The 576,716-nt window shown below is 46.6% G+C and overlaps 9 protein-coding genes, 1 long non-coding RNA gene and 1 other non-coding gene across 15 annotated transcripts; 5 read left to right on the forward strand and 6 right to left on the reverse strand.

Moving 5' to 3' along the window:
* Positions 1–182,779: 182,779 nt before the first annotated feature.
* LOC135905094 (uncharacterized) lies at positions 182,780–217,632 on the reverse strand. 2 transcript variants are annotated; one of them, XM_065436079.1, is made up of 3 exons: positions 217,333–217,632; positions 195,123–195,297; positions 182,780–184,394 (listed from the first exon to the last, which is right to left on the reverse strand). In XM_065436079.1, exons 1-3 carry the CDS (start codon positions 217,480–217,482, stop codon positions 184,267–184,269), a joined length of 453 nt encoding a protein of 150 aa, XP_065292151.1. In that variant the 5' UTR covers positions 217,483–217,632; the 3' UTR covers positions 182,780–184,266. The 2 variants fall into 2 exon arrangements, with proteins under 2 accessions (XP_065292151.1, XP_065292152.1); XM_065436080.1 differs by lacking the exon at positions 217,333–217,632 and adding an exon at positions 210,780–211,096.
* On the forward strand, positions 189,782–259,900 carry LOC135905093 (CMP-sialic acid transporter-like). Of its 2 annotated transcripts, none has more exons than XM_065436078.1 (6): positions 189,782–191,021; positions 250,306–250,447; positions 251,667–251,913; positions 254,652–254,835; positions 257,921–258,038; positions 259,366–259,900. In XM_065436078.1, exons 1-6 carry the CDS (start codon positions 191,010–191,012, stop codon positions 259,764–259,766), a joined length of 1,104 nt encoding a protein of 367 aa, XP_065292150.1. In that variant the 5' UTR covers positions 189,782–191,009; the 3' UTR covers positions 259,767–259,900. The 2 variants fall into 2 exon arrangements, with proteins under 2 accessions (XP_065292150.1, XP_065292149.1); XM_065436077.2 differs by lacking the exon at positions 189,782–191,021 and adding an exon at positions 245,500–245,727.
* Positions 232,661–271,736, reverse strand: LOC135905096 (uncharacterized). 2 transcript variants are annotated; one of them, XM_065436084.1, is made up of 3 exons: positions 271,362–271,736; positions 234,781–234,970; positions 232,661–232,803 (listed from the first exon to the last, which is right to left on the reverse strand). In XM_065436084.1, the coding sequence occupies exons 1-3, from the start codon at positions 271,398–271,400 to the stop codon at positions 232,772–232,774; spliced, it is 261 nt and encodes an 86-aa protein (XP_065292156.1). In that variant the 5' UTR covers positions 271,401–271,736; the 3' UTR covers positions 232,661–232,771. The 2 variants fall into 2 exon arrangements, with proteins under 2 accessions (XP_065292156.1, XP_065292155.1); XM_065436083.1 differs by lacking the exon at positions 271,362–271,736 and adding an exon at positions 235,792–236,023.
* A 1,369-nt stretch (positions 271,737–273,105) lies between these two features.
* Positions 273,106–280,886, reverse strand: Dcps (Decapping enzyme, scavenger). Its single transcript, XM_065436090.1, has 4 exons — positions 280,493–280,886; positions 280,283–280,428; positions 276,319–276,543; positions 273,106–273,451 (listed from the first exon to the last, which is right to left on the reverse strand). Exons 1-4 carry the CDS (start codon positions 280,854–280,856, stop codon positions 273,182–273,184), a joined length of 1,005 nt encoding a protein of 334 aa, XP_065292162.1. The 5' UTR covers positions 280,857–280,886; the 3' UTR covers positions 273,106–273,181.
* A 217-nt stretch (positions 280,887–281,103) lies between these two features.
* LOC135905099 (CCA tRNA nucleotidyltransferase 1, mitochondrial) lies at positions 281,104–282,859 on the forward strand. The gene has a single exon (XM_065436087.1). It carries the CDS (start codon positions 281,293–281,295, stop codon positions 282,685–282,687), a length of 1,395 nt encoding a protein of 464 aa, XP_065292159.1. The 5' UTR covers positions 281,104–281,292; the 3' UTR covers positions 282,688–282,859.
* A 246-nt stretch (positions 282,860–283,105) lies between these two features.
* Positions 283,106–310,423, reverse strand: LOC135905101 (probable E3 ubiquitin-protein ligase makorin-1). Of its 2 annotated transcripts, XM_065436088.1 has the most exons (9): positions 310,089–310,420; positions 305,999–306,127; positions 304,337–304,491; positions 299,927–300,040; positions 297,031–297,266; positions 295,820–296,034; positions 288,604–288,714; positions 286,389–286,548; positions 283,106–284,679 (listed from the first exon to the last, which is right to left on the reverse strand). In XM_065436088.1, exons 1-9 carry the CDS (start codon positions 310,121–310,123, stop codon positions 284,539–284,541), a joined length of 1,296 nt encoding a protein of 431 aa, XP_065292160.1. In that variant the 5' UTR covers positions 310,124–310,420; the 3' UTR covers positions 283,106–284,538. The 2 variants fall into 2 exon arrangements, with proteins under 2 accessions (XP_065292160.1, XP_065292161.1); XM_065436089.1 differs by lacking the exon at positions 299,927–300,040 and having other exon boundaries at positions 310,089–310,423.
* A 499-nt stretch (positions 310,424–310,922) lies between these two features.
* LOC135905097 (ATP-dependent RNA helicase DHX30-like) lies at positions 310,923–368,081 on the forward strand. Its single transcript, XM_065436085.1, has 19 exons — positions 310,923–311,183; positions 311,269–311,379; positions 313,688–313,815; positions 315,122–315,242; positions 320,176–320,400; positions 324,755–325,032; positions 328,983–329,230; positions 333,839–334,049; positions 335,518–335,745; positions 339,757–339,915; positions 341,601–341,826; positions 347,059–347,363; positions 349,951–350,159; positions 356,407–356,506; positions 357,270–357,420; positions 360,215–360,449; positions 362,822–363,014; positions 364,244–364,514; positions 367,813–368,081. The coding sequence occupies exons 1-19, from the start codon at positions 311,012–311,014 to the stop codon at positions 367,821–367,823; spliced, it is 3,582 nt and encodes a 1,193-aa protein (XP_065292157.1). The 5' UTR covers positions 310,923–311,011; the 3' UTR covers positions 367,824–368,081.
* LOC135905103 (uncharacterized) lies at positions 318,268–474,504 on the reverse strand. Its single transcript, XR_010565318.1, has 3 exons — positions 474,361–474,504; positions 415,480–415,543; positions 318,268–318,324 (listed from the first exon to the last, which is right to left on the reverse strand). It is a non-coding gene; the product is annotated as an uncharacterized lncRNA (long non-coding RNA).
* LOC135905098 (tigger transposable element-derived protein 4-like) lies at positions 469,192–481,439 on the forward strand. The gene is made up of 5 exons (XM_065436086.1): positions 469,192–469,716; positions 473,325–473,666; positions 476,370–476,611; positions 478,697–478,966; positions 479,880–481,439. Exons 2-5 carry the CDS (start codon positions 473,340–473,342, stop codon positions 480,796–480,798), a joined length of 1,758 nt encoding a protein of 585 aa, XP_065292158.1. The 5' UTR covers positions 469,192–469,716; positions 473,325–473,339; the 3' UTR covers positions 480,799–481,439.
* A 2,912-nt stretch (positions 481,440–484,351) lies between these two features.
* TRNAS-CGA (transfer RNA serine (anticodon CGA)) lies at positions 484,352–484,424 on the forward strand. The gene has a single exon. It is a non-coding gene; the product is annotated as a tRNA-Ser (tRNA).
* A 194-nt stretch (positions 484,425–484,618) lies between these two features.
* LOC135905105 (zinc finger BED domain-containing protein 4-like) lies at positions 484,619–506,662 on the reverse strand. Its single transcript, XM_065436094.2, has 5 exons — positions 504,594–506,662; positions 495,044–495,364; positions 493,723–493,962; positions 490,206–490,568; positions 484,619–486,143 (listed from the first exon to the last, which is right to left on the reverse strand). The coding sequence occupies exons 1-5, from the start codon at positions 505,491–505,493 to the stop codon at positions 485,538–485,540; spliced, it is 2,430 nt and encodes an 809-aa protein (XP_065292166.1). The 5' UTR covers positions 505,494–506,662; the 3' UTR covers positions 484,619–485,537.
* Positions 506,663–576,716: the final 70,054 nt, after the last annotated feature.

The following is a 576,716-nucleotide window of genomic DNA, read 5'->3' on the forward strand; positions in this document are numbered from 1 at the left end:
GTCGTTTCAAGAGGAGGTCAAGAATGCATCTGTCTTTCAGTGGAACGCCAGAGGGCTTAAGTCACGCATGTCCGACTTCAGGCAGTTTGTATTTACGCACCAATTCCCCATTATCGTGATTTGCGAGCCCAACCTGTCAGCTCCCATCAGGCTGTCCGGGTATGAGTGCTTTATGTCCTCTGCCCACGGAGAATGCAGCAAGGTCGTTGTGTTTATACGCCGTGACTTGACTTATGTACATCACACAGTGCCTCCTGACGAAGCAAATCAATACGTTTGCTTAACAGTGAAGAAGGAAAAGCTAACGTTCACAATTCTTGGAGCTTATTTATCTCCAACAAGCCGTCTAGATTGTGAGCGCTTACGGGGAATATTGACATCGACTCCACAGCCGTGGGTGCTCACTGGGGACTTTAACGCCCACCATTACCTATGGGGAAGCTCCAAAGTGAACTCTAGAGGCAGAACGTTGGTGTCCTTTGCCTATGAACTGGAATTTTGCCTGTCAAACGATGGAAGCCCTACTTATCTGCGTGGATCAGCGTATAGTAGCTGCTTGGACCTTACCTTCGTTTCACGTTCGCTTTCGAGAAGAGTGCACTGGTTTTCGGATTTAGAAACGCGGGGTAGTGACCACATCCCCACCTATTTGAAGATCGAAGGTTTGACTATCTCCAAGTCTTCCAGAACCGTCCAGTGCACCGACTGGCCTAAATACAAAATAATAATGGAAGACTTTTGTCGTGACGGCACCTCCTATAACCTACAGGGCGCGATGAAGGATGCCATACAGACAACCACGCATTTGCTTTCCAAGAGTTCTTCCCGCACCGATTTCGACATCGAACTAGCGAAACTTCGAGCGATTCGCCGTCGTGCGGAACGAAGATATAGACGCACGAAGTTAAATTATGATTTGAGATTGGCTAGACGAACACAAAATAAAATACAGCGTCACATGAACAAGCTGGCTTCGCGACAATGGGTATCCTTTTGCGAGTCCCTGGATCCGCGAAAACCTTTGTCGCTTATATGGAGGACTGTTCGTGGCCTTCGCACAACCGTTGGTCAGCGTCACCCGTTCAAATCTCTGGCACTCCATCTACAATGTAGAGATATTGATGTCGCTGAATCCTTCTGCAGAAAGATTGCTGGCGAAGCAAATTCCGATAGAACAGGTACGGGAACGCTCGACCATCCACCGTTCTCGCGTGATCCCCGCATGGAATGCCCTTTTTCTATGGAAGAACTAGACGCTGCGCTGGCTTTGTGCAGGCGTTCTTCAGCGCCAGGACCTGACGGCATTACATACCGTGCCCTGTGTAAGCTAGGAGACCACGCTCGGAAGGCACTCTTGCTCCTGTACAACGACTCCTGGCAGACGGGTATGGTTCCGCAAGAATGGAAGTCAACTCGCCTCATTCCACTTCTGAAAGCTGGCAAGTCGCCCCTGGACATTTCCTCATACCGTCCGATAGCACTTGCCAGCTGTGTCGGAAAAACAATGGAAAGAATGATTTTAACACGTCTGGAATAGTACTTAGAGTACTATGAAATCTACCCAGATGCTATGTCCGGCTTCAGACGTGGCCGTTTGTCAACAGACAACGTTGTTGACTTGATAACATTTGTGCAACACCAAAAGGCCCGTAAGCGACTATCTGCTGCTCTGTTTCTAGACGTTAAAGGGGCTTATGATAATGTCACCCATGAAGCCATCCTTAGCACGTTAGAAGCCGTCGGACTTGGTGGTAAGATGTATAGGTGGGTGTGCAGCTACTTACAGAGGAGACCATTCTATGTAGACACAGAAAATGGCCCGACATCCGAGCATTACGGCAGCCGAGGGGTCCCTCAAGGCGGAGTGCTTAGCCCGACTCTTTTCAATCTCACCCTCTGTGGATTAGTTGACAACCTGCCAAGCACCGTACGCCTTTCCATCTATGCGGACGACATCTGCATTTGGACATCAAGCGTGACACGACTACAGCTTCGCGCTCGGCTTCAGAAGGCTGCCACAATAACATCTTGCTACCTTCGTGAACAAGGACTCGAAATTTCATGCTGAAAGTGCGCAATGGTGGCATTCACGAGGAAGCCAATGTCTGGTTACGGCGTATCTATTAACGGAGGACTTATACCATACAGCAGAAGTCACAGATTCTTGGGAGTCGTAATTGACAGAGACCTGTCTTGGACTCCGCACGTCAATTACGTAAAAAAGCGGCTGACTACTATCTGTCACCTGTTCAGCTTCCTTGCAGGAAAAAGTTGGGGAGTATCTGTACACGCTATGTTACAGCTGTACATGGCGTTGTTCGTTGGATTCCTGCGATACAGCCTGCCTGCAATATCCAACACCTGCAAGTCTAACCTGCGTGCGATACAGTGTATTCAAGCCCAAGCCCTTAAGATATGTCTTGGGTTACCACGCAGTGCGTCAACTGCTGAAACCATTGCCCTTGCGCAGGACTACCCAATCACTACGCACATTACCGTTGAGACAATGCGCATGCATCTCAGGCATAATGCCAGGACCCCTTCGCACCACTTGGCGAGCCTCACAGCTGCAAGGCCCTGCTCGACATTTAGCGGCATTGTCAGTGCACATCGTGCGTCGTTTACGTCAGGGTACGCACCTGCGGCCAAGCCAGCGTTTCCTCCGTGGTGTTTGAGCCGTCCACAAGTACATCTAATGATTCCAGGACTACAGAAGAAGACAGATCTACCGGCCTCTGCTCTAAAACAGTTGACCTTACTTCTTTTGCATGAAAAGTACAGCAACCACGTGCACATCTATACCGATGGATCAACTACGTCGTGCAGTTCCGGTGGTGCCGTGGTGGTACCAACGCGAGGAATGACACTGCGCTTCAAGACATCGCATGTCACGACCTCAACGGCGGCGGAACTAACGGCCCTGCGTCGAGCACTGGAATTCATTGAATCTGAAAGAGCTAGAAAATGGGCTGTGTTCTGTGATTCAAAACCGGCATTACAGTGCACGCAGTCAGTTCTCCGACACGGATGCCATGACCAACTGACATACGAAATCGCGAAACTTTACCATCATGTCCAACAAAAAGGTCACGAGGTCGTTTTTCAATTGGTACCTGGTCATTGTGGAATCAGTGGCAATGATTCCGCCGATAACGCTGCTCGTACAGCACATCATGAAGAGCAGAGCGTTGCAATTCCGCTTTCGAGGACAGACGCCGCTAGGCAGCTTCGACACCTGGCACGCAACCTCACACTGACCGAGTGGAACTCGCCAAATTTACGACTTACACGACTGCATCAACTCAACCCCTCCCTGCAACTACGGCCTCCATTCGGACTTCCTCGACGTGAAACTACGCTTCTCTGTCGCCTTTGGTTAGGAGTTGCCTTCACAAAGGCATACTCTACATTAATTGGAGTGACTGACAGTGGAGCATGCGAGGTCTGTGGCACGGAAGAAAACATCGACCACCTGCTGTGTCACCGTCCACGATACACCCCTGAGAGACAAGAACTTGCCAAAGCTTTTCAAAAACTGGACAATCGGCCGCTTTCTGTGCAGGTGCTGCTGGAACACCGCCCCCATCGCCCGTCGGCCCATAAAGCGGTGAAGGCACTTTTGTGCTTCTTAAGGACGACGGGCTTGTGCGACCATTTGTGACTATCAATGCAATTTCTGTAAGGCCACACACGTCATCGAACTCACTGCAATTTCCTTCCCTCCTCTCTCTCCCTGTTATCTTTGTTTCCCCCTTTCCCATTCCCCCTGTGTAGGGTAGCCAACCGGACGTGATTCTGGTTAACCTCCCTGCCTTCTTCTTATCTCTTTCCCTCCTCCTCTACTCATTTACCTTTAGCCTAGCATTCAAACAATTAACTGCGACAATAACATATGTGCTCTTACTCCCCCGTGCCCACTCTCTCTCCTGCAGCTTCAAAAGGGTGGAGAAAGTTTTCCTGAGAAGGCGATCGGCTGGGGCAGCAGCCATCGTTGCCATCACCGCCAAGTGGAAGCGCTTCATCAAGTATTACGTGTCTTGGTCCAACTATGCGACCCTGGCACAAGACATCCACGTGTGTCAACTGTTGTAGACTTGTCAAGGCACTCGACACATCCGTGAACCCTTGCTCAGACGGACTGGTCTCCGCTGTGACCGGCATGCTGACTTCAGCAAGTGTCGTGGACGTGATCACTGGCCATTGCACAACCAAACTGGACTTACTGCCTTATTCGGGGTTCCATATTTCCTTGAAAAGGCAAATCCGTAGGGCTGATCTATCTTAGCCGTGAGTCCAGCGTCACGAGCAATGGCAGCGTTTCTTTCTTTGTTTTGTTTCTTCATAACTAATTGGTCAAAGGGAACATCAATGTCCCGTGGTAGCTTGGGCCTTCTTCTACCTAATCAGCTTATTCGTTTTCCACGGACAACCTTACTAGGGAAACCACAAAGGCACTAGAGATACCAGGCTCTCTTCTTTTTGCGCCGCCCGGCATTCAGACATTCCTCAACTGCTGACGGCTAAACTTCTTAAAGTTCCACCACCAATATCTTCGATGACTTCGTTTGTACTAAAAATTAGCACTGATGTCGTATTGATCATCATCCGTTGTAGGGTAGCACACCGGGCATTCGGAATCATTCTTCCTTTTTTTTTTACCTTAACTTTCTCTCTAACCTTGCAGGCTCACCTCTTTCCAGCTTCTCTCACTGCACTGTAGTTAACCGCACTCAGCCTCGTTAACCTCCCTGCCTTTTAGTTATAACTTCTCATTTTCTTCATTTTCTTACTGTCTATCGGACCTGGAGAGAAAGGAGAAAAATGCAGAGCTTCTTTTCATCGTACAGAAGCACGTACGGTGACTCGAGAATGGAGCGTCAGCGCGGATAAATGAGTTTCAGACTCGCTATTGAATTTTCCGTGAAAAGCATGCCCTTCTCGTGATAGTAAGAGGAGCATGAAGTTTCAAAGTAAAAAAATATACACACACACAAAAGCAAAACGTGTCCTTCAATCTGTCGCATCGAGTGCACTGCCCAAACCCTCGAGGGTTGAAAAGCAACATGCGAGCTTCCGCGCGTCGTGTTGTGAATAACGCCGAGTTTGAGTCGACCACGTCCAAGCTTGAACGAGCTATGCTCCGAAGGTACGCGGCTCTTCACAAAGCTTCAGCCGCATCTTCCGACATGTTTTTTGAAGCCCGAAGGCAGCACATGCTGTCAAAAACACTTCCGGGGTGCGATGAAAATGCCCAGCTTTCCTTTTTTGACACCCTAATGCATGGATTTTGTAGTCACGGCCAGGCAACAGTTGTAAACATTGTCGTGGTCAGCATTTGCTAAGAAATATCTTTTTTTTCTTTTTGTGTAGTCTGAATTTGATTTCATTAGTCCATCACTCTGCCTTGGGGGTGTATGACGCCAATGTGAACATCTAGAACGTCAGTTAATGATATGAGTCGGTAAACCTTAACCTTTATCAGTAGAGAAACGTCTCTCTTTTAGAGTAGTGTACCAGTGTGTAGGCCAGACGCGCAATCACCAATCAGTAAGCCCATAATTATCGGTAGAACGTGGGTTGAAATGTTGTATGCGACAAGTTAAATTTGTTCGATGCTCACAATTCAGTGAACAGGTCCAGAGTAATCGCTAATAGTGAAATAGAAGCACGATCGCTTTCTCTGTCTGTGATGTGTCGATCAGTGTCCCGCTACGCATTTTCGTATTCAACCAAGTGTCACAAGATTGATGAGTAAGGATGCTCCTCTAAGGAATCTTGTTATTTTATTGTCGCCATAATGCTCATATTCCATCTAGGCGAAAAATTTGGCATCGTTCATTTGTTGCTCAATATAGCACAGAATGACACCCTCAGTTGGCTGTCATTATTTCGATTACAGATTTATTCTCTGGTTTTACTGCTGCAATTCAGAGGCACTTACTGCATCTACTTGCTCTTCAGTAGTTCTTTTGTGTTTCACTTGAGTATACTGTTATTGATCGGGTTATCGCAAGAGTAACACTGTCAAGCTAGACAGAAATAGTTGAGCAGTTAGAAATAAAAGAAAGCGATTTCTTAATTTACAAAGCTTTTGCGACGCCATAATGGCATTCCTGCAGGGGGAGGGGGAGTAGGGTGCATATACAAAACCGGCATACTTTCAACACGTTCCTAGAATAGAAAACGAAAGCAGAATGCAGAATATAACAATAATAGCACATCACTATGCAATTGTTACAATAGTCAAATAAATGGCAAACCGATAAAAAGTTATAATACACACGTGACAAGTAAAACGAGGGGGAAAAAAGACGCTGTTATCGGTTATGCTTACTACGTCTTCAAGGAGTTGGCTCCATTCTCTCATTGTTGTTAAAAATAAGGGGTTTGCAAAACCAGTGTTTTTTAACGAATATGTTCCGTGATGTTTAATACATTAACAGAAAGAGATGTTAATAAACCTGGACTATAGAATGGCTCTCATAAACTACACAAAGACCAAATTGAGTAAGGCAGTCTATTTCGCTTAGATAAAAAATATATAATAAATAACCTTATACGGCAATAGATCCCTGAATTTAGCTTGATTAGCAGATTGCCCCACAATAGGAGGGAAAGGCAATAGTTTCCGTCAGTAGCGGCCTTCGTAGTTCCACAAAGGCACAAAATCTACGTATACCTGTCAGAGCAACATTGTAATTCTCGCACTAACTCCATGAGACGTCGTGTGTTACTACAGCACCTACCTGATACTTGATAACTGTTTGCAGGTAATGAAGGCATACGATACGATCTCCGTGAACCAAACAGGGATTCTAGGGTACTTTGATATGGTCTTATAAAAAAACGCAGCAAATGCAGAACGAAACTACAACATTTGGCTTGTCATTTGGCGTCGGCCGCTCCAACCACTGAATGAAAAGCGAACAAGGGAAAGGCAACATACGCCTTATTTCGAGCATCAAGATAACTCGCATGCACGTGCTGCATGTTTCGGAATTCACTGCACAGTGAACTTCCGCGGCTATTATTGAAGTTAAACAAAAAATAAAAAATATAAACTTGTCAACAAGGGGAATCACTGTGCTTTGTTCTCGCTGTGTCGCATTCGGCACAATTTTTAACTTGCCTTTGATCTCCCTATTAGCACCATACGGCATGTTTAGCTGAGGTGCCTTTCTTCCATATTTGGTCGCACTCTCCGGTCGTGTTGTGAAACAATGACTGATCATATCGATGCTCCCAAAATTTGTGTGGCATTGCTCTCGTTACAAAATGCAGTAGGTTTTGTAATTGTAAACGCTCAATGCCAAGCATTATTTGTCCCCGTAGGCGACCGCGGGGCATCTCCGTAGTTATCTATCTGCCTTGCTTGCTTCGCCGCGCCTGTAAAAATTTAAGCGAGGAGAGGAGCGCATTGCGCGCCGAATGCCAATCGAGACACCGTACCGTCATAGTCATGACATCGTCACTGCCGTCGTCCATTGCGATTATTTTGTGATTCGATTGGTGATTTGTGATTCGCCGTCGTCGATTTGTGATTATTTCGTGATTACTTCGTTATGATGCCGACCTACCATCATCGTCACTGTGGTCAAGCCACCACCGTCATGCTGTCACGCTCGTACAATCATCTTGACGTTCTCGTCCCACACGCACACTCTACTCGGACGCAGAATTTCTCGTCTTGAACATGCACCTTGTGTCATCTGGTAACACTTTACGGAAGGCCGAACCAGGCTAGATAGCTGGCTACCTGAAACGTGCTGCAGGTAATAACTATTAGCGCGATGCATGGGACTCGGGTAACCTTTATTAGCTGTATTCTCCTTCATAGAGTGTACAAAGGAATGTCCTGCTCAGTTCCTGCATCGTGGCCTACATTGCACGGGGGCCAGCGGCTCGAACAAGTTGTTGCTTCTGACAGCGTCTACTTCTCTGCCATGTTGTCACGAAACCAACATGCGATGATTGATTATGGGGTTTTGCGTGCCAAAACCACTTTCTGATTATGAGGCACGCCGTAGTGGAGGGCTCCAGAGATTTCGACCACCTGGGGTTCTTTAACGTGCACCTAAATCTAAGCACACGGGTGTTTTCGCATTTCGCCCCCATCGAAATGCGACCGCCGTAGCCGGGATTCGATCCCGCGACCTCGTGCTCAGCAGCCCAACACCATAGCCACTGAGCAACCACGGCGGGTAACCAACATGCGAGGCGTGAAATATTACTACAGCGTTACTCCCGTTCCAGCTAGGTTTACACTGTGTAATCGGAAAATATTAGCAAAAGCTTTCCGCTTACTTAGCTGCACTTATGTGTAACGACATCAGGAGTGCAATACAAATTTTTTTTGGCGCATTGTATTGCAGCGAAAGCTGTTCTACACGAAAACTCTTTCGCAATAACACTTCAAAAGAACTCACGAAATTATGCGCTCCGAAACAATTCGGAGGGAGAGCCTTCAATTGAGCGCGAATGGAGCCTTTCCTGATTTCTCTGCAAAGGCAGCGACAGGCACCGAGGCTCTTTCGCGGGAAGCGTCATTGTCAATTATTGCAGTCCACACAGCGGGTACGTCCTATGATTCTCATATTGAATTAACACTACAGAATTTCCAGAAAGGCTACGGATGTTGAAACAGGCATGCCAGGTTTTTTTTTTGCATTCATTGTCTGGCAATCCACTTTTGCTTTTGCGCATTCCATTGGGCTAGTCCGAAAAAGCAAGCAAGGGGCACACACTTCTCTGCACCAACCTAATTATGGTCCTCCGCGCATGCCATGATGCACTACGGAAGTATTCAAACTTCTTTCTCCGCTTCAAGCTCTCCCGTTCATTCGAGGTTGTCTCGAAACGACGGATAGAAGAACGTCCAGAACTGAATAAGAGGGCCACTGTCGCCAGTAACTAAATAAACAAGACTCAAATACGACGGTATCTCAAGCTCAGACACTCTCTTCTCTCGTGCATTGTGCACTGGCCTCTGTGCCAGTGAATAATCTGGCTTTCGTGAAGCCATTGTACTCCGAAAGGACACAGTCGGGATGACGAAGTAAATACTATAGATGGAGGGACAAAAGGATGGCCATCAAATTTAATGAAACCATTAGCACACGCACTGCACTATATCACTAAACTCATCCATATCCGTACAGTTGTGTGGCTGGTTTATGGGTGCATTATTTCAGTTCAAACCAAGAGTGTTTGGCGGTGAATCTCACGCGCCCTGGCAAAACAAATCTTATAGATGGAGGGACAAAAGATCGTCCGTCAAGTTTAATGAAACGGTCGACACAAGCACTGCAGTATTATCACTAAACTCAACCGTATGCGTATATTTTTATGGTTGGTTTATGGGTGCAATCAGGGAGTTCAAATCTGGAGTGTAACGAAGTGTGTCCCACCTAAAAGAGGCGGAGGGTCGTCGCGCCAGATCAGGTTCTTTAGTGACAGCCGATTTCAAAGAGCATCTGGTTTGGCAGGTTTGTGACTGAGTACGTTTGCGTGTATTGGGAATAACGACACTTCGCTGCGGGAAGACCGAGGCTTGCTGGTTTCTTTTTTATTTTCTTATGGATGCGAACGCGTCAAATGGGCCATTTGGGGGAAAAGTCGGCGTCTGTTGTCTGTAGCAGTGAAACGGCACGTAAAATTGCATTTACTGCAGCACCACGCCACGAGCGCGTCTCGACCGAACAGAGCGGCAGAGAGGAGACACCTACTACTTCGCTAGCGCACCCGGTGTTAGGTGAGGAGAGGGGGCGTCGCCGCGACGCCACGTCACCATAGCGCTAACTCTCGGAACCCTGTGTTACCCGTGCGCTCCTTGACAGCGCAAGTTCTCGCCTGCGTTCTAACAGCGCCACGGCGAGGTCAAATCAAAACGTGCCAAGCGTTTCAATGTGCTCGCTTACCCGCGAGTAGTTCATAACTCGAATGACCGCGCAGCGGCATTCAATCGGACATTAATGTATTCGCATTCACAACTCACAGGAAGTGCTTAAGTTTCCTCAGATTTCTTGTTATCATTTGTTCGGTTAACATGCAAGATTGGCCCTATCATTTGAATGGCGCAGCCTTTTCTTTTTTTTTGTTTCAGGCAGGGCTATATAAGTGTTGTATGCTTATAAAAGATTTCCGCAGTACCCATGTCACAATGCGTGCCGACACTAACGAGATGAGTATTTGGGCAACTCTCTGTCAATACCATCTTGCACGCTGCGCCACCTAGCAGTGGCATCAGGAAGTCCGCGTGTGGCCTTCGAGATGCACGGTGCTTTAGCGCGTACGAGCAGGTGAGAACTGTTTGCTCGCGACCTGCGCGCATCCGTGGCGCCGCAAGCAAAACCGTCGGGCCACTGTATCGAGGTACCTGTGTCACGCGTATTCGATTCAGCCCAATACCGGATATATTGTAAGGAATTTTTTATGAAGTCAGGTGCATGCTCATTCTGAGGAAGTGACCAAGAATGGGCACGTGCTCAGTGACACATACCTAGTTGCACATACCCATTACTCCAGGATGTTGTCTGTACGGGCAACAATGATTCACGGCATTCAGCGGCTCATACTCAGCCGCCCTTGTTGAGGCGTAAGAGAGGTTACATGCAAACATACCTAAAACATTTGTAAAGCTCTCCAAGAACGGAAATTGCATTAAAATAATTTAATAAGTATGTGTGCTATACCCAAGAGACCCTGTTTTCATTGGTTAGATCTGTGCTTTTGTGGTTATAGATGTATACCTGCATTGGTTGGCGAGTCTGTTTTAGCCGTTTTAGCTTTTGGGGCTCAAATACACTTCTGAATTGTATTTTTAAAGCTTATAAAAGTGAATGTGAGTGGTCTCCGCGAGTCACCTAAGCCGTTTAAGCAAGGAAACACAGATGGCACACAACAACTAAGTTGTCAAAGAAACTGCCCGGTATGGAAATGATGGTCGGTACAGTGTACTGCCCGTTGCACGTCCTACTCTCATGACACACCTTTGTGCACGGGTTCCCTCAAGTGATCAAGACAGCCCTAAGATTTATCATGCGTTCTGTAAAGTGCTTGCCAGTAAAGTCGTAAAGTCAAGTTGTAAAGTATGTAAAGTGCTTGCCAGTAAAGTTTAGTTGACGCAATCGATTGGAACTAGTTGATGCTTGCACTCTCAAAAAATACACATGAGAGACACCAAAACGCGTGAGGAAACATTGCTAGAGGTTAAAGTAAAAGAATGTAGAAAAGAACTGTGAAATGACAATCGGGAGAGAAGATTGCAAAGTCTGCTTGTGTTTTGAAGCGTGGTCACGCTGGACAAACCGCTCAAGACGGAAACATTTTACTTGCGAAAAGAAAGCAGAAACTATTAAGGAATTGGGACTCCATCGAGCAGTAACCATAGTTTGAACGCTAGAGCCTTAACTAATGCTTTTTTTTACATTCACAGTCTTCTACAAGGAGAAATTGATTACGGCAGATTCGAAGTTGAGCGTCATGCGGCCAGTGAATCTTACCAAAACGAAAAATTAGTTAATGCGAAGCATTCCACTCCACAACGAATGCGACGAAATGTTTTAACATTTTCCTTTCCTATGACTTCCCCTAGGTATTGATCATTTGATTGAGCGTTTTACTGCAGTAGCAATAATATGGACATTCCAAGCGAATTATCGCCGTCGACGTCGGCGCAGCGTGAGGTTCCGTATACATTTAGGTATGTATGCACGCTATATGCTATTCCACGCTATATAACATGCGGTACGTGCGAGTTGTATTGCCACACCATGCAAGGATGAAGTTACTCATACCAGGTCTTACATTCTAGAAAAAATTATTCCTCTGAATTTCGAAAATGGCAGCCCAAAAACAAGTTTGTCATAAAAGAAAATACCGCAGCGCATGGGAACTGCAACGGGCACCTAAATTTAAGCATACGCGCGTTTTTTGCAGCCACCCCGGCTGTGATCGATCCGGCGACCTGGAGCTCGGAGCGCAACGCCATAGTCACTTAGCTACCGTTAATCGACGTTAATCAGCAGCAGGACGTTAGCGACGTTAATCAGCAGCAGGACGACACTTCGGAGATTCAACTAGATTGATCTGTTTGGACTCACTTAGAGGCCATCAGCAGCAAACTAATGCATAATGCATAAGCTCTCTATACGCACTCTATAGATATGGTAGACCTCTCTAACAATATCTTAACTACATCGCAGGACACATCACCGCATAGAGAACAATTAAAAAAAACGCGAACATGTGGAAATCGCTAAAGGACGCATAGGCCACCCGGACGAACAAGGTAATACAGCGCCATAGTCACTAAGCTACCGTGGCGGGTACGACGACGTTAATCAGCAGCAGGACGACACTTCGGAGATTCAACTAGATTGAGCTGTTTGGACTCGCTTAGAGGCCATCAGAAGCAAACTAATGCATAATGCATAAGCTCTGTCCACCCATTGTATAGATATGGTAGAACTTTCTAACGATATCTTAACTACATCGCAGGACACATCAGCGCATAGAGAACAATTTTAAAAAACGCCAACATGCGGAGATCGCTAAAGGACGCATAGGCCACCCGGGCGAACGACGTAATACAATCTCGGGAGCATCCTACACATGCATCGCATCAAAATGAAAAGCATAAAAAAACTCACTCCCTTTCTCAGTTGAACTGCGGAACTCAGGTGTGCCAGACCGACAAATCTATAGTCTATGTATGTCCGGAGCTTGTCGCAACTGGTTCACCTCCTTATCGCCATATTGATTCGCCGTCTTTCTTGGTAAACGCACCATATCGATCATTAACGGACAGCCGTGAACATGCGAAGCATTTGCCTGTTTGAGATATACACCGCTGTCGCAGCACCTACTAATTTAACCTAGCCGGTTGTATAGAAAATCTCAAGAAGTGCTGAAACGACCTCTAGTCTGACGTGTGTCTGAGATAACCAGGGAACCGCCAGCGGTCGAAATTGATTCGTAGGCTTTTTACGTGCGTTGGATGCTTCAAGCAAATGTTCGTTAGTGGTCACTGACATTTTTTATAGATGCTCTAGAAAGCAAACACTGAACGTCCGTTAGTTGAAAGAAACATTGAGAGAATGAAAAGGACCGGGAGTATGCGTAAGGTTAGGACACAAATAGAGAGCCAACAGTATGGCATCACTGTGTTTGCGGATGTCAACACGTTGAGAAAGAATCGTCGAAGGGCAGAGAAAGAAATGGCTGCTGAACTGCAAGACCCGAGCGGTGTTAAGTCCACGCAACAATATCCAGATTTCGCCGTAAAGACATATATTCTATAGGGTTCCCTTCAACTGCGGTTGCTTTAACGTAGGACAGACAGGGCGTTGCATCAATATGAGATTAAATGACCCTCAAGGCTCGTTGACCGGTGGGACACTGACTAACGTTTGTTTACGCTGTCACAATTGCAAGTGTCCCCCAAATAATATAGGCAGTAATAACCCTGTTCAGACATAAGAACGAAGAAGTGTGCTTTATGGCTGAAACACGAAACGTGCTAGCGGTAGCATGCGCGCAAGTCAACCGTAGGTTATCTTGCGCAGCGACACATTGTGATGCCTATTTTGTTAATAAATTCAAATCATTTATTCGCCCAGTTGGAACCAAGGTCAAGCGCGAAGGCGCTTGTGCGAGCGTGAGCGGGCCGCGTACGCATGAGCGGGCCGCGTACGCATGAGCGGGCCGCGTACGCATGAGAAGAGCAAATCACGTGCTTAGCGACCCGCGGAAAGCTCTCGCAGGGACTGTCAATCATACATACAAAATTGCGAATAGGGCAACGAACGAGAAGAAAGGGGGTTAACCGAAGGGCACGATTCCTATTAATCATATGATAAGAAGTCAACAAAGACACCAAGGACAACACAGGGGAAATCACTTGCACTTACAAGGTGAAATAACGAAATTATAGATTAATGAAATTGGAAGTGGATGAAAAAAACAACTTGCCACAGGTGGGGAACGATCCCACGGGAGATCATAACCTAACAGTAACCAACATGTCGCATCTGGAGCCAAGTGAATGTTCCTCCCAATGTGGGACTATTTCGTCTTGGCATCAACAGTGGCACAAGGTTCCTTTCTAACTTTGTAGTAAAAGTGGCCGTTCAAATGCGAGTATTTTCATGTGCTAAAAACTGTGAGACGGTATTCCGAAGGAAGCATCGAACCTCATTTTCAGTTTCTGGCAAAAGATCTTTGCGAAGCCTTGTTTAAGAAATGAATTATGGGGTTTTACGTGACAAAACCACTTTCTCATTATGAGGCACGCCGTAGTGGAGGGCTCCGGAAATTTCGACCACCTGGGGTTCTTTAACGTGCACCTAAATCTAAGTGCACGGGTGTTTTCGCATTTCGCCCCCATCGAAATGCGGTCGCCGTGGCCGGGATTCGATCCCGCGACCTCGTGCTCAGCAGCCTAATACCATAGCCACTGAGCAACCACGGGGGGTAAGCCTCGTTTATGACTATTTAATTGTCACCGCTTATTGGCGCTTCTATCATTTTTAAATTCCATACCGTTCTTTTGGAATTTCGATATCTCATACTGGCCATGCTTCAGCGAAGCAGTTAAGAGTTCCTCAGTGGTTTTAGTGTGAAAACTTTCAGGCCGGCTTGCGTGAGAGCGATTCATATCAAATGTAATTTGAACGTGACCTCCGTCGTAGGCCCCTAATTTGTATTTCAGTTTAATTAGTAATTGCGAAATAAAAGCTACCTTGAGTACATCTGCAATCGAATAGATAGCAAATGCGTAGGATTTCTTTAACACTGCAATCTAAGTTTCATACGATTAGCATTCTCAGGACATGCACACTTTATAACTTACTCTTACCCTGCGTCGGTATCTACAATTTTCATTTCCCGCCAAAACGTGGTCACGTGGCGCCTGCTGCTCGCTATGTGCTGCACTTAGTCAACTATTTATCACGCCCACTTTTGTCACCGGTTTGTGACGCTGGGTACGTAGCGCATGGATATGTGCCACTCTACAACAAAGAAAAAAAATGGCTGTGGCTTAGCTAAGGTTAAGCCCAGGATGCGAAGCATACAAGCCTTTATTTTAACGCGACAGCGTTAAGGAGCTCGTGTCGCAAAAAAGCCGGTGTCGTCGGCGTCGGCTCAGGCGTGCGGCGCTTGCTCAGGCGCACATTTCGTTGTCGCGCCGAACGCTGCGTTGCTCGACGCTCACCGCGTCCGATGCGGGGCGCGTAGTCGCTGCGCCGTAGCAAAGCCACCTAGAAACAGTCTCTGTAGCACGCCGCAACCTTCGCTTCTCATTCCAACGAGCAGCTCTGTCTCCAGGAGGCATCTCACCTCGTGAGTGTCTAGCAGAGGCAAGCGCAGCTGCTTATATACCGCCGCGACGCCGCGAGCAACGGCGCGAGTTGGAGCCCCGTTTCTCCTCTGTCGTGACGTCACGGTGTCACGTGGTCAGCCTTGAAGGCGACGCCGCGAGCGACGGCGCGAGTTGGAGCCCCATTTCTCCTCTGTCGTGACGTCACGGTGTCACGTGGTATTGAAGGCGACACCGCCGCGCCTGAGGAGCTGGGTTGAGCTCTAGTAATATGCTTCGCATAAAAACTATTTACGACAACTCAAAGGCAAGCTCATTACATTTCGAAGCGAGATCGGGATGCCGTAGAACGCGCACCTATAAAGCGAGATATAAGATGGAAGAAGTAAGAAGCAGTGCTTGCTGCGGTAAAGCTAGAAAAACGACAGAGCATGTTTTACTAGAATGTGAAGGCGTCTGCCCAGTGGTCGGTTTAGGCACCACTGGCCTCCTTGAAGCCCTTGGGTTCAGCGAGAGCAGTGGAAAAGTGAACAATTACGCATAAGAGATTAGTAAGAGGTGGTTGGAAGTTTGGTGCAAGAAAAGTAGGTAAACGACAAAAAAACGGAGGCGTACAAAAACAAAGTTGATAATAGGGGTTCAGAAAACTTGGTTGTGCGAGTTTATAGTGTGTGTGTGTGTGTGTGTGTGTGTGTGTGTGTGTGTGTGTGTGTGTGTGTGTGTGTGTGTGTGTGTGTGTGTGTGTGTTTATTTTTTTTATTTTTTAACCTAGGTTAAAGAAGGAATACCTTTGCCATTATACCAAGCACTTGCTAGCGCCACCAGGCTCTTGCTATTATACTGCCAGTAGGCAGTAGCAAGAGCTTGGTGGCGCTACCCACCGCCAGTTCGAAAGGGGACGCTCATAACATCCATCCATCCACCCATCCAAGCGCGAGACAATAGCCCGGTCGCGGAACACGTTCCACACATGACACGTTTTTGGCGTTTGCGCAATATACGGTGTGCCCCCTACATTGCTTCAATGCTAATCCCATTAATGTTAACTATCATCTTGAGATGATTATTTCAACTCGAGCCTAAGGCGCCGCGGTAGCTTAGTGGCTACGGCGTTTCGCTGCTTAAGGTCGAGGTCGCTGGTTGGATACCGTCCGCGGAGGCTTGATTTTGAAAAAAAAAACGAAATGTGAAAACGCTCGTGTAAACTTAGGTGCCCATTAAACAACGCCCAAGTGGTGAAAAAATGCGAGGAACGTCCGAATTATTTCTAAATTCAGCTCAATTGTAATCTAAAGAGCCCACCGTTTCTGTGATAATCACCGGTCATTGTTTGATATTGGTTGCCTCCGTAGAAGACATGCGCTCCTCCGTAGAATATCGCATTTTTGTTAGCACGTAGGGTGGCGGCCGCAAGCATCTGCTGGCCAAGGTGATGGTGGACGCGTGCATTTGTAAGGAAACACTTCGCCTGCATGCGCTTTAGCTTTGACGAAACGCTGCGCCAGACAGCTGTCCGGGTAAACCGATCACATGAGCGTTACAATCAAGGACGAGATAGCACATGGGAAATATGCGTTTGAACTTTATTCGTGTCACCTAACAAATTACGAGATGCGGTTTGCGCAAGAGGAAAGGCTGCCGTAAATGACAACTTGAAGGAGTCGTACGCCCCTGGCAGAGACGCAAAAAGTGCAGAAAAAGAAACAATTAGCGGCCATACTTTCTAGTCATTGCTCTTAATCTCAGCATGAATATAAAGTAAGAGTAGGCAGCAAATCAAAAATAGTGCACACGCCAAAATCAAGTAGCCTGAAGGTGACGTAGAAATGCAAGTATACAAATCAATAGACACATCCCACAACATAGGAAGGAAACATACAAGAGGGGAAAGCCCACTGAACATCGGAACGTAACGTATTAGCCCCGAGAAAGAGGATTGGCGCCCTCTCGCGAGTGACGTCACGGCCAGGACGCCGCTCGCTCCTGCTCGCTCGGCTGCCGCGCGCGCTCGTTCCCTTCGTGTATGCTTGTGGTATAGGTGGCTCGAGCCGTACGTATTGAAGAATAAGTCGGCTTCTTTCAGCTGCCACACCTTAACCACAGTTTCTTCTTCAAAAGCGTGTGAGTCGAGAAACTTTGCGGCTTGGATATCGCAAGCTAAGTAGCGTTAAAGGAGTCTACTAATTTTTGCAGTGCATATCTGCGCCGTGTCTATCGGTAAATTTTGACTAAAAAAAGAATATCTGCAAATTCAACGCGCGAAGTTGTGTATGATGCTTCGCTAAACACTTAACATTCCTTTAGTATTTAGCTATGAGAGGTATTGCATTTTACGTGGAAGAAAAATTTGGTAATTGGCGTCAACATGTTATCCGATGTTAGAAAGACACTACCCAGCGAAGCTGCCATCATGATTCTTATTACTCTGGTGTGTTGTTCTATTCAAATACGGCCATTCATTAATGCGTAAAAAAATAGGCGCGCATTTCTTATGAAAATGTTTGCTGCTACTTTCATCCCCCTCTGAAACAGGCCTCCAAAAAACGAATTGCTCATGGCTGCTAACACGACGGCGCGTCCTGTAGAGTATTTACATAGTTAATTCACAAACACCATAGTAGCAATCACCTGAGAGAAAAGTTTCGTTGTTTAGATCGAGAGCCACTCAATTGAAAGTGATGAAATGTATCATAGTGGCCCTCAGTAGCCTTTATCGACAATATGGCACACCCCTGATCACGTAACGGTAGCAATCGACTGTCCGTATGGCGAGACACGCTATGTTCGCGATACCCATCAGTTCACTTCAACTTCGAATTAAAACCATAAAGCATTTTTTTACAGCGCCAACTGGAATGGCTAAAGTATTCTCGAGCTACTACTACGCAGCTTAGATTGCCTACAAAAGGAAAATTCAAGCACCTTTTGTCTCACCATGTCTCGATCCAGCGTTATTTAATTATACAAACGGATAACTATTCGCTTCGTCGGTACATAAAAGAGAACCTTGCAGGCTAATTTAAGTTTGCTCCAATCCAATCGCAAACATTCATAAAGAAAGCACCACAAGCCTTGCATATACTTTCACTTGATTTCTGACCCTCCACAGGGGGAATTTCGATATCTTCAATATGTCCCATACTACTAGTCATTGACACTTCGACTGCTTTCTGGCTGCAGCTATGCGGTCCAGCAGGCATACTTCACTAAAAAAATTGGGCCGAGCAGCCTGTGTCAGTTTGCCAAACAGATTCGTCATGTATATTCCTCAAGCAACAAGCACCAGTAAATTTCTCAAGTGAGTTTGATTTGATTTGATTTATTAATTTTCATTTACACACACACATGTACAGAGGAGTGGTAAATGGAGGTGGATGAGGGAAAAAAGCCGCACAGACGCGGCTTGAGTAACCTCACCCTCTTAGGTACAATATGGCTGCATGGGGTAACACATCAAGCGTCATATAAATTACATTTATATAGTGGCCATAAAACATTGCAGTTATACAATATATGAAAGCACAGTGAAATATTTCCACGATAACAATGCAAAACACTCTGCGGCATTGAAATAAATAAATGATATACACTTGGTAACATAGACAAAAAAAGAGGAACATAACATGCATTATTAATCATTAACAAACGCGCTCTAAAGAGGTGAGTTGAACATGTAGCACGGAAAAGGGAATATATATTGGTACATTCCTATTTGTACTCTGTAAATAGCTGTAAGCCTTCATTAACTTTACTTCAAATTTCCGCCGCTTAAAAAAAATAAACACGTGAAGAACCGCCTAATGTTGACAAGCAGTTAAAGAAGCAAGTGAGGCGTGTAGAATCTAAGCTCCAGTATTAGTTAAGTCACCGTGCTACTGCCGAGCGTTTCTGTGAGGAAATGCAAAAATTCGATATTATACCATGAACTACTCGTCGTGAGCAAACCTGTTTTAGCGGAATAAAATCAACGTAACTGCTGTAGAAGTCATATATAGCCAGCTTTGTGACATACTTGTTGCACCGCGGCAGGTATGGTATCATAACTGGATTCCTATAGGCTATGCTTTTGCGATTGTCGATCCGCGTATGAAAAACCCGCAATGGGCTGGTCTGCGTCGCTTCGGCTGGCACTGTAGCGTTGCCTTCGAGAGCTGCATTGTTGTCTAAGAAATTAGCTCTTTGAATAAATGTTCGCAAAGGAAGACGTCGTAAAAATATATTTGAGACGACCACCATAAGTATACAAGCAGAGAGAACGAGGGCGAACAAACGAAAACACCGCAGAAAGCGCCCGGACACCGCCCGAACTGTAGCAGACGACAGGCGCGAGTCCTTGCCCTGACGTCACGCGAGCGGCGCTCGCAGCGCCGCTCGCGTTCGTTCTCGGGGCTAATAGGTCTGGGTCTTGGCAAAGCTTGATGTAGAGGGCTAAGCACCCATAAAAAACACAACTTGATTGATAAGAACCTTTCGATTCAATACTTAACCAAAAACTTCGATTTCAGCATTTGTGTAGATGTTACTTGATGAAATCAGTACTGGGGACTTGGACGACCACTTTCGGTGGTACTACCGCCTTCGCGTGACGCAGAACTCTACCAGCCAATCAGCTGATCCGGTTCTGCTGAACCAGCCAATAAGCGCCCACTGAAAGTGATACCGCCGAAAGCAATCGTCCAAGATTTCGGACCATGGTGGGAAGCCGAACGCAAGATCTTATGGCAACAGTAAAACAGAAGAAAAAAATTGACAGTCACTTAAGCATCCTTACGTGATTTGAACGCGAAGGAATCAGGAGATGTCTAAGTCATCACTTTAAATTAAAGCTCCGCCTTAATGCACCTTGTTCTAATCAGTACCAACCTAAATCCACATTAGTCCACCTTATTCCATCTTAATCCACCTTAGTTTACTTTATCAAGACGGCAAGTTGGGCCAGTTGGTTAGCTTTCAATGTAAGGTTCGTAAGTTGGAATCGGTTGGCGTAGGACAGGGGTAAATGGAGATCGCTTCGAAGACGCGTTGAGGGGCTCACGCCGCAGACGCATTCAACCCCCTTAGTTTGCGCTCTTCATCACGTGAGCTTTATGACAGCGAGTCCTCGCAGTTACGGAGGGAGATTGGTTGATGCTCGCCCGTGCATGCGTGGCACCATGCTGATTTAATTAGTCGACAAATTTTTACTAATATCACATGGCCGATGAAACTACGAACCTGGCTTTGTCCAGCTCTGTAATACTTTGCTGTGGCAATACGCGCTTCACCTTTCGGGTGAAACTGCGAGCTTCTCGGTGGTGTCGAAGCTGACGAATATATTGTGGATATAGGACGCGTCTGCGCCTTCTGGCTGACATCAGTTCGAGTTTTGTGTTGAACATTTGACAACGCGGTATACTGAGGATGCGTTGGCGAATTGTAATAAAGCTTCCCTCAGTATCTGTTCTAATGAGAACATGCATGTCTAACCGTTGTTTTTTTTACAGCGAAGTTTCACAGAAGTTACACAGAAGTTTAAAAAAGTGTAGAAAAGATACATCTAAGTTTCGCAATGGATCTCGTGCGGCAGCGCTCAAAGCCGACGACGGCTTGTGCATAGAGCTCCCTACCAAAATTACTAGAAACGCTGCGACCATCCAGCTACCACTAGAATGATGGCTTGCACATTAGTCTGATCGTCGTGCCAGTGGCTAGAGATGCTCTTGCGACTTTACTTACGATGCCGTGTCTACTCTTGCTGACCCAAATTTAAAGAAACTGTACTCTTCCAAATGCGGGGTGACATGAGCCTCCGCGTAAACGTGTAATCGAATGCGACTTGTTGCGGTTTTATGACATAAGTTTGCTGAATGTGATTGCTTCTTGAAGATGATCCGGAAGTGGCAGAGCCCGTCCGCGCCAGCAGGACGAAGTATGGGCAAACATCAATCCACTCACCTTCATTCCTACGCTTGCCGCTCAACAGGCACAAGCGCCGGAGTATCGTTCCACTAGATTTTGTGTAAAGCTATGTGAATACGCACAAATACTAGGGAGCCCTCACACAGACATTTGCTCAAGAGCTGTGGGTGTACATAATCGCCAATGAAGGTTTCCTAGCAAGCCTACGCATGATGGCTCCGTGACGGTGCCGAGCGACGATGTTACAGTGACACGTGGTCTGTGTCAACTACCACTAGAACAACAGCGAGCAATGAAACTTCAGTGGGAGCCCCGAAGCGACCGCATGACCACAGGGCATAGCCGATAAGCCCCAGCCACCGTGGGTATAGACCCTATAAAGCACGCGTGCGGGAACATGTGTCGGACGTAACGGGTAATATAAAACTACCAAGTTGGATGTGGCTAAATTTTTGAAAAGACAATGGTATAGCGAAGCACTTGCACCGAATTTAGTGATTTAGCAAACGTTCGGGCCCTTGCTCTACAAAGACCCTTGCTCTACCGAACGGTGCGAAGACCTTCGTATCCACCTTAGCTGTATCTGTTGCATGAATCGCGCGGATTGACATACATATATGCAATAATTTTTTATCCGAAAGAGCGTCAAATGGCCCATTGAGCGATAAAGCCGGCGTCTGTCGTCTGTAGCAATGATATGACACCTAAAATCGCATTGCCATTGGCTGCGACGCCACGTCACTAGCTGCGCCTCGACGGAGCACAGTGGGCGAAAGGGAAAAACCTGCTGTAGCTGTAGCGCACCACGTGTTGCGTGAGGGGAGAGGGCATCGCCACGACGCCACGTCACATCTCGCTCTGGCTCTCGGAAGCCTGGCGTTATCCACCGGTTATTTTTCCACGCAAGCATTTGCCTAGCGTTCTAAATACGCCTCGGTAAGGACAAATGAATACGCGTCTAGCTTTCCAACGACATCTCCTGGGACTCCCATGTTCACGACAGGGAGTCCCAGGCGTAATCAACTGTCGTAATCAGCTACCAGCCTTCCGAAGTGTCGTCGAGTACCTCAACTCATCGGGGCTCTCGTCGAGACTATAGGAAATTTCTACAAAGACGGATGGCCTCACGGCCATCCCACCACCTCGGGCTTCCTGATCAGCCACTACTTCACTTCTACTGGTCTACCTCTAGCCTGAACCTTCGGTCAAATCCACTGGGCCCTCCCGGCCGGGCTGCTCTGATGCTGCTGGGACGGCCCTCTACCTTTCTCCCTCCTACCCTCTCTTTCCTTTAATCCCACCCCCTCCACCCTGCTGGTGCTGAGCCGTGCTCCCGCATGGGTTGCAGAAGATAGTGCCAGCCTTTCCTCCTTTCCCACAAGAACCACTTCTCTCTCTTTCTCTCTCAGCGACATCGCCTGCTCGCGAGGAGTTCATATCTGGTAGGACCACTCAGCGACCTTCAAGTGGACATCAATGCTTTCGCACTCACAACTCATAAAAAGAGCTTAGGCGTCCCCGGAGTTTTCCACGTAAATATGGTCTAAGAGGGTTCAGTGCAAACGGACAATACATATACACAAACTGGACATATTTGTTCCTATATTAGACATACGGCTTTTTTTTTTCTTTTTCTACGAGAATAAGAAACTGGCTCACGTAGACAAGGTCGTACACAATATCAAAAGAGTGAATGGGCGCTGTATTGCCAAATACGCTTCCAAATAGAGAAAACGAAACTGCGGAAGAAAGCAGAATATCGATATCGAGACTTCCTATTCCCTTGGCACAAAAATTCCTTTCGCGACAGAAAAACTAAAATAACTTTTACACGGTTAGGTCGCGGTAACAAGTATTTAAACTTTGGTTGTCACAAGGCTGGTCTGGCACCGTCTCCTGTGTGTTCCCAATGTGTGCGGAAGAAACTATAGATCATTTTTCTTATATATATTCTGCCGCCGTTTCTCCTCATAAACAAAGATAAAAAACATTTTAGAATCAAGGTTTTGACAACCTGGTTTAAATTTTTCCATTACGAATATTCTTTCTCTATGAGCCTCCTCTCTTGGAAACTATACCGCGGCTATATTTGCTCAGCCGTGGAGGAATTCACAGTTGTTTCAAAGAGATTTTCTTAAGTTCTTCATAAGTTCATAAGTTTTCTTAAGTTCATTTCGGTTCCGTAGTTGGTCCGCACAAGTGGAATTCTGTAATGGTCGTACCTTATTCTGTAAGGCCCATTACTACTAGAGTGCAATTCAAGATATTTAGAAGGCTCGATCTTGATTTTGTTACAGAGGTAAGAGAGCAATTTAAGCTTCACCTTAAAAGCAGAGTGTTCTAAAAAAGTGCAAAACTGTATGGTCGTTGTACCGGACTCCATGTCAGCAACATAAGCAGCACAAGGTTTCCATAAGATTTTCTTTTAAGTCGAAGCGCATATTCTCCAAATATTTTCCCTATGGTTTAATGTTTTCGGACGATATTTCAAACAAGCATCGAACCTCAATTTAAACTTTTGAAAAACAGGTTACCAACGCTTCCTTTAAAGCAATAATTACAGCTCTACCCATAACCGCGTCTCATTTTTACTTCTTACGTCATCTTCAGGGATTTCCGGCATTCTTCTAGAAAAGTTCTGCTTATCCTACTATGCGTTGCGGGCAATGGTACAGGCGCGAAGTTGAACAGACAGTGAACGGAAACTAAATCTACACATTCTTTTTTTTATGCGAAGCATATTACGAGAGCTCAACCCAGCTCCTCAGGCGCGGCGGTGTCGCCATGAAACCACGTGACACCGTGACGTCACGACAGAGGAGAAGTGGCTTTGGCTCAACTCTTGCAAGACGGGCTGGGTGGGAATCGAACCAGGGTCTCCGGAGTGTGGGACGGAGACGCTACCACTGAGCCACGAGTACGATGCTTCATAGCGGTACAAAAGCGCCTCTAGTGAATGCGGTGTTGCCTTAGAAACGAGCTCTTTCTAAGGCGTGCGTCTCTTGCTCAGGCGCACATTTCGTTGCCGCGCCGAACGCTGCTTTGCTCGACGCTCACCGCGTCCAATGCGGGGCGCGTAGTCTCTGCCCTGTAGCCCATTGTCTTACACCCCTTGGCGGGTCGACGGGAACGCTGTCGCGTTCCACTCTTGAAGGCGAAGCAGTAATGCATGAGTTGTTTCTTCGTCTAGCCGAACCAAATATAGCCAAGCAACAGCAGTTCACCAGGCTAAACAGTGGTTCAACAACTAAAATAAAGGCTAGTATGCTTCGCATCCTGGGCTTAACCTTACCTAAGCCACAGCCATTTTTTCTTTTACGGCTGACCGGCGCCAACAGTTTTTTCGTTTTTTTCGGCCTCCTCTCGTGCACAATCGAGGGCATACACCTGCAAGGCCGCTGGCGGCGCTCTTTACCCCGCCAGCGTTCTTAGACGCCTTCGGTCAACGCTAACCATCGCCATCGCTTCTGGCCTAGGGGTGTTAAAACTGAGAAGCGTTGATTCGAGTCGGTTTAGATAGCAGCGCAAAGTGGACGGTGACACAGCAAAAAGTGCAGGTTGTATTTTTGCGCCCTTCGGGCTAACCGGTCAAATCCTTTACTAAGTATGGACAGCTGGGCTAGTTGTTTATGATTAGCATTGTGAAACATAGTTCCAGCGCACTCCTCGTCCTTGTTCTCTCCTCGTTCTTGTTCAATTGTGCACTGGAACTATGTTTCACAATGCAAATCCTTTACCCCTAGCTCCTACACGTGGTGCTGGGGATTTCGGTGATTGCGTGAATGCACAAGCCTAATGCGGCGCCGTTCCAAGGAATTCCGCGTTCGCTCATTACAACTCGCGTAATTCTTTTCTCGCTTTTGTTTTTCTCGAAATTCAATCCACTAGACATCTGCGCGTATCATCCACGTTAAGCCTGATAGCAACGGTACCTTTGCCACTACTCATCATCATCATCAGCCATTGCCACTACTGCGCGGAAGAATCTTGGGAGTGCAACTTATACTTCTTTACACGCGAGTTCGGGCCCTGTCAGTATGTCGAGTCAGCGCAGCGTCAACTCGCCACTTCAGTTCTCGAAGCCCGTGGACGCTCCAGTGCTCGAAAGCTGTTCCACAGTTTTTTTCTTTTCTTCACTTGGGAATGTCAACTGCGCCCTGTCAACACCCTTCAGTGCGATGTGAGCGGATGCGGTTAGGAACCGTCACCCGCAGGCGCCTGGTGCATCGCGGCATTAAATCGAACAGTTTAGGATTTGACAATTCGAAATCGAGTTCGTTTTAAAGTCCCGAAACTGCACAGCTGGTTATGAAGGACGTCATATACCCTAATAGAGGGTTCCAGAATACTGTTTCTTTTTTTTTCGGCTACCAACGGCGTCAACGTGGACCGAAATCTAAGAGAGAGAGAGAGAGAGAGAGAACATTTATTGATCATGACTTTGGGCGACTTCCTCGCAGGGTGGAGCCCTTAGTTCAAGGCCCCATTAGCTCGCGCCACTCCGCGTGCCCGCCGGATCAGCCGTCGCTGCTCTTGCGGGTTTGAGCTGGTCAGCGCAGTCTTCCAGGAGGAAGGGGAAGGTGAAGGATTAGGGGAGTAGCCCGGAGGAAGTACGCGAGTATTCTTGTATTTCGTCTCTGGAGTGCAATGAGGCAGACAGTTGCGTCGCGGCGCTCATAACGTCTTAATAAAAGAAGAAAAGTCAAATGGACAGGACCTTCTGTATTATTTTTTCAAAGCTTGCCTTGCGGCATCTATAACGTCCAAGTTTCAATATACGTGATACGAGACGCTCGTGAAGCTTGTAATTAAATGAAATGCAACTCACGGCGATGCAATCAAAGTTGTGATCGCTCTCGTTCTCGGCAACATGTAATCTCACGTGATTTCTATGCTTACGTACAACTAAGGGCATCGCTTTCAGATCATCTAAAGTTTATATTTAGGCGCAAATCAAGTAAATCTATGATTGTATTTCTTATATAACCCTTTTCCCATTGGAAAATACGTCAAAATTCGGTCAATTGAATCTAATAGTGCATCTAAAGTTGACACGATTAATGTTATTTGTTGGGCGTGTTGGTAAACTGACTTGGAAAGCATATTTAACGTCAGCAAAGAAGGAGGGAAGCGAAGCGCATTGTGGTGTCGTCTCCCTTCCGTCCTTGTTTGCTGGCGCTAAATATGCTTTCCAAGATTAATTCATCATACGTGGTTCTTAAGAAGTCGATGTGATTTACAGACACCTATGAGCCAATATTACGTTACGAAGTAATAAATAGGACCGTTTTTTATTATTGTGGAGAACAGGAGTGCGCCTTCTGGCACTACTTTGTCGGTCGGCAAATTGGGGTTATATAGCTCGGTTTACTGGCATTCGCATTTGGCTCTCATATATTCTTCATACATATGTCCCCAATTATATTGGCCGAGTTCTCCACCAGCTGTGTACGAATATGGTGGTTCGTACCGCAATTCGGCTCACAATTGTGCCAGCATTGAAGCAGTAGTACTATATATATATATATATATATATATTGTTACGGTGAAGTGAAGGAAGACGTTGAATTGGACTAGAGAAAGACGAAGTCTGGCGGTTGCCTGAACACCATATCCATCATTTGTAAATATAAGTTATTTTACACTCGTGGGCCTGCTTTCTTCCCGCAACATTTTGGTGGAAGGTGCGGGGTACAACCACGGAACTTCGCAGCGGACGTCATCTACCTGCTGCCACAATGGCAAATCAACCGACACAAGCGACAACGCCTCGGCAGCCCGTGCCCACCGTCATCCTCACTCACCCACGGGACCCGGGAACATTTTGTGGCACGGACAACGTCGACGTCGAGGACTGGCTTACGATGTACGAGCGAGTGTGCGACAACAACAGGTGGGATCCTACAATGATGCTTGCAAACGTAATATTTTATCTGAAGGGAACTGCGAAGCAATGGTATGACACACATGAAGCTGACCTAACGAGCTGGGATGTTTGCAAAGAAAAAATGCGAGACCTGTTTGGCAGACCTGTCGGTCGTCAGCTGGCAGCTAAAAAAGAACTTGCGTGCCGCGCTCAGACGTCCACAGAATCCTATGTCGTGTACATACAGGATGTGCTGGCCCTCTGTCGCAAGGCTGATGACAACATGACCGAGGCAGACAAGATTGGCCATATATTGAAAGGTATTGCAGACGATGCCTTCAATCTCTTGATGTGTAAGGATTGTGCCACTGTGGATGCAATTATTAAGGAGTGCCGGCGCTTCGAACAAGCGAAGGGCCGCCGCGTCACTCAAACTTTCGACCGGTTGCCCAATACCGCCGCGACATCTTCTTGCGAAGACCCGCCGCGGTTCGTTCAGCCCGCAGGACCGGAAGAAATAACGCGCATCGTTCGCCGTGAGCTTGAGGCCATGGCCCCGGCTCCCGTTCGTTCAGACTGTCGGGAAAGCGTACCCGCTATCTCCCTTATACAAGCGGTCGTTCGGGAGGAAATAGCAAGTTTGGGCATTCCATCTCTCTGCTCAATCCGCCATACCAACACCTACCAAATTTCTCCGACCGCTCGCTCCCGGACGCAAAGCTTTCCACCACTCCGTCGCAACCCAGCTGAATGGCGCACAGCGGATGATAAACCCATCTGTTTTAATTGTTCCGGTATTGGACACATCGCCCGTCATTGCCGCAACCACTGGTCGTCGCCTCCTCGGTGGTCGTCTCCGAGTCACTACAGCCAAGTACCCGACAATCGCACTTTCTCGCCCTATACGCCGACTAGGAACATCAACGCCGACAGTGCTCCACCAAGATCCAGCCGCTCCCCGTCTCCGCAAGGTCGTAGGTCCCGTTCGCCTCTCGTTCACCGCTCTTCGTCCCCTTCTGCAACCGGTCGCTTCGCTTCGGGAAACTAGGCGGTGCAGCTCCCGGAGGTGAAGCTGCAACTCCGACCCGGCCCACAAATCCTCTATTGACCCTGCCTACATGTGGAAACCTGCTGGACATTGAAGTCGATGGCGTTCCTGTTAGATCTCTCGTTGATACAGGAGCGCAGCTTTCAGTTATGAGCGCTGCTCTCCGCAGCAGGCTCAAAAAGGTTCTGACCCCCGCCGTACCGTGCACCGTGCGAGTCGCCGATGGGAGTACGTCACCTGTCCTTGGAACGTGCACAGCACGTGTGACCATTGGGGGCCATTATACCGTTGTTCTATTTATCGTCCTTGAACACTGCCCACACGACCTAATTCTCGGCCTCGACTTCCTTTCGAAGCACTCTGCCCAAATTGACTGCTCCGCAGGTGTTGTACAGTTGGACCTGCCGCTTCCTGCCGACGCAACCACTTGTGCTCCACACCGCTTATGTGCTGCTGAATTTGCAAGGCTGTCTCCACAGGCTGCTACAAATGTCCTGCTGACGCCCTGTCCTCCCGTACCTGATGGCGAGTACGTCCTGTCGCCGCTTACTGACGTGGTTTTGTCGCGTAATATTGCCCTACCGAGCACCTTAATTCGGATCCGCGAAAACTGCGCTCGCGTGCCCATCCTCAATTTTGGGTTCTCGTCACATGTTTTGCCACACGGTATCGCCATAGCGCATATCACTCCTTTGGAAGAATTTCAGATTTCTTTTTTGACCTCTGAATCCTTCCTCAGTACGAACGGACCTTTGTCATCCACTCCTTCGTACTCGACGCCTGCGGACGATGTTTCTAAGATGATCGCCCCCGACCTTCCTTCCGAGCAAACAACAGCTCTTCGACATCTCCTGTCATCTTATCGGGACATCTTTGATTTGGACGACCGTCCACTTGGCCAGACATCTGTTGTCACGCATCGCATCAACACCGGTGACGCCAGCACCATTCATAGGCGGCCATATCGTGTCTCGGCAACAGAAAGGGCCATCATACAGAAAGAAGTAGACAGGATGATGGACAAGGACATCATTGAACCCTCCAGTAGCCCGTGGGCATCACCAGTTGTCTTAGTAAAGAAAAAAGACAACTCGTGGCGCTTCTGCGTTGACTACCGTCACCTCAACCGGATTACAAAGAAGGATGTTTATCCCTTGCCTCGCATTGATGACGCTCTTGACTGCCTTCACGGATCCCAATACTTTTCATCAATTGACCTCCGCTCCGGCTATTGGCAGATTAGCGTCGATGAGATGGACCGCGAGAAAACCGCCTTTGTCACACCGGACGGTCTGTACCAATTTAAAGTCATGCCCTTTGGATTATGCAATGCGCCAGCTACATTCGAGCGCATGATGGACTCTCTCTTGCGCGGCTTTAAGTGGTCTACATGCCTGTGTTACCTCGACGATGTGATTGTGTTTTCGCCGAACTTTGAGAGCCACCTGCGGCGCCTCACAACCATACTCTCCGTGTTTCGCAGGGCTGGCCTTCAGCTAAACTCCTCCAAGTGCCATTTCGGTCGCCGTGAAATTAACATGCTTGGTCATCTCGTCAACGCCGCCGGAATCCAACCTGATCCACAGAAAGTTCACGCCGTGCGAAATTTTCCTGTACCTTGTTCAACGAACGATGTCCGTAGTTTTCTGGGCTTATGCTCTTATTTCCGGCGATTTGTGAAAAATTTTGCGGACATCGCTCACCCTCTCACTGACCTTCTTAAGAAAGACGCCTCTTTCTCTTGGGGACCGCTACAGGAGAAAGCCTTCTCTACCCTGATTGAGCGGCTTACCACTTCCCCGATTCTCTCCCACTTTGACCCTTCTGCGCCCACTGAAGTACGAACTGACGCGAGTGGTCATGGCATCGGCGCTGTCCTCGCTCAGCGTCAACAGGGCCAAGACCGTGTCATCGCTTACGCTAGCCGCCGCCTTTCCACGCCCGAGCGAAATTACTCCATTACTGAGAGAGAATGTCTCGCGCTCGTATGGGCGGTCGCGAAATTTCGACCGTACCTTTTCGGTCGGAGCTTCTGCGTTGTCACCGACCATCACGCCCTCTGCTGGCTCTCCTCTTTGAAGGACCCAACTGGACGACTTGCACGTTGGGCATTGCGCCTCCAAGAATATACATTTTCTATTATATATAAGTCAGGACGCCTGCATAAAGACGCTGACTGCCTGTCCCGCAATCCCGTGGATCAACCGGACGATACCGATGCAGACTCGGACATCAGTATTCTGTCCCTCTCCGGCTTCCTCCACATTGGCGACGAGCAGCGCAAGGATCCTGTTCTTCGAACACTTATGGAACGCCTAAGCTCCGCGCCCACTGACCCGTCCCTTCGGATGTTCACCTTGCGCGATGGAACTTTATACCGTCGCAGCGTTCGTCCTGAAGGCCCGGAGCTCCTCCTAGTCGTCCCCAAGCACCTTCGACTCACCGTGCTCCAGCAACTTCATGACGCTCCTACTGCTGGACATCTGGGCGTCACTCGTACTTACGACCACCTGCGGCGCCGCTTCTTCTGGCCTGGCATTTATCGCTCTGTGCGCCGTTATGTCGCTTCTTGCGACCTGTGTCAGCGCCGGAAGACGCCTGCTATGCCTCCCGCTGGTTTGCTTCAACCCATTGATATACCTACAGAGCCCTTCTTCCGTGTGGGCCTCGACCTCCTTGGTCCGTTTCCAATTTCCATCAAAGGAAACAAATGGATTGCTGTAGCAACCGATTATGCCACTAGATATGCCATCGCACGAGCCCTGCCAAGCAGCTGCGCTACAGATGTCGCCGACTTCTTACTAAAAGACGTCATCCTGCACCACGGCGCCCCTCGCCAGTTGCTGACGGATCGCGGCCGCTACTTTCTATCGAAGGTCGTTGATGATCTGCTCCGCTCCTGTTCTACAGAACATCGGATTGCTACCGCGTACCACCCTCAAACGAACGGCCTCACCGAGCGACTCAACCGCACACTCACTGAAATGCTCGCCATGTACGTTTCCAACGATCACCGCGACTGGGACGTCGCTTTACCATACGTCACTTTCGCATACAACTCGTCCCGTCACGACACTGCCGGATTTTCACCATTTTTCCTTTTGTACGGCCGCGACCCCACCTTGCCTTTTGACACGTTGCTACCTTCCGCAGTACAGTCACCCAGCACTGCTTACGCTCGCGATGCTATTGACTTAGCCGCCCAGGCCCGAGATGTCGCCCGTCATCGCCTCACAGTATCGCAAGCTTCTCAAAAGCGACGCTACGACCTTCGGCACCGAGACCACCATTTTTCACCTGGTTCCCTTGTCCTTCTCTGGACGCCTTCACGTCGTGTCGGCTTGTCGGAAAAATTACTGTCCCGTTTTTCTGGTCCGTACCAGATCTTACGCCAACTGTCCGACGTGACCTACGAGATCGCCCCACTCGGTCAGCCTTCCGTGCCTCCCAACTTAACCAGTGATGTTGTTCACGTCACCAGGCTCAAGCCCTATGTCCCCCCAATAAGTGAGGCTGTTTAACTTGCACCGGGACGGAGCTCCCCCACCGGGAGGGTGATGTTACGGTGAAGTGAAGGAAGACGTTGAATTGGACTAGAGAGTCTGGCGGTTGCCTGAACACCATATCCATCATTTGTAAATATAAGTTATTTTACACTCGTGGGCCTGCTTTCTTCCCGCAACAATATATATATATATATATATATATATATATATATATATATATATATATATATATATATAGAGAGAGAGAGAGAGAGAGAGAGAGAGAGAGAGAGGACGCGTATGATTGCAATAGTGCAGGCACCATCTCAGAGTTATCTTACAGGTGCTTCAGGCACACTCTGCGTCTCTTTGTTTTCAGTGATTCTGTCTCTGTACACGAGCGCACAAACAAAAAGCGCTCCACTATTTGTAGAAGGTGCATCCCGTTGACGCGAACATATTCAACAATGGCAGCTCTTTCGCCAATGCGTCTGATTTGTTTCCCGTTGTATTATACGGCACTGCATTTCTGTCCACAAGCACGAAAGCTTATAGTGGGCGTAACTGAACGGATGGCATACATAAACCTGGGAGAAAAGAGTCTCTGAATATTTTTGTAAGAAACCTTTAGAGAAAACGCGAGAGAAAGAAAGAAACTGAATCTATTGCGGATAGTTCAAAGCAGATTATTCAATGCAAACGTGGTTCGTCTTAGAACCGCAAGTAAAAGTGGAGCCCTAGAGCTGCATTTGCGTAAAAAACGCCTTTCTCTTACCCAAATACGCTGAGCCTTTGACAGCCGTTCGCACAGCCTTATTCGTTCCTCTAAGTGCTGCATAAGATGAGGCAGAGCGGTGCGTAGCACACTGGATAAAGTGAGTGACTGAGTGTGTGAGTGAATGAATAAATCAGTAAGCCAATAATAAAAGCTACCCTCTTAAGCATGAAATTGCTGTTTTTATTAGGATAAAGTAGGATGAAGTATAGGGCTGTAGTGAAGAGCCCCCTCCCTCCCCCCCCCCCCCCGCCCATATAATCAATTCCTTCTGCCGTTTATGTTGATACCGGTATATTGCAACGCTTGTACTTTTTTGTTCCCTTTCCAAAGATTGCGGTAAGCTACCAGTCATCGTTTGGTGATGCGCGCAATGCCTGCTCCAACCCACTTTTGTTCTTCCGTATTCTGTTTGGGGTCTCACGGCTTAAAAATCCAATCAATTAATCGCTGAGTCGATCATTGATCTATCGATCGATCAATTCACTTATTGCTAAACTGCAAGAAATACATGCGAAACTATTTTGACTAACAGCCTACATTTGGCTTACAGGGGCTCAGTCAAAAAACAAAAAAGCATCACTTTGAAAGTGACAAATTAAAAATTAAATTAAATTATGGGGTTTTACGTGCCAAAACCACTTTCTGATTATGAGGCACGCCGTAGTGGAGGACTCCGGAAATTTCGACCACCTGGGGTTCTTTAACGTGCACCTATATCTAAGTACACGAGTGTTTTCGCATTTAGCCCCCATCGAAATGCGGCCGCCGTGGCCGGGATTCGATCCCGCGACCTTGTGCTCAGCAGCCTAACACCATAGACACTGAGCAACCACGGCGGGTGAAAGTGACAAATGCTAAACATAAAAAGCGGACGAGGATGCGCAAGTTAAGCTCACATGGCCTATGGAAGGCCTCAAAATAAAAACATGCTACTGTCTTCACCTTTGTAGTTTTGTGAGCGCGCTCAACGAACTGCGAATACAATACACATAGTTACCAGAGAACGCTTCATCACACTTGGCTAATGATTAGTTCGCGAATCCCTTTAGCGATACACACCGAAATACGTCAACGGCCCATTAACGCACTGTTCAGTTTTCTTCTATGAACGCTGTTCTTAGTGCGTTTTCTCTTCGATATCAATCGTAATTGTAAGTTACGCGTGGAGTAAAACTCGTATTGTTATGGCGATTCTCAAAATGATGCATCGTGAAACATACGCATGAATTGCGGAACAAAATTCCGTATAGTTAGTGCGCTTATGTAACGATCACCCTCGGCCTGTAAGGCTGCGTTCACACTTGGTCTCGGAGCAGGCGGAAGCGGAAAAAACTTGACAAAATCCGCCCGCCTAGGCGGAGAAATGAGCGGAAAACCAGGCGGCGAAAAAATCGGTCTCGGACCGATTTTTTCGCCCAGGCGAAGCGGAAAGACGTTCCGCTTTACCGGAAGGTGCAATCGCATGTAAACATCCGGTCGTAAAATTCAACATTTTCCGTTGCTCATTGTCTATATTTAGGAAAAGCAACTAGCTAAAGCTATCGAAACTATGTCTTGTTTATCTTCCATGGTAGACGAAAGTTAAAAACAACACGCGCAGTTGCGCGAAATGGTAGCTTTTAGTAACTGATGGGTCAATGAATGAACATGTGTCTTGAAATAGTGTGATGAACAGTGCCACCACGCGGACAAACGTACGCAAACTAGATAGATGTGGGCGAAAGCGGAAGTGATTTCCGCTGCAGTGGCGAGAAACAAATGTGAACGTTTTGTACATGCGCGAAAAAGATTATCCGGCCGCTTTGGCTTTTCCGTCCGCTTGCGGTTTCCCAAGTGTGAACGTAGCCTAAGGTGAAGAAAAAAACTATTCTAAGCATAGTGCAGGATAGAAAAAAATACCGGCCGAAAATGCTGCAAAAATGAAATAATAAGTTATCGTTGAATACTTTAATTACTCCGGTATGATAGCATTCGCTTTCTAAGCAACGCAAAGCAATTCTCGCCATTAAACGACGCAAGAATTAATGCCACACTTTTATCAGGAGGCCTCGATTTACTAAGGCTAGCAGTTATTGTATGCGTTTCCGAATTAGCGACAAAGAAACAAAGCCTGCAACGGAATAATTCTTTGGCATATTCGGTGCAGATACTTGAAGCATCCCTGTTTATTCGCAACCTAAACTATAGGATAATATGCCAATCAACAATAATTTACCGTGACAACACACTTCTTCATGCTACAAAACTGACACCTATTAGAAATGGCTAATACACATCGTATTTTATAAGTGACTCTCAGAACGTCTTCAAAAAAAGAGGGTTTCATACTTTCATGTAATTTAATACACAGATCATTCAACGTGGCAACCCATGCCAAATTTTTAAAAAGAAAGAAAGAGAGAGAGAATGAAGAGGAAAGGCAGGGAGGTTAACCAGATATGAGTCTCCGGTTTGCTACCCTACAATGGGGATGGGGGATAGGGGTTAGGAAGATGACAGAGAGGAAAACGCTAAAAAAAGGGAGGAAACTTTGCTTTTTAATCAAATAGTCCGAACAAGCAGTCGGACAAAATGCTCACAAAGTACGTAACCTTGCAGGGTCATTAATACAGAAAGTAACACGTTGCCCCGTCAACCACATTTGCACATCTTTTGTCATATATTCACCAGCGCCGTTATGTTTGCCGGTGAAAGCAGCCCTCTCCCAACGATGCTTAATCATTCATGTCTTGCGCGAGCCGTTTCCGTTCACTGCCTGCCGGTTTTATAAGCTATATATAAATATATATCAATATATATTCTGCCGTCATCGACTGCGTTTTTCTCTTAACACCCGTTCTCTTGCTCTGTGGATGCACAAGTTGTGTAGTGCATGCATTACAAGACCTGCTGTGCAACGCTTATTATTCTTAATATTCAGTAGAATGTAAGCCACCCGCGTTGGCTGCCCGATCCATACGGCCATCTACACGAGGAAAAAGGAGGCTATACGAAAATGTTCGAAGGGTATGTTGGTAGTTTCTCGACTTTCACCGAATTTTCCGAAAACCGAACGCTCTCCACAGTGGCTTAGTCATCCAACCGCGACACTGGATTTACAGGTGAGTGATATTTCGTCTCCGAGTGAACTTTCTCAGATGCACCCGTATGAAGACTCAGTGGTAAACTTTAGTAGAACTTCAAGGTCGTTGCCAATGGTAGTAGTAGTAGTAGTAGTAGTAGTAGTAGTAGTAGTAGTAGTAGTAGTAGTAGTAGTAGTAGTAGTAGTAGTAGTAGTAGTAGTAGTAGCAGTAGTAGTAGTCGTAGTAGTAGTAGGGGACTAGTACTCGACTGGTCAGTGTGTGTGGGATTGAATTGGCGGAGCAGGAGCAAGCACTCCGTATGTTTCTCTGTTTCTAGTCTCTTTTATCACTCCTGACATCGTCAGTGACGGGGAACAAGCTCACATCACGTGTAACTCAGTGGCCCACATTTTTGTAGGTCAACACGCATTACAATGAAACACGCTTACGCAGCATGACCAACTGACCTTACCGCGTCAAGAACGCATGCGCATCAGACCCGTCAGTGACATGCTGGCAGTATGCCGCTGTACTTGTATTCCGGCAAACATTTGGGGGGATTGTCGAGGACAATGTCACTGCAGATTTTTCCAGTGAATCTTAGGGGAAAGCAGGGTATGCTTTTGTTCTACCTCATTCACGCTATAGAATACTTTTGCTATCACCTCAGTGAATCTTGATAGCGAGAGGCAAGCGCGTCTGTCACGGTACAAACGCAATAAGCTTGTCACCATGGTTGCGCTTCAGCCTGCGAAGGACTTACTACCGGCATGCTTCGCGGCAGCGGTGGCATCGCGGAACTGGTCATGAGTACGAGTATGCCTCTGGAACGCTATGCAGATCCTCATGGGGCTTACACGATCCTCCTATACTATGTCGATCGTATGCGGCTGTCTGAGTATGGAAGATGTGTGACGTTCGGATGCATGCAATGATTTCTTAAGACAAGGACTTAGAAGCAAGATTACCGTCCCGCACGATCGTTGTGCCGTAGTTCTCAGACTCATCGTCGGCATTGACTGCGTACTAGAAGCAGAAATCGTGTGCGGGAGTGTGATGACCCGCTTGCCAACGCCTCTTGCTTGTTTCCGAGAAAGACTGCATGGCAAGTTCCACGACAGATTCCTTCCCTCGTGCCCCTTCGAGAAGCTTCCTTTCGAAAACCTTAGCGGGGCGAGTATATCGCGAGCTGAGCCTTTTCTGGCTAGATTATTTCTGTTCAATTTTAGACAAACGATTAACTAAACTTATGATATCGAGAGAGACAGAACAAAAAAAAGGAATTTGAATAAGCGCCGTAGTGCATACGCTAAGGTAAGCACTTGTGGGGATGCACCAAAACTGATGAAGTCTTGGCCCGGGCGTTCGAAACAACGCGTCGCTTGCTTGTCGACAACTGGACCTCTTGAAAAATACCTCCTCGCTGTGAAATATGGAGTACCAAAAGGAACACCGAACCAAGGTATTTATAATTTTCCTATATGTCGCAGGTAGATCCACGATAATCAATTCTCGCTCGACAGTTTCGATATCCCGCACTAGGGTACCAGGCGGAGCCCGTGCCAAGATGTCAAAGTGGGGATGTGTACCTGTCGCTTTCGCTCGGCCCATTATTTACTTTATCCGGTTCGGGTCCACGCGGTCGTTAGAACGAACGTCTGATAAAAGCACTGATAAAATGTGCACCATTTATCACAGGACAATGTGATTTTCGTTCGCGAAAAGGAAATCCCCGAGAGCTCAACGTTGGTGCTTCCAAACAAAAGGATCCGTTTATACCACCAGCGCAGCCTTAGCTATGCTGGCAAATGCCACGATATATCGAGGCTGACTTGCACTTTGCATTAGCCAAGCATGACAGCAACTGACGTCTGAACTTATAGCTAATCTCGCTTTAGCACAGGCAGTACTGGCGAGTTCTTTACTGGCGCACAGCTACGTAAACTGTGCTGGATAGCTGCCGCCATAACTGCGCATCAGTTTATTACTTATTTATTTTTTTGTTCCGTGCGCTGCCATGTGTTCACGACGTGCCATATTGTGCTACTTAGTGCCTTCTAAGTTATGATCACAAAACTATGTTTGTCATAACGAAATATCGATCCGAGTTCGTCATCTTTCAGAGTGTCGAAATAGCAGAGTAATGGCCTGGAGGGTATTTTACAACCAGTTATTCTCGCCGTTCCCGGAGAAGGCTGCCTGCTTTCTTTTTTTTTCACTTTTTCGTGTGGCCATAAGCGTCATGGCGATTTCTTTACGACCCCTACATGGAACACTTTTATGGATTGCTTGTTCGACAGCACTGCGACTAAGGCAGAGTGAATAATAAAGTTGCCTCCTCGCAGCCTTTGTTGAATACGACGAGTTTCGGTGCAACAGTTTTATTGTGTCACCATGAGCTTCGAACTTTGAGTACTGCTTTTGACTACACAAGGGACAGTAATATACTTTTCGCGAAACTATTCAAAGCGGCTTTGTTCGTTGAAGCATCGTAAAACTTTAGGGCCCCTTTAATGGGAGGATGTTTTTTGTCTTATTCTATTCTATTCGAATCGCACGCTGAGCGACACAGGTTGATTTTTACGCTAACGCGATTTGGCAGTCAACTCGGCTGACCGTTAAACAGGGGTCAAACATTTACCGTACTGCGCGCTGTAATGTTTTGTACATAATGTTGTATACTTTCGCTGTGGATTCTTGGTTGCTTGACGGTAAATAAAGCAACCATTTTCATATATATACACGTTGGTGCTATCTATCTATCTATCTATCTATCTATCTATCTATCTATCTATCTATCTATCTATCTATCTATCTATCTATCTATCTATCTATCTATCTATCTATCTATCTATCTATCTATCTATCTATCTATCTATCTATCTGTTTATCTGTCTATCTATCTGTCTATCTATCTATCTATCTATCTATCTATCTATCTATCTATCTATCTATCTATCTATCTATCTATCTATCTATCTATCTATCTATCTATCTATCTATCTATCTATCTATGCACGCACCTTAGCCTGGCTTGCTTGGCCTAGATTGCTCGCCTAATTAGCTACAAACTGTTAATTATGCATACTGTTCCACAGGCCACTTATGCAGTTTCCCTGCAATAAAAGCATGCCCTTATTTAAGATTATGTCCAGCGTGGCAGCCAATGTAATCAAGAAAAAGAAAGGAACATTCGAATGGCGTCAGTTGTTTCAAAGGCGAATCAGCAGGGTGATTTAGAATAATAACATATTTTTTTTTGGTCGCTGTATGCTTATAAAAAGGGTGACTCTAATAAGTGAAGATATGATGGGCATGAATCTCATCTCTTTTACTTATGGACGCCTCCACGCAGCTTGCCACCTGGTGAACTTTCAGCCACGAGCGTGACTTTTCTGCTCGCAACTATACAATTTCGCACCTGTTGTGCGATTGTAAACGTTTCTGTGCACAACGATAAGTGCCCTACATCATGCTTGACAAACATGGCAACCATCTCCCTTACGGAAAACGTCCATTCTTGTCCTGTGGTTCAGCCTAGGCCAAACCCAGTTTCTCTAAAAAGCCCCAGGGTGCTTCTTAAACACAATCGGGGGGAGTACAAAAGACTGCAAAAGACTGTAGTCCTCCTCAATTGCCTTTCTCTTGTCTTCGGGGACAGATTTGATACCTTCTCTTCCTTACTGAATTTTTTTCTACCCTTTCCCTTCCCACAGGCGCAGAGTAGCCAGCCGGACCGTTACCTTGGTGAACGTATCTGCCTTTCACCTCTTATTTTATTTGCCCGTCTGTTCAACGTCTTTCTGTTAAAAGCCGTGGCACTTAACACCACCAGCAAAAAGAGAATGATTTTAGCCATAGATAAGTCAAGTGTTCACTGTGCCTTTGGTTAGGTGATGCCAGCTCCACAGCGTTGACGACAGCCAAATGGTCAAATTTAGATTCTCGTTGTGCTGGCAGATAAACAGCACTGCAAGAAAGGTAGTACTTCCGCAAGCTTGCGTGGGCTACCAGAGCTTTTAGCGAAGTCAGAAATGTCGTAGGAGTGAACCCAAGCATGCGCAAGGAGGCGTAGGGCTTCTAGGCACGCTGGTAAAACATGACGGGACAAAACAAAAAGAAGAGAGAGAGACTTCGTTTTGAACTCCTCTATCATCGAAAGTTTTGTATCTTGTAGAAAACGTTCTACACAACTGGAATGTGATGCCGGCAGCAAAAGTGAAACTGTCGGAAGCAGAGTTATTTTCTTCTTTGATGTATGCCTCCGTGTGATAAAGAAAAATCAGGATCTAAGCTGCTGCTTCAGATTATTTATTTATTTATTTATTTATTTATTTATTTATTTATTTATTTATTTATTTATTTATTTATTGACGAGCTCTACCCATGGAAAATTCAAACCTTCAGTTGTCTCAGCTTATCTTCCGTATCTCAATTCGAAAGTCTCCAATTGTACTTATTCTGTTTGTCCAAGGCGAACTATGCTTTGCGAAAGATTCTTCACGCTATGTGAACAATGCTATAGCATTTGCGTTCTGCTTTCTTTGCTTTGTGTGATAGTGGAGCTTGTGAAGCTACTGAAACTCTCCTTTCATACCACTATACTTTGCCACTTATGAAGGTATTGCTACGTATTGAATGCGGTTCTACTTTAGTCTTTAGATTTGTGCTGTTGCTCTTCCTTTCCTCTTTCCTCCCCTCCTTCCTGTCTTCCATTTCTGCGTTGCTGTCACCTTCCTTCAGAAGAGTAGGCAGGCGTTGTGCCCCTTCCGGTGGCAGTTGCCACCCTGCTCCTCGCTTTCCCTTTCCTGTTAACTGTGTATATGTGTTCAAAAGGAATAATAATAACGCGGTGAAAAGCAAATCAGCTAAAGTCACTTGGGCGTCAAACAGGGCGGGAAAAAAAAGAAGCGATTCACTGTTTTTATGAAACACGTGAAGATGTCTTTCTCGTCGCAAAGATTGATTCGCGTCTTCTCGAGCTCGATTAAACACATAATGGCTTTGGCTCAAATATGTATAATACTGACCTAGTGCCACGAGCAAGTGGATTATAAATTTATTCACCGCCATTTCTGGACGTCTCTTTTCTCTTCAGCCATTGCTGCCAATCAACAACACAAAAGACGAACAAGTCTTCCGAGGAAAAAGAGAAATGAACAGTAACTTTGCTAACGTGGCATCTTTCTAGACATAATTATATTTTCCGGAAAACATATGGGGAATATGTTTGCACATAGATCTTGCGGTATGTACGGCTTGTTCTTAGTTGTCCACTGCAGGTTTCGCTGTGCAGCTGTGTCAACGCTTCTCTGTATTGGTGATCGATTCTTGTTTTCGTATTTTTTATCATTTGTTTATTTGCTTGTCGCCATTCAGCTGTGCATTGTTGCAACTTACACGAATTGTTAAAACGCATTCACTAGATTCATCGTAGATTCAAATTCTTCTATGCCACATGGCCATAAGTTTAGTGTTTTTGATTTGTGGGTTTTCGTGTTTCGTCATGCGATTTCTGTCCATTCCCTTAGCAATCCGGTGTTGCTGGAAAGGCGACGACAAAAATTCCAACATTACAAAATCATAATACATATTAAACGAAATAGAAGGCAAACAATGCAAATTTATTTTAAAGACCCGACCTTTCCGAGCCCGCCCGGTTCCTCCTTCATGGGTTTGATGGCGTTAGGCGTAGCAGTGCCTATATGCGTCTTCGACGCTTTGACAAACACGCAGGCAGGCGCGTCGACACTTTTCGTAGACCTTGAGAGTAAACGGTGGGAATTATTTCTGACGATCGATTGATGTTACCCGGTGTCTTCAGAATGTACGAGGATCGCCTATGTTTTAGCAAGCTTCGTAGTCTCCTGGCCTAAATCTCGGCGTATAGAATCACAGGTAAACGTTCGGCACATGTCTGCCTAGTTGGGGAAAACTGAATTATGGAGTAGGTAAACTCCTACCAAAATCAAAGAAACAATCATTACAAGGAGCATGAGAAGTTGCCGTCCAACCAAAATCACCGGAACGATCATTACAACGGGCACGAGAAGTCGCCTAACAGAAGACTGAAACATGGATGGATGGATGGATGCGAAACTTTAATCAAGGTCCTGAGGTACGCGACTCAGCGCGCTGCGAGCCGCTCCCACGTTGGGACAGCCAGGCCTTGCCCGACCGCCGCATCGTGGGCCCTCTGGACAGCCCATAGTTGCACCCCGGCATCAGGGCTCTTGATAGCGGAGAGCCACTTGTCTTCATGGATTTCTTCTGTGCCTCGTAACGAGGGGCAACGCCAGAGCATATGATCTAGGCTAGCGATGTCATTGCAATGCCTGCAAGAACTAGTGGCATAGGTGTCGGGATAAATTTTGTGGAATAAAGCCGGGCTGGGATATGAGCCTGTTTGCAGTAATCTGAGGGTCAATGCCTGCGCTCTATTTAACTTCTTGTGTGGAAGGGGAAACTCTCTCCTGCCGAGATAAAAGTGCTGCGCAATTTCGTTATATGTGGTCGGTTGATCTCTATTCTCCACCGCTGCGGGCCGGCGTTGAAGTTCTCCATGGTCGCGGAAAGTGAGACCTCGCGCCTTGGAGTGGGCCAGCTCGTTGAGGTTTCTGGGGCCTCCCGTGATGGATCCCATGTGAGCGGGGAACCACGTGAGAGTGTGGGTGGTGATGGTTTTGCCGTCGAGGATGCGACAGGCTTCCTTACACACGGCGCCAACGCTGAAGGCGCGGATGGCTGCCCTGGAGTCGCTGAAGATATTGGCATGTCCGTCATCCAGGAGGGCCAAGGCAATGGCCACTTGCTCCGCCGCACGCGACGACGTGCTTCGTACCGAAGCCGCGTTAACGGTCGAACCCCTGTGGTTGATTGACACTACGGTGAAATTGTCGCTGTTGCCATACTGGGCCGCGTCAACGAAGCAGCTGCCGCCAGGGAGTTCTGTTGCGCGGCGTAGGAGCGCCACCGCTCTGGCCTTCCTTCTTTCTACGTTGCGCTGGGGATGCATGTTGCGCGGGGCGGGCGATATGATGATGTTATCTTTCTGCTCTTTCGGTAGGCCTTGGTAGGCGTCTTCGACAGTGGCCGGGGGGACGCCCATCTCAGTTAGGAGTCGTCTGCCCGCCCTGGTGCCGGAGAGCCTGAGAATCTGTGCCCTTTCTTGTGCTTCTGCGATCTCTTCCAGGGTATTATGAATACCCAACTGCAGGAGTCGGTCGGTGCGTGTGTAGTTAGGTAGTCCGAGCGCGCTCTTGATTCCTCTTCTTATCATGGCATTTAGTTTGTCTCGCTCGGCCCTCTTCCAGACGTGCATGGCCGCTACGTACGTAAAATGGCACAACAAGAAAGCGTGGACTAGCCTTAACAGATTCTCTTCGCTCAGGCCTCTCCTTCTGTTAGCTACCCGCCTGATTAGACCGATGACGCTATCCGTCTTCTTTGCTAATTTGTGAATGGTGATGCTATTTGTGCCTGTCCCTTCGAGTGTCATTCCCAAGATTCGAATGGACGCGACTTTGGGAATGGGATCTCCGCAACTGGTGTAGAGATTAATGTCAATTTCAGGGGGGGGTTTCCAGTTCTGTGGCTTGCGGCCCTTTCTACTTGGGCTGTAGAGAAGGAGCTCCGATTTCTTTGGGGAGCACCGGAGTCCCGTGTTGGTTAAAAAGCGTTCTGTAGTGTCGACAGCTTCCTGGAGAGCGGCTTCAACTTGCCCGTCACTGCCACCCACGCACCAGACAGTGATGTCATCCGCGTAGATCGTGTGACCGATGCCCTGGACCTTGCCTAGATACCTTGAGAGGTCAACCATTGCGATGTTGAAGAGGAGTGGTGAGATGACTGACCCCTGGGGGGTGCCTCTTCTACTCAGCTCCATTGTGTCCGATTCCAAATCTCCAGCCTTGAGGATGGCGCATCGTTTGCTCAAGAAAGACCTGACGAAGGCATGGAAGGACGAGCCCAGGTCGAGCTTGGAGATGGCGTCAAGGATGAACTCATGACGGATGTTATCAAAGGCCTTCTCCAGGTCCAAACCAAGGATGGCTCTCGTGTCCCGAGTGCAGCGTTCCAGGATTTGGATCTTGATAAGCTTCATGGCGTCCTGAGTGGAGAGGCCTGGCCTGAAACCTATCATGTTGTGAGGGAAAAGGTCGTTGGTCTCGATATACTCGGCAATTCTGTTATGGATGGCGTGCTCGGCCACCTTCCCTACACATGACGTCAGTGAGATTGGGCGGAGGTTGTCCAGGCTCGGCGGTTTACCGGGCTTTGGGATTAGTATGACCTTCGCCAACTTCCATTCTTCAGGTACAATTCCCTGCTCCCAAATCCGATTTATCTCATCTGTTAGAAACTCGATCGATGCGTCCTCTAGGTTTCTGAGAGCCTTGTTGTTAATGTGATCCGGGCCGGGTGCTGACCTACCATTGAGGTCGTGTAGGGCGCGGCGGATTTCACTGATTTTGAAAGGCTCGTCCAGCGCGGAGTTCGGCTTCCCTTTGTATACCGGGTATGCCGCCTCATCGGCCACAGTTTTGAGCGGCAGGTACTTCTTAGCCAACATCTCCAGCATGTCCTTTTCCGAAGACGACTTCTTGGCTTCGTGGAGCGCTTTAGCGAGGACACTTCTCTGGTTTGACTTGGTGCCGGAGTCGTCGAGCAAGTGTTTGAGAAGATTCCACTTCCCTCCCGTGCGCATCTGCCCGTCGATTGAATTGCAAATTTCGTCCCATTGCTGCCTAGACAGGGCTTGGCAGTGCTCGTCGATCTGCTTGTTGATCTCGGCTATCTTTTTTCTGAGCTTGCGATTCAAGCGTTGGCTTTTCCACCTCTCGAGAAGTGATTGCTTAGCCTCGAGAAGGTGTGCTAGCCTGCTATCCATTTTGTCTGTCTGTAGATCCGTCTCTATGGTTTTGGTGGTGGAGCAGACATCTTGCAGAATTAGTGCGCACCACTGGACGAGACTCTCCGGCTTTTCTCCACGGGCGGCGCGGGCCTTGCGAACCTCACGGAATTTGTCCCAGTCAGGCACCGAGAACGCCTTCTTTCTTTTCTGCTCCACTTGTAAGCTGGAGACCGTGATGTAGTGATCACTACCGAGGTCTATGAGTAGATTCGACCACATGGCTGAGCCAGCGTTTTTAACGAAGGCGAGATCCGGGACCGAGTCCCTGGTCGAGGAGGTGCCCCGTCTGGTGGGAAAGGCTGGGTCCGTCAATAGAGAGAGTCCCGCATCTCCCGCTTCCTGCCACAGGCTTCTGCCCTTGACCGTGTCGTGCGTGTAGTTCCACGCGTGAAAGGGGGCGTTGAAATCGCCGGCCACAACCAGGGGAGAGTTTCCGGCGAGTTTCGTTGCCCTAGTGATGATGGTTTTGAAACGTTGTCTGTGATCGCTCGGGCTGCTATATACGTTAAGTATAAAAATGCTAGAGGCATTGGATTGGCTTGGGATGACTTCTACTAGAGAGGTCTCCGTCTTGCTATGCCGGACCCCTAGATCGTGTGCGACGAAAGTGAACTTGTTGCTGACTAATGTGCAGATTCCTCTGCCATCCCCACGGAGAGTAAGAGCTTTGTATCCCTGGAGTGAAACCTGATCAGTCATCGTTTCTTGCAATAATATAACATGTGGCTTTTCTTTGTGAGTGCGAACAAACTGCTGCAGGGTGCATCTTTTATGGCGGAGTCCCCTGCAGTTCCACTGCCAAATCCTAAATTGGGTGTGTGGCGCCATCCTTGCTGTATAGAGCGCCTTCCGGCGTTGCTACTAGGGTCTCGAGGGAGGTGGTTCTATTAATCGGTCCGGGAATGTGCAGTGGTGGCGGCGTAGGTACCAACGCGCCATCCGCGAAGTAAACTGGACGTACGTGGGTTGACGTCATGATGTCCATTTGCTGCACCTTGGACTCTATCTCTGGCATTCTGTTTTCTAAGCATTGAATTTTGACATTTTGTGCGTCTAACTTCTGATCCACGACCAAGAGTCGCTGATCCACTGCAGATAGTCGTTCGGTAATCTTCTTGATCTCGTAGCAGATTGAATTCAACATTTCTCTGACTTCGGACTTGGCTTTAGCCGGTACATTTTCGGGCATGCTGGGAACGGCCTTTCTTTTGGCTGGGTTGCCCGAGTGGCTCGCATCCACAACCATGGGAACATCTGCGGTTTGGGGAGAGGGGGTCCCCAAAGGGGATGAACTAGGGACTGGAACGGCGTGAGGTCCCCGAGGGGTTTGGGGAGAGGGGGTCGCTGAAGGGATACCTGAGGGGGTTGAACTAGGGACTGGGACGTGGTGAGGTTGATTAGCCTTTCTGAGCTCTGCTATTTCGGCTCGCATTAACTCGATTATGCTGCGCATCTCGGCATTTTCTTTTCTAAGCTGAGCTATTTCCGACGAACTATGCTCTGGCGCCGCACCCCCAGATACCTTTACGGCAGTTCTTCCTCCACTCCGCACCCTGTCTGCCCAAGTGGCGCCTTGTTTCCCAGCACCGGCTGGCTCCTCGAACCGGACCCTGTTCTGTGGGCCCCGGGAGTGGCTTCCCGATCTGGAGCGGCCGCGGGACCTGGACCTGGAACGGCTCCTGGACCTGGACCGGGAACAGCTGGACCTCGAGCGGCTTCTCGAGCGGGAGCGCCTGCTCGATGTTCTAGCTGGTTCGCTGTCGGCGCTTGTCTGTGCTGGTGACGGGTCTCGCTTCCTGGATTCCGCATTTCTTTCCCTTCTCCTCCGCCGAACGATGTACGGGAGTTGGAACCTTTGCTTGCAAATCTTGTCCGCTGTGGCGTGCGGGCCCCCGCAGAGGCTGCAAGTAGGCGAGCAGGTGTGGTTGTCGTCGGGGTTGTTGGCCCCACATTTCCTGCATAGCTTGTCTTCCGGCGCTGGGCAGACGTCGGCTCTGTGGCCTAGTCTGCCACAGGCATAGCAGCAGTCGTGCTGCCTGAGGTACAAGGAACACTTGACTAGCGCCGAGCCGTAGAATACGAAGTTGGGGACCTTGTAGCCGTCGAAAACGATGACTACCGTTTCGCTATTCTTGATTCGCTTGGCTCCCAGGGCTAACGGATTTCTGTCGTTGAGAATGCTTCTGTCCAGGTCGGCCTGGCTCTCCGACACATCAATTTGACGTATGACACCCTTACACGTGGCGTGCGGTGTGGCTTCGTAAGTGCTGAGTTCGTACTGCTTGATGCCCAGGGTGATGCAATTCATTTTTAGATAAGCATCTGCGTTATCGCGAGACGCGGTGCTGAGGACGATAATATTTTGTGTTGCGTTGGGGCAGACGATGTCATGGCTAGCTTGCTCGGACGTGAGTCCTGCCGCGGCGGCGACGGCCCGACCAAGCCGAGCGGAGCCCGTTTTCTTAACATCCAGACCACCCCTCGGGCGGGCGATAATCTTCCAGTGTTCCTTCGGGAGCTGAGGCATTCGCGACGACTTGATGATCTTAAGACTGAAACATAAAACAATTTTTTTAACATTTAACTTAGGAAAGGCTTACTATAAGGAGAGACTACTTACTGCACTGGCCTGAAGGGTTCTCATGGACTTGTAAACTCGGCAGTCATTGTCAGTTGCCCGAAGCGTTGAAATGCGAAAGGAACTCGCCTTCACGACTTCTGGGTCGAAATGTGCATCTCATTTGCATGTATTTGTATTTATATGCCACTGAAAGCTCAGAAACAAGCAGGGCCACCGTGGAAGATGGCAGACAAACCAGGAAGAAGTTCGTTCGCACTTGCACAAAGCAGTCACGAGGCGAGCGTAATGGGACTACTTAGAAAGCGTACAGAACTAAGAAGGCGAAACTAACCGCGGTCGAGTTCTCATCGCTCTGAATATGCAGGCCTGAACGCTCTAGGACTTTTGGAATGGAGCAAACCAAGCCAAACAATGGCGATCGCAATTCCCTGCCGTTGTAGTTCCCCGCAGCGCAGTTGACGCGTAGATAGAGCCAACAGGAAAGCAATGAAGCGTGCAGCCAAGCTATTACCGACTGAGCTGGCCCAACAGATGTCCCCTTCAACCAAGGATCAGAAAGACGCTCAGGACAAACACGAGAAATAACTTTTCCTGTTCCTTTCAGGAGATACTTGTAGCTGTACAGAGACATGCGCACGCGTTCTTTTTGTTTGTTTCTTTTTTTTTATTTTCTTCGAGTGCCCGAATCCCCGTGGGCATCTTCCCGCCGCTCTCCGTTTGTAGCAGCAGTTTATTGACACAACCGCGAGGAAAATTCCCTGAGGTGTTCCTTACAATGTGAACTGAGCTTGCCTTCCTTTCATTGGTAGGTTGCGCGCAGTGTGTTTCTGGTATGTTCTACTCTCCTATATTTTTTTGTTCACTAACCTGCTACTAAGTTCCAGAGTATTTCATCCATGACAGGAACCTGTACTACCCTTGAGCTGCCTTCATACGTTCGCATACAAGTGTGCGCCTTGTAGTCGAGTCATTGTGTCGCATTAGGAATTACTTCTTTGTCGGTTTGCTTTTGCGAGCAGCCGATATACTTTAGTAGCGATCCAGTTCGGTGTTGGCCCACTATTTGGAGAGGAAAAAGAAGTCTCAAACAGCGGCTGAGGAGTTTTAATGCTGTTAGCATTCCTCTTGCATCTACGTGGTTCGCGGTGTCTCTTTATGTTATTATGTATCTGTGCGCGTGCCCGACCTCTTCCCAGCCAACCTAGGTCACTGGGCAGGCCTTCTTCTAATGGGTAGAGAAGCGGGCTGCTGTGCTGGGAGAAGTGCGTACCAAACCAATCGTCGGAGGACGTACTTGGGGCTCTGGCTAAGTAACTCTGCGTATGTGGTTCTGTTGGGGGAATCTCTCTGTCGTGTCACCGATTATCTCCAACTGGGCACAAGCCACTGTGCAAGCCACGCCAGGTTGGGAGCACTGGGTATGCAACTGTGGGAATGCGCCGCTTTTCAATAAAGTTCCTGTTATTCCCTTTACTCCTTTCCCCAGCAGAGGATAGCCAGCCGGTACTCACTCTGGCTAACCTCCTTGTCTTTCCTTCCCTTTTGTCTCTTGATGCAAACTTGCATCACTGGCTAGGTCTGGCTGGGTATGTGCCGCCTTTCATAACAGTCACTGTATAAAGCACATCGTCAGCAGTCACCCACGAACTATAACATAGATTGCTAATAGTAGTAAAGTCGCCGCTCCTCTATAGAGTAGAGATGCACTGCCATTTTTTTAAAGATCTGCTTGAGCGTTATCTGATTTCAAGTTCCGGACGTTGCTGCTTTATTTTAGGGAATTCAGAAAAACACGTCGTGTATTGTAAATTTCTCTGCTTGTCGCGTGTACTATGCGTATAGTTTAGCCATAATAAAGGATATGTAGGACATGTTGAACTCCTATTCGAATGCAAACATGTACGTGACATTTCTTCAGCCTTAAAGCGCAGACTGAAAGGAAACCGAAGCCATAATTTTGCATTTTGGTAATGTTGTCTTGTAGGGGAAAAATAGCATAAAAGTTAGACGGGTCGAATGCAGTTAGAAACCATCCCCAGATTTTGTCACTAGCCAGTGATTTTTTAGTGTGGTTGGTGGCGGATGCCAGAAAATGTGCAAATTACGTGGGCACATTTGTACGACAGAAGGTATGCTCAATTTTGTTGTAGCCAAGAGATATTCCCTGAGGGACACTTACGCACACTTTTGTCAAATGCACAGTGCATTAGAGGAACTCTCATAAACAGTCAATAGATTAACTTTGAATTTCTTGCAGACTGCTTTATGGTAATATGCTAATCGTTTTCACTATATGAAGTCTGCCACAACTCATAGGAGAAAATCGTTATTAAAAAAAATAAATTATGGGGTTTTATGTGCCAAAACCACTTTCTGATTATGAGGCACGCCGTAAAGGAGGACTCCGGAAATTTCGACCACCTGGGCTTCTTTAACGTGCACCTAAACCTAAGTACACGGCCGTTTTCGCATTTTCGCCGCCATCGAAATGCGGCCGCCGTGGCCGGGATTCGATCCCGCGACCTCGTGCTCTGCAGCCCAACACCATAGCCACTGAGCAACGACGGCGGGTAAAATCGTTAGTACATCGGATTATTTTGATGTATTCTTATCAATATACTTACTTATTGCTTCTTGCAAGATGTCTACGGAGGTATATATGTAGAGTAAAAATTGCTGTGCCTCCAATCTTTGAGCTGTTCTTAGCAAACATGCACACTTCTCAGAAATCTGTTTCTAGCTGGTACAGAAATAAAAAGCTCTTAAGGAAATTCCTGAAATAAAGAGAGCGACGCGTTCGCGTGTCCGATAAGCCCTCATTAAGGCGAAATATGACGTCGTATCTGAGCATCTGACGTTGTAGCTAGGGCGGTAGTCCAAAAGCCAGTAAGCCCAACGTGGAACGAATGTCTAGATCCACTTTAATGAGCGCGAAGTGTTGTTATTATATGACTGTTCGTAGTCTTTGCTGTCACATATTTTAGTTTTCCCACACTGATTAGCTTAGCCTAAGTGAACTGAATTTATTTGCCTGGAAATACAAACCACTCAATTTTTTGCTCTTCCGTTGCATCGGTGGCTTTTGCGAACGCATGATAGGACAAAACCAAACAAAGAGAAAAATAAAAATAAATAAAATTATGTCTTTAACTTGCACTTAAATATATGTAGACGGGTGTTTTCGCATTTCGTCCCCATTGAAATGCGGCCACCGCAGCCGGGATTCGATCCCGCGACCTCGTGCTTGCAGCCCAACACCATAGCCACTAAATAAGCCACGGCGGGTTTATTAGAAGCTATTATAGAAGCTTATTATAGAAGCTTTTCGTAGCTAAATTAATGAACTAAGCGGGCTTAACCATCCAGAACGACTTAAAAAAGAACGCATAGGCATGTATAGATTAAGACGTGTCACACTCTGGCTATATAACTTCACAGTCCTTAGCAGAAGGTCGCGGGCTCGATTCTTAACGGTGCTTCAATGCAGTTCTGGTGTGGTTTAAATGCAAAAAACGAACAAACAAAAGCCTATATACCGAAATTTGGGTGCGTGTTGAACGTTGAGGAACTCCTTATGCTCAATATCATCCAGTGCACTGCAGCACTGAGTTCAGATGCTGAACAATTTTATCAGTGAAGTTAACAAGTCTAGCAACACTCTTGCATTCACAAAGCTTTAGAAGTTAGGCTAAGTGAGTGCATAGATGTCATTTCTTTCTTGTAATAACTGAGAACGGTACGAACTGTACTAGTACCTTACGTTCCACCACTCTAGTCCTCATGTTTCATTTTCCTAGGTCCGATGCCACAAACACGCAGACGCACGAAAAATATCTCTATACAATGTTTATGGTCTCTCACGTAATATTACTCTGAAACGCGCCTTGCAAACAGATATCGCACTCAGACAGCTGGAGAAATAATCGATGCCCTGGAAATACAGAGGAAAGGTTCCGCATGTGTCAGTGGCGTTACTGAGCCCAGTGCGTGAGCGTTGTGTAAAATTTCATATCTTTTAGCCCGACGTCATTTTGTTTTCTTTTTCAGTAGCGATTCTCCCAATTTTACCTACTCTATACCTATTTGTTAGGGTTTCTAGTTTTGTTTGCTTTATTTCCTTCCTTGTATGTACCATATTGCCTCCAGCTCAATAAATGTATTATTTGTTAGCCAGCTCTGCGCCAGTGTCCTCTAACTTGTCTTGTTCAACAGGATAATTTTTTTGTTTTTTTCCCGTGATAATCACTCACCAGCTCACTGGCTTTTGTATTCTAAGCTAGAGAGGAACGTTCATAAGAAGCACACACACACACATATTCACGGTCACCGTGCCTCCATCGTCCTTGCGCGTATGCAGTCACCAGGCCGAGTAATTAAATATATTGCTTGAGTGATTAATTTGTCTAAACATACGAAACGGCAAGGCGCGAGAAGGATCAGCTAAACAGAGAGGCTGTAATTTCAGCAACACCCATAAGAACCCAACCGACCTAAAAGCAACAAAGAAAGAAGAATAGAGTAGAAATAAGTTAGTTTTTTGCACTCAAATGAAGACTTTACTTTGAAAGAAATAAAATTTGCTGCTAGCTCCACATTGAAGGAAATGAAAGTTCAAAGAGAGACAGATTTGGAGCCGGTGATAGTCGAACCACTGACTTCCGCATCCCGTTCGTGACACGCCCGCTACTGAGGAACTGGGACTGATGTGCCCTTCGTCCGCATCTTGTGTATTTCCATACGTGTACTTAGCTTTACTCTAAAGGAGTTGGCAAGCGCTACTCAGGGTACTATGTACCAACTGGCCTGGATTTCAACCGTTCCAGTATCCGTCCTAAGACCGACATTGCTAAAGGTGCCTTCTTACCAAACTATTTATCGTATATTCGTAATTCCGTGATTCTCTTTCTTACAGTATTCCCGTTGTACTTGTGTGCGGTGCTGGCGAGTGCTGTCCTGGCCCCGAACGGGGGTCATCATCCGCTGGCGAATATAGAAATTTTCGAATACGAAACGAATACAAAGAGTAAGTATCGAATAGCGAATCCAATATCGAATAGTCTAACGCAGTTACTTACATTTACATTTTCTTTTCTCATCCACGTCTTTTCTGTCTCCCTCTCTGCTGCTCCGCGCTGCACCACTTAACATTATATTTACAGCTGGCGCAATTATTTCTGCGTTATTGGGCCCCATGCAGGTTCCGACTAGTGAAAGAAAGACAGCTATCAGGGGCAAATAAAATCAGTTTTAGACTCAAGATCACTAATTGCCATTAAAAAAACTTCACAAGTAAGGTCTTAACATGTTTAATGCCTGGTTGTAAAGATGTTTTCGTAGAATTATTGTCTGTTGTTGAAGGTTTTTGAAGCGGTTAAGGGTTGCCGGGAAAAAAAACTGAAGTTGTCGAAAACAAAAAGAAAGCTGTTAAACAACCGTAACACATGCAAAAGGGCCCATTGCAAGAAAAACGCTCACTGCTTACAAAACTACTACATGATTACGCTGCCGAAAGCGCTAACTGACAAACTACAAGCAAAAATTACGGGTCGTCATTCAGGCTTCCGCTGCAAACCGGAAAACAAAGAAAACAAAGTACCTGTTTTGTTTCTGCATAGCTTCGAAAACTTTTGTCTTTCCCGCGTGATAATTTGTATAGCAGACGGCGAAACGTTCCAAACCCTACACAGGTGGTTATTGGGAACTATTTGGCTAGTTTTAAGCATTCGAAAATTCATAATAAGTCATTTTCGAATTCGAATGCGAATAGTTGCTGCGTGATATTCAATTCCTATTCGAAACTTCGAGTATATGCCCACCCCTACGTTTAACATGCACATTTGCATTTTTTCGAACTGCTCAAGAACATTTGTCTGCTTGGACTGGAAATACTTTTCCCTATTCCTTGTAGAAAAAGTTAAAAATATTTAGAGCACATCTACGAATCGGGAGAAGGGAAGGGGAAGAAATCAGGAGAAGCTGGCGCCCACATAATTAAAACGAAAAAAAAACTTTTTACGGTCAATTGGAATTATGGACGTCAAAGGCAGCACGCTCATTTAACCGGCCACGTTCGCAGCTACACCCAGTGCTTCGATGATCACGTGTCCGGTGTCATTAAACAAAACCGGAATTTCCGCTGCAACGCGTCATAAATGTATGGTTAGCATGGCTATGCACCTTGCCTTTTTATTGTTGCTTTTTTTACATATATAAGGCTTCATTTCCCGTTTCTTTTTTCACCATATTCAGTGTTCACACCCAGACCGCTTATTACAATGGCTCCACGCAGCACCTTCTCATATTGCCATGTTGTTCGCACCGGGAAGCTTATTCGCGACCACGTAGCCGGAAGCCATTAACGCGTCGGCTTTAGGGGCACGCCGCATTCTTTAGCGCTCATAGATATAACGAGACCTTCTCAACGCGAGAACAACAATTGAAAAGAACAGAAACTGAGAAAAAACGCAAAGAATGACCTCATTGCTGCTTACCAGTACATGAAAGGTAAACAGCAAGAAATGTTCTTTTTTGTTCGCTTGTTTGCTTGTTTGTTTGTTTGTTTGTTTGTTAGTTTGTTTAAATAATTCATTTCCGTCATGTATATATCTAGTACAAATTCTAAGGACACTTATCATGCTTCAGCAACGTGAATTTGTGTATTTCGTTTTTTTCCTTGAATTGTGACCCCTGCGGTAGTGCCTACAATGGTGAAGCAGGTAGCAATTAGACAAACAAATATGTGTACAAAGGGGCTGGGGACATGGAAGAAAGCAAATTTACTTTCCACTTTCCTGAATGCATTGCCACTATCCGACATAATCCCAACGCAGATTTACACGAACAAAGAACGGTATCTGCGTATGATGTTTATTGTTGCTCCTCTTTATTCGTTTCTTTTATGAAGGAAAAATCGCAAAACGGGTACACAGAATGGTGACGGTCGATTAACTTTCACTGGCTTGCACTTCGTAAATATAATTGCTTACACTACGGTATAGCGCTTCATGTGAATCATTGGCTCTCGCTTTCAAAAAGCTAATGACACCAACATTTTTTTTTTTGACTGCGCAGGTGGTTGCAAGGGGAAAAATGCATGCGAAGTGCCTGCCAACACTACAGATCGCAAGGCAGCACCGCAAGCAAGCTTCATCTCCCGTTGAAACAAATTACTTCAGGATTAAGAGAGATCTCAATTCAGCTTAAATGAAAATGACCGAATATATATACACATCCCTCATCCATATATCTGCCTCCCTGAAGTTTAGACTGCATGCTGTTTCACAGTACCTACGAATCTTTCTTAGACAGCTTTAAAAGCGTCTTTTGAGCACTTCCTCCTCTTGTTACTTCTATGCAACAGCGTGAGCATGTAAGGCGACTTGCCACAGAAGCGCCATCCAATTGACCTATGTTCTCAGAAAATTGGCAACCATGAAGAAACAGCTACGTATGCCATAAACTTTTTTTTATGTTTCTTAGCCCTTGGAACCTTGCTTATAGAATGAACACCATCTCGATATTAATTTAGTGATTTCTGCAATCAGACTGAAATAAATATTTATGGATGACGCGATGCACTGATTGTTGAGCTGCCGCGCTCACGGAATACGAACACAAACAAGTGAAACACGTCAGCTAATGTTTCAGCCATGAGGCTCACAGACACAAGGATTGCCAATTGAGCGCGCGTGAACATGTGACTCAACTAACACAAGTTCTACAGTTCATGTCCCACTATTTCATAGGTCAGTATTCCATGGCATCACAGAGCATCGAACAATGCTCTACAGTAACTGCCAGTAACAAATACTTGACATGCACGTGGAGAACCATACAAACACAGCCTATCGATTATGAGGGTAAGCTATGCTTTCTGTAGAAATTGATCGCAATGTAGGAACAGGCCTCAGATGCAGCCCGACAAGGTTACAGTGTAAGCAAACTTGCGTTCGGACAGTAATATACCGAAGACAGACCACATCTTGTTTTCTTTGCAGAAGCCCTTTTTTGTATGTTAACTGTGTATACGTGTGCGCGTGTGCCTATGTGTGTGTTTGTGCGTACGTATATACGGGGCTGTGGGTGGGTATGTGTATGGGTTAAATGATGAAAGGGGAAGCCTCACATTTTCAACCGTGGTACTGGGGTAGGCGGCTGTATTGTAGTCTACGTAATCTTTTATGAACCGTTCATAAACAACAAAAGAACGACTCAATCATTGCTTTCTGGCAAGAAAGTACAATGAACTTGGATATATGGCAAAAGATATATAAACATATTGTAGGAAAATTTCACGTCCGCCTTTCCGCAGCTCGAAACGTTTGCAACTGGTTCGTGCAGTGAGCAAATACTCACATACAGAGGAGAAAGGGCTGCTTCCAGGCATGAGTTGCGTAATCGAGTTGATATTCATGACTCTCTAATACCCCACGGTTTAAGTTTATGTCTCTCTTCGAGAGTTTCATACGATGTGTTGCTATGAGTTTATATGAGTTATCAGGTAATTCGTTTATTATGGTGAGTATTGAAGTCCCGCAAGAGAAATCTTGGTAATGTCAATATGCGAATTTTTTACTGATAATTATATATTAATAAGAAAAAACGCAGCAAGTATTGAACAATACGCTTTCTTTCTCTACTTGCGCCTTGTAACCTAACTCAGAAACTTACCCAATACCCACAAGCGTCAAAATAAATAAATTTCTTGCTGTTTCGTCTAGTGGAGTAGAATTTTTCCCTGTTACTCCTGCGAGACTAATATTGCTCCTCATAAATGAGCACTTTGGGGCCTATTTTATCTTATTTTCGGAACGAGCTAGAGCTTGTAAGTGTCGCAGAGAAAGCAACTCGCTCTTTAATGTGATTGCGACTGCACGAAAGTGAAGTTATGTACCTCGAAACTAGATGCACGTGCAATAATACGCTAACGCTATTGAACTAATTTTAATTACTTTAAGCTCTTGCAAGGAAGAATGACCCATTTCATTGGTACTCTTGAAATTCAACTTCTGCACAAGTCGACTTTTCATCCTCATCTTTGCAATGGCTATATGAAAATAAAAATAAACAACAATACAACGCCGTTCCCGCCGATCGAACAATGAACCCGACCCACAGCGGCAGTGGCAGCTTAGTCGCTATGGCGCTTCGCTGCCAAACTCGAGGTTGCGGGTTCGAATCTCGGCCGCGACAGCCTAATTCCGCGGGTCGTGTACCGCTCGTGTATTTAGATTTCGGGGCATCTTAAGGAACCCCAGGTGGCCAAAAATTACTCCGGAGTTTCACACTACGGCGTGCCTCGTAGTCAGATTGTGGTTTTGGCACGTAAAACTTCAAACAAAAGAAAAGCACGCATACGAGAACATGGCGGAGGAGGGGTCGGCTGGACAGCCTCCTGTTGTCGCAGTAAGAAGATTTTGACGTGCGTACGTTGTTTCTATGTCTCGGCGACTGTTTTTCACCGTCCAATCACTGTTACAAAGTTATCGCTCAGCCCAAGAGGGGTCCACACAGTGCGCGTGCGGATGCATGCATGCTTACTGAGACGATGTATCTAGAAAATCGACGAAGAAACTGTGGCATGCCTTATACCTTCTATACAGATGCTCTTCGTTGGAAGCATAGGGAAGAGAAGGAAGCCACCTTCGTCTTCCTGAAAGCAAACGAGGCACTAGGGATGGCCATGTCCCGTTATTTTCCCGTGCATACCATGCTCCCTCCTCAGTGCCCACAACAGCTCGTGTGAGTGTCCAGGTGAACGCCTTTTTTTTCGCTTTTTGTCATTGCAGCTTAGCTGACGATGGTGTTCGTGCTTGTGGATGGCGGTGTTGGACACGGACACCCTGTTTGCGCCACTATCAGCTCGTTTCGTATGCAGGGCGTTGTCGGTCAAGTGGCGAGTGCTTCTGGTTTTTTTTCTATGCTTGAGCAGCGAGGGGCCCTTAGAGACCAAGAAAGGACACCGTGACAAGAAAAGGGATAATCTATAAGGATGTCTAGCTGTCTTCGCCACCATGTAAAGAGGGCATCTCTCATGCGCTTTGCAAGACAAGCCTAGAGTTGCCCGCGGCGGTATCTAGGTCTGTTACATGATGAATCATTCAGAGTCGAAAAAGAGCTTGGTACCATGGACCCAGAAGGTGCTGAGCTGTTTTGCATAAACAAATTTATTCCGGCATCACCGATATACACATCAGATAATAAGGTTTAGGGCGCAGAAAACGAGACAGCCGACCTGTTTCAATGCAGGCGCATGGTAACACAATTGGGACTACTTCTGAATATCACAGAGAAGTTATATTTCTTTTTTTGTTGTTGTTGATGTTGTTCCACTGTCTTCAAAGCCAGTTACAATTTATGTTACGAAAAGCATTCGAGCAATTAAGTGTTTCACGTAACCATGCTGTGCTGTCCGGGCTATGCAGTCCGTGCTATGCTGACCAATAGGCAATGCCGGATTCCTGGACTGTAGAAGAGGAAGGCGGGTGTTTAGCCCATCATTCGGCCGTGTTGGCACGGCACCGCATTTTACAACGTTGGCGCAACATTCAACATGCGTGCCGTACCACTTGGTCATATGATACGGCGGTGAATGCTTCTTCCTGTTGATCTCAAAGTATTTTGACACCTTCTTCATTGAATATATTCACTCCTTCATTAATTATCTTTCTTATTATCAATGTGTTTCCAATATGCGGACAACAACCGACGTCATCTTAAGACACTTCTTTCTACATACATGTGCATAAAACTTGCGACTGCCGCAGCTGTATATGCGAAAACGCAGCTCTTCCATTAGCATTGCCGATGTGGACCATACTCGACTGGTGGTCTTCATTTCGGGCTTCGAAGATAATTGCGTCGATATGTAGCGCTTATCTCTTACGTTACTTGACTCTGTGCACAATCTTTTTTTAGCTTCCTAGCCTAAGTAACCCAAAATGAGAATCCTGTTTAACTTCAAGTTTAAGCTCTCACAAGTCTATTTTTCTTACCTTTGAAAGTTGATAAGAATTGCGGAATTGTGAATACAAAAAGAAATTTTGCCAAGCAAACTTTCGCGCTTTTCAGCGAAACTCAGTGAAGGCATGGCGGTTGAGCGCGCATAGAATGCACATAACAATGTGAACATCAACTACTGATGAATAAGTTGGAGGAACATCGGGTACGATGACTTTGAAAAATCGGAGTTCCGCGATCGAAGAGAACATTCACGATGTATTACGAATATTTTATTGTTTTAACGTGACTGTTGTTCGCAGATAAACGGTGACAATGACCAATTCCTCTATAGTTTCGTCTTACAATATTCTGCCGGGCTATCTGTCGATTTTAGAACACATGACTTGGAGCACTCAGCGATGTCCTAATCATTTCTCTTTCAGCGAAAGCGCTATACATTTTTTTTTTTTGCATCAGCGGACATAGCTGTTCCATGTATTATACAAATTCGCGGTCATGTGAGCAGTAATTGAAAGTAAAGATTTAAGACTAATTTGCGAGAACCAGCTTTGCTATATTTACTAAGGCAGACTTCTATTAACACTGTTGCCACCAGCAGTAAATATTCAAGTACTCTCGGTAAAGGTGGTCGTAAAAATGTTTTTGGATGGGCGACGTCATTTTCAGTACACGACAGCATTGAGAAAGCAACCACTGTGGCATGTATTAATTTCGAGTGTGTATTAGACAGGTACCCATGAATATAAGTGTCCTTTTTTTTATTCGCCCAACGGGGTGTGTTTCAGCTTCGTGTTAGTTGAAAAAATAGCGATATGCGGAAGGCTCCTCACATTTACTTTCGAAAATTAGACGGCTCAATAGCTTTGATTCTTGAGGCAAGACTTAACCTAAATCGAGATGCAATGAATAGACAGTTTATTTTATATCCTAAGACAGGGCAACGGCAGCACGTGATCCGCTTAACCACTTAGCGTCACTCGTACACTCGTATCGCATCAAAATGTAGAACAACAAACTCAATGAAGCCGCAAAATACACCCCCCCTTTTTTTTTTTTTGTAACACGGCAGTACGTCTTTTTTGTGTTGCCTTGTTTTCATGGTGACAGAAAAGGTGAGTGCGTCATTCTATATAAAATGCTTGTGTTTAGGAAGCGTTAGAATCATGTATGATGTCGCCAATTATATCTAGCTTACTCTAGGTGCCTTCAACAAGAGGTATATTCGATATCGCCAATGTCTTACGGTGGAGAATTGATGGTGAGAACAACCATTGTGACAGCATCCCTGTAGTTGTTCCAGATCTTCCTTTAAGCTCTTCGCCACCTTTTAAGTTTACCAAACATAACCAACTGGCCATCGTATACCTTCTGTGTGACACAGCAAGTTCCGAGTAGGAGTTACAGGCCGAATCAAAGCGGAATTTTAAGTTCCCCTGGGCCTGAAACATTTAAATATGGAACAAGTCCCCGCACAGAAAAGTAAAATCGAAACCTCGAAAGAATGCTTCACACCTCAATCATCCCACATTTAGTATACGCGCTGTACAAGGAGCGTAACCATGACACACGGACCACCAGGGACACAATATTTGCCGAAACTTTGCACAGAATATGGCCTACACGGACTACAGTTTGCCACATATAGTAAATCAATGTCATTTATACTAAAAAAAATTCTCGTTCCTGCATGCTGTTTGAATTTTCTTATTTCTTTGCACCTTTTTTCTCTATGAATAGTTCGAGTAGATTTTTTATGTATTTGTAACTACTTATGGTTTGCTTTCCACCGGCCGATGCTAGCTATATTTTAAACAATTGCCTTTTCCATCCAACCACCGGACGCGTTTTCTCTCTGCCCGAATTGCATGTGCTAATTCTCATTGCACTTCACTGTCGTCAATAATTCTGTAATCGCTTTGCTTTTCAAGCGGGGAGGGGGACCCCTAGCAAGCCTTCACATAGGCGTTTCGTGCGCGCCACTTATCATCCGTGTGATGCTCAATATCTTTGATTTGATCTTTTTTCATATCTTCGGAATTATTTGGAATCAGCACACATCCCCAAAATGAGCCCACTAATTGCGTATTGTGACGGCCCTGGCATATGCATGTCTCTGCACTCGGAGCTAACATTTCGAAGAAAAAAAAAACGCAGGCTGAATTTTTTGCTTAGTCATCGTTTCCACGTCGATCATTTCATACATGCGTTGATCGCGATGGGGGCCAGAAATGCGCGATCAATGGCGTATGCTGCGTAGAAATCGTTAACGTAGGGATCAAAACTTGAATGGAATAACGAGCAGGTTTTCCAAGTGGAAACTCAGATCTAAGGCGTAGTCGTGCGTTCGACACCAATGTTGTTCTGTGACACATACACAGCGCAGAAGAAACAACGGGAAGAAGTACGGTGTAAGTGAGACTTCAAATTTCACTTTGTCCTACAGCTTTTATGTTTTTTTTCTACCGTATTGTTTTCGTTTGTCCCCTATCATGCTTCACAGATTCCACCAAGCCGAACAAGATATACTGTTTTCAGCGAGATAAGCTGCTTTTTTTTCTGACTTCGTGATTTTAGACACCCCAGTCGCGACTTCCGTATTCTGGTGAAACTGAAATCTGCATTGCGGTTCTCGATTTGTGTTGCGTCATGGGGCACGTCTTGTGCATATTGCAAAATTCAGGACGCAAAGAGAGAAATTGATCCTCGGAATTAGAAGCTACCACAATGAAGCGCTCTGGAAAAGTGGTTGCTCCTTTATTCCTGAGTCGAATCTGTTGTCCCCTTTCGCGGTCACGGACACCGGATATATGCGGCACTCTCTCGCGCCACGAAGCTTGTGGGACAACACGACTTCTCTCACGCACGTTCGCAGGGTTTGTTTACTGTGGGTCATCTTTCACAAGGAATCACGGGGAGGCTTTCTACCTACTACCCAGCATGACGCAATGTAGTTTTCTTATTATTATTTATTGTCGCTTTCATAGCGTCGAATAGCCTGTGCATTGAGCGTCTCGCTTTCTATAATAGGATTTGACGTTAAATTGCAGGGGCATGAAACTAACGTTCAACAGCAAAAAAAAAAACAAGGAGTATAAAGATGTTAAGCCTGGTTATGTAGAAGCTATAAAGAACTAATAAAACAAAACTACGTAAGTGTACAGTGAGTTGTCACGTTCGCCACTACATTTATTTTTTTCAGCAAAGTACTGAAGCACGAAAAGGTTACACAAAAGTTTGTCTTCATGATGAGGTCACTATATAAATTCAACAGCCTTCTTCGGCCAAGCGTGATGCGCTGAGATTTTTGGTGGCTTGACACAATCGAAATAATTATAGTGATGCCTTGAGACATTTAGCAACATGTCATGACGGCAAAAGTTAAGTGTTGCGTTACTGGAATGAAGCTTAATCACTATGTCATTTCTACAGCCTTCTTCGGGCAAGCGTCATGCTTTGAGATTTTTAGCAGCTTGACACAATGGCAAACGATCATAGTGATGCCTTGAGGCGTTTAGCAATATGTCATCACTGCAAAAGCTCAGCCTCATTTTACGAGAATGAAACTTAATCACAGTGATATCTATGAGCTTGTCTCGTGTTTTTTTTTTTCTTGTTTTTTTACCAGGCACTTTCTTTTATTCATCCATGATAAGCGAAATGTTTGATGACTGAGCTGTGCCCTGTCTCATGGGAACATGTTATATGTTTCGAAAATCGTCCCTTGCTTTCCATTTGCTTTCCGAGATCTGCGTCACTTCGCTCTGAGATCCGAGCGAAGTTCAGTTGTAAGAAAGGCAAATCGATCGTACAAGGCATCGTTGGCAGTGCCTGGTTTATAGAAGAAAAACTATGTTACGTAAGAGCGCAAGAAAGCACGTCCTCACTGGCTCGCCTATGGAGCGCGATACATGAGTTAACTATTGACGAGATAAAGGCCTGGGTGCATCTGCAATGGTTAATCGTCGACTGCAGCTACGTAAGACAAGTGTTATCAATACCCACCCTGATACAACAAGGGAGACGCCGATGTAGACGTAGCGGCAGCAGCACGATGAACAGCGACTTTTGGTGCTCAGCCAAATATAACAGCTTTCGGCTAAATGAAGTGTTGCTATAGTATATTATCGCCATCCAAATTGCATTTTAAAAATGCTCCCAAGGCATTCGGTAAGCTTACTTTAACGAAATTTGCTGCATATAAATGACTATATAAACTATAGAATGCGGCTTTGTTAAAAATGATATTTCGAAAAACTTAACGTTGCCCATAATATACTTCTACATTGCGCTTGCATCATAAGGTATGTAAACTTACAGAACTTGCATTCACCAAATAAACTAGAACTGTCAATTCGACGATATTCTAATTGACATTAGGAGAAAAGAAATGGCACTAAGCAGGTCATGTAATGCCCAAATTAGATAACCGTTAGACCATTAGGGTGACGCAACGGGCACCAATAGAAGGGGAGCGCTGTAGAGGACAGCATAAGATGAGGTGGTGCGACAAAATAAGGAAATTTGCGGGTGCTAGTCGGAATCGGCTGGCGCACGACAGAGGTAATTGGAGATAGCAGGGAGAGGCCTTCGTCCTGCAATAGACATAAACTAGACCGATGATGATGATAATAACGATGATAAAAATAATGTTATGTTTGTCGTGTTCTTAAAGCGGTTACGTTTAATACAATAATATTACCATAATCAGGTATCTCCATCAGTTGCGTACAAAATGTTTGTAATAATGCTTTTCTCATCCTGTGCTAATGCTGAATGCATAATGCATTTCTTATCCATATTCGTGTTCATATTCCGGCGATATTATGTTCTGTCTGATCATGCGTACTGTAATTTAGATGCCGAAGACCTTTCTAGCTTATATTTATGAAATTTCCCGGTTTGCTTTATTTTCATTGTGCGGAGTTTTTATTCGTACGACAAAGGGCCGCTTGCAAGTTTCTTTTTTTTAACTTTGAAACTTCTATCAGCATAAGATAATGTGTCTAGCGGTATTTCGATGAGTTCTGCCAATAAAACTAAATTCTATTAAAGGAAATCCAAATCACACAAATAGTCTTTGCATAGCATAGCATAGCTTTCACACATACCGGATAGGCGGGATCACGTGAAGCGAATCCCAGCGCGGGCGAAAAAAAAAAAACCACCGATTTGGTCCATCGTGTCACTGCAGCATTTACAACCGGTTTCTTATACTCCACTCGAAAACGGTGTCTACAATCCACACTTTCCAGCGCTGGCTAGGCGGAAGGACTTCCGCTAAGCGCTTCGATTGGACAGAGGTCAACTAAATGCCTAATCACTGTCCCGTGCCATGAAGAAAATGGCCTCAATTCGTAAACTGTACCACGCAACAATTCTCTCGGCACCAGGTTCCACTCGAACTTCCGTTCCACCTTGCTCCTTTCTTTTTTCTTTTTCTTTTTGTATGAAAGACACAGCTTCCGCAATCACGTGCTTTCTCCACTGATCTATTTGAAACCAACTGTGTTTCTTGCTGTGCCCTCAATACGATTTTGTCTGTTTCTTATGCTGTCTCTCTAAGGTGTCTCCTTCATCTTTCTTGCCCCGCGGGCATTGCTGCACTAAGCCTGGCTCCAAGGACAGTATTTTCTTAACTTCAAAGGGCGATTTGGCAAGGCTTTGCTTCTACAGATTTGTCTTTTGTGGGCAGGATCAATATCGGAGGGCTGCTTTTCTTGTACGAGTCCTCAGTGCGTCGTGATTGGCCTCATCCGAAACAGGGTCGTCTGGACCGGCGACTGCTTTCAGCATGGTCAGTGACTCTCGGGTCGCGTTTGTCTTCACACAAAAAAAAAGAGAAAGAAAGAACGATCAGCTGAGCTGGTTCTGAGGTTTAATTGGGCCTTGTTTTCTATTAGCATTCAACTTAGGATGACTTGTGTGAAGAAGCTTCTTCTTTTATTTTTGCGATTGTCAAGCAGTTTTGCGAAACGTCAACGGCTTAAATAAAAGATCCGCTTCCTCCAGTCGATATGGATCATAACTTTTTATTGTAAAGGCAACAACCTCCATCGAAGTATAGGGTGTCGTAGATGCCAAGTGAAACGATTTCTCTGCTTCCATGTATTTAGGCAGAAGGTTATGAGGTAACGCTTACTCTTAAAGTAATATGATGGAGCACACGAATTCCTCCAGCTACTCCAACTCACTGCGACAACAGTTATCGGTAACAAATTAGAAACGTTAATTTTGTTTTTCCTCTCCCGCTTCCATTTTCGGCGCATGCCTTCTTATTATAATTCTTGCTTAGTTAAATCGTGTTTATTGACGACAACGCGACTGCGACTATGTGGCGCCAAGCCTCTGACTTGTAAGCATGCTTTCAACGCAGAATAGAGTTCGCAAGAAAAGTATAGCGTTTTTTTATTATTATTAAATGGGTGGCTTTATTTCCCCAGAAGCAGTTTATTTTTTTTTTCAGCAACAAGGTTCCTCTTACATTGATATTTTTGCAGTGCCTAATCTACAAGCATTCCTTTCCATTGATTGATTGATTGATTGATTGATCGCAAAAGGATGGATAGGTGGACTAGTTGGTAATGCATTATAACAACACAAGCAAACACAAAGGGCGTAGAAGAAGAAACAGAAGAGCGCGTGGGGCGTGTTTTTCTTCTTCTACGTCCTTTGTGTTTTTAGCACTCTAACTTTTTATTATTATGATTGATTGATTGATTGATTGATTGATTGATTGATTGATTGATTGATTGATTGATTGATTGATTGATTGATTGATTGATTGATTGATTGATTGATTGATTGATTGAGTTTCGTGTTACACGCACTGTTCTACTTTTCGTTTGCGTAACGATCTGGATGACATATGAGGCATTGAAACAATTATCCAGAATATGCACCTTCTTTGCATTCGTTATTCTGTATATCGTTATTCTGTGTATCTTGCCCGCACACTCAGAAACAAACAGAGAAAAAGGAATTCGTGCCAATATAGAAGAGAAAAAAAATTACATATGACTCTTTACTGATGACGATACAAATCCTGAAACTTCTTTGCAGCACAATTTTATTTGGCCACCGTGGGGCGCGCTGAATTGTGTCAAATTTGATGGACATGAAAGATACGCCTACTTGTGTATTCACATCACACTACATTGAATGGCGGTGTTAGGACCATTTCAACGTGCTGCACAAAGCCTTGAAGTGAGCCAAATGAATTCATTGACGGAGAAGTATCGAGCACAGTACGAAGTGTTTGCAGCTAGGCATAAGGTCACCTAAACACTAAGTGAAGCGATAAGACTACCTTCGATTCGCTAGAGCGATGCCGCTTCATGTTTTCTGCACTGCCGGCTTCGGCAGATTTCTGGCTGATTCGTGTCCATTCGAGCAAATCTATAACGATCGAATATCTATTCTCGCATGCTGGTTGTGTGGCATTCCAAAGCAGGTGCCGGTTTCCCCCAAACTCATCCAAGTCAACTGACATCCCTTGGCTCTGTAGAAAAGAGCACATGGTTTAAAATCATACATCAGCAATTTTATTTTCCCCTGTGCTTATTGCAACGTATCGCATATTTCAGTTGGACTTCACCGTTTACTTCTGCCATTTTTCTCGTTTCTTGTTCGTCTGTACTGCACAAGGATTCGCTAGTGCCATATATCTTATTTAGTCTGTATTAAGTCCACTTTTATGACGTATATTGTTTGTCTTTTCAAAAGCCACTAGCGTTAAATATAGTTAGTCGCCAATAAGTTAGATATTACACTTTACCAAAAGTTTATACATTTGTGTTTCTAACTTGGTTCCACCTCTCAAACGTTGGAATAGTGTCCTACAAATGCAGATAACTGCGTTTCGACCTTTCAAAAAGTGTCCGGCAACAATTTCGATTAATCAATTCATCCGTGAAAAACCCTGGATCGAAAGCGATTAATCTATTACAGGCAAAAATGATGAATGAATAATCGTTAATCGATTAAAAAAAGACATAATCGACCATGCTTAGTTGTGAAACACTGCCGTGATATTGTAAGAGACGCGAGGGTGGAGCCGTCGCTGGCCTTGATCGCCGGGCTAAAGCTTGCCTTTTGCTACACCCAACCACCACCACCACCATAACCACCACCACCCCAACCACCAGCACCACAACCACCACTACCACAACCACCACTACCACCGCAACTTCATTTTATTCAGCTAGCCGCACACCTAGCCCAAAAGGGCGCTTGGTGAAAACAGAGGAGTATTGGCGGTTGAAAAGCAGGGAACATAAGGAATACATTTTTCGGCTAATGAAATTACTTTAGGGTCGGCGACTTGTTTGCGGGAGTAGCACGTTTTAACGCTGATAGAGGAGAAAGGTCAACTCCGACGAGCTCGGTGGCATCTGCCGCAGCATCGTTTCCGAATAAGTTATCCGCAATGATTTCAAGGTAATCAAACAGCACCACAGACACGTTGAAGTGAAGACAGCACACACAGCGTTAATAACAGACAGTGTTTATTGCGTACCATCTGCAACCTGTAGGAAGGAGGATCCTCATTCCCATTTATTGCAGCTGGTGTGCATAAACCCTGGTTGTTAGCCAGCGTTGTTGTGGTCGTCAACCACAGACCACCGTTTATTATGCAACGAGAAAAATAGAGGATAACTTACCAAGAAAATGGGACAGATTAAATTCCCGGAAGGTCGCTGGTGTGGTGAATATGCTTGCCTAATCGCGTGTTATTCTAATATCGTCTTAATGCGTTACGCTTACTCAACAGAAGTTGCTCTCTGTGCGACGGGGACGTTCAAGGTGGGAAAAAAATGGCAACTTCTTTTCCGACTCGACGCGTCTTTTCATTGCTTGACGCGGACACAGTCGAAAAAGACAAACCATTTTTTTTTTTGGCTAGCTCGTTTCGGGAAAAATGACTTCTTAACCACAAAGAACACACCAGATGCTGCACACTGTTCTTATTTCGAAATCAACATTTAAACATGATAAGGATGATATGAGGTTTTCATTGGCTCAAGGGCTAAATGTCCTAAAGGAGAGATGCCAAGGATATCAGTAATATTTGACGATGGCGTGAGGATAAAAGATGGCTATTAGCTACAAAGAGGCCCAGAGTTGCTGGCTGAGTATAAAATATATTTTACAAGCATGAAAAGAAATGGGGTGTTTGCCGTGAAAATATGCGTCGCGTAGTAATTGCAAAATTCGAAATTCCTGCATTCATATTTGTTTGAAATGGCACCAAAGCATTGAGGGCAGTTGTTGAATTGTTGCAAATGCGAAATTTACGCTAAGAAGTACTAACGCCTGCTGACAAAAAATTGAAAGAGACGCACAACTTCCTATATACATATCCTGCAAGTTTTCGCCCTAAGGAGACTAATGAGCCATTTTGCCATATGTTAAAAAAAAGACACTTCCCGAAATGAACCTGCGCTAGAGAAACGCAGAATTTTTGGAGGGGCGAAGATTATACAAGTATTGTCATTATGCATCCACTACAAAAGCCCATAATATTCTAAAAGTTTTACAAGCTATATTGATCTTTATAAATGTAATTTTACAAAATCTTCAGTGCTGATTGCCATTTCTGCGCCTAAACCTCACTTGTCCAAAGTGACAACACTGATCAGTACCTCAAATTGATCCCTGCGAAGAAATATTCAGTACGTCCGGAAGTATTGAATCACCATCTTATTCAGCTGAAATTTAACAGGTGTGGACTCAAATGTGCCACCGTTGCAGTTTCCGTCAACGCCGTACCTGAAAATTTAATTTAGGCTTCTTGACAGCGTTGCGCTGGCACGCGGAGCCATTTCGCAGCGAGAATTCAATACTTGCATGCGTAAGCGGAGTGGAGTAATCTTTTTGTTTTTTTTGGTTCGGAGAATGACATAGACAAGGGAAAGTGAGCACTTAATTGCTTCTGTCACAGGATATTATAAATACCATCGTCATGTGCGGATCGACGATACAAAACTGTCAATGTGTGCAATAGGTCGTATTTCTTTATTTTTATAATTTCTTGCCCACCATGGACGGTTTTAACGAAGGCCATTAATGAGAAAACAGAAAGAAGAACAACGGTTAATAGGCGATGTTTTGCCATTAGTTGCTGGCGGGAATAAATTTAACTGCAAGCCGAATGGTTGTTCAAGTCGAAAAAGAAAAGCGTTTTGCTTATTCTTATGCGCAGAAGGGGCGTTTCTCCTCAATGACTCACCCTGAGAGCAAGAACATTGCTTAATATGTGCTCATGTGCACACACACACACACACAAACACACACACACACACACACACACACACACATACACGTACACATACAATGTCGAGAAGTAGTGTGTGAGTGCGTGTGCGTTTGCACATAAGCACAACTTAAGCTATGTTCGTGTTTTCAGGGTCAGTCACTGAGGAGAAACGCCACGCTTTTATGTATCATGTCGCTTTTCAAAATTAACACAGTCGAAGAAATCAAATTCCCTCCTAAAGTTATAAGAACACACTCCCTGTAAGCAAATTAATAACGCGCTTCAGGGTTTTAGTGTGGCCTCTTGAAGTGCAACTGATATGAACACGGAAAAGAGAAGCGGTAAATGATCACAATTATTATAATTTTTTCTTATGGTCATAATTTCGGTCGTCCGAAGGTAGCATTGTCAGCTATGTCCTGTTGTGAGCTTAGTAATGCGGCATATATTGATCATTCAGAAATGCGACGTAGATTATACGCGCTACAGGAGTTGCCTAGTTCTATTATACCGGTCATTTAGGGGAAAAACAAGAACAAAAGGTACACTACCATTGCGTCTTTCGTGGAACAGACATCAGCAGACCAGACGCCCTAACCACCACGAAACGGAAGTTCTTCGCTTTTGCTTTCATTGTGTCTTTCAACACCCATAGATCAATCACGTGGTAGGAAGCTAAGAGCGTACACGACAGAAGCGGAAAGTACGTGCAAAAATGACATTGATTAGTCAAAGAAAACGGAACAAATGTGAGACCATGGTGCTGTTACAAGCTTACGTTAATTCTGCGCCGCCATCAGGAACCCAATCAATCGAGGATAGCGACGTGCTATTATGTACGTTTATTAAAGTATAGCGTGTTTACAAGACGGGATCGTCATTCATGCATGGATACTGCAGCGGTAACTTTCTCAATGAAGAACTGTAGCGTCGCTTCATTTATTTTTTACCTGCGTGCACTTTTCAATAGAGATTTGGATTATATTAGGGTACAATTGAGGTTTGGTTTTCGGCGTCGAATCCATAAAATGTACGTCAACGTTTCATGCTCTGCAGCTTTATTAATGGTTCGCTGAAAACGAATTAATTTCTGCTGAAATATATATCCCCACCATCGGCCTTCACCACTGCTTAAGCCACTGAGCCATCCTTTCTTTTTTAATGTTCATTCTATCTCTCTCTCTCTCGTAGTGTCTTTCGGAAGCAAGCCCTACTTGCAGGCCAGGACTGTACGACGTTGGGTTAGCTTAATGGCTGTCGCGCCAAAGTTATCGCGAGCTGGTGCTCCTTCCGCCTCGTTTTTTTCTTTCGCTCTACAAATACTGGCCCGCACTTTCACAATATATAATTGGTGTCGTAGAAAGAAGCCTCTTTCTGGTATGAATTTATGATGGGATAAAGAAGATTTATTCTGTGATTTACAGAACCGGCCAATGTTTCACTAATCGGTAATGTAGAAGACTGGAAACTGAATGACGATATTCATTACCAAGAGTCGCGGGTGCCTTTAATTACATTGGTTCATTGTTTAAAGAGTTCTTACTTAGCATTTTAACTGCAGTCATGAAAAAATTACACGAATACATTTTTTTTTACATTCACATTAATAAACCTTAACTGGTATACGACTTCGCAAACGGATGAGTTAAATGTAAAGAAATCAGTGATTTTTCGCACATTCAAAAGTGACTTTTTCAATGTTGCTGGTTTTCATGCCAGGTCATCGTGGATATGTCTTTCCCGGTCACTCATCACGTCGTCGAAACTACACAGCAATTTGGACTGTCAGTGCTAGGACGCAAAGGACCATCAAAACGCGAAGTTCTGATCGCTTCTATTCCCCGGTTAAACACAACCGAGACATTCTCCTTGAACGAGACTACTACGACTTTTGCGTGAAAAAGATGTTTGTGTCCTCGTAGGCTATTCTTTTTCCTTTTCTCTGTCTACCCTTCTTTCGGCGTGATTCCCGAATAGTCTGGGCCACGAAAGCTGGAAATGCGCGCTGTTAAACTTCGTTCCAGCGTTACGACGCATTTCGTTACAAGACCTACAAGAACAAAGCCTACATCCCGTAGCATACATTTATCGTGCCGCTGTGTTTACACGAAGTAATCCTGAACCTTAAGTGACGTCACATCCCCGAAGTTGTACCACGGATTAAGTGAAGGCTCAATTCTAAAGCACCCCGTGCGCCTACAATAATTTAGCCGCCGCACTGCCAACGAAAACGAAGGTGACTTCAGGTATGAAAAGCCGTGGTATATAACACTGTATAGATTTCGTTGAATGAATCAATACAGCATTTATCAACTCAAACTTGGCTCAACTTTGAAAGCCAGACCGAGATAAACTGCTAAATGGAGCTTTCATGTGAAAGCGTTTCCTTTATTGGCCTGCGATTGCTTGCGCTGTCTCATCAAAAGAAGTCACAACACCACAAGCGAGAGTCAAGCTATTCCGGAACCTTCCTCACTATAGCAGCGTAGTAGATGACACACGTAGAGTCCTACCTTGAACAGACCCAGCTGAAACCATAGCTTCGACGTTGGTTTCAACATTGATTCAGCGTTGAGCTCGTCGGGCAGCCGTGTTGTGCGCAGGAAGATAAGCAATACGCGAAGTAGCAGTGCAGCAAAGCACGGATTATGCCAGTGCACGCAAGTTTGCGTGATCCGCTTTGGCTTAGCTGGGTACAGCTTCTGTTTACTTACTCACTCTACCTGTTTCTTTGCGAGTGAAGATGATTGCACTTTATCCACGGGCTTGCTGCACAACACATTCAAGTGAAAATGGAATTCGGTTGAAAGACCCGAAGTACACTTTCAGCTTTACAATGGCAAGAAGAATGAGCTTTACGTGCGTGAGTAGAAAGTCGTCATGGATGAAAATGCGATAGTTTACACACACACACACACACACACACACACACACACACACACACACACACACACACACACACACACACACACACACACACACACACACACACACACACACACACACACACACACACACACACACACACACACACACACACACACACACACACACACACACACACACACACACACACACACACACACACACACACACACACACACACACACACACACACACACACACACACACACACACACACACACACACACACACACACACACACACACACACACACACACACACACACACACACACACACACACACACACACACACACACACACACACACACACACACACACACACACACACACACACACACACACACACACACACACACACACACACACACACACACACACACACACACACACACACACACACGCACACACGCACACACGCACACACGCACACACGCACACACGCACACACACACACACACACACACACACACACACACACACACACACACACACACACACACACACACACACACACACACACACACACACACACACACACACACACACACACACACACACAAACTGGAGCAAGGTACCACATTTTTGCTTGGAAAATAGCCTTTTTCTGCTGAACTTATGAAAGTTTGGAAGCAACGAACAGTCAGCAATGTAGCTAAGCGAATCACGCTGTGCTGTTGCCCTGTCTTTCGCTCTAAAACAAACTGACTGCCTATTGGTAGCGCCACGCTGAAACTGTCGAATTAAGAAGCACGAGTGTTGAGCGATCTCACACTTGTTTTATTGAAGGGTGAGCTACCCTATCGTATCTCGCGATAAATACAGCGAATGAAGGAGCCTTAGTGACACCGTTATTGAAAAACGAGGACACATGAGCCCCCATCAATCCGCTGATTGAAACGACTTACAAATGTTACATACATCTCTCACACATATATATGCTGCATAGATATATGCCACAGCACGTGCTTTTACATTTTGATGGTGCACTGAGAATGACTTCGCCCTAAAACATTGTCACGAATATCCTTGCAGAGAGCACACGCATATTCACAGCCTCGGCAACACCGTTATTACAGATATGTCTCAAGAAGGGAAAACACTGATTCTAAAAAAAGAAATAGTTTTCTTCATTACGACCAATTACTGTCCATGCGAAAGCGAAATCGTATTGTACTCGGAACAGCAATGGCCACTGACGCGAAAAGTGCGTTGCACTTTCGCTCAAAGAGAAATGACTAACGTTTCTTCGAAGTCCAAAAACAAGAAAGGGGCTGGCAGATGGAATGGCACACTGTGGTATAAAATTTTTTAAACAGGGTTGAAGTACCTCAGACAGGCTGGCCAACGTTTCGATAGGTGGACCTATCTTCGTCAAAGGCGGCCTCGTCATCCTCGGCGTGTTAGTTTTAAAGGCTTAGTGCAGTGACGTCACGTGCGGCCAGCGACAACACCCGCACGTGACGTCACTGCACTAACCCTTTAAAACTAACACGCCGAGGATGACGAGGCCGCCTTTGACGAAGATAGGTCCACCTATCGAAACGTTGGCCAGCCTGTCTGAGGTACTTCAACCCTGTTTAAAAAATTTTATACCATAACGTTTCTTGGAGTGCTTCCATTCTTTTCTAGCGAGGTTAACAGAAAGCCAGGTGGAATATTTTTGACACGCAAAAAACGAAAAAGGCTTCGTAATTGTCCTCAATTAGCAGTGAACCATCGGTGCAGTAATGCAATAAAATCTGTGCGGCCAATCATGAATGTTCGCTTCGTAGAACAATGCTTTTATTCAAGTCACCGTACCCTCAAGTTCCTCCCGCATGGGGCACTTACCTGGCTCAAATGTCTCGTTCGCTTTTGTATTTGTATTCTTTGCCCATTTCCATGCTATGTCCTCGGTTGCGCTCCAGAAAGCGAAATATGATTTCTTCATATTCCTACTGTATTCAGCGCCCCGCCATTCTTACAACTTCCCAAGTGTATTAAGCACAGAACCGTGTGAGCGCCTACAATGAATTGAACAGGATTTTTATTATAGCTTACTTAAATACTGTAAACAGGTATGTGCGCCGAACCAGGATACGGCGAAGCTTTGTATTAATTTATTATTTATATACCGTCTTAAAGGTCAAGAGGGCGTACAAACGGGGGCATATGATACAACACGTCTTAAAGGTTACAGAGTAGCAAGATCAAGAAAACCGATAAGCTAACATTTACGATAGAAATGAAAGCGAGATTCGGTTAATTAGAAAGACAGAGAAGTCGACCGGAGCTAGCGTGTTCTGACCTGCTACTCTAGACAGCGGAAAATAAAAAGGGTACAAAAGAGTGATAAAAGATGATGATGATGAGAACAGGAAGAAGCGACCCATATATACACTAACACAGTGGTTTCCTTAAAGCCTTGCGTCTAGTCCGGTGATTTTCAATTATAGGCAAGGACATCCCTTGTAGCTATAGTTCCTACTGTACGGCCACACATTGCGGATAGAATAGTACTTTGAGGTAATGTTTGCCTGCCATTGCCTGCTAGCGCAAAAGCCAGTAACTTCCGCTGTGACACAACAGAAATGAATCTTTTACAAACCAAAGCAGCGCAGTGCTGAAAAATTCCTTTCACGATAAAATGAGAGTCATTGAAACTACATTTTCATGCACACAAAACAGACAGAGGTTGCTGAATGTCAACTGGATTGAGATAACATCGCCAATTCTGTGCTAAAGTATAATAAAAGAGGAAGAGGAACTTCCACAGACTTCCACGTAGATATAGGAGAAATTCATAATTTACAAAGCAAAACAGCATAATACTGAAAATGTCATTTCAAAATTAAGCAGTTGAATCAATCGCGCTGAATAACATTGTATTGAATTAAATCTACTGAAAATACCATTGCTTCAAAAGACGTGGTGCGTTGTGGTTGAACATTAAAGAAACTAAGCCTTCGCTTAAACATTGACACGCTTTCATAATGTGAGGATATGAACAGAATGAGCCTGCCTGCCTGTTCTGCTCAGATTCAAGCCTGCTTGCGAGGTCGCCGATGTTTGAACGGCGCATTATTGAGGCCTATTTTTAGCGCCCACCTAATTAGTGTTTCGTAAGCATGCCGCTTCGCGTCCGCATTGGCAGCCGACAAGTGGCACTCGACAAGCGACGCTAGTTTCAACGCTTCATCTTGAAGCGCTGAAAGTGGCTACGCAAGAAAGTCTTCGGTCCAAAACGTGACATTATCATCAAGTTTCCGCTTACGAACTTCCTTACTTATACTCCTGTGGAGCACTTGATCAAAAAGCGTCAGAGAAATCTACTAACATGGCATCGCCGCAGTGTAAAACGTGCAAAGAGTTTTGAGTGCCAGTTGCAAGTTCAAATAATCGTCTCTGACAAAGCTATTTGTGCTTAAATTCGTGTTGCTGTTCAGATGGTATATTCTTTTTCGTTAAGGTTGAACAATGTGTTGGTGTTGACTGTATGCTCCATCCACTTACAGCAAATTGATATGAGCGAGATTGGTCAATAATTATCGGTACAAGCGCATTCGACCGACCTTAACAACGGAAAACAAGCGCAATCTTGAACTCGTCAAGAAGACATGTCGATTCTAAGGACTGATGAAATAGTTTATGGGTTAACGAATGTAGCTGGCATGTGGCAGCTTATCAGATTTAATTCGGGGGTTTTTGGGCGCCGAAAAGCACCATCTGATTATGAGGCACGGTGGCGTAGTGGGGGACTCTGGATTAATTCTGAACAACTGGTGATCTTTAACGTGCCTCCATTGCATGGGGCACAGGTGTCGTGTTTCTTCGTTTTCTTTTTTTGCATTTCGCCCCCATTTAATGATGACGCCTTGGCCAGTATTTGATGTTGCGACCTCGTGCTTGGCAGCGGAACACCATAGCCGCTAAGCCACCATGGCGGGTGTGAGGTTATTCGAAGTCGTTCATTGGTGACAGGGCCCCAGCTGCAGTTCTGCGCCAGTCCAATATGGCGCGTGAATACACAGCACGTGCCATCTCTTCTGTCGATGGCACCGGCTAGACCACATTCGCTTCAGACTTGCAGGTGACGAATTGCATGTAATTATTAACTTGTAATTCGTCACACGTCCTCGTAATTTTGTAATTTACCGATAGTATCTATTACTCGGTAACGTTCACTGTAATACAGCTACATTGTTTTTGGGCATCGAATTACATGACATTTGTTACTTTATCGGTGAGACAGTCTCTAACGTTTCACTCAATTTCGCGAAACCGAATTTGGCGGGAACTGCAGTACACTGTAAAAAACATTTGCCTTACTTTACAGAAAATTTGCTGGTAATTTGTGACCGAACACTCTTCCGTAAATTAAGAACGGTCATTTCCGTAGAACGGACAACTGTAAAAGAGAGACCGTAATACAAGATACGAGTGCTTCTGTATCTAGAAAACGGAAGACTCTGTATTCTGATTCTGTACGATAATCGTTAAAGTACGGTGCTTCTCGTATCCAGAAAACGGAAAACACTGTATGCTGAATTTGTACTATAACCGTTAAAATACAGTGCTTGCCGTATTCACAAAACGAAAGGCTCCGTACGCTAAATCTGTGCTATATCCGTTAAAGTACAGGTGCTTCCCGTATTTCATCTTGCAGAGCATATCCATTGTTCGAAGAATGTGCCATCGGGGACAAAATTGCCCAGGACGTGCGAGAGTCGACCGAATTTTATGGTGCACTATTTGCTGGGATCAGCCGTGCTAGCATCTGCGTTCGGAATGTGCATACGTGACCCACTGTTTTCAGCGGTCTTGAACAGAAATGCAATTGGGTCAACGCTCGCGCTTCCAGGGTACTTTTGTCCACGATAGTACATCTCCTTTATTGCGAATGTCATGAAGGCAGCTCATAGCCAAAGCAGCAGTTCACCATTGAGAAAATTGTCTTGCCAACACACTGACATGGCTGCAGAGATAAAACACTTTGAACTTTGTGATATGAATGCACTGCATAGCATATATACAAAAAGGTGCAACATTTCAGTCCTCAAGTTCTTAGATCACAGAAGCAACTTTATTTTCTTCAATCACTCGTCTTGCACTTCTTCCTGGTGAAAGTTGTTCTTGACCCCCAAAGCTTGCAAGGCACCGTGTGCACGCCAGCGTGAGTTAATTGACCGTCACGATTCTGTTTACCCGCTTTATAATTTTTTTTAATATAAAATAAATGAATAAATAAGAGTAAGAATAAACAGCTTGTGAAGCTCTCTTTGTTTGTTCGCGCAAATATGTGTTGGGATTATACCCGGCAGTGGCGATGCATTCCGGAAAGTGAGAAGTAAAGTTGCTTTCATTTTCTTCCATTTGCAGAGCCATCTTGTGTACATACGTGTTTGTTTGTTTATTTGGTACCTGCTTTATCATTACAGGCAATACTACATGGGGATGAAAATCCAAGAAAACTAAAAGAAATGCATAAAATTACCTTTCTAATGCAATGAAAAAAACATAATTAAAAATAATATTACCTATATACATGTCTCCTAAGAATGAATAAAAGAAACAACCAAGAAAATTTTGTGTTGTTTACCTTTCATGGTGCAGCAAGCAGCGCTAAGGTCACACTTCACGTGTTCTCTTTGTTTCATTTCCTTCATTATCGTTCTCGTGTCGGGTATGTTCCGTTATTTCTGTGGATGCTAAAGAATGCGGCGTGCCCGTAAACCCGACGCGTTAATGGTTTCCGGCGGCGTGGTCTCGAATAAGGTCCCCGATCAAAACAACCCGGCAATGTCACAAAGGCCTGCGTCGAGTCATTGTAATAAACGATCTGAGTGTGAACGCTGGATGTGATGAGAAAAAAGAACTCAAAGGAAGCACGTGTAAGAAGGCTCAAAGCGAGGTTAGGCGCATATGTATGACGCATTACGTCGGAAATCCGGTTTTCTTTAATAATTATGGGCACGTGAAGATCGAAGCGTTGGAGGAAGCCATGAACGTGGTCGCTAAATGACTGTGCCGCCTTTGACGTCGATGCTTATTATTGATCGTAAAAGGTGTTTTTTTTTTCCTTTGAATTACCGGCGTTCAAGAAGGTGCTGCTGCTCCTTGGACGGGGCTGGCTACTACCCTTCTCCAAATCTATATATGTGCTGTATAATACGTTAAAGATTTCCACAAAGAATACAGACAAGTATTTACAGTCACAACAGTTACAGGAAAACATAAATGCACCAAAAACAAATATTTCTGATCAGTTCAAAAACATGCACGTGATCATGTTAAAATGGAAACGATGTCCCCCGTTCGTGGCCCATACACTGCTACCGAGAATGCACAGAGGAGCGACGGGAATGCGACAAGAAAAAAAAATTCACAAAATTCCTAGTATTTCATAGGCATTTTAGCATTTCGAGATGGCTGACTTCAATAACTCTTAACATTGTGCGCTTCAGAGTAACAATACGCAAGTGACAATGCGCAATCTTTCGAGATTTCTTTTTTTGGTCATGTCAGACATTCCATGTAAACCGTTAGTGCGAGAATATGAGTGCTATAGTTCCGGGACTTACGGTACTGGTAGATTATGCTTCGTTTGTTCAAACATCCGTTGTCAGTTATTACATTAGAGCCACGGCACCTATACCCTCTTTTAGCCTAAATTCTAAAACTCTGAATGCAAGAGTTGAAGTTATTAATTTCGCTGATGAACTTGTTTAACGGCAGAAAGCAACAGTGCTATGCTCTAGATAATATCGAGCTTATGCGGCTCTTTCGCACGCACCCAAATATCTTTAAGTCAGCGTTTTGTTTTTAAATATTATTTCATCCCCATCAGAATGGCATCAGAACGCTGTTAAGAAAGTAACCCATGACTTCCTTCTGAGGGGCAAGACGCTGTATAGCCAGTGTACCGCGACTGTTGGGTCTTGATTGGGTACATTTACATTCACCTTTAGCTTGTTCTGGATGGTTAACCCCGCTTACTTTGTTAAATGAGCCATGAAAAGCTTATCTTTGTTCGGTCTCTTCTATTAGGCGTTCTTGAAAGCTACCAGCGCAACAGAGGAGCAAACTAATTTGCTGTACTTCATGGGTATTGCATTATGTGTTTTACGTTCAGGAAAATAAGTTCAACTCACCTGATGAGTGCAAGAAAATAGAAACACCTAATAGAAAAGACTACCAAAAATCATAAAGTAATGGCGCTTTGGGCTCACTAAAATGGGTGGACTTTCATTCCACATCGCTCTACCTTGCTTTTTCAATCCCGTCTAAGCTCCAACTTCAGAAGCTTGGACCTTTCACTCTAATGAGGGTCTACAGGACACGCGAGCGCATCGCTGTGTTTATTTCATGCATAACCCAACAAGCTTTTCAATCTCATAGACATGCGAACTGCTGAAACCCTAGAAATGGTGTCCTTTGAAGTCTGCAGGTTGTCTGTGAGCAGCTCCAGCATTTTAGCTCCTACAAATTTCTTGTCGGTAAATTTACGTAGACATTCTTTAGCAAACCGCTAAGAAGTCTGTTTTGACATAGAATCAAAGGAAACAGAAATACTAAGCAAATTCTAAATTGCAGACAGGTCTTTATAGAGCAAAATGACTGGTCTATGGTAGTGTGCAAAAGAAAAATATAAAGTCCGTTTATAAATAAAATATTTAAAAATAATATAATATAAAAGTACGTTTATGTGCCACTATTTCAAGGTATTTTCCCTCCCCTAATTCTAGCCACCATCAAGCAAAGTTTCTCCTTAAGTACATCAGTCGCTTGTTGTGGCAAACACGCACAGCATAAGTAATTGTTAATGCAACACAATCATTCGACCACAAGGTGCCGACTCGTGTGCAAAAGAATCAAGGCAGCCTGAGGGTAACATGGGCTGCTGTCGAGACAAACGACTGTGCAGTTAGCAGCAGGTTAGTGGAAGACGAAGGTACCGGTAAAATATCTCCAAAACACGCCACTCGTCTCTTCCCAACGAAAACAATGGAAGCCCAGTGCATACGGTAAGAAACACCTGAGGGAATTTCGCTTGCCGATGAGTCAGCGTACCAGTGCCAGAAACGGAGAGCTTGAAAATGCCTACGGAGATTCTGGTACTGTAATGAAAGAAAAAGAAAAACAACGTGTGTAGATTTCTCTATACGCCTACATGCATGTACCTCATGAAAGGAGCAAGAAAAGTTATTTCTTGCGTTTGCCTTGGGTGGTTTTCCAATTTCAGGTTGAAAGGAACATCTGTTTGGTCAGTTCAGGCGGTAATTGCTTGGTTGGGCGCGTGGCTCGGTTGTAGAATCTATTTTCAGAGTTCCCGGCGGCACTGTCTCGTCTGCGAATACTTGTGCCCAACAGGGATGATGAACGCCATACTAAATGTGTTCCCGCGCGCTTGTCGTCTGCGCATCGTCTGCAAGCCTGCGGCGTGTTTTTCGTCCAAGCCTTGAGGTGTCGCCACCATCGAAACTACTAGAGCGCACTGCCAGCAGCGGTAATCGAATTGTCAACTAAGCCTTTATGCTTCAGAATTTATTTGGAATGCTTCAAACAAATGAGCACAGAAAAACGTTACTCTTTTATAGTTTAACTTTTGGAAGCAAACATATAATGGTGGGAATGTGGTGGTAACAAACTATGTGGTGGGAATGCGTACTTATTATCTCAAATGGGAAACGGCAAGGGGGAGAGTGGGCAGTGTAGACCAGAAGGCAAACAATCGCGGCATAAATCTCGGTTGTAAAAGCTATCTGGTTATGCTCAAATTGACTTGCAGTTTGGTGAATATTGTTACCAAAGTGGTGCGGCATCTTCAGCTACAAAAGTGCCGGAACTTAAGCCCCATATCTTGATCGCGCCAGCGACAGCTGTATGCGGTTATATGTCTTTATTGATAGATCGACGCGACAGACAGCTTATGGTCACCAGAGATATCTGGTGGGAATGTGCACAAGCACTTATGAACGTTACGCACGGGTATATCTTTGTAACGCCACTTAGGTGCTTTTTAGTTCTTGTAAACGCCGGTGCTCTTATAACACAGCAATTTATTTAGAGCAACTTTGTGTGATTTTCGTTGTGATTTCACTCAGCCTATGCGTCCTCGCCAACCTTGAAAGGTAGGTGCACAAGCTGGTTCTGAGCTCCAAATAAGGAATATATACGTGTGCATTATGCGAACGACGTAATATTTACGAAATACCTGGCCAAAGCAAACGGGCAACCACAACAACAATATCAGAACACCGGCGTCGATCGTCTTCTATGCGGAACGCCTCGCACAAACGTCGTTGCGCTTTCGATACGCATTTAACTTTTTAAGAAACTATAAATTATCCAGGCGACGCCTATTACTTTTAAATTTAAAGTATAAGTGAACATTCACCAAAATATCATTTGGTACTAGTAAGCAATCATCTTTTTGGCTCGTCATTGCAACTACAGTTAGAATCCAGGCGCCGCAATCGTCACCTGCAAAAACCGGTACCATTGACCCTGTCGCTCCATGAAAATGTCAGGGGCTTGTGTCTGCTCGACGTGACGATCAGTCTACGCGCCTACAATGCTCTTAATAGCTTTTCCCAGCGTCACTACGTAGACCCGTGAACAAAACTATGGGAACCACAGACACGGCAATAAAAAGAAACCTAATCTTGTAATTGAGACAAACAAATTGAAATTCACGAGTGCACGGAAAGATCGGAATGCCAAGTTTGGACTTCATTCTGGAATTCCTTGCACCTGTGCATTGCGTCAAGGGGGTACGTCAGTGTGTGCGTATTTGCTGCATGTTTGAAGAGTACGGGCTCATTGCGAGCTCCCTATGCAGTGCGTAACTGCACAGTATTAAAATGAGTGTCGAACGGAAACATTTTGCACTTTAGTTTCCATCCCAGTTCAGCGGGAACGGTTCAGTTCCGCTTCAACTGCTGAGCCAGAACACAACGGTTCGAACAGCTTCGAACCAGTTTATGTTGTTTGCATACCGTAAGAAATAATTACAAGAAAACAGCAAATGTGTCTTGTTTAAAAACTCGCCGTTGCTGCTGAGCTGCAAAGACAGACTTAAAAGATATGAACGCATGGTCGTCTTCAGGCCCGAAGTTAAAAAACAAAAGAAGGCTCAAATTGCGTAGGCCCGCCTTCAAAGTAACACGCAATTTCTATCACACACACGCTTCAATTTTCAAACCAGTGTGATGAAAAGCAACTTCCTCCATAGAAAACGTGCCCAATTTCAGTAAATACATATTCTCTGCCCACGCAGAACGACTAAGCGCTCATGAATTTCAAATGCTCAGGAGCTTATGAACATGTCTACGCCACCCCCCCCCCCCCCCTACCTAACACCCTACAATGATAACCAATGGTGCTGTCGCTTCTAAAATGTGAACGAATGCCGTGTGCATTTGTGAATGAGGTAGAATCATTGAGTCAAAAGTGCAAGCAATGTATGCATGACATACTCCAAAGTTGGCCAACAGGAAACGGAAAACTATGTTTTTTTTTATTGTTTTCGGTCTTGTCCCACAGGGGAAAAAAGTAACCGTAACGTTCTTAGTTCAGTTCCTGTTCGTAAAAAAAAATTTTTTTTTTTTTGGTTCGGTACTCTGCTTAGAACATCTCGTCGCATCCACAGCACTCCGGGGAACTCGAGCAACGGAGTATTGTGATCGGCGTTCATTTGCTTGGTTTGTTCGGTTTGTTCCATTCCGAAAGTTTTCCGCCTCTAGATCCTGAGGGAAGAAAGCTCCACCGTGGTTAGTTCCATCTTATTCGTTCTGCAACCATTTGATGTAGTCCCGTTACGTTCGCCTCATCATTGCTTTGTGCAAACGCCAGCCCACTTACGTCTCGTTCGTCTGCCAACCTCCACGACTACCGTAGTGCCGTCTGAGTTATTCAGTGGCGTATGAACTTAAACAGATGCAAACTACATGTGCATTTCGACCCAGAAATTACGAAAGTGAGTTTCTTTCTTCGCATTTTAAGGCTTCATGCAACTTGTAATGGCTCCAAAGTTTGTTGATCAATGTGACCTTTTCAGGCCAGGGCAGTAGTATGCCGTCAAAATTGAGGCAAGGTCTCTCCAAAATTCTGGTGAAAAAATAGTTGTACATTTGTTCGTTTTGGTTGGTAACTTCCCAAGTCACTTCTACTGATTGTTTTATTGGCTTATCAATTAATTTATCTTATGATATTGTAAACGTTGCCATTCTAGTCGTCGCATTTTCCACAACACTTGATTGCCAAGTGAACCGACAGAAATGACTCGATGAAATAAGGAGACGGACAAAAGAAAAACACTAATAATAACCAGCGTATAGCATAAACGTGTTTGACCTTATGATAAATGTAGCGGACGCATTAGAACACTTCGTGCAGTGTGCACATATTTCCATAGCGGGAAAGCTTTAAACATTTGAAAAAAGGATACAAATAATTAAGCTCCCTGTTTGGATCTGTCAGATGGTGCGCAAGCTTTCTTTGCCCTCCCTCATGGAAATTAATTTTATTAGGCGCTTATACTAATTACTATTCGTTACTAATATTGATTGGACTTAAGTAATGTAACCGTAAATAATATTCATTACGCCGAAGCCATCTTTATTAACCCTGATTATTATTAATGTACTTAATTTATTAATTTATGTACTGTCCATCAATTCAAATTTGATTTATTTATTTTAAATACCTCTAATTACTCTTGATTAAGTTTCATTTGCTTGTTTAATTAGACATAAATAATTACGTATTCCGATAACTGTAGTGGCGTGCTTTCTTCCTGCGCGGACTGCATGGGAAGGCCGGCAATATAGTATATTTGTTGCGATAACTGCAGTGGCCTGCTCTCTTTCTACGCTAACTGTATGATATAGTTACTTGTTGTGGCAACTGTAGTGGCCTGCTTTCCTTCCACGCGGCATAGTTACTTCTGGCAACCGTACAGTCTGCTTTCTTTCTTGCGCTGGCAATTGGTTGCGTCAACTGTGGGTTTTCTATACGATTTTTAAGTAAAACCATCGTTCTCATCAAAACTACGCGAATACACTTCACTTCGAAGACGCTCTAATGCGTAATGCCGAAAAATTAGGTCCTATGGATCCGTTCGTCCAGCTTACGCTGTGACTGTGCTGCGTGTGGGGCGCAGGCCTTGATTTCTTTCTTTTTTTTTCGGAAGCATGATGGCGTTATTTGCTGCACCAAGTTAAGTGGCCTACTTTCTTTCTATGCCGACTGTAAGTATAGGTGCTCTATACTCATGATCATAAATCTCAGTAGACATGCGGAGTCGTAAGGCATTGTGATATATATCCCCATAGGACCTTATGTGTACCTATGAAGCGTATTGCGTTACGTGTTACAGACGGACGGACGTACATAGTTCGGAGGCAAGCAGCCTTACGCACCAAAACAAGGATCACTCAACAATACAAAAAAGCGTTGAGACAGTTCCATAGTGAAGGCTGAAATGGACAACTAGAAACAAGCCATAGGTACCGGAAAACGCGTGTAAAAACATTTGAAGATATAGCCCACATATTTTACGCGAAGAACGTGCCACGTTAACAAACTTATTATCTTCCATTTTTTTTCCCCAGTTCACCCATTTGCATTGTGGCTTGGCAATGACAGATGAAGATAAAACAGACGTCTAGAAATGCCGGCTAAGTGGGTGGGAACCCGCTTGCTCGAGACTCTAGGCCAACAGTATACATCCTTGCGTCTAGACTCCTACGTGCCTAACGCTACTCAAGGTGACGCGAACAAATCTTTTGACAGGAGAAAACATACCCCATACCTTGACGTGATTCATGACAGCAGTGAATAGCTTAACTTGTTCTCTCCCACCCTGTTTCACGACCATAAAGGCTGAGCTTATTTGCTTTTCACCACTTTGGTCGATACCAATATGCACATAAGCGCCAAAGCATAGTGGGATAAACATGGGCGTTTCAGGAGCTTCACAAAATTCACTACCCAATAAGACAAAGACTTCACAAAGCGTCGTTCACATAGCACGCAAACAATACGGTCAGACTAGGACTTCAAAATGAACCAACGGAGCATAGGCTGAAAGAACATAACGGTTCCAAGTTTTCATGCGCAGTGTTAATAAATAAATAAATAAATAAATAAATGAAACGTATCCGAAGAAGCGGTTTTCGCGCTCATTGGTTTATGCCGCGCAAGAATACTTTAAAAAATAACCGTTTCTCACGGTTTCACTGTTGCTGTCGGCGTCCCATTTAGACACTGTCGGACACATTTTAAAAAAAAGACGATACTCTCGAGAAGAGAAGGGCCACGAAACATAGTCCTTTCTTTTTCCGCGTGCATATTTACGAGTGTCAGAAAGCGTTAAGCCTTCATCCGCACGCCGACACTCCCTCCCGCGACATTTCTGCGCCGCCAAAAGTTCTTGTACAGTTCACACGAGTTTGCGAAAGTGGCTCCTTTTTTTTTCACAGCAATGCTACAAGGTAATGCACTTCCAAGTCTGGCTACTTCTTCTTTTATCCGCCGGGACAACGCGATTCTAACTGAAACCATTTACCCTTCGTAAACAACGTCGAGATGGTGTCACGTAACGCGAGGCAGAATTAACACATGTCTGATCAGAGGGAAGACTAGGTTTCTCTTTGCTGGTGGTTGCAACTGTGGCGGTCCTTGCCGAAAAAAAAATAAGAGCGAGAGAGAGAGACAAACAGAGAGAGAGAGAGATCAATAGACATGAAAGATGAAGATCGTAGAAGATAACCGGAGTAACTGTCTGGTTGGTGGCTCAGTACTGGGGGATGGGCAAAGGGCAGAAACATGAGCAGCACAGAAGAGAGGATATGAAAGATCCTGTTCAGAGAAACACAGTGAAACTAAAATGAGGGGAGGAGGAAAGAGATAAGAAGAAGGCAGGGAGGTTAACCAGAATCACGTCCGGTTGGCTACCCTACACCGGGGGAATGGGAAGGGGGGAAAACAAAGAAAACAGGGAGAGAGAGGAGGGAAGGAAATTGCAGTGAGTTCGATGACGTGTGTGGCCTTACAGAAATTGCATCAATAGTCACAAAAGGTCGCACAAGCCCGTCGTCCTTAAGAAGCACGAAAGTGCCTTCACCGCTTTATGGGCCGACGCGCGATGGGGGCGGTGTTCCAGAAGAACTGTCACTGTCTTTAATAGTGCCCCGATGGCGTATGGTTGTCAAGTTTGTCGAGCATAGTGCAAGGTATGGTACTTTATGGTGCAAGGTAAGGTAGGTACTGCAAGTGCATGGTACTTTTCCCGAGTGCACCGAAGATTTTATTATCACACAGCGGGTGTGCAATCGTCCCTTTGTACCCGAAAGATTCGCGTTCGTTGCTGCAAGTCGTCGGTGCGGCAAGCTGTGTGGAGGCGTCCGTATGTAAAAGAAATCAGACTCGCGCTGAGCATATCTTCACTCTTTAGAGTCTGCCCCTTCATCAACATGCACTAATAAAAACGAATACGTTATTGCTATAAATCGGCCTGCTGATTCGCCTTTCACACAATTCTCGCTCCATGTATGTTTTTCTTGTCTTATGGAAGTGGCTGCCACAATTCATATCATCTTGAATAAATACGAACATGAATGTGTTTGCAAAAAAAAGAAGAAACTACGCGAGTGGAAGAGAAAAAAAAAGAACACATCTTATTCAACAGAAGGCAACAGTAAGAAAACCGGCAATTTGAGTGAACATAAGTCGGGAAAGCTTTCGACTTTAAACAAGGAAGCAGGGTTCACTGTAAACTAAGAAACCGATATTCAGAATTGTTTAGGCTTTGTGAGTGTACAAACGGCAGGACGTTTACGATGCCATGATTTGTTTACATTATCGTGTTGGCACAGGTTTAGTTACTTCAGGGCAGTTACTCAAATAACAGAGCAATATTTGGTACAATCCAGCTAGTAATTTACATAAAAAGATCCCAGCATAGCATCCACCTGAGAGGCACTGAAACGGAGCCAAAAGTTCATCGGCTCTGACAGTCATCCCACGGTACAAAGCCTGGCCAGTTTATCTGGGTGGTCTTTTAAACATTCCTTCAAATATTGTTAAAATCTGCTGAAACGTTGATCGTTTCAAACTTCGAATGAAAGCTTCGTAGGCAGGCTATGCCTTTTAAATTAATGTTTCGAACGTAAAAATTGGAGAGACAGAACGTGGGATTTGGCAATTCCAATTCCTCACCGTCTAGGGGTATGCGAATAGTGATTTTTGAGACCGAATCAAATGCGAATCGAATAGGGCCAGAAACGACTCGAACCGAATATCGAATACTTTTCGAATAATGAATAGCCGTTATCACAACTTTTATAAAACAATCTTCGCATCAAAGTATTCTCAAAGTTAGCATGTATGTGTCATTACATCGTATGTCATGAAACGTTGCTCATTAAAAGCACGAATTAAGCATTACGAGCAAAGTAGTTTCTTCGAACGCACAGGGCTCTTCAGAGAGTGCGTATGATTGCTGCACCACCTGCAAAGTAGGGTTACCTAAGTGACGTATAGCCTGCTCCAGTATACGCTAGTTCTCGCGTTTTATGTATGCCCGCGGGGGGTGAAAATTTGCCGCACTTTTGCTCCAATTTTATGTTTATTTGGGCACAGTTGACGTTTTGAAAAAAAAATTATTCGAAAGGTATTCAAAATAGAGCTTTTACGACAAGTCCTTAAGACCGCATGGAATAAGACACCATTCGATTCGCTATTCGCAAGTTCCGAAAATTCGCACACCCCTATCACCGTCTTTTCCTAAACAGCGAGCAATGGTGAAAGGATGGCGTCCTTGGAGCTCGTTCATACGGGCGCCCGAGAAGAACAAGTGTCTGACCCAACGCGTCTTAAAAAAATTAAATTATGGGGTTTTACCTGCCAAAACCACTTTCTGATTATGAGGCACGCCGTAGTGGGAGACTCCGGAAATTTCGACCACCTGGGGTTCTTTAACGTGCACCTAAATCTAAGTGCACGGGTGTTTTCGCATTTCGCCCCCATCGAAATGCGGCCGCCGTGGCCGGGATTCGATCCCGCGACCTCGTGATCAGCAGCCCAACACCATAGCCACTGAGCAACCACGGCGGGTCCAACGCGTCTTACCAAGGCGGCCATTTGAGGCCTCATGTCTACGACCGGGAGCTTTACGACCATGCAACTTGGTCGTGGAAGCTCTGCAAGTGGCGATGGTGAATGAGCCCTCAGTCTGACACACGGAAGGTTAAATAATAGTTTCCTTGGTCACACAAGATCACGGCATCGAGTCGTAGCTATCACCACGTATACGCGAGAAATGCACGTTTTGGGCGAACAGCCATGCACAAAAAGTTTACAATCCTTAGCGGGTTATAATCGAGGTAAATGTTGTAGAACTATGGATGCAGAAACTCTTTATATCTCCAATGCTCTGCACGCAACAACGTTAGCTCTATCAATTCGCGCGCGCTCAACGAAGCTCATTGTCCCCACGGCCCGCTTGAGCCCTAAAATTAATCTCAAATCGAAACATTTACACGTGACGTAAACCAGCTGCAGCGCCTAACTGTCGTCCCGTGTAGCCACGGGACGACACAAAAACGCACAATCACTCACAAGCCCGTCCGACCAAAGCACTGTTGGAAATCGGCGCTCATTGGAGAAGCCAATCTGGCAGCGACGACCATCTTACCTTTATGTGGCGAGGCAGAGTTTGCTACCGGGGTGCTTGCAATGCACGGCGAAATACGCCAGAACATGAACTCTCCCAATGCGCCCACGAACCGGCCGTAACGGCATTCTGCCACGGACGAGATTAGTGATATATTGCAGGGCGTGTGTGGTACCGGTTTCGTTATCCATTAGGACCGCCTTTTTGTTGTCGTTGTCGTTGTTGCTGTCGTTGTTGTTGTCGTTATCGTTGTTGCTGTCGTTGTTGCTGTCGTTGTCGTCGTCGTTGTCGTTGTTGCAGTCGTTGTTGCTGTCGTTGTCGTTGTCGTCGTCGTTGTCATTGGCGTCGTTGGCGTCCTCGTTGTCATTGTCGTCCTGATCGTCTCTGGCGTCGTCGTCATTGGCGTCATCGTCGTCGTCGTCGTTGTTGTTGTTTTGGGGGAGGGGCTCCATCTGGAGAGAGATATATATAACTTTTTTATGTCCTAGATGGTGGCTCAGGGGTGGCGGGGGTCGGGAGACTAACCCTCACTCCCCGCCCCTTCCTCAGATGGCGGCCAGTCCTTGCTTCCTGGCGGCGTCTTCGGCCATCCGTACGGCCCATAGCTCGCTCTCATATTTATGGATACAACGGCCTTGCGAAAGCCAGGCTGTTGGCCGGCAAAGAGGCCAGTGCGAAATGCACCAGAAAGAGAGAAAAAAAAAAGAAGTGTCGGGGCGTCCTACACCATCGCATTTTTGTGTTGCTTAATTACCGGCACTAGTGGCGCTATTGTGCACTTCTAGATGAGGTTTCCGTCGCTTACACTATCGAGGACAAACTCAGATGAACGTGAAAGCTTGAAAAATGGAAAAAAAAAGAAGTGTGAAAATAGCGTATAATAGGACATGCGGACTACATGAATTGAATTGGCGCAGAAGAAGATCTAGCCATTGTTTACTGATTCGAGATTTTCCAAGAGATGACGCAAAACAATTTTATTGGCCAACAATAAATGGAAATAAACCGGGTGCTCGTACTTTTATCACGCAGGCTCTGTCTGCAGATTCCATGGCGTTAATTTAATATGAGAATCATGGGGCCCAGCGTAGGGATTTATAATGAGTGACAGTGATACCTCCAGCGAAAAGAATCAGTGCCTTTTTGACTGCCTTTGGTCACTACCAGCCTCTGCAGATAAAGTGGGTATTGGCTTCATTCAGGCTCAAATGAATACGCTTACTACAATTTTTCAGAGAGCACACAGTGCGGCCTTCGTTAGTAATTTTGAAGAGTTTTCAGCGTACAGTTTCGGTGGGACCTAGGAAAGAAAGATTGCTTTCATACCGTATATAGCATTGGTAAATAATACGCTGTTAATGCAGTTCAACATGAGTTACTCTAAGTGAAGCACTTTTGCGAACATGCCCAACTTAGTTATTAGCACCGCTGTTCAATCAGATTAAGGTGTCGACCTATTTATTAAAACAGATGTGCAGCAATATTAAGAGTATAGTATGCAGTAAATGAACATGTGTCGAGCATCTCGACCGTAGTAAGAGCCGACGATCAGGGAAATTCATTGTACGAAACTGCCACACAGTATGTGCTACATGTTTTTCTTCTTCTCTTTTTGGAAAATTTGCTCCACTTACTTTAATGCAACCTATGCGTAAAGAGAGGGTTGTAATTATGTATCACGCACATCACACTGCGTTCATGAAAAAAAGCAGATGATGCCAAAAGTTACAGTTGGAGGCACATAACCCCCATACATTGATTACCGCGCTGCGGGAAACTTCACGGATATCTTTATTCACAATACACGGAACAGGACAACGCCCCGATTTAAAAAGAAAAAGAAAGGTTGTTATGCAAATCCCCTGCAGTGCGGCATTCAAGGTTCCCGAAGCATAACAGATGCCTGATCGTGCACGAAGCACGCATGTTGCAGGTAGCCGTCTTGCGGGGAAACAGCCGCATGCTTTACCCTTTAGGCCATTATAGAGCTCGTGTCAAAATCACTATCTGAAACACCCATCACGTGTCTCTCGCATTCTTCCCTCGTGCCAGCTGGTGCTTGAGGAACGCTGTGTTACGTCCGCACTGCCTTCGGGGGATAAGCGCTTGCTTCTCTTCTTTTTTTTTTGTCAGGGGAAGGTGATAAATGCAGAGCAGGTGAAGTCCTAGTATAATGCGATTGTATTAAATACCTCTCTTACGAAGTGCTGGCCAGAGCAACACGATATCGACGAAGCAGGATGCCAAGAAACTGGAAAGCGAGGTACCCTTGTTTTTGTTTTTTTCGGGCTCCAGGAAGTGTTTTTGACAGCATCCGATTTCCGATTTCAAAAAAGCTGGGAAGGAGGTGCGAAATGCTCGTGTAAAGCGGTACCTTCGGGACATAATCCATTGAAGCTCGCACGTCGTCTGCTCAAGCTCCGCGTTATTTCCCGTGGCGACGCACTGAAGCTCGCGCTTTGCTTTTGGAGTCTCGAGGATTTTTCGCCGCAAGCTCGATGCGATGACACATCCGAAGACACGCTTTCTTCGCTGTTTCTTTCCGTTATTATTATTTCTTTGAGACGCTATATGACTATTTTTGAGGCCTAGCGCCTATCAAGATAAGCACGTGTTTTCCGCGGCAAATTCGACAGCGCGTGTGAAACCCAATCATCTGCACTGACGTCTGCACTGACGTACGTGATCACGTGATGTTTACGAATCGACGGAAGCTCCGCATACATTTCACTTTTATATATTTTTCGAGGCCAAATAGAGAGAGAACAGGTGAGAAAGAAAATAGATGCAGACCCAACGCACACGTTGGAGTCTGCGTGAAGCAAAACTGTAGTCAAACAGGTAAAAAACGCGTATTTATACCCGCTTATATACGAGTTTACGTTAACGCTACTTTACAACCTAACGTCGACCCGTGCGATTTTGCTTACTTTCGTATTCATGCAACGTGTGACCTCGTGAAATGTTTAGTCATCACCTTCTTCTCGTGCAACCTTCACGTACATGCACTGTATACACCGTGCACAGGCTATGTCGAAATGCAAGCGAACCAGATCAGGTGGATGCGCAGTGTGAAACGAACACAAGGAGTAAAACGAAGTACGATGCGTTTCGACAGTAGTATGGCGATAACAAAAACAAGTACGGCGCGTATGAAGCAGCATTTACGCTTTCTTTTGTACCTCCTGTGTCCCAGTGGGACATTCACGTTCTAGAGGATTGGCAAACAACGGACGCATCCCCTATGACATGCCCAATCACTGAATCAACGAAAGTCGATAAATAAACGAATGTGTGAAATAAAACTCGCCATTTCATTATCACTAAATAAAAGAAAGTCGATAGATAACCGAATATGTAACATAAAACTCACCATTCAATTAAACGATTGGTGCGCTTTGCAGACATCTGCGAGCCGACGCATCGTGTTCAGGTGTTACATAGGAATCGAAGTGAGGCATGCCCATTCACGATAATCGACCAAGAACAGGCACACAACCAGCGAAACATACTGAGTGACTAAATCAAAGATGGTAATGTAAATGAAAGAAACGGTTAAATGTAATTCGCCATTTTATTAACAGATCACTGTGCTTCAAAGATGCTTGAGAGTCCACATTACATGCTGGTGTGTTATGGAGGAAGTTTTTTTTTTTTTTGCGTAAGACAGAGGTCATATCCAGAGGTCACGGAGGATACTGGTTCAGCATACAAGAGTTGGCACTTTCGCGGGTACTTCCACATACCTGTTGTATATACAGGGTGTCGCAACTGTCATGCACCAAGATTAAAAAATATACAAATGCCAGGTAGCTGGACAGAACCAATTCGGCAATGTCGTTTGCTGTCTCTTGGAGATACTCTGAGTACTTTTCGCATTGAGCCTAACTACATAATTGGTCTTAATTTATTAATCAACTTTTCAAATAATATGACTGGATCAAAAGGGTCAGTAAGAAAATTATAGAGCAACACGAAAAACTACCGATACAGGTTTCTGTTGCTCAATACGTGCTGCATTAAGGTGTTTTTTCCGAGCGTGAAAGAAGCCCGCGAATACAAGCAAATGCTTAGAGTGGCCAGTCTCACGCGGCGATTTCACGTGACTGTCTGAAAACCTAACTTTCCAAGTTTCACAAGCGTGTAGTGAGCCACAGTGACTCATATACACACCCACTAATATATAGCAATAAATAAACCTGCACTTGGTGACGTCACACTGATGACATGGCTTTACGCTTTCGGTGTGAAATCGAAAGCGATCTAATTTTATTTTTTTCTTCTTGTTATGAACCTATTGCTATAGGATCAACGAAAATAGAGTTCTCAAGCAATAATTTATCACTACGAACCTATTTAGCGTTTCACGTTAGCGCGCCTTTAAGGTAGCTCAACATAAACACTTTAGTTGTGCATCTTCAAACGTGCTTGTCAACGTCAGGAGTGATAGATTCGGAACGAAAAAGGGCAACAACGAACGGTGGTTTTCGAGAGTTTCGCGGTCCACGCTCGCATTGCTTGGCGGTTTCAGCAAGACCGAGAAAAGAGCAAACCATTCAGCAAGCTCTCTTTTCTCTCCTCCTATTCCTTCGTGTCACGGGGTTAGAAAATGTGACGCATCCTTGAAACTTGAATGCGAAGCTCGAGTACTGCCGCCTTTGCCACCTGAGTGGGCGCTTCGGAATTCGCAGCAACAGGACGCTTCCAGGAAAACAAGTTTTGGCAGACATTGTCCCGCCGCTATCTTCATCCGAGTGTAGCTTCCTTTCTACGCGCTAGGTATTCACTAAGTTCACTTCCTCTATCGTGCAGAACATATGCCCTTTACGTAGGAAACTCGAGTAGGTGGAGGTAGATGTTGTAAGCATGCTAAAGTAGGATTATTGCTTACCGGATCCCGGAAATGCATTTACGTTGTCTTTGCTTAGTAAGAGTGTTATCCGTATCTGAGGTGTCTGGATAAAAAAAAACTTTTTTTTATTTTTTGTGTTCTCGTTGTGGAAGAATGTAAAAGACCAGACTTTACGCGCGGGAATCTCTCATACTCAAGGCAACAGGAATCCTATCAGGGAGGAGCTCATGGCAGGAACGAAAGCGGACCAAACAGAAAAAGACGTGAAGACGATATGTTCACCTTAACTCACAAATTACTCACGAATTCATCCACAGTATACTGCTGAATCTAGGTGTGCTAGGTACAGTTGTCTTTCCTACAGGTAACCGCGGAAAAAGGCACTGCCGTAAAACAAACCGCCACGAACACGCCACGAAGCCATGCCGACAAGCTTAGTTCAGACGCCTTTGTAATCTGGCCGCTTAGAGCCACATCTCAGTGGAAGCTGTCGTGCCTTGCGTAGTTAAAGGATTTGGGAGAACGAGCGTTGAACGCTGCCGGAATCGTAACGCACTTCGCCGAAATGTAGATTTGTTGCATGGCGAATAAGTACAAATTCCGCCCCTCTCTCTATCTGGAGTTTTAAATCAGTGCCTACATATGTCGCTTCAACGCAAACGAAACGTCGAAGCTACCGCATACGTAGCAACGTAGCGCATACGAAGTTACCGGTACTACGCGCACTCTGCAGACATCGTAGACCGCTTTCGAGATTAGGCCCACGCGGGCGCGCCATAGGGCGCGCACTTTCGCCACGTCGCCGATCGCTTTCAAGACACACGAGCGCCGGGAACGCGTCCCTACGGCGTCCGCCAGAGGTGTCTACTATGGCGTCCGCGATTCGAGTACTCAATTGGTGCGCTTGGCCAACGCGCGGCCAACGCCGTATAGACGCCACGGTTGTCTCCACTCTGTATGGAGCAGCGCACAGTGAGGTAATCGAGGCACTCTAGCAGACGCCGCAGAAGGACGCCCTCCTCCCTCGACTATCCCCCCTGCGTCGCGCGCGACAGGAGAGGGTACTCATCCGGGCCGCGTTCGTCGCTCGCGCACGCGAGATTGAACCGCGTTCACCGGCTCACCGTCACATGCTTTCGCTCGCACATACAGCATACGGCGCGCGGAGACGGTGCCATCGCCCTTGGACTTTATACGGAACCTCACGGCGACGACGACGGCAGAAATGCACCTGGAGTGTCCATATATTTGCTATCGTAATAAAAGAATGTACGACGATTCCGCTACTCTCTTATGCTAAATTTGAGTGCAGCTGAATACGTCTTTTCATTTCGAGATATACTGAGGTAGAGAATTTGACACCAGAAACACCGCACCGACTGGCAGTGTGCCAGTGCCGTCAGCACCTTCACAGAAGGAGAGGCAGTATGGCAACCCTAGCATGATGAGCGGCATCTGAGCCAGCTGTGGAAGATGACGACGACACAGGCGTGAGAAGTTACGCGCAGGGACGCCGACGCTCAGCCCAGGAACGGGTGCCTAAGTTATGCACTCTAAAATTATGCAGGTCTAACGAACACTCGCGCAGTGAAGCTAACCTCAAGCGGTTGGTCAAATGGTATAGAACTAAATGCGAAGCGTAGACTTGCCTTTACATTCATTTTATGTAAGATTTGCATCACATTCAGTGTTTATGCACGACACAAGTCAAAACTTTCACGACATACCTCGATCGTATTCACGCACTACTGTCTTCGCAAGTGTCGCCGAAATGCAACCACGAGTTCAGGGTGTGTACAGTGTTAGGCATCGGTGTGATCTTCGATCCTTTCGGGAGAAAGAAATGATGTGGATAAAGGCGTGCCGAGAAATAAGAATGGGGCATATGTTATATTTACCTTTTGTCGCAACAGACACACACACAAGCGCACACACACAGACACGTAATGTTATTCTCACCGGAATGAATGCACGTGCACGTTTTATCCTATAATGCCCATCAATATGAGTAGCCTTCTAGAGAGAGAGAGAGCGCGCAAGGATTGGAAAGGCAGAACGGTCAAGCAGATGATCACCCGGTTTGCTACCCTGCACTGAGGGTGCGCGAAACGAGAATAGAAAGAGGGAACGGGGGAGAGTAAGCACTGAATGAGTGTTGGAGGGATACTATACACAGGGACACTATAAACAGTCTCTTAAGCCGGTGCACTTCAAGTATTGTACTAGTGCACGAATCGCGTTTCGTGCCAGGGACGGGTGTGGCCACAGTCCGTGTATCTTTGACTCGGATAACGGTCTTGTGTCCAGTCGGTTTAAAGTTGCCCGCAGAGAGAGGTATTTTACGTCGTAGCGAGGGCATTTACACAGTAGGTGCTCCATGGTTTCTTCGCACCCACAGCTATCGCACACCGGGCACTCGGCCATTCCCTTCGAAAATTCTCTAAATGTAACGGTTATGTTTCGCGGAATATCTGTTTGCCACGGCCCCAATAGTTTTCTCAGACTCATTGATTTCCGATCGAGGCTAATTAATTTCGACATAACTGCCAGAACAGAGAAAAATTCGTTTTTCGAGTGCGATTTCGACGTGAGAATGTGAAGACGCTTGGCTTCCGCATGTCACTCAGAGAAAAACTCGTCCGCTTTGTTTATAACCCCTAGCAGGCTGGAAAGAGTCCCATGAAGTATCTCTCTCTATTCGCTTTCTTTTTATTTAAAGAAGACGTCACCTTATGTTAGCAGCTTCATATGCCACGACCCGTTTGGTTTAACTCGTACTGTGCCTCTTCTTGTTGTGTTTCCGCTCGAACGGGTAAGTCGGCGCTGAAAAGAGGCACGGACCAAAAAAAAAAAAAAGAACAGAGAAGAAGACGTTCTCGTTTATTTTATTTTCTAGTCGGGTTATCATTGGGATTTTTTGCTTACCTCCTCTTTCTCCGCATCGTTATAATTCTTCACCGCGGAAGAACATTTCCGGGAGCAAGGATAAGTAACCCGCGCTATGCGCATATAGGCCAACTTCCTGAATCATAATGACCACTCGGAGAAAAATGAACGAAACGTTTGAATGTGAACATTACTAAAACCTCAATGCGGGCTTGTTAGTGCGGCGATATGGTATGATTATACGGCGCTGCATAATGCATATATGCACGCGCGGATATATTGAGTCATTCTTCCGAGGCAGTTGAGGAGTAGTTAAATTCTTGGTTTTGCGTTCCATACCCCGGTCCACTTAAGAGGAAAGCCGATACAGGTGACTCCGGCTTATACTTTGATCACGCGGGGTTCTTTCATTTGATGCTAAGTTTATGTACGAGAGCGTTTTCACCTTCCTCCTCCGTCAAAATGTGGCCCCGGTCGAAACCGCCACCCGGAGCTAAGCAGCTGTCAACGCCACAACCACTGCGCATAGCTCATGGATGAGCAACCTTGCCTTTTCTACCGCTGTTTTGCTTTTGTACTTTCCACTGTCGTAACTAACGTATTCACCACCACAGAACATAGTTGATTTTTTCTAGCGCTATCTTCTGTATCTTTTTTGTTTATTAGTTCTATGTTCCCTGCACTCCACGCCACTTTGTTCTCTTCTAAACTCCCCCAACCGTCCTGTTCATTCCTTCGATCCCTTCTTTATCGCGCTGTCTATGACGTCGTTGGTATAGGGGCTGCGTACTGTCGACCTTATCTTGGCTCACCACATTGTACGCCTCGTCTAGGAAGCGTGTTCTGATGGCCATTGTTCGAGAACGCTGTTCTAGGCTGTGGGTCTACAGCTACAAGCTTGGAAAAAAAGCAAGGACAAAGAGAGAGAGAGAGAAGGGAAGACGGAAAGGCAGGGAGGTTAACCAGACTGAGTCCAGTTTGCTACCCTACACGTGGGGAGGGGAATGGGGAGTGAAAGAGGGAGAGAGAGAACTTAGGTGTAGGCCATTTACGGAAGCGAAGATCTTGGGAGCCTGGTCTCACAGCAAGGACAAAAATTCCACGCTGCATAGGAGCAGACCGTTAACCTTAAGCTGCATGTCTGTCCAGTATATGTGCAGGGACCTGTCCGTTTACGCAGGCACGTTTTCGTAGGCTTCTTAATCTCCTCATTTGTCAAGCCTCTTACTTTCATTTAACATCCTCCCTCCGCCTAGACTGAGACGAAAATGGATTATACCGCGTACTGATGGGATGAGTATTCATGCTTTTCGTCTGCGTCTTCCTACGTAACAATATTAATAAGCATTGATGATTTGAGGCAAAACGATCGTCTTTGCTAAAACAAAACATCACAAAAGCTAACGTAGGAATTTCTACATAACCGCCAATGCGGGTATCAATATCATTTTACTTGAAACTTCTTTTCTGAGCAGTTGGAAAACATAGTCACAAGATGCGGTGGAAAATGCATTGATGTTCTTATCAACATTTTTTCGCACTGCATTTCCCCAGAGTGAGGAAACTTGACAACTGCAACAGCAATGCATATGCATGCATGCATGCAACAGCAATGCCGAATATTTCTTTTGTGATGGACGCAATTAGGTAGATTCTTAATGAAGGGCTCAACAAATGCGGCGTCATTAGATGTGTTAATTAGGTTAGGTGAAACTGCAAAGATTCCAACCTACGCCTTCGAGCCTGTGGATCATTACCATTTTCACGGGGCCATCAAAAAATTAATTGCGATGGGAAAGCTTTACGCAACTGTAGCTTCCATCATTCTTGTTTTCCCGAGGGGACTTCATGAACTTTCCTTTCTTGCCGATTCGACTTTTTACTATTTTGAACATGTCTCGACTGTGCAATGAAACAAAGTGTCAATGACTGGGCAGGCTGCTTAGTTTCAAAAATAAATACCTGGATTTTATGCTTCGCCTTGCAGAAGGTCCGACGTTATAACTCGTAGATGAAAGCTCTCAGTAAAACGCTTCTGCAGCATTGCCGCAATTTAACTAATTGAGAACTGGCAAGAGTGGCCCGGAATATCACTTATCGCGAGTCAAGTAACTGCTGCGCTTTCCGCAACGCTGGCCCTCCCATGCCTGTTATATCGCGCAGTCTCAGTATTAATCTCATCGTCTTGCTTCAGAATTGTTGCCCTGTCGTATCTTGATTTCCCTGAAGCCAATCCTGAAGCACCTCCTGTGATAAATAAATTTTAAAAATTGGATGTATTCCTACATTCGCAAAACTGGCTGCGATGTCCAGTTCATGGCCGATCACACAAACAACCTCGCACGAATCTTCTTGATATGCCTGCCACAGGTTATTCTGGCAGCTGTAGAACAATTAGCGTTGATATACCGTTTCCTAACCTTGTTCAATGTCCGCCCCAACTGTCCATTATGTCTATGTTGTAGTGGACATTTTGCTTTCTTCCCTATTGAAAGCAATAAAGGCTGCGAATACTGCAAGGTGCAATAAATATTGTTTCACAGCGTTCAAACAAATAGCGCTAACAATGAGTCGGAATGAAGCTTGTTATCTCTGGAAACGGATACAAGTTTTTGCTTGCTGCGGCGGAAAACAGAACGCTTGTGCTAACGTAATTAGGTACACGGCAAGCTGTTTTCCTTGCGCGAACGGTAATTTCGTTAAAATTCAACGAGCTTGTTCTTCTGCGTCTACGCAACCCGATAATAAAAAGCCGGTGTTTCAGGTGCGTTATCCGGCAAGGTAACCATGTTTCCATCGTTTGAAGATGCACAATGAAATACTTTGTCGGCTCCTTCTGCTAGCCCTTTATTTATGAGTGTTGCCTACAGGCAACCATGCCAGAAAAAAAAAAACACTTTTTTCTTGCTGAGTTTCAGTATTAGGCACAAAGTTCCTGGTTAAATGACTTCGGCAAACACTGAAAGACACGAAACAAGCGTCATTTGTTGGTTTAGAGCAGGAACGCAGGGCAAGGAAGAAGAAGTTTGGAAGGCGGCTCGCTTTCTTTTGAAAGCACGCGCAGAAGAGACAGACCTTTGCAAGACCCCCGTGGAGCTGAAGTGGTGTCACACGCGTGATGTAAAGAAAATAAAATGTAAACCTATAGATCACCTATGAGGCGACCTGTCTCTACTACTTCCGGAAGGAGCCGTGGCGGGTTTGGGGCAAAGCCCACTTCCTGCTTCAAAGCGATGGCTTCTTTGCCACTTCTCTCGACTTTCGGGGCGCTGGTGTGGCCTTGCTGGGACGCCGTGCAGGGTTTGTTGCAACAACCCTAGATGGCGCTCGCCCCCTGGTCTGACTATATTGCTATCTTTGTTTCCCTGCCTTGCTAGTTGAGGCTCGAACCGGTTGCCTAAGGCCAAAAACATACCGGAGCTATCATTTGGAAATAGATGAGGCGTGTGCATGCTTCGGCGAAAATCTTGAGACCACACGGTGCATCCTAATGGAATGCGAAGGAATTCACCCAGTGAGAAGCGTAGGTAACGTACACCTTCCAGAAGCGCTTGGGTTTGAAGGGGATGGAAGGGTCAACCGGTCAGCAGACGAGATATGCAAGAAACGTTTAGAGTATTGGTGGAAAAAAGGCAGGGAAGAGATTGATACGACCGGATATGTTACAGCCATAGCTAGCGGTACAAGGCGATCTTGAAGAAAAAATTATTAAGGAGATGTATACAAAAATGCTTATAAAAACATATATAGTATACCTGAATAAATCAAGCAGGCCAGGTGACTGTTCTTCACCGCCCAGTTTCAAAGGGGATGCCATTAAATCACCATTACCATCATCATCGTCATCATCATCATCATCATCATCATCATCATCAATCGCGCGCCTCTGGGTTCCTTGCAACACCATCAGATACTTATCGCCTACGCAAATCCGGGCAGGCGACGGCGTAGCAGCGTTTCACAATTTGTGCGCATCGCACGTGCTGTGCTTGCTTTCCTATGTGACAACAAAGTGCAGGTGCTGGGCTGTGGAGGTCGCGTGCAGGGCTGTAATAGTGTAAGCATTACAATAGTCCATAGCCTGAAGAGAGCGCCTGGAGCTGGCGTCTCAACAGCGTGCTGGCCACGAATGCAGAAGGAGCATGTAAACACGCGCCATCAAAATGGCTCCACAATGTGCTTCCAGCGTCGAGGACACCCAGGCCCGAAAGAAGCGTCGCGCGGAACAGGAGCGTCTTCGCTGCGCAATGAAACGTGGTGCAGCCAGTGAATGTACGTGTGTATGCAATGTATACATACAATTATAACTACTTGAATTATGTGCAGCCCCATAATTCCATTAAAGCTTAACACTTCTGCCACGATCCAATGTGCCATGTGAGGCAATGATAATCATCAGCCCTCTCACAATTCATCAACAATAAGGCACAGCAACACCTCGAGCAAACACGTCTACCGGTGTGCTCTGTCGACGACGCAGACAAACAGTAGTTGTGCCGACTAGGTAACGTTCAGTGTGAACTCAGCACTCTCATATTAGACTAAATGCGCCAGAAATCACACGTTCGCCACCGCTAATTATTGTTAATCAAAGCAAGCAGCATACAAGGTTTCGCTTACATCGATTCCTACAGTGCGTGGGATCCACGTATTTTTTTCGGCCTGATGTTTTCTCCCTATTGCTAAAAAAATTCCCACCAAATATTTCTTCTTTCTTTGATTATGCTCACTCATAAGGTGTTTCGCGCATTTATTTAGAAAATGAAAATATTTTTTTCGGGTATCTATATGCGTTGTCAATATAGATGTAGGATATGTTCTCAATGCGCTTGCGAAGTGAGAAAAATTACATCATATACAGGCATGTGTGCCAGTATACGTCGAGTTTCTCTGAATAGCAGGACTTTCGAAACATTCGATCTCTAGATTTCGACAGTGTCTACGTTTCCGTGGTTGCTGCGTTAGTCTAGTGGCTATCACACACTCTTCCCAAGCACGACGTATTGCGTCCAAATATCGGCCATGACTGTCGTATTCATGATGGGAAAAAAGTTACTGAAGCAGGTTAAGGTGCCTCAGGGAGGCTGGCCAACTCTCCGATAGGGGCAAACATTCTTGTCAATGGAGGCCCGCTATAGAACGGTGTGATAATTTTAAGCAGTCTGGGGGGGGAGGGGGGGGGGGGTTGAAGCTCCGTGATGTCGCTGTTAATCGCGGTTGTCACTCCCTGTAACTCCCCTAACATCAAAATAAGACGTCAAGAACGATGAGGCCACTTGCAGGCAAAATAGCTGTCCCCTATCAAACGTCGGCATTTGTTTCAGAGACGCTTTAACTTCTTTCAGCTAGCTTAATTACAATGTTTGTTTGCATTTGTGAGCACTTACCTTCGCTTTGTGTATATATAAAAATCGAATGCAAAGCAACAGTGTCGTGCGCCCACTCGGGCGCATAAACTTTCAGAAGGAATGTTAGCCATTACCTCCGCTGGTGTTTTTTTTTTCTTTTCTTCTGTTTTATTCATCAAGCTGCTTCTTTTAGAGTGCTGAAGTTTTCTTTATTTTCCGCCTGCTCACTTCATCCCTTAGCTATCAGCCTGGTATCGCTGCGTTCCACAACATCAATTCTTCGCGTCCAATTTTCTTCAAACGCAGTCACGTCTACCTTGCGCGCCTTGTGGGCAGCCGTTATAGAGCTTCACAAAAAATTGATAAGGAACCGCATTCACAGCTCTTTTTTTTTCTGTTGGTGGCTGTCAGGCGCCATCGTAACAAGCTCAGAAACTGTGTTTCAGCAATTCTTTTTCAAGAAGTTATTCCCGAGCCTTCGCAAAAAGATACCGAGAAAAAAAAAGCATGAAGACCTTCGCAGATAGCGCTAACCCATTAGCGTCCAAATACTTTTGCTGAACGCTGCACAATGTATTCGACGTAGGCATGAGTTTGTGTGGTAAATGCGAAGCAAACAAAGAACTATAGGTGCGTAAAAGTAAACTTAAATGGTTGTACTTTAAACGCGCAACTGCTAGGGGCAGATAGCAGTCTATTCGCAAATTCTACAATGAGTACAAGGGGATAAAATAAACTCTAAAACGAAACCCAAGCTGACAAGGCAGTTTTTTGTGCTTTACCTGTGCTATTTGACTTGTTTAACCATAACGAACGAACTCGCCTAATATCCTGTCTTGTAAGCCGGCTTAAGCATTACCTTGAGAACCATTTTTTTTTCTTTTAAAGCTGCCTTCGAGAAAAGACGTTGATGATAATAATGAGGAAGATTACTTCAAAAATGACACAATGTCACTGCAGGAGACAACAAGCACAGTATGTTATTGCAATAAAGCTGTCGGGCTTCATTAAACAAAACCAAACATATTATTGCGTAAAACCTGCATGTATCAGACGGTTATGCCGCAGGGAAAACTTTATAATTAGGAAACGGCATCATAACATGTGAAGAAAGCAGAAAATACGTAAAATATAGTACTGGCCAATGCAACGCGAAGCCATGCATAAACGAGAAAGCATACGCATTTCCTAAATAACATTAAGATGTAACCTAAAGCGAAAAAATTGAGGCAAAAAGTACGTCACAGATTTCAGCAAAAAAAATTTTTTGAGGGGGGAGGGGTTGTTTGGTGTTCGAAATTTGTGACTCACGGATGGAGAAATATGTGCCGAAAGTACGGTAGACAATTAATAAATTAGAAGAACATTAACAAGGGAATGTTTCTTTCTTTGTTTCATTTTGGACTGCGATTATCATAGACGTCTCGAGAAATGCCTCTCTCATAGCCTAGCAAGGGGAAACTAGTCGTAGCAGCACGGCTCACTATTCGTATTCTGGCCGCTGCGTTTTAAGTTGTTCCTGGAATTCCATTCGCGAAAACCACCTGTTCCATTTATTTTTTCTATTCGTTCCTCGAGTACACCTTTCACGACTTCCACATTGCGTTGATTTTGAAGTCCTTGCTTGCATATATATTCAAGTCAGAAGGTGCTTAAAGGGCGCTGCAAGCTCGAAATCCGGAACTAGCGAGGATTGAATTCCAACAACTCAACCAACTGCGTGCTTGTATTTCAATACTTGAAGGTTGCTCAAAAAACGACAAAACGGAAGGAGGTAGGCAGAAGAGTCGAAGGAATGCATATATAGGACGAAAAAAAAACAGGAGACGAGATGCATCCTACATAAAATTGTAAGCCAGGACCAAATCTATTGCGCACTTTCAATGTCACGTATACCGGATGTAGCACACAGGCTTTCTTGTGCGCGAATAAATGAGGCGAATTTCCCGCGCAATCGATGTTTGCTTCGTTTTGTATTCCTTTTTTTTGATGTCGAAATTTTTCGGGATTCGTAAAGCACAGGAATCCATCACCCAGTTTTCTACGTGACTCGTTGCAGTTTATGCCTTTTGCCTATATTGAGTGCCTTGGAGGCATCTCGCCTCACGTTTCCCGTCCTGGAAGGATACGTTTCTTCGGCTCCTGCTCTGTCTGCCTCCATCCGCTTTGTCTGTCCTTGAGAAATTTTTATGTGTTAGTACAAGGGGACGAGTGAAATTTTTTAGCAGCTCAAGAATAGGCACTGACACTATTCAAATGCATCAGAAGTTAAACCAATAATATTTGAAAAAGTTCACACCCATAAGTATTACGCACATTTAATCTACGAAAAGAAAGGGGGTTACCCGGGGGGCCCGATTTTTATTACTCATATCGTAAGAAGCCAACAAACACTGACACCAAGGACAGCATAGTGGAAATTACTTGTGCTTAATAAATGAAATAAAGAAACGATACATCAATGGAAATTAAAGTGGATGAAAAAACAACTTGCCTCAGGTGGGAACCGAACCCACAACCTTCGCATTTCGCACATGTAATCACACATGTAATCTGTCACTTTCGACTGGCGCCTTTTCAAGAAGCTTGCAAATATAGATCGCGACGGTGATCTATAAGATCTAGTGGTCAAAAAAGCGCATTGAATAATCATCGTCCAGTGTCAGTGTTGCGAATTTTCTCAAAAAGGACTAGAAAAGCGAATAACAGGCATGCTCGTATATAAATATTCTGTAGAAAATATAAGCTCGTAACTGACTGTCAGTATGACTTTATCAAAGAGAGAAATACTGGGATTTGCCCACGTGTTCAAAAAGGAGGTAATCCAGGAAAACTTTCAAAATAATGTCATGGCATTAGGTATCTTTTAATACTTTGCAGAGTTAGATTTAAACATAACCGAGTTAAATTAACGAGTTATCCTGTTAATTTTAGTAGATAAAATAGGACACTACGGTTATCGCGGGATGGCGCCAAAAATATTGACAAGTTGTGTAAATTCTCTTTCCCAGAATGTTGAATTAAATAGAGATACATACTCAGGCTCCTAGAATGCGGAGTTTTCGAAGCAAATATAATGGGACAAATACTTTTTCTTTTCCACATAGCTGCCGTCATAAAAACGTACGATAAATTCAGGTATCTGACAGATGCAGATATCTTCTTTTGTTGCTTATTGATGGAAATAACATGGGGGAAATAACACCTAAGGCTACCGCCATCTCTCATAACTTGGAGCAGTATAGAAAAAAAAAGCAGCTAATTTCAATAAATAAAGAACCTGAATTATCTTTCAAACACACGAAAATACTGAAATAAATAGCCAGAAGCATAGCAACATGTTTTTACCAAATCCTTGTTGACAAACTAGTAATACTAGTTAGAGTCATTTTCTATGAAAATAAGTCGCAAAGCGACCATATTAGGAACTTACTAACCAAGTCAAGAAAAGCTGTCGGTATAGTAAATGGGTGGTCGCCAAGTAATCCCAGTTAGTGTAAAAAAGATTAAAATTACGCTCTATTTAATTCCCATTCGTATTATTCCACATTAAAGGGGGGGAGAAAATACGCTGACAAGCCTACACAAGCTTACATTAATGCGGGAAAAGGCACTAGGCTCGCTTGAGAACGCCTACGTCAGAGAACACACCAATTCACTTTTCCGCAAACAACTTTAAAAGCTGACAGCATTTACATTAAAAAAAGCGCTTCTAAGAATGTATAATAACGCTACATAAGGCAAAATTGAAAGTTCTTTAGATTTAGCAAACCTAAAGAGAAATATTGTTTGTTATTCTTTTAGGCACCAGCCGCTTTACCAAATTTTTTCGCCCGTATTCATTAAGGAAGAGAGACCGTGCGGCTAACAATGCCATCTGCACTAAATTAATATGACGAACGTGATGTATACATACTTACAGTAATAAATAAATATATTTGTTACCAGCGCTAGCCTTAAATGCAAAAAAGAACCGGCGCATTCTTTTGTTTTTTGCCAATATGCAAGTTTGCGTAAACTTAAGTTGGACATTTTGATTTCATCTCGGTACTATGTTTATGTCACTTTCTCATTATCGGTTTCGCACTGGATCGTATTGCAACTTATATGCTTATGTGTAAACGTGACCGTGTTAAATATACATTTTATTCTTTTTGTACTTATACATGGCGTCCGTATTTAGTGGCATACCTTTCTTTCATTGTTAAAAAGAAATATAGTTACTCCAAGATGAATCAATGTATATGGTTACCCTCGACACGGAAATTTAAAAGCACATGCGTGAATTTCTATATGAATGCGACTTCCACAACGAAGTCAAACCAAATAGCCCGCGTTTCAGTCTTATTGCAACTGTATGTCTGGCAAAAGCTCGAGGAAGCTTAGATAGAGCAGCGTTCTTAATTAATTAATTAATTAATTAATTAATTAACTAGTTATTTGTCTGTTTAATTACTTAATTCATGCATTCATCCATTCATTGTCACGTCGACACATTGCTAAGTCGGGATTGCATACCTTTAGTTGGGGCAAAACTATTAGGGACAGCCACTCCAATAAATCAAACCAAGATGGCGGTGAACTTAATCTTGTCAAATTTACATTTATTTTTTTTTCTGTGAAATTCAAAATAATCATTTTCCCATAGTTATATTTTTTCATTTTACGATCGGATATAGTATTTGCACATCGTTCACATTATCGTGAGTCCTGGAAGTTTATTTGTGGCCTAAAGGCAACGCACCCCCCTCAACCTATCAGTGCACCTTAACTTTTAAGTCAATACTTAACATTTTCGTAAGTACCACGCACACTTTGCGTTCGATAGTGACGACATGCCCTAGCCAATCGCGATTTTCTTATATGAAAGTAAAGTGAGGCCTAAAATTATACGACACCGAAAGGTTTACTTAAATAGAAGTCGAACTTGAAGAAACCAAGAATATCTGATTGCGATGCTGGCTAGGTGTAACAGTAGGTGTAATATAACCCCTGGTAATGAAAAGTGTCTGTTGCCCCCACGAAATCTAAACCGCCGATGTCACCCCCGTACCTAACAGAAAATAACTGAAACCTCCAAGCCTGCGCGAATTCTGCTGTTATTTTACTAAAGGAATTCAAGCAGTTACCTACTAAATTGTGAAATCATGCAAACGCGGGCCTTTGTAAAGACTACCATGTTTACAGATCAAGAAAAGGAACACTATTCGTTAAACCGATACGATATACGTTGTGGCCATCATTTCGTGGCGTTAGCTTGCGTGAAGTAGTGCTCTTTACACTATCACCAACGTTGGCAATTCCTCAGCTACCCTGATTTCTGTAGACGGAGAGTCATTTCTGCCTGGAATCATTGCACCGAATTCGCGCGTGAATATTTTTCACCATCATTGCGCGTACAGCGGCCTCCTTAGGCATAAGGTTTGAACGGTGCAGTTTAACGTCCCGAGCATGGATGGTGGGTCATGAGCAATGGCGCTATTGGCGGGCTCCGGATTTATTCTGACCGCCTCAAGTTGCTTAACGCTTAGCTAAAAACCAAACACTGGAGGATGATGTTAGCTACACCCCGGTACCCAAAGCAAGGGGGGATATGCATCAGGAAGCGTGTTCGAAAGATATAAGACAAAGAGTCCCAAGCTCAATGCGAGTAAACGGTTGGGTACCCTTGAAATATCGAAGAGTGCTTCGTTGATGTGGACACGCAACTGCTCTCTTTAGTCGACAAATTATGGAACACTGAGATATCTCCCCGATGTCTGAAAGTATAGCGTTCGTGTTTGTTTTTGGGGATCTTAAAAATAGTATCGATTCTAGCCAAATAATATCAAGTCAAGTTTATTCCCTCTGCGAACTTTCGAGGAAATCAAAGGATTGGAAAACAAAAAGTGGGCGTATCCAAGTGCGAAGCTCCAAGCCCCCGTTTACATGAGAATGCTGAATTTGTTTAGAAAGCTCGCGTATACAAAACGCCAATGATAATGACGCGCACACGCATTCATAGCAGTAAAAGAACAGTATATCTTCATACAATCCAATTATTAAACTGAAAATCTGTAATTCGATATCACGTGATGGCTACAGTTTTCGCTTTCTTGAAGAGTGTCAGCCTAATGCAACCAAAAATTTTAAAAAAGCCTTCTTTGTGCAGTTCTCGGTTGTCTCTGTATTGATTCCTAAGTCATTCCAATTGGTACGAAGAATTACTAAAAAGAATCGAGTAACCCCGAAGTATTAAGGCGCATCCGAAGCACCTCCAGTGCACGAGCCTCTTTGCATTCCATCACTGTGGGAGCGTGACCATCGGGAATCGAACCCGCCAACCTCGCAAGAACAGCAGATCTCTCATTGCCACCGAGCCACCAAGGCGAGTCACGAAGAACGTTGATCATTCTCGCTTCGCAGCAGTAGCAAGGCAACGCAAACTGTCCTCATTTTTTTCTTTATTCTTCTTCAGCACACCCGGACTAGTTCTAAAATTTCTGCGATGTCACAGCAAACACTTTCATCGATGAACAGATGGAAGTAAACTTCAGGCAGGGCATCTTCCTGACTGTAGCCAGATGCCCGCAACGGATCGAAAAGTGGGAGTTCATTTATAGCAGTGACCGTATAGATCGATTTCGTCTGAGCGACCGTGCGAACTGCAACGGGGCTTCGATTGATTGGGTGGACCGCACGTGGCGCTCACAGCGGGACCCAAAGGGGGGGCGTCCATAATTCGAGTGGTTGCATCGGCCTTTGAGAAGCGTGTGCAAGCGATGCGATAATTTGTCAGAGGGCCGGCTCTGCCGAGGAGCAGTCATTAATTTTATGGCGATAGCAGTTATGTGGACACTCCTCGCGCATTTCTGCCGTCGCCGTCGCCGTGAGGTTCCATAGAGAGAGAGAGAGAGAGAGAGAGAGTGAGAGAGAGAGAAAATAATGCAGAGAAAGGCAGGGAGGTTAACCAGAGGTAGTTCCGGTTGGCTACCCTGCGCTGGGGGAAGGGTTAAGGGGGATAAAAAGAGAAACAGAGTGGAAGGGGGAAATAGAAAGAAAGGGAGACAAGCACGAACAAAGCGCGTACACTACGTAGCGGTAGGGGGCGGCATTCTTAGAGTCTGTCGTGAAGCCCCGTAGACCGCAAGAACCTTAATAGCGCGAGTAAGGTCCCGTATGTGTGAAAGCTTGTAAGGGTGAGCCGAACGCGGTTCAATCTTGCGTGCGCGCGAGAGGAACGCTGCCCGCATGCGTGCCCTCTCCAGTCGCGCGAGAGGGAGGGGAGTCAGGCGAGGGAGGAGGGGTGTTCTTCTCCGTCGGCTGATAGGCTGCCTCGTTGTCCTCCTCGCCCGCCGCTCCGGACAGAGTGGAGACAGACGCACTCACGCAAGAAGCAGAGGCACAAAGACCGCGCCTGTCTCTGTCTGTTTCTTTCTACGTCCTCCATGAGTCACGCCTACGCGTTCTGTCAGTGTTAATTTAGTCAGTAAGCGAATGTTTACAAGTTCACACGGCCGCTAAAAATGCTATCCTTACTTCATACGGCAATATACTAACTTGCTATCGCAATCGATGCTTCGCCTCTTCGGGCGGAACTGCGAATTTCTTGTTCACCATTGGCGCTGCTTGTTATAGTAGTTTGCGCTCTTATACAATATACAATCAAATTTATATCAGAAAACCAGACTTTCGCTGAAAAGCCGTGACATGTGCCTAAATAGTCGGCGAATTTCAGGTTTGGCTGGGGCGATAAACAGAACAAAAATGTTTTTACGAAAAACTGGAGGGATCACATTTACAGTGAGCAAGGATTTCTGTTCGACACCAAACTGATAACAATCAAATAGAGAAAAGAGCATAAACCTTTGTTCTTTCTCTACGTTGAGCCGCAGTAGATGTGTAACAAGATAATGCTCTTTCTTATTAGCTTGTGTGCTTGTTCGCTTCATTATTTTTTTCGTTTTCTTTAGGTAAATTATTTTCTGCTCTCTTTTTGTTTATTTGTTGGTGCTCTATCCTTGTGTTTCTGTTCTCCTGTCTGAAGTTAATGGTACCATGGACGTCGTCTAGTCGTTTTGTGGCATTTAAACAAAAAGCCCTCGCCTTGTACATTTCACAGATTGTTGTGATAAAGTGTTCTAATTTCCAGGAATACAAGCGATGGAGTGACTCAAGAACTCATACAGGAAAAAGAGCTGCGTCACAACATTATTGAGCTGCAATGTTCATGTGTCTGCCTTCTTACCCGGAACAATTCCCGCGTGTATGAAGTTTGTATTCTGAGGCTTCGGGCTGGAGTGGCCCTGACATCTGCCGTCACCTGCACCCGGGGATCTGCAAGTGACAAACATATAACATGTCCTTGATGCTTGGCACCTCTGTCCCCGGCGGACAGTCGTTTTCTCCTTAGGTCCTATCACTAAGTACCTTAGGCACAAGATGCTTAGGGAAGGAAAACTGACGCTGAATGTCCCAGATGACTTTACCCGTTGAGCAACGGACAATTAGAGCGCGAATTCATCGCTGCAGTACCTGCATCACTAAGAGCTACACGCGTTTTTTTACGCCTCCCGTGATTTATTTTGTACATATGCCTCGCGGCAAGCCTGGTGAATAAATGTATGCGTATCCTATCGCTAAGGACCTTAGGCACAAGGTGCTTAGGGAAGGCAAGCTAAAGCTCAATGTCCCAGATGACTTTACCCGTTGAGTAACGCACAATTAGAGCGCAAATTCATCGCTGGAGTACCTGCATCACAAAGAGCTACACGCGTTCTTTTTACGCCTCCTGTGATTTATTTTGTACACATTTCTCGCGGCAAGTCCACTGAATAAATGTATGCGTCTCCATGTGCCAGAATCTGTACAGTACAGAACATACTAACGTGAGACAGCCCTCGGACTTCGCAGGGTATTTTCAGGCCTTCTTAAGTCCCCGCTAAGTGGACTGTCCATTTCAGCGCCCGCTGAATGGAAAAAACTTGAGAGCCAGCGCTGACGCTTACAAAAAAAAAAAAGAAAAATTCAAGCAGGAACTTTTCTGGGAGTTGTATAAGTAAGCATAAGCATTGTACCACTTGCTTATCTTCACGCAGCCCGGTGTCATTATCAAATCTATCAAAGTTAATACGACCGGTATAAATGACAGCGCTGCGGCAACACGAACTGCAAGGTGAATTGATCAGGCACGCAAACTAATGCATGGCGGTGCCACGTGCGTTGATGATGTTCTGATTATTATAACCTGCTATCCCTTTTTAGCGCCTGGTCCCTCCACGTCGAGTCATTATGCGCCGCGCGGACCATACTTTGAACGCCATCTGCGATGCAGACAGAGAGCGCCGACTGCTGATAGCTTCGCGCGCTGTGTTCTCGCCACTTCGCGTTGAAGAAGTACGTGCGGGTCCATATCTTGAAAGTGGTCTACGAAAGGGGCAGGGTGCGGCGTGTGCCGAGAGATTTGTGACCGCTTTTTTCTCGCGGCTACGTTCGCGTGGAAACGACAGGCAGCACGAAGGTAAAGCCGCTCGCTGCTGCAGGCTCTGTATATATCGTACGCGTGATTCCAAAGAATGGGTGCACTTTTCGCTCCACTTGGCTGAGTGCTTGAAGCCTGCTTCACCTCCGCCGCGGGTCGGCCTCGTAACGCACGATATCCGGGATCGGCCCGCATTTTTGTCTTACGTGACGCATGGTTTTCTCGTTAGGTAGGCGTAGAAGTGCTTACGCATTTAATATCACCCCCTCATCCGCCCCCGCGCATGAAGGAGAGCTCGGGGGGTCAGAAGGAAGTGAGGCTATTGAACTATGAATTAAAGAAGAATCTCGAAGGATACGCTTCTGTTCACTGCATTGGCCGGAAGCGATTGCAGTAGCCCGAAACACGTCGTGGTCGCCGTGTTCTACACACCACCTACTGCTGCAGGGAAGGTGCGAGTTCGAATCCACTTGGCACCCGTTGGCAACCTCTTGTTTTTGTTGTCCTCGATCACGCCGTGGCTGACACAGAGGATGAAAAAGCATCCGGATTACGACACTAACAAAACCCACTCCAGGGGGATGACGACAACCGTTGCCTACAGAGTGAATGGACGCACACGGTAACACTAGTTGCATGCTTTTAACATTGCCACAGTAAAAAAAAAGAATCTGAAAAGCAGAATTTTCCCGAAGCCTTTGCGCGTAGCCTAAACGTCCTAGATACAATCTACTACAGCACCGGTGGCCAGCGCGCTGGTCCACTTCTTGAATTGCTCCCGGTTAACAAAGCGCCGTATATTTTAACGCATTCACATGAATACACACACCGTAGGCATTTGTTGGCCAGAAGCATAATGGTATGCTCCATCGAAAGTCAGCACAGGAGAGTGACCACCGAAAATTCAACTGCACAGCTCGCCTCAATACACTCCAAATATTGCCACTTTTCATCACAAAAAAAGAAAAAAAGCTGAAGTCATCTTCAACTAAACGTTTTAAGAAATGAGCAAATTGGGGACTACAATTTTAGACAAGCTGCGGCTAAGCGGCACACCTGCTTCTACAGCTTTTTTGGCCGCATACCACACCACAAATCTCCAGGTGGCAAATGACAACCTTGGCAACAGACGGAGAAGTTCTCGTAGAGTTAACAAATAGTCTCTCTTCACGAAAGGTACCTGGACACTTTGATACAGGTCCAAGTTGAAGAGCCGTTCACTGTCCTCTACATCACTCCAACGTTTTGTCAGTTACTTCACGTGACCCCGGGCGGCTTAGCCACTCAATCCACTCGCCAGACAGTCGCCGAGTAATCATCTGGGTGTGTAACGTTCAAAAACAGCTACAACGGTCTGTTGCAGGACTCTACTACTCGAAGACGTACATTACTTTCCACTATATCTTCTTGCTTTTATAAGACCTCAAGCTCTGTTCTACTCGAACTCTCTATCTTTATCTGCTGCTCTATTTCTTCGTGCTTTGTTGAGTCATCCTTCGCCCCGTTCTCTCATTTTTTTTTTGTCTCGAGGTTCTCGTTCAAGTGGCCTCGAGGGAAAGGGTAATTGATCTTCCTCTGGAGCGTTTCTGCGCAAGTGCTTCTATACAACTTGGCGATCTCCACGTGTGTGGCTGCCACTTTGAACAGGTGCCTCGTACCCTAACAATTCCATTACGTCGTGCTCGCTTCCGAAGTAAGTCCGCAAGGCTGTCAAGTGCACTTTTCTTCTTGCACTGAACCTTTGAAGACTGTCTCTACAGAGGTTTACTAAGGTTCGTCTCCCTGAGCTTTCTTGCGTCTTAAACGTCTCTTTCTGTGTCTTCATACGTAAAAACACGACCAAAGCTGCAACGCAAGAATACAACGAGGGATTTGCAAGGACAAACTAGATATCCTTGTGCGTCGTTCAGCGTGTTCTAATGTGATAAAAAGAACCTGCCTGAAGGGACAGACGCTTCTGAAGGAAGACGTTCCTCTTTCTCTCGCGAGATATTGCGAACATCCTATTCTTCCGACTTAATACATGCACGTGTGTGTATGCGTGCGTCTGTATGAACGCGTGCGTGCGTTTGTGAGTGTGTGCGTGTACATTGTGCTAAACAGTGTACTTACAGCGAGCGCAGAACGAATGACGGTTGCCAAACTTGGGCGCGTTAAGGTACCGCGCTCCGAATCCAATTATCCGCGCACTCGAGTGCGATCGGGCGCGTCGCCTTTGGAGCATAGCTTAACTGTGATTGTAGGCGACTGTGCCCAGGGACACTAACGCACCATCTGACAAGTATAATATCGCTTCCGCATTCGCTATCGCATTCCGCACGCTTTGTGAACGTGGCACCACTGAAAGGCTGCTGCAGTTCCTGATCGACGACGACGAGATCTAGGAACTCGACGTACGGCGACGGAGGCAGCAAATGCCGTTTACGTTTGTGATGCGAACGATTCGTGCTGCCATTATAAATGTACCGCACCACAAGAATTGTTTCCGCTCACGATATGCTGATTATAGTAAGTCATTGCAGACCACAGATAGGGCGGAGAGCCTTGCAAGTCGAGTCATTCGTCATTATGTGGTCAACGAGTCATGTGGTCAACCCAAGAACGACTATTCAGTTACGTATGCCAGTGCATCCGACCAGCCGTTTCAACGTTTGGCGTGAAACAAAACAGTGCGAATGCGAAACTAAACAGCGTGGGCAACGCACCACCTGCGCTTTGAAAGGGCAGAAGTGCAACAAGGGCGAAAAAACTTCACCTTGCCGGAAGCCAGAGCCGGCACGAGTTCCCGCAAATCACGTTCTATAGGCTGGAGCGCATAGAGTACGCTTCCTCATCACGCACCGGAAGTCGCTTCGAGCGCACTCTACCGACTAGAGTACGCTCTAGCTTTTTAACGCATCTACTGAGCCGCTAATCCGTACCGTAATTTGTCTGTCCTGGAGGATGCCATTCTTGGCATATTGAGCGTATTGTCTATAGCACCTGTTGGTTGCTTCTAGGACGAAAAACGTTTGGTGCATAGAAATAACTGGACTGTTTTTGCACAGCAATCTTGTTTAAGCACACAAATGGGCAGGCTGCGAGCCAGTCGCTGAGTGTATTAATTCTGAACCTGCTCCCCCCCCCCCTTCCCCAGGGAACGTCGACGGCGATGGAGCCTGCGGCTCTACCCTGAAGACTCTAGCGATCAACAAAAATCGTAATCGATCCGCATTGACTAGCCCAGAGTGCGGGCATTATTGCGACTATTTGATCGTAGTTGAGCTATTTTCAGTGCTGATGCACTTTGTTGTCTGTGCTGGCTACGTTATAGCTAGGTTTTGGATATTGCAGTCAATTACGTTTTGACGTCTTGACACACTTTGGCCGCTAAATCTCGCGAGCGTAGATCTTCATTTTGTTTTTTCAGCATCACATAGCAGCAGTTTGTGTAACCTCCAAATGGCAATTTCTAGCTTCGCCGTCTCTCTATGTTGAGGAAATGCAGAGCTAAATCACACGATTTATCCGATGTGTCTTATTTCTTTTGAGTGCAACTCTGCCTTAATTGTAAACGAACTTCAGTAGGCGTTGCCGGAGAATAAGAACAAGGCGCACTCAAATGAAATGAGAAAGTTTGCAGTCACAGGGGGCCTTGCAAGAGAAAAAATGGCTGTGGCTTAGGTAAGGTTAAGCCCAGGATGCGAAGCATACTAGCCTTTATTTTAGTTGTTGAACCACTGTTTAGCCTGGTGAACTTCTGTTGCTTGGTAATATTTGGTTCGGCTAGACGAAGAGACAACTCATGCATTACTGCTTCGCCTTCAAGAGTGGAACGCGACAGCGTTCCCGTCGACCCGCCAAGGGGTGTAAGACAATGGGCTACAGGGCAGCGACTACGCGCCCCGCATTGGACGCGGTGAGCGTCGAGCAAAGCAGCGTTCGGCGCGGCAACGAAATGTGCGCCTGAGCAAGAGACGCACGCCTTAGAAACAGCTCGTTTCTAAGGCAACACCGCATTCACTAGAGGCGCTTTTGTACCGCTTTGAAGCATCGTACTCGTGGCTCAGTGGTAGCGTCTCCGTCCCACACTCCGGAGACCCTGGTTCGATTCCCAGCCCGTCTTGCAAGAGTTGAGCCAAAGCCACTTCTCCTCTGTCGTGACGTCACGGTGTCACGTGGTTTCAAGGCGACACCGCCGCGCCTGAGGAGCTGGGTTGAGCTCTCGTAATATGCTTCGCATAAAAAAAAGAAATCTCAAAGATGCAACGCAATGTTAGAATCTAAATTCCGAAGAGCTTGCTTGAGTTAGTGAGGTAAAAACAGTAGCTGATGATACGAGCACAGCCCCGACGCCTGAAGCTGTTCCCTGTATATGCGTCACAAGAAGGAAGGTGATGTGTGCCGCTTGTCGAATGAAGAACGTCGATGAGGTTTATGCGCAGACAAGTGCGGTAAATACCTTAATACCACTAAGGCATCACGCCCCTCGTGCCACAGTGGCACATAAAGCCTGGGTCTTTCTCAAGAATCGGCACATAACCAAGTTTCACATACCCAGTTGCAGATAATCAGCGATTAAGTTCTCATTTCGGGCATGTACCCAGTGGATTGTACCCACTGGATCGTGCCCAGTGACACAAGCTGCGTACTAGACCACACAGCAGCGCCAGCAGAAAGTATTCTGCCAAGTCCAATCAATCAATTTATTTATTTATTTATTTATTTATTTATTTATTTATTTATTTATTTATTTATTTATTTTATATCAACAAGCAGACTGTTCATACATGAAGCGGTGCGCTGGATGCATGAAATAAGACAAAAAAGTGGGCTAGGGGAAGAAGGCAGGACGAAGAAGTTAGATTAAGTGGAGGACGACACCCACTTCACTTAAATTATGTGTCTTTTATAGCCGTTCTAGTTAGGAATGCTACAATACATATGCAGAAACATATCCGGCGCGCATGTGATGAGGAACGCAAGCCCCGAGGTTGATGCAAAGAAAGCATCGCAATAAACTAACGGCACGCGAATGTACCGCTAAATATATACGGAAGGCAGAGGCACGGAACGTAAGCTTGGAACTTCAGGAAAATGTTGTGCGGGTCCAGCAACTGAGGACGTGAGCACTGCACGACAGAAGAAATCAATATATACCAACAGAATTCGCGAGCACCAACCAACAGCGTGACAAAGTATGCTGCAGGTTGAAGCGCGAGAACTTCGAAATCACTGTACCACTCCTGAGTAAATCTGAAAAGTAAAGGGCTCATTAATAATAAGCGGATTTTCCAATTTATATATAGTGCCGCCCCTAATTTGTAAAAAAAGTGCTTGAATAACGGTAGTTTTTTAGCGAACGCGTTTTTTTTTCCTTTCGCTGAACCACACGAGGTTTGGAGTGGGTCATACTTATACACATTACAAAAAAAGAAAAGAAGCATGTGGGTTTCCCCACGCAAACAAAGTATCGAAAGCGACAGCAAGATTGAGCTTTGCTCAGAAGGCGTCTGAAAACGCTAGCGTGCTGAGAGGCGAACGAAAACCGTTGACGTTGCCCGGCGACAAAAAAAAGGAACAAACAACAGACTTCAACGATTCTTTCGGTCTTGAACCCGTTTATTCCGACAGCTTCATTCTCCCACAGTAAATATTACCATTTTTATTCCCCTCGCCTGCTTTTTTCACTATTGAGCTCACCCACTATGAGGAACAGGAGAGAACCCATTGGTTATGGGGTGGTTTGTTAGAGTGGATGGGAGTGGTCGCATAGAAATTTAACAATTTAAAGAAGATTAAAAAAGGTCACTTCTCATGATATTTAATATATAACATTAAAAGGTAAATTTAATTGTATGATAGTAACGAAATAATAATGTAGACTAGACAAATAAATTCTGAATTTTTATTCTGCGATTTACGCAACTCCCTTTCCTTACTACGTAGTAATGCATCTTGTGGAGATAGAAATACGTTCCCTGGATAGACATCAGCATTCTCAGCCTTCTCCTGTCTATGTCTAAGGAGGCTAGATTTATTGGTGCGAAATGTATAGCCTTAATAAGCTTTTATTTGCAGCTGCTTGGACAAACACTTATGGTTTCTCGTAGTTCTTGATCGAGGTGGTTCGACACCTTCATATTCGAATATTATGGAGATCTTGGCGCTTCATGTTTATTTTCGTTTACATTGCGTGCCATCAAGGTTATGTTTCGTAGCCGTCAATTGAACAAGTTTCAAGAATTTGTGTAAAACGGTTATACTGTTTTTGTTTCCTCTTTCATAGGGCAACGTCCCAGCACCTGTCAACCTGTCAACGTCCGCGCTCCAGTCACCAAAGTTGACTTACAAACGTTAGGTTCGGTGCCTTACTTTCAGTTTCCTAGGCAAAACGTCGTTTGCGACGCCAAACAAAATGGGGCCATCGGCGCCATGTCCTACACGTCGCGATTACGTTACGCCTCGAAGAAAATGGCTAAATATCCAGAAATTCACTTAATTACGAACTGAATTACGCGCCTCTCCTGAAGCCAAGTTGAGTCGGGCGCCGAAGCCATCCACTCCGCTCCACGCTGCCTGTGCGAGTTGGCATCACGCCAGCTGTGCCAGTGACGTCATCCGCAGCTTCCGCCTGCCTATGCTTATCCTGGTCATCCTTCAACCGCCGTGACAGCTGCGCCAATTACCTCATTCTTGGCGCTGTGCCAACTTTTATCGGCGAGATTCATACACCCGCATCGCTAGTATTCAAAGTGGGGGCACATACCCTCACCCGTAAAAACGCACAAAGAATTCCCTGCATTGAACTTTCTGAACCATTATCGGGAACTTTGTTTTTTTTACACCTCCGCTGCTTGTGGTCTCCCTACTTTTCTGCGACGAAGCCTCCGATCGGCTTTTCCTAGACTCTATTGCGGACATTATTACTTTCTCCCTGCTATTCCTGAACCCAAGGGCTTCAAAGAAACCGGCGGAGCCTAAACCGACAGCCAGGTAGACGTCTTCACATTCTGATAAAACATGTTCTATCGTTTGCCTAGCTTTACCTCACCAAGCACATCCTTCTTACTCCTTACTATACCTGCCTTTATAACAACGCGTTCTAAGATATCCTAATCTCTCTTCGAAAAGTAATGAGCTACCTTTTGAGTTATCGTGGATTATTTCTTTCGTGATTTCATTTTTTTACTCCTCAGTTATTCATAGCCTGTTTTTTTAGCACTGCCTCCACCTAGGAGATTGTCCCAGCCACTGTTACTTTGCGTTTATCGTTCTTTGTTCCTATGTTGCTTATATTACCAGTCTCATTCCGGCTACTAAGCTTCCTGGTTCCTAGTGCGACACCTGCGACGTCACTGGTGGTGCTCGTGGCGCTGCTAGCTGGCAGGGCACTGTCCCTTCCGCGCAGCACGAGTAGCCACGCGCGCTGCTTAGCGTCATTATGTCGCATCCGCATACAGTGACAACATCGTCCAAGTAGTTCTAGAGCAACGCTAGACCTTGCTATTGCTGTCACTGCTTCACCCATTGGTCTAAACGTTTAAAACAATTTGCAGCATAACTTCAAGTGCACGTTGCCCGTTTTAGCGCGACAGCGTTAATGAGCTCGTGTCGCAGAAAAGCCGGCGTCGTCGGTGTCGGCGTCGGCGGCGTTGGCCGTGAGCAATAAATCCCAGCAGGCACTTCATGAATAAAAACAACGTGCAAGATGGGCTGGGTGGGAATCGAACCAGGGTCTCCGCAGTGTGAGACGGAGACGCTACCACTCAGCCACGAGTTCGATGCTTCAAAGCGGTACAAAAGCGCCTCTAGTGAATGCGGTGTTGCCTTAGAAACGAGCTGTTTCTAAGGCTCAGGCGTGCGTCGCTTACTCAGGCGCACATGTCTTTGCCGCGCCGAACGCGGCGTTGCTCGACGCTCACCGCGTCCGATGCGGGGCGCGTAGTCGCTGTCGCGTTCCACTCTTGAAGGCGAAGCTTAAGCGTCCTCCAATATTTTGTTATGTCGTGCACCCCTAAATATCAACCGTCTAACAGAAGGCTTATACATTTCAAGCGGAAACCGTTTACATGCCTCTCGATCAAAATGTTATGCTATTACACTAAAAGTCATAAGATCTGATGCAAATCCCCTTTTAGTTTTGCTCCTTGAGCCAGTCGGCGAAATTGCTGATGTTGCATATGACAACAATGTTCAACTAGTACCAGAGACGTTACGGTGAATGAGTAAGGTAGCGTGCACTAAGCATTATTGAAGGATCGGGTCCAAATCGGTCGCAAAAATTCATGCTCGCATTTACTAAAAATTTCCCCGAACGTTTGCCGTGTGCACAATAGTGCACTGTTGCTAATGTTGTCTCGCCCATCTGCTATTACAGTAGAGCCGCTAACGCGTTTGATTATTGTTCGGCGCACATGAAACGAGCCTCATCAGTTACGCTTGGACAGCCTTGCAGGAGGTGACCATTTATTGCCTTTGTGAGGAGACTTCGCGATGCTGATATTGGAGTTGGGATTTTCAGGCGTTTTTGCGGCCGCTACTTTAGGCAGCGTTCCATCATCAGCAACCTCGCCGCTCTCGTGTCTCTCGAAGTATTTTCAAGATACTTCAACATCTACAACCGGGTAGATATCGTAGTATTCTAATATAACATGTTCCATTATCTGCCAAGCTTTACCGCAGCAACCACATGCTGGAGGCATATGCGTCTTCTTTGGGCAACTAGCTTTGCAACTACGCCTTCTAAGGCATCGGATCTCGCTTCGAAAAGTAAACATCTTCCCCTTGGGCATTCATAAATTGTTCCTTCCTGATTTCGTTTTCACCTCTGAGGTAGTTACTCATAGCAGGTTTCTATTTCATTGCTCCCCACCGCGGACATTGCCTCAGCGTCTCTGACTGTTGTTTGACGTTCTTTGTAGCCGTGTTGCTTACTATGCGGTCGCACGCTTGCTGATAAGTTGCCGTAGTTGTTTTCTTCCACTGTAATCAATACTTTTCTTTACAAAAACCCTTTCGTAACTCATTTACTTTCTTTCATATTCCTCAGTCATTCTTAGAAATAAATTTTACTCCGAGGTTCTCTCACTTCAAAACTGGCCAAGCCATACCACACTGTACATTTTCATTTGTAGTCTTCCCGTGAGCGCCTAATGCGAGGCGTCCCAGTGAACTTTGGTTTACATCGAGTCCTGGTTGCGCCCTTGACTTCAAGCAAAAGACCGCATTTACAAATGTAAGTCCTGGAACCGTTACACCTTCCCACATACCCCGGAGCACCTCGTACTTACTGTATCATCATAGCGCTCTGTGTTTCGTTATTACTGCATTTGTCTTCCATCAATCTATTGCCTTCGTTTATCGATACATGAAGGTATTTGTATTCTTTTACCAGGCGGGGTATTCTGCAAGAGTTGACCTAGTGGACTGTTCATTTCGGCCGCTGCTGATTGGATGCAGCTGTGCGAGCGACGAGGAGACGAGCGGCCCCAGCCAATCAGTAGCCGCCGAAGTGGACAGTCCACTAAGTGGACTCCAACAGAATACCTCCCCAAATGTATTTCCTGGCCCTGTATTGACACTATCTGATCATTATTTTCACTCAATACCATAAAGCCTTACTTTTTAACGCTAAATTCAATGCTGGGCCGTATCGAAGATACATGTATCTTAGATGCTATCTTAGATACCCTATGGGTATCTTGTATCTGTATCATGATGCGCCTGGCAAGACGTGTATCAGCATTTGTGTTTCCGATACGTAAAAGAATACATCGCGTATCTTAAGATACAAGATACTGCTATCGCAACATCACCATGCGAAACTATAAACATTGGATTAACTTCGCTTCTCAACCTGATACTGCTGCCACTAAGCCGCTTGAACAAAAGTGAAGGCAATGACATTCTTTTAGCTTTTCCGCCAACGCTCTCTAGCGAGGGCAGCCGATGAGGCCTATGCGTGAACGGCATTGCTTAAACGGTAATATGTTTATGGACAAGGTAGAACTCCACAGCGGTACTTGCGCCATCGTGCAGAGGCTTCTTAATGATGTTCTTGTAATTAGACGGCAACCCGCTTAGGTGGTCGGCAAGCAGAGCAGCGACTCCCATCAATTACAAGAGCGACATTCGAAAACCGCGGACAGCGCAGCGTATAAAGAACTTTCACACTAAGCAGCCAAAGCAACCCCAATCAATAGTTTTTGAATGAAAATATTATACGTTGAGCAAGAAGGACAAAAACTTTGAGATACCAACACACATTTTCTTTTCAAACCCAACACTGGTAGAAGAGAAGAAATTTCGAAGCAAACATTGTTGTACATGCGCGTTTGCTGCTGCATTATATACGTAGATCTATAATAAGAAATTTGCGAATGTATCGAAGTATCTTGACATACAAATAGAATGCACCGTATCGGATATAATAGTTGCGATATAGCTGGTAAAATACTTATTGCCCAAGTATCTTGTATTGTGTCAATTGCAAAGTATTTTGGCCCAACCTTGGCTAGATTTAATTCCTAAATTCTCACCGAGCAAAATGGAACAGCGCCACGAACGAGATCTACAGATCTTATTTTTCCGGTATACTGATAGTGCTGCTACGTAGGGCACTTTGCTGCTATGAATTCTGTGAGCTATTGTGTCAACTACGAGCGGGTTGTCACTGCGAAGCCGCAGTTAGCATAGCTGTTGTCGATCCTTTCCAGGTTATTTCCAATCGACCACCGTATTTCCGGGGCATGCTTTACTGTGAGTGTGTACCATGTTTAAGACCTTTCATCATCGTTGTCACGTACGCCTATTTTGTGTCGCCGATGCTGTTTCTTCCGAGCGTTACAACGAAGAATAATTATACGCTATACCACACCTCCAGCTTTTCAAGAACAGTTTTTTATGCGACGCTCATAATAAATTCCTTGTGCACTACAGTATAATTATTTCGCATTCTTATATTACATTATTATGCGACCGCACCCCTACCCTTATCATACCGCCCCATCGCCACCGGGTTCTTGTCCAGTTTGTTATAGTGGGTGAACCCAATCAAGCGGAACTGGCAGAGTATACTGTCGTGTTCCTGGCGAGGACGCGAACTCGTGCCCTCCGGAACACGACAGTGCACTCTGCCAATGCCTTTTGATTGTGTTCATCCACTATAACGAACTGGACAGGAACCCGGTGGTTATGGGGTGATAAAGTTGTTTCACTCACTCAGTCACTCCCTCACTCCCTCACTCCCTCACTCACTGTCGTGTTCAAAAAAGGTTAAAAATACAAATTTAAAAGTGCAATTCAGTTGGACTAAATAACTTATTCCTGTACAGTGCAGAAAACATTCCTGTTGTTGAATTTCGCAGTAAGGACCCCGAACAAAAACAAATGTTCCAAGCGCAACTCTGAATTTTGGCATATCGGTGAATACTTCGCCCTTCGGGGAAAACTGCCGCTGTTTGTTTCGCTGAACTCTTTGGCATGATGTGCGTTTTCATTTTTGCGGATGTGTGTACGTGAATGAAAGGTTTAATATTGTTCGGCTTATGTGACTGGCATTATTTTTATGCAATAAACAAATAAAAGAATTTGCGCGCTAGCTTAGTCATTGGCACGCAGTACATAAAAAAATCACCGGCGATTACGACACTCCCTAATGCGAAATGTGAGCGCAGTTTGACGCGTGTTTTCATTTCGCGATCTATTGACTGGCGCGGGCAATCTGTCTCATCTGGCCCGTTGCAAACAGAATGAAGTGCGGTCCGACTGCCTCGCTAGCCGGGAGATCGCAAGAGGCAGCGCGTGGGGTGGCGCATGGGCGCGATTCCCAGCAGCCGCCACAGACAGACCTCCGCTCATGCAACGCTTTGTTTCCGTACAGAAGGAGCACGCTACTGTGGCGCCACCTCGTAGCCGTCGCCGCCGCAAAGCCCTCTTGCGCGGTACTAAACTTTTCTTCTCACGCTTTCGCCATACAATCTGCGTCTGCTTTCCGTCGCATGGTTCCGCGAGACCGTTCTCCTCCGCTTTCCTCCTCGCTCTCTCTTCGCTATCGCCGTCTTTCATCTTCCGCTGTGCTCCTCGTTCGCTTCATCCTTCTCTCGGTTGTGAGGGACAACGCCGACGCTCGCCTCAGAAACGGGCGCCTAAGAGCGACGCTCTAAAAAAAAAACTGTGCATTGGTTCACTGATATCGGTTCAAATCCCGCGGGTGGCGGTTGTGGACAGGTTTCTTTTTTCTTCGGGCTGAGAAGCTGGTTCAGACTGGGATACATAGCGCAAAAAATGACACAGGGACAAGCAGAACACAGGACGACCGCTAACTTTCAACAAATGACTTATTGCAGCTGGTGAGCATATATATACTCACCACCTGCAATAAATCATTTCTTGAAAGTTAGTGCTCGTCCTGTGTTCTGCTTGTTCCTGTGTCATTTTTTTTTGCGCTGTGTATCCCAGTCTGAATGTATCCCACCAACAGGCCCAAACTTCTTCCCTGCTAATAAGAAGCTCGTGATAAATGCTTGCCCTTACAACGACAAGAACCTTCGTAGGCTGTTCAGTAAAGACTGAGACTGATGCTCTGACAATATTTATTTTTTAAAATGAATAATCGACACGTATACCTCTTTCTGTATGCTCCACAGAAAGTTAAAAATGTACGCGTCCGACCGTTTCTGCCACGCATAGATCACGTGAGTCAAGCCATCTTTTCACACCACCTAAAATCCATGACTGCTACGAGAAATCAAAACGCGTATTTGAATAATTAACAGAATGATACTAGTTATTTTTAAGTAATTACTTTACGGAACATATTTCAATCGACGAATTCTAGCTAGTGGCGTTGCAAGGCATGTCGACTTGGAACTAATTCTGAGGACCACACCGATTTCGAGACATACGCCCGAAAATTTATGCTATGACTGCAGCGTTGTCCCCTTTACTTTTGTTTCCCTTTTGGAAAACGCTATTTCATGCTTTGAAGCACCAAATTGGAACGCCAACGTGTTTCGTCAGACACTTTGAAAATTTAAATTAATTAAATTTTGGGGTCTTATGGGTCACATGGGTCAATTATGGGTCAATTATGGGTCACACACACACACACACACACACACACACACACACACACACACGCACACGCACACGCGCACGCGCACGCGCACGCACACGCACACACACACAAACACAAACACACACACGCACACACACACAAACACAAACGCACACGCACACACACACACAAACACAAACACAAACACACACACGCACACGCACACACACACAGACTAGCCAGCCGCAAATAAGCTAAGCATGGACGTGGCCTGATGCAAACGAGCCCTGTATGCTTTCTGTCTTTTTTGCCCCACACTGGCACAGCAGTAGACAAGCCCTGGCTGAGAGTAAAAAAACGCCATTGACGTCACTTTTTTTGCGTCACACACACACACACACACACACACACACACACACACACAGTTTATATAAGATGATACTATTTGTGAACGTACACACGTACGACAGTCTCACGAGAGGTTTCCGATCAGCTTTTAATGCAGATGTGCGTAAATGAGGTAGGTTCCGTGTATACTTCTCATGAAGAACGCGAGTCTAAGCAAACCTCACATGCATATATTGTGTACCCGGCAAGCGAATATTTGAGCTCGCTTCCTCGAGCAAGTGCTATTTGCCTAGACTGTGGCGCGTTGGCCGTAGCGAGGACCACGAATGTCGCCGCAAGCATTGCATTGCATCCACATGGAACACGTGACTAGCCAGCCGCAAATAAGCTAAGCATGGACGTGGCCTGATGCAAACGACCCCTCTATGCTTTCTTTATTTTTTGCCCCGCACTGGCACCGCACTAGACAAGCCCTGGCTGAGAGTAAAAAAAAAGCCATTGACGTCATTTTTTTTGCGTCAAAAAATAAATGCCAGGGTCGGAATTCACAAAGTTTTACATTCGTAAGCGATTCTGTTTTCTTTTCTTTTCATTAACCAGCCACCTTCTCTAATAGTACGCACAGCACCAGCATTGCATGAAATGCTTACAAAAATTACGATGAATTTCAACGGAGGAGATTTTTTTGTGTACATGGACCCTGAATTAGGCTCCTTTCGATCTTCGCCTCGCACAAAAAAACAGCGACAAGGTACGAAATAATTTCAAGGCACTCACGTTTTGATTATTGCATAAATAATTAACATTTCCTTCAATGTTTACTTAAAAAAAGTGGTCATCTTACCCGAAATGCGACACATTCAGAGCGATATAAGAGTATTTCTTCATTTCACGAGCGCAGTAAGCGTTCACTTGCCTAACTAAACAAGCACGTTATCACATGCCCAAGGACGCACCTGAGTAGAGTTAACTGGAGCAGCCCGAGTACAGTAGCGGTCAAGACATCGGCACGACGAAGGGAGCCGGCAGCGCAGAGGGCCACGCGTCCAAAGCTTAACACTCCGTACTCAGCAGACCACGTGACCAGAGGCGATGGGTGCGCGGGAATACTGCGGAGAGACAGCGCGCATAGCCTTTCTCGGTTCGCGCTTGGCTTGACTGTGGCTGCCTCGCCAGATCACGTGACTTCGAGCGCACGCGCCGTCTCACCCGTAACAGCAGGGCGGGCGCGACGCAGAAAAAAAAGCACCTAGTCGTATAGCAGCTACAAAGTTTAGCGTACAGGGAAACCTAGAGAAGAGGGCTATAAAATAAACGACTGCCTTGAGAACTTCAACAGCAGTTACAATAGAAACGGTGAACGGGTTTGAATTCTGGGGTTTTGCATCTCTCTCACGCCCTTCGTCGCCAAGTCACTCATTACACGCTGCTGGGCGCCTTGCTGCACCACCGCAACTATCGGCCAGGTGGTCGCAAAGTGGCTTCTTGCTCTAACTCGCCATTTGCGCTCCGACCTGTGCGCGCATTTCCACGCAGGCCGACAGAACGCTTACGCTGGTGTTTTGAAAACTTACGATAGACTTCGCCAGCGATTCTACTGGCGTGGAATGTTCTCACACGTCTACAAATGCATTCATTCCTCCACTGAGTGTCTACAGCGGAAAATAACTTCTCACAGGCCTGGCCCCTTACAACCTTTGCCGTGTCCAGCTCGCCGTTCCATAGAATCTGCATAGACCTGTACGGGCCCCTTCCTTCCACTCTTACGGGGGCAATCGGTGTATTATTGTGGCAATTGACCTTGTTACTCGTTATGCCGAAACCGCCGCTCTTCCAGCGGCTTCGGGCCGTGATGCTGTCTTGTTCATCTTGCACAGCTTTGTTGTACGTCACGGCATGCCACGCAAGCTACTTAGCGACCCAGGCAGCGTGTTTCTTTCGCAAGTCGTCCAAAAGCTGCTCAGTCTGTGCAGTACTATTCATCGCACCGCTACACGCTATCATCCACCGACTAATGGCTTGACGGAACCCTTCAACCGAACACTCGGGGATATGCTCTCCATGTACATAGCATCCGATCATTCTAATTGTGACTTGATGCTTCCTTTTGTGACATATGCCTATAACACATCCACGCAAGCCACCACTGGATTTGCGCCTTTCTTTCTACTATACGGGCGTGAGCAGTCTTCCACACTGGATACTATACTCCCATAACCGCCCAGATACATCTGAATTCAACCTAGCTTCAGAACTCGCTGAATGTGCCGAATAGTGTTGCCAACTATAGCCCGCTCATTTACATCCGTGACACAAGGGCTTCAAAAAGAACGCCTTGACCTCGCTCGACCTGCCCCTACCTTCCCTGTTGGCTCGATCGTGTGGCTTTCAGTTGCATGCGAGACCCCTGATCTCTCCCGCAAGTTTGCAGCAAAATATCACAGTCCTTAACGCATCGTTCAATGCACCTCGCCGGTTAACTACATCGTAGAGCCTGTGACACCTCCCATCGACTGACGCTGCGCGGTCGTGAAACAGTCCACGTGAGCGCACGTATTCCACTTACGCACCTCGTCTTGCGTTTGTCACTTGCACTGTAAGTAACCGAACGCTATAAATTTTTACGGCACTAGCACTGGACACATTTCTCGGGCGTGTTTACGCTCTCGGTAACGGTCTTCGTCCCGCATATAATCTCGTAAACAACTGCACCACGCCGTTTGGACCATGGAAGCGAGCTATATTTATCGGGACACGTTATACCTTCGGGTCCCGATCACTCCATCGGCCTGCTATCAAACAGGAAGTTGCGGTTGGGGCTCAGCTGTCTCGGGTAGTAAACCTCGCGCGAGGCTGTTTTGTTTCATGCCATTCTCATGTTTCGATGCCTTAGTTGAAAGCTTAGCGTCTTGTCCATTCTTCCATGGAAAGAGGAACCCCCGCTTGTATACAAAACCTGAACCTTTTAATTTTGGCGTTGACTGTCATTACGACGCTACATGCGGGAAGTGAACGCCCACTAGATGAGCGCACACAGGAGGAAGCGCACCCTACAACTGCGCCTGTTCGGGCGAGAGAGAATCGTATTCCTCGTCAGATTTCCTATAAATAGTGAATGACACAACACAATGCGTCTGTGTAGATAGACGGCAAAGCCTTTCCACCGTGAACGGCGTCGATTTGTCCCATGGCTGACATACTTGTGTTTAAGCTTGCAAAAACTAGTAATGCATTTTTTTGTCTTTTCAAAATTAAGTTCCAGCATTCAGTTGTTTCATACCAAGGGCATCTACAATTCAAACGTGCGTGCTCTCAATGTTTTCAACAACTTGTCTTTCACGTACACTTCCGTATAAGTTGTGCTTAAGGCACTGCCAAGCGCCACAAAAGTTTTCAGACGAGCAGCCGTCGTAGAATTTCAGCCGTTCTCGTTGGTCTGGACTCTAGAGAACAGTTGTGGTGTGCGACTTATGGCGAGGTATACGCCAAAGAACGGTCACGCTTTTCTGCGGCATTGTTGGAACACGTCGCGTGCGGACCGCTACCACAACGGACGACGCTACGTAGCGGGCAAGCAATTTGCATATACATTGCACGCGTCGACATTCTTCAGCGGCATCGAGACGGCCGACATCATTCTCAGCGGCTTACGCGACCGGAACGTTAATGAGAACCGTGAACAGCTTTTCACGCCAGAGGAGCGTCTGGCGTAAAAACCGCAAATCATAGTATGGCGCCCAGAAGCGACCTCTAGTTAAGTTCTCAAACGCTAAGCTGCCCTTGGGCAAACAAAGGGTTCGGCTATGCGTTCCCCACGGACATTCACGCTAATCGAAAGCGTGCTTCGGGAGATTCAGTGACGCTTGCCACCAGCAGCGTTGCCTGAACGAGCCTCCATGGTTCGAAAGTTTTGCTTGACTTGTCGAAAAATTTGACTTGCGAACTTCGGGACAGCCGTTTGTGAACGCATTCGTTGGGAGAGAGAGAAAGGCTCGTTTCGGAAATGCCGGATCGTCGCAGACTTAAGCAGCCCCGGAAAAATTGGCAATCGGGAAGACGAGCTGGTTATGAAACACATACCGGGCCACCATTGCTATTCGCGTTTATTTCCAGTTGTTTTACCTTGACGACGAAAGGCTGATTGGTAGGAATTACAATAATTGTGCGTTGCCTTTGGTTGCGTAGCCAATGCTGCACTGCAGTCCGGACGTGATCAAGCTGTGGAAAGGGGGGGGGGGGGGGGGGTCTTCCAGAAACGCTTTTCGATGTCCGATGGTTAGAATATAGGCACTCATTCATTCATTTATCTCGTCAGCATGCTGACGTGATAACTTTATTGTGCGACGACGCACGAATATAGGTTGACATAAAGCCATAAGGGCACAATTTTGCATAAACGTTGTTTTTTTTCCTTTGATTAATTGCTTCTCCATGGACTATTCCGTTCTAACGACTGTCGTAATGACTGTCGTTCGGCTAGTAACAAATTACCAAGATTTCCAAGATTACCTCTTGTCGTGAAACTAACCGCAGCTTTTATTCAGTTTGTTTGTCGCATGTTGTTTTAAAGCCCTGCTGCAGCACCACTGGGCTGCCCGAAATTTTCCTGACCACGCAACTTCCAGCAGCGATCCGCTAATACCCAAGCTGCAGCCCGCTCACCCTAGCCGTTGTGTCCATCGAGGCGTCAGTTGAGATGAACGCAGTTGGCCCGAGACGCAACATCATCCTCTCTAGAAGGACGACCTAAGCTTGATAGTTAGGACACAGCGTGGTCCCTCTAATTACTCCAAATATGGACGTCGGCAATGCGTATTAGCTAAACTGTGCCATGTACTTAAAAAAGAGGTGGGAGAGGGGGTGGGCGAGGGGAGGAGAGAGAGAGCAGCAAAGGAATGTGTTTTCGCAGGCGTCAGGAGATGTTTGCATAATAAGCGGATAACGCAAGCACCACCCCGATCCCTGAGAATGTAAAGCTGGCTTTAAAACTATGCCTGTTCGCTCCTGCATCCGACTAGCGTATGCATGATGGCTCTTACACGGATCACGACAAGGTACAGTGCTTCCCACAATCAACGTCATGACACAGCCTTGTGCACATCTTTATCTTGAGGCCTTTTCTGACGACGTCGATAAAGTGAAAGGTCCTTAAATAAAAGGCGCAGCCGGCTGCGATGATACGACAGCAGGATGCTCATTTATTTATTTGTTATTCATATTGATTTTTTTCTCGACAAAAGGTTGTCATATACATGAAAACCCGAAACATTGTTGAACCTTGGAGCCACTGCCACTTCCATCGGGCCCATGGAATGTAAGAGATGTATTGTTTATTTATTTATTTATTTATTTATTTATTTATTTATTTGTTTATTTACTTATTTACTTACTTATTTATTTAATCATTCATTTATTTATTATCGTTGTGGAGCAACCGCGGCAATTATAAATAAAAGCAACAAGAAGACATAAAATAGAATATAAAAAAGTGCACAGACATTGCGTGACCCCACTGAAATAGGCCATTCACATATTCAATAAAAATATGTGAAGGTGAATATTTCATTCATTACATAGACGCATAACTGCGTCGATGTAAAACACTTCAGGTTTGCAAATACATCATTGCTTTTTTTAAGCAATCTAGCTGAGTGCCGACCGGCTGCGGTAGCTTAATGGCTACGGCGTTGCGGTGACGAGTTCACGAGGTCCCGGGGTTCGATACCGTCGCCGCGGAGGCCGAATTTTGACGAGGCGAAATCCAAAAAAAAAGAAGACAAAAATGGCCAGGCTTATCTTGGTTAAGCCAAGAATGCGTTGCATATTGCGCGGCCGCGCAATATGCGGCCGCGCGCGACCGCGCCACTTGGGGCCCAGCTTTTCCTCCGGCTGTCGTGACGTCACGTCAGGTGGTTGCGCTCAAGGTCAATGGTGGCTGCCCGGCCGCGCCCAAGGGCTGAACTGAGTGATTGCAATATGCAACGCATAAAAATAGAAGCAACTTAATAACAAATATAGCAAACTTAAAAGAGAATTGACCCACATATGAGACGCGCAGCAATGAACAATGGCTCATACCCTAAATGGTGGCTGCGCGGTCGCGCCCAAGGGCTGAACTGAGTGATTGCATTATGCAAGGCATAAAAAGACTTCGTCGACCTACTTAGATTGTGGTGCACGTTAAAGAACGCGGAATGGTCAAAAGGAAATCCTGAACATTTCACCCCATCGTGCTTCAGATTGGCGTCCTGGTTTTTGGGACGTGAAACCACCCCCAATTTAATTTTATTTCAGACTGTTTTCTTTATTGCCACATAAAAGTGAAAGGTCCATATTTCACGCATCGCCTATATGTCCATCGACCGAGTTCCAAACTAGTGAGCGCGCAATCTGAAGCTTGATGTGGGACGCCCGATCACGGAATAACATAAACAAACTCCGCGGTGGAATAAGACAAACGCGTAGAGTTAAACCCTTATTATGCAGCAAGGCAGGGCCGATTCGATTCGTCATTCGGAAGTTCGAATTTACTCGCACACCCCCTAGTTGCTGTTGCTCGTTCGTTCGTTTGTTTGTTCGTCTGTTTGTTCGTTTGTTTCTTCGTCGGTTTGTTTATTTGTTTGTTCTTTGCTTGTTTATTCATTCGTTTGTTCGTTTGTTTTTTTTTACAATTGCAGACCAACGGCAGATGGGCTACATTCGATCCGACTATCCCAGAAGACTACTTTTTAGATTATGCTTCGAGCACCAAGGACACACTGCACATTTCCTTTACCCAGTGTAAGCACCTACACTGTGTTTGGTTCAGTCAACCCCTTCCCTTGCCACCCCCCCCCCCTCTTACAAGGAACACACGGACTAATCAATCGCTCTATGACATCGAAAGCAAGTGGAAGACGAATACATTTGCTAAATAGCTTTTATCGAACGTCGATGAGTGGATTGTGCATTTGCATTGCACGTACTAGATGTACTAAGATATGAGTGGAGGTGTGCGAAGTGGAAGGGGCAATTTTGTTTGCTTATGATCGTTCAGCGCTATTGCACCGGCAAATTGGCTAAATTTATTTATTTATTTATTTATTTATTTATTTATTTATTTATTTATTTATTTATTTATTTATTTATTTATTTATTTATGGGCAAGTGATTTATTAATCACTTGTCCATCACAAACCGCTAATGGAATAGATCGTCTGCGAAAAAGCATTTGCGTTCAGCCGGATCAAACGCCCCGTTGTAAGAACTTATTTCATCACTTTGTGATGCAGCGTGCTCGAGCAAACAGTAGCGGCTACGAGAAGTAGAAAAGGTATTTGATGCATTAAAACGGCGCCATTGTCCCAGAACATTTATTAACCATTCTCAGAGGCGAATGCGGAGGAGAAGGAAAAGTGAGTCACGATTGAGGGCGGATCCTATTGTACCCACTCCCTATGTGCAGGGTGTATCCGCTGTTGCCATGGCGACCCTCTACCTTTCTCCCTCCTTCTATCTCCTTCACTCCCATATTCTTGCGCTGAGCCGTGCTCCCGCAAGGATTGCAGAAGATAGTGCCAGCCTTTCCTCCTTTCCCTACAAGAACCACTTCTCTCTCTCTATCAGATACTGCTCGCAGGTCTTTGCGTCCGATGGGCATACAAACCGTTTCCAAACCCCATTATACCTTGGGGAGTGCGTTCCCGAAACCGAAAGACCACACCCCTGTGGAGTATCAAAGCGGGCTCATCTACAAAGTCCGATGCGGGGATTGTGACGCGACTTACATTGGCGAAAGGGGCAAAAAAAAGGTAAACGAGATTGAAAGAATAAAAAGGAGACGTTGCCACGGCCACCCGTGCAACGCGTTCTCAGGCCCAACTTCACCAACACTGCTGGACGACAGGGCTTAGGTTCGACCTTGACAATGCGACGACGCTGGTCCGAGAGCAAAAGTTGGGGGAAAAGAAAACTGGAATCATGGTTCATCCGGGATGACGAATCGGCGTGCGACACCAACCGTGGCCCCCGCCGGACGTCTACAAGGAAGTGTGGGACGAGTAGACTGGCCCTCCCTTCATTTGTGTCAGTGTATACTGAAGATACCACCTGCGTACGTGGCGAAACGTATATAACCTTTTGTTTTAATTTGTTAAGTCGGTCTAAACCTATTTTCAATCATGAGTTCACCCGGCTTTTGGAACAGTTTTGCATAGGTCTCTTTTGTAGAACGCGATGAATGAAGGTTGACAAAAAATAGCTCTTATTTATAAATGCTTCCCTGGCCGAACGAGGCAACGAAAAATGCCCGTCTTTAACAGATTTTTTTTTTTTACGAACCCTAGACCTCAACGTTACGGGTTACTATCCTAAAAATTACGGTGCATTTCGGATTCGCCGCCAGACGAAGTCTCGTACTCAAGAAACAACTATAAACGTGTTAATACGGTTCCATTTTCTTTTGTTTTTGCCGTCAGCAGCAAGTTTCCTTTATTTTAGAGAGAAAAATAAGAAAAGAAGAACAGCTTCTAATTTGATTCCCTGAATCTTTTGAAGTCGGCTTTCTTGCACCAAGAGTTCCTCGGCAGCAAAGCTTCCTTTTCAGAGGCGCAGCAACAGAAGTTCGCGAAGAAAATGACTTGTTCCTGATTGGTGGGCAACACGTTATCGGTCATCCTCTCAGATTAACAAAAAATATGAAATTAAGCAAGAAGCTTAAAGAAGAGGGTAATGGGCATATACCTGAGTGCATTCAATTAAGCGATTTGTAGTGTACAAAAGGCAGAAGGATAATCTCTTAGACGTGGTATGCGAGATGAGATTGTCTCAGTTCTGTGGCAGTTCTGGGGCATTTCTTGCGAGTAAATGAACCAGGCACAACAACAAGTCAGACTAACCACAAACTTGATTCAAAATACGAGACAGAATAACTTCGTGCATCTAAAACCTAAGCTGTGCGAGCGTAGTACACAGTGGTTCTACTTTAGTATAAAATTTTTGAAGAACCAGAAGAGAAGAGGCGAAAACCTACTGCCCGCCTCTCTCTTTGCAGCAAGCCACCGCTATCTTTCGTATAGGTTGCTATGAGGCAAAGTTAGAATAGCGCTCAGACCTCAATTACGTTCAAGGCATCGTGCCGATCTTGAAGTATCAATTTTCTTCTAAGAATAATATATGTATATACATCAAGGAAAAACATTGGGGAAATTACTTGTACTAACTAATTTCAGTAAAAGAAATGATGAATTACAAGAAATAACGGGAATTAAAAAACAGCTGGCTGCAGGTGAGCCGCAGGTAAATGAAAGTAATTTTGCCTATGTTTTCCTTTGTGTCCGTGTGTTCGCTTCTTGTGATATGATCAATAAAGGTCGGGCCCTGCAGTTCCCTTTCTTCTCGTTCATATATATATATATATATATATATATATATATATATATATATATATATATATATATATATATATCGCCCGCATGAAGCCAACAGACAATGAAGCCAAAGCTTTCTCAACTATGTCCCTCAAGGTGGCTGAAAGTACGCGTTCGTCCCTGAAATCTGCAGCGTGACCCTTGTCATAATGTTCCATTTCATATTCCTGCCTCGTAAAAGTGGGTGTTCTGCATAGTTTTTACCCCGTCATTTCGCTCTCTTGTGCATACTGCAACCTATAATCTTTATTCTTGATTTTGTTTATTTTTTAGTTACGTGAACAGTACTAAAGTTCCACTCAGTCAAGATACTTTTTCTTCAAATTTTCCGCGCTAAGTATTTGTATACTAAGGCGGGTAATGAACTACGATTAGGATAACCTTAGTTGAAATTTATTGTATTATGGCTTGTTATGTCAAAACATAGTATTGAAAGAAGCCAGTTCTTGTTCGTGTGCTTAATCTTTCAAAGACAATTACCCACCCGACCATGAGGTACTATCACGCTCAGTATGAGCTACAGTGCGCAACCGTTTTGCAAGCTTTGCTACTTTATTGCCATGTATGCAATATCAGATAGACGTTAACAAGAAAGATGTACAGTAAGAGAAAGGAAAATATATATATTTCGGAGCACTTTCTATCAAACAATATAAGAAAAGAAATTGACGCATGGCGTTCTACCGCGACATGGAAAAGAGATGGGGAAATTGTTTGAAACGAGATACAGGCCCTCGTTCAGAATAGAGGCAAACTGTATATTGCTCGTTCGAGAGGAAAATTTCATTTGAAACCAACTGTACCGAAAGGCATACAGAACACTTATTTCCATTTCTTACAAAGACGTCTACACTCCGCAACGCTTCTCGCTTGCCTCCGTCTCGTACTCGGCTTTTCATTTTGCAAGCTGCCACAAACCAGCTAGCGAGTAGACAAAATTAAAACAACACACACCCTAGCAGAGTCACCATTATTCAGAAGTCCTCAATAACCAACGGGTCGAAAATTGCCACAGAAAGAAGAATTTCAAGCGCCTAGGCAGTGAAATCTTAGTGGTTCCTCGAGAGGAAGCCTTAAAAAGGCGAAAGTAAACGTTCGCATATTGCTCGCTCCAAAATTGTCTCGACAGAACTCTCACTGAATGAGCTGTACACGCCCATAATAAGAAGTAAAAGAGGTAAAAGAGACTAGCCCGTGGTTGGCAAAAGACACCTCACAGGAAAGTATAACGTTCTCAGGAATCCGATACACAAGTACGATATCAGGAATTGTTTGATAACTGGATTCCGGGGCCTTTCCATTGCAAGACCACAAGGCGCCCATATTGAATAACTATGCAGCGCGTAAACAAACATGAATACGGCAGTAAAAAACAAAAACAAAAGAGACACCACTGTAAAGACACGAAACAAGTTCTCAATGAAGCGAATGTGGTGGCGAAATGACGAGGGAAGACGTGAATTTGTCAAAACACAGCGAGATGTACGACTTCATCACTTTTCCCGAGGAAATCAGGCAAGGCATTTCGGTTGCGCTCAACAAAAATAGGTCACACGTGAAAATACAAAATGAATCACGCAACACTGTGCAGCGCACGAGTACTACAAACAAAGCGTGCGCTTGTTTTCTGTATGTAGAAACCTACACTTGTACCGAAAGCATTTTGGCGTGCTGGAGTTCCAAAGCTGTAGCGAATTAATCAGTAGCAAGCGAGGAATTCAGTTCTTTTATTCTGCCACAAAAGGACAAAATAAGAGCATCGCTTAGGCATGAGCATCCGAAGTACGCATATATTTTTATTCTGGAAGGCCCACGCCTAATGGCTTTTCAGGTAATTCTGAATGAGTGAGCCTGCGTGCTTGAATTAGTGTTGTGGCGTTTTTTTTTTCTAACCTCCTTATGTTGCCTGGAACTCTTCTACTTCCGGTAAAGTGCAAAGTTGAGCTTTTCAAATTTTGTTGTGCGTGCGACTTCAAATGATCTCACGCTGGAGACTTGCATTTCGTTACGATGGAAATAAAGCGACGCGCAAGAACAGAACGCCGGAAGCGGCGGCAGAGCTCAGGTGGCAGGCTGCTTCGCATCTGTGGGGATGTTCCGTCCTGGTGGTTAGCACGTGCAACCATTGAGTGGGTTGGAAAAAACAACTACTAACGACATACTTTTACTAGAGGCAGTACTGCTCTGTCATCCTAATATTGAGTTCTTTCATCCGTGCGTTCTGCTTTCATGTGCCTTCATGTAAATTCATGCAGTCACGCATTCACGTGACTTCGCGCAACTGTCTCCATATAGATCCGCCCCCATTATTTCTTTTGATCACCTGTTTTTTTTTCTAAGTACGGTTAGTATTGAGTTCGCACGCTCCTCCCTTCACCTATCTTTGGCAAGCGCCTAACTTAACCAGGGACCCATTTGATGGACATCTTTTCCTTCTGTGTTCTTAGCTTGGCTGAATTACGTGGCGAGGAAAGGTTAGAAAAGCCACGACACATGAAACGTATTATGCAAGGACCGCAAAGAAGCAATTTGTCAGGAAGTAGTCAAGTTATGATAACGAAACGGAAGTCCTGGCCCTCTGTACGCTTTATAGTATGTTGTGGAATCTACAACGCAAAAACAATACCACACTTAACAAGCCTTTGCCAGTGAATGGCTCATTTGTCGTACCCATTACGTCATCGTCGGCGTTGTGTGAAGCTGAAAGCCGTCGCACAGATTCTGCACAGTCGAAAACGAAGAAAAGAAAAGGAGAGATATAGGCTGGACGAAAAATCCGATAGAAGACGCGGTGGTTGTAAAATGCAATGACAAGAAGCGGAACTCACAAATTGCGAGCATTTATAACAGTAACTCGAGAATTCATGCATCTTTTTTTTCTTGTTTTTTTACTAGCGGCTTATGTTACGTGTGTTGTTTGTCCAACCATCACAGAGCGTTCACAGGGAGACTGACACTGAGAGTGATTCACAAGAAAGGAAAAAAAAATTGTCATCCACGAGGCCATAGCACGAAGCTACAAAAGAACACGCTGTCTTTTCGTAGGCTTTCTTGTGTTCTGTCTACTGCTGTGACGTAGATGTGACGCAAACATGACGCCATTAAGTTCAACCTAAAGCGACGACTCTGAAATAGAAACACCGCATTGCTGCCCCTGCTGTAATGCCTTCCAAGGCGATGCAGGTACTCAATAAATAAATAAATAAATATACTGCAGTCTTTTTCAATTGCCAAAAGAATAAACGGCAAAACGCCGAGAAACACTAGTATATATATATATATATATATATATATATATATATATATATATATATATATATATATATATATATATATATATATATATATATACATATATATATATATAGTTTCATTGTGAACAAGGCTCCCGTGGGGGAGCCGAAGCGTAAATAACTCTTTTAAACCATTTTTGGTCGGTGTCCAGACCTCTTCCTTTTAAGTTATTCCTAGAAGTAGGGGTGGAGCAAAAAAATATCACCACCCCTTCCATTTCGGGCAGATGGTCGAACAGCGAAGTTGTACTAATTACACCGAGTGTTACAACGTGCAAGTCAAACTTCGCAAGCAGTTTCATTGACACTCACGGTGAGCAGCTCCTTCCTCCGGAGTACGCACTACTCGTGGTGTTCCCATAGTTGCAGCTGCGATGGAATGTGCGGAACCACTAATCCAAAGCTCCGTATATTGGGCGCAAGGCCCACCACTGGAGATGCGGCCGTTGCAATCGTCTTGACGATTGGTTGGATCGGTTTAACGATTGGCGGGTCTGCGGGCACTTCTTGCCGGCGCGAGAAGTGCCGGCAACCACGCGCTCCCAGTATCGCGTTTCAATCGCTGGGCGCTCTTCGTTGGCCGCAAACCGCAAACATAACATTGGTTTCTTTCGCGGCAGAGTGGAATCAATCGTCGATAAATTCGATGCCGATCTGGCTTGATCGCCGAATGTGCACTATGTACAACTGTATAAAGTTTTCATACAAGACAGCATTCTCAAAGGGGGGAAGGTACACTACAACCCCTTTCCCTCTGTTGCGCTCTTCTTTTCCTCTACCGCTAGGTCACATGGCCCCTTTTTAGCCAAGTCCTACAACGACGGCACAGAGTCCACATAGACAGCTTCGCTGTAAAATACGATGGCAACGTGTTAGAATATTACACGAGGCGGAAGACTTGCAACTGTAGTGGCAGTATGAATTGAAGTACACGTAAGTTGACTAAGTAAAAACGATCTGTTGTACCAGGGGTGCTGTCCTTGAATCATGCCATCGGACAACTTTATCTATGTTTATCAATAAACGCCAACGCCTTTCTTAGCGAAATTATTGGCATTTTTTTTCCTATCGGGTACATGTAAAACCTCTTTAGTGGGCAGATCCTGGCGGTAGTGCACAGGCGTGCCAATGAAATCACATCATTCTAAGGTTTGAGCTCAGTTATTATTGCGCACTTTAAACATTAAAATCTGAGAAGATTTAAGATGAAAGGCGCGAGGTGTTGGTTTTTTTTTTTCATGACATTTATTTGTGGGCTCCCATTCTCACAATTCTGAGGAATAATGCTGTCAAGAATGTAATACCTGCTTTGAGCAACTTCGCTGGTGGAATGGTGTGGCAATATAACCCGTATATAAGGCATGTAATATTGCAGGGCGTGGTATATAGCACACACATACCTGAATATATGCGGTACCTCATGGCGATGCCGGCAGCAAAAATTTGCTTGGAGTTTCCCTATAATTGTTATCACAATAAAATGGGGAAGAACCTTCACGTGAGCTGATGTTTAGTCGATGCGCTTGTAAGAAAAGCAGCAGTTGCACTGGAGACGACAAGTCCACTTACCGAAACATTGGCTCAAGATATTCTTTGTTAGATCATTGTTGACGTGTCCCTATCATTTTGTGAACATCTACACACTCCTTGGCTCAAAGAGGAACAGCTATCTCTATGATTAGGTGAAGAACGTTTCCTTCGTGCTCATCTATACTGAAGAACATCCCGTTTTGGTGAGCTATTGCTGTTCACCATATTGTTTCCTTGCTGTTAAATTTATAACGAATCGCTGGCTGACACGCTACAGGGGTCGGTGAGATTGAGCAAGGAGTGGAAAGCGGTTGTCTATAAAGCCTTTCAATTTCAACGATATTTTTTTACACTTTTATCGTTGACGTCGGGCCTCCGGAACAGCTCAATACCTAAGGGAGGGCAACGCTACCATCAAACTCGTCGAGCCTCGATACAGAACTGCTAGCCAAAAGCTCTTCAAAACACAACTGTTCATTTTCTTCGGTATCTCAGGTGCTTTCAACTCGAGGCGTCGTTAAGCCGTGAATAATGAAGCACGACAAGCTCAATTTCAAGTCGGTGAAATTGAACAGGGCAACGCGTTCATTTCGACATCTGCTGCTATGGTGTTCAAAGCTCTCCACCGCTTTTCACGACGACGGTATTTCGTTTCTTTTACTTTGTAGCAAATGCTACATATTTTCTCAGAATTTTGTCCAGACTGTCTGCGTCTTTCATTCATCCGTTTGATAGACTTATTACACTACCTTCCATAGCACAAATTGGAGCGTGAAGAGAGAAAGAGAGAAATAGAAGATAGAAAGGGCAGGGAGCTTGGAGCATGAAAGAAGCGAAAGAAGCTAAAGCATTATGTTCATGGCTTGTTCATGTTGGGTAACTGAATCGAGGCTTTAATAATCAGGCCACTCTTCTTTAAACCTACAACTGTAGCGTCGTGTTCAGATGGTGCTCGTAATGATGTGTCTGGCGATGCATTTGTGTGGACGTCGAAAAACTGTGCAATGGGTCTCTCAATACGACGGCGTTTCTGATGGAGTGGTCTCTGCACTTTCAACGTTACCGCGCCATGTTGCAAGGTAAATGCCGCGATGAATTCCAACTTTCCTACTAACTCTTGAATTAAGCAAACAAGGTTCGGGAACTGGCGTCTCGAAACGACGCTTTCATATGAAATTTATTCAAACCACGTTGCTGGTGGCTGCGGTTTCAAAACGTTTTCCACTTCAGCGCAGCGCAGTGTGCGTCGATTCTGCGCCGTAGACTGTCAGAGAATCGGAAACTAAATCGGAAGCATAGTTTTTCTGTCCTTTCTTTTTTAACTTAAAATTTATTGAATGTTTTCAAACTCGATATTGATCAGTACGCTAAACTTAGGTGCTCGTGTTCGCTCGAAATTTTGTCAAACTATTTGCATGAGCGCTGGAAAAAGTTCGTCTTTCTTTTTTATCTTTTTTTTACTATGTGCTCGTTTCTCTAAGTATGAACAATTTTAGCTTGCTTCTTCACTTTGGTTTTGTTACGTCACTAACATCTCCGTTCAGGAAAGTAGGTATAAGACGGTATAAGTAGGTATAAGAGTAGGTATTAGAGTAGGTATAGGACCGAGAATGTGATCTACCATTCACCCGTGCAACTTAACCAGAAACAGTATCTCCTTTGCTATTTTAACAAATTTTTCCGTGCTTTTAAGTGTCCTGCTTTCAACGTCCGTTTTGTTAGTTAGGGAGCATTTTTCCTCGTAAGCACTGTTGCCTTGTTCTATTTTTTTAGAACGCGCACCAATGGATGTGCTTCATAAAATGCAAATTTCGCATTTATGTTTATGTTTTGCGAAACGGCACGTACACAATTACCATTTTAGGCACCCTCTGTTCGCAAAACGAAGGAACAAGTTATTGCATCTTCGACCAAATTACTTTATTTATTTGATTAACTTACCTATTTACGTGCTTATTTGTGTGTTTACAACATATACAGCAACCGTTGATAAAAAGCATGGTACAAATTACTTTTTTAATTGCAATCACCTGAGATATGATCGATGCAGGCGGCAAGATGTTTCTACCCTTCATATGTCCTAGGTATACAAAATACCTGAACAGGTTCCCGCGGCTGCCTGGACTTTATTCGAAGACGATGGTGTGATCTAGGTGAAATGTGTGTTGGGCAAAAAAGAAATATTTTGCCGATCCAACGCAACCGTTAGAATCTCCGTGAAGCGAATCTTTTGCGAATCCTTTATTTAATGCCACAAAACTCAATGCGATATACACGATTGACCTCATTGTCACCTTATGCAACGTGTAATGTCAGGCAATGTTTGTATTTATGCGCTGTACTGGTAGCAATATTTTGATTGACGCAATGTGATGCGCTATTGTGCTGCGATGTAGGCTGCAATGCATATAACAGCGCACGCGAACGTATGCTATGAGACCTCGATGCATTGATGTCCCGAAGACGAACGCGATGATTATCCCAATCACAATGGTGAGTACAGATATATTCTGAGGGAAGTGCGATGCCAAGGACATGAATTTTTTCCAGTTTCTTTTTTTTTACGACCCTGCTTCAATCTAAGCTGGCGCAGGCGCACAAACGCTTTCGCACCTTACGTGGTCTCGATCCAACACAACAGTTGGAATCTCCTGGAAGCGAATCTTTCGTGAATCCTTTACTAGCCATGGTTTGGGCCATCAGTTTTATCCACCCTGTATCGGTCTGGATCAGACAGAAACTAATAAATAGGGTTAGCCTTTCGTACTTGGTATGCACTTGGCTCGCTGCTCTCAGTAAGCCCTCGTAATGAATCGTATACTGCCAGGAGGCCGGCGTGAACGGTGAGAGACCACGATCACGTCTGCTTGCGTCATTACGTTAACCGCGACCACTCTATACGCCTTCTGGACGATATACTCCAAGGTACATCGTCTGGTTAGAACACCCAGAAAAAAAGAGAGAGCACGAAATATCTCTGCCACTGTAAATCTTGCGCGAGGAGCCGAAGACAAGAAACACGACAAAGGGCGGAAATGGCACTGCCTCGGGGGAGCCGTTACGGGCCTTCCCGAGATAATACGAGTTCCCGCAAGATGCGTCGCGGAGCAATATATACTTCACCGGGGGCGAAGTCAACGTATAACACGTAATTTGGAATGCTGCAGAGGTGTTCCGTACCGGTGGGCGCGTCTAGTTGGATCCCTTGTCCTTGCCGCTTCTCTTTTTACACCGTTCTCCACAACACCACCGGCGCCGTGGGTGTAAGAAATGCTGAAGCAGTGAGTGCATTACAAGTAAAGACGTCTCGGCGCGATGCCGAAAATGACGCCCATAGTATTTTTCCGAGGACGGAGCGCCTAACACTCTCCGAGTCAGAAACTGATGGTTTCCCACACGTCTGCGTGACGGGCACTTGCGTGCACTTTCTGAACGCCGCCTTCTGACGGCGGCGGCTGTTATGGGGCCCCCTTTTCCTTTCCCTTTAGATTTCCGCAAATGCCTGTCGTAGAAATTGCTTGGCCGTAATTACAGAGAGAAAACAAGAAAAAAACAGCGCAGCAGGGCACCGCGAAGGTTCCAGCCGCGGGGATGACCGAACACGCGTCGAAGATTCTACCTCCCAGCAAACTCCGCTGACGCTGCAGTGAGAGAGAGAAAGAGAGAAGGAAGCAACGAAAGGCAGGGACGTTAACCACAGTGAGTCGAGTTTGCTACCCTACACGTGGGGAGGGGTATGGGGCGTGAAAGTTACGCTGCAGGAAAGAATGTTGCGTCTGGGCAGTAGTAATGGGGAACGTCGTCTGGTCGCTTGTAAAGAGATCAGCCGACGCCGCATTCTGCAAGCTTATTCATAGAACGTGTAGACGAAGCTAAAATTTTAATGAAGGCAGTGGAAAGAAGAGAGGAGCAGATAGGAGAGAGGAGGAAGAAATATTCGTGAATTTGTCCTTTTTAACCGCCAGGGAGCGCCACTTTTGAAAATTGACGACGACGAATCAGACTCGAGGCACCAGTTGATAAATTATGCATCCTCAAATAGAAGACAAGTAATGCTAACGTTAATGTTTTTACGAAAATCACGACTTCATTCCTGCTCGACTTCAATTTAGTTGTTTAAATATCTCTAATACAGTGAAAAAAACGATAATTAGTGCACCCTTTACATTAGCTGTCCGGATATAGCGATTTGTCGCATATGTGATCTCCGCCTATTCGAGAAATCCACCTTGAAAGGCGGAACAGTGCTCTTTTTCAGGCAATTATTTTATAAATATTTTCAAATAAAAAGAAACAAAATACAGCATTATTAGAACATCCCGCTCCTTCCAACACTGATTTATCCTGACGGCACTTACGCAGTTGGTTAGCTGTCGGTTAATACTCCGCGACAAGGCTCAGGCCACCACTGCGGTTGACAGTTTTATGAATCGATTGGTATAAGCAAAAAAAACATTTGCTTATGTATAATATATATATATATATGTATGCGCAAAACGCAGAAGGGCTCTCATGAGAAAGTCGCCCGACTTATTTGAATAAACGTTCCCGCATTTCTGAGAAAATAACATTTGAGCAAATGTAGGCAGCAGATTTTCATCAATGACCTCATAGTTTTCGCCAGAAATTGTGGGATATTGTTTAATTAAAAAAAAAGATATGGAACTCTGCGCTGTAAACAGTTATCGCAATTCTGTAAACGGCATCCGTTAAAGAATCTAAAAAGGACGAAAAGGCGATATGTGAGTGAACAGGTCACGTCAAGTTTTTAGGGTTTTTCAAATCTCACTCACGAATAGGTGGTACATAACTGACACCGATGTGTACTTAATCAATTGTGTACGTTTTAGATGTCTTAATCTCCGTAGTTTGCGGAGTTGTGATATCTGCACTTATTATTGAGTTACAGTGTTAAAGACGAGGCCCCTAATCATTTGGTGATTTTGAAATTTGAATAATTTAGGAAATATGACGTCCTAAATAAATAAAAGAGTGCGTCCCTACGGCCACTACATTGACGTGTTTTCACAAATTTGGCAAATTCCATAACCTGACTATTCCAGCAAATTCCATAAGTAAACTTTATTAAAAGTGTCCACCGGCAAGATTCGAACACAGGAGCCCCATCACAGAAGCGCGATATTGAAACCATTGCGCCATCGACGCGTGGTCAAGCGGAAACACTGCCATTAGCAGCGGTTATGCGTGCTTGCAGAGTCTGATTACTCTCTGCATTGGGAAAAAAAGCATAAATTGCTTTGAAGTTCAGGCCAAGTTAAGTCCAGATGAATCATAACGCATGAAGCCACAAGAACGTATGAAGCCCCAGGCGCGAAGATCAGACAGATTCATGCGCTACCCATCATTCCGATCGCATCGGCAGAGTTCCCTCTAGTAATTGTAGGAAGCTATGCTTGACGACCTCTTCTCAAATTTATAAATATAGTCTTGCTAAAACTAGATCATAAACTCCTCTTGGTGTGTGAATAAAATTTTCTTCATATTTCAGCCCGCAGCGATAACTTATCGGAAATTATTGCGGTTCCCAGCGGAGTCTACGGAAGCGGGAAAAGTACCGGGTGCGTCCTTTTTTTTTTGGGGGGGGGGGGGGGGGGCTAATTCCTCCTTCGGGATGCTCAACACTTCCTCTGGGGGTAGTAAAGATTCCGGCCGTTTGCGGAAAGACGTGATTCACGAATCTTTAAAGCGAGAAGCGTAACCGCTGTGCGTTTACTCCTCTGCATAAACTTTTCCACAGTGTTCGCGAGAAACCACGCTTCTTTCACAATTTCAACAAAAACAATAAAAATATTCGTTAAAAGGACGAGGAGGCAGAACACCTTTTTTTTTAATGCACAACGCGGGATTGACTAGGATTAGGGTGCGATGCGCAGCTGCGTGTGATAAATGGAAAAGGGAAGTTTTTTCTCACCAAAAACGAACACGAACCGCTGCCTAAACTACCGGAAAGCATCGTAAGTTGCTCACTGACTGGTAGGTAGTATAGAAGATAGATGAGAGCTGCTTTCGCTTGCAGTTATCAAGGATTGTGAAAATTTCCTTGCGGGTACTTCCCCCCCTTTTTCTTTTTTGCTTTTCTTGACCTTCCGCCATCGCTTAATAGCGTCGTCCCATTGGTCAGCTTTCCGGCGTAATTAGTGCACCGCATCCACTATATGTAGATACGATAACTTATATGCCTTATCGTGTGTTTTGTTTATTAACTGCAGCAAAAATACTGAAAACTTTGGAGTGATATACTGAACACAGAAACACGGGAAACGAGACCTCTTTAGGGCCGGCTACACTGTAAGATAATTTGTGCCCTTAGAAGTGCATAAGTGTGTGAAACGGTCAATAACTAGCATCCTCACGCCTTTTTGGGTCTAAATGTGTGGGTAAGAAACCAATTCGCACCCTTAAACACTTTTAAGGGCGGTAATTAATTACCAGTGTATCCCAAATGCCCAGGCAAGATAGAGAGAGAGAACAAGGCAAGCAGTAATTATCAGCCACATCCGGACGCGCAAGGACAAGCCGCAGGCACACGTATCTGTGACTAAATCAGCGTCGTAACCGTCAGCACAGCCCAGTACACGAGGCGGTCAGTCATCACCCCGAACGGGGGGGGACAGTCCACGCGAGTGGTTTCACGTTATACATGCAACATCCATATTTGCACGTAAACGAAGACACGACGAGCACAACTCGGCCACGATTAGAAGACGTTCAAATAAAAATTTAAAGAGAAAGAACAGTCCCGATGATGCACACCACTAGCAGCTAATGTCACTCATAGGCAAGCCTCCAGTATTCATACGCACAATGAAAACTGAGTGGCATGTTCGATGTTGACATTGCTGTTCCTTTTACTTTATTGGAGACAAAAAGAAAGGCATGTAGTCACACTGTAATGCTGACGGCTACTCCTTTTCGTGTGATAGTAGCAATAATATTATCAAAAATATTGTAAGATGAGAAAAAGACAACGCCATGAGGTCAGAAGCTCTAGACTATAATATAGTTCAATAAACTGGCGAACATACAGAAAATGAAAAAGCCAGGACAAGTTGAACCACAACGAGTTGTAATTGCCGGCGTCGTCCTCGAACCAGCCTTGGCGTTCGCACTTAAATGTATGCGCATCCACTGTGGTGGGTCAGTATAGCTATAGCATTCTACAGGATGATTATTTTTTAGGTCTTACGAAATCTTAAAAAAAAATTCCCTATTGCCCATAACAGAATTCTAGTCCTTGAGCTCGATTGTTCAGAAAGGCGGACATTACTCGTACAAGAAATCTAATCTAGTCAACTAATTAACCCCACTTCACTAATGAACTTCCAAATTATTACTTTACGGCACGTATTGCAGTTTAAGAATTGTAGCCGGTTAGTTCGCAAGGCGTATCCACTTGGAGTGAATTCTCAGAATGGCACCAGTTAGAAGATATGCGCCATCAACCTCACCGTAAGAATGTAGTGTTCTTCCATTTACCTTTTTTTAACCAAACGCTATCTTATGCACCGGAGCACCAAAGTAAATGGAGTGCCCATGCCTTTAGTCCCCCTCCCTCCTTATGGAAAATTATCGAAACTTGTGTCATCCTGGAAAGTTCCTTCAAGTGGATACCTCTTGCAAGCTCACTTCAATTCGTAAATAGTACTATGTGCCATAAGTTAATAACTTACGAATTTAATTACAGGTTTTTATTAATTAGTTGAATGCGTGTTGCAATTTCTCCTGACAGTAATTTCGGCCTCTTTTTATAATCACTCTCATGAACAAGAATTATGCTATCTGCCTTAGGCGCTCTTTAAAAATTCCGTAAAATTTTAAAATGATTATCCCCTGTACTACTAAGAGAGAGAGAGAGGGAGAGAGAGAGGGAGAAAGCCAGAACACATGGTCACTGGTGCTGGCACCGTTTCCATTCCCGACGGACGCACTTCGTTGGGGGTGGAATGCAACTTGCCAGTAGTTGCATTCTAACAGGCGGTCAATATTAATCGTCGATGCTAATGTCACACCAAACGAAATATAACCCAAAATATGCAAGACTGCCCGGCTCTTGCCGTCATTTACGGTAAAGCACCACACTCACCTGTGCAAGTGGCGAGCATGTAAACAGTTCACAAGGGTTATTGCGTCTGGAATGCATTTCCCGGTCGCCGTTACAGCAACTTGGGAGGAATCAACGTAGCAATTGTTCCGCACGAAGCCATTGCGATCTTTTTTTTCCCCCACCATCGAAAAGCACGTAGATCGATAAACCGAACCGAGCTCTTACAGCCGAACGCATGGCGTCAGCAGCTTAGAAGGTGTCTTGGTGAAAATTGCCGGGAGTGGATAATTCCTGGATAGATGCCAACAGGTCGATGGGGAAAATGAGAAAGAGAGAGAGAGACGATGTACCGAAATCAGACCTCATGCCAGGTGTTCTATGCAGCAAGAATTTAAAAAAAAGCAACAAAAGGCCCGAGAATCTTCCATCGAGGATAGATAAGTAGTGTTTAAAGGAACGAGGGGAAAGCGTGTGGGAAATTGGGGGCACTAAAGAGGCTTGCATTGACAGCTATAGAGGTGTTCAGGGAACTGCAAGGAGCTGCAATTGCCACTGTCTTGGGCTCGAGGGTAAGGAAGCGTAGTTAACGGCGCTGCTTCAGTGCCTCACGACTTTCGGCCGAATGACGTTAGGAAAAACAGTCTTAACATTCCCGAAAAGGTAATCCCCGGCTGCTAAATGTAGTCCGGCTGCCCTCTTGGTTAGCAGTGTAGCCCCCTCTTACATTTCTCGGTGGCCGAGTATTTACTGTTCTGCCACCACACATCTGAACGCTTTACTTGTCTGAATGTCATTAATGTTATTTGTATTGTCACCTTTAAGAACTAACTTTGTTTTCTACATTCATCTGCTGGCCTTCTCATGGAAGGTCATCTTTATTGCGGGGGATTAGGCAGCCGCTCGAATAGCAATTGCAGAATAACAATGAGCTGGACGCGTCGATGAGTCTATGTTTTGAAAATAGTGCACAAGAAAAACCTGCAGGATAGTCTAACACATGCTAGTAGTGAAGAAAAAAGAAAGAACAGAGAAACACCCCGTATAAATACGCGACTTTTTACGCCCATGCTTTTTCGAACGATATGCGATTGTACGTCGACCAAATGCGTTTCCCTGAAAAAAAAAACTTCATGATTGATCGAGTGCTTTTAGAAAACCGTGAAAAACAGGCATATGGCGTCTTTCTTTGTTGTTGTTGTTTTTTTTTTGCGCTGGTAGTGTTGCGAATGAAGAAGGACGAGGAGTGCTGAGTACGACTGGCGGCCACGGGCAGGGCTTGCTCAGTTGCTGCAAAACGACGAACGAGTAAGGCGTCCGGGTCTAATCGCCGTCGTTGTTTTGCTGCATTTCAAGTGATGCCAAAACCCACCCTGACGTCCGGCGCTCGAGTTTCGGCAATGGGGAAGCTGCGCACACCAAGTTCAACTTCGTCCAAGGAGAAGACAAAGGAGAGGAAAGACAGGGAGGTTAGCCAGTGTAAGTACCGGCTGGCTACCCTGTGCTGGGGAAAGGGGTAAAGGGAATAAAAGGAGAAAGAAGAAGAGGGAAAAAATGGAAAAAAAAATTGAAAAAAAGAAAATTCACAGAGTAACGCGATATTACGCGCTACAACGTTCAAAGGCGGTCACACAATTCGCATGTCCTTAAAAACTTCAACAAAGCCCTTAAGGCCTTGCGTGCCGAAGCCCGTCTGGACCAGTGTCCTAGAGCTTTTTCCTCTGTAAAGGGGCGATTGTCCAGTTTTGCGAGAGCGGTCATGAGCACTTTTCTTCGCACTACGTAACGGGGACAGTCACAAAGGAGGTGTTCAATGGTCTCCTCGCAGCCGCAGGTATCACAAGTAGGGCTGAACTTCGTCCAAAGAGCCATCACCACCAAGGCCATTTCCACTATCGACGCCCTGCTGACAGACGAGACCACCCCTGTGCGAGTGCTGCGCCAGCACCTCGAGCTCGTCTTAGCGATGCAGGCGGAGCTCGTCGAGATCGAGCGCGCAATACAAGATACGGCCATGAATACACATGAAGGCAGACCTGATCACAGCTTTCGAGTAGGAACGAAAGGTCAAAAATACCAAGACAAGCGTGCACCCCGCTACCGAGTCGCGCCCACTAAACTTTCGTGTCTCCATCGACTCCACGGTCAGTCCTGCAGCGTAACTTGCCTCACCCGTAGTATCGCCCACGGCGTGGTTCTCTCGCGTTGCACTGCCAGAGCTACACATTCCGATCTTTTTGGAAGAGGGGGTACGACTGACAAGGCTTTCGGGACCAGTACCAGGCAAGCATTCACGGCTATGGCTCGCTATCCGAGATCGACAAATGTAAATACCTGCTGACGTACTCTTCAGGGTCAGCTAAGACGGCACTTCGGGGTATGCGCCTCGCCAAGGCAAACAACGATGTCGCCTTCGACGTACTGCCTGACCAGTTCGCCCGTCAGCGACATGCTGGTCGATGACTATTCGGAGCACCTTCGCAATCACCTATTCATACTTCAGCCGGTCTAGGCAAGGTTCGAAATCTGTATGACGACATCAGCTCCCACACAAGCGCACTGGAGAGATTTGGCGTTTCACCAGACGAGTATGCTTCTGTTCTGCGACGCGTCATCATGAAGGGCTTACCACCTGACCTTCGTATCCTGAACCGTCAGCGGCTCAATGAGCCGCCTTCTTCAAACAGCGTTGACACGGCAGCTGTTACAGTAGACAAGGGCCGGCAGCCGGACCGCCGTCTTACCTTCCTACAAATTCAAGTCGAGGCGAAAGAGGAAAGCGGCCTCGACCAAGCCTGCTCATCTGCAAGCCAGCGGCGTCATCAGCGTCCGCTTGAGCTAAACAGGGCCCCTGCAGTTGCTCTATCAATTGAAGTAAGATCACCGCAGAAGCGCCCCTGCCTCCTGTGTAACGCGGCTAGCGATACTGTTCAGGAATGCTCCACGTCGCTCACTTTAAGCGAAAAACGCAGGAAGCTACAGGCAAGCAGGCATTGCTTCCGGTGCGCCAAGCGCACGCAGGTCGCCAGTGAATGCCGAAGCTCTAGAGGGGGGGGGGGGGAGAGAAAATGATAAATGAAAGGTAGGGTGGCTAACCAGGACTGAACCCGGTTGGCTATCCTACACTGGGGAAAGGGAGAAGGAGACAAAAATATTAAAAGAAGAGGAGGAAGTCGCCTGGCGATATCATTCGGTCACTCACTCCGGATCACAGAAGCTGACTTAATTCGGTCGATTTCAAATATCGCAGAAGCGCTTTTGTGACCTTTTGTCTCTGCCACATGCGAGGCCATGGTCCCAAGATCTTGTTCAAGGTGAACGGTTTTCTATCGAACTGATTGAGAGCTGTGCAGAGATCGTGTCTTTCATTTTCAAAAGATGGGTATTAGCACAGTTGATGTTCTATAGTTTCATCGACACCGCAGGCATTGCACTCGGCCCTATGAGCCATTTGAATAAAAAACGTATATGCATTGGTGAATGCGACGCCAAGCGTAAGCGGTGCAGCATTGTTTTCTCATTACGCGGCAGCTCTGGTAACAGCCGCAGTTGCATAGATGTATAGAGGGAATGCAATCTATGTTGGGTGAATTCAGGTGTGTGCCACTTCTCCAATGTCATACGGTGCGCTAGCTTGCTTAAGTATTGGGCTGCGTCAGTCCATGCTAAAGTTACAGAAACAAGGGTTGCTCCTTCGCATGCTTCTTTAGCAACTTTGTCAGTGAGGTCGTTGCCGGAGATACCGCAATGGCCAGGCAGCCACTGAAACACGATGTCTTGTTTTTTTTTCGCGACCATATGATGGTGCATTTTTCGTATCTTCGACACGAGTTGTACACAGAACCCGTGACGAAGAAGGCTGCCTTCGAATCGCAGAATATTGCCCACCGATTAGGCGGTTGGCTGTTAATATAATGAACGGCACCTCGGAGGGCAACAAGCTCCGAAATAGTCGATTTTGCCAAGTTAGAAATTTTGTATTGGTTGCTTATTGATCGTGATGGTATAACCACTGCGCCGGTAGAGCTGGCCTGAGTGGAAGAGCCATCCGTATATATGTGGACTCAGTCAAAGTAGAAAGCTTGCAAACAATCCAGAGCTGCTTGCTTCAGAGCTGCTTGCTTCCAGAGCTGATTGCTTGCGTCGTCTTTCTGGCAGGCCGGCAAGAGAGCTAGATTGTATCCGTGAAACATGACGAACATGGGCCCTAAGTGTGTCGATGCTAATGTAAGTCGTGATCGGGTGGTCATGAGCCATTATAATGGTTCCTGCTGTTGAAGCGCTCCGCGGAAGGCCTAAGCAAACACGTAGTGTTTGTGCTTGCACGCTCTGAAGTTCTCGAATATTTCACTTGCATGTTTTAGCAAGCACAGGAGAGCTATAGCGTAGGAATCCAATAAAGAGTGCTCGGTAGAACTGTAGCATGGATCTCACTGACGATCCCCATGTTTTGTCGGCGATGAATTTGAAGACGTGAACAAAAGATGTGAGATTCTTCATCAAGTGGGCAACCTGGGGGCACGAAGAGAAGTCCCGGTCAATAGCGACACCCGAAAACCGATGATTTCTCTTGTGGGACATATGCTGGCCATTGAGGCATACTGGATAACGAGACATTGCTTTTCGCGTAAAAGCGACTAACGCACATATTTCTGTTGAGATATTAAGGCTTTGTGTGTGAAGACAGTCATATGCCTGTGTTGCTGCTTTCTGTAGCCTTGCGCGAACCTCCAGGCGAGTGACCGCTGATGACCAGATGCAGATGCCGTCGGCGTAGATTGAGCCACTCACTGTTTCCGGTAGGGATTCGGCCAGCCCAAGAAGCGCGAGGCTGAAAAGAATAGGGCTCAGAACACCGGTTCGGCTTGACCTTTCTGTCAAATTGTTTCTGATGCATCGATATACTCACACTCCTAGTTCAATTGTCAAAGGTGCGTCTAGAATTATTTGATTTGGAACGTTGTGGCAAGCACCTTTCACGTCAAGAAAGAGTGTTACTGATAATCGAAACTCCAGAAATTTCCAATGTGCCCACTGTACTGGACGACATTTGGCTGTGCAGCGTCTTTATACTCCAAGTCAAAGCCTATCAAAGCGCCCAGGCAGCGTGTTGGCGTTGTCCGTGCCACGGGAAAGTGGGCCGGAGTCCATCGCCACGCCACCTCGAACAACATCCGTGTCTACGAGTGGTACCGCACACCTGCCCTTATTGGCCCGACAGCTTGTGCTGTCGCACCAATGAGGTCAATTTCGTTGCGGTTCCTTCAGTAGGCGGGAAGCCAGCACACTTTCGTTTGCCAGCACATTGCTCTAGCGCTTACTTGACTTGTTCGAGGCGTTGAGTGCCTCAATCCATTCGCCTTCAGGAAAATGCATCGCCATGTGACCCTTACATGTAACTGAGTGTCCGCAACACTCCAGAGCCAGCACTAGAAATCTCTGCGGTAACCAGCCCACCACAGCACGGTGCGATAAACAGCATGACGACACACCTTGGTCTTGCTCGTGCTGGTGCAAGCACTGAACCAGCTACTTTCTGTGGAAACTAAGTAAGCATTCTCGTTCGCTCCGATATCTACTGGAACGTTGTAACCAGCCAGATACCTCGATTATAACCTTAAGTTAAAGCAGTCGATACAAATTTTGGATGACCTGTCCAGGGAACCATCTACGACTTCTCCCAAGGTTCAACTGCACAAAGCACGCATCTGATCTTTTGGCATTGGAAAGCCTCCCAGACACGATGTGCCATTGAAAGTAGACATTTATTCATGTCGTAACTGGATACAGTTGGTATACGAAACATTACTGAGGACGATAACGATGCAAATACAAAGCTCCCCTCGCTATGGAAGGGCTGCGGGGACTCGTGCGGCAGCTCTTTCATCGTTACTAAGGTTCCCTACTAGAGTGCTCCTATGCAGAGAACAAGCCGTCACCATACCTCAGCGGGACTGCAAGAAAGGCGGCAATGACAATGAAAACAAGGGAAAGGCAAACAACAAAGGAGATTTTAAGAGACACACACGAGAGTGACAAGGTTGCCGATGATGGAACGCCGCCTAAAGCAGCCGCCTGAGAAACGCCTAAGGAACCCAAGTCCAACAGCAGCATCGCGATGTCTCAGAAACGCAAGAGATGTCAACTTCCTGCGAGGCTGTCCAAGTGTAGCAGACGAGCCTTAATGCTAATTTCAATGATAATTTCATGTACACCGAACGGTCATTCAATGCATTATCAGATTTGCCGTAATAACGCACGCCACGCGCGATACAATATTAACAACTGTGCACTAGCATAGGCACTAGTGTACACACGCCGCTCGTTTCTCCAAACGTTCAATTCATCTCGCTACATCGTAAGCCGAACTTGTGAGCTAAGTACTGTCCAAATGGAGCCAATCCTTAAGTAATGCTTAGTCCATGCTACTTTACTCACCCGCCGTCACGACTCTGGCAATACATGATAATTTTATCAAACGCTGCATCAGGCGATTTCGGCGAATGGCTCAAGCAGCAGAACTAAAAGAGGATTTCCATAACACGCTGTGACTTTTAGTGCAAGAGCGCATTCTTTTAATCGAGAGACGGGAAATTGAGTTTCCGCATAGAATATACCAATCTTCTGTTACGCAATTAATATGTAGGGGCTGAGCACGCGCACAACAAAAAGGACGTGCCGTGAAGTTATGCTGTAATTGTTTTAATAAAAGGTTTGCCCGGTGGATGGTGCAGTGACAGTGATAGCGAGGTCTAGCATTGCGCTATAGAACTGCTTGGACGACGACGTTGTAACGCTATGTGGGCGCGACATGTTGGCATGACATGTTGGCACGACATGGCACAACAGCTACCAACTCCTGCTGCGCAGAAGGAACAGCGCCCTGCCAGCTACCAGCACCACGAGCACCGCCAGTGGCGTGGCAGGCGTCGCACTAGGGGCGAGGAAGCTTACCAGCCAGAATGCGGTTGGTATAGTAAGCAACGCAGCAACAAAGAACGGTAAACGTAAAGTGAGAGTAGCGGACAATGTCCCAGGTGGAGGCAGTGGTAAAGGAACAGGCTACGAATAACGAAGGAGTAAAAATGAAATCAGGAAAGAAATAATTTGTGATAACTTAGAAGGAAGCTCTTTTCGAAGCGAGATGAGGATGCCTTAGAACGCGCAGCTATAAAGCGAGGTACACCAAGAAAGAAAAAGCATACGCTTGCAGCGGTAAAATAGGGGAAACTATAACATGATATATTGGAAGGCAAAGATATCTACCCCGTCCCAGGTTGAGGCTCACCTGGCATTCTTGAAGGGCTGGTGTTAAGGGATGGCGGGGGTAATGTAAACGTGTCCGCAATTGAAATCATTGAAAGGCAGTTGGAGTTATGTTGGCTGAAAAGTAGGGTAGGCCAAATCGAAGTTCCCAATAATAGCTCGGAAAGCCTTGTGCCGAGCATTTATTTACCCTAAGAATTAACATAGATAACACATTCGGCAAAACAAGAAAATTCGAGCTTGGTGGCGCAAGCCACCACCCCATTTCCAAGGGGATGCTCATAGCATCCATCCATCCATCCTCGACGCTGCTCGAGATGATAGCAAACATCCGTGGATGGCGACCTGTGGCGCGACTGCCTGTCTAACCAGGAGGAGTACAAATTGTCACCAACATCAGCACGTGTGGTGCACGTGACACTTCACGTGCACCGCACGTCAGGTGACACTGTCACGTGCACGTGTCAGCACGTGACACTTACGGTCTCGAGAGCCCCTCACGTGCCTAGAATGCGGGCCAGAGAGGTCGAGCTGGCAAAACAGGTCTTTTCATCGTTCTATCAATCATTGTATTTCTCACTTAAATCTCTCGCAGCATCCAAAAGTTAATCAGCTTCGCAGAGTTAGTCTAGAGAGCAATGCATTTCGAGCTATTGCTCGCTCCTGAGCAACACTGGGCACTAAAGGGTCAAGGTCTCCGAGATCACAAAAATGAGCGAAAAGCGCGTAAAACGCAGGATAACAAATGCGTTAGAACCAAGAAACCGTACACTTTTTGCAGTTGCATGCCGGCAAAGACTCTCTACTTTGCACATTGTGCACACCCGTGTTGCACAATCACAGCTTGAAAAGTGATTCTCAATAAACCGCGAATTTTGCAGCCTGGCGTTTGGAATCTTGGTACTTGGCAGATATATCAGTTGGTGCACGTATGAAATGTTTTACAGAAGCTGAATGCGTAGAACACTTTCTTTATTATTTTTCTCGACAGAACTGCACTGCTAGTTGTTTTTAAATTGATTGCACGGGAAGCAGTTCCTTTGTTTCCCCTACCACCATTGTTTGCACTCTTCCTTGTGTATATGATTTGTTTCCTCTTTTTTTTTTCTCCTACGTTTAGGTGCACAAAGAAAGCACGTGAGGTGTTCTAATATTACTACGGCAATAGTACGCGGCTACGTGATGGAATTACCTGTGACTCGTAGCCTAGCAACTATAAATTTTCGGCAGGATGGGCTCTTATTTAGCGACCTGACTATACGTGAACTATGAAATGAAGAGAGTTAAACCTTGTATCATGTCCCCCAATTCGCTTCGCTAAAATTGCTTGGTTGTTTCATTTTGGCAAAGTTCTTCCAGTGGCCAGCTTTTCATCCGCCAAATCATATATTTCGCAGCTAATCAAAGACTCCTAATTAGCAAAATTATTTGCCCAGAAGGACCATTCGCAGTGAGCTGAGAGCCTTTTCGTTTGTGTTCTTAAACTATCATGATCGTCAAGCACACACCACTTGGCAATCAGAAACCGTCTTTGTGAAGGGCTTAGGGGGTTCGCCTTCAGATCAGCTGACATAGCTTCCGATTTTACGAAGCTGAATGGATTCAGCCAGACATATCACGCTTAGTCCAAAGTGGTCATTGTCAATTTGAATTCAAAGCTACACTAGCAGGCTCTCGCTGTCCGTCTTTCAATTTTCCACGACAAAGAGAAGAGTGTACTGAAGCGCCTTGTCCTGTCTGTATTTCTTCTTGTGTGCCGTCACTTTTGGCGCTTCATCTATTGCAAGTGTACTGAACCACGGCGGAACTCTAGAAATTCAATCTGATGGACCCGCTGCTACTTAAATTGAACGTTTTACTGTGCTGTTTGATGTCGCTAATGAAGAAATAAGTTACGAAGAATTTCTCAGCACCGACGCTAATGGATAAAAGATGTACCAACGTTACTTGAACTGAAGCGGTGCTTTTTTTATCCTACAGGTGTCCGCTTTATACCTGACACTAAGAGCACTTTGAATGGCCCCAGAAGTGCAGATTGCATTCCGGCCGTTCGTCAACGCCTTGGTACTGATTATTACTTTTTCATTACACTTTCTTCATCGATGCACTTCCGAACTTTCTCGACGTATCGAGAACATTTTATGGGTTTTCTGCTTCTCTGAAAGCCGTGTGGCAAGCAAAGTGAAATTAAATATGTGATAATGACGCCTCGAAGGCGAAGAAGCATTGCGAAATAGTGATGCGCCGCGTTCTACGCCCCAAAGCATTTCACAGTAGCTTTGAACTTTAAGCCATTTGGGATCATTTCATGTTCAGTGCTGCTACATTAAAGTGTAGAAACGCCAGCTTCTCTTTTTTACCGACTGTGTGTGTTTTTCTTTCTACCTTAGCAGCGCAGGATAGACAGAGATCGACCTACGTTTCGAAAGAGGGCAAACATTAAATCAAATTAAAGCAGCGACTGAAACGCATTCCTTTGCAACGTCAGATAAAAACGCAACTAATTTACATGCAGCTTTACTACATATAAGGTGTTTTCGTAGCGCTGAGCCACAGTATTTCGACACATTCGAAATCTTTTTGCCGAACCGTAAAATTTAGGCTGACCGCTTCAGCATAGCATGAGCGGGAACGGAACAAATGTGGGACAGACGTATGCCGGCTGAGTTACGACACAAATGTAACAGGCCTTTAAGAGGTGCTAGAGGTAACGAGTGAAGAAAGGGCCTAAAGAAAGAGAAAAAAAAAACGCTAGGCCAGAACATAGCCCTGCTATCTGCCTAGGTATGTATAAGTATGCGGCTTAGATTGTAATGATCGTGACGTCTCAACAGCTGCACCTGTGTGCGTCATGGACCACTTTGTACATGCTCGTTTATCAAGGCGACGTTTACATGCCTAATAATCTATTTACAACCTCGCGATTTCATGCACACTGTGATGCGGTGGCACAGGCTCGATTTTATGCGAAGCATATTACGAGGGCTCAACCCAGCTCCTCAGGCGCGGCGGTGACCATGAAATCACGTGACACCGTGACGTCACGACAGAGGAGAAGTGGCTTTGGCTCAACTCTTGCAAGACGGGCTGGGTGGGAATCGAACCAGGGTCTCCGGAGTGTGGGACGGAGACGCTACCACTGAGCCACGAGTACAACGCTTCAAAGCGGTACAAAAGCGCCTCTAGTGAATGCGGTGTTGCCTTAGAAACGCGCTGTTTCTAAGGCGTGCGTCTCTTGCTCAGGCGCACATTTCGTTGCCGCGCCGAACGCTGCTTTGCTCGACGCTCACCGCGTCCAATGCGGGGCGCGTAGTCGCTGCCCTGTAGCCCATTGTCTTACACCCCTTGGCGGGTCGACGGGAACGCTGTCGCGTTCCACTCTTGAAGGCGAAGAAGTAATGCATGAGTTGTTTCTTCGTCTAGCCGAACCAAATATAGCCAAGCAACAGCAGTTCACCAGGCTAAACAGTGGTTCAACAACTAAAATAAAGGCTAGTATGCTTCGCATCCTGGGCTTAACCTTACCTAAGCCACAGCCATTTTTTCTGTTAGATAACCTCCAAAGTGCGCGAAGTCCATTAATAATGCTACAAAGAAAGGCGTGACCAATGGTGGGATCTAACCTCTGCATTCCAGCACAGACGTCCGATGTCCTAAACATTAGGCCACCATTCCGCGGATGCAACTCTCGGGCCAAGGCCGCCCTTAATTGAAAAGTCTGGCGACTGGGTCACGTGCCATTTCCTCGCATTGTTCCCTCGTGGCAGCTCGCGAGCGCATTAGGACGATGCGTTAGACTGCATTGCGGTCGAGATGGGCCCATATTTTCCATTAGATACCTTTGAAGTAGGTGAAGTTGCTGTTATTTATTTTATTTTATTTATTTATTTTACAAGTACTGCCAGCCTTGTTACCAGGCCTTAGGCAGGAGTAGGCATTTGAAATAACAAAAAACATATATGAAATAATATCAAACAAGATAACAGACACTGAACAAGAATCTGCATAAAAAAACAACACAAGAGAAACCTTTCACAATCATGATTTGATTAGTAAAAACGAGAGATGAACGCTATGGTTTATTTACAAAGTGCAGAAGGAAAGGATGAAACCGTTGGACATTCGACAGTTGTGGCAGGTAGTGCGTTCCATTCCATGATGCTACATCACTAAAAGCAACGGCAGTGTTACACCAAAGCAAAGCTTCAGGCAGGCTTCGTTGAACTGCAATACATAGTGCCGTTAACAGTGTCGCTCTTACTACCAGTTATAGCGCAGTGATATTATGACGTTGCATGTGTCACTGCTTATATTTATGACTAAGACTAAGACAGTAATTTTCTTCCTCACTGACGCGCATTGCCACCGGTGCTGCAATGAACGCCCATCGTGTAAGACTATTCTGCCGCATAGCGAGGCCCGCGGCGCGACGAATGAAAAAAAAAACGAAGACGGTGCAAGTGAAATGAATCTTGCAGCACGCCACCTCCTTACACAAATGTATGCTCCTCTATTCAAATATACGCTGCGACAAAGTTATCATTTTCCTGTGTTTTGTTGCCAAATTCTATACAGAAGCGCTGTTATTTTCTGAGTCACAAAAGAAAAACGCAAATCGACTGCCGAGCGGCTTACTCAAACAACTGATAACAACAACCAACGGTCGCTGGCGGAATTCGTCAGAGAATCCCACCAGACTGGCCGTATACTGAGCGTCTCGGAACATTATTTGTTAAAGTATATCATCATCATCATGACTGTGTATTTTTCTGTCAGATTGCATGACAGATGTTGGGGCACCTGCACAGCAGAAGGGGCGACAGCTGCACTCTTTCAGTATATGATACTCTCCTGCGCCATCATTCAGTCCGGACACCGTCATTAGTGCCAAGTCTGATTATGAATTTGTCAGCAATGTTCGTAATAAAGAAAAGGATCTGCACGTAGCTGAAGCACGCCGAGCTTGAAAAATCCAAAGGCTCTGTAGCGAGACCACGTCATTCCGGTTCAGTTGCAGCAGGTAAGCTCGGTATCAAACGCTGTATGCAGGCGTCAACTCTTACCACCCCACATACGCGACAAAAATAAGCCGTTCTATTGCTCGCTCGGGTCTCTTTTTCGCGGCATCGACCACCGATACTCTGACCCTGCCCCCTATGGCATGCTGGCATAACTAAATGTTCAAGCCGCCACTTCGAGTCGCTCCCTCGCTCGGCGCTCGTGAAGCCTCGGCAGTATTCCAGTACCAGCTGGTTCTGCTCCGACTCACTGAATATGGCGTTCACTGCATGTGCGTAGAGCAGGCGATGAATCCTCGATTCTCGATCGAATATTTCTTTGACGGAACGCAACACGCGCAAGAGAAGACGGCGGAAACGTTTATGCGTGAGCAGATGGTGCGATAGAAGACAGCACGAGAACAGACGGCACGAGAACAGACGGCGCTCTTCTATTAGCCGGTGGCAAATATAGGGGCGCAAATCCTGCCCAAATGCTTCAGATAAAAATGATGTCCAAGTTTCAAATTGCAGTATTATAAATTACTAATTTGTACATAAAGCTCTGTATATTTCTGTAATCTGTATTACACATGATATTGCTGTCTTATGAGGAAGCATTAGTGAATTGGGGTTCGAAGAAGACTTCGGTTTTCGTGAAACACCTGCTTTGAAATCTCCTGTGGTCACAAAAACAGTGCAGGTTAACGCAATATATTCAGTTCTATCAGCTGGATAGATCCTGGTGAGCTGACGACGCTAAACCTACCACACCGGTTAAACAGGAACCGAATGCACTTTGCTCGTGGCGCGTATGAAGGACGACGCCGAACAATCGTGCGAAAAAATTTACATCGGCTGCACCGTGGGTTGTCTAAATACGGTATAAAGGCTGTTGAAAGGCGCCAACTGCCACCTGCGTCAATGTCCCTGTGTCAATTTTTTGCGCTATGTATCCCAGTCTGAATGTATCCCACCAACACGCTCAAACTTCTTCCCTGCTCCGCATCGTCTCCGCATCGCAAACGGTGCCTGTGCACACCAATGCTTTCAGATACTAAAAGAACACTTGAAAAGTGTCATGACAAAGCGGCACGTGAGAATATGGAAACGTTATTTCGCATGGCTGTCGGGCCAATCGTGTGCCGATACTGGCTTGTTTATTTATTACCTGCAAATTGTGGTGAGATTAACTACTTAGAACCAGCTACCCCGTCATTTCTGGCAAGGAAAATAACATACAAGACAGAGGTAACGGCAATAGCGAACACTGCCGAAACAAGTTCATCACCAAGTAACGAAACCCTATCAAAACAAACACATGAAGTTCGTGAAGACCGTAAAACGAGAACGGAGGTTGTAGGAGTACAATACAAGTCACTAGATATGTTATCCGCATGGGCATCATTATGCCGAGGGATCCCTTGTCTACCCTTTGTCAGGTATGGACCCGACATGTATACATTCTTGTGATTCTTTGTGTACGAGAACTACCGTGACTCTACACATATCTACACTGATGGACCTGTCTTGCCAAACAGCTCCGCGGCGGCAATCGCGATACTAGCGACAGTCACAACTATCAAATTTAAGACGACTCACGCGACAACGTCGATGGCGGCAGAGCTCGCAGCGCTCTTTACTGCCCTTCATTACATTGGTAATGAACAGCCACACAAGTGGACGATATTCTGCGATTCTAAGGCGGCACTGCAGTCTCTACTGTCGCCTTTACGATGCGGACCGCACGAACAGCTAATATTTCACATTACAGAGACGTTACACCATATAAGTGATGCAGGTCATAAAATGCATTTCTAATGGCTTTCAAATCACTGGGGGATTATCGGCAATGAATGGGCCGATCGAGCTGCTCGTTCAGCCCATACTGAGGATCACCACGTACCAATTCCACTTTCTAGAACTCACGCAGCACGGAAGCTCCGCCTGCTTGCTCGGCATGCACCACGTCACAATGGAATGATCCCCTTTTAAGAAATTCTCGACTGTACTCGCTTCATCCCACATTAAGCCTTCGAGCATCATCACAGTTTCGCCGTGGAGACGCCACGCTTTTGCATCGACTGTGGTTGGGCGTTGCCTTTACCAGAGCCTATGCGATCCGCATAGGGATGACCAACACCCCAACCTGTGGCCACTGCGGCCATGAAGAATCGATTGACCATAATTTGTGCGCCTGCCCGCTGCACATTCCACAAAGGGAATGCCTTTGCCACGAACTTGACCAACTGGACGACCAACCGCTATCGGAAGAAGGAATTCTACACCATCGAAGGGACCTAACCTCGCAAAGGAAGGCCGTGCAAGCGCTATTGCGCTTTTTGCGATCTACCGGTCTTTGTGAAAGTCTTTAACTGGAACGCCTTTTCTTTTGTGTGTGTCACCACGTGCATGTTTTTTTTTTCAGCGTGTTCCTTCTGTAATCTTTCTAACCCCTATCTCCCATCCCCAGTGCAGGGTAGCAAACCGGAGACTGACATCTGGTTAACTTCCCTGCCTTTCCTCTTAATCTCTCTCTCTCTCTCTCTCTCTCTCTCTCTCTCTCTCTCTCTCTCTCTCGTGATTCTAGTACAATCTTGCTAGTGATAGTCACCCCTCTGCGCGCGCATCCTTCGTTTCCATCTCTTTTTTTTTTTCACTCTGCTCCTCCAAAGAGTTTAGTTCCAATTCATCCAGCATGCCATCCTTCTATCGTATACAGTTTGGGAGTGTCGGCCGCGCAGGGCCACTCACAGTTAAGACAACCAGTCACACAACAACCGAAGTGGCAATCCCTCCAGCATTGTTCGTCGGTGCTATTGAACGCGCTCGTACGTATGCGCTTTTCTGCCCGTCAGCTTAGTTGAAGTTTCCAAAGCTTTGAATTGCTACAGGCAGACAGAGCAGCGCATGGAGCAAGGCTTAGCGCGGCGCAAGCCTGCAGCCTCACGGGAGCTAACAATACGCGCTATGACCCGTGACCTGCCTGCTCGGATTCGATTAATTAGCTGGCTGGTAGCAGAGCAGGATGTATTGTACTCGTCGCGGCCGGGCTTAATACTACACGAATGCAACTCACTTCCTAGGGTTTACAACTTCCGGACGATTTCCCGTGGTTTGGGGGCTCAGCCTGCTGCTGTGATTCATTAAAAGCGACCTGTTAAGAGTACGAGAAGTGTTTGCAGTAGACGCGGAGAGTAGCGATGCCCTTTTACTTTAACAAATGGTAAACAAACGGCAACGACAGAACTATAGTGGGCGTCTGTTTCTCCCCACTGCTTAACTACTTATCTGCACACCACAGAAAGACATTTTGTTGGATTACAGTTTGCTTGCTTAAGCAGATAACTTACGAAATTAGAAGACCCAAAAACGAAAAAAAGAACGCATGTAGGCAGACTCCGCAGGCGCTGAGAATGTGTCTATGAGCTTTTCTTCACGATTGTGTGTTAGTGTTGGGTTTATGTCATCTGTATAACGTCCTTAAGCTCCAGCCTGTGTTTGTTGTACGCAGGCTGCAACATGCTGTCCTTTTTGCACTTCAGCTAAATTTTTGTGCACTGCATAGCCAGAATGCTGGTGTTCATGCATAACTTGAGCATTTGCACTTAGGTTTTGGTGTGAGCTTGTATTTACACACACGTCTCTTTTTCTTCGTTTCGGTTTGCTATTTCTACCCTGCCCTCTATTTCTATTTTTATTCAATGTGCTGGTTTGCAAAAGAAAGTAGAAAACGGACCAAACATGATTGTTTAATCGTGCGACTAGCATGAGAACTCGAGACCGTGAACGTCACAAAAAATAAAAATAATGAGGTTTCACGTGCCAAAACCACTTTCTGATTATGAGGCACGCCGTAGTGGAAGGCTCCGGCAATTTCGACCACCTGGGGTTCTTAACGTGCACCTAAATCTAAGTACACGGGTGTTTTCGCATTTCGCCCCCATCGAAATGCGGCCTCCGTGGCCGGGATTTGATCCTGCCACCTCGTGCTGAGCAGCATAACACCATAGCCACTAAGCAACCACGGCGGGTAACGTCACGAAGTGGCAACTATATTAATCGCAGAGCAGTCAATTTCTTGGAGTGTTCTTGCTGACGCCAGTACTCCAAATTCTGGTGCGAGAAAACTAGCGTTCGTGTGTTTTTGTGAATATGTGGGACCGACCTACTTGCGTTCCGTTAGATCACTATTTTTTCGCTCTCTGTCCTTCTGCTGGCATGTTCAAAAGAAAAAACGCGTGTTTACCTTTGAGGTATTGCAATAACATGAGGCCTAAGCCCCAAAATGAGTTCAGTGATATTGACACCTTTGTAACACTTAAAAAGATAGTAGTTATAATCTGCTGAAAACTCAATCATAAAAAAATTCAGATTTCAGAGCACGTCAGCATAAGTAACCAATAATTTCAGCACCTGAGCAGTAAACGGTCAGTTTCTAAAGACACTAGAAATAGTTGACGGTGGTTGCTGTGACTCGACAGAGATTGTTATGGTAATTTCGTGGAAAAAAGTTTTACTCCGGGAACAAAAGATTAATCACTTCATTTTGTTTGCGATGAGACGCTTCCGGTTTCGTGGAAATTAATGACACAAACACGCATTCGTAAGCCTTTAGGGATAGCTTGACGGCTGATGAAAGGTATCTCCTACTGTGATATCCCGTACGACATCCTTCGCCAAGTACTACGTTGACTTGGTTGTTTGAAGCTCGTATTCCCTTTTATTGCTCGTGAAACAGTCAAGATTAGTAAGGTCAGGTTCGTGCCAACATGATGCAGTCTTTGTCATGGACGTGACAACATGGTCAAGTTTTTACTTCAGACAAAATGCGAACGTGAATATATTGCCGCTATCGGCCATGGGCATATGGCTGTGAACGTTGTGCATCCAAGGCGGAGAAAACAAGCATCGACATGACCTCGCGAGATGAATGCAGGTGCCACGAGAATACTCGGAGTGACTTGAAGGTTATCTTCATCTTCAGTGGTCTTATGTAGCGGAATGGGGCACAAAAGAATAAGCTACAATGCTGCTACTAAGACAAATACTGTTCCTATAAGCTTCCCTTGCTAGTAGTCAAATGGGCTTGAACTGCACGGCCATCGACTATCCTGCACTTGCTTGTGTCATTAGCAAGAAAGCAACGGCACAGAATACATTCCCCTTTGTGTGGCCAACGTTTTATTGTTGCCAACGCATTGTTTTTATTGCCCAAGAAGAAGAGGTCCGTTAGTGTTACCGAAACCTGCGCAGAAGCTCACTGGCTAACTCAATCGATTGCTCAAAACGAAGTCACGAATAGCCTATCCACTCGCAGCGGCCGGATCTTCATGATGGCAGAATTCCTAAGGGCCTGATCACTGATTTAGTATCTTTGTTTTTTCGTTTGCTTGTGTTTTTGTTTTCACTTTGACATGCTTCGTATTTGTCCGACGTTAATCTAGCGTTCTCATCCTGAACATTGTGAAAGCCCGTGGTCCAACTTCTTTATCTCAATGTTTTATTCGTATCTCCTGTATGTCATCGCCTATAGTCGCAGTAAGTTTGATGACTTCCGACAACTCTGACGTATTGTGTTTTTTTTTCAATATTTTCGCTGCTTCTTGGCCACAACACTGTCACCAACGTCTGCCCTTTAAATTAAAACTGTCTTTTCATCTTTCCTCACTGATGTCGTTTCGTCCCTTCTGACCATGACCGAGCCAAAGTCTGATTGATCTCATGGCTGCGAAATCCGCGACGTCATGTCTGGCACAATTCCTGTATTTTTGGAGCCATATTTTTTTCACCAACCTCGTTTGAGCAACTTAGAAATTTGAATGCAAAACGTAGTCATGAGAAGCCTGCGGCCTTTTAAAGATACTCGTTAGACCTAGTGCATATACAAGTGACTCCCTCCATTAAGCGTTCTTAATAAAATGCTAAAGGCCGCAGCCAGTAAGCAAACTTCCAATTAAATTTGTAAAGGTATCATATAGACTACAAGCCACGTTCGTGACTGTTTATGGACAGCCTAATGACCTGTGATTTACTGCTGTAAATAGATACCTTAACTATCTTGATGAATAGACAGTCGATAACAGAGGAAACGTTTAAGAGAAATTTAAACCTTAGCAATGTTTCCTCGACAATTCCTTTATAGATCAAGAACTGACTAAAGGCAACAGACTCCATACCGACCTTTGTCTGCAGATAGTTCATATATATTTGCAACATAGACAAAATAAGTAATCTACAGAAAGGCAGAGCCGTGTAATCAAATATACAGACACAAATACATTTTTGTTGTAAATGCTTTGAAGACTCCAGTAATTTACACAGCTAGTTGTAAAATTTCACTCTATGTATCTGTCTTCTCATGCCGCACAACTAACGAAACAAGTTTGAGCAATTCTATGCTGTCGGTCGTGAAGTGTTAATCAATTACATTGAGAAGACCGTAATGCAAGATAGTAAGGTTTTATCTGCTTAGTTTAAATTATTATTAGACACCAACGTACTAGTATTCTTCCATGTATCACACCAACACGACCGGGAAACGCCTGTATCAATTTCTTTTTATCAGTCACACGATCCTGCCCACATTTTCGATGCAGTGACTGCTTAACACCTTGTCATGTTCAGAAATAAATCTAACACGTGAGCAATAAACGGGATAGGAATTCTAGCATGAACTTGAAACGAGTCGCCGTTATTGCCTTGTTGCTAACGAAGAAATTTTAATTAAGCATTGCTACTGCCTTATCTCTTTGTCACCTAGCAATACTCGAAACTTCTCACTAGACATCTGTCCCCTTAAAGTGTTTTGTTTGTAGCTTGGAACTGGTCTGACTTTATCGAAAGAAACAGGTCGTTCGACATGCACAAATGGCAGTCTATTTCTGGATCGCAGAGGATAGAGGGCAAGGCAAACAATCTCCGGAACGCAAAATAAGGAGTAGTCCCAAAATATTTCCCAACTTAAAATAGAATGCCAAGCCTGTACCTCAGAAAAGAAATGAATATAACTCCAGCCTTGCCATTCCCTTTCAAATAGCTATTTTCGGCGCAACAGTGGTACCAATAGATGGCCTCCTTTTCCTTTCTTCTTCACTCACTCGCTCTGTTTGTGTTACAGCTCGTAAACCTACACCGAAAAAGCAAGAAACTGGGACTAAATGCCCGACATCACATTTTGTGGCAACAGTAAAGAGAGCATGTTCGTCACTTCGATACTGCATGAAAAGCACTATTAGAAAAACAAAGCAAACAGAAAACATCATTTCTGAACACGCGGAAAGCCCATTTTTGAAGTAGAATCGTAACGTTCTGTGGGACAGGATTCCGCTTCAAGAACCTTACAAGCGCATAGATAAAACGCCGTAAGCGTTCTTGTTTGCGTGTTCTTTCGCGCAGCAGCACAAACGGCATTCCGCTCCAGCGAAGCCTCAAAAGAGGTAAAATGGGACACGCATAAGCTTTCCGTTTTGAAAGACGCACTCGTAGACATGCACAGCGTTTGAAGGGAGGAGATTTAAGAAATGCCGCCACGCGCCGTTTACGCAAAACGCATGGCAATAGCAGCAGTGGCAGTAGCTGAAGCTGTTCAGTGTGCGGAAGTAAATGATTTCGAAACGATTTTCACGCTGGGAAAATGCGCCATGCCAGAAGTGTACCGAAGCTTCAGTCGATTTCGTAGTAGCTGCGCGCGAGTTTGAAGTCTGTGGAGTTGGCAGCAGTCAGTAGGGAATCCAAGTCACTCGGACTTAACCTCTTAGTGAAGGGTTTCTGTCGGCGTTTCTCGTCAAAAAGTGCAGCAATAAAGATGATACACAAAGTGTTAGTCAATCACAGGCAGCGTCAAATTCACCATGGCAACTTGCTACCCTCCTGACGTTCAGGTGAAGCACCCTACGCTTCATTCCATCATTCTAGGCCGTTTGCGGTATGCACGTGGGTTCCTGACTCATCTCGTCTTGGCCCCCTACAATAAGAAATTCATCGCCGACAGTGGTATTTCAACTCTCACTCCACGCACAGCAGTTGGATGCACTGACTATTACTGCAGCACCGCTTTCCTTTACTAAGGCGAAAGACTGGAATGGCTCGTTGCAATGGCTCATACCCCAAAAAAAAGCGGCGTCTAGTCCAGTGAAGCAAAAAACAGAATCATCAGGAATGGCTCATACCCCGTAAGCAAGCAAAGTTGCAATGGCTGAATATGAATGTAGAAACGAAGGAAACAAAAAACGAAGAAAAGGAAGAAAGAACGAAGGAAGGAACGAAAGAAAGAAAGAAAGAACCTTTAGGTATTTCTTAGGTGCTCGCATGTGTCGTTCAGGAGGCCGATCTACCTGTCTTACAGAGCACCGTCCGTTTACTTCACACTGCGGCTGGTTACGTCTGAACCCTCCGATCGCATTGTTTAATGCATTACCGTGTGTGCAGCATATTTTCGCCTTCACATGTTACAGTAGCGTCACATACTGCCGAGCTTCTTAATTTTTATTTCTGATGCTACGATCACACGTAGTCTCTTCCCTCGTGCCAAAGCAAACCATAGCTGTGAGAAAATGGGGGCTTGCGTCACCTTCCAGTTCCTCGCATGCCACCCTCGTGACAGCTAGCCCTTAGAAACACCTTGTTAGACGGCAGTGTCTTTCGCATTGGCTCCAATCCTTCAGTAATTTTCCCGCAAAAGCTTACACTGCGTAGAAGCTGCGCAAAACGTCATACCATGATCGGTCCAGGTCGAACAGGTTTTTAATGTTCCTCCGCCGCAGTACGAATGTTTTCACATAGACCGCACGTCACGAACATAGGCATACGTACTATTCTATAACACCTAGTTGAATATCACGACGGAATCTGTTTAACTCGCCTACGCCATTCCGGTACATATCAATAACCCGAGATTCGGCACGTCGTGAACTCACGTCTAACGACCACAGTGTAGAAATCACGCACTTGCCGTCACACAATCATCGTCGGCTTTCGTCTTGCTGCTGTCGTCACGCGCTTGCGTCATACACAATTGATCGCATTACGCAAACGTGTTGCTCCACCTGGTAATGCTATGCGGGAACGCGAAACCATGTTGAAGAGCCAGCTACCATCAAAACGCTTCGCATAATTACGCAAAAGATGTGAGGCGTGCAGACAGGACACAAGAGAAGTGGACAACACGAACGCCGTTCGTGTTGTCCATTTCTCTTGTGTCTTGTCTGCACGCCTCACCTTTTTTGCGTAACGAATCCTTACCAACTGGCTCAGCTTTCTGTCATTCTAAGCTTCGCATAACATCGCTTACCAAAGCGCGAGAGATATGAATTCTTTTTTCTTGTTGGTGGTGGTGATTGTTCTGTTGTATACTATATCGATTGCTATATCTTCTCACACTGCATTTTGGTTATTGTTTTTTTTTCTGTCCCTGCACGATATTTTACTTGATGATGCTCGTATGTGTAGCCCTTTCGTCCTACTTGCACTCACGGTTTTTTAAATAGAGATCTCTTTGAGAACCCTACCGGAACTAGCTGATCGTAGCTGCTGCTGCTGAGGAAGTCTCGCGGCATAGCTGACAGAAAGAACAGCAAACAAGTGCCAAACCTTACTATGTATCTCGTGCCAGCGGTCGGCTCTGTTCTATACAGATTTACGCAACGCAACAACAAATGGTAGCAAAATATCCTGGCTACTTCATGTTGCGGACACCGCGAAGGAACGAATAACAAACATACACCTTCCAGCGCGTGATTCCTTGTAAGCTGACCCTTCAGACAGTGCGGTAGTAAACGTCGCTGGTCAAGGAGGTACACGATATATTATGTAAAGTGCACCGATCCCGGAGGCAATGAAATCTCTGGTTGCGTGGGTCACATTTGTCGCGTCTCCGCCGTTTTGCCGATTTACTGGACAGACACGCACTCGCTAAGCTGCAAAACGAGTCGCAGAACACGAAAAATTTTATTCCGTTCATTCGAGCGCATCTAGAAAGCTTTGCTGTCCATTGACTTCAACATGAACGTTACATCGGGATTTTTTTTATTTATGCCTGTATTTTTTTTTCTAAAATTATGAACGTAAGAACGACATACGCAAACGATACAGTTTAGTTCTAATAGCTGCGACTAAGTACTGTTTTAGATTTTCACTGGTCCCTGCCTACTAGCGAATTAAATAAAAGATAAATCTAAAGCGATTATGCATATGTAAGAGCAAAATTCTGATTACAGAGCAGAATTTATAACCTCAACGTGTACACATTCATATACGCTTTTGCATAGACCGCGCGATTTCGTTTCGTTGAAGGACACCGGAGCGAAGAGGGGAGAAAAGGAGTTTCCGGTTCATCGCTACTCTTCATTTTGAAGCACTTGTTATTTCATGTACGTTGAGATACGATCAAATAAGACGTACCTTAAGCCAAGCAAAAGCTTCATCTGATCATGTTTATAGAAGGCTTGGCGGAGATTTGACTCCGCCCTGTTGACCGACAGATGTTCTCTTTACTCGCAACGTGGTTTGAAAGTTTATGAGCAAGCTCAAAATTATACAGAAAACAACAGCACGCCACCCATACGACTCCTATAGCTTTCACGTGGAAGAAGAGGAACTAGCACATCGGCGTACCTGCCTCAGTGTATCTGTATTGTGATTTGTCTTTCTTTCTTTTCTTGCTTTCACTTGGCAAAATTTGTTCAGCTGCAGAATGTATGGGGAGTCAAAGACAAGGTGCAACTTATTGAACTTCGAATCATTACTTCTCTCTCTCTCTCTCTCTCTCTCCTCGTCCTCTCACATTTTTGTTTTCATTTCTCGATTCTCACTATGCTTTTCCAACACAATGAAAGTATGAGAACCTCCAGCTTGGCTCCTTCGCGACAAACTTACAAACTCTCGTGTGGTATAGATAAGAACCCCGAGGCGAAATGATCGGGACTAGTGGAAAGAAAGTTAAACTCAGTAACGGAAAGTGCCTGTCGGGAACGCTCCTTAAAGGGGCCCTGAACCTCTGTCTTTGAGAAGTCGAGAAATTCACTTGAAGTTAAACTGCTTCAGAAATACTTTGCCGCAAAAGAAATTGTTTTGATGCGTTCAGCCGAAACGGGGTCGTTGGCAATCAAACACCCTCTACGCGGTGCTTCCGCTCCTTCTCCAATGAGTGGCACTGCGTAGATTACGGTGAAGCGGGGCGTGCTCACAACGGGTCCGCCTACTGAGGCGCGCAGTTCAGATTTGATTTTGATTTGCTTCAGATTTGATTTTGTTGAGGCGCGCCGTTCAAATCTTATTATGGATATTCACGTATACGTCAATACTTTTTACGACCCATGCCAAACTATCGTCTCCCTGAAAGAGAATCCGCCGCTACTTTTATTCTCTCTTTCAAAGAGACGATAGTTCATTGATCTCCAACAGAGCAGACAATTCTCCCTACCTCCCGCCCAACCTCGCGTCGTCCAGGCCCCTTCCACGAAAAAAAAGAACCTACATTGACACGTCAACCGGCGCTACATCACATTCCTCCACCGACGGTGAATAGCACACCTTTCATTTTCCGTTCTACAGCCTCGCCGCTAAGACACCCTCGTTCGTTGCCTCGCCCATCCGCCTTTCTTCCTCTCCAATGTAGAACAAGCGCATCAATACATACTGTGCCGAGGGGAGCATATGTCGCCTTGAAAAAGACAAGTCCACTTGTCGAAACGGTGGCTCCGGCTTCCACCTTGTTCTCGTTTTGCTCACCGTCTTTAATTTCCGTTTCCCACCTTCCCCGTGTTTTCCCTTTCCTTGCTTTTGATGTGAGATGCGCGCCGCGTAGCGTCGATACGTGCAAACTTTGCATTGCAGTTCCGTTATGTTCCACAACGTGTCCCGACTTGTAGATGTTCCGCACATACCAGTGCCTCCACCTAGGAGGTTGTGCCAGCCACTCTCAGTTTGCGTTTATCGTTCTTGGTTGCTATGTTGCCTATTATACCTGTCGCATTCTTGCTGGTAAGCTTCCTTGTCCCTAATGCCCCACCTCCAATGCCACTGGCGGCGGTCGTGAAGCTGCTAGCTCGCATGGTGTTGTACCTTCTGCCCAGCACGAGTTGCCGCGCGCGCTACTTAGCGCCATCATGCCGCACCCGTGTACAGTCACAACATCGTCCAAGTACTTCTAGAGCAACGCTAGACCTTGCTATTGCTGTCACTGCTTCACCCGTCGGTCCAAACCTTACATAAAAAATTGGCACTGGCTTAGCTCGTCTATGCCAGGATATACGTAGCGAAAGCTAAGGATAGCATGGTAAGCCTTGGTTAATCTTGATTGCAAGTCCAGGTTAGTCTGGTTGTCTAGCCATGTTGCGGCGTTTAGCCAGTCGTTCGGAGCTCTGTTCGTCTGTTTCCTGGGCGGTTCGTTTCCTCTTAATCTCGTTCCGATCTCGATTCCAGGCCTCCTCCTGCTTATCAGAATTGTCGCCGTCCATACTGCCGCCTCAACTGTTGTTGCGACGCACGCGAGCTCTCCTTTTCAATCATCCGACATGTTAACAGGCATGCGACGCAGCTGGCGAAGCGAGCGGACGCGAGCGCAACGGCGAGGAACGCGGTGTGACGTCATTTGCCTCCTCGGAGCACCGCCATGGTGAAATCGCAAGTCCGCGGCAAGGAAAGCTTTCGCTTTAGAACAATTGCAGCTTACCTTCAAGGGCACGTTGTCCGTTTTGCTGTTAGTGGGCCCCTAAATATCAACCGTCTAACAGAAGGCTTATATATATTAAGGGGAAACTCATTTACATGTCTCTCGATTAAAATACTATACTATTACACTAAAAGTCAGAAGATGTGATGGAAATCCTCTACTAGTTTTGCTCCTTGAGCCAGTCGGCGAAATTGCTGATACAGCGTTTGATAAAAATACCAAAGTATTACCAGAATCATTACGGTGAATGAGTAAGGTATGGTGCGCTAAAAAATTATTGAAGCATCGGCTCCATATGCGAAGACAGTTTTGCAGTTATAGGAAGACATTATTCAGTTACTACATAGAGCGAGCATTTCGACATTTCTGAGAACGTGTGCCATCCATGCAGTAGTGCGCAGTTGGTAATAATGAATCGCGCATGCCTTATTACGGCAAAGCAGATAATCGGTTGAGTGACCGTTCGACGAACATAAAATTATCGTTGGCAATGGCATTAAGGCTCGTCTGTTACGCGTGCACACCCTTGTAGGAAGTGGTCATTTTATTGCCTTTGGGAGACTTTGGGACGCTGCTATCGGACTTGGATTCCTTCGGCGTTTCTTCGGCGGCTGCTTTAAGCGGCGTTCCATCTTCGGCAACCTTGCTACTCTCGTGTCTCTTAAGATATCTTGAAAGTACTTCAATATCTCAATACTTCAATCTCCTTTGTTCTTTGCCTTTCGTTCGTTTACGTTACTCTTGCCGCCTTTCTTGCCGTCCTTCTGAGACGCGGTGATGTCTTGTTCTCTGGATAGGAGCCCTTTTGTGCAGAAGCTTGGTAAACGATGGAAGAGCTGCGGCGCTGTCCCGGTCGCTTCCATGACGACGGAAGGTTTGTGCTTATATTCGTTACCTTCCTCGGCAATGTCTCGTATGCCAACTGTATTCAGGTGCAGCCTCAAAGTACTGTCTACTTTTAATTGCACATCTTCTCTGGGAGGTTCTCCAGTACCAAACACCAGAGACGCGCACTGTACAGTTGAAACTTGGAAGAAGCTGCGGGGTGTTCCCTGTACCATCCATCCAAAACGGGTTTCCACTGCAGCAAGTTGAGGGATAATCGACATATATGACCAGTTACAACGTCCCCGTAGACATCGGAGCCAGTAAAAATGTTTAACTCGATTTGTCGGAAAGTGGTTGCTTCAGGGCTCGTATCGGCGCAAAGAATTACGAGGTTTGACATCACGGCGATGATCGCGCCACCTTCTGGTGGACTGGTTATCGCAGAGATTTCCGGCACTTCGAAGGCATCTGCAGTGGTCTCGTTGGTACTGTGCTGGCTCCGGAGTGTGAGGGAGAATCGGTTAAATGTAAGAGTCACAGCGCAATCAGTTTTCCCGAAGATGAATGTAGGTTGAGGCGCTCAACACCTTGAACAGAACAATGAAGTGATCAAGCAACGTCCTCCCGAACGAAATTGTGCTGGCTGCCCGTGTCCATAGAAGGAACCACAGCAAAATTGGCTTAGCTGGTGCGACAGCCCAAGCTCCGCCCGTCTGCAGGAATACGGGCATGGGTCTCATACTACTCGAAGACACGGATGTTGCTTGATGTGGTGTGTCGATTGACTCCGTCCCGCTCGCGCATTTCACGGAGGGCACAGACGCGTTGGCCAGACGCTGTGATTTGATTTGACTTGGCGTGGAGATGATGAACAGGGACACGTCCAATGTCGTCCAGCAACAGTGAACGCATTGCGAGTTTTTGGCACATCGGCATTACCAGGCGACGTGGTTGCGCTTGGCGCTGCGAAGCAACGGCTACGCGCTTGAAGCTTCCTGCGTTTTACAGCGTAAGCGGTTATGGCTTCATTCCAATAACATTTTTGGTTGGCGATGGTGTCCGCGGCCCCGCTACCACCGCTGTCCGGTGTCCGTAGCAGCTACCATCGGAAAGGGAAAGGAAGTACCCAGTTCCCGTCGGGGTCAAGCCCGGGCCTGCTGCGTGGGACTCCGCTACTCTACCACTGAACCACACCAGTGCTTGCTGGCAAGCGGCGGAAAATTGCCCTATAAACGCGTCCTAGTGCGCCAGGAGACAAGCGATGTAACATGCGCGCCACGTAGCCTCGACACGTGCACATGTCGCATTGCAGTTGCCCATTATTACATCAGGTAGAACGTCATGCGGCAGACGCACAGGTACAAAGCAGTTAAACTTCTTTTTCTCCCTCAAACCTTCTTTAAGAATATGTGTAGAAGGATGCTAGCAAAATTATACACCGAGTACTGACTAAATCAAGCTGGCTAGATGACTATGTGACCACCGGATTTCAAAAGGGATACCAATAAATCATCATCACCACCACCATTAGAATCGTATCGTGCCACTTGCGATGTGAGATGCGCGCCGCGTTGCCTCTATACGTACGCCATTTGCATTACAGTTACATATCATTACACGAGGTGACAAGCCATGTAACAGTTGCATGGTACCGGTACATGGCAGCTACACAAGTCTTGAGGAAGAAAACGATTATGAAGATGTATAAATATTGATCGAATGAAAAAGTCGCAGTTTCGCCCGAAAGGCGAACCATCGCTTGTGATAGCATATTAGTAGATAGCTATGCCAAATAAGGATAGTAGTTTTATCGGCCTTGTAAACTTGTAAACTGTAAACTTGTAAAATTAGCTTACTAAGTAAATTAACAAGCGTGGTGTCACGCACGCACAGGTAACTAAACACATCAGGCTCGATGACTGCGGAAACTCTCTGCGAAAACAATGGAGTGAGGAATAGTGGCAGCAGCAACGATAGATTTGACCGGCGCGCATCTTTCGCTTCGGCACGTACGAAACGTCGAAAGCAGAGCGCATACGAAGATACCCGTACCAATCCAGTACCGCCACACCACACTTGTGCTCGCTTCAAGATGTGCGCCTGTCACCCGAGGCAGTTACTTACGTCACTTTGACCACCCAGCCAAAGGATCCTGACGGTGAACATGTGCTTCGCCCCATCATCGACGTGCTTTTGAACCGGAACATTGCTGTTCCGCATACGTTGGTCACGGTTACTAATAACGACGTCGTTCTGCCGCATCTGAATTTCAGCCTGTGCCCTCAAGTGCTTCCGGCTGGCATGTTCTTGGCCAGCGTTTCTATTGGTTGCGAATTTGACATTGAGAATCTGAATGCTCAGAGTAGCTTATTAGCGCCAATGGCAGCTGACAGCTCTGGTTCCTCGACGGATGACTTCACGAAAATGATTGCACCTGACCTCACCTCTGCACAGCCTACGGCCATACGACTCGTGCTTGAATCGTACAGTGACATCTTCGATTTCGGCGACAGGCCTTTAGGCCAAACATCTTTTGTTCACCACCGTATAAACACTGGCGATACGTATACTATTCGTCGGTGGCCCTAGCGTGTATCGCATGCTGAGCATTGAGTCATCCAATCAGAAGTGGACAAAATGCTCCGCAAAAGGGCCATCGAGCCGTCAGCCAGCCCTTGGGCTTCGCCTGTCGTCGTTGTGGAACAGAAAGATGGTACCTGGCGTTCTTGCGTCGATTATCGTTACTTAAACAAGATCACACGAACAAACGTCTACCCACTACCACGCATCGATGACACCTTGGACTGCTTGCACGGAGCTAAATACTTTTCGTCCATCGATCTTCGATCCGGCTACTGGCAGATTTCCGTTGATGAAATGGACCGCGAGAAGACGGCCTTCATCACGCCGGATGGCTTATACTAGTTCAAAGTCATGCCCTTTGGTCTATGCAATGTTCCTGCGACATTTGAATGTATGATGGACTCTCTTCTGCGGGGCTACAAAGGACCACCTGTCTTTGTTACCTTGAGGACGTTATTGTTTTTTTTTCTACCACGTTCGGCAGCCCCCTTACCCAACTCGCTGCAATTCTTGCGGTCTTCCGAAAAGCCGGCCTTCAATTGAACTACACGAAGTGCCAATTCGGGCACCGTCAGATCACCGTGTTGGGAGACCTAGTTAACACATCCGGTGTCCAACCAGATCGGAAAGAAGTTCGTGCCATACGCAGTTTCCCTGTGCCACGTTCTGCTTCTGACATGCGCTGCTTCGTCCGCCTGTGTCCTTACTTTCGCCGTTTCGTCAAAAACATTGCTGACGTTACTCGGCCTTTAACAGACCTTCTAAAGAGGAACACGCCATTCTCATAAGGCCCGGAGCAGGCTCACGTGTTCGCTACTCTCATCGGGTTTCTGAACACCCCTCCCATACTTGCCCACTTTGATCCCTCTGCACCGACCGAAGTCCACACTGACGCAAGCGGCTATGGGATCGGCGCTGTTCTCGCCCAACCCTAGAATGGTACCGAGTGCTTGATAGCTTACGCCAACCGCCTGCCGTCACCTGCCGAGAGAAATTACTCCATCACTGAGCGGGAGTGCTTGGCTTTAGTTTGGGCTGTCGCCAACTTCCGGCCATATTTGTACAGCCGCACGTTTTCGGTCGTCACAGACCACCACGCACTCTGCTGGCTGTCTTCCCTACGGGACCCTACTGGACGGCTTGGTCGCTGGGCTTTGCAGCACCAGGAATTTTCATTTAGTGTCCATTACAAGACTGGACGCCTCCACAAGGACGCTGACTGCCTCTCGCGTCAACCCGTAGATCCTCTCGGTCCTGTCGCGCATGATCCGGTGACCTGCGTGATGGCTTTGACATTTATTTATTTATTTATTTATTTATTTATTTATTTATTTATTTATTTATTTATTTATTTATTTATTTCCACAAGCAGCAGCAAGGCAGCAGCAAGGCAGCAGCAATGGCAGCAGCAATGGCAGCAGCAAGGCAGCTGAGAAACGTGTTAAGGAAAAAAGAGGACAAAAAGAAAGAAAGAAAAGAGCAAGAACACCAAGGGCAATAATCACAAATTACAGCCGTACACAGTCAAGAACGCAGAAACACTTTACGCAGATTTTTTGCGGAACATCGATATTGCATCTGGTGAGATCATTGAGTAAACTGGGCAGCCACTGGCATAACGTTTGCTGGCCATAATTAGTACGAAGTTGAGGAACACACCAAGTCTCAGGAGCTCGAGTTGTGTAAGGGGTTTTTCGTTTTGTGAGATTAGCGAGAGAGCTGAGGGCGCCAATATTTTTCTCATATCTTCCGTAGGTTGACAACAATCACAGGTTTATTAGGGCAGGCAATTTAAGGGTTCTAAGCGCGCTGAAAAGAGAAGCGGAATGAAAATCACGAGGCTTATTACAAATGACACGAAGAAATTTCTTCTGGATAACAAACAGCTTGTGAATATCTGTGGCAGAAGTTGTCCCCCATACGAGGCAGCAGTGATTTAGGTGACTGAAAAAAAAAGTGAGTTATAAATCAGGAATTTCATAGATTGTGGCCGATATCTAAAGGAAAGTACAACACCCAACACCTGTGACAGTTTGCCGGTGAGGAAATCTACATGCGAGCGCCATGTCATATCAAGATCAAAGTGCACACCCGGACATTTGATTGATTGTACAACTTCAACAGTACAGGAGTTAAGCACAGTATCTCCAGGTAGATGTCCAACCCAGACGACGCACCGACAGAACCAATGAACTACACTGAAACTCTACAATATTACAGAGACACCAGGAGACACTTCCCTTCACCACATAATTCCCTTAATCGAGAAGATGCCGTCGCGTGGCGACAGCTTCAAACTAATTCATTTCCCTGCCTCTTTTATCTTCACCTCTTCCACCCCACACACTATCCCTCATACTGCCCCTATTGTGGAGCAAAACCCACAGTATATCATTGCCCCTGGGAGTGCCCACACCCTCCGGGCTACTTCCCCTTCCTCCTGGGAGACTGCGCTGACCAGCTCAGACCCGCAAGAGCAGCGACGGCTGATCCGGCGGGCACGCGGAGTGGCGCGAGCCAATGGGGCCCTGAACTAAGGGCTCCACCCTGCGAGGAAGTCGCCCAAACTGATGATAAATAAATGTTTTCTCTCTCTCTCTCTCTCTCCAGGTAGAACGAAATTCATATTTCTTGGATGAAAGAGCAAGGCTTTGGTTTTGTGGAGTTGATCGTTAGACCATTTTCGAGGGACCACTGGTGTACTTAGAGAGCACACTGTTAGCACGTAAGACCAGGTCATCCAGGGATTTGGATGAAAAAAGAAGTGCGGTGTCATCGGCATACATAATGTACATTGTGCCAGAATCAATGTTCATAAAGTCATTGACGAAAATATTGAACAAAAGAGGGCCCAAGATGCTTCCTGTGGGACATCTACATGAACAGGAAGGACACTGGATGATAATCCATTTACATGCACAAATTGCTTTCTGTGACTGAAGTAAGATTCAAGTAAGCTGAGGGCGATGCCTCAGATGCCATAATATGTTAGTTTACGAACCAAAAGCTTATGATCAATAGAATCGCAGGCTTTAGATAAGTCGACAAATACACGTTATTCAACGCGCATTACCGACATGCGCGTTGAACAACAACGCGATGCATCCTTACAGTCCATCATGGCCGGAGGGCAATCTGGAAGCACCAACGGCACGTGCCGCGTGTTCGTGCTGCATACCAGTAGCAGCAGAGAATACCAGTGAACAACTGTTATTCTCTTGTGATTATTTTGATATAATTTTATGGCATTTCTTGTGTGCGAATTACGATTACGCGCATCGAGTGAGCTTATGTGAAAAATGACGCGTAATGTCAAGCTGTCCACATTGTAAGGGGGCCCGAATCTCCATCAAGTGAAGAAAGATTCACTCTTTGTTCGGACATCCTGCATTTTTTCAAGTGAAAATATGGAATGGAATTGAAATAACTTGAATTAAATGTTCATTTAACTAAGGTCATGGAGTCAGAGTACTGATGGAGGCAGTTTTTAAGGCAACGGTACGCATTTGCGACCTTAAAGGATCTCATTAATCTTTCCGGTATTTATCAAGAAGCATTTTGTCAATGTTGTAAGCATATCGCAAAATTTTAACTCGCTCAAAAGGAGTAAAGATCAAGACTAGCGGTGGTCAGACGGTTCCGGATGTCGAGAAGATCTGAGTGCTGGAGATGATGATTGAGAGCAAACGAGTGAACGGCGAGATGGTCAACCGACTCACGGCCAATGTCACCACGGCCATTCGCTTCATCAAGAGGGTGTCATACAGAACGGCAGGCATGAAGGAAGAAAGCCTCACCCGGCTAGTGGAATCCTTCGCTATAAGCCACATCGCATACGTTGCTGCTTTCCACAACTGGAGGCAGTGCGAGCGAAATAAGATCAATGCGCTCATACGCAAAGCGTACAAGGCAGCACTCGGACTTCTCGACTGCACCAGCAACGACAAGTTCCTGGCCCTAGGAGTGCATAACACCCTGGAAGAAATCGCCACCAGCTCGCGCGGCTTTCGGAAACAAGAACGGGCAGACAAGTGCTGCGTGACCTAGGCCTGGGGCCAAAGGAAGGGGGAACCGAAAAAACAGAAGTGGCTGTACCGGACGCAATTAGTAGACGGCTACGGGCATGTCCGGTGCCAAGAAACATGAACCCTGAGTTCCACAATGCGCGGCAGGCGGCGAGGGCCAAGGCACTCATCGATCTCCATGCCAAAGACAGGGGTGCCGTGTTTGTGGATGCTGCAGAGTATCCAGATGACAGAGAGGCATTCGCCACAACAGTCGTCGGGGCATCGACCGGTGAAACGAAAACTGCGGCGAGTGTGCGGACTAGGGATACGCATCGAGCCGAGGATGTGGCCATTTCCCTGGCCATCGCCGACCCCGAGTGCACGACTGTGCTCTTCGATTCTAGGACGGCAGTGAGAAATTACGTCAGAGCAAGAGTGTGTGTGATGAAGCCGCGCGTGTGTTGCGTGCGGTCGATCTCGAGAGTGAAAATCGGTGTGTGGTGATAAAGTGGTTTCCGGCGCACACGGCAAGGGATGTGTCGGATCGCGGCAACGCAAACCACCACGAGACGGTGAACGTGGTGGCGTGAGGACTAACCAACTGTACCGCTGCTACTGCGGTCGACCCGTCGTGGTGGTGGGAAACCAAAGATAGAATGACCTACTAAAACGAAATTGGGAAGTGGTACAGATTAGAGAGGAGGACTATGCCGCCACCTGATCCTGGCTTGACCCGCAAGGAAGCGGTGTCATACCGACAACGTCAGACGGGGTCGTTATTCACCCCGGTGCTGATGAGGCACGTGTGTCCGAGTGTTTATGTTAGTGAGCTGTGTTGTGTGTGCCGAAAGGAAAGAGCCACTGCAGCCCACATCCTTTGGGACTGTGCCAAGAATCCGCACGAAGCTGCAACGGTGACAACGTTCCCCCCACGGCTCGAGGCCGCAACGAGGTGCTACGATCCCGAGGTCCAAGCCCAGGCCGTCCAGCAGATTTCGGCGGCCCTCGAAAATCACGACCGAGCGAAACCGAAGGGAGGCTGACACCCCAAAAGAGGGGCAGGCGTGGTCGACCAAAGGGAGTGGTGCGGCCACGGCCGGAGTAGAGGCGCCACACACCGGGAAGACGTCATGGCCGCGTCACGGTGACGCCTCCCTAGCAGGGGAAGGCTAATCGTTCTGCAGGCATTCCTGAAAAAGTTGCTTCGCTCGCTCGCTCGCTCGCACTGCGCGCCAGATTCGACGGCGTTAAAAAGAGATTAGATCGATGTTGAGTACACACGCAGTGACATGATGGCCGGGTTCTTTTTTATTATTTCTTTTATTTTATTTTTTGTCAGTTGCGCAGGGATACAAAGTAGAGAGCGTGGACGTAATGGGTGATGTGATGTGCAGATTGTACTGGGGTGGCATGGCGCCACGCTTACTCAGCTTTGCTAAAATTGGTATTAGTCCCATATTGCGCATGTGTATTCCCACGTCAAAGTGACGGTGAAGAATCGAAGACATCCAGAATGTGCTGATGTACGTTCGAACTCTTTATTGGGCGGACTTGTGGCCAGTAATGACGGCAACGCTCAAGTGATAACGATAGCAGTGAATAACGTCATCGGTTGAATTCAAAACGGATCTTACGGCTCAGGTGTCAGCTATACACGCCTCAATGGTTTTTTTTTCTTCATTTTAGTGGCACGAGCATCGAGTGACCCTCTTGTTTCTCGCGCAGCACTTCCAGTTCACTTCCTTAGACGGCCGGGATGAAATTCAAAATAAATAAGAAAATAAAATAGAAAAAATAGTGCAGTACAAAATGCGTGGGTTTCATTATAGATGATATCATTGCATAAGTTTAGTCACAAGTTGAGTTACTGAAGTGTGTGGGTTATTTAGAATTAATTAGACATCGCTGATTACTGGACACCAAAGCAGAGAATCGTAGACTTTAGAGGCCTGCCACGTGAGCACGACTTTGGCGAAATTCCTGGAAACCCCGGAAGTAATGACGTCACAAATGACGTCAGACACAACGAGGGGGCATGATATTTAACCGGCTAATTAATGGAAAGCAGTTGCCTGGCACAGACTGAACATCTGCCCAAGAGAGGGGATGTGACGTCACTCCCTCCTCTCTCGCTTCCCCTCTCCCGGCGCACACCTGCTCGCTCGCTTGCTCGCAACAGCAGCGCGCGCGCTCGTTACATGCTCTTACGTCAGCACAGGAGAGGGCTCGTAAGGTGCGCTTTGTGCGCCGCTCGCTAGGGAGCTACGCCCCCTTCAGGTGGCGCGCGCTGCGCTTCCTCCTCGTCCTCCCTCGCTCCTCGTCCGCATATGGTGCCAGGGAAAAGTCGTTCGCTCGCTTAACCCAAAGAACAACGAGGCCGAGTTGCGAGTGCCACTGCGAGAGACCTAAGTCAAAGATTAGGGTCACCTACCAATGTTTTTTTTTCCAAAGCTTGCTCTGTGCTAGCTGCCACCCGGTACATACTGCATGGCTTAAACGAAATAAATAAAGATCTTGCGTTTCACGTGTTCAAACAGCAATCTGATTATGAGGCATACCGTATAAGCTTGGGATTCCGAATTAATTTTGACTTTCTGCTGTTCTTTAACGTGAAACCAATGCACGGTACACGAGCAGCCCTGCATTCCGCCTCAATCGGAATGCGGCCTGCTGGCATCGAACCCGTAACATCGAGCATTGCGCTGCTGCAGCGGCACAATCATGGCTGAAATTAAAAGAACGAAGGTAAAACATAGACCAAAGGAGGAAGATGACGAAAGGCACCGCGCTGACTTCCAACCGGTTTGTTCATTTCCAAATAGAAGCTTTTGCACAATTCGCGTACGAGGGTCGACAGAATCACGACAAGGGAATAATTGATCGAACCATTTGATGTGACATGTTGCGACCCGAAAATGCATTTTACAACAGAAATGGCGACAAAAACGGGACGGAAAAGAGACACAAACTTGTCGTGCTGCTTTCGCTATTCTTGTCTTAATGCTTCATGCGCCAACTAGCCCCAAGAGCAAACTCTCCTGAAGACTAAATACGTCAGCGTGCCGCTGCGGCCAGGATCGAGCCCAGTACCAAGAGCTCAGAAGCGCAACGACGTAGCCCCTGCATGGGCTCCAGTGTGAAAGTCCCACTGAGACACAAAACGTCAGACAGTGCGTGCACAGTGTCTTGCAATCGCATTTGTTACACAATCCGGAATCTTTTGAGGTGACGCAGCAGCGTGTTAATATAGCGGCTCGTGTTAATATAGCAGCTCGCGCTAATAACAGCACAAGAACGATTTTTCTGTGAGTGCACTCCTGTCCAGTTAAATAATTTTTTTTTCACGAAGGTTTGGAGGTAAGCATGATTACTCACGTGAGGGCTTGCAGCACGTATAAGGAGGCACCGCAGAACAGCAGCGGAATACCAGATTCATGCCGAATCCGGATCATCTTTTTCGAGCACCAAGATCGATCCGTGTCCTTTCGCCTAGGCAGCCGACATCACCAATGGCAATGGTTGTCGATGAATAGGCTTGTCTCTGAAGGTACACACGAGCCGTCTGCTCGCCGCGTTCTGCTCACTATCTAGCAGACGTCGACATTCCGTCTTTCGCCCCTTTGTGTTATCTCGTTGCTTCTTGCCGCCTCCAAGCCATGTAAGCCAAGCCGTACTGGCCGTACTTGCGGCATCGTCTTATGGGGCACAAAGTTCCGCCTTCGTTTGGGGCCTACGCTGACCCTTCCGCTACCTATAACTGAAAGAATGTTGAATGTACACCGTCGCCGAACTATGGACAAACTGCTGAGCATGACGTCACTAAGGTGATGTGCCGTTGCTGTCACATTCCGTGCTGGCGAAGTTTATACTGGCCCGCATTTCCAGGGCAGGTAAGAGTAACAGGCGCGGCCAAGTTGACGAAAGTTACTTTTCCGATATTGCTCACTGTTCGTCGAACAGAAAAATAGTCTTCTGGAACTACAGGCTTCCTTTTTATTTCCGTGGCTCCTCTGCGCGTGTTCTGGACGTTTGTGCTTGAAATATGTCACTCATGCCGGGTTCCAAGAAACACTTGAGATTACGCTCTACTAATTCGCGAGGCAAAAACACTTACATTTACCACATCGATGCCATGAAAGACCACCCTGACAACAGACCTGGCAAACCGGCGCACCATTACATTATGGGGTTTTATGTGCCAAAACCACTTTCTGATTATGAGGCACGCCGTAGGGGGGGATTCCGGGAATTTCGACCACCTGGGGTTCTTTAACGTGCACCTAAATCTAAGCACACGGGTGTTTTCGCATTTCGCCCCCATCGAAATGATGAATTTCGCCCCCAAGAAACAATGATTTTCCATGGAACACGTGAATGCTTGCAGGCGGAGGCTGCTAGGAGGCGCCATGGCGCTCCTAATTTCTCGTCTTGAGCATACTCACACAAACATAGAAACGAAAACAAATTATTTATTGATGCATGGCGGACGGCAAACACTGCGAAAGTTATCATTCTGCAAGATTTCTATCGTAGAATGAAAAACTAAAGCAATGAAGCGACTCTGAATGCCGTGTGCTCTTCAAATGTCTGTGTTTATGCGTGTGTGTGCGTGGCGTTTTCCGACTTCGTACAGATGGAGACGGTGTCTAGAAACTGCTCGGGGAGAGACGCAACTGTCAATTTATTGCAATTCATTCGTGATGGCCAGGCGTACTGCCGCCGTGTAGACTTTGGAAGATGATGTTTATTAATGTTCGAATAGTCCTGTGACTTCCACTTTTCATTCTTCAAAAGTCTGGCCTTCACAAGACGCGCACGAAATTGAAAAGACATAGCAGCAACTCACCCCCCCCCCTGCCTCTTTTTTTTTATCACATCCGAAAACTCATAAGGGTGGCCGAATTCCACAGCTTTTATCCACAGCGTCGCATCCCAGTGATGCGACGCTACCACAGTAATGAATGAGGCTATGGTCATACGAGGAGAAATTTATGACCTTGTGCAGCCACTCAAAAAGAATGATTTTTTGTCGCCATTGCCTCCACTCCATTCATATGCCTTGCTATGAAAAAAATATGAACGCAATTGCCCATAAATTAGCTAAGTTTACCCATTGTATCCTTATGTGCATGTATGTGTATGCCCTATCTAACATCCGTCAAGCCTGCTATCTTAAAGAAACAATGAAACCAAACACAGAATTAGTTTACATTGGTAAAGTTTTTTCTTCAAAATTTCATTGTTGTTATTGCGCGGTGAGAGGCGGATAGCTAAAAGAGAAATTGAAGGCCAGACTTTCCAGCTTTTGAAGTTCCCGCCAAAGCCCTTCTCCCGCAACATCACCGTGACGTCACAAACTTCAATGCATTCTCCCATACGTCTGGCCCGTTGCGGCGCCATTAAACCTGTGTTCAATAGTTCCTCAGGTCAGTCTGTGGCTTCCTTGAAATACGGCGTGTTCTGTGTTTTACCAATAAAGGAAAACTGAGCCCGAGCAAACGTCATCAAAATTCATGACGTCACGACGAACTGGTTCGCGAACATGCACGGGGCGTCGCCACTCGTATTCCGCGGTTTGCGTCCTTTCTGGCTGAAGAAGACTCTTCTCTCGGCAAGTCGCTTCTGTGGCATTGTTGAAGCATAACTTACTAAACAGCTCAACTTATCTTTGTGTTTAATGCATCTTTAAAGTCTGTGTTCCCAGTGTATTACTTCGCGGCGAAAAAACGAACACTAAGAAAAGATGTCGTTACCTAAGTACCGTTCGTAAGTAATTGTTTGTGAGTGCAGGGGGACACCATCAAGCTGACATATGGTAGACATTCCTATTGTTCGCTGGAGCTTGCGGTACAAAAATGCAACTGAATACAGTGTTACAAGAAGCCTCTTCGGAGACCGTCCAATCAGCATTGGACGCTTCCAGCGGCTGCGCTCCGCTAGGGCCTGGGAAACTGTGGCCTCTGCTGGAATCCTGACGCCACGGGACGTTGACCCTGGTTTGGTGGTACGCATACTCCGTTGTCGCCGAAGTTGTGAAGCCGATCCCGCGTCAGTGAGCAAAGGCCTGCGAAGAAAAAAATAAAGAAACAGTGAAACACTGTGCTTGAGCCTTCTGATAAACTTGGTGCGCGTGAATCGTCTGCCCCGCAAAAAAAATAAGGGAGAACTGAACGGGAATGGGCGAGTTGTTTTCTGAACACCAGACTGAGCACAGTACTGTGTGCGATTAAAACCCGATGCCCGAATTCCAAAAAAAAAAGAAAGAGAGAGAGAGAGAAAAGATACAGAGAAAGAACGTCACTAATTTTGAACTCTTCTCCTGAGTTTCAAAGTCCTACCAAGATCTTGTATATCTTGTAATACGTTCCACTCGACTGGTGATTCTCGTCTGCCCCGAAAAACAATTCCAACAAAAGAAATAAGGGAGAACTGAACGAGGATGGACGAGTTGTTTTCTGAACACCGGATGGAGCACAGCATTGCGTGCGATTAGAACCCGATGCCCGAATTTCAAAAAAAAAGAAAGAGAGAGAAAAGATACGGAGAAAGAACGCCATTAATTTTGAGATCTTCTCCTGGGATTCGAAGTCCTACCGAGATCTTGTATATCTTCTAATACGTTCCACTCGACTGGTCTTTCGTATGCGTACCTGTCCACCGACATCTGTCTCTTCTTCTTCTTCTTCTTCTTCTTCTTCTTCTTCTTCTTCTTCTTCTTCTTCTTCTTCTTCTTCTTCTTCTTTCATTTTTACTGTTAAGTATGACGTATGGGAAGTTCAGCCACGCATACGGAGCCGTCTATATGTGTGGCCAGACAACTGCCTCTGCAAGATTGAGATTTGCGACGAGTAAAATCATAGCCTCAGCATCGTTTTGTCAGTGAGTCGGTCAGCCACACCTAGAGTAATGGTGGTTGAACGTTTTGCTTTCTCTATGGTTTCATTTTTTTAGCCTGTAATACGTTGGCGATCCCACAGGGTAGGTCGTTTGTGCCGGTACACTACGCGTTTCTCGCATGCGGGTAGTCCTTCATTGTCGTGCATGTAATCCGTGTGATTTAAGACAGGAAGAGCAATTGCAGCCGGTGATATCGACAAGTTCCTTCGTACTCGCATTTCAACGAACCCCATGATTCCACGACACCTGAGCTCTCTACGATTCAGGTCAAAAGGAGTATTTATGTGGACGAGAGCATTTTTTTGTTTTGACATCACTAAAAAAGGACATATTGGCACAGGATGTTCCACCAACTAATCACTTTAACATGAAGAATGTAGAAATATATCCAAGTGACACAACGTCACAAAGGCAAAAATGAAAACAGGCATTAAAGCTACATAAATACCACTACTCGGCGCACGAAATGTTGCGATTGAAAAAAGAACAGATCTGAAAGGGTCATAAACGCGTCAAATACCTAGGACACGAAATATTAAACATTTCACTGCAACGAAACGGAAGGGAAATAGCTGTATTATAAATGCAATGTTGCTAGGGCAACATTTCATTTCCAGAATTTCGCAAATTTTCTAATTCAAGGAGTCTCTGAACAGACACAGCGAATAATCGATGTGTAATGGTAAATTAGGAATTTGCGAACGTCTCCAACAATACAGTGGAGTGACGAAAACCCGAAGTTTCGGAAGCCAACTCGGCTCGTTCCTAAGGAGTGAAAAACGCACCGCAGCACTACAATAACATCTTGTATCCAGCGCCGCCACCACCGCAACATTTTGATAGGAGATGTACACAAATTCTCAACAAATTACCCGAACCAAACAGTCGCGGGAAAATGTTTAGCTTCCACTCTATACCGAGATACTGCTTTTACAGAACCTTCTCGAAATTGTTCAGCGCTATGTAATTGGTTATTAGCCGGGAAATCTCAAGGCCAAATTACGTTTTTTTTTAATTTCACGGTCAAACGTTCATGCTGGTGCGCCTGCCTTCCAGTGACATAAATGGGCACCCACGTTGAGATCATGACGTCACGCACTTCGTCGCACCTTTCCCACATTCGCGTCCTTCTTGCGCCTGATAATAGTGCGCAAAAGTTGGCAGGTTGCCGCTTCCGCTTATTTTTCAATCCAATTATAATTTAACCCTTTATTTTGTTTGAATGCTGGCTGACCTTGGCTGCGGACGCTACTTTGTGTGTCCAGCCGAGGTCACCGCTTTGTGTGCGTGCGTACGTGAGCGCGTGCTGACCATAACCAGTAGCTCCCAATAAGCGCGGTTATCTAATTAACTGCGATTGCAAGCGACACGCCAATCTCTATCGACAACACGCCCTCGCAGCTCAGCGCCTCGCAGAGAAAAGAAGCTCCTCCAGATTCGTCGCGAACGTACTCGTTCCGTCGGTCCCCCGACACCCGCAGATATTTTTCCACGCAAGAGAAAAAAAAGCTTCTCGGTTTCGCCCTCCCCGCCATTATACCGTAAGAGCCAGCACATAGTACACGAGGTTTTGTTCCAGACTTTTGCACATCAAGTTTTCTTTTCGTATCGTCCCATCCAGGTTAACCCGTGCTATAGATGCTTAATTGCTGCGAATTAATCCTTCGGTGTCACGACGTCAATAGATTCTGAAAATATTTGCACCCTTAAGGGAGCTTTATTGCCGCGTTGGTAACACCCTTACTGATCGGGCTTTATAAAAATTTGTAGATGAGGACAACGGAGCTTTAACTACACGTGCAATCACAAAATACGTAATTCAAAACTATGTAATCATCCTAACAGCCTTGGGCGCCAACAAATTTCCGACAGGATGGTTTCCTATCTCTTCCTGTGAGATTTTCTTGTCGGATATTTCTGTGGGACCAAGGATGTCAGAATGAGTAGATAGTTTTCAACTATGTCATTTGTCATCGCAAGTCTAGTTTGAGCTCCGTTGTTGGCCTCTATAAATTTTTGTAAGGCCCTAACGGTAAGGGTGTTACCAGTGTGACAAGAAAACACCCTTAAGCGTGTAAACTTTTTTCCAGCGTAAAGCCCTAGTTTTTACTTGGTTTCTTGTGCTTTCAATGCCAGAGAGAGAGAGAGAGAAGGTCGCACAAGAGTGTTTGTGAATTCGCATAAGTGAGTCGTTCCGCCTTATACCTCTGAAAACAATGTACGAGGGCGATAGAGAAAGTGTAATGGTACATTTGATACACTCCTGTGGTGCCATTGGCAACTGGAAGTCTCGTCAATTAACTGAGTAGTTTGTAAACTTATTAAGCGACTCGTCAATGCACAGGAAAACGATATTATACAATAGTTAAAATATCATATGCCGCAACAACCACGGTTTCAATATTTAAAGGAAAGCAAGGGCGACCGGACCCACATCCGGTTTGCCACCCTGTACTGATGGAGAGGGAATAAAGAGATAAAAAGAGAGAAAGAAAAGAAAACGGACAGTACTGGTTGCACATGCAACCAGACCCACAACCGGTTTGCCGCCCTGTACTGATGGAGAGGGATTAAAGAGATGAAAAGAGAGAAAGAAAAGAAAACGAACAGTACTGGTTGCATAACCGCTGAACAGTGTTACAGGTGGTTATTACGGGACGAAACACAATTGCGGTTTCTAGTTACACTGTCGCGGAGATCGTTTCAGTAACTGATTGCACGTGGCAGAGCAGACGTGCTGGATGCTTGGATTGGATGCTTGGAAAAGACGCCCAAAGCTCTGTCTGTTATCTGCAGCCGGCGTGGCGTACGATGATGCTAGTGAGAATGCATTTCCGTGTGTACTGTAAAGTATTTTAGGGAGCAAACAAACAAGAACTGCCTTTCGTGTGGATTCCAAGGACTGAAAGTGCGAAGTGCCTAATCTATAACAATGAGTTACCTAATTGTGTGTCTTCCCGCATCAGGCTTTTTGCCTATGACTGTGTAACATGTCGCACTATCTCATCTGACAACGACAAGCTTATTCTTCAAGCTGATCTTAAAGCAATGAGTAACTGACGTTAAACATGGCTAAAACACTTTATGTCTCTAAAACAAAATACTTATTACGTTCCAGACGTAATCACAAATTTCCAAGAGCTTACATAATAAATAACAACATAACAACGCCATTGAACTTGTAACTTCATATAAGTACTTTGGCGTTCACTTAAAGTCCAATCTAACATGGCCTCATCACATCTGTCTTACGCTAGCATCAGCTAACCGCTCACTAGGCCGCCATGGGGACTACCATGCTGCGGTTAGCTTACCTAGTCTAGCATACACGACACTGATACGTCCCAAAATCGAGTGCGCCATATCCATTTGTGAAGTTTTCCAAAGTTATCTCGTTCAGGAAATCAATTCGCTGCAAAACCTAGTGGCCCGCTTCATTTATTCAGGTTATTCCCCGTATACATATGCTAGCATTTCTGCACTAAAAGATCGCGCTCATCTTGGCGACTTATCACATCGCCTCAGAACCGCTAGCCTATCGCTTCTCCATAGCCTTTATCGGCACCCGCACCTTAAACGGATCTTCCCACCACCCACAGCCTTCTTTTGCCGCACAGATCACTCTTTTACGATGAAACCTGTCGTTCGTCACTTTTTGCTAATTCCTTCATCCCCCGAGCTGAATGGAATAACCTGCCATCAAGATTGCTACTCAATAAGATTTCCCAGCTATCCAAGAACTACCTACACGAAGAACCAGTTTTCAGTTTAACTGCCGATTATGTTACCTTTCGCCGCTTTTCACACATATATCAATGTATAAACCAAATTACTTGTTTACTGTTATGTTCAAGCGATCGCCTAAATTACGAATAAGACCGCGTTTTCTACCACTTTTCCTGCACATTTTTGTACATCTGTTCGTGTATTTTTGCGCTATTATTGCATAATTATTGTCTATGATGGCCACCGTATTGCTATATTTATTTTCAATATCTTGCTTAGCTTGTTTTTAATATGTTGCAGTTCTGCCCATTTATACATTTGTTCCCCCGCACTTCTCAATCTGTTTCATTTGTGGATTTGGTCTTATCACCTCATGGTGTATATTCTTGTCGCGTTTGTATAATGCAGTTCCCTGCTTTTTTCGTCCCCCCTCCCCCCCCCCCCCCGCTCTGTGTGATACCCTTCAGTGGGCCTTTCGGGGTATTGTGAAACAAGCTTTAAAAGAAAAAAGGAACAAGAGCTTCGCGTTACTCCCCGCTTATAAGAGTGCGAATTACGCGCGAAATTTCACGGCACCCGCCACGTCCACTTCCTCCCACACCTGCCCCCAACCACCAGAGAAGGGGTCCCGTCGGAACAACGACGAGACCCCCTTCTCTCTCCCATTCACACAGAGATAAAAATGGAAATGAAGTATATATAGCGGGCGGCCCAACTAATTATGCACCCCGCGAAGCGCGCGCTGCCAGTTGTGAGAGAGGGAGGTCTACCCTCGCCCCTCTCACCCTCAACGGCGGACCGAGTAGTCACCCTCGCTTATGGGCGGCACTCACAGAGAGCGTGCGTTGGTGTATAACGGGACTTCCAGTGGCCGCTACGGTGCCGGTCACAACGCGGAAAGAGCTCGCCACGAGCAAGCGCTCGTGTCTATGCTGCCTGCAACTGTCGCGAGGCCCCATTTCGTGAGTGCCTGACTTCAACATTTGTCACATACTCCCCAAAAAGTTGCCGGGAAAACTACCGCCAGCAACGTCTCGGTTATACACTGGCCTCTGCTTCGCAAGCGTGCAGCCGAAACGGCAGGTCCTCCTAAGTAAACGGATTTTGGCGGTACCGCCCCGAGAAGCTGCAGCCCACCGAAAGAACGCCCGCCGATCGGTCGTGTGAAAGCTGCACCGCCACTTGATTTCGGCGAGGCTTGAGCCATTGTTGAAGGTTGAACTTGTCCGCTACAAGACGTTACCTCCGTTGCCGTTTGTGACTGAAGCGTCAACGATTTTCCCCTGACAATGCCTGTGGAGCGCGTCGAATTGTCGTCCACGTGCTCGTGCCCTGCAATGGAACCTCTCTACTTGGGCGAAAGGAGTCTTCCGGTTAGACTTTTGACTTGAGCTAAGTCTGGACGTGCCACTGAGGGCGAAACGTAAGTTTGCCAGGCGAGAGTGTCGGTGCGTTTGTCTGCTTCGTGACTCGAAAGATTCCTGCCGCCAATTAACACGCCTCAGACTGTGGCAACGGGTCGTTTCGGAAGCGTGTGAAAGTTCTTTGTCGATGCTCATCGGGCCTCCCATTGTGCTCTGTGGAAGAAATCGCTCAGTGCTCGAGCTGAGCCCGCAGCCAAGTAAACTTCAAGTTGCGAGGGTATAAGAGACGTTTGGCTCGACCACCTGTCTACACTGAAAGTGTCTGCAACCGACCGGCGGATCGAGGCGCCGGTATTGAAACTCGAGCAACTTCACCGGTTGGCCGCTACGTGGTGGATCGCCGCTCCAAGCTGAGAGAGACCTCCCGAATCCGGTTTTCTGTCGGCGCGCGTGGGAGCCAAGCCGCCGTGTTGCTTTTGATTCAACGAGTGCGCGACGGAAGAGCAAAGGAAAACCGAGTACGCAAACCGGACTGTCCTGCCAACGCTGTGAAAAGTGGGTCGCGCCGTGGACGGATGAAGTTAGCGCCAACGAGTTGAGAGTTCGCGACAGCGCAGCGAGGTGGAGCCACTGCCGTTGAATCTCCCGATGCTGCGTCTGGAGTCGTCTGCTTCGTGCGAACAACGATCCAGATGCCGCGCGCGGTAAGTAATGTTCGAAACGCGCCAAAAGTTCGATCACTCCGTTACTTTGCTGGCCATCTTTTACCTTTAAACAACTGCCCAACTATATTTCTTATTTGATTAGTTAGTAAATTATACCCGTGACACACATCAGTAGTTTCCTAATATCATCATACCTCAAGTTACTGCTTCATGCAGGCTTCTAATGGCATTGAACATGGCGATGACGATCGCTGAAGTCCGTGCTACAAGCTGTTTGGCAATCCTAATATTTAAAAAAAGAAGAGAACGAGCTTTATACGGCCGAAGGGTGCAGTAAGCCTCGAATGACATTATGTTTCATTAAAATTATGCATGTCTGTGTACCACCACATCATTGTCACTAACGTTTGAGGTATTAGGCAGTTCGCGTCATTTCTGTACCCGTGGAGCACGTGTATCAATTGTTGAGCAGTTCGTCAGTCATCCCACATACTTTGACAGTTATGCTACATACGCACCAGAAGCGACACTATAGCTGTGTGGGGCCTACTATGTGGTAGTTTCGTTTTCATTTTTACTGATAGATGTGCTGCAATACAGGTGGCTACGATGTTTGAACTATTCTACATGGAATATGTCCGTGATTTTTCTTTGCCTCTTCCATTGTTCGATCATACTTGTACACAGCGGTATCAGGTCTTGCCGGCGACTCTTTTGAAATATTTTTTGTTGTCAGCGTACTTACCGAGCCAACGCGACAACGGATGCCTAGGTGTAGTGTTGTCCTTTTTTCCCCTTTCTTTCTTTTCTTGATAAAATGATGGTTGGCAAAGGTCATTTCTCAGGGCATCGGATCGGAAAACATTTATTGGGCTCTAGAAAAGATATCTTCGCGGCTTCAGACGGCCTCTTCCATCTTCTGATGGATTCTTCTGTCTGCAATCACAGGGTTGGTGCCCTAGTCAAAGGCTCCACTGAGCATGGCCAACCCGCGAGCTCGCTCTACTAGGCGCTTTTGGCGGTTCAAGCTTACGCTGGACTGGACTACGGCGCGCTCTTACGTATCATCCGTGTTCTGACGTTTTTCCCCACGTGTTTGGCAGATACTCTTCGCTTCAATCACATCGTGTGACGCTGGCTCCTATCTCTGCATATACAGCGAGAACCACTGTGACGAAGCACAAACGGAAACGGCGCGAAAGCGGTCGCGGACGCTACATTGATTAAGGTCCCTGAATAAAACTTAGCGGTAGCGACATACTTTTATCTTGCCGCCGCCGCTGCTACGAGCAGCATGAGAGGATGGCGGAGAAGAGGTCTGCGTCTCCCAATTGGTTGAGCGCCGTCACGTGGTATCTTTCGCTCCCTTTTCTCTATTATTTTTTTCCGCGTCTCGGCGCACTCACCACCATGACATTTGGCCGTCGACTCCGCGGCAAAGCTTTCTCAAGAGATTACAGATGTTTTAGCTAAGTTTCGTGACTAACCGCGTCATTCATGAATTCAGTTTTTGTGTGTGTGTGTGTGTTGGGGGTTGATTTCAAGAGTACTGGAAGTGCAAACGTGTATGAACGGAGCCTTCTTTCTTTGGTCACGGGGTGCGGAGCTCAGGCAACGGGTAAGCTTATGCATGGGTTCTATTCTCGGTGCTCGTTCATATTTGTTTTCCTGATCGCGCTATCGTAAACAGGTGGGTGAAGCTATGGAGTGCGTAAGCTGTGTTCTGTAATATATCGTTCTAGAAACACAACACGTGTTACTGTTGTAGTACTGAGAGTGCGCAACTTGGTGAGTCCATGCTTCTGTTAGGCACTGCAAATATATATTGCGAGGACAAGTTGTTCACTACCAATGCAACTGATTTTTACTGTTGTGAGCAGGCTTTCTCCGATTCGCAGTCTCGGCAGGATAATGTGCACGAGTTTGTTGGCTCATATTGACCTAATTGCAACTGCGCAGAGGGGGGAGGTGCTCATTGATGGAAACTAATTGTATGTGTAACTTTCATTCATGCATACGCTTTGTTCACAAACGAAGTACAGGTTCCGCTGTGATGTTTGCGCTTGAGAGCCAACGGCGCCAGTTTGTCATAAAAGCGCAGGCCCAGTTTCACTGCACAAAGAGATGCCAGCGTCATGACGAAACGACGAGAATGGCTGAGATGCTCCGCGTTGAACGCGCACGTTTCTACGTGACGCTATCTTAGTATCATCTTAGTATCATGCTACTAAGATGATTAAATTATGAAGGTACACAAGCTGGACACACGGCAGTCGATTGGGGACACGCACGTACACACGTACGCACTTCGACCAGCGCAAACGCATCCGAGTTGTTGAAAATTAAATTATGGGGTTTTACGTGCCAAATCCACTTTCTGATTATGAGGCACGCCGTATGTGCAGGACTACGGAAATTTCGACCACCTGGGGTTCTTTAACGTGCTCCTAAATCTAAGCACACGGGTGTTTTCGCATTTCGCCCCCATCGAAGTGCGGCCACCGTGGCCGGGATTCGATCCCGCGACCTCCGTGCTCAGCTGCCCAACACCATAGCCACTGAGCAACCACGGCGGGTTCCGAGTTGTTGAATCGGCAGCTACATAGTGCTGCACACACGCGAGCTCATCGTCTTTGGCGTGTGCCGGCCAAACCTTCATCGTAGCCCTTTCAAACCCAGGCAAATGTCATGAGAAATCCAAATGAAGAATCTTATCAATGCAATAGAAATAACTCGCGAAGCGGTTTGATCTGCGCAAGCCGCGACAATGTTCTTGCCTACGAGTACAATGCATGGCAGTGGACGACATAACGCTCAAACAAAGCTCTGGCATGTATATAAACATCGTGTACATTACGTATAGATCATTGGCGGGACAAAGAATTTAGATTTCTGTGCTAGTACTCGACACTAAAAGGAATTTGTCCACCAAAACTAGCCTCGAAAGCCTTGTTTCCACTGGAAGCATGCAGCCAAGCCGAATCCACAAAACAAGCGCGCAGTTACGCGCTGAAAAAGCACAAAAAACATCTGCTTCCTCCAGTTTCATAGCGTTCCATCATCGCTGCTAGCACAGCACACAGTAATCAATCCTTAACTGCGGTAAAAATTCATGCGCAAACACCCAACAGCAATTTTTAATGTCCCGCCTAGTGTAACTCTATGGGCGGCTTCCGAGCGAACGGTCAAACTGCGAGGGCTAGCTACGAGGGGAAGAGCGAGCTGCGAGAAGGCCAGGAGAAGAAGAGGCCGGCCGAGGAGGAATGTCGCTACCTTTAAGTGTTGTTCAGGGACCTTAACATGGATAAAGACTGGGCGACCTCTGGTGTGCCACATGGAAAGCGCATATTGCTACCCATGTAAAGAAGAAACACCGCGAACATGCACAGCGATCTCCACGGCGTTGCAACACAAAGGGAAAGGGCGCGAACGCGCTGATTCTTTACTCCGCCCAAAGCGCCTTAAACTTCGTATAGTAGTGCCACGCTTTGAAGAATGCCGCCTCCTCCTCGTGCGCTCTGGCCGAGGCCGACGCCGCGTCGCTATTGGCCTAATAGCATCACGTGGGCCCGCGCGCCGTGTATCAGCGCCATTTTTGCTCGAGAAGCGTCTACGGAGTGTCGAGGAGCGCATGTTGGCGCCGTTGCTATGCTCGAGCACTGTAGGCGGCACCACGGTCGAGGAGGGAGCGTGAAAGAGAGGAGAAACGAGGAGGAGGGAAGACGGAGGAGGAGGGTGTCAGTACTTTACGAAGTTTAAGGTACTTTAACTCCACCTCCGGGCGCCTTCCTCCTCCGGCGCTCGCTTCCTTCGCAGGGACAGACATAATCTCGCCGAGCCTTCGCTTGCGCGTAAAAAGAAAGTGTGTCTAACACGTATGCGCAGTGCACTTAGCGTCGACAGCGCAGCATATACCGAAAGCCATGCGCTCCACTGGTCGCGTTTCATTAAGTCGTGCTAGCACCTGCACCGCTCCCCGTTTGGCTGCCAAATGAACGTAGGCAGTGCTGAGTAAATAAGTGACTCTACTCAGCGGAGTAAGATAGAGACTCGAGTGAGTCGTACGCAAATACGGGGGAGGGTGGGGGTGGGGGCTAAATATATTGCGTCTTGGCCATGTCGGGCTGGGGCCCGTAATACCTTCTAGACAGGGGCAGTGGTCCGGGTAGGCGCCGCCCTTCACTTGGCCGTTGGTGCACTTTTGCCCGATCTTGGACATGGGCTGGCACGTGCGTGTGTGGTCCCTAGCCAGGAGGCAGCACAGCTGTGGCTGACAGTGGTTGCTGTTGCGGCACGGCCCGCCAACGCCATTCCTCTGCACAGAACACGGAGTGACCCACATCAGTGCGGGACGCACGAGAGTTCGGGTATAGTTCGGATGGGTACAGCATGATCCGAGTCCGACCTTGGGGCGTGTTTCTGCAAAAGTTACTCTATGCTCCATCTCACAAGTCGTTCGCAGCATGTCGAAGTTACGAGGCTGTGCGCAGGCAATATCCTCGCGCAGCTGAATATAGTTCCGGGAGCAACTGTCTAATCAACGATGGGATTAGAGAGTTGTGTGTTTTTGCTTGGCACATGATAAGTTATAAGGATAAGGGACTTATTACGACCTTTGCGTATGCACGTTTGTATACCGCGAATTACTGTGGCGGCGAGCAGACGACGCCACGCGGATGAACACATCTCGGCGGGCATTCGGCCCTCCTATTGGCTAAGGAGTCTCCCAGCCTCCACAGTGCTGCAAACGACTCCTGAGATGGAGTGTACTATCTGTCTTTCTTTTTTCCCTCTCTTTATACTACAATTAACCTACCGCGGTGGAACAGGTATCACGTGATGGAAGCGCGAGGTCGTGGGTTCGACTTCCCAACCGCAGCGACCGCATTTCGATGAAACCGAAATACAAAATCAATGTTTTAAACAAACGATAATTTACCGTGTATTCGATGCACGTTAAAGGAGCACAGGTGATCGAAATTAATTCGGAATCCTCCACTGCAGGAACTGCTGCATAATCAGAGAATTGTGTTGGCGCGTAGAACCTCAGAATTTAGCTTTCTATGTATGAACCTTAACGAAAGCTGGCCCAATTTCGGTACACTTTGATAGAAAAAAAGAATGGCACACCAACCGCACTGTTCGTACATTGTTATTTGACTGATACCAAAAACAATATCGCTATATACCACTTACGTCGTCGAATTCGCCCCTCTAAAAAAGGAGCTTTAGTTCGAGGTCCGCTCCGATTTCCCTGTTGAAACACGGGTAAAATGCAGAAGTTCTCGCGTGAGACTATCGCTAGACCAACCTCGATAAAGTTTGTTGCATCTGAGAAAGAAAAATTAAATTATGTATAGTGAAGGAAGCAGATTTTTTATTTATCAACTAGAAGTTCTTGCTAAAGTTTTAAAAATCGGAACGTTTACAAGAAATTAAAGCTCGAAGTTTCCAGACCCGTAACTCTGCAATGAAAACCGATATCGCCGTTCTGTGGGCGTCATCTGTTAGAACATCCATGGTGGATAAATTTCACATTAATTAACGGCTTACGCAAATTTTACAATTTTTACGAGGATTTTGCAATACCTCTATTCGCAACTCAGTGGTACATTTCAGAGCGGCGTATAACACATCAGTTCTCTCCGTCCTATATTTATGTTTTAGTGCAATTTCTAGCATTGTGACACCATTATTTTCATTGCTGAGTTCGCAAATCTTCATACTTCATATCATTGCATTTTGGAATTTTGAAAAACTTTTGTGAAAAATATTTAGGGTCTCGATAAAAAAATGTGCTTTGCTACAGTCAATACATTTTAACTTCTTTTAAATTTGCTTTGCTACAGTCAATACATTTTAACTTCTTTAAAATGCAACAGTCCTTGTCAAAATCGGTGGAGCGGCTGCTGAGAAAAGCAATTTCTCCTCGCTCCCGTGCATATGCCCAGAGTTAAAGTTTTAAAGGGACATTAATGTGAAAAATGATTTCTTCTGCATCAGTAAATTATCGCTCTACAACAACAAAAACACCACTCTTACAACGGTAAGACGTTTGGTAAGCCAGAAAAAGCGCAAGAACGAAATACGGGTGGCGACGCCTACTTAAGTTCCCGCACCTGGGGGCTGTGACGTCATGGATTTTGATGGCATCTTCTAGGGCCTACTAATTATACATAGCGGTGCAGATTGACTACATTGTGTTCTAAAGGAACCAAACATTAAACACGGCAAGTTTCGGGAACCTTTAATCATCCAACGCGGTCCATATGCGAAAACGTACTTTGGAATCCCTGACGTCACGCTGACGTACCGGCGCTGGGGTTTCGGCGCGAATTTTAAATACTGATACCTGGACCTTCATTTTCTCATCTAATAATCAAACTATTTTTTGAAATGACTGCCTGCAGGGTTCTCAAACAATGCTTCATTAGTCTAAATTGATTTAGTCTTTCGCTTTAGTGTCCCTTTAAGTATTTGCAGGCCGTTGGCTCATGCGGGTAACTCCGGAATGACTTTATCAGATCGGATTCACCGCGTCGCTGTTATGCGTCAACTATGGGACTTAAGAGGATGTTGAAAAAGTACTGACGTGATATTTTCGACTTAATTACCTGCTCTAAAGGAAAAAAGAAAATACTTGCGTGCATTACAGCTGCTTGTACAATTTTACTGCGATACTCGTTTCTAAGAGGCAGTTTCGGTTTCGGTGCCAAGGAAGTACGTTCTTCATGACCGGCCATAACGTCATAAAATGTTGGCTTGCTCTCATCCTGCGATAACGGAGGCAAGGCTGAGGCCTCCCCACGCGCGAGCGCAGGCATCATGCAATAGCCTTATTGCTACACTGCGTCAGCAGCGAATTTTGCTCTGTGTCGTCATATGACATCACTACGGGGTCGATGACGCCAGTTCCGGCATCTTGAGACAAACTGTAGTATCAAGCTGAAATATATTAGAAGCGATTGCGAACTTGCTTTCACACCTGCTACGTGTCAACCTAGTAAGTCCAAGAAGCGTGCAATAAGAGTTTCTATTTCGAAAATATGTAACCGTACTCATTCAAGCGTTACCTCACGGAGCGCAGTGTAAGTGTACTGTAAAATCATTTGCAGGCCTAAAACGAATAAGGGTGTAAATTGGTCTAGTACTCATACCCTTACGCCCAAGAAGGGTGTAAATGTGTGAGTTATAAACCGACTTATTGAGAAGTGTGTAAGGGTGTGAGTTAGAGGTTGACACCCTCATTGACTTTTAAGGGTGTTAATTATTTTGTGCAAGGGTGTGAGTTATACATCCATTAAGAGCCTCAATCACTTTAGAGGGGGTAAATTAATTTACACTGTGTTGACTAAGCTCACTGAGAAGGCGGGAGGCCTTCTCAGTGAGCTTACTCAACACTCTGTGGACAGCTGCGCTGCTCAAATCTGCAAATTTTACTTGCTCCCCTCCCGCCTACTTTCTTTTTTTTTCTATTTGGCACTCTTTCTTACCTTTCTCCCTAGCCCATATTGCCGATCGATATTCGGGTATGGTGTACTTGGACGGGCGGTCACCCACGTCAAACCGTATTCTGAAGCGTTTTAAAACAGTTTACACAATTAGCAGCTCCAGAGAACATTACCAGCATAGTAATTAGGCAACAAAATTTGCCGTGAGACAACCAGGAATTGGATTGACTCGGAGATTGGCCCGTGCATCGACACCGCACTGACTTGGCTCGTGCGTTTGGAGCGGTTTTTTAGACAGTTGAAGCTGCGGATGGCTGTATCGTGTTGTTGCGTTAAGGAGGCATAAGAGAGTTTTAGAATAGGGGACCCAAACGTTTGGGGCCCCGAAGACATAGCGTCGAAGATACTGCACATGCGCAAGACGCACAAAGCGCTTGGGTTTTGCGTTGGGCACGCTATTTCACTGGTTCAACGGGAGCTGCAAAAGCTTCCCCGAAAGATTTGCGTAAACAAACATGGCGGCACCCATCGAAGCGACGGCTCTAACCTAGCACCAAACTGGGCTCGATTCGTGGTAACGCGTGAAGTTCACAAGCTAGAAGTGACTGCGGTTATCGCTTTCCCTCAACTAGAGCGCGTTATGAAGATTGATTCAGTAGACGCCGCTGATTCCAAATTCGAGTGTGGATTTCATGGCTCGTAGGCCTAACACGGCTCAGTTTGGCTGGTGAAAGCACGTAAAGTTGGTTACTCAAAACTAAGAGCAACTAATTGTTCGCCGCTAATGGAGTAACCTCCAAATTGTAATTACACGCGAGAACGCGAAAGTCAAAATTACTATTATCCCAAAATGGTATATTTTGTTTAATTATTTCTAATAGCTTTTCTTTGACGCCGTAGTGGCGCTATCAGCGCAAGACGCTATACGCAAACGCTAAGCCCTATTCTAAAACTGTTCACTTCTACGTACCCCAAAGCTCCGCAAAGCTCATTGGGGCCCCAAACTATTGTTTGGGGCCCCAAGGAAGCATGCATAGCATGTAAAGTTGCATAGCGCCAACCGGCTATGCCAAAGCAAGTTGCTCAGGGGTAGCATGAAGACAGAAGTACATTTTTTATCTCTTTTTTTTTAGAAGAGGTGCCTTCTCAACTGTCGTCTTGAAGCAGGCAGATTGAAATTCCGTCTCCCTGTATTTTGTTATATTCGGCAGACCCCTAGCAGCGGGCAATATTACCAACCTGTTCAGGAAACATATAAGGCTGGCGATGTTCCGTTCACTTGCCTCGTAGCTGTGTGCCACGATATTTTTATTAGTTTTATTAGTATTAGGTTTTTTTTCTTACCTCTATAGATTTCCGTTGCGCGCGTCCTTGAGCATCTACACTGTGTAACTGTCTGCACCAATGTAGCAACTGCTCTCCAAGTAATATGAGCTAGTGCGCATGCGCCATCGAGCTCGGGTGTTGCGTGCCTCCCACACACTTCAAGCTAAACTAACCATTCAGAAGGTGTCAGAAATCGCTCGCGTAAAGCCCAGCCTCAGAGACGCATGCAAATGGGCGCCTCGCGTGCCGCACGCGGTATCTTCATTTGCATAAAACGGCGATAATTGACGCGTCGTCCTTGATGGTGTCCGTGTCTCGAAGGACCTGCTGCTAGAAAGAAAGCAGTACGCGCACAAAAAGAAAAAAAGATGCGCTGCCTAATGAACGAGGCAACACCCTAATGCTACAGCTGCCGGTGCGTATCGTCGAGATTGATGGAAGTCGCTCGGATGTTGCGCATCACTGTGGTGCTCGCTGAACCGGGTGCCCTCGACATTCCACACCTGATGCTCCTCTCGGAGGCAGCTTGCGGTTACTTGTCATTCATCAATCTTTATCTTTTATTCATTAGGCTGCGCGATGCGCACGTAAGTGATGTCGACGTCGGTATTTTTTTTTCCTTCATACCTTCACGGACTCAAGACCGTTCACCGAGTCAAAGATACTGGGACCGTGGCCACACCCGTCACTGGCAAAAAAAAAATGGCTGTGGCTTAGGTAAGGTTAAGCCCAGGATGCGAAGCATACTAGCCTTTATTTTAGTTGTTGAACCACTGTTTAGCTTGGTGAACTGCTGTTGCTTGGCTATATTTGGTTCGGCTAGACGAAGAAACAACTCATGCGTTACTCTGCTTCGCCTTGGACGCCCCGCATTGGACGCGGTGAGCGTCGAGCAACGCAGCGTTCGGCGCGGCAACGAAATGTGCGCCTGAGCAAGCGACGCACGCCTGAGCCTTAGAAACAGCTCGTTTCTAAGGCAACACCGCATTCACCAGAGGCGCTTTTGTACCGCTTTGAAGCATCGTACTAGTGGCTCAGCGGTAGCGTCTCCGTCTCACACTCCGGAGACCCTGGTTCGATTCCCACGCAGCCCATCTTGCAAGAGTTGAGCCAAAGCCACTGCTCCTCTGTAGTGACGTCACGGTGTCACGTGGTATTCAAGGCGACACCGCCGCGCCTGAGGAGCTGGGTTGAGCGCTCGTAATATGCTTCGCATAAAAGGCGATTCGAACAATGGTACAATACTTGAAGTGAACTGGCTTAAGATACCGTTTATGGTGTCCCTGGGTATAGTGTCCCTCCTACACGCACTCAGTGCTTACTCTGTCCCTCTATCTATTCCCCTTTCCCCCCCCCCCACTGTGCAGGGTAGCAAACCGGGTGGTCGTCTGTTTGTCCTCCCCGCCTTTCCTGTCCTTGCTCTCTCTCTCTCTCTCTCTCTCACGTTGACGCGCTACCAACGAAATAGTGGGATTAATGTTGTCATTAACAGAATTTACGAAAGTAAAATAAACGGGGTTGTTTCAAAGTGAGATAGAGATGGGATAAGGTGTTGTGATGAGGACAAGATAACGTGCTCGCAATAGACAGTGGGTCTTGAAGCACCGCCCTAACAATTTGCAAGTTATGCCGTTGGAAAAAAAGAAAAGCTTATCTCCAATTGAAACTAGAGAAGTTTGATAAGCCGCAGATCTGGACAGTGCTACCTTCTCCTATATGGAGAGTTAAATTTAAAAAAAGATGCACACGGAAAGAACACGCATTCGCACAAGGGACAGTAACATGTTCAGACATGAAAGTGTCCACAAAGTTTCATTGTAACGCGGTTTCCGCTTGACGGAGGCCGCTTTCGTTATGAGGCATGCCTAAGAGTTACTTCGCCATAGGCCGACAGCATCATTCAGTCTCAGGTATAAGTCACGATGACTATTAAACGTTAATAGATGTTCATGGCTGAAATCCTTCGTGTGGCAAGCACATTCGCACCGAAACATAGCTTCTAGAGACCAACCTTAACCCTTAGCCCACCTAAAGGGGAGGTTTTTACTCCCGTTCTTTTACTGTGCAACACTATAGGTTATATTTTTCCTTGAATCGGCTTCAAGATACACGTTAATGTAACCTCTAAGGGCCGACCCTAAGAATTAAGGGCGTGCTGGTACTTTGATCTTAAGATATGCCCCTTGTGTTTTATACTTGGGCGTATATCAGATTGTGACTACCTGAGAATATTTCCCCTGGGTGCTCATAATATTCGTAACGGGAGTGTTGGTACTCCCTCTGTTCTTAGGGTGTGCCCCTAGAGCGTATATTTCAGAGTTAACGTGTGTGGTTTCGAACGAAGCGGAGAGTGGGCACACCGTACGGTGGGCACTGCCACAGAAAATGACGGATAGCGTTCACGCTATAAAAAAAAAAAATTCGCGTGGAATTGCCTAGGATGCCGCAACGCTAGAGCTGGGCGAACATAAACTTTCTTTTTTGAATACGAATCGAATAGGAATTGTAAGTATCTAATACCGAATCAAATATCGACTTGTCAAACACAGACGGGTATATTTATAAAATGAATATTTCCATATAGTTAGGTACCACATTTGTGCTGACTGCTCTATAGATTAAATTACCAATGAGGAACAATTAGGATCAGCTTTGAACAAAAGATTACCAATTGTCGTTTTAAAAACTACAGCCACAGCCTCTCAACATTTTTGGAGCCTGGTTGCAAACCAACTTTCAAAAAATGAATGGCTGCTGTATGACAAGGTTTAAAAAAAAACGCTAAATAAACGCTGAATAAACGTTTGCGGGAAAACGATTAGAAATTGTGAAAGGGAAAAAAAAAGCTGCTGAGGGTTCGAGGGTCCCGTTGCAGTCCCTGATTTTGGGACCCTCGTCTGTATATTATCTGTAAGCCATCCATTGTAAAAGAATAATAAACTGAAACTGAAGAACTTGTGTGACATAGACACTTGTAATGATGCCAGTTGCAAGGAAAGCATCACTGGTTCTAGCGTAAAACATAACACTGCTACGTGACTAAACTGCCCCAAACACTAAACTACAGACTACAAGCTAGAATCGCATGTTTTGGTGCATACGTTTCAGCGGCGAAACCAAGAACAAAGCTTGCCATATATACCCACTTTCTTTCTGCATTGCTTCAAAAACTTTTCTCGTCGTTTCCCTTCCGATAATTTGCCATAGTTTGCGTTGTAGGCGGAGAAAAGTAACCAGTCTAACAGTTAGCTTCGGCAAAATATTTCGTTAGTTCTGATGTTTGAAATACCAAATAGTTCATTTTCTAATACAAATACGAACACCTAGAGACAAATGTTCAGTTCGTATTTGAAACATCGAATATTTCTACCCACCCGCCCTGCTCAGCGCCGAATACGGGGTGATCATCTTTAAGTTTTCCAGTCCTTGAGCTAGATTATTCAAAAAGGGGAATATTATTTTCACCAGAAATCGAAACACATATCCAACTAACTAATACAATGAACTAATTAACTTTTTAATTACATTAGGGGTCATATTGCCATTTCCGAATAGTAGCTGGTGAGCTTGCAAGGCGCATCCACTTGCAATTAATTTCCGGAATTACACCCGGTTTTGTAATACGCGTCATCAAACTCGCCCTAAAAATGCACTGTTGCTCCACTCACTTTCCTTAAGGAAACGATCCTTCATGAACTGAAGCAAAAAAAGTAACTGGAACTCCCACGTATTTCGTCCAACTCTTTGCGAAATATTATCTCGAAACTGGTGTCACCCTGGATATTCATATCAAGCGAACACGCCTTGCAACCTCACCGGATGCAATTCGTAAATTTCAACATGTGCTGCAAATAAATTAATTAGAAAGTTAATTGGCAAATTTGTGTTTCCATTTCTCGTGCTAGTAATGCCCACCTCTGCTAGTAATTCAGCTCAAGGACAAGGATTATGCCGCCTGCCCCAGGCGATTCTTCAAAATTACGGATAATCTTAAAATGATCCTCCCGTATACCATTCACACTCATGGGCAAAGTTCAGTTCACAACGCCCGTAGTTATGTTCAGTGTACCGGTAGTCATTGAATAATACAGTCAGCGCTGAACAACCTTTCATTCCAAAGCGATCGATGTTGCTTATTGCAGCAATAAAGTTCTCTGCGGGTCTATTAAAGATGTTGGCCTGATCTCTGCTGCGGCGGTAATAAATTAATTGGCCTCTATTGTGATCTACGGCGCGAACAAAAGAGGCAAAAGCCATTTCAACCACCCACTTAGTAGTCCGTGGCAGACGAAAAAAAAAAGCGTACCGAGAAAAGGTCGAAATAAAATGTGTCAAAAGAAAGTTGTTCGTCATTCAAAGCACGCCTGGTTATTCGCCTGTATCACAGCTCGTTTCACTCTCACGCATCTGGCAAAAGCATCCAGCTGCCGTGTTCCCATACGGAGAGCATTAAAAAAAACTCCCCTTGTGGGGGAGTTTTTTTTTTCTTCCCGCACATGCGTTTTCCTTCAGACATGTGCAGTGCGCTTGCCGCAGCTGGCCTTGGGAAATTGTTAACCGCACATGTGAGATGTCGCTTTGCAAGTCATACGCGCTTTCCTTAGTCACTATGATGTGAGAGAAGCCAGTTCACTTGTGCATTCCTTGCCCGTGGTATTTATGCAGCCGCAATGAGTTACGCTTGCTGCACGTTATGTTAACAACTCTCGAAGTATTCAAGGAATGCGCGTTCGTGGCGGCATTGCGTGTGGTTTGCGAACGCTGAGATATGTGCGCTGGGTTCTCGCTGTGAATATAGAGCGAAGCGAGAGAAAAGAAAAACGAGGGTAAAAGAAAATTGTGCGCCATATGTCGAACGCTGTTAAACGTTGATTGCCTCAACGAGTGGGCTGCCTACAATAGACGTTTACCTATAACTGAAAGAGCACGCCACCTTAACACAAACAAACAAAACGGTTGAAGCGCGAAACTCAAAGAAAAGCCTGATACGCCACCCGAAACATAAGTAGCTGCCCCGACGACAGCATCGCTGTGGTCGACGACCGCATGAAGACGGTGACAATGAAATCCTGCTACCGAGAGGGCTACGTCTCCTGAGGTTTTGCGATCAAAACACATTGGCCATAAACACAGAAAGTACTTCATGCGTACTCGACTGTCTGAAGCACTACCTCCTAGCCCATTTCTCTTTTCAAACCAAGGTGGTTTTCCACACACCTAATGACTGCCCCTTAACGAACACACTAAGAGACTCGCTCGACTAACACCTACTACTAGCGTCTGTTTAAAGTACATAGGCCCGCATATCGAAACGTCGACCGGCATACCTAGGCACCGTGGGCTGCCCTCGGTTTCCACCAAGTCATAATGTGCTTGTTCAGAGTATGGCGCGCCTTTTCCTTTGAAGACCACCAACTTCATAACCAACGTCAGAACGCGTGTACAGGCTACTGAAAACATTTACGTAGTTCGGTGGGAGGAACAGAATTCACAACACACCGCCTAACCACGTCTCGTAAGGAGAGGAATTTCCTTGACGTCACTGTTCACTTGCGCGAGGCACAAGTGGAAGCTTTACAACCATGCCACCAACACTTACGTTCTGCACTATCACTTTGCGCAATTTGATGACTTGTAGTGAGTGTTGTAGTTGGTACAAGCGTGAATCAGCAACAGCGCTTGTATCTTTAATTTGTGCCAATGAGCAGTGCCAAGATTTGCAAGCCGCACGTTTCTTGTCTCTTCAAAAACATGAGCGGCTGTCTTACATCTGGCATCTTTAACGCGCCTCGCTCTCAAGGTCAGGGTCATTGAGCAAAAACGTCTCTTGCAACAAGGCTGCTCTCGCAATTTCTGCGGGGTGTAGTGTGCTAGATTGCGTTTTGGTTTGCAAGAGGGCAATGTTTTCACCGGTGTCCGTTCCCGAGTGATATGAGTGACAGCGTGCGATTTACGGCGGCGTCCTCTGCGCTCGCAAGAGGACGACCATTCCTGTGCCTACTCCATGCCAGCGTGGACGAGATTCTGCGAGACTGAACGCGTACTCGCGTGTCTGTAATTACTTTTTGTTCTTGGCGCATCTTCCTCAGTATAGCTGTCGGGCAGTCCCGGCTTTTGTACAGCGTTAAGAAATCCACAATATTTTGCTGCCACCCGCCGTGGTTGCTCAGGGACTATGGTGCTGGGCTACTGAGCACGAGGTCGCGGGATCGAATCCCGACCACGGTTGCCGCATTTCGATGGGGGGCGAAGTGAGAACACACCCGTGTACTTAAATTTAGATGCACGTTAAAGAACCCCAGATGGTCAAACGTTCCGGAGTCCTCCACTACGGCGTGCCTCATGATCAGAAAGTGGTTTTGGCACGTAAAAACCCCATAATTTTATTTTTATTTTGCTGTCGAAATCGTCATCACCTCCTACTAACACTTGGACTGAATGTTTCGTTGAGAGTGAGACTCAGTACTCTAGCAATAATAATACCAGAAGACTTTGCCACATTAGAATAAGCGTACGCCGAGCATCAAACACACTTTAAGAAACACGTCGTTGATGTAAAGTGCAGCCGCTTCGCGCAGGTAGACCTCAAACCGTAGTGTCATAACGTGTCCGTACGAGGAACTGGGTTGTTATTTCGACATGGTTCAAGCAAAAAATAAATAAATAAATAAATAACGCGCAAGGACCGACGTCGCAAAAATTTCTTTCACCACAGTGGCTGAAGGAGAGTATCCGCATGCCAGCGTTAGTGTGACAGCGTTAAATACAATATTGTCAAAGAATATAGCGTAATATCCTCTCACTTTGAATCTGCCATGATAAAATGTCGAAGCCTTTTAGTAGTTGCTATAAATATATGCCCCCTTCCGGAACTGTGTCTGATTTCCTGAACTGCATGGATGAAATGAGTACATTGAACAGAATGGCGCACGCATAGTTGTTACAGGAAATCTTACCATAGATATGCTATCTACAAGCAACAACAAACAATATTTTCTTGACAGAATGATTTCCTTTGGTTATGAAAACACAATTCATGTACCTACAAGGATAACACTGTTGACTGATATTGCCCTGGATTTATGTTTCACTAACTCCAAAAATGATATATGCACAGGGGTTCTAACACCTGGAGTCAGCGATTACCTGCCCATATTTGCTTTTTTTTCCATGGTGCGTAAAACAACGAAATCCAGCAAATCCTACGCAGCGTAAAAAAAATAACCAAGAAACAATTAATCATTTCCAGAAAGTCGTCGCCGAAACGGATTGGAGCTGTATTTTCAATAATACTGACCCAGTGAATGCCTACGACATATTCATAACAAAGTTAACAGGCCTTTATAATTTAGATTTTCCTATTGTGGCTCATAAGATAAACAAGAAGGCAAGTAAACCATGAATAAACGCTTCTCTTTTCAAAAGGATGAAAGCAAGAGATAAGCTGTTCACTGAATTCATAAAAACAAAGCGCTTAGGCTACTTGGTAGAATTGAAGCAGGTGAGAAATAAGATAGGATCTGATATTAAAAAGGCGCGAATTTACTACGAAAAAAAGTTTGCAAACATACTCAATGATCAGAAAGCCATTTGGAACGCTGTGAACGATCTTTTGCAAAGGAAAAATACGAAGGCTATCTCTCAGCTTCAAATAGAGGGCAGATCTTGTTCAGGTACTTTACTTGCCGATATGTTCAATGATCATTTTTTGAGTTCATGAGCTTCTGATATTTCAAATGGTGCTGACCAGTCTTACAAATCGTATATTAAAGCACGTGCCTCGGAATCTATTTTCCTAACTCCAACGAATGAATCTAAAGTAGCCTCGCTGATACAGAATTTAAGTAACAAATGTGCTGTGGGTTTTGACAACATAAAGGCAGAACCTCTAAAAGCAGCTTCAAAGCACATTAGCATACCCTTTTCACATATTTGCAGCCTTATTTTGAGCACTGGAACGTTTCGGAGAAATTGAAAATTGCTAGAATATCCGTTAATTACCAAGGTGGTGATGAAAATGACATGAATAACTGCAGGCCCATTTCTGTTTTGCCCATTTTTTCAGAAGTTATAGAACGTGTCATATATGTACGAATTGCAAATTTTCGTAGTTCAAAAAAATTATAACAGAACATCAATATGAATTCAAGAACAAATGCACTGAACAGGCCATATTATCTATTAAAGATCAAATTATTTAATATTCTGAGCAAAAAACATCACAGAATTGGAATATTTCTTGACTTTAAGAAAGCCTTTGACTCGATCAAGCATGAAATTCTTTTGCAATAACTGAATTGATATGGAATAACAGGTACGCCCCTTAATTTATTAAAAAGTTACCTTACTAATCGGTTTTATATAAAGATATCCAGCACTCGAAGTCACAAATGGGCAAGATAAAGTACGGCGTCCCACAGGGGTCTGTGCTTGGGCCACTTCTATTCTTATTTTATGTAAATGACATCGTAAACGCACTTCTGACACCAGATATTATATTATATGCAGATGACACTAACGTCTTTTTTTCAGGTCAATATATGTATACACTAGTACAAGAAGCGAACCTTTGGCTTAGCAATTTGTCGCTATGGCTGAGAACAAAGAAGCTGGAATTAAGCATTAAGAAAACAAAGTACATTATTTTTCAACCCCGAAACCATTGTATTCTCCGCAATACGCAGCTCATATTCCGAGGAGCTCTGATTGAGCGCGTCCGGACTGAAAAGTTTCTAGGCGTTATCTTTCACGAAACATTGAATTGGTCGAATCAGATAATCTTCGCACCCACATATCGCGGTCCATTGGCATAATTGTGAAAATCAGATGCTTACTGCCCCTTTGGGTGACAAAGCAGATTTACTACACTTTAGCTTACTCGCGCATACATTACTGCATATTAATCTGGGGCACAACAACAAAAACAAATAAAGACAGTATTCACAGGCTGCAAAAAAGAGTTGCGTATAATCGAAAATGTTCTGCGCCGAACGGCTTCTGCTACACTTTTCCATAAGCACAGCATATTAAAATTCGAAAATATATTTTCTAAAAAGCTAGCGATAGTCATCTACGATGAAATTAAATTGAACACAGATATATTTAAGGATATCTACTCCCGGAAAACACTCACCTATTATCTTAGGAAAACCACCTATTACAGTGAAAGGATTCAGACCAACTACGGCACGCAAAAACTAACACACCTTATTCTTTCATTTTTAAACTCTAGCATGATGGCCATGAGCATAGAGAATGAAAGCCGATCAGTAGCCATTTACAATATATATATATATATATATATATATATATATATATATATATATATATATATATATATATATATATATATATATATATATATATATATATATATATATATATATATATATATATACACGCTTATCTACTGACGCTTAAAACATGGTATTTTCTCCCTTCTTTCTCTTCTGTGTAAGACTTGCTTATCTTGTATACTTTTCTCCAGAAACGTATTGTGCCTCAAGATTCATCCATGAAAATTTCTTGTCGATAAGCTCTTGATATCAAGTATGTCCTAGTTCACTTATTAAAACCACGGCTTAGTTCTTTTTTCTTCTCCACTGCATTTATGTATTACAACACCAGGCTGAGTGTTCTGCAATATTTTGTTGTTGTTGTTGCTTTTACTGCATTTGTGCATTACAAAGTGACACGCTGAGTGTTTTGCAATATCGTGGTCAGGGCGGGGATTGGCGCATTGCCAGGTATTCAGTTGCCTTTTCGCCACCCCTTCCCGCTGTACCACTGGATATGTATGCTTGAACTCATGATGAAATGAACCATTCATTCATTCATAAAAAAAAAATGTAGCGAAGCATCCGCTGAATTCGTGTGGGGTACGCGTTGCCACGATGTCAAGTGAGACGTGGCTTCGCTTATCCACATTTTAGCCTCCCACTGACCAATCCGCGCAACGTTAGGTAGGAAAGCGAATGAAGTACCGTGCAGTGCGTGCTTGAAGGAGCTTGGCCCACGCCGTATTTGCGTAGTACTACCAAATGACTCTGGTGGAACGTATACCCACTGTAGCATATTGTGACTGCCGCCAGTTGAAATACTAGCATTTATCTTTGGTCGCGCAACTATGCAAACTATGCAATACTCGGGATTACGCGGCATGCAACTACAGTAAAACCGTTCTACCGTTATTAGCAGCTTTGCTGGCGCTACCACCGTGCACATTAGTATTCTTACTCATTTCTTCTAGTATTAATGGCAGCGTCGTTACCACCATTGTGAACAGTATTCCAACACTGCCACCGTTGATACGAGCACTACTACCGCTACTGCCATTAGTACTGATACTACGCTTAATACTCCGACTACTGATGCTATATAAGTGCTACTCGAATTGCGACTTCTCCGTCTGCCATTACTGCTATTAGGATGTTTCCTACTGCTAAATACTGATAATAGCAGTCCTGTGGCCAAAGCAGTACTGATGGTAGTACCATCAGTACTGCTTCTACCGTTACTACCGTCACAGCTACTATTAATACTGTTACTACGATAAGTATTCCAACGACTTGTACCACAATTTTACTGTTCCTGCTAGTACTTCTCCTACCATTACTACGATTATCTTGTAGACTAACATTGCTGCATACTACTTCTAATAGTCGTTTTCGTGCCACTAGAGTTACTACTACTACTACTACTACTACTACTACTACTACTACTACTACTACTACTACTACTACTACTACTACTGCTACTTCTACTACTACTAACGATAATAACAATAACATTATAAAATAATAATAATAATAATTACTAATACCACTACCATCAATACAGTAAACTGCAACACAACTACTAATATTGCTGTATACTATGCTGCTGCTGCTACTACTACTACTACTACTACTACTACTACTACTACTACAAGTAGACAATGGAAAGACCACTACCAATGCGACAGCAGCAAAGCCACCCCTATTGCAAGTGCATAGCGCGACGCAGTACCCATTGTGCCCACCTGATTCGGCTGCTGACGGAACAGAATGTCGTGCTGCATTGTTCTTTCGTCGACCTCGAACTGCAGCTCCGCCGCAGACGCAGCCGCAAATGCCGCGCAGGCGCAGATCAGGATCACGGACCACGGTCGAGATGCCATCACTGAACGCCGCTACGAAAATGACCGGGGATTCTTGAGGACGAGACCGATCGACTTGGCAATAAGGCGCGGTGAATTGAGACAGGCGCTCGGGCTGCTGTCAGGCGTAGAGTAGAGCGAGCGGACTTCGAAGCGACCCGGCAAGGAATGCGATCCACACCGACAGACACGCAGAATGATCCCGATCCGGTCGTCCCACCTTTAAGGGTGTGGGTGTGCGAGAAAGACGTGGGAAAAAAAACACGCCAATGGCGGAGGAGACGATGAGTCGACGGCCGAAGAGAGGCTGCGACAGACACTCTCTCACGAAACGTATACGTCGCAGAGCGCAGTCCCCTCGAAGAAAAAAGGGGGGGGAGGGGGGGGGGGCCTTGGGGCCCAGCCCGGCGGCAAGCAGAGCCGCCGACGGGACACGACTGCTCAACCCTTTCCGCATCTACCTCTCTCTCAACCCCCTATTAAAGAAAGGAAAGGAGGAGAATGGGAAAAGGAGCCCACGCATTTGATATAAAGCCACTTCCGGAGCAGCAGTCGGAGGCATTTTTACATTTTGACGGCTCCATGACCTTGAAGGCTGAGAAACAAAATTTAAAAAAATAAAGCAGTGTGGCTCCGGTGGAAGTCGTGAGTGGATCAAGCTGGATTGCGCGTAGGCTGTTGACTGTTTCTCGTAAGCAACCTCATTTCGAAAGCAGCCTGCCTTGGCGGCGTGTACGACGCTTGACAAATCGCACTGCCACCCTCACATTGCGCCAGGCAGAGGGCACTGACACAATTGCACAGATAGCTGACAGCGCCCGTCTCGTTGCTTATTTGGTCGTTGTCGTTTAGCACTCTATAAAACACTACTCTGAAACCAATGGATACTTTTGTGTTGGCTTCCCAGTACCTTCTATGTCCCGCTTACTTTTGTTCGAGAATCTACGAGTTCCAGTAAAGATGCCAACAAAAGCTTTTCGCCTCCGTAACAAAGTTCATGGGCAAGGAACGGCACCAGGAAAGAGAAGTAAGAAAAAAGAAGATAGCAGTCATCCTAAATACATACAGTATAGGCACAGTTTGTGCCTATATGTGTGCGCTTATGTTCCATTTTTAGAACTGGTCGTTGACGATTGTGCTTAATCATCGTGGGTTAGATCTCCGGCCACGGCGGCCGCATTTTCCTAGGGGCGAAATGCGAAAATCACTCCTGCACTTAGATTTAGCTGCACGTTAAAGGTGGCTAAATTGAAGGTGGTTAAGAGTAATTCGAAGGCCCCTTACTACGGCGTCATGTCATAGCCCGAGCATCGCTTTTGGACGTTAAACCCTGCGAAGCAATTAGTGAAACGATAACGTCCACAGCATATCACACGGGTAAATGCTGATTTCTAACACGTGATCACGCACCCAAGCTTCGAAACGAAACATGTGCAACAACATTCCTCGATTGTACCTTGACTAGCTATAAACTTCTGACTTCGTTTTTTTTTTTCTTTTCAGTTAGATTACGTCATATTTCGGGGAACATAGTCGTCCGACCCAATGTTTCACTTCGTTTAACAAAGAAGCCAACGTTAATACCTCTACTCTAGCAAGGACAAAGGCAGCGTGTAAGATACGCCTTAATTGCTCGTTCCAGACGCAGCGAACGTTTATTTCGGAGTTACGCTGGCTAGGTGGGGTAGCAGTTAAGTACGTGCGTCCGTCCAACATGGAGTCTTCTCAAGAGGTAATTGTGTGGCTGGAACGAGGACAATTCACAGACAAAGAACGAGCTGTTGGTTCGTCCATTTTTATCACCTTTTATGCAGCTTTTCATAACAGCCTGTTGTCTTGAAACTAAAGCTGTAAAGGAACTTACTTTTTTTGTTTTAAACTTGACAGTAAATGTTTTTTTGTTCTATGTGTGGCAGTACTCTTGATATGAAAATCTAGCTGTGAAAGATAAAATAAATCGCGCGGTTAGAGTTTGTTGTAGTTCCCACTCAATAAGACAGCTCAGACCTTAACGTTAATTAAAATTATGGGGTTTTACGAGCCAAAACCATGATCTGATTATGAGGCACGCCGCAGTGGTGCACTCCGAAATAGTTTAGACCACCTGGGGTTCTTCAACGTGCGCTTAAATCTAAGTACCACGGGTGTTTTCGCATTTCGCCCCCGTCGAAATGCGGCCGACGTGGGAGACTGTAATGTTTGAGCTACTTGTGCATAACACAAGCCTGCGTGTATTCTCGTGTAGCACATTATGTAGCTGCCGAGTTGTACATGCAAAACTCTAAACCAAGCTGATGTAAACACATGTTGCTTCCTTTTCTATCCACTCTCTTTTGTATTTCTATTGCCTACTTTTGACTTTCTGTTAGGAGCCCCTAGATTTACAACAGAAGCGCTTCCCATTGCGGCTTGCCGGCCGAACATAGATCACGGCCAATCACTTGAAGGAGTAGTTCACGCAAATACAGCTTCACTGAACCAGACTAAACAACACATGGTGCCATTGTAAAAGTTTCAATGTCAGCTGGTGAAGATCATCATCGATAAGTTCCGTTACTTACGCAAAGTTATTTACAAGCAAGCACAGCTTGGGACAGGGCGTATTCGAGCTTGAAGGTTGTTCCACGCGCATGACTCGCTACAAAACTATGCAACAATCATTCCTTTTTCTTTCTTCCTACGAACGTTCACCTGTATTTTTGTTGCCTACTCCGCATTGTATAAGGAATTCACAGATTCCCGACAGAACTTTTTTCATATGTGGTGAACCAAACACAAGTTTTAATGCGTTCCTTAACGCAGTAGTTCCGTGCATGGGCGAACGTAATTGGCTGTGCGCGCCACTGCCACAAGTTGTCAATTAGTTGAGCAGCACGCGTCCTGCATTTGTCATTACATTCTTAGGTTGTCGCCGACTACAGTGCATATTTACTTTGTCGTTGTCCTCGGGGAACTGGTGCGTTCGCGCTAGTTCAACTCCTTTCCCCTGTGCTTGTTTCGGACGGTGTTTCAGGCACATCTAGCGCTCGAACGTCCCTCCGTACGTGTGCATCACTTTATAGCTCCGACTGGGCCGTGTGACTCAACGAGTCAACAAACAAGCGATAGCTCACGAGCGGGTCAACCAAGAGGCCGTCCATCTGGCAAACTGCCTACGCGGCTTCGACTCCCGTTCGCCCTATCGAGGCACCGCGAACCATGGCCTGCGTGGCAATTCGTTAACGGTCCAGGGTACAGGCGCTGTGCGGCGAAAAGGGCCGAGAAGACGAGCACGCCCCAAACGGGTTTTCCGAAGGAACGTGTCAGCGCCCCGATGCTACCAGCGAAGTACGACACGCCGCAACGTCCGAGTCCGGTCTGCAATCGGCGAAGACGGAAGGAGAAAGGAGATACTCCATCCTGCATCCGGAAGCGAGATTTATGCGCGGGAACGTTCGTTTATTGGCTGAACTGCCGTTCACGGCTGAATCGTTTATTTATTGCCTCGCCGTATCATCTAATTCCACCCCGCTTTATATTATGCGTCACCGTCGACGGCCCCCCGAGGTAACGGAGCAGGTCTGTGGTTTTAAAGGAGCCAGTTGCAACGCCGCATGCAGACGTGCGATTGCCGCACACTTTGCCTGCTTACCGGGAGGCTTTGGCTGTCGTACCCAGATGCAATGCAACTGGTTGTCTGACAATAAAAAAAAATGTTGTGTGGCCTATGAAAAGGAAGACTTAAGTTCGAGTCCCAGACCAGGACGAATTTTTCTTCAACTGCGAGACTCTTCCTTAGAGGAAGCCGTATGGGTTCCCTTTGTAGCAGTTGCTACGATTGGGTGGTTGTCTCACTTTCTCTTTATTAAAGACTTAAGTACTACCCAAAGCAGCCCCATCCGGAGACGACGACTAGCATGGCGCGAAGCTCGCTGTCTTTGTACGGCGCGCCCTCAAGCGGCCCACGTCGAAGATACAGCACCAATCTATGCACGCCTTTGAGCGCCTAAGTGTTCAGTAAGTGCGGAAAGAATGTCGTCGTAAGTGAGTGAAACTGCATTGCAGTGAAATTTCATTGCATGTTGAGATTGCAAAATAATCAAAACGTCACGCAATTTTGTCGATCAGTTGTAACGCTCGTTAGCTTCGGGTATGAATTAGCGACAGTCGCATTTTGGGTTTCGACAGTGGACGCCCGTATAACCGAATTCGTTAGCTAAGCAAATATTGCGAGGATGCATGAACTGAGTGGTATTCATACTCAGTTATGACAAATGTCTTAACGAGCAAAACGTGAACAAGGTGAATGCAGGAGCCAACGTTTCGATAAGTGGACTTTTCTTCTTCAAGGCCTTCCATCTCCCGCATTCCCCGTGTTTTCCCTAAATGTCTTGATAGTAGCTTTAGCCAACAAATGGGAAGCTATTAACAGCAACCACTAGAGTACTACTGCAATACTATCTACAGTTTTTGATATATTAGTGATAATTTTGATATATTAGTGATCTTCACTCCTAAGCTTTCCCATTCTAATAGCTTGAATATTTCTTCTAAGCATGCAGCGAACAAAATTGGAGAGGTTGTGTCTCTTTGCCTTACCCCTTTTAAGTAATTTTCTACTTTTGTTGTGGAGAAGCGAGACAGCTGTGTAATATTTCTAGACATTCCCCAAGATATTCATCGATGCCTCTTGTACTCCTTGATTACGCAATAAGAATAAAGACGGGTTGGAATGCATATGGCAGACATTACCACATCCTGACTGGAAGCTTCCCACTGTCGTTGAAAAGAAAAGCGTACACTCATTGCATTCTACCGATGCTAAAATATGGGGCAGAAACTTGGAGGTTAACAAAGAAGCTCAGAACAACTTCAGGACTGCGCAAAGAGCGACGGAACGAAAAATCTCAGGCGTAACGTTCAGAGACAGCAAGGGAGCAGTGTGGATCAGAGTGGAAGCGGGGATAGCCGTTATTCTAGTTGACATTATGAGAAAAAATGGAGCTGGGCAGGTCATGTAATGTGTAGGTTTGATAATCGGTGGACCACTGGGGTTACAGAATGGGTCCCATGGGAAAAGAAGCGCGGTAAAGGATGGCAGAAAATTAGGTGGAGTGACGAAATGAGGATATTTCCAGGAAAAAGTTAGAATCAGCTAGCGCAAGATAAGGGTAATTGGAGATCGATGGAGATCGATGATGATGATGATGATGATTCAATTACGCAATACTAAGCAAGAAAGCGAATGAAGAAACGTGTAATACGCGCTTGAAGAAAGGTGATTCATGCTGTATTTGTATACAGCTGTATAAGATTTATCAAAACATTCTGGTAGAAAGTTGCCCGCTGCGCCGTGGCGATCGTCACCAGTTCAACTTCTAACATTTATCTTTAGTAGCACACTTTTACAAACTAGTACTCAGATCTACGCGGCGTGTAACTATAACAAACACTTTGACGGTTGCTGGCAGCACTGTTACCACCAGAACTGTGCACTACACTCGTATTCCAACACTGCCATCGCTGGTACAAACGCTACGACTACTGCCGCTACAGCTGTTAGTACTAATACTCCATCTGGTACTCCGACTGTTGGTGCTATAACTGTTACTAGTCTTACTACTACGGCGGCCCCTCCCTCTGCCAGTGCTGCTACTATCATGTCTACTACTGGTAACTACGTTTAACAGGGATCCCGTGGCTATAATCGCTGCTGTTACCACAACCAATACATGTAGAAGTGTTTCTACTACCGCAACAATTACTAGGGCGTTCACTATAGTTAGTATTCTGACGACTTGCATCCTGATTTTAACTATTCCTGTCACTACTTCTGCCCCGAATACGATTACCATGCCCACTAATGCTGATAATACTATTTTTAATAGTGATTGTGCCACTAAAACGTCTGCTACTACTACTACAACTACTACCATCACCCCAACCACCCCCATCAATAACAGTATAGCTATAACTGCGACAACTAATATTGCTGCTGCAAGTGCTGCTACGATGCTACTACTATACTACTACCACTGCTGCTGCTGCTACTACTACTACTACTACCACTGCTGCTGCTGCTGCTGCTGCTGCTGCTGCTGCTGCTGCTGCTGCTGCTGCTGCTGCTGCTACTAATACTACTACTACTACTACTACTACTACTACTACTACTACTGCTGCTGCTGCTGCTGCTGCTGCTGCTGCTGCTGCTGCTGCTGCTGCTGCTGCTGCTGCTGCTGCTACTACTACTTCTACTACTACTACTACTACTACTACTACTACTACCGCTGCTGCTGCTGCTGCTACTACTACAACTACTACTAACACTAATGCTAATACTAATACTAATACTAATACTACTGCTGCTGCTGCTGCTGCTGCTGCTGCTGCTGCTGCTACTACTACTACTATAAATAAACAACGAAGACAGCAGTCAAGCTGTATCCAATGTGCCCACCTGGTCCGGGGGCTGGCTGTACCCAATGTCGTACTGCCCTTTTCTTTCGTAGTCGTCAGGCGTAGTCTCGAACTGCAACTCCGCCGCAAACGCAGCCGCAAACGCCGCGCAGGCACAGATCAGGATCACGGACCACGGACGAGATACCATCGCTGGACGCCGCTACTAAACTGACCGCAGATTCTTCAGGGCAGGACCGGTCGGCTTGCCGATAAACCGCGGTGTCTTCAGACCGGTGCTATAGAGGAGTGACTAACGTAGATGAGTGCCAGCGGATACGCAGAACGATCGAACTCCGGGCGTACTATATACCTTCTCGGGTGAGTGAGCGCGTGTGTGGTGCGAGCGAGAAAGATGCGAAACAAAACAAAAAAAAATACGCGTGAATCGTAGAGGAGGGGAGGAGTTGGCGTTCAAAGAGGGGATTCGGCTGCGGTAGGCACCTTTTCTAATGAAAACAAAAGCAGTGCGCTACCTCCTCGAAGTAAGAGCCTTGGGATAGGGCCCAGCAGGCCCAGCAGCAGGTGCAGTTGCCAAGAAGCCGCAACAGCTCGGCCCTTTCCCCGTCCCTTTCTCACTCAGCCTAACAAAGAAAGGAAAGGAAGGTGGTGGAAAGAGGACGCGGCCTTGATATAAAGCAACATCCGAAGCAGCAGTAGCCGGACGTTCTTTTTTTTTCTCACTTTGTCAGCTCGTCACCTTTATGACGAAAATGGAACGGGGGGGGGGGGGGGGGGGGGTTGTAGAAAGAAATGAAACTTCTTTGGCGGAAGTTGGGGGTGGCAGTCTCGATTGTGCGTCGGCTGTTTATTGTTTCTTGTAAGCAACCTTTATTTCGCAAGACATATCTTCCGTTGTTTCGCTTTGACAGCAGATATGCCACTTTGCAAATCTACCTTGCAACGCTCACATTGCTACAGGAAAGGGGGCTGACACGATCGCACAGATAACTGGCAGCGCCCGTCTCGTGTTCTTGAATGTCGCTTTTGTTCAGCACTCCGAAAAGATAACACAACTCGGAAATAAATTAAGGCTGTCTATTGACTTCCATTTTTTGCCTATGCACCTTCTTCTATTTGATTTCGCCTCAGGATCTAGAACTGCAAGTCAAGATACATCAGTTTTTGTCTCTTCAACAAAGTTCATGCGCAAAGTATTACACTATAAAGTAGGATTCAACGGACAGGCGCCACCCCAAATGCATACACATCTGGCACCGTCTGATTGCTTATGTGTGCGTTGATGTTAATTGTATAGTACTGATGACTGACGATTGACTTTTAAAGCATATATTCCATAAAGCAATTGAATACGCAACAGAATTGGCTCAAGCCATTGTTTAATTTGGCCGTGGAACGAAGCCATCCACTATACGTTTACACCATGAGGGACAAAGCCGTCGTGTAATATCCGTCCTAATTGCTCGTGGCAGACCACAGCGAACATATATTTCTGGGTTACGCTGGCTACGTAGGATAGAAGTTATGTACGTGTGTCTATGCAGCATAAACTCTGCTCAAGCCATAATTGTGCGGCCGGAACGCGCACAACTCTCATACAAGAAAAGGAATTGTTGGCTTTTAGTTTTGGTATTCACATTTTACCACCTTTCACTCTAAGAAAAGTTTACACCCTTTGGGGTGTATATTTGCCACACAACGATAATCGTCATCTGCCTTGCCCGCATTTCCGTTCTTGAAAACGCCGCGCCCGCTACTTTCCGGTCGGGAATGCTATGTCAGGCTGATAACGCGCATGCCGTTCGTTACTGGGAAGTACCGGGCTCGCAGCGGTGAAGAAAGGAAATGCGGGCAAGACAGATGATGGTTATCCTTGTGTAGCAAATATACACCCCAAAGGTGAAACTGTTTTTAGAGTGTTTGTGCAGGCTTTAAAAAAAATCATTTTTAAACTAAAGGTATAAAAGACGCTATCGTAACTTGAATAGTACTCGTCTTTGGCTCTTTGGCAATGCTCTTGAAATGAAGATATCACTGTGAAGGAAAAAAAGAACAGCGCCGCTCGAGCTTGTTGCAGTTTCTACTCAATAACACAGTTCAGACCATATTCTGTGAGCTCCTTGTGTGTGGCAACGTACAAGCTGCTTGTGCATAACACAAGCGTTGCACGCGTTCTCGCGTAACACAGGCTTTGCGACTGCTCATTTGCATATGCAAGACTCCCAACCCTGTTGCTTCTTTTCCATAAACACTCTATCGTCTTTCTGTTGCATACTTTTGAATTACTGTGAAGACCCCGTAGGCTTCCAACAGAACCGTTTCCCATTGCAGCTTGTGGGCCGAACATGTATCACGACGGGTCACTTTAAGTAGTACATGACATGACAAGAACTTCATTTGACCCCTGAGGGACTGAGATCTTGGGGAGCCAAAACCGAAGGCTCCCGAAGATCAAGTCGGTGGCTCCGCCCACGATGGAACCGGGAGATCAAGTCCCGCCGCAATGTCGTGGGCCCTCTGGACAGCCTGAAGTTGAATGTGGAGATTGCTGCTCTTGAGAGATCCCTGCCATTGTTCTTTCGTGATTGGTGGAGAGGCGTTAAGGGCTGGGCACAGCCAGAGCATGGGTTCAAAAGAGCATGAGTCATGACCACATTTGGGGCACGACTGTGAGTGGGCAGGATCTATCCTGTTAAGAGACCGAGGAGTAGGATACGAACGGGTTTGCAGAAGTCTGAGTGTGCTAGCCTGAGGTTTGTTCAATTTAGGGCGAAGGGGTGGAAATGTCCTCCTGCCCAGTCGATAATGGAAAACAATTTCGTGGAAAGTACATAATGGATCTTTGGGGATGTTGACCTCAACAATACAACCTCACTGAACAAGACTAAACAATGCATGGTGTCTATTTAAAAGTTTGAGTGTCAGCTGATGGAGCCCATCATGGCTGAGTTACGTTACTTACCCCGAGGTATTCTACACCCGAGCACAACTAAGCCTACTACGGGGAGTGTTCAAGCTTGAACGTTGTTGCACGTGCATGATTCGCTACAAAACTAAAGCAAAAATATTTTATTATTCCTTTCTGCGAACTTTATTTTGCGTTTCTGGGGCCAGCTCCGCATCCTATAGGGGATCCGTGGATTCCCGACAGAGTTTCATTAATATGTTTTCTATCCAAACACAGGTTCCAATGGGTGTCTTTGCGGAATAGTTCCGAAAATTGGCGAACGCAATTGGTTGTGCAGACCGCTACTACAAGTTATCTATTATTTGAACAGCACGTCCTGCATTCGTCATTACATTCTTAGGTTGTCACCGAATCTGGTGCATGTTTAGCTTGTCTGTGTCTCCGGGAAGATGGTACGTTCGAGCTAGTTCAACTCCTTTCCTCTGTGCTTGTTTCGGATGGCGTTTTATGCACACCTAACGCTCCAGCGCCCCTCCGTACGTGCGCATCAGTTTATAGCTCCGGCTGGGCCGTGTGACTGAACGAGTCAACAAGCAGGCCATAACTCACGAGCGGGTCAACGAAGAGACCGTCCTTCTCTCAAACTGCGTACGCGCCTTTCACTCCCGTTCGCCTGTCGAGGGACCGCAAACTATGACCTGCGTGGCAACGGGACGGGGTACGAGCTCAGCACGGCGAGCAGGCAGAGAAGACGGGTCCACCGTAAACGGGTTTTCCGAAGGAAAGTGATGGCACTCCCATGCTGCCAGCGAAGTACGATACGCCGCAACGTCCAAGTCCGGACTGTAATCAGCGAAGACGGAAGGAGAAAGGACATATTCGATCCTGCATCCGGAAGCGAGATTTATGCGCGAGAGTGCTTGTTGATTGGCTAAAGAGTTTACGGCTAAAGCGCTTATTGCTTAGCCGTGATATCTAATTCCTTCACCACATCCGCACCCCGCTTTCGACTATACGTCACGTCGACGAACCTGCTCTGAGGTGACGGTGCAAGTCTTGTTTGGAAGGAACCAATTGGGGCCGCACGCAGTGGCGCGATCCCCGCACACGTCCCCTGCTTATCAGGACACTTTGGCAGTCCTGTCCACATGCAATACAACTGTTTCTTTTTACACTAAAGAAAGTTGTATGGCCTATGAAAAGAAAGACGTGAGTGCCACCAAAAGCAGTCATAACCGGGCGGATGAGGACCAGCACGGCACGAGAGCGCGCCGTCTTTTGTACGGCGTCCCCCTCAAGCGGCCCACGTCGAAAAACACCGCAGCAATCCGTGCACGCTCCACCACTGCTCCGGACCTCGACGATTGCTACGAGATTACGATGCCTTCCATATAGCCGCATTCGGGCACGTGTACACATGGGACAAACAGGGATTTGTTTGAACGAAGGCCTTACGGAGCGCCGAAACGCCTTGAAAGCATCAGTATGTTCCTCGCACTTCACAAGGTGTTGCCACGACGGTGCGCGCACTGGAAAATTCGCGCGGACGAAAATTTTCTGATGGCATCGAGATCGATTTACGAGCGAAATAAGCGAAGCTTACAGCGGACATTCAAGTATTGCCGTGGTCTCCGACACCTGCACTGACGACAGCGGGATGACGATGGTGGTGATAACAAACTTTTCCACAAACACCAATGTATATCCGACTTCTTTCATGCTGAAATAATGATGGCAACTGACATGCGCCTCTTTAACTCTCTACTTGTGCCGTGACACTACGGTGACGTTGACAACCAGCAATAAACTTCACTGTACTCCGTGGCGCTTCCCTTTGAGGAATATTTACTATGGTACCTCCTATGTAGGCATATATGGGAGCACAGAAATCGCTTCTCTCGGTAAACACTGCAAAGAGTTTGATGAGGCCTGCAACATCTAAAAGAAGTTATAATGAAGTGGCAACACGAAGTGGATACTGAATATCGAGTCTTTTAGAATAATTCTTGAAAATTGCGATGCGCCCCTTCAACTCACTACTTGGGCCGTGACACTGCGGTGACGTTGACAACCAGCAATAAACTTCACTGTGAGTGAGTGAGTAAAGACTTTATTTGAAAACAAGGTATTGACGGATGACCTTGTTGTTAGGCAGCCACGAGCCCCTGGGCCCGGGCGGCTTCTTCAGCTCTCTCGATGACCTTGGCCTGCAGGTCAGGGTCGGAGCTGAGCAACACGGCCTCCCACTGCTCAGTATTACTTATTTCGTGATTTGTATGATTTTCGGCTGGGCACGACCACATAATATGGAATAGATCCGCTTTTTGCTGACAATGCTTACATGTATTAGGGTATTGGTCCGGGTAGTAGTAGTGATAGGCTACGGGGTTGGGGTAGGTGTTCGTCTGAAGTCGTCTCCAAGCTACTTCTTGTCGCTTGTTAAGCGATTTGTGTGCTGGCGGGTACACTGTCCTGGCTAACCTGTAGTGCTGAGTTATTTCCTGGTAACTGACCATGCGATCCCTCCCTGATCCTAGCGTGAGCCGTCCGGGTGCTCGGTTGGCGAGTCCTCGAGCGGTGGTGTGGGCGGCATCGTTGCCGGGTAGGGAGGAGTGTGCTGGTGCCCAAATGATGTGGATTGGTCGTGGGTGTTGGTTTGTGTCTATTATGTGTTTTACGGGAGCCGAGACCCGACCTTTCGCAAAATTGCGTACTGCTGCTCTGGAATCGCTAATAATGTAATGACAATGTGTGGAGGCTATTGCCAGAGCGATAGCCGCCTCTTCCGCTGTTTCAGAGCTTCTGGTGCGAATTGAACCACCAGCGCGTATTTGACCTGAGGAGTCCACCACTGCAAGGGACATACAGTTGCGTTCTATGTATTCTGCTGCGTCGACATAGACTACGTCTTTGAAGGCGTGGAATTTCTGATGTAGGGCTTTGGACCGCTCGGCCCTCCTTTCCTTGTGGAATTCGGGGTGCATGTTTTTAGGGAGTGGATTAATTTTGAGATGGCGTCTCTGATCGTGAGAAATGTCTACTTTAATGCTTTGCATCGACTCGTAGTTGATGCCGAGATTCTGGAGGATGTTTCGCCCGGCGGCACTCTGAGCTAGCCTTTCGTATTGAGATATAAGGTGCGCTTCTACTAGTTCATCGAGGGTGTTGTGCACACCTAGGGCTAGCAATTTAGCGTTGGCCGTTCTTATAGGTAGCCCAAGAGCCTGTTTATAGGCTCTCCGGATAATCCCCTCTATTTTCTCTCTCTCAGCCGCTTTGAGGCAGAGGTACGGGGTGATGTAGGTGATGCGGCTGAGAACGAAGGCTTGTACCAACCTTATGAGGTTGGCTTCTTTCATGCCAGAGTGTCGGTTGGCAATTCTTGAAATGAGTCGCATCGTTTGCTGAACGCATGCTTCCAGTTTGTGAATTGTGTTGCCGTTGCGCCCGTGAGCTTGCATGAAGAGGCCTAGTACACGGATGGTGGTCACCACCGGGATCGCGCCTCCTCCGGCTCGCACAGTGATTTCCGGGGATGGCGCAGTGTCGGATTTGCGGTTTGTAGGGGCTCTGAGTAGGAAGAGTTCTGATTTTTGCGGGGAGCAGGCGAGGCCTTTGTCGGTAACGTACTTTTCGACCGTGTCTACAGCTTGTTGCAGCGTGGTTTCTACATCTCCATCGCTACCTTTAACCACCCACAGGGTAATGTCGTCTGCATACAGACTGTGGTGTAGACCTGGAATCTGATTAAGTTGTTCCGGTAATCTTATCATCGCTAAATTAAAGAGGAACGGGGATAAAACTGATCCCTGCGGGGTGCCACGACTTCCAAGAGGGATCTTGTCCGATTGTAGTTCTCCTATTCTTAGTTCCGCTGTGCGGTGGTTGAGGAAGTCTTTGATGTAGTTGTATGTCTTCTGGCCCACACCTAGGTGCTGCAGATTCTCTAGTATAGCCTGATGCGCTACGTTGTCAAAGGCCTTTATAAGATCAAGGCCCAGGACAGCCCGGGTACCATTCTTGGGTATGTGGTCCAGAACTTGATGTTTAAGCTGAAGCATGATGTCTTGCGTGGAAAGTTTTGGACGAAAGCCAATTATGGAGTTCGGGAATAAGTTGTTGTCCTCCGCAAAATTGTGGAGGCGGTTAAGTATAACGTGCTCCATGAGTTTTCCTACGCATGAGGTCAGAGAGATGGGGCGCAAGTTCTCGAGCTGTAGTCGCTTACCATGTTTAGGTATGAATATTATTTGTGCATGCTTCCACTGCGAGGGGATAGAACCTGTTTCCCAACAGCGGTTGAAGTACTCTGTTAGGGCAGTGATAGATACGTCGTCTAGATTTCGGAGGGTCTTATTTGTTATTCCATCGGGGCCTGGTGCAGATTTAGTTCGGAGTTTCAGCAAGACGGCTCGTACTTCAGCCTCTAGGATGGGTGCGTCTAGGTTAAGATTCTCCGGACCAGTGTATGGCTTCTGGGGGATTTGTGCATTTGTGCCTATGTACCGGGTTTTGAGCTCTGTGAGGAGCTCGTCGTTCGTGCCCTGGTATTGGTGAGTGATCTTATTGAGGCATTTCCTCTGCTCGGATTTACTCTTATCCGGGTCCATAAGGTATCGGAGGAGATTCCACGTTTTGGCTAGACCGAGTTGTCCCTGCATGCTGTCGCATACCTTTTCCCATTGGTTTTTGGTTAATTGGTTAGCGTATTCCTCGATTTCTATGTTAATTTGCGCGATGCGCAAGCGGAGTGTACGATTTAGTTTATTCTTTTTCCAGCAGGTTTGCATGCTATTTTTGGCTTCCCACAAGTGTAGGAGGCGGCTATCCACCTCGACCAGACCATCGTCTTCAGGGATTTCCCTCGTGGCGCGTTTCACGCAATCTCTGAGATCCCCGATCCAGGCCTCGAGATCGTTTATATGCTCGGTGGCGGTTGTCTCCCGAATCTGGCGGAAGCGGTCCCATTCCGTGAGCGAAACTCGTTTGCCTTTCTTGCTTCACTTCACTTCACTTCACTGTACTCCGTGACGCTTCCCTTATGAGCAATATTTACTATGGTAGCTCCTATGTAAGTATACATGGGAGCATAGAAATCGCTTCTCTCGGTAAACACTGCACAGAGTTTGATGAGGCCTGCAACATCTAAAATAAGTTATAATGAAGTAGCAACACGAAGTGGATACTGAATATCAATTCTTTTAGAGTAATTCTTGAAAATTGCAGTTTCAAGCAAAAGTAATAACGAGTAAACTTTACAGCTCTGTGACTGGGCAGTAATAAACGACGTCACAGTTGCGTACACTGGCAGTAATAAATGACGTCACATTTGTATACACTGCACCTAACAACACATCTGAAGCGGACAAATTTGATGCATTATAAACTGATCGGAAATGTAGTATATCGCTACTGTGCAGTATTCAAACCCTTGTAAACGTTGTAACAGTTTCGCATGTGCTTCAAAGGTATGTCATATTTGTCCGGATCAGGTGATCTAAAAGGTACATCTTACAGAACCGAGATATTTGTTTTCAGTGCCGACTTATGAATTTGTAAAGTTCGTGCTTCTAATAATTCTTCAACTTGCTGAATTTCGGCAGTTATCGTAAAACTAGAGGTCCTAAATGAAACTTCTGCTGTGTGCAGTTGTTACAGTTTAACTTTCTCTCTCAAAAGCAACACATTTCATTCAAAAAGGTATGTCCAGCGGCCGTCATGTGACAAAGTTATTGCATTTTAGACCTATTTGAATATGAGAATCTGAGTTGGACCCCAGCAAAAGCTTCCTTTTAACAGCTATATCCCTGTAAAAACAAAACAAATAACAAAAAGAGTTGGCACGCTTTCAAGGGGCAGCGTAAAGTGATATATTTTTTTTTCCAACACGACTCACCACTACTCATTTCTCTATGGAAGCGTTCAGTGGACCGATCGTTGTAACTTGTACACTATGTTCAGTGTTCGCGCATTCGGCAATCCCGCACATTTCCCGTCAGTGGCGTCAAAGTACAGCCTTCTGCTTGACGTCAGAGAGTTTCTGATATCATTTCTGACGCACGCTCGCTTCGCTGCCCTGACATATTTCGTGCAATGCTTCGCGGTCAAAAAATATGAAAAAAACGTTTCTTGGGCCTGTGCTCTGTGAGGCAGCACCGTTCACTCCCTTAATGGAACATGAAAGAAAGAAAGAAAGAAAGAAAGAAAGAAAGAAAGAAAGAAAGAAAGAAAGAAAGAAAGAAAGAAAGAAAGAAAGAAAGAAAGAAAGAAAGAAAGAAAGAAAGAAAGAAAGAAAGAAAGAATCTGTGCTGAGCGCCTGAATGTAAGCGATAGAAGCGATCAAATCGAAAAATTCAATTCTGAGGTTTTGCATGCCAGAACCAAGATATAGTTATTACACACGCCGTAGTGGAAGACTAGATTAATTATGACCACCTGGGGTTCCTTAACGTGCCCCCACTACACGGCACACGGGTGTTTTTGCATGTCGCCCCCATGGAAATGCGGCCGCCGCAAAAGGGATTTGATCCAGCGCTCTCGGGCTTAGAAGCGTAACAGCAGAGCCCTTACAGCACCACACCGGGTAAAAGGTATGAGAATGTAAAATAAGTAAATTATAACTTAAATAAATACGGGAGTAATGCAGTTGAAATCAAACGGTTCGTTCTGTGTTCTCTAGCTTCTGTAATCAAACGCAAGTAAAAAAATAATTAGGTCAGTCGGATAAGGTAATATAAGTTAACAAGAAACACAAACAAGTCTCATGCTAAGTGTTCGCACCTGGATACAAAATTCCTTTCATTAATGAATGTTACTAATGCTTCTAAAGGAGATCACTGCAACGGCGCGTTAGCAGAAGATGTGGTTGGGCGGGTCGGCTAAAGTCTAGGGGATCCATATTAGCGCGACGAAGAAACAAAGACTTTAGTAGGAGGGAAAGCAAGAAGGAACAGAGAGGGTGTTGCTCATGACGCGTTACTACATGGTCCGAGCAACACCGCCTATAAAGCAGGCTTTCGCACACTGTTTCGTGACGTCATGCTAGTTGGCCCAAAGTATCTACTGCCAGGCGCAGCATGACGAAACCGGTGACGCAATAATTGGTGCTGCTGCGTTTCCAGCGTTTCCACTTGAATCTATCCGAGTCGGACCAGGTAGCATGACGTAATGAACAGAGTGTATAGGCCTTATACTGTCCAGGTGGTGTTGGCCCAAGCAACATTCGTACGCTTTGAAAAAAAAGAAATTATGTGGTTTTACGTGCCAAAACCTCATTCTGATTATGAGGCACGCCGTAGTGGAAGACTCCGGAAATTTGGGCCACCTGGCGTTCTTTAACGCGCACCTAAATATGAGCATCACGGTGTTTTCGCATTCCACCCCCATCGAAATGCGGCCGCCGTGGCCGGGATTCGATCCCACGACCTTGTGCTCAGCAGTCCAACACCATAACCACTGAGCAACCACGGCGGGTGGCAGCAAAGTATTGTTAATTTCTTAACGCTGTGCAAAAGCCGGGACAGCCCGACAGCTACACACAGCGAAAGATGTATCAACAACCAACCATAACTACTGACACGCGAGTACGCGTGCACTTTCGCAGAGTTTCGTCTACGCTGGCATGGGGCAGGCACAGGAGCGGTCGTCCTCTTGCGAGCGGAGAGGAAACGGCCGTAAATCACTCGCTTTTTCACTCATGTGACTCGGAAACGGACACCGGCGAATATTGCCCTCTTGCAAACCAAAACGCAATCTAGCTCATTACAACCCGCAGAAATTGCGAGAGCAGTCTTGTTGCAACAGATGTTTTTTCCTCAATGACCCTGAGCTAATTGAGAACGAGGCGCGTTGAAGATGCCAGATGTAAGACAGCCGCTCATGCTTTTGAAGAGATAAGAAACGTGCGGCTTGCGAAACTTGGCATTGCTCATTAGCGCAAATTAAAGATATAAACGCTGTTGCTGATGCACGCTTGTACCTACTACAACGCCGATTACACAAGTAATGAAAGTGCGTAAAGCGATAGTACAGAGTGCAAGTGCTGGTAACATGGTTGCAAAAGCTTCGACTTGTCTCGCGCAAGTGAACAGCGAGGTCAGGGGATTTCCTCTCCTTATGAGACGTGGTTGGGCGCTATGTTGGGAATTCTGTTCCTCCCACCTAACGTCGTAAATGTAATCCGTAGCTTGTACACGCGGAGTGACGTTGGTTCTGAAGCTGGTGGTCTTCAAAGGAAAGGATGGGCCACACTCTGAAGAAGCACATGATGACTTTGTGGAAACCGAGGGTAGCCCACGGCATGCCGGTCGACGTTTCGATATGCGGGTCTATGTACTTGAAACAGACGCTAGTAGTAGGCGTTAGTCGAGCGATCCTCTTCTCTGGGTGTTCGTTAAGGGACAATGAGTAGGAGTTTGGAGATCCACCATGGTTTGAAAAGAGATGCGGGCTAGAATGTGGTGCTTCGGACAGTCGAATACGCATGACGTACTTTCTATATTCCACATATTCAGTGGCACTTACCCAGTGATGAAGGCCGGGGTCAAAGAGGTTCATTTTAAAGTGCGACTCATACCCGGTGACCAAAATATGTCCGAGGGTTAGTTGCGAACCCCGTTTTCTCAGTGCATCATGAAGTGCTGTACCCATCAGACGATGAACAACACGGTGCACTAAGTTAGCGGGAAACGGTTGGAGACAGACAAATAAATAGTCCCTATAAAGTGTGTGTCTGCCGATCTGTTCTAATGTAAGAAGACGAGTTATTATGACACGTCTTTACGCTCGCACCGCGGCAATCTCTATAAGGTCGCCCGTCTAAGCGTGCAAAGGTAAAATTTGTGGGTTTCAAATAAGGCAGGGACATTGGTGCTATTTTGTGCCTAGCGAGCGGCGTCGTAACAGCAAGGTTTAGCTATAGGGGCCCACTCTTGTTTCCCTGTTCAGATACATGCGAGACACAGAAACGCTTTCTTTAAACAAAAGCTGAAACGACCTCAATAGAATTTGCCGAATTTATCAGAGAAAGCTGAATTCCCTAACGACTGTAGGAAGCAATATTTTAGTTTAGGGCCTCCTGCAAATTTTTTTCTTTACAAAAAATGGCCCGAAATCATCAAGTTAAAAGGGTGTGGTAGTTTCGACCAAAGGGCGAAGCATTGACAAAGACAGCAAGGTTTAACGTCGTGCTTTAATTCCTCGGACAGTGTTCTAACTACACGCGGGTGCGACATGTTGGCTCCGGACGTATAGCACGCAAGATTACTCCTACTGGTCAGAAGGAACAGCGCCCCGGCAGCTGCCAGGCTTCTCAGTATGCTGCCTCGCTGAGGAGCGCCGACAGGTGACGCAGCAGGCGTCGCACTTCAATAGAGAGATTTAGTTTAGGGGACGCAAGCGGCTTGCGTACGCATGAACTAGGGGCGACGGTACTGCGCATGCGCAGACCCCTATGTCGGCGTCCGCGCATGCGCGGTATCGTTGCCCCTAGTTCTTGCGTACGCAAGCCGCTTGCGTCCCCTAAACTAACACTCTCTAATAGCTCACGAGATGAGACCGACGTGAATAGGCACGGGGCGGCCGTTGTAAGGCGCCAGCAGCGCTCTGGCGAACAGCGCCATGAACGGCAGCAGTATAAAGCCACCGGCACTGTGAAGCAGACGACAGCTAGGGCGAAGGCGCCCGCTGCTGCGTGCGTCCAGTAATATCGCACTGTGGTTCTCAAGGCTTGACGAACCTAAAAACGTATTTTCGGGCGTTTGCTATTGAGAGAGGTCGCGGCTTGTACGAAGCAAGTCACATTCGTGGCATAAGCTAGCATATAAAGCGGGAAAGGAGTGCAAAATGCGATCTAAGTGCGCCCCGCAAACAAAGCGCACCGCGGCAAGCTAAGATGCGGGATTTAAACAGTTCTTTTGCAGATGTTACTTTGCTGTGCACACGAACGTTGTCGTGTATTTGATGAGTGTAGAATGGCGAAGCATCGCAAGAATCACAGGCAAGAAGAACAAAACGAAGGCATGCGTCTTTCCTTTTTTTTTTTTGCGCTGCTTCCTCGGTTGCACTACTGTCGGTACGTTCCCATTGAGTGTTCATTTTCTATTTTTCTTTCTGAGATGTTTCGCCGACAATGTATTCAAAAATAGCCCAATTCTCAGTCTTGCTCAATTACACCCAGCTTGACGGCGGCGGTCGGTGCACGTGTAATGCCGGCATTGACGGCAAGTGTGAACATGCTGCTGCATTGACGTTCGCCGTCGATGCAGAGCAGAAGGAGTCGTGTACCAGACTCAGCCACAGCGGGGAAGCGCGAGAAAGTAAAATATAGCATAAAAGATAAAAAACTGAGCCACTGAGAGAACGGCAAAACGACGACTACAATTTCGGGCATTCGACTCGGCGCCAAAGCTCCGAAGTCCCCACAGCCGCGGAAGCGAAGACACAATTTGCACGGAACACGAAGCTCCCGCTAATAAACCGCTCCTCTATGTGTCAGAACTAGTCAAAAGCAAAGCAGCCTTGCAAGTGCGCGGACGTTTGCCTACGGACGGTGCATCTCCAGGCCTTCTGAGGACGCGATGAAAACCGAAGAAACCGCTTCATCAGCTCAAGTCATGTTTGCGTAACTGGTCGTGCACACAAAAACGCAACACGACTGTCCGGATTCGTTTCCACGGGGTATATATAGCGGCAACGCAAAGCAGAAGAAACGATGGAACGTAATCAACCGACGCAGCTGCAGCGGCTCCGCCTGCTGCGCCCGGTCCGGCAGTCGCACGCCAATACATTCGCGGCGCCGCCGCTTGATGGCGCCACCGGTCCGGACTCGTTAAAGGCCCTTAATCTTCGTAAAGTACTGCCACGCTTTGAAGAATGCCGCCTCCTCATCGCGCGCTCTGGCCGAGGCCGACGCGGCGTCGCTATTGGGCTATTAGCATCACGTGGGCCCTCGCACCGTGCATCAGCGCCATTTTTGCTCGAGGAGCGTCTACGGAGTGGCGAGGAGCGCATGTTAGCGCCGTTGCTACGCTCGAGCAATGTAGGTGGCGCCACGGTCGAGGTGGGAGCGTAAAAGAGAGGAGAAACAAGGAGGAGTGAAGGCGGAGGAGAGTGTCGCTACTTTACGAAGTTTAAGGGGTTTTAGGACTCGTACCGCGCCCAGTGCCTCGCTGGCGTTAGGGTGTTACCGCTGGCGTTAGGGCTAGAGCGCTCTAGTTAGGGTTCCTTCACACTGGCGAGTCGCAGAGGTGGCGAGACCAAGTTGGTCGCACGGCGACGGGTAGCCATACAAGTATAACCGCAAAGCCTTTGGTCGAATAGTGCCTGCTTTTGGGTCATTCGCTCGGCAGCACGTTCACAGGTGTGGATGAGCCTTTATGAGCCAGCAAGTGAAATATTAGATAACGTTAGTTTGACATTTTCCGTCCATTCCGCTCAAGCCAGTGCGAACACACCAAAGCTCAGCAGGAACGCTGGCGTGCTTACAGTATGTATTGTGCCTGGAACACACTGATTAGTATGCTGAGCGCAGGCACCGAGAGTGATGCCTGCCACCGGCAGTACAGTGGGGCGCTGCAGTACGGGACCATGCAGAGCATACACTGTAATACTAGGACACTATTGAACGCTCGAAAAAGTAATTTTCTACAAAGGCTGCAATTAACCTACACAGGATAAACAGTTCCCGTTCCTCACTCACAACGTGCTTCGCACTTCAACGAAATAGTTCACCGAGTAGACCAGGAAGACCAGCTACACGTCTCGCATAAAAAATTGGGACGAAAATGAGCGTTATGTATTCATTTTCAAGGCACGTAATAACCTACGCACTTGAAACTTTCGGTACACGTCACCCATAGGGTCTTCCCAATTTTCTAAAAATGTGGAATTGCTGCCGTTTTCGACCTCCTCTCCCCTCCCCCAGGAAGCGAGGAAACTTCCACGTGTTCAATTTAGCGCCTCTAGACAGCAATTTGCATTTACCTCTTAACAAACACTAGCACCTCAAAATTTACTTGCACATTTCCCCAAGCAATTCTAACATTGCCTCGACGTAGAAACTTTTTGAGTGATCTAGTTTTTTGAGAAACACTGTGAAGACAAGAATATAACATTTCCGAGCGATTTTCGCGACATTAGCAGCTTCGCTTTGAAAAAAATATTGCTAGTTCTGTAAACAGCAGATGTTAGACCATCTGAAGCAGACAAAGCTTGTATATTAATGTACAGCTCATGTGGAATTGCTACGAAGTTCTCAAGCATTTCGCAAAAGTTACACAAATTAGTAGCATATTTTGAGGCGGTGGACATCACATCAACTTTTTGACCGAAACTATTGCCTTAATAAGTGCATATAGTTGACAGAATTTATGTATGAATCATCCTGTTTGCCAAAACTTCCAAAATGGTTAAAATTACATCCGCGATTGAATTGTCCAAGTCGAAAAACAGTGAATTCTACTTTTTCGCGCTTTCAGATGCCTATGTTTATTGAGCTCCGCATTTCGAAGTCTGCACAGGCTGCTCCATCGCATTCAGAGTCCCAAGAAACTTGGGTCAGTCTCAGCCCATCTCAGGAACAGTATCCGTTGCTTCCGCAGTGGCCTTGAAAATAGAAAAAAAAGGTGTTAGTGAAGAAACACGAACAGTAGCGACAGTGCGTGAGATAAAAACAGACACACATTAGATACATTAAAGAGTATTAGAAACACCATAGCCAAGTGGCTATGCGAATGCAAAATGTCGAAGCTCCATTCACGTTCATCTGTAATCTCTTCCGAGTTCTTTTGTACGCCCGGCGGATAGCATCCCCCAACTTACGGCGCCTTATTCGTAAAACTCCATACTAGAGAGATTTAGCTTGTCCCTAAATTGTTACCGTTTACGGATTACTGGAGCCGCGGGCAGCAAAGCCGGTAATGACATCTTGTGGCGCTTCGTGCAACTACAATGCGTTTCGAAATATATACTTGTGTTGCGGGAGTGTTTCCGTCGCAAGAAAAACATAAAATTACTGTACGTTTACGATCGTGTCGCTACCGACGCTCTGTAAACAGGTAACTGCAGTATTGTCTTCCCTGCTCTATGTTATGCTCTTTGTCACAAGATGTCGCTAACAGCATTGCTGCGGCTGTGCACCTCCCTCCCACTGGTAACCGGTATTCCGATAACGGCTATAGTACATTTAAGAACTAAAACTCTCTATTAGAGACTTTAGCGTGTCCGGTATTCCGGCAAGAGCGGGCGGTTTGCCGGTTTAGCGGGGGCGTAAACGTGAGCGGCCAGATTGGTGGCGCCAGCTGGTGGCGCAAAGCTCAACCACACAAACACAACGCTAATTACTATATTCTGCTGAGCTGCTGGTGTAAATTTTCGACAGTGGCGTAATCGTGTTCACAATTACGCCACTGCCAAAAATTTGCACTAGCAGCGAAGCAGGATATAGTGAGTTACTGCAATTTTAGCCCTGTGTTTGTCTGGTTGAACTCTACGCCACCAGGCGGCTGCATCGCTCTGCCCGCTCACGTTTGCGCCCCCGCAAATTCGGTAATCCGCCCAAACCGCTTCCGTTTACCGGAATAGCGGACAGGCTAAAAGTCCCTATTTTAGCTTGACCGCAAACGTACTGCCTTTACCGAATACCGGGTTACCAGAGACGTAAACGTGAGCGTTCTAAAGCGGCTCTATGGAAGTGCCCGAGAGCGTCCGGGTTGGCTGTGCCGGCTGACGGCGTTGAGTTTAAGCCTGCAGAGCGCACACATAGCTATGTGTATATATCACACAAAACGTTTTAACACATTCATGGGCGTACAAAGGGTGTTTGGTTATTTCGTGGCTAACACCCTCACGTTTAAGGGGCAAGATCGAATCGCTGGCGAGACAAATGAATTTTTCTTGCTTGTCAACTTTTTTTATGCCAAGTAAACATGGTGGTAGCTCCGAAAGACGACTCCAGAAAACTGCACATCAAAACGTTTTGTAAGTATCGCTGTCAAATTTTCGTGGAAGATATTCAATTCTTGTAGCAGGTGTTAAGAGTCAGTGCACAGTTTTCACTTAAGCCTTTTCGTCATTGTACGTATACTTAGAGCTCAACGTTCGTGCGCAACAATGTTTTTAATAGCCATAGAAGTAAGGGTGTCAGCCATGGGACAGAAACACCCTTAAAGGTGTACACTTTTCTTAAGAGTGGTGAAATTTGCACAAAAATGACTCCCACAATTCCGGTATACCCAGAGCCGTATAGCACACACCGAGGCGACAAAAACACCCTTAAGTATATGCACACTTTTCTTAAGAGTGATCAATTTTGCAGAGAAACTCCGATAATTTCGTTATACCCTGAGCCGTATAGCACAAACCGACGCGACAAAAACACCCTTAACAGTCTACACTTTTCTTAAGAGTGATCAATTTTGCAGAAAAACTCCCGTAATTCCGGTATACCCTGGGCCGTATAGCGCACACCGACGCGACAGAAACACCCTTAAGGGTGCACACTTTTCTTATGAGCGGTCAATTTCGCAGAAAAACTCCCGTAATTCCGGTGTACCTTGGGCCGTAGCGCTCTAGGCAACTCACCGACGCGGCAGGGACATCCGTTTACGTAGACGCCTCCCTTGATCTGCTCGTCACTGCATGGCTCGCCGGGCTCAGCGTAGTGGCGACACTGCCTCGGACTGCCGGCCTGGTCGCCCCTTGGGAACACCTTCACGCAGCACTTGGAGCGGCACTCGGTGCTAAACCGGCAAAAGCCGCCCACTTCTACGTCCTGTTCCGCGAAAGTGATAGTGCGTCGGATGTTACAAAGTGGACACTGAGGAGCTAGGGATAAAGTGCGATGCATATCGTGCAAATTTCAAACTTTTATAGTTGCTTCCGCTTTTACTTATTGGCAGAGCCCGCTTAATTTGGCCGGCAAGAATGGCTACAGCGAGCAGCAGTACTGCAAGAAACGTACGCCGGCTGACTTTTTCGACACTTTTACGCTGTAAGTAATCACAAATTTACGACTCAATTATGCCGCAAAATGTGCGAAAATTTAAAAAAATGAAAGGAAATTCCTGCATATTGAATCAGCTTAGGAACACGCCTTTTCTCGAGACACTAGACTGATAAGACGCGCGACCAGAATTTTCTCGGGGATACGGGCTCGGTGTTCTGGCGATGGGTGTCAGGAACCAATACAGGGCCACCGTGAAGCAGTCATGCGGTGCAATATCGCAACTATGGGGTTCTTTCGTTCGGACCTCAGTCAATGGCGAGAATATTTTATTTCACACTTTTTTTGTGCAGATTTGACTCCGGACAACTATAGTCACATTCAGGAAAGTTAATGGTGGTACGCAAATAAATAAATCCATTTGCATTTAGTATGGCAGTTACAATATATGTAAGTATATATACAGCTACCAGGCCGGATAGCTGCAGTTTCACGATAGTGGGTGGGGGTAGGCAAAATAAAATGGCATCGCATGTACCCTTAGCGTGAAAAGGCTGTGGCTGAGTGATCGCTTCATCGTTCATATATACCCGCAGCCCTTTTCGGCTGAAAGGTTGACATCTGCAGCTGCGATGAAGCCGATTCCTTACCTTCGCAACCGGGCCCACGGGGACTTGTCCGATGTCCTCGCCGAATGCCGACGATACTGCGGTAGCGGCAAGTAGCAGCAAAGCGACGGTGGCAATTGCCTTGCGCATTTTTCTCGTGTGGTTCAGTAGAGCCGAAAGCAGTGGATCTCCGCCGGCTGGACGCTAATGCGAGTCTTACCCTTCGTGTGACGATTTGCGTTGCGTGCTTCGCACTTAAGGAAGCCATTCACTTATCAGATTTGGCGGAAAATGCGTCAAGTGCCGCGTTTCATTGTGTTCACCCATCGCTGCGTGAAATGCTGATAACAGCTTATCACCTGAGCTCGAGTGGCGGCAAGTCATAGCGATGCCATGTTATTATCTGGAGTTAATTAGAGTCCCTATCCGAGCAGCCAGCGATGAGGATCGTGAATATGTCGTTTAATTTGGCCGTTCTTTTTCATTCTTGCGGGGTATTTTTGTTTGTTTTGCGGGCCCTCTCAAAACGAGTGACAATGCTCATTCAGCAGTAAATCGCTGTCGTGTGTTAACAAAAGCACGATCACGTTAAACCAATAAATCGAATGTGTGCAGATTACTGCCAAGAAACACTGCTCAGACGACTCATTTCAAGGCTTTCATGAAAAAAAAGTAATCTGGTCTACGTAACTTCTCTTATACGCTTGTTATTTCGCATCAGGTTGCAAGGACACGTACGTGCAGCGTTTGCGCGGACATGACTTCACCTCGATCGTGGATAGGACGATAGTCGTTCTTTCAGTGGCACAGAAATACCAAAGGCGAACGGTGGGACCTTTATGGATTAAAGGTCGCAGGTTGCATAAGCTAGTATCTCCAGGTATTAGCGCCGCACGTCTATTTCCTTATCTACCCCGATGAAAAAACAGGGCTGGAAAAGACAATGAGGTATAAGAGAGATAAGAAGTGGACGAACAGATAAGATAGCAGTTGCCCGAGACCACATGTCTGGACATCGGGGTACAGTAGCCCTTCCCGTGCGAGAGGCAAGGTCAGTTCGTTCAAACTAGGTTTCAGCTTTGCGAAACGTGTTCTGAACGTTGAGAACGCATACATAGCTTGCGTCTACGCCTGTTGGAAAAGAAAGAAAGAAAGAAAGAAAGAAAGAAAGAAAGAAAGAAAGAAAGAAAGAAAGAAAGAAAGAAAGAAAGAAAGAAAGAAAAAGAGAAAGGAAGAAAGAAAGAAAGAAAGAAAAAGAAAGAAAGAAAGAAAGAAAGAAAGAAAGAAAGAAAGAAAGAAAGAAAGAAAGAAAGAAAGAAAGAAAGAAAGAAAGAAAGAAAGAAAGAAAGAAAGAAAGAAAGAAAGAAAGAAAGAAAGAAAGAAAGAAAGCTTCGAACTTTAGACAGTTCAAGTAGTCTGAAAAAAAATATTTTGCAACGATTTTCTCTCCCTCTTTCTTTTTTTTCGTGATGCTGACTATGATCTGGTTCAACATGACGGTCTCTCCGTGTTCTCAGTCGGTGGAGCACGACGCTGCAAAAAGAGACAATTGTGTGGATTCCGTGGAACAGGAACGCTCTTCGATCGCGGACATTGCACTGCATATTAGACATACCACGAATACTGCAGCGGACGTCGTAACGCCGCAATATATTCAACTCTACACTGCGGCCCCTGGGACAGATTCCATGCCAGACGCAGTCCACGCAGTCGCTGTGTGACACGGCACTTTTTTCGCCCAACGCAAGCGCGCGACCTCCCACGCAGAAACGTGACAGGCACATCTTCGAACGCCAAGAGCATACGGGCGATCGTTACTCCGCCCACAAAGCAAGTACAAACAGAGCACGTCTTTAAAACAGCTGGACGCGTCTGATCGCACACACACACACTTACCCGTACACGTACTACACGTACTACAAGGCTGCCGGCGCTTCCAGCGTGTTAGCGGCTTGGCTCTCCGCACGCACAACGTATACATGCGGGTGAAGGTGCAGGAAGCGATGTCTCGTACCGCGTCAAAGTCCGTCGTTCACCCGCGGCCACGTCGCTGCCAGCAGCGAACATACGTTCTGGTTGATGAATGCGAAACACTAGATGCCTGTATCACGCAGCCACACGTCTTGCACGTCTGCAATCCCCTTCCTTTCTGCCTGAGTCGAGCACCACCAGTATCCATGTTCGCACCGAAACGTGATGAGCTGCTGCGTGAAGTGCTTACGCTATCGTCTCACCATTACGGCGTCCGGAAGACTACGGAAGGGCAAGTTTTTTGCGTCGAAGTAAGCGAGAATTGCGAATACCCGCGCTTGACTGTGTAACAGTGGCTGATTTCGAACTGTACGCCTGCGTCAGCACCCACGGACATCTGCTCCCGTTCATCAAAAAGCTTCGTGATCTCCCTGCCTTTTCCTTTTTTTTTAATCTCCATGCCAAAGTACATGAAGCACAGTGCGGAAAAAACGAGAAGTCGGCTTCAGGTATGATCTTTTCTGCGTGTATGTGCGTGTAGACTTAGACGATAGACTGACTGCATCAGCGATTTCGTGCAGGCGCTGCGATTGAGTTAGTGAGGGGAGTAAGTGAATGAGTGAAGGGAGTATGTGAGTGAGTGAAGGGAGTAAGTGAGTGAGTGAGTGGAGTGACTGAGTGAAGGGAGTAAGTGATCGAGTGAGGGGACTGAGTGAGTGGAGTGAGTGATGGGAGTGAGTGAGGGAATCATGAGTGAGTGGAGTAAGTTGATGAGTGAGCAAGCGAGTGGGTGAGTGAGCGATTACGTTGTATTAAATCGACACGACCGAGTACGTCGGTTGCAGTGAACAATAGAATCCACGCCTTAAAATGGCTCCTGACTCGCGTTTATTGGGCAGTTGGCCAGTGGTGCAGCCATAAGGGTGGCAATTGCTGTCTCTTTTATTGTCTATTATTTCGGATCTGGTCCTATGCTATGATCGCCAGTCTTACGGCTGTAGCCAACGCCCTCGTAGTAAATGCCCGCACTTCTTGGGGTGTATTCTGCAGCGATCACTTCGACGATGCTATCGCCTTCACGTGATACAGTGCTCAACCAGCCAATCAGCTCATCCGGTTTTACTCAACCAGCCAATTAGCGCGCCCCTGACGTCGAGTCGACATTATCGCCGAAAGTGATCGCCGCACAATACGCCCCTTTGTCTCCTAACGCAACACTACTACGTACTAGCTTCTGTCAAACATGCCCCCATAACACCACGTCTCGCGGTAATTCCTCGGAGCAGTCACAATATAGAGCTCAACGCGAAGCTAAAACGCATATGCGATGCACTTTTGATCAGAATTTTACAAAGTAGCTGCGCATCAACGTAACATTTTCACAAAATGAATATCCATCTTTGTATATAAGGCACATTTTAAAATAATTACACCCTTAATCTCGAATAAGGGTTGGAATCGATCTACGTACTCACACCCTTACACACAGAAAGGGTGTAAGCCTGTGAGTTATAGACCGATGTGCGCCCTTATTTGCTTCTAAGGGTGGTAAATACTTTACAGTCCAGCCGATACGTCGAAGCAGAAATCGATACAAATTGTGCACGCAACAGCATGCATTCTGTTGCCGCCAAGTTGCGCCAACAGCTGGCGCCCGCATCGACTTCGCTTTCCTCACTACGCGATCGCCGTCAACGAGAAGCTGAGCAGACTAAACGAAACAAAGACGAACAAAAAAGACAAGAAAGACAACGTTCAAAGCCGACACGTCTAGCGCTGCGCAACAATCGAAACAGAATGCGCCTGTCACAACATGCATTCAGTCGTTACCAAATTGCCTCAACAGGCGACAACAGCGTCGCTTAGCTTTCCGTTATTGCGCTATCATCGAAAGGTACAATTACCACACACACACACACACACACACACACACACACACACACACACACACACACACACACACACACACACACACACACACACACACACACACACACCCGCACACACACACAAACACACACACACGCACGCACGCACGCACGCACGCACACACACGCACGCACGCACGCACGCACGCACACACACACGCACACACGCACGCACACGCGCACACACACACACGCACACACACGCACGCACGCACACGCACGCACACACACAATCGAAAGCAACACGAGCCACGGTAGCGCACAATACGGGGGCGAGCAGAGAGCGCCCAACAAATGACTGTCACGACCGGACGACCGCGTGTCAGCCAAGCGTGCGCGACCTGTGGGCGCAAACTGCTCGGCGACTGCTCGGCGACGACTCGGCGACCCCCCGGCGCGCTGGAGGCGACGCAACGCGAGTACGCGGTCCGTGTTCGTGCTCGCTTCCTGCACGCAACCAGATTTCTCTTGCACGTCTTCTATACGTGTTTTTTCCCGAGGATTAAAGAAAAAAAGACACTGCAGTATGGAATGACATGCTACATGGACTACGCACCAGAAGAGGCAAGTGCCTAAAGGACACAGTCCTTCCTATAGACCTCACGTAGTGCTGGAAAAAAGATCTATACGGCGAATTACACCTTCTCTCTCTTTCTCTTTCTCTCTCTCTCTCTCTCTGTGTGTGCGTGTGTGTGTTTCTTTTTTTGTCCTGTCTCTGCTGTCCTGTCTCTGCTGCCACGACCAAACTCGTACATTCTTTCATTTTTTTCTTTCTTGCGGTGGGGTGGGAGAGAGAGGAGGGAATTTATCGGGAAGAAGCATTTCAATGGAACTTGAAATACTTTAATGCGAAGAAAGAGCGTTCCATATCCGTTTCACAACAATTGCTACCTCTGGCTAAATTAAGGCTTGCGTATGCTTGCTATAGCTGGAAAAGCATTGTTGGGGAACAAAGCTGCAGAGTTTTAATTTACGAGAAGAAAGGGGTTAAGCGAGGGGCCCGATTTTTATTAGTCATATCATAAGAAGCCAACAAACATTGACACCAAGGACAACATAGGGGAAATTACTTGTGCTTAGTAAATGAAATAAAGAAACGATAAACTAATGCAAATTAAAGTGGATGAAAAAACAACTTGCCACAGGTGGGAACGGAACCCACAACCTTCGCATTTCGCGTGCGATGCTCTACCAATTGAGCTACAGCGGCGCCGTTTCCCCATCCACATTCTTGGGTATTTATGTGCGCTAGTAGAACCCTGGCAGTGTTAGCCAGCGCCACCACTCACAGACCTTGACGGCGGACGTGGAACGTCCTTTTTGCCGCAGGCGTCGCGATAACGTGATCTTTTTGGGTGAAGGCAACTGGTCAATAAACCCACACATGCTACCCAAGTTTTAATTTGTAAGATATAAACAGGAAAACGACACACAAACGCAGGAAGCACTTCTAAAAACTGCTTTCTTTCATGAAGAAACGCAAAAGTGGATTCGTGAGTCAGAGCACCCAAGCACCACATGCAGGCTGTGGCGCTGTCTAACAGTCGGAGCTAATCTCGTACACAAATGCAGATATACCTGTGAAAACGCGCGGATTGCCACCGCGGCAGCCTAATTGTTAAGGCACCGCATACACATAAAGGTGTGGGTTCGACTCCCACCTGCGCCAAGTTCTTCTCGGCCACATTCATTTCTCTCTTTGCGGTTACTATTTATACTATTCCGAATAAACGTGATAACTACGCTCTCCTACGCGCTCCTAGTCGCTTCGCTGGCTCTTTTCTTAGTGCCATTCGGATATAGGAGCTCATATTCGGTGTGTTGCGAAATTGTAACAACAGGATAGAAATGGTCCGAGACAGGGTACTCTATAGGGTTCTTTACCTTCCACATTTAAATTTAATAGTACACACGGGCGTTATCGCATTTCAATCTCATCGAAACCGCGACATGGTGCTGAACAGTGCACCGCCATAGCCACCGAGTTACAGCGGCGGCGATTTAATTACTTGCGACTGCATAAGGCGAGCGCGGTGCACAATGAAACTGAGACATGCCCAATTAGCGCTTTCACAATGCGATACGCGCAAGAGTTTACGCCAGTCAATCCGAATGGGTTGAGAAATGCTTCTTTCGAAAACGGTGATCGAAACGTCGTTTTTTTTTCGCGTGTTTTTTTTATTTACTTGAAGGCGGAAGCAATAAGTGGCTCATAACCCCTATGGTCTGGAAAACGCGGCATGTGGTACAAAAGGTCACGTGAGCTTGCCTCGCGCGCTCGTTGTCGTCTTCTTCCACAGCTGGCTCCGATGCCTCTCACCATGCCAAAGAAAAAGGGCAAACTTAATCAAGCTATAGTTAATCCAGGCACTCAAACCCACGACCTTTGGTGTTAATTAGAGCGAAATTAATTAAGACACAGATAATTAAGGTAGCGTCAAAAAATTATGAGGTTTTACGTGTCAAAACCACTTTCTGATTATGAGGCACGCCGTAGTCCATGGAGGACTCCGGAAATTTCGACCACCTGGGGATCCTTAACGTGCACCTAAATCTAAGCACACGGGTGTTTTCGCATTTCGCCCCCATCGAAATGCGGCCGCCGTGGCCGGGATTCGATCCCGCGACCTCGTGCTCAACAGCCCAACACTATAGCCACTGAGCAACCACGGCGGGTGAGGTAGCGTCAATTAAAGCACTCAAACCGACGACCTCTGGTGGGCGAAAAGAAGTAATAAGTAGTAAGAACGCATTCGAATGAGAATGCCAAGTAACTTAACGAATGTTTCTTGGGCGCGCAGGCTTTCGCCTTCGCCCTGTTTGGCGTATACTAAAGCGACTCCTTTTTTTCCATCATCATCATCATCATCATCATCAGCCTAGTTACGCCGACTGCAGGGCAAAGGCCTCTCCCATACTTCTCCAACAACCCCGGTCATGTACTAATTGTGGCCATGCCGTCCCTGCAAACTTCTTAATCTCATCCGCCCACCTAACTTTCTGCCGTCCCCTGCTACGCTTCCCTTCCCTTGGGATCCAGTCCGTAACCCTTAATGACCATCGGTTATCCTCCCTCCTCATTACATGTCCTGCCCATGCCCATTTCTTTTTCTTGATTTCAACTAAGATGTCATTAACTCGCGTTTGTTCCCTCACCCAATCTGCTCTTTTCTTGTCCCTTAACGTTACACCCATCATTCTTCTTTCCATAGCTCGTTGCGTCGTCCAGGTTGATGCAAATATACAACGTTAGGTTGACGTTCACTGCACGCGTTTGGCTCGGAGCAGAGCATACACACGGCACCTCAGCAGGAAACGCTAGTGCGACCCAGTATGGAGGGGCACCGGTATACGACGCTCACGCCAGCAGCGGAAGGCAGAACGCTTCCCTGGATCGGCAAGCGAGACGAACGAGCGTATTAGAGTTGACGGTGGGGTCCACGCAACGCCTAAAACTAAGATGATACGATGTTCTCTGATGCACCACGCGGAGTGGCCCCATGTGGTGCTGCGCATCCATCCGATATGACAAGTAGCCTCGTTCAAAGAAAGCTTAAGTGGCGTGAAGACATTTGCCTCACAAACTTCGTTACCGCGCCGGCTATCATGCGAAACTGCATGCTGCAACACGCGTATGCTGAACGTTACCACGGTGGCGTTAACCTCAATGCAAACTCCCTTGAGTTGGCTACATCGCTTTACTGCGTGACTGTCGTACTACCAACATATTCGCCTTCTCGCCACACTAAAAACAAACCGATCGTTGCCTGAAAAAAAAGAAAAAAAGAAAGACTGTCTCGCACAAAATGTCGAGAACACAACTCTTTTTGTCATCGTCACAACTATGCGTCGCGCGGATCCGCCATCCATGTGGCTCTTCAGCGTCATCAGTAAAATTTGTGAAAGGAAACAGACTTAACTGCCATTCCAACTGACTGATTAACACTGCAAAACGCAGCAAAATTGCTTAGCCGTGCGTAGTTTCTAAGGTGGATTGGATTGGATAAACTTCAGGTGGAGTCTCCATCGCTGTACAAGCGCACCCAATCACTGTAGTATAGGGTGATGGACGGGCCCATAGCGTTTCATGCAATAATCACTATAGGGTAGTCTCGCGCAAGTGTCTACGAGGGCTGCACGCGGGGTGGTCCAGCCAGCATGTGAATGGTGGTTAAGTACAAGAATTTGCTTGAACTTCGTCTTCCTGACTTCAAACGGCTTCATGAACTTCGCGAACTGGTCATTTTAAACAAGTTACCGTGTTATAAATAATTAAATGAACACCGAAGAAATCGTTCAACGGTAGAATGCGAACGCAGGACGTCTGGTATAGGAGCCGGATCACGCCACGGACGCATGCATCGCCAAGCGGCATAGGACGTCCTTATGAATTTCTCGAGGGCAAGCAGGCGCGTTGAGACGCTTGACGCGTTTCGATTCGGCCACCTCGACAGGCCGAACTCCTGCAATTAGCAGCGATTATGCATGTTCACAAGGTCTTCTGCATTCATAGAAGTACAGAGTGCTTTGAACGTTAGGACGCTGAAGGCAGATAAAGCGTAATAAACCATAGAGTTTCCTAGAAAAATTACTAGAGGGAACTCTGGCGCTAGTGTCTACGGGAGCTGCAATGGCAGCGGTTGTCCCAGCCGTGCCAGCATGGGAATTATGGGAAGTACATGGATTTGCCTAAACTTCGTCCTTTTGGCTTCAAACGGCTTTGCGACTTTGTAAACTCGTCATTTTCAACAGTATATTGCGCAATATATAATTGAATAAACATCATTAAAATTTCCCGACGGAAGGACTCGAACACAGAGGCTCTAGCATAGAAGCCTAATGTTGAAACCATTAAGCTACGGACGCATGTATCGACAAGGAAATGGAACGCCCTTATGAATTTATCGCGGGCATGCCAGTGCCTTGAGACGCTTGGCGCGTTTCGATTTGGTCACCTGGACAAGCTCAATCGTTGCAATTAATAGCAATTGTACGCGTTCCCGGCGTCTTCTGCACTTCGAAGAATATAGATTGCGCCGACATATACGAAAATAAGATTTATATAGCGTAATATACAAAGCCACAAGAACGTCTGAATCCACAAGCACGAAGATCAGACAAATCCATGTACTTCCCATCATTCCCATGGTAGGACAACGACTGCAGCGCCAGAGTTCCCTCTAGTAATTCTTGTAGGAAACTCTATGTAAGAAACGAAGCCACAAGAACGTCTGAAGACGCGCACGCACGCACGCACGCACACACACACACACACACACACACACACACGCACGCACGCACGCACGCACGCACGCGCACGCACACGCGCGCACGCGCGCACACACACACACACACACACACACACACACACACACACACACACACACACACACACACACACACACACACACACACACACACACACACACACACGGAGATCAGACAAATCCATGCACTATCGTTCCCGTGATGGCTGAACGATAGCAGCGCGAGATTTCCCTCCAGTAATTATCATGGGAAACTCAATGGACCTTTTCCGACCTTCGTGCGAGAATTCCTGCGCTCGCCGCTAGGTGTCGCATGGACTTGCTGGAGTCGCGAATGCGTTGCCGAAGCGGCCTACATACTCATGAACTACTGGCTCCGCATATAAAAAATAACAGTGGCTTCATTCATAACGGATACATATCCACGCACAATGTCGCGGTGTGGTCATATGCGCGACCATCATGGCAACAAGAAGAAAGAAGACGATCGTGTCGAGCGCAGTAGACAGCCACTCAGGAGAACAACAACGTTCATTGTAGTTTACCTATCATAAACGTATGACTTATTTTGTAGCTTATACCTAACATAGAAGTATGACTTATTTTGCACTTTACTATAACCTACCCGATTCTTAGCCAATCCCCCAGAGTGGGTATGTGCCAGTAGATCACGAGGATCTTCATCTACATCTAGTTAGGCCCGAGAGCAAAGAAGAACGACACGAGTGAGCCATCTAACTTAAGTGCTTCATTTCCCTACAGGAATATCGAAGCGAATTCTGCGAGAACTCGGCATGGAAGCCAAAGATGAGGTGAGTCGCTGCTGGTTCTCTTGAGGTGCGAGAGCTTGGCGACTTGAGGATCCCTGTGATGCGCTTTATACTTAGCAGATAACGCTGCGGAAGCTATACGAAAGAAGTTCGGTCATATAAGTTGCACTCTGCGCGTTTGGCACTGCAGTTGCTTTTTTTTTTTTATCTGCGAAGCTCCCAACGGTGTAAGCACTTGACACGCTACAGCTGGAACTAGTGGACTTAGCGATAAGTCGGATCGCGTATACTTCGTGCACATTTATCCTTGTGAAGACTGTGCACATTTATGGACTTATATTTCTGCATGTGAAACAAAGCTACCTCTGCTCCTTCGAACACATATTTCCCTGTAGCATTATGAACAATTCTTCTTAAAGAGGGGTCAACGAACTTTTTTGCATGTTTCCACTACTGTTTGCTGCGGCCCTTGTTGCTATAGGAGCAGCTCAGATCTGACACATTTTATTCCTCCCTATAGCACCCACCAAAGTGTATAGCCCAGCAAACGAACCAAAACTTGGGCAAGAGGCTTTACATTCATCTCGAGGACAATGCGTGTCAAGATGAATGTATAAGTACATTGCCACGTGGCGTCACGGACCCAGCTTCTCACCGCAGTGGTTCTCCATTATGGCGGTTAGGATGGCGTCGATGTATCATAGTCAGACGCTGGTAACCGGTTTCCCTGGAGGAAGGTCAGCTTAGGAGAGCTGCCCCTGCCCAAGTGGCTGTGTTCGAGCCGCCCGAAGCGCCAACGCATGAAGCTGCTCGTCCTGCTGGTCCACCAGCATGTCACCTTGGATAACGTCAGTGGAAGACATCTATGTCTCTGCGTCTATATACGTATGCACCAGGGGCGTAGCCAGGGGGGGGGGGGCTTATGGGGCTTGAGCCCCCCCCGAAATTTTTTCGTGCTGTCATGCGCCGCCGACCAAAACAACTCCCGGCGCCGGAAATCATGCTCGATTTTGTCTAGCATGTCCTGAATTCATGCTCGAAAAGACATTTTAGCGCGAACATAGCGAAATTGGGATGGATTTCCTGGAAACGCCCATGCATCGGGAGTCACATACAGGAGAATGGAGATCATGCAGGCATCAGGAACGTTTTATAGAAGTAATTTTATGCCGCCTGCGCATCGGACACAAACACCTAACACATAACTTTCTACTGACAAAACAAGACAAACCCTTATGTGAGAAATGTGGAGATGAACTCACTGTAAATCACATTTTATTCTCGTGCACACAACTCGAACGGCTAAGGAAAAAACATTTTACTGTATTTTACAATGAACGCATTCCCTTCCATCCCAGTCTACTTTTAGGAGATAACCCACTAGTAGAAACTTCATCTGTTTTTTTAGTTTTTTGAAAGACGCAGCAATCCTAAATGAAATATAATGTATCACAGTACTACTAATTCTAAAAATTATTACCCGGTTTTTTCGCGCATCTTATGATGCACCTCACCCATTTTCTCAGTTCTGAGAAGAAGGCTGAGGTCTTCATTTGGTTTGTTGGGCTCCTCAGAGGCCTTGTCTGGACAAGGACCTCGCTGAGGATACCCAATTTTTGAAATACGTTACACCATGTGTTTGGCGCATAATAGCCTAAGTAGCTTATGCGCCATAAAACCCAGTACAATACAATACAATACAATACAATACAATACAATACAATACAATACAATACAATACAATACAATACAATGTAACGCAAGGAGCCCCACCGAGCACAAAATTTCAAGGGCGTTTTGATGGCGAGCGGGCTCGTCTCGGCATCTCGTGGAGGCTGCGGAATCTACCAGGCGCTTGGATTTCAATTCTGAAACTTTGTGGGTATAAAGTTCTCATAACATTTTGATGCGAAAGGTGCATTGACATTTCCAAAGTCGTGCTTTAGATTTTCCATTCCGGAATTTTGTGGGTTTATTGCTGCTGTAAACATTTGACGCCAAAGGTGCATCGTCCTTTCTAAAGTCGTACATCGGGCCATACAACGAGACAAGCCAAATCAACATACTATCAGACAAGTTGACAAAGCACACAGCGAGGTCCGATGAGACAAAGCGTTGGGGTGGTTCATTTGTGCCATCAGGTCACAGAAAAGAATATGATTTTTTTTTTCACCTGAGCCAAAGCATCCATGTCAAGACACTAAAGCCACCATTGTAACTAAGTTCTTATTTATTTTTCTACCTAGACCTTTATTCGCGAGGATACATTAAGCCTCTTTCTCATCTTTTTTTGTTCTCGCAACCCGCGGGCTGCCAATACAGCCAGAGCGCATGCGTTTTTCTCGTGCTGCATCGACAACCACGCGGCGCACTTAGATGCGCGTTTGTTTTTTTCTGGCCGACTGCCTTTTCACCTGGCAGAGTTTTGGACGCTTTCTGGCTACAGACTAGAAAAAGAAACAATGCATAGTCGCTCGCCGCCAGCATTGCGGTGACTCGACGGACTGCAACGCGTTCGCTTGTGTGCGCAAGGGAGAAAAGCGGCGAGGAAGCGCGCCGCCTTCTGTCGCACGCGATACATTTTGGGAGTGGAGGGAGGGGGGGGGGGGGGTGCTGGGATCTGTGAATATGTGGTTGCGCAAACTGTTTATTTGCCTTGTTTGACGCATAATATATAGTGACTTTTTCTTAGGTACGTAGATTTATTGGAGACTTATATATATTATGTATATACGTATATTTAAACATCTTGTTGCGAGGTTTTCTGTATATGCGCAGTGAACTTTGTTTCCAGTGCCAATTTTTGCCCTGTATCACGCTGTATCTTCACATATGTATATTCCATTGTATCTTCGCATTTCTAATGTACAAAGGCGAGTCAAATGAAAGTGAGACAACCCGCCCCGCGCAAAAATGGTTCGGTTCATTATTTTCGAGGCATGCGCGTAGAACATACACATCTCATTTACAAGTGACATGCAGAGGTGAGGTTAAATGTTCTTTAATGTTCTCATACACTGGGTTGAACAGGGTTACGTGACATAATGGACACTCCAAAAGTTTAACAGCTTGGTGTCGTGAGGTTTTTGACAAATCAAGATGTTTCCCAAAGAGAAATTATTCGCCATATGGCTGCCGTATGCGTTGAACATTGCGTTTCACTGGCCACTGTGAAGCATTGTAGCAAACTGTTCAAAGAAGGACATGAAAGTTACAAAGACGATCCATGGCCGGGCCAAAGCCACCGTGCAATCATCCCCAACACAATTGAAAAGGCCGTGGTTGCTCACTGGCTATGGTGTTGGGCTGCTGAGCACGAGGTCGTGGGATCGAATCCCGGTCACGGCGGCTGCATTTCGATGGAGCCGAAATGCGAAAGCACCCGCGTACTTAGATTTAGGTGCACGTCAAAGAACCCCAGATGAGGGTGACGACATTTTGTCTGCAATTGTGACCGAGGATGACTCATGGTGCCGCTACTACTAGCCTGAAACACTATGGCAAAGCTTACAGTGGAAGCATTTGAATTCACCACTCCCAAGGAAAACAAAGGCCGTCATTTCTGCCGGAAAAGTGTTGACTTCTTTTTAGATCGTTAGGGGCCATTATTGATCGAATTTTCTAAACCTGGAGAGACTGTAAATCGTTTCAGATATTGTGAAAGGTCGGATCGGCTGCGTGTCGCAATCAAGAACAAACGACGTGGAAAATTTAGCATTGGGAACATGTTGCTTCACAACATTGCCCGTTCCTACGTCGCTGATTTGGTGAATACGAAACTGGCAAAGTTCAAGTGGGAAACGTTGCAACATTCCTCATGCAGCCCAGACCTGTTTCCTTGCGTCTTCCACATTTGGTAAAATTTGAAAAAACTGCTCAAGGGAACCAGATTCGTGTCAAAAGATGACGTGTAGTCATTTACAGATTTTTGAGGCAGCAACCCAAGGAGTTTTATGAGACGGGAATTACGCGACTCGTTAGTAGGACAAGTGTCTAAATGCTCATGGTGACTACTTTTAAATAAAGTGCCTCGTTTATCATATATTCGCATTGGCTCACTTTCATTTGACTCGCCCTCGTATATTTTGCAGAACTCCTGCTTTTTTACATGTGCTCTCTGTTGCGACTAAAATTTCGGAGCAATTGCTCGCAATACACGAGCGGTGACAGCTGCTCCTGCGCAATACATTCTAACAAAGGACAGCGTCATTGAGATTTTCCCGTGGTCGTTGCACATGTAGGCAAATGTCAACAAGGTTGTTAACAACCTATATATATATATATATATATATATATATATATATATATATATATATATATAGAGAGAGAGAGAGAGAGAGAGAGAGAGAGAGAGCCCTCGACTAATTCTGTAAGGAGGAGGCCGAGCGGCAAAGTGAGCCCCCCCCGAACGAAATTTCTGGCTACGCCACTGGTATGCACTGTTCCCTTCTAATAAACGTTAGTTGCGAACAGCACCAGTCTTTGTCCTGTCCTTTCTTACGTGTCCCTTCTCTGTCGGCGTTTGGTTCTGAAGATGAAGGGTAGCTAACCGTATCCTCCTTTCCAGTTACCCTTTCTTTACTCTAGCTTTCCCTCTCCTCTCACGCGCAACTGCCGCAGGCGGAGACTGGCTCGCCGAAGTCGTCTCTGGAGCGCCGCGAGGCTACGTCACTGCCCGTCGTGCTGGCGCTGTTCGCGGTGTCGACGTTCACGGACGTCAGCAAGATGATCTGCAGCTACTCGCTTCGCTACCACAACGACGGTGAGTCCTTAAACGCTGCGTAACTTCAACGAATGAAGTCTGGCGATAGTTCAGCACAATGCGTTGGCGGGCTAGTTGGTGCGAATCCATGAATACTTTGTTTAGCGCAAAACGACAGACACAAGAACGACGCCCTATCCTGTCGTCTTTCTCGTGTCTGTCGTTTCGCGCTAAACAAAGTAGTCGCGAAGTCTGGCGAAGCGCTGCCACGGACTAAGCGATGTCTTGCCACTTCCAGCTCTTACATAAACCAATTGACGCAGCCTAAACATTGTCTGTAGACTTCTCGTAGACCGCTTCGGCTACTTATGAACTTGTCCCTGTGGCTATATAACGTTTAAATACTGGGCGTCCAACGTAAATTGAGCCATAATTTAAAGCTATGCAACTGGCGTGTAGCTGGCAGAACCAAGGTAAATTTTTTTTTGCCGCCGCCATAGAGCAAGTCAGACAATTTTTATACTTCGCCTAATTACATAATTAGTAGATATTATTACATGAAATGGCAGTAGTGGGACGTACGCACATGCGGTCGCAGGGTGATTTGCGGGCGGCGACATGCCTTGTTTGATGCTGGCTTCTTTCCATTTTGACCAGCGCTTGCTACCCCTTGTATGTACACCGTGCAAATGCTTTACCATACGGTGCTTCCCCGTAACAATATTAATTATCCATCTTCTAAATATTATTTTTACAGTAAAAATGTCAATGGACAAAATTCTAGACCACCTTGAAGAATTCATGATCCAGTTTTCTGTTGCTCAGTGCGCGTTCTACATAATAGCTTCTTTCCAAGCCTGAAAGGAAGCCTGCCAAAAATTTCAAAAAGTACCGTGCACGGCAACACGCCCGAATGGGTGTTGTAAAGGGGGTCATCATCATCATCATCAGCCTGGTTACGCCCACTGCAGGGCAAAGGCCTCTCCCGTACTTCTCCAACTACCCCGGTCATGCACTAACTGTGGCCATGTTGTCCCTGCAAACTTCTTAATCTCATCCGCCCATCTAACTTTCTGCCGCCCTCTGATACGCTTCCCTTCCCTCGGAATCCATTCTGTAACTCTTAATGACCATCGGTTATCTTCTCTCCTCATTACGTGTCCTGCCCATGCCCATTTCTTTTTCTTGATTTCAACTAAGATATCATTAACTCGCGTTGTAAAGGGGGTGCGGGAGTTTATATAAACAACTGGCTGCCTCCTGCCTACTTGTGACGCAGGTGCCTACCCGATGAACCAGTCGCTCATGGTGGCGCTGACCGAGGTGGTCAAGTGCGTGCTCGTGGCCGTCGCGCACGTGGTCACGAGTGGCTCTCTGCGCATGCGCCCATCGGTCAAGTTCCTGCTGCCCTCGCTCATCTACATGCTCACGAACAACATCTTCTTCTTCGCGCTGAACTACGTGACGCCCGCGGTGTGGCTCGTGTTTACCCAGTGCAGGATCTTCCTCACGCTGCTCGTGTACAAGTGAGCCTGTGACGATTCACGCCATTTTCATATAGCGTGAATTTCTTTTTTTTTCGAGTGTCTGAAAAGAAAGCACGCAAATGGAACTAGTAAACGTACTCTCAGGTGAGAATGGGACGGCCAGAATCAGTTTCTCGCCACTTGCAACTTCCAAGCGAAACTTGCGGTCCTTGATAACGGAGCGCACACATTTGTGAAATGACGTAATAGCTCTGCGGAAACCCGCAAGGTGGAGAGAAGTAACGAATAAAGGGAAAATCAGACATCCACCCGTTCGTAGCAATCGTCCTGGTCCCGGACCAGGACGAGTTTTTCTTCAACTATGAGGCTTTTCTTTCGAGGAACCTGTATGGGTTTCCTTAGTAGCAATTGCTACGAACGGGTGGATGTCTGATTTTCCCTTTATTCAAATTTGTGAAATGTGGGTGAAATAAGTACCACGAAAAAAGAAATGTTTGGATGTCCGCATATTTCCGTACTGCCGAGATTCTAAATTGCCAGGTTAGTCGTCTCGCGTCTTAATGCAGCTTATAAAACAGTCGGTATAATTTCGGAGATGACGACGGCAATATTTTGCAGCTGGGTGGATGCAGCCGCTTAAAGCTTATTGGAGTGTTCACTACCGATAGAAACTTGCTGTTGTGACACGCCTACATATTTTTGACGCAAGACTGCAAATAGCATCAGAACCAAAATAATGACGCAGCAGCGCAATACGACAAAGACACGTACACAGCACTGTGCATGTGAATTTTCCTCTGTCCCTGTCCTACTGCGCTGCTACGTCCATATTATGAATCCAAACCAACTAGCCCGGCGACGTGCCTTAGCAAATTTCATTCAGAACCACACTTTCGCTTAAGCGTCCATTTCGAGTTTCGGAAGTGGTTGGATTTGTGGCGAAATTGCGACGACAGGCTTGGCTTCAAGTCACCTTGGCGGCATTATGTCTTAAAGGCACACTGAAGAGCAAGAATAAATAACTTCAGATTGGCCCCCCATCATACCTATTCAAAACTCTTACTTTCACAGACTTGGCGGAAAAGGCTTCATTGCTACTTTGCTATTTATTCAGCAGAGTTCATGTCATATTACTAGAACAGAGTTTAATAAATGAGTGGCAATTGGGATCGGCAGTGGTGCAAGACACTGCACCAAACGTTCTTATTCGGTGGCCAAACGCTACCCTGACACACGGCCGGCTATCTGCTCTGTTGCACCCCCTTATCTGTCAACAAACATCTATACCTATAGCGGCACTCACGCTACCCTTTGCCGTAATTGAGCTAAGGGAAGGAAAATGAGCCACTGCGGTCAGACCTCCCAGGCGACACGCGCTACTCTGGCGCCATCTCGTAGCCACTGCCACCGCACTACGCTTTCCTTCTCACGCTTTCGCCATACCCTCCTCCTCCCGCTTTCCGCCTCATGGTTACGCTGCGCCCTCCTCCTTCCCCTCCGCTTTTCTACTCGCGTCTTTCATCCCCCACCGCCCTCCGCGTTCGCTCTTTCATCTACGCTCGTTCGCTCGGTTACGCCGACGCTCGCCGCAGAAATGGGCGCCTAGGAGCTGAGCTCTAAAGGAGTGTATATATAGACGTTTTTGATGCCAAACTAGGGAAAACCCGTCGCCATTACCGTTCAACGGAACTGATGCGGAATCCAAAACCTCGGCGTGAGCTCCGAGATTCGACGGTACCAGCGACGCGTCAAAAATCTTGGAGGCCATGATCTGCGAGAAGCGTCATATCCGCTCGCCGCCAGATACCCGCATCGTCTGCTAAGTTACTGATTAAAGGCTTTTCAGTGTGAAAATCTCGAATTATTGCGAGTACAAATATATTTCTGGCACGCGAAGGAAATCGGCAATTATTTCGAAGTGTAAGTTATACGTTGTAGAAATTACCTGACTGTAATTACCTGTAATGAACTAAAGATTAACGCGAAAAGAAAAACAAGAGCCGCAATATTTCGAGCGAAAAGCGAACTAATGTTTCACACCCCTTATAGTATATACTTTACCGACCAAGTGACTGAACTTGTTAACAAATTATATACTGACTCTGGGAGTAACTTTTTTTTAGAAAAAAATCAAATGAGACGTGCACATCCAAAACGTAGCGACAAACGTTGCACGAATACCGGGCCAAGTTTATAGAAATCACCACGCATATCCAACGAGCACTGCTCTGATGAACTATCATTCATTTTCTTTTTCCCACACATAAGCTATTGTTTTCTGGTATAGGGAAACGCTACACGAACAATAACAAGCATCTAAGACTCCGCAAGCGATTTCTGAAGATAACTGCTAAAGTACCGTAGTTACCTGGGAAATTGTCTGCTAAACAAATTATTTTCATTGCACGGAAAGCCTTCATATGTACCGGCTCTTTAAAGGGATTAGGCCATGGCGCTACCTAACGGCGAACTAATGGCCATGATTACTAGGGTGCGATCTTGTACGCGTTCCAAAATAGAACGGAGGCGGTCCGTTCCACCGAGCCGCACACGGTTGGTCAGTTTGAATGGTGACGAACGCCATGACGTCAATTGTGAAGTGATATCTGCTGTCAATCACTCCGTGTCGTCTGCTGTCGGACGAACGCAACGAAACGGACCACCGATTTCGCGACGGAAAGAACGGACCGCCTCCGTTAGGTTTTGGAACGCGTACAAGATCGCACCCCTAATTGACGTGGTGACGCCTACCTGCACCGTGCCTGCACCGCTTCCAGGTACCCGTTCGGCAGACACGTGACCCGAGCGCAGTGGACTGCTGGCGCCCTCATCGTGGTGGCCGTGGTGGGCAGCCAGGCGGACGCCCTGATCAGCCATGCGCGGTCCGCATCAGTGGCCACAGCCCTGGCGCTGGCACTGCTCTGCGGGTCCCTCTCCACTGTGGCGGCTGTCTACACAGAGGTATACCGCACCTCTACTTCGCAGAACATTAAAGGTACCACGTGCACTACGCAGCCACAGCCAGGAGCGTGATCGAGCCCGTTGTCTCCGGGACCCTGCGGTATCAGTGGGAACGGTAGCGCCAGCAGAGCCACCCGGCGTACACGTAGGAGTAGTCGATGCATCTGCAGCGAAACTTCCTAGGCGCACCCTAGCGGACTTTGCTGACGGCGACTCCTGCTGAGTGCTGCTGCCGCCATTCTAATGCCGAACAGTCCACACAGAACAGCACTGGCGCAGCGAATCGGCTTACATATGTAGTGCTTCTGAACTACAGCCCCAAAAGTGCGCCGTGGCCAGGTCTATTCCTTCCGGAGTTGCACAGAGAAGCAACAAACGCTACTTAATTATCCTCATTGGAAACAATATGCGCTTCCGAGCGCATACTTCTTTTATATAAGCGAATATTTCCACGCATTTTTTTCCATCGGTTTGACGCTACTCGGCATTGTCTTCTTCACGAGTAAGGTGGGCCGGCCTGAAGATGGTGTATACACTCTAAAAACAGTTTGCACCCTTTAGGGTGTATATTTGTCCCACAACAATAATCGTCATCTGCCTTGCTTGCGTTTTCTTTCCTGAAAACTCGGCGCTCGCTACTTTCCTGTCGAGAATGCTGCGTCACACTGATAACGCGCATGCCGTTCGTGACCGGGAAGTACCGGGCTCGCAGTGTTAAAGGAAACGCGGGCAAAACAGATGACGATTACTGTTGTGGGACAAATATACACCCCAAAGGGTGCAAACTGTTTTTAGAGTGTACAGGGTCGATCCCCGGAGGGAGTGCGCGACTCGCGGTCACATGGGTCATGTGAACCACGTGGCTTAAGCTCAGCCTCTTGCTGAAGACGCGTAATCTCTATGCTGCAACGGGCGTTCTATAAAACGATTAGTCTTACATTTAATTAACCGCTTCACGAGAGCATTTCTTCTCGATGATACCAAGATATCCGTTGGATCTAGATAATTTTTTTTTGTTCTGCTTTGGCGAACTGACGCTGTGTAGCTGGGCTACGTCCGTTCAATGTCTGATAAATCTTCATTGCCAAGTCTTCCTGTTGGGAGCACAGTGCAGATGTCGCCATTTCTAGCACAATTGCTTCACCGTTTCTAGGATACGGTCATTGTCCCTTGATCTACAACACCGTCTGCTGATTGGGCTAACACGACGCGAACAGATAGACCATATTGCACCATTTGTGATTAGTCGTGGCATTCACATGTGTCTGCGTTATTGGAATGGCCAACAGCTCCACGTGCGTCACGCACAGCTGCGAGGCGACATGCCCAAGAATTTATTTGTGTCTCATCATCATCATCAGCAGCAGCAGCAGCAGCAGCAGCAGCCTGGTTACGCCCACTACAGGGCAAAGGCCTCTCCCATACTTCTCCAACAACCACGGTCATGTACTAATTGTGGCCATGCCGTCCCTGCAAACTTCTTAATCTCATCCGCCCACCTAACTTTCTGCCGCCCCCTGCTACGCTTCCCTTCCCTTGGGATCCAGTCCGTAACCCTTAATGACCATCGGTTATCTACCCTCCTCATTACATGTCCTGCCCATGCCCATTTCTTTTTCTTGATTTCAACTAAGGTGTCATTAACTCGCGTTTGTTCCCTCACCCAATCTGCTCTTTTCTTATCCCTTAACGTTATTTGTCTCTGCTCACGCTCAAAGTGATAGAGGCAAGTGATTTGCTCTTTCCTAAGTGGACTGGAGAATCGTCCACTCTTTTACCAGAGAGTTCTAGGCCAATGCTCCCTATTTAACCTCGCGCAAGAGGCTTTATCTTTGCTGCTTAAGTATGTAAGGTCTCCGGATCAACGATACTGAAATTCTTCGATTGCGTGCGCCGATTATACCTTTGGGCTCCACTATGACATTACACCGAACTCCATGAAACCACTCAGAAATACCTCCAATTAACATCCCTTCCTTTTCCAGGTATCCTTCTTTTCTTCTCTCTCTATTTGCTCAATGCTTTTCCATAAGATTATCAGTCTGTCTGTCGGTGAAAAGACAAGACCAGACAAGACCAGAACAGACCAGAACAGACCAGAACAGACCAAACAGACAGGCATTGGTGTGGTGACCAGCAGGACCTTGCAATAAATGAAAATCCGCACGACCTACACTTTCCTCAATAACCACAGCTGCCACTCAGTCAAAATCAGTTCATGCACCACAACTTACTGATTTGATTTTGTTGAGTGACTGATTTGGTTTAACCTATCAATTAAAGTAACACACAGGATAAGAGTCGTCGTAGCGGAGGGCTCGATAGCGGTTGTCGGATATACTACAGCCTTAACTTTGCAATGACACGTTAAACATGGTGCTCGGCGCCGCTTGTTAATGCGCCCCGTTATGCGAGTTACGGAGATAAGTCTATGTACTCACAAGAACAGAGGAATAATTGATGCTGTTGCCTCTGTGTAAGTTTAATAAAAATTGGAGGACGCTTAAGCTTCGCCTTCAAGAGTGGAACGCGACAGCGTTCCCGTCGACCCACCAAGGGGTGTAAGACAATGGACTACGGCGTAGCCTTACGGCGCAGCCTTAGAAACAGCTCGTTTCTAAGGCAACACCGCATTCACTAGAGGCGCTTTTGTACCGCTTTGAAGCATCGAACTCGTGGCTCAGTGTTCAATAAAGAAAGAAAAGAAAACTCGTGGCTCAGTGGTAACGTCTCCGTCTCACACTCCGGAGACCCTGGTTCGATTCCCACCCAGCCCATCTTGCAAGTTGTTTTTTATTCATGAAGTGCCTGCTGGGATTTCTCGCTCACCGCCAACGCCGCCGACACCGGCTTTTCTGCGACACGAGCTCCTTAACGCTGTCGCGTTAAAATACCTTTTCCTAGCTGTCGCCTTCACAAAAATACGTCTACGAGATATCCAAAACACGCCTAAACCCATCTAAAACCAAAGTGACAGAAAATCTACGCACGCTAATGACAACTCGTTATGCTTTACCTATGACTCTGCGTACCCACGCTCCATTATATGTCATGACAGGGCGTCATCTCTGTGTTTCTATCGCAGTACTTCTTTAAGAACGACAGTCGCACCATTTGGGAGCAGCAGTTCCAGATGTACTTCGGCACCGCCTTCATCTCCGGCGCAGCTGCTTTGTTTTCCACAGAGTCACTCGTCTCCACAGGTAACCGAGTCCGTGCCGCTGTATTCTGGCATCGCCTCCTGTGTTTTATTCAATACCTGCCCAGTGTGCCAAACTTCGAGGACGCCACATTTCTAGTAAACTGTCGTAGCATGGCCTCCGAAATACGGCTGTGGGCTCACTGCCCGATATCGGGTGACATGACGGCTGAAGTTTACTACAAAAAATCACCGGAGAAAACAGGCCGTGCGATCACTCGGCTATTACAATACCTATGAGCGCGTACTTGTGTAATTTTCGTGCTTTTGGGTTCCAACGTTCAAGGGGTCTTTATTACGGAAAATATTTTTTTTTCGATTTCTAAGAATTCATATTGTTGAAAACGCACGAAGGCAATTAGGTTGGCGGATTTACACAATCATTGCGAATCGTTGCATTTCTAGCGCAATATGTTGCTGAATATGACAAAATTACTGAACAACAAAACCTCTTGAAACCAGAAGGACGACGTTTAGGCAAACTCACGCACTACCAATCATTCCTATGATGGTCGAAACGCCGCCACAGACACATAGTACATAGATACTAGCGTCAAAGTTTGCACTAGTATTGAGTGATGAAGTTAGCTGGCGTAAAACATCTCCGAGATCAGGCGGCGTGGAGGCCACGCGTGATATTTTAGCTGCCGCCGGACAGGATAATATAAGATCTCTTCAAAATAAGTTTGACCTGCAATAGACGTAAATGAGTTGTTGCTGATTTGCTTGCTCGCTTGTGACGAGTGCTGGAAGTTCGCAGGGCGCAGTCATACGATGAGTACGACTAATACAGGATGGGGCGGAGCAATTAGAAATCTCTTGGGAAAGGACTTCATTCTACGGCAGACTTAAACCTGGGTGGTTATTCTCTAAGTGTCCACCTAGAGGACACATCCATTTCAACTGCTGCTGAGCGACATCCTGAAAGTCCAGCAAGGGCTAGTAAGGCGTGCTCGCACGGCAGCTACCCTCAGTGGGGCCCTGGACTAGGGGCACCAACCCTGCAAATCAAGATGGAAGAAGCCATCTGAAGAACCGCTAACTCCATATGTAAATAGAGCAAATAAATGTTTTTCACCACCACCAAGTGCTGACTGGCTGGGGGCGCCTGTCTCCTTGTGACGCGTACCCCAGCCCAGCCAATCAGAACACCAGTAGCAGACGAAATTGACATGTCCACTAGGTGAACATTTGCTCGCCCCTCAGCTCGCCGTTCTTCTTGCTTCTGTATTCTCGCTTGTTGTCTGTTAGCCGACAAGTTCAGTCGTTTGACTCGTCCCTTTCGATTTGCAATCATGCAGCACTTGTGAATCGCTTTCTCCTCCGCACAGACGAGCTGACCGGCCGGGTGCGGAATTTCCTGGTCGCCACCGTGGTGTTCAGCGCCGCGTACGGCCTGTGCGTGGCGCTTGTTGTGACGCGGCTCGACAACGTGGTCAAGTACCACCTGTCGGCCACTTCCAGCGTGCTCAACACGATCGCCTCGGCCGCCCTGTTCCCGGACCAGTTCCGCGTCACGCCGGTTTACGTCGTCTCGTTCGTCGTGCTGATGGTGGCCATCTACCTTTACGAGAAGAAGAGCTTCGCGCTGCCCGACTGCTTAGACCGCTGGCGTCACGACAGCTCCAAGCGTGTCGGCCTGACGACAGTGTCAGTTACAGGCGATGACCCCTACGACGCCGAGGACGTTGACAACGAGAAGGTGCCACTTGTCGAATCGGGTCGAGCCTGACTGTGACGTGATGCGGACAACCCAAGTCTTGTATGGTGTGCTGTGACATTAACCCTTCATCATCATGTTGTTCACTGGTCTTGTTGGATAATCATTCACTGGCCTATTTTAATTACACATTCATCTAATCGTAACTCATGAGTGGTACGGTGCTAGTAGGTCATTGTGGAAAGGAGGCATAGTTATTACGCATGTACAAAGAACAGCGGTAACGATAGCCCTGACGATGATGCTGACACGTATACACTATTAACGGGATAGGGCCGCGTCTAACGGCACTGCCTTCACGTCCAGCTTACCACCAAACCGTTTTGCTGGTCAAGCCACCTGCGAACGCTTGCGAAGTTTTGGTTTCTTCGCAAAGCACTGGTAGCAGTTGGGACCGTTTGACCTAGTGATGGCTCTCGGCGAGTACCGGCACCCTCAATACCCTGTTAGTACGCCTAGCTACAAAGCGAGGCGCACCAATTAAGAATAATTATGTGCTTGCTGCGGAAGATTACTACACAGCTGCCGGTTTATAGGCTCCTCTGACCTCTGTGAGGCCCTTGCATTCGGCGATAGCAGTGGGAAAGCAAAATGTCCGCAACAAAGATTAGTAAAAGACGATTGGAGGTTTGGTGGCAGCAAAGTAAGACCACAAGCAACGGAGACGTACAAAAACAAAGTTCCCAATAGTGGCTCAGAAAGCTTCATGCTGGGAATCCCACCTGTGTTCTTTTTTTCTTTAAACAAAGAAAGATAGGTAGGACATTAAGCAAAATAAGAACGGAAGCGTAGTAGCGTAACCCACCACCCCGTTTCAAAGGGGACGCTCATAGCATTGATCCATCCATCCACAGGAATCGCTGCAGACGGCGCGAGCGTCGCGCCGTAATATCTGCGCAACGCATGCACCTAACGCCACCTGAAGACCATGACGAAAAACTACCATCTGCAGCCGTGACCTCCGATATCGGACGGCGAGCGCGGTCTCGCCACCAGATCTCTGAGGCCATAATTCAGCTGGCAAGGGTGCCGCTTCAACGTGCATGCATGCATGGGCCAAATCGAACAATCTTAGGGGCCCTACGTAGTCCGGCTACACTGCCTAAAAAAGACAGGGGTGATTTCAAAGTGAAGTCTTCTTAGCCCTTTCCATCGACTTTTTCACTGTTGCTGTTGCTGATGTCACTGTCTTAAACGCCGCTTTGGGAGATGGTTCAGAGCGTAGATAACGCGCCAGAAACGAAATGCGACGCCAGAAACTCTTTTGGACCTTTCCATTGCGTCGCCACAATTCCCTCCGGGGCTCCCTAGGCGTTCCCACAATACCCTCTCGACTGACGTAATTAGCCGTGACCCTCCTCAAAAGCATTGCAGAAAGTGCAACGCTTTCTGCTAACCTCCAACAAGCCGGAGGGGAAGTAGATAGAACGGTAATGAAGAGGCAGGGAGAGCAGGCAGTGAATGGTTAGAACCAACGCAGTGACGAACCGAGTGAATAACAGCCATGTCATTCTTCGGTCGCCGCCTGCATACATGGGGGAAGGCAGGAGAGGGAAAAGGCGTCGTAAGAAAAAAAAAGGGGGGGAGCGCTACAACTAGACCCGGTACCAGTTACAAGCTGTCCAGATAACTTGAAATTCAAGATACGCTACGGTACTTTTCTACTATATCTTAAAAATAAAGCGCGTTCGCGTTAAATGGACAACATACGAGGCCACAGAAGCGGCCGCCGATACAATTAACACTCAATTACCCGCCGCGGCAGTTTTGTGGCCATAAGGTTGCTCGAGGTTGCGGGTTCAATGCCGACCGCGGTAAGCGCAAGTCGACGGCGGCTAAATGCAAAAGCGCTCGTGCACTGAGATTTAGGCGCATGTTAAAGAACAACAGGTGGTAAAAATTATTCCAGAGTCCTCCAGTAAAGCGTGTCTAATAATCCACTGGCAGTCTCGGCGAGTAAAACGCCATAATTCAGCTGAACGTTAGAACTTCTGCCACAATTACATGTGCCGTGTGAGAGGCAAAGGCAATGCTAACCTTCGCGGAAACTACGCACAATGGAGCACAACAACACATCAAGCAAACTCATGTCGTCTGTGTGCTCTCTACGCGTATTACGCAGATAAACAGCAGTGGTGGAAACAAGGTAACGTCACTCATTCACTCACCCCTGTCGTATTGGACCAAACGCCGAAGGACTCAGACATTCACCGTCAACATCACCGCCAATTAGCGTCAGTCAACGCAAAGAGCATAGAAAGCTCCGCTTACATCGATTCCCATAGTGCGTGAGATCAGCACGACTTTTAATTCAAATTAAGTACAACTAGTTCAGCACGTTGCTGCCATTTCTGAAAAATAAACACGCTGCAAGTTGACCCATGCGGACAACTGACAGAGGGCGTGCGAACGCAAAGCCAAATTAAAGCAACGCAGCGTCAACACGACAATGCGCAAACAATACAATGCGCCGTTCAACAAATCGACACTTCAGCCACCATTGTGATGCAGCGACCGCACTCACATCCTCGCAGTCTACGAACAATGGCGCACAACGGCGCCTCGAGAAAGCAGGTGACGCTGTGCGTTCCCTGAAACACTTAGACAAGCACAAGTGCCTCACTAAAACTAATATCAGAGCTCGTTAAAAATTTTCACATCAAAGAACTCTGGTAGCACAAGGACTGTTGTATGCCGTCAACATTGCAGGCAAGTATCTCGTCGGTCAAGGTGGTGGTGGTGGGGAAAAAATTTTATTGATGAGAAGGCCAAAAGTAAAAACAAATTGAAAAATTAAAAACGCAAACCGCACAGAACGCTTCGCATACATCTATTCCCAGAGTACGTGGGATCTACTTTTTTTCATTTTTCTGCTTTCCAGTCTAAATAGCGAGCGAACCTGAAAGCGAGTTTCGCAATTTATCACGAGACATAGTTCCGCATGTCTGTCTCTTGATCTGGCCTGTGGCTGCGAATGAACTAATCAAAGAGACAATTCTGTTTCTATGTAAATTCGTGCTAATTCATCCACTGCGTGACCCTGAACTAACGTTTGGCCAAAACTGTGTTCGCCTGTGAACTGCTCACTTCCATCAGACGCTGCATTATGATAATTATTATAGGAAGCTCGTTGGACCTTCTCCAACCTTCGTGCGAGAATTCCTGCGCTCGCTGCTACCTGGCGCATGAACTTGCTGGATTCGCGAATGCCGTGCTGAAGCGGCCTCTCTTTGGTATGACGTTTCTTCGCATTATACATATACTCGCACCACAATTCTATTTACTCATTAACTATTGGCTCCGCATATATAAAGTAAAAGTGGCTTCATTCCTAATGTATACATATCTACGCACAATGTCGCGCTGTGGATATATGCGCGACCAGCATGACAATAAGAGAGAAGACGAATGTGTCGAGCGCAATAGACGTCGATTATAGCTTATTAATTATAAAATCTTGACCAATTTTGCGCTTTACTATAACCTACTCGATTCTTGGCCAGTCCCCCACGGTAGGTATGTTATAGTAGATCACAACTATCTCCATCTACAACTAGATATAAGAAGCCAACAAACATTGATACCAAAGACAACATGGGGGAAATTACCTGTACTAACTAAATTAATTAACGAAATTAATAATTAATGAAAACGAAAGTAGATGAAAAAAACTTGCCGCAGGTGGAGAACGATCTCACGTCTTCGCATTACGCGTGCGATGATCTAATAATTGAGCTACCGCGGCACCGTTTCCCCATCCACTTTCTTGGGTATTTATGTTTCTGTTTCCTACTAGAACACTGGGAGTGTTAGCCAGCGCCACCAGTCACAAACCTTGGCGGCGGATGTGGAATATCCTTTCTGCCGCAGGCGTCACGAGTACATGATCTATTTTGGGCGAAAGCAACTGGTCAATAAACCCACGCACGCTACCTGAAGGCATCAATGTTGCCGGATTCGATATCCTCGTCACGTAATAAACGAGAAGAAAGGGCGTTAACCAAAGGGCCCGATTTTTATAAATCATATAAGAAGTCAACAAACTTTGTTAACCGATTGGTACGGTGCCAGTAGCTCACTGTGGAAAGAAAACATTAGTTATATAAAAACACTGGGAATAACGGCAGAAGTCGATAGCCCAGACGAAGATGCTGACGCGAATAGGCTACTAGCCGCGTCTAATGACCCTGCCTCATGTTCAGCATGCCAGCGACCAGTTTTGCTGGTCGAAGCACCGTGTTGATAAAATTAGTACGCATTCAGACATTTATCGACGCGTCTTTTGCTTTGCGACCTTACAATTAGTTATGGCGCTTGTCGTGATCAGTTGTCTCGCTTGGATGATATTTTGGCTCAGTGCCTTGCTATTTATATCGTGTATGTCATGTGCTTTAATTAGTCCGAAAAATATTTTTTTTTTTTAGTAAAACGCATATGGGACATAGCGCTATTCGTTATTGTAGCGTCGTGCCTTCGCAACAGATGGCACTGCCGACGTGACGCAGGTCACACGTGATAGATGGCGCCACAGCGCTCTTGTATATAAGTTACGTTCACCGGAATAAAGATTGTTATCGGCATGGAGCCGGCAGTGGTGTAACCTCCGTGTTGCTATGTGACCTGCGTCACGTCGGCAGTGCCATCTGTTGCGAAGGCACGACACTACATCTGGCCCTCCCTCAAAAAGAGAACGCAGGTTATAGGCATACAACCAAAAAAACCGTCACTGCTTGTGGCGGCCATCTAAGTTATTGCGCTAACAAATTTATAGTAAAGTCACTGGTCGCGATTGCCTAATAAGGTCACTGCAATCAGTGTGTTCATTGCACATAATCCCTGAACTTTGCTGGCGGTCTTCGCTCCCGTGTAGAACGGCGGAGCCCTGACTCTGCTGGCTGATGAGAGTTTCCCGGTTCGCCACCACGATCAGCACACAGTCCAGAGGTCATGGTTCCAGCTAGTGGACTCCCTAGCCGTGTAGGTTGGCTCGGCGTGCAAGGAGGCAGTGGTGACACCAGCGGTTCTGGAGACTGTGCGTCATCAGGCGTTGGTGTTCTTTGGGATGTGGTGCTCTGTGTTCCTGAGGACGGTGTCCAAGTTCTGGTGTTGAGTGCCGGCATGTCTATGTCCATGTCCCCCCGCAGGGATTCTTGTCTCGCCATTGCTTCTTGTACAGCTTCGTGAGGCACAGCGTACAATTGAGAGGCGTTCCACGTCCGGCCGTCCTCGTGGTGGAATGACCAACGTCCTATGCGTTTCAGAATTTTGAGTGAAGCACCAAAACTGAGGGTGCCTTTCATTTAAGGTACAGCACGTTGGGCACGCACGTAGGCACCCACTTTGAATTTGGGCGCCCTGGCTGCTCTTCGCTTGTCTGAATACGCCTTGTTTCTTTGTTGGTAATCGTATACATGGCGCCGAAGTCTACGCAGTTCCTGGGTGGGGTGGGCGCGAAGTCTGCGGTTGGCTCGCCGATGACATTTAACGATGTCCTCATGTGATGTACATGGAGCAACAATGCTGGCGACCGACCAGTGGCGCTAGGGGGGGGGGGGGGGGTTGCGGTAATTACCCAGGTATTCTGTAACGGTGGCCTCGATGGGTCGCTGCTCAAGTAGAGAGAGTTATGTATGTATATATGATTTAAGGACCCTGTTGAACCTTTCCACCATGCCACTGGCTTGAGGGTGGTAAACTGCAGACAAGAAATGTTTAATACCCCTGTCCTCTAGCAAACACTCGAATTCACTGGACGTAAACTGTCGGCCGTTATCCGAATCTAGTTTTGTAGGGTAACCTTCTCGTGCAAAGATACCAAGCAGGAAGTTGATCACCGTGCGTGAAGTGATGTCACTGCAGAATGCAATCTCTGGCCATGTGGAGTAGTCCACCACTACAATGACAAACCGACATTCAGTTAGTGCACGTTCAAGGGGCCTCATGATGTCTATTTACACTTTGTTCCAGGGCCTGTCAGGCAGTGGGACAGGCTGGAGCGGTGCCTGTAAGTTCTTTGCGCATGTGTCCGAGGCTTAGTAACCAGTGCAGCTTCGGATGGCGGTGTCCACTTGCTTGTCAAAACACAGCCACCAGTACTTTTCCCTAATGCGTTGCTTGGTCTTGACTATTCCCGGGTGGGACTCGTGGGCTAATTGGAAGAAGATACCAGTTAGCTTGGCAGGTACCAAAACACGTTCTGTGCGCAAAACAAGCCCATCCACTACAGAAATCTCCTCCCGTACATCATGGTAGGGCGACAGTTCCGTCGGAAGTGTTCTCCGGGTTGGCCATGATGACTGGATGAATTTCGTGACCTGCTATAGTATGCCATCTTCAGCGGTAGCAACACTAATATCATCTAGATGTACAGGCGATGTAACTAAAAACGCAACCTCTTCATCGACTTGGAAGCCACCTTCTGTTTCTGGAACAGGTCGTCAGCACAAGGCATCTGCTACTTGGTTGTGGGCTCCGCTGCGGTACTGGACTTTGAAGTTGTTGCGCAGTAGTGCGGTTCACCTTGCCATGCGAAGGGGCCACTGTCCTGTACTCCGGGACGAGATCAAGGCGAACAGAGCCTGCTGATCTGTCAATACAGTGAACGGCCGGCCCCAGAGATAAACGTGCCACTTCTCACAGCCCCATAAACAGGCCAGGGCTTCACGCTCTCCAGTTGAGTATTTTCGTTCTGTCTCTGTTAATGTTCGCGATGCAAATGCCACAGTTCGCATGATGTGGGACCCCTCTACTTGTTGCAATGAGGCGCCCAGGCCGTATGCAGATGCATCCGTTTAGACAATGACGGGCAGCGTCGGGTCAAACATTCGCAGGACGTTTCGAGATGCTAGGAGTTTTTTTTTTATTCTCGTGAAACTTTTTTTTGCGGCGTTGCCCCGGCCGAAGGTTAAGTCTTCGCGTAGCAGACGGTACATTGGCTCTACCTCATCTGCCACACGTGGGAAAACTTGGCATTGTATTCATCTAGCCCTAAAAATGAGCGTAGCGTGGCTGCATCTGTGGGCGCCAGAGCCTTGACGATCGCGTCAACCTTGGTCTGGAGCGGTGCTATACCCTCTGCGCTGGCTCGATGTCCTAAGAAAGACAGCTCCGATGTTTTGAAGAGGCATTTCTAGTTAAGCTTGAGCCCAGCTTCGGTCATTCCTTCAAGGACTTGCTTCAGGTTCTGTGTGTTCGCTCTCAGTCTTCCCAAAAATGATTATGTCGTCCGAGTAGCACAAGACCCCTTTGCAGCCTTCAAGAATCTTCGTCATGATCTGCTGGAATGCAGCCGGTGCTGACGCCAAACCGAAGCATACGCTCTTGAACTTGAACATGCCCTCATGTGTAATGAACGCAATTAGGTCTCTGTTTTCTGGGCGGAGCACAACTTGATAGTAGGCCGATGCCAGGTCCATTTTAAAGGTTGTTATCGGCATGGAGCCGGCAGTGGTGTAGCCTCCGTGTTGCTGGGCCAGCGACACGACAATCTGGCAACGAAGATGTTTTCCACCGGGATTTCGCCACCGCCCCATTCATTGACACCCCTGGCACACCGGCTGTGCCATGGCCCCGCTGGATACGCCTATTTGAGACATTTTTACTGGCGTACGGAGTGAACCGAACTATCCGCACCCCGCCACCGAGCACTTTTGCTGCACCGTCTGAAGGATCGAAGGACAGCGAATTTTCGACGCGCTTCCGCCGAGTACGCTGTAAACCAAGATAGAGCAACCGAGCGCCGCAGCCGCTGCCACGCCCAACTGCCGGGACGGAAACCGCCACAGCTGCCGGGACGCAGACGCTGCCGCACGACGCAACCGCAGAAGCCACACGCTTACCCGACGAGTACGACGTGGCCCTCGAGATGCTAACGAGGCATTTCGCCGCCCCTTGCAACATTCGCCCGCAACGCCGTCGATTCCGTGAACGTCGGCAACTGCAGGGACAGCCCGTCACTGACTTCGCTATCGCAATTCGCGACTTGGCGGCTCTTTGACGATTTCGCCACTCAAGCCGACGAAAAGATGTGTGAGCAGTTTGTAGCCGGTGTCACGTGCCCGTGGTTCCGGGAGCGATTGCTGCTCGAGGGTGACAAACTGACGTTCGATCATGCTGTCCAGATAGCACTTCCGCGTGAGCGGACGCAACGCGAATCCGAGGCCTTCACCAATACAGTGCACCGAATTGAGCAGCAGTTACGGGACATTCAACCAGACAGGGCCGGCGATAGGATCGCCCCGATAACGGCACGACACTACAGTTATAAACGATGCACATGTGAAATGAGGAAACAATGAGCAAGAAGGAGCGCAATTCTACAACGCAATTCGACCTGTTCCCGTGGATTACACCTGAAGAGGCAGACATTCGCAATTCAATTTCGCAATTACAACTTTTCCCGTAAAGTGAACTTCTTTAAACTTCAACTTTTTCAACTTTTTCAAAGTCAACTTTTTTAAAACGATCTGTTCGAACTAAGAAGGTAAGCAGGTGGTACATGACGCGATCAGGAGGCTGCGGGCATAGGCAAACATCATCGTGATTCGCTAGAACACTGCCGTTTTTTTTTTTTGGTCGTCTTCGGCATCCATCTGTGCACCATTACATAATCATACGGTATGTTACGGTCAATCATAAAGTTGTAAAACCTTGTTGCAAGGAATTTTCTCAGACGCTGAATTACGTGTATTATAGGGCGATAGCTTCAATCTCGAATTCATTGTTGAACTGCAGCAGCATCAAAATAGTGACAGAGTGGGAGCAAACAACTATTTCACCTTCGTTCTATGACTATAGTGCTGTTCTGCACAGGCTACAAAGTCACATGGTGTATCTACAACCGAAGCTCGTTATAACAAATTATCCGCCATGAGACACCTTTATTTCGTTATGCCTGACGCTTCGTTATATCAAGGTTCGACTTTATGTGTGCTATCTATGTGTTCTCTTTTCGCACCCTCGATCAGGGAGACTTCGGCAAGCTGTTGTGCGTTCATACTTGACGAAGAAGGATCGATTTTGCTGCAACGGAACGGTGGCGCCATCTGTCACTGTTACAGTGAACACCACGTTTTCGCTGTAACCGTGATAGATGGTGCCACCATTCTGTTGCAGCTTGAGCTAACTTATATTCTTTCCTTAATTACCATTTCATTTTATTAGATTAGTAACTGTGTGTCTTTTAGATACCCCCGAACCATCATCTCGAGAAAGTAGTCCTCTACAGCCACACTGATCAGCTTCCCGAGCCTTACATACTCGTCGGAGATTTTAACGCGCATAACACGATGTGGGGAGACACCATGCGACGCGAGAGAACGACTCGTTGAAAACTTCCTTTTAAACGCCGGTCTGTGCCTCTTTAATAAAAAGGAACCAACGTACTATAATCCTCATCATAATTCACACTCCTCAATAGACCTGTCGAACGGGCGGCGATGAATAGGAGAGGTATCGCCGGTGCTTATGCGATTTTTTGTTTATTCATTCCTTTATTTATCAATTCCTTGAATTCCCCTGTTAGGGCTATTACGTGAGGGGTACGCGGTCTTGTTAAGTGAACATAAATGTCTGAAAAAATTATGGGGTATAACGTGCCATAACCACGATCTGATTGTGAGGCACGCCGTAGTGGGGGTCTCCGGATAAATTTTGACCACCTGGGTTTCTTGCACGTGCACCTAAATCTAAGTACACGGGTGTTTTTGCATTTCGCCCCCATCGAAATGTGGTAGCCGTGGCCAGGATTTGATCCCGTGACCTCGTGCTTAGCAGCACAGCACCGAAGCCAGAAAGCAACCACGGCGGGCTTATGTAGATGTATTCGATCGTGGCCTTGGAACTGCGCTGTTCTGGAGTTGCGCACAACTTCTTCCGTTAGATCATTACAGCCCCTTGTTCACCGGAGAAAAAAGGAGTTATCATGCGAAGTACGCGCGAGTGGAGGACATAAGTCTTTCACGTGACGTATGCGCCAAGAGTGACGATGTACGGGAAAGACTGCAGATTGGCTGGTAGCTAGAGGAGTTATGAAATTTATGATATACAGGCATAACCTTGCAATTTTGCGCGTTAGGTCGAAGTCGTGGAGATTACCTCGAAGTTTTAGTTGGGACCCGGTGCTATAGTAGGAGTAATCATTATAAAGAAATCTGGCTGCACGATTTTGAATGCATTCGGGTGAAGTAAAAAGGTTATATGAGGATCCAAACTGCGCATGCGTATTCTAGTTTCGATCGCACCGTTGTAATTATGTATGCTAGTAGCTTTACAGGTGGAGTAGCGAGTACCAAAGAGCGATGTAAGTAATCCATAACGTGGTTAGCTTAGCGACTTATTTTCGTTATATGCTCTGACCAATAAAGATAATGAATTGAGGTGATGCATAAGTAATCTGAAGAATCAAGTGGGGAAATTAATGTCTTGTTAATTAAGTATTGAGAAGTAGGGTAGAACTGGCTTCGATGAAAAGAAACTAGAGAAGTTTTGTTACTTTTAAGAGTCATTAAACCACGCATTACACTATTCTTATATTATGCTGAAGAGTGTTAACGTCGGAGGTTTTATTCATACCGTATATACTCGCAAAGGCCACCCTCGTGTAAGGACCGCAGCCCCACTTCGGAGGGCTAAATGCTGGAAAAAAAATTGAAACGTACCGCCGGAAAGCGAAGTTAGTTTCGTCACCGTTAGATGACGCTATCTGCTTTTCGTTGGACGCGGTTCAGGCCACGGGACGTTCATTTGAGGGATCGCCAGCCGTTTGTGCGCATGCGCGAGTAAAAACGGGCGCGAAAGAGAAAATATGGGGATTTTTCCTCCTTGAATATGACTCTGCCTAGGCACTAGGGAGGTTTCTTAGCGCGTGTTGTAGGCACGCGCTAAGCTACGTCCCTAGGCATTCCGGCATTGCGGAGTGGGGCAGAGTTTGTTTACGCTCGGACGCTGGCTTGAAATAGGTGAAACACCTGGTACTGACGCCCGATTTGGCGACCGCTGTGCCGGACAGACTGTCTCGCACCTGCGGCGCTCGTGCTAAGTCAGTCGTGGCGGATCATAGCTTGCGACTGTAGTAGAGCCCGGGTCGCATATATTGAAGATGTAGAAGGCAGAGCGCCTTGGCATGTCTGTCCGACGTAGCTTCAGAGGCAACGTTCTGACTGGTGTTGCAGAAGTCGCGGGGCGCGGTAGTGCTGAACTTAGAGTCACAAGTTGGCGGCTGGAGATAATTATATTTATTCAACCATGTGTTTTTACCAATTGTAACAACGAGTCATTATTTCGCATTATCGGCGGTGCCTCCAGGACACCAAAGCGGCAACGGGGACACCAAAGCTAGAACCCGGACTGGTGCGTGGGTTGGGGCTTGCAGAGCCGATCTTATACACCCCTGGCACGCGCAGCATAACGTAACGTAACGCTAGTGCATGTCTCAGATTTACCGCTGAATCGCCACTGATTTTCTTTCTTTCCTTAGAAACTGCCGAGAGAAACACTGTTAAAAAAATCTGACGAAAGTGTGGTTCGCTGTCGCCAGCATAATCTTTCTTTTTTTGAAGCAACTGGTGCTTTACGTATCGAAAAGCTGCGAGAAATAACTTCACCTACCTCTGTAGAGCTCATCGCTTCACATTCCTTCCACGGCATCGCCCATAGCCACTCCTGATGGCGGCTGTCTTCCTTCGAGAATGACACATGGCAGCAGCGGCTGGTTAGGGCAGTTATCGCGGCACCTTTGCACACGACACTTAAATGGTATGGCCAGTGGCCTTTGAAAAAGCGGCAGCGCAAAAAAAAAGGGGGGGGGGGGGCACGGAAGGATACAAGACGACCAGGACGAGCGCTCTCTCCCGTTTCGCAAAGTTGCAGAACCACACAGGCACCGCGAAATAGAGCGCAATCATCACACGGCCGAGGCCGCACAAGCGCGACGTGCTACAATCACAAAAGCGCGCGTTCCGAAGCCGCGGCGGCTCGTCGCCTACTGCCAGATGGATGAACTACGAAAGAAACGCGACGCGCATGACGTCACGCCGATGGCAAGCAGACTTTCAGCCACGTCTACGAGATGTTCGCAGATTCCAGCGTAGCGGTACACGTTCCAGAATGTACGCAACTATCACGCGCCGCTCACGCAATCTGATTAGATCCTTTCGGCGTTGAATTGCCCAACGACATTCAGGACAGTTCTGATGCATGTAGGCGCGTCTTGTGCCGAGCGGTAACTCTGTAACAATGGTTAGGCGTTGAGAAACGGTCACCAGTGAGAAAAAAAAAATGTGCGCTAGTCAATACGTAAATATTCGCCCAAGGGAGGTATTCTGTAAGAGTCCACTTACACAGCGATGAAAACAACACTTCTTCACGTTGGGATGCGGTCCTACACAGCCCCAACCTCGAAGAACAGTTATGGGCTGTCCAACGGGCCCGCTACGCGGCGGAGAGACTCGACCTCTCTGTCCTGACGTGGGAGCGGCCCGCTGCGCGCTAGTGCGCGCCCTAAAGGACCGTAATAAAGTTTTTCATCCATCCATCCATCCATCCATCCACCAAGTGGACATGTCCACTTCGCCTGCTGCTGAAGTGCTGATTGGTTGTTGAGCCTGGTTGCTGCGGACGCACTGCTCAGTCCAGCCAACCAGAACTTCAACAACTGCGTGATCGTTCTGCTATATGTGGTTTCGCCGTCACAGCGTTGTCTGCTCGGTGCACCAGAGCCACGCCTTGTAGCCTCCCACTCCGTGGTGGCTGCGGATTGTTGCGAAACGTACCACAAATAGCGTGCTCCACGCAGTCCTCCTCCCCTGCTACGGAGAGACTGCATCGAAGCACCCTAGAGCCCACATAGAAACCCCTTAAACGTCGTAAAGCAGCGACACTTTCTTCCTCCGCCTTCACCCCTCCTCGTTTCTTCTCTCTTTTACGCTCCCTCCTCGACTGTGGCGCCACCTACACTGCTCGAGCGTAGCAGCGGCGCCAACATGCGCTCCTCGCCACTCCGTAGACATTTCTCGAGCAAAAATGGCGCTGAAGCAAGGCGCGAGGTCCCACGTGATGCTATTAGGCCAATAGCGACGCGGCGTCGGACTCGGCCAGAGCGCGCGAGGAGGAGGCGGCATTCTTCAAAGCGTGGTGCTACTTTACGAAGTTTAAAGGGCTTTAAACCCACAACGGTCCTCAGCGCCACCTATCGGCCGAGTACAGCATTTATGCAGCACTTGGCGTGACTGCAACGGAGAACGCAGGTACTCCACTATACCGTCTTCAGTCCTTCCATGGACAGAAGGCCCGCGGAAGTAACTCCAAAGTGTTTGTGCCAGTGATATCACCCTCGAATAAAGATGCACGAGGAGGCGTTGTTGTGAACCATCGTCGTGTTGTGTACAAAGAAGAAAATATAGAGGGATATCATCTCTGCCTGGGAGTCGCTAATCGAAGTAGCCGGCCTCCTTGTACTTGGCGTGCAGACCGTCACCCTCCTTGACGGTGAAGCCCAGCGTGGCATGCCCGTAGTAGTCCGGGTACGCCTCCAGGTTCGCGATGACCGAGGTGAGCAGGTGTGCCCTCTCGACCTGCGTGCCGGGCGCATCGAAGCCCAGCACTGAGAAGTGCACGTGCAGGTGGTAGTACGAGGGCTGGTAGTGCAGGTAGCCACGCAATCGGTGCGAAGGAACCCCGAACTGCAGCGCCAACGCCGCCTGGGTGAGTGAGGAAATGGAGTACGTGTTACATAACTGGCGAGGCGTGGCCTCCGGAATTCTTAGCACAACCGCGCGCACCGACAGATCTCGGAGGCCGTAATACCGGGCCTTCCATTGTTTTTAACTTTACACGGTGATGTACGTAAATGAAGGTATAAGGCACGACCCGGTGTCATGGCCTTCAAGGTAGGGTGGGGCGCTGCGCTATGTTCCAAGTAGACCGATGAGCCATCCGCATTGTCATAAACTCTATTATCATCACTTAACTATTGAAACCCTTACAATTCCGCTTCTTTAGACTGGGATGCGGAGAGAGGGCCCGGGGTGTCGTACGTTCGGTAAATTATTTTTGGCGAATACTTCCCCTTTGCGCGACTAACCTCAGAACCTCAGGACAGGAACAGCTCACTCGTGTCATGCTATTCCTGTCGATGCGCTCGATAAAACTAGAATTACCCGACACGAAAATAGCCCTGACAAGAGAGGTGTCATTTCATTTATTCTTATTTGTATTTTTGCCACGTAAGCCGCTTCCGACGACAAAAGTCAATCAGCACTTAGTGAAAGCGTTGGCACCGAAAGTGAACTAGCGAGAACAGTACTTCTGGACTTTTAAGGGGGTGGACGCGTCACTTGAACTAAAAGTCGCAAGGTGCAATTAGACAATAGCAATTGAATGTATCATCAACAATAGCAATTGAGTGTGTCATCGTTTGCGTTTGGGGAAATAATGCAATTTCCAAAACCGAAACAAATCAGCCCCCAGAGACTGACTGACTGTCAGGGACTGCTGAAAATGCGCCGCACAATACGCCGGCGTTTACAATTGCTGTCGATCCATCTTCTCGGCTACGCGCGTACAGTGCTCACGGAATGAAACGCGTCAATTTAGGCCTAATTAATGCGCATACTTTCATTTTCACCGGCTGCAGCTCGTGACACATTGACGTAATTTTGGCGCGTACGCTTAGATCGGAGTCCACGTCACCTTTGGTGACCAGATTCCTAGCAACATGACATGGTACTCTTGAGTACTTTGCACATGTGCAGGGTTTTACTAAATGCTGCCTGTCGCGTTTCATTCCGTGAGCACTGTACATGAATATATCCAATACACAGGTTATACCACTAAAGTGAAACCAATGAGCGAGCCGGGTTGCTCCTCATCATGCCTCTTATTGTGGGAAAACCAGCCTCGACGAATACTTTTCAGCGACAAGGCTTGAAAAGCGGTTGCTGAACATCCACATTCTACGCGCTAGAAGCGACGCTAAGCTGAACAACGGATACAGACACGAAGGAACAGGACTTATATGGTGAAGTGCAAACTAACAATACGAATTTAAAGAAAGTGAGCAAAAAAAGAATGACAAAAAGACTGTTGCAGCGGCGTACTGCATTGTGGCTGAAAACAATGAAGATTGTCGATTTTTATCTTATACTTTTATGACGGATATCGAATATACAAACAAAACTCCGATCCCATTGAAACTTCGTCATATCGAAGGTTAAAGATCAATTGCAACGGAATTTCGCTTCGGCTAAATCGGTTATAAGTGACTTACAGCGTATTATTGAAGCATTCTTGGCAAAGGTGCTGGACTAGTAATCGCCGCATCCCGCTTTATCCGATGCGGTCAGACTCCAGCGGCGTAAGCGTATGACGTAAGCGAAAGCGGCGGCTGCGTATGGTGCGGCTGGGCGCGGGTGCACGAACCTTGAGGTGAAAGCGATATGCCATGAGTTGAGTCAGCCGCGCGGGCCCTATCTTGAGAGCAAACTGCGATGGGTACAGAGTCTAGGTGCGCCGAGTGCTGATAGCTTCGTGTGCGCTGTGTTCTCGCCGCTTAGTTCGCGCTGAAGCGAGAGGTAGCACGAAGGTCGATTCGCTCGCTGCCGCTGCCGCTCTTCTTCACGCCAGCGTTTTGACACCGAGTGTCTGCGCTCATCGAGTGAGGTGTGTCTTACGTTTGCCTGTGCGCGCGTGACACCATGCTTGTTAATTTAGTTAGTAAGCGAATGTTTAAGTGTTTATACAGCAGGTAAAACTACTATCCTTACTTCGTATGGCTGTCCAGTAATTTGCTATCGCAATCGATGCTTCGCCTTTCGGGCGGAACTGCGACTTCTGTATTTTCTAACATATGTAATACGGGTCACGCAGTTCGCGGCAAACAAAGCGCTGCATCATGTTTCCATTGCGAAGCTTGTCCAACCGTCCCTCGTCGGTACGTGCAATAGGTTAAAGGCAAGAATAACAAGTTCAGAGCTTCCTCTTTACGTGTAAGTACATCCTATCCCCAATATGCCTTGCGGCAAATCATCTCGGAATATAATAAAAAAGCACGTCGTACAAATAGCCACAGCTTTTGTTTCATTTACCTAACACCTTGGTGGAAGTGCTTGCTGGTGGAGGTGGTGCCTGGAACCAGCCTCTCTTTACGCAGTCCAAACTTTCGTTGCAGTTGACCTTTAAAGTCATATAGGCTAGGACAAGCAAAAGATTGAGCCACTTAAGTATCCTTACGTCATTTGAATGCGAAAGATTAGGACTTCTCTAAGTTATCACGTTAAATTAAAACTCCACCTTAATCAGCCTTGCTGTAACTTGTACCGACCTTAATCCACACTAATCCAATTTTGGGAGTGGGCCACGGCGTCTGTCCGACGCCGCGGCTATCCATCGTGTGATTTCGCAGCGCGTGCCGCAGCAGGTGCAGCGCCGCGGGCATGTGACGTCATCACTTGGTCACGTGGGTTTCGGTACCATCGGATATAACAATTAACGGCGCACATCAGGTTTCCCGCTCCATGGGGCACATAACGCTTTCGCATTACAAAAGAAAAAAGAAAGAAAGGCTTACGTTGACTTTCTCGTTGACGTTGCGCAGCAGCGGCAGGTGGTCGGGTTTCAGGTCCCTGAGCGACCTGATGCCCCGTTTGTGGCAGATGGCGAGCACGTACAGGTTCTCGGGCTGCTTAGTGTCCCACTTCATGTCCGGAAGTAAGATGAAACCCGTTTCCGGGTCCGGGTCCTCGTACAGAATCCGCTCAGACTCCTTCTTGTGCTCGAGGATGTTGTAGACCCACTGGCGCCGAGGGCGGAAAAAAGTGTAAAGCGTTGTGTGGCGCGCAACGATGGCCTCCGAAATCGGGCGGCGCGCCGCGCTGGCATTAGGATGTTACGATCAGCGTTAATTGAAGCACAAGCAGGATATAAAAAGGCTATTTTCTTTTCACATACAAAGTCTACACGAGTGTAGGAAGTCACCATTTTTCTTTTTACTTGGTATAGAAAAGTGTAGCTCCGCCCACCTACACGAAGCCATTTTTATAGCTGTTGTGTAGCATGAAAACTACACCTTCTGCACTGTCATTTCGATGAGTGTAGCAACAGACGACAAGCAAGCAGGCTGGCGTTCCAAACGCGTGGCGCCATTCTGTCTGCGAATGTCGGCGTTGATATAGCGACGATAGTGAACATTCGCGTCAAAGCCGGTAGCGAAGTGCTGGCGTGACCATGTGTCACAGAGGAAAGTGACCTAATCTTCCAAGAAGATAAAATTATCTTACTCACAGATGGTGCGGGCTGTTTCAGACTCCGCGCTGTATTATATACGCACTGAGAAGCTGTCTTCGTGCACAGCACATCGGCGGTGTATTTCGCTGCAGATTGTCTAGATTTGTTCACGAAACGAAACTCGTACGTTGGCGTTCCATTTCAGTCAAGGGCATATACGCAGCCAGTAAGTGCGAAGTCAGGCGAAGTGCGGAGACGGGCGCTTTTCGCGTTCTGATGCAGAAGACGACGCGCTGTCTGCTCCGATTGGCCACAGCCCAGCCAGTCGAGTGCAGCACACGACTTCATAGCCTCTGCCCGACATCACATTAGTCTACACGAGCCTGCACTAAGTTCAATTGGTAAACAACAACAACAACAACTACAGAAAAGCCCTAATAGGTGATGTTCAACACACGCCGTCTGTCAGGATTTTCCAGCTCCCGAATAGCTTCCTGCGCATGCAGGCAGCAAAAGCATAGCCTTGGAGATCTGTTTCCACTATACAGAGAGAGCCGTCGCTGCAGCCGCACATTTTAAAGGTGAACTCCAGCGTTTTTAAACCATATTGGGATATTGTCATTTTCAAATTGCCTTCACAGCCCTGTCACCGGTAGCGTGGTTCACTTTGCTTAGAAATTCATCAATCATTTTAAATAACCAATAAGCGAGATACACACAAACTGAAACGGGTAGCTGCTTCGTGTGACGTCACGATCAGTCGGCGACGTCAGATCCTACACAACCACAACGTAAACACGCAGAACGCGTGCTAAACTTGCAGTACGCGCGGCGTAACGCCAAAGGAGCAAAGCTGATGATGTCTCCTGACGACACAGGGAGCTTTTACAGAGTTTCCGAACGAAACAGCGGCGATTTAAGCGACGATTTCAGCAACAGTGGTGGTGTAGTCTTTGGCGTCACAAACGCAGGGTGGCCAGTAAAAAGTCACGAGTCGGGAACGTAACCAATCTTTAAAATTCATTTTCAGGAAAACTAAATGACTTGCAGCCATATTGTTTGGCACAGATAATCAGAATGTAAAAGAGAACGTATATTCAAAATTTTATCAAGATCAGTAGATATCGGAAAATCGCCGGAGTTGTTAAACACCCCTATTAACCAGAATACCTGTTAATGTAGTTGCTTGAAAGGGCCTCGTGTAATGGCTCTGTGGCCAGGTTCTAAGTAAGTAGTAGTAGTAAAGAAGCACATGTTTTATAATTAGAATTCGTCCACTGTTACTTGTGTAGGTCAACCTGGAACACAATGGGGTAGTTCCGGAATTGTTCGCGTTTGAATTTAGGGTGCTGGTACATTTGTCAGAAAAAAAAAAAACGAAGAGTAAATCGATAACGTGACAAGTGACTATTCCAGCAACTATAGTTAGAGCCGCAGACTACTGGTTTTTCCTTAAATTTTGGTAACGCCAACACGTACGTAGCGGCGCAATGCGATTAGGCCACCGCACCTCTGGAGCCTACAGCCTCAGAGAGAATCAAATTTTAATGATACGCTGAAGATGATTGCCTGGCAGGTCGCCTGGCATGCACTTCAGGTGCTGGATAATTATGACATACACGGTGAGTTCATAAGCACGCAAACAGCCCATACGGTTCACCGAAAACGGTTAACAGTTCCGGTTCAACTCCGGAGCAAGAAAGCAAAATAACGGTTGAAGTTCACTTGCATAACCGAAGAATAATGACAGGAAGCCAGCACATATTTCTTTTTGTACAACTTGACGCTGCTGCTAAGTTGTACTGAAAGATTGCCCCTGTTGTTAAAGCCGCACAAAAGAATTATGCAGATTCAACACGAATGCTGGAATCTAGGTGACGCGAAGTTTTATTGGGACAGCGAGAGAGAGAGAGGCACTGAGGAAACGCTGAGTCCTCCAGCCTGCTCAGGGGCAAAGGGAGGAGAAGAAAAATAGAGGACCGAGGAGCACCGAAGACAGGCAGTAGGCAGCAGTTATATACACGTTCATAATCGACAGACTTCAATCTAGGTATGCGTTAATCTAGTATGCGTTAACTAAATATTTTAAGACAGTGTTCATGGCGGTCAATGGCCCAGAAACAATTTTCGAAACAACGGTCTGCTGTTAATTGGCGCTAACGAAGACATCAGTGCCTTTCGTTCAAAGTCATAATAAGGACAAGCAACAAGCATTTATGCTCCACGACTCAAGTCCTTTGTCTGCATCACAGTCTGGCTAGTAGCCGTGTCGGATGCACGCTAATATTTTCGCGTTGACACAACACCTTGTCCGGCCCCTGAAGCTATACGCTGAAACATCACTGGAAGATGACTCGTATTTACAAATTAGGTGGCATAGTTGAGCCATAGGTGCAGGCAATGCATGGATGAAAAGCTCCAGAAAAAGTGGCGAACCTGAACAGAAAACTGTTACATTTTTCTTCTTGGTTTCGCTCCCGGAGTGAAAAAAAAAACAAATATAATCGTAACGTTCCGATTCGAGCAAAAATACCGCATTTTCAGGGTTTTCGGTCAAGTTCCTGTTCGATACACTGTCACAGAAACAATTCGCGAAGTTTCGTTAACGCCTGTGTACCTCACAATCAGAAGCAGCGTTTTCATGGCCCGAAAATGTGCCTCAGCTCCAAGTTCAAGGCAAGCTACGCGGAAGTGCAAATAGCATATGTAACTATAATTTGTGACCACTGTTCAAACACTCGGGGAACACAACTTCACAGTTCACACAATTACCAATTTGAAATGTAATAAGCTGCCTTAATGCGACACTGTCTATATACAGTGCAGCTTTTATTGGTTTTCTTGCTCAGACACCCAAAATGTACATTTATTAGGCCATAAACTAAATTCGAACAAGAGAGGTATAATTGTCTTGTCCACCAGGATGCTTTGGAATACGTGAGTCGTACTTAGCGTCTATGACGGCGCGAGTAATTAAGTTATCTAGTTACTGGCGATGCTCCTAAGCACTTTGGCGCTAGCACATGATACCACTGATTCGTGAGACTTGTCATTCTTTTTACATATATATACATGTGTGTGTGTCATCGCTGAGAGGGTCGCCACCCCTTAACACCACTAGAAATCTAACTTCAGGTAAATGTAGCGCCTCAGCGAGGTTTACATGCAACGACGTGACCGCGCATGAAACTCTCGCCTACAAACGACAAAACCGTTGGACGAAAACGGTTCGCCCAACGCTGAAATACGACCGCCCAGGGAGAGGACGAAAATCCGCTAGCCGCCTATTCACAAGAACGGAATCCCACCTGCAAAGACAGCTGTTGCAAAGCGATGTACGGTTCTGTCACTTCTTTGTACAGTTTTGGAGTCTCGGTGATCATGTGCTGCGGCTTGAAGAGATACTTGTCCACGTGCTTTTGAGTCGCCGGAAATATGACAGTGGCCGTGAGTCCTACGAGGAAAGGAAGACAACACTGAAAAGGCGTCTCGACAAGGCGCCCGATAGGCCAACTCACCGTTCAACGCTGCGGTCACTTTGCCTCCGTACGACGAGTAGATGTCGTTGTGAAAGGTCTCTTCCAGCTTCGTGTCGGCGGTGAAAACGAGTTCGTAGTTTTCTCGGCTGAAAGGAGTCTTTTCGACGACGACAACGGCAGCGGTGTCGGACAAGTCACCGAACGTGCCTTCAACAGCCATGAACTTGGTCCGTGCGTCTTCGCTCAATACGCGGCGCGGCTTGAAATCACTGAAAGACGAAATGTGCTGGAACCCAGCTGCTGCATTGTCGAGCTTCGCCTTTTTCGCATCATCGACGATTTCTGGATCGCCGGCAACTCGCTTCGTAGCGAGCGTCGTTTCCGAGCCGCTTGTCGCCGCCATTTTTTAAACAACGCTACTGGAGAAAGCGAAACTGGCCACTAATAAAGTCTGGCTCACGGTCTGGCTACAATTTTTCAAATATGGCGGCCATGACGTTGAAGTGCATGGCTTTCGACATTTGTTTTTATTTCTAAGATGTAACTGTCGCTTTGCGTGAAATTTTCACAACATTTGTTCAATAGCAGCCTACGTTCGTAATTATTAAAAAAGCAAACAAATAGTGTAAAGTTTATTTTAAGAGTACGAAAGCAACCGAATCCAAAGTCAAAGCCACCACTGCACAGAGGAGCAACTGCCGCGTGATTTCAGTCTGTTGCGAGCCAGTTTTGTTTGGTGCATTACACAGCGGTTAACCAGTACCGTGGCTAAGAAACATGCGTCCTGAAAGTTCCTGACGAGAAGAGACGTAGGAAAAACTTACCAGTACCCCCGTCTCATGTTACAGGCCTGGCGCCACAAGATCGTCGGCGCTGTTTTGCGACGGTGCAGCCACTGTTACTACTCCCGCCGCGTGGACTTTCGCGGCACTGCGACAACGGCATCGTGCACGGGCGGCGATCGCGTGTCGCCGCGAACCATGAAGCTCGATAGCCCACAGTTCCGCGCGCTATTCACGCCCGAAGTGAAGGAGCTCGTGGACATCTTCAAGCGGCATGGCCACGAGCTACGCATCGCCGGCGGCGCCGTCCGAGACCTGCTCATGCACAAGCAGCCGCACGACCTGGACTTCGCCACTACCGCGACGCCGACCGAGATGAAAGAGATGTTCGACAACGAAGGCGTGCGCATGATCAACAGCCGAGGAGAAAAGCACGGCACCATAACGGCGCGCATCAACGACAAGACAAACTTCGAGGTCACGACCCTGCGCGTGGACGTGGTGACGGACGGCCGTCACGCCGAGGTCGAGTTCACCACCGACTGGCACACGGACGCCAACAGGCGCGACCTCACGGTCAACGCGCTCTTCCTGGGCCTCGACGGCACGGTGTACGACTACTTCCACGGCCTCGAAGACCTGGAGAAGAGGCGCGTAGCGTTCGTGGGCGACCCCGCGCGGCGGATACAGGAGGACTACCTGAGGATACTGCGCTACTTCCGCTTCTACGGACGCATAGCCGTGGAGCCGGACAGCCACGAACCGGAGACGCTGACCGCGATTCGAGAGAACGTCGGCGGTCTCGCGCGCATATCGGGCGAGCGGTTGTGGACGGAGCTCAAGAAGATACTCGTCGGCAACTTCAGCAAGGAGCTCGTGTGTCGCATCGTCGACGTGGGCGCGGCGCCCTTCCTGGGCCTACCGGACTCCCCGGACCTGCACGAGTTCTGCAAGGTCTGCGACGCGTCGACACCGCTCGAACCGCAGCCCACGACCCTCCTGTCGGCTCTGCTGCAGAACGAGTCGGAGGTGATGAACATGCACAACCGCTTAAGGCTGTCCGCGTACGAACGCGACTTGGCCCTGTTCGTAGTCGCCCACAGGGAGGACAAGAAGTCGTTCGAGGACCGCTTGAAACCCTTCCAGGCGCTGCTGTTCACTACCAAGGGCAAGGTCGGAGACGTCCAGGAGTGGATCTGCGAGGTGCTCAAGTACCGCGCGGACGCCGAGCTTCTGGAACGATTCAGGTGTTGGGACGTACCCAAGTTTCCCGTGAATGGCAACATGCTCCTCGAGCGGGGCCTCAGGAGCGGGCCCAGGTTTGCGACGGTGCTGGCCAGGCTGAAAGAGATGTGGTTCGACAGCGACTTCACGATGACTGCCGAACAGCTCCTCGAGAAGCTTCCGGACATTCTCGCCGAAGTCAAAACGAGTAAATCGAAAAAAGCTTGAACTTTTTCGAGCTTGGAGGTTGTTAGGTGAGCCCACGAAACATGCAATAGGAAGTGGGCCATGGTCAGAGGCCACCTAAATGTGCAGTTGTGGAGCAGCTTCCGAGTTCAGAGTGATCAGGCCTTCCCTCACAGATATTGAAGTAAAGAAAGAGTCATGTAGTGTGTTGTCAGTGGAGATAAGTTGCTTGCGGTACACCCCCGACAGCAACATGCTCCTCACCGTGAGGCAGGAATCAAGCTGAAACATAAGCAGTTCACGAGCACGCTACAGATGCTGCCCCCCAAAGAGCTTCTCAAGAAGTTTCCAGACATTGTGTCAAAGGTCGAAACAACAAGGAGGGAAAGGCACGACATCTCGTGCGGTTTTTTTTGTTGTTGTTGTTCGCGGTTTCACAGAAAACTCGTCACAAGAGATGTGCTGTAGAGACACTAGCTTTATTCCATGCCAGTTCGCACAAATCATTTGCAAGCTCTAAACCAGCCGCGCACACCACTCAGAATGACTGGAAAAAAAAGGTTGTGTGCAGTGGCATGCCATACCGTTGCTTCCTTCCTCGAAAGAACAAAACAGATACAGCTCCCCTTTTCTAGTCCCAAGACTATCCCACTTCAATAAAGCTACGCATTCCTCCTGTAAGCTCTCCTTCATTGAGCGCTCTATAACCTGTACACAAGCCTAGGCTTGGCTGCTGTCTCTTCGGGACGCAGCCACAGCCGTCGCAAGAACGAACTCCCGAGAACATGGCAATAAATAAGCGAGCATCATCGTAAAACACTGCAACAACTTCTTTTTCTCTCGTAAAGATAGGCACACTATGCATTGTACTTCAAGATGGATAAAGGGACCAGGAGTAGTGGTGGGGGAGGGGGGGTAGTGGTTTGAAAGTATGCCACACCTCAGGATAACAGTGATCACAAAACGAAGATTAGTATTACGGCCTCACTTCGTTAGAGAGGCATGCAGTGGAATACTGGGCTGGGCTGCACGCGCACACACACAAAACACGAAGGGAGCCGTAGGAACAAGGCGTAGTTAAATGTTTATTGTGCATCTGACTTATCTGTCATCTCGGGTGTGTCGTAAATCTCTCAAAAATCTAGTTTATCTTACTCTAGTAAGCTGCTGCTTTCTTTTATTTTTATTTTTTTTCATTCTCAGCCTTTGGTGCAGGAAACGTGGGGAGTAGTGGGGGGGGGGGAAGCAATAACTCGACATCTCTTCGCTAGTCATGACTGATATATGAAAAAAAAAAAGAAAAAAAAACACAAGCAGGCCCTGCAATGAGTGAGCAAGAAAAAAAAATGATGCTAACGGCTCAATGAAGTCAAGATTTCTTCGCAAGTATGTCATAGAAGAAGAGCTATCTTGAAACAATTCTCAACAAGAAAATGCAAAAACGAAAAAAATACCCCAAACTTTCTTATTTCTTTTTTTTCGTTTTCTTTCTGTGCAAGGAAACAAAATGGGGAAGGGGTCTACCGCGGGCTCTGACCACGGCAAGTGGAGTAGTAGTAGTAGTAATAATATATCTCTTTTGTCTAAATTTGCCTAGCACCCATTGGAGGGGCGACAAAGCAATAGAACAAAAACAAATCACAGCATAGTTTTCGGGCGATGCAGGCACGCATGTGCACGATTTTGGCGGTCGCCCCTAAAAAAAAAAATGTCGCCCGATTTGTGGCGGTTCTGGAAGGACTAATAAAGTGGGCGATGTTGAGGACCGTAAAGAAGTGCATTTTTGTGCGTTCCCCCTTTTCTCTTCTTTCTTTCTTTTTTTTTAGAGGGACCGGTCAGGGCATAGGGCGCAGAGCTGCCGCATCGACAGCCGGTAGTGGGTGGGACAAGTCTTCAATTCAAGAGGATGTCAATGTCACTCCAGTCAGAGTCCGAATCTTCGGTCTCCGAGAGGATCTCGAACACATCTTCCAAGTTGAAAGGCGCGAACATGTGACTGTCGGCGACGTCGAGGAAGTCCCACAGGTAGAGGCGCTGGAATAGAGGAAAGATGCAACACACTTGTTGGGAATCCATGTTAAGCGAAACTTCCCTGAATTGTTTAAGGTACCATATTTACTGCATTATAACAAGCATGTTATTTTCTGCTATACTTCACAAAAAGAAATGACATGCACGGTATATTCAAGTACACAACAGTTTCTGCCGCAACACTGAAGAAAACTATGGCCTTTGTTTTCTCCAGTAGTAACCAATCTTGTACCACCAAACTGACCAAAATAGAACTTTGGAAGACTACTTTATTAGTCTCAGCTGATTTGCTGCCTCTGTAGTGTCCTTTTATATGCTATTGCTGAAGTTTAAAACAATTGGTCGGCTTGATCTGGTTGCAGTTTGAGCACCTGTTCTGGCAGTGCCTTACAACTTCAATGAAACTCGATAGACAGACGCATACTTCCTCATACACAGCAGGCAACACAACAGAAGCTGTGCAAGTACGGTGAAATCCTGAAAATTCGAAACCTTTTCACTCGAACTGCTCTGTTGTCCCAACAAAGTTGTATGTATTTGAATTTAAACAAAAAGAAATAACACGGCTGTGAATTCGAACTCCCAAAACCGCACTACTGATACTTAAGACTAAATTTCTTGCTCCCATGGACCGCCTTTCGGACAAGCCAAAGGCAAAGGTTCGACGTGTCACTAGCTACCGTAATGTCGCGTGCTGTAAAAATGACAAGGAAAAACGTGCGGGGAGCCCGAGGCCAAACTGGAACTAGGAGAGCAACCCTTTCCCATCTGGCTTAAAAGGAGCAGAAATAAAAAGTCAGTTTCGCCCGAAAGGCACGGCAATGATAGCAATAGCAAAGCATTAGACAGCTAGACGAAGTTAGAGTCGTAGTTTAGTCGGCCATATAAATTGCAGTAAACGTTCACATAGTAATTAAATTAACAAGCATTGCATCACGCACGTACAGGAAAACATGAACACATCTCTCTCGATGACTGCGGGCACTAGCTGTCACGATGCTAATATGATGAAGAATGCCGGCCTCGGAGGGCGAACGCTGTGGGCTGCCTCTCTCTGACACATGTCCGACACTTGAGATTATGCGAGCTCCAATACTAGGCATGCGGGAGGACGGCGCATGTAAAGTGACCAGCCATCTCGGCTCGCCCAAGCTTTGCACCCGCCACAGATCACCTCTAGCACACAACGCGTGGCTTGTGTGGACAGCCTCGTGCAGCCAGAGATGGGGTAGAGGAAGAAGAAACTTGGCTTGCCGAGGCATGGCTTGATTAGATCGCACTCGGCAAGCGAACATGCCAGTCCCACATAACCTCAACAACGCAGTTGCGTATTCGCACCAGTGCAGAGCACATGTGATTTAGTCTCGCACATGCCTCGAACCAGCACAGCAAGATACTGATGCACCATAAAAATCAGCAGGAAACCCTTTGCTGGCCTGTCACAGGCATCTCTCTGGTTTCTTTAACTTGATCACTTCTTTTGTTCAACTACATCTGTGTGTATGCTTAAACAAATATTACATGTAACAAACATACTTTAGTGAGCAATGAGACATTGTTAAGATGAGGTTCAACTACTTTTCACATGCGACTTTTTTTATTTTTTGCTGCAAATGAGAGAAGTCTTGAGCATTACCAGCGTTGTCTGCTTTGAATGAAGTGGAGCATAATGTAAATCAGCACATGTCTCGCAACAATATTTTCCAATTTACCTCCATGATCTCGAGGTCACCGTTGTGGTTTTGCCTGCGCCGTGGCCGTGGAGGCGGCATGACAGCTTTTCTTCCGTCTGGGTACATGTGCTTGTAGAAGCAGGCGCCCGCAAACGGACATTCCCCCCGGCCCTCCTGGAAGTACCGACATGGCTTCGCACTGCAAGGGATGGGGAAAAGACAGAGATGGAAGCACGGGGTTTAGTCGAGTGCATACTTGCAAACAAACAAACAAACAAAAAGAAGACGAACAACGAGCCCAGCTCATCCAGCAGTTTTGCATTTTGTATTCTTCATGCAGCCCTCAAGGCGATTTGAGATCGTCCGTTGCTCTATACTTGTAAAGATTCGTACAGGTTTTAGAGGAACAGTTTCAGGTTAGAGGAACAGTACAGTTTCATCGGCCGTATAAATTTGCAAACATTCGCTTACTATGTACATAAATAAGCATGGTGTCGGCGAGCGCAGGCAAACGTGAACAGATCATACTTGATGACCGCAGACACTCGCGCGATGTCTAAACATAGGCATGAGGAAGGACGGCAGAAGCAGCGCACGAATTTACCTTCGTGCTACCTCTCAGTTCAACGCGAACTTAACGCCGATAACATACAGCACGCACAAAGCTACGAACTGCAGACGAAGCTATACTCTGCCCCCAACAAACATAGCTCTCAAGATACAGCCACACGACCGAGTGTAGCGGTCGTCTGGCTGAAGTGGTGCCTGGTTTTTTTTTCCAAGCAAAAACAAAAGCCAGCGTAATACGAAATAGACGCGCGCTGCTATTCACACGCCTCCAAACAACCTTTGAAAGACATACGGCTGCATTTGTTTATCACAGCATCGCACAAGGCTTCGTCAAGTAGGATGGCTCGGAAGGCTTCGCGACCTAACTAGCGTGGTGCGATAAAACGTCAGCATCTGTAGACGGAAGAATATTGTGCGCAATCACAAGGCACTCAGGATAGCTTTAACCTTCGTGTATCGTGAAACAAAGCTACAGAAGAAATTCAACGAATGATAAAAAAAAACTGTGCGCAATAGAGCACGAAAAAAGGCAGCTCTCAGAAGGACAGGAAAGGGCTACTCGGGAGTTCATTTCGATAAAAAAAAACCAAAAGCATGTGAGGCAACTCAGCCACCCACAAAGAAACATCCAGGATGCAACTGGTTTAGCCATTTACCGTTTCTGTCCTTGAACCCATTTCTATCTTTGTCGCAAGCTTTTTCATGTAAAGATAGGGCAACACCATGAAGGTGCGTTAAACAGTCACGTTTTACACCAGTTTTGAGCAGTTGTTTTCCACTGCCACTCATAGCACATGCTCAAACAGGTCACCGTCTCAAGCAATACGGTGCTTGCTTCTTTCCAACACTTGTGCTGCTGCAACTTTGACCCAACGACCCTGGAATCTCGCGGCAGACTGCTTAATTTGGCCTTTGGGGCGTGCGGTGGGGAAGTTTTGTTGCTATACACGCGATCTCTCTCGTAGCCGAATAACGAATAACATAGCCGTAAACGTATTCCAGGACTTTTCAAGGGCCTTGAAAACGTACTTTTCAATTTTAAGGGCTTTCAAGGACCTGTGTAAACCCTGATTGTAAACAATACCAAATGGTGCAAGAAATGAAGAGTAAAGTTGTGAACATTATTTTTTTTGCATTGCCTGTCTTGCATTTAAAAATGCCATCCTCCATGTAACGCATGAACACTTCAAGTAATGTTTAAAAAAAAGAATGCAGCTGACTGAGAGTGCAGCTTCAAGCGAAAATCTTAAACTGGACCCAGACGACAGTGGCGAGTCACGGTTGAAATATAACTCAGTTTGAATAGCCCACATGTGTAGTTAAGCCCATGTTCATTGCAGAGTAAATTTGATTTTCTAATAAATTTTGACGCAAAGCTTTGTGCCTTGACAACAATGATAATCCAGAGAAAAACAGTCGCCAGCAAGAAGTACAACAATGTGAGCAGGACAGTAGTACACAGTAATCCGTAGTACTAGCAAGTGGCAGTACGTAGCAGCAATGAACAGCAACATGTAAGGTTGAGAATGGAAGTAAAAAAAAAGAAGGCTGACAAGGCTTTGCATTCAAATTACCCAAAACATCAAGTTCTGGCAGAAATTTGTCACAAAATATGCAATGTACGGATCGCATTGGACATTCAGCTAAATGAGCAACTTCAGACTGCAGGGCTTCACAGACTCACCTCATAGCGGATTTGTAGTCTGCTATTAATTTGTCCTTCTCATCCCCCATGTCCACCCAAAAGCTGCTTGGTGTCACAAAGTCCGATGGAACTCGACATTCTGGACATGCCCTGGAGGAAAGGACGAATAAAGAATTGGGTTGGTACAGCTGAACCCTTGTAACAATATTCAAGTGACATGAAAATTCCATTGTTATAACCACAATGCATGAAAAAAAATCAAAATAGGGGAATGGCGCTGTTGTGAGAAAACTAGTGCCTCTCCCCACCACCTTCCTCCCCACCTGCTGCTGATCATTTCAGCTCATTTAAGGGGAAACGTGGGTTCTAAAATGTTTATTTTTGGTTCAATGTAAACTAAACTTCACTGTTTTGATCAGTTTTTCATGCGAATTTAAAATACATAATTAGTTTTTTTGATAGCTACTCTGGTTCGAAATGTAATAAAGTCTAAAAATAATCTTAACGGGTACATTCTAGGGGACCTTTTTGACAATTTCGCATTGCTAAACACAAAAAGTAAGTGCACGACCCTAATGCCAAAGACTTGCTCTAGGTGGTGATGCTATTTTTATTTGCATTGAAAGCATCCTAAAAAAACAGAAAGCAGACCAACATTTACTGTGAACATCTTTTCTTATTTTCACTCTATTATTTTTTTATAGTAATTTATAAAATGATGCTAGAGTGACAGAAATAGCATCACACCCTAGATCATTTCAATGGGAAGACATTGATACCAAACTTACTATTGTTACTCAACAACATCACAGAAAAAAGCCCTGTAAAGGCTGCAGCATGTAAAAACGAATTGAGAAAAACACATTTCATGTTTAGACAGCTCTAACTTTTTCTTTTCCAGAATGCAGCTACAGCAGTATTAGCAACGTGATTTGGCCAAACCAAATATATGACTGCACCCTTCCAGAAAACTGGGAAAAGCTTGTTATAGGGCCATGTACTGCCCCTAAACCAGCATGAGAAACTACCAGTTCATGTGCCGGTTCCAGTCAGTGGCCTGCAAGCTAAATGAATACACGAATTTGATAATAAAGGTAGCCTTCTCATAGACAAATAAACTTGCACAAAGTTCAAGTCAAAAACATGCATGGAATACTGATTGAATGACCTAAATTGATTATTGTCATGCATCAGGATGCCAGGGCTGTATGCAGGGTCCTTTGCTGGGTTGTGCCGCTTTGCAAGTCTGGCGTTGGTAGCACTGTCTGGATGCTCCTTTTCCTCCTTCCAAACCTTCTGCGACTACCAGCTTAAACTTCCGCTCCGTCGCGCACTGTGATGCCACCAAGATTGCTGCAGTCGTCACACGCTCGGCCGACTCACCCGCTGAATACTGAATATTACACCGTATCAACGCAGTCTTGGGTGCCAGTGGACGAGCCGGCTGACAATCCGATGACATTAACCTGCAGCTAGGCCCAGTAGAATCAATGGCATCGGTAGAATGTGGCACTTTGGACGCAAGAGGTGATACCGGCTGTTCTGTTCGTGTCGGACGTCCAGGCAGCACGCCGTCATCCGTGATCTTCAGCCTCTCGTTCCGCTGACACTTTGGTTTTCTTCCATAAGCTTGACAAGTATTCCTTAGGCAAGCGTCGTCTGACATGCCACAAAACGAAAAGACTGTGCGTCAGCCCCGTGAACGCGAGTGAAAGCAGACGAAGACCCACGCAAACCAGCAGTAACGGTGGAGACAGCGGCGCACGCAGAACAAAAGTAAAAAACAAGATGGCCGCCTCGGTCGCGCCAGCCAATAGGACGTGCAGTGGGGGGGGCTCGCCTTGTGCTCCGCCCAATCATAGTCCGGAAATCACCCTTCAGAAAAGTGGCAAGAGCGGTCGTCCTGTTCAAGCGGCGCCATTTTGAGCCCGTGCAAAATGTGTACAAGAAAACTAGCTTCAAAAGAAGCCCAAGGTTGCGGCGGTCAGCTGGTGACTGTGGCCACGGCACATGCGGGAAGTTTGAACAAATTTAGCCCGGCGCAGGGTGCTTCGTGGCTCCCACAGGCGTTTTAAGAGCTGATCTTTTTTTAATTTACCAATAGAAATCAGCGTTAATGATTTGAGGGCAGGTGCTCAAAGGCACAAACATTCCTAAAATGCGTTTCCCTCAAAATAAATTTTTGCTATTCTAGAACCCACATCGCCCCTTAACTGCTTAACTGCTTCCTGCGCAATCCGATCGCGTGTAACAAGCCAAGGCTGTCAACGTTAAGAATGACACTGCTGCATCAACTGTAAAGCACGGTCCCAGGCAGCAACTGACATGCTAACTCCATTGAGGCATCGCGTTGGTGGCCTCAAAGGGGCCTTTTAAAAGATGCGAGAAGGTTGCTGTGGTAGCCTCTCGGCTTGAGAAATCCAGAAGAAATGCTGAAGTGAGATTGCCACAAGCATCTCGCCACGTACTTCTCGCTACCTTACACAAGAAAACCACACGACTGTCAGCCTTGCTTGCATTACGCGAAGCTTGCCGACATCCTTCTCCAAGGCACCGAGGTGATCCACGTCGCACAACGGAAGGTCCCTCGCGAAAACGAAGTCCCGGAGGGACTGAATCATCTGCAGGGCCTCCTGCGAGGATAACATTGAGGTATCCTGTCCTACTGAATCATTGCTGCCGTCCTCGCCATCACCGTCGCTATGCAATGCATAAGCACTCGCAACAATCGCCTCATCGTTTAGAAGTACTTTGTTTCCAAATCTACGGCAGTGTGCTTTCTTTTCTCCGGCGATGTCGTGCCATGCCGACGATCAGCGGGCAGATCGGCCATCTTTCATTTCAAACCACGTGGTCAGGAATGATTTCGATGAAACCAACAAAGACGAGCACGAGCATCCATTGGCAGGGGTGCACGAAGTGAGGGGCCAGCAAGAAACCTGGGAGCAGCACAGTGCAGTGAATGTGGTCCATTCGGGTTTCGGAGGGTGGTGCGGTGTAGAGCTACGGGCGACGCCCATTGGTGTTCAGAGTGGAAGGGCAACCGGAGAGAGGCGTGCGAGGCTGGTGATGCGGAGAGGGCTGGAAAATGAGTGCGCAGCTGCTGTTGAGGTGGCGAGCACTTGTGCAGCTGCTCAAATTTTTCTTTTTTTTCCTTTTCAGGAATTTCGCATTTCATTGTGTTACGGCACGGACACCTAGGAGGCAGACTTCACCGTAACCACCGATAATCTGGCATGGGGGCGTTGTAGTAAGCGGGTTATTTCACCATAGAAAACATACAAAAGTTGACTGTGCAGCAACTTCTCATTGCTACAACCGATGTATTGTTAAAAGCAGTATCGTTGTAAGTGGGTTTGGCTGTACAGCTTTTGTAAGACGCTTACCCCCTCTGTAATGCCACACTGGTATGGAAAGCGCAGTGACAGAAAGATAAATAAACAAACAAACATGTGTACATCATCTTGCTTTAGACACAGCTGCAAGCAGGTAACCTGCATTACAAAGGGTAGGAGAACGAGTTAAAATAAATTGTGCGGCTTAACACCCAGAAATGCAGAGTTGGTCATGAAGGATACCATAAAGGAGGACTCCGGATTAATTTGGCCACCTGGGCCCTTTAACATGTACAGTAAAACCTCGTCAATTCGGATTTCCCGGGACTGAAAAAAAATGTCCGAATTAACCAAATGTCAAATTATCGAGAGTATCATGAGAAAAACAAACAAATGCTTACTATGTCAACACACTTTTATTTACTGAATTATCCGGCAAACTCCTTTTCTACTTTGCATAAAAAGCAGTACGGAGATTGGAGTTCTCGCCATCTCGTAAGTCATTAGCGCTCGCAGCGATGAAGGCCTCGCGACTTCCTTCACAGGGCAATCATGGCGCGCATGTTAATCTGAGACACTTTTCACTAATGCTCGCACGTCACGATTATTTTTTCGCCAGGTAATCGCCATCGTAGTGTAGACAGCGCTCTTCATCCTCGACAGCTTTGCACCGAGTAAAAACAATACTTTTCGCCGCAACCGCTGCAGACGAAACCGCAGTTGGCGTCGACGCGATCGTGGACGGCGGCATTGTGGTTCTGAAGGAGCGCGGCCAACGCACGCACTAAGTCAAAATGAAACCACCGTTTACTGCAACTGCAGACGAAATCGCAGTCGCTATTGACACGATCATGGATGGCAACTACACGCAGCCGTCAAGGCACGCAGCTAATGCGGTGTTGCGCGCGCCGGTAAATGCAAGAATAAAAGTGTTAAATGCAAAAGATAGGCACGAAGCATTACGGCATTGCTGTCATTGAAGTGCAATTTCCACTGATGACTATGACAATGCGAACTCCGTCACTTCATTTCGGTGGACGCCAACGCCGCTTTTGCTCTTTTGCATAGCTCTTTTGCGTTGCACATTTGCGTTGCTCATTGGCGTTGCTCATTTGCGTTGCTCATTTGCGTTGCGCATTTGCGTTGCGCATTTGCGTTGCGCATTTGCGTTGCGCATTTGCAGCGCCCCACACTTGCGGAGTTCTGAGAGTAGTCTGAATTAAGCGATGTGCAACCAAATATGCCCAAATTAACGAGAGGTTCAGTGCATTTAATGCATACGTGGGATCGAAAGACGAGACCAAATTATCCTATTTTACCAATTAGCGAGGTTTTACTGGACGTGGAGCACGATAGACAAGCATTTCTTCACTCCGTCCCAATCAGAATGAGGCCGCTGCAGCCGGGTGTCGCACCCACGACCTCGTTCACAGCAACGTGATGGCCTTACTTTGTGCAATTGCCCAATACTTTGCCACTGCTGTCAACATTTCGTCTCCTAGCAGAGACTTCTTCTTGTTTAACTAGCTCAGTTAGACACTAAAAGCAGCATTCCGTGTGTACTTTGGAGAAAGTAACTGCTCCCCATTTCTTGCCATGTTCCCGTTTCTTGCCTCAACACAGAAATGAAAATGTAACGTCATGCTGTAGGTAAGCATCCTCATTTTTCATGTGAAACCGTGGTATTCGAAGTGCACTTTATGGCACAATTTCGTTGTTCATGGTGACACAACATTGTAAAACCAAATTAGTGTCAATTTTCTCAAAAGCCGATGGTAAGGATATGCTTAAACCACTTCTGCACAGTTCCACATGTATCAGTTTGTACTTCAAATGAGTATATTACATTGCTCCCGTTTTAACCTGCATGAAGGACTGAAGTGTGTAACCGCTCGGTATGACTCGGCAGCCATCACAACCGAGATACATTTATCTAACCGTTTGTTCTTAATCGTCCTACACTCAACTAGACGCACGATAAACAGGATGCGGGGTAACCTTCCCAATATACACCCACCACCTCACATCAAATTATCGCGCGGCCATGCTTACATCTTCATTGTGACCAAGGGACCCGTACGGGTCCCAAAACTTCATGTTCTCTATTCTTCTATACTTGGTGAGTGCATGTATTTTTTTTCTTCTTTGGCATCAGTATGCTTCCTAGCCACACGAGTTTTTCATCGAACACTAGACTATATGTAACCACTTCAGAGTAAGCTATGACAACGACTGAATGTGGTTTGCATTATAATGTACAGAGGGTCGCACGAGGAGATATGCACCAGCGAATTATATCCACTCATTGCCATGATGCCACACTGGATGCGAACATCTTTCAATATCAGCGCCTTCCATCGGGAACGATGTTCTGGAATGCGGAAGCACAGAGAGCAGGTTTAGAGTGGTTTTGTGGGTGCAGGTTCCACTGAATTCTCAGGGCATGACCGACCACAGATTGCCATTGAAAACTTCAGATTCACTCGTTTCTGCCATGCTACCTTCTGTGCACAGTCATTATTTTCTTACATTTTTTAATGGAAATCATGCAGAAGAATTTGCCCCGTAGTGCCTGGCTTCTGCAAATACCCTCAGCAAATGTCCTTAAACACACTGCAAATAAATCTTAATTCTCTGTCCGACACTGCAGCCCTGAGAGAGCATATCGGGAGATTGACTGTGCCAGTGCCCGAGAGTATTGGCGAGGAACATCCTTCACATTTCAAAAGTTAAAACAGCATGAAAGCACTGGACGAGGCATGAAAACAGACACAGTTTCTTAGCACTAGTGTTCACTGCATGCTACCCACGGAATAAACAGCAGCCTAGACCTCATTCCTTTCAGCCACAACCTCACCGTGCAATACATGAAAAAAAAAATGTGCATACTGCCTCCATGACGCCAATAAGCTCGGCACGATGAGCCAATGTGAAAGGGAACACCAGATTTAGCATTTAAAAAGCCAGCAATTTTTCTTGTTCCTGCGCAGAAATTTAAAAGTGCTCTTTACACAGGGTTGCTAAATATGAGAACTGTGTGGTAGATGGAAGCAAGATTCAGACCTAAGAGGAAGCTTTAGCTCGGGTGCTCCTTTATAAATACATGTAAAAGGAGAATTCATTTTTTTCGGCAACCACTGCACCAAATTTGACCAGGTTTGTTGCATTTAAAGGGATACCTTAAAATCTAGTGACTGTTAGTTTCGAATTTTCCGTTTCACTCGTCAATTCTTTATTAAAAATTGGCGAAAATAAAAAAATTTTGGGATACGAAACTATCAAGATTAAAACTCAGCAATGAAAAATTATATCACAATTCGGTGTATTGAATCTAATAGTACATATAAAGTGGACAAAATTGATATGTTACATTTGAATCTCAAAAAATTTAGTGATATGGAAATACAGCTTTTGCAGAACCCTTGTAAACAACGTAACAAATTTACATGTAAAATGACATATCGAATTTGTCTGCTTTCAATGATCTAATGGTTGCCATTCACAGAACCGTGATATCTGTTCTTGATGCCGAGCTATGAATCTGTAAACTTCAGGCTTCTATTTTCAAACTTGGCAAATTTTTGAAGATCTTTCTAACAAAATTCAAGCCCTAAATAGAAATTCCACTTCCAACAGTCACTAGAATATAACTTTCTCTCTCAAACGCAACAAATTTCATTAAGATCGGTCCAGGGGTTACGTCATAAAACAGTTCTTGCGTTTTACATGTATTTGAATAGGCCGCGACGGAGTTGTGCCCGAGCTAAAGCTTCCTTTTAAAAACCGATTACAAGAATCCGTATTCCAACAAAGATCAGGCATTTCCTTTCACATCAGCACAGAGTGAACTGCCTGGAGGATGCAATTCGGTTACTTTCCGACGCTTCTACACCCAGTTCTGGCCAATGCCCCATCCTCACCGGACGGTCTTGCTGTCGAACTGCTTGGAGCCACGCCACTTGCGTATGCAGTTGAGGCAGAAGATGTGACTGCACTTCTCAAGGATGCCAAAGCGGCGCTCCGAGGCGGGCTCCTTGTCCATCACCACGTCCATGCAGATGCCGCAGCACTTGTCCGCGCTGCGCTGGATCGCAAACGACAGCTCCATGTCCTGCTCGTGCCGCTGGACACACTCCTGGAACCGAAGCAATTGAGACCGCACGTACGGCGTTGGAATGAGCAGCGCAGGTGACTACACTAATGCACGTATTATCATCAACCTATTCATGTCCGTAACAAGACAGAGGTCTCCCCAAACGATCTCCAACTACCCTTGTCTTGCACCAGCTGACCCCATCCTATGCCTGCATATTTTCGCATTTTATCGGACCACTTAATTCTCTGACATCCTTGGACATGCTTCCTTTCCATTGGTACACACACCTATTGGATTGCACTAAACAAACTTTAATAAAAGTTCTGGAGGATGCACGTCAGCACGCAGTACACACCCATTCTATAACTATAATAAACCACCAATTGCATGCCCTACGCACTACGTGGCCTGCCCAGCTCCATTTCCCAATTTCCTAAACTAGAATGCCCGCCCCACCCATTCTGAGCACAATTTCCACCAATTTCGAAACTAGTACTAGCACAAGTTCCGAGATAAATGCAGACAGAACGGACAACCGACAGCTCGGTTGCCCGTTCTTCCCTTTTGTCTTCTGCTGCATCGTCGAACAAAGCGGTTTCGATTTTGTTGGGGTTATACAGCAAAATCCCAACAATTCGAGATCTCTTCATTCAAATTGACGGAGATTTCAAACTGCTCTGTTGGGTGCCAGCAAAATCCTACGTACTGGAATCGACAAAATCTCTTGCGAATTTGAATTTAAAAAAAAAACAACCACACAACGGTTATTTCGAACAATGTTTCTCACTCCCATGGAACACTTCTCAGACAAAACCAAGCCAAAGGGTCGATGCATCGCCTGCTACCGCAATGTTGCGTGCCGCAAAATGACGAAGGAAGAGGCGCGAGAACCCAACCGGCGCAAGCACAGTGACAGGCGCCCGCCCTTCCTGCATGGCTTAACAGGAGCAGGAAGGCATCCTCAGCGCGGGCTTGATCGCGTCACCACGCGCTCACCTACTTCGTCTACTGGAGAGTTGGCCGCCCTAGTCGTACCTCTCTGTGCTGCGATCGCTGTTCCTCGTTGTAGGGATGCAGGCAGGGCTTCTGGCAGAGGTCGCACAGCTCGCCGTGCAAGTAGGTGCAGTTGGCGCCAACCGGGCAGCCGTCGCTGGCCACCTCGTACGGGCAGAGCGGCAGAGACGCCTCCTTGCTCGGCGGGGCCTTCTCAGCGCTGCCCTCGGGCCGTACGATGGACGCGTACGACTTTGATGCTCTGGCTGCCAATCCACCTGTCAGCAGATGCATTTGTCCATTCATTCGCTGGGTTCGAATGTGGCAAGGCCAATAACAGGGTTATCGATTATACTTCAAAGGTGTTTCAACCTGATCTTGTAGGTATGGCTTCATGACGGAGAAAAAGCATGGAAAACAGGACAACAGGAAATGCACCTTATCCCGTCTGCTCTAGGTGTCCAGTTTTGCATGCTTTATTCCGCCACAAAGGGGTACGAAGGATAATGCTGAAGAAGGCTGAGGATTCCCTTTGACCCCTATGGATTGATTTCTGTTCTCTATTAGTTGACCGGGCTTAACATGCTGAAGCAATACAAGGGCTATGGGGACGCTGGAGTGGTGGAGTGCAGATTAATTTTGTACACGCAGGTTCTCTTTTTCTTTTTATGCACATTTAAAGCTTGGTACACAAGCCTTTTGCATTGCAACTGCATCGGAATCCGGCTGCTGCAACTGGGGAATGAGACTTACAACCCTGTAGCCAGCTGCAGAACTGATTGGTCGACTGGGTTTAATGTGCCGAAGCAACATTTCGGCTACAAGGGATAGAATTTTGGGAGGCTTGTGAACCATTTTGATGACACAGGATTAATTGATTTAATTATTCTCCCAAAGGAATAGCTGCGCCAGGAGGAGAGTGTTTGCGAAAGTCTAGGGACCAATTTTGACCACCCGCTTCACTTAAGATGTACGTAGGTCAAAGTTCACGAGCATTTAGGCAACAAAAAATATTGTTCTTACAAACAGCACGGTGCAGAGCTTTACAAAATGCTAGCCCACTGCAAAATGATCATGAAATCGGGAGGATGAGCTGAAGCTTTGGAGGACATGCCATGCAAGCAAAATGGTCATTCAATCTATGATGACTCAAAAGCTGAACTTGCTGTCGGCAGCAGCCTGAACGTGCCAGTGTGCCATAGGCATGAAGAGAATGAACAAAGCGGTTCAAAGAGGGCCATGCAGGTTCAATGTCTCACTGGTTTCGAAGCTGCTTGCAGCAACAAGCAAGCTGCGCAAAATATACACGCTTCCGCAAATAATGTGGGCACTTCGAGGCACAGGCGTACCATGTTTACTCGATTCTAACGCAATGTCTTTTCTTAGAAGAAACTGACACACCTGCGAAGTCGAACAGTGAATATGTTAATGGGGCATCAAGCTCTACTAGAAAGTCTGCAGGAAACTTTAGCTCAGGGTTTCTCATATAAATACACAGGAAAAGAGAAATTGTTTATCTCGGCAACCACTGCACCAAATTCGGCGAGGGTTGTTATATTTGAAAGAAAAAGTTATGGAGTCAAATCTCATTAATTCGAGCACGCTACATTCGAACTTCGGGTTTATTGAAACTGGCGCCATGGTTCGGTCAAAGTTATGTTTATTCCAATGGGCGAAAACACCCGGGACTTCAAACTCGCCAAGCATTTGCGACGGTTACATACCGTCGTAACATACCGCGCTAAGACAATACTCTGAGCAGCACGCCACCTCACGTGGCAGCTTCTCCGATAAGCATTGCTCTGACCCTGCCATAGAGGAAAGGCCCAAAGTAACCCCTCAATGCCACGCACGGAAAAAAAAAGTTGTGGGAGAGATTTTACCCTCTCTCAAATGGTAAGGACACCATTTCTGTGTTGCACCGTAATACCCCAGCCACGCTAGCAGTAAAACGCATGCCGCGGGAGGGATCAATCCTGAGGCGATTTTTTGTGGCTCGCTGCGGTGACAAGCGAGCCACGAGCGGAGAAGACCAGAGGGCCCCTACAGTGATGTATGCGCGGGAAATTAGTATCATGCTGGGCTATGCTGTTTTCCTGCAATCATTACTGCAATCATTATTACGTAACGCAAATGAACAGGAATAGGTTTAAACCAGTTTTAACTAGAACTTAACCATTTTCAAAGAACCTGAATAGGAAAAGTTTAGAGTCGACACGGTTGCTAGAATTCCCTGACCGGCTAACAGGTGGGTGCTGCCACTCACAGTAGTGATCAGCATGACGACGAGACCATCACTGCGGGAATAGCCAATTACCAATAGCCTCTTATGTACAGCCAGCATCAAGAGTTCAAGGGCTGTAGGATCAGTAAGATTGTACAACATTATGTTACTCAAATATACTCGTATGGGCTGCGAATTCGCGTAGTGCCAGGCTACGTACTCGGTCAGCGGAACTATTCAGCTTTTGCCCGGAGTACGTCATATGGAAACTTCTGGTGCCAACTGTACGCAAGGAGGTTTTGTGAATAGAATCGAGTAAACATGGTGAAGCATTTCAGAGTAAACCAGCAAGAGGCATGCAAACATTCGAAGTTAACACTGGTGTCACATGACCATTTTAGGTCACGGTCAAGTTCAATCCAGGTCGATTGCTGCTACATGGGCACTTTAGATTGCGACATTGCTTGTTCTTGTCAATCATGATCCATTCATGCGCACTATGATTTTTACTGCACGTCAGGCAAACTTGTCAAGTTCTTTGTAGTCACTCAGCGACATCTGATGCGCTAGAGCTTACCCAACTAGATGCAGATTATTGGACCACATAGCAGTGATCACAGAAGGAAAAAATTTGATACCGATCTGCATCGATCGCAGTCGAAAGTGCCCATGCAACACCGGTATAAGTTGGAAAAGAAACAAAGGAGAACATACTTTTGGGGACAAACTCTGGCGCGTCGGCCCAACTAGAAGAGTGCACCGTCTTGCAAGTTGGATCGCCGCTCCAGGAAGACTCATTGTTGTTCTTTTTAAGAACCGTCAACGGCCCTTGGGGGGAAGAGAGGTGGGAAGAAAGAATGCTCAATCAGGTGAGCCCGCCACCACCAGCCGTTAAGCCGCAAGCAACATTAAAGGAGTACCGACACACATTCTCGAAGTTGTACAAGCTCTACAGCATACTTAACAAGTAATAACATAAAGTACTTCTAGGACATCTTAATTTGACGTTAAAGTTTGCCTCGAAATACTGGGCACGTAATTATAGCACTAGAGTTGTAGCTTCTCTGCAAAGTTATTGGGCTACTGGAGCTGTAGACGTACTTGTAGCAAAGCTGGTGGCGAGATCTTGCAACATTTTGTCTAACTACAATGTGTTTGAAAAACTCGTATTGGGTCAGTGTGCTCATCGGATGAAAATCAAAACGGCTGCACATTAATGATTATGTCACTACCCATGCTTTACAGCAACAGTTAAGCAGAATACCACACGTCACTGAAGTATTAACTTTGTGTGCTCTCTGTTTAGACTATGTCACAAGGTGTAACTAGCAGCGTTGTTGCTGCCATACAACTTCCTGGTATCCCAGTGTTCTGCAAGTGCTATTACATTTACAGACAAAGCTAAAGCTCACTATTATCGTGACACGAGGCAAAATTTGCCGGCATCTTGCAGCAGTAAGGCTAGGTACGATGGAGTTGATAGAGAGTGCTGCACGCAATTCTGCAGGCCATGCTTTTGTGTGGCCACCACAGCAATTGCAGGAATGGAGAAATTCAGTGCACAGCGCGGTTGTGCTGCGTCCACTCAAACTGGTTCCCAAACTAGGTACCTAGGTACCCAAACTAGGTCCTAGGTACCCAAACTAGGTCCTAGGTACCCAAACTGGTTCGCAGGGAGAAGTACTGTTACAAATTAAGTAGGCTGCTTGGAGCTTCAATTACCGCAAGAAAAATAATGTCCACGTTGAAAAAGTCATGTCGGTGCTCCTTCAAAATAGGATAGTAGCATTATGCGTGTCAAACAATGCTCATGAGTGACACTAGGCAATAAGCAGCGATAGGCTCGGTCAAGTGAAATGCGAAGTTCCAAGCACGACGAGGGCACATTCACGTCGGCAAATTGAGGGAGGTTGCACGACTGACCGCGACTGGTGACCTGGCAACTAAAAAGTGACCCGCGTTGATCGACATTCGCAGTGGTGAGTGCGGCACGCCACTTGCCATTCTGAAAAGACTCAAGGTCGTTGCTGTATTTCGCACTTGCTTTCACAAACACCTGCTTTCACGAAGACAGCATTTGCTCCTGCTTCATTTAAGTAGCGTAACATGGCGGACAACCCGAGACATCTTGTTTACCTCAAGCAGGCAAAAATTTCTAGCCACGTGAACCAAAGAGCCACACGCAAGTCCAAGTCTTCTATCACATATTCGCTTGCCTCTCCGTGCTTTGCACTTGCGTTATTCTTGGACTCTCTCATCACCTTTGACAGCGGGCTTGTTACAGATGCCTTGGAAAGTACAGCGGTAGTGTCAGTTGTGGTTTTGCAGTTGCTGTCACAACAAAAAGATGAAAATAATAATAAAGCAGCCTGTTCTAGCATGCACGTTTGCTACCACCACTGTCGCCAAGCAAAATAAGCAAAAGCGTATTCCGCTGTCTTGCTCCTAGGTGCCACTGATTGGCCCTGCAGCTTTGTGGGACTAGTCGCAGGGCTGAAAAATTTAGCAGTAAGTGGCTAGCCAGAAAGAATGGCTTGTGGACCAAAGTGACCATTTATGGCCATTGCTTGGCAAGCCAACTTGGTCGTGCGTCCTCCAAGATTCATCCGTGTGAATGCGCCTCGTCACTACGCAACGTGCAGCTCTGCTTACGTTCTTCAAAATAAGACCTGCTAACCTCCTTTAAATACACTTTGATGATGGTAAGGCTCCAGATGGAGCAAACCTAGGCAGGTGTTCTTAAAGCTTTTCTTTAATTCCGCTTGAGCCCACACCAATGATATATCCTAATTAAGCGTGCATTTGTGAATGTGTGTTTGATAAGGACAGATCAGGGCTGCGATTTTGTAGCTATGCCTTTTGCTTCTTTCTCTGCCCCTCTCATCATCCACCGTTCATATATCGACAACGCTGGTGCAGCGTCGCTCTGACCATTGATGAAGTGCAGAAAGGATAAGCACCAGAAAAGGCATTGCTACCAAATCACGGCACAGAAGCGCATTCATGAGACGTGCGTGGGTGGGCATTCGTGGTGGGCATTCGGGTGGGCATTGGTGGGCTTGCAACTGCCAAAACACCTTTCTACTGTTGAATGCTAAAGCAAAACAGTGATGCGAAATTATGCATCCTATGTTTCCAAACCACAGACGCTCAGAACTAGAAGACAGCACTTGGAATCGCGTGCTTAGATTCTGCAGTTGAGCCTTTTATTTTTATTTTTGGAGACAATTATCAAAAGACAAGTGCGCTATAGTGAATGAGAGCTCAAGTTAATGTTCACACAGTGAATCTTGCATGCAGTGACATGGTTTGTGAATGCGGCAAGGTGCATGGGGGTGCGTGCTTGAATTCAAGGGCCAGGAAAGAATGAAAATGCACTTCAGCCAATTGTCAGCAAGTAGTTCTGCACAATGAGACAGCTGAATTTCTACAGCATGGTCAATTATTGTGCAACATTTTCTTCCACAACTTTCAATAGGCTGCAACACGGCTGTAACTGGATCAGATTCCAAAAATACTTCCAACCTTTCACTACTTACTCTTTACACTAGCTAACCATGTGTTAGAATTTATTACGGTGCCTCCTTTTTCATTATGGCCTCACGCAAAGTGGAATGTTAAAATGACCTTAGTAACTAAGTGACCTACACCAAAACTAACTTATTTAACAGTCAGCACAAAAACTGAATATGAATGTAAGGCTTCATTATCATAGATTAGAAGAAACTACAAAAATGGAAGTACCTGCTTAACAAGAAAAAAATTTACCCTGCTTAAGCACATTTCAAACAATGTAACATTGCTTGTGGTACTGCACTTGCAAGTCCCAATAGTCTTTTAGTATGTTAGGAGCATCGTACTTCCCTGCAAGACCTCACGTGCGCGCCATGGATGGAAAACCAACAACATTGATTGTCAGATTCAACACAGTGGCCTGTCTGCCTATTTTCTCGTTTTTATTATAGCAACAAGTACAAACATTTAAAAGCAAAAAAAAAATATTTGAAAAAAATTTAACTGAAGCGAATGGAATAAGCCTGGACCAAAACATTTCACTTTTCCACTACGCACTTGCAAACACAGAAATCGGTCACCGTGACTGGTGCATGCAAAATGGGAATGCAGACCCAAACGTAGAGATAATGCACCTCCAAAAAAATGCCATACAACATCAGTTCGTGTAAAAACAGGCATTTGCTGCAATTTTCAAGCTTTTATTCCTTTCCTTTGTTTTTAATTCCTTCACGACACTATTAGTTCAGGTCTAAATGCACTGTCCTTCCATAACAGAAGTCAACTTCTTAATCTGTGCTTGCTCGAATATAATTAGGATTTAGTAGGGTTTATTGTCCTAAAACTGCACGGAGGATTACGAGGGACGCCACAGTGGAGTGCTCCGGATTAACTTCGACCACTTGGGGGGTTCATTTAACCTGCGCCCAAAGCTAACCACACAACTGCTTTTGCATTTTTGTTCCCACCACAATGTGGCTACCACAGCAAGGAATCGAACCAGAGACTTTCACTTAAGAAGAATGCCACAGCCACTGGGCCACGACAATAACTGAGCTTGTTTGTTCTCTGTTTGTACTCTGTTTCATACATTTCGGGGTCTTCTTTCACTCCTTGAATGGGTAACGAAAAAGATAGTGTCGCATAAGAATGAATGCTGCAGGTATGCATCACTTAATGATGTAACACTAAGCCTTATACCTTTACATTGCAAAATATGATGTCATTATTACATGAAACGCGCCGCACACCTGGACCTATTTATCCCTGCAACAAGAAGAGCAACATGTTTCTGCGAGCCACGGCCACGGTGCACAAAAACATAGTCCGTCACATACGGGCAGCACAAGTGTGTGGAAATGATGCTCGACTTCAGGTAACCTTATGTTCACAAGTTATGGTTGTAATATATGAAGCAATTATTTTGTAGAAAGTGTCACAGATCAATTACAATTGCACTACGAAACACAGGGAGAGACTTCTGCGAGTGCCTTACTATTTACCTAGCTTTCCCACCTTTGCCTGCCAAGTAGGTCTCCCGATTTTTACAAGTGCCAACTCATTCGGGCTTTTGTGCCGGTCCACTGGCAAGCAGGAAACTACCCGACCAACCTGTGTGTGGTCCGCGGCTGACGGATGATGAGCAAGCCGGTGTGGCTGCCTCGGGTGGACTTATTTGTGACCGGTTGCCCTGGTTTGTTCCTCGGCTCCCCCTCCCCGACCGTGTGGTGCTGTCGGACCGGGGTTTGGTCCGGATGTGGTCGTACCTGAGAGAGTAGACAACAGCAAGGCAGGAGGGGATACGGACCAGCTCTGCTACAGCGACTGTCATGCCTGTACCTACGGCAAACCGTCATCAAGACTGTCATCATAGCAATAGCCACAAAGCAGCTTAACGAGTCGCTCAGTCCTTCCGGCCCTTTCTGTACCCAGCGGCGATGATCAGTACATGTGTCAGCTTGATTAGATTTGCGGTTTTCTACATTAGATAACAGTGCTGGTTAGTGTTAGCGGCATTATGTGTACTTCATTTTTTTTTCTATGGGGTACTTCAAAGCTTGGATTGAATATATGGCTGCCTGTGCACTGCATTTCTTGGAAAAGTCTGGGAAATTTGGCTAAATTTTCATCATTTCCTGCAGTACAGAAAGGGGAGGGAGCTCTACCTCGGGGCCAACTCGAATTTCCTAATACAAGTTGTACATGTGAAAAGCAGAAATATTCTCTTTGGAAACTGCGAAACCTTCCCAATTCCCTACATTGAAGATGAAGAGCTTAATTCCACCCACTATTGGAAGCAGAATTTTGACACAGGGCCCACAATGTTTCACAATTCCCGAAAATCGGCAACTTAACCCATTATGTACGTGTTGCCTACAGTCAACACGAAAAAAAATTTTTTTTTTTTCTTGCGAAACTTCACTACTGATAAAGTTTCTGGCTAAATGTCTCCAGCCAACACAGCCTCACAGGCAGCAAGCGTCATTTCTTGGATTAGTGCAGGAAGGAACATAGGACGAGGAAGAAGTAGTTTGCCATGCAACTCGGTTTCTTTTGAAAGCATGGTCAGAGAAGACGGAGCGATGCAAGTTATCCGGCTGCATTGGCAACATACACGTGATGTAAAGCAAATGCAATGTACACCTACAGTTCACGTATGATGAGGGCTGTCTGCACAAGTTCCATACAAAGCCACAGGTGGCTTGGGGTGAAGCCCACTTCCAGCGTTCTGTGAGGTGTTGCTTCCCTATTACTGAAGAGGTTTCCACAGAATTTTTTTCTTCTTTTCGTTGATTATGCTTATTTTTGGTGTATTTTGCACATTTAGATGGGAAAGAGCCTTTTTTTTTTTTCAGGTATTCGCAAGACTCATCCACAAAGGGTTAAAGGAAAACTGATGCACAAAGTTTACTAAGTTAACGCCATACCAAAAACAGATGCCACCCTTCTGTAAACTGCATCCGTTAGGCGATCGTACAGCCATCGTACCTTGTGGTGTACTGCATTGAACCTTGTTGCAGTCACCCTGCCTTGTATTGCAGGTACAGTTCGCACCTCACATGCAGGATTTCAAATAAAATGACTGGATGAATGAAAAGTTCAGTTAAGAAGTCACTGGGGTAACAACTGCCCACAAGAAAAAAAAAAAAAAGAAGTTGTTCAGTGCACCGTCTTCTCTTGCCCGAATTGGCACAACCAATTCAAATGACTCCACAAGTAACAATGAAAGGCAAGGAAAACAGCGAGAGGTTGTAGCCGATTGCGCCATCTTACCTGCACCGCGTGCCATAGATGCATTCGCCCTTGAGGTAATAACGGCACACATTGTCCACCTGGCCCGTCGAACGATCGTGCGAAAATAAGCACCGACGCCCGTCTCTGCACACACCACTTAAGAAATATCTGCAATAGCAAAAAAAAAAAAAAGAAATAGCATGCAGTTAGGATAATTGAGCTAGTTCATGTACTAGTATCGCTATTACGCTTGTGTACATAAATATGATCACAAAGAGGAGACGAAAATAGCTAGCTCGCAACTGCCAACAGTAGGGGTGCAAAGCCTGTCTGCTCTAGAAAAGTTATGACAGAAAAAAGATAGAGAGGTGATGCATTCTCTATTTGAGAATTACCAAAGTTACCATCTTACCATTACTGGCTGTAACGACTGGCAGGGTTTATCAGCCTCCATTAAATTTACTGAAATGGCTGCCACCACTTACTGTGATCATGCGTAACAACACGGCAGTTCCCCACCTTCCTGCTTCGATCCTAATTTGCCTGTACTTCTTGCTCTTCATTGTGAAAGCAAGAAATAAATGATAAATATCAGCTATTACTTAGCTGCATCTCACCAAAGTGTAAGCACCATCGTGTCATTAGGATTTAGCTCAGATGATTGTTTTGACACAGCTAGGCCTAGAGAGATGGCACCAAGAGGCAGGAAAGAGTAGATTTCCACCCAGAAGTTGGCATCATAGCATTGCACAGTATTGATCAACACTAAATGCTAAAGTGAACACAGCGCCAGGTGGGTATATGCAAGTGAAAACTCCTCCCGACGACAAATTGTTCTAGCCGTAAGTATGCATGTTGTAGACAGAATAGGAATACAATACGTTAGCAGTGCTTTGTAAGTTATCGCTTCAGTTACTTCCCAAAGGCACCTAATTTCCATCGCCTCTTGCGCCTTCCTGGCAAATGCCTGCCGCAGAGGGTGGGAACCGTCTCCTCTCGCCTCCGGTTACCTTTGCAGCGCGTAAAGTGAGACGCACAGGCCCCATTGTGCGAGCGTGAGAAAAATGTAAGAACAAAAACATTCCAAGCGAACACATGAGCATGGGAACAGCAGAAGAACAAAGGGATTCGAAGCTGGATGCCATGGAACAGACTGCATGACATACAGTGCTGTTTCTTCAACTCACACCAGGTTTCATTTTAAAACAGTATACCGGCAAGCAGCAGACGAGGAATTGTGCTCGCACATGTTATCTAAATGTGCCTTCAGGATTGCGCATGCGTGCTCCCAATCTCAGATGGTATGCCAAGTGTAAAAGCACTTTATTCTCCGATGCATGGTGGCAATTCAGACAGAAGTTACCTGCTGGTTGTGGAACACAGCAATGAAAAAGTTTCATTTCTGTTGTGCTGAAAAGGGTGACTTGAGAACCAACCCCAGTAATCATGTAAAAAAAAAAAGTGGATGCATACGGTAACAGTTCATTTCTTCACTGTCTCCCGTCCTGAACAGATCTGGCAGAAAACTTAAATTCTGCCTTCGGAAGAAAACCTGTCATCTATAGAGAAACTAAATGCAGTAATTCAAAGCACAAGCTCATGCGCTCAGGACACTTAATAAGGGCAGTCATTTCTCTTGCCCGAAGTAAATGTGTCTGTGGCACTAGTCAACGATATCTTAAGGGACTACTTGATGCCTGTTAACTGTTGGGTACTAACTGTTTGAAGTTGGATGTACTGCATCCAAACACGGTATTAAGACTCCACCATGAAATTCCACATTCAAAAGAAATTCAAGTGCAGACAAGCCAATGGTTGAAGGCAAAAAAGTTGTTTATGCCTCATTCTTTCATTTACGCAACACACTGTAGATTACATAGGGCAGTATAGTTCCTATCCATGCCACATGCATAATGGCCAGTTGCAATAACAGACCAACTGGGTTTTTGTTGTTTTTTTACCCAACAAACAGTGCAAGCTTTACAACAGAAGAGGTTATGTTTATTTGGTCAACCGGTTAATCTTTGTTAACTTATTATCGCAGAATGAACAAGACTTCATTAGTCTTGTTCATTATCCATAGTTCCTACAGATCCAAAGGAGTGTAGGTCTCTTCAATAGCCTAAAACATTTACTGTGCTTAACTGGTGATCTAGAGAGCCCCACAGCACAACATAAAACCACCAGCTGTTTGATGCCAGTTTAAACAGAAGCGAAATTTGAACCTGAGGCTTGCTAAACATGCTCTAATGTATAGATCATGAACAAAAGGCAATGCTGGCACTGGTACTGGGCCGAAATGCATGCACTTCTGTCACTCTGCCTCTGAAGTTCACAGAATCCCCCCCCCCCCTTCAACTCTCAGTGAGAGCATAACTTTGTGACCACATAAATGAAGTGCACAGCATGAGCTGTAATGCCGCTGCAAAGGTAGTGTGCGAACAAAAGACTTTTTTTTTTTTTCAGGAAAAGAAATTGTGCCTTTTAATCACGACCGTTTCACAAAGCACTAACTTACGACGAGGTTTCACTATTCTGAACGTGTTGCCTCCAGCAGTTGGTCTCTGCCGGCAAGTTAGACATTACGAAGCACAAGTGAAGAAGAGCTGGTCCTGTTACCGTTAGATCAAGGTTCGTGAATAATCCACCCCTCAGTGCGCATAATTCTTCTCGAACTCGAGAACACAAGTGGGGCATAGAGGCATTCCAGCGTAAATGTTTGACAAACATCATGAAAACTGACCAACACACTACAGCTGCACATTTCAATAACGAAACTCGGCTCACAAACGTGCTGACAGCTGCTTGTCAAGGATGGCTCGCTATGATATTTCACATCCTTTGTTTCTTTGTACCGCGTCGAATTACCGACTGACACTATGGTTGGAGGTAGGCAGCAAATATATCACGCGGAAATGTCATACAACTCCATCTCAATTTACGGTTAAAAGTAAACTGATACGTGCAGCGGAAAATTGCCTGTTTCTAGGCGCCACATCATCAACGTCCCAACGCATACTAGTGACACACCGAGGGGGCGAAAAACATTTTTAAATGCCCTCCCGCAAGCAGATATAGCGTAAACGGTAAAGCTAGCCAACTAAAAGAAAGGTAATAGCCCTGATAAGCGACGGCAGGTAACGACCGTTTGTCTCTAACCAGCGGGCAGTCTGACGTACTACCATCGCGTTCAATATGAGCCACGCGCTTTCGCGTTGTAGCTCATAATGGACGCGATAGTACACGTAAACGAAACTATACTCACGACTACATGTCACCACGTGCTAAAAACAAAAGAACGAAATGCATCAAAGAAACGATTCGCAGATGTGTGCCAGCTACACAGGCTCAAACAACGTGCATAAGTTGACTACGCACTCTAGAGGCTCGGGTCTAGTAAACGCGGCGGTTGAGGATAGGAAAAATATACAGACGCTTCTGTTAATTCACGACCGCTGGTTTTTGCAAGGTGAATCTAGCAGAAGCCATCCAAACAGTGACGCGAGATAACCGTCCGGCCCCCTATTTGAATGGGAAACTTGTGCCGCGCGGCTGGTTGTCGATGCCGTGGTAATTTTGCACAGGTCGACTTTTGCACCAAAGCAAATGCAGCGTTCGCATTGTTCAACACGAAGGGAGTTACATGCTACGAGCATTCGTCGCTATTTTCACTAGGCGGTGGCCCTATCAGCGAAAAAAAGGCACAAGTGCACACGTAGGCTGTGCTGTATTACTCTTTTTTTTTCTCCTTCCGTCTAGTTGTATTAAGACACGGTGGTATCGCCATTTGGTACGCGTACACATTACATAACGTGCTTGCCAAAGCACAAGACACACAGTACTTAGCGGTGAACGGCGGCTTGCTGCAGCACTGAGCTTCCCGAGAAACGTTATCGGGCACTTAATTAGATTAGACCGATTACGAAACACTCCTTTTTCTGCTCAGGTTGTGCCATTTCGGTGCGGGCAGTACACTTTCCCTAGAGAAACGACGGGCTTGTACGGCACACCGGCGCAGGCCAACTGACAAGAGCGTTTGGCGGGTTCGCCCGTAATTGAAACATTATCGCGTCGTCGTGTTTCTAGGACGCTATTGTTGAGAGACAAATTGTTCAGCATGTTTACTTGCCTACATAGGACACCTTCCGAACCGCCCTCCGCCATCTTGCTTTCCTTAATGGACAATTTTGGATGAGGGCGCTGAGATCTGTGAGTCAGCCGTCGATGCTGGCTCCGACTTGCGCAATCCGCGCTGGTGTTCTTCACAATTTAAAGTACTACGCGAGCGAGGCGAGAATGTTTCCTCGACGTTATGGGACCGTAAACGTGAGCGAATTTCCACGCGGCAAAGCGAACACACAGTTGTCGTTTAAGCAAAGCATTTGTCGATGAATGAATGGAACGTTACGAGAGTGCCTTAACCATTCTTCAGCGCTTGCATTACGCAAGTCGAACGACAGAACTCCCAAGCTTACGAAATGCGCAAGCTGATTGGACAAAAACTTGAGGCTCCACTGATTGTCGCGCCATCTTTGGGCTATGAAGCAAAGTAAGAATCACAAGATAACGAAAGTAGTAGTTTTTTGGAGAGACAGAAAGGATATCTCTATGCAGCAAGTAAGATTCAGAAACTAACAACATTACCGAGCAAGCACATTTCATTAGTCATTTTTGCAGGCAGAGGCGTCGGTGGCTTACGAAACTTAATTTTGTCATTATCTGGCGACGCGTCGATCGGATAACATTTCACATCATGCTACAGGAACACTTATAAAACAGCAACTGCAAATTTAAAGACTGTGGTGCCGCTTTTAGCTCGTCATGTCGAACTTGTAAACCAGAGAGATAAGCAGTTGTAATAAATATTGAAATACATTTTGTTGCCTAGATGGCGCAAACGCTGTTAAGCTCCAAAAATTGATCAACATATGGCGAGCAACGCGTAAGATCGGCAAAGGGTCGGCTATTGTGGTCACGTGACACGTGCCGGCCAACAACGTGCTTTGGCGCGTGGTTCTGCTCGTGCGCTCGCGGGCGCGTTCGGCTTTTGGAATGAACGCAACGAACGCAGTAGGCCGACTGCGACTGTATGCCAGGTTAGCCCAGGCCACCCAGGCCGGCACTCGACGTCAACTCAGTGATACACGGGTATTTTCCTCGGACAACGCGCCCGGTTCGAGCGATGGGCTGAGTAACACGGCTGACCCCACGGAGTCGAGCGCCGGTACGAGTTTAGAACGGCGCTTTCTGTGTTTGACGCGCGCTCTTTCACGCCATGACGCCACTGATCATCGAACTGTTCTATGCAGCTTCTCTTGCAGGTATCATGGATCCTGCGAGCGTCCTGGCTGCTTTGGATCCCCTTCTCATGAAACACTGCGGAACGGGGCATTGTGCGGCGAGTTGCAAGGTTTCTAGGGGTGAGAGTCAAAAATTACTGATCGAACCACGACGGCAGTCTCTGTCGGCTTTATCGTTAGCCCGCACATTTCTTGCGGCCTCTCGTGGTACAAGCGACCTGAATGAAAGAGAAAGTGACTGGCGGGTGATTTGCGATGACTTGTAGCGTTTTGCGATCGATTCAAATTAAATCACATACAAGTGAGACTGGCGTCAGCGAATGACACGCAAATTACTTATATTTTAACCTAACTGGCATATTCTAATGTCAGTTCGCTTTACACGGTTATCTGGTTATCTAGACAGCTAAAGGTAAAACCGCTGATCTGGGGGCATGCAAATTTTCAAGCAGAGGTAGAAAACGGTGAACGGTTATGTGTATAGGCTAGCTGGTTCTTGAACATGGAAAGCAAGTTCCGCTGTATACGAAGGACACATGAAATGACAGGGAAAGCTTACTGCTAAAACTAGATAAAGAAACCAGTCAGTGATTCTCATTGTATTGGAGCATGCATGTTTCTATTTACATTTTGATTGTTCTTCATGGGCATATGTACACCTCGCCTTTAGTATCTACTTTGCACAACATCTTGTGCGTCTCCTTGTTTCTCTTGGTATGTATGTCGTATGCAGCACAAGTTGGCCTCAAAGGTAGAAATTTTGGAAATGTTATGAAAAAGCAACGATTTCTTAGATGTTAAAGGGGTTCAGGAATGTGAAGCGCATGGCCTGACAGAACCACAGGACCATTTAAATGTTGAGGTAACCTTTTGAGCACATTGCATGTTCAAATAGAAAACTGTCAGTATAATGTAGCGATTTCTACCACTTAATTCTATGCCACTTTGACTTATTCCGTTGATAGCGCAGGTAGAACATTGGGCTGACCACCGGCAAAGCACGACAAGGAATGGCACTGGAATAGACTGGGATGGAATTATTCTGGTTCAGATTGCAGATTTCAAGTATACTGGGTACTCCTTTCTTAGAAAGAAGAGGGAAGGCACGAGGGATACATATTTTAAAGAAATCACGAGTGACAGCACGATTGTGCCAATACATTTGTACAACTTGGTAGAGTCTGAGATTACTTGCACAGACATGGGCCAGCAGAATAAGCAGCTAGAATAGCAGCTTGGGCTTGCTGGTTTTCCATCCTGCTAGTAACAGCGTAAAATGTAGACAAGAAGACACCACAGCGCTTGTGGTGTCTTCTTGTCTCGTCTCTTGTCTATATTTTTGTGCTGTTACTAGTAGAATAAGCAGGTAACTCACTAATGTTTTTTTCTAGGGCCATGTGCTCACTCAACTCACGTGTAATCACTCACATTCCTACTCATGCTTACCAATGCTTTTGCATTCATAGTCTCTTCCATTCTCACTTGCCAACATCGACTACCACTCGCCGACACTCGCTCTCGCAAACATTCATGTCCACTCACCATCCCTGACTTTAGTTTGTACTGCATTGATCGGCACGCACTGCCATTCATACTCGACCTCCACTCACACCCTTTGTCACTAACGCTCTATCGTGCCTGGAATGTGCACCAAGTGTGAGTCACCGTATCTGTGAGTGAGTATGCCGACCTATGCTTGCACAAGCCACCTCATGTGAAACTGTCCAACACAGTTAATACAGATGGCCCATGCAGTACTTGAGGCACTTCCACTTGGTGGTGCATCATTCTGAGCTAACGGGGCATCATTGATAGCATTTTCACTCAAACTTGTGTGGCACATATTTCCAATGCTCACGACAGACCACCACGTAGAATAGATGAGATCCCAACACCTGTCCTGTCTATTTCACATTGCGTTCAGGCTGGAGTTAGCACTGTGGGCTGCAGTTTAAAATCTGAAACGGCAAATTTCCGACTATAATTTGTCAGTGAACATGATATTGCGATTCTGTAAACACATTGAGGCATCTAAAGTGGACAAGATTAGTGTAGTAAACGTCACTCTGAAATATAACCACTTATTTGTGAGTAGGATTTTTGCAAAGCCCTTGTGAGCATTGCAACTATTACACATAATTCATAAATTCCACAGATGCAGTTAACGGAGCTGTGTGTATGCTTTCGGTGCAGAGTTGGGGATTTCTAAACTTTGCGCTTAGCAATTTGCGGCATCTCCTGGACAAAAATCTGAGGCCCTAAATCGAATTTCTGCTTCTCAGCTTTCTCACTGTTGCAAGCAATTTCATCCAAATAGGTACAACTGCTGTCCGGAAAGACATTTATGCATTTCACACATTTGAATAGGAATATTGGTCCTCGAGGTAAGTCGTCGTCTTGAATCAGATGCTGATGTTCTGTTGCCCAGATGGCCAGGAGCTCTGGAGAGCTCGAGTCTCTGTGCCGTGGCCCAAGGAAATGGCCTTCGAAGCCGAGGCGTCATCCAAGAAAGGGTCGCTGTTGTTGGCGAGTGCCCAAATGTGCTCTGCCCTGCAGGTATGCTCATCGACGTGCCGGCGAAGCCTGTCGCTCGCAAAACCCTACCTACCAGCTCTCCCAAATTTTTCGCCAAATATTTACGACTTTCCGTCTCGTTCTGCAATTTTGCTAATGTTGCGCCATGTTTTCTGAAAGATCGACTGACTTTGCAAGGAAGCTCTAAAGAATTAGGCAGAGCGAAATTGCAATAAATGCATGAAAAGAAAAAAATTGGTGCTACTCGCGCTGCTTTCTTATGGAAAGACAAGACGCCATATGCAAGAGGGGTATTTGCATCAAGTGAGTTTAGTCTGTACAATTTCTGAAGCAGTTGTAATTGGCAGCAGCAGAGTCACTGGAAAAATGTAAACTAGTGTAAAATGTAAAAAGTGTCTCACTTGTCAGCCTCTTCTCTTCCTAGTTTGCTGCTGTTTGTTTAGTGTGTCTGAAGGCAAATCGTTGCTAAAGTATGTATTCCAAAATGTTTCGTGCTCAGCGAACCTGTACACGTCACAAGGAAAAATGTTGCCAATTACGAATACTTCATCAGATATGTAATTGCTTACAATGACCAATTCCAATGAAAGTAATCGAGGAATTATAAAAAGTGATTGATTACTTTTTCGTTACTTTCCTCTCAAGTTTTGTTAGCGTTGCACGGATACGGTAAATGAATGAGCTGACCTGGCTCTTTCAATGCATGATCTGCAGCCCTTCAAACACTGTTTATCCTTACCAATAAATACTTTTCAAAACGTTTGTCCTAAAGCTTCCCTCATTTTCTTGAAAAAATATCGGCATTGATGCAGAAAAATTACTCTATGTACACGCTGGAGGGAGGAGCAGTGGTGTAGCATACAAATCTCCTGTGCACAAGATCATGATCACTTGATGCTGCGATGCTTGCCTCTGGATTCTCTACGAAGCACAGTTTTAAATTGTTGCTGGTGCTCAGAAAAAGCACTCTTAATAGGGCCATTAAAAAAAATCTAGAAAAAATTATCCGCAGGTGATTTCCTGGCATAAAGTTCAAAGTGGCCATCACCATTGAGGCACAACAGTACTGGTTCAGTTCATCAGCAAACAGCTAGCGAAGGGTTAAGATGAGGAAGCAAACAAATTTGCTATTTAACAAGATTTGCTGACAACCGGCCCAACTGCAGATGCCCTTAGCAACTCTACACATTTGCACCTAGCAAGGCCTCTATCAGTCTTATTCCCGCTCACATTTCAATTTATGCCGGCAGCGCATGACACATTCCATTGTGCATTAGGTGTGCTGTCCACATTGTAGACTGTGCCATCTGCATGTTGTTGGTTGCAGGAGCTGGGGATCTTAGATTCCAAGATCTTGAAACAAGAGCCACCACACGAAGCGGCAGGTGAACCCTGTCCTGCCAGACCTAAACCCTACGTTGTCACACAGCCCTGTAGTCCAGGCCAAGGTGAGATGCTGAGATACGCACAAGGAAAATTGAGAGATCATCGAGTAGGCAGTAGGGAAACCTCCGCAATGCTTCTCTTCACAAGTGGGACGACGTATGACAGGCATTTGTAGTAAACCAGGTCATGGGGTGATAATTGTTATAAGGAAACTTGCTGAAAGATGTACATTTCATTTGCAGATGATTAGTATAAGGTGCAATCCCACAGCCTAAGCACAGATCTACAGGAAAAAGTAGAGAGGGCTTGCCACAACCTAAGGTTTCTTTCTTGCAGTGGGAGAGCAAGCTGTTACGATGGCAACTGTGTTTAGGTTCAGTATGTGTGTGTCATTGCATGCTTTTGTTATCACAATGTCTGTGTTGTATTCGGTATTATTTCTTTAGGCTATGCATCTTTCGTAGCTTTGTCATGTTAACAGTGCAATTGCTGATGAAGACAAAGGCTTTACAGTCGAACCCTGTTATATCGAACTCTCAAATAACCACCTTTTAAATCGATATAGGGCATAATTCGATGTAAGCCTTCTAAAGAATTGGACGTCTTAAAAGCACATACCATTTACAAAAGCACTTCATTGCTGAAACTAGCTTAGTTTCACACGAAATAGTCCTGTATCTTCTTCCACTTTGGCAACTTCGCTGACTGCGACAGCATGCATTTCTCCACATCTGTCTAAAGAGTCGAAGCAGCTGAAGCCACAGCCTTCCACATTTGCGCAGAAGCGCCAGACTAGTGTGAGTGCACCAATCGCCTCAGAGGACATGGGCAAAGGATCAGCGTTGATTTCCTCATTGTGCCCACTTTCACTTGTGTTCGGTACGACGTCAGCAGTGTAGTCTTTGTTTTCGGGCTCTCCCGTGGTTGCGACACCCCTATGCGCACTCACAAACTTGTCGACCGTTGATCCGTCAGTGGCTTCCGGAAATTGTGACGGCTCACTTCAAACTTCGGCGACACCAGCAATGGCTTCGACACACTCGTAAGCATTTTCAGAGTCGCCACAGGGCACGCAGAAGCTGGCACGCCTGAAGCAGTTTCGGATGAACCACTTGTACACGGCCACCTCAACGTCATGGCCGTACGTATGCATTGGACGCCACGGGCACCGGGTCTTTTGTGCGCTTTAGCCCTAATCTCCCCCTTATTCAAGATAGTACTGAGGGTGCACCTTGGAATCTCGTACGCTGCGGCAACAGCAGACTTCTTACCACGTTCGGCTCTATTTATGATTTCGAGCTTCACAGCAAAAGGCATATTCTGTGCACTTCGTGCTAGCCATCACAGCAACACGGCAAGAGAAGGCCCACAAGGTGCAAACACAACAAATGAGAAAAGCAGTGAGGCAACTCGGATTTGCACCATCTTGTGCGACAAGGGCACAAGAGCCTCTGATTGGTTGTCTGCGCAAGCGCTGCGGGCGGGCCAGGATAAGTTTTTACAGGGGATCTCGCCAAATCTCTCAACGCGGCACAGTCACGGCAGGGAGAGTGGGTGTATGGAGCTGCGCTGCCGGGCTGAACACTTCTGGGATGTGTCGGCAAATTTGCCCGCTGCCACGAGGGAAAGCAAACTTCTGGGGGCACTTTTGTGCTTTTTGACGTTCGACATATCGGTAGTCGCTGCTATTTTTGTTACATGTAAGCATAATTTGCTATGTCTACTCACAGTAACTATACCATCTCCAGAAAGTGTTCGGTATACAAGATAATTCTATGTAAATGGTTTTGATATAGTCGGATTCGATTGTATTTTTTTCTCAGTCAGTGCCCATCCTGTCACCTTTCTTGTCTTTGTCGGCAATGGCACTGTTAATCTGTTAATGTCTTACCAGCTTGCTAAAACCAGTGCGCTCCTTAAATCTAAAGAAAATGGAAAGGTGACATTGTGTGCAAATGTCCTGTTAAGAAGCTTTGGCCTCTGTGCCTTCTGCACCATTATGCTATTGAAACATCTGTGTTGTGTTATGTTCACAATATGTACATGCAGGCCCATTGTTGAAGAGAAAAAATGCTACCAGAGCATGAGCAAATGTCCCTCTCTGGCAACTCTGCAAACATTCATCTTTGTGGCAGATGTCTCGTAGAAAGCCTTACGTACAATCTTGAGCTAAAGTATATGGACCGCAAGCTGAGATCAAGTGCACTAGAAAGTTTGCAATGCCAAGTTTGGGCTGCATCTCTCAGTTTCAAGACACCTTCATAGGTGGAGAAGAAAATCTGCTTAATCACCGAATATCTGGTCTGTATACTTTTACTCAAGAAAACAACCTGCATAGTTTATAACACCAATATCTACAACATATAATCGAATACAGTCGAAGCCACTGTAAGGATATTGGTTATAACAATGAGAAGCTGCTGCACCATCAACTTTTGTATGTGTTCTATGGTGAAATAACCCACTTACTACAATGCCCCAATGCCACATTATCGGTCATAAAGATAAAATCTGGCTGCTGGGTACCCGAGCCGAAAGGTAGTGAAATGCGAAATCCTCAAAAAAAAAAAAGAAAACAAGAAATTCGAGTTGCTGCAAGATGGGTCACTGCTCCAACAGCCGCCGTGCGCCTCTCTCCTGTTGCCCTTCCACTCCTTTGAACACGAATAGGCTGTGTCCATAGCTCTAAGCCGCCCCATCCTCCGAAACATGAACGAACCGCGTCAACAGTGCTGCTCACAGGTTGCCCGCATGTTGCTCACTGGCTCCTGATTCAGCGAAGTTCTGCAAACAGCTTAATCGCTCGCATTCATCTTTGTTGGTTGCGTTGCAATCGTTCCTGGCTGCCCGGTGTCTCAGCCTCGTTTGACTCGCCGCTGAAACAGAAAATGGCTGGTCCGCCCGCTTATCATCGGCAATGCACGATGTTGCCAGTGAAAAGAAAGTGCACGGCTATAGATTTGAAAACTAAGTGCTTCTAACCAAGGAGGCAATCGTCGCAAACATGCTTACATCAGACAGTGACGGCGATGACGGCAGCGTTGACGTGGTAGGGCAGGCTGCCTCAACGCTGTCCTCGCAGGAGGCCCGCCAAATGATTCAGTCCCTCCGGGGCTTCATTCTCGTGAGGAACCTTCTGCTGCACTACGTGGAGCACATGGAGCATGTAGGCAAGCTTCGTGTAAAGCATGCAAGGCTGATAGACATAGGGTTTTGTCATGCAAGTCAGCGAGAAGTGCTTGGCGAGATGCTTGTGGCAATCTCGCCTCGGCGTTTCTTCTGGATTTCTCAAGCTGACAGACTGCTGCGGTGGCCCTCTCGCAATTTTTGAAAGGCCCCTTTTGGGGCCACCAAAGCAATGCCTCGGCGGTGCTCGCATATCGCGTGCCACCCGTGATCCCTCTTTGCAGTTGTTATAGCAGTGCCATACTTTGTAACACCGACACGCGATCAGCAGTGAGGCAGAGGAAGGTGAGTGTGGAGGGGCACTGGCCTCCCCACCATTTTCACACATCAGCTGTGCCATCCCCCTATTTAAATTTTTTTATGCAACCCGCTTATCACAATTGTTGGTTATAACAATGGAATTTTCATGGCACTTGAATATTGTTATAAGTGGGTTCGACTGTAGCCCTGTGCATTCCCTTAAACGATAAACCTAGCTGTATGCCTGTGGCCTCTATCTTTTTCTTATCACTGCACTGCTATTGTTTCTCCATGATGATAGGTGATTTCTAATGGCATCCACTTTAAATCTAGGTGGTGACAGGTAGTTACTTAGACTACTTTAGCTAGGTGCTAAAACAAACTTCACTATATAAAGAAATCACATCCAGCTCAAAAGTATCTTCATTATATCTGATATAAGTTGTTTATATATTTTCAAATTTTATTTCATACTGTAAGCCTTACACAGGCTCATATAGGAGTGGGTACGTATAATACAGGCAAACAACGTCAAACAATACTTGTCAAAACATGTACATAAATGGGAGGCTTGCCATACACTAAGACAATTCATATTGTTATCCTAACAGCTTTTGAAAAAGTAGTGAGCATCTTTTTATTTTGGAAGAGTAAAAAGGGGGGAGGGAAAGAAAAGCATATATGTACATGTGTTAAACATGTTATACACGTGTGTTCACGTACATGTGTACATCAGGAACAAACCAATTTCAAAAGGTACACATGCTCAAATTAGAGGGGAAAAGAGTTCATGTGTTTTATGTTAATGGCTTATCATAATTCATTTGTCGTCTTCGACCCACCGTGGTTGCTCAGTGGCTATGGTGTTGGGCTGCTGAGCACGAGGTCGCGGGATCGAATCCCGGCCACGGCGGCCGCATTTCGATGGGGGCGAAATGCGAAAACACCCGTGTACTTAGATTTAGGTGCACGTTAAAGAACCCCAGGTGGTCAAAATTTCCGGAATCCCCCACTACGGCGTGCCTCATAATCAGAAAGTGGTTTTGGCACGTAAAACCCCAAATATTATTATTATTTGTCGTCTTCGTTTTCATTATACTGAGGCTTGGCTGTCCCTTGTAATCAAGTCCTCTGCCTATTTCTACTTCATCTCGTAAGGTTACCTTTGCCTTTAACGACCCCAGCCCCATCTCTTCCCTACCTTCCTCTTCTTCTCACCCCCCCCCCCCCCTTCCCGGAAATGCTCTAAACATCTCTTGCTTACCGCTACCACTGACCAGTTAATGCTTGCATCAGCTTTGAACCACCAACACTTCTGTAAGGTAGATGTTCCTTGCAGTTATGGCAATCTTCTACATACAACGAACGCAAACGTGATGCTCAAAGAAAGAATGGCGCACACACACACACACAGTGCCGACTCACCGCTAAGATTTAACGGCATTGTACACATTGTGTGCACTGTATGTAAATTACTAACTCAATTACCAAGCCCTCACACTAGCAAGGGTCTGACTGGGTGAATATCTTGGAATTCCATTACAATGGTCTTTGTATTTTACTTTTCAGCGTGTGCTTTAACTCCTTCAACAACATTTGCTGACCAGCTGTCCAGCACACACGCGCAGATGGCGAGAAGAAACCTCACGACTCCTAGCCAGAGACTGAAGTCATGGACCGAGAAGAGAGAACTGAGCCGAGCCAAGTCGATAGTGCACAACATTTACGCCTACGTCTGCAAGCTGAAAGAAGACAGAAGCCTGATGGCATCTTACAACTCAAATGTGGAACAGGGTGAGTAGCTGTTGTGAACGTCTCGTCATGGGGCACATACTCGTAGTATCAAGGGAGCACCCGCGTGATATCCTGGGCCTGTTTTTGTTTTTTTTGTTTTTTTGCATTGAATAAAGGTCCGGGAGCTCTAAACCCTAGATAAAATACCAACAAGTCTCGGAGCACCCTAATTAATTCAATATAATAGTTTTTCTACAGCTAGTTTAAGTTTAATTTCCCATGAAGTGACTGTTGCGGCAAAAATATGTCAGTACTAGCCCCGCAAATTGCTACATGTAGTTGTCGTAAGCCAAGTTTGATACGTCAGAAGTGTTACTCGTATTTACTCGAATCTAGGCCGACCCCGATTCCAAGCCGACCCCCTAAAGTCCGGAGCCAACAAAAAAAAATATTACCTCGAATGTAGGCTGAACAGAAGCGAGGACAGCGTTCACAAAATGCAAACAGCATTTATTGAATCTGAACGTGCAGAGCTCATTAAACGTTGTCGTCGCTGTGTTCCTTGTCGCTGTCACCTTCAAACAGTGCACTATATCAAAATACACAGCCATCTGGTCAGCGTTTCCAATCTGCCCAAGGTTGTAGGCTGCCGCTTCTCTCTTTCGCAGCACATAGCGCTGAAGAGCTATCAGCTTTTCTTTGAAATCGCTTGGCGGCTTCTGGTGGATTGAAGTGCGACATCGGAGGCTGAAGCTGAAGTGCTTCATTAATTTCTGAAGCCAACCCAGGCTGGCTTTGAAATCCTTTGGCGTTAGGCCTCGATCCCTCGAAAGTTCCCTAGCTTTCGCTTAGAGCACTTCTGTTGTCCCTGGAAGGGTAGCTTCTCTCAGCGTCCTAACAAAGTTGGCCAAAACTGTCTCTACTTCGTGGTGGCGGCCTTTATTTGGTCTGCTAAATTCCATCCTTGTTGCGGCACACGCAAAAAGCTGCTGTCGTTGTCCCCTCCAACGACGGACGTCTTTCTCGTCGACGCCGAAGTCCCGCCCGGCTTGAAGGTTCGACGGCGCGTCTGCGGCTCTCACAATTTTTCGCTTGAAAGCGGCACTGTAGTGGCATCTCCTGCCAGGTGCCATCGCGATAACACCACGCCGCACACTGATACAGCCGACACGACACAGGTCAAAATGGCGACCTCGCTTGTGTACAGTTGTCTACTGGCACGGCTAGTAGCGGCTGCGATACTGACTTTTCTTGGCGCTAGCTATGCACCATATTTAGCAGTTTCAATGAAAAACTGGCGCGTTTTTTAACATACTCAAATCTAAGCCGACCCTAGAGTTTGGAATATGATTATTTGAAAAAAACAAAACTGTCGGCCTAGATTCAAATAAATTGGTATGTAAGTGCAGGAACCTTAATGCAGAGGTCATAGAGCATTTCGGTCCACTGTAATGTGTTATCAGTTGGGAGTAGTTCAGCACACTTGTTAATTAGTATACTCAGTTAACTCAAACCATGTTTCTTAGCTTTTATTTGTCTGAAAATTAGTCTGCTGCAAGCATGTGACCCTGAGTGACATCAAAAATGCCCGTTTGACACCAGTGTTAGACCAATAATTTTTTTATTCTTCATGGTATATTGTGGGCTCATTTCAAATACAATGTTCATTTTTGTTTCTCTAATTGCGTTGCAGCTTTAAGTAAGTCTTCCTGTCTTAATGTTTGGGGAAAATGCAGGAAAAATGGCTCCTCGGATAGCGCTAAATTGGGTATTATGAACTTCTACGTGGTTCAGGAAGTCCAAAGAAACTAGCCTTATTGTGCTGTCCAGACACTGTTCAAGACACTCGAGAAGAGTGTTGTTCCGCAAGTTGTGGGGTTCTCACCCGTGCTCTTGGGTCTAAGGAACGACAACACAGTAGTGCAGACAATAGAGAGTTTTAGCCCAGCGCGTTTACGGCCAGCGGAGCGGAGCGGGCGAGCGGAGACGCGACTGCGCATGCGCACCACGCTGAGGCGGCCAGCGGTTTTACGGATCAGCGTTTACGCCCGCTGGAAAGCACTCCCCAGCGGAGGGTATACGCAGCGCGCGAGCGTGCGTAAGGGTGCACGGGCGTGTATGGGAAATGCAAGACGGCAGCCGCGAACATGAACGCCGGCAGTTCTGCATCGAAGACGGCGACTGCCGCGCTGACCCGTACATTAGTACTCAGTACATTATTAACAAATAATGCACTGAGAACATGTAATATATCTTTATTCAACATTTCTTGCATAATAAAAGCAAGCGTAATTCAATTTCATTTCACAGTAACTCCTATTCGAACCACTAGGTGGGGCAGCAGAGCGCCCCGCTCTTTACCCCGCTCGAGCGGGTGATCCGCTGGGCTAAAATTCTTTTTTCGCGATCCGCTCCGCTGGCGCAACGGTGGAGACCGCTCCGCTCCGCTGGCCGTAAACCCGCTGGGCTAAAACTCTCTAATCACAAGGGCACTTATTGCACCTTTCATAGATCAATACCTGCTAGCCAAGTTGCTCTCCCCGAAATATGCCGATGGGCGCGCAACAAATCGCGAAAGTCGGACTCACCGCGACAGGATAGCGAGCAAATATGTTCGCCCCATGCTGGATCCCTACACCTGGTCGTTCGCATATACGGTCACGCGAACGGTGGCGCGTTCGAACGAGCTCTCGCGAGGCAGTCTCGCAGAAGCGGGGATCTGTGTACGTGCGGCACGTCCGCATTGCTTGCCTACCTCTAGCCAAAGAAGAAGCGCCTTCTCCTTTCCGCGCCCAAGTAACCCCGCCGTTAGGTGGCGTTAGCAGCGCAACACTCGCACCATCTCTCGTACTGCGCTTCAACCACACCGACCGCCGCGGGCATCAGGCCACACGGCGAAGACTGATCACAGGAGACGGGAGCCATGCGGGAAAACAAATATCAGGAGCCGCATGAGTCGTGCATTCCCGCAAAGTCTACTGTAATGTCTCGCAGCTTTTCTAGGATAGACGGAGCAGTAAGGTTGGTCATATTGTCTACTTGAATTGTAAAGGAGCCAATAGTACCCTGCTTAGTGTAATCAAAAGAACTGATCTTTTCTGAAATCTTTCCTGATTTAAATAACCATAGGGAACTTGCATAAAGCAAAAATGGACTTCACATTGGAAATACGTACCGTATTTACACGATTGTAAGTCGACCCACCCCTATATCGCGTGACAAGAAAAAAAAAACGAAGAGCTTACCCAACGGCACATTCGATAACGAAAATTTATTGGTAGCTGACATAGTCACTCGACTACTCGTCTTCACTAGTGCTGCCATCGTCATCCCTGGTACGGTCCCACAGCGCATCGTCGTCCAGCGAAATTCCACATAAACGACCGCACCATGACATATTGTGGAACAGCAGCCCCCGCCGAAAGCATCCACCCACACGCAGCCGCCAGAGGCTCTTTTGACAGGTCCGGTTGGCGGAAGTTCGTGGTCTTCTGCTGCCAGCCACTCGTACTCACGGCGGAGCAGGTCCTTAAAAGGCAAAGATCCGGGCTTGTTTCATGACCATGTCGCACTTCACTGGCAGGGACCGATCACGCATTTCAGCGACGTACGCTGCAAGCTTGTCCTACAGCTCCGGAAAGCGTCCAGACTTCGGCATGCGGGACATTCCTCACTTGCCGTCGCAGGTGAAAATTTCGCTTCACTGCAGTTGCTACTCTCGCACCACCTGTTCAGAAACATCGAATTGCGGCCCACTGTGCAGTGATTTGTTTCTTCGGCCTAAAGAATGGCAGCCCTCTTGAACGCCGCTGTGAATGAGTGCCGAATGATTAGTGGGCTTGGAGCACTCATGACTAGTGAAGAAGCTTGGAAGTAGAACATAGCCGGCAGTCAAGTCGCACACATCAAACCAATGCCTTTGGAGAAAAACCCGTGAGCTGTGTCTGCTTTTCCATGAACTACCGATACTCCCTGCAAGTGCCGCCATTCTGAGGGTGCAGCCGCAAATGGAACAGTGGCGCTTCCATCAACTATTGACACCCCCCCATGAGTGTTGTGTGCACTGTAAAACTCTCAAAAATGTTGAAAAACCCTTCCGAAAAGCGAACAAGCACGTGGGATTGCGAAAACCTATGGGTAGGGCCATAGACCAAGCATAATATTGTAACTACATTGTAGCTCTCGTTGGTCTTGCTTTTTTGGCGGTGCCATGTTTTGGTTTCGATTGTAAGCCGACCCCCCACTTCATCTTTTCAAATTAAAAAAAATGGATCGACTTACATTCGTGTAAATACGGTAACTGCATAAGATGCATACATCACACTTTTTCAGCACCATAGCCCTAAAACTGAATATTTCAAACAATTTTTGGCTGAGCACCCAGCTCTTCCTCAATACACTTACTCCATTTCAGGCAAGGTTTCTCTCTGGACATCGACGGTCACCGTGAAGTGGCCATGCGAGCTGGCGTTCAAGGGCAGTGCCCGGAACAAGGCTGAGGCAGAGGCATTGGCCGCTGCAGCTCTCGTGCAGTACCTCGTTGAGAAAGGACACGTTGACAAAGATCTAAGCCCGAAGACCATTTCGGACCAGGAGGTCCGGCGCCAGAAGAGGCAGCGATTTGCCCCAGTACCCGTGGTGCTGCCAGAAACCTTCATTCCCGACATGCAGGAGATACTCGCGGAATTCGAGGCAAGTACTGATGGCACCGTGGAACCATGCGTACAGAATTTTTTTGCATGTAACCCGCCCCAGTAAATCCTGAAGGATCAACAGTAATGTCGGGGTGCAAGGGTCACGTGTAAATTTTGCCAGCAGGTGTGGCATCACGGCAGCGAGCACGGTGCTGCTGTGAAGCCATAACTTGATGCACGGTTTTCCACCATTGTGTTCCGTTATCTCCTAGGAAACCCCACCCTCTCCCAACCCCCGCATGCCAAGCTCCCTTTTCTCACCTTTCGTAGCCACCCATTATACTCCTCTCTTTGGGTCGCATTTCATGTTTTGTGCACGTTAGTGGTTAGCAAGTAGTGCACAGGGTGAACCAGAAGTCTGTGGCAATGAGCTTCGCTCAGTGGCGGTCCTTTACGGTGCAACAGAAGCAGAAGTGAGGAAATGCAGAATTTGTGCATGCACGAATGGAGATTACTCTTTTTTACAAAGACTTCAATGTGCAGTTATTTCCGCATGTAACATGCGTGCATTATTTTTTCAGTTTCCATGGTGTTGTAATTGGGGGCCCGGGTAACATGCAGAACAATGCGGTATCACAGCATGCAGTCTAACTCATTATAATGAAGTTGCATGCGACACCAAACACGACTTCTTTATTCACCATACCTCCAATACCTCATCGTATCATGAATTTGTGACGCACAAATACTTTTATATTCAGTGTGAACATATTGATATTGGTGAAATAAAGATTCATGTTTGTGTGTATGCAGAAGGAATGCAATCAAGATGCCTTGACTGGTCAGCAGAGAGCCTCCTGTCAGTTTTGATGGCCCGTAAACACCCGTGGCCTGTTACCCGTAAATAACGCTAAATTACGGATGCACTTTGCACTATCGATATGCATGCAGCCAGGCAATTGGTGTGGTCAAGCAGAATCATCAAATTGGCTTGCCGGCTGTGGGCCAACCAAGCCAAGCTGTTGGTTAAAGTGTGCTATTATGTCAAGAGTGTGCCAGTTCAAGTTGCTCTTGCTCAGCAATTGCCATTTTACTGCCAGATTACACACTTTAAGTTATGAGTGGACAAACATTCACTTCACTGTAACCGTTATTGTAGTGGGTGCTACAAGCAGAGATCTTTTTCTACATGGTGACCCTTCTATGTAAGGCGTTCATCATCGCGATTTTCTTTATTTTCCTCTGTTCTCTGTGCCCCATGTCGTGCGCTGACTCCTTGAATCTAGGTAAGTCCGCCATGTCACCTGTTACACTCTCCCCTCCCTTTCCTCCAGTGTATGAGTTGGCAGAAAGCCCAGATTATTGCAGAAGTATCAATCAATGTAGTTTCATCGGGCTTGCGTGAGTGGGAAAAAAATGCTGCTGGCGGCATTTGTCGTCAATTTGGGTCCTGCTTCTTGTTGGGCCAAGCTGCTTCACTACCGAAGAAAGAACGGTAAAAACATGGCAGACACTTTTCCGCAGTGCTGGGGAAGACGCTGGGCAGGCCAAACACCAGATCTCCAGCCTTGGATGACCGAGGGCAGGGTCGTGTACATGTGACGGTGCTTCATAGCTAGCTGCCCTCTGAGGTGGGCATTGCAAAGCAACTCTATGGGGCTAGTGTCTGTGGCCCATTCGTGCCCATTAACTTCGAAGACAAAAAGCTTTTTGTTGCATTCTCGGGACGTAACTTCTCTTCCTTGTCTTTGTGCACTTTTACAGTTTCAAGATTCTGTAAACAAGCTTAAACGGCGCATGTCTTGTTACTTCTGGTTTGAAGGTGTTCAGAGCAAACACGAAGTAGCAATGTATTCATCCCAGTCACCGTGAGCAGGACTGACATAATACAATGTCCTTCACCATGCGATTTGTGCGTTCAACCAGGCAATTCATCTGTGAACATTGCGGAAAAGCAGTAGCAGGTCTGTTGCCATGCAAAGAGATCTTTTCTTGAAGGCACGTGGACGCATTGCCATGTTGAGGGATCGGCAATCGTGGTATTCCTTGATGAAAAATGTAGTTTGTCAGAAAAGACGTGTGGCCGAACAGTCAGGTATGGCTCTGACATCCATCTACTTTCTCGAGTAATCAGTGGTGAAGATCAGGATCCTGATGGCAGGTCAGTTCTGTGGGTTACTGCCGACTCGTCATGGCCAATCTGTGCAACAGAAGAGAGCACCAACTGCGTGTCATGTGACTCAACATCACCACTGCGCACTCAACTTAGGTCAACCGCGTAAGCGTTCCGTGCATGTTGAAAAACTGCATGCCTTCCACTCATCTATGTGTTGCGGTAGTGCATTGTATCAGTCGCGCAGTACGAAGCACTCTGCGCTCGCACGTGGGTTCCCTAGGCGACGGAGAAGCCTCTACCATGACCATTTGTCAGCGGCATTCACTCCTTGCTGAACAAGTGCGGGTCATTGCTGTTTCGCATTTTTTCATCTGCTTCATGCGACTGTCTGGAAAAATCAGTCCAGCGTTAATCTTTCAATATTTACCAATTTTAAAGGGTGCAAACATTCCAATCGCATGTTTCTATTGTTAGATGCATGCAGCTGCTTCGTTTACATGTTTTGCACCCACATGTTATTGTAGACCACGGGTGCTCAAAAGATTACTTTTTCCTCAAGGCTTGCATTCATAATGCAGTTTGCTTGCAGTGGTCAAATTCAACGATTCCTGAAAAGAAAAAAAATTGTCTTGCCCACCATATGTTCCGTGCATGTTGAAAAGTGCCCAATTCGAATGAGTACTGAGGTAACCTTTTGGCATCCCTTGACAGAGCAGCATCACAGAATTGGCTGTTTAGAGGACTTTTGCAAGACATTAAAAAGCAACATCTGATATTCCGACAGTTGTGCACGTTGGTTACCGCTGCTATAAAATGGCATTGCTAACCAGGTAACTTGTAGGTATTTCGCTTTTTTCTCACTTTCCGCCTTTTCCATTGATCGGCATGGCCCCTGGTTGCTGCCGTCATGATCACAGCACTCCTGTGCGAGCTCGTACTCCTTTGAGCCTAGCGAAATTTGCAGCTTCGTCTCAAGCGATGCAACACTGCGCTTTGTGGGTGGCATCTTCCATCGACCAGGCCGTCCGCTGCCGCTTTCGCAGTGCATTCTCGCACTTGCTGAGAAGAGGGCAAAGGGCGCGTGCCGTTTGGCTTCTCGCATATTTTTTCCACCTCTCCTCAGACATATCTGGATCGTGGGCGACATGAAGCGGCTGGCACCATTTTATGACACATTGCGTCAACTAGCGATGCTCTCCATGGCTTTCGCAATCTGCGCGTGGGCACTGCACGGCTAATGGTGGCAGATACAAAATCGCGTAGAAATGCAAATTCCACAATTATTCTGCATGGAGAACGCCATGCAGATGTCACAATTTTGTTATATCCTATATGCAGTGAATAACTTATCGTTATATAAGTTTTTTTTTTTCATAGCCCTGATGTACAAGCTGACACTCTGAAGTCGGCTTATCATTATAACGGATGTATGTAGTATCGCTATAAGTGAAGTGCACTGGATAAAAATTGTCTGCGAGTAGGACAGCACTGTATTTACTGCTGTATTCTTCAGTTATCACCCTGTGCAGTCGCGCGTGGAAATAACGAAATATTACAGCCAAGCATAGATACAGCGCATTACCTGATATGACACAGTGAATCTATAATGCTTATTGCTGATCTCAGTATCAAGTGTCACTTGACTTTTTAACTTTGGCCCCAGAAAGCAGTCAAGTTGTTCCAGTGTCGTATGACGAAGGTATTCAGAAGCTTTTCTCTTTCTGAAATCTTGCGTTCCTGATGTTTCCTTATATGCTTGTACCAACGTCAGATTCAGTGATTCTACATTTTCTTATCACAAATGTTTTATATAATGAAAGTAGTCTTGTGCTGTCTTCTACTTCATTATAACTAGGCCGCATAAGCGCTTTAACAAAGATCATTTTCTTCAGACTGTTGTAGCCAATGCCCCACACCTCCCTGACGACGAAATCGAAGAGCAGGCAGCTGGCGGTGACATGGTGCCTGACAATGCGGGCTCTGGAGAAAAAATTGTGCACGACATCATGACAGGACATCTGCTCAGGCCATCGAGTCAGGCCTGTGGCCGGAGAGACCTTACGCTCATGGCCAAGCTCGAAAAGTCTTGGAACTACTTGTACCATCGAGCAAGACGGGAGCTTCCGATATTTTCACGCAGGTGAGAAACTGGTATACTGCCGTGCATATCCTGGGCCTACAGGAAACCAGAAGTCTACCGCGACAAAATTTAACTTTGGTAAAATTTGTTGTAGGTGAGCAGTATGGCACAAGTAAAGTAACCTTGACAAAGCTATAGAACTAGCAGTTGCCTAATCCATCCTCTAAACACCTTAGCTTGCAATGGGAGCATGTGGTGGCCAGAAAATACGATGGTTTCCTGAACCATGCGTGCATACTTGATTTTGCCGTTGTGCCTGGACACCCCAGGTGGTCTCTTGTTCTCAACAATTTGGATTCTGTGCCATTTCTGGTGTGCGGTAATAGTAGCAGTTCTTTGGCTTCTGGTGTAAATTTTTGGTAGCTTTCTGTGGTGCAACTTGATGCCATTTTCTAGGTTATTTTATGTGGTCCAACATTTCGTTGCAACGTCCCTGTATGTCTGTGTTCACCTGACATTATCAAGTTGGTATCATTATTTGTGTGTGTTAACTTTTCAAATTGTGCAGAAAGTATTGGCAAGTGTCATAACTGCCTAAATAATTTGCTGTAATACTTGTTTGTGCAAAACAGTTACATTTTCGGTACCTAGAAGGTACCAAAAATGTTACCATGGATACAGTGGTTAGATCTGCAGGTGTTGCCTTTGGGCACAGCCTGAAAAAATGCTCTCGTTTATGTTTTCATGAGCATTCGTCATTTTAGCTAGTCTTATTGCCACGTGACAGAACATTTTGCTTCGTCATGATGTTTATGACATAACCTACTTTAGTACGAAATAATATATCCTGCTTCCAAACCTTCGTACTTGCAGAGTGTCATCCTTTTATGTACAAGAAGCTTATGCTGAAGAACTTACAACATAAAAATATATCCTTGAACCTTCATATAACAAATTATTCTATGTAACAAAGTAAATATGGGTTATGTACCATCCGAGGTAAAGGATCTTATATCAGATAAGCAACCAGCAATGACATTTTTTCATCAAAATGTTCGATCGCTCGCAAATAAGACTGATGAACTTACCATGTTAATACACAGCTTCGGAATACCGATTACTGTCATAATGTTAACCGAAACATGGTTAACGCCCACATCACAATTGTTCCAGCTATCTGGTTATCAGTCGTTCTTCTGTAGTCGACAGGATAAGCGAGGGGGCGGTGTAGCGCTTTTGCTCAAAGATAATATTTTTGCTGAACCAGTCGACGAGTTCACTGGTATAACTACCGATTATGAGGTACTGACACTACAAAGCCATACAAACTTGTTCTCTGTTGTGTACAGACCACCATCAGGTGATGCGACCTGCTTTCTTGCTTTCGTTGAAAAGCTTTTTAGTTATGCAACAGAAGAAAAAATGAATCTTGTTTTAGGTGGTGACGTCAGTATAAACATGCTGTCATCTTCTCCGCTGCAAAATGATTTCCAGACTCTAATTACAACTTGCGGTTTTTCAAATACAATTTCTACAGCAACACGCATCACTGTTGACAGCGCCTCCTTATTAGATGTGTTCATATCAAATATAAATATTCATTCATTAGAGGCCGACGTTCTGTACACTGATATCAGTGACCATCTAGGCATTATTCTGCTAGTGAGTAAAATCAATCGTGTGACTCAAAAAACTAAGGAACCAGTCTACATTCAGTCAATTACGCCATCTAATCTGGAGGCTTTTCGCCATGCCATTGCTCAGCAAACTTGGGACAGTGTTTATTGTGCACAAGACAGCGACTCTGCATATTCCGCTTTTATTAATATTTTTAAACCGTTGTATGATACGCATTTTCCATGCAAAAAAATTACGAGGCCACCTAAAGCGCGGAAACCTTGGCTGACCCCTGAGCTTCTTGACATGGTTAAACAAAAACATGTTTTATATGCCAAATTTGTGAAATCTAGGGATGAAGCCTTGCTTAAGGCGTTTAAGAAATACAGAAACAGTTTAACAAATAAACTTAGAACTGCCAAAGATGCTTATTTTTTAGGAATATTTAGTGACCCTGCTAATCAACGAAGTGATGTACTTTGGCGCAAATTGAATGCCTTGTTACAGCCTAACTCTTACTCAGCTATTCCTGATATATTGGAACATGATGGGCAACAAATTTCTGGAGACGCAGTACCAAATGCATTTAATGAAGTCTTTACTCTAGCACCGCAACAGGACCTTGAACAAAGCCTAACTAACCACGCTCAGTTTCTACCAGTAAACAGGAATGGAGCATCGCTTTTCCTTGCTCCAACTACTTCTGAAGTTTTTTCGTCTATTAGAGCTACAAGCAACAGCAAGTCGCTAGATGCCGACGGTATCCAGATTCGCCCTATAAAGTATGTGCTCGATATTATAAGCCCTATTCTAGCCCATGTTTATAACTTAATATTATCAACAGGTGCCTTTCCTAAGAGAATGCAAATTACCCGCGTTGTTCCCGTTTTCAAGCGCGGTGATAAAACAGCATTAAATAATTATCGGCCTATATCAATAATTCCAGTATTTTCTAAGGGTATTGAGAAAATAATGCATGCGCGATTACTCTCATTCTTTAACCGTCACCATTTGATTGCAGACTTTCAACATGGTTTTAGAAAGCACCGCTCTACGGAAACAGCCCTCCTGAGCCAAAAAGAAATAATTTTAGATGCATTCAGCCGGAAGCATATGGCACTAGGCATATACATAGATTTCTCTAAGGCTTTTGATTTAATTAATCATTCCATCCTTCTTAACAAATTAGAAATGTATGGTGTACGTGGAACCGCCCACTCGCTTATGACATCTTATCTGTCCCACAGATCACAGTGCGTAGGTGCTAGTAACACAATATCTTCAAGGAAGCCAGTTATCACTGGTGTGCCGCAAGGCAGCATTTTGGGCCCACTTTTATTTTTAATTTATATAAACGACATTGTACGCTGTACAGATAACGCTACATTCGTTTCGTATGCCGACGACACAACCGTTTTTATTACAGGCAACGTGGAAACAGATATAGAAATAAAGGCTAATAAGACGCTGTCTGACTTAGAGCGGTGGTCCGTGATAAACTGCTTAAAAATCAACCCTAAGAAAACAAAAGTTATCTTGTACGCGCCTAGAGGAAAGTTGTTGACAACTAATATGAATTTGTGTCTGGGCAGTGAGCAGTTAGAGATAGTGGATTGCGTTAATATCCTTGGGGTGCGTTTTACAAAGCACCTAACCTGGAATGAGCATGTTGATCATCTGCAATCTAAATTGTCATCTGCCATTGGTGTTATTGCTCGTCTGCGTCGCTTACTCCCGACTAAGGTAAAAATTATGCTGTACAATGCTCTGGTGGTATCTGTCATGCAGTACTGCGTCATGGTGTGGGGTACAACTGGTGTGACAAACTTGCACAAACTACATTTGCTACAAAAAAGAGTTGTGCGTTACATAGCTGATGTCCATTATACGCACTCCACAAAATCACTTTTTTCTAAATATGAAATTCTTCCTGTATTTTGTTTTTACAATTATAGGTTGATGTTGTGCTACAAAGATTTCGTAAAATTTGGCATTGATGATACAATTCATCTGGCAAAACTTCGGGAAAATACAAATATTCTACAGACCCGACATAAAGAAATGTGGTTCGTACCTACCCCAAGAACCTCTTATGATGAGCAATCTTTATCCTATACATTACCTTCGCTTTTAAACCTATTAGACCGACAAAATTTTGATCCCTCCAGAAACCGAAACTCTCGCATTAAACGTTTTTGTCAACTTATTTATTTGCAAGACTAGACATTGCCTTCTCCTTATTTTGTTTTCCACTGTTATTTATGAGTGTTGATTATTTCTTGCCGTCTTGTTTCACTCTGTATTACCCGTTACATTGTGATGTTTTTTTTTTTTTCATTTCTTGTGTATGACTGGCTGTCATCTTGCTGTTATGCCAACTTACAAGGGGTCGGGACCTCGTCAAGCTGTCTAAGCTTTTAGTCCTGTACTCCTCCTTCTTTAAGGAAATAAAATGATTGATTGATTGATTGATTGATTGATTGATTGATTGATTGATTGATTGATTGATTGATTGATTGAAATATAAAATGACAGCCCTTCACGTGTGAGAAGCGTATTGTGGAGTTTTTGAGATAGAATATGTGGACATAAAATAGGCATGTGATGATGATAATGTCAGTACACTCAAGCTCCGATGTAATGAACATGGATGCCATCCTATTTATGTACGAGACGCCTATAGTAGAGCTCCTATGATCGCATATTTGTGTCGGTACAGTCTAATTAATGAGTCTACTGTATTGAAGTTCTTAATAACAAAGATTATGCATAAACACACTTTGTTATGTTGAGATTCAAAATGCATGGTTTTCTATGGACAAAAAGTTATCAAAAGTTATGTACTTCATTATATTGAAAATTTCATTACGTATATTGAAATCTATTACATGAAGTTTTAACTGTGTAACAAAGATATTTTCAGGTTGCGCGGGACTTTTTTGTTATTATAACAAAGTTCAGCTGCACTTTAATCGTGATCCAAAAGAGCATGGTCATGTTTACGAAAACTAAAATGCTGAAAAAGCACTTGACCCGCATTTCATGCTGCAGGGAGGACATTATGAATGCCATCCACCGCGAACGCGTGGTGGTGATCTGTGGCGAGACTGGATCTGGGAAGACCACACAGGTTCCCCAGTTCATCTTTGAGGACTACATTCGTGGAGGGCAAGGCTCGAGGTGCAATATTGTGGTCACCCAGCCAAGGAGGATTGCAACAATCTCCATGGCAAAGCGGGTGGCTCTAGAACGGGATGAAGAGGTTAGTTAATGTATTAAGGCACTCTTCCTTCGACTTTTTCATTGGCTGCTGCTGTCATTATCTTGCATGCCGTGTCGGGTGGTGCTTCATGGCAGGAGCGCGGTTGAGAGGAAAGGCGGCATGAGAAACTAATTTGGACCTTTCCATCGCATTGCCACAATACCCCTTTGACTGCTGTAATTATCCATGACCCCCCACAAAAGCATTGCAGAAGCTGCAGTGTGGACTTTTGTACTAACGTGCAACAGTCCAGAGGGGAGGTAGATAGAACGGTAGAGGGGAGGTAGGGAGAGGAAGCAGAGCGTAAGATAAAACCAACGCAGTCATGAAATGAGTGGCTAACAACCTTGCTGCTCTTCGCTTACAGCCTACACACGGGGGGAGAGAGTGGGAGAGGGAAAAGGCAACATAAGAAGGCAATGAAACATTACCATTACAAACAACAGTAGTTATAGACTTGCGTTCAACTCATGTTCAAGGCACGGTAAGGTACATTTTTACTGTTCCTGCAAATAAACGCTGTGCGAATTTGTCTTGCAAACAACTGACGCAGGGTATGCAGACATAGAAGCCACATTAAGCAGCATGGCATCTAGGCGCCACTATGGAAGCGACCACACATCAAATCAACACTCAAGGGCACACAATTCACATGCATTGTGGTGCAACCATGGCTGCTGTGAACAAAGCTGCAGCCACATAGCAAATTGCAACTTGGGCTGCCGACTGGCTATGCAAGAAGCACTTGTTAGTTAGTGGCCTAGGCAGTATGGTTGCGATGAAAATTTGCAAGTGGCTGGTGGCTGGCAGCAAAATGGGGGCGGCTCTCCGTTGTGTGTACAGCTTGCAGGTTAGGTGCTGGTCATGCACAAATTATACTTTTCACTGCGGCTCGGCTTTATGGCCGGCCGCTCACCGTAGCACTGTTAGTATTTTCATGCCAGTAAATAATGTTGCAATTTCGTATCGGGCTGTTGTGGGTTTGTATGTAATTCATTATCCATTCGCTCGTAAAGCATTCTTTGAAGACTGCTTTCTTTCGCAGCGAAAGGTTGATTGCTTTGTTCCCTTTTTATGCATCACACGTACCAAGCTGCGGAGGTTAGCAAGATATTTTACGGTAAATTTCGGTATTGTGGAAGCATAGTTACACGTACAGCTCAACCTAATTTTCTCCTTAGTGTCCCCTTAACATTGAAATGCCGAAGTCAGTTTATTACACAAGAGAGAAAGCAAGGACAGGAAAGGCAGGGAGGTTTACTACCGGTTTAGCACCCGGTTTACTACCCTACACTGAGGATGTGGGAAAGGGGAATAGAAAGAGGAAGAAAGGGAGAAGGTAAGCACTGAGTGCGTGTGGAAGGGACGCTATACACAGGGACACTATGAACGGTCTCTTAAGCCGGTGCACTTCAAGTGTTACAGAAGACGCTTGCAGACGACAGCCTGGTCATTTTCATTCCTGCAGCTGACTGACACTATAGGCTTCCAAGTGCGCCTCAAGAAGCAGCTCCTGGCGAGTCGTGGAGGCATTCTTTTCTGCACTGTGGGCATCCTGCTGCGGCACTTACAGCAGAACGTCAGACTTCAAGGAGTGTCACACGTCATCGTTGACGAGGTTCACGAACGTGACGTCTGCACTGACTTCCTGCTTGTGCTCCTTCGGGAGGTGCTTTCCATAAACCATGAACTGAAGGTGGGCTTTTCTTTTATTCTTGTAGCAGCATGCCTTCCAACCCTCCCAAATTTCTGGCAACGCTTCTGCATTTTTATGAATGTTGCCATATTCACTCACATTATGCTCACACCACCCCATGTTGGCTATCAAATTTTTTTTTTCCTCGAGTATAATCGTCGCGCCCTCACATTGCTGCAGCAATAGTTCTCTGCTTGTTCCGATGTCAGCGTTGACACTGAATAAGTAGGAGGGCCCGAGTCACTTTATTCTCTAGTCGCTCTAGCTTCAGTTGCACTTTTAGTGACCCTAGCTTGCGCTGCCTTCGTGCATTGTTGCAAAGGATTGGTGGTTACTACGCTGTGCTCGGTGGTTACTACGCTTTGCTTACACATTGCCGATTGCTGATAAAGGTTCGCAGTGACATTCGGCCTTTAGAACATAAAATATTTTTCTCCCGAAGCAACATACATAACGTAATTTTACAGCTCTCGTGTAGCTGACGCGCAGTCGTAATGACGAGACCGCGATGTCTTTGACCTTCGCAGAATGGCTGCATGCCCCAGCAGTTTGCGCTTGCAGCCAACTAGTACTACACTTAGCTTTCTTGACCATAATGCAGTCATGTTCTGCTGGTAGTGAAATATGTCGCAAGCTCTAGAGTAAATAATGGCGGCTGCGCTTCCAGTTTTTGAAATGACAGGTGATTGGAACCAAGCACCATTTTGAAAGAGCTATACGACGCTGCGTTTTGTTCTTTAGATGTATGTTCCTAACGCAGACTTGCATCTAGTTGCGGGAATGCACCGGGAACAAAAATAAGACTGAAATTATGGTTTTCGGAACAAAGTGCTGCCAAATTGTAACTGCCGATGCCAGCTTCAGTGCGGCTAATGTTTTAACGTTTTTTTAACAGCGAGTTTATATGTAACAAAGTGCTGATATAGCAACCACTTTTCGTGAGACTGTTGATTTCATTGTAAATGGGTTTGACTGTATGCGCTTCGTTAACTATAACTTAGCTTTACACACACAGCACAGAAGCAACAGAAAACTTGGCACAGCAGAGACTAAAGCACCATATTGTTTCTAGATGAATGACTCTTTCAGTGACTGTACTATAGCTGATTTCACCTGCTTTAGGAACTATACATAAGCTTTGTCAAGTCAAGTAAGCTTCTGGCATATAGCGTGGTGGTTTAAAATGTGTGGTAATCCCCACTTACTGGTGGTAATACTGGTGCGCGAGGTGAAGGAGTTGAGGTAAGTGATTGAGTGGCAAAGCCACACCCCAGCCTAAACTGATGATCAACACGTGATGAAATACAAGATGGATGAAGGACGAGTTGTTTCTTGAGGCCTTGAGTTGTTTCTTGAGGTTAGTGTAATAAATTTTGTGAAAAACGTAGATGGGCATTCTTGCAAGCAGTACAAGATCAGGTACTATTAAGTTCAAGGACTGTGTTACAGGACTGTTAAGGGGCTGTTAAGGGATTGTTAAGGGTGAGCAATTCTCAATGGCAATGAAGGGACAGCTACCGAGTGGAGCTTTTGCATTACAGATCTCCAGCAGAGATTCACAATGCATTCTAATTTGGTTTCTCGGAGCAGATACCATATTTACTTGGTTCTAACACGAAACTTCTTTTTCCAGGAATGTTGGCTAACAAATTACATGTGCATTAGATTTGAGTGCCAAACAAAAACTACACTACATGTATATAGATAGGTCATTGGCATTAATCATTTTCTGTAATGCTATTCAGTCCACACATCGGTGTAGCTATAAGAGCTGTAGTAGGTTTTTTTGCCCGCTCCTGTGTGTTTTCTAGGCTAGATCTTATTCTAGACATTATATAGTAGTTAGGCTGCCTCAGTCTGCAAGGCTTCTAAATAGGAACATTGCACTTAAAGCTAAATTTATGGGCACGTATTGATTGAACTTGCATCACCTATGTATTTTAACATGCTGATTTCAAATATGCAATTGATTTTCCCATTGAATTAATAGGTTTTAAATATCATGTCTTCTGTGTAGGCTAGTCTGAAGGGGAGCTCGCTATGAAATGGTGGTTATTATGAAGGAAACTGGCATATCAAAATTATTCTGAATGGTCAGTTTGAAATGCTATCAGAATGAAAGTTCTAGACTTATTTGCACAAAAGTTGGAGCAAAGGGACATGAAAATGACATTGCCCAATTGTTGACTGCAAGGAGCAGTGTTCCCCTTAAGAAATGCAGCATCTCAGATGTCATGTCCAGCACCAAAGATGTCATGCTCTTTGCAGTTGATAGTGAATAACTAGACCTCTGACGGCGATAATGACACAAAGCTTTCGTTCTTGGCTGGGCTAGATGCCGCATTTCCGCCCACCGCTTTAGCTTCCCAAATGACTGCACGCCTTGCACGCCTTGTCGGCCAACACCACATTTTCCTTGCATCTTATGTATGCTTTAATATAAGTAAATAACATATTTGGTTCTTTAACCCAGATTAAACACCATGCAGCATCTCCACACTGTGCGTCCCGTTGCATCGATTATTCTCGTAATTAGGAGCAGAGCCCTTGGGTACTTCTTATCTGGCCATAAAATTTGCGCGTAAGGCCGTGGGAGAGCATCATCTAGTGCCCGCAGGGGACGCACCATAGTGTTGGCGCAAGTAGGTGGACTGGAGCAGATGCCGAACGGACGCCACAGGCGTTCTGCGTGTATGCTCGTTATTATTGAAGTAGGGTCGACTGCCTGTATCAGTGGGTCGACGTTGTAGACACTACGTGCAAATCGCTGCCCTGTTTCTGTACATTGTTCAGAAACTTAAGTGTGAACCATTTCGAAACAACTACAACGCCTTGTTCCATTTGCAGGTTCAGCTGCGTTCACAACAGCAGCTTAATTCATGACTGTGCATTTGGAACATGAAGCTTTCGGCAAAGTTTCATGACCACATGAATAGTATTGAAGGACCCTGGTAGTAGTGTGAAAATATCGAAATTTTCCCGTATGAATCAGATATGAACACTTAGCTTCGAATACCGAATAATGGTATGCACATGCGTTTATTAGCAAGTTTGGTTATCTTAACATGTTGGAACATTGCAAATACATGGTCGATGGTAAAAATTTCACTAGCAAGCAGTTATACTAGAAGATTGTGTATTGGGCTCATGTTAACTTGGAAGATGTCCAACCTGTGCCTTATTATACAACATCAAATGTCAATAAACTTGGAGTCATTTGACCCTGTGCCAGCTGGCGCTCATCGCATTTGCTTTCACACAATGAGCTTGGACTGGGGGTGGCGTTGCAAAAGTATTTCCTCGCTGACCGCAAACCGCTGTCCCGTGCTACCGGGAGGCTGGCTTTCCCGCAAGAGTTGTTCATCGAGCGGTTAAGAAGCCTTTACACGTGAAATTTCGCCAGCAGCACGACATGATCATAAAATTCTGCACAAAATCAAACACATATTCTTAGATTAGGTAGAAATAAAGGCTATGAACCGCGCTTACTCCCGCACAGCCAGCAATATATCAGATTTGTTTAAAATACCTAGTTTTCGAATTAAATAGGAATAATAAACATACAATCAGTACTATTCTAAATTTTTGAAAATTCACACACTCTTAGTCATAAGGTTCATGTCCCTTTTGCAGCACTAAGATATATTCTCCGTCATTTCATACCTCGGACACTACTGGAGTGAGACCACCTCTTTGTAACCATTGTTTCCATCAGTGATAATTCCTTGTTTCGTGATGCATTGGTCAACATTAATTCCATGGCGCAGCTTCGCTCTGATAGTTTACTTGTTTCCTTTTTTTTACTTAATTTATCCCTGCCAAAGTATTGCATATTTCGACACTTACTCCCAATTCTCTTTTTTTTTCTCTTTTTTTTTTAGTCATGTGCCCTGTAAGCAACTCTCCTCTTTAAGTTATCTTGAAAGGCCCTGAAGGTTTTGAGTGTAAATAGATTGCTGAAGAAAATTTGACAGCATTGTCTTGTGTCCCTTTTTTTTTTTCATCCGGCAGGTTATTCTGATGAGTGCAACTATCGACACAGAGAAGTTTTCAGAGTACTTTGACAACGCGCCCATCATCAAGATTGCGGGCAAGACACATCCTGTGACGCAGTTCTTTCTAGAAGACCTGGTGTCAGAAGAAATCGTGACTGCAGAAGCATTACAGAAGGTAATGGCACGAACGGCTGTCTGTGTGAAACGCTTCTGATTACTGGTTTTGTTCTCAACTGCCGCACCATGCACGACTTCTTCCTGTTGCCACCTTCCATGTCTGCTATACATAGTTTCAGTGCCTAGAACTAAAATAGTGCCATTGCCTCTCCTTTTCCCTCTCTGTGATGATGATGATAACGATTTCTGATGACGTTCCCTTTAAATTACAGTGGCACTAGTCACCCAGCCTGTGTGAGCTAGTCAGATGTTCCATTATCATAACCTAGCACTCTTATCTATGCCTTGTACCACTGTGCCTATCTAGCAGCATGTGGGCTGGTCGCGCCTGCTCAAAAGTGCCAATCAACTTGCTTGAGGTGTCAATTAACAGACCATGACCGCATAGATGAGTCACTGACAACTTCTGGTATTGCTGTATTGGGGCGAAGTTGACTTTGGGGAACCCACATTACACAACGCGCCGCGCTTTCCGCGCTCCGAAGCTATCTGCGAGAAATACAAAGGCGGAGTCGGCGCCATTGGTAACAGCAGCAAATTGTTTCAATGAAAAACACGGCACCAAACAGCAAGAAGCTAGGTAGCGAACGTCGAAGTAGGTAGGCCTAGCATTGCCGCAGTGTGGCTACGGTTGCCAGTTGATCTGCATGCGAGAGCACCGGCTCGAGGGGGCGCGATAATCAAAATGGGCGGTGGTTGTGGCTTCATTTGATGCCGTTTCGGAGAGTGCGGTCTGCAAAAAGCCCGGAAAATCTGACGGCGAAGATTTATTGCATCCGAAATTTCGGACGTTCTTATACATTGACTCTAGGGGGGTATATGGTGGTGCCGCACCACTAACCGAAGCCACTAACCCGTCACTAACAGAAGTAATCGGTTACGCCCTCCTGCACACGTTTGCACACGCCTGCACATAAGCGCAGGCAAATTTCCGGCACAGTTTTTTATTTTTTTATTTCTTAGCATGCGACATTGAGGAATCTTTCCTAAGCTCTTCCTCTATGGCTGAGTCGGAGGTGCCGCCGTGTGATTTGGCGCACTGCCGAGAGCATTGTCAGAGTGCAGTACGTTCAAGTTAACCGTCACGAATGCTTGTGCATTCAAACAATCGGGCATTTTCGCCCATTGGACTACACATAACGTTGACGGGACCAAGGTGTCAGTTCGAAGAAACCGAATGTTTGAATTAAGCGCGTTCGAATTAATGAGATTTCGAGTGTAGCAGCAAGGAGCTGAGCAAGTGTGCTCGAGCAATCATAGAGAGGAGGAGGAAAGACAAGCACAGGAGTGTGGCCTGGTGCAGCGTCTGGCTCGGCTAGCAAGCTGCAAACGGGTGAGAAGCGAGTGCGAGCGACTTTGCCAACGCCGTCCTGTTGACTTTTCCCTGGCATTGTTTTGAATTTGAGATTTTCAAAATATCTGTTGTTTGGCGCAATAACTTTTCTAGATACAGGGTGAAAAACACATGGGCGTGACACCACAGCTGGGAAAAAAATTTCAGACTTAAACAATATTTCGAAGTGTCGAAGTGCGAGTTAAATGAGGATTAGGTATTTGTTGCATGCTAACATTAGTGATAAGCGTCTTGTGTTTACTTTGTCGTAGCTCGCAACTCGTTATATCTGCGTTTTTCTTATCGAGCTTCGACTGCAATCGCCACGGCTCTCAATTTGTCGTCTGCAGTACGGTTCTGACCCGATCCGGTTGGTTCCCGATGTTCTGACATACATCATGGAGATGAAGCCACCCGGAGCGATTCTCTGCTTCCTGCCCGGGTGGAATGAGATTAACAAAGTGCGAGGCGAGCTTTGCAAGCGCGCCCCAGCAAAGTTTCATGACTGGATTCTTCCACTGCACTCCCGGCTCCGATATGAGGACCAGCAAAAGATCTTCAAGACTCCTCCGGCAGGTTGGTTTGTTGATAGGTCGGACAGCTGATTGGTTGGCAGTACAGGCGGATTTGTCTATTTGCAGTAAAACCTCAATAATTCGAAGGCCACCAGACTACAAAAATTCTTCAAATTAAAGGGAGGGACCCTGCACCTGAAAACTTTTTTTTTTAATTCTAGTTTTAAAAAAAAGTTTTAAATATACATCCAGTTTTCTTGCAGAGTTGATAACTTTCCATAAATTGAAGAAATTCAGCTTTTTTGCACGTTCTTAGGGGTGGGCAATGCAATCCGGACGCTGCGCTCGTATCGTGCCCTTACTTTTGTCTTTCGTCCGGGTTGCGCTGCCCACCCTTAGGAGCATGTTCAATCACCAACTCGCCCAGCTTGTTGTGTCAATTCTGCATTTATTGCATAATTTGCTTGGAGGTGAGCCTTCTACCAAACTGTACATAGCATAATAAACATTGGCATGGAAATGATGTGGAACTAACAAAAAGTTCAAATAAGCGAGTATGGTGTTGTAATCCAATTTTATATCAAATGAGAAGAACATTGCAAACTTCAGTGAGATAAATCCATGTAACTGCTGTTGGCAATGCGGTTTTACATAGGTATCCTCAAGCAAGCTTTCCAAAGTAGGGGAACGTAATTTTGATAGTAAAGTTTCATTCTTTGACGCATTATCTATCTGTGCTGTGTCATTTTGCAACAACGAAATTCTTGCGAAGGCGAATTTTTTCGTGTTCCCCGCCGATTTCGTTATTCTTGCGACTGATTTTTCGGACGAATTGAGGCCCCAAAATTCGGTTTGCAAGACTAAATCGCACATTCCGAGCCATGCTGTGTGTTCTTGGAGGCTGCCATGTTGGATTTTTCGCTGGCTTGGCTTCCAGCAGCCCGCACTGTAGCCTCCAAGATTGGCAGGCGCACGCTATTCAGTAGAGAGACCGCGTGCCATCCTCCAGGCTCAGAGGCCATGCCCATTCTTGTTGCTATTTTGTATGTGGTGTCTTGGAGACGTCGCATCTTTGTGGGCATGTGTGTGGCTTTGCATTTTTGTGAACTGTGCCACCTGTGCGTTTGCAAGAGCCAAGTGCTGTGAAGTTTGTTTCTTAAGTTTCCATGGTGAAGTCCGTTGGTGGAGATCACCAATGCGGTGATGCTCTTGTCAAGTGTAAACGGAGACGATGCCACTCTTGTGCAAATCCAAGCAAGTCTGATCACCTTCAAGTGTAGTATAAGGCAGGGCATTATGAGAGATTTTTTAAGCCACTCTAAGCCTAATAAAATTTCTTTTCTATTTTTCGGTCCTCGCTTGGCCCGCAAAATCGGTTTGTGATTGCATGTAGCAACCCTAACCTAAGAGTAGCACGTTGCTGCAGACCGAAAACTCTGAATTATCCGGATAGAGCCGCACAGGCTAGTCAATTTATCCCTTAGAATTAGTGTTGAAAATGACGGGGCCGCTCAAATTCTTCTAACTGAAATTTCGAAATAATCGACTTCAAATTACTGAGGTTTTACTGTACTTGCTTTTGTTTTGGAAGCTGTGAAGATTTAACACCCTTCCCACAGCCATCACATCAAGAATTTATCAAATACATGTTCTTACTGCATCATGCGCTCACTTTGTATATATGTTTAGTTTGCTTTTCTTGCCATTTATTGTGTGCACTGAGTGCTGCCCAAATATGAGTGGCAGATATACATGATACATGACCCTTCTTGATAAACCGCTTGCTTGTCTAATTTTGCAGAGTGGTAGTGCTTTGCAGCAGGTTTGGTTTAATGTAGTAGAATTCCACTAAAGGGCCCCTGAAACGGTTTGGACAAATTTTGTAGACGTGTAGGGTGCAGCTAAAGTTAATAGTTCGCACTACAATTTGTGTGAGGCGTCTTGTATTAAGAGAGCTACGAACGATTACAAGTCGCCCTCCTCCATGGTCATGCATTTTCTCAACTCGTTCATCGAGTGATCGGGGCTAAGCTCCGTCTTCACTGGCTCCGCGTCATAATCGCATGTCGTGTTGTCGACTTTCGGTTCTCTAGGAGCGCGCGCGCGAAGCCTCTCCAAACCCTCCGCCAGCTGCTTGGCAGTCGACCCCAAGCGAGAGCAATCGGAACAGTTTGCGTTGCGAGCTTTCTGCCGCAGCGCCGAACATGTCTGGTATTCGGGTAACCACAGGTGAGCTGGGCGTTTTGACGGATGGCTGGAAGCATAAACTCAAGCTGGTGAAGGAACTTTAGCGTAGACGTATGTGAGCGGTCCGATTGGGCTGCACGGTGCAGCCACCTGTTGGCTCAGTGCTTAACCAGCCAAACAAAGCGTTAATATTGCTCTAACCAAGTGTAAAATATTTTTAACATTTGCAGAAACAATGTGTTAATGATTGCACTCCTGCGAAAAATTTACACCAGCAGCAAACAAGAATACAGTTCATTACTGCTACTGTGTGGTTGAGCTCTGTGCCACCAGGTGGCGGCACCGTGCAGACCATTCACATTTGCGCTTCTGCTCATACAGTCAAACGGCCAGGCCCTGTCCCCTTGCGCTTGCGTTTGCCCGAATACCAGACTCGCGAAACGCTATTGCGGTAGTAATCCTCTGGTGTAAAGTGACGGCCGCAAACGCGCAAATCCTGTCGCCAATCGGATAGCAGCAGTCTTATGCGCTGCAGCCAGCCCGCTCATCTGCTGCCTTGCAGAGGTACACGATGTCGCAGCTTGGCATATTGCCGATTGCTATGTTTGCAGCCCACAACGCAACAAAGTCGAATCATGGTGCTCGCAAAAAGACTGAGACCGACTCTGACCTTGTAGCTCTTGTCAAAATGGAGCATGTTGTATCACAAGCCGACAACGCTTGCTGTGTGCCGGAAGTGCTTAAGTGTAGTGAGAAATTGTTCTTGTGCATTTTCTTTCTGTTCCTTTCTTTGTATAGAAACAAATTAACTAACATTCCAGCTATTACGAACAACATTTGTTCCCCATAAAGTTGGAAAAATTACTGGTGAAGCTTTCTGGGCAGCCTGTCGGATAGCTCGCCCTACTAATGTCATTGGGGTAAATGGCGTCAAATGTGTAGGGGCGGCTTAAAATTCAGCCAAGTGATGTGCTGCGATCAGCAATGAGCAGCACATTTTTCAAACCATATAATAAATTACACGCTTTACGCGGAGCGTTTAGATACGTCAATTAATGAACAGAAGGACCTACTCTAACGATACGGTACGTTCGTACAAAATCTTCAAAATTATCTCGGGATCCCTTTAATTCTGCTCCTGTTAATTACATTTTTTGGTTAGCTCAATCCAAACTGAAGTCCCAGACAGCATCGATACTATGGCAGCATCCAGCTGTGCTCCAAAAGTTTTTATGTTTCAGTCCTAAAATTACCGGATAATTCAAACTTGACTGGTCAGCATTCACACTCCTGACCCCAGTGATGATGTCAGTAATGACTTCACTAGAGCAGGGCCTGTCTTGGCAGCACTCTGGGTACAGTGAACGCATCAAACACACGTCATCTACAGTCAAAAATGCCCATTTTCGGCCTGTCCCAATAGGATATTAAAGCGAAAACGATAGCTCACAATGAATTTTACAGTATTTACCCGATTCAAACACACCCCTTTTTGTTAAAAAAAATTTCGCCCGAAGATTGCTTGCATAGTGCAATCCGATGTGAAACCAAGACCAAAACCACTTTCACAGCATTCATAAGAGCCTTCTACCAGAGCCAGCCTAGCCAGTGCCATCACCATTGCCATCACAAGACGGCGACCGTGAATGGCCACCGAATAAGGTCTCTCATAGCATGACAATGATGTGCTGCTTTCTGTATGGTTATGAGAGCACATTCAAATGACAGGTTACTTTAGATGTTCATCTATCAGCAACAGGTCTCGTCACATGTTCTTGGCATTTGGAGAATCACATGCATCGCAGGATGAACTAGCAAAGTGGTTAGTCTAGGTGTGGGCCACCATCTCATTTGCAATTGTTGCAGAGTCGTTTGATAAATGCAGAATATCACAGTATGGACCAAATGGAGGACGACTTGTAGTTCTCCATAAACAGTGATAAGGTGCTCCGAAAGTAACAACGACATACTTAAAGTAAACAAACTTTCATTCCATAAAGGTTAAGTTCCCTTGTTCCATCTTTTTCCTATTGCCAGGAACAGAGGCATGCAGAATTGTTTTGCTAAAAAATCAGGTGCACATTTGATTTCTGCTTTATTTAAGAGCTATGTCATTTCCATGTTAGCTTTCTACTTTGAACCCATAAATTGTATGCGAGCTTTTGATTCATTGATGTGTTAGAATCGGGTAAATACTGCCCGGTTCTTTCTACTTCATGTTTGACCTGACCCACCGAATAATTGTTTTGTCAGAGTCGAATTAATAGAAGTTGACTGTACCATGTTAGCTGGCATTAGTTTTATGCAGATTGTAACCTTGGATGCACTCGAACTTCTGCATGCACTCTATCTTGGATATATCAAACTTGGATATATTGAATTGTTGTCTATACTGAAGAGTTGGAAAATTACCATTAAAATCCCATGCAATAGTATAGCGATGTACTACTAGTGCACTGAACGCCCGTTCACCATCGCATTTGGTATGTTGAAGGCTGTGCTGCGTCACACACCTGCAAGTACACTGCTAATGGAGGCGCAATCACTCCTTGCATTGTCGGAAATATTTGATGCCAACAAATTAAACTGCACTGTTCTGGCAGATGCGGTCAAACGAGATTGAATGCGATGGGCAGTACATGCCATGGAGGAAAAATGGGCAGGGTGCTCTCAGTAATGCTTGCTGTGCATATGGATGGCTCGCGTAAACTGCGGCTGTTTGTCCTCGGCGAAAGCGGATCGCGATTCGGCTCCGCGAGTGCAAGAAGATTTCGCGGTTCAATACGCATTCCACAAGAACGCGTGCATGACATCTCCTTCGAGTTTAACCTATTCGGGATCAGCTGTTATTCCCTATGAATCACTTCTGTTCATATCACTAATAAAGATTAATTGATTGATTAGTTTCATCCACTATAAGTCCAAAGTGGATGTAGTTGACGCCACTCAAAACATGTAGATTCTACTGCAGTTGAACAGTGGTGCCTTCCATCACAGCTATGGCAAAAACGCGGTAATTAGCATGCCTGCAAAGCTCTTCCACTCGCTGGAAACTAAGTCAGAAACCCATCCTTCATCAGATTTTCTGCACTCTTCCCACCTTCAGATGTACGTAAGGTAATACTGGCCACGAACATCGCCGAAACATCCATCACCGTCAACGATGTGGTGTATGTTGTTGACACTGGACTTCAGCGTGAGCAGCGTTTCAACCCATCCACAGGCGTGAGCCTGCTCGGCACGTTCCCCACCTCGAAGGCCAGTGTGCAGCAGCGAGCAGGTCGTGCAGGTCGTGTGCGACCTGGTGAGTCATACCATCTCTACATGAAAGGACAGCTACAGTCATGGGAACAATGTAAGCGGCCCGAAATCCAGACGACTGACCTGACAAGAGTCGTTTTGGATTGTAAGGTGAGTGCAGGATCGCTCAATTGTTTGAAGTTGAAACAATTTACTGCCACTGCTACAGTGCTAAAAAAATGGCAGGGCAGTGAACTGTACTAGAAAAATATGGAATGAGAAAGTGCACATTGCGGGCACAACTGTGATCGTTAAATAGGGTGAATGAACCGCAGGCATGCGATGTAGTTGGTATTACGGGTCAGTTCAGTATAGCCCAAAGGCTGTCAGTAATCACTTACGAAGTCGGTATCACAGGTATTACGGGGTACTGGTACGGGATGTAGTTTGTGTTACGGATATTACGGGTCAGTAAAGCCCGAAGGCTGTCAGTCATCACTTACGAAGTTGTGTTGTCAAGACATGCAGTGAAGTGTAGTGCAGCGACGCTGCCGCGGTCGTAATGGGGCAACGTACGAATATGAAATTCTGCTTTAAACTTGGGAGAGAATGACAAGGGTATGCCATAACATGCTGTGCCAGGTGTACGGAAATAGTGCTCTATCGGAAAAAAAGAATTGCAGTTCCATCCACTCAAAAGGCAAATCATCAAATCATTAGACACCTGTACGAAGTAAGGTTAGTAGTTATATGGGCTGTATAAATTAGTCATCATTCGCTTACCAACTAAATTAAGAAGGATGGTGCCATGCGCACACAGGCAAACTTGAACAGAATCTCGATGGTTGCAGACACTCGCTGTCAGAACACTGGTGTGTGAACACAAAAGCACCGACCGAAACGCTTTGTGCTGCCTTGTAGAGATAAGGGAGTGCCAGCGGCGCTACACCTCTGCACACCGTGCACCACGGTTGGTGCATGCCTGCCCGTAGACCACCATCGAGTACAAGCTCAAGGAAACAGTAGACAACCACATATACATTCTGAAAGCATTTACAGTTAAACCTCGATATAACAACTTTAATTTAATGAAATTCTTGATGTAACAAACGGGAAGAAAAGGGGTTAACCGAGGGGCCCGATTTTTTCATTATAACAAAGTATTTTACTTTTCATAACCTCTTGTCCATACGTAGAACACCATGTATTTAGAACCTCAATGTAACGAAGTGTGTTCGTATGCAATTTCAATATAACGAAACTTAACTGCTGCTGCAAAAGAATGCCGAGACAATAAATGGAAACTTCCATAGACACAGGTAGTCAAACGATTGAATTAAAAGCAGCTCTTGCAAACGCACCTCTCAAACCATACCGCACAACAAGAGCAACGTCAAAGTGGAACCGCATCATGTTCCATATAAAGTCCACGTGCGATAAGATCCTATCACATCCCGTGCATTTTGTGCTTTAAGTGCGAGTGTAAGTGTACAATGGTGAGACAAGAAAGGTGCTGGCTTCATGAGTGCCGCCTTCCCGCACGAGCAAAGGCAAAGAGGGGAAGGGGGTAAGTTGGCGCATGTGTCGGCCATGGCTGAAAGCATGGCTGAGCCCATACACAGCCACGCACCCTGCTTTAGAGGTAATCTGTCACGTGTGCAAAGAGTTGGCATGCCGAGAGGACGTGGCCCCTTGTAAGCTGTCTTCCCGCGTATTTTGTATTGGAGATTCCGTAATCTCAAGTTTTAGTGACCCATTTGAGCAAGACGCAGTCGCAGCATTCGCTTTCCACTGCCGACGCTTTTCCCGATAGCATCGTCACAGTGCAGGCAATGCATGCGATAGCACGGCTGGCTTCGTTTAATATGCACTGCCGGTGTGAAGATACGGTCGACATATGCAGCATGAAACTGTATCATTCGTTGCCGACTTCAATGTGTCAAAACGAATTGTTTTCTCACTTAAGTTTTATATTCGAAAAATTCTGCAGCCCCTTTCCATGTAAGAAAAATCGATCGGCAACTGCTTATTTGTATAAAAGGTCGAATTTCAGTACAACAATTTCGATATAACATAGTGAATTTATTATTTTACCGACTTCATTATATTGTGGTTTAACTGTGTTTAAGCACTTTTAAGCAGGCCAGCTAGCTATAGTTTGCACAACTGAGGATTCCCATGAAGATAATTTTACACTAGGTAAAGAGGGGCTTCCGACATATCAGCTGTGGTACAAGTGGCTGCGACAACTGCCACGGCAAAACAAAAAAAAAAGCATGGTTGACTAACTACGTGCGAGAAAACGAGAGTGGTGCAAGAGCTTTCCACACTCGCCACTTGCTAGTGACTAAAAAGACTCGGGGTGATGTCAGAGGGATCTCGTGTCACATGCCCGGTGTCTTAATAAAAGTGTTGTAGTAAGTAAGATGTTTGTACTTTTCTGTTCTTCAGCTTAAACATGCTCCAGAACCGTGAGACTATCTTAAAAAGCACTGTCTTCTGTGCTTGTGTTCTATAGCGTTCTCTTCATTGCCACAATGTTAACCTAAGTATAGAAGAGGTTAGATAGCACCTCCTACTTTGCCAGTGCTTTGGGCGTGCTGGCATGTGTGAGTGGTCGTTTTCTTGCCCCTTCTCTGGTCTTCCTTGAATCTATGCCAGATTATGCCGTCTGCTTTCAAAACCACACGTGTCACAGCTTCTGCACACAGCGGACTGTCCCCGACTTGCCCAGTGTCCTCTTTTTGCCCGTTTGCAGCTGTTCTGTCCAACCATGTCAGTCGAGGATGTGCTGTCTTTTGCGTTGGACCCACCAGCTCCAGAAATGATTGCGAAGGCCATCAAGGACCTTCAGGTCATGGGCCTGATGGATGCAAATGCGGAGCTTACAGACCTGGGACACCACGTTGTCCATTTCGCAACTGCACCCCAGTTGGCCAAGGCAACCATCATTGGGGCGTTGCTCGGGTGCGTATTGGCTTTTTCTCGGATCTGGTTCTTGCCCCTTTTTTTATTTTTATTTTTTTAAATGTTGAGATTTCTTTGCCGCTTTTCCCCACATTGCAGCTGCTGGCTGTTCTGCCGAGCAGACACTGTTGGGAATTTCACGCAAGACGTTTTCTAAAAAAAAGTATCTCCGACGAGATGAACTAAGGCCCCCCCCACAGCACAATCGCTCAATGCTCTACCCACTAAGCTACAGCCACATTCATGGCATGAGGGAATTATACAGTAAAAGCTCGTTAATGCGAATTGGGAACGCTGCAAAAATTCTAATTATACAAAATTCAAACTAATGAGAGAAAAAAATTGCTTGTTTAAGGCGCATATACATGGTGTCCCAGCTAACTTTAGCCCGAGTTTAAAGATATGCCGATGCTACATAGCTGGACAGAATAAATGCCGTGTTGTTTGTCGTCGCTTGGAGGTACTAAAACTATTTTTTTCATTCTGCCTAATTAGATAATTAGTCTTGCTAACTTCTCAAATATTATAAATTAGATGAAAAATGTTAGTGAGAAAATTGTAGTGTGACACGAAAAACTCCTGATACAGCTTTCTGTTCCTCAATACGTGCTACATAAAAGTGTTCTTCCGAGTGTGAAAGAAGCCCACGAGTACACACAAGATTGCTGCACGACTGGCCGCTTGAGGCACTGTATTGCGCCAGTGCTAGGTCTAGATGCTGTGACATTTGCTACGAAGCTTCCTGCTCTTCGGTACCGTACTCTTCATTGAAAGAATGTGCCGCTGTCTGCAATGGCGCCGACTCCGCCTTTGTCATCAGCACGGTTGGCTTCAAAGCGCAGAAAAGGGGGAAAAAAAGTCAAAATCTAGATTTACATGCCGGTTCCCAAAAGTCGGCATCGCCGCAATGCAGTGTCGGTACGCGGTGAAGCATATGCAAATTATTGCAGTGAAGCATATAGAGAACCGAAAGGGGCAACTTTCACGGGGCACAGTATGTATTCATTAATTACACACGCGTGCAACCACAGTCTCCTGTCACAGTGCGAACACCGCTGTTCTTAATAAGTGTACTGGCAGGCCTTTAGAGCTATTTCGGACGTCCCTGTGGTGATTTGGGCGTTTGGGGGAAGTAAAAGGCACCCTTTCATTTTTTTTAGGGTGTTCTTCCGGCCCCTAGGGAGTCCGAAAAATCGGACGTTGACTACAAAAACGAATCTAACGGAAGTCCGATGGACAGCCTGAGAGTAATTGTAACATGTGGGCTTGTAGCCCTTTCACAACATACTGTGGCAGCAATTCTATGTATAACAGACTTAAGGTGCAATGGACGTTTCCCGAGTTGGTTTCCCTGGTGGCATAGAGCTCAACCATACACAGTAGCAGCAACGAAGCGTATTCTTCCTTGCTGCTGGTGCGTATTTTTCGCAGGAGTGTAATGATCAACACGTTGTTTTTATAAATGTTTAAAATGTTTTACACTTGCTTAGAGCAATATTAGCGCTTTGTTTGGCTGGTTAAGCGCTGCGCCAACAAGTGTCTGGGCCGTGCAGACTGATCAGACCGCTCACGTACGTCTACACCAAAGTTCGTTCATCAGCTTTTATGCCTCCAGTCATTTGCCGAAATGACCAGCTTGCCTGTGGTTAACGGAATACCAGACTTGTTCGGCGCTACGACAGAATGCTCGCAACGCACGCTGCTTCGATAGCTCTCGCTTGGGGTCAAGAGCCAAGCGGCTAGCGGAGAGGTTTTGCGCGGGCGGGGGCGGGCTCCAAAACCACCGGAAGTGGACGATGTGACGTCGCACCGTGACGCAGGACCAGTGAAGGCGGAGCTTAGCCCCGCTCGCTTGGCAAACGAGTTGAGGAGGAAAAGCATGGCTGGGGAGGAGGGTAACTTCTAATCGCTTGTAGCTCCATTAATACGTAACGCTTCACTTAAATTGTGGTGCGAATGCTCTACTTAAGCTGTACCCTACGCGTCTACAAAATTTGACCGAACCGTTTCAGGGGCCCTTTAAGACATGCTGGCAAGTGGCATACAGCTTCGCATTTCTCGCACTCTAAATGGCTCTCGGACTTCTTGCCTTGGCCCTGCCTCATGAAAACAGCCGCAAGGGGTTCTGCTAAACAGTGTTCGGCAGTATGTGCTGAGGAAAATTAGCCCATTCATAACTCTGTTGGTGAGGCTTGGAGAGATGGCTTTCGATCAGCCTGGTGCTTTGGTTGCAATGGCTGCGACCACAGAGCAGTGTCTGGTGAGCGGGAAGCCTTGTGTTGTTTTGCTATCGGCTCCTGCTGGAAAGTGGGGGCACGTACGTGTCCATCTAGTGTGCAAGAACCCAAAACTAGAAAACAGCTTGCAGGGTGCGGCCACCTACAATAACCATTGGAAAAAAAAAACATCTACTATAAAGGCAGCCGGCGCAGAGCCGGCCCCCTGCACTGTGGCTTCCCTGTTCCGACTGGCTCAGCGCCCCTCACTTAGGTCAATAGTTTACAAACTGAATGCTCTCTGCTTCAAAATGGCTTTGCCACACCTTCTGCATACATGTCAGGGGCTGACTACAGTTTAACAATTACATACACACGTACACACACGTACATTGCGTACCAAATGAAAATTAATCGGTGTCTCCAAGGTTTACATGACTGGTGCATAAAATGGGGAATGGAAATAAATTATTCGAAATCGACGTTTGCTCATATAACAAGAAAGAAAACTGTGCCTTCCTTTGACTATAAAATTGGTGATAACTCTTTGTTGAATGTACGTAGCTTTAGGTACTTAGGGGTGATCATTAATCATGACTTGTGCTGGCGCCTCCAAGTGGAGGAGGTCTGCTCTAGGGCTTACAGGAAACTGTTCTTCTTGAGAAAAAAGTTGCAGCATGCACCAACACATTTGAAGCTCATTGCGTACAAAACATTTGTTCGCCTGGTTTTGGAGTACGCCTCCCCAGTTTGGAGCCCTCACCAACTCTACTTGCGAGATAAACTCGAAAAAATTCAGAGAACCGCGGTACGTTTTGTTTGTTCGCGTTATCGGAGAGCCGATTCTGTAACACACATGTTGAAATGTTGTGACTTGGAACTGCTAGAAACACGACGAGAAAAACAACGAATGAAATTATTTTTCCAGATAATCAGAAATCAAATAAGAATAAACAAAGAAACATACATTCGCCCCCCTTTAAAACACAGTGCGCGTTTAAACCACAGTGCTAGTGTACGACCTTACAAAACACGCCTTGATGGTTTCGAATACTCGTTCTTCCCTTCGTCTATTATTATATGGAATGGCCTTCCGGATTGCACTGTTACAGCACAAAATGTTAACGAATTTTGTAGTCTATTAGACTTGTATTACAATCAACGGGATAATTGAGACTTTAACATGCTTACTGTTATTCTGTGTATATTTGTTCATCCTGCCTGTAATTTGTGTTCAACAATGATGTATAATGTTGTATTGTCAATGTTGAAATGTAAATTTTTATTCTTTTCCTCTCCTGTAATGGCCCTCAAGTGAGGGCTACAGTATTCCTAAATAATAACATACGGGGCACATTGCGTACGGGGCACATTGCGTACGGGGCACATTGCGTACGGGGCACATTGCGTACGGGGCACATAGCGTACGGGGCACATCGCGTACAGGGCACATTGCTTTACAGTTTCTTAATAGGGGCAGCTGCACGAATCCTGTGATTTTAAAGGCAGCGCACTTTATTTGTTTATGTATACCTCACAGGCCCAGAAGAGCACTGGGTGAGGAGGGGGGGGGGCATATCTATAGAAGTACAGTACAGAAATAGTAAACAAGAGTAACGGTACAACAGATGCGCTACAAGGCAAAACACAAAAGGAATACAAAGTTGATTCTAAAAATGCCTAAAAATGGCATATTAACACGAAGATTAAAATACAAAACAAACGTGAAAATGGCAAAAAGTGATAACCATGCGCAAGTGAAGCAGTAGTACAAAATAAAACATTTAGAGCAACTGAAAGAGTAGTATAATAGAAAACACTTAGAACAATACTAAAGCGGTAAATGCAGGTAGGGCTGGTTTTTTAACTCGCTAAGGTCAGAAAAAGAGATTAAGTTGTCAGGAATATAATTCCAGAGTTTAATTGCTCTCGGTAATGCAGACGAATTGAACAATTGAGTTTTCCCACCTATGCGGTTATAGCAGAAATGATAAACTTATAAAAATTAGATTTGATTCATTGTTATACACATAGTTCAAGGCTTGAAAAATGCACACATGAGAATATTTTGTAAGTCTCAAATGTTCCTGCTCTTACACTAATATTTACATCGGTAGAGTAATCGAGCTGCATAGGTGAGCGCACTCAAGAAAACTGTGTGGTTGTGCACCTATCAAAAAAGCAAAATATGTGACATACTTCCGCTAACCTTCATCTTATCGCCAACCAGAGGCAATTAGTTTTCGAGTATCCAAAAAAAAAGAAAAGGAAACGCATGCATGGCAGTATCCTTCCTATGCGCACCTCTGTGAGCACTAAACGAGTGAGAAACAGGTGGTCGCCCTTTAAGTGATTAGTAATGAGATAGCCATCTATTGTACGTGTGTAAGAAGTCGAGACCGCCTGCGGAACAAAACCCAAGCTGCCGCCCACCCGTACGTGCACCAATGTGGAAGCGGTAGTATATAGACGCGCCGGAGCAAACTAGCTCTAAAACAAACCATGCAGTGAAAACCAAGAGAGGGAGGCGCAAGAACAAAATTCCCTGTATTCCCACATAGTGGTAGCACATGCCAGGAAAGAAAGAGTTAAGAAATTGACGTGCTTTCTAAATATACAGATGGTGCCGTAAATATACGGCATCGACCATTCTGGACTTGTTCGCGGCGCCGTATATTTACGTCATTGACCCTGAAAGGGTTAAGGTTCTGAAGCTGGGAGACACCGGCGAGGGGACTTAATTTTAAATATTAACAGGGCAGCTCTGTTTTGGATGGACTCTAGCATTTCAATGAGGTATTTTTGATGGGCAGACCAAATAGATGGGACGAATTCCAACTGTGGACGAATAAATGTTAGATATGCTAGTTTTCTAATGGAGCTAGGCGAGTTTTGCAGGTTTCAACTTATGTACCCTAATGTCTTCGATCCAATGAGTGCCCTACAGTTTCTTAATAGGGGCGGCAGCATGAATCCCGTCATCTCAGAGGCAGCGCACTTATGGAGACACGGATGAAACACTAGATTACACAAATGCGAGCGATTGTGTTCGTATGATTTTTCGGTTGTCCATGTCTCAGCAAGTATGCTGCCTTTGAAAAAATAATGGCCATCCAATACCTCCTAATAAATCCTATTTTTGCTAATTTCGACGCTCTCGGCACGTTAGAGCACTAGTTCTTCACTATGGTTTGCCCTAATATTCGCATTTACAGGGGCTCTGAACCGTTTTTTTTTTTTTTAAGTGGAGACAGGCATTTAAAGTGAAAATACACTATTTCAGAAATACTTTGCTACAAAAAGTACTTCAATGCATTCAGCAGAAGCGAAGTTAGGAATCGCACACTGCCACTGTTGTGCTCCCGTTCCTTCTTCAATGCCTTGCACTGCGAAGGCTATGACGCAGTGGGGCGTGCCCACAACGCCCCGCCTTCTGAACGTCGCTGGGGCATGCAGTTCAAATTTCATTTTGGACGTTAACGTAGACGCACTACTTCCGCCTTTGGTGCCCACAACACGCTAAACATAAGCCAAAAGCGGTAGTCGTCGGCGAGCCACCGTGTGCTTAGCCAGTAGACTCACGGTGGCACATTGCGGTGGCCGCGGTATCTATGCCATTTAGCCGACCGCAGCATGATGTCGGCTATCGGCCAGTAGCAGCCATCTAAGGGAATGACAAAATAAAGCGTCCAGAAGAGCGTGAGGACAGGGCCTTCTGTTGGAAAGAGAGCGTTTGAGAGAAAGGTGACTGCGATCCACATGCAAGCTCCATGCGCCGCATACGGCAGCAAAACTTGGCAGCTTCTTATGCTACCCACAGACTGTGTTATTTCACGAAGCCCAAGGGGTGGTTCAGGGCCCCTTTAATGTCCAAGGGCTCGGGAGGCTTTAAGAATAGCTTGGAAAGAATGGCTGTATGGGTGAATGAATGGTCAAAGACTACAAGGCAATGTGGGAACAGGATCAAAAAAGTCACGTTTAGCTATGCTTACTGATTAGTACCATCATTTACCGTAATTTGTTTATTCTAGGTGCCTGGACAGCGTGGTGTCGATTGTTACTCTCCTGTCCGAGTCTTCTAACCTTTTTGCCACCAGAAATGCAGATGGAGCCCGTGGCAGCAGCCAGAAGGTAACATTTATCTATACACCCCTTGTTTGTGAATTTATTAGTCAAGGAAGTTAATTACTAATGAACCAAATAACTTTCAGCGCTAAGAAAGCTTTGAAATCGGGCTAGAGGGATTTGTTAACATTTCAAAAGACTCTGTTCGAGACAACCAGGGTCGGTATTACCAGACTTTGGGGGACATGTTGTAATTGTAGTGGGCGAGTCCCCCATAGTCCCAGCATATAGCTTTTCTTACTAGAAACTGCAGCCTTGGCACCATCTTCAGGTTATCAAAACCTACAGCGAAATGTATTGCTGCTTCAATTGTTTCCACACTGAGAAATCGCGTTACCGAGAAAACAGTGCATTTCATAGCCAGTTTGAGTGAGTGAGAGGAGTGCTATGTCCTGCCCTTTGTAACCGATTTTTTGTTTTGTTTATTTAGTAAGCAGTGTTAGGGCATGAATCTTACAAGTTTATGGAACTTGTTTACTTAATTGTTTCACCACGAAAACAGAAGAAACAAATGACAGAAAAGTTGGTACAGATTGAGTCACACGTTACGGACAAGAACAGCAGAACAAAATGATTCACGCATGCCACTAGTGCTGTGTATCTTAAAAATATGTGGTGCTAATGCGTGTCATTTTTTTGCTTTCATTTGTGCTATGTGCGTATAATTAAGTCTTTGTATGTAACATGCTTCATAACCTGTACTTGTGTCGCCCACATATATTGCATCCGCAATGCAAATGGTATAACATTTTTTCTGGTATATTTTCAGATGAAACTCTGCTATGACAAGACTGGTACAAGTGATCACTTCGCATTGTCACAAATTTTCTCCCACTGGAACCAGATGATGCCGGGGGCGGAGCAGCACTCCTTCTGCCAGCGCAACGATCTCAACCCCTTCTGCTTAGAGCTCAGCAAAGGTTCGTTGATTTCGATGCACAACAGGGCCGGGATAATGTAAAGCTATTCCACTCTTTTTTTTTTTTGCTCCAAAATATGGGAGGGGCACCAGCCATTTTGGCCAATCACGGAGAGCTAATGGCAGATTCTGAAAAAAAAAACAAAAAACATTACAGTAGGACTCATCGCTTGGTGTCTTTCAATGGTAATGCAATTAGCATTCGAGCAATGTAGCCACACTCTGCATTTCTGAAATCACGTTCATTTAACATCTCTAGTGGTTGTTCTGAGACTTCCATTAGCAAGTGTGCTATGGCACTTGCTTGTCAAGCTCATAAGAATGGCAGATCTTATATAAAAATAGAGTGGAATAGTTTTACATTAGCCCGGCCCAGGACCCTTATTGTATACAACCTTTAACCCTTAAACTGCCTAAATATTTTCTGGAAGGCTTAAACAAAATTATATAATTTTCTTTTTCTCCAAGGGTTTACATGTAGTGTGCCCATTAAAAAAGTATTAAATACATACATTATTCCTTGTAATCAATGAAGACATAGAATAACAAACTCTTTTGTGCAAGACTTATCCCTCAATACGTACTTCAGTGTTCAATAATATTCTCCCAATACATGACAGCCAAACAGTTGTAAATTACAAGTTAATTCGCATGAGTGCTGAAATTGGCACTTGTGCACTGGGATGAGCAGGCGCATGTCACTCTTTTACGGCAAGCTATGGAAACTGTAGGCTGAATCTGATTAATCTTTTTGTTTAATTCGATTCACTCTTCAAATCAAGTAGTCATTATCTGTAAATAGGGACTTTTGTGTGTAAAAACAGGGTCAGAGGGGGTCGCTTGCTGAAACCAATGTAATGAAAACATGTTCTAGCATTATTGCTTGTGTCTGTACCACCGTACTATCCGTGCACCTTACTTTGATATCGTTGTGTAGAGGAAAAAGGTCATTCAACCAAGCATTTGTCACGTGTGCAGATGGTGCCGTTGTCATGCCACGCATGTTGCAATCGGTGCTAAATTTAGCCTCGTGTGTGGTCTTCAGAGAGGCCTAGTTTGGCAGCACATTTGTTCAACTGAGCAGGAGCGGTCTCGTTTGAGGGAGCTCGCTATGCCATGGAAGATATAACTAATCACACTCAAATTGGTGTTCATCAGGAGTTGTAAAGCTTGTTCAGCATGTTGGAAAATAATTTCACACTGTATCTGCCATAGCACCAAAAAGGGAAAACAGAATTATGCAGCTGCAGCGACTTCCGATTAATGGCATCAACAAATCTGGCCACATGCCTTGTGTGGTCGTGCCAAGTTGCACGATCTCTTACAGGAGAGGCCCTCTATGTGCCCTTTTTTCGCTCTGAGCCGAGTGCATCCTCCACACTTTGCGCTATGCCAGCCAAGTTCGTGTCAGAACGCAACCACTGCCCAAATCTACACCCAGTGACGGGCTCCCCGTGGCCTCTTAGATCGCTGTGGTGCGCCAGTGCAATCACGGAGGCCACGGACTCTATCTGAGAATGAGACACCGATCTCAAAGGCTATGCTTTTGCTGGCAGCATGCGCCAGCAGCAATTGCAGGAGCCGGAAACTCGCCACGGCCGCCATGTTTTTGGAAAACTCTCCACACCTTCTGCCCTGTTGCGCACAGGTTGGCTAGGCAACAGGGCAGCATCGCTTACACTCATTCTTAATTTGAATTTACCGCTGGCAGTAGCGAGCTGCTCATGCCGGCACCAAGCTCATTAGCCGAGCTACGTGCTGCGCTCCCCACTTATTCTTTCCCACTTCTTTCTGTCATCGCTTGCGCACACTTGCTCACCTGCTCGCTGGCCACTTCATTGTGGCCTCGTGCAAGAGCATTGAACTGAGAGTCGATTCTGTCTCATTTAGCGACTGTCAGTGATGCATCAGTTTGATTACAATGTATTAATCCTGGTCTTGAGCAACATGATCAACTCGTTTGAACGGGTTCAATTAGTCGTGGCAATTATGGCAATTAAAGCAATGGAAACTGTAGGCTGAATCTGATGCTTTGTTTAGTTCGATTCAGTCTTCAAATCGAGTAGACATTATCTGTAAATAGGGACTTTTGCATGTAAAAACAGGGTCAGAGGGGGTCGCTTGCTGAAAGCAATGTAATAAAAACATGTTCTAGCATTATTGCTTGTATCTTTGCAAACCATACTATCCAAGCACCTTACTTTGGTATCAGTGCTGCAAGCAAACCAGGTGAGCATGCAAGCCCACAGCATCGTTTCAGGGAGATCGCAGCTCGGTAGGCACCTCGTGGTTGCACAAAAGTGAGGCATAAACAACACATCACTAGCAGGCGTCTGCTGAAGGTTTAGCAGTTTCGGCTTTCTAAGTGAAGTTGTCCGGAATTCATTACGCTTCAGAAGTTTGCAGCGTCACCCCTTTAGTTATGAACTTGGATGACGAGCTTCAAGTACGCTGTTGCTCGTGTACACTGACGTGTCAGGAGCCAAGTCACATGATCAACGAAGAATACATTACTGGCGCCATTCTGAAAAAAACTTTTGTGTGGTCTATGCATTGCCAGCAGGCTTCTGTTTTCGTAATTTTGCTTATCTCAATATTTCTTTCCGGTTTTCACATTTTTGAGTTAACGAGGTTTTACTGTGTTAATGGTGCAAATGGCTGGTTATTTGAAAACTATTTGAAGAGCTTTCCATACTCTATTTGATTTGATTCTTGTACTGCTTGATTTGCATTCGATTCAGTCTCGAAAATTAAGTTTGCATATGCCAGTAACCTGTTATGTCATCTACACACAGGCATGGGTGAAGAGCTTGTTCGCACTCTCCAGCGAGTGCTGGTAAATAGTGGAGAGACCTCGCCCGAGCAGCCCATCAAGAGGGAGTGGGGCCTAAACTTCAACAGCCGCCTCCATCACAGGGAGCTGGCCTTAGCAGCCATGACCGCCGGGCTCTACCCCAATGTGCTTCGAGTGCTGCAGGGGAAGATCAAGAAGAACCAGGTCATCCGCGAGGGTGTTGAGTTTGCCTGCCTGTAGGTGTCTGCAGGGAAATCCTGCTTTTCCTTCAGCCACCTTTGTTCTGCTGTTGTTTGGGGTTGGATCAGATTTACTACAGTCAAACCTGGTTATAATAAGCAGGCTTATTATGCACAGGAAGTTCATGGCCCCCCCCCCCCTTGCCTGCTTCAGGACAGGGGGGTGCAAATCGACTGGTGCAATCTTTAGCTACATGTCCCACGAGAGCCTCCTATGGCTGCTGTTGCCTTTTTGTTTAGCAGGGCATTGCATTGCCTATAAACCATGCTTTGATAATTCAGCATCGATCAACAGAATGCAGGCATCTGCTTTAAATAGGTGAGGAGGAGATAAGGGCAAACTTGCGAACCTTTACTCAAACATCTGCATTTGTGAGCATCCCAAGTTGTTAATGCTTACCACAATGGACTTTAGTCTCTAAACGGAACCCCAAGGGACCATGGAAATTGGTCCCGTTTATCAGGAGTTCTGTTCATTGAGAGACAAAGCTGAATGCAATTGCATGAATACAAAACCATCCAACCATGAGAATGGTGTTCCGTGTAAGAGGCAGTTCCATATAAACGATTTTAGTTTATTGAGATTCCACTGTACCACGTACCTTGAAAAGCGCGATGCAAGATTTTTGTGCTATTAGAAGAGTTCTAAAAAGAAACCTACGCATTTATGACTGTGCAACGATGAACGCCTTATGGATTATCTTACACAAAAGGAGAAAGCTCTTTTAATATTGTATCTCTGTGCTGGTTTGTATCGTGGTGGGTTGCAGGTAAGTTAAAATGAGCTGTGGTCAAAGTGAAGATTGATTTCACGTCAGCCTAGCACATTAGTCTACAAGTCTGATGAGCTATTATTGAACAAATATATTCTATGCTGGCTTTTCATTTTTCATTGAATGTGCGTGGAGTGTAGCTTTAATAGCTCGTAATAAAGAAAGTAAGAGAGGTGGAGCGCATACCAAGAAATAGTTTAGCCCTCTAAATGAGCACACCTACACACGCTTGTACTTATGCACAACAATATTGTTTGACATATCAGGTAATTCAATATGCCCCGACTCTCCTATACCAAAATAACACAAACCTTTGTGATGAGTTCATTATGTAAAGATCTTTTATTTCCAGTGGAGAAAGAAAGAAAACGGGAGGAACAAATATATTTACTGAGTAGAAAACTGCGTGGTGGGCACTAATTTTGCCTTTGCCTTAACGTGTTTCTCAGTGTCACTAAGAATGACATTCACAGCCCACAAGATTACATAGAGCTGCTCCAATTCATTTCCCTTTATGCTTTATTTTACATGCAGCAGATGCCTAGAGTTCGATACAGCCAACGTCCAGCTTGTTATAAGGGTGTTATTTTGCATGAGTTAGTTTACACGAGTTAGTTTTAATGCAAAAGCATTATATGCCTCATTACGTTAAAATCATCAGTTGTTCATCAGTCTCCGGCCAAATGCCCTTGGAAGTATTGTGATTGTAAAAGGACAAGAGGACCAGCGTGGAAGCTAGCTTCAACATTCGTAACAGCCGTAAACCACGAACAATGGTCATTCTAGTGTGTGCGCGCTCCCTCTGAGCTAATGCCACATTCCGGTTAGGCCTAATTTGTAGGGATGCTGGAATTGGGAAATTCCCAGGGTCAAATCAAATACTAATAATTAAAAAACAACCCCCAAATCTCAAATGGAATAAAAAGGTTTTCTTGTTTCTGAAGCGGCACCAAATATAAAGTTTGCTTGAAGTTCGTTTGATAAAAGAAATCAGGCTTGTGTACATTGACACTTGTGTAACCCTGTTCATAATTAAATGTACAGATGGAGGAGGAATTTATAAATGACAAGTAACCGCATTGAATTGTCTGAGGCATCATGGGAATGACAGTACTCAAACAATGGAACAGCAAGTTACCAGGTGGACACGCAGTGTGGTTTTTGCGGAAGGAGGGAATTATGATACCACAGCACCGTGGATTGTTCTAGAGGGCACAAACGTGCTGGGACAGGAAAAAATTAAATCCTAGTAAATTTGCACTTAGACTGCGTTATTGGCTGACTGGAAATTATTGAGCTGGAGTTATCCACCTGGGCATTCACTCAGGAACTGGTGCCCCTGCTCAAGAATTACAGCTATCCTGCCACGGAATCATTTGGAACAGTCCTCACAGCCGTTGTTCCGTCCCTTGCATACTTGGAAGAAACATATTCGACAACTTCAAATGGTGGATTCCCAAATCGGACACGAACAAAAAGTAACACAGACTACCCGATTCGTATTCGAAATTCAAGTATTCACCTGAGCCCTACGAATTTGTTCACGCATCGTTTGTCTGCTACAGCAAAGATAGAGGAATGCGCTTGGTCACACAGAGACCTGAAGCTGGCTGCAGTCTCGGAGGACTCCCTCCTGCACAGAGTGCCACCTCAGTACGAGCACCCATGGCTGGCTTACTACAGTGCCTTGCAGCCTTCAGAGTACCAGCCGACGACTGTGTATGACTGCAGCATGATCACGTCCCTCCACCTGCTGCTCTTTGCCGGTCTTGGGGTGCACATCATCGAGGTGGGCAATTCTGTGCCGCATGGCTGTTCTAGAGTAATAGCTCGATAGCTACAGCAATAGCTCAGATCATTGAGGTGGGCAATTCCGTGCCACGTGGCTGTTATACAGCAATAGCTCGATAGCTACAGCGATAGCTCATATCATTGAGGTAGGCAATTCCGTGCCGCATGGCTGTTCTACAGTAATAGCTCGATAGCTACAGCGATAGCTCTCTGCTGCTCTCTTTTGGACTAGGATGGCAATTTGGCCGAGTAGGTCTAAATAAGTTCATGGCGTGAATGCAGCACAAAGCACCGAAATGTGGGAGGGTAGGTGGCAAACACGGGCACCGACTACAAATTGAAATTTGTTGGTCAAAGAATGCGTACATAGGAGCATAGAAGGTAAGCATGTTATTGAACACTGTATCACAGATGCATGGCAATATCGGCAGGTCCCAAAGCCACAAGCAACATTAGTCAAAGATGGCCAAATAAATGGTACGCAGGTTCCAAGGAGCAAATTCTTTTTCAAGTACATGTCTTTTGACATATCTCTTCAATATGTTGCAATATGTTCAATATGTTGCCAATATTGCCATGTGTCTGCGATACCGTGTTGGATCACCCCGGTGGTCACTGTGCTTATATGTTATGTTTTTTTACCAGTAAAATCCAGCTGGTAGTCAGCACCTGTGTTGTCTCCTATCTTCTCGCACTTTGGTGCTTTGTGCTGCATTCACGCCATGAACTTATTTTGATTTCATTGTTCATTGTTGTACACCTAAACTATGGCTTTAACCCTCTCTTTTTCTTCTTCTGGTAAGAAGAAAAAATGACATTCTCTATTTTTGTTTTGGTATCAAAAGGTCTACTTGTGCACTCTTCACAGGACACATTCACTTGTATTTAGAATGTAGAATCTTGCACAGTGGTTTCTGTGGGTCTACATTTTAAATGTAACTAAGCCTTCTGTGGTGTCCAAAATTTTTCTGCAATTGAACATTTAGCAGAACCTGAGTAATCACTCAATTTAATATGTGCAACATGCTGTACTGGCACCTTCAGCAAAATATATGTATGGTACTGGCGTACTGCCTTAATTAACTTCATTGGCACCAGTTCATGGTACACGTGAATCGAACAGACCTTCAATATTATGACGTCCTCACATCATTACATCATCATTACATCACCAACAATGTGCCCAGCGGTAGATTTTCAGCTGTACACCGTCCCCCTCACACGCAGGACTACGTCTTCGATGCACATGCTAAGGCACCATCGAAAACCGACCGGGGCTGCTTGCTCATCGACGAGCAACGACTGCTGGCCTTCCGGTGCTCCGAGCGGGATGCAGACCTCATCTGGCGCTGGCGCCGGATGCTGGACTACATGCTCGACTTGCATCTGTCCTTGAACCAGTCCGCCGAGTTGTGTTCTGAGGAGGCATTCCTGCGGCGGGAACTCTGGCCGAGGATTGTGGACGCCACGTCCAACCTCCTGTCTCGCCATTCGACAGGTCAGTAGCTACAGGGATGTGTGACGGGTGGGCTTTCGGGCCAAATGGACGGCTTCGTTCCTTCTCTCAATATCTTCTCCAACAAAAGTTATTGGTGTGCGCTACACCACTGCTTCTCCGTGTTTGAGAAGTGCCTGGCTACAGGTTGCTCCAGCCTGCCAGGAACTACCATACCATATTTACTCGAATCTAACGCGCACTTTTCCCTGATAAAACGGGTCCAAAAATTGCGTGCACGTTAGAATCGAATACGACCGTAAATCTGCGTTACCGTATCGCCATCAGCATTTCAATATGGCTGCCTTGTACATGCTTCAAGCCTAGCTGCCTTAGCTTCCTCCGTGTGCTGTAGTAAGCATGTTTAGGTTAGTACGCCGTCAGTCTTCCCGTTTTCTGTGTTTGCTCCATCAGCATGGAAGTGCGGACTGCGTAGACGTGTGGTGCCGCAATTAAAAAGAAAATGATATGTGCGGAGACGGATGGAAATCTGGCCACATCACGGGCGTTCTGAGTTCCCGAAACTTTTGCGCGGGACTGGTGCAAACAGAAGAGGCATTCTACTCCGGTAACTGCTGCATATGGCGTGGCCCCTATCTCGTAATCGATCTGCAATGGAGACAGAGTCTACGCATCTTAGGTACACCGTGCTACGTTCTCGTCGCTTAGTTTGCATTGAAGCGAGAGGCTGTTGGGAGCAAATCTGTTTTTCCAAATGAGAGCAAGTTGTATTTCTTTGTGAAAGAACGAGGCACGTGGTACTGTAAAGGACTTTTCTATTTCTAGGTCACGGCAAACGGCTGCGCATTGCAATCAAGGGCACATTAGAATCAAATAAATGCACTACTCCAAATCGCCAATTCTGTGCAATACAGCGAAAGGGCTGGTGTCTGCCAATCGGCAGTGGGAGCCAGCTGTGCATTTCATTGAAGGGAGGAGGGCTCTCCCATCCTGCACTAATATACTCCCATGAAGCTTGCATTCAGTCTGTTTGCACAGAGGGCAGTAGGTGCTTGGACAGTGGATGCATGTTTCTTCTTGTTCTCTGTTCTGGTTGGCTGATGTTACCCGTAGCCTTGTCTGCTTTGCATGGAGTCGGTGAACTGGAGTGCAGAAAGAGTAGTTGCTGCCTCATGGTCCATCCTCGTGGTCCCTTGTGTTCATAGGGAGTTGAATTTAGAAGGGTCACATTGCGCAATGTCAGTGTCAATGCAATGCGCAGCTGTCGAGTTCATCTCCTTTTATGAAGACACGCAGCCAGTCTCCTTGTTCTGGATTGATGAGACAATGAAATTTCCTGCAGAAATAACCAGGGGAAATCTGACGCCAGTGTCAGTGGGAGCTGCAAGTGTGGCCCCGTTCAGCCAGCACGATTTGCCTGAACTGCATCCCTCTAGCTTTGAACGACTCCGTGATTTTGCAGATTGATCATTTTCAACAGCACCTTTTGTGATGCAACGACTATGCATTCGCGAGGAGACTTATTGCCTTCACGTGCATAGAAAGAGATGCTCGGAGATACGAAGATACAATGCGTAGTAATGTGGAGATTTAGCTTAGCATTACCTTGTTACCACTTCCAACACCATCTGCCACAACTGTGCATGTGTTTGGGCTCCGATAATTTTAACCAGGTGGCTCTCGCCAGTTACCATGACCGCCCAACACGGCATGGCCCAGGCTGCCCGCTTTCATCCTAATTCAACCGTGACACTCGCTCTCTATGGTGACAGCAAGGAATAAGATATGAAGGGTTAAACCTTGTAAAATGGTAAATGAAAGTAAAATCGCTTAGTCTCATTTCGCACTCCGGAAGATATAAGTGCTGTTTTGGCATTATTATTGAGATCTGCTGTTTATTTTGATGCTGCTAGGTGTAGAGAGACTTGCAAAGATAGAAACTGATTATTTTCAGATATGCAATACAGAAAACGCGCTTACAGAGTTTTTTCTCAGGCACTTGAAATTTAATGACGGTCAAGGCCACAACATTGTTTTGCATTCGCCCGTCGCTCGGCCTGATGTTTGCCACGTGTCGTCTGGATTCCACAAATTGCAGACATTTCATGTGACATTGGCTGTACAACAAAGGCAGTTCAAGCACTGTTGCACAAATTAGCCTCTGTGCTTTCTGCTTAAGCACGAGCCTAACCCGTTCCATACAGCTAGTGTGCAGACGAACTTGTTAAGCACACTCACCGTAGTTTTCGGCTGTCCTCTGCAGACCCGAACGCTGCTTCTGCAGCCATTTGTCTACCCACGCGTGCAATCACAGGCCCGATCCCCAATGAGCTGGATGATGAGCAGTAAACAATAAACTCACTGGGCCATGCAGGGGGCATTCTCTTTATGTTAAACTGACAGTACTTAGAAAAAAAAAGTTGTATACACTTGTTTGCTCCCAAATATTTCACGATTTTGCTTGTCTATGATGTGCCGTAGTTGTTTTTCATTTTATTCTGCGTTGTTTAGTGTTCTATTTGTATACCTTATCTACCTTATCTTTTGTATTTTGTTGAATATCATTGCTTTTTCATTCTTTGTGTAGCTTGCACGTGTGTTTATGTACGGAAAAGAAAGTGTTCATGCCCGTCTGCTAGGCTCTCTGCTAAGAGCGGCAGTATTGTAAAATAAATAAATAAAATAAAATAGTGCCAATTGCCAAGGCAATTAGGCCTAATTTCCTTTGCAATTAGACTTAATCAGTGCTACTTTGCTGGGTATCGGTGATTCGTTATTGTTTGGTGATAAGTCAATGCAGATTTGAGAAGACTGATAAAATCTGAATGGCGCCATTTTACAGCGCCATCTGCACAAATGAGGTGCACAGATTTATTGAGACACTTTACGGCACCTGAAACTTCAATGCGATGCCGCGGCCACATGACTGCAAGGATATTGGAATCTGAAAGATTAGCAGCTGTAAACGAATTCTTTCATATAGGCTTGTCTTGGCTTTGAGCCGTGTCAGTGACTTGCGCACCGAAACCAAAACACCGATTTATGCATGTTTTTTTTTTTCACTGATATTTCAATATAATTTGAAAATTCCACGTACTGAAATTCCGTCGAAAATAAATAGCATAATCCAAACAAAATAGCATAATATCTTATCAAATATTAAAAAATTTTGAACATTCGTTCAAACCTAGTTCTATTACTTGAGCTCAAAGCTGTCTTCCAGGCAGTCATAGCAGACTTCTTTAATGCTGGCCAGAATTAAACGACACCCAGACTTCACAGGTCAGGACGGCCTTGCTCGCAGACATTTCAACTGTTGTCACCTCTTGTGTTTTTTCAGGGAAGCCATGACACGGCACCTTCATGTGTGGAAATGACAGCAAGGTGGTGCTTCACCTGTCAGTGCAGTCACTGTTGGACCAAGATTTTGCATATTTTTTTTTTTTGCTTTCCTGCTTTCGTTTCTCATATTTAATTCATTCATTCAATTCACCCCACTCCGTTGCAGTGTATTACCTTAAAAAGAAGGGGGGAGGGTACTGTTTCACCATGTTTTAGTCACTCCTCAAAAGGTTACAATTCATGAATGAAATTTTTTTGAAAAGTCGGTTTGTTTTTACTTAATGACTTATTCTCCTGTTTTGTAGACCAGTGCAGTGCAGTTGTCTTCTGTTAACAAAAAAAAATGTATATTGCTTGCCCTTATTTCAGTCGTAGTTTATGCCTGTGCTGGTAATGGGTGGCACTGGTGTTGGCCACCCACTATTTTGACGTTGAGTGCGACTGACGTTTTAACCACTTGGAAGTAGTTAAGACAAAGTTCTAGCTTGGGTCTGGCTTCAGTTTCTTCTTTCAAACAATATGAACAAGACTGCCAGTAGTGAGTTTGGTGTATTGCGCTTTCACGAAGCCTTGTGCCAGTCTCGGCAGCGCCGCCGAGCTTGCTGCAATGCTTCACAAGACTGCTTTTGTGAGAGCTTGAAAGGGCTCCTGTTGAGCCAACGGCCATACTGATGCAACAGTCATTTATTTTTCTTCTTCTTCTTCTCCCCCGTTAAGCAATGGTTCTAGACCTTCAAACGTCTAGAAAATAATAGTTGGCAAGCCTTAAAGCACCCAAAATAATTTACTTAACTGGCTCTCCTATAAGTTGGTTAGTGGGAGCAGGTCATCGCAATGTTTCGGCTGCTCTGGCCTGCTAAGTGGTCTGTTGCGCTGCTGCATGGGGCCATGCAAGGAGTACCAGCAATGGTACTACCAGCAATGCAATGGTACCAGCGCAATGTGTTGCTTCCATGTGGCCCACTTATGCATCGCGTCGTTATTACACACATTGGGGGAAACAGGACAAACTGTTTCGTAGGAAATCTAGTAAGGGTGTTCTGAGGCTTGCCAGGATATATTCTAGAGTTTCGAGTTCCAGAAACTTGTTTGGCACAAAAGAAAAATGTATGAAAAGCTCAAATAGTTGCCGCTCCTTTTAGTTGAGTGCTAAATTCTGTAAAATGTGTTCATTTCGTTTGTGGGCCAAGAAGTGATCATGGCCATGTCTGGCATTTTTGTGGCAGTCTATGTACAGCCTCCTTCTAGTCATGTAGCCTTTTGGTACAATAGGAAATGGTATGATGTGGCAAAGGAGTGGTTGGAAACTTGGTGTTGTGCAGTACAGTCCAACTGCAAGCTTTTAGAAGGTTGTATAAGTTGTTTCTGCACTACAGAAAATGATAGAAACAACAGGTGCTGTTGTTTCTATAGTATTCTATCATTTAAATGATGCAAGTTGGCCAACTAATCCGATTGACCACTTTGTTGCGTCTGCAAGTTCTGCCAATTAAATTGCAGGTCATACACTTACCTTCAAACCCGTGTTCCAGAGAAAACATTCAAGGCAATTGTTTTCGTTTTTATAAACTTGTGTTCGTTTCCTAAATGTTGTAGGACATGGGCTCCTTCTCAAGCAATGCTTGAGGTGATAAGCTTGTACAAATGCGTGTTTTGCAGTACCTGTGATATAAAGTTATTTAATAGTATCTGTGATACAGCTGCAGCTCCATCGCCACTGAGAAGTCCAATCATGTGGCAATGTGTGCATTGTTCTAGTGAGCTGAAAAATAATAAAGGAAAATATTGTTTTTCAATCATTGGCGTTTCTGTGTGATTTATCACTGGCATTTCTGATAACAGCAGTGTGTAATGCACACTCGGGAAGGCCAGGTGACATTTTGTAAAGGTTTGTAATCTGATAACACGTGGCAGCGGGTAAATGTCTTTTTCTCTGGCGTTACTTGGCTTCTTCAAGAACGTGGCAGCTTATTTGATAATGAGGCGAGGATGCATTTGAGGGACCTTACTGCTGCTACTTATATATAAGCAACAGAGTAGCGAATGGATTATTCAGACTTGGCGGAGGTTGCAAGTAGCGGGATCTCCCTGAATCTCTGCCGATTGTATGCGAATTTTGCCTTGATGTGTGACTTCACGGCAGCGCACATTTCGCCTTGTGGTTCGGCTTACCGGCAGCGCCAGTCGTGATGCCGTGAAGCCATGAGCTGTGCGGCGAAATTCGCATATGACGTGCAGTTTCCTTTGCTACTAAATTTTTCGAAAGCCCTCACTGCGGTGAGGGGGCCCGTCATAATAATGTATGCACTATTATGACGAAGCGAGGGGGCCCCCATTCCAACGCATTTTGTGTGCTCACAGTTTCGATAGTCAGTGGCCCGTCTTTCTGGGGCACACCGTAACAACCGGCCATAATTCAGTGGTCTGGGGCTGCTAACCCGACTTAAACCAGTCCTCTTTCCCTCCCCCCCCCCTTTCTCGGAAACAAACTGACTCGCCATCCCGGCCCTGCGAAACAAGGATGTCCAGCGAAGCTGTTGAAAACCGTTACAACTGCCAAGAGTGGTATGCAATACTTTATGGCTTTTGAGTAGTAGTAGTAGTAGTAGTAGTAGTAGTAGTAGTAGTAGTAGTAGTAAACGACTTTATTGGGGTCCTGAAGAGCTAAGCGGGGGCCTGCAGGTCCCTACCCAGCCGTTGGCTTGTCCCATCTCGGAACAGAGAGGTCGTGCCTCTGCGCACCCGCGTACCCGCCGTGGTGGCTATGGTGTTGGTCTGCTGAGCACGAGGTTGCGGGATCGAATCCCGGCCACGGCGGCCGCATATCGATGGGGGCGAAATGCGAAAACACCCGGGTACTTAGATTTAGGTGCACGTTAAAGAACCCCAGGTGGTCAAAATTTCCGGAGTCCTCCACTACGGTGTGCCTCATAATCAGAAAGTGGTTTTGGCACGTAAAACCCCATAATTAAAAGATGGCTGTGGCTTAGGTAAGGTTAAGCCCAGGATGCGAAGCATACTAGCCTTTATTTTAGTTGTTGAACCACTGTTTAGCTTGGTGAACTGCTGTTGCTTGGCTATATTTGGTTCGGCTAGACGAAGAAACAACTCGTGCGTTTTACTCTGCTTCGCCTTGGACGCCCCGCATTGGACGCGGTGAGCGTCTAGCAACGCAGCGTTCGGCGCGGCAACGAAATGTGCGCCTGAGCAAGCAACGCACGCCTGAGCGTTTCTAAGGCAACACCGCATTCACTAGAGGCGCTTTTGTACCGCTTTGAAGCGTTGTACTCGTGGCTCAGTGGTAGCGTCTCCGTCTCACACTCCGGAGACCCTGGTTCGATTCCCACCCAGCCCATCTTGCAAGAGTTGTGCCAAAGCCACTTCTCCTCTGTCGTGACGTCACGGTGTCACGTGGTATTCAAGGCGACACCGCCGCGCCTGAGGAGCTGGGTTGAGCTCTCGTAATATGCTTCGCATAAAAAAAATGCCTCTCCGCTCCGCTTTTGAGTAATGGTAGTTTTGCTATTTTGGAGTAACGGACGTAATAGTCATTTTGACAGCACGCCACCGTCAAGTTGCCGTCGGAGCGGCAGCTTGCACCGCAGTAATCTTTGCCGGGAAACGTTATGTGGGGAGCGCTACGTGGTTCGCATTGTTATCGGGAGCACAGCGTGTCTTGTAGATCACGTGGTTTCGATGCTTGTTTTGAGCTCGTTCTGTACGTGTGTCGTATGCACGATTCCAAACAATATATGCACTTTTCGCTTCACTTTGCTGAGTGCTTGTAGCCTCTGCCTTGCGGAGGTATAAGCCATAGCTCTGCCCGGCACTGCTGACAGGATCGGCCCACCATTGCTTTCTGTCGAAGAAATTCGGGAATCCTAGCCAAAGGCAGTTTCGGTTTAATATATTTCTAGCCACCGAGCTGAAGTAAGTGATTTAACATTTTTCACCGGGTCCTTTTGAGGCAGGATTGCAGACCCACTCGTACGTAACAACTGTATGCCAGCATCAAGACTGGGTAATCATAGTTGTTTCCTTTGCACAAGTGGCACATACCCACCTTTAAAGAGATTTTTAAAAAATGCGAACTGACTTGGTGAGGAAAGCTGCGTTGTTTAACAGTTGTACTATATTTAATATTCAAAATTACGTAAATTCGACACATGCATTTGTTTTTTTTTTCCGGCTGTGCGGATTTTTACTGAAAGTAGGCTCAGACCCGTGTCTCATACGATGCTGTTGGGCCTGCGGTAATGGCATTACCGTCTTATCGGGTAGAGCCGCCCCGTCTGACAGGTGTACTGATAACATCCCAACGCTCTATACCCGCACTGCGAATGGCCCCGAACCCTGATAACTTCACCCCACATTACGTACGTTAGCACACACGCTTGCATCCCTTATTTCACCTATGCGAGCTGGAATCGGATGGCCACAATCGATGACAAATACACACACACACACACATATAAATATATATATATATATATGTATACATATATTACGTGCGTTAGCGCACACACTCTTGCATCCCTTATTTCAACTATGCGAGCTGGACTCGGGTGGCCACAATTGATGACAGATATATATATATATATATATAATGTGAAACATTTTGTAACTGGCTATTCACCGTCGCTCGGGGTTCTCCAAAGCGTTAGCAGATGGACCAGCGTGTTTGTGTAAGGCAAGCACTTGTATGTGACGCCTGTGTGTGAGGACAGTAGCAAGATGGCGGCGACGTTATAGTATGACGGCGATGGTATGATTTTTTTTTTTTACTCCGGCAAAGAAGTATTCAGGGTGTCTACCAACCGGGAAAACCGGGAATTCTCAGGGATTTTCAGTAGTCTGAAAAAAGTCAGGGAAAACTCGGGGAATTTGGGCCTCTATTAGGGAAAATTAGCGGCAATTTTATTGAGAGAGTCGAAAGTTGCGGTAATGCTGGCACGAGCAGCAGACAGGAATCGTAATGAATCGTCTTCGACGCCCTGTCGTCGGCTGGAGGAGTTGCCAGTGTACAGTCAACGACTGACTTTTCGGATTCCCTATAAATTTGGACGGCTTCGCGGCACCGCCACGTACCCCATAGAGTCAACGTATCAGAACGTGTGAAATTTTGGACGCAAGAACTCTTCGCCGTCCGATTTTCTGGACGTTCTGCCGTGACCGCAGGTCCGAAACGGCAATAATCAAAGGCGCCACCGCTGCCGTTTTGATTACTTCGCCACCTCGAACCGGCACTCTAGCATGCAAATCCGCTAGAAATCCACTGCGGCAACGCTAGGCTTAGCTGCTTCGACGTTCGCTATGAAGCTTCTTGCCGTTGGGTGCCGAGTTTTTTATTGAAAGAATTATCTGCTGTCAGCAATGGCACGGACTCCGCCTTTGTGGTCCTCACGATTGGCTAAGAAACTTGGAAAACACGGTGCGTTTCATAATGCCGGTTCCCGAAAGTCAGCTTCGCCTCTGTACACAAATGTTAGTTGGTGAAGCATACTCAAAAGTATTGCAGTGAAGCATAACAAGCGTGGGAAGGGGCTATTGCCACGGAACACTGTATGTAATCCTTAATTATACACATGTGCACCCGGTATTTCCTGTCGCAGTACGAGCACCGATATGCCTAATATGTGTACCAACAAGCCTTCAGGGCGTTTTCGAACATGCCTGTGGTGGTTTGAGCCCCTAAGGGCAGTAAATGACCTGCATTTATCTTTTTCCAACTGGCCGATTTTTCGGACGTTTTCACGGCCCGTAGTGAGTTCGAAAAATCGGTCGTGGACTGTGCAACTGACCAAGATGCTTCAAATGGTCACTGGGGCGAACGAGTGGCGGAAGGAGGGCAAGAACAGAAATGATCGACGCATTGAGGAATAAACGGGAAAGGAAGCTTGCTGCCGCCGTTTTGAAGGAGCTTGAACTCAAAAAACAAAGTTTCGGCTGATGTCCAGATGCAGGTGTCCCTCATCCAAACCAAAATAAACTTTTTAAAGCAGTGCAACACAACACTCAGGCGTCGTGCGCCGGCTGAGAGTATGTCAGGACAGTTGAGGTTGCCTTACGAGCTGTTGAGAGAGAATCTTAATTGTGACAGAGTTCGGGCCTCATACCACTGAGCTTGCTATCAGTTGATAGAAATAGCTCATATTCGAAAATATTTGCTTCTATATGCATCTCCTTTTTATTCGTATTTGAGAATGTCTGACTCCATTTGCAATTTCTTTCGCAGACACTATTTGCTGTGCATTTTACTAACCCCTGCCTTCTATTCTTTTTTCGGATAACATAAACACTACTCCTTAGTATTCAAATTGGATTAAGTCGCTTTCTTTATTTTTTTCATTTGCTTACTAGAGAGTGACAGCATCAGGCGATATGGTTACAGCCCGTCTTGACATAAAACATAGTTCTGCATCACTCAGGGAAATTTGCAAAGGCACTCGGGGAAAACTCGGGAAACTTGGAAATGTCAACTTGGTAGACAGCCTGGTATTGTATATACAACTTGTTTCATTACCTAGAGTGATCATGAAGGCTGTACAATGTCGCACAGCGCCTACGTAACTCTGGCACTACGAGGAAATGATAGCGGAATCTGGGCCGATCCCGATGATGGCTGCAGTACGGCAGCGCCTCACAGCGCTAGCTGCCACGAAGGCAGAATGGGAGAAACAGGCGCGCTTCGCTTTTATATATAAACAACTCGTTGCCATACTACTTGAGGCACGCGAAAGACAGTGGAAAGGTTGGATATATTGCTCGCGCGTTTTTGGTCTAAAGGAAACCGGAGCACGCACCCGTGCTCTCCGGTGCACGTGCTTTCGATCGTGCTACCCGACGACAGGCACGCGCCTGTCGTCTCGCGGAGCTAGTAGCATGGCGGTGGAACGAGAGGCGTATGCGTGCGAGCCATAGTGGTTAGCGCATCGGGCTGTTTTGCTTCGAGGCCAGGGTTCGATGCTAGGCGTCGAGCAATGCTAAAAGCGGAGCTTTTCTTTGCGAACTTTGCCGGGTTACGGGACCGTGAATGGTTGCAGCCTGGCTGTTCTCCATAATCTAATATGCCAACCAATCGCAGCGGAGGACGCGCACCGCGTGCGCCGCTGGTCTCCTTGCACCACCACCAGATGGCGCTCTCCGCGGCGACGCCGGCTGTGTGGGGGGCATAAATATAGAGAACCAGAAAGCTTGCCGTCGCGCGGCGGCGGCATTACATTAGCATCTCTACAATGCCCGAATAAAGCAAGCAACAAAATCCCAATAAAGAAAGGCGTCAGGCGTGGAGATACGATCTCTCCAATGCTATTCACAGCATGTTTACAGGAGGTATTCAGAGACCTGGATTGGGAAGATTTGGGGATATACGTTAATGGAGAGTACCTTAGTAACTTGCGATTCGCTGATGATATTGCCTTGCTTAGTAACTCAGGGGTCCAGGTGCAATGCATGCTCACTGACCTGGAGAGGCAAAGCAGAAGAGTGGGTCTAAAAATTAATCTGCAGAAAACTAAAGTAATGTTTAACAGTCTCGGAAGAGAACAGCAATTTACAATAGGCAGCGAGGCACTGGAAGTCGTAAGGGAATACACCTACTTGAGGCAGGTAGTGACGGCGGATCCGAATCATGAGACGGAAATAATTAGGAGAATAAAAATGGGCTGGGGTGCGTTTGGCAGGCATTCTCAGATCATGAACAGAAGGTTGCCATTATCCCTCAAGAGAAAAGTATATAATAGCTGTGTCTTACCAGTACTCACTTACGGGGCAGAAACCTGGAGGCTTACGAAAAGAGTTCTACTCAAATTGAGGACGACGCAACGAGCTATGGAAAGAAGAATGATAGGTGTAACGTTGAGGGATAAGAAAAGAGCAGATTGGGTCAGGGAACAAACGCGAGTTAATGACATCTTAGTTGAAATCAAGAAAAAGAAATGGGCATGGGCAGGACATGTAATGAGGAGGGAAGATAACCGATGGTCATTAAGGGTTACGGACTGGATCCCAAGGGAAGGGAAGCGTAGCAGGGGGCGGCAGACAGTGAGGTGGGCGGATGAGATTAAGAAGTATGCAGGGACGGCGTGGCCACAATTAGTACATGACCGGGGTTGTTGGAGAAATATGGGAGAGGCCTTTGCCCTGCAGTGGGCGTAACCAGGCTGATGATGATGATGAACCACGCGCTATGGATATAACGCGGTAACGATTACAGAGCTCTGAGACTCCGCGTTATCGCAATGCGCGCGTCACGGACCGCTTCAGACCGATAACCCCACCGTATCACGACAACATAACTTTTACACATGTATAACCGTGCTTGTCAGGGACGGTGCTAGGTTGTTTCCCTTGGAGTGGGGGACTAGTCACGATAGGCTGGCCCTTCAGGTATAAAGTGCCTTGATAATCTGAAAGTGCACCCACTCTATGAACTTTGCCGGCGCCCATCACGCGTCCTCTCCGGGGGAACCCAATTATCAAGGGGCTTTAGGGGAACGCGGTTTGTGCCCACTTTCCTGCGCGACGATTGGTCTCCCCGCCGTTGTCCTTGGAAACGCGCGGATCTTGCGTTTTGCTTGCGTTCTTGTTTTTTCTTTTTCGTTGGCGCCATTTTTCTCCTTAGCTCGGCTGGCTCGGTGCGACGAACGTTGCATGCTGTTTTTTCCTGCGGTGTTGTGCTGTATGCCGTGCTGTAGCGCACGTAACTGCAGCGAGAGGCCTGAAGATGGTTTTGAAGTTTTTATGATACCACAAAAGAAGCGCGACGGCATACACAAGAAGCAGTGGCTGCATAACAGTAGTCGAAATAACTATGTTCCGACAAAGAACAGTGCTCTTTGCGATGTAAGGCGCCTTTCTTACTGCTCGTGTCGGTACATCCCCTAATGCTGCATTTTTTTCATTCTTCTGGCCTGCTCAGCGTTTTTGCTGCCACAAGTTGTACGTTGCATAAAAATGGGTTATCCTCAATATGCTGAATATTCTGCTTGGACTCCATCACCTCGCACGTCGACAACTGTTATTCAGTGGTAAATGCTGCGCTATAGGTTTTACTTTCCGCTGAGAACAACTATGTGCGAAGGTACAGCCTCTCGATAGCACTTTTCGTGATTGTTGGGATCCCTTGTCTGTTTTACTCAAAATCGAAATAGCGTCTTGTAGGGAGCTTTCTTTCCAGCTTACTTCGATGCGTGCATCAATCACTTAATTAATGCAGGGCCTGAAAAAATTAATGGCAAGTATATCCGTGGTATTGCGGTTGATGAGCGCTAGCTAGTCCTCATCGCATTCTTTCTTTCAGTTCTTGAATTCGCTTTGAATTGGGCTGCAACGCACGCATGAGCGGGTGACGATCATTATTTGGTTTTCTCACGGATACAGGCTATGTGCAGGGGATGTTCACATGATCGCGCACGCTTGTTCGCACTGAAAATGCACAACCGTCCTAATCAGTTTACAGAGACCACAGCGCAAAAGCTACTTTCACATTAAGAAGACAGACATATGGACGGACGATTCACTCGCGACTAGTGCATTATAAGAAAAGCACGCTGGATATAATACCTGCGGTGCGCATGCGCGCACAGGCAAGAAACAATAAAAAAAGGCAAACTCAAACGGCTGTGCCTCAAGCAATACTAGATCAGATGCGCGAGGCGTGCTCAAAATTAATCTGGAGTCTCGATCATAATCGTGCCTCAGCATTCTCGAAGCATGCCTCATAATCACATCTTTGTTTTCGCACGTAAAACTCCAGCATTCAATTCAGCAACGTAAAGCATCTTATCGCACGGCAGAAAAAAAAAAAGTCTGAAGTGTAGCATTCGCCTCAAAGCTCTCTTTGCATCAGTATGCCCCATTCATACGGCTTTAAGAAGAACCAACCTCCTCATAAAAGTTACCTTCAGCATTCTCGATGCTGTTGTCACCGTTTTCCAAAATTTTCTACACCACTGCGGCTCGCAACTGGCCCAAAATCGTTCGCCGTCGTCCGTCGATTGCTGCGGCCCGTTCTTGGGCGCCAAGGAGAAAAAGCGTGCCGTGCGCAGCGCGCGCAGCCGGCGAGGAGAATCGAGGAGGAAAGCGTTGCGAGGAGGAGAGTATCGCTACTTTCAAATTATCAAGGGGCGCTACCTTCAAGGGGGCAGTGGCATGCCCTCGAGCCAGTAAACTGGGGGGCGCCACTGCTCGCCCAAGCGGGGGGGGGGGGCGAGCGCGTACCGTGGCGCCATCTTCTGGAAGCGCGCCTCTGACGTAATATGAGGGATAACACGGCGCCCTCCGCATATTTTTAGCTGCTGGCGCTCAAGCGAAACACCGCGCAGGCGCCCTCCGACAGTTGTGCAGCCACAACGCGACTGGTCCTTTGCGAACCACAAGCACAGAACACTATACGTATCTTCACGCAATGCAATGCACGGCCAATGGGTGCCGTCGTCGCAATGGGGTCCGCCGAGCCGCCTTCTTGCGTAAAATAAAAGCAACGAAATACGTTCGCGTTGTTCACTACAAAAAATGTCTGTCTCAATGCAGCGATTGCACGGATTCTCAAAGACTCGTTGCACGTGCGCGGGTACGTTATTGTGCGGTATTTCCATTTAGATGCTGGCGGTACCGCCTGCGTGTCTCGTTTCTTTATTTAATTCTTGAACGGGTTTTTGCAAAAGCGCCTGTGGAGGATAACGCGCTTCGTTCCAATCAAGTGGATTACATGAAGAGGCGGACATTACTTGCATGAGAAACTGTAGCTTGATTATTAAAATCATTTGTTTCTTTTTTCAAATTATTCGCTTGTTGAAATCGCAAAATTAAAACCGAGTCATAAAGTGAAGTCCTGTTTGCCTTACAGATTTTGTGCAGCATAGAAGGCCTAGCTGTTATTAGTGTAGACCCACAGAAGCCACCGTCCAAGATTCTACATTCTAAATGCAAGTGAATGCGTCCTGTGAAGTGTGCATAAATAGATCTTTTGACGGTAATACAAACAAACAAACAATAAATAAATAAATAGAGAACATCACCTTTCCTTTTTAACACTGGCATGGCGCTCTTTGGCCATACCTGGCCCTTGCGCCAGCAAACATCACGCATTCAATCCAATTCGTTTTATCACAAGATAAGAAGAAGAGAGTGTTAAAGCCTCAGTTCAAGTGCACAAGAATGAAAGCAAAATAATTTCATGGCGTGAATGCAGCGTGAAGCACCAAAGTGCGGGAAAATGGGAGACAAACACAGGTGCTGACTGCCTACCAGCTGGATTTTACTGGTCAAAGAACATAATATAGAAACACAGAGGAGGTAATCCAACACGGTGTCGCAGACACTATATCGGAAGGTCCAAGAGCCCTGCAGTAGCACCTCATTGAAAAGACATGTCAGAAGACATGCGCACAAAAAAGAATTAGCTATTTTGAACCTGCGTACCACTGGACATCTTTTACAGCGAAGCTACATGTTGGCCTCTCGGTGGTACGCATTCTTCGTGTCCGTCTGTGAGCAGAAATTATCATCATCAGCAGTGGCTCATAACCCTCTAAGAAAGCACGAATGCAATGGCTCATCCCCCTTCGTAATGCAGAAGTTACAATCAGCAAAGTGGAAGCGAACAGTGCATTTATCCATTGGAATCATGCATACAACGTACACAGCAGCGTGCGTTTTAATAAAGAACAAGCTCAAAGCAAGCATCTATCATCATCAGCAATGGCTCATAGCCCCGTAAGCAAGTAAAAATTCAATGCCTAGGCTACAAGAGGCTACAAGCATTCAGCGAAATGAAGCGAACAAGGTATGTATTCATTGAAATCACCCATACAGCACACAGAACAGCATACATCTCAATACGGAAGCTCGAAACAAGCATCCGAACCGCCATACAAGCGGCCAGTCGCGCGGCAATCTTGCGTGCATTTGCGGGTTTCTTACACATTCGAAAAACGCTTATGTAGCACGTATTGGGAAATAGAAAACTGTATCTGCAGATTTTCGTGTTCCTCTACAATTTTGTCATTGACACTATTGATATAATTATGATATTAGAGAATTTCATTAACTGATTAATGGTAATTCCCTAATTATACGGAATGCAAGACAAACATAATCGAAGTATCTCCAAGCGACGGCAAACAGCATTACCTTGGTTATATCCTGCTACGCGGCATTTGCATATTCTTGAAGTTTGTCTGAATTTATGTGGGACACCTTTTGTAATATTGCATACTTTATTCATCATCATCATCAGCCTGGTTACGCCCACTGCAGGGCAAAAGCCTCTCATACTTCTCCAACTACCGCGGTCATGTACTAATTGTGGCCATGTCGTCCCTGCAAACTTCTTAATCTCATCCGCCCACCTAACTTTCTGCCGCCCCCTGCTACGCTTCCCTTCCCTTGGAATCCAGTCCGTAACCCTTAATGACCATCGGTTATCTTCCCTCCTCATTACATGTCCTGCCCATGCCCATTTTTTTCTTGATTTCAACTAAGATTTCATTAACTCGCATGTGCTCCCTCGCCCAATCTGCTCTTTTCTTATCCCTTAACGTTACACCCATCATTCTTCTTTCCATAGCTCGTTGCGTCGTCCTCAAATTAAGTAGAACCCTTCTCGTAAGCCTCCAGGTTTCTGCCCCGTACGTGAGTACAGGTAAGACACAGCTGTTATAAACTTTTCTCATGAGGGATAATGGCAACCTTCTGTTCATGATCTGAGAATGCCTGCCAAACGCACCCCAGCCTATTCTTATTCTTCTGATCATTTCCGTCTCATGATCCGGATCCGCCGTCACTACCTGCCTCAAGTAGGTGTATTCCCTTACGACTTCCAGTGCCTCGCTGCCTATTGTAAATTGCTGTTCTCTTCCGAGACTGTTAAACATTACTTTAGTTTTCTGCAGATTAATTTTTAGACCCACTCTTCTGCTTTGCCTCTCCAGGTCAGTGAGCATGCATTGCACCTGGACCCCTGAGTTACTAAGCAAGGCAATATCATCAGCGAATCGCAAGTTACTAAGGTACTCTCCATTAACGTATATCCCCAAATCTTCCCAATCCAGGTCTCTGAATACCTCCTGTAAACACGCTGTGAATAGCATTGGAGAGATCGTATCTCCTTGCCTGACACCTTTCTTTATTGGGATTTTGTTGCTTGCTTTATGGAGGACTACGGTGGCTGTGGAGCCGCCATAGAAAAACTGGTACGTGGCATAAAATCAAACTTCACATTCTGCAGTTACTGAGTTTTAATGTTTGAAATGAAACCAGCTTCATCAAAATCGGTGCATTGGTTGCTGAAAGTAAAAAAAAAAAGCTATTCCTCCCTTTTCATGCATTTAGAGTTCACGACACACAAAAACTTCCTAAGCTCGAGATTCAATCCACTAAGGGCGACGGAATCTCATGGTGGCCTGCCGCTGCCTTCATTAGACGATACGGTACACTCCTTTCACAACGGCGCCAACCGGCCGTCGTCATGGCGACGTACCTATTGCTCGCGAAACATATCCGTTGATTACACCTTCGAAATCGAAAGCACGAAGCCAGTCCTTTACAGCTCAAGTTGGAGTGCCTGGGTTTTAGTCTACGCAGTAGAGCCGAGCTCGGGCTGCCTTGAACAGGAAAACTAAGGCACTTCGTGGAGCGCCGTGTTTCGAACCATCTCGGTTTAAGTGAAAACAAAGAAACATTCACTTCGCCGCTCCACGATGTACCGCTGCGTAATTAGACACCAACCACAGGCCTCCTGTGAGTGCGCTCGATTTTGAACTCGTACGTGAGCGAATTGTTATCATTTCAATGTGTCCCACACAACTAATGAGTTTTGACTTCTTGTTGACTGCAACCGTATGGTTTTAGAGGCATTATCATCATCATCCAATTTCTATGCCCACTGCACAGGACGAATGCCTCTCCCAGCCATCGCCAATCAACCTTGTCTTGCGCAAGCTGATTCCAACTTGTGCCTGCAAATTTCCTCATTTCATCACACAGCACAGGCTGACCCTCTGGAACGACCCGCTGCAGAACACGAGAGTCGGAAACAGTTTCTCCAGGGACACAAACCCTGACCTCACCTTCACAGCGAACGCCGACTGGGCCGAGTGGAGTCGACTCTCGGAGACGCTCGGAAGCGAACGCCACGTTATCCAACTTGACATCGCGCACAACCGGAAACTGACCAAGACTGGAGTTGCCCGGCTAACGGACTGGAAGTCCTTCAGAGACAATCTCAGTGGCAACACGACAATTGACGACACCGGCCATTGGCTCAAGGGCCTCCTCATCACTTCAGAAAAACCACACCAAGAGCATCCAACTATGCACCAACACTCCCGCAGTCTACTCGCACCTTCTTCATCTCGGAGGCCAGATTAAGCCTCCCGAAGAGGTGGAAGAGACAAAAGCTCAATAGAAAATTTAAGCAACGAATCGCCCTCCTCACCGTACAGGCCCAAGATTACGCGGGGCAGCTTAGCAGGCAAAATTGGCACACCTTTTGTGACAGCGTACAAGGGACACTCAGAACAAAGGAAACCTGGCATTTGCTGCGCGCTCTCTTAGCTACCGATCGCACCAAAACGCAACACGGGCGAGATCTGCGCAGACTAATCCACAATCGCGCTGGATCAGAGCATGACCTATTTCGTGAGCTTCAGCAAAAGCTTAGCAGCCACAAGCCCACTTCGTCAGCGAGCGGAAAGACGTACGACGGCGCACCAAACCTCGATCTCGATCGACCATTCACCCAGGCAGAGCTCCACGCAGCTTTAGCCAAACTCACTAGGAACACCAGTCCCGGCAAGGACAGAATAACTAATAGGCTCCTACGCAGCCTCCCGCAATCTGACACTACAGCACTGCTTCAGTACTACAACGACTGCTGGGAAAAGGGGGACCTACCAGCAGCCTGGAAGCATTCGGAGGTCACCATGATCCTCAAACCCAAAAAACCCCTTCGCATAGAGAGGCTCCGTCCCATTTCCCTCACGTCATTCGTGGCCAAACTCCTCGAGCACATGGTGCACGAGAAGTTAACCCCATACCTAGAGGACAACGGCCACTTGACGTACACCATGTTCGGATTCCTACAGCATCTGTCCACGCAGGACGTATTCCTACTCCTCAAAGAAGACTTGCTTGACTACCTTGATCACATGCGCAAGCCATCAATCCTGGCAATTGACGTAAAGGGCGCATTCGACAACGTGAACCACGAAGCCATTCTCCGCAATCTCGAAGATACAGGCAGTGGAGCCCGGATCTATAACCACATCAGCAGCTTTTTGACACATCGAACAGCAACAGCAGGCGTCTGCAACTTCCACAGCGATAAATTTCGGCTACCCTGCAAAGGAACCCCAGAACAATCAGTTATCTCACCCCTCCTTTTCAATATCGCAATGATCAAGCTACCAAAACAACTCAAGGCCATCCCAAACCTATGCCATGCCCTTTACGCCGACGACATCACGCTCTGCACCGAAGCACCTACTACTGGACGGCAAGAACGCAATCTACAAGAAGCCGTCGATATTATAGAAAGATACATCCGAAACTGCGGTCTCCAATGCGCGCCCGAAAAGTCAGAGCTTCTCGTCCTGAGAGCACGGACACGAGGAAGGCCACCCAACTATATCGAACCCGATCCTAGCGTCTTGCTCAATGGAACCTAGATCCCTACAGTCGGCTCCCTTCGCGTACTGGGACTACACATCCACAAGGACAGATCAGGGGCGGCCAATCTCCCACGCCTCCGACGCGCACTGTCACAAGTTACACACCTCCTCAAGAGGATCACAAACCAAAGAAGCGGTCTCAAGGAGCAAGACTCACTAAGCATAATTCAAGCTCTCCTAATTAGCCGTATCACCTACGGAACTCCCTACTTGACGCTCAAGCCGTCTGAAATAAAGAAATTTAATGTTGTCATTCGAAAAGCAATCAAAGTAGCCTTGACCCTCCCACCCATGGCATCAACGGAGAAACTCCTCAAACTCGGCGTCCACAATACGTGGGAAGAGCTTGTCGAGGCTCATAAGATCAGCCAACTAGAGCGGCTCAAGCTCACGCCCACTGGACGTGCACTCTTGCGCCTCAACCTCAACTACAGTGCGCTACCTCAACTACAGTGAAAGCTACATTGCAGACACAGACCAGAAAGCAAGAATCCCACCTGCAGTCCGGGACTGTAATCAGCGTTGCAAGTATACCGCGTAATATGCATCCAATTTACCATAAGGAGCGTCGGCAAAGCAGAATCCGTGGCTTCAGCAACAAATACGTGAGGGACCCTGATACAAAGTACACCGATGCTGTCCGGTACATTAAACGGAACGCCTTTGCCCTAAGCGTCACGCATCACCAAGGTAAAGAACTCGCAGCTGTCACAATCCGAACAAGAGTCGCGGAGACTGCAGAGGAAGCGGCAATCGCTCTGGCAATCACAACTTGCTCTGAAGTAGCGGTAATCCTAAAAGACTCCCAAGAAGCAGCTCGTAACTATCAAAAAGGACGCATGTCAGAAACCGCACTCAAAATACTTAGAAATCACGTCGCACCCGCCCCACTCCCCGACAGCCACATGAACTTGGTTCCAGGCCATCAGGGCATGACAGGAAATGAGGCGGCACACGCCGCTGCCCGCGAGCCTACCAGCCGGGCTTTCCTGCCATCGCACACCAGGCCGGCCACCAACGTTGATGACATCGCCCTAAACTACTCCGAGCTTCTGAAACACCAGCGACTCAGCAGAAGAACGTACCCTTCACCACACAAGGATTTGAGCAAAGAGGAAGAAGTCATCCTCCGGCGCCTACAGACAAACGCCTACGTACACGGAATGATCATGCACAGACTATACCTTACGCAGTACTCGTACACATGCGTCCATTTTTGACGTCCCAGACACCTTGCAATACATGGTCCAGGATCGCTCACTGAGTGGCACATCCGCAGACCCCACCTCACAAGCTCCACAAGATGACACCAAAGAAGGGCACCTCATAGAAGCACAAGAAGAGCGCCACAACTCACCGCAGGTCTATACTGCAACTGAAACGTGGGAGGCCAAGCTTTCCTCTGATGACCTCGACGACCAACGCAGTCTCGTCGCCCGGGCCATGGAGGCAGCGCAAGCCAGAGGGCTCTTGGAATAAGGAATCCTACCATCTATGGTGAGCTGGGTCCTGACTCGGATTACCGTTTTAGAAAATAAAAGTTTAGTTCTTCCTTCTCGCTCTCTCATCAGCGCCCCCCCCCCCATATGACTGTTGTCAGGATTGGGGGCTTAATCCCATCGTCCGTGGTCCTTTGCCAAGATTGGAGTACGGCATGAATTCGAAGGTAGCTGGCCCATGCCGTCGTCCAACTTAATTGCGCTGAGATCGTTGAAGAAGTGAAGAACTGTTTCTCAACGAGAACGAGGAAAAGGGTTTATTTACAGAAACTAAATCAGTCTAACATGACTGCTTGAGAAAAAGAGTATTAGTCCAACAGGACTGCATGAGAGAAGTGACTCAGTCTAACATGACTGCTCAAGAGAAGTGTCTCAGTCTAACAAGACTGCTCAAGAGAAGTGTGTCCTCAGCATTCGCACAACCACAGTTTTTATACACTCGATCCGCCGGTCCTACGACGCGGCGACTGTTCGTTTACACATCACCAACTCGCAGCTGCTCTGAAGATCAGTTTACGTACACAAAGGCAACCGCGCTCTGTACACAGAGGCAACCGCGCGGGGTGCCGTTCCGGGAACTATCGTTGCCGATCGAGCGTCGCCCGTTGTTCCGTGCCACTCCGAACCGTGAGAAGCACAAAAATACGTCGTCCCCACGGCGGCTTGTCCAGGCGTGTCAAATCAGCTCCGCGTTGGGGAACTCTGGCATCATTGTCCACACACCGAACTCGTCCCGTCACAATGTCGAAGGGGCTGGAGGAAGGCGGCGGATTCCAGCGCAAAGGCCGCTTCTTTGAACGCCTCCCAGCTGCAGCGACGGAGAGGGAGAGGTGCGCGTCTTGCACCCCTTGTCGTAATCGGGTGGCAAGGTGGCAATCTTGTTGCGCAACTCGCCATTCTTGACACTGTGTCATCACTTCATCACCATGCATATGGTGTTACGACTTTGCACCGCTGCCACCACTATTACGACTTTGAGGTGGTCCCGTAGCGCTCGTCACCCGTTTCGTGACAGAGCGTTGGTAGCGAAGACTCCGAGTCAGGCGTCGGTGAGAATAACGAAAGGGATTTTATACACTATACACAGGTCATTATACAGGACAAGATCGGATCGGCACTGGGGCCGAGAGCTCACAGCAAACGCGACTGTTTCCGCACGGCGACGTCCGGCGAGATTGCAACGCGTGACACATCTCACTCCAGTCGAGAGACTCCCGGTGGGTCGGCGGATCCGGTTTTCCAGGCGGCCGCGTCGCGGCTTATAACCCCCGAGAAACCATTGTCACTCAAACGGCCCAATACAAAGCCAGCACTCGACGGTCGTCCGAGAGGTCAAACCAGCGACCGCGCTGGCCCCCCGGTTCAAAGTTGGCGGGCGCGGTGACCTCCAGGCAAAGGGAGGTACGGCGCCGGGCTGTCTGGCACTTGGTTGCACGTTTGGGCATGTCGCTCGCCGATGCTTCTCCGCAGGACTCCGCTGCCTGACGGCTCAGCATCTTGACTTGGCAAGGGAGAATTAGGGCGCTGTGCCTTTCGGCGCAGCCCCGGGTTTGTCCAAAGGGCGTTCGCAGGATTGATTCGGCATCTTGTAGATTCGGAATCCGGACTGGTGGTAATGGCACAATAACGGGTTGAGCAGCTGTGTTAACTTTTCAAAACGAACTGTCATAATTAACTGTGCCCGAAGCAATATAAATCTGTAAATCAAGGAAACGTGTTGAACGTCTAGCATTAAAAGGTATTGAGTACTGGACACTGCCTTTCCGTATACTGAGAACACCTGACAGACTCAACTCGTTTCTTTTAGTTGCTGCCTCTTACATCAGGCGTCAAACAACCTAGTTTTGGTAAACCGTACAAAGAGGAAACGGCGCCAGCAGAATCCCAATTTCAGCGCTAGTAAGGACCTTGTACTACTGCGGAAGGTCTCAGTGAACAAATGCGAAAACTGAGTATTTTACCGTTAGCTACAAGTCATGACAAAACAACTTTTCACGAGTTCAAATCAAGGTAAGTATTGTAGAAGGTATATGTAGCAAGCATTTGTAACATGCTTGCGGAAACATAAGAAATGTTCCTCTGGTGTCTTAATCAGGCGCTTTATCTTATTTTGTACTTTTATAGTTTGATCATTCATCTAAACTTCCGCTCCAGGGGATGTATTCTGCGACGATCACTGTCGGTGATACTATCGCCTTGGCCACACCTTCGCCATCGGCGTGCGCTGATTGGCTAGTTGAGCAAACTCGGATGAGCTCATTGGCTGGTTGAGCACTGCGTCATCTGATATTGCTCAACCAGCCAATCAGTGCTCACCTGACGGCCATACTATCGCCGAGGCGACACTGTGGCCGAAAGTGATCGTCGCAGAATACGTCCCCAGGAGCTACAACCACGCAGTAAAAGTTAGAAGTTTGCACCGGCTGGACCGAGATCCGTCGACCAACACTATAAATGCAGCGTTCAAGAAATAGAGCGGTAAGCCGTTTTTATAAAATGCTAGACGGTAACAGCCGGGAAAGCTATTTCAAAGAGCTTTCAGAAGTGCATTATCACAGAGAACTAGAGCGAACAGACAAAAACACTGTGGGAGGCAAGCATACGCTGCTTGCACTCTAGCAGACGACAGGCGAGGGTCCTGTCCCTGACGTCATGCGAGCGCCGCTCGCAGCGCCCCATGTAGGCAGCGCTCGGGGCTAGTAGTTTCTATACCTCCTGCGCAACACATGAAAACTCTATTCCTACATCACTTTTTTTTTTCTCAAGCACTCCTCCATTCTGCGGAATACTATAGTGTTGAACAGACATTTGCGCAGTATCCACACGATAGCGTGAGTATAGCGGCAGGTCACGCAACAAAGGAAACAGTATTAATATCGACAGCCGGACGTTTTCAGGAATGCTGCACGAGTGCGTAGCCTCCGCACTAAAACGGCCTCCACGAAAAAACCGTTGCCGTTGGCACTTATCGCAAGTAAACACAGCAACGGAGCTTCCACTGTGTGTCGCGTGCGTGCCTTTTACGAGCCCATGCGAAATGTCATGGCTCATGATAGCTGAGCGAAGAGCCCATTACACAGTCCTCTGAAGGAAAAAAAAAAAAACCCTCATTTCACGAACCTACTCTCTCAACGCAGCGTACAGCTCCGTACGCGCGCACCTCCTGCTCGCAGGAGGCGCGAGCGGTGAATTATTTCCACGTCCACGCCTGCCATCAACAATTTATACGTAGGCGGGCAAAACGCGCAGCAGCGGGACGGGCTTAGCAGGGGCGTTTGTCGCGAGAAATATATAGCGCGCGACATCGCTAGAAAGCAGACGACGTCGCGGCGAGAGCGCAGACGACGATGCGAGAAAGCATACGACGATGTCGTCGTCGTTGCGAAGCGCGGTTGTGCAGTCCTCGCTGATGACCGTCTGCGAGGCAGCGGGCGGGCCATGGTGTGGAACCGAGATCTCTCCCGTGCCTCCGTTGCCATGGGGACCAACCGGGAGTTCGGGAAGAGAATGGGGGTGGAAGGAAGCGGGCGGGGGAGAAACATGGCTGGCCGCGCGCTGGCGGCGGGAACAACGGGAGCAGCAGCGGCCCGGCCTCGGGTCTTTTATATCGACCAGCCAGCAGCCGTCGCTCCATGAGCCTTTTTTTTTTCTGTCTCGTTATGTTTGCTTAGACCGCGACTGAACGTTACCCCCTCACCACTCGAGCGCACAGTGTGCAGTTCCCTCCCCTCAACCCTCCCTAGACCCCCATTTTGCTGGATTTCCTTTGTGCTCCCCGACTTTGCTTGTACGCCGCAGTCGATGGTTGTTTTCTCCGCCCATTCCAGAACAGACGACGGCTGGCAGACTTCGGAGAAGCCTAGCGACTGACGGGTGGTCCTATATATTCCATCTGACAGAATCGGTGCACCGCTGTAGAAGCTATATAGGATACGTATTTAGACACTGGTCACTATTGCGCAAACGGAAGTAGTACCGAACTTAAACATGAGGAGAAACGTTGGCAGCAGTATATTTGTGAAATTTTCTGGCGTTCAGACGAATTTCATGGGTTAGAGTTCTTGAACAAGGAGTCTGGCTGTCCTGACTTCGTGTGCTCGCCGTTAAACCGCGAGACCCGGGACGAAAGGTTACCAGAGCGGAGAGAAAAACTATACCTTGTAGTTCAGTAACAAGTCTGTAACTGTAATAAGTATGTTGCAAACCGTACTCTTTATTGCTAAAGGATCTCGCACAAACAGGCTTTCGCCAATCCCACGCAACTTCATGCACCACTCCTTGCGTTTTGCTGCATCGCCTGCTAACCACATTCGAGAGCAGACGACGACACTATCACACAGTATTGTGTGCAGTGAAAGGATTCGTCAAGCAGGCCCACCCACTGTATACGAACTTGCCTACAAGATACATCCATGTTTGCGCAGCATTGCACACTTTTATTACGAAACGTGCAGGCGGTGCGTATAGGGAGCTGTAGAACCCTCGCTGTCGTCAAGCGCGGCTACGCCTCGTCTTCGGCGCTGTGTTGCTGCCGCTGCCGGCTCTTTTGTTCTAAAGGCGGACTTTTGCTCTCGGTTTACGCTCGCTGCGTCGAAAGCGCATGCCACGACGCGGGGAAGGTGATGGGAGTCCGAAGGAGGGGGGGGGGGGAGAGTAGATGCTCCCGCTTCGGTTTCCCGTTCTCCTTTTTCGGCTTGACGTATATGCGCTGTAAACAGACGCCCGAGAATTTCGAGGCGGCGGGAATGAATAATTCACGGCGGACTTGTGGGCATTGACAGAGTGAGCGAGGAATAAAGAGATAAGAAGAAAACACTATTCGGATGGCTCGAGTTGCGTGTTTCAGATATACGGTGGTATAGCGAGCGGTGCGAAATGTCTCGATTTATTACGCTACGCTTTACGAACGGGAACACAGCTCTGTCTAGAGCAGGCAGTGGGCATGCTGCGGAACGATATGAAATAATGCGTACGGCAGCTACTAGTTTCACAGCAGTATATCAACATGTTGACTGGGAAACAGAGAGTCATTCTGAAGCATGTACCGACAGGCTGACGACACAGCGAAGTCTTACGCATGCATTACGGCGAAGTGTATACTGCTGTAGCAGATGCATTTCGGTATAACGCTATACGTGTGTTAGGTCGCCACAATTAGCTCAGCAAGCCTTTAAAGGCTTCGAGAAAACCAGAAATTCGAATAAACCGGCTTTGTCATAGCGAATGACGTCAGAAACTACTCGACTTTGATTTCAAGATGACACACTCGAATAAGCAGATTCTGGCATAGTGGTGGCTCAAGGGCTGAAAGCGAAACCGCGACCTCGTGCTCAGGTGCGGCGAGCCGTAGCCACCGAGCACGAAACTCCAGACGGGTTAGCTACATCCATGGCGTAATGCTTTCATAGCCTGCGTGTTCTTAATAAGTGAATCGGGGTGATTAAGAGGCAGTATGGATTAGATGGCAAACTCGTTTACAAAATTAGAAGGCAAACTAGTTGGCTCCTGACAGAGGCTTCCCTTGTTCACCCTCTGTTGGTCAATTCAAACGTCACCATCTCCCTGTGGCCTCATGACGAAGACAGGCCTTTGTAGAAACGTTGGCCCTTGACAGAGGCTTCCCTTGTACGCCCTCTGTTGGTCAATTCAAACCTCACCATCTCCCTTTGACCTTGTGACAAATACAGACCCTTGTCCAAACGTTGGCTCCTGACGCAGACTTCCCTTGTGCGCTGTTTGTTGGTCAATTCAAACGTCACCATCTCCCTCTGACCTCATGACGAATACAGGCCCCTGTCCAAACGTTGGCTCTTGACAGAGACTTTCCTTGCTCACTCTTTGTTGGTCAATTCAAACGTCACCATCTCCCTGTGATTTTATGACGAAGACAGGCCCTTGTAGAGTAGTAGTCAACACTTTCTTTATCCTTTTTAAAGGAAAGGGACAACGGGGTAGAGGAGGGGAGGGGTCTACTCGTAGTAGTCCTCCGCCACCCTCCCAGCCCACGAAACGTTGGGCCCTGACAGATACTTCCCTTGTTCGCCTACTGTAGGTCAAGTCATACGTCACCATCTTTCTGTGACCTCTTGAAGAAGGGAGGTCCACTTCTGAGCGAGACTTCCATGGTTCGCCCACTGTTGTTCAATTCAAACATCATCGTCTCCTGTGACCTCTTGATGAAGACATCTTGTTGAAAGATTGGCTGCAGGCTTATGACGATACGCCAGTTCCTTTTTAATTGCACACTGTTGAGCAATATTATGCGGACTACTGGCACTGCAAGAAGGACTTAATTATTTCCCAGTGCAGGCAAATAGCCTGGAAACGAGGACTACGGCCTGAAATTATTCTTACGTGGAGTTTCTTTTTGACGACCGCGATGGCCCCGAAAAACAGCTAAAACATTCCCAGTGCTTTGGAAGATAAAGGAAGGCCTAAAAGCGCTGGAAATGTCACAGATATCTAGGTTCCGTCTAGTTGAGCTGTCTGTTTTTAGCTCTGAAGTAATAATAGGGGTAATAGAATAGTGGGGCAGAAAGGTGTGAGATAATTTTGAGCACATGGATTCTTGAAGGGCACGCAAGATTTGCTACAGCAGCCCGTTTGCTTTCCGCCCCATTCGGAATGTGGCCGCCGTGGCCGGAAATCAAATAATCGACATCTACTTGAGTAGCAGAATTACCGCATAGACTCGTTAAGTGCCGCACTTCTTTTTTTCACAATTTTGACGCGGTGCGGCGCTTACGGCTCGGTCCCGTCTAAGGGCCGCTACTAGACAGCTGTAGATGCTATATGCCGCTACTAGATGGCTCTCGCCACCTATTAGTGGCCCACGCGGTAGTACGCAGCACGCACAAATTCGCTGATGCGTGCGCGCGCGGCATCGGGGCACCGAACGCGATTGCTGGTTCTTGTAGGGAAAGGAGGAAAGGCTGGGTTGCAGAAGATGGTGCCAGCCTTTCCTCCTTTTCCTACAAGAACCACTTCTTTTCTCCACTGCACATTTTCCCCACAAAATTATGGGCTGCCAAGTTGGAGGGTGCGGCCCATACACGAGTCTTTACGGCAGAACGGCAATCTGGGTGAGTTGGCGATGTGACATCTTCGGAAACAAGAACACGGTGCGTAACAGACGAAAGACGAAGAAACAGGCAATACTGGGGCAATTGTTCGCTTTTCGTTCGTTTTGGGACGCTAATTTCGAAAGTGCCGTGGACACTGAGATTAACAACAAGCGATGCGCTCGTTATAACAGAGCTTTAGCACTCCGCTACAGTTTCCGCCATGTGCCAGCTTTGAGTGTGCCGCCCGAGCAACGCCGTGTACGCTTGGAGCGGATTAGCTACAGCACGCACGACGCTAGCAGATGGCCGGAGCGGTAATTGCATAGCGGAGCGGAATGCTAAAGCTCCCTATTTTCAGATTGTGCGTCTTAAACAGTACCGATACTACAGTTGACACGCATATTTTTAACTGCGACACAGAAACAGGGACGCGGCACTAATAAAGCTAGAAGAAAGAAAAAGAGAGAACAAGGGAATTTGTACACAACAGCGCTGTGATCTTGTGGTACTCTTTCCCCGTGCCGTGTCTGTGCCTTCGCCCTCTAGTTGCGCGTCTGCAGCCGGCGCAAGAAATCGCTGTTTTCCCGTCACCCGTGGTCCGCAATTCATTTACTGACGGGTGCATACACCTGCACTTGTCTTTAAACATTTCTCAGCCCCCTCAATATTTTGTCGAGTGCAGCGCCATCAATATTTTGTCAAATCTGGAATAAAAACTTTCCTCTGGCCGTCTGGGTCTGTATAGTCTTTTCGATAATCCGTGTCTTTTGCACCGTTCGCGCAGCTTAAGGCAACTAAACCAACTATAACCCGATTCATTCTTTAATTTTCATGAGATGCTTTAAGGACACAATTGCATCATAACATCTGGATCCCTATCCTCTGATTGCTTGGGACCCGTTCACCGTATGACTATGTCAGTGACTGATCCATATAATTAGGAAATAAAGGCGTATTGGAGTCAGCCACCTCGAAGGTATACGTTTCGGGGACGCCGCGACGTATAAGGGACAGAGCTCGGGCGAGCCCAAACTCCCGCACACTGCAGGAACGGGGCTCGTCGAGGGAGCTATAGGAGCGTCGGCGAAAGGTTCGGAGAGGGGAGGACGGGAGGGTCGGGATGTAGCGGTCCGATGGAACGCAGGAGGGTGGCCGCGTTGCCCCTGGCAACGGAGGAGGCAGCGCGCGGCGCTGCAGCACACAGAAGCCGGATGCCGGCGGGCAGCCGTGCGCGCACCTCGGAATCGATACTATACGCGACTGTAACGGGTTCAATTTCGAGAGCCGCGCGAGAACTCCAGGCGGCAGAACCCGCCCGGTCCCAGCGAGCGAGCGGGCAAGCACAGCGGGTGCGGAGGGGGGGGGGGGGGGGGCTGCTGTATGGCAGAGCGGCGGCTCGCTGTGTCCGGTCGGGCGCAGAACGGTGTACCGCATCTGCTCGCCACACAACTGTCGTGCGCTACAATGCGGGGACGTGTAATCCCGAGCCGGCCGCCTCACTACCATGTGTGGATCTACGGTCCGCACACCGTATAGATCCGCAATGAAGGGAGAAAGCCAGTGCTGCTCTCGTCTGGTTGTGCTCACGGTTCTTTTTTTTTTGCTTTAAAACCTTCCTTTCGATCAGTTACTGCAAGTGAATTTTTTTCTAGCGCTGTCGCATCTGTAGCACTGCAGTATGCCATTCCTGGAAATATAAAACAGGATGCTGGCATATGCACTTATGCCACGAATATTAAGGTGCAAGGCTTTCGGGTGAACGATTGGCTGAGGTTCAAGGCTGCAGCAACTAAAAGGCTTAACCGATATGTTCCACACCACAGATCCTTGCTGAACATTTAGAAGGGAACAAGCTGGGTATGTACCATCATAAGAAATAAAAAGGCCAACAAGTCGAAAACGACTGGAATGTACCGATGCTTTTCTAAGTTTGCCCGAGTCTGTAACCATGGTTTAAATTTTAGGCTCCAAGACGCTCACCTGGGACTATAGATAATGCTTCAAAGCCTGCTACGAAATGATTGCGCATCGCACTTCTATGTATTTATGCTAGACAGATGTTATGGTCAGTATTTTCTTGCTTGTGTTTCAGTTTATGCTGAGAGTGCACAGGAGATACTAACATGTTTTGTTCCACAGAGCTAACTTTCGCACTAATGCACTGTCGTGCGCATCGTCTCTTCCAAGAAATTATGATTTGCCATGTCATTCCTCGTGGCTTGTCTACAGCCTGCACTGATTGCCACTGTACTTGACTGACTTAGTAGTGTACACGTTCAAGGATGTTTATGAGGACTATGCGCTGACGTCGGCTCAGGCGCCAGGATGGTGTGTAGTCATAGCACAGTGAAAGACGCTCGTTATGTCGGTTGGGCTATCTTCAGAAGCGCTGTCAAAGCTGCGAATGCCACAAGAATATGGCGTCTGTGATGTCACGTGACACTCCATACACATACCGGCGCTGGGAAAGAATGAATACCAGCGAATGCAGCGCTATCGCTATAGGCTCACGATAGAGCTGGTGGTCTACGCATTTTTGGAAACATACGGTGCTTTTTATACATTTTTAATCAGCACATCAGACAAGACATCAGACATCATCAGACGCCCCTGCTTGGACCTGTACAAGGTTTGCAGTATTGAATAAAGAAAGAAAGAAACAAAGAAAATCATAGACAAGCTGCAAGTTTGTATAGAAGTATCTGGAGCACATTCAGAATAAGCAGACGATTATGTTAAGGGGCACTGAGATAAATAATTTAAACACATTAGTAACATCCACTTCTGCAATAGCGAAAAAGCCACTCTTTGAGAAAAGGTGTGCTGAGCCAGGGGAGACGCAAGAAATGAAATGAAGATGGCGGCCAGCTTACCGTGACGTCATGAATTTTGGTGGCGTCTGCTCGAGGTTTGTTATTCTTCCATCGGTGTAAATAGAGACTGCATTGCATTGTAAAAGAGCCAAATACTCAAGTTTACAAGTTTGAAGAACTTACACTAATGCAGAACAGCCAGAAGTTCGAGGAGCTATACATTGAAATCCGTGACGTCACATTGACGTACGAGCGCTGGCCTTTCGTGGCGAAATTCGAAACCTAGAACTATGGAGTTCCGTTTTCTATTGTGGTAATCAACTTGCTATTGCGGAATTAACCTAAATAGAGTGGTGAAAAAGATATTTTACCAGTCTAAACTTATTTAGTGTTTCTTTCCTGTGGTTAATTTGGTAGTTAACATTTGCTTCCTTCGCTGTTAATTCACCGCTTTGAGCAATAATTCTTGCCGAGGAAATGCCCAAATATGGCTATTTGTGTCAACTTTGCCGCAGAGAAAATTCGTGCCATTAGAACCAACGAAAAATTTTATTGCGACAGCAGTTACACGGATTCTCCAGGCGCACTTCTGCCGTCGCCGTCGCCGTGAGGTTCCTTATAAAGTCCAACGGCGATAAAATCATCGTATGCTGTATGTGCGAATGAAGGCGTGCGGGGGTGAGTCGGCAATCGCGGCTGAATCTCGCACACGCAAGCGAGGAAACCGGCGAGGAAGCGCGCCGTCTTCCGTCGCGCGCAAAGCTCGGGGGGAGGGGAGGGAGAGGGAGGGGGCGGCCTATACTCCGGGCGCAAGCGCGTGCCCGCCAGGGGCGCTCTATCTTGAAAGCCATCGGCGACGGGGACAGAGTCCGGCCGCGCGCTGTGTTTTCGCTGCTTATAGTTCGCGTTGATGCGAGACGCAGCAGGAGGGTCAGTTCGCTCGCCGCTGCTGCCGCAATTCCTCGCTCGCGGCGTTTTGACAGCGAGTTCTCGCGGTCATCGAGTGAGATGCGTTCATGTTCGCTTGTGAGCGTGTGACACCACGCTTGTTAGTTTTGTTAGTATGCCCATGTTTAGAAGCTTATATGGCCGATAAAATTACTACCCTTACTTCGTATAGCTAGCTGTCCACTAATTTGATATTGCAATCGATGCTTCGCTTTACAGGCGAAGCTGCGGCTTTTTTTTTATTGCTTAACATCTTCGTGACGGCAGGTTCTGGTGAGATATCAGTCACGGTGATAGCCGCAGCTGGTATTTTTTATGCCAAAGTGAGCCCCAGCAGCTAGCCGTGTTGGAACTGTCTGTGTCGAAGAAAGCACTGTAGTTGGGTGTCGAAAGATATCCGCGTGTTGCAAGGAGCACTAGCATGAAATTTAAACTGTTTTTGAGTACTGCGGACCTGAGTTTAGTGTCGCTGTGTTGAGTTGAAACTTTATTGAGATAAATAAAATGTTAGGAGAATGAAAGGAGCGCTGAAGAAGGAGCACAGGTAAAATTGTTGCCAAATTTACCACTGTTTTGCAAGTCCTGCTCATATTTCAGTGGCATAATACAAAATGGCGTATGATGTACCAATATTTTCCGACCCGCCGTGGTTGCTCAGTGGCTATGGTGTTGGGCTGCTGAGCACGAGGTCGCGGGATCGAATCCCGGCCACGGCGGCCGCATTTCGATGGGGGCGAAAACACCCGTGTGCTTAGATTTAGGTGCACGTTAAAGAACCCCAGGTGGTCGAAATTTCCGGAGTCCTCCACTACGGCGTGCCTCATAATCAGAAAGTGGTTTTGGCACGTAAAACCCCATAATTGTTTTAATATTTTCCGTTTTAGATATCTGATTAGGTGCCTTTTGCAGACTCGTAATATCGTATTTATTCCTGAGTTACATTGTAAACTTGTTTCTTCGGCTTTGTGATTTATGTTATTTTTTTATTTCCAAGCATTTGTTCTAAACCTTTGATTGTCTAAATGCAAAAATTCCTTCAGTAAGTAGCTTTTAACTGTTTTGAATGCGACGATTCTAATCAGAATGAGGTAATACGGCGGATTTAGGGAAAAACGATTTCTCCGTTCCCGTGTATTTTGATAGCAGCCCTATCCTGAGGTGAGACATCTTCATAAACCATTATCAGGGGCTGTATCTCGCCTGTTCACTGAACGTCAGCTTGCGACATTGCTTTTTGCGAACCGTTCAACAAGGACAGAGACAGAAATTATGAGAACAGAAGTTCGAAAGGAACAAACATTAGGGAAGACACGCTACAGACGGGTCGATACGGTAGACTGCTTTGGCAGGGTTCGGCGCAATTTTCCGAGGAGGCAGGCACCGGGCTAGCTGCAGAGTATCAACAGAAGCACCGGAGGTTCGGACCCTTTGCCCAGCGCAATATTCACGCCCCGTGGACACGGCTCTGCCCGGTGTGGCTCCGAGGGCGAGTGTACGCCCCTGTTCCGTCTCAAGGATTTCCGTTCTCGTCTTACAGTTCATGCCACAGCAATTTCGGTGCGTCGCTTTGAGAGTGCGAGAAGATTGCTCTGCTGTGTCACGTCGACTTGTTGTTTACGTGCGGCTGTGCGCTTAGCACGCGTGCGTGCCTGTTTGTAGAAGTGAGTGAGTGAGTGAGTGAGTGAGTGAGTGAGTGAGTGAGTGAGTGAGTGAGTGAGTGAGTGAGTGAGTGAGTGAGTGAGTGAGTGAGTGAGTGAGTGAGTGAGTGAGTGAGTGAGTGAGTGAGTGAGTGAGTGAGTGAGTGAGTGAGTGAGTGAGTGAGTGAGTGAGTGAGTGAGTGAGTGAGTGAGTGAGTGAGTGAGTGAGTGAGTGAGTGAGTGAGTGAGTGAGTGAGTGAGTGAGTGAGTGAGTGAGTGAGTGAGTGAGTGAGTGAGTGAGTGAGCCTGTGTGTGTGAGATAGAGTAAAATTGTACGTGTGTGTTTGTGTGTGTCTGCGTGCGTGTTTGAGAGTGAGTGAGTGAGTGTGATTGAGTGAGTGTGTGTATGTGCGTACATGTGAGAGTCAGTGAGTGAACGTATACGTGTGTATCTGTGCCTGTGTGTGTGCGTGTGAGAGAGTGAGTGAGCCAGCGAGCGATTTGAATGAACTATGCTGATACTGATTTTTTTTAATAGAGGCATTTCTTCTGTATCGGTCTTTCTCTGACATGTATATATAATCTGTATATATAACTTGCATATATAATCGTGATTTGAAAGATTAGCGTAGAAAACACACGCAAGAGGACCGAAAAGGACAACCCGAATTTCGCTTTGGTTCGACACAGAATTTCTAATATACGTAAAACGCACGAGTATGGCGTTAGTGTATATGGGAGATGCACGCACAGTGGCCGATAAAGCATGGGAATGTTGGGTAACACATGAATGTGGCTAAACCACATCCTTCTAGCTGGCTTGGAATGGCTTTGCGACTTGCAAATTGATCATTTTCAACAAAATGTGCAACTATTCGCAATGATTTTATGTGTGTTCAGACACTTATTGCATTTATGTATTTAGAAATATATTACCGTATGGAAATTTAGAAACCGAAAGCGCGATTAAAAATAAAGGTACGCGAACATCTGAAGCCACAAACCTGAAGAGTGGGAAAATCTCTTAATGTACTCATCAGTAACATGGTAACTGAATAACCACAGCGCCTTGGCTTTCTGCAGTAATTTAAATGGGAAACTATATGGTATCTGTATCACCCAACCTTTCGAATCATGAATCCTTCCTAACTTGCTAATCTTTGTCATTTTAAAATTATTGTTCCTCTTTTTCTTTCTCTTTCTCTTTCTACCTCACTCAGTTTGAAAGAAACGGTGAGTCTAAATGCTTGTGTTTGTCTTGTGCGCTCGCTTTGAGTTGCCGTTCACACGAATATGCGTTTGTGTCTGGCATATGAGCGCGCTGAATATGCATCGCTTCCCTCTCCGCTACTTCAAAGAAATGCCGTCTGCTTCCTCTGCTTGCTACTTCTGCAGATATCGCTTACTCTCTGCCCTGTTATAGCTGCCGGCCAGAATGTGCTCGCGCTAGAGAATTCATATGCGCTCGTTGTGCACGTTTACCTTTACGTCTGCTACAGAAGCCGAAAACAATAATCTTGCTGTTCATCTCACCACACTCTCGCATACACTTCGCGTAGTCCCGTTTTGTTTTCGTTCAACCTGCTGCTGCTGTTTCTGTTTACCGTCTGCTTCTGGAAGTGCGGTGGGTTGTGCAGACGAGCAGTCTCTTTCACATTTCGGTTCAACGTCTCTTCCGGCCACTTCGTGAAACCTCCAGTAACGATCGAAACACAAAGCCCGACATGGGTCTCAACATATAAGATGAATACAATCACGTGAAAGACAGTTGGCCGTACGTGTAATACCGTATATTACCAGGACGCTGGTGCAGCGCGGCGGTTATAACAATGGAAGCTCTCGAGCGAACAAGTGGTCAGCGAACGAAAGAAGATTGAGCCAACGTTGTGACAAGAGCTTCGTCATGAGGTGATAGGAAAACGAAGACTTTTCAGTAGACGAACAGTGGGCGAAAAAGTGAAGGCCACAAGCGGACGTTAACATTTCGATAAATTATCTCAGCCGAGACTTCCCGTGTTCGCCCTCCGTCTTCCTGTGACCTTTTTGTCTTGTTTAGTCCTTTTGAGATGTAGCTCTCGGGCGTAAACCTCCAACAAATAATGCTTTTGAGACGTTCGTATAATCCCCTTTGAAAACTGAGCTATTATTTTTTCACCTATCTTACTCATTGAATTAAAGAAAACGCCATAACTATGTCAGTTGCACCTTCTGAGACATCTAGAGTGGTCAGAATTGGTCGAAAGATTAAAGCGGTTCAAGGAACTTAAATATTATTCGACCACTATTGGGCGGTCGCAACATAGACGCACATGCGCGTCCCGCCCATGGGGAGTTCGGAGGTCTCCTGAGAAGCGCAGTGCGCTTGGGCTGCAAAAGCAATAACGACGCCATAGCGTTTCTCACTATAACACTTAGAGGGTAATCTGGCGCCACCGTCTATGGGAGTTTCTTAAGGGGGCACCGTGCCGTCATGGGAATGACGGTGTATGTGTCTGCGAGGCTCGTGTTGGCTGGTGTTGTAAGAGGCTTCGTCTAAAACGTGGATATGGCTACGCACATAACGCGTTCTCAAAGTAAAATCTTCATAAAATGTTTCCATTCACGCATATTACGTTTTTACTCACCTACAATGCATGACCAAGCGAAGAAAAGCAAGAACAGACGACCAACTGTTTCAAAGCGAGCGCGAACCTTGTCGTCTGTCCTCTAACTTTAGCGGCCCGCTGATACTTTTTACGTAACATGTAGTCGTACACGCAATAACAAGTTCTCGTAGTTAAACAAAACATGTTTTCGCGTAATAATAAAGCTAAAACAGCTTTTCACGTGCTGTTCTTGTAGAAAATGAATCATTGTGACAGACGGAACGGTACTTGCCAAGCGCGTATTCTAGGTGTCCTGTCTCTATACGAGAATGATGCCAATCCGAACCCACAATATACCTGCATTCCCATGCATACCACAGCGCAGCAGCGCCACATTTCCCTCTGGGTAATGTAGTGAGAAACTCTATGAACGACGCCAAGCAGATCTGACGCTCCGTCACGTTCCGCTAATCGGGTTTTGAGGAACCAGCGAGACAACCCTTCGGGTTACACTGCTGGCACGAGTGCTGGGCGTTCCAGCTGTAGGAATTCCACACTGTGGTGCATGCACTGGTGCGAGCGAAACTGACAGTAGACGCCAAGCTAAACCTTTACGTACTCCTTTCATCGGGCACTCGCAAACGCCGCTGGTTTTCCGTCGGTCTCATCTCGTGCGCCATCGAGGTGCGACGCCGGTAACACCTTAAAAAAAATTGGCAGTGGCTGAGCTCGGCTGTGCCAGGATATACGTAGCGAAAGCTAAGGCATAGCATGGTTAGCCTTGGTTAAACTTGATTGCAAGTCCAGGTTAGTCTGGTTGTCTAGCTATGTTGCGGCGTTTAGCCAGTCGTTCGGCGCGCTGTTCGTCTGTTTCCTGGGCGATTCGTTTCCTCTTCATCTCGTTCCGATGTCGATTCCAGGCCTCCTCCTGCTTATCAGAATTGTCACCGTGCATACTGCCCCCTCAACTGTGGTTGCGGCGCACGCGAGCTCTTTTTTTCAATCCTACGACATGTCATCAGGAATGCGACGCAGCTAGCGAAGCGAGCGGAGGCGAACGCAACGACGAGGAACGGGTGTGACGAGGAACGCGGTGTGACGTCATGTGCCTCCTCGGAGCACGGCCACAGCGAAATTGCAAGTTCTCGGCCAGTAAAGCTTTCGCTTTCAGAGAAAAACACAACTCAATGGCCTTCCACTCTGTGAAGAAGGATGACCAGCGAAGCTGTGTATGTGGGCCCCGTAATGGCAAACTGCACCTCCGCCACGGGTCGGCCCGGCATTGCACCATCTTCGGGGTTGTTTTTTTTTCTGCACGCTGACACGATAGTGGGGAAAGTAGCCCTTGAGAGCTTCGCCGTAAAAAGTGGCAATACTGCCAGTGTTTCTTTAAGGCGTTTGCATTATAGGAATGTCAAAGTGGAAAAACGTGTGTGTGTGTGTGAGGTTCAACTGTCGGTGGTCTGCTCCAGACCACAGTCGTGCAGTTGCACTTCGCTCATTGAAGAAGGAGGACGTATGTACGCCCGTCGAGTGAGCTCCTGAACAACATTTTGCAATGTGGCGAACGCGGCTTAAATCATGGACCCAGGACCTCAAAGACCTGCGACTTAACGCTAACACTTTTCCCGTTAACAGTTGCCGTTAAATTGACAGACTCTTTCTTTCTTTCTTTCTTTCTTTCTTTCTTTCTTTATTTCTTTCTTTCTTTCTTTCTTTCTTTCTTTCTTTCTTTCTTTCTTTCTCTCTTTCTTTCTTTCTTTCTTTCTTTCTTTCTTTCTGTCCTTCCTTCCTTCCTTCCTTTCTTCCTTCCTTCCTTCTTTCTTTCTTTCTTTAATGCGATAGCGTCAAAGGGCTCCTTGAGCGAAAAAGCTGGCGTCTGTAATGTGCAGTAGCGAAACGGCAGGTGAAGTCCCATTGGCATCGCCGCGATGGCACGTCACATGGAGTTTCTCACTATAACACTAATATTGTGAGAAACTCTATGGCACGTCACCCTTGCTCTCGGAGGCCTGTGTCACGGCTCTACCTGTGTTATCCACGCGTTCCTTGTCCGCGCAAGCTCTTGCCAGCGTACTAACTGCGCCTCGGCAAGGCTAAACAAAAACGCGGCGAGCGTTTCAACGCGCTCGCTTGACCGCGAGCAGTCCATAACTCGAAGAACCACTCAGCGGTGTTCAGTTGGATATGAATGCTTTCGCATTTACGTTTCATAAGTGCTTAGGTGTCCTCCGATTTTTCGTTTCTTAGTTACAGACGTTGGAATCAGAAAAATCACAGCGGAAATATGAATCGTCATGTTTAACGGAAACGTCAAACATGACCTGCCCTCGGCAGAGCCGATTGAGCGGAACGTAATGGCGCACCTACTTGAGGCCCTCGAGGGAAGTCGCCTCGAGTGTCCGCATAATTTTAAGCACAGTAATAAGGGGGAAAAAAGGAAATGAAAATGGACGAAACGAGAACTTGGGGCCGCAGGTGAGGGGCAAAATCCATACCTTTTGCGCTGCGCTTGTGACTCTAACAAATAAGTTATATGTACCACGCGGCCATTCTCCTGTCCACTTTCTAGGATATCTGTGTATTTTTAAAGAAGATCATCCGTGGGGAGAGTTAGCCAGCGTCACTCACGGTCATGGGAGTGGATGCCTTTTAAACCATCGGTATCACGAAGTGAGGTTAGTTGCTCGCTGCTATCGTTGTCATTTAACGACCCTTGCCATGTCCTTCTGGGCGCAAGTTCGCCTAAATGAAGGCTTAAATTCTTAACGCAAGACTTGGGCAGCGCTTATTTCTTCACCGCGTCGATCGCTACAACGTGGTACCATCGTCGCCAGTATTCCTTTTCATCGCTGTGCATGCCTGTCACTTCACTCCGGCATATGCCAGAAGAACGTTGCACCGGCAGAAACTCTCCGGTTTCTGCAGCCTGCAGACGGTTCTTCGCGCTCAGCAAACAACCTAGCGTTGCAACTAGCGACGCTCCATAGGAGTTCATCCACTCGGCTGATCAAAAGGATGGAGCGCCAAGCGATCCCATCCTCTCGCTTCGCTGTTCTTCGCCCATTAAGGTGTCTGCCCACTCGTGCGCGGCCTCTTTTAAGCGTCCCACATGCGACAGCTGGCGCGGAGGCGCCCAAGCACGTCAGACGTCGTTTAGGGAAGCACGGGCGCCTATTCCCGCGTTTTCATTAGGCGCTCCTTCGCCGCACGTTCCCTCGTATATGTTTACATTCAAATGACGCAGTTGGGTGCACTGAAAGGCCCGTACTTTCCAGCGTCTCGTCGGCAAGCATCGAGGCACACGCTGTGTTGTGCAACGCTCGGAAGCATCTACCACCGCCACACAGAGAGATTCGCTGGTATGCAGCTCGCTTCAACGTTCCACCAGAACCGCTATATCGAATCGCGGCGTCCCGCGACGAGATTCGACGAGATTCGCGATGGTCGTGCAACAGTTGCCGCCGCATTACATAATCGCCACGGCCATGCACCTCGGCTACGAGTTACGCCAGCAGGCACGCACGTACACCCGCACCTGTCATCTCGCGAGATGGTGCACGCAATTACAGCGAAATAGGAAGGCGTATACGTGTACTATACATGTAACTAACGGCGCCGGGATCCGCCGGGATCCGCCTGGCAGAATAAACACGGGCTCAGCCTGCGGACGCTCGTCTCAGAAACGACGGGAGCGGCCATTTGCTAGCGTCATTCGCGAGTGCACCGAAGGCCCTTTTCAAAAGGACCTCCTCGGGGGAATAGGGAAGGAGGGGATTGCGCCGCCGCTACCGTTCCCTTTGGGGAGCGGAGAAAGGGAGGACTATTCCCTTCTTGTCTCATCTGTCTCTCTCCCTATACCTGGCGCTGCGAGCTGGAACGAGCTCTCCATCCGTTGCGGATGCTGCATGAATCCAGCGTGCGCAGCGCCCTTCCCGTTTCGGGAGTTACGACCGCATAATGGGACCTCGCTAACGTCGCCGAGCGCGCACCTGCTGCTACTGCTGAGGCAGCGGCAGTGAAAGTGGCGCAAAAGGACGACGCATGCTCACCAAAAAGTTATAAAATGATATATAAGAGCAACGCTAGCTTAAGGGACTGAGAGGGGGAAATGGGATGTAGAAGGATAGACTCTCGCGGAGACGGAGTGCATGGAGAGGTCGAGGGGAAGGACTATCTTTTGTGCGGAATATGGGATAATAAGGACAGACCCTTCCCTAACAAGAGCTAGACTTTGATTTGCCCGCAGCTCAGTGCACCCGCGAGAGGTTTTCTTGCGGGGCCGTATAGCGTTTCGAAATGTACGACGCCTGTCTGTACGGGTTTGTTGTACTACACGGGTGGAAATAGAGGAGCCCTTGTCGAGAGGATAGGGAAGGTTGCGGTAAGAATTTAGGGATGCGAGAGAAGCGAGCGCTCGTAAACCAGATGAGATGTTCGTCACACTCTCCCTAAGAGGAAAGTAGAGAGAGAGAGTGACTGTCCGGAGGAGGAGATCCTACTTTCTGCTACATTCTTTTCACAATCTCTCTCTCTCTGTTTTTCCCCCAGAGACAGTGTGACGGGTGTTTCATACGGTTTACGAGCGAAATAACGTGCTGGAAGGCATCTGGCAAAGACCAGTCGTAAGAATATAAAAAGAAAGTAAAGTGCGTCCTTACAAGGACGGCTAAAGAAGCTAAGCGGGACTTTGGAGAAAGTGGGGAGAGGGATGATTTCTGAGCCACTTCCCTATAACAGAGAGACAGTGTTCTTGTGGTGGAGAAAACAGAAGCCCACGAAGTAAAAGCTGAAGAAAAGGAACTAGAGATAGGAGAGGCGGCATAGAGGCATAGAGGTCGACACTTGGCATGCGAGGAGGTCGCTGGGTACCCTCTTGTTTTCCTCCAGTTTCTGTCCCTACCCTGGGGAGAATGAAAGGGAAAGCGTGCCAGCCACCCGTATACGGGAGCCGCGCCGTCTATCGATCCACAGCGTCGCTTCGATCGAAACCACCACGTGCGCCACGTCGTATAACGTACAGGCGGTGCCGGCTGGGTGGTAAGGAGGAAAGACGGGGACGTAGCGAGAGAGAGATGGAACGAGCCTTGGCCGTCCGTCGACTGAAAAGACAAGCACGAGATATACGTCATCCGTGCGTGCGCATGCGCGGAGAGGCCATGATGTTTCCGCCTTTCGTCCCTTGCAACCTCGATTTGGACTCTCTCCCTTGCTTCCTCCCTGTTTTCTCCCCCGTCCACTGAATCGATAGCTCGGCGGCGGACGGAGGTTCTTTCGGGGTTCTTCGGCGGAGCTTCGAAAAGTTTCGGCGCAACACACAACGGTCGGGCCTCACGACGGCGGCCACTATAGCTGGAGCAGGAACCGGCAGACGGCGCGGCGTTCTTTCCAGCCAAAGGGAATGAGGGGAGTGCGTGGGGAAAGAAGGGAAGCTGGTGGTCGGCAACGGAGAATAATGTGACAGACAGCGGAGGAGGCGCGAGGGACTGCAACCGTGGGGCTGTTCTGTCTTTCCCTTTCGCTCCTATTCTTTCACTAACTCCTCTCTCCACTTTTCAAGGCCTGAGTTTGCCTTCTGGGTTCCTCGTGCACTGGGAATGAAACACCCTTCTCTCCATCCCGGTTTCCTTGATTTCTTTCTCCAAGCCTGTGTCCCACACATTTCACTTGAGGGAAAACATCAGGCACTTCTTTCACTAGCCTCTTCCCTGTTATATTTTTCTTTTGGGGATGACTGCTTCCTGTTGAAAGACTTGTCTCTACCCGAAACGTTGAATTTCATTCCTTTCGGGAGACCCGTCGTCCTTTCTTCGATTCTTCAACGTACTGCATCGGCGTTTTCGTTCGTTCCTCCATCCCCTTTCCCTCACTCGCAGTCCTCCTCGCCGCACACACGACGCGCGTCACGAGGAAGCGTTCTCCCGATCGGGATCTGCGCGTGCGCAGGCGAACGTAGCTCCCCCTGGATCCCGGCGTCGCGTCATCACAGCCGGGGACTCGGAGGAGGTGCGTTAGGTGCTCCGGTGCAGGGCTCGCGACGTCGCAAAGGCGCCGAAAAGCTTTTCTGTTCCTTTTCGGAAGGGGGAGGGGGGGAACGGGTATCCCCTTCCCGTTACCTCCTTGCACCCCCTGGGGTGGGACCTGGTCGAGAACTGCATCCGTCGCTCGGGAGAACGCGCGCCGCGCGCCGCAACCGTCTGCTACGCAGCCCATGTAGCGGCGTCGTCCGCGCCGCCGACTGTGCCGATGGACAATAGAGGACGCGGAGCTACCACTACCGACGAACTATGACCACTGTTATTTCCCATGCTGCTGCTACTGTTCCTACGTGGTTTGGTTGATTGGTGCGCCATCGACCTCGCCCGAGCCAAGACCCCCTTTTCCCGAATCGACCTCGAAAGCGACGACGGAGATCCTGCCGGAAGCAAAAAAAAAGGAAGAAAAAGGACGTGACGCTTATGGGAACTGCGGAAACTCCCACACGTGGAAAGGCCGAGGGACCGTAAGCGCAGTATGGAAGTCACGGAACTGGATAGCTGTGAGTACCTTAGCGTGTGCTTGGAAGATAACTGTGCAACGCCCCTTCCGACCTTGCTTTCACCCCGATCCTCCCCCGCAACCCCAAAGCCTGCCTCTGTGTTTCCTCTACACCGCCCAGCGGTGGTCGCCGCCCCGTTTGCCTCGCATGATTTGTCTAAAAGTCAGTGGCTGTGCATAGATGGTGGTAGCCTTAATGGAAGAATGCCCTAGGACTATACTACGCGCTGACAGCATGGAACGCCCATGTAGAGAATGCTTCTCGGCAGCGTAGGCTGTTTCGTAAGCATCGTACATACTCTCGCGTTCAGGCACCGGTGCTCTCTTTGTTCGCCTCGTTACGTATGTGGTCACTTGAGTAGGGATCGTGCGCGAGGGCCGGCTGTCCTATTTCTTCAGTACGTAGTTTCCGATTCTAAAAAAAAACCAGCAATCGAGACTACCTTTGTGAAGACACTGGCAGTTTAGTGCACGCATTTACTTTTGCCTCATCTAAGTTCTTTCCTGCCCCCCCCCCCACTTTCCCTTACGAGTAATGTTATACCCTGAATTACGACGCTATGTATATACAGTGCAACAAACTTTCGGGCCAACGTCTGCAGACTCGATCCCAAGCCTAAGCATACAAAATGTCGGATGGTTACCGACCGAAGTGCGTAGCTTTGCCTACTTTGGAGGCCAGTAAAACGTTAGACGTTATCGATGGAAAAGGCAAATAGTTGGCAGGAGATGTCATTATTACACGACTCGAGCTAGCTTTGTTTAGGCCGGCGCCATATGGCAAACGAAATCTATCGGACGTTGCTGAAGAAAGCATGTTAATCCCGTGTTGATTTCGTCCACTGTTTGTAGGCGTAATGTTTCCTTTTACGTTAAATGCCTACAGTAACTCGAACCTTGCGCACTACCTGTTTCGAGACCGCGCACAGTTATTTGTGTGGAAGATTACTTGACGGCGTAGTAAGTCGGAATTAAAACAGCACTGCCGCACTAACTCTTGCACTGAAACCACTTCGACAGGAAAATTACGTCAGAGTACTTCAGACTTGCGATCTCTTGGTCCAGTTTCGGTTTTCCTTGTGCAGAGAAAGGCTTCAAGTTGTCAGTTCTATTTTTTTAAGTGAATTGCAACTAATTTATTGTATTTAACAAATACCAAGCGCTTGTTAGTCATCGCTACAATCTGTGACGTCACCAGGTGCTCCTTACAGAGAAGGTTGCCACGACGCTGGTCATTTAACCTCTTTCCTTTCTTTTTTCCGCACCGGAGCTTTCCAGTTAGTGAACGCGAAGCACTTGTTAGCTTAGAAGTGCTGAACTAACCAATACGGCTTGATGCCTTTTCTTATCATTCTTTTAACTATTGTAGTTATGGCTCTGTTTGTCCTCTCTGAGAACGTTTTGATGTCCACAAACGCAATGATGATAATCGTATTGATGTATTCTCCAAGCTTAATGATTCGGGCAAGCTGTGTAATATTTTTGCCAGTAGAAAAAAAATCTATATACTTGGATGTAGTAGCAGCCGGCCGGCGTCGTTCCGGCTTGTGGCGCCACACAGCGAGTGAACGCCGAAGCTCAACCCTCACATATGCGTCCGTGAAGATGCTTCACGGGATGTGCGCTGTCTGATCTTGCGCGTAGTATCGCATCATTTGACAAAATTTTGATGCGATGCATCTGCATCCAAGTGGGCGTAAAGAACAGACTGGTGGTGTTGGTGTTGGTGGTGGTGGTGATGATGATGATATCCGGGTATTATGGATGCCCTAGTTTTCGCTTCTTCGGTGTCTACTCTATGGCACACCATTCGCATATTTTGTCAAAACTATCGTGATCTTCATTGTTCGGGAACACGCATGATAACTAAGCTCGGGAAAAAAAAATGCGCACAGACTAGCAAACTTTAGCCAGTTTACACACACACACACACATATATATATATATTATAGGTTTGCCCCCGGTAGAAGGGGCAAAGGGGCACTAGTTTGCGTATCCATCAACATAGATCCGTCAACAAGTTTATTCACTCTTGTGCTTTGTTTAGCTAGTCAACGCGGTGGCCCCAAGGGATATGGCGGTGCTGCGATTGAGCACGAAGTGGCGGGTACAATGCCCGGTCATTGCATGTGCATTCCGATGGGGGCGCTATGCAAGGACTCGTCATCATCATCATCATCATCATCATTTATTAACCTCTTAAAAGCACGCTGTAGGCGCACGTCGAACAATCGCCAGGTGGTGGCAGACATTAACCTGGAGTCCGCACACATGCGCATGTGTGCGGACTCCATATATATATATATATATATATATATATATATATATATATATATATATATATATATATATATATATATATATATATATATTATGTGATTAGGGCAAACCGGCTGGGAGTCTATTTGTCCTCGCAACGTTTCAAAGGGCATGCCAATAAATCATCATCATCATCATCATCACCTATACAATGCCTCATAAACAGTGAGCTGCTGTGGGGCGTTGAACCTTATAAACAATCTACTTTTATCATTTAATAGGCTGGCGTTTAGGTGTTTCGAGAAAAAAGAGAAAATTATAACACATCAATGGTACCGAGTTCACGTTATTGCCAGGAAAACTCGACCTTCACTGTTGAGACATTTATTATGATTTTTTTTTCATTTGTGTGTAGAAAGCAAATCAATGAACACGATCGCTTCCTTACTTTGTGGATACTTTTATAAGCCGTGAGCCACGCTTTTTGCCACCCCGTTCCTGCATCTGAATTCGACGAAGACTTTCATCGCTTAAGCCACGTCAGGAAGGACGCTTCGCGTTGAATCAGTGAAGATTAAAGCCGCTTATCGCTAGGTTTTCTTTTCGATGCCAGAGGAAATACTCCAGCCTGCCACAAAGTTGTTGATGAGACGCCATGGAACCCGCCGTGGTTGCTCAGTGGCTATGGTGTTGGGCTGCTGAGCACGAGGTCGCGGGATCGAATCCCGGCCACGGCGGCCGCATTTCGATGGGGGCGATATGCGAAAACACCCGTGTACTTAGTTTTAGGTGCACGTTAAAGAACCCCAGGTGGTCGAAATTTCCGGAGTCCTCCACTACTGCGTGCCTCATAATCAGAAAGTGGTTTTGGCACGTATAACCCCATAATTATTATATTATTATTAGACGCCATGGGGGCTGTGTGCGTCACTTGCACGTGGTTGATTGATGGTTGGCGTAGTATGTCGCGGCGTTACCGGCAGGTGTCGCTACTGTTCTCATTACTTTAAAAAAAGATCTCTATCCTCGTTATCGTACTGCGCTCTCGCACAGACGAAGCCATGGGAGCAAAAACAACCGTGGCAACTTCTCGGAAGGACGCGCTCAGTTGAACGTCCCACAAAACGTTCTGCATATTTCGACAGTGCCTCACGGTATACGCTGCGGTGAAATTTTGTCAGGAGGCATCATTTGCATAAAGCCATCCTTTCCTTCTTGCGTTAATTTTTCTTTCCGATCTCGAAGCGTCTTGCAACGTATCTTTCAGCACAGTTTAATGGAATGCAGCCACCAGTGCCGCACTTTACAGCGACCTCCAATTATGTCAACGCAGTAGTAGTGGTCATGTCTGCGCGAGAGGCTGAAAACTTCTGTTGTGTCGCCATGCCGCAGAATTGCTGGGAGCAGCACTGTGTCAGCAGCGACACCTCGTGGAGCCGCGTTCAACCACGTTTGTTTTCTGCAGTGGCGTTGCCGAAACGTGGCTGATCGGCGCTGCTCTTGGCTTTTTGTGCCACTGTGACTCGACACTTTAACGCGTCGACTGTGACTCGACACTTGCGCGACGCTTTTTTACGAACGGAAAAAATGCTTCGTGCTAGACGCACGAGGAGAGTTGCTGCTGGAACTGTGACTTTCTCAAACTACAGTTTTCGAAACCTTCGGCTTTTTTCTTTTTCCGTGGCAATAATAATAATAATAATAATAATAATTAATTCTGCCGTTTTACGTGCCACAACCATCCGATAATGAGGCGCGTCGAAGGGGGGAGGGGGGAGAGGAGGACTAGGGATTGATTTTGACCTCTAGCTCACCAGCGCAACGCCATATCTATTAAGTTACCGAGGCGGATTTCCTCCGAGTCCTATATTAGGGCCGATTACGGAAAGTGTTCCGCGGCGCAGCGGCGCATACGTAATGGCATCGATGTTCGTATACAGGCGTGTCATACAAGATTTGTATCTTTTTTTTTCCTAGCCATGTACAGTCGAACGGCTCTATGACGACATGTTTGGGTCCTCCGAAATCATTCGTTATACACATCATTCCGTCGTAAAGGTCGCGCACCGCACAGCTCGCGAGAGAACCGGGACAGAATTACTACTTCGTTACAAAGGGAATTTCGCTACAGCGGGGCGTTCGTTGTAAAGAGGCGCTCGACTATATAGGTTTGTTCGATTCAGAAAAGGGTGCAGGGGGTGGCACTTATGGTGTGCCGGGCTGCACCCACTCGCTGCAAGGTTCAAGGGTGCACTGCAGCGCGGCGGCACCTTGCCTTGCACCCCCGTTCAATCGAACACTGGAGTGCAGGGTGCACCGCTGCACCTCAAGTTACCGAAGACCTGAGGTGCAGTGCACCGTGAATATGATTAAAAAATTAAATTATGGGGTTTTTTGTGCCAAATCCACTTTCTGATTATGAGGCACGCCGTAGTGAGGGACTCCGGAAATTTTGACCACCTGGGGTTCTTTAACGCGCACCTAAATCTAAGTACACGGGTGTTTTCGCATTTCGCCCCCATCGAAATGCGGCCGCCGTGGCCGGGATTCGATCCCGCGACCTTGTGCTCAGCAGCCCAACACCATAGCCACTGAGCAACCACGGCGGGTCTGTGAATATGTACAGAAGGTGCAGAGAAACTTGGCTGAATCGAATAGACCTTGTATATAGCCGCATTTATCGCTCTGCGTTTGAGTGGACGCGACGTCCGCAAACACGCTATAACATATATCGACTACACCGCGTCGCGCGCACCCCGGGTCCAGCCGACCGAGGTCCTGGCTCGGCCGCTGCCGCGCCCCGTGGTCGCGCCAAGGGCGGTGATCTCATGCCAGCGGCTGTGGCGCCGACTCGCGCCGAGGGCCACGCCACCGCGCGCGCGTTCGCACCGTGCGGGTTTCCCGCCTCCGCGGCGCGACTCGAGCGACACACACGCACAGCCGTCGCCGTCGTCGCCGCCGCTTTGGGCGCGGCGCGACAAAAAAGAAACACCCTCCCCCACGCCCTCCCCCACCCGGGCTGGCCGCACGTAGTCCCTGCCAGTCCCCACCCTTTCACCCCGCCGCTGTGCTGCCGTGGCTGCTGCTACAACCACCCGAGGCCCTTGGCGTCGCGCGCCGGTTGAATAATGCACGCCCCCTCTCCCCCTTTTTCCCCCCTCTTTCCTCCTGGAGCGGTGAGCGCGACAACCCGGGGCCTGGACCGTTGAATCGATGCGGAATACGTGACCACCCCTTCTTCCCCTACACTCAACGCCTCGTCGTCGAGTACGACAACGCACGGTGTAGTGGGCGACGGCAGTTGTGCTCGTCCCCACCGACCTCTTATGTAGCTCCGGCATCGAGAGTCTTTCAACTTGTTGCGGCTGCTTATCGTCAAGCTTGCAGCTTTTAGCCGGCAACCGTGGCTCCGGGGACGGCGGGGAAGGGTAAATAGCTCCTGTGGCAGCGATTTGAAGAAGGCAGCTAAAGAAAATTGCTTGATGTGAACGCAAGCATCCGCTGAAAGGAATGGTACATTTCGTACTAAATTGTAGGTGTACATGTCAGGCCTTAAAGGATACGCTGGTTTGGTACACCAACATCCACGGGTCTGGGGAGTGAGGAGAAGGCGCAGCGGAGAGTTGGAAGGAGGTGTCCCCCTTTTATATGTCCATCCATCATTCACTCATCCATCTATCAATCCATCTATCCGTGTACCTCCGTCCGCGTGTGCGCACGCGTTTAGAGGTGAGTATTTCGTGAGAGCGAACAGTGTTAAAGTGACGTGAGAGAGAATAGTTAAATTGGAAAAGTACGCTTCCGGCATTCTGTTAGGCCAGTTAAACCTCAGGAGTGGGCCTTGGTGAGACAGAACCGAAACAGACAGTATATAAGCGCTCGACTACGCCAACTCCGAAATTATACCACAGGGTCATCCCGTGACGTCACGAATTTCGGCAACGTCTGCCTGCTCGCGGATGGCAACTTCTTATCAATAAATAAACCACTTCGCATTCGAACATGCTATAAAGTCATCCTATAAAACTTACGTAACCTTTCTGACTCAATAATGGCCGAAATGCGTGAGAATGTAGGGAAACTTGAGGACGTCGTACTGGTGTCTTTAGAGCGTAGTCATGTTACGGAATACAAAATGCGGGGATCGGCCGTCCTTCTCTACGACAATAATCGACACTGTTGATTATTAATAAACACAAATAGAACTCTGAGTGACTCAAATACGCCACCTTAAACTGACGTTTTGTTCTGATTTAGAGTCCGTCAAAGAGCTAGCTGGTATCTGGAAACGACGGCAATGGGAAACCGGCATCTCTGTTGGCAGGCAGCGTTCAGCTGAGGCCAGCGCCTCTTCCAGAATTAGGCATTCACGTGCTAGTGAGCACTTCCGTCGCTCCTCGACCAAGCACGCGGACCGCTCAAGCCAGTGGGTCCCTGGACTAGGGGCTCCACCCACTCGCTTTCTGCATATTTTTTTTTAAATAAACGTTTTGATATATGTCGGTATTCGGCGTTAATTGGGAACTATAAACCAATTTATAGAACCCCATTCCGTTGCACGCTGTTATTCTTGTCTTGCGCTGTTTGTCGTCATGCCGTGAAAGCAAGCGAGCTCGGGTGCGTTCGCCGCACCTTCGCACGCGACGTTCCATGCATACGAATATGTTATCTGGAGAACTCCCCTGGTACACACAAAGGGTGTTCTTTTTTTGGCTGCACCATATTTTTTAAGATATACTGTAGAAGGATCGCCATTTTGGGCGAGTTGGTACTGGTTGGACATGTTGAAGGGGCAACGCAAGACGACGAAGACAGAAGGCAGGAACACACAGGACAGCAGCGCTATCCTGTGCATGCGTTGCTGCCTTCTGTCTTGCGCTGCCCCTTCAGCATGTTTAAATATTGCGTGTGGCAGACGGCACATTTATAACCCTTGAGCTAAATTACTCGACGAGGGGGCCTTTACTTCGGCACGTAGTCAAGATGCTTAATTGTATAATTATCGAATTTTCACCAGTCAAGTATTCACTAATTATTTTACGGCCCACATTGCAATCTACGGATCGCATGGCTGGTCACGTTGCAAGGCATATCGACTTAGAACGAATTCTAGGGATGGCACTGGCTTCGAGATATACGTTGTCAAACATGCGGTAAAAAAATGTACCATTGTTCCACTTACTCTTTTAAAAAAGAAGCTGTTTCACGCATTGAAGCACGAAAGTAACTGGAACGCCAAAGCGTGTCCCCATGCACGTTGAAAATAATATATCGAAACTGGCCTAATTCTGAGCGTTCTTTCCAAGTGGACATGTCACCTTGCGGGCTTGCCGGTTACAGTTCATAAATCGGAATATGAGCCGTAAAGCAATTCCTTAAAAAGTTATCTAGTGTCATTTTGTTAATTAATAAAAAGCACTTAGATTTCCCGTAGAAGTCACGGCCGCCTTGCCGAGTAATGCAGCTCAAAGGCTAGAATTGCGCTCTCTACCACAGGCAATTAAAAAAAAAATTGCGCAGCTAAAAAATAAGCACCTGCTATAGACTGCTACAAAAATCACTAGGGGGAACTGCGGCGCTGCGATCGCTCTGCTACCACGGGAACGATGGCTAGTACATGGCTTTGTCGAATCTTCGTGCTCACGGCTTCAGACCTTCCTGTGGCCTTCATTTATCTTTACATGCTTCCAAGCCATCACAATTTCTCAAGCACGTTACGACAATGGGAATCTGCGCACATGCGTATCCACTGCGAATCGTTGCGCTTATGACGCAATGAGTTGTTTAGAACGTTAAATTTGCGTCGTAGCCAAACCGCCTGAAGCCTCCGAGATGCGAGACCGTCGAGGCCTCCGACATCGGACAGATCTCGGAGGCCCCGCTTTGTACTGATACAAGACAAAAGGTTCACATAAATAAGGTGTCACGAATTGATGAACCCTGGGTGGACAAGGAAAGCCTAAGGCCGCAGTTACTCCGGTATGCGTAATTTATTTGGACTAAATTGGACGTGTTGGTTGCTATAGGTGGTGCCCAAAAACCTGACGTCTATATGACGTGTTTCCTGCTCCCAAAATCGCTTCCTCCCCATTCAACCAGCAAAAGCATAGCCTTTAAGATTCGCGTGTTATATCAAGAGGGCACCACCCTACGGGGAGTGGATTTAGACACCACCTATTGCCTCACACGTAAAACGTTTCAGCAATAAAGCACATTTTAGCATGAGTTCACTGGAAAGAAACTCTTAGGCGACCTGCGATGTCTCGACCCTGTCTCCCACAGAAATCGTGCCGTCGTGAAGAAGCACCATACTTTCGCCCAACATTTCTCAAAGGCAAGATTCAGTTGTCAATAGTGGCTTGTGTCTCTGCAAAGACCAACAACACTATCGGTCTGTTTCTAGGTGTTTTTGCTACGGCCTAATTATTGTGCCTGTACACAATACTTTATCTGACCAGCCACGCAAACAAGCACTTGTGCTTACGTAGGGACTTCATTACAGAAGTACTCTGTTGCGAACCAGTTTGTTCTCACAGAACAAGTACGTATTGCGCAAACACTTAAGAAAGATAGGACAGTGCGCAGTACCGTTTTTTCTTTTCACCCCTCCTCACCTATTTGGCGCAGGCCGTTAGTTGATCTTTCTTACCTCGTACATGGCCTCCGAGACTGCGCTACGCTCGAGCCGATTTTGGAGGCCACAGTTTGTATCACTGTGAAAAAAAAAAATACATTTCATTTACAACCACAGACAGCCGAGTGAACAGCAGCAGCATCAAACAGCATCAGTATACGTTACTACATTCGGTGGTCCCACAGTTATGAAACTGTCAGGGGGAGCACCTAATACTATATATACACTGACATTGACAATGAAGCCAATCAATGTATAATTGACACACCAGCTAGTATTAAGAATCATTTCCACGTGTAATCAGCTACCATGACGCGAACTGCCTGTGAATATGTGGCATATCTATCAATTCGAATTCAACTCTAAGATTGGGGTGTTTAACGTCGCAAAAGGCTATGAGCGACGTCCTAGTGGCGGGCTCCGGATTTTGACCAGCTGAGGTTCTTCCACATAAGCAAAGGACGTTCTTGCATTCTGCTTTCTATTGGAATGCGACCACAACGGCCAGGAATCCAAACCTCGACCTATTTCTTTAGCAGCAGATCGCCGTAGCCAGCGAGACACCTCGGCATTTCGCTTGTCACCTGGTAACACTAGCCGGTCGCTGTGACTCGAGGCGATTATAGGACGCCTCTTGCGCTTAATTACAGCAAAAGTACTGTTATAATGAAATGTAGACATCAGTCACGATTTTCACTTCGTACTTAGTTCAAGTAAAGAAAGACGAAATCGTGGGCTAGTTTGATTTCGTTTGCTTTCGTACAACGTGTACAGCGAGCTATATCAACACCACCTACACAGCAGAAGGCCTTTTGACTCCGATCCTTGACGTCATGCTAGTGGCCCGACTGCAGTAGAATCTAATTGACATGCTCCCGACTAGGCTACAGTGATTTTGACGTCACCGCTTTCGTCACGCCAGCCTTGGCAATGGAAATTCTGGGCCAGCAGCATGACGTAGTGAACAGGCCTCGTGCTATCTAGATGGTGTCGGCTATATAAGCGCGCGAGACAATGGGGAAAAGCCAAATGACGCAGCACTTCGTCTTCCCTGCTGTCTGCGTTGATGCATCGTTTGAGCTGCGCTGCACGGGCGATACTCAGCCGAAGCGACACGAGGTTATTTCCTAGGTGGAACATTTCGCGCAGCAGCAGTAGCCCCGTGACATAACTATGGCGACGTCCGGATAGCCCTTCGTGTGCAGCTGCTCTCACAAACACTCGCGAACGCGCAAACAGACACCGCACGCTCTAGAAAACACAACAGACAAACAGTCAGACACACCGGATGATCTGTTTCGCCGACCGGCGGTCAACGTGCGAAACGCAGCACGTGTCGTTCTTTTTTTTTTTTTTCTCTACCGCCATTCTGTTCTGTCCTCCGCACGCGCTCATTTTTACGCGCGCGCGCACGCACGCACATGCACACACACGCACGCGAACACCGTCGCCCGCGGCGGGGATTCCCCCCCCCCCATTTCTGAGTTCTTTTGTGTCTCCTCCTCTCCTTTCTTCCCCGCCAGACTTCTTTGCTTCTTTGCCCTCTCCCAGCTGGTGGTGGTCCACCCCCTCTCCCCTGCACAAACCAGCCCTGCGAAGACCTACCTACCCACCTCACGGCCGTTCGTTTCACGGCTGCTCGACGAACATCTGTTCGCGCCCGGAAACTTCCGGCAGCCGGGCGACTAAAACCGGCGGGATGTCGAGGGTGTAGGAGGGGGAGGGCATATCAAAACCCCAACGAGGGGATAGGCCCCGAAATCGGGGCGAGAGCCGGGGGAGGGGGAGGAGGATAATGCAGAGAGGACGCGAACAGTGAGCGCGCGCTATGCTATACGTAGTATGAAGGGCAACTTCGAAAAAAAAAAAAGAGGAAGAAGAAAAGAGAAGAATCGTCAACCGTTGCTGCGCCATGAGGTAAAGAACGTGTATGCCATTCTTGTGTATCGGGTCTCAAGCAAGGTTTGGCGCGGTGTCGCTCGCATCCTTAGGTGTGAGTGTGTGTGTGTGTGTGTTTGCATAGCTAAGGTCGTGATGTGCGCAACACCACAGCCCCGCGTTTACACCGAACGCTAGCAAGCGCGGATGTTTGCACACGGCACAAAAGCCCGCGCGAAGTAACGAACTTATTCGAGAATTCATGAACGAGAGTTAGGGCAACCGAGGCGGGGCTCCGCTGTTTGTTACAGTAACAAATCCACAACAGTGCGTAATCCAACAGGCAATGAAGCCCAGCTGAGCATCCGGATAATTAACTGCGTTTTCTTTCATTCGAAATGTAGAACGGGAAGTTGAGCGCGGACCACCCTGCTCGGTGCTCGGTGCGGTGCCAACTGCTCCAAATAGCTTATGCACGGCTTGCACTGACGTCATCCCAGGCGCCATGCTTGCGATCCAGCACGATTAAAAGCTGCGTCCATGACGTCACGCGCAAGCTATCTTGTAGATGGCTTGCACTGACGTCATCCCAGGCGCCATGCTTGCGACCCAGCACGATTAAAAGCTGCGTCCATGACATCACGTGCAAGCTATCTTGTAGATAACTTGCACGTGACCTCACGGACGCAGCTCCTCACCGTGTTGGGTCGCAAACATGGCGCCGAGGATGACGTCAGTGCAAGCCATCTACAAGATAGTTTGCACGTGACGTCATGGACGCAGCTTTCGATCGTGCTGGGTCGCAAGCATGGCGCCTGGGATGACGTCAGTGCAAGCCATGCATAAGCTCTTTAGAGCAATTGGCGCAGCAGTCCCGCCCCTGTATTCGACATGAATGAGAATTACGTAAACCGTAGGGGACAGATTTTTTGTTAGTAGCAAACGTATGAAGCCAACGGAACGAACAAAGCCAAGGAATACACGTGGCGAAATTATCCGTGTTTAGATTAAATGTAGAAATGATACGTAAGTAGGAAATATGAAAGATGGACGAAAAGACAGCCTCGGCGCCGGTGAAATTCGAACCCGCAACCTTGGCACGACGCGTGCCGGCAAATTTCACTCTAAATGAACTTGCTGTTCGTTGGGCTACTTGGTGACACACTTCAGCTAACTAAAAAAACGCAAATAGACGCGCTCGCACGCTCACACACACGCACACACGTATCTAGGTGTGTCAGTGTGTGTGCATGTGTGGGCAACCAAGAGGGCAAGAGTGCCTATTTGCGCTCTTTTGATTATCTAAGGATTTGAGTCGGCTTCTGCTTCTATGGGTCGTTACGTTTTCTCTCTCTCTCTCTCTCTATCGCTTTTGCGCGGGAAAAGTTATCAAACGCTCGCTAGTTTAATTGAGTCATTGGCTTCTTTACGATGCGAAGACAAACAACTAACTTAGTCTCGAGTATACGGCTGCCCCAGAAGACGCTAGTGCGGGAACCTGACGGTAGTGTCGCCATCAGTCTAGCTTCTTTTATTTTTGCGCCTTTTTTTGGCTTGCCAGGCCTTTTACAAGCAGTAGAGCCGCTGTTTTGTTTATATTTTTCTATTACGGATGTGTAATACAGTGATCGCATTTAACGTATAGACTTTTAGTTGGCTTCCCTTTATTGATATTGAATAACGCGGAAAATTGGGAGGAGGACAAGGGAATTGAACGTAGGTGGATGGGAAGGCGCAGGTTTCTTTCGATTGGGTGCACCTGCAGTTCTTGAAAAGCAATAGAAAAAATAAAAACATTACAGCCTTTTTTTTTTTTGCACTACTGCACCTTGGGGCACGCCCAGCGCCTAACCTGATAATCAGGCATGTTGCTTTTTATCGACCGAACAGCGATCGTGCTTTCTCGCGCGTGGTAACACCCACTTCCTCACTGCGCCTCACCCATTAGTGATGGTGCCGCCGGTGACGAAAGAACGCCCAATGTGACAAACCGACGTGCTGTCGAGTTTCTATCTGTCGTTGACCAGAAATCTACGGTCGTCGCGTTTTTCTTATTATCTTTTCATCCTTATATGGAGTGGGCGAAAACTCCTTCCTCCAAACGGAAAAAATTTCATGTGTTCTCTTTTTTCTCTCCTTCTGCAGTTATTTTTTTTTTTTTTTTGCTCGTTGCCTTGTCTACTGTTACAGTACATGAGTTTTGCTCAATGTTTTGACGAGGCTAAGCACTGCGCGCATGTGTACAGTCGGCGTAAAGAATTTACGGACCACGGGACTCGGAAAAGACCTTATTTCCGATGCCTGCAGGGGGCTGGCGCAGTCCAATAGGCGTATTTTAAGCTTGTACTGCTACATGCGGACTAGTGCTGTACAATTTCACGTCCTGTGTGGTCAGTAACCTCTCCCAAATTTAACGTTTTCCCAGATTTTGTCGTCCGTAAACATTTGACGCCGATTGTGCGTGCTAGAATACACGGGCAGAAACCTCGGAAACATGGCCCAACTACGCAAGACGCAGGAAGACGCAGCATAGACAGTAAGTGCTGAACTAACAAGTGAAGTTCGAAACTTCACTCATTAGTCCGGGCGACCGTCCTTTGTATGCTTTCTGTCCCTGCTTTGTATGCCCTGTTTGGCTAAGTCTTGCCCTAGTCCACAGTACTGACCTTCCTCAGAACGCATTCTTCCTGCAGGCGTAAAAAAATTCAGACCGAGCTACCCGCTGTACTCGAAGTCCAGGGTTCATAGCCAGCCGCGTTCCAATAACAGTAAAGAAGAGCACGTGTATCTAGATTTCGACGGGCACTACATGACAAAAAAAAAAAAATCTTACATGTGACGAAACAGAAGCTAGCATTTCGGGTAAACGTCTACTGGCGAAAGGGATTATGTAGAGGTCAGGTAGAGATTTTTCCCACGGCTGATAAGAGGGTAGAAGGATTTTCGCAAACACTAATCTCGAGTACCTATTTGAGGGCCGTGCTTACGGCACCAGGTGCTAATGTCTCTTTGGAGAGGCTATCTCGACAAGTAGACGCCCGCTATTCAGTTTATGAGCACAAAGCGATAGCGAAGCTAAAGGCATGGGAAAGTGGCAGTAAGCCGAAAGGTTATGCGGCTTAAACTGTCCTCTGTATTTACAGCTTAACGAGGGGGTCAACTAATGCTTTTTGCCTTTAGAGCAACCGCGTTAGCTGAAGTTTACTTCGAAACACGAGCAACAATCTAATGTGTGCTGGTGGCACACACTCGATCAATCTGAAAAGCCGGGCAGCCCTGTGTGTACAGGACGTGTCTCGTTAAGGAAAGTCCAACGTTAAAGAAAGAAGTCAGTGATGCATCGCGTGAATGGATGGTGTACTGTTGGATTCAGCCCTTAAAGCACAATGGTATACGATATTTATTATTACCATTATTACCATTAAGTAAGTCCACTAGTAACGATACCTACTCGCCAACATCACCAAAACGCACTAACCCCCTATTTTGCCCGAACCAATCTATTTATATACTATTTATTCCCACGCACCATTGATGACTGGAATGACTTGCCTTTATAAAACTTGTATCACGATTGTTTACCTTTTCTATCATCATTATTGTCGTATTGTTTCCGCATTTTGTTGTATTGACGTTGTTTTACTTCTTGCGACCTAATATCGTATTGTCCACCCTACATGGACTTCGTGTCCGTAGCATGTAATAAATAAATAAATAAATAAATAAAAATTATCTCTGTTGTTACTCTGAAATGAAAGAATGCAATGGGACCTTCTTTGCAAGGTTGCGTATATATGAGAAGATAAAGAGCTTAAAGCAAGAAGCATGAGCAAAATTTTAACGAGCTATTGAATTAAGGACTGTAGTAATGTAAGCAATGAATATATAAAAGCATATGTACGGCATGATGAACGCCTTAGGGCTATATAAAGGCTTGTGTGTACGCCTCGCCCTAGCCGCTTGGCATTCAGGAAGTAACACGCAACATAGCTAATGTTTTTTTTTTGTGTGTGTGTGTGCTAAGTGAGACATCCGTTTCCATCATAATGCTCTAAAAGCAGTGGATTAATATATTAGAGGGTAAATGAGGTTGACCATTGCCCCACAAAGAATTCGCGACGACAAATTAGCTTAGCAGAGGACCAGTTGAAGACAGGAAGACGAATTATATGTGGGCGAACGCGCATACTGAGCTCTTCATCTCCAGGTGAACTTAGCTCTCAGGCCTGTGGCGCACGCAAGACAGCAGCTCCGGACTTCATCATCATCGTCATCATCATCAGCCTGGTTGATGATAATGATGATGATGATGGCTGACTTCAATCTGGCATTATTAGAGCGAAGTTTTCGGTGCGCGCGATTCTCCGCCATCGAAAACCAGATGCGGGACAAGAAAAAAGAAGAAAGGGATACGAGTTGAAACAGGCGGCATCGTTGTTCCAAATCCCCGAAACCAGTAGCCGCCAGTCAACCCCCCCCCCCCCCTCCCTCCTCCGCGGATTATGTCCCATGCACGCATCCCTCAACGTGAATGAGAACCTAGAACGAAAAAAAAAAAATAGTCGCCTTATCAAAAGCTGCTGCCTCCAGGCGTACGCGCGCGTACGTTAGACGCATTGTAAACGATGACAGGAGGCGGCCGTAAGGGCTTGGTTTTAAAAACCGGGGCTCGAACATAGCGCACGGCCAGGAGACCTCCTCGGAGGGGGGAGGGAGTCCGAGCCCAACCAACGGCGCCGCGCGCGCGTCGATTCAAAAGCGACGAGAGCTCGTCGCCTTTTCTTTCTTTCTTTACTCTTTTTCAATGTTCCTCCACAAGCAGCTCTCCCTGTGTAGTTTGCCAGGAACCGAAAGCCAGCCGAATAAAAAAAAAAGACAATAATACTGCATAAAGAGAACGGAACTTTTGAAAGTGTCGGGACAGAGAAATGATGTAGGGACGAAGGCCGGTTCGAAAGAATGTTGGTCGGCGAGAAACGGGGTTGGCGTAACAAGTTTGCGCTGAATAAAAACGAATGCGTCGTAAAGAAGCACGGAGAATAGAGTCAAAGAGAGAGAGAGATGGGAGGGGGGGTTACACGAACGAAACAAGCAAGGTGGGGAGGGAAAAGTTGAGGGGAGGAGTACGTCGCTTCTATAAACGGCTTTTTCGCAGCTGCTGTCCCTGCAGGCTGCATGGCGAGGTCGAGGGGGCGAGTGGATAAGGGGGGGGAGGGGGGGGAGGGGGAGAAAAAAAAAGCCACGCACGCGTGAGCACGAACTTTGTGTATCGCCGTGGATGGCAGATTTGCGTGCACTAATCCTGGTGCCTCCTCCCCCAACCCCACCTTTTCTTTGTTTATGTTGCGTAGTGGTCCGGAGACAACTTTTCATCCGCACGCGTCGCTTTGTAGCTCTCCTTCTTGGACAGTCCGGTTTGTCGGCGTGCGTCCATGTTTTAACGAAGGACGTATAAGTGTCAACTGCTGAGGTTCTGGCTGGATCGAACCGAGGACTGTCGTATAGATGCGCAATACAGCTCGAACTGCAATGGCTTGAAATTAAAGCGTCGAAACTTTGCAGAACGATGAAATGGCGGAGGTCGAGCTGTCGGTTGGCATATGATACGGTCGAACAGGAGTGAAGAAGCGTTCGCTGAAGTTACCGAACGTTCTCGAAGTGTTTAAAAACAAACATTTCAAATTTTTCATCCGTGTTCAGTAACAACTGCTATATGGGAAAGGCTTTCAGCACCTCCAGATTTTTCTTCATCTTTTGAAACCAACAGTGCGAACAAAAAGACGTGGATATAATGTGCAACGACACTAAACTATGTAGCGCGCAAGCTGGCAGTACCGAAAAAAAAGAAAGATTAAGAAAACCGGACGCGCTCGCAAGACGTATGAAGACTGAGCTATAGCGCGGTTTATGTCACCGCTATTTGGACCCACTCAGTCTAGGCTGCGGTAATGCTGGAGCCGCTGAGCCTCGCGCCTTCCACCGCACTTCACCCCCTCCCCCGCCTAATACAGGCACTCTATTTCTTTCTAATATGATATGCTTGCATGATTTCCATGGCAAAAGCATTGTCACTCCTGCCTAGAATCCGAATACCAGAAAGAAATGGCTCACAGGCAAGCACAGGACCTGATGCAAATGAAATGAGGCTTCATTAGCTACAGATCGCCCGTGTTCCCGGGACCGATGGGCACGTCGAGCTCTTTGTCGACGCGAGCTCAACGCAGGGCATACGTGTTGTGGAGAAAACGCCGCCTCTTACTGCACGCTCCAATGCCTCACTTCGGTGGAGGTTTGCTTGCATGCAGTGGAAGTTCGCGAGCGCCGAATAGTGACGTCAACGTTTCGCTGCGCAACGTCACTTCGAGCGGACTCATGGTGTGAACAGAGCGTCTTCTCAGGCCGTAGTAGGAACTACGCGGTGCAGTGTTCGGTTACCCATGTAAATATTACAAAATATCAATCAGAGTCATTTAGCTGACCTGGTAGGAAGAAAACTAACGACATTTATGAGCACGGAAGGCGCTAGCTGGGCTGGCGACTAAGCATCCCAGTGCCAGGCGCTGAACGGAAATAGTGACACTACTTCACAAAATGAGAATATTGTGGGACACAAGAACAACGACAGAATGTATGCTTGATGGCTGCGAAACACATCGTGTTCGCTCTTAGCACTTCTGACTCCCTTCTGGGTGGAGGTGGAAAACAAAAACACTCGTATACCGAGGTCTTAGCGTGTGTTATTGAACTCTCTCAAGTGATGGAAAACTCAATTTTGAAATGAATGAATTGAAAACAAGCCATCTACTACGGCGTCTCTCATAACGCCTATTTGTTCAAATTTGCATAACGTCCAGGCTGTTACGGCTGCTTATACGTCAGGTTGCTTACACGTCGCCCGAGAATATCAAATGCAAGCTGGTACCTTTATCACGATTGAGGACGCCGCTACTCCGAACTAGATCACAGTGTCTAATCAGCACCTTGACATGTCGTGGTTCTCTGCGTGGAATGACATATATGGTCTTACGGTGAATAAGTTAAGATTACGTAGAGAAAGTACCAGTATATAGAGAAAGCAGGAATGATCGCACAAGGTAATGGTTGTTTAAATGTCAGCATCTCGTTTCGGCCGAAGAAGAATCAGCTAGAGTAGGGACTACGCGACATGGTTAAAAGGAGAGGCAATCATTAAGATATTCAGTGGGGACTCTGTCAAAAGAAAATAATAGAAAGCCAGCCCCAGTGAGTTCCTTATGCACCTCAACTGCGGTCCGTTCGACCTGGCCCAATCAAACACCCTGAATGATCAGCCAGATTGGTAGCCGGCCCCCGCCATCGCCAGCTGAGCACATCGGAACCGGCACAACCTTTCCAAGTTGAACCCAGCTGGTCTGGACCAATAATGCACCGATCCAACGGCCACACACCGCGCCCTCACGCCATACCACTCCCAGCAGCATCGATCCATTATGACGACGCAGGCGAGGAGTGTAGAGGAGGAACTCCTGACGTCACACCTAGCCCTCCTTCCCTCCAAACCCAGGCTCCATACGTGTGCCTCTCTCTCTCTCATGTTCCGAGGTACTTTTCTTTCACGTCTGGGTTCACGTCGTTCCCTCTCACACATCACTGAGGCTCGCCCGCTGCGCAGGCGCACGGAAAGGCGAGTGCGAGTGAGAGAGGGTGATAAATAAAAGAGCGAGAGCGATAGAGAGAGCGGAGCACGGAAAGAGTTGAGGCACTACGCTGGCGAGGGAGAGGGGCAACCGGGAAGGGGTGTGATGAGAGGGAAAGCGGAGAGCGAAAACGCAGCGTTGGCAACAATGGGCCGCCTCAGTGGGAAAGCGAGGGGGATAGGGGTGGGAAATAGGGAGCCTCAGCTCCAGCGCCAGACGACCGCGGCGCGCGGAGCAGACAACGCCAGTCGCCATGGCGCCATGGCGGTGAGTTCGTCGACGTCTTCGTCGCCTGTGCCTTCGTCAGCGTAACCGGTGCTTTTCGAGCGTCGTTCGTCGTAGCCCGTCTGGCACTGACTTCCTCGCCGACGACGCCCTCACTCCGCCCACCCACACCACCCCCACCGCTGTACGCTCGGTTGTATACTCCTCGCCCTCTCCTGTCGAGTCCTGGCTTCTGCCTAGCTTACCCTCTCCCACCATGTACCATGACAGACTGGTACAGTGCCCGGGCCCCAAACGAACGCTTGCGTTTCCCTAACGGTTTCAACCCTTCTTTCTCTTCGACGTCAGTGGCGGCATGACTCCGATCCACCCCCAAACCCTCCCCAGTTCAACGAGACCTGGATTTCCTCTTGTTCAGCCTCCTCTCCCATCGTACCGTGACAAAAGTGGCTGTGCATCCGGACCTGCACTCGCGCTAGCGTTTCCCTAACGGTTTTCTTTGCGACGTCATCGATGGCCTTCCTTTATTTGTGTCTTTTGCGCCCTCTTTTGCGACGCCCCTCCTTGCTCTTGCATCGTCCTTTCGCTCGTTACGACGAAGGTGTGTAATCGTAATCTGACATTTGGCTTTGCTTGTTCCAGGGAACCGTCCGTGATTTGTATTAGTCGTTATTGCTCTCCGATAAGCGCGCGTACACGTTCTGGATCTCACTCTTTGCGCATGTTGCTCAACCGTTATGTACCTCGGGTCCTGACGTAGCGATGTGGTTTCCGAGATTGGGTTCATCGGCTACTTCTTTGGTGTACACAGTCCCTAGTTTGCAGAACCGTGTCATACGCAATCGACGAGAGGCTTACGTATCAGCGCACCAAACCGCGTCGGATCCTGGCGGGGTGGATTCGAAAGACGGCCGTCGGCATGGATTTGACGAAGACCCCAGGGATCGTACAGAGAGCGTTGACCCCCGACTGGTCCGGCTTCATCGTGGTAAGTCACCGCTACCGCACGTGCCGTAGTCGTAAGGGGAACGTAGAGGTTAAATGCACTTGCTTGTAACGGAACTTGTCTTGTTTGTCTGTAGACTAAACTTATACATCCTTGCTGAAGACGTAGACATAAGTGTTAGTGCATGAACTGGCTGCGTTGGAATGGTCGGTAGTTCGACTTAGATGACGAGATATGTTTTTGCTTCTTGTGGCATCCTTCTTTTTTTTTATCGCATTCGGTGAACCACATATGCGAGAATCATTCGAATCAGTTGCGAGAAACGACAAAAATTACAGCCGGTGTTGCTTGACCTGCAATTGCTTTTGATGACACAATTGATTAGTTCGTTGCTGGAGTTAAGACGGGATTGAACACTGTTATCTGAACTGTGAAGTGCGGAGTAGCGCGGCATTTGCTGGTCGCTAATTAGCGAGGGGGCAATTACAGTGATTTGACTGCTTCCGCAAGGCATTTTGGGTTGCTTAGGTCAAACTGTTAAGACAGAACAGCGGTGCCTTGATGACGAGTAACCGAAATTTTTCAGTGAGCTAGTATGAATCCAAACGCTAAGGGCAACAATCACCGGCTTAAACCGATGATTTCGTACACGTAGTAGGAGTACGCCAACCAACCTCCAGTTTAATTGACTATACCAAGCGGAGAGGGCACACGTCGAATGAGAACCTATACTAACTCCTGTGTGGCTGTTGTTAAGAGTCGCCAAAACGATGAATTCAAACACTGCTACTAAGGGTGCGACAAACAATTGCACATATACTCTGCAGATAAAACGACCTGGTCGGAAAAAACTGGCTTAAGATGGGCGCACATAAGGAAAAGACAAATTCAGTGAAGCGTTCAGTGAAGATATGTTTGCATGCACGACACCTATACACTCGTTAGGGCACCTAAGCTCTCAAGGTTCGTCATTCTTACTAGCATTTCGAATGGCTAACATTCTCACAATATTGTGGTTGGAAAAAGTGAATACAATTTCGCGCGGCATATATCGGAATGAAATTGGATATACAAATTTTCGTACATCATTCGCATCCCGTGTGGAAAGCACCAAAACGGGTATTTCTTCTCGTTGTGTCAATGTTCGTACGATTCTGCATGGCGCAACGTGACGATAGAAATCTCGTGCTTGCATTTCTGTAATGCTTTTGCGCTTCGACCGAGCACAGTGGACGGGATTCGAATTCAAACTACTCGCCAGAAGCAACCCCACCTTTACGAAAGTCGTTTGTAGACATTCTACCGCATTCTTGTTGAAGCCCAATGGCGTTCAATGAACTTTCTGTTGAAAAGCTATTGAATTTCAACGGAGAATACTGTAAGTGGCATGTTTGAGTCTGATCTCGTCGGGTGTGCAACAGACAGGAAAGGTGACCGATCACGCGTAGCCGCGGTATTCTCGAATATATTCGAGCTCAAGCGGATGCACTACAACCGCGATGGCATTCAGATCATTTCCGGACACGTGGGTGCCACGAGTCACCTCAAACAACTGATGGCGCGAGCACTTTCTGCACGTGAACACTAAGCTGTTCAAATGACATGTTCACGACATCCGTAGCAACTTCCAAGTCCTGCAGTTTCCTTAGCGACTGTTTTCAGGCCAGGCGTTTGATATCAGGTCTGTGGTCGCTCTAAACCTCGAAGACACTTCCAACCACGGCCTTAGCTAGCTTTTTTTCTTTTTTACGGTCCCGTGTGATATGTTCGCGAGAACGTGTCCAAGTGTTTTTAATGATTTTTCACCCGTAGCAAGTTGCACGGACCAATCAGGGTACGTAATATTTCTCAAACTAGTTTCTTTAGCGGTCCGTATAGGTTTTCCCTGCTCCTTTTTGTCGAAAGTTTCTTCAGAAAGTCTAAAGCTTGCACATGTTCGGTGGGAAGGCCTGTTTCTTTCCTTTTTTTATAATCCCAGTGTAATGCATGTCCGAATATTTGTGTGGTTCAGAATATATTCGCCTTGCAAGTATCCACGGAAATCAAGGATTAAAATTAAATCTCTTCGCATTAGAAGATTAAATTGATAAGGTGATTTCTACAGTACTCGGTTGCGGGTGTAAGACAGAAACTCTCGCCGTCTTCCAAACGGCAACCCTGTTCAATGATATCGTCATTGACTGCAAAATTTAGTCTTTAACTACAGGTAAACTTTGTGTTCATTCGAATGCAGGGCTAGCAAGCGTTGGAATACGCTGGTGGTTCTTGTTCAATAAGCACGTCGGACGTCATCACAACTAGAAAGTTTTCAAGGTGTACAAGTTAGAGTGGATATTGCCATTCCTTCAAAAGCCTAATATTTCAGATTGCTGCTTCAGGCGGCAGCCATACGGGAGTATGGTGTAAGTGTAGAGGATATGCAACTGGCCGCGTAGTCCTGGTGTCGCCTGCTACTAATACGCATAGTTATGAAGATAGCTCAATCGCCTGTCTTTGCCTCAAGTGCCTCAAGCGATAAGAATCGTAACGTAGCCTTTGTGGCAGGCTGCGTTCTGCATTAACTCGGGTTGAGCGGTCCGCCATTCGCATGCATTATCGTCAAAGACAGTGAGCTAGGCGTGAACAGAGGGCCCATGCTCGAATCAGAATTCAATACTACATATATGTTGTTTGTCATTGCTTTGTTTTCTTCAACGGAATTAGAAAGATAACGTGCGGCGGGGTAACTCGAGCAACTACCCACACGTGGAGGAGTTTACGCAGCGCAGCGCGCACCACCTTAAATAGTTAAGAAGATTCTCGAGGAACCTATAGCCTGTACTATCAGCATAATCTGAAGCGCTGCCTATTCCGAAACTACTCCAATTGGTGTAGTCCGTCTCCAGGTTCAGCTGCATTTGTAACAGCGGCTTGATGCAGACTCAAAAGGACGTGCGCTTTGGGACTGCTGAACGCTTTAAAAGAAACGGCTACACAGAGAGCGATTACACGTTGCACTTACATGTAATTGCGCGTAACGGGCATTGTGATCAGTTATTTCACGTTCGCGCCTCAATTTACGCTGATGGCAGTACACGTCGGAACGCCTCAACGTCATCCGTATGCCTTCAAGGACAACGTCCGCCCTGACACGTGGCCCATCTTCTCGAAAGTTCAAAGCGCTTGTGCGCGCGCAACTCTAACGGCTGCAGTGAGGTGGTTCTTAGACAACGAAAACGAAAGAAAAAAAAAACCCGAAAAGGTAATAACGCGGTCCGGCCGGGTACGCATGCATGCAACAAGTTGCAGATGCCACGGCGGGGCCAATGTCTCTTTCGGGAGCGGATGTCCGCGCAGATGGGAGACCGGCCGAAGACGTACAGGCACGCCGGTAACACTAGGGAGGAGGAACACACACACACACAAAAAAAAGAAAAGAAAGAAAAGGCGTCGGATGGCGCGAGCCACTTTTGTAACGCGCGTGCGCGCGCTCAAGCTTGCGCCGGAGCGCACACACACAGGCGCGTTCGCGCGCGTACGGCAGATGTTTGCAGTGCATTGAAGCGCGCGCTTTCCTCCTCCCTCTCCTTCCCTCCCGCGGCAGCGGTGGCCGGTGTGTGCAGGCAGGCCTCCGAGTCGAGCCCGCTGACCCCGGCTATTCGCTCGCTGGCGCGAGCCGCAGATTGGCGTGGAACTGGCGCGCGAGCCCGCTGGAGATGAAGGACGGGGCGGGTATACGGAGGGAGTGCGGTTGCCGAAAAAAAAAGATAATAACGCGTAGATCGCGAGCAGCATTAAAGTATACGCGCGAGAGTTTGAACATCTGCGCGGAGAAAGCCTGTTGCGCCGCATCGCCAACTGTTTTCGCTTGCTTCTTGGCGTACGGCTGTTCTTCATTGTTCGAGAAGAGAAAAAAAAAAAGAAAAGCCGGATGATATGCCCCCCCGACGATGGAAGGAAGATTGTGTGCTTGTGAATGTCTAGCGAGAGAGCAGGGATGAGGGGGAGGGGGGGAGGTTTCATATTTTATGTTATTTCTTACATGTAGCTATACCTTTTTTATTATTATTCAGGGAATGCTTGATGCTTCAGGCTTCTGGTGAGGGGTCTGGAGAGGGTAGGTCTGCTGACTCTGCTAAAGGACGGGGGAGAGAGGGAGGAAGTGGGGTCCGCGATTACAAAGGCGTCGCAAGATGGCATGGCCGTACTTCGGCTGTCACTCGCACCCGGCGGTGACTGTAACGGCGAGAGGTGAGTCGCGGACGCATAGAAAGAACTGGAGGTGCGCGAGGAGAACAGAAGAGGGGGAGGGAAACAGCGTAGCAGAGTGTGTGCCTGTCCCTGCGTACGTTCAGGGGGGGGGAGGGGGGGGCAGGGCTCGTTCCAGTCTGCGCGTGGTTCATAGCGAGCACGCGCCAGAGTTCGATAAATAAGGCGGATGGCGAGGACAGGATGAGGCACTGCGGCAGTGTAAGAAGCGCGGGCACCGGACGAATTAGAGGTTGACGAGAGGGAAAGCGCGGGAAGCCACTGGGCGAGAAATTGCAGCACCCCCCCGCAGAAGAACATCGTAGTCCAGACGGACACTGGCCACTGACTAAAACTTTTTAATTAAGCGAACATGACACATCCATCCAATCGTAGCAATTGCTACAAAGGAAACCCATACCGAGTCCTGGGAAGAAAAGCTTACCAGTAGAAGAAAAGATTTTCTGGACAAGTCCTGAATCGGGACTCGAACCCGGGACCACCGCCTTTCCTGAGGCAGCCGCTGTACCATCTGCGCCAAACAGGCGTCTAGTAGATGGCAGGGCGAAGTCGAATTCGTCAACAGCTCGAAGCAAAGCGAAGAGTTTGACGTAATAGTTCTGCGAAAACCCACGAGGTGGAGAGAAGTAGTTGAAGGAAAATAAGACATCCACCTAATCGTAGCAGTTACTACAGTAACTACAAAGGAAACTCATCCCTGTTCCTCGAAAGAAAAGCCTCGCAGTTGAAGAAAGATTAGTTCTATTCCTGGACTCGAACCCGGGACCACCGCCTTTCTTCCTCACCTTTGATTCTTTGTTTCTTTAGTGCCCTAGCGGTGCGATATGCACTAGAATAAAAAAATTACGTTTGAGATGAAGTGGAAATTCAGTCATACGTGGCTGTTAAACCGAAGCATCCGCACAAAGTTGCCAGCGCGCCTGTTGTGTTGTTAGCTTCTTTACAACATCGGCGTTCGCTCATGCAGTGCACCACTGACAAGCAGTTGCTGGCGAAATATTGGCTCAGTGCTCACTTTCGTGAGAGCCGAGTAGCGGATCAATCAATCAATCAATCAATCAATCAATCAATCAATCAATCAATCAATCAATCAATCAATCAATCAATCGGAGTCTCTTTTTTGTTACTGTGGGCATGAGATATCAAATTTATTGCACGCTGCACGAGAAGGGAATGCTATGTGTACACACGTTCTATACTAGTTGATCTTCGCAGCTGATGTTCGCCGCGGCGCATTTCATGCCATCCACGTAATCCCCGTGTTTTCCTACGAAAAATCTGTGGCTGTCTCAACGCTCTAGGTACCATCATCATTATCATCATCATAATCATAATCACCATCATCATCATCATGCGCAGTCGCCAGTTGCCCTTTGATGTGTCTTCTGACTACGTGTTATGCCCGCCGATTTCCTCATTTCACTACACCACCTGGTTTACTGCCATCCTCCACTGCACTTCCCTTCGCGTGGCATTCACGCTGTTACTCCAATAGCTCACCGGTTATCTGCTCCGCGCACTGTCTCTCCAAGAGTGTTGGTACTTATACAGCATTGAACAGCTTTTCGTAATCTACGAAGGTCGCGCAGGGAGGTTTTTTATCTTCTACGGACTTCCCAATGACCTGTTTGAGGACCTGAGTGTGATCAAACGTTCGTCTTTTATTAAAGTCATCCTGTGCTTTGGGATAATCAAAGTCAAGTGTAGTCCTATTCTATTCAAAAGTATACTAGTGAACATTCTGTGCAGTAATGAAAGGAGCCTAATAATTTGACGCCTCTCTTATTATGAATTAATCCGATATTTGCATTCGTATAAGTCTCTCGTCACGAGGCATTGCGAATATAGCGTCGCAATGATTTCGAGCACAATATACCAGCCATCTTTTAGGATATATTCTCCTGGACATATTTTTCCAAGCGCTTCTAATTTTATCCTTAGTTACACACGGAATTTCTGCTTCCATTTTGTCACTGTTTTATCGTGGGGATTTGACTGCTTGGGACGCTATCCAGTTGAGTGTCAAATTCTTCTGCTGCCCTGACTATGTTGTCGAAATTACTGATTAAGTTATCCCACTTAGATTTCACAGCGTAGATCTTGCCACTCTCACCTCCAATCTGCCTCATTATTCAATTAATGCTTACGCCATTTCTGCCAGATTCCACTTTCAGATTCCGTTTCAGATTCAGATTACATCCGCCTGGCAGGTTCCATTTCTGCCAGGCGGATGTGACGTCATACCGAGGATCACGTGCGGCACACGTGCTGGGAGCTGCCCAATAGTGTTTTATTTTTAAATCTGCATAAAGAAAGACACCTTGAAAGTATTACTCAGAGTGTACTATGTGTGTGGAGTCGTGAACAGGGATGTCTGTTAGGGCAATTATAGACGTTGTGTCAAGTTTAGGCCGAGTCCTGGCTTTGCGCCACTTCGGGCGAGCTGCAATGGCAGCGCTTATTCAGGTTGCGGTGTGGCAAACGCGTTGACTAATTCAACGCAATTAACGCAATACTTGCTTTAAATGAAAACGAGTTATTGCTTATCGCATAGCTACTATGTGCCACGGATTGTCGAGTTTGCTGGTTTAAAGCTTTGGAATTCGTTCCTGGCTGATATCAAACGTCTTTCCTTTTTTTTTCGTTTTCAAGTGTTTTATTTATAGATTTATCAGATGAAGGTAATGCGTTATCATATATTACTTCTCTTGTATTTGTATTTTTTTTGCTTAACTTATTCGTTTACTTATTTTGCTATACACGATATTATTACTGTAGTTGCCTTGTGCTTTTAATAGGCACACGTTTAATGCATTCGTTAACAAGAGCTCACACTGCAGTATTATTCTCTGGGAACTCTTTCTATGTACTACTACTCCACAATGCAGATATGTATAAACGACAAGCGAAGCACTGCTACTACTAAAGAAAACATGGACTGACGCGAATTTTGTCCAACGCATTCTTTCGCACTTTGCTCGCTAAAATTTGCTACTGAGTCTGCTCTCCATAGATGCCCTGTCGCTACAAATAAAAATTGTTTGCGCGACTTAAATGCCGAGTTGGCGTGTATGCATAAATTTCCCGTGGTGTGGCTTCCTCTTACTACAACAGAAAAGTTCGTGTTTGAGGCATTTCAAAAAGTGATCGGTGGTTTACAAAAGAAAATGCACAGGGAGGGCATGGTATGAACAGAAGCGTCACAGTTATTTCATATCATTCATTGGTACTCTTTCAGCCCTGTGCTGAGCTATCGCAGGGTTGAATGGAAACAGTTGAAACAATACGCACTACACTCACGATGGAGCTGATTTATTGCTCAATCCCAGTTACAACAGAATGGATAAATAACTTACACGTGAAAGTGACAGCAGAGAAAAGGTGGCGTTCGTGGCGGAGGGATGGATAATATCAAACCGCTAACGTTTTTTACAAAGATATGCATACGTACGAAAAGATAAGATCATTGGATTTTACTACGCTTTTCATAAAGGTATACGCACAATTAAATACTGATTAGGCCATATAGTTGTAGGCTAGTGGGGGGGGGGGGGGGGGCTAAAATTATCATACATAACTTGATACAAATAAAAAAATCGTGATTTTCTTTTTACAGATTACGTGACCACAAAAAAAGTAATATATGAGAACTTGGAAAGCATACTTGTGGAACTCATAAATAATGTGGCTAAATCAGGAGAGTTTATCACAACCCATGGCAATGCATTCCAAGATATCAGTATCCTATCTAAAGGAAGGCATTGCAAAAAAAAAGAAAGATTATGGCCACTTCCTTAGCTAACAAAGTTAAATTGGAGCATCATTCAATGTTCTTGATTCATCATTCGATGCAGGTGCTTGTGTTAATGCTGAATGGGTTGAAGTTCTGTGATGGTACACTATGCGAACCACACGCATTATTCAGAGGCACGTTTGCGTTATAAGTAAATGACTACGTTGGCGTCATGTATGTGATGACGTTGCTTACGCTGAAGAAATACACCGCAAGAATTAAGCTTAATTCTTTATTTCTTGTTCGAAGTGAATGGTTATCGCTGCTTCACTTTCTACTACATCGATACCCGCGAAAGTCTTAATCACATTTTCAATAACGAGAATCTTCTGTTGTCGTGGTACAAATTGCAAGCAGGGGTGTATGTACGTAAAAGTGCAAAACGTGAAGCTGGGCGTTTAACACGTAAACAACTTTTGCAGGGACACGATCTACTGAATTTTCAATCAAAGCATTGGTATATGTCCTTCAGGGTGGGCTAATAGAGTACACGAAAAAAAAAATGTATTCTTTTCATGACCCGCCGTGGTTGCTCAGTAGCTATGGTGCTGGGCTGCTGAGCACGAGGTCGCGGGATCGAATCCCGGCCACGGCGGTCGCACTTAAATGGGGGCGGAATGCGAAAACACCCGTGTGCTTAGATTTAGGTGCAAGTTAAAGAACCCCAGGGGGTAGAAATTTCCGGAGTCCTCCACTACGGCGTGCCTCATAATCAGAAAGTGGTTTTGGCACGTAAAACCTCATCATTAATTCTTTTCATGGAAAAATTGCGCTCCAGTAACACGATACTGAAAGCTTTCTGGGGTCATAAGCAATATTCCCGCCTTCTTTCAGCGGTTAACATAGTGGAACAAAATAAAGAAACAAAAACATTTCCACAAAGTGCTATGACATTACCGCAGCAAAAGATGGTACGCGCGGTATGTGCATGTGAAAAACACTTGACTGCACTAGAGACTAGATATCGAGGCTCGTACAGCTATGAAAAAAAGTTCGCAATAGAGGAGAAAAGTTCCTTAAAATACCAAGATAAGTTTTACACTGCAATCAGAAGTACGCTTTATCAGCATACGAGAGACGCGATCGGCGTAGGATAAAAGTATTACGTAGACGAAATTCACAACGCGACGTCATGAAGATGGAGCGCCCCTGCAATCGCATTCATTCCAGAGAAAAAGTTAAATAAAAAAAACACGGTGTACGACTAATTTTACCGGCTTAAATTTTCTTGGAAAACAAGATGAATGAATGTGGCCGAGCTTATAAAAGTTACGTTCAAAATATTATTCCCCAAATCGGAGAACAGCGAAGAACAGACGTGCCATGACCAGGTGTCGGCACTTCTTGTCTGTACTATAGCCCCTGGAAGCCACCAGCTAATTCTGTGCATTAAACATTTTGAAGAAGTTGTGAGCTTTACCAAAATATCATCAGGTTTATACATTAAAAAAAACGTTATTGCTTGGAAATTTACAAAAAGGTAAAGCCTGGCAATTTAACCAAGAAGAATGTCCGAGGAACAGGCACAAGAATGAAACATAATCCCTGTAATTTACACATTTCCCGCGAGATAAGCAGAACAATCACACTGCGCCTGATTTCCTTCTGGTAATATTATTGAGAAACCACTCGTCAAATACCCCGAAATAACGAAGCTCGCGTGCTCTGAAGTAGTGGGCGTGTTTTCGATTGAAATCACAAAGTCCGAAGACCTGCCGAGGCTGAGCTCGAGGCTAAGTTTCGCGTAACACTCACAACGAGCGAGTACGAATCTGGCGCGGTTCTCAGGTCGTTTCAACCGTGGCCTCCTCGTTTTCTTCGCAGCCCTGGAGGCCGGTGTCGACGACCCCGGATCTATAATGGATGGGTAGATGAACGTTATGGGCTTCCCTTTCGAAGCGGGGTGGTCGTCGATGCCACCAAGCTCGCTATGTTTACCTCTTTCCTGCGCTTAATATTAGGCCTTAATGCCCACGGTTTGGGTTAACGAGGCCGTGGACCCTGAAGAATGGGGGATGAAACAGGGTAAACTGCTTCTGACAGGCTGTCCAAGCTGTCTGAGTTTGATGAGGTTTGTTGCATAAAAAAAATGAGGAAAATAGCAAGTTAATGTCCGTCCGGACTGCGGCAAGCAGCTTTTTTATTTAGTGCATAAATTATAAAAGAAACATTTCTGAAAATTGTAAAAATAATGAAAGCAAAAAGAAACTGAAGTATTTAGTTTGCAGTAATGTACGTAGAGATAAAAATGATATCGCAATTGCCTAATGTCCTCCTATACATACTTATAAAGCGGATAAAAGCGATTTACTATGCACCACACCATAATTTACTACAGAATGTTTGTTTTAAGTGGAACTTCTGTAACACCCTCATAAAGATCGTAAAACTATATGTAAGCTGTAAACTCGTACTATACATTTGTCCGCTTTAGATGTCCTAATAGATACAATATACAAAACTGCTATATCTGTGTTTTGGTACCGAGTTCAGGAGTTCTAAACTCTGTGCCTCAGCTTCTTCCTTAAATTGCCGAAAATCGGCAACTTCCAAAAGAAGTTTGAAGGAAGCGAATCGAAATTAAGTTTGCTACTGTCGGTAGAATTTAGCTTTCTCTCTTAAATTCAACAAATTTGATTCAAACCGCACTAGAGGTTAATATAATATTTGGGGTTTTACGTGCCAAAACCACTTTCTGATTATGAGGCACGCCGTAGTGGAGGACTCCGGAAATTTTGACCACCTGGGGTTCTTTAACGTGCACCTAAATCTAAGCACACGGGTGTTTTCGCATTTCGCCCCCATCGAAATGCGGCCGCTGTGGCCGGGATTCGATCCCGCGACCTCGTGCTCAGCAGACCAACACCATAGCCACTGAGCAACCACGGCGGGTTCGCACTAGAGGTTAATAAGAATATGTGTGCGTTTAGCATGTATTTCAATAAGTAATTCCTTAAAATTATTCCACTGACGATTACCAATATGCAGGCGAGCTCGTAAAGTTAACCGCCCAAACAACGTGTACCTCGAATTAGCAGGCGTATTCTTATACAACCTTTATCGTCGCTCAACATCTTTATGCATTATTAGTTCAAGTATGTCCCCAAGGTATGCTCCTAGACAAAAATGCATTGACTGTGTTCAAGAATTCTGCTACCGACTTTTGTTCTGTTATCTGCTGTTTCTCATAGCCTACAAAAAAGAAAAGTTAGTACGAGGTTACATGCTCTTATTTTGCCGAGCCCAACAGCGTTTAGAGAACGACGAACACGCAAGACGTGTGAACACATTACGTAAGCAAATATCACATTACTTTGCTAATCTAGATGCAAGGAGGTTTTAAGAATAAGCCAGTTTCCGTAGCAGAACTGCCCAAGACAGAGAGAGAGAGAAAATAACATTTTAATGAGTGAAAAGGAAAGGGGTGTTGGCAGCGGGGGGGTGGGTCCCTATTCCGAGACTCCACTAGGTGGCGTTTGTCTCGTCCCCGCGCGACAGAAAAACGGAGACGTACAAATGCGAAGTTCACAATAGGGGGTCAGAAAATTTGGTTGTGGGAGTTCATCGTGGTTTTGTTTTTTTTTTAAAACCTAAGTAGGTCATTAGGCAGTATAATAGTAAGAGCTTGGTGGCGCAATCCACCACCCTGTTCCAAAGGGGACGCTCATAACATCCATCCATCCATCCGTCCATCCATCCATCCATCCATCCATCCATCCATCCATCCATCCATCCATCCATCCATCCATCCATCCATCCATCCATCCATCCATCCATCCATCCATCCATCCATTTATCCATCCATCCATCCATCCATCCATCCATCCATCCATCCATCCATCCATCCATCCATCCATCCATCCGCGCATGCGCAGTGTGTCAGCATTTGCTTCCGTCGCGAACCGTACGTGTAGCGCCTCCGAGCTCCCTAGCGATTACGCGTGTAATACGTTTGGGTGCACTTTGCAAAGTGTCAAGGGGTTCGCGTCGACCATCGCCTCCACCAGCATTAAGACACGGATATAGAAGCAGTTCAACGACAGCGCACGCTTTAGTACAGGAGTAAACGAGTTTACTGTGGCATTGCAACAGACACGCAGCGTATTCGCCACGTCACCCGGCCTCGCAAACGCAAGCTTTGTTCCATGCAGCGACGCGGGCGCAATATTCTGGCACGTTTCCATTTTGCATGCGCTTTTGCAGCACGGCTTCAAGATACCTCCGGTCTAGAGTCTTACAAGCAGAGAACACCTAAGCACATCAGCCTGTTATGAAAAAGAAAAGAAAAGCGTGTACTCAAGTTATCTAGACCTAGGGGGCGCCCTTTTATAAATTTTTCGAATAAAAGAAACGCTTATCGGGCTTCGAGCGCCGGCAATTTGTATTTACTTATGCATTATATACGGAAAGCTTTATTTGTACATTTTGAATTACCTGTAGACAAAAAAATGTTGAAAATCTGCGGACCTCAGTCTTGCCGGACAACTGCGGCTCGACAGTATATGTCTTTCTTGCCCGCTCAGTTTCTGTGACGAAAGCCTGAAGCCATGCCAGGGTCCCTGTTCGCAAGCACCAAAAACGGTCGAATACAAACGCGTCTTCGGCTACAGCAAAGCAAAAATGGCGCTCGATGGGGAGGGGCCTTGACAGCAGGGGGGGGGGGGGAGGTGCCTTGACTGCAGGGTCTATGACTGCTTTGTCGAGTCTGAGTTCATTCCGCATTCCACAACAGCAAACTACACAAAAACAGGAAAGAAAGAAAGAAAAGGGGAAATCAAACCAAGAGAGATAAAACTTTATTGTGTCCTTGATGGGGTTAAGGGGTGGCGGGGGTCGGGAGACTAACCAAGCAGCATGCTGCTATATCGTACTGTACCGATCCCGTGCGGTACTCGGTAACACGATTAGGTGAGCTTGTCGCTGTCATGCTTAACTGGATGGACAAAACTGCTTCCGCCGCCTACACGGCTTTAAGACGAGTGACAGGTGCTCATTAGCATGGTAAGCACCCACATTTGTGTGTGTGTGTGTGTGTGTGTGTGCGTGCGTGCGTGTTTGTGTGTGTGTGTGTGCGTGCGTGCGTGTTTGTGTGTGCGTGCGTGTGTGCGTGTGTGCGTGCGTGCGTGTGTGCGTGCGTGCGTGTGTGCGTGTGTGCGTGTGTGCGTGTGTGCGTGCGTGTGTGTGTGTGTGCGTGTGTGTGTGTGTGTGTGTGTGTGTGTGTGTGTGTGTGTGTGTGTGTGTGTGTGTGTGTGTGTGTGTGTAGAAAAATGGACAATAAGTTACATGGTCATATGGCCATCGCATATGGCCATCGCATGGGCAGTAACATGGCCATGGCCTTGTTTGTTAAAGTGAATTCTAAATAGAAATGTCAAATAACGCTAGCCTTGCTCGGCGGTGAGAGGCCTTGACTGCAGGAGCTACAGCTGCATTGTCGAGTCTGAATTGATTCCGCATTCCACATTAGCAAACTACACACACAAACAAAAAGGAGAGCAAACTAGTAACTTGGCGCAAGCAGAAGCAGTGACAAGAAAGAGAAAAGAAAAAAAGCAACGGCACAGGCGCTCGACTCTACAAATTTTATGTGCATATAGTACAAGCAAACCACGTGGGAGCTCGGAACCCAGAGCGAAAGCTAAGCAAAACATTAAATTAGAAGACACAGAAAAGCCATTACACTATATACTTTAAGTTATCTTTGCAAAAGCAAGAACCGGCGTGATGCTGCATACAGGCGCATACTCACAGCAATGCTGAAGGTCGAAAAGCGTACGCCCAAAGTAAGATAGGCCTTACCCTTAAAGCAATGTCAAGGATGTTCGATTCTTTTCCTCATAACGTCATCGGCAAGTGACTGAAGCTCAAATCACTTAAAAAGTTAATTATGACGAAGAATGATAGGCAAAACATGATCCCTAAGGTGACGTGACGCCAACTCGCTCAAATATCAATTCTACAAATGACTTCTTGAATGCCAAGTAGCCGAGACTGGCCGCTGCGTTGACTCGGTGGCTGTGGAGTTTGGCAGCTTATCACGGGGTCGCTGGTTCGAATCGCGGCCATGACGTCCCTGCAGAAGGTGGAATGCGGAATCGGTCGTGTGCTGAGCATCGTATTCGTGTCCTATAACCACAGGTGCCAATGTGCAAGTACGTGCGCCAATATAAACGAGGCAGTTGTAAATGAACAAGGAAGTACAGCGACATTGCCGTCTGGTCATGGTGTGTAACGTGTAGCTATTGAAAGCTTATTGAAACGGTCGAGCCAAGAATACAACGCGCAGTCTTGTTACAAAGTCGATACTATGTCGGCAACTGCCGTCTGGCGACGATGCCAGGATTAATAGCATTCATTACCGTATAGACCATACCTTGTGCTACGCGTCGACGCTTCACTAGAGCGGCTGATGCCCGGACTTCGTAAGGCGGTTGAGGCAAATACGTCCGTGTACGTGTTGTTTCCTTAAAAGCGTGCAGTGTTGCTGATGCTGCAAGGCGTGCAGAAATGTAGTGTTGTGTTCTACTGGTATCGGGCTATACGCGTCCCCTAATAGGAACCGATTTGGACGTGGTGAAGCGGTTCTTTCAAGTATTTTATAAAACTGTTGATTTCGAGTAACGAAGTGAGCCTGTATGTGGGAGTCTGTGCGGAAACCTGTGTAGTGGTTGGGCAGGATTTGCACAAACTCGCCCGAATTTCGAACTGGGTTAACTTTAAGCGTGTTAAGCCCTATGGTTACATCACGCTTTCTGTCCCGGTTGACTGGTGTCGGCTCTACGAGAAACGAGTGCTTCAACGCGTCCGATTACCGTTTACGGAATACCGGGGCGGCGAAGTCGTGGACGGCATTAAAGACCCTGGCAGTGACATCTTGTGACGTTTTGTCTAACCGCAACGCGTTAACAATAACTTTATTATCTGGGTGTTCTCTTCGAAGGAAAAAAAAAGAAAGAGAAAGACGGACTGCGCGTTAACGATTATGTCGGGGCCGACCCCTTACTCCATATAGCTATGTCATGGCTATAACTAGAATGGGGTCGGTCACCGCAATAATGGCCGCGTGTCCTCCATGGTTAAACTCTGTGTCAGAAGGTGGCGCCACCAACTCGACCGATCACGCAAACGTCACCGCGGTGACCCCGGCGTTCCGTAAACTGCAATACGCTTACGGGCAGGGCGACAACTTTCTATGCCTTGCGACATCGACGTCCCCATCACGCCAGTGCGAAAGGGAGTCTCGGCGAGTACGCGTTATGGCGAGGGGACCACGAAGCCGGGCTTTTTTGCGCGTCGTGACCTCGCCGTCCAGGCGCCGGCGACTGGCGGTCGTTAAGGCGTGCGTCGGACTGCGCATGCGCACGACTCGCGACGACGCGACGGGACAGTGACTCACGCGAGAGGGCACGGATATAAATACAAAACATGGGATGGTGGGGGGGGGGGACGAAGCTATCGATCATTTTGCTTCTTTTCTGTCTTCGTTATTACGGACGGCCGCTGCTGTCCTGCGCATTTGTGCGTGCGACGACAGTCACGCGGCAGCTCGAAAAAGACCACGTGATCGGAGGACGACGCGCAGACGTGTTTGTCGTCTGCACCACCGAAGGGTTTGCCCAGTAATGTTACCAGAGGGCGCTCTGGCGCTGCTGTCCTTCAGGTAACCGGGAATGACGAGTAGTACATGTGTTTCTCCACGTTTAGGGACGTGAAAACAGTGGTGTGGATAGTAGTACATGTGTTTCTCCACGTTTAGGGACGTGAAAACAGCGGTGTTGATTAGAGAGCCCACGCGGCAACCGGTATTTCGTAGTTGACATTGAGGTGAAAGCAACGGAGTTGGGCGGGCCATGTAATGTGTAGAACAGGTAACCATGTGGCATATTAGAGATTTACAGAATGGGTGCCAAACGGAGGGAAGCGCACTCGAGAGCGTCAGGGAATTAGACGGCGTAAGGGGGAAATTCGCAACAAGATAAGCTCGGCTTGCGCAATACAGATGAATATTTAGGAATCACTTGGAGAGGCCTTCTGGCCTTGCTAGGGTGGGTAGGACTAGCCACCCTAGTTTTGCACTGGACGAAGGCCAACAGCTGCTACTGCTGCTGATGGTGATTATGACGACGACGACAACTACACGGATTTCTGCAATGTTTGTGCTTGTGGCTTCAGAAGATCTTGCGGCGGCATTCATTACGCTTTAACTTTCCTAAATTTCCAAGGAATCATATCTTTTTTAAACGCACGAAGCATATAATTTTTTGCTGAAATGCATAATTATTGTGAAATGTCACATGTATAGAGCAATACTTAAGAAAGCCCTTTAAATCCCTTTCTCCTTAATATTTCCCGCTGCACAGTAGCCAGCCGGGCCCAGTCCTGGTTAACGGTCCTGCCTTTTATGAATATTTTATCGTCTCTCAAAAGATAATTTCATTTGCGGCGTTTCTTTCCATCGTTTTTCTCCCCTTAGCCTTCCTTTAGTGCAGGGTAGCAAACCGGATACATTTTCCACCGGTTAACCTTTATCTCTGGCTCATCTCATTCACTCATCCACCTCTCTGTCTCTCCGTGCCAAGACGACCAGCTACGAAATTCATTCCAACGTTGGTTCACGTCTCACTACTCATTACGGGTGCGAGCAGATCGGTGTACGCCACATGTGAACGATGAACTGAGTAGTTTCTAGTTCTAAGGTCACCGTGCGACTTTACCGAGAAGTTGTCGTTTGGCGAGGACGACGCCAGCAAACACGCGTAAATTCGAAATTTCGCGACCAACCCGCGCGAGACGCTTCTCGAAACAGGAGGTCTATTCGATTCAGCCCAAGTTTCTCTGCACCTTCTGCACCTATCCACGGTGCGCTGCACCCAGGCCTTCGATTACTCGAGGTGCAGCGGTGCACCCTGCACCTTCGTGCACGACTGAGCGGGGTGCAAGGCAAGATGTCGCCCCGGTGCAGTGCACCCTTGAACCCTGCAGCGAGGGGGTACAGTCCAGCACACCATAGCTGCCGCCCCCTGCACACTTTCGCTTGTGGTGCCGTGCACCTTTTTCTGAAACGAACAAACCTAGGCATTTTCACTGAAGTTGTTCTCTCTCTCTCTCACACACACTCTCTCTCTCTCTCTCTCAACAAACCTAGGCGTTGCAGTTTGGGGTGTGTCTCCGCTGCCCCGATTCGGAGGAAGTTCGCCACCGTTCCTCGTCTTGATCGCTTCGAAGATATTTGGCTGTAGCCAGCGCCTCCTCTCCCATGCCTTTTTTTTTTTTTCGCGAAGACGGAATGCTGTCAGTTGTGTCCCTCTTTGCAGACTGTATGACGTCAGATAGAGGAGCTACAATTTATATTATATACACGTCGCCGCCGGCCTCTTCGTCGGGCGATGTTTCTATTGGCACTGACTGCTTCGTTTCTTTTTCCTGGCGCCGGAACGCGATCGAAGATCACAGTAACACGAAAACACAAACGGCGCGCGTGTTTGCTTTGCGACGTATCGCCGTTGAGCGTTGGCCTGTCGTGGCCTGTCAATAATGTGAGAAGTCATTGAACTGAGTCGTGGCGCAAAGTCGTAGTCGTTATTTTTTTTCTTTAGTCCTGAAGGTCACGATAACACTAAATGTGTTTTCTTTCTTTATTTTTATCTGATGCATAAGCTTCTTCGGGCAGAATAAACATTTTATACGATTTTGTCATTGGAATGAACACAACTGAAAGGCAATATAAATCCGCATGGATGAGTATAGAGTATTTTTGTTAACATTATCCGTGTTTCTGCATCGGAAGAAAAGGTTACCAATTAGCAGATGAAATGAATTGCAAAATATCAACCGTGACGTTCAAACGCATCTGAAAAGTCAATTGAAAGCGACAATAAACTCAGAGGAAACGCAACGAATTTCTCGTAACATATTCTAAGGGGGAAGGTCGAAGTAGCCTTCCTTAAATTTCGTGCTTCGAATAGTGATGGCCGCGACGTTCTGTCACTCTCTTGTGAATTCCACCTGCGCTGCTTAACCATCTTTACTTTTACTTTTTTTACACAACTTCTGCCTGTTTGTGCAGCTGGACTATGCAATAGCCGGCATAGTCAGCGGTCTTTTTATTTAGTGTCATAGATTTCCTTCTTTTGAATAGACAAGCAGCTCCGAGCAGGCTTGCGAGAACTTGCGATATGACGGGACGCTGGCAAGGGTATTTTATATCAGTGTCAAAGGGTAGACTTCAAACACGAAACAGATCTTGAAGCAAAGATTTTATGAGTTATCGCGATGTTGCCGACATTTGTTTGAAGATATTGTCGAGTTTCACTCGAAGAAAAAACAAAACAAAACAAGAACGAAACGCATAGGTTTCGTAAGATATCTCATTCTTACTATCCTTGTTGTCGTTCTCGCTGTACTGTTGTTGTTGTTGTGTAATAACTGCAAGACAAATAGAAGGTAGGCTACTTCACAGACAGCCATTTCGAGACAAAGATAAGAAAGTAAGGCTAGCTCCCTCTTCTTTTCCACATAACACGGACGCGCATTCCACCAACGCACAAGCATGCTACATTCGGTTTGATGCATATAGCAGGCAGCGCCACGGAGGCTGCGCAAGTAGTGCGGTCACAGAAGTATCACTCCGCTACGCGTTTCGCAGTGAAGTTGTTCTTGCTCTGCGACGCTTTCTATGGAACAACTTCGTTATTACAGCCACAGCTTGCCGACGTTAGGCTACGTCAAATCAAGCGTTTCATAGGCACATTTGTGCCTTCAGCAGGCGACGCACTATGTTTCATTCGCGAACGCGGGAGGTGTGCTGTGGCTGCTGGCCGTACAAACGTGTCCCTCCGCGCTCGTTCGGTAGTGAACACAGGTCCATATTCGCGGTGGCTTTTAAGTAATGACTACGCCATATTTTGATACGTAAACATATGAAGCCTAATGTTCCATTAAAGTGTATGACGTATACTTACACCTTTGTTCCATATATATATATATATATATATATATATATATATATATATATATATATATATATATATATATATATATATATATATCAACTTCACGCAGCTTCACGCGAAATTGAGCGCTGTGCGTCCGTGACAGCCGGTGGGCTTGTGCAACTCCGCGGACTGAGTGCTTGCGGATATCCCTGCTTAATTTTCTAGCTTTCATTTCGCACATAACAAATGGAGCGTTAAGCGCAAGCCGCCCACCCGACTACCATCTGTGGACCTATGGGCCGCACCGTAGATCTCCTGTGGGAGTTGGTCGGTCCTAACAGACTAAACACGACCCACCGTGGTTGCTCAGCGGCGTGTTGGGCCCCTGAGCACGAGGTCGCGGGATCGAATCCCGGCCACGGCGGCCGTACTTCGATGGGGGCGAAACGCGAGAACACCCGTGTACTTAGATCTAGGAGCACGTTGAAGAACCCCAGGTAGTCGAAATTCCCCGAGTCCTACACTACAGCATGCCTCATAATCATAAAGTGGGTTTGGCACGTAAAACACAATAATCTAATTATTTGAAAACTGTACACGAACGCATAACGTGCATGCTCTTTGTGTTTCCATTCCGCAGAGCAAATATTCGTATTAAGGAAACCATGCACAATGAAAAGTACAAGATCGAGTGCTAATCCGAAGCGAAAACGATTGAAATACGCAGCGTGTAAACCACGAGCATGAAAAAACAACCTCACTGTCGCGTTTTTCTCTCCGAACCTCCCTAAGAAGCGCGTGCGTCGTGAACTGGTCGTTCGCAATTCCCTCACCGAGAACGTTTTGGTAGTTATGCCTGTATTGATGGGGATGCGACATTCGCTGTCTCGACAGAAAGTCTTTGAAAGGAACTCAATGGAAATTCAACGTAGACTTGCAAATAAAGTTACAAAAAGTATTGGTCTCTCTAAAAAAAAAAGAAAAGAAGCCGTGACCAATTACGCCAACATTGAAGGTTGGACGTTTATTCGGTTGTCCGTAGCCCGACGGCTCTGTATAACCCGGAAACTACGCTAGGGCTTTACTTAGTTATTTACGTTCAGTGTACGTGAGTAAGTTCGGTCAATGGTTCTCCATTCTCACCTTACATTTCGATTTCACGGCAACGGCAATACTATGTAAGGCCGTGGAAACTAGAGCACGAAACCCACGCATTCAAAAAAAGAAAGAAAAAAGAAACGAACAGCGCGATCAACTGCTTAAAGCAAAAGCTGTCGCCAGCAGATCGATACTGCGGTGTTGATGGAAAACGATGAAGGCTACCGCAGCGCTCCACTTCCGGTTTCCTACCTCTACTATTTCCTTTGCCCTGCCCTCTCGGGGCGTAAAAAGAAGCGAGAGAGAGAAAAGGAAGCATGAATAATTTCACGGAAATGAACGGGCAGGCCGTGGGTGCGGGGAAAAAAAAGAAAAGGCGTCTGTTTGGTTCCACGGTCCGGACTCAGGAAGGTAGGGTTCTCACCCCGAAAAAAGAAGGACAGATAGAGAGAGAGAAAAAAAAGAGGTGGGAAGGGGAGAAGGGATGAGAAAGAGAGTTTGCTAAAGTTTGGGTTGGTCTTCAACATTGTGTGCCTCCCTTACTTCGAGGCATTTCCACAAACTTGGAGAAGCCAGCTCCCACGTTTGGATAGTTGCGGAGACTACGCGCAGACAGCAAGCACAATGGCGACGTCGCAAGGTCACTGCAGGTCACTGTACGCTCACGTGATCTCTTTGCCGTTTTCTTCTCACGAACGCGAACGTGGAAAGGGGGGCGGGGAGGAACCGGTGGCAGGGAGTGCCCGGACGTCCGCTCCATTCATACGGTGTGCGTATCCTTCGTGCCGTAAACTTGAGGTCAACGTAACCGTGTGGAGACCACGCCCCCCGTTCGTACGGTGATAGCCAAGTGGAACCGAGATCTGAAGTTCCGAGTCTCTGATGGCCGCTTGGCCTGGGTGCTGCAAGACAAACTACATACATACATACATACATGCATGCATGCATGAATACATACATACATACATACATACATACATACATACATACATACATACATACATACATACATACATACATACATACATACATACATACATACATACATACATACATACATACATACATACATACATACATACATGCATACATGCATACATACATACATACATGCATACATACATACATACATACATACATACATACATACATACATACATACATACATGCATACATACATACATACATACATACATGCATACATGCATACATGCATACATGCATACATGCATACATACATACATACATACATACATACATACATTCGTATCCGCCTGAGAGATCTTGTACAATAGATAACACATTGCTCAAAATTAAATTCGAAGTGCTCACGTAAAATAAGTAACCTGGATATTAAGCCAGATGCAGGTGGAATTGTACAGGATTGTTTTCGTCGTATTCATTGCCGTCACCTTTCTCGAGTATCGGTACTAATATGATCTTAACCGTCGGGTCGCCACAGACGATGAAGACGTGACTGCGAGGTTTGCGTTTCGAATACCGCGAGACGTCGCGGAAGTACAACACTTGTCATTCACTCGCCAATCCAGCACGCGTCGCCGCATCTTCAGGTCTGTCTTTAGTAGCAAACAAAAGCAGTTTTCACCATAAGAAGCATGCGTGAGCACAAGATTACTTTCTCCCCGGAGACGTTGCTTTCAATATCGAACCGTGGTACGTAAATGAAAAATTTGTTTCGCCTGCTCGTAACGTACCATTCGGCAATAATAACGAAGCTGAAAAAGCAATTGTGTTTGGGACCTGTCTTCGGGTCTCAGGAAAACTGTAGGCGGATGATTTATAGGCAGGGGATTGCCCATGTAAGACATTCCCAGGTAAACAAATTTATTATACGCACTCGCTCTGACGCTTACAATACTGAAGTAAGTGATGCTACTTTCACCGCTTAGATACGTGCAGCGTAGCAAAGTGAAAGCTTGCCATTCAGGTTTTAGAAAACGTATGCCGACACGTGGAACAAGTTAGCGTGCTGCTGCGCGAAACAAATAGCGTGATAGTAGAAATGAACACTCGTAGTGGGATGTAGTACTTGCTCACATATAAGCTGCAAACGTGTTTAGTGACAAAGGTGGTTTTGGGAAGGTTATCTCAATACCGAGGCACGAGATACTCACTGTTCCATTGATTTGGTGCAGCATCACAGCAGCTGTAATTACTATACCGTTCGCTTGGAAGCATTCGTTTGGAAGCTTCGTTCGCAACTGAAGCAATGTAAAGTAGTATACTGACCGCGCTTGAGTGCACCGTGTTTAAAAAAAATATCGATCCACTTAAACAATAGCCTAATAAGAAGCGAATCATCTTTATAGTACGATAACTCTTAGCAAGGAAAGTTTCCAAATTGAAAATCTGAGCGCTGCTATTATGATTTATATTGCGGGAAAGGCAACGAGATTCATCAGAATATCTTGAAGAAGATCCTACGTGAATCTTTATAAGTTGTTAAGGAAATTCGAATTATGGTAGCGAACGCCGCGTTTAAAAAACGATCAAAAACAAAATGTTTTGCGGAACTTCTGGGGATCTGTATCCACAAAAGAATTAAAATTCTTACGCCTAAATATTTCATAAAAGAAAGTGCCAACCAATCGCGATGCATGGTGAGTATATACGAATACATTGCTTTGTGAATTCTGCCCTTGATTCTTCATTACGCACATCCCTCTCACATTTATTTATTGAACTCAGCTTTGTTATTATTTACGATAATTATGACCGACTAATATTTTTTTTAAATTGCTTTAACTGTTGGCCCTCCGGCATTGAGGCGAAACACATGTGCATGTCCGAACGATTTCTTCATGGAATGCTGCCACGTTGCACGTTGTATATTAAATCGCTGAACGATTGCTGCAACCATTTGTATAACAACCTTCGAAAACAACCCTTAATAGTGCGGTGGTACTTTAATGCATCCAATGGTATATGCATCAGCATGCAGTTTTGTAAATAGCGTTTGTAGCGCCAAAACCCTGCATTATGCTCCAGGATGATGCGGGTGGTAAGTCGCACAGTTCACTCGTAGAAAACGCGTGTCTCGCACAAGCATCATAACCAGCACGCACTTCGACGGGGTTGCACGCTTTCGTTACTCTAATATTTGCCTGGAAAATTACCTAATCCCATCGCTTTGCGAAAGCCTTGCATCTACTCAAGCCCGTTATCAGTGTTTCTGTCCCCCATACTTTGTATGCATATTATTACCCTGGTCTTGCCTGCACGATTGAGCACGGGCCTCGAACACCCAAGGAGCAAGGCCTCGACGCGCCCCCTCGGTGAGTACCCCGGCCACTGTTGGCCTCGTCACTCACCACGGGCTACAAGAACAGCTGGTCACTACACTCCCGGATGGTCAAGCAACAGCCAAGCAAAGCCCACAGGGGTCCCACTGCCAAAATAACGACTAAAGTAAAGCGAACGGAAAGCTTCGAGCGGAGCTTTTCCCCTCGGCATCTCGGAAAAAAGGGGGCCCCTCGCGTTCAACTCTCCGTATTCACTGCGTTGCTTCATGTGCCCACGTTCACGTACCATAAGGCACGCGGTGAATGCCAAGAGAAACGCTTCACATTCGACCAGACCATCGACAACAGCGCCACCACCGGCGACCGCCGCTCTTCGCTCGAGGCGCCATCCAGTGGTGGGTTTCGGAGTCATGCGAGTCCCGTTAACAGCGTGGATTCTGAAGAGGGCACAGCTATCTATGCAAGGACTTCGAATTGAATCGAACTGAATGTTAAATATAAATAAAGACTCAACGTATTACACGCCTATATGAAGGGATAGGAACATTCATTCATTTATTTACAATACAGCGACCGTGTGGGGTATCAGTCTAGGAGGAATGTTAACATTCGGATACAAAGAAACAGGAATACGTAACGAAGCGCACATTGGCAACGCATTATTTGGAATTCTCTACAGAACAGCAACATTGAAAAGTGGTTCAAAAATAATAAAACGCAACAAAGGGTCAGAAAGAGCCAAGCACAAATGACTAGGAAGAAGAAAAGAAAGCACAAATAATAACATTCATCTGTGCCCAGGCTGACATGAAATAAAAGTGAAGCACCAATCGGAACGTTGGATGGGAAGCGAAGACAATTTCTTGAGGGAGCTCATTGCATTGTTGAATCGTTTCGTGCGCAAAAAAAGGAATACTTAAATAGATTTATTCGGGTAGCAAACTGGCGCACTTTTAATTTGTGATCAGTACGGGCAGATGCATATGTAGACTCTAGCATGTAGTTTTCTTTTTAAATGCCCGTTAAGCAAATTAATTAAATATTTTATAAAACAAAGACAAACGTAAACGCTTCTGCCTGTCTTCAAGAAGAGGCCATCCTAATGTATTTCTGAAATTTAATGGCCTTTTAAAATAGTAATAATCAGCTGTATCTAAACTGACCGCGCGCAACTGGACAGTAAAAGGGCCCCAAGTGCTACCTGCATATTCTAAAAGTGAGCGTACACTCCACATATATAGGGGCTCCTTTAGACAGGCCGGTGCTTCTTTAACATTGCGTCTCAAGAAGTTCAATGTGTTGCTAGCATTCGATACAATAAAATTTAAGTCTTCATTCCACGCTAAGTTGCTAGAAAAAATAACTTCCAAGTAATTTTATTCCTTCACAAGGAACTAACTATGTTGCGTTCATGGCATAGCTTGCCATCGCGGGTGGGGGTGGGGGGGGGGGGGGTACGTTTTTTTTTTCATGGATCTTAACAGATTGCATTTGGACAGATCGAGAGTCATGTTGCAACTGAAACACCAAGGCTTAAAATTGTTCAGATCCTTTCGTAGCTGCTCACTGTGTACTTCACATCACGGTAAATATAACAATCATCTGCATATAAGCTAACTTGGCAAGACAAGTGTTTAGTCATATTGTTAATAAATATAAGAAAAAAGCAAGGGCCCAAGTCGCACCCGTGTGGAACAACGTCAGATGAGCGGACATCCCCAAGAATAGCACATTCGTTTCTTTTAAAAAGTTCAGCTTCCGGCCACTTCAGAAGGCTGTTAAGACAGCTTTATAGCAACAGGATATGATATATTCTATTCAATGCTTTTCGAAAGTCTCAAAATATACAGTAAACTTACATAACGGAGTTCAGAAATGCGGCGATATCGTGACAAAATTCGGTAAACTGAGTGTCGCAAGGAAAGCCGGCCCTGGAACCACATTGCATTGGACGCAAAAAAGCTATTTTCTCGAAAGTGAAACACATCTGTATAGATGTCATGTTGCAACGTCGTTGCAATTTACAGAAGGGCAGAGGTAGGTCGGCCTGTGCTCTAACTTGCTCTGGCCTGCTGCTCGGCGCTTGCGAAAACAGACGGGAAGGAAGAGGAACGATGCTGATGCTGATAGAAGAAGGAGGTGCGTACCAATACAAATCCACCACTTTGCGATATCTCCAAATCCTTGTGTCTAGTCCAGTGGCTTGAAGAAGAGCTGCATCTCCTCGTGTAATCACGGCTAGGCTGTTTGCGTCGAGCCAAGGACCCAAAGACAAACTAATCAGATAGGGGTTCCTTATCGACGCATTGTATCGGAAGGGCCATGCAGTCTCTGCCATTCTCCATTAAAACTACTTTCGGGGCGAGTTGGTGCATACTTGATTTGAAAATTATAACAGCGCTAACACATGCATCCACAAAGAAACAGGGACGAGACACAGCGCTTGTGTCTCGTCCTTGTTCCTCTGTGAATGCACGTGTTAGCGCTGTTATAATATTCAAATCTGCCATTCTCCTTAGCCCCAGGGCGCGTGATCCAATCCAGGCCGCGTTGGCCGCATTTCGAGGGCGGCCAAATGCGAGAACGGCCGTGTATACCGTGCATTGGTTGCGCGTTAAAGAAGCCCACGTGGTAAAAATTGATCTGGAATCACCCCACTACGGCGTGCCTCATAACCATATCGTAATCTTGGCATGTAAAACCTCAATGTAATTTTTTTTTCTCTGCAATTTTTTTTTCTCTGCCAGTCTCGCGCGTACGCAGCGAACACCGTCAGACAGTGCCAGAAGCACTTGCGCGTGTGATTTGCGTTCTCACGTGAAGAATCGATTCGAAACCGTCTGTGATGTTTGCTCAACGGTCAAAGCAGATCCTGTGCAAAACTTAACGCTAATGATGTTTGCACGAAAACGACGCAGGTTGAACGTAACGACGAATATGACGGAAATATGCCTCTTCTTGCGCCTTGTTCTGCATGCTTGTGTTATCCGAGCGCATACTCAGCGGGACGTATCCTTTCTGGGGCACTGCCCAAGAGTGTCGCATTGCGCCCTTGCACATACCCGGCGGCCCCAAGTTGTCTATCAGGGCACATACCGAAGGCCACATGCGGTGTGGGGGCGAATGGCACAAACTCTCGTTTACTTCGGTCTGCTTGCGCGTTAACGAAATGCTGGTGGTCAAAATTAATCAGGAGCGCTACACTGCAGTGTATCAATCAATCAATCAATCAATCAATCAATCAATCAATCAATCAATCAATCAATCAATCAATCAATCAATCAATCAATCAATCAATCAATCAATCAATCAATCAATCAATCAGTCCATCAATCAATCAATCACCGCTCTTCGTTGGCGTCCCTCTGGGGTCAAATATTAAATAGGGTATGGAGTCTTGCAATGGCGATTGCTCTGGTTACGCACAAGTGCATTAATTCGCTTGAAAGCTCCCAAAAGCAGAGCGGGAATGAGTGTTCGTGCAAACAACCCGGCGTTCGATGCGGCAGTATCCCCTTGAACTGCAGAGCTGCAGTATGAAGGTCAGCGGCGTCATTACGCCTCCACGTGGGCAGCGCGCTTGTCCCAGCAGCAGGGCAACAATCCTGGGGTCGGCGCAGCGACTACTTCGCCGGGTCAACGGTTTCGCAATGTCATCTGTTCTCTCTCTCTCTCTCCCCTTCTCTCTCTCTAGTATGTATATATCTCTATATATCTTCCAAGGAACGCTTTATTGTCGAATATTCCGAGTCATTAAAACAGAGAATTCACCGCTAGTGGTGATGATGGTATACAGATGAGGAAGCTGACATGCAAATATTGTGCTCACAATATATATATAGGGTGTCCCAGTTAACTTGGACCGAGATTTTTAAAATACCCCAGAGCTCTAGAGAAATCGTACCGACTGCATAGTAGCCGTAGTCATGTGTGTACTTACGGCCAGCATTTCTTTTCATCACGAAGTATAACCTAATTAATTATTCTTAATTACTGAACTTTTTAATTATTGCTTGAGTCGCGAACCCATCAATTACAAAGTTGTGCGGCACGTCAAATCACCTCAGGATCAAGCATTTGTTTAGTGCTCAGCTTGTGTCCGTGTTCCCTAAGATAAACTGTTCATTGTCTTAAATAAACCAATAAAGAAAGAAAGAAAGCTTTGCCTCGTTGATTTTTCCGAGAAAAAACAAAAGCGCCCGAAACATCCAAAATACGAAGTAGATACGTCCTCGCGCGCCGCTACTCAAGCGCCCCCAAGCGAATAGCCGCGCATACGCGGCTTGACCAGCGGCGGCAGCTCGATACAGGGCTTCACGCTATGAGATGGTCGCGGCATCAAGAGAACACGCCGCTGACGCATTGATAAGCGTAGCGGAGCCTTGTACGACGCGGCGATAAGAGAATGCAGCCGTATATCTTTCAATGGTTGCTTGTAGGCGCTTGAGTAGCGGCGTGCGAGGGCGCATCTCATGTCGTGTTTCGCGTATTTCGTGGGCTTTTGTTTTTTCTTGGAAAAAACAACCAGGACCACTTCAGCACGAAATAAATGATTGATTTGGAGTTTATTTAAGGTGCCCTGCAACATTGTTATTAATATTCTTGCAATTCAAGCAATAATTATAATTGTCACTAATTAAAAACTATTAACTAAATACTTCGTGATGAAAAAAATACTGGCTGTAAGTACATACAGGCAGTAAGTGTGTGTGCGTGTGCGCGTCTGAGTCTGAGTGCGTGTATGTGTGTGCGTGCGTGTGTGCGTGCGAGTGTGTGTGCGCGCGCGCGCGCGTGTTTGTGTGTGTGTGTGTGTGTGTGTGTGTGTGTGCGCGTGCGTGCGTGCGTGCGTGCGTGCGTGCGTGAACGAGAAAGCAAGGAAAAGCCGAGGGTCTCGAATCCGGCAGCTTTAATGCCTTCAGGTAGCATGCGTGGGGTCAACTAGGGAGCCCGCATGCAAGCTTTCTTTTAGGGTGGTAACAGCCTTTGTAAGGGTACCTTGCCGCCGACAGCCAAATTAGCGGGTTAAACTTTTCTGACAAAATATAAGCTGTGGGAATCGAAATGGCGCAAGACCAGCCGACAGACCACGTTTCCCGCAACGTTTCGTGACGTGAAACTAATTAATTTTTTTTTTCAATAAACTTTGGCCCCATCAGCCAAAAACAGAGTGTGTCTTAGTGCAGCACACGGCACCTCTATGCGTTCGGTTCGATTCGCTTCCGACGCGCACTTCATTTTTTAAAATCTTGGCTCAAGTTACCTTGGATACACTGTATATTACGTACAAGTGGAAGGCAACTGCAGTGGTTAATGCAGTTCCCATTCTATACTTGCCCATTCCCGTTCCCATTCCATTCCCATTCATAATACTACACCACGAGCACGCCACCATGCCTTATAACTTGTTGCTCTTAGTGTCGCTCGCATGAAATGCAATAAGAAATAAGTTTGATGCGTTAAAAAAAGAAAGGGAAAGGCAACTAGTATATTAAATATATATGCAGGTTTCGTGCGCGCATTTATATAAAACTAAATTAAGAAATTTAACAGATCGCATACCAGCATGGATACATCAGAGGGTGACAAAAAAAAAAAACAGGAATGCGCCGCGACTTATAGCAAGATTGGGAATCAAAATGGCTACTCACCAAATCTGGCGGTAAATAGCGGCCAAAATTTTGGTGTTGTCATCACCCTAAAACAGAGCTTGCATGTAAGTTCCCTAGGCTCAACGAGCAATGGGGAGGAAAAACGACAGGCGTGATCTTAAGAGAGACGAATGCAGCGGCGGGAAATGGAGAGCGAATGGGGGGTAGCCGACATCGTGGTTGACATTAAAAAAGGAAGAAATGTAGCTGCACAGGCCACGTAATGAGCAGGGCTGATAACCAAGACGGGGGTTAGCTGACGCAGGGAGGGTGAGAGCACATGATATGGTTTTCCTTCTGCAGTGAACGTGAAGAAAAAGTAAGAACACCCTGCCGATGAGGATGGTGGACCAACGACTCGCGGAAAAGAACCGCAGGTCCACATTTGGGCCAGTCGACAGCGTAATTTCGACAACTGGAAGAAATTATATTTTCGTTGATTGGAACGGGCGGCTGCGAAAGGAACCCTTTCTAGCTTTTGTAGCATGTTCTGTGCTCTTCTCGGTCTGTAAAGACACCATAATGACTGTATTAACCGTAACCGCAATTTCAGTTGCTGCATCTGTTGTAGACATGATCCTCACGTTCCTTTTGTAGAAGTCCCCAGGAACGAAAAAAGAAAGCTACGTCATTCACGAACCAAGGTTTGATCCTGGCGCCTCAACGTGTATGACGTCGTCGTGCCATGTTGTCGTGCCATGTTGTTTGGTCCTTGTGGTGGTCCTTGCCAACATTGTCGCCGTTCCATCTGTACCATGGTTTTCGCTGGTGCTTTAACCGTGCAATGCCCAGCGTATCGCGTGCGCTGATTTTGGTGCCTCAAAATTGGGATTAAGGCGCGGGAAAACGTAACCTATAGCCTATAGTAGCCTTTTCAATACGCTGGAGCGAGTTCTCAGTTGTGAATCGTTCGGCAAAACAATTACTCTCTAAATAATTGCTGTACTATTTGCGTTATAACTTAAAAAAGAAAACGTCGTTTATTTATTTCTTTTTTTGTTCTTAAAAATGTACTCTTTTTGACCGTAAGTAAAGGTGAACAATCTGTGCTAATTTCCCTTGATGCAGAATTGTGTCCGGGCATGACAGAGCCAATGTTCCCTTCGACAGACTTTCTGCGACTTTTCCTTTGATTTGAGAATATGTGACTGTGTACGCTCAGGAAATAAAACAAGTGTCAAATCTTCCTGTCCTTGTTTCTGTCCTTGTTTTTAGGATTGTGCTCCTGGCTAGGGGAGTAGGACACCACTGCGTTGAACGGATGCCAAGATAGTGCAGGTAAAATGTTCCTGTTCCCTTAAAATGGCACTGTGTTTATTATCGTTAAGAAAAGAAAAAAAAAGTAGCTTGGCTTCCGTGACATCTTTCACCATCAGGTGGTCGAATGATTGGTGTCGATGTCCGATGGTCGCACACGGAAAGGTAAGTAGGAGCAGCTGCGGGCATGGGCTTTGTCCTCATAGTCTGGATTGGGCGATCCCCGGCTGGACAGTTAAGTAGCCCGATGTTATTCTGCGGAAATTTCGTTACTGCCATATATTAGAAACTTGGCGGTTAACAAGGAAGGTTGAGCAGAAGAAGCTAAGGACTACGCAATGACGAGGGAGCAAAGGAGGCTAGTAATGCAGTTGGGCAGGCTAGGTAATGAGTAAGAGTTGGGCAGTGTTGCAAATGGGTCGCAAGGCCCAAGGGTAGCGTTGGCCTGGTGGCCTGGGGCACAGCTGGAAGCATCCGAATGTCCTGGCAAAGGATGAGTCGACTGCTAAAGGAACAACTTGTTTATTTTAGCATCGCAAAATAGCGGCCGGTCAGGTCGACCGAAGTAGAGAAACGGGAGACCACGTTACTCGACGGAAGAAATCGAAGCCTGTCTCTTGGCGTCCGGGGGCAGCTGCTTTTATACTCTCGGAGTCGAGGGCAAGCAGGAACAGCTCGGAAAAGGCGCCCGTGACGGCGGCGCACGGACACGTTGTGACAAGAAGTGACGTATCCGCCGGGCCGGCGCCGGTCAGACCTCCTCGCTTCACAGTGGGGGAGCTCCTCTCCCCGGCTGCCGCGCTTTGACAAGCGTGGGCACCAACACACACACACACACACACACACACACACACACACACACACACACACACACACACACACACACACACACACACACACACACACACACACACACGTGGCATTGAAACATGCCTGAACGCACTTAGCAGGCGTTGGGACAGCGCTGAACTGGCCAAAATGTCCGCCGGTGTGAACGAATACCCCGCGTCCGTTGCATCCGCGCCGGCTATACCGCACGTCGGAGGCGAAACGTAACAGCAGGCTACGTGATGCACAGGAAAAATAACAGGCGGTTCATTAGTTCAATAATAGACGCCAAAAGAAGGAAAGCTGGTCGGTAGATAGGTAGTGTGATAAAGTTAGGAAATGGGCACTGGGCAGGTATAGGGTGGTGTCAGTCGGTGCAAGACTGCGGCAATCGGAGATCTCTGGAAGAAACCTTCGTCTTGCTGTGGACGTCAAATAGGTTGACGACATATTATCAGCGAAGCATGACAACTTTGGCCATCGTAGGGCTGTCTGTATCAATGCCTTCGGGAATAAAAAGAACTACCTAGAGAAAACAAAAGAATTCCTGCAGTACCTATCCCTCGATGACCGTCGACGTCAAAGCAATTAGCAACATTCCGTACTGATGAAGGCAGCATTATTCAGAACCTGTATAGTGGTCCTTCAGAGATTTTCCCTGCTTCGGCTATATGCAACGTACACTGCCTCCGGGATCGGCGACCTTTGCACACGGCACTCGCTCGCCTGGGTCGGCCATGACCATGACGGCAGCAGGACAACAGGATGACGATGACGGTGTCATGGCGTTACCATGACGACGCAGGTATGACGAGAATCGGATGACGAACCTGGGACGACGAACTAGGGTGGTTGCTTGGGCTAGTTGGTAATTATTGATAAAACACGACGTACAGCACGAAGGACAAGCACCGCGAGAGACAGCATACACTGCGCAGTGTATGTCGTCTCTCGCAGTCCTTGACCTTCGCGCTGTTCGTCGTTTTGTATCATGGAACGACGGCTATGGAACGGTTACGACGGGATTCCGAGCGTGAGCACATACTTAGTAGTCCAAGCTAGTAGACGACGTGGGTGACTGGGACGGCGTAAGAGGCTAGATAGACGGATAAACGCAAAGTGCCTGAACTAGGCAAAGAATGCTAATCGTATATGCAAATACGTCACGTCTTCAACAGACACGCTCTACATAACGCGAAAGCAGTTTTCGATAGCACGATTCTTTTTTAAAGGGACGAGTTATGTTAATTGGAACGACTACGACGGGATCACGAGCGTGAGCGCATACTTAGCTAGTAGACGACGTGTGTCACTGGGACGGAGTAAGAGGCTAGACAGACGGATAAACGCAAAGTGCCTGAAATGGGAAAATAATGCTAATCGCATATATCAATCCATGACGTATTCAGTAGCCAGGCTCAGTAGAACGTGACAGAAAGATGGCAGCATCAGTTTTCGATGGCATGATTCTTTTTTTTTAAAGGGACGAGTCACCTTAACTAAAAGCACAGTTTAAAGGGACATGAGACGAGCGAGACGATGCTCACGTTAAACAATTTTTAATGAAAGAAAGCTGCGCAGCAAAAATACGTACATAATCACGGAAGCATGTCACAATCACGGGACGCTTTACCACGCAAAGATACATCAAGCAGCGTCTGTCGAACCTACGCGTTCCGAGAAAAGATCAAGAACAACAAAAAACTTCAACTTGGCAAACGAGTTTTATCGGAACTGTACGCCCTAGTTTACTAAGGTACAATATGTTTGAATAAAGAAAAAAATACATATATTTATGCTGCATTTAAATTCCTGAGACCCTTAGAGCTCGTACACTATTGAACATGGCCTTCAATTTTTTTTTTCAAAATTAGCTCAACGCGATTACTCAATATAACCTTCCTGGATACGAAGTCGACTGCATGTGGAACTGTAGGAACATGCTTTACTCTAAATTCTTGTCATCTACTTTCGAGAAATTCGTCCCTAACTTGATATACAGTCATGTGCAACTTTAGGAGGCAGTGGCATTTCCCCCCCTCAAAGGCGGATGTACACGAGCCTCCACAAATGGGCGCGCACTCTAGACTGACGTCATGAGCCCGACGGCCAGTGACCCCGCCGACGGAGAACATGTTAGCCTGCGCTTCGAACTGGGCCGAGTCACGTCAGCGGGACTATTTCTTTAGTCGCTAAGGCAATCGTCTGCCGCGCTTCGGTCATCTGGGCGGGGTCTCTCCTCCTTCTTAAGTGGTACATATAGACATGTTGCATATATAGACATTACAGACATCTATGTTATCACAGGTGGCGTAAAAGCAACCTCGAAGTGGGTTTCGAATTCCTGAAAATTGTGCGAAAATCCAGGATGCAACACCAACAGGGCAATGTACGTAGACGCATACTTACATCTCCATCTGTGCGCTCCCTCCTAATCCCCATCAGCGGCCTAGAGCCGTCCCCTTCCTTAAAATAAAGGCTTTATTCATTCATTCATCTGTGCGCTTAGGCAATGAACCACAGTTTTTACCATAGTCATTTCTTCTACGTACATGGAGATGCATCTTTTGGCATCTGAACGTGGTATCTAAATTTTAAAAAAAGACTTTGCTGTTCGTAACATAGCAGTAGACAATAAAAACCATCTTGAAAAGGGATCGTATTCCATAGCTGTGTTTGGCTCTCCGGAGGTTAAGTGACCCGTTTAAAGCATATTGCACAGCGCAGTGGGACATACAAGTAATTTTTTTTTTAGTGAGATGAGAGAATACGACATGGAGGAGGGTTGTTCGGTAGGCCCTAGAGTAAGGCATAGTTTCAAATACGAAGGAAATACTTTTGCATTTTCACACGCTATCCTGAATGTGGCCCGTTTAAATGACTTCGAGAACTCGGAGAGTGAGCTCCTAATGCAAACTTTCTTCACCTGAATGAAGTGTGGTTGTGGGGCAGTGCTAGCAGCATTCACAGGGTCAGGCCCTGTGACTGTAGCAACGAGTGAATGTGTGCTCACTTTATAGCGTATGTCATCGTGAGTGGCAGTAGTTTGTTTATCGGGCAACTTTAACTTGTTCATCACGGTTTGCACACTGCAATAAATAAGACACACACGCACATACAGATGCACTCACGCACACACACACGCCAAGGTTAACCAGACGCGCGTCCTGTTTACTGCCCTACGCGGGGGAAGCGGTTTAAGGGATGAAAAGAAATAAAGGACAGGGAAGGAAGAAGGTACTCTCAGTGCGAACACACGCGGTTGTCCATAACTTCACGCTTATAATCGATCACTGAGGCCAGTAGACTTCATGCATCGTAGCAATGCCCGCGGAGCTTTGTAAACCATGCGACGCTTGGGGCCATCGTCCGAGAATCTTGGTCTCTGAAAATGGTCAGTTGTCTAATCAGTTTAGCACACTCCGAAGACCATCGCGTACGATCTCATAAAAATTACAGAAACTCAACATGTGCTCTATCGTCTCTTCACAGTTGCATGAGTCACAGATCGGCGTGTGACTAAGGAATGAGTAGGCTTTCGTAAAAGCCGCCCCTAACCAGAGGCGGCACAGTAAAGTTGCATCATGGCGGGAGAAGTTCGATGGAATTTGCAGCTTCAGTGTAGGATTCAGCCGGTGGAGACGGCAGTTGGAGAAAATCGGGGTGTTCCACGAAGTTTCCATCTTGGTTTGAGCAAGTAAACGAAGAGCCTTCGCAGAGTCTGTCCTTGATAAGGGTACAGGAACTGTCAGGGTTTGCTCATGGGCTGACCGGGCGGCATCATAAGTAAAGTCAGGTCCTACGATAGCACAGTACTCCGGAAGCCATCGGAAGATGGTGTCATGTCCGTTTATGAGAGCTTGATGGAGAACGTTTCTCAAACACCAGTTGTTCATGGATTTTGCCTCATAAGGCTCACTGCGGACCTTGGAGTCGCAATAAACGACCCACTTTCGAGGTTTTGCTTGTACGATGTAATTCACGGCGGCACGTAGGGCGGCAGGTTCTGTTGCCGTCGAGGTCGTTCTGTGGGACACTTTGAACTTAATTGTGACTTGCAAGGCCAGAATAATAACAGCGCCTGTGGAGCTGCTGGCTGAGATCCATCGGTGTAAATGTGCGTTCTCTGTTCACATGCCTCGTTCATTATTGACAGTGTCAACTGGCGTAGAGCCAGTGTTGAATTGCGGATCTTTTTTGTAATCCCCGGGATCATGAGGCGTACTTGTGGCTGTCGTAGGAACCACAGGGGTAACAGTGGTCTTGCTACTGGTGTAGCAAGGCCTGACCGAGAGTAGCCATGATGCATCGCAACAAGCTCGGAAAATGTGGCTTGAAATCTCTGTCCTGGCAAAGCAGCAACAGAGCGACTGGGTTTGCGACACGGATGCCGAATGTGTGCTCTAAGGCTGTCAATCGTTACATGCTTTGGAACCAAGTAGACTCTAGCAACCATGATTGTTCCACGAGTCGAGACACATCGTGGTATTCCAAGACATGTCGGTAAAGCCTGGCCTTGCAAATCTTCGAGGGCACGACTATTTGTTTTACACGTGTCAGCCGAAACCGGCAAGGTGCACCATAAAAAGCCCACTCTGCACAGCTGCATCATGGACCGTACCGACGTGCTTCAGGTTTTTCCGCACAGGAACTTCATTATATGTATTTCATCGCAGACACGATCAATCCCTGTGATTTTTTATACTTGTATTTTATGCACTTCAGAGCGAATAAATTTTAGGCCCTTTTACAGCCACATTGCACCATATGTATATTTTCCACTTTTTAGCGAATATTTTTAGGCCACTATGCAGCCGTGTATCATATACTCCCCACAGTCAACACTCACATATCATTGACAAGCATGGATCATCTACTTGGCGCTCTTTGACCACACCTGGCCCTTGGGCCAATAAACTCCACAAATCAATCAATCATTCACTATATGTACAATCGAAATTAGACTACGCTACAGACAGATACAGGGGGGGCTCCATGGAAGGTGCCCGGCAATAATAACACCTAAGAAGTGGTGAAATTCGGAAATCTGCAGGAACAAGACGGCAATCTACACGGCGAGATTGTATGTAAGCTGCATGCAGAGAGAAAGAGAGAGAGAGACAAATAAACGTTTATTTTAGCAACGTCCAGCAAAGACTAATCCTTGCTAGCCAGAGGAGGGCGGTCTCCCTAGGCCAGGAAGCCGCGATAGGTTGCCGCCGCTTTAGCCCGATCCACCAGGCTCCGCTCGTGTCCCAGGCCCGACGCAAAGAGCCGTGCTCCCTACACTTCAGTGACGCTGTCTGTTGATTCAGGTGCTTCTTCTTAGGTGCTATTTACTGTGGCTCTTTCTTCTTGCCGGGTTGGTACATGGTGCTGTCTGCGTGTACGTCGTTCTGGTCCGTGGAGCGCTCTTGGTGTGGGCGCTCCAAGACGACATCAATCAATCAATCAATCAATCAATCAATCAATCAATCAATCAATCAATCAATCAATCAATCAATCAATCAATCAATCAATCAATCAATCAATCATTCAATAAATAAATAAATAAATAAATAAATAAATAAATAAATAAATCAATCAATCAGCCAATCAATCGATCAATCGATCAATCAATCAGCCAATCAATCAATCAATCAGCCAATCAATCAACCAATCAATCAATCAATCAATCAATTTTATTTCAGTATCAAAGACACTCGGTGGGTACAGACAAAAAGCCATTCATGAGGCTTGACGAGGTCTGCACCTCCGAATACCGGCAGTCAAGGCGCATAACAAATACAGCACGCCGACATAAATAAACCGGACAGTGTACAGAAGTCAGGTGTATTTTTTTTATGGTCTTAAATCAGCTGCTATTGTCATAAATACTAGTAAAACAAGCATAACAACAAATCATTGCGGGACAAAGATTTGGCTTGCATGACTAGCGCTGTGTTGTCTGCAGATAAAACGCGTTTTCTTATCGTGTTCCGAAAGCTTTTCACTTTCATCCCTCCACCTATAGAGAGTTAAAAATAATAGTAAATAAGTATAAAACACTTAATTAAATGAAGTTCAAATTGCAATGCTGTAGTGCATAGGCTTTGAAAATCGCACCGTCACAAGTGCCTGGCGACATGTTACATATGCGAGCGTCAATCTGGTGGTCATGAAACTTCCCCTAAAGTTTCCTAAAGTTTCATATAGGGACAGCAGGCGGCACCAGAGGCACCGGCGTAAGTAGAAGGTGAACAATATCATGCGATCATGCAAATCTTTCAGGATGAAAGGCGGCTCTCCCACCTTTATTTCAGCATGTTAAAAAAAAATTAAATTATGCGGTTTTACGTGCCAAAACCATTTTCTGATTATGAGGCACGCCGTAGTGGAGGATTCCGGAAATTTCGACCATCTGGGGTTCTTTAACGTGCACCTAAATCTAAGTACACGGGTGTTTTCGCATTTCGCCCCCATCGAAACGCGGCCGCCGTGGCCGGGATTCGATCCCGCGACCTCGTGCTCAGCAGCCCAACACCACAGGCACTGAGCAACCACGGCGGGTATTTCAGCATGTTTGCAGAGTGAACACGCAACGGGAACTTTTGCCAAAATAATTTAATGTGCGACGCGTTTGTGTTTAAATTATACGCGGCACCGTTTTACGATTGACGTCGCCCTCATTATGCAATGAACAAGAATAAAGGAGGTTTACCGAGGGATTACCGAGAGGTTTACCGTGGGTTGCGCCACCAAGCTCTTGATATTATACGCCACCTTCCTGTCTCTTTGTCTATGTCTGCCTCTGGATTTTTTCCTACTCTAAAGTTTGCTGGCATTCTCCTAGCATACTGCCTAATATCCTCCCTAGGTTAAACGATAAAAAAATAGAAAAAAAACATTATAAACTACCCCGCCCAAATTTTCTGATCCCCTATATCGAACTGTGCTTTTGTACCTCTCCGCTTTTTGTCGTTTCCCTACTTTTCTTCCACCAATCCTCCGATCGCCTCTTACTAATGCCTATTGCGGACATGTTTACTTTTCCACTGGTCTCGCTGAACCCAAGTGCTTCAAAGAGGCCAGTGGCACCTAAATCGACCGCTGGGTAGACGTCTTCACATTATAACAAAACGTGCTCCATAGTCACCCTAGCTTTACCGCAGCAAGCACATGCTTCTTCCGTCTTATATCTCGCTTTATAGGTGCGTGTTCTAAGGCATACCGATCTCGCTTCGAAAAGTAATGAGCTTCCCTTTGAGTTATCAGAAATTGTTTCTTTCCTGAATTCGCTTTTTTTTTCTCTCAAGTAGTTACTCATGGCAGGTTTCATTTCCATTGCCGCCACCCATGAGATTATTTCAGCCTCTCTGACTTTCTGCTTGACCTTCTTTGTTGCTGTGTTGCCCACCCTACAGGCCGCATACTTGCTGGTAAGCTTCCTAGTTCTTTTCCTACACTGTAAATCAATGTTTTTCCTGTACAGATACCTGAACACTTTCCCACCCCATTTACTTTCTTCTATATTCCTCAGCCGTTCTTCATACTCAATTTTACTGCGAGCTTCCCTCACTTCAAAACTAGTCCAGCTCATATCATCCTGCACAGCCTCATTTGTAGCCTTCCTGTGAGCGCCCAATGCGATGCGACCCACTGACCTTTGGTTCCCCTTGAGCCCTGATTGTACCCCTTATTTAAAGGAAACAGCATTTCTAAAAGTAAGTCCTGGAACCATTACACCTTTAAACATACCTCGGAGGACCTCGTACCTATTGTATCCCCTTAGCGCTCTGTGCTTCATAATGACTGCATTTCTCTTCCCCTTCATTGTTATTTTTTCCTGTGTTTTCATATATCTATTGCCTTCGTTTATCCATATACCAAGATATTTATATTTTGTTGCCCGAGGTATTTCCTGGCCATGTATCTCCAGTCTCTTCACTCTTTTCATTGAATACCATAACACCTGATTTTCTAACACTAAATTTCAAACCTAAGTTGTTGCCTTCCTGCCCACATAAATTAGCCAGACGTTGCAAACCACTTTGCTTGTTAGCTAGCAACACAATGTCGTCCGCATAAAATACACCTGGGAGCTGCTGCTCTATTACTGTACCCGCCTGTTTGTACGAGAGATTAAACCCGATATTACTTCCTTCTAGCGCCCTCTCCATCCTCACCATCTACATAATAAACAGCAGCGGAGATAAAGGGCACCCGTGATTCAGTCCCTTGTTGATATGAACTTTCTCCTCGCTCCTCATCCCTTCCCATTAAACGCAAACGCTATTTTCTAGGTAAATATCTCTCAAAAGCTGTAGACAATCGTCACTTAAGCCTTCCCCTTCCAGAATATCCCACAAAATGTTGCGGTCTACGTTGTTCTAAGTACTTACGCCAGCGCCGCGGTGCGTCCACTGCGGACACTACATGAAGCGCTGCCATAGCGTTACGCGGAAGTATTGAAGGACCCTGCCGGCGGTTTCCGAGTTGTAAGCACGTCCGTAACCAAGAACGTTACCGAGAAGCTTGCTTTTCCGCATTAAGGAACGTTATTGGGGTGAGCCCACTTTACGCGACGCCTTTCGCTTGTGTTTAACGGATAACGCTAACAGAATGTTAGTAAGTTTCGTTAGAGATAAATATAACTAAATAAACATATGTCGGAATTATTACTGCATTCCATAGCCTCTTCAGACATGAACATAGTTCAGTTTATTTCAGGCCGGTTTTTTGTACTGGTTCGTTATACAGACGTCAAAACGCCCCTTCTATCCCCTGTAATCGCGACTGTTAGATATCGAAAGCGGTATCTTCACGTACCTGAACAAAGTAACCATATTTTCATTGTTTAATGATAGCGAGTGCTTTGTTTGCCTAAACACAGACATGAAGATGTTACACCGTGTGGTAGGTTGGCTTGTTGACGTTGGATTATGAATCTACTCATCATAGCACGACATGCTACAAGCACTTAGTTTTACGGATGTGTCTTGTCACCTGTGAATAAATAACATTCTAGATCTAATTAGTATCAGTTTTCACGAACACTGAGCACAAGAATATGACCAAACCACTTCCGTACAAATCCGCATGCATAGAACTTCTTATCCGGGATGGATATTTAACGGAATTCTTCTCAAGTTTACTTATTTTATTTATTTAATGATACTGTCAGCCTTTGACGGGCTATAACAGGAGTGGATTTAATATATATTCTCTGTTAATATATATTTAATACGTATTAACAGAGAAGTGCATTAGTGCACTTTCGATTATTAAAAAAAAACACAAGGAAGTGAAGCACCGCTGCTGACATAAAGCACATATCATAACATAATATTGCAGTTCGCTAAACTATATTATATGTTTTCATAATGGAGTTGAAGAGCTGCAAACGTAATGCTCCACTTTCTGTGCGTGCGTGTGTGTGTGAAATATTTTGATTCTTGGCAATAGCAGCAAAGAAATATGCCCCATGAAAATCAATCATGACATTTAACAGCATTTCAAGAGAAAGTTTACAGAATTCAACAAAGGCGTCGGCAGCAATGAGTCAGAATTTCTACAACAACTTTGTAAAGAGTAAAGGGAATAAAATATAGCCCGTAAGAGTCGGTAGGTTATCCCCTTTTAATTATGTTAAATGCAGCAAATCCCAATAACATCGCTTAATGGATTGCCGAGCAATACAATTTCCATGTTTTATATGTATATATAGAAACTCTGCAGGTAAAGCTTCGTTTTAAAAGGAAGCTGTAACTCGGGCCCAACTCCGACGCGGCCTATTCAAATACATGTAAAGCACAGAAACGCTTTTCTGAGATAACCCCTGGAAATATTTTAATGAAATTAGTTGCATTTGAAAGATAAAGGTAAATTCTGGTGACTGTTGGAAGCGAAATTTCGATTTAGGGCCTGAATTTTGTTAAAAGAATTTTCAAAAATACGAAAGTTCGGGAAAAAAATAGAAGCACGGAGTTTACATATTCATAGCTCTGCGCCAAGAACAGCTAACGCTGTTCTGTGAACGGCATCCATTAGATCATTCAAACCGGACGAATTCAATATGTCAATTTATATCTTACGTGAATTCGTTACCTCGTGTACAAGGGTTCTGCAAAGGCTGTGTTTTCATATTACTACATTTTTTGAGATTCATATGTATAATATCAATCTTGTCCGCTTTAGATGTACTGTTAGACGCGATTCACATAATTGCGATATAGTTTTTAATTGCTGAGTTACAGGGTTGTAAACGCGATAGTTCCGTTTCCTGGAGATTTTTGATTATTGCCAATTTTTAACAAAAAGTTGACGACCTATATCGAAAATTCGAAACGAAAGGTCACTAGACTTTAAGTTTTCTTTTAAATGTGGCAAACCTCGTCAAATTTGGTTCAGTTGTTGCCGAGAAAAACGAATTCTCCTCTTACATGTAGATAGATAGGAGCACCCAAGCTAAAACTTCCTCTTAAGAGGAAGCTTTGGCTCGGGCTCAACTCAGACACTACCTATTCAAATACATGTACAACGAAGAAATGCTTTTCTAGATAACGCCTTGACCAATTTTAAGCAAGTTTGCTACACTTGAGAGGGAACATTACATTCTAGTGACTATAGGAAACGGTTTTTTGATTTAGGATTTTATGTGTTCAATAGACATTGCCTAAAATTGGTAAATTTACAAAAAAGAAGAGTTAGAAACGCGAAGTTTACAAATTCGTAGTTCTGCTGAAAAAAAAAAGTGTCGCAGCATTGTAAAACTGCATCTGAAATCATCTAAAGCGGACAAACTTGCTATATTAAATAGCAGCTCACATGGATATACAATGTTTACAAGAGCTTTAAAATAGTCCTATTAAAAAATTTGCAATATATTTCACTGGGGTGTACAATATATGAAGTTTGTCTGCTTTAAATGTATTAATATATGGAGTTTGCCAAAATACTGATATCATTTTTCATTGCCGAGCTAGAGAGTTGTTAAGTTCATAGTTTCGTTTCTCTAAAGTTTGCAATCTTAAATAATTTTTATAGTAAAATTGACAGGTGAAATAAAGAATTCGCTTGAACAGTCACTTGATTTTAATCTATCCTTTAGATGTGACAAATCTCAGCAAATTCGGTGCAGCGGTTGCTGGGAGAAACACTTTCTCCTTTCCTGTGCATTTAGATCGGAAACCCCGAGCTGACGCTTGCTCCTAACAGCTCACGCTTTAAACGCAGCAGACCAGGTAGCGAGGTACGTTGACATATATGATGACATATATAGCAGCTGAATGCGTAAGAGTTTTACGAAACAGCGGAGCGACTATTTAAAGCAGTTTCACGGGAACGACTTGCCTCGTCAGAAAACTACCAGGAGCAAGCTGGTAGCAGACGACGCTGTCGGTACAGGGACCGAAGAAAATTGTCGGAGTGCTTTGTACGAGTTATTTTTCAGAAGACGAGAATAATAAAAATAGCAGCCAACAACGCTGTTTTACAAATAGGACGACTGAAAAGTCACACGAGATGCGTAAGCTGAGCAAGCAGCGTGTTTTTACTGACGTTCTAAAAAATACATATAGTGTAGCAGACGACGCGCCACAGACGGCCTCGTCTGCAACGCCCCTACCGAAGGTGAAAAAGAAAACAGAGCGCTTGGCTTCCGCACGCAGAGCGCATGCGCCCTCGCGTCACGTGGGTTTAAGCGGTCCTTTTATGGAAAGACGCTCAAACAAAGGTACAAACCAGAAACCGGAGGAAGCGGAGAGAGCGGGTGCACGCTTCGAAAGAGAATGAGGGCGATTACGAACGGGGCGCTGGCCGAAGCGCCTGGCGGGATCACAACAGCTGCGAGCGCCTGCGAGCAGCCACTTCTTTATCCTCTCGTTCTCGTTGACAAAATGGCTACCGGAGCGCCGCTGCTGGCTCGGCGGAACCCGGCGCTACTAGAAAAGCGGAGGCGGCGAGTAAAAGACGGCGAAATTGAGAACAATGTCCGAGTAATTTATTTCCTAAGTCCCCCCCATCGCGGCTGTTTATCTAGCCCCGCGTCCTAGTTTTTTTTTTTCTTCTACAAGGGGACGATTCGGGGACGATGCGGCGACTCAAACACGGTTCTCCGGTTTTATGTCTTTTCACTTCTCTCTTCAGCGGCGGCGGCCGGTTCCGATTTCTCCCGGCTGCAACGTAGCGGCGCACCCTGGCGCCCTCGCTTACAACGAAGAAACTGAAGGTCAACAGAACGCGCTCGCTCGCTTGTTGGAGCAGGACGCGTCTTTCTTTGCTCTCGCTCGGTTCAGCGGGTAGCTATTTTCTCTGCTTGTCGAAGCGGCTGCTTGTGCTGTCTTTATGACCGCTTATAAGTTCATTCTTTTCACGGTGACGTTCTCGCCTTGAGCGTTACGTACAATCCGGCATCGGAGATCGAGACCGAGCGCCTCTCCTCGCCAGGCTTCGCCGTCTCGTGCAGGTTCACTATAAACGTAAGTGTGTACGAACTCCTTTGACTAGCTACCACTAAAACATGTGTTACTACTGACGATCGCCTCCGTTAATGCGTTGAATTTGTGCGTGTGCTAGGGGGAGCGCAGGGGGAGGGGGTTGAAAAAAATTAAATTATGGGGTTTTACGTGCCAAAACCACTTTCTGATTATGAGGCACGCCGTAGTGGAGAACTCCGGAAATTTCGACCACCAGGGGTTCTTTAACGTGCACCTAAATCTAAGTACACGGGTGTATTCGCATTTCGCCCCCATCGAAATGCGGCCGCTGTGGGGGAGGGGGTTGCGCCGCTGTGAATAAGCGCCGAAAATATTTCACAGAGAAGTTCTTGGCGTGTTTTTGTTTTTGAGCGGACGGATTGGCGCGGATTGCAGTGGCGTTGCATGCTGGGAGAAAATACACCTGCGACAGGACGCGCCGTTTTTAAAAGCTGCTTGCTTTATTGCCACTGGTCTGGTGTGTGCCGCTTTTCGGTGTCAGGAGCTGCCTCTCATTGGTGGACGCATTTTCGCTCCACCATCTCACTTTCTGCCGCGCGCCGTTCCCATCTTTATGCGTGCTTGTTTTCCAACAAGCACACATACAGTCGACGTCCGAAGTTTATACGCCGCAGATTGTTGGAAAAAAGTCGAACATCTCCTAGATCTCACGGTATGCCAACTTTTGACGCCTAATGTACCCACCTAAGTAATACGGAAGCAAAAAAGCCGGCCGATCCCGGACACAGAGTATGTCGCATATATAGCCGAAGCAATGGAATTTTCACAGTGACCGTTAGACATTAATAATGAATTCGGCAGAGACACTTACGTGTGGGAATGCGAAATCATTATGGTGCCTTTCGTGAAATGTAATTTTCCGCGCGATCCTCGTCCGCGCAAGCTCTGTCGCCTGCGTTCCCAACTGCGCCTCGGTGAGGCCAAATCAAAACGCTCGCTCTCCCGGGAAAAGTTGAGAAACGTGACGTATGCATTGACGCACACACCGGGCACGCCTTTAGTCAACAAGAACGGTGGAGCCGCCGAGGCCTCGGGGAAGCGTGCTCATCTTGCACCCCTGAGGCCCAGGTTCCGTTGCCACCCGGACCAACAGACAGACAGACGACGTGCTGGGTCAGTTGCTCGTGCTGCTAAGTATACGCCTTACAAAGAGGCGCTGAAGTGTAGTTGCACGCAATCGCGGTTCCACCGGTAGTCGGTTCGCAATATACACCATACGGTGTTTGAACCCACAACCTCCCAGCTTCGAAGGAAAGAGCGACCAAGATTTACCGAATTTGCTTCACAAAGCCGTCAATTTACTTTGTTTACAGAAATCTCCATGAGAAAGGTGACGTCGATCCCAGCATTTCTCGACGTGTTTTGCACTATTTGCGTCGTCGGCCATTTTTGGTACCATCTTTCGGTCACAACGACGGATTTTCGCGTATAGTGGGGCATATAGTGCTTTCGCATCAAACGTTTTCTTGCAGATAAGTTGTGTAGTCCAGGGTTAGACGAAAATTCGCCTGATCAGGTGACACAATGATGAAGAGTAGTTCCGGTCATTGACCAAGTCAGAGCGAAGAAACACAGGGTTGTTGCGCAAGATACGTAAGCGTTTCTTCGCTTTGGCTTGGTCAATGACCGTGACTACATCACCAGCAGTACGCTGTGTCACTACATTGCTTCAATGCTAATCGCATTAACGTCGATCGACATCGTGAGATGGCGTACATCTTCCTCGCCGAACGCACTTACTAAGTAATCGTATGAAAAAAAGTTGCGTGCACTTGATTGACCCTTGCGTCTGTACACGCTGACGTCGTGAAAAAGGAGCAACTGTCGATTCAAAGAGATAAGAACAAATAATTTAAAACGAACTGCCCCCCCTGCCCCCCCCCCCCCCCCCCCGTTTCGTGCTAACACCTTTATAATTCCGCGTACGAGCGTTCAAGAGCACCGATGTTTCCTTCCATGAATCGACGCTGGCATACGCGTACCCGTATGAAAGAAGAGGGGGGGGGGGGGCAGTTAGTGTCTATGTACATGTCCATTTCGCCTGCTGCTGATGTTCTGATTGGCTGGGCTGGGGTACGCGTTAGGAGGAGGCAGGAGCCCCCAGCCAATGGGTGCTTCAGCAGCTGATGAAATGGACATGTACAGTGCTCACGGAATGAAACGCGTCAATTTAGGGCTAACTAATGCCCAGACTTTCGTTTGTACCGGCTGCAGTTCGTGTCACATCGACGTAACTTTGGTGTGTATACTTCAGAGTCAGTCAGAGTCACCTTTAGTGACCAGATTCATAGCGACATGACATGGTACTCTCGAGTTCTCTGCACATTTGCTGGGTTCTACCAAATACTCGCTGTCGCGTTTCATTCCGTGAGCACTGTACACTGGGTTGACATTTAGAGAATGCTTCCCTGTTTTCGCTGTCCTGTTTCCATTTGTTAGACTAGTAGCGAACGTCCGGCATATCACGGGCCAATGCATAATTGAAATTTCTGCATAACGAATCCAACACCCCCATTATTTGATTCGCTATTCCAATGGAAAATCTGTCATACGAAATTTAATAAACTTGTTCGAATAACTAGTTTTCGCATTATCCGCACTGCCAACGGGAAAGAAATGTAAAACCGCCCAGGAGTAAATTTCTGAAGCTCTGAAAATGTTGTGTCTTATTCGGAACCTGACTCATCGCATCTACATTTGCATTGAGTGTACTACGTTTGTAAAGCTCTTGCGTTTGTATTCGGTTGCGCGTAGTCACTATTTGATTCGCATTCACTAAGTTGGCAATATGATTCGTATTCAATTCTTAGTGAATTCGGTGCCTTTCTTATTCGATTCCAACTAAAGTCTCTTCCAGAAATCCCTATTCGCACATCCCCATGTTAAGAGTTGTCGTTTTGCTTCTTTGTTTCGTCGCTTGCCGATTTTGTCTGTTTTTCGTTTTTTCCCTGTAATATGAGCGCTAGTCGTTCTGGAAGACCTTTATGCGCAGTCATTTCATACAACGTTTAAGTTATCAGATAGGGGCTACGAACTGCTGTTGCCACTAAGATAAAACAGAATTCCATGCCTTTTAGATTGCGAAATATGATTATTATATCGCAAAACCGCAAACATGGCAGAAGAAAAAAAAATACAGGACGCGGAATCTGCCGGAAGATCGCTTACGAACTGAATGCGCATTTATTTATTGCATCATTATTGTAATTGAAAATAATAATAATAATAATAATAATAATAATAATAATAATAATAATAATAATAATAATAACAGCCAAATAAAATGACTTATTTCGTCTCTTTCAAATCATGGGCCCAAATCACAAAAGCTTTCGTTGGTGGGTGATGCTTCCCATTAGTGGAATCTGTTCTTATGAGCAGCTGTAACGTAAGAACTAGTTTGTGCGTGAATACGTGCCTATAGAGGTGAATCCTTTTGTGAATTCGTGAGTTTTTTGCTCTTGCGTACAATTTGCCGTTGTCTGGGCCGCCTTCGCTAGTCTTAGTACCGGGATTGGCTGGCTACGCTCTTACGTACAGTTTCTAACGTAAAAAAAAAACAAAACATTCTTTTGTGAACACGCGCCCAGATTTGCGAACCGAACATGGACATGGACGCTACCGAGGAGAGTGACCCGTGCTACAGCCCGGGCCCGCTGGAGATCGCCTTGGACTCTTCGAGCAGGGAGTCGTCGAGCTGCGAAGCGCCCGTGGAGCCTTCACCGATCGAACCGCCTCCGTCGCTGTCGGAAGCCACCCCGAGGAAGAGGAAGGCCAATCGCAGGTTCGCCAAGTCACTCTCCAAAAGCGACGACTCTAGCGCCGGAGCGGACGCTGCCACCGGAAGTTCGCGGACTCCCCGGAAGCGGAAGTCCTACTCCGTCACGGAAAAGCTGGCTCTGGTAGCAGAAGTGGAGGCAGGGCGAAAGAAGGTGAGCGAGCGTGCGAGGGATATGAAAACTGTCGCTCCAGCCCGCAGTACAGTTACGTGGCTTTGGCGTCCCTGCACGTCCTCGCGAGGTCGTGGATTCGATACCCGACCGCAGTGCGCGCATTCCAATGCATACGGAATGCAAGAAATTGCTCGCGTACTCCAAGAGACGAAGGAAAGTTTTTTTTTCTTCATTACTTGGTCGAAGTGCGAGGCTAAAGCTAAAGGCGCAAATCCTGAAAAAGGTAACAGTCTCTTCGACTCTACAGGGAGGGGGGATGGGGGTATTCTATAAGAGTCCACCTAGTGGACTGTCCATTTCGGCCGCTGCTGATTGGCTAGGCCGCTCGTCTCCTTCTCTCTCGTACAGCTGCATCCAATCAGCAGCGGCCGAAATGGACTGTCCGTTTGGTGGACTCTTAAAGAATACCCCCCAGGTCAACAGCAGTTATGCAGTGTTCATGTAAGTACACACACATGTCTAAATATAGGTATAAGCAGTACATGTGCAAGTTTTAAGTACAGTTCCTGCTTAAACATTCAAATTTTTGTACTTAAGGGGGACCGTTAAGCTCCGGGCCAACTCTGATGCCGCGCATTCAAACACGTGTAAACCGCGGAAATGCAGAACCATGTTCGGGACCAGTAACAAACGCGACGCACTAGGTCTAAACAGAAAGGAAAACGTGCATTACCGTGCTGGTGCCGCTTGGAGCTTTGCGCGACCGAACGTGCCAAATTCGAGGTGATCCGAAAGGGGTCAATGCATGCGCTCCAGCATGCGGCTAGCTCGGCGCCTCCTTGAAGAACTGAACAGCAACGTATCGCCCCAAGGTCTGGCGGGAACGACCCACGTTCCGACCCACGTGGCCGGGCGCTAGGAAATTGCTTGCCGAGACGTCTGACAGCGCAGCGTCGACATCAGATAAGCGTCAAGTCAGCGCGTGATGCGTCACGAATCGGACAGAACGTGCTGACTCACTGCAGCGGGCCGCGACTATAGCTAGCGCGCCAAAATGCGCCGACTACATCTCAGCCCCGCAGCGCGCAGCACCAGATCAACGGCAGTTGTACCCCCTCTGTGGAAATGTTGCACTAGCCACTCGTACCAGCCCTGTGGGATATCTTATCGCGAAGTTCTAATGCAGAGAAATACGTTCTTGCCAAACAAGGAACACACATTTTGCGATCGCTAACATGTCGCACAAATTTCGCAGCAAGATCGAATTTCATGATCCGGATCGTTTAGTGTAGCGTTTGACACTGTCAGTTGCCTTATCCTGAGGGGAAAATAATGCCGTCTGCTCCTACCGCACGTGCCCCCGAGCGTTCAATAAAAACGGATCTCGAAGGCCACGCTTTCTCGCACTGCAGACGCCGGAGGGCTGTCGCCGCCACGTTTTAAAGATCATTCGCTGCGATGGGAGCAGACGACGACAAATTCGCAGTTTTAATGACATACAAGGCAAGTAATAGTGCCAAGTTAACCATCCCTTGCATAAGATGCGATATTTATGCTCAACTTGAGCACGAATGAAGCGATGGTTAGCTGGAAATTTGAAAAAAAGAAAAGGTTTTGTTAGACAAGCGCGAGTCTCTGTACAGGTGGTGTCCAAAACATGGGGGTCATGTCGTCGGCGGTCGCTTCCCGCAGCTGCAGTACGGCAAAGCATGACCTTCGAGACCAGCGTATAATGCTCTGAGGCAGCCGCCCCAGGGAGACGCTTCGTATGGCGTTTGAGTTGCAATGGAAATGTGCAGACAACGTGCGAGAAATATTGCCAGGAAGCGGCGAAACTTCCTTTCTCACTGTGTAACGAGCGGTACTCGCTCTTGTTCCGGAGTTGAAGTCCTCTCTTTCGATGTTAGCGATACAACGCTGGCGGATGAGTGAACATTTTTTTTATCCTCCAGGAAGCCGTGTGTCGCGAGGGACCGCCAACACAAGCACTCCTTATGCAACAGCGTCCCGCCGACTTGGTTACACGTATTCATTCCAATGCTTGATATGCCAGTCACTGTATTTGCAGCCAGCTATACTGCACACTTCTGCAGGAATGGAGCGCACTGCTTCAGCGAAAACGCAGTCGTATTTCCCGCAGCTGATCGCACAGTAGCAGGGCAGAAGCGGTAACGGTTTCGTAGTAAGGCATGTTGTTGGGCTAGTCGGTTCATAGATTTAGCAAATTTTTTAAGCTGCGAGAAGAAGACAGGACATGAAGAGAAACAGACACATACACAAAGCGCAGTGTGTGCGTCTATGTTTCTGTTCACGTCCTGTCTCCTTCGCGCAGTTTAAAATTCTCCCACCGCCAGTGTAGGGTAGCAAACCGGATGCTGTTCTGGTTGACCTCCCTGCCTTTCCTATCTTTGTTTTCTCTCTCTCAAAAGTTTTCCTGAGCGATTTCGCATTCGTGCGCTTTAGCTAATACGCAACGTGTGGCGCACCGCCGAAAGCGCCATCTCGTTCCTCTAGAGCAAACTACACCGCGAAGAGGGTCTATATCTGTAGGGAACCTCTGCCTTCAAGTTTAGGCGATGTGAGTCTTCAGGCTGGTTATACCGCAATCCCGGAGACGTGACGTCACAGAACAGAGGTCGCGGCTTCGTCACTGCAGACTACGTACTGACCGCCGAAAAGATTCGTCGATAAACGAGTGTACAGCGGCACACCGGACCTGATTACACGTCGTCGCTGTTGCAGGTGGACATCTGCCGCGAGTACGGCATTTCCGCCTCGACGCTGGCGAGCATCACCAAGAACAAGGAGCAGTTCATGGCGGCGTTCGAGGAGAGCCGGCTGAAGGCCAAGCGGCTGCGCAAGGCCACGCGCGAGGACCTGGACCGCGCTCTGCTCCGCTGGTATCACCAGGCCACTGCCTCCGGGACGCCCATCAGCGGCCCGCTCCTGCAGGCCAAGGCGGAGAAGATCGCCGCCGATCTCGGGTGCGGATCCTTCACTCTTACACTCTTAAAGCGGTCGCACCCTTTGGGGTGTATATTTGACCCACAACAATAATCGTCATCTGCCTAGCTTGCGTTTCCTTTCTTGAAAACTCGGCGCTCGCTACTTTCCTGTCGAGAATGCTGCGTCACACTGATAACGCGCGTGCCGTTCGTGACTGGGAAGTACCGGGCTCGCAGCGTTAAAGAAAGGAAACGCGGGCAAGACAGATGACGATATTGTTGTGGGACAAGGTAAGCCCCAAATGGTGTAAATTTTTCTAAGAGTGCACTCTTAGAAAAATTTACACCCTTTGGGGCGTATCTTGTCCCACAACAATAATCGTCATCCGTGCTGCCCGCGTTTCCTTTCTTTAACGCTGCGAGCCCGGCACTTTCCAGTAACGAACGGCATGCGCGTTATCAGTGTGACGCAGCATTCTCGACAGGAAAGTAGCGAGCGCCGAGTTTTCAGGAAAGGAAACGCAAGCAAGGCAGATGACGATTATTGTTGTGGGACAAATATACACCCCAAAGGGTGCAACCGTTTTAAGAGTGTGTAGGCAAAGCTACACCCTTTGGATTGCCCCTTCTGCCACACAACGATAATCGACATCTGCCTTGATGCGTTTCCTTTCATTAACGCTGCGAGCCCGGTACTTTCCAGTAACGAACGGCATGCGCGTTATCAGCATGACAGCATTCCCGACAGGAAAATAGCGGGCATGGCTTTTTCAAGAAAGGAAACGCATCAAGGCTGATGACGATTATCGTTCTGTGGCAGAAGGGGCAATCCAAAGGGTGTAACTTTGCCTAAGAGTGTTGCCACACACTCTTAAGCAAAATTACACCCTTTTGCCGCACAACGATAAACGTCATCTGTCCTGTCCGCATTTCCTTTCTTTAACGCGGCGAGCCCGGTACTTTCCAGTAACGAACGGCATGCGCGTTATCAGAATGACATAGCATTCCCGACAGGAAAGTAGATGGCGCGGCGCTTTCAAGAAAGGAAACGCAAGCAAGGCAGATGACGGTTGTCGTTGTGTGACAGAGATGCACCCCAAAGGGCGTAACTTTGCCTAAGAGTGCACAGCATTGCCAAATTCCCGCGAAGCCCCTCTATTTACAAACGGTCCAGGACTTAACAGCTGCTTCTCAACTGCGTTGAGTAAATTCATTGGAACGTTGATTCCGAGTTCCAGTGACTTGAATAACTGAGTGGAAAGAAATGCGGTCCCGCGAATAGCAAGAATATTTTCAGGATAGTTTGTCCTACTCATTATTTTGCATTAAATGAAGGTCCTAGGCGGCCAAACCCCAGAATAAGATTACTGCGAAGCCTCAAATTGGGGTGGGTGGGTGTGTGTGTGTGTGGGGGGGGGGGTGCTGAATAATTTAATATATTAGCTTTTTTACAACCAGTGTCAGTTTCGTTTCTCAAGATGTTATACCGGTCATACTGTGCCGTGACATCATGACGAAGAATGTGGTCACGTGGAAGCAGGATATCGCCACATTTGGACACTCGCTGCAGCTCACTCGACCGCCTCCTGCGCCTATACTTGTTGTAAGGACCGACGTAGCAGCATTGCAGATGAAACAGCGCTAGGGCGTGTGTACGTATATGAAAGACTTCCTACTTTCTTGTGTCAAGGTTGAGTGTCAGGTGGAGCAATGTCCTTCTGTAGTTACGGAACCTCAGCAAATTCCAAAATATTCCTTCTACTACATCCATTTTAGAGAAATATTAAAAACAGAGAGGAGATCCGTGGTAGGAAAACGTAAGTCCGCCCAATTCAGCGCAGACCGCTGTCGGATCGCCTCTGACACTCATTTTCTTGTTACCGCGCTTATGAATGTTTTCTCATGAACACATTTTTTTTTTTGCAAATGCAATGGTTTCAACTGCCTAACTCCGTCCACAGCCCCTAAACCAGATATAATTGAACAAGATGTTGGTTGACGCGGGACAGGGTTGAGCGGAAATTGCTGGTAGATATTTCCGTCCTGATACGGACGTAAAACGACTAGTACGATGTCGATGGCACTGGTGGTTGGTCTTAATCGGAAATTACCGCACCCTTGCAGGTACGAGAACTGCTCGGTGCCCAACGCATGGATCGACCGCTTCAAGAAGCGCCACTCGCTCACCTACGCCCGCGAGCGCAAGGAGATGGGCGCCGACATTCCGGACGTGGACACGTGGCTCAACACTTCGTGGCCGCAGATTCGCACCGGCTACTCGTCCTGGGACATCTTCAGCGCCGTCGAGACCGGGCTGTTCTTCAGGGCGCTGCCCAAGGAAGCGGCGCAACTCAGTGGTGCCAGCTGCGAGCAAGGACAACTGGCCCAGGACAGGTCCGTTGTCGACTGTCTTTCTGCCTCTTTTAGCTTTGGTCGGGAAGGTGCTGCAATTTCCTACGGCTGAGCTGGATTCCATGAGCAAACACGGGGCTGGTGAACTGAAAATCGCTATAGGCACTGAGCTAGGTGTCACGAATCACCATACATTGAGCATAGGTGTCGCCGTGCTCCAAACTAGGTGCCATCAGACGCGAAGCTGGCTGTCACCAGACAGTGGGCTCGTGAACTGGGTGTCAGCGTTCATCAGACACTGAGCAGGGCTTCAATGCACGTTGAGATTGGCGTCACCAGGCAGTGCGCAAGCAAGGAGACGTCGACCTTGTGTGCGTCCGTCTGGACAGGTGTTAAATATTCGTTTGTGGTTTCGGAGGCGCCCAAACTTAGGACATCATCTTCTAGGGCCATAGCTTCCTAGCACCAGCGGGAAATCTGATGCAAGTTCCCGAAAGTGCGCCATGACCCCACAGGGATGCGAGGATAATGCGTATCTAGAAAGATTGGCTTGTCTTGAACGCGGCAAGGCCTAAAGCATGGCCAAGCCTCCACTATTTAAGTATCTAGGAATCAATATTTCTAGTTTCAAGTCTAGGTTCTCCCGTGATAGATATTGCATTATTCGCGCGAACTGATGAACTGAGATCTCCGACTTCGTTCAAATTCGGATCGACCCGCCGGTGCTACCGTTTACATTTGTAATAGCTGTACTACTCACTACACCGAGCTATTGCAGTTGGTAGGTAAACCTTGAATGATTCCAGCTAATGCTTTCAATTCCCAACATCCTCATATGCATGCAACTGCGCCGCCATTCTCTCTGGGTAATTGTGGGAACTCTGTAGCCACGAACGTGGTTGCGGTATAGACTAAAAAAATAATTTTACATTACACCCTCTTCTGTTACCTCCAGGTTCACGATCTACCTCTGCACCAACATGACCGGCGATGAACGGAGGCCGCTAGTGGTGATCGGCGCCTCGCCGCTGCCTCACAGCGTCGTCCTGCCGGGGCTCACGTACGCCGTGAACGAGAGGTCGTGGATGACGCGGCGGTTGTTCCACGAGGAGCTGCGCCGCTGGGACCGCGAGCTGGAGTCCCGCAAGCGAAAGGTCCTGCTTCTCGTCGACCAGACCGTCTGCCACGAGCTGCGCAAGAAGGCCAACCTCAAGAACGTCGACATCATACACCCGCCGCCAAACACAAGCGGCTTGCTCATCCCGTTGGACCACGGCATCGTTCACGCGCTCAAGCGCAACTACCGCAGGGCGCTCGTGATCCACACCGTGCTGCAGGAGATACCCACGGTTCTTCAGGTCCACGAGGCCCTGCGGCTCCTCGCCGTCGCCTGGAAGGGCGTCAAGGACCGAACCATCAGGTCTGCCTTCGGGGCCTGCGGTCTGCACAGCATGCACCACCTCAACGACAACGCCGAAGGCGGCGATCGCGACGAGACGGACGACCCGCTCGAGCTGTGGTCGTCCCGCTACGACCTGCCGGAGGACCTCGTCGACGGCATTGGCGAGTTCGAAGCCATCGACGAGTTCGTGGCCACGTCGGCGAAGCTGCAGAGTGACCAGGGCGGCGACGATGCCGGTGAGCGGTTCTCCTCGTCCAAGACCGATGGGGGCGTGCTGTCGTCGAAGAAAGCCGATGGCATAGCTCCGTTCGAAGTTCTGGACGCGGTGGACCTGCTCTTGAAGTACTGCGAGAACTCGCCACTCGGAATGAGCAGGCCTGATACCGAAAAAGCAGCAGAAGGTCTTAACGCTCTGCGCTTCAGCGCTCAGATGACCGCTTTCAAAAGGACGTATGCCCTGGACTCTAAGTAGCATACCGGACACTGAAGCATTCCTCGCTGGTTTGAAGACGATCCGCTTTGGACCTGCCTACTCCGCTACGGCCCTGTAACGTTGCTGGGAAAGCCGATAGCGCGGAGTAGCGTGTGACAACGCTCGAAAAGTTTCGTCACGACCCTACAGATGCGACCGTGCCACCCAAAAGCATTCGCCATCCAAGATCGAGGGCAGGGTGCCTGTTATAAGAAGCACTGTGGCGTGAATTCCCTGGAAAGTGCCAGGTCCTGTGTATATGTGACCCAGGAACTGCTGTCGAAACTGGCCCCTTGTCGTTATTGAGGCTAACGTTATGTAATACATTGACTGACTTCCCATTATCCGTGTCAGTTCTCGGACGTTTGCCCTCTGAAGGACGTGCGCTCTACATGGAGTGCAGACGCTGGACAATGCGGCGGGTCAATTGGGCATTGCAATCCGCATGGAAGCAACACGAATCAGGGCATGAACTCTTTCAAGCAGCAATGAAGGCCGTTACTCTCTTCCGACCGAAGGACTGTAGGCAAAGCTTACTGTTAACCTGACAGGAACGAAACGAGTCGGTAAAGACAAACTGTCCCACTTCGAATACATGACTGTATACGGACAAAAATAAAAGCGTCATTTGGATCGTTTCATTTAGTGCGACCAATTGGAGACAACTGCCAAAACTGCGCTTCCAAGGCATCTGAATGAAGTTATAGAACGCAATGCATAACGGTGATGGCTGCACAGAGTTTCCCTTGACTAAGCACAGCCGGACAAGATTCAGTCCCGATTTCAAGAACGGCGACTCAAAAACAAACTTTGTTAATCTCTTTATTACTGCTCAGCGGTATGCTGTTGGATTTCACTGTCGATCCGTCGGCGAGGTCGCGGAAGCGTTGGCAGCCGTGAAAATATAAACTTGAAGACGCGCTTTAGAAATACGAACACGTTCGCGGCCACCAGACGACGCCCACGCGATGCTGCAGGAAAGTTCAATGAGGTCGTGAATCCCGCCCAGGACGACCTCGTAGCCCGCCCGTAGGGTAAAAAACAAAACCAGGAAATGTGTCCTGAATTATGTCGATGAACATTCCGGCAATCACCCAGTAGGGGTGTCTTACCGCTACATTAAGTGTGTATTCTGTGTAGCGCGCACTTCCACCGCTTTTAAAGCGGCGGTTGAGCCGATGCTTTATTCCAGAAGGCACTCACCACGGTAAGGGGGCCCTTCATAACAGTCTATATGCTATTATGACGGTCACCCCTCACAGTATACATCTGCAAAAGTAAGGGAGCCACGTTTCTGCACCGCATGTTACGTGTACAGAGTTTCGCTCGTAAGTGGTTTGCCGGCCTCACTGGGGCGCACAGCAACCACGTAACAGCGCGTCGTTATTCACTGGTCTGCGGTCGCTGAAGCGGCATTTATCTAAGGCGCCCACCCCCTCTCCCTCAGGGCTAGGCAACGGGTCACTTGCTCCCCTTGGCAAGAGCTCTCCGTGCTAGGAGTGATGGTGAAGTCTAGGACGAAAGACTGAGTACTGCAGATGCCAAACAAGGAAATTAATAATGCGGCAACGTTAAAAAAAAAAAAAACCTGCCGATGACGCAATTCGAAACCCGGACCCCACAATCATGAGCCCAATGTTTTGCGCGCCGCGATAAAACCAGAGGGACAGGTTTGCTATTACACGGGTTCTGGATCGGCTGCTGTTACACCGTCGCTATATAGTGTTATGGTTGTAGTGAAAAGCCCCCTCACTACAGTCAGTTCCGTTCCAGAAAGAGAGCTAGTGCGCCGATGACGACGACGCAACGTGAGTATGATGGTTTTGTGCAGATGATAGTCTGTATAAGTGCTCACATTATGTATCTGTTAAAAAAGCTTCCTTTGGATAAAATCGTTATCTACGGTGGAATTTTTGTGACGAAGCCGTTACGGTCGAGCTATACGACACCTTCGGCGGCAGCTATAGTGCGCTAGAAATACTGTCCCAAGCTTTCCTAAAATCTTCAAAAGAACCTCGGCTACTCTTTCGTAGGGCATTTACCTGATGTATTAAGAATGTAACCCAAAACAATTTATTAGATATCTCCGCGCTTGGCCTTGGTCGCGGCCTTTAAAACATTCTGGGTACGCTTCGATAATGGCCCACAAGGTGTCCCGAGGGAATTTTCCCACTGTGCTCGCTTCAGCGATTTTTTTCGGGCCATCAAGTTAATGTACTGATAAAGGTGGGCCTCTTCTTTAAGAATAGCCCACATAGCGAAGTCCATTGGATCCGGGGAGTTCGCCGGCCATTCTTCAGCTGGAATGAAGACTCGCGTGAGAGCATGCAACACCACCGCTCTGGTGTCACGTGGCTGTTCAATTGTGCTGGAGCGCCGTCCCGCTTCAATTAATTTAATTTAATTTAATTATGGGGTTTTACGTGCCGAAACCACTTTCTGATTATGAGGTACGCCGTAGTGGAGGACTCCGGAAATTTCGACCACCTGGTCGAAATTTACTTAGATTTAGGTCGACGTGCACCTAAATCTAAGTACACGGGTGTTTTCGCATTTCGCCCCCATCGAAAATGCGGCCGCCGTGGCCGGGATTCGATCCCGCGACCTCGTAGTCCTGCTGCAATCTCCAAGACCGCTTGCCGAAGTGGGACTGGGGCCAGGACAACGAACGAGACTTGAGAAGAAGCTTTAGCTCCGGCCCCAACTCCCACGCGGCCTATTGAAATACATGTAAAACGTGAAAACGCTTTTCTGAGATAACCACTGGACCGATTTTAATGCAATTTGTTGCACTTTAGAGAAAAAGCTGAACTGTAGTGACTGTTGGAGGCAGAATATCGATTTAGGGCCTGAATTTTCTTGAAAGAATTTCGAAAAATTCGAAAGTTTGCAGAAATACAGAAGCACGAAGTTTGCAAATAGCGCTCCTTCAAGAACAGATATCGCGGTTCTGTAAGGGGCATCGATTGGATCATTCAAAGCGGAGAAATTCGATATGTCAATTTATATCTTACGTGAATTTGTTACGTTTTGTGCAAGGGTTCTGCAAAAGCTGTATTTACACATTACTAACATTTTTGAGATCCATGCGTAACATATCAATTTTGTCCACTTTAGATGTACTATTAGATGCAATTCATAAAATTGTGACATAGTTTTTCATTACCGAGATACTGAGTTGTAAACTTGATAGTTTCGTTTCCTGAGAATTTGAGATTTCTATCAATTTTTAGTAAAAAAAAGGACGACCTCAATAAAAAATATTGAAACCAATAGTCACGAGGTTTTAAGTTTTCTTTTAAATGCTACAACCCTTGTCAAACTTGGCGCAGCGGTTGCTTAGAAAAACGAATTATCCTTTTACATGTATTGAGCACCCGAGTTCAAGCTTTCTCTTAAAGATATCCTTAAAATTGGTGCCAGGCGTCAACGTGATGCGGCAAAAAGCACTTCCCACGTCCGCCTCCAAGTTCTGTTAGTGGTGGCGCTGGCTAACACTCCAAGGGTTCTACTAGGACACATAAATACCCAAGAAAGTGGATGGGGAAGCAGCGCCGCGGTAGCTCAATTGGTAGAGCATCGCACGCGAAATGCGAAGGTTGTGGGTTCGGTTCCCACCTGCGGCAAGTTGTTTCTTCATCCACTTTATTTTCATTAATTTATCATTTCTTTATTTCATTTATTAAGCACAAGTAATTTCCCCTATGTTGTCCTTGGTGTGAGTGTTTGTTGGCTTCTTATGATATGACTAATAAAAATCGGGCCCTCGGTTAACCCCCTTTCTTCTCGTTTGTCCGATGCTAGAATGATGAAATATTCATTACGTTAACGAAGTTCTCGTTTATTACGCACGCATTCTGCGGCAGGTCATATCAAAAACAACAATCCTGACATACTGGCGGTGTCACCAGCATCCGCAGTCACGACTTCGAAGGCCTTGCTCCTGACATCACGTAACAACCACGTGCTCGTAAAAAGCAATTGCCGAGGGACGTCATCACGTGTCTCCTATGTCGTGTCCCGAGAACGGCACAGCGAAGGTTCCCGACCGAAGGGCTTCGTCAGTACGGTTGTTTCGTTGCACAACATTAAGAGTACATAACTCCCCGGTACGCTCGAGGCGATAGCACGGCAGTCTTGCACCGCTTACATCGTCAACCACTCACTCCTGAAGGCAAGGCCACATCAGGCGTCTTTCGGCAAAGCGATGCCGACGTACCGCTTGGGTCGCCACCGTAGCAGACGTCACCTCTTTGTCGGTGGTCAACGTGCCACCCACGGCAAGCAGTCACCACCAGCCACCAGTCACCACCAGCCACCAGTCACCACCAGCCATGCCGCGCTACCCACAAGCACGGAGCGCGGCGATTTGTCTTTTAGTAACCGATGAGTCATCGCGTGTCACCTGCAGCCGTGTCCTCAGAACGGCACAGAGACGCTTCCTGACCAACGAGTTTCGTAGATCCAGTTGTCTTCGTCGAACGTTCAGTAAAGCTTCGACTGGGGCTAGTTTGGTATCACATCATCCTGCTTGCTGCGCTATACTGTTTACATGAAGGACCAAAACGAGACAGACACACATGTGCGTGCAATGTGTGTTCTGTCTCTGTTTTGTCCTTCGTATGAACAGTATACCGCAGCAAGCAGAACGAGTTCTTCGAACGGTTGCCTGGTACACTCGAGGCGACGGCATAGCGGCCCTGGACGGCTCACAGCGTCCCCAAGGTCTCGAGGCGGCGCTACATCAGGTGTCTTCGCAGAAGCACCACCTGTTCCAACTGTTCGTCGGTGAAGCGATTCCGACGCGCCGCTTGAATCGCCGCCGCAACGGAGGCCACCTCGTCGACGGTGGCAGGCGTGCCACCGACGGCAAACACCGACAGCGCCAGCCTGGCCAGGATCGGGAACCGCGGCTGATTCGCCTTCCAGTAGCCCAGGGGAGTCACGGTGTCCTCCGTCGTGTCCTCGGACAGGTACAGGCACAGCTCCTGTCCCAGCGGCGTCGTCGGTCCCGGCTGCTGGGTCGACGAGGTGTCCAGGTTCCGGATGTTCCGGAACAGCTTCTGGCCCTTGTTGCTGGCGTCGGCGTCGCGGCGTTGGACGGCGAGCACGGGCGGGGAGTGGAGGTTGAGCGCGGCGCGCTGCTTCTCGATGGCCTCCTTCATCTTGCACGCGGTCTGCTCGTCGCACCAGGCGACCTTGAAGCGGGGGTCCAGCAGCGCGCCCGCCAGCAGCACCGGGTCGTTCCAGCTGTGGCCGAAGTGGGTCTCCATGCTGCGCAGCAGGTTCTCGGCCATCGTCTTCAGCTGGAAGCTGTCCCTCGCCACCGCCCGCGTCAGACTGACCTGTGAGAACGAGATAGATAGATAGATAGATAGATAGATAGATAGATAGATAGATAGATAGATAGATAGATAGATAGATAGATAGATAGATAGATAGATAGATAGATAGATAGATAGATAGATAGATAGATAGATAGATAGATAGATAGATAGATAGATAGATAGATAGATAGATAGATAGATAGATAGATAGATAGATAGATAGATAGATAGATAGATAGATAGATAGATAGATAGATAGATAGATAGATAGATAGATAGATAGATAGATAGATAGATAGATAGATAGATAGATAGATAGATAGATAGATAGATAGATAGATAGATAGATAGATAGATAGATAGATAGATAGATAGATAGATAGATAGATAGATAGATAGATAGATAGATAGATAGATAGATAGATAGATAGATAGATGAAGAAGGGTTCCCACGATCCCTGCATTTATTTCCAGCGATCCCCTAAAGAGGTAAAAGAAATCTCTTGCCCAAGACACTTTTCAAAGCGAACGTTCTTTTTTTTATTTTTGGCTTGTTCCCCATAGTTTGGAGTTATTCGTTTTTTTCTCCGGATATACTTGTCGTTATACGTAGCAGACAACTTGGCTCACTGAGTATGAGCTGGCTGCTGTACTGACAAGTATACAACTCGGGGCACTGGATTTGTGCAGGAACAGACAGCTTGCAGCTTGCTGCTGTCTGGCTAAGAAGACAGTTTGGGTGAGTCAGTGGGCACGTACCCATTCTCGACCGATGAAGCGCGATATATTTCGTCTCTCAAAATATATATTTATTCTTTCTGCAACGGGCATAGACATGAACAACTAAGTATTCATATCGCATTACGTCTCTCCACGAATCGATCACACAATACAAGGTTAGAGAATACAAGTACAGGACGGAGAGGATTAGAAATTCTTCTTTTTTTCTTCCGCGCACAATCTCAGAATGAGATCGCTTAACAGACCACGTTGCCACTATTATTTCCAACTCTGTCTTCGACTCCCTGATGTAGCTTGTTATTCTATATAATCTAATATTTTACTATTCTTATTTGATGCGCTGTCAGGTTGTTGCTTTTGATGTTCATCGGATACCTGTACATACTTCAGCATTTCAAATTGTAGTGCATAACTGGAAACGTGAATTCCGATGGATGGCAGCCACCTCTACGCCTTGCGCTTTCCGACTCAAGATAGTCGGGGGGGTCCTGACGGGCACAACGCTTGCCCTTGGCATCCGCGGCCCGCTTCCTCGTCGGTCGTGTTCGCCCACCGCACATATTAGAGAGGTTTAGATTAGGGGACCCAAGCCGCTTGCATCCACTAAGATGAAGCTTTAGCTCGGGTGCTCCTACCTAAATACATGTAAAAGGAGAATTCGTTTTTCTCGGCAACCACTGCACCAAATTTGACAAGGTTTGTTGCATTCAAAAGAAAAACTTAAAATCTAGTGACTGTTGGTTTCGGATTTTCGATTTAGGTCGTCAATATTTTATTAAAAATGGGCGAAAATCGAAAATTTTCAAAAAAACGAAACAATAAAGTTTACAACTCTGTATCTCAGCAACGAAAATAGATAATACCATTCGGTGAATTGCATCTAATAGTACATCTAAAGCGGACAAAATTGATATGTTACACATGAACCTCAAAAAATTTACTAATATTTGAATATAGCTTTTGCGGAACCCTTCTAAACAACGTAACAAATTCACGTAAGATATAAAATTACGTATCGAATTTGTCCGCTTTCAATGATCTAATGAATCCAGTTTACATAACCGAGATAGCTGTTTTTTATGCAGCGCTATGAATCTGTAAACTTCATGCCTATATTTTTTTCAAGCTCTCGAATTTTTGAAAATCATTTTAAGAAAATTCAGGGCCTAAATACAAATTCCGCGACCAACAGTCACTAGAATTTATCTGCTCTTTCAAATGCAACAAATTTCGTTAAAATCGGTCCAAGGGTTATCTCAGAAAAAAGTTTTTGCGTTTTTACATGTATTTGAATAGGCCGCGCCGGAGTTGGGCCCGAGCTAAAGCTTCCTCTTAACCTAAAGCTATCTATTCTCGCTGCTGCTGCACCTCTGTACTTCTTCGTCGGCGAGAGAGCAGCTACTCGATGGTCCCGACTTTTCGGCCGCCGCGGCTTCCCGTCGCTTTCCCGCCCCTTCGCGCTGTTGTTCACGTCGGCGATCTTTGAGGGCACGTTCTTCTTCCTCAGAGCAAACTATGTGCGTCCTGCCCATAGCGAGTCCAAAGCGAAACTGTTGACAACGTCGCTAGGGCGATGACTACGTCAGAACAAAACGAGGAACAACGATTGGTACAGGCTATGACGTTTTATTTTTCTCTGTCGATGCGACTCGATATAGAGGGACGCAAAACATTTTCCGAACCTAGCCATATACAAAGCGTCGCTGTAAAAAAACATTACCTGTTTCGTCCGAAGCATCGACAGCGATAGCAGGGAATCGGATTATTGCAAGAACTTATGTTGGTAACCTTACGGGCAGTATGAACTATCGCAAACGTTCGGTGACTAACTAAAGACGAGTGGTGTCGAAAAAAACATGCAGAAAAAAAAAACAATATTACGCAGATCCAACGGATACGCAGATCCAAGGGAAGCTTCCTTGGAGGGTTAATCGAATGACGTAAATGTGCCCGTTTCATCCCTGCGTCTTTGGCGCAGAGGAATCTGGATCTCGCGCAACCCGTGCTATGTTTGGTAGACGCGCCGCGGTCATCTCAAAGACATATATACTTGGGCAGTATATAAGCATACGTGCGAATGTGGCCTAATACTTCTTTTTGGATATAATACAGAGAACTTTAAAGATGGACCTATCCCTCAATCTACATGGCATTCGTTTTTTACCGTCTCAACGCAATTTCGGGCAGATGGATGTTACCTTTTCACTTGGGGTGCACGTAGTCTGGCGTAGTCTGTTGCCATATAGACATTGCGATGTTAAAGGCCGATGTGTGTATGAATATTTTGTTAAAATGGTTGTGAAAGTACGTGACGTGTACAAGACGAATGACTGTGATGAAGCTGTGGTGTCAATGCGTGATACTTTAACACATAAAACGAGTGTGATCTATGATCATAAACTCTTTTGAAGCTTGTAGCCAAGCTGGAAATGAAGAAAAAAAAAAGCGGATGTGGTCTAATGGTTAGGGCGTCAGGCTGCTGCGTTGGAGGCCAATAGTTTAATCCCACCATTGGACTCGTAATTGAAACTTTTTTGCTTAAGTATGCTTACGAGCTATTCGGCGAGACAGCAGCATCACCCAGCAGCCACGGTCAGGTAAGTCCAGAAGCGTTTGCAAAGAAGAGCTGCGCTTTAAGAACTAGGATCGAAAATGACGTCACGCAGCGACCCTTCGCAAGCGAACGCTCCGTACTGCCGCTCCCTTTACAATTTCAGTCTGGTGCCTCCGGAAAGCGCGCATCCTTGAAGGCGTCGGCCTCCTGGCCTTCCGAGAAACCGGCCGTGCGTTAGCTGCGACAGCAACCCTTCTCTTATAGCTCTGAGTAGAAGCGAGATGGCCCGTCTGGACTCCACTGCAGGCGGCGGTGATTTGCGCTGTTTGTTTCGGTTGGTCGCTAGAGACGCTTTTATATAGGATTAACGGGCGCCGCCATCTTGGGTTGTTACGCAAACAATTTCTGCGTTTTATCAGACGCACAGTGCCATAACGTGGTCATGAAACGCTGAACGCATTTATACAACTATTTCCATGCATGCGAATCGACTGTAGTAACGCACACTTCGTCGTTAAAGACATAAAACATCAGCGTTAACAGCCCAAGATGGCGGCAACCTAAACGCTTCCGTAAAACGATCTGTACTTGGTGCTCTCATTTCGGATATAAACATGCCACTACTGATAATGACAACAAAAACAAACTTAGTCCAAAGTTAGCGCGCTGTCGTTCTTTCTCGTCCGCCCTGCCCAAACGCTACGGTCCCCCAGTAAACTGCATGCACCAAACCAACCAGCCCAAATTAGCCCAAAGAGGTCCACGTCCCCGGTTCCCTGGCTCACCTGCAGGTTCCTCAGCGCGGGCAGCACCAGTCCCACGGTCTCCTGCGGCTGTCGCAGGGCGTTGGTGGCCTCCTCGAGCGGCGCCAACACCTCGAGCAGGTCCTGCAGCAGCGCCACGTCGTTGGTGGTCAGGCCGACCTCCTTGCAGGCGTAGATGCGCTCCTGCAGGTCCGCGTGCTGCGTGAACACCGAGCACAGCTCGCGCAGGCAGTCCAGCTGCGAGGTCCACTCGTCCGAGTAGCTGGACGGGAACGGGAAGGACACGCCCGTCGCTCCGGCCACGGTGGCCGCGTCGCGCGCGCTGGCCTTGATGCCGGACACGACGCGGCTGCACCGGGCCACCAGACTGACCACGTCCTGGTCCTGGAGGAAGGACAGGCTGCTGGTACACTCAGTTGGTCGATTCGGGGAGCTTATTATCGTCCCACAGCGACGGTGGGGCCGTGAGATACCCTACGTGGGGGCTAAGCCGCGATCGTGTGCCCACTTGATGGGTGTTTTGGGATGCCACAGGAAAGTGCCGACACGGAAGTGGCTCAGACGCGATTTTATAGGGTTTTGTTGCGCCCAACGCGTTCGACGGGATTTGAACGGCGCGCGCAGGATCTTTCTCCAGGACGGGTTACACCCTTAAGAAAGCCGTGTGTGTAGCCCCGGGACACGCCTGCGCCCACTCGCTTAACCAGGGAGTTACACACACACACACACACACACACACACACACACACACACACACACACACACACACACGCACGCACGCACGCACGCACGCACGCACGCACGCACGCACGCACGCACGCACGCACGCACGCACGCACGCACGCACGCACGCACACACACACACACACACACACACACACACACACACACACACACACACACACACACACACACACACACACACACACACACACACACACACACACACACACACACACACAGAGAGAGAGAGAGAGAGAGAGAGAGACCGAGGGACGCTGAGCGACCATACGTTCTTGTTTGTACCGAGAATTGATTACTAACTAGCCCTGTTGCACGTTCTTCTAGACATCCTTTTGCGCTGCACTGCCGTTTTTCCCCAACGTTAGTAAGAAAGGTCGTTTCGACCGGCCAAGACAACACAACCGGCCAAAACCGAGGCTGTACTCATGACTGGCTGAGTGGGGGGGGGGGGGGGGGGGGGGGCTTGCATAGCCGAATACCGCGTGCCGTCCCGAGTCCAAATGACTTCCCCGGCCCCAAACATCCCGAAGGTACACCGCGACGCACTCGGCGCCTCAGCTCATACGACCTTACCCTCCCTCTGTCGTCGTCGAGTACGGAGCGTACACTGGGCACATGTTGTTAGCTCGAGTGCTCGTTAGGCACCGTTCCGCGTTCAGACACGCGTTGCCCTTTCTGCCCCCCCCCCCCTCCCTGCCTCCCCCTGCCTCCCCTCTGCCTCCCCCTCCGTCCTGCCGCCCACCCACCTACCCAGACCTCGTTTGCCGCTCGTGCCTACCGTGACCAAGCGCACGCTCAGACGGTCGGCGTACATTATTAGACACACACTTGCGACCCCCCTTTTTTTTACGATAAATATTTCAACCTGCGAGGTTCTCTCGGCGCTGGTGCACGTGGCCTTTCCTGCAGAACCCGCAACACCTCGAGTCTGCAGCTTTGAACTGCAGCGTCGCGAATAATTAACAACCCGCTTTAGCCGTGCTTCCATGCAGCTTAATATGTGCATTAATTAACGGGGGTGCGCAGACTTAGGGAGCAGTAGAAGCGCACGTTAAGGTCGGGCCGTAAGCTATATCGCCACACGTTACGGCTTCGTAAATGAGTTGTGTATTTGTACACCGTGGGTGCGCTTCGTTAGGTTATAAAGCTTTGCATTCGCGCCGTCCACAGCGTTTCTCACACGACTATCTTATATGCAGGTCGAATGCACGTGCGCCTGCTCTGTTTATACATACCGGGTTATATTGCTATACTTCGAGCGTCTTTTTAAAATCTTTTTTAGTAGCACGAAGCATACAGTGGAATCCGGCCCCTTCAGTCGGATCACCTGGAGTCGAACACCACTAAACAGAAACTCTAAGCGAGGCCACATTTTCGAGATATACCTAGGCCCATTAAAAAAATTGCAGGTTCTCTTATGTTATCCCAAAGAAGACTTGAAGGCGAAAGCCCAAGTACCGACGCAATAAAGACGGACACATGAGGTACACCTCCCCCTTAATTCGCGTAGTCTGGTCGTGGTTCGACTCCCACCGAAGGTCGAGGGTTCGCAGCTTCTATTAAGACCAAAGGTCGTGGGTTCGACTGCCACCAAAGTTTGAGGGTTCCAAACTTTTTTGTAACTTACATGTCGTCGACACGTTTTCGCTCAAGAGACTGACCAATGAGACAGGTAAGGTTTTCGCCTTAAAAACACACGCACACACGCACACACACACACACACATTATATATATATATATATATATATATATATATATATATATATATATATATATATATATATATATATATATGACAGTGTGTGTGTTACGAGGGCGGATAAGAAAGTATTTGCCCCTATCTTTTTTTAGCCAAATTACGGCCGTAAATGCGAACATATCGATTCCCAGCGGTGGACTTTCCTCAGACCCGCCCGCCCTTAGCTGCCGGTAGCTCCGCGGCACGGCGCTGCTGTCAGTTGTTGACGATGGCGACTGTGCTTTCACACGTGCACGGAGTACGAGCAACGAAGTGCCATTCGTTTTCTACGTTGCAAGTACACAAGGAAATGCAGCCCAAAGATGGGGAAAGGTGTCTCTTTTTGAGAGGTGTGTGGCGGTGGTGGTGGTGCGAGTTTGCAGAAGGCCGTGAAGACTTGCGTGACAACGAGCGTTCGGGGAGGCCTCGCGCGTCGATGACTGACGACTGGGGAATCTCAAATTTAGTGCTGCGATGGGACAAATGTCTGAATCGGTGTGGGGACGATGTGGAGAAATATTGTAAGGTACGTAAGGTACGCTATATTTGAAATTACCTCTGCGCACCTTATGTTGGCGAACAAAAAATAGAGGCAAACACTTTCTGATTCACCCTCGCAAACAGTCGTTGAATAATTTATTTCATTAAGCACTTGCATCGTGTTGCACATCATCATCATCAGCCTGGTTACGCCCACTGCAGGGCAAAGACCTCTCCCATACTTCTCCAACTACCGCGGTCACGTACTAATAGTGGCCATGTTGTCCCCGCAAACGTCTTAATGTCATCCGCCCACCTAACTTTCTGCCGCCCCCTGCTACGCTTGCCTTCCCTTGGAATCCAGTCCGTAACGCTTAATGACCATCGGTTATCTTCCCTCCTCATTACATGTGCGGCCCATGCCCATTTCTTTTTCTTGATTTCAACTAAGACGCCATTTACCTGCGTTTGTTCCCTCACTCAATCTGCTCTTTTCTTATCCCTTAACGCATACACATATACATTAAGCAAATCGTGTTACACAGACATACATGCATAAACGAAAGCGTGCTCACCACGTCGAATGCGCTCCGCAGAGCACAGTGCAGGCGGTAATTGGAGCTTATGGACCAGTCTTGTTCGGACGAGTCCAGCTCCTCCAGTATTTCGTGGCTCAGGTCGAACTCTCCGGAGTCCAGCGAACGGGTGGACACGCCTCCCTGGCCTCCGCCGTGGCTCGAGTCGCTCGTCCAGCCGGGAAAGGAGAAGGTCTTGGCCGTGCGGGCCGGACTATCCACCAGAACTCGCATGATGCGCTGCCGGGGTCACCGAAAAGAAACAGAGAGGAAAAGGAAATTCAGCACGGTCGTGACCGCGCGAAGACCACACTTGTTTTTCACGCAGCGGCGCGGTCGGTATTGAACGACAATGGAGACCTTTAGCGTGCCTGGTATTCCGCTATACTCGGCGTAACAGGTCGCGTCCAAAACCCAACGTCGGTGACGTGTTTCGGGCTCCCGTGATAGCTTCCGCCGCATGCAACCAGCGAAAGCATAGCCTTCAAGACCTGCGTCTGTTTATACAGAAGGCGCCACCGTTGGGACTTGGACTCGGACACTAGTATCATCATCAGCAGCCGCAGCAGCAGCCTGTATTTATGTCCAATGGGGGCATGACGAAGGCACCTCCCAGCGATATTTAATTACCCATGTCTAACGCTAGCTGATTACATCTTGCACCTAGAAATTTTCTAATTTCGTAACCCCACTTAATTTACTGCCGTCTTCGACTGCGCTTCCCTTCCCTTTGCACCCATTCTGTAAACTCTAATGGTCCACGGTCTATATGCCCTTCGCATTCGTCTTCTGGCTTCTAACCAGAATACTAGGAAAGAAAAAAAAAACAAGGTCAGTTGCGAGTTAGCGGTAAATGCCGGAGAAATGCTTTAGCATTACGTCGCATGTTTTTGAGATCCCGCATCCATGATTTAAACCGCGTTCACCACGTTGCAATGTTGTTCAGGAGCCCACTCGATACACGACCTGCCTCTTCGAGGAGCGAAGTGCAACTGACAGTGGTCCGGAGCAGGTGACCACCGTCAGTTGGTCTCCTCCTCCCTCTCTCCATACTATATATATATATATATATATATATATATATATATATATGTGTGTGTGTGTGTGTGTGTTCTTCCACGACACCGGCTTCCCACACATACACTTTCTTGCACTTCGACACTTCTTATGCTAACACATTAACAACGGCTTTTTTCACGTTCGTAACACGTCAATGCCCTTGAGCTGCTATCGACTCTCAGTATGATAGGCATCGAGTTCCCCTTAAACACACCCGATAACGTTCGTAAACGATAATCACAAGCAATAATCTTCTACGTACGTTCTTGTCGACGTTCCACCACTGGAGCGCCGATTCGAACACGTCGCGGACTGCGTCGGCGGCGTCCTGGTCGGCGGCGACCCGCCTGAAGGCGACGCTCTTCGTCTCGGTCCGGAAGTGGCGCGTCGCGTACGACACGTCGACGCTCGCGTACACGTCGTCCGACTCGCCCAGCCAGACGCCGATGACCGCCGAGACGGAGTCGGCGGCCGCCTTGACGATCGACGGCGACAGGGCGTCTCGCAGCTGGCCCAGTCGCCGGGGAAGCAGGACGTCCGCCATCTTCTCGGCCGTCGGCGGTTCGTAGTCGGGTGCCACGGCCTGGAACCAAGAAGGAGCTTTCATTTTAAAGATATATAGATAGTCAGTTGGATAGATAGATAGATAGATAGATAGATAGATAGATAGATAGATAGATAGATAGATAGATAGATAGATAGATAGATAGATAGACAGATAGATAGATCATCATCATCATCATCAGCCTGGTTACGCCCACTGCAGGGCGAAGGCCTCTCCCATACTTCTCCAACTACCCCGGTCATGTACTAATTGTGGCCATGTTGTCCCTGCAAACTTCTTAATCTCATCCGCCCACCTAACTTTCTGCCACCCTCTGCTACGCTTCCCTAGAAGATAGATAGATAGATAGATAGATAGATAGATAGATAGATAGATAGATAGATAGATAGATAGATAGATAGATAGATAGATAGATAGCGAGAGAGAGAGAGAGAAAGAAAGCAAGATGGGAAATAACGACCGTGCACTACAACCACGAGAATAAGTCACAAAGCACGCAAACGGTTTCTTCATGGGCGACCGAACCGGCGGCACAGTCTACAGTCGAGTGCCTCTGCAACGAACGCCTGTCTACAACGAAATGAGCTGTAAATCGAAGGAACGATTCTTTCCCGGTTCTACTGTGAGCTGTGCGGCGTGCGACTTTTAGAACGAAGGGGCCTGTATAATGTCGGAGGCCCCAAACAGTTCGTTATAGATTGAGGCACGCAACTGTATGGCTATTTGGAAAAGAGCTCCCATCACATACTTACCGGCCCTACGCGGAGCAGCAAGCCAGATACGTAATGCACGTACCACCAACGTAGACTGAAATGCGAGCATGCAATGATACTGATGAGAACTCCTGTTACGGGGAAACAGTACATGGAAATGAGACGCGCGATCGCTATGTAGCGGGCTTTTAAGCGTGGAGTAGTCCTAAGTGTAGGCTTTGGAGTGTGAACGAAGTCACTGTTAAAGGAGCAGGTGAACCCGGACACGGAACAACGCACTGGTGTAGCTTCGGAACTGATCGCGTTTGAAAGTTTGATGATAGTACGTAAGTTGCAGGAACCCACATAAGGTATGGTACATGCGCAGTGAGGACAACGTTATTTCTTAGCGTACGCAAAGGCGCTTACGTTTGCATGCAAGCGTTATTCGGAATTTCTACTATCGGGTTCACAACAAGAACAAAAGGGTGCGGCGTTGAGCTATTGGTCAAAGCTTGAGAAGAGCGCAAAAAAGTAAGGAAAACAATGACAGACACAAGCCGCCACACGAGATATATACCAGGTGTTTCATTTTATGAGGAACATTCTTTTCTTAAAAAAGAAACTCTCATATCTAGGCCCCTGCCGCTTTACAGGATAAGCTGCGTGACCAGGCAAACCTTAGCAGCAAGAAAGTCTTCAGCAGTAATTTCAATAACGAACCAAAATATGCTAATTAACTTTTAGGCCGCCATATGGCACCAGTTGGTAGTTTATTACTGCCCCCTTCTGCAGAGTTTGGGTGCTTTCTGCATTGCTTTGCTGCCTGCCTGCGCGGATGGTCGGCCTCGCCGGCGAATGCATCCCTCCCTTCGGTGCAATTCAACGATACACCGTCAGTCCCATCAGTGACGGCATCAATCTCCAGCTAGAGGAAACGTGTTTGCATCCTTGGTGGTGCTATCTCGGTCCATGTCAAATTCCTCATCTAGATCGTAACTGCCACTGTAGCAACCGTATGAAAGCGCAAACCATTAAGATCCTCTCAACTGCCTTTTCCCTGGATTTGCTTCAAGCGAACACAACAGCCCTTCTTCGAGGCAGCCATAGTGACGAAGACGTCGGACTGCACGGCTGATTTGAACAGTTCGCCTCACGTTTGGCTCTTCACTGGGCGCGGGAGCAACGCTGTGAAGACGGCTCACTCTTGGCATGTACGTGTTTGACTGCCCCGCAGGCCCACCACCCGAAGAACTCCAGAAGCCTGTAGGCTTGCAAAAGTGTGAGACCCTGCAGGTCAGCTCTGCTTCGCAAGCACAAGTCCGGGTCACAGCCGGAGCCCAAGAGGCGGTCGCCTTCAGCACCAACTGAGGCGCATCTGGTGGGGTCGCAGACCCCATTTATCCCGGTATCGATAATAAAGTTTTATGACTGACTCACTATGTGCTCGGCAGGTGTGTAAACGCTCCTGTATGTTCGTAAATAAGTCCGGCGATCCACAGCTGCTGTTGCTCCCGCGCCCACAGGTGCTTTGCGAAATCGCTTGGCATGGTTTTTCAATGATTTCTTTGTTACTACGTTCAGGATGTGCTGAATATAACCGCGGCCCTGGAACTCTATCCGCGGCTTTGGTAAAACCAGATAACCTGGCAGACCAATCTTTCGAGCAAGTGGCTGCCCTTTTTCATTTTCTAAAGGACGTTCGCTCTTGATCTGTGCAGTCGGCTAAGGGTCAGGTTTATTTATTTGTACATACTGGAGCCAAATCTTTGACTATAGCAGGAGTAGGAAAAGAACAATGAATTTCACAGATACATTCCAACATTAAACAGCAGTAAGAAATTCATCTAAAGGGCATTCACGTGCGTTGCCGGGCAAAGCATTCCAGCACTGAATGGTACGAGAAGAAAAACTGCACAAAAACAAGTCTGAGCGAGAACTATACGTAGCAATATTTAGTGAATGATAACTGACGAGTACTTGAGGAGGCTGAAAATGAAATATAATCATGAAGAGAACAACGTGGTGAAATCACATAATTGTGAGTGTTGAGTTGGTTGCCGACGTACAAGCAATAAAATCTTGCCTAAAGAACAATTAATGAAACAACAACAACAACGACGACGACGACGACGACAACAACAACAACAACAACAACAACAACAACAACAACAACAACAACAACCAAGAAACATTGGGAGCACGCAGAAGAGGCTGGAAGTCTTTGGAAGAAAAGAACAAAATCGCTTGATCAATTTGCCCAAACTAGGGCTGGCTTCCAAGCGTCAGTAGAAGGCCTAACTACTCAGCATCACGATACCTTCACTTTAGGCATTGACGAACTAGAGAACAGATCCAGACACGGAAATCTTTCCCGTGTCATTCCTGACTCCCAAGGATCGCGGCAACACTCTGAAGAGCGCCTAAAAACTGCTCTCACCGGTGTGACCGAGGGCCTACCCTGCAATTCCCTCAAATGCGCTCACCAGTTAGGACCATATGCGGTTCACAAGTGCCGCCCCATCATCGTGAGGTTTTTCAAGTTTCACATTAAAAGAAGCGATTCTCGTTGCTCTAGCAAGATCACAAGAGAAAAAAGAGAGTTGTTACACTGTGAGCGAAGACTTTTCGCCCGCCACGGGAAACATTAGCAAAAGACTGCTCGAGTTTGCCAAAAGCCAGCCTGCGCAGTTTCCTTTCCGGCTTCGGCTCAGAAAATTAGCGATTGATTGAAAGCACTACGTGTGCGATACCGCAACCGATTGCGTAAAAGAGCACGGGCGGAAACAACATCCTGATGGGCACCACGTGGGCACGACTACACGCACAGCAAAGTAAAGACGCGCGAGGGGTAGTGGCAGTTGCTTACCAAATGTGTCGGTCCTTTTCTGCAATATAAGCAGCGTTTCTAAGAAACATGATACCCTAAGTTCGAATAGTGTTTATTGCCAGTTGATTCATAGCTAAGACGAATTTCAAAAAGCTCAACTAAAAAAAAAAAATCAGCTGTTAGTTCAGCGACACTTTTGTCCGTCTTCCTTAGTCCTCCGTATTTCTTTTTTTCGGTTCAGCTTGCCAGGATCACAAACTTTTCCTAACTGCATCTCGTTCTTTTCGATCTATCGCTGCAACCATACAGTATGAAAAGGAGCCGGCGTTTCCAAGGACTTCCTATCGCAGTGCATCCATGCAACCAGCGAACTAGAAACGGTGTGGGCTACTGTTGAGCTTAATGGGAAAAAAAAGTTCAAATAAAATAAAATAGTGTTTTCTAGCACCCCCCCCCCCCCCCCCCCAGTTACACATCTAATTTCGCTCAAACACTACAGGACGTAACTAACATGGTACTGTCTGGTTATCCTACGTTAACCTTTTCTTTTTAACTGAGCGACTTTAACACTCCTAATATAAAATGGATTTCTGAACTATCCACAATAAATCCTTTTTCAACGGTACCAAACAAATTCTAAACATGCTCGCTTGTTTTTTTTTCATTTCTCAACTAACCACACAACTAACAAGAATAACGCGATTTGTCAAAAATACTCCCGATATTGTTCGAAGAAGCCACGATCTCTTTTTGCCCATAAATTATTTACCAGGTTTGTGTGACCACTTTCTGCTTATGTTTCATATTAATTTATCACGATCTACAGTTAAGAACGAGATAAAGACCATTCGTGTCTATTCGTGTGCTAATTTCTATGACATTAACAACGAACTCAGAGCATTTCTTGAAACTTTATTTCGTGAATTCGACGTCCGTACGCTTCAAGCTAATTGGAAATTTATTTTTTGCTAACGTTGACGGTTTAACTAACAAATATGTTCTTCCTCGCACTGTTATCGCTAATCACAAGGCCCCGTGGTACAATCGTAACATTAAGCGTTTATTAAACAAACAAAAAAAACACGTATTCAGAACTAGACTCATATTCAAATAACGCTCAATAGAATGCCTACAAACTTGCTTAGAACGAATATATAACTATAACTGCACTCAGAAACGCTAAACACAATTTCCTGCATAAAGTGCTGCTCCCATCCACGCTAAATGTAGTAACAGCTGATCCAAGTAAGTTTTGGCGTGTGAATAATCGCAAACCAAATTATCCAATACATCTGGTTGACATTGCGGGAAATGCCACCTCTTCTAAAGAGTGCTCAAAAGCCCCTAACGAAGTATGTTGTTCTAATTTTTCAACCACTTCGACTATTTCGCCACCGGCTATGGCCACGTCTTATTGAAGAAGACCGAGTCTTATTGGCCAAGTCTTATTCATGAACAAGATGAAATCTTATTGAAGAAGTCTTACAGAACCCCTTTCCAATGTCATCGATTAATATTAACCCAAGTAGCACGGGAAACAACTAGAAAGCTAAAAACCCATTGATTCCCTAGTTGTGATTTAATTGATGCCAAATTTAAATAAAAGCACAAGCTGCTATTCCTCAAGGTTACTAACGAAGATCTTCAGGCAGTTTCTCGATAACGGCTCACTATCTGACGATTGGAGGGAAGCTGATTCCACTACATAAATCACTATGCATTCGCTACACTCAATTACCGGTCCATTAGACTAACCAGCAGTCCACGAAAAGTACTTGAATATCTCTTGTTTTCAAATCTAGTCAGGTTCCTTAGATCCAACTCCTTTTTTTGACACATTCACAGCACGGCTTCACCCAAAACCTACTCCTGTAAAACGCAGATCATGTTATTCACGCACAAACTTAACGTGATCATTGACTGTGGTTCCTTAGCTGATTGTATCTTCCTAGACTTTTTAGAAAGCACTCGACAAGGTGAGCCACCAGTTATTATAGTTATTATTGTATAAATTACATTTACTTAACACAGACCGCAAACTTCTCACCTCGCTCGAATTCGTTTCCGCTAATAATGCTAACTCCTTACCAACTCCAGCGTGCCACAAGGTACTCTACTTGGCCCATTACTTTACTCTTTCTTATCTACATTAACGATTTACCAAATCGTGTGTCATCTCACGTGCACTTATTCGCTGATGACTGTGTAATCTTTCGCGAAATAGGCCACACTAGCGACATAACGTATATACAATCAGTCATTAACGGTGTTTCTTATTGGTGCACGGAACTCAATGATAAATGTAAATGTAAGCGCGTAACCCGATCCGCTTGTGAACTGCAAACTCATTGCCTTAATGACACACGCTTGGAAATAGTGCCTTTCTACAAAAACCTAGGAGTGCACATTACAACCGACCTCAGGTCAACAGTTCACGATAACTACGGAACTAACAATGCTAACAAATTTGAAGTAGTAACTTAGCGTGAATAAAAAACGCGGAAATTTTCCGTGTTTTTATTCGCGCTAAGTTATTACTTCGAATATGGACGACCAACCAGCCCAACAGCCAACTCTTCCAGAATGCTAACAAATCTCTGGGATACCTTCGACGGAATTCTGCACAAGCACCGCCGAAACTAAACCGCCGCCTAGCATATCACTAATTCGTTCAAAACTTAGATACGCCGCATCAGTTCGATACCCGAGCCATGAAAACTTAATATATTCATTAGAAATAATTCAAAACAACTAGGCTCGTTTTATCCTATCTAATTATAACAGAACATTCAGTATAAGCAGCGTGATACATAGCCTCGACCTGCCATTATTACCACACCGCCGTAATGTTACTTGTCTTTGTCTTTCTTTCATCACGTATTTTATCATCATTATCTGCGCAATCAACAATGATTTTCCTTTCACATAATGTGTCACCTCGGCTCGACTATCGCCACAAGGTTGGTATTCCATCATGCAAAACTAATGCTTTCTTTAAAAGTCATTCTTACCACGAACATCCGAAGAGTGGGATCACCTTCCTGTGCACTTTGCCACCACAGCTGACAAGAAAAACTTCAAGAATTGCTTACATAACATTATATAACAAGGCGCCGTTTTACTGTACACTATTTCTCTTGTTTCTTCTTTTTTGCTTGTGTTGCTTTTCATAGTGACTGTAACTACTCCCCTCTGTAATGCCGTTTGGCCCTGAGGGCATAATAAATAAATAACTAAATAAATAAATAAATAAATAAATAAATAAATAAATAAATAAATAAATAAATCTTTACTAACCTCAGCGCACATGTCATAATTGCGAAATTGATGCCGAGGAAAAGAGAAGTCATGTTCGCTTTGCAAAAATTGTCTGACTAGCACTACTTTGGAGATATGCTGCCTTAAAATGCTGCTACAGATTACACGCACGTTGAAGTTTAAATTCTTGGTCTGACCGGTAAGCTTTCCCTTGCATTAAAAAAGGAAAAAAAAAGCGTATAATAAAAACTGGTTGTCAGTTGTCAAAATGGGTTGAGCTGTGTTAACAAATAAAATAACTATCCCTCCACACCTCCGACGACGCTTTGTTGAGTACCAGCCCGGCGACCGTGTTTGGGTTTGGACACCGATACGCCGACGAGGACTCAGTGAGAAACTACTCCGACGCTATTTCGGACCCTACAAGGTCATCCGACGTATTGGCGCTCTGGACTATGAGGTCGTGCCAGACGGCATTTCGCATTCACAGCGACGTCGCGCACGACCTGAAGTGGACCACGTGGTGCGTCTTAAACCATTTTACGGACGCTAACGAACTTTCCTTATTTTGTTTTTTTTCTTTGCTTAGAAAAGTGCTTACTTATTATTTTCGATTGTTTGCAGCATCGGGTCGATGCTTTTTAAGAGGGGGGTATTGACACGTGTACTTGTCTTTATCGGGCGACAAGTTTTGTCGCCTAACAAATGTTATCGCACAGCGCGGGACGCGCCTGCATGTATCCGAAGTTTCTGGAAAGTTATCGATGCTTCTATGGGGAACCAGCGCTGGCCAGGAGGCGCTACGACATTTTTCATGCGTTACTAAAATATGCTGAAACCGTCCGATAGGGAGGCTACGAAGATGGCACGACATATTTAGCGATAAGAAACGTGCGCCTGTATCAATGTTTGTCTAGCCCGATGCGGCCAGCCAAGTTTTGTCCATGGCCATGCGCGCTGCGTAGAGCGCATGCGCTGCTACGTCCTAGCACGTCGGTTCCCTGCCGTTTGAGGAGCCGTGAAAAGTGTGACTCAAGACAATCGGTGAATTTGCTGACACGAAATCACTGCGTGTGCTACTGGAAACTGTGTCTACCGCTCGCTAGGCTGTGTGTTACGGCGCTGCTGTCGGCACGCGAAGCTTCAGCGCTGGTTGCCCATCCGCTGTCTGTTGTCGCCGAACGTTGTGTTATCTGATTTCATCGCTTGACACGAATGGTGTAGAACATTTTAGAAGGCATGCGGGTCCCAACGTTTAATCTGGAACATTCGATGATTGCTGTATAAAAGCCGACGCGCTTGACCCGCTGATCAGATTTTCGACGATCGCCGACTGTGTTCGCCGCTATCGTTGTGCTATAAGTGTAGCTTGTTTTGTGGGCACAGGTTCGCCCAATAAAATTTAGTTTTGTCGTTCACAGTGTTGCTACTGTGTCCTTCAACGTCACCACCACGTGACAATATTAAAAAAAAAGCTAATCTTACCACGACAGGAGGCCTCGTAAGCCACAAGAAACGCAAAAAAAAAAGAACTGATGATTGGTTTCGACGCCGTTTAGAAATTGCCGCACCACTTAGCCATGCATTTTGACGGTGTCTAGTTTTGACGCATAGTTCATTCTTTATTGGTAAAGACCGGGTGCATTGTAATCCAAAAGAGCAGACTGAACTTATCAATCTTGATTAACATTCACTAAGCCATAATGAAACAATTCCATAAAAGAATTTTAAAAAGATACCTCGAAATCCGTGATTGTCACACTGACGTACCGGCGCTAGGATCTTGGTACGGAATTAGAAACAACACTTTAACCTTAATTTTGTGTTCAACTAATCAACATATTATCGCGAAATTAACGAGAACAGTGTTTTGAAAGAAATACTTGGTCAGTACGAAATGATTCGATCTTCTTTTTTTTCTCCATTAACATCAATGTGACCCAGGGGAATGAAACAAAATCTAGGAAAGAGAATTCCCTCCATGAGGTTAACGCCAAATAGCAGTATGTTAATTTTTTTTTGTCCTATCTAAGCCCAGTACATGGGAAATTTTGCTGAACTTGCTTGTAAAGTGAGATAGCTTCACAGTTTTACAGTATAATTTGAACACTGCGTGCAGTTTGAAACAAGGTGGGCAGAGACCAGCAGAGAACCAATGTAAAATTCTCGAAGTCAAGCGATAGCTTTCCATAAGCCTGCTGAGATGTGCTACCGGAGACACTTTTCGCTTAGCTATGATGGTTAACGCTTCAAGTGCGTGGCAGACGTGACCTTGCGCTGTTTTCCAAGATCGTCCCGTGTTACAAGTCCCATTAAAGTTATTGGGCGTATATAGCTGTATCTTGCTCTGGTGCAAAGGTACTGGCCACCAAGCCACAACTTTTTGATCACTCCGGGATCCCTCCAGTTTGACCAGACGGACGATCAAGGAAAGTTAGGGAAAAAATGCTCAGCGTTTCAATATTACCTTCATCAGCTGCAGGAAGCCGGGCCTGTTCACCACTTCGAATGGCTCCAAGTCACGCCACACCAGTCCCAGGACGGCGTCGTTGATCTCATTGCGGCGACTCCGGGGACCGTCGTGGCTGTCAACTACGACGCTGGGACTCGCCGTAGCAGACGACGTTCCCGGACTCTCGACAGACGATGTGGATGCGCAATCGTTGGTCGCAATGGCCGGGTACCTGCTAACCGTCTGCACGGTCATCTCGTTGTTGGGTTGGGACTGAACGAAAGAAGGCGTCATCGACGTGTTCAACGAGTCCAGGCTCCAGGCAAACCTCAGGCTGTTGTTTTGGTCGTCGACTGCGTCGTGCGGCATGTCGGACAATATGTAGCTGCCTGCGGACGAACTGTCGTGCATCGTCGTCATGAACACGGTCGCCGAGGAGGAGCCAACGCTGCCGGGTGCCATTTGCAGCGCGGGCCGTTCGTAAGGCACCGGCGGTGGAGGCAGAGCTGTCCTGTCCAGTACATCTCCGCTTGCAGTCGACACTGGCACTTGGCTAACAGAGGAAGAAGAGCAGGACGTCGTCGTCGTCGGACCGACCTTTCGTTGTTTGCCGTCCTGAAGATGCAGCGCTATCTCGAGCTCTCGCGGATGCTTCCTCTTGAGGTGTCTCAGCAGGTTCGAGGAAACGCCGGCCGTGGCGTGGATGTATTCGCTGCAGAGCAGGCACGTTCCTATCAGCCTGGTACCTTCCGTCCTGGTGATGTAGAACCTGCGCCAGGACGCCGGCGGGGGCCCCCTGGTGAAGGTGCGTCTGTGGATTATCGCGGCCACTGACGATCCGGTGACGGCTGCACCCTGGCGTTCTTGAAGGTCCACGACGAGTGGCTTCGATTCATCACTGCCAAAATCGGCCATCTTGATTTTTAAACGCCTAGCAGCGAGTTCGTCTCTTAAATAAGATATATAGGAACACAGGCCACATTAACTGACCAATCAGTCACATAGCTGCGCCGTTTACTCTATTACGTCGGTAGCTTTCGTGGACAACGCGCGACGACCCACGCGCCAACCGTTCGACTCAGCCAGCAAAATGTTGGCAACATTACAACACTGATGTATCTTCGAAGACAGTGATCACCGCCTCGCAACACGTTTCACGTACCCAACTTCGTGCATAAATTCACTGCGAAAAAAGAAAAAAAAACGAGACGAAGTAACGATGCCTCCTAACGGATGACGCACGCACGAACAGACCAAACAGAACTTAAAAATGTGGACGAGCTTGTTGGGCAAACATTTCCCACTGCCAGATTCCGCGCTGTTGCCATTACGAGCGCAGTGCCATGCGCACCACAATACGTTGAGAGTCTTGTCACTGAGGGGCGCTCCTTCTATTGCTAAAAAACTTCGGCTCCTCAAAACGCCGAAGCCAACCAGTCAAACGCACCCACGAAGAAAGGCGACGAAATCAGAGACAAAAACCGAGCGAAACATCTCTTCGAGGCCACGCTCCAGCGTCGATTCAAGTCCGTCGCCGACACCTGCGCAAAGCGCCTAGCAGACGACAACACGCAGGGCTCACAGTCGACGAGAACAGCGCTTCGATGCCGCCTGCGAGGTACGAAACGGCGTTCGCAGTGAGCGCGAAGCCCCCCCTAGTTTTGGCTTTGCTCGCAGTCCCCGATTCCACACGTAGCAATACGGCGCCTCTTTAGCAGACGACGCACACATGCAGACGGCGAAAGAAGAAACGAAAATTGAACGTCTGTACGAGCTCACACTGTCGCGGGAGTCGTTCCAGTCCGCCACCATTCCGCGCAGCGACGCGTCGCCGCCGGCCGCCATTCCAATCGAATGGCGGATGCTCCCGCAGCGAGTGCACTCGCCGGCCACAGCGTCACGAGCCAAGCCGAGCGGCGAGCAGCAGGCTCTCAGCGCGAGACACGCGAGTAATAACAAACGCACAAAATAACAAAAACAGCACAGCTCGCGAGCGACTCCCCTCCACCGACGAGCGGGCGCGGAATGGAACTCTGGGACGGAATGGAATGCCGCTCCCCTTCGCAGCCTCTCCCATTTACTCTCCTCTCACAACGGCCCTCGCACTTCCTCCGCGCGCAGCGCCTCCTTATCCCTTTGTTTGCTTTTTACGAGGACGGAAACCGGTTGCTAGAGGAGCTGCTGCGCGGCCGTTCGTCTATTCTTCGTTTCACGTCCTTTTCTTCTGCCATCTTTTTTTTTTATTGCCCTTCGGTAGAAAGAGTACGTGCCACGAAACGAGAAATGACCCTGCAGCCCGGCTTTCAACTGCGTAGTCAGTGTAGCTTACAGACACTCGCACGCGCGCGGAGTTTTGAGTCTCGCAAAGCGGCGACGTTGAGCCGCGCCGCCAAGCGGCGGCGACGGCGTCAGCGCGCCATCACAGAGGGGCTTTGAACGCGGCCAGCTGCCACATTTCCGCTTTAGAAATCGCCCATCGTGAGAACGCTTTAGAAAACAAACAGAAGACGAAAAAAGAATGAATAACTGAATGAATGGATGCCTGAGAATGAATGAATGAAAGAACAGAATGACGAAAAAAGAAAACGAAGTGTTGAAACTTCATGGCCGTTCGCGTAAGTTCCGTTTTCGTAATGCGTGCGACCATTGGTCCGCGAGGCGACAATCCGCCACAGTGTATCAGAGTCGCACAAATGCCATCATAATAAAAAGGTAACAACCAACACAAGAAGTAATGTATCCTGCCTAATCCTTTTTTCTTGCGTTGTTAGCTGCAGCCCCGGTGTGGAGCCGGGTTACCTTGAACACCCAACAAATAATAGTAACCTCGTTCAACGCGAACAGTTCCAAGCACATATCGAAAGCAGATTAGTGGTCACGTGGTATCGCAACTACTGACGAACGCGTGTCTCAGCCTGGTGCAGTGATCGCAGATCGCACGCATTGACTTAGTCACCTAAAGGCTGAGCGCGCACCTTGCTGAAAAAAAAAAGAAAAGAAAGTCTTTCGGCAATACGATTTATATGCAGCTTCGACCACTACACAGACCCATGTATCATTAATGCCCCCTGACCACTACAATTGGTAAGCTTTAATTATCACCGCCAAGTTATAAACATGAGTGAAAATAGTGTCTTTTTTTTTTCACCATTGTAACTTATGACTGTCCATTCATAAGCTTTATCACCGCCAAGTTATAAATATAACCGAAAATAGTGTCTTTTTTTTTACTATTGTAATTTATGATGGTCTATTTCAGATGTACTTTTACTTTTACTATGTACTCGGTTGTACCTTTTGAAATTGAATTTGTATTTTGTATTGATCCTACATTGATTACGCCATTAGACATTGGGTCATGTATTTCGGTTTACCGGAAGTTAACTTGTGCAGCTTTGTATCCAAACTAGCTTGACTTTGTACACGCCCCCTCCCCCTCCCTTATTTCCTCCTTGCAGGAAATAAGGGAGGGGGAAACAAACCCTTCCCGAGTTTTCTTATACGTGAAGATTGCAGAGGACGCCTGCCCAATACTCCTGTGCGATGCACAAACCCTGAGTTTTCTTATACGTGAACATTGCAGAAGACGCCTGCTCAGTACTCCCGAAGCCTCGGTCCTCTTGGCACATTCAGTAAAACTCATTATAATTCGCGATTTCTTTCGTATTTGAGGAATTGGGGCCTCCTACCCTCTTTAAGGGATCGGCCGCTATCTGACAAAGGATAAATTTTGTGAACACTCTCTTAAGATAGCAGATGAAAATATGGTGACTTGTAGAGCTCTTGACGGCTTTGGAGACGTCTTTTAAGGTCGCTTGTCGCTTGCAGACTCGATTATTGCAGCTGTTGGCAGCTACTCTATCGGTGAATCTTCTGGCGGTAGGTGGAGCCTCATTTTGTGAAGGTTATCTATCTTTTCCCATTCTCGGGGATTGTATTCTATTCTTATCATCCGTCGCAGCGAGCGGCCGATCGCAGCGATAACAGTGGTGCGGCATCGTGCGAACCCAACGGCAAAGTGAGATAAGAATTGACACATAAAAAAGAAGACACACTTTGCAAATAATGTCCCCTGTTGGACTGTGCCGCCGTTATCTCCCCAGGGCCAGTGGTGCGATAGGTGTCGCGACGTGGCAGAGCGTCCTTGGGCGCGATAAATAGAACAGCAGCCGGTAGAAATTGTTTCTACCCGCCGTGGTTGCTCAGTGGCTGTGGTGTTGGGCTGCTGAGCACGAGGTCGCGGGATCGAATCTCGGCCACGGCGGCCGCATTTCGATGGGGGCGAAATGCGAAAACACCCGTGGGTACTTAGATTTAGGTGCGCGTTAAAGAACCCCAGGTGGTCGAAATTTCGGGAGTCCCCCACTACGGCGTGCCTCATAATCAGAAAGTGGTTTTGGCACGTAAAACCCCATAATTTAATCAATCTATTTTAGTCCGCGCGGCACACTTTGAAAAGTTAAACTCAATCACGTAAAGGAGCAAACCATTACAGTCAGTTATCCAATCCGTCACTTAATCATTCTATCTACCTACAAGCCAGTCATCGAACCGATCTGTCTATCATACAGTCAGTCACTAAGTCCGTCCCTTGCTTGATTCCTTTAACTAACCTCACTGCCTTTCCCATTTCATTTATCTCATTCGATTGCTGACTCGTTCAACGAACGAGGGAGCGAACGAACGAACGAACGAACGAACGAGGGAGCGAGCGAGCGAACGAACGTACGACAACCCACTCCTGAAGAGAACGAAGCAAACAATGAAGTTCCTCAACAGTTTACACGTGGAAGTGAAACATCCCATCCGCGGACGTCTTAACGTACCTCACGCGGGCTCTGTACATTACGCCATGCGCATAAATTGAAAGGGGCGAACTTCCCATCGACCTGCCGCCTACGCCGAATAGTCGCGCCCTTCAGGGAAATAACTCAGTGTTGACGCTTCGAAACTTTGTTCTCTCTCTTTCTCTCTGCTGAAACACAAGAATGTAAAGCTCGCTGCACGATGCAGAAACGGTTTGTCCCGACCTTTCTAAAGTTTGCTCTTTCAATGGGTCGGTGTTAAAGTGCTCATATATATATATACATATATATATATACATACATACATATATATATATATATATATATATATATATATATATATATATATATATATATATATATATATATATATATATATATATATATATATATATATATATATACATATTGACGTGGTGATAGTTCTGCGAAAACCCGCAAGGTGGAGAGAAGTAATGAATAAAGGGAAAATCAGACATCCACCCCTTTGTAGCAATTGCTACAAAGGAAACCCATACGGGTTCCCCGAAAGAAAAGCCTCAGAGTTGAAGAAAAATTCGTCCAGGTCCGGGACTCGAACCCGGGACCACCGCCTTTCCGGGGCAGACGCTCTACCACCTGAGCTAACCAGGCGGCTAGCAGAAGGCAGGGCGAAGTCGAATTTGTCGACAACACGAAGCAAAGGCGAGTGTTTGACGTAATATCATACAGTCCCCATTTGCCCACATTTCGAGGAACCCGTATGGGTTTTCTTTGTAGCAATTGCTACAAACGGGTGGATGTCTGATTTTCCCTTTATATACATATTGTGTTATATTTATATCAGTCTGCAAATATTCGGAATTTCGAGTACACATGGTTAGCTCAGATGGTAGAGCGGCTGCCCTGGAAAAACGGTCGTTCTGGGTTCGAGTCCATGACCAGGACGAATCTTTCTTTAGCTGTGAAAATTTTCTTTCGAGGGATCCGTATTGGTTTTCCTTTGTAGCAATCGCTACGATTGGGTGGATGTCTCATTTTCCCCTTAATCAATCACGCTTACGTAAGTAATCCAGTGATGCCTTGCAGGAGGCTAAGGTGATACTCAACCAGGCGAAGACGAAACAAGCCTTGGACCTGGTATGAATCCAGTAAGTTGTAAAAAAACGTATTAATAAAAAAACATACCAGACGTGCATTAATCATCAACGCGCGGAGGTGTGGTCTGTCACTGCTCTAAGTAAAACGCATAATAGCTTTGTATTTTAATAAACAAATAGTAAACGACAGCATACATTTTTACTAGTTTTAATTTGTATGTTGGTTGCTTTCTCTGCCCCTGTGTATAGTTCCTGGTACTCTTAGGTGAAAAGTATGGTTTAGTTTCTGAAACACATCTGAATGACTTGCTGGAACTCATCGGGGATCGGAAATAACACTTTCGTCGAATGACAACAAATATCCTGGCGTAGCAGCGAGCTAACTACAATAAATAACTTTAAAGTTATCAACGTATCAGATGTGTAGCTCCCCGAGGTGCTCTGTGTATGCTGGCTTTCGGTTTTCGAAAGAAATGCAACCTTTAGAAGAGGATGCACACCCTTACTTAAGCAAAAGCGTGCGGGTCACAGGGTCGCCGAAAAAAACAAAAATAATTTCTTCGGAATGAATACGTATAAACGGAAGCCGCCGAGTGCACCAGAAAATTCGTGATGCCAAGTTTGAACTGCAGTCTTTAATTCAAAGTTGTATTCACAGACTTAAAACTAATTTTCAGGAAAACTAAACGACTAGCACTCGCATCGTTTGACACAGACAGTCGGAGTGCAATGGAGAACGTTTACTCAAAATTTCATTAAGGTCAGCGAAACCTCGAAAAACGGCCGGAGTGGCCATTTTTCTGGTCTTCTCCTTTCTCAGCTCTAGGCCCTCGCATTCCGACGCACCTTCGTCGACGCTTACGTGCGCTGACTTTGGTTGGCCCCCTACAGCCGCCAGTAGGGGCCAAAGCGGTCGGACACTAGGCGCTGCTATTTGGAGTCAAGGGGAAAGGGGGGTGGGTGTAATCGGATTTTCGGTTCGTTCTCCTTCCCGTAGTAGGACAAGGGGAGAAATGGTTCACTGCCCGGCGACAAATTTTGAGCTCGTTCGGCCGGTGGAAAGCGAGAGGTGCGCCGCGCGCCTGAGTTGAGCCCGTCCTTTCCGAGGAAGCACGACCGGTCACTGCTGTCGGGTCACTCTCGGCCTACGATGAAAGAAGCTACGATGAAAGAATACAGCAAAAGCATCTTTGGGTGCGCGTTCATCGGCTTTTACTAAGAATGTTGAGTTTTAGCACACCGCAAGAGGGCAGTGGACCGTTTTTCCAGTAAGCAAACCCTCCAGCGACCGCCACTTAAACTAAATTCGACGGGGCACTGCCGGACCAAATGGTACTCGCGCGCTTTTCTAAAGAGCGCGCGTCCCCCTTCCAGTCCGGCCGTGGACGAGCACGGCGAGCGCGCTCCCGTCCCCACAGAGTTTCCTACAATCATCACTAGAGGCAACTCCGGCGCTGCAGTCGTTCAGTCACCATGGGAATGATGGATGGGTAGTGCGTGGGCTCGTCCCATCTTCGTGCTTGAGGATTCAGACGCTCTTGGGGCATTGTTTGTTACTCTATTATCCGCAATCACTGTCGTAAATTTCATAGCAACCTATACTTCTTTTTCTAAGTGCAGAAGACTGCGAACATGCACTATCGCTACTAAACGCAGCGGTTCAGCCTGTCCAGGTGGCCGAATCGAAATGCGCCAAGCGTCTCAACGCGCTTGCTTGTCCGCGAGAAATTTGTGTGGCGGTTTATCGATCCATGCGCCTGCGGCGCAATTCGGGTTTGAACATCGGCTTTCTGTACTAGACGTCCTGTGTTCGAATCCTGCCGTCAGACAATTTTAATGACGTGTACTTAATTAATTATTGCGCAGCACTTCGTTGAAAATTACGAGTTTACAAAGTCACGAAGCCAGAGAGATCGAGTTTAAGCAAATGCATATGACACCCATCATTTCCATGCCTGCTCAACCGCTGCGCTTGCAGATACCGTAGACACCATTGTTCCCTCTAGTAGTTGTTGCATGATACTGCATGCCCAACCGTTCTTACTTCTACGCAGTGGTAGCGTGAGTTTTATTTCGTTATTCTATTCTTTCCGGATGTGTTGTTGGAGCAGACTCGCCGTCCTTGTTTAGTCTAAGGCGGTGCGTGTTTGCTCACGTGCAGCAATAACACCTTTTCCATTTACCGACGCGAAGGCGACATCTGGAACGAGACGTGCAGGTCGTCAAACAACGAACAACCTGCAAAGGTTCTTCACGCGTGCCGCGAGTGCATTTCAGAGTAACTGTTGTTCTTTTCTCGCTCTCTCTCTGAGAGAGAGAGGGAGAGAAGAAAGGGGAAAGGCCGGCGGGTTAACCAGAGGGGAAGATCCGGTTTACGCTGAGGAGAGACCGGAAGGGAAGGTGAAGCGACAGAAAAGTAGAGAGAGAAGAAAGAAAAGGAGCACAGATACACAATCAGAGCCAGTCACTGTCACCGCATACTATTATCGCGCAGCCCAGTAGCCCTTGTGGTGTTATAAACATCAGCTCAGGCTACAGCCGCTTCGATGTAGCTCTCGATATGCAGCATATTTTAGATCGTGTGCTCAAGCGCGAAGCAAAGACAAGGGACGTTAGAAAACCGAGGACAAGCGCTTACGTCCCCTCTCCCTGCTTCGCGCTGTACTACGCAATCTAAAATGGAAAACCAACTAGCCCACACCATCACCCTTGTATATATGTAGCGTATGGCATGATACCATGGAATTCAGTTGATGCAAAGCGTTGTTTGGTCAGGTGTGTAAAATTGCAGTTCCCTATAAAGAAAGACAAAAAGCACAACAAGAAACTGAAAAGAAAAAAAGAGAGACTCCTATTTCTGTATAATGCGACGCCGCCAGTGAGTCGCTTCGGTCTCGCGCGATGCATTCTAGTGGCCCTGTGTGGCAACATTCATGTTTTTGTCCGACCCTACGTCATCGTACGACCATTCGCGATGCATGCGGTAACGCGTTCACCAGCCAATAGCAAGAACCCTGCGATAAGCACACCGGTAGGTTAATATAGTGCCGAGACTGCCGAATTGGTCGTAGAGCGGCAAGTGAGACTCGAATGTTTACAGAGCTGGTATCGCGCTATTACCAGAACGTAATAGTTCTGTGGAAACCTGTGAGGTGGAGAGAAGTAATTAATAAAGGGAAAATGAGACATCCACCGAAACGTAGCAAATTGCTGCAAAGAAAACGCATACGGGTTTATCGAAAGAAAAGCCTTGCAGATGAAGAAAAATTCGTCCTGGTCCGGAACGAATTTTTCCAGGCCGAATTTTTCTTCAACTGCGAGGCTTTCATTCCGAGGAACCTGTGTGGGTTTCTTCTGTAGCAATTTGATACGTTTGGTTGGATGTGTCACTTTCCCTTTATTATTACCAGAACGCAGAAGGCTTGCTTCACTTGGAAAGAATCAAGTGATGGCTCACTGGTAACATAACACATATACGAAAATTTTGGGGGGACTTAGCAGTGCGCGCCACAACTGTACAACATGCCCAGCATTCCACGCTCGTTCGCGCAATCCACAGTACAGCAAGTTTCCCGCGCGATGTCCATCGCAAACGCCGATCCTATCGTTCGAGCGTTCGTCCGCGGATTCGTTTTCATCGACAAAACTGCCTGCAGTCTTCCCCACGAACGGCTGAAGTGTTTCCTTGCCCAATATTACACCGCCGAACACGTGAAAAAAATTATCGTTCAGTCCTTCAGACTCATAAAATTACCGCGGCTCACGCAAAAATATAACGTACTCGGCGTCGCACACCTGCCCTGCGGTAATGGCTTCACAGCTTGGCTGCTGCTGGGGGCGAGGGTACGCGCATGCGCATAGCTGAATTGAAAAGGAAAGGTCCGTTTATTGCGCTAATAGTTACGTGCGACTAACTTATTTGCCGTCATGAGCCCAGTGAAAGCAAATTCGGCATGCGCCAGTCCAAAACACCCAACTTCAGACGTACGAGCTGTGGGATCGACAACCGAACTGCAAAAAAAAAAAAAAAAAGAGAGAAGACAAAAGAAAAACAGTAGTTATTTATGTTTCAGTCATGTGCGTGTGATGAGAGAAAGCCATAGTCTGCCTCAGCATTTGTTTCTTGCGAAGTTACCAGTCACTCATAAATCACTTGAAATTTACCCCTAGGCGAGAGTTTCGGTAGGTGCCGCCACAGTTTTTGACGCAGCAGAGCCGGTGAGACAAGTTTGGGGTGAGACGCTGTTCCCCAGGAATAACGTGCTATACACGAACCACGAACGCCATTTGCGTCTCCCGCATACGCAGTGGCAACGACGCTATTTCTTCGAAGCCCGTCTAGATTTCTCCATTAAATGCGCAATACATTCGATGCAGACTCGTTAAATCTTCCCACGTGATAGAGATTTTAGTAAAAGAAATACCCTACTCGCAACGACAAACTTGCCACTTTCGGCGTTAGAGGAGGCTCGGTAAGACAGAAAAGACGCAAGAAAATAAAATAAAAATAAATAAAAAAATAAACCCGTGGCTCCATCACCCTGGTGTTCCCGTACTAGCTCAGAATGACGTCATTCATCTTGGCACCGACTACTCTTGTCTAGTTAATTGTTCACCGGTAAAGATAAACCAAAATGCTTTATAAAGAAGCCAGACGCTGAATGTAGCAAGTTTGGAGAACACATAAAGAACATAAAATCAGCCTGGTTGCAAGAAGACACTTTGAAATCTGTGACGTCACAATGACGTCCTCGTGCTGACATTTCAGCGCGAAATTCAGTAAAGGAATTTCACATCCTTTTTATTGTGTACGAATGACTGTTTTTCAGTAAGATTGGATTAAATACAGCTTTGTAAAAATACTTAATTACGTTAAATCAATTCCGTCTTGCCGATTAGTTACCAATTAGAGTCATTCCTAGAACCGCTGCTTCTGTGGACTATGCTACCGTAATGCCTTGTTGCTGCGAGAATGCGCCGGTATACCAATAAGGCTAACGTGTGGATTAGTAAATAATTTTTGCGTGGCGTATACGAATTGTGTAACCCAAGAGATTTGTTAAATATCACTTTGTTCTTTAGGCAGGTCCGTCCATGTGTGCAGCAATTCTCTTCTTGTCGTTTAATCCTTAGTCTTCTATAATATTTGGTGTTCAACTCCATATTCTCAAGCCAGTTTGCAACGAATATAGAAATTTGTTTCCAAAAAGTTCGCTTTTCAGAACTAGTTTACCGGCCGTGGTTGCTCAGTGGCTGTGGTGTTGAGGTGCTGAGCACGAGGTCGCGGGATCGAATCTCGGCCACGGCGGCCGCATTTCGATGGGGGCGAAATGCGAAAACACCCGTGGGTACTCAGATTTAGGTGCACGTGAAAGAACCCCAGGAGGTCGAAATTTCCGGAGTCCTCCACAACGGCGTGCCTCATAATCAGAAAGTAGTTTTGGCACGTAAAACCCCACAATAATAATAAATAAGAACTAGTTTATATCATAAGTTCTGCGGCACAACGTCATCTGCGTTATAAAAAAATAAAGAAAAATGAAGGCGTTCCGCACGAGATTAACCATCCAACATTTCTTGCTGCACAACAAAGAAAAAAAAGAAAGACCAAAATCATTTTTTGTGGTGCAAGAAGGAGCAGCGTAAAATATTTGCATAGAATAGAAAAACCTAAAACAGGTTCTCGGGAAGTAAACAAGCGAGTAAAGAAGGAAAGTGTAAAGCGTATGTTCATACGCTACTACACCTGTTGCGTAAGTACCAAGATCCATATCCCTTATCAGTGTAAACAAAAACGAAATCAAAATAACACGAACCCAGCGCCATTCGGTGGGCGCACTGTTCGGACAGATTGATCAGATTACCGATAACTCACATTGCACTAAACTAGTTTATCCAATTATCCGTACAACAAGGAATTCTTTTTTGCATCCCGAGTTCCTGGCTCTTTACGTCTTGATTCAGGTGCAGTTAACAACAGCGGAAAAAAAAGAGAGAAAAAGTTCCTCACCGTTTGCACGAAAAGAAGGTGTTACAAAAGTATACGACAAAAAAAAAGGAAACAGAAAGAAGAAAGAAAGAAATTTATCGCGCGCATTCACCAGCTTCGCGTTTGCGTGCTTCAGCGCTCAACATTGAAACGAAGCGAACGTAAAGACGAATAAGCGAAAGGCATAATACTTTTTTCTCGCTTTGGAACAACACGAAACCGCGCTAGCGTACTTTTCTCGCTGTACTATATTTAGCCTCTTCCTTTTTTTGTGTGTGTGTGCGTGTTGTTTTCTTCTTTCTTTTCCAAGTCAGTGAGTGATTGGCCTGGGGGAACACTTCCCCCGCGAACAGGCGACGGATCGAAGTATTGGAAGAGGGAAAGGGTGTTTCGCTGGCGTCAGCTTGGCGGACGGATGCTTAAATGAACGGGCGTGCAGATCATGATCGTGATGCTTGCCGCAGCCGTTGCGCTGGGATCATAATCGTGAAACGCACGCGGATATACACGAAGCGTGCTCACTCGTTCGCTTTCCCACACACGCACGCACGCTCTCGGAGAAGAGAACATACAGAGAGATGGAAGAAGAAAACTGCACCCGCCGTGGTTGCTCAGTGGCTATGGCGTTGGGCTGCTGAGCGCGAGGTCGCGCGATCGAATCCCCGGCCACGGCGGCAGCATTTCGATGGGCGCGAAATGCACAAACACCCGTGTAGTTAGATTTAGGTGCACGTTAAAGAACCCCAGGTGGGAGGAATTTCCGGAGTCCTTCACTACGGCGTGTCTCAGAAAGTGTTTTCGGCAAGTAAAACCCCATAATTTATTAAGAAAACTGCCCAGTGCTCCCGGTATACAAAACTGTGAGCCGGAACACGCTTCGTGGGGCTCTGAGTATTCAGGGTGCTTCAGCGAACTTTTTCAAAAATCTTTAAAAGTTGTCTGTGGCAGATATCATAATTCTTGTTCATGAGCTGGTCTACTCCAAGCGGCGGCGGACAGTACTTGCACAAAAAATCGAGATGCAAAATGGACTAATTAATAAGAATTCACTAATAGAGTTTTAACTAATTACATTATGGTCCATATTGCAATTTACAAATTATAGCCGTGGAGTTTTCAAGGCGGATCCACTTGGAACGAATTTTCAAGATGACGCCAGCTTCGGGATATGAATTCCCGAGCTTTGCGGGGAAATGCGCTGGCGTTCCAGTTAATTTGTTAACAAAACATCGTTTCATGCACTGAAGCACACAAGTAATCGGAACGCCAATGCATTGCTCCCGCAAAGTTGGGGAATTTATATCTCGAAACCGGTGTCGTCCTGAGAATTCGTTCCAAGTGGATCCACCTTGCGAAGTCCACTGCTAGAATTTCTAAATTGCAAGACGGGTCATAAGATAATCAGCTAAAAAGTTAATTCATGAATTCTTGTTAATTAGTCAATTTTGCATTTCAATTTTTCTGTGCAAGTAGTGTCCGCTGATTCGAGTAGACCGGCTCATAAACAAGAAATGAGCCATCTGCCACAGGCAACCTTTAAAACATTTTGAAAGTGTTCGCTGAAACGCCCTGTATAACCCAGTACGCTGTAAGATACTGGAATTGAATCCTGGGGTCCTACGTGCCAAAAAACCACAATTTCGCCATGAGGCTACGCCGTAGGCAGGATGACTCTGGATTAGTTTTGACCGCCAAGGCAACGTGCAAGACACTGAAACGTGCAAGACACTGAAACAAACCGCCGAGTGGTTCTAGTGTAGAGCGATGAGCTGGAATGCACTGGAATTCACTTGTTTTTTTCAGGCAGAGTACCGTTAGATTTACAGCAGCTATTGCTTAAGGGACATGAAGCACGTTTCGTAGTTTTACGTGCCCAAGCCGCAACTCCTTTGGGAGGCACGCCTTCGTGGAGACTCTGGATTAATTTTAACCACCCGAGGTTCTTTAACCCGCACGTAATCTAACTACAGGAGAGCGTTTTCCATTTCGCCCCCATCGAAATGCGGCCGCCACGGTTTGAATACAACCCGCGGACCTCGAGGCCAGCACCAACCACAACGCCATATCTCCTGGGCTATACTGCGGTGGTCTAGAGAGATACTGGAGAGAAACGTATTGTTAGAAAATAATCATAAAATAACGCTTGTTCGATATCAAAACAGAGCTTGCTTCATGACCTGGTGGTGTTTTTGGCACGTAGAACCCCTGGAATTTTTTTTTAAATGTAGTAGTACAGCCACTCCTACAGCAAGAGCAGACTTGACAAGTCAGAAAAAACGCTACAAAAGAAAACAAAAAGGAAAAAAAAGACACGTTTCGATGTAGCCCGAAGCTTCTGTACCAGCCCGCCATGACGTGTTTAACTTCGACAGCAACTAGTCGGATATAGTTCATCGTTGGCTAGTTAGGGGGTACGCCAAAGACTAAACGAAGCAAAAGCTCCTCATGGCGATCTTTGCGTTATTTTTGTGCGTCCGAAAATGGTAAAGTACGAGAAAACATTTTGTAATCCGCGCCATTAGGAAGGATAACGAGCGGTCACTTTACGTAAGCAGAGCACAACGTGCAGCGTATAACGGTCATAACGGTCAGCGCCAGAGCGACGGCTTTCCTGTTGGGCAACCGAGTAATGAGGACGTGTTTATGTTGAAGCAGCTACCTCAGGCCCCGAAAATTTGCATATGATGACTGCAGCCCCGTCCTCACTGAAACGCAAATGTAAGGCACGTTGTTATCGTGACGAATAAATTGCAATATGCTACGCGGAAATGTTCTTACTAAGGCCTTCTCACATCCTGAAATAGGTTTCCTTCTTTTTTCTTCTTGTTGCTTTGCCGCATAGCATGTGGACCCCGAGGCAGTATAGCGGAAGCTTTGAGTCATCTTCCGCAATATGGTGTTACTCAGCATTGCTGTTGCATCTCAGGGATCGGACAAGCAAAACACGCGCACAAAGGAGATTAGCGTGCGCGCACGCGCGTACACAAATAAAACAGCTACGTTTATTCCTTGCTAATGTGTGCGGTGTTCCAAGCTAATTCAATTTGATGTTCAAGCAAGTACTCTTTCCCCAGACTTCTCCTTGCATCACGTCCCGTCCTTGCTTTCATTTTTTTATTGCGGTACCGTTAAATATATGATAAAGGGCTTAGGTGTTCTGAAGACGGCCTTTATTAAACTCGTTTAGACGAAAACCATGGGCGCGAAACGATGAGTGTGGAGAAATCCAGAGGCGTTTCTAAACGTCTGCACTTCGAAACTAACCGAGGCGAAAAACTACGCCAGGAAGAAAAAAAAATGCGTAAGTTAGTTCCGAAGAATTAAACTGTCACTTTACTCGCAACTTTGGACCACTAAAGAACGTGTTTATTGGACGCACTTAAATATAATAATAATAATAATAATAATAATAATAATAATAATAATAATAATAATAATAATAATAATAATAATAATAATAATAATAATAATAATAATAATAATAATAATAATAATAATAATAATAATAATAATAATAATAATAATAATAATAATAATAATAATAATAATCCTATATTTACATTCACTGCAGGACGGTCACCCCTCCCTTCGATCTCCATTATACCCCTGTCTTGCGCCAGCCGATTCCAACTTGCGTCTTCAAATTTCCTAATTTCATCACCACAGCGAGTTTTCTGCCGTTCTGGACTGCGCTTCCCTTTCCTTGGCACCCATTCTGTAACTCTTATGGTGGACCGGTTATATACCCTACGCATTACATGGCCTACCCAGCTCCTTTATTTTCTCTTATGTCAATTAGAATATCGGCTATCCCCGTTTGCTCTCTCATCCACACCGCTTTCTCCCTATCTTTTAGCTTACCGCTAACATTTTTCGTTTCCATCCCACTTGTTAGCACCGCTAGAATGCAATGATTGTACGCACACCTTTCTCTTCAACGACACTGGTTAGCAAGCAGTAAGGTTTTCGTAATACCTGCCGTATGCACCCCAACCAGTTTTTATTCTTCTGTAAATTTCCTTATTATGATTATGGTTCCCGGTGAAAAATCAAGAAAGATCTGACAGATGGAATAGCACACTGTGGTATAAAGTTTGTAAACAGGGATAAGGTGCCTCAGAAAGGCTGGCCAACGTTTACCTCGATTTACCTCGATCGAAACGTCTTCAACGTTTCGATCGAGGTAAATCGATCGAGGTAAATGAATGAGGCGTAAATCTTGGGGGATAGATGAATAAAATTGTCGGAGAATGGTACATGAATTTGGCACTGATAGAGCAAAACAAACGGATAAGGAGTCGGTTATGAGTAGGTCTGAAGAAATAGATACACTAGACACAATAGGTACACTCAAAACTTTCGTAGAGAAAGACTGGTACCCAATAACACTGCCTGAAATAATGGCAAAGGTCGAATAGAGAAATACCAATTTAATGTTGGTGACAAAATGCCCACTTCTGCCTTCTCTTCACTGAGAAAATCATATGTGGCTATCGCTGCATTTATATGCAGGTTCTCAAGGTGGTCATCTGACGAACCTTTTAGGTATCTAACAGGCAGAAGCTTAGCGTTATTAGGAAATATATAATTGAATTCAACGTTTGCTGTCGCAGACGGTAAATTTGGCAAAACCACATCACGGACTGACACTTGTAATGGTTCTAGTAGCTTCTGAACAAAAATAACTTGGGAATGATGCAGTCAAGACCATTGATACGCAAAGAATGCAGTTGGCTCTCGAATGAAGACATTGGAGGAGCGCCTCTGGGGAGAAGCCTACACATTCGGAAATGTTTCGGCTGTCAGTATCCGAAATCCAGTTTGTAGAGAAGGCAGGTGAGTTTCATGAAAAGGAATATTATTCGCAACAAATTTTGGAAGGCCAAGACGTAGACGTAGTGATTCGCGTTCTAAAAGAACCAGAAGACGCAATTTATAAGCACCACTTTCAGAAAACAATACACAACCAAACTTTAACATGGGGTGGACATACGTACAATAAATGAGGCTGTGTCAACTTTTCGTCATCCTCAGGACTGTCGCCACTCTCTTCTGAGCCTCATCCTAACAATATTATAGCTGCACAATCACTGCGAACACTTTCCACTTCTTCGGCGCCCAGTGTTCTCCATAAGTGCGCCATCATCAACCTTCTCAAGTAAACCTCTAACGAACACAATGTCCCAGATGCCGCATTTCGAAGCTGTACCTTTCCAAGATACAGCTTCGAAAGTTGACGAAGCTGTACCTTTCCAAGGGCTCCTTTGCTAGTATCAGGAGTCGGCTGGCGTGCACGGGGTGGGAAACTTGCTTTTGAATTACTGTTTGTACGTAGGCAGCCATCACACGGTGTAGTGCAGCCGACATCATCATCAGCATATCATCATGATCATCATCATCAGCAGCATCATCATCATCATCATCATCATCATCATCGTCGTCGTCGTCGTCGTCGTCATCATCATCATCATCATCATCCTGGTTACACCCACTGCAGGGCAAAGGCATCTCGCATAATTCTCGAACCACCCCGGTCATGTGCTAATTGTGGCCATGTTGTCCCTGCAAACTTCTTAATCTCATCCGCCCACCTAACTTTCTGCCGCACCCTGCTACGCTACCCTTCTCTTGGAATCCAGTCCGTAACCCTTAATGACCACCGGTTATCTTGCCTCCTCATTAAATGTCTTGCCCATTTCTTTTTCTTGATTTCAAATAAGATGTAATTAACTCGCGTTTGTTCGCTCACCCAATCTGCTCTCTTCTTATCCCTTAGCGTTACACCCACCATTACCCACCAGCCGTTACACCCACCAGCCGACTTGCCCGGATTATATTTGTGCTCGCGACCTGGCACGGCGCAGGCAGTACGCGAGAATTGGAGTCGAATAGTGGAGCTTGAACGGCGAAGATGCCACGACCGTGCCGGCAACGTGAACGTGAGCGTACACCTCGTGGCTGAACTTAGTAGGCACCGGCAGCCCCCTCGGGATAGGAGGCCTGATAGATACAGTGAACGTTCGCAAAGAGTGCTTCGCATTAAAGAGTCCCTTCGTTGTCGAAACGCTCGCTGTCTTCAGGTTGAAGCTTCCCTTGTCGGCCAAGCCGTTGATAAGAGAAATCCCAGCATGGTCAACGCCTTGGTTGTGGGAAGAGGCTTCCCTTGTTTGCCAACCATTGGAAAGAAAAGTCCGTTCATTGTCGTAGCATTGTCTGCAGCTTGAAGCCTTCCGTGTTGGCTGAGCCGTTTATAAATACCTGCATCGTCGAAAAGTTGGTTCTAGGCAGAGGCTTCCCTAGATCGTCAACCGTTGATAAGAAAAGTCCCTTCAATGTCAAAACGTTTCCTTCAGGTTAAAGCTTCCCTTATTGGCCAATCTATCGATGAATAATATACCTGCATCGTCGAAACGTTGGTTCTAGGCAGAGGCTTCCCTTGTTCATCAAAGATTGCTAAAAAAAAGTCCCTTGATTGTCAAAACATTGTCTCGAGGTTGAAGCTTCCCTTGTTGGCCAAGTTGCTGATAAGTAAAATCCCTGCATTGTCGAATCGGTGGTTCTAGGCAGAGGCTTCCCTTGTTCGCCAACCATTGATTAGACAAATCCCCTTGTCGAAACAGCATAATGCTGAGGCTTGCCGTGTTAGCCCGCTGTTTGTTAGGGTTTTCACTTGTATGTTTGCTTTGTCTTCGAGAGAAAGACTGCGAGCCTGAGCTCTGGACTAATTGGCGGTTTGCAGCATGAGCAAATGAGTTTTGCAGATCTGGAGCTTCCATAACATTTTCCCCTTGGGGAACTGGCCATTGCCTTCTCCACTTTAGTGCTGTGCGGCGTTCCAAACGAGGCAATCAATCTTTGCTCTCCTTTTTCTTTTGTGTTCGAGCTCTTGCGAGGGGGGCTTGTTCTGTGCGCTGATGAAGTGTTTGGCGTAAAGCTTTGTTCAGTGTTTTTTTTTATGATTTTAATCTTTCTGTACTCCGCCCGTGTACTACAATGGCTTCGTGGTGGTGTTGTGCGCATCTGATGATGGAGAGTTGCTTTGATGATGGCGAGAAATAAGCTTTATCTGCGGACGCTGGCTTCTCTGCGCGATCGGTTGATGGTGTAAGGCTGGTGAAGATGTGTGTGCTAAATCCAAAAGGAATGACTCAATCTCCTATGAATGCCACTGAGGAAATAGGTCTAGTGATGTTGATGTAAGATAATTATAAATCAACACAGTCAGCTGGGAGAGTTGCTAGGTTAACATATTTACGTATATATGCAGCGCGACATGGACGAGTCAAAACGTATACCAGGTAGGCACAACATAACCTAAGTGTTTATAATTTTTTGTCAAGCTTTAGGGGAGCTGCTCCCTTCTTTAGAAACGCCAAAAGCACACACTTGTTGCTCGCAGTGCGCTTTGAGTGCTGTTCCACGGCCCCAGAGTTTTCCGCTCTGAAGGAGGTCTGTTGTTCAAACTGGACAATGTGGTGGGAAGTATCTGACGTTCTGTGATATCTGCGGTGCAAGCTAACATGGCTGGCTTACAAGGTGGCAATCCATTGATGTAGATGAGATGACTGCGCGCGACATAAAGGACGAAGCGAGCAAGACATTTCGGGCCATTTATTGGTCCAAGCACCTCTTTTAAGAAAAGGAAACGCTGTAGGTTTGTCGTTGTGTTCGTCATTGCTCAGAAACGCAGCACGGGGATGATGATAACCACCTCAGCATTCTCTACCAGCGCACAGAGACATGAACGACAAAATGATTCCAATAGTCGATGCAGAGACGCGGTGACTCAATGGCGGCCTCATGGTGCAAAGCACAAAGTCGCAAGGCAGGGTTCGAATATCGGTTGCGGCAGCCGCAATCAGATGTGAAATGACTATAAAACATCTGGATGGATAGATTTAATTGGTCAAAATTAAACCGGAGTTCTCTACGGCGGTGGCTCTGATAGCCCCTGGTGTGCTTCGAGATCAATCAATCAATCAATCAATCAATCAATCAATCAATCAATCAATCAATCAATCAATCAATCAATCAATCAGTGAGTCAGTCAGTCAGTCAGTCAGTCAGTCGGTCGGTTGGTCGGTCGGTCAGTCGATCGGTCGAGCGGGCGGTCAGGTCAGGTACGGTCGGTCGGTCGGTCGGTCGGACGGGCGGTCGGTTGGTCACAATAATGCGGAGAATGTGTGGCGAACGAATTCGGAACGAGCCCAGTTCAAAGTGAGTGCAGAGGTCGGCGGCGTTAAAGCATGCTTCTGAGTTTTACAACTGAGCTGGTTTGGCCACATTACGATATGCGACGGGAGTATGCGACGGCAAGGAGGTACTTAAGACTGGCGCTAGTAGCAAAGTAAAGCGTGCACTTGGCTATGAAAATGTTGCGTGAGAAAGCCCAAAAGACGCAGCAACGCTAAGAGCAGCGCAAACAATGCTCTAGAAATGTATATTTTTTTTCTGCTCTATCAAGTGCCATTTCTTAGGATTCACTTTGCAGAATGTGCAGTATATTATGCTACGAATGCAAAACAGCTCTGCCTTCACAGAAAGTGCACTACAGAGATGGTCAAGCTTTTCTTTGGCAAGACAGCAGTGGCAGCGCACGTTTAGTGACGTCACGCTGTATAGTTTTCGTCTACACACCGCTAAGGGAAGAAGCCACGTGGTACTTGTGAACCACACAAGGCGCCCCACAGGAGGAGCCACAGGAGGCGTGAGCATCTCGACGCTCCGTACTTCTGCATTCGAAGCCTGCCTATTAAACTCGATGTTCCAAAAGCCCCGAACAGCCGACGCATTGACTCGAGCTTTACGTAAGTTTCATCGTTGCTTTCCACAACCCCAAAAAAGCGTTTAAAACACAGGTTGTTTGCCTCGTACCCTGCGCAGCCCAGCCCAAATTTACCGCTACCCTTTCACGCAACCCCGAGCCCCGTTCCTCCGGTAACGGGCACGTTTTTCCGCAAGCTAAGTACCTTCGACTCCACATTCATCTATCTTTCTGGCACGCACCCGATTCCCTCCTAGAACTCGCATCGCAACCCCCTCATCCGCAAACCAGAACAAAGAAACAAATAAACGAAGCAGCCCACCTTGTGGCTAAGTACCGATATTCTCATCCCTTCACTATACCTTCATCGTGCGCGCTCGCCCGCATGCCGGCTCCCCAATCTGTTTTTCCGAACTCCTTCGCAATCCCATTTTCACGCGACGCGTTCGCCTCTTCGTACTGGGGGGTTTGGCGTCGCGTGCCGAGGTCATGACTTAAGGTTGAAGGCATGCGGGAAACCAACCGAGAGGCCGTATTTATGCTTTGCCCACACCTGCCGCCGTGCTTCTCTCTCTTTCCTAGCTCCACGCTGCGCATAGCTTCAGGACCGGATCCCTAAGGTCCTTTACCTCCTCATTTTCCCTCGTTTCCTCCCGAACATCCTCATCACGGGGGCGTCGCGCTCGGCCGACCCCCGAGTTACCGCGTAAGAAGTGTGCCTAAAGGTGCAGGACACCGCATCTTTCTTGGAACTGTTTTTCCCATTTTCTCAGTTTTGTTCGTCCCCTTCGGTACTCCCCAAAAGCCTTTCAATCCCGCCTCTCTCGCAGATACGGCCCCTTATATCTTCGCGTTTCCCCAACCTGCTCGGTTTCCCCATTCCCTCCCCCTTTTACTTTCGGAACCTTCGCCGCGTCACATCTCGCAGTCATTGCCCACTGTGTTTAAGGTAGACGTGGCAAAAAAAGGAGAGAGAGAAAAGAAACGTCCTCATCTGCACTGGCCTCTCCCTTCTCTCCCCCTTGTCTCTCGAGTTTCTGCTCCCCATCTTCCCTTCGAGCGCCCGTTGCCGTGGCAACGGGCTCCTTTCCCCCTCCGGCCTCCCCCCACTGGCGGGCGCACTCTTGGGGAAAGAGCCAGCAGCGTTTCCCGTCCGACGGATCTGCGCCGTCGCGCATCGCGCCAGCCTCCTTCCCGCGCCATCTTGGATTTCGGGAAAAGCTGGCTCCGTTTTTTCCCCGGCTGCAGACGGGAGCGCGAGTGCGAATGCTCGTGCGCGTTAGGTCGACTTCTGTGCGCCTCACGTGTATTTCTTCGCGCCAAATTTGCCACAACCGCATGACGCACGAGCCCAACTCCCCACGCGCCGGTGTAATTTATTAACTATTGCATTTACGTTAGCTCCAGAGCGCGAGAGCAATAAAAAAAAAGGAAAGGTGAAACGTGATTCTAGAACAATACAAGAAATCAGGTAAAGAATATCGAATTCCCTACTAATGGTGATGACGAACTATGGGATTTCTATGACGCAAAGACCAGTTCTGGTCAGAGAGTACACGAAGTACACGAAGTATGGATTTAATATCTCTAAAGAGATATATAATTAGCCCCTATAGAAGCGTATGAAATATATATGCATTAATGACAAGTTAGGCATGCTACCACCCGCCGTGGTTGCTCAGTGGCTATGGCGTTGGGCTGCTGAGCACGAGGTCACGGGATCGAATCCCGGCCACGGCGGCCGCATTTCGATGGGGGCGAAATGCGAAAACACTCGTGTGCTTAGATTTAGGTGCACGTTAAAGAACCCCAGGTGGTCAAAATTTCTGGAGTCCTCCACTACGGCGTGCCTCATAATCATAAAGTGGTTTTGGCACGTAAAACCCAAATTATTATTATTATTAAGTTAGGCATGCTACGCACATAAAACGTACGTTGCTGACGAATCATAAGCTAGACACATTGGTAGCCGTAGCAGTTTGCGAGTAGCACTGATGTCTCACCCGGACCTTTAAAGGCAAGGATCGAGAGGCACGTACTATAAATACTACTATCGCTGCAGCAGCCTCTGATGAGAGACTGTGCTGCGGATCGCTTTGATGTGTGGCCCGTAGCAGATCACGAACATCGTCTGAGAAGGCGAAAAGTGATTTTCGGTCAAAACGCCCGTCTTTGCGCATAGACATTGCCGGATGCACTACGAGTCGCACAATTTCAGCTTGCGCTTCGCGAAATCATTGTGTTGTGGGCGATTTCGGCAATGCGGTTACCTTCCTGCAATGTTTTGAGTTGCGCGTTGCTTTGCTTTTTAAAATTCTCGCTTAGCGCTCTGTGCAAACATCTCCCAAGCAACGCACCCCAGACACGCCTGGCGAAGAAAGATGAGGGGGGAGAGGTTTGCTGTTAGTACCGATCTAATAATACCGGTGTGTGTCTGACGGTGGAAACCGAACCGAGGAAGGTGCCCTGCTCCAGGAGTCACGGCTTATCTCATATGATCTAGTGTCGTCTGCTTTGCACTTTCATTTTAGACAACCGAGCGACGTGTTGGCGCGTTTATGTAATTACGGATCTTCCAGGCGGAGTCACAGGTGGTCGGAATGCACTCACGAGACGGCGCAAAGTCGTTTCTTAGAGGTATAATAGCTGTACGCAGCTATAAAAACGGCTCCGTCGACTTCAATCCGGTGAGCAGGCTCCGTCTGCAGAGCCCGCCGCGGTGCGATCCGCCGGTTTGGAAGCGAGTCCGCAGTAAACTGCGTCGTAAACAATCGCCTCCGGCGCATAGCGATGTCCACAGGTCCGCTTCGCGAAACTGCTACGGCCAGTCGTTGTCGCCCTCATAACGTTTGTGACGTCATTACGGAGGCGACCGCCGGGCTTGCTGCGTGCCCCACTTTAACGCGATGTACGAAGATCGTTTACGCTCCGGTGCTTCGCAATAAGAGAAGATTTAGCGACCGATCAGGTGCAGAGGTAGGAGGCGCTTGCGTCCTGCGGCTACGTTGCACTTCCGCTGGGATGAAAGCGCTATGATTGACGACATTTATCGGTATAACACGAGAGAAAAAGATTACATACGAGAAAATTGTGGCAGGCACACTGTCGATATTTTGAGTATACGTTTTACATGGACAAAAAAAAAAGAAATCTGAATATCACAATGCACATGATACCCTCTTTGCAATGAAGGCCACGGCCCAAGAGTTCAGGACTGTCCTGTGTTCTAAGCTTGACACACATTCCTCACCTCCACTGGGCTTAAAGCGGGCAAGTTAAACGTCCCGATCTCACTCATCACAAGCACGTGAGGAAGGTTCCGCATGACCTCTGTTACGTAGAAACTAGGTTGATGAAGGTCACATTTAGTCGAAGTCGACGAAACAATGTTTCCACGTCTCTCAGTAAGTGTACAAAAACTCTGACTTTTATCTCAGGGTGCGCCTGCACGTGGAACAAATATTTTTGCTGCGATGTAAAGGCGGCAAATCTGGCGCTAGTAGGATACCTCGATAGTATCGCCTAGCGGTGGTGCTGATATCAAGACACCCTACACTGTCAACTAATTCAAACCATTAGGTGGGCATAAGGGTGTAAGTTTGTCTATAACTCGCACCCTTACTCCATTTATGGGTGTAAATGTGAGAGTTATAAACCGACTTACTCCATTTCGTTCTTTTAAGGCTGTAAATTAGTTTACTGTGTAGGCGCTAACGTCTGCGCACGCCAATGGTAGAGGCATGTACAACCGATCATTCAGCATATCATGATGGATGGTATGCTCGAAACTTCGCGCTCTTGGATTTAAACGGCCTTCTGGCGTCATATCATACCTCTCATACCACAATCTATCTCACGTTCGTTGCATGACAGTCGGTTAGCCTTACGTAGCCTTTAATTTGTACCATAATTCTGTTTCAGGAATGCTACAAGTACGGCCTATTGAGGACGTCGAATGTATTCGGCCATGCTGATCGTTATAGTGCATGCTGTATCTGCATTCTGCGTGGCGTCTTTTCTTTGCCCTGTGTCTAATCTTATTAACTGGAAAAGCGATAGGCCTTTGGCTGCAGGTACTCGGTGCTGGTGTTTTGAAATTGGTGCGAAGGACTGTTTCTTTTACAATATTATACTTTCAATAGCAGCTGACTTGAACCCTGCAATTATAGCATGCTCACAACGTGATCATTTATATGCTATTTAGCAGCATATTTTCAATTGGTAAATGGAAATGAAATTGGTAAATATGATGTCTGCGAGAGTATGAAGATCGCTTAGCAAGAAGGATAATTATGTCTCGAATTCTCTATTCTTCAAACCTGGGACTGTCGTCGCCGAAACAGACGGTGCCATTTTCCTATAAAGATACGTAGTGGGTATGGTACATACTGAGCGTTTAGTTGTTGGACATAATCTAAATTTATCAAAGGCATACTAGATGTTCGAGGTTGTCGTGCACTCATTACATGCTTGGATTTAGACAATGACGAGTTATTTGTAAGCATATAAAATTTTTTTGAAGTAGGACAACGCAAGAGTTGAAAAAGCGACCCTTCAATGCTGACAACTAAATTTTATTGCACTGGCCATTGGTATTGATTGCCCAGGTATTTATTGCGCTGTGTTCTTTCAAACCACGTACAATTATTTCACCCAAGCGTAAAATATAGTCGACTTATTATAAAGTTTACCTGTGAAGTTAGCAGTCAATGTAATTCTACATTCTGGAACAACGAAATAAACCGCAAAGTGCTTTTTCGAAAAAGTTATGCCAGTTCGTACACAGACTCGTGTACTACCTGGCCGAGATTCCCATTGTTAATGAGCGAATGCAGCGGCGGATTCTCGTCCAGCGATATTAGCTCGAAACTCTAAATGATTAGGCGTTCCCTTCGTCACAACGTTTGTCCTAAGGCCACCCTCTTCATTCCCAGTCTTTGACCTCGAAAAAGAAAGAAAGAACGCGAAAAGTCAGAACAAATGACGCGCGTCTCTGCATCCAATCAAGGCACGCATGCGGCGTTGCGCAATTCTTGCAGCGGATTGCGCAACCACACGCCGTCATTCGCTGTCGGAGGAAGGCCGCGGCGTGACGTAATAGAAAGCTTCGCTCGCGGACGAATGAGCAAAGAGGAGAGGCTTAGACTGCGCGGGGACCACGCGACGAAGCGACGAGAAGAAATGGCAAGCGGCCACGACACTGGCGTGGACCTCTTTGTCGTGATGTCGTCGCCAGATGTGCGGTGACTCGAGTGGTTCCACTGGCAGAGGGACCGTACACGTTCGTGCGTGCGTAATCTCCGGAGCTCTGTCTTCATAAAAGCGCACAGCGGCACTGCGTAGGATGGAGATATAGAATTCCCCAGTGAGAGAGGGTCGAGCATGTGACGACGCGGTAGGTTTCTCCACTGTGATTTTCTTTTGCCAAAATCGACGGTGGTTGATGGCGACGGGTGCGTTAAAATAGCGTGCTCCACGTGCACGAGGGACGCCTGTACAGCCGAGGAGGTTGCAGTAGCGCTCGCTTGTGCGGGAACAAAAGCGGGAGTAATATTATGCGATAACAAATTAGCTATCCGAAATTTTAACAAAGGGAGAATCTCGGAAGAAGCCCTCCACATTCTACTCAAAAACCCTCCCAGGAGGGACATAACTTTTATTTGGGTACCAGCCCATGAAGAAGTCCCAGGCAACGAAGCCGCTCATGAGCTCGCCCGAGCACTCTACCACCGGGCAACTCTAGAGCAGCCAGTTCCAGGGATAAAAGATAGCCTGATCACGTACAGGGAAATTGTCGATCACTACAAAGCCGAAAGAAGAATCTTTCCGCCTCCGCATCGGTCTCTTTCTCTGGAGGACGCTCGCATTTGGCGACGCCTCCAGGGAAACAATTACACATCACCACATTGGATCTACATAACACAGACGAGGGACTATAACGACGCCCTCTGCAAAATTTGTAAGCAAAAAGGTACGCTAGACCATATAATATGGGAGTGTGCTGGCTCCCCAGGGGCCAAGGAAAACATTGTCAGTAGAGAAGCCTGGGAGGCCTTGCTCCAGAGCGAGGCTGAAGACGACCAGCGTCGAGCGATCCGCCTGGCCGTTGAGGCCGTGAAGACTCACCGTCCTCAACGCGCGGGGACTGCTTCGTCCTCCTCCCCTACCTACGTGTAGGTTAAGAGGCGGGCACCCTAAAGCCCCTCAATCTCCCAAAGTAGCGCCATTCACTTCCCTCCTCCTCCGCTCGGCGCGGCCTCGACGGTGGCGCCGCTGGTGGTGGGCCTGCCGTAGCAGACGACGGCTAACACGCTACGGGAGGAAATCCGCGGAAAAGTTCGTTCGAGTCCTGCGGAGCAGTTTTTTCAATCTAGATCTTGCTTTGTCAGTCGGTAACTGGCCTTAAGAATATCGTGTCGGATTTGCGGAAGAAATAGAGAAAAGCACCATTATTCAAGGCGTATTTAAGGCGTAAAGCGCGCGCACGTTGAAAGTTCGTGTTGCTGAAACACGACACAAGCACGCGGTGTGCTCAGACACGCGAGTAATTACCAGAGTTTCAGGTTTTGACAGCGCGAAAGTATGTGCACGTGGTTTCGTAGGTTGATTTACGTACCTGCAGGATGCTTTTGTTCGGCCGGCGCGTGAGAGATTCCGACTGTCTGCAGTCAGCAATGCCTGGCAGCAGGGCCGTTTCTGTTCCGCGCCTTTTACAGATGTACGTAGCTCATGCACAGGTTGTGGTGGCCATGAGCAACGTTTTCACACATAGGCGGTATAGATAATTTTAACAACGTACCAGCATATGAAATCGTTATTTATTACAGTGCAAATGGTTAGAATTTGATAGAAAAGAAAGAAGGAACTTGATGGGACAACTGGAAAGAGGTTCAGAAAATTATCCCCCTCCCTCATTGGCACCAGCAACACTTTTGTTGAAGTGCTAATTTTATCTCTGTATACTACGTGCGTCTGTATTCTTTTGCGTTGTAAGTTTTCACAAGGAAGCAGTGTTGCGTTAACTGGAACAGTCAAGGCACACAAGACAGAAGAAAAGTTGATTCTTGGGTTTTACATCCCAACACCACGATCTCATAAGGCACGCCATAATGGGGGCTCTGGATTAATTTTTTTGCAGCTGGGGTTCTTTAACGCACCCCCAATGCACTGGACACGGGCCCGTTTTGACACGGGCGTCAAAAGAAGAGGTTGGAGGAGCCGTGTCACTTCACAAAGCCGCGCGTTCTTTGCCACTTGCTCGAAGTCAGCCCGCCCGATCTTGTGAATCCACACTTTTCTTCGTTTTGCGTTGCGCCCGGCGGATGGTAAAACAAAATCTTTTTGCCGTCACTGGGTCTGTTGTGGCAACCGTAGGCGCAGCAGCACGGCATCGCAATTAAGCACTCGGCCCTAACACATTGTATAAAACTACCGCGCTCCTTCAAACCGCCTGCCGTACTTCGTGGCGCAGGCCCAAGAATGGGGGTCGCGGGCCCAATATTGGGGGTCGCAGCGCGCTGGAAAGAAAAGATATACAAAAGCGCGGCGCCTGCTCTGCGCCGGAAAGAAAAAAATATACAAAAGCGCGGGGCCCGCTTTCACGTGACACAGATTGGCCAATGGGGGAGCGAAGGAGGCTGGGGCGACAGGAGGAGTGGAGGAGGAAGCGCCTGGGTGAGCGGGGTGGCGGAAAGTTCTAAGAATGGCGCTACTTTTGGAAAATTGAGGGGCTTTAGGGCACCCCAGCTCGGTGGAATAATAAAGTTTTCATTCATTCATTCATTCTCCACTGTGATAAGAGCTGCAAAGGTTTACGCCACCGAGCTGCGGGTGGCGCTGCGATCGCTTTCGGTGTACAGTTGCGCTATCGACATGCGGTGGCGCTGGTGTCACTTTCGGTGTCGGGTTACGTCGCACTTGGTGCGAAGTTATGTCACCGGGACGCGGTTGCCTTAGCTGAGTTGCGTCACTGAAACGAGGGCGCGCTGACGTCACACATTTGGTGTAGAGTTACGTCACTGGGATGCGGGGCGCTGCTGTCACTTTCGGTGCAGAATTTCGGTGCGATACCTCTGGTGCAGAGTTCCACCACAGAGACGCGGAGACACTACAGTCACTTTCGATGTAGGCTTAGGGCCGATTTACGCTCGAGCCGCTCATCGCCGCAAGCCGCACCGCACCCTTGCGGTCGCGCGAAAAATTGCACGTATCCAGTACTTGTGCACAAATTACCATTTACACTGTGTGCACAGTGTATACCTTACACATTGTAAACCGAAATTTGTGCACAACTGTTTGATACGTGCAATCTTTCGCGCGACCGCACGTGTGCGGTGCGGCTTGCGGCGATGGGCGGCTCGAGCGTAAATCGGCCCTTAGGTCACAAGTCGGAATAAAATAGTTTCTCTGTGATGCGGAGGCGCTGCAGTCGCTGCAAACCAACAACATTGGCCTTAACTCTGCCGAATGTTGTCAGAAATAGTGCGGCTCACGCTTTAAGGCGTTTCACCGCGATGACAGTCGCTTATGTCAATTTTTAGGCGGCGTACAAGAAGTGCAGAGACAGCATATCTGGCCTTCTCATTTTCTGTAACTTTCAAGCAATTTCTTTTCTTCTTTCAGCCATTTTCGTTGTTGGTCAGTGGCAGATGGTCGGTGGTCGGACTTGAAAAGGAGAACGGTCGTTCTCTCGCTCTGTCTCTCGTCCATTCGTGCTATTTTTTCTCTCTCTCTGTCTCTTACTCGCCCTCTCGATCATGATCGTTCGTTTTATTCGCTTACATTGAAAACAATCATCCATGGTTTCTGCACTTCTTTTATGAACACCCCAACTAAACACTTTTCTTGACTATGCCTGCTTTGTTTACAGACATGCAGGTTTGTACCAGCCATCTCATCTGCCCTTATACGAGCCGAAGCACACTGCTTTGGGGGCGCCCAATGTCAGCTAAAATGTTAACGCAGTGCTGTGGAACGGCTCGGCTTTCCAGAACTAGAAAAAATGAACTTGCACTAAGAAGACGCAAAGAGGGGTAAAGAAAGTGTCTGTGAAGTTTCAAGCAATTCTTCATCTGCTTATGGCAACAGAGAAAGCACTAGGTAGTTAGAGCAGCAGCACTACTTTTTCTAGCGCAATATGTATCTTCCGAGAAACTGTAAGAAACCTTACCTGTAATATTTCTTTACTCTGAAGTTGGCGGCGAAGTCATGCGCACATGTTTCATTTGTCCCATGTGACTTAGCTGTCGTCATCCTTGTTTTTTGTCTGCTATTTATATGTATACATACGATGGGCAGTTCTTTGTCAAGAGTTTCACTGAGCCATATGCGTTTCTGATCGCCGAGTTTTGTTATTCTTGATTTGCTCGATGTTAAACGGCGTCTTTCTTTTTCTTTTTTCAGTTGTTTGATTTGCTGTTGGTTTCGTCCTCCTGTTTTCGCTATAGGTTGTTTTGAGCCTGTATGAACCTCTGAGGTATGTGCATAAATAAATAAATAAATAAATAAATAAATAAATAAATAAATAAATAAATAAATAAATAAATAAATAAATAAATAAATAAATAAATAAATAAATAAATATGTGAATGAGGTGTCCGGTTCGAGTGTTTATTCGGATATGGCGAATAAGATGGAATTAAAAGGAATAAAATTCCTTGGACGAATAAAATGCAGTTTGCAGAGCATAATGCTTGCCGAGCATTTACGCCTAAATGACGAGCTCCACCATAATTAATCTGGCATTGGGCCTGTGCTAAAAACGAACTGCAAGAGGATGCGCTGAAAAGTCAAATCCACGTTTTTGTAAGGGTGCACTACCAATACCAACCGTTTCCGGGCGAAACATTACACACAATGTGTGAGAAATAGTTTAATGGTAAACTACATCGACAAGGTCACAGAGTGGTGCGGCAGTGCTGCAGGAGCAGTGTCGACCAATCAAAAGCAACCGTAATGAACTGCACAGTGTCGCTCCGCGACGTGCACATGTCCGTGCTCGCGTCCTCGTCTGCTGTCCAGAAGGACAAACAGACGACACTGCAAAACCCGTCCTCAAAATCTTATTTTCTCTTGTCGGAATATGCGCTCGCACATCCCACAACGGCGGTTATAAATGGCGCCTGTTTGGATAACGCGCATCTGCATATTAGATTTGTGTCACTGCTCCGGGAGCGTGTGGATATTTTCGGCTTCGCACTGGGAACCGCCTCAGCGCAGCTCACAGTATTAATATTACTGCGCGCTTCTATTAGACAGCGGGTCACTCGGAGCCCTGTTCGGTGACCCAGGCAATGGAATAATAAGACCCGTAAACGCAAGAAAAAAAGAAAGAAAATACGGAACACAACGAAAACTGCACTTATTGTGTCCGCACGAACTCCCCCATGAATGTACATGCCCCGGACTAATTTCTGCAGCGAAGGCGGGAACTGCACGTTTTCTTGCCGAGAACTGCATGCTCATTAACGAGTTTGTCGTCTGCAGGCAACTTCTGCAAAGGAAAAGAAAGATCTTGCAGAAGCAGCCCAGCGTAATGGTAAGTTATTGCTGCTCTTTTGCTTCCTGAACACACAAAGATGGCGAAAAAGAATCAAGCTGGTTTGAAAACAGAACGGCGGCTGCCATGATTGGAAGGGGCGCGGCGCAGCCTTTCTGCTGCTCATATAACGATGACGGCAAAGAAATGGCTGCTCCCCTTACGAGTCACTGGGCCAAATTATTGCCTGCAATTAGTAAGGACAAACAGTGTCGCAGCTTGATGTTGTTGCAGCAGCGCGCTTTTTCTTTCTTGAGGTGGTCCTCATCTCATGCAGAGTTCTGTAATTAACTTCGAAAAATGCGAAATTGGTTGCTCGTGCAATAAGCCGTGAAGCTGGAATACGAATAACCCATGGTAAGCAGCGTGGTTTCAGGAATTGTTGCACAAAACTTCTGTTTTCATAAGGCGTCCCGCAAGCTTTAATGACTTACTGTTTTGATGCAGGGGTCATAGCACTTGCTGGACTCCCCCTCCCACAGACACACAAGGCGCTTCGAGCACCCGCAAGTGGATTGTGCCAAGTATCTCTTTTTTTGTCATCTGCCGATTTTTGCGACACACTTGGCAGACGATGCAACTAACTGGCGTTAAAACAAGAAACAGAAAAACGACGAAAATCAAATAGCTACAATAGTCAAAATAAATTCACGGATAAAAAAAAAACTGCGGAACCAAGCATGTTATCTTTTAGAAAAGGCGCTTTCAGTGTCGACTAAAAAAAAAATCTGAAATTGAATTGTTTTTCCAACGTCGAGTTACTCGAAGAAACGACCGCTGCGGCGACCAGGCGAAAAACAAATCAAAGCTAGTGTCTCCTACCGTCCTTTCTTCTTTTTCGCTGGCGTGTTCTATATCCTAATCTAAATCGCTTCCAATTGCGTAACAAGAACGACGCTCCCATAGTTCTACGTCTTAACCTGCAACTTAACCAGCAGGGAGGTACGACTCACTTCAGGCCGAAATGGGCAACTGAAAGTGTTTCGGTCTCCGAATTCGCTTCGCCAAGCGTTCTTCCACTATGCGTTAGGTTCCTATGCTCCTGGGCTCTACGTGGTAGGTTGCGTAACGCACGATAAGAGCGACCGACCCATGCCGAGATGAAACATGTGAGCTCAGTAGCCATCGCATACTGAAGCAAAGTCCTTCCTTCGACGGGCCACGCAACCACGTAACTGTGTTGCACGTGTTTGTCGGTAATTGAATAGCTGTAGAGTTGGTTATGCGCTGGTCTATTTTTGGGGAATTTTGGCATTCTTCCCATGTTCGTGTTTCGTTCGGTGAACTGAATCACAGTCCTTCCTTCGTCGGGCCAAGCAACCACGTAACCATGTTGCCCGTGTTTGACTGTAATTGAACAGCTGTAGAGTTGGTTATGCGCTGGTCTATTTTGGGGGAATTTCTGCATTCTTCCCATGTTCGTGTTTCGTTCGGTGCACTGAAGCACAGTCATTTCTTCGTCGGGCCAAGCAACCACGTACCCACATTGCACGTTAAGATGATCTTGAATTGTAGCGTGAAGTGACAGGGACATAGACTAGAAGCAGACAGGACAGAAAGCAACAACGGGACAGACAATCTCTGTCCGTGTCACTTCGCGCTACAATTCAAGATCATGTTACCCTACCAATTCACCCAACGTTCTATCCTTTTGCATGTTGCACGTGTTTGTCTGTAACTGAACAGCTGTAGAGTTGGTTATGCGGCGGTGTATCTTTGGGGACTCTCGGCATTCTCCTTATGGTCGTGTTGTACATTCGGTGAATGTACAGCGTTGGTTTACGAGGTCGTAAGGCGTTTTGATAGCGCGTTTGTGCTGGCGCGCGCGCGTGCGTGCGTGTTTTTAGAGCACAGCTCTTAGGAAGCGTCAGCGTAACAGAGCGAACGAGCACAGCGAAGAATGAAAGAGCGAACGCGGAGCGCAGCGGGGGATGAAAGGGGCGAGGAGGAAAGCGGAGGAGAAGGAGGGTGCAGTGGAACCAAGAGGCGGAAAGTGGAGGAGGAGGGTATGGCGAAAGCATATAGTTTCTCACCATAACACCTAGAGGGAAATCTGGCGCCACCGTCTATGGGAGTTTCTTAAGGGGGCACCGTGCCGTCATGGGAATGACGGTATATGTGTCTGCCAGGCTTGTGCTGGCTGGTGTCGTAAGAGGCTTCGTCTAAAACGTGGATATGGCTACGCAAATAACGCGTTCTCAAAGTAAAATCTTCATAAAATGTTTCCATTCATGCATATTACATCTTTACTCACCTACAATGCATGACCGAGCGAAGAAAAGCAAGAACAGATGACAAACTGTTTCAACGCGAGCGCGAAGCTTGTCGTCTGTCCTCCAACTTTAGCGGCCCGCTGATACTCTTTACGTATCATATAATCGTACACGTTCTCGTAGTTAAACAAAACATGTTTTTGCGTAATAATAAAACCAAAACAGCTTTTCACGCGCTGTTTTAGTAGAAAATGAATCATTGTGACAGACGGAACGGTGCTTGCGTAGCGCGTCTTCAAGGTGTCCTGTCTCTCCGAGAACGATGCCAATCCGAAGTCACAATATACCGGCATTCCCATGCATACCACAGCGCAGCAGCGCCAGATTTCCCTCTAGGTAATGTAGTGAGAAACTCTATGGGCGAAAGTGCTAGAAGAAAGGCGTAGTGCGGCGTCCACGGCCACGGCTGCGAGATGGCGCCAGTGTAGTGCGCGTCGTCTGGAAGTTCTGTCTGCGGCGGCTGCTGTGAATCGCGCCCCCGCGTCACCGCCCACGCGCTGCCTCACGTGATCTCCAGATTAACGAGGCAGTCGCGCCACACTTCGTTCCGTTTGCGCCGCGCCGCACGAGACAGAGTGTCAGCACCAGACAATATATCGTGAAATAAGAAGACGTATAAAGCTGCGCTCAAATTTCACGTTAGGGGGCATCGTAACCGTCGGTAAATTTTTGTCCTCCTCTCTAGGCCTTTTTCGCTCTTTGTGATACACATCTGGAGCGACATGTCAAGTCTGTAGAATAGCAGCTTGGGCTTGTTGGTTTTCCATCTTGCTAGTAACAGCGCAAAATGTAGACAAGAGACGAGACAGGAAGACACCACAAGCGCTTGTGGTGTCTTCCTGTCTCGTCTCTTGTCTACATTTTGCGCTGTTACTAGCAGGATGTCAAGTCTGTCAGCGCGCGCATACACAGCTGTAAATTGTGTGTATGTGGGGCTTTATACGTACGCCATAAGAAGCCAACAAACACTGACACCAAGGGCAACATAGGGGAAATCACTTGTGCTTAATAACTGAAAAGAATAAAGAAACGATAAATTAATGAAAATTAAAAACAAAAAGTTGTTTTTTTATCCACTTTAATTTCCATTGATTTATCGTTTCTTTATTTTTTCATTTATTAAGCAGAAGTAATTTCCCCTATGTTGTCCTTGGTGTCAGTGTTTGTTGGCTTCTTATGATATGACTAATAAAAATCGGGCCCCGCTGCTAACCCCCTTTCTTCTCGTTTATACGTATGCGTCATTCATAAAGACGTGAGTTAGATAAAACACAGAACTGGGGCCGACTTAAGATGTTTAATATATTTTTCACCATTGACCGGATGCCTGCGCTAATTGTGTCCACACCGGGATTGGTTGACGTTTTCTCCTGCGAACAATTCGTGCATAAGAATTTTCTGTGCATACGGACCTTGGTGTCTCTTTCCGTTGCTCTTGTGGTCATAAGGCTGCTTCTGCTCTGACTATATATATATATATATATATATATATATATATATATATATATATATATATATATATATATATATATATATATATATATATATATATATATATATATATATATATATATATGTATATATATATATATATAAATAGGCCTGCTTTGCTTTTCTACTTGCACCTGCCCTTCTGTCAATTTATTAAACATCTGAATCGAAGAACTACTTCCTTCACACACACACACACACACACACACACACACACACACACACACGCAAACACACACACACACAAACACACACACAAACACAAACACACACATACACACACACACACACACACACACACACACACACACACACACACACACACACACACACACACATGTATGTATATGCAACGTCTGCGGTGGGTATGTGCTACTGAACATAAATTCTTGGCCAGCGTTCCAGAATGTGTGTATGTGCCGCTGTGGCACACGGGACACATAATCGACAAGTGCAGCTAGATATGTGTCGTATTTCTCTCTCCATATGCCCCTTATCACACTAATTTCAACGAAAAGCGTCATACATATCGCCTTCGTACTCGTTACGCAGGCAGTTGCGGGCGGCAGGCTGTGTTCGCCTGGCCACCTCATCGAGTAACTCAGAACAGGCATTAGGATTGGGCTATCTGCCACAGGTAATTATGAAGAAAAAATACATTGTGCAGCTAAAAAAATGCAGCTAAAGACAAAGGAAACCCATTTGGGTTTTCTTTGTAGCAATGGCTACGAACGTGTGGATGTCTGATTTTCCCTTTTAATTATTCTCTCCATCTTGCGGGTTTCCGCAGAACTGCTAAAAAGACCATCCACTCTCGTGGTGTCCCAAAGTGCAGGCGATTGTCTAGCGATAGCCAGAGCTATATATAAAAAAACAGCCTTGGAAATAATGTATGTGAAACGAAGTGAAATGAGGTGGTGTGAAGAGGGCTGTGGTTGACGGTGATCAGTTGTACGTTCACGATACGTACTTTAGGAGACATCTCAGTGCACGCTCAATGTTGTGAACGCACGAATCTTCTGCGCCAAATACCCACCCTTACAAGAGTCACGTAAATTTAGTTTTTTTTTCTGGTTACTGTTCATTGGGTTCGTAGACGTACGGGGCTCCGAAGCGTCTCCGTGTTTCTTCACCTTGACTTGTTCGGTGGCTTCAACTACTTCTTCAACTGAATATTATGCAGGACTTTCGCGACGGAAGACCCGGTCGTGTCGAAAGAAGTGTCGACATGTCTAAGGGTAGAGGAATGAGGGGAGGGCCTCCAGATATAACCTTCCGGATTTGTCAGTGCATCAACGGACGCTGTTGTCGCTTTACATCTACTGATAGCTCGCGTGGATCTCGATTTGAAAAAAAAGATTCCTCTCACGGAAAGTTTTTAGCTATGCATACAACGAGATCTTCGCTCCAAGTTTTACGCACTTCACAGTCGGTATATGGGCTTTAAGTTTACGGGAACGACGCGGCTCGACCGTTTATTTTACAGCTTGCGAAAGTTCCTCCTTTATGCACGATACACGCCATCCGCCGCTCTCGAATTATGCGCGATAGTGCGAAGCTATAGACAAGTTCATTGATTATGTATCAGGTCTGAAAAGATGCGATTTGCCGGGAGGCTTTACGGCAGTGTGCGTACGTCCCGCGGCGGAGTAAGGCGGTGGACACGACACGACGAAGTCCAAAACGGCATCCGCCATGCAAAGCCCTCCGGTAATCCTCCGGCGAAAGTTTCGAAACGACGCAGGGCTGGGGCCTGGGCAGTGTCGGGGCTGGCGTTGAAACTCATCGGTATGCACTTCGAGAGAGCGGTGTTCTCTTTTTTTTTTTCGTTCCACGAGAGAGATGAAAAAAAAAAGAAAGAACGGAAGAAAGTGGCAGTAGGGATCAGATGTGTAGGCATGCAAATTTCGATAAATCCTTGCCCAGGGATATTGAAAAGCCGAGAGTCGTTCGACAGAGCAGAGGGTTTTCACGAATCCGACTTTACAGGAGAGTGGGCGTTCGCCCAATTTAATGTCACAGGTGGAACGAAAGTGCGCAAGTTTGTTTGCGACAAACTACATGGGCCACGCCGTTTTTGTTTTGCCGTTGTTGTTATAATTTATATTATTTCGAAAGACCAGAGAACATGAAAGATGCTTATTTCAACGTGATCCGGGAACGACAACGAAGTAATAGAAACAGCGAATGCTATTTGTGTCTGTCTGTCAAATGTGTCTGTCTGTCAAATGATTCGATGTCTAGGTGTTAATTATGTGTCTCTAATCTGTCTCTGTCTCTCTTTCATGTTCATTATCTTCTCATTTGGTATATTATTCGTATCGTATTTCACGTGCAATCACCTCGACCTTGTTTTCTTTAGCGACAACAATTGGTTGGCTTTCTTTTGTTTTTGACGAAGAAGCCAGAAGATACACTACGGAGATAGTGCACTCTATGCTGCAATTAAATTAAGTTACAGGGTTTTGCGTGCCATAACTACAATCTGGTTATGAAGCACGCCGTAGTGGGGGAGCTTGGAAATTCGGACCACCTGGGTTTCTTTATCATACACCTAAATCTGAGTATACTGGTGTTTTTGCATTTCCTCCCCCTTCGAAATACGGCCGTCGTGGCCGGGATTCGATCCCGCGACCTCATGCTTAGCGGCCCAACACCATAGCCACTAAGCAACCACGGCACGATGTGGTTAAGTTCGACTATACTGGCGCTAATTACGCCCGTATCAATGAGTTTTACCTACTCCGCGACTAATTTTTGCTTCTTGTGCTCACCGGCGAACAGCATTTCCAGGTATTATTGCGTCGCGGCAGCCTTGCTTAGTCCAAGTGAACCGGCTCCATTTCGGAGACGTGTGCCATACGACTGCTTCGCCTCAATAATTCTCAATTGGCGGCGGTGCATCCTTTACAGGGGTATGGTGCAATTGGGTTTATTTTCAAACATGCCGGCGCAAATTACGCCCGACCGTGAAATTTAACTACTCTGCAACTAATTCTGGCTTCTTGTACCCTCGCGATCAACACTTCGATATTTTTTTCCACTCACTACAACACTCTGGAGACGGGAAAGGGCCACTTTTTTTAGGTGGTTACAAGATCATGAGATCCGAGATACGGCAACCTCGTATGGCGGCAGCTAAGAAGAGATTGTCTTCAATTAAGCAGTTTCGTTCGAGCCCACTTCGTATCTTGTTGGCCTTCGCCAACCAAGAAAAGCGTGAATAGACATCCAATGTCTCAAAAGCCACAAACACAGGGCTTGGACTCAGCATACACAACCGAATGTACACTCGCAACTGCGAATACTACGATAATAGCACTACCGTTACGACGGGGGTGCAAACTTTGCTGGGCATGGAACGACGGATTACTATAATGCAACATGGGAAGGCAGCAAACGAAGCCAGTGGACGGGAGTGGTCTTATGATTACACGGTGCTTCGTCGAGCTCTCGCGTATGCAGGGGTGCGTTGACTACGTTGGCAGTGCGCGTATATTTTAGATCGCAGCTCTTAATGGCCCGTTCCTACATATCGCGAAACGAAAACACGTACATAGGAGAGCTCAAATTTCGCATTAGAGAGCATCGTAATCGTCCGTCAATTTCCTTTCTTTCTCTTCACTGAGCGCTTGTGCCAGATATCAGGAAGGAAAAAGTGGATAAGGAAGGCAGGGAGGTTAACCAGTTTAGCTTAACCGGTTTGCTACCCTACACGTGGGAGCGGGATGGGGGGATGCAAGATGGGGAGAAGAGATAGGGAGCACATAACACGGCACACACATCGTTAGTTACAGTCTGTCACTCTTGCGCGGTACGTCACATCACTGTCACAGCCGCTTGTCCAAGCCTGTCTCTTTCATAAACCGAAGTAGCGCCTTCGTCGCCTTCAGCTGCGATGTCTTCAAATATCAGGACTTCTCACATGGGCAGTGTCTTCACTTTGCATTCGTTGTGAAATGAACTAAGCTCGCAAGCAACGGGAATCTTTCTGCATGTGTGTGCATGAGGAAAATGCGCAGGTGGAGGAAGGAGATTCACGAGGCTGATGTTGGCGTGTGCGTCGCTCGAATGATGTCTCACTCCTTCGGTAGCCCGAATGTTTCACGGTGACCGTACGTACGAGTCTTTTTCAGTAGTGTGCACGCATTTAGTGAGCCATATAAAGCAAAGTTGCGGGCAAAGCGCGACATTTCAGTGCGTGGTTTGCGCAACAATATCGGTGTCATGCAGGGTAACCGAGTGTGCGGCGTTTTCAATCCGCCGTAAAATCTTTAAAACGTTCTTGACGACGGCCTTGTTTTTCTTTTGATGCTTTTTCGTTTTCCCAGATACATGAAATAAAGAAGCAGTTTCGCTTGGTCGACGGAGAAAAGTTAGTAACCAACGAATTTTTCCAGTCGTTTCATTTCAGAGCAAATTTTATCTGTCAGATGATCGTGGAAGTGAGACGTTGAGACATGAATGTACTTGCGTAGGCAGCAGAGTACTTCCAGCCATTGTTCTGTTATCTCTTGCTCTACCGCCACAAAGAACTTCGAAAATAAGAAAGGCGTTTCCTTCAGAGTAGGTGCTGCATTTCACCCTCCATATATCTTCAATATTTGCAACGGCAACCAGTCAGTGCCTAATTTCTCCTGGAAAGATTCGAAGTTTTCTGCAACTATCAAACTGTTCGTAATGATTGGTGACTGAAACGCTTCTCTCAATAGCGTGCTTGACTTATAATCTTAATGAAGTAAATTTGAACCCGTGCACTACTCCAAGGAAATCGCTCACTTCTCGAGAGAACTCAACTGCGCCATAAAAAATGCGATGCTGGGCATCTATCGAAAGACGGCGCCTGCAATTCTTTTGCCGACTGACTTACTGACGCCAAATGTCGTCGTTCATTAAAATGGTGATGACATGCCAAGGTTCGTTATATTATAGTCGGCTTGATCGGACCTTATATCCGAGAAAGCGATTCTACGGAACAGATTGAACAGATTCTACGGAAGAAAGCGAACAGGCCGAAAATTGAAGTCCGCGTGCTCGCCATTATTTCCGGATCGGATACTCACAATGTTGAGAAAATAGAAAATCCGTCCTCGGCTTCGCGAAACGTGAACATTATGGCATTTACCGTGCCTCCTAATTCATTAGTGCGGCGTGTGCTGTGACGACATGTTCAGAGTGTTGTGCCAAGATGTTAACAGCGTGTGCTGTCCCGAAAGCCTACGCGAATCGGACAAGCGCTACTTACGAGTCCGTTTCCAATTACACAAGCTAGTGCGGACGCCGTCCCGTTTGCCTAATCTCACTGTTGTTCTCTTCCGTGCTCGATGTTACCTGATAACAGTCACTCAGGCGCAATTATATCATCGTCGTATTGCTCATTTGTTTCTGGCATATGTGTAGGGTAGCCAGCCGGACTGGTGTATGTATGCTCTGCCTTCTTACGGTCCCTTTCTTTCTCTCGGCACAGGGCCACCGAAAAAATTTACGATCAAGCTTGTGCTATCTGATCTAAGCAAAACGTCACTGCTGCATTGTAAAGAGTAGGTTCCACAATCGATTATCTCACAGTTACAATGGTTAATGCGAAGACACTAACATCGTTACTGGCAAAGGAACCCTAACGAGGGACAGTAAATAAAGCTTTATTGGGAAATGCGCTTGCGTAGTAACAAAACAGGCACTCTTAACATAACACGGCCATAAAGAACTCGAAAGTGAAACGTGACGTTTAACAGCGTGAACTTGGACAAAGGACGGCGAAAGACACAGACGTTGACAAGCGCTGTAGACAAGACGGGTGACAACGCTGCGTAAAGTTTTCCACAAGAGCTTGCCATGGCTTCACGCATTTTGACGACTTATTGCTTTTTTTTTACTAGGATCTAGATAGCTGTTTATCAGTGAAGATGGATTATACACAGAATTCTGAAGGAACTAAAGAGCTGCCCTGAAAAGTTTCGAGAATTCCCTGTGTGTCGAAACGGGTCTACTGTGACAAAAATACTTTGAAAAGTAATTGACGTCACACTGGGTCTCTTCGATTATGCAGTCCCGGACTGCCCGCGAACCATTTGCGGCTTCCGGTCTGACTATCCCTGACAAAATAGCGCGTCCTAGTCACGTGACCAAGCTGTCGGGGACTGTCTGAGGTTTCTTCTAAAAGCACCGTGACCAGAAGTCACGCTTCTGGCGGCCGTCGTCTGCTCCTAGCTACTCGTAGATAGCCCCCTACCCAGCGAATTGATTAGCCTCGCCTCCGAAACGGTGCAAGCCCAGAGGCTACGTTGCCGGCACAACCGTAAAGCTTGCATAGTGGAACCGCAGCCTGAGCGCATAGAACGTGTTCGCAAAGGCAAGTTTACGTCACGCATTCGCTCGTCGTGCCCCTTAACCACTGTATTTAAGCAAGCTCATTGGGCGTGCGGAATTTAAGCGGAATCATCATACGGACACAAGGCGAAATCGCGGTCGCACCACGTCGCCGTTCACGCAGAAAGCATTCGCCGATTTCGTCAAAGCTCGTGACACCGTCTACTAAAGGTCCTACGCGCACAGAGCGTCTGCACCGTCTACTAATCCTGCGCGTTCCAAAGTAAATGCTCGAACTTGGGAACAGAAGGAATGAACATTTATGTCAACAGCAATCGGCGAAGCTCCGATTGTATATGCTACCCCAGCTACAGGCATGAAATAGCCACATACAATATGATATGCTTCGTCGCACACCCGTTCCACTCACCTGAAAAGCGAAGTCTACCTGTTTACTACCTATATAGCAATGAACATGACATATTTCGCGAAAAACGTCTGATCCATCTGCTTCTATATTTAAAAACACGAAAAAGAAAGCTGCGGCAGTTAGACCGCTCGTAAAACAAAGTCGCATGATGGCACAGAAATCACTGATGCAACAGAAGCGATAGCTGCATGCACAGTATTTGCCGTCTAGAACGCGCAAAGTGCGCAGAAGCACACGGCATCATCTTTCCCAACGTGGCGTCAAACGTCGCGCGCACCTTTTCAAGACAGCCGTCGTCTGCTGGCTGCTTGCGCTTGTGCGAGCAAAAATATGCTGACAGCTCCGGCAATCCGCGGACAGTCTGCGACATCCGGTCCGTGAAGAGCGAACGTGATTCTGGTATCTCTTGGACTAGTGAGTGGAGCTACCGAAGCTGTTTGAGAAAATCGAATGCGGGACAGCAGTGCCACGCAGTCCGGGACTGTCAGGAACTAATAACCGAAGCCCAACAACAGCCCACCGGTGCTGTTGTTATGGCCGCTGTTTTCTCCACTAATATTCATCCATTCTTCACGATACGAATGCCGAAACTGATCTGAAGGAATTGTCTACCAGTCTACAGTGATATAGCTCTGCTGTTTTGCGTCTTTTCAACGCAGTTAGCAGTAACAGATTGCGATCCAATACCGGGCAGACGTCTGTTTGACGTCACGGCCTTTACCGTCTATCTTCTCCTTAGCATTGGGCCAGTGCAATAGTTAACCATAGCCTAGCTGTTATGAGCAATACGCTGCTGTATACTGATATGAGTATATTGCACTGTCCTGTCCCCGATCATTTGGAGCTTGTAACGGTGCAGGGAGAAGGAACTCCGGCCATCTTGGAGCACTTTCACTCTCCTCGTCCGGTTCGTTCTTGCGTCCGTCGTTTCCTGGTACAGCCATGTTCCCCCCTAGCATCCGTTCGTTACCTTTGGCTTTGGGTCTGGACGCGGCGTTACTTCTAACTAAGGCAAAGTAGGCAAACGTTGAGCGAAGGGGGCGAGGGTGTACAAGGTTAAACAAACGAAGACAGCCGGAGTGCGCCGCACGCGTGCTGAATTGACAACGTTGCCCGAAAGTTTCGACGTGAACAGCAGCGGTGAGCAGGACAAAAGGTGGGCATCGGCACGCGTCGGTGTATAGGGAGGAGAAGGGGAGAGATGGAGAATACAGACCGAGAACAGGAGCGCGCGCGCGCGTGCGTACGTGTGTCTGCGTGAGCGCAAAGGTAGGGAAAGGGAAGCAGGGAGTAGCTGTCGCGAAGTCTGGTCGCACTGCTCTTATGCGTGCACACACACACACACACAAAAAAAAAAACAACTCCGTAATAGTTGCAGACGACCAGCGGGGCAGCGCTTGGGACAAGCTGAAGATCGGCAAAAGACGAAGAATGAAGCAGCAGCGAAAAAAGTACAGACAAGAGACTAAAGACGGCTCTGCACGCGCGGCGAAGGGGATGAAGCTCCGGAATAGGGATGAAGGCTGAGTCGATGAGGGAGAGAATGGTAAGGAGTATAGAAAGATGCAGATGGAGAGTGTCGGAGCACTTCGGCATGGGTGGGGGTTGGGGGTGAGAGATAGTGTTGCAGGCGGTGGCACTTCTGGCGGGAAAAGAACAAACAGACGACCAAGGATAAGCTAAGAGAGAACAGACGACAAACTAAAGAAGTGACGCGGAATGTGCGCGAAGCGGCCCGAGAATACGGATGAGAATCGGAGGAGACGGCGACAGAGGGCATGGGTGGTAGTTATGGTGGCTAGGCGGGTAGAAGGGTATGGGGGAGTGGGTTAGAGTGAGAGAGAAAGGGGAACAAAGTGAAGCAACCGCGTGCTTCCTTGCTCCTGTTGGAGGCTAGGGAGAACGAGGGATGATGGCGTGAGAAAGGGAAAGAGAGGAAGGAGTTCTAACGTCTCCCCAACAGCCATCCCCGATCTCCTTCATTCCACCGAAGCCAACACCGCCGTTTCTCCTCCCGCCCACAAGAGGTGATGCGAGGAGAGAGGACAAGCAAAGACCTCGCCGGGATTCCATGGCAACGGGGGTGTGGTGGAACTAGGGTGTACGGTGGGGAGAAGCGGCTCGCAGGGACGCAACAGCAACAGCTTTCCTTCGACCGGCCGAAGGGATCGCACAGCGCATGCGCCTTGGATGGTGCGCAGCGTGCCGCAGTATCGATCGTGCCTCGCCTCCGGGACGAATAAGGGTGGCATAAGGATGACGCGGGAGCAGAGGCGACCCAAGAAGGGAAAGAGGGAGTGCTGCTCGGGAACGAACGGTCGTCTCCATAGCAACCACTGCGCCGTATCGAGCGAGAGGACTAGGGGAGGCGAGAAAAGCATCGCTCGTGTCACGATGCTGCGAAAGCGGAGAGGAGTCGGTGAGAGAAAGTGAGGGATCCGATGCTGCTGGGATGCGGAAGAGGATTGACGAGGAAGAGGGAAGTGGGCATAAGGGGGAAAGGAGGGAGTGAAGCATTGGTGCTGGGATTGCGTTCTAGGCAGGGATTGTGAGGGGAGAGAAAGAAAGCATTACGCTGTGGATGGAAGAACAAGAAGGAGGGCAAACCCGGCGTGCGCAAGTAGGTGTAAGAAAAAAAATTCGGTAAGAGGCCGGAGCACCGTATCTCACACAGCGCCGCGCATTCCAGCGCCGTACATGCGAGAGGAAAGACGGGGGAAGCGAAGCTTTCTGCCTTCCTTTAGTATTTATTGCTTGCTCGGTCGCTGTGCTGCGCACCCTTTCCCTTGCCATCTGCGTTCCTGTGTTTTGTTTTTGTTATTGTCTCGCTTATTTCATTTGTTTACCGCGAGCTACCGCTGGGAATGTAGTGGAACTCGGAGGGAAGGGTGAGCGAGATGAGGATACCGTTAGGACTAGAGAAATAAGAAGAGATAAGAAAAAAGGGGAGGCAGAGGCACGTAGCGACCCCTGGAGATTGCGAAAGAGGAAAAGGAGGATGAGCATAGATTGGCGTGCCCTTCTCCTCTTACGTTCCCTCCATTTCTTGTCACATTTGTTGGTGTTTTCAACGTTTTTTTTCCTCCGCGTGACGTCGCTGTTTGCCGTGCCTCAGCGCTTGCGATGCAGCCAGCGTACCGACTCGCGTCAGCGCGCTCTGGCGGGGCAGCTATTCCATCGCACGCCGCCAGCCAGACAGACGCACAAAAAGCGTGCACACGAGAACGCGAACGAACGAAATAATAAATGTCTCCGAAAGGAGCGCCGAAGAAGAATGTGATTCCTCGCTTTGTTCTTGTCACTCCTTTCTCCAGCGTCATTCTCTTCCTATTCCTTTTCCTCCATTTTCTTTGTCCTTCAGCGAGCTCGTCTGGGGCGTCCTTCACTTCTGCAACACGCTGGTGCTGCAGAAGTGCTGCACACACACGCACACACTCTCGCTTTTCCCTTCTCTCGCCGCTGCCACCGCAGTCACCGACGTTTCATCTTGCGCACCTTTCTCAAACTTTCCCGCTTCCTTCGGGAAACTTTTTTTTTTCCGCCGCGCTTTCGCTAAGCCTAGCAATGTCGCGTCTCAGTCCACACTCACCACTTCCACTGCTATACCTAACTCTCTCTCCCTCTGCTCCTTCCCGCCTCGCGCCGCCTGGCGCGGTCTGCTTCTTCTGCTGCTGGAGCTGCAGGGTCTACCGAAAGCATCAGCGCTCCTCGCTTCCTTCCTGTGCTGCTTCCGTGCAGAACCGCGGCGTTACATTCCGGCGCGATGGCGTCGTCGTCAGCTTGCGCCTTGGCACTTCTTAGGAGACTGTGAGCAGAAGGCAGAATCGACTGACCCGCGGCTCAGTGAGCGGCGAGGTCAAACTGGTCGTCTGCTATCGCCTGATGGCAGACGACCAGCACTCAGAGTAGACAGTGTTACTAAAAAAAATGGGTGGCTGATCAAGGATACTGCTTATTTGGCCTTGCTTATATTGATTGCCGAAACCTTGTTTTGCTGTGTCCAAAAGTTTTATAGTTAGTTTTCGTGTCCGTAGGTGGCGCGAAAGTCGGCAGCTCCCTGCGTTGTTCACCAATCACTGTGTCCGAGTTTCGAAGCATGAGACCTATGAGGAACTCCTCCGCAACTAGTTTGACTGAAGAGCTCTGGCATTCTCAACTTCTGCCCCGGAACAGGTGTGTCACACGGCTTTTAGAGCTGCGTGCAATCCTACCTAGACGGTAATCAGGTCACACCATCTATTTTAACTCTCAAATGACTCGGCTCTGTTTTTTTTAGCACTTGATAGGTAAAAATTTTAGGACTAGGCGGACGAAGTAGAAAACGCACAGGCGAAAGCGCTTTCGTTTTTCGTGTACTTCGATCGTTGGCGTTGTCCTCACGTTCTTACTGATTACGAATTTACTTATGGCATTGAAAATTTTCGCACCAAATATGTCTCCAGAACGTTACAATGTCTTTCTCCAGAACGTTACAAATTACACAGAAATTATGATCGGCGAAGTTGTTCCTTACAATTACTTGGCAGTTTCCTAAGTAAATGCACCATTGTGTCCACATCCGGACCTCGACTGGGGCCTTTTCATGGATAAAGGTTGTTCACTGAGCTTGTTGACACCTTAAAAGTTTTAGAGGAGCGCTAACTGAGGGGACATATGGGCGCAGACTAGCAACCAGTTTTGATTTTAAGGAACTTAGTAACTCTTTATGGACACCACCAAGTATAGTCACTCTACCACAGATTACGATGACTGTGCAGCAGATCAGGAAGCCTTCACGCAGTGCTTTCATGTAACTTCCCAACCATGATGAAGATGATGATGATCTATTGTCATCTCCTTTGAAACGGGGCTGTTACAGATATTCTCCTAACCTGCTTGAGCTAATCAGGTGTGCTAGGCATGCTTTTTAGTCTAGCTATACATCTCCTTACTCTTTTCTGTCTTCGTCGAAACTTTATCAACCTTGTACCTGTGGCTGTAACGAATCCGGTCCTATCAGTCTCTTGCGGGATTTTTTTTTCACCACCATTCTAACTGGTTCGATCCCCGCCCCGACAGCCGTATTTCGATGGGGGCGAAATAAAAAAAAAATTTCGTGCACTTAGATTTAGGTGCTCGTCAAAGAACCTCAGGAGTTAGAAAATAATAATAAATAAGTAATACATAAATATATAATAGTCAGAAATAAATCTTGATTGCTGACTGCTTCATGATGCTTCCGTCTACTGTAAATCTAAGCGCTTCTGCAAGGTGTACGCTACATACGGGTCTCACTGAGTGAATCCGTTCACATTCCTTTGGGATATGCTGAACAGTCTCCGGATCTTTGCTTCAGCAGACATATGCCTGATCTTGTTGCGAATATTTGCTGCTGTATATTTTTGTAAATCGATGCCGAGCTCAAGCCCCAAATAGCAAGGCACTTCCCTTTGTGTTATCGTGCAGAGTTTCCCTTCTAATGTCTTTCTTCCCATTCTTGTATATCTCCGTGGTCCAACCACCGAGCGGAGCACAGCGCCACCACTTGGCTGAAGAAGACACTGCGCCTCAGCAACGCTCCTCAGAGACCACTACGACGAGGAGTTGCTTGAGACAAACCTTCACACCAGTGCATTGAGTAGACTCTGAAGGCACCTGATGACAAAATTTTCGCTCGGTAGTATCTGCTGTGATTACCACATCAGTCGAAAAGCGGCGCAGTCATTCATGTTGAAACCTTGACTTATAGTGCAGAAACCTCTCGCAACGTGTCGCAGTATTGATCCAAAGGCTCTAAGGTTCAGACCATCTGACCAAAAAAAAACAAAAAAACAAATGCGGTCATAGCAAAAGAAGTGTGCTTGCTAGCCCGAATTCGATAAGTGCGAAGTGGTAGGAAAATAAAACAACAATAACAACAACATCCAAACTACCCGGGAAATCGTCGAAGCATACCGAAAAAACAAAATTCGAAGAAAAACGTGTCAATACGCTATGTTTATTATCAAATGGCAAGGAAATGGTGCACCTATCTGTAACGGTGCAGCGTGCAGTCTTTTCATGTACTTTTACTTAGCCCCGGTTCGTAGGGCTTCTCCAGGCTGAGAACGATTAACCATCCCGCCGATGCTTTCACGTTAATAAGCCGTTGAAGGGAAACTCAGGACATAGTTACCCAACCCGAAACCTTGACTTTTGATGATTATCGACGAAGGGTTAACGATCCTGTGGTGGAGAATAGTTACAAGTGCCGAAGCAAAAAAGAAAAAAACACACACACACACAATAACGACGTCGGCACACGGAAAACTTCGAATAATGCGATAATTCGAATAAAAGAAATTTCGGTTAAACGGAGGTTTGCTGCACGCGCCTGGCGCGGGAAGACACTTCTTTCCGGCTTTTAAAAAAATGCGCTTCGCTCCCCCGACTAAGCTGAAAACGCGACACACTCCCACTATGCAGGTTCTCGTAGGCTTAACCGGTTTCGCCTTCACTATCCCAAGCGCCCACACAGCCACGCAAAGTAACCACGGCTTAGCGCTGCTGAGCTCGAGGTTGCTGGTTCGATCCCCGCCGCGACAGCCGTATTTCGATGGGGGCGAAATAAAAAGAAATCCCGTGCACTTTGATTTAGGCGCTCGTCAAAGAACCTCAGGAGTTAGAACTCGTAGTCCCCCACTACGGCATGCCTCCTAATCAGATCATGGTTTTGGCACTTAATACTCCGCAATTTAACTTTCTTAACAGCGGATTATAAAGCCCCGGGGCGAAGGCTTCATTTTAAAACTCCGACAAGTATGTTCCACCTAGATGGCATTCAATCCCTTTTTGATTATAAATGGTGCCGTGACAGTGCAGGTATATGGGAGAATGCAGATTGTTTTCAACGTGACTTGGCATCGAATGTGATCGTGCCTACGTAATTATAAACGTTTCTCGGGATGAAATGTGAACACCTGAGTTGTTTTCTGTCGTAGTGTAATCACGACTTAATGTTTGTTCACCCGAAATAACGCAAGTAAACGGGGGAAAGAAAGATAAAAGAAGTATGATAACGACCAGTTCATGATGACCTTAGTTCTTCTTTCGCGATGTCGCAAACGGCCTGCGGTTAAACTGGTCTATTTGGCAGACTCTTGCTAACAGACAAAACACAACACCCTAACGTGGGCTCTTCTGCTCTAATTACAAACCCTTTACATATTACAGAAAATACAGGATTTTACACTGGAATATGCAAAGGTTTTTGACTGAACTGCCTGTCTGGTTAGGGTAATTACATGTCACTTTTGTGCTAACGACAACAAGAGTAGTGTTTAGTAGCGTGACATTTCCTGAAAAAAAAAAGTTACGTGCTGCTAGCGCTGCCGCCAATGATATCCCCGGCGAAGCGGCATATAACACGGCATTTTGACCCAGAAATTAATGCCAGTAAGCGCATCTCTCTTCTTCGCACTTGGTGAATAAGTCAGAACGCAATGGTTGTGCACATATAGCCACCAATTAGGTTTCCCTAGAGCAAGCACACCTGTTAATATATAAGAGAGCAAGGTATTTACTGGTTTCGTTACAGACGTGTAACATGTTTGACTGCCGTGACGCTTTCTGTGTTACACGCAAACTGTACGAAGCGCGCCTCATACGAGCATCTGCGCGCTCAGATACAGGGGTTCCCGGCAGCGCTGGCATTTCAGCGCGGCCGTGTCAAGACCAGAGAGAGAGAGAGAGAGAGAGAGAGAGAGAGAGAGAGAGAGAGAGAGAGAGAGAGAAACAGAAGAAAGAGGAAAGGCAGGGAGGTTAACCAGATAGGAAGATCCGGTTTGCTACCCTACGCTGGGGAGAGAGGGGAGGTGGAAGTAAAGTGATAGCAAAGTAGAGATAAAGAAAGAAAGGAACACAGACATACAATCCCAGTCGGTCGCTGTCACCGCACACCGTCACCGCACAGCACAGTGGCACAGTCACGACCACAGAGTTTCCTAGCAGTATCACTAGAAGGAATTCTGGCGCTAGTGTCCATGGGAGCTTCAAGGCTGGCGGTTCAGTCGGCACGAGAGAGTGACGGTTAGTACGCAGATTTGGCGAAAATTTCGTCCCCCTGGCGAATAGACCACTTTGCAACGAAGCCTCATGTCCCATAGGCAACTAACTACCTGCGAGGATCATGTCCGAAAGAAACTCATCGCGTTCATGATTTAAGGGGAATGTGATTTAGGAAATGTAGAAAGAGGCAAGGCTTGATGAATGACGCCACGAGAACGTCTGAAGCCGCAAGCATGAAGCTTAGGCGATCGCAGCGCGTGAGTTCTCTAGTAGTTCTTGTGTAAAATCGTGCTCACAACGACGTCACAGTCTCCGAATCTCGTGAGCTTGATGCAGCCGTTTATTTGACGCTTCTCCGTACAGTCGGGCGCTGCAGAACCAAGATGTATGCTACAAAGGCTGCCTTGGCACTCACGTAGAGCGACAAATCCTTGCAGTGTGTGTGTGTGTGTGTGTGTGTGTGTGTGTGTGTGTGTGTGCGTGCGTGTGCGTGTGTGTGTGTGTGTGTTTGTGTGTGTGTGTTTGTGTCCGCGCGAGTGCGTGCGTGTGCGTTCGTGCGCGTTCATGCGTGCACATCTGAGCGGAGGTGAGCAACCGTCTCTACGCGCAAGCGAACGTGCATGCAAATGCGCATATCGTGCCAGGTGAGCGTTCATATTTCCCACGCGCTCACACATCAACCTCAATCACAACACGCGTTCGTGCACAAGAAGTACACGAGGCACGCGAGAGCCTTCACCGGCCCTCTCAGAAACTCGTGCGTCATTCCGTTTTATTCCACGAGGCCGAATACAAGCACGAAGAGCACGCGGGAAGCCAGCAATCACGCTTTAGCGCGCTTCGCTTACATATACACGGGTTTGTTTTGATTTCTGTCATGCTAGCTCCCACATACGCATCACGGATACAGACGCCAGCGTTCGGATGCTCCCTTCCGTATTCTTCCCAATTGTCTTTTCTTTTCTTGACGGTTTTTTTACCTCGCAGACAAATGTACGTCCAGAAAGAGATGCACGTAGACTCGCTTCCGTGCGCTGAGGTCCACACACACACGCAGACACAAACACACACACACACACACACACACACACACACACACACACACACACACACACACACACACACACACACACACACACACACACACACACACACACACACACACACACACACACACAAATATACCCAGAACCACATAGACACACATATGTGCACACAGCCGACACACCCACCAACACACATGCAAACACATACACAAAACACAGACGCGAACGCACGCATCAACACATACGTAAGACACACGCACATATACAGATAGCACGCACACAGGCATGCGAACACACGCATAAACACAAACACATGAAAACTCGCACAAATCACTCCAAAAGCAAAACAACACACAGAGAAAACCCACACGTAGACGTATACTCGAACACACACACACACACACACACACACACACACACACACACACACACACACACACACACACACACCTACCCACCCACCCCCCCACCCACCCACCCACACACACATACACACACACACACACACAGCCGCGCTTCTTCTCCGCGCCACTTTACTGCACACTGGCGTTCTGCTCCTGTCGCTCCTTCATCATCTCCCTCCCCATTTTTTACCGCACCACCCGCAACTTCCCTCCGCCATCTTCGACATTCTCGTTTAGCTTCTCCCAGCAGCGTGCCTACCCAGTCGCATTACGCGTTTACCGCCATCTTCGGTCTTCGTAATTTCTTTCCGTTCTCCTGGAAAAATGAAAATAAAGTAAGCCAATCACAAACAAAGCTCGAAGGTTGCCGAGGAGAAGGGAAGGAAGTTCCCTCAGTTTGACGTTTCAAGACGACGCTCCGAGCTCTCTTCGCTCGCCTCGTTTTTACAGTCTCAAAATTTTCTTGCCTTCGCTTCGCTCAGCGAGCTTCTTCATCATTCCGTCTTCGCGCATTTATCTCTTTTTTTCTCTCTCTGCCTTAATCTTTCAAGCCAACTTTCATGATAGGCACGCCGTTGTACTCTCCTTACGAGCCACGCGGGCATTCTCCCCTAACACCTCTCTTTACCACAACCTCTACCAATTCTCCTTCACCATTCCACCCCCCCTCCCCCATCCCACACACATTCTATTCTTTCCTTCCTTCTTTCTCTCTTTCATTCGCGCTTTTTTCATTCATTCGTCAATGCGTTCTTTCTATCATGCTTTCTTTCTTTCTTTCTTTGTTTCTTTTTTTCACTTCTATCCCTGTCGAGACTGCTGGACCATGGTAGTCTTGCTTCGCTGCATGGCAGGCCTCCCACACGCGAACACGACGGGTTTCTCCTAATTTATTCGACCGAGACGTTGAAAAGGAGAAAGGCCTAAATCCAAGGAAAAAGAAAAGGGCGCGAACGTACAACAACGACGAAAAGAAAAGGAAGAAAAAAAAAGAGAACGCAAACGAGCGACACATCTCGCTCGGCAAGTTTTTTGTTTTCTTTTTCTGGCCTCGCATGAGATGACGAAAGACAAAATGATAAATTAGATCTACAAGACTGCAGAGAGAGAGAGAGAGAGAGAGAGAGAGAGGCCGTTGTGATAGAAAGCTGGGGAGAACAGATAGAACAAGAAGACGGATCGCGGGTGCGAACCCGCGGCAGAGCCTTTTTCGTTATCCGGCCTCTATTCTACTCTAAAGCTTCTTGCGCTTAGCATCTCTGTTTTTTTTTTAAATTTTTCCTACTGTTTTCTACTCCAGCGTGTTGCGCTTAGTCGGGGCATCTGAGCTGCGTCAGCTGAGAAGAAACAGTGCTTGAAGAGAGAAAAACAAAGGAGGGGCAGATATATAGACAGACAGATAGGGAAGCAGAGATAGAGAAAGATATAGGTGTATATATAAGGCAGATATAACGAAAGATACATAGACAGAGCTACACAGACACACACACACACACACATATATATATATATATATATATATATATATATATATATATATATATATATATATATATATATATATATATATACCGAGCCAATAGACAAAGGGGATCTTGAAAAGTGACGTCTGCGGGCTTTTCACTCATCCCCACCGCACCACCCACTCGGCTTGCTTTGCTTTTCCAAACAGGCCTGTTGGTTGGCGTCCCTCGGGCCCAGAGCGGCTTCCGTGCCGTTCATCCGTCCCGACGTGTCATCCGTGCGCCTCTTTCTGTTCGCGCATCCCGAAGATGAGAATTGGCGCGCTCGCGCGGTGACGCTTTGTCTCCGGCCCGCCTCTGTAGTGCGACGGAATTTATTTCGGCGGCGTCTGTTTTTTGGAGCCGGGAGGGAGGGGCTTGCGGTGTTTGCAGATTCGCCTGGATATAGAGACGTGTGTGAGTCGCTGCTGCAGTTGTTGCCGCTCGGAATGCGTTATTATTATTGTTTTCTTTATGCCACTGTGCTCGTTGTTTGCGTAGTTGCTCGTGTTTGCTTTATGCTTGCTTCGACGAGGAGAGTAGACGGAAGCCTTGTATTTTGATGAGGCGGCGCAAAGAAAAAGACGGGAGCGTTTTTCATCTTTCACGCCGTCTTAAGGAGCGAGCTTTTCGATGGATCAGGAACGTATAAGAGATTAGAGAACTCATTGTAGGTGAAGGGTGTGAGGGGTTGTGGATAATGGAAAGGGAGAAGTCATGCAGTGAAGACAGGACGCATGCTCTGCGCTTTCTTTTTATTTCTTCACAAGCCGTTTTTTTCAAAGTTGAAGAGCGATCATTCAGAACGTGAGAAGTCTGGATGTGTGCCTTTGCTTTGTTCCATAAACTGTACCGCCCCCCCCCCTTTTTTGTTGTTGCCCGACCTTTTTGCCGAACTCAGCAAAGCCACCGATATATTGAGTTCTTTCGTCTGCACCAGTAGGTAGGCGTGCAATAAGTTTTAGCCCCTCAACCTAAAGCCGGAGTAAATGCGGACGTCAGATCGGACGTAGTTATCTCAACTGTTCCGAACGAAGGCTTTGTTCTAGCTAGAGAACCTCGCTGCTCTCTCAAGCGGGGTGCACACCGCTTTTATCGCTTTGAAATTGGAAGTTTATTTCGAGTAAGCCAATGTGGAAGTTATAAAGACACAGTAAATATTACAAGAGCCTATGAAGCTACCTTATTGTTTGTCGCGTGCGAAAAAAAAAAAAAAAGCGCTGACGCGCAACGATGAGCCTTTCTCAAAGTTCATGACAATCTTCATGCAAGCTTCTGGAGAATTAAGTGGTTTTTGAGAAGACTCGCGCGGCACCTAAATATTGAATGAATTCTGTGGTTTTACTTGCCAAACCCACGATTTCGTTATGAGGCACGCCGTAGTGGCCTGTGACTCTGGATTAATTTTGACCATCTTTAACGTACCCCCAATGTACGGAACACGAGCGTTTTTGCATTTTGCCTCCATCGAAATGCGGCGGGATTCGATCCCGCGACCTTGTGCTTAGGAACGCAACACCATTACGGCTAAGCCAGTGCGGCGGGCTCACCTGAATTTTGCATTTGGAAATACTTGCGGGCCTTTAGGGTTTTTTCTCTCAGCTGACGGCTGTTCTTGGCCTAAGCGTACTAACTGTTTGCATTGATGTGGTGAAAGCTTTTTTTCCCGTACTATCCTTTCTTGTTTTCCCAGTTCTAACACAGTGAATGTACTTCGTTTCCCTGTGTGGTGTTCTGGCTTTCACTGCACGTACCATGAGAAAACACGTTTTATATCTGCCCTCTCGTGTTTTGCTCTGTAAGGCTGGCATCGCCTAAGCTTAAGTGTTCGTGCAAAGAAGCCAACTTTAGAGAAGTTAGAGCAAAGCGTTTTTATTAGAGCGATGCATTGCACTTGCATTTCGTCGGGCATACGCATTTTGAACGGCACTTCGATAGACGGTCCGAGAAATAGCATATTTAAAAGGGGGAGGCGGGCTAGTTGGTGGTCGATATTGGAATGCATCATGTAACCGCGCAAACAAAAAAGGACAAAGAAGGAAACTTCCGCGCCTGTCCTGCGTGTTTCCTTCTTTGTCCTTTGTTGCTTGCGCGGTTACATGATGCATTCCAATACCGAGAAGTAGGACAGAACATTTATTGTTATTGACGAATTAAACGAGAACAAAAAGAAAATCGCATTAGAACACCAAAATCGTGTGTTTTTGCAGCTGTTTCAGTTCCCAAATGTCCTACTCTCCAATTCGTGAATGTAAAATGTAGGGGACGGAAATGAGGGTGTGTGTGCGTGTGTGTAGAGCTAGGATGAAATCATATCAATGGATTTGTTTGATTCCTAGTCTCCATATTGCCTGGCTTCTCTTTAAAAGAAGTTCTTGCTTTTCTTGACTTGGTAAGAGGTGGGTGCCATTCAGAAGCGAACGATGCATCAAATAGGCAGGCGTTAAGACTGGATATTGGGCTCGCCAGTCTAATTTTGGGAAGAACAGAAATGAAAGGAGGCCGCACAAGTTATCAATCTGGCTGTTATAAAATCGTCCCACTATTAGATCTTTAGGCTTGAAGAGAAAAGTACCGAAGACTGCCCGCTTAAATTGATCCAGCACGTTTTCCTATTCTTGGCCACTTTGCTTTTTCTTAGTTGTTCCGTATCTTTAGAGGTACTAAAAATAAATTCAATGCATGGAAAGATAACGAAATTTACGAAAGGTCGTGAAGAATGACCAAGATTAGAAAATAAAAAGAAAGAGATCACTCAGACTGCTCGTCCTTGGAAGCTGCCTGAGGGCATGCGGAAAGCAAAAAAGAAAAGGACATTCCTATTACCGTTCACCTCCTGTTCCCAGAACTGTCTCCCAAGAATATTAAAATATCCTAGTTCTCGTCCCGTAGCTTGCTATTGTCGCGAACTATATAAAGAAACGCTGTTTCGAAATTTCTTTTTTTTACCTTTTTTCCCTTTCACAGCCTACATAGCACTGGGCAGAAATGTATACGCTTGTTGCGGCCTTCAAGGACCCTGGAAGGCGGGGGACTTCTTTGCTTTTCTCTTACGCAACGAGATTCCTCTTACGCAACGAGATGCGGCAGTCATGGATCCCCTTCACACCGACTGTGTTTACAGACCAGCACTTCCTTCAGGAAAAAAAAATGAATTTAGACAGTCTGTAGGGGGACAGTCTATACACTATTCTGTAGCATTTGTCTATAGAAATCCTATAAACAATAATAGCTAAAACGTGTAAAGCGATAAGCACGGAAAGAGTCTATAAACATTTTATGGACGTCGGTGCCTAGATGTTCAATAGACGATTATCAATAAAAGCGCATGGCCAGAAGTGTCTAAACTGCGCATAGACCAGTTTACGCACATTTGTCTATAGCTCAAACGACAGACGATAAAAAAGTGCAAGGCCTTTAATTATTGGACATTCCAGATAATGTGTATATGTGTCTATTGCAGTTGTAAACAAATGTACATGGATTTTCTATAGACTGTCTAAAGAGATTTTCGCTAAGAGTTACGCTCATGACTTTGCGTCACCGGGCTGTTGCAACATCAAGCTTTAAGCATGCGCGATGTGTCATGGCGCCGTTCGCGTCTCCGGCCATTGTTATTTCCACCGTGCATCCTTTGAACACAGCGACAAAGATACACTAAAGAAAAAAAAGGTAAATTTAATTGTATGAGAAATCGCTCTTACAAAATACATAAAACCCAACTGTTACCGTGAGAGCAGGCTTGGTAATTCCCGAAAAGAAGCAAATGTCGAAGACAGGTGGCGACGTCACAGTCAAGTTCGTGCACTAGCTGCTAATGGCCGTCGTGGCTTTTTGACGACGTCTGCTCCGGTCCAGTTCGTCTGTCGTCCGTAAAGATTCATTGTGCGTGCGTTCTAAGAGAGCCAATGAGCTGAACTTGGCAAGGTTCGAGAACTTAAAACTTAGCGATAGCGGCGCAAATTTAACAGAAAGCGTCAAAATTTCTGACGTCACGTTGACGTACCGGCGGCGGGGTTTCGTCGCAAAACTAGAAAACAAAAATTATGAATCTTCTTTCGCTAAGTATTTCAGCTATTACCGCGAAATTAGTACGGCAATGTTTTGAAAGAATAATTCAATAATGTAAGCCCGAATACTGGGTGTGAAGTGATTTGGCGTTTCTCTATGTTGTTCTCTCGACGATTCGTCGTGGCCTGACCTGCATGGGAAAGAAATTAAAATAAAAACAAAATCTGAGTTTTTTACAGGCCATTACAATATGATTGTGAGATACGCCGTAATGAAGGACTCCGAATTATATTGTGACCATGTGGGATTGTTTATGGTGCACCTAACACTAAGTACAAGATAAGTTTTTGCATTTCGCCTCCATCGAAACGCAACCAGGGGTGCTATAACGTAAAGCTATTCTAAAGTGTTTCTGTTCCATTTGCTTCCTTAGCCCTCCGATTAGGCTTATCGCGCTCTACTTACATTTCTAAAATTTAACTAGCTTAGGTTCACGTTTGTAGCTCGGACACTATTTTTTCTATTTAGCATTCTGTAGTAGCGTGGCCAGCAGTGACCGGCCCTGCTGTGTGTGACCTACTTCATTCTTTGACACACGCCATCTCCCTGTTTCTTCTTTCCTCCCTTCCTTCCTATCTTCCATTTCTGCGTTGCTGTCACCTCCCTCCTGAAGAGTAGGTAGGCGTTGTGCCCCTTCCGGTGGCAGTTGCCAGCCTACTCCTCGCTTTCCCTTTCCTGTCAAATGCATGCATGGTTTCAAAACAAATAATAACAATTATGATGATGAAGGTTTTGCATGTTACAGTTAAGCTGTGATGTAAATAACCAGGAAAAATGGCCTTCTAAATCCTGTGCAACGATGACTGACACATGAGGATGCACCATATCGAAGAATTACACCTCTTATAAGAAAGGACGATATTCTTGTCGTATATTTCCAATGCAAACCACAGGCAACGCATCTATGTCGTGAATCGTTGTCATTAACTCCAGGCCTGTAGTGCCGGTTTACTAATACTTTGTGACAACGCACTTCTTGCATTTTAATTCATTCACTCATTAAAAGATATTTACCTCCACCTGCTTGAACTATACTCATAAATCGCAAGAGATTATTAGCCTGCTGCGTGATGCAGACGCGCCTGAGCCAACATGCACCGGTTGAAATTTGATGCCAGCAATTTTACAATAAGTGCCATGACTCTGAGATAATGTTCCAACGGCTTAATGCTTTCACGATAGATGCCCAGATTATCACAACATGACTCAAGAGCACTGAAACCATCCACTATATTTGAGCATCCTTCAAATGAGCAAAAAATCAAACTCCCTTTCTTAAAGAAAGACGGTTGAACGCGAAGCATTCCCCCAATGGAAATTGAGTCTAAGTTCGAAGCCAACGACCACGCAGCGGACTCAAGAAATGCTGAGCGACCCGATGCTATGCATATGGGATTTAATTGCTTGTTTAGGAATGTAGTTTTTCAACGTTGAAGTTGAATGAAGACGCACTTCGTTAAGTTGCATCGCCTAGCCTTTATTTTAGATCACGTATCCTTTGATTACGCGCACACTTGCACGGACGATTCTACACTTGCACAACACACACACACACACACACACACACACACACACACACACACACACACACACACACACACACACACACACACACACACACACACACACACACACACACACACACACACACACACACACACACACACACACACACACACACACACACACACACACACACACACACACACACACACACACACACACACACACACACACACACACACACACACACACACACACACACACACACACACACACACACACACACACACACACACACACACACACACACACACACACACACACACACACACACACACACACACACACACACACACACACACACACACACACACACACACACACACACACACACACACACACACACACACACACACACACACACACACACACACACACACACACACACACACACACACACACACACACACACACACACACACACACACATATAATATATATATATATATATATATATATATATATATATATATATATATATATGCCGTTGGTCTGGGTAGTGTGGCGCTTTTCCCATTGGTCGAGCGCATCACATTGTTCCCATCGTTCTCAACGGCACACCTGCGAATGTATGTTCCACGCAGATGTGTAAGTTGGTTTTCCTTCAGTGCGTTTTCGGCGCTGGGTAGACAGCTTCGTTTTAATAAATACTTGTAGCCTAATTGCTAAAGGAGCATGGTTGCTGAGGACATGGGCGTAGCGAGGAAAGCTCACCATAGCATACGAGGTGAGACGTTATGTCAAAGTAGGAGGGACGTATACCATATCTAAAGAGCTTAGCGATCTACCTCGCCGCCCGGTAGGAGCAAACGAATCACTGCGTAAACGCCAAAGAACGAGGGGTGTGCGAAACTTCGAACCCTTCGAATACCTTCCATTATTGCATTTTAAATGTTCGTGTACGATTCGAAAAATAGGCATACTAAAATTTTCTAATATATTGGTTCGATACGAAATTCGAAGCAAATGGAATAGATTGATGGCTGTGCGGAAGCAAACACGGTTCTTAGCGTTTGTTTCTATCTAATCTAAGTATGTGTGTCTGATTTTGCGTTAAATATCGAGATCTTTTCGTGCTGCTGGCGAAATTTTGCCTGTAAAGCGTGCTCATGCACTGCACAAATGAGTTGTGCAACAAAGCCAGCCTCAGCAGTGTGGGGCACCAGTTTGCGGACTGCAAGGGTGCACTTCGAGCGTAACGAGAAGGGAAGGGGCCAAAGTTTACATTTGGCCGAGTTGCTATGGTTCCATACTTTTGTCTTTTCGTGCTACTCTCACTTTATCACGTGATGGAGACGACTGCGTCCAAGGAATCCAACTGCGAAAAGAATAATCTTTTCGGGAATACAGTTCTGATGGGCCTATCCTCATCAGCGATGCCCCATTCCTGATTTTATTGCTTGACAGCAAATGCCATGAGCAGTGACAGCTGACACAGACGTTAATGCCTCTGAGTTCACGGGTATTTTACATGATGGTATGAGGGTATGCTACATGATAAGGCAAAGGTTGGCGAGAGGAGACAGCTATTGCGAATTACTCAATTTCACAAGTTAACTCGAGTCAAATACACAATCTTTTAGTAAACTACTAGTCTGATGTTTTTAGCGTTGACATTGTAATTGCGATTTCCCAACATGTTAAAACAATCAAACCGGATAATAAACGAATATGTGGAACGAATAGAAATTTGGAGGAAGCTTAAGCTTCGCCTTCAAGAGTGGAACGCGATAGTATTCAAAGATTCCTGGCTGCTTCCCACACTTCCCGGCAACTGCAGCGTATGTAACCGTAAATTTTGCCGGGGAACGCCGGCGGCGAATGCTATGCACGAAGGCGGGCTTTCTGGTCGAAATGCGGTCTGTTGCGTGGGTCGCGATGCAGTGGAGGTGAGCGCCATCTGGAGGTGTCGCAAGGAACCGGCGTGCCGCTTCGTGGCCTCAGACATATTCGCATGCAGGCGAGCACAAATGGCGGGCGTCGTGACCGGTCTATGAATGGTAGAAACGCTCAAAAAGTGTTTGAGTTTTCGTGTAACATAATTATTCTTTCTCGTATTTTCAAATTACAATCCGACGCTATCATGTCCTGTAGGTTGTGTGTAAGTCGTAGTTTACGATTTAGCTTGAGAAATTCAATTAGTTCAGTAAGTTCCTCGCGTCACATGGAAGGCCTGTAAGGGTGGCTTGGAAATCTTTGCGAAACGATGTCCGACGCCCGACGCGGAATTCTGGACGCGGATGCCGGATTATCTGCGACACGCGGCCCTTAACGCTATGGCGTTAATAATATTATTTGAAGGAATGTCAATAAACATATTTTTTTCTTTATTCTTCTGCCCACCGTCTTCTAGGGCCTTTCTTCTCCTTCGTCCCATTCCCTGCAGAGTAGCATGTAGGCGAAAATACTCTGGCTAAACACTCTGGATTTTCAATACAGAGCTTTCTCCTGTAAACATTTCCATCGGTGGCAGTGATTGGCCCTTCGCGTGAAACGCGGGGCAACGAGAAAAACCTGATGCATGAATGCGCACTCTCAGCTTAAATTTTAAGGAACGCAGATACTTTCTTCTCGATACAAGCCGTGGTTACATGATTATGCTGCGGGCGAGCTTTGCAAGAAAAAATTCACTAAAAAGAAGGTAAACTGAAATAACAAGGCACAGTAACCAATCAGAACAACAGGTCATTCAATATTTGATTAGATACTCTACGCTAGATTGAAAAGGAAATTTATTCACCCGTAGGCACACTTACAACTGTGGTAGGAACGAAAAGTACAATATGAGGTATATCACATGTAATAAATCATACTTGATGTAAACAAAAAAGATTAACAAATGAAATAATAAATGGTGTCTTCTTGACACTGGCTTCGCCACACACAACAACAACAACAACAACAACAAAACTCATTACCGCATCCACGCAAAAGCATTATTGTCGGCCTCGAATTTATGAAAGGTACTCGGAGCACATACAGACACAGTCTGAACTCGGGCAACCGAATTGAGCATTATTCTGGCTGTAGACAGACTTTGCCTCGGGAGACGGTTATGTACCGCGTAGACCAGCGGCGAAGAAACTCGACTTCACCGAGTTTGAACAACTGTTCTTCAAGATGACCCCATATTAACACCCGTAGTTTCCGCATTCTGGGGTCCATTGCTCTATTTGTCTGCCGAGATCGTTCTGCGATGTTACGGAAGCACCACAAAATGTAGCTAGCGCTGTAGTAGACGAGACTCGCAAACCGATCTCGGCGCTGTGGTGGCCGCACGATGGATATTCCGAACATTCTTGCAACTAGCTTCCAGAAGGTGCGTGCTACAACGCAGTCCTTTATTACATGCGCGTTGGTCTCTGTTTGTGCGCAATATATGCATTTATCATTCGCTACCATATGCCAGCGTTCAAGCCTGTCTTTTGTAGGTAGAATGCCCCACTGATATTGCCAATGAAAATCCTTCACTTGAGAGGGCAAATCAGGCGAAAGCACAGCTGTCCATGTTTGTGTAGAGGCTGTCCGTGGAGGTACAGCTGTCTCACACAACATTTCACAAAGCCTGGAAACTGGTGTCGCACGCCGCTTTGTAATTCTTAGTCGTACAAGCTGGCTTTGCAAGCGCGCAGCCGCCGCGTACTGCGGTGCTGGCGTTACCGCTGTCGGAAGCAAGTTGCCTGTACTCTGCGGCATAAGCGTTCGACGGTAATGGCCCAGCCAATAAAGGAGCAGTGGCGTACCAGGGTACTCATCATCATCGAGTAGATCACATGTACACTTAGTGCACAACAGCCTACCGAATCTAAATATGCACGGCAAGCTCCATCCTCCGCTGGATTTTGGCAGACGCAAAAACTGCTGCGCTACGTATTGCGACTTGTTTAGCCAGAACCATGAGAAAATAAGCGAGTTTACTACTCGAACTGTTGGTGACGGCGGGAGAGCTACCATACTCTTGTTTTTGAAAGTTTATGCACCACATAATCGATCTTACCAATCGAGTGTAACGTTGACTGGAAGAAGACGTAGATGTCGCCCAAGTTACTGCGTTTTCAAGACGGCTCTGTCGAACAAACCGTGAGTTGTGCCTCAGATTTTAGAAATCCATCAACAGACACTGGGCATGCGCCAAAAGAATATAAACTGAAATTTGCAGGAAGTCCTTATTGCGATAGCAATTAGAGTGAAGCTCGAGGCGCAAAAAACACCGTCGGCGCCTCCATGGTCGTGATGTTCTATTCGATGGCACGCATGCGCGGATGGCGCTTGCGGTGGGTCAGAGACGCGGAGTGTGTTTGGCTGCTAGAACGATGGAGGGAAATGGATGCACCGTCAACGCTACGGCGTCTTGCCTTCGGCACTGTGCCCTTCGGCTAGTAGCACACGACCACGCGGAAACGCTATCGCAGTCTAAGCACCCGAATGAAAATTTTAATGAGACGTGCGAACTATTTAACGAAAGCAGGCACATCCTCTACCGTACGAGCTGTGATATACATGACTCCGATGCCCGCGAGCATTGAAATAAGATCACTAGAAAAAAAACAGCATGAAAGAACAATAACGATAACCAGTAGGAAAAAGAAATTGGCAGACACACTTAACACTGCTTACGTGTGGGAATTCGGAAGCATTATAAGAGAGGGATAACTCAGCGAACACAGCGGGCGAGCGTAGACGCCAGTGCGCATGCGCGATACAACATTTGCAGTGGCGTCTGGCCCGCTGGGTCGTTGCGCTGTAACTCTTTACAGTACTTTTGGTGAAATTCTATTTTTTCAGCGCATTCCTTGTCCACCGAAGCTTTCGGTTGCGTTTCAACTGCGCCTCGGAAAGGCCAAATCAAGACGCGCCAAGCGTCTCTCAACGTCCTCGCTTGCCCGCGAGAAGTTCATCTTTCGAAGGAGTTATGAACCAAATCTTACCAAATTTACAAAATTTTCTTTTCGAAGGTATTAATTTACTCTCTTTGCAGGAACCTCCTTGCGAAATGTGACGTCAATCCAAGCATTTTCACAACAAGCACGCCCCGCCTCCGCTACATACAATGAAAGCACTAAACACTACTACCTACAACGTAGAGAGTATAGCACGCCACACCGCACGCTCACTCGAGCTCAAGCGGTTACACTCAGAATGCTACAAACAGACACATACCCCACGCAAAACAGACTACACCATTACATGCCTGAGCTCTACGACAAGTCTTATTGCACCAATTGCAATGCAGCCCTTAACGTCTATCATTTACTCTGGCCGTGCTCGCAAGCTTACATAAACACCGAACCGGACAAGCGTAAGTTTGAAGAAGCAATCCGGAGCGAAGAACTCGCTCCCCAACTCTGGGCCGTCCAGCAGGTCCACGACGCCGCCAGGAAAACTCAACCTCCCGGTTCCGTCGTGGGATCGAGACGCCCACTCCATGAGAGCCCAAAGCTCTCGTGGCCTGCAGGACCTCGAATAAAGTTGATTTCCTTCCTTCCTTCAGACGTGTTTTTGCTCTTTTCGGTGTCGGCCTGTTTTGGTACTTTCTTCAGTCACGCCGACTGAGTCACGCCCATGGGCCTATGATGCTTTCCCTTTAATAACGAAGGTTGATGTAACCTCCTCGGCTGGAGATAAAAAAGTAATCAAATGCACGTTTGTATGGAGTGATACAGACGGAGCGTCGTACTTATTTCAGTGTACACTTGGGAGGGGGGAGGATCAGGGAGAGGTGTTGTTATTAGGGAATTTAAAGGCGTTCTTTGTTGATTCCGCACCATATCGTGGAAAATAGCGTGGAAAGCCAAGAAAATTATAGCACTGGATGTCGAATGTTTCAGTTAGAAAATTAAATTGTGGGGTTTTACATGCCAGAACCACAATCTGATTATTATCCACGCCGTAGTAGGGGACAAGTACACGGGTGTTTTCGCATTTCGCCGCTATCGTAATGCGGCCGCCGTGGCCGGGATTCGATCCCGCGACCTCGGGCTTAATATTTCAGTTAGAAACTCTATAGAACTGAGATGAGTTAGTGGTCTGACCGAAGTTTCTCTGGTGCTTCTCTACATTCTTGATCCTTTTTCTGCATAAGTCCCACTAATTCAGTGGAACATTCCTGCAAAAAAAATATTCGTTTTATTAGGTAGTGGAACTTATGTGGAACAATATTAATAGCGACATAAATTACAACAGTGCCAAGGAGCTTGACCGAAGGAAAAGACGCTCAAGGATGGTTGTTCCAAGTACGTTTCACCTTGTTGGTGGAAATTTTCTTGCAAATATTTTCTACTTACTGAGTGGAACCTATCGGGAATGACTGCTGTGAAGGCTGCTGTGAATGAGTGCTGCGAATTAACTCCGCCTAAGGCCACGAAGTGAAAACAAACTTGGTTTTAGAGTCCACTGCTCGTTACTAAAGCTAACGGAGAATACTGATGCACGAGAATAAGAAAATATCGGCAGGTCCCGTGGATACACGTGAATTAGGTGTAAGCGAAGGTTTTCTCGATTTAAACGAAAACACATTCTCGTTACAACTTTTCTTCACTTCTGATAGCTCCTGCTATCGATGCTATCGATGCTCCTGCTTCTGATCCTGCTCGATGCAGGATTCGCTCCCGTTTAGTTCAATTCTTACTCCTTTCTCGCCTGCATGCTCTTTTGCCCAATTTTCATTTCCTTGCGGCCATCTTTCTTGAATTTTTTCTGCTGCCGACTACGTCACTGCTTGCTCTTTTTCTGCTTGTGTGTTTGGGCACCTAAGGAGTGATACACGCCTATTCAGGGACATTGGTCAACAATGTTCACCCTCCCAGTACCACATGCCCAGTTTAACATACCCAGTGCACTTGGGCATACACTCAGTAGCACATGCCAAGTCACTCAAACTGCATGCGAACAGCAGCAGCAGCAGCAGTCAGTATTTTTAATGTGGAGCCCTGCGAAAAGGCAAGGAAAACTTGGCTTAAAAAAAAAAAAAAGAACTCACCAGGTTAGCTATGCCAGTGGTGGCCACCCTCCAACTGTGAAGCACTCTCCTCTCCGACAACCGATTAAAGCAACAAATCAAGATTGGAAAAGAGTGCTAACACGATCGAAAGCGCTAGCATAGGGACCTTGCACTTGGCAAAACTAATTAGCGAACCGTTAATTAAAGTGTTGAGGGGCGCGCAAACTCCCAAGCAGCCAGAAAGCGTGAAGCGGAGGGTGTTAGGAAGAAGCACTCGAACCAAACAGAAGAAATACATTTCGTGATTCTTTTCGAGTTGCGGTGCTCCGAAGCTACGTTGGGATACTATGCCCACGTAGTCCTCCAGCTCCTTCCCCCCCGACACCGCCCCCCCATTCTACTCTCCTCTTTTCGCTGAAGGAACACGGCCTTCGCTTTACGCAAAGCCTCAAACTTTCTCCCTAGCCAAACTCTAACACCCCTCTTGTGATTCAAGACTTTGCCCTCCTTTCGGAAGACTGTGAAAAACCGCTTGTGTAAACTTTGGATGCTTCTTGCTGCTAGTCGGAAAGCTGGGTGCTTTAAGCAAACGAAATCGTGACTCTTAAACACAAGGTTTAGGGCTGTATATTTGTCACTTTTCGCGTATGGTGCTCTTTTTTTTTAAGTTATATCTTTTATTTCCCTTCGCAAACGTGTGTTTTCAAATAAACAGTAAATAGATTGCAGATTCCTGCGTTCATCAACGTGTTTGCTCGTTTTCACGACCACTTTCTGTTTGAACCTATTTTAAACGCTAAAATTTTAGAACAGCTTCCCTCGTTGGAGTAGTGATAAACTGCAAACTGCAAACTGCCAGGAGAAAGTGTGCAGTGTACTGGATTCAATTTCTTCGGGCTACTTTTTGACCTAACTGCTTTGTTTTCTATTGGGCCTCCCCGCTCGACACCAAGAGGGAAACAATTGAGTTTAGCAGGCAATGTAATGCGTAGTGCATATAACCACTGGTTTATTAGAGTTGCAGAACGGTTGCCAAGAGAAGGGAAGCGCAGTCGAAAAGGGCAGATAACTAAGTGGTGTGGCGGATGAAATAAATAAATTTGCAGACATAATTTAGAATCAGATATCGCATGACAGGGGCAAATGGAGACACCTGGGAGAGGTTTTCCTTCTGGCGGCAGTGAACACAAGGATGGGCTGATGATGATGATGAAGATTATTATGACGATGATGATCTCTTCACTAAAGTAAAATTATTTACCACGTGGCACACACAGTATTTAGGATGTTGTTAGCAAGAAATTTATTTTATCCGATATAAGAGATAGTTTCGAAGGCGTGCTTCAATGTACAGGGAAGTCCCGCCAAAATTTAACATATATCATAAGGCAGTTGTTGGTAATCCAATTGGAGTCGAGAAAAATTATAGGGAATCTAACTAAAGCATTCGGTCTATGATTCTTCAAGGTAAAATTAAAGTGCAAAAAAGGGAAAAGAAAAGAAATATAAATTTGTTCTCTAAGAAAGATAGTTAGTAGGCCTTATCGGCTTAACGACGGTTTCACGTTGAGTAATGCTAAATAGTTACGAAAACAACCTAATTCTCTAACGATCTCAGTCAGTCAGTTATACATTCGGTCAATCAGCGAACCAATGAGCCAGCAATTTATCCACAGAATTTGATCAGTCAGTGCATCAATGCTACAATTATTGAACCATTTTGTGGAATCAATCAATCAATCAATCAATCAATCAATCAGTCAATCAATCAATCAATCAATCAATCAATCAATCAATCAATCAATCAATCAATCAATCAATCAATCTGGTCCAGCTTATACACCCTACATTTCACAGGAAATCATATGGCTGGGACTGTCGCATATGATGTGCCGTGTCTCTCCTTATACATTGACATCATGCTGTAGTATTTCATTTTTTATACCCGCCGTGGTTGCTCAGTGGCTATGGTGTTAGGCTGCTGAGCACGAGGTCGCGGGATCGAATCCCGGCCACGGTGGCCGCATTTCGATGGGGGCGAAATGCGAAAACACCCGTGTACTTAGATTTAGGTGCACGTTAATGAACCCCTGGTAGTCAAAATTTCCGGAGTCCTCCACTACGGCGTGCCTCATAATCAGAAAGTGGTTTTGGCACGTAAAACCCTATAATTTAATTTCTTTTATTTTTTATCTGTAGAAAAAGAAAAAAGAAAGATTATTTAACAAATTAAGGCGACATGGGATTCGTCGCATGCACATACGTGATGATGAAAGCACATTAACACACGAAGGGTTGTGTACCACTCAGGATATACCAGAGGTATTGCGCCTTGTAGCCGTGACACTTTGATCAAAGTGGCTTCTTTCTAAGAAAGCAGCTACACGCACACATGGCTTCTTCACAAAACGAAAGCCGATTGCCTTGAACGAAAGACCACTGGGAGAAGGGAGGCTGATTACTTCAATGACATTACCGCCACCAGCTACGCACGTCCCTCCTTCCTTCCATCAATTATTCCGTAGAATGGTCCGCATATGAGCGCCGCGTACGGAAGCCCCAAGGCTTCATGAACATCGCTTGCGAATCCGATTTGAATGTTAATTTCTAGTTACACGAGGAGGACAGAAGAGGGAGAAATGTCATTCCAGCGCCACCAGAGAAATAACTGCAAAAAGTATACAAAACAAAAATGTTCCTGACCCGACTTTCAATCAGAGAGCCGTTCGCCCGTTTTCGGTGGCTCCGCCAGCCGAAATAGGGGGCCCGCGTAAGACGAGAACCGAGCAATTTCAATCAAAACCGACTCCAAAAGCACATATTCGCTCAGAACGAATTCTTAAGGACATCAACGAATGTAGACGGTCCCTGTGTACTCAATCAAGCTCATGGGGGGGGGGGGGGGGAGGGGATGGCGAACTATGCAGTTGCTCACAAGGGCAAGAGTAAGTTCGTTTCCGAGAATACAAAACCCATAAAAAGAGAGTAATAGAAAGGAAATATAAGTGCAGGTGGGATCAAGTGAAGTTTTAGGCAAGTCTATGAAGAGACGTAACTCGTGTGTACATAATCAGGCACGGGGACCATTCGAATTACGCAGTTGTCCATGAAAAAAAAAAGAAAGAGGAATGGAAATAAAGAAATAATTGAAAGACAGTTATTGGACACACTGCGAGAAGAGAGCGGGAAAGATGGAGACATCGGGAGGTTTGGCGGCGGTACAGGGAGTACTGCGCGGATCTCTTTGAATTCCGGGCGTGTCTCGCTTCACCTTCGTGTGGCAAAGACGTCGCACGATGTTTGCGAAATGCGCTCCCGGTTCCTGTGCTTTCTTTCTCGCTCTCCTCTTTCATCCTGTCGTCCTACCTTCATCTACACCCGCGCGTCGGTGTCGTGTTTCGCTTGTTGATAGTTCGGTGCAGTGACGAACGTGAATAGACGTGCTATCGTGCGCAGGTTAGATAGCGCAAAGGGAAACATCTATTAGTCGGTTAATGATTGATTGATTGACAGATTAACTGACGGAATCACTGATTCATGAATTGTTTGTTTGACTGACTGGATATATCGTTCGACAGAGTGATTGATTGATTGAATCAATGAACCGCTGGCTGGCTGGCTGGCTGACCGACTGACTGACTGACTGACTGACTGACTGACTGACTGACTGACTGACTGACTGACTGACTGACTGACTGACTGACTGACTGACTGACTGACTGACTGAATGACTCCGCCCCCCCCCCCCCCAAAAAAAAAAAAGCTTTTAAACGAATCAGTCTTGCCCGTGCATGCAAAAACTTCAGTATTAATTATTTTGCTAAACAAACACCGATTATTTTCTTTTCAACATATTTCTTTTACATTCCGCCAACTGTGCCGCTTTCAGCGAAATTCTTCACAAAACTCCCCCAACGAGCGCAGCTTTGTTGAAGTGTGCGCTTCGAGCCAACCTGGCACCACCCCGTGCGGTTCTGTACACTGGTGCATGCCTCAACCCTCTCACAATGTCTCATTCTCAACCGTTCTAATAAGGCTGCTTCTCGACGTCGTTGACGAAGTAGCTAACGAACGACAACGAAGGCTGCGGAGTGCCGAACCGGCATCCTTCGGGCGCACGAGGCGAAGTCATCGAAGCTGCACGCAATTCGTGCGCCGTGGGACCAGGGACCCGCACTTCGATCGTTTGTCTTTCATAGCGTGCCGCCGTTCGGAGTGCGCTGTTGCCAGCCTCGGCCCCCGGTAGCTCGCCTTCCCTGCAAGACACGATCGCTCGCCACCCGTCGCCACGGCCTCACCCCGACCGAGGGGCTCCCCCGCCTGGCAACACGTTTCACGCAGGAAGCCGCTCTCGCAGGGTCGCATCCGGAGCGGAGGCCTTAGAGTAAGTAGCATGGTGATTCCCAGTGGCCCGAGAGCAGGGAGGATGGGCTGAGCGTTGGAGAAGGTAGCGGGCGTCAGTAAGTGAAGTGGACTCTGTTGATGAGGAAGCAATTGCAATTAACGTGTCTTCAAAGAGCCCACATTCTGTTCCAGAATAATGTGGTACGGGAGGGGAAGCTATGCTGCTGGCGTGAGCCAATCAGGCGCCAGGTCATGCTATCGCACGTGGCCCTCCACTTACGAGATCGCTCTGATGACTTCTTAGCCCCGGAAAGGACATTGTGCGTTACATGCATCGCATCCATCTGAACTAACTAACTAACTAACTAACTAACTAACTAACTAACTAACTAACTAACTAACTAACTAACTAACTAACTAACTAACTAACTAACTAACTAACTAACTAACTAACTAACTAACTAACTAACTAACTAACTAACTAACTAACTAACTAACTAACTAACTAACTAACTAACTAACTAACTAACTAACTAACTAACTAACTAACTAACTAACTATATGTTTAATTAAGAAATCAAGGAATTCACTCGTTCCATCCCTTGTCCTGTTGTTAGGTCTGCCTGTGGTCCTGGACTCGGTCTCCAGATAACAGAATTGTCTTGAGCGAATGGGATGAAAATTAAAATGTGTTTCTTTTTATCAGTATCCAACGGTCGCGACAATACAGCGTTAAATCCAACCATGATATGTGAGGAAAGCACGTTATGGGCGGTTTGTCTAAGTTATTCATGCTAATATTTTCATACGCAGCAAGTTGTTGATGGAACACCTGCTTCGATGTAAACTACAACCTCCCCCCTCCCCCCTCCCCCCCCCCCTCCAAGTTGGCCGCCAGATGTAGACAGTTGGATCTTGGGGCCCCACCACCTGAAAGTGCTGGACTGCCTCCGGGAATACGGCGTGTATCTAGACTTGTAAATAATTTTGCTATGCCAGAAGGCAGGCTGTCAAAATAACAATAAAAAAAAACTGCAGTTATCGCAATCCGATTACAGCTATTCGTTGCAGAGAAAATGACAACTATATTTATCGATGTTCAAGCGCGTAAGAATAAAACGTCTATGTAGACGTCTTTATCTTTTTCTTAATGCGCCAGCAATAGGAGTGTCAAAGAGATAAAAAAGGCTTGTGTGCGAAGTGTGAGAATCCGGACGCGTAGCATGCACATATATATACTTAGTGCAACTGATAGTGGTCTACTCTGGACCACCGTCAGTTGGGCGTCACTCCTCGAAGAAGCAATATGTGTGTCGAGTGAGCTCTGATGATCAGCATTTTGCAATATGGTGAACGTGGTTTTAAATCATAGATCCGAGACGTCAAAGAGGTGCGGCCTAATGCTAAGGCATTTCCCTCACATTTACCGCTAAATCGCCACTGAATTTATATTTACCACGATAGTTCTATTTTAAGCATCGACATTAAGTCATTCAGGAGCCAAACGACGTGACGTAGACTCATTAGGATGTAAACGCACAAAATGGTTTCACACAATGTTTGCGCTTAGCGAGTTCTGCAACATAGACGTTTGAAGTATGCAGAGACAGAAGACTGTCTCCGTTGCATTATTTCAAAAGTTATGCGTAGAACTATATATCTATATTTTTTACATCATTGTGTAGTATTTATATTTGAGACCGCGTAGTGTAATTACTGAGAGCGAGATGGCAAGGAGATAAAGTGAAAAGGATAACTTAGCTAAGGGGAAAATATAAATGTTATTTAGATGTGTTTTCTTTTTCGTTCAGTTTAGCATGGAAAACCATGAAAATCGCCTTACACCAACAAGGTACTGTTCCGACGTTGTTTAGTGTTAGAGTATAAGCAATTCGGACACGATGGAAACATTTATATTCACATTCTCGGCACCGTGAAAGAGTCAGCCTGAAGCAGCTGAATGAAACACTCGTGTGTTAACTATATAATAATGGTTGCGAGATCTTATTAACCGGCTTCCGTGCATGTGCGCATGCCGCGTGAAAGATAGAGCCGACCTCGGCAGGTCTTCCGACCACGGATAAGAGAACGGGAAGGCTTCCGGAAATTCGCATTCTGAACGAGAGCGCATCGTAGCATGAAATCCGATGATAAGGATGACCAAGCGAGGAGTTATAAGCAGCCTCTATATACTTGACGAAACCAGACGTGACGACGGCGTTTTAAAATTACGCCGACACAGCGATGGGCGACGGCGAGCCTCATTAAAGTACGTCGTTGGTGACGTAACAAGCGGGAGAGCACGCGCTTGCACCTACACCAGGACGCAGGATTGCCGGTCATCTTTCTCCCGCTCCTTTCCCAAAGCAGGTCTCTCCTGCATTACCAAGTACGTTAACGCCGCTCGCAGCGGGCTTTTACCTCGCGTTCCGCATTCCGCGAGAGTCGCACATAGTTGTGCTCCGCGGAAATCCATTTCCGGAAGCAGCGGGCCGTCCACCGGCAGCCATCAACGCGACGGGCGTCATCGTTAAACGCCGCGGTCGCTCCAGCCGAACGTAGCCTA

The sequence above is a fragment of the Dermacentor albipictus genome, chromosome 6 (genome assembly GCF_038994185.2).
Source record: "Dermacentor albipictus isolate Rhodes 1998 colony chromosome 6, USDA_Dalb.pri_finalv2, whole genome shotgun sequence".
In the NCBI taxonomy this organism is placed as follows: Eukaryota; Metazoa; Arthropoda; class Arachnida; order Ixodida; family Ixodidae; genus Dermacentor; species Dermacentor albipictus.

What these genes read in the sequence shown, in the direction of transcription:
- LOC135905094 (XM_065436079.1), bottom strand. Translation starts at nt 217,482, where the DNA reads ATGGTATCTCGTCCGTGGTCCGTGATCCTGATCTGTGCCTGCGCGGCG. An exon ending in ACAGCCAGCCCCCGGACCAG is followed by an intron (nt 195,298 to 217,332) that starts GTGGGCACATTG and finishes TGTTCTGTGCAG; the next exon opens with AGGAATGGCGTTGGCGGGCC. An exon ending in CCACTGCCCCTGTCTAGAAG is followed by an intron (nt 184,395 to 195,122) that starts GTATTACGGGCC and finishes TTTTCTTCGCAG; the next exon opens with GCCTTTGCTCACTGACGCGG.
- LOC135905096 (XM_065436083.1), bottom strand. Translation starts at nt 235,899, where the DNA reads ATGCGCAAGGCAATTGCCACCGTCGCTTTGCTGCTACTTGCCGCTACC. An exon ending in CCGTGGGCCCGGTTGCGAAG is followed by an intron (nt 234,971 to 235,791) that starts GTAAGGAATCGG and finishes TTCGCGGAACAG; the next exon opens with GACGTAGAAGTGGGCGGCTT. An exon ending in CGGATGTCCCTGCCGCGTCG is followed by an intron (nt 232,804 to 234,780) that starts GTGAGTTGCCTA and finishes TCTATTTTCAAG; the next exon opens with GCCACTGCGGAAGCAACGGA.
- LOC135905093 (XM_065436077.2), top strand. An exon ending in GCTTCGCTACCACAACGACG is followed by an intron (nt 250,448 to 251,666) that starts GTGAGTCCTTAA and finishes CTTGTGACGCAG; the next exon opens with GTGCCTACCCGATGAACCAG. An exon ending in CTCACGCTGCTCGTGTACAA is followed by an intron (nt 251,914 to 254,651) that starts GTGAGCCTGTGA and finishes CACCGCTTCCAG; the next exon opens with GTACCCGTTCGGCAGACACG.
- Dcps (XM_065436090.1), bottom strand. Translation starts at nt 280,856, where the DNA reads ATGGCGGCGACAAGCGGCTCGGAAACGACGCTCGCTACGAAGCGAGTT. An exon ending in TGCAACAGCTGTCTTTGCAG is followed by an intron (nt 276,544 to 280,282) that starts GTGGGATTCCGT and finishes CCTCGGCGCCAG; the next exon opens with TGGGTCTACAACATCCTCGA. An exon ending in ACGTCAACGAGAAAGTCAAC is followed by an intron (nt 273,452 to 276,318) that starts GTAAGCCTTTCT and finishes TCACTCACCCAG; the next exon opens with GCGGCGTTGGCGCTGCAGTT.
- LOC135905099 (XM_065436087.1), top strand. Translation starts at nt 281,293, where the DNA reads ATGTTACAGGCCTGGCGCCACAAGATCGTCGGCGCTGTTTTGCGACGG.
- LOC135905101 (XM_065436088.1), bottom strand. Translation starts at nt 310,123, where the DNA reads ATGGCGGAGGGCGGTTCGGAAGGTGTCCTATGTAG. An exon ending in TCGGAAGGTGTCCTATGTAG is followed by an intron (nt 306,128 to 310,088) that starts GCAAGTAAACAT and finishes TTGCTATTGCAG; the next exon opens with ATATTTCTTAAGTGGTGTGT. An exon ending in TTCGACAGCAAGACCGTCCG is followed by an intron (nt 288,715 to 295,819) that starts GTGAGGATGGGG and finishes CCTTTCCTCCAG; the next exon opens with GGCATGTCCAGAATGTCGAG.
- LOC135905097 (XM_065436085.1), top strand. Translation starts at nt 311,012, where the DNA reads ATGAACGCAACGAACGCAGTAGGCCGACTGCGACTGTATGCCAGGTTA. An exon ending in GCCCTGTAGTCCAGGCCAAG is followed by an intron (nt 315,243 to 320,175) that starts GTGAGATGCTGA and finishes TTTACTTTTCAG; the next exon opens with CGTGTGCTTTAACTCCTTCA. An exon ending in CTGCTTAGAGCTCAGCAAAG is followed by an intron (nt 357,421 to 360,214) that starts GTTCGTTGATTT and finishes ATCTACACACAG; the next exon opens with GCATGGGTGAAGAGCTTGTT.
- LOC135905098 (XM_065436086.1), top strand. Translation starts at nt 473,340, where the DNA reads ATGGACATGGACGCTACCGAGGAGAGTGACCCGTGCTACAGCCCGGGC. An exon ending in TGGAGGCAGGGCGAAAGAAG is followed by an intron (nt 473,667 to 476,369) that starts GTGAGCGAGCGT and finishes TCGCTGTTGCAG; the next exon opens with GTGGACATCTGCCGCGAGTA. An exon ending in GGACAACTGGCCCAGGACAG is followed by an intron (nt 478,967 to 479,879) that starts GTCCGTTGTCGA and finishes TGTTACCTCCAG; the next exon opens with GTTCACGATCTACCTCTGCA.
- LOC135905105 (XM_065436094.2), bottom strand. Translation starts at nt 505,493, where the DNA reads ATGGCCGATTTTGGCAGTGATGAATCGAAGCCACTCGTCGTGGACCTT. An exon ending in GGTGGAACGTCGACAAGAAC is followed by an intron (nt 493,963 to 495,043) that starts GTACGTAGAAGA and finishes TGACCCCGGCAG; the next exon opens with CGCATCATGCGAGTTCTGGT. An exon ending in TGCGGAGCGCATTCGACGTG is followed by an intron (nt 490,569 to 493,722) that starts GTGAGCACGCTT and finishes TCCTTCCTCCAG; the next exon opens with GACCAGGACGTGGTCAGTCT.